General features: G+C 48.2%; 1 protein-coding gene across 1 annotated transcript; it reads right to left on the bottom strand.

The window, feature by feature from the left end:
• Nucleotides 1-291,385: 291,385 nt before the first annotated feature.
• On the bottom strand, nt 291,386-576,085 carry SLC15A4 (solute carrier family 15 member 4). Its single transcript, XM_078668020.1, has 9 exons — nt 575,459-576,085; nt 573,970-575,313; nt 504,594-504,889; nt 464,029-464,200; nt 462,929-463,003; nt 436,277-436,451; nt 377,109-377,264; nt 317,098-317,256; nt 291,386-293,486 (listed from the first exon to the last, which is right to left on the bottom strand). Exons 2-9 carry the CDS (start codon nt 574,564-574,566, stop codon nt 293,338-293,340), a joined length of 1,779 nt encoding a protein of 592 aa, XP_078524146.1. The 5' UTR covers nt 574,567-575,313; nt 575,459-576,085; the 3' UTR covers nt 291,386-293,337.
• Between the last annotated feature and the right edge of the window lie 631 nt (nt 576,086-576,716).

Here is a 576,716-nt window from a genome sequence, read left to right as displayed (position 1 = left end):
ATTCGGACAGTGCCGGCTCTTCTCAGCATGGATGCTGTATGTTTATCCGGACAGTTCCGGTACTTCTCAGCATGGATGCTGTATGTTTATCCGGACAGTGCCGGCACTTCTCAGCATGGGTGCTGTATGTTTATCCGGACAGTGCCGGCACTTCTCAGCATGGGTGCTGTATGTTTATCCGGACAGTGCTGGCACTTCTCAGCATGGATGCTGTATGTTTATCCGGACAGTGCCGGCACTTCTCAGCATGGATGCTGTATGTTTATCCGGACAGTGCCAGCTCTTCTCTGCATGGGTGCTGTATGTTTATCCGGACAGTGCTGGCAATTCTCAGCATGGGTGCTGTATGTTTATCCGGACAGTGCTGGCTCTTCTCAGCATGGGTGCTGTATGTTTATCCGGACAGTGCTGGCACTTCTCAGCATGGGTGCTGTATGTTTATCCGGACAGTGCTGGCACTTCTCAGCATGGATGCTGTATGTTTATCCGGACAGTGCTGGCACTTCTCAGCTTGGGTGCTGTATGTTTATCCGGACAGTGCTGGCACTTCTCAGCATGGATGCTGTATGTTATGTTTATCCGGACAGTGCCGGCACTTCTCAGCATGGATGCTGTATGTTATGTTTATCCGGACAGTGCTGGCAATTCTCAGCATGGGTGCTGTATGTTTATCCGGACAGTGCTGGCACTTCTCAGCATGGATGCTGTATGTTTATCCGGACAGTGCTGGCACTTCTCAGCATGGGTGCTGTATGTTATGTTTATCCGGACAGTGCTGGCAATTCTCAGCATGGGTGCTGTATGTTTATCCGGACAGTGCTGGCACTTCTCAGCATGGATGCTGTATGTTTATCCGGACAGTGCTGGCACTTCTCAGCATGGGTGCTGTATGTTTATCCGGACAGTGCTGGCACTTCTCAGCATGGGTGCTGTATGTTTATCCGGACAGTGCTGGCACTTCTCAGCATGGATGCTGTATGTTTATCCGGACAGTGCTGGCACTTCTCAGCATGGGTGCTGTATGTTTATCCGGACAGTGCTGGCACTTCTCAGCATGGGTGCTGTATGTTTATCCGGACAGTGCTGGCACTTCTCAGCATGGGTGCTGTATGTTTATCCGGACAGTGCCGGCACTTCTCAGCATGGATGCTGTATGTTTATCCGGACAGTGCCGGCTCTTCTCAGCATGGGTGCTGTATGTTTATCCGGACAGTGCTGGCACTTCTCAGCATGGGTGCTGTATGTTTATCCGGACAGTGCCGGCTCTTCTCAGCATGGATGCTGTATGTTTATACGGACAGTGCCGGCTCTTCTCAGCATGGATGCTGTATGTTTATCCGGACAGTGCTGGCACTTCTCAGCATGGATGCTGTATGTTTATCCGGACAGTGCCGGCTCTTCTCAGCATGAATGTTGTATGTTTATCCGGACAGTGCTGGCACTTCTCAGCATGGGTGCTGTATGTTTATCCGGACAGTGCCGGCTCTTCTCAGCATGGATGCTGTATGTTTATCCGGACAGTGCTGGCACTTCTCAGCATGGATGCTGTATGTTTATCCGGACAGTGCTGGCTCTTCTCAGCATGGATGCTGTATGTTTATCCGGACAGTGCCGGCTCTTCTCAGCATGGATGCTGTATGTTTATCCGGACAGTGCCGGCTCTTCTCAGCATGGGTGCTGTATGTTTATCCGGACAGTGCTGGCACTTCTCAGCATGGATGCTGTATGTTATGTTTATCCGGACAGTGCCGGCACTTCTCAGCATGGATGCTGTATGTTTATCCGGACAGTGCTGGCACTTCTCAGCATGGGTGCTGTATGTTTATCCGGACAGTGCCGGCTCTTCTCAGCATGGATGCTGTATGTTTATCCGGACAGTGCTGGCACTTCTCAGCATGGATGCTGTATGTTTATCCGGACAGTGCTGGCACTTCTCAGCATGGATGCTGTATGTTTATCCGGACAGTGCTGGCACTTCTCAGCATGGGTGCTGTATGTTTATCCGGACAGTGCTGGCACTTCTCAGCATGGATGCTGTATATTTATCCGGACAGTGCTGGCTCTTCTTAGCATGGATGCTGTATGTTTATCCTTATCCGGACAGTGCTGGCTCTTCTCAGCATGGATGCTGTATGTTTATCCTTATCCGGACAGTGCTGGCACTTCTCAGCATGGATGCTGTATGTTTATCCGGACAGTGCCGGCACTTCTCAGCATGGATGCTGTATGTTTATCCGGACAGTGCCGGCTCTTCTCAGCATGGATGCTGTATGTTTATCCGGACAGTGCCGGCACTTCTCAGCATGGATGCTGTATGTTTATCCGGACAGTGCCGGCACTTCTCAGCATGGATGCTGTATGTTTATCCGGACAGTGCCGGCACTTCTCAGCATGGATGCTGTATGTTTATCCGGACAGTGCCGGCACTTCTCAGCATGGATGCTGTATGTTTATCCGGACAGTGCTGGCACTTCTCAGCATGGGTGCTGTATATTTATCCGGACAGTGCCGGCACTTCTCAGCATGGATGCTGTATGTTATGTTTATCCGGACAGTGCCGGCTCTTCTCAGCATGGATGCTGTATGTTTATCCGGACAGTGCTGGCACTTCTCAGCATGGATGCTGTATGTTATGTTTATCCGGACAGTGCCGGCTCTTCTCAGCAAGGATGCTGTATGTTTATCCGGACAGTGCTGGCACTTCTCAGCATGGGTGCTGTATGTTTATCCGGACAGTGCTGGCTCTTCTCAGCATGGGTGCTGTATGTTTATCCGGACAGTGCCGGCACTTCTCAGCATGGATGCTGTATGTTTATCCGGACAGTGCTGGCACTTCTCAGCATGGATGCTGTATGTTTATTCGGACAGTGCCGGCTCTTCTCAGCATGGATGCTGTATGTTTATCCGGACAGTGCCGGCTCTTCTCAGCATGGATGCTGTATGTTTATTCGGACAGTGCCGGCTCTTCTCAGCATGGATGCTGTATGTTTATCCGGACAGTGCCGGTACTTCTCAGCATGGATGCTGTATGTTTATCCGGACAGTGCCGGCACTTCTCAGCATGGGTGCTGTATGTTTATCCGGACAGTGCCGGCACTTCTCAGCATGGGTGCTGTATGTTTATCCGGACAGTGCTGGCACTTCTCAGCATGGATGCTGTATGTTTATCCGGACAGTGCCGGCACTTCTCAGCATGGATGCTATATGTTTATCCGGACAGTGCCAGCTCTTCTCTGCATGGGTGCTGTATGTTTATCCGGACAGTGCTGGCAATTCTCAGCATGGGTGCTGTATGTTTATCCGGACAGTGCTGGCTCTTCTCAGCATGGGTGCTGTATGTTTATCCGGACAGTGCTGGCACTTCTCAGCATGGGTGCTGTATGTTTATCCGGACAGTGCTGGCACTTCTCAGCATGGATGCTGTATGTTTATCCGGACAGTGCTGGCACTTCTCAGCATGGGTGCTGTATGTTTATCCGGACAGTGCTGGCACTTCTCAGCATGGATGCTGTATGTTATGTTTATCCGGACAGTGCCGGCACTTCTCAGCATGGATGCTGTATGTTATGTTTATCCGGACAGTGCTGGCAATTCTCAGCATGGGTGCTGTATGTTTATCCGGACAGTGCTGGCACTTCTCAGCATGGATGCTGTATGTTTATCCGGACAGTGCTGGCACTTCTCAGCATGGGTGCTGTATGTTATGTTTATCCGGACAGTGCTGGCAATTCTCAGCATGGGTGCTGTATGTTTATCCGGACAGTGCCGGCTCTTCTCAGCATGGATGCTGTATGTTTATCCGGACAGTGCTGGCACTTCTCAGCATGGGTGCTGTATGTTTATCCGGACAGTGCCGGCACTTCTCAGCATGGGTGCTGTATGTTTATCCGGACAGTGCTGGCACTTCTCAGCATGGGTGCTGTATGTTTATCCGGACAGTGCCGGCTCTTCTCAGCATGGATGCTGTATGTTTATCCGGACAGTGCCGGCTCTTCTCAGCATGGATGCTGTATGTTTATCCGGACAGTGCTGGCACTTCTCAGCATGGATCCTGTATGTTTATCCGGACAGTGCTGGCACTTCTCAGCATGGGTGCTGTATGTTTATCCGGACAGTGCTGGCACTTCTCAGCATGGGTGCTGTATGTTTATCCGGACAGTGCCGGCACTTCTCAGCATGGGTGCTGTATGTTTATCCGGACAGTGCCGGCTCTTCTCAGCATGGATGCTGTATGTTTATCCGGACAGTGCCGGCTCTTCTCAGCATGGATGCTGTATGTTTATCCGGACAGTGCTGGCACTTCTCAGCATGGATGCTGTATGTTTATCCGGACAGTGCCGGCTCTTCTCAGCATGGATGCCGTATGTTTATCCGCCCGGACAGTGCCGGCTCTTCTCAGCATGGATGCTGTATGTTTATCCGGACAGTGCTGGCACTTCTCAGCATGGATGCTGTATGTTTATACGGACAGTGCCGGCTCTTCTCAGCATGGATGCTGTATGTTTAGCCGGACAGTGCTGGCTCTTCTCAGCATGGATGCTGTGTGTTTATCCGGACAGTGCCGGCTCTTCTCAGCATGGGTGCTGTGTGTTTATCCGGACAGTGCTGGCACTTCTCAGCATGGATGCTGTATGTTTATCCGGACAGTGCTGGCACTTCTCAGCATGGATGCTGTATGTTTATCCGGACAGTGCCGGCTCTTCTCAGCATGGTTGCTGTATGTTTATCCGGACAGTGCCGGCTCTTCTCAGCATGGATGCTGTATGTTTATCCGGACAGTGCTGGCACTTCTCAGCATGGATGCTGTATGTTTATCCGGACAGTGCCGGCACTTCTCAGCATGGATGCTGTATGTTTATCCGGACAGTGCCGGCACTTCTCAGCATGGATGCTGTATGTTTATCCGGACAGTGCCGGCTCTTCTCAGCATGGATGCTGTATGTTTATTCGGACAGTGCCGGCTCTTCTCAGCATGGATGCTGTATGTTTATCCGGACAGTGCCGGCACTTCTCAGCATGGGTGCTGTATGTTTATCCGGACAGTGCCGGCTCTTCTCAGCATGGATGCTGTATGTTTATTCGGACAGTGCCGGCTCTTCTCAGCATGGATGCTGTATGTTTATTCGGACAGTGCCAGCACTTCTCAGCATGGGTGCTGTATGTTTATCCGGACAGTGCTGGCACTTCTCAGCATGGGTGCTGTATGTTTATCCGGACAGTGCTGGCACTTCTCAGCATGGATGCTGTATGTTTATCCGGACAGTGCTGGCACTTCTCAGCATGGGTGCTGTATGTTTATCCGGACAGTGCTGGCACTTCTCAGCATGGATGCTGTATGTTTATCCGGACAGTGCTGGCACTTCTCAGCATGGGTGCTGTATGTTTATCCGGACAGTGCTGGCACTTCTCAGCATGGGTGCTGTATGTTTATCCGGACAGTGCTGGCACTTCTCAGCATGGGTGCTGTATGTTTATCCGGACAGTGCCGGCACTTCTCAGCATGGGTGCTGTATGTTTATCCGGACAGTGCTGGGACTTCTCAGCATGGGTGCTGTATGTTTATCCGGACAGTGCTGGCACTTCTCAGCATGGATGCTGTATGTTTATCCGGACAGTGCTGGCACTTCTCAGCATGGGTGCTGTATGTTTATCCGGACAGTGCTGGCACTTCTCAGCATGGATGCTGTATGTTTATCCGGACAGTGCTGGCACTTCTCAGCATGGGTGCTGTATGTTTATCCGGACAGTGCTGGCACTTCTCAGCATGGATGCTGTATGTTTATCCTTATCCGGACAGTGCCGGCACTTCTCAGCATGGATGCTGTATGTTTATCCGGACAGTGCCGGCACTTCTCAGCATGGATGCTGTATGTTTATCCGGACAGTGCCGGCACTTCTCAGCATGGATGCTGTATGTTTATCCGGACAGTGCTGGCACTTCTCAGCATGGGTGCTGTATGTTTATCCGGACAGTGCCGGCACTTCTCAGCATGGATGCTGTATGTTATGTTTATCCGGACAGTGCCGGCTCTTCTCAGCATGGATGCTGTATGTTTATCCGGACAGTGCTGGCACTTCTCAGCATGGATGCTGTATGTTATGTTTATCCGGACAGTGCCGGCTCTTCTCAGCAAGGATGCTATATGTTTATCCGGACAGTGCTGGCACTTCTCAGCATGGGTGCTGTATGTTTATCCGGACAGTGCTGGCTCTTCTCAGCATGGGTGCTGTATGTTTATCCGGACAGTGCCGGCACTTCTCAGCATGGATGCTGTATGTTTATCCGGACAGTGCTGGCACTTCTCAGCATGGATGCTGTATGTTTATTCGGACAGTGCCGGCTCTTCTCAGCATGGATGCTGTATGTTTATTCGGACAGTGCCGGCTCTTCTCAGCATGGATGCTGTATGTTTATCCGGACAGTGCCGGCACTTCTCAGCATGGATGCTGTATGTTTATCCGGACAGTGCCGGCACTTCTCAGCATGGATGCTGTATGTTTATCCGGACAGTGCCGGCACTTCTCAGCATGGATGCTGTATGTTTATCCGGACAGTGCTGGCAATTCTCAGCATGGATGCTGTATGTTTATCCGGACAGTGCCGGCTCTTCTCAGCATGGATGCTGTATGTTTATTCGGACAGTGCCGGCTCTTCTCAGCATGGATGCTGTATGTTTATCCGGACAGTGCCGGCTCTTCTCAGCATGGGTGCTGTATGTTTATCCGGACAGTGCCGGCTCTTCTCAGCATGGGTGCTGTATGTTTATCCGGACAGTGCCGGCACTTCTCAGCATGGATGCTGTATGTTTATCCGGACAGTGCTGGCACTTCTCAGCATGGGTGCTGTATGTTTATCCGGACAGTGCCGGCACTTCTCAGCATGGGTGCTGTATGTTTATCCGGACAGTGCTGGCACTTCTCAGCATGGATGCTGTATGTTTATCCGGACAGTGCCGGCACTTCTCAGCATGGATGCTGTATGTTTATCCGGACAGTGCCAGCTCTTCTCTGCATGGGTGCTGTATGTTTATCCGGACAGTGCTGGCAATTCTCAGCATGGGTGCTGTATGTTTATCCGGACAGTGCTGGCACTTCTCAGCATGGATGCTGTATGTTATGTTTATCCGGACAGTGCCGGCACTTCTCAGCATGGATGCTGTATGTTTATCCGGACAGTGCTGGCACTTCTCAGCATGGGTGCTGTATGTTTATCCGGACAGTGCCGGCACTTCTCAGCATGGGTGCTGTATGTTTATCCGGACAGTGCTGGCACTTCTCAGCATGGATGCTGTATGTTTATCCGGACAGTGCCGGCACTTCTCAGCATGGATGCTGTATGTTTATCCGGACAGTGCCAGCTCTTCTCTGCATGGGTGCTGTATGTTTATCCGGACAGTGCTGGCAATTCTCAGCATGGGTGCTGTATGTTTATCCGGACAGTGCTGGCACTTCTCAGCATGGATGCTGTATGTTATGTTTATCCGGACAGTGCTGGCACTTCTCAGCATGGGTGCTGTATGTTTATCCGGACAGTGCTGGCACTTCTCAGCATGGATGCTGTATGTTTATCCGGACAGTGCTGGCTCTTCTCAGCATGGGTGCTGTATGTTTATCCGGACAGTGCTCGCACTTCTCAGCATGGGTGCTGTATGTTTATCCGGACAGTGCTGGCACTTCTCAGCATGGATGCTGTATGTTTATCCGGACAGTGCTGGCTCTTCTCAGCATGGGTGCTGTATGTTTATCCGGACAGTGCTGGCTCTTCTCAGCATGGGTGCTGTATGTTTATCCGGACAGTGCTGGCACTTCTCAGCATGGATGCTGTATGTTATGTTTATCCGGACAGTGCCGGCACTTCTCAGCATGGATGCTGTATGTTATGTTTATCCGGACAGTGCCGGCACTTCTCAGCATGGATGCTGTATGTTATGTTTATCCGGACAGTGCCGGCACTTCTCAGCATGGATGCTGTATGTTTATCCGGACAGTGCTGGCACTTCTCAGCATGGATGCTGTATGTTTATCCGGACAGTGCTGGCACTTCTCAGCATGGGTGCTGTATGTTTATCCGGACAGTGCTGGCACTTCTCAGCATGGATGCTGTATGTTATGTTTATCCGGACAGTGCTGGCAATTCTCAGCATGGGTGCTGTATGTTTATCCGGACAGTGCCGGCTCTTCTCAGCATGGATGCTGTATGTTTATCCGGACAGTGCTGGCACTTCTCAGCATGGATGCTGTATGTTTATCCGGACAGTGCTGGCACTTCTCAGCATGGGTGCTGTATGTTTATCCGGACAGTGCTGGCACTTCTCAGCATGGATGCTGTATGTTATGTTTATCCGGACAGTGCTGGCAATTCTCAGCATGGGTGCTGTATGTTTATTCGGACAGTGCCGGCTCTTCTCAGCATGGATGCTGTATGTTTATCCGGACAGTGCCGGCTCTTCTCAGCATGGGTGCTGTATGTTTATCCGGACAGTGCCGGCTCTTCTCAGCATGGGTGCTGTATGTTTATCCGGACAGTGCCGGCACTTCTCAGCATGGATGCTGTATGTTTATCCGGACAGTGCTGGCACTTCTCAGCATGGGTGCTGTATGTTTATCCGGACAGTGCCGGCACTTCTCAGCATGGGTGCTGTATGTTTATCCGGACAGTGCTGGCACTTCTCAGCATGGATGCTGTATGTTTATCCGGACAGTGCCGGCACTTCTCAGCATGGATGCTGTATGTTTATCCGGACAGTGCCAGCTCTTCTCTGCATGGGTGCTGTATGTTTATCCGGACAGTGCTGGCAATTCTCAGCATGGGTGCTGTATGTTTATCCGGACAGTGCTGGCACTTCTCAGCATGGGTGCTGTATGTTTATCCGGACAGTGCCGGCACTTCTCAGCATGGGTGCTGTATGTTTATCCGGACAGTGCTGGCACTTCTCAGCATGGATGCTGTATGTTTATCCGGACAGTGCCGGCACTTCTCAGCATGGATGCTGTATGTTTATCCGGACAGTGCCAGCTCTTCTCTGCATGGGTGCTGTATGTTTATCCGGACAGTGCTGGCAATTCTCAGCATGGGTGCTGTATGTTTATTCGGACAGTGCTGGCTCTTCTCAGCATGGATGCTGTATGTTTATCCGGACAGTGCCGGCTCTTCTCAGCATGGGTGCTGTATGTTTATCCGGACAGTGCCGGCTCTTCTCAGCATGGGTGCTGTATGTTTATCCGGACAGTGCCGGCACTTCTCAGCATGGATGCTGTATGTTTATCCGGACAGTGCTGGCACTTCTCAGCATGGGTGCTGTATGTTTATCCGGACAGTGCCGGCACTTCTCAGCATGGGTGCTGTATGTTTATCCGGACAGTGCTGGCACTTCTCAGCATGGATGCTGTATGTTTATCCGGACAGTGCCGGCACTTCTCAGCATGGATGCTGTATGTTTATCCGGACAGTGCCAGCTCTTCTCTGCATGGGTGCTGTATGTTTATCCGGACAGTGCTGGCAATTCTCAGCATGGGTGCTGTATGTTTATCCGGACAGTGCTGGCACTTCTCAGCATGGATGCTGTATGTTATGTTTATCCGGACAGTGCTGGCACTTCTCAGCATGGGTGCTGTATGTTTATCCGGACAGTGCTGGCACTTCTCAGCATGGATGCTGTATGTTTATCCGGACAGTGCTGGCTCTTCTCAGCATGGGTGCTGTATGTTTATCCAGACAGTGCTGGCACTTCTCAGCATGGGTGCTGTATGTTTATCCGGACAGTGCTGGCACTTCTCAGCATGGATTCTGTATGTTTATCCGGACAGTGCCGGCACTTCTCAGCATGGATGCTGTATGTTTATCCGGACAGTGCTGGCTCTTCTCAGCATGGGTGCTGTATGTTTATCCGGACAGTGCTGGCTCTTCTCAGCATGGGTGCTGTATGTTTATCCGGACAGTGCCGGCACTTCTCAGCATGGATGCTGTATGTTTATCCGGACAGTGCTGGCTCTTCTCAGCATGGGTGCTGTATGTTTATCCGGACAGTGCCGGCACTTCTCAGCATGGATGCTGTATGTTTATCCGGACAGTGCTGGCTCTTCTCAGCATGGGTGCTGTATGTTTATCCGGACAGTGCTGGCTCTTCTCAGCATGGGTGCTGTATGTTTATCCGGACAGTGCTGGCTCTTCTCAGCATGGGTGCTGTATGTTTATCCGGACAGTGCTGGCACTTCTCAGCATGGATGCTGTATGTTATGTTTATCCGGACAGTGCCGGCACTTCTCAGCATGGATGCTGTATGTTATGTTTATCCGGACAGTGCCGGCACTTCTCAGCATGGATGCTGTATGTTATGTTTATCCGGACAGTGCCGGCACTTCTCAGCATGGATGCTGTATGTTTATGCGGACAGTGCTGGCACTTCTCAGCATGGATGCTGTATGTTTATCCGGACAGTGCTGGCACTTCTCAGCATGGGTGCTGTATGTTTATCCGGACAGTGCTGGCACTTCTCAGCATGGATGCTGTATGTTATGTTTATCCGGACAGTGCTGGCAATTCTCAGCATGGGTGCTGTATGTTTATCCGGACAGTGCCGGCTCTTCTCAGCATGGATGCTGTATGTTTATCCGGACAGTGCTGGCACTTCTCAGCATGGATGCTGTATGTTTATCCGAACAGTGCTGGCACTTCTCAGCATGGGTGCTGTATGTTTATCCGGACAGTGCTGGCACTTCTCAGCATGGATGCTGTATGTTATGTTTATCCGGACAGTGCTGGCAATTCTCAGCATGGGTGCTGTATGTTTATCCGGACAGTGCTGGCACTTCTCAGCATGGATGCTGTATGTTTATCCGGACAGTGCTGGCACTTCTCAGCATGGGTGCTGTATGTTTATCCGGACAGTGCCGGCACTTCTCAGCATGGGTGCTGTATGTTTATCCGGACAGTGCTGGCACTTCTCAGCATGGGTGCTGTATGTTTATCCGGACAGTGCCGGCTCTTCTCAGCATGGATGCTGTATGTTTATTCGGACAGTGCCGGCTCTTCTCAGCATGGATGCTGTATGTTTATTCGGACAGTGCCGGCTCTTCTCAGCATGGGTGCTGTGTGTTTATCCGGACAGTGCCGGCTCTTCTCAGCATGGATGCTGTATGTTTATCCGGACAGTGCCGGCACTTCTCAGCATGGATGCTGTATGTTTATCCGGACAGTGCCGGCTCTTCTCAGCATGGATGCTGTATGTTTATCCGCCCGGACAGTGCCGGCTCTTCTCAGCATGGCTGCTGTATGTTTATCCGGACAGTGCCGGCACTTCTCAGCATGGATGCTGTATGTTTATCCGGACAGTGCCGGCACTTCTCAGCATGGATGCTGTATGTTTATCCGGACAGTGCTGGCTCTTCTCAGCATGGGTGCTGTATGTTTATCCGGACAGTGCTGGCACTTCTCAGCATGGGTGCTGTATGTTTATCCGGACAGTGCTGGCTCTTCTCAGCATGGGTGCTGTATGTTTATCCGGACAGTGCTGGCACTTCTCAGCATGGATGCTGTATGTTTATCCGGACAGTGCTGGCACTTCTCAGCATGGATGCTGTATGTTTATCCGGACAGTGCTGGCACTTCTCAGCATGGATGCTGTATGTTTATCCGGACAGTGCCGGCACTTCTCAGCATGGATGCTGTATGTTTATCCGGACAGTGCTGGCACTTCTCAGCATGGGTGCTGTATGTTTATCCGGACAGTGCTGGCACTTCTCAGCATGGGTGCTGTATGTTTATCCGGACAGTGCTGGCACTTCTCAGCATGGGTGCTGTATGTTTATCCGCCCGGACAGTGCCGGCACTTCTCAGCATGGATGCTGTATGTTTATCCGGACAGTGCTGGCACTTCTCAGCATGGATGCTGTATGTTTATCCGGACAGTGCTGGCACTTCTCAGCATGGGTGCTGTATGTTTATCCGGACAGTGCTGGCACTTCTCAGCATGGATGCTGTATGTTTATCCGGACAGTGCCGGCACTTCTCAGCATGGATGCTGTATGTTTATCCGGACAGTGCCGGCACTTCTCAGCATGGATGCTGCCTCTATAATGAAGGTTCGCGGCCTCTGCTCGTTTGCTGCTGGGAGCCCCGAGCCAGGCTCTGCTGCTGCTGCTGGTGATGGCTCCTGCATCAAGCGCCTCTGTTGGGCAGGCGCGGCACCTGCTGGCGGATCCTGGAACTGCAGCGTCTTTATTTATTGCACTCTGTTGTTATTGTGCAGCAGGTGAAGTTCTGCCGAGTTACATTTAAATTCCCCTTCGACTTGTTACCCGATGCCGCGGGTTGTGTATGCACTTATGCCAGCCCCTGCAGGGGGATTGATCCGTTTTATCTGAATGCCGGACTGAGTGAAGATAGCAGACGAGCTCCCCGGATTGAGAAGAAACGCCGCTTGAATAGGGTGACCAACTGGCATTGGTGCAAATTCAGGACGGTGAGTGTAAAAATTCAGGACAAAGGGTCAAAATTCAGGACACAAATTCAGGACAGGAGGTCAAAATTCAGGACAAAACTTCAGGACAATAGGTACGTTTTACAGACACATCAGAGGTCGCGCAATAGTATATAAGTAAGCCCAGCCATTTCCAAACATATTCAACCATTTGCAAACCTATCCATCATGTATCCTTCCATCTATCATTTCACTCATCCATCCCTTCATCCATCCTTTCACTCATCCATCCATTATCCATCCATCCACCCTTTCACCCTATCCATCTGTACACTTATCCATCCACTCTTCATCCCATCCATCCATGCACTCATCCATCCAGCCATTTACCCTTTCACCATTCCAGCCATCCTTTCACTTACTAATCCTTCCACCCATCCACTCTTTTAGTCATCCATCCATCCTCCCTTTCTCTCTCTATCGACCTTTTCACTTAGCCAACCTTCCTTCCATCATCCATCCACCCACCCATCCATCCATCTACTCATCCACTCATGAATCCATCCATTGACCCTATCACTCATCCATCTATCATTTCACTGCTTCACACATCTATTCATCCTTTTGTCCATCTACCCTCCCTTTCACTGACTCATCCATCCTTACATCCACCCTTTCACTCATACGTCCATTCATTCACCCTTGCACTTATCAATCCATCAATCCATCCATCATTTCCCTCATCCACCCACCCATCCATCCATCCACCATCCACCCACCCATCCACTCATCCATCCTTTCACCCACCCACCATCCACCCACCCACCCACCCATCCACTCATCCATCCTTTCACCCACCCACCATTCACCCATCCACTCATCCATCCATCCATCCTTTCACCCACCCACTCCTCATCCATCCATCCTTCCCCTCATCATTCATCCTTCCTTCCCCTCGTCATCCATCCATCCTTCCCCTCATCATCCATCCATCCTTTCACCCACCCATCCATCCATCCATCCTTCCCCTTCATCCATCCCCTCATCCACCCTCCTCTCATCCATCCATCCATCCATCCCCTCATCCAACCCCTCATCCATCCATCCTTCCCATCATCCATCCATCCTTCCCCTCACCCATCCATCCTTACCCTCATCCATCCATCCTTCCCCTCATCCATCCTCCCTTTCATCCATCATCCATCCTTCCCCTCATCATCCATCCATCCTTTCACCAACCCCTCCATCCATCCATCCATCCTCCCCCTCATCCATCCATCCATCCTTCCCCTCATCATCCATCCATCCATCCCCTCATCATCCATCCTTCCCCTCATCATTCATCCATCCTTCCCCTCATCATCCATCCATCCTTTCACCCACCCCTCCATCCATCCATCCTCCGCCTCATCATCCATCCATCCATCCTTCCCCTCATCATCCATCCATCCATCCATCCATCCACCCACCCATCCATCCATCCTTCCCCTCCATCCATCCCCTCATCCATCCATCCTTCCCCTCATCCATCCATCCTTCCCCTCATCCACCCATCCTTCCCTCCATCCATCCATCCATCCTTCCCCTCATCCATCCATCCTTCCCCTCATCCATCTTCCCCTCATCCATCATCCAGCTACCATTCCACCCATACATCAGCTATTTACATTTTCTCTCATCCATCCTTCCCCCTCACTCATCCATCCATCCATCCTCTCTCATTATACATTTATTCAATCTCTCATTCATCCATTCACCCTTTCACTAATTCATCCAGCCATTCACCCATCCCTTCACTCACTTACTCGCCCACCTTTCCATATTAATTTTGAGCTGAGCCCTTTTGAGAAGAGGCCCATCAAGAACTTCACCCTCGCGGCAGGGGCCGTTCCAGGACTGGGACAGAAGCCACCCAGGGCGGAGACAGGATCCACCACAGGGGGGACAGGAGGGGGGGGGGAGACAGGAGCCATCACAGGGGGGGACAGGAGCCATCACAGGCGGAGGGAGGGGGGACAGGTGCCATCACAGGGGGGGACAGGAGCCATCACAGGCGGGGGGGGGGGGAACAGGATCCACCAGGGTGGGCAAAGGGGTGGGAATGCAGTATTCTAGTATCAGCTTGGGCTCCTCGCCCCCTCCTGCACAAGACAAGGAAGACAGGCTCTCTGTCCAAAATGCCACCCCCTACTGTGATGTATAGTACTTACAGGAGATACTCTAAGAGAACTGACTGAACTGATTGTCCTCCATACTTTGTTAATCAGTGTGGGTGCGATTGTTCCTTTTCTTTATTTTATTACATTATAAACTGCATGTTTGAAGAACTGAGGTTTGCTTACAATTTAGTGACAGTAATTAAGCTTGGTGAAGAGAACCACATGCTGCTTCGGTGTAATGGCAGAGTCTAGGATGTTTGGGGCCCTGGGCTGAGGGGAATGTGTGAAGCCCCTCTAAATTGCAGAGACGTGACCATTCAGGGCTGTTTGCATCTGAACAGATGCCCCTGCTCCTGAACCAGCAGCCCCTCCCTCTGGGGCGACCGGTGCCCGGCTAAAATGACGGACAAATGGCGTCCGTTAAAGAATCTTTCACGGACAACGGACAGACGGCCGAAATTACGGACTGTCCGTGAAATTTACGGACGGTTGGTCACCCTACGCTTGAACCGATCCCTTCTCTGCGCTTCAGCGCTGCCCGCTCGACGCTCAAGGCGCTGTACGCACAGTGCGGGGGTCACACATGCAAATGGACATCAGATAGAAAACATTTAGTGGCGACATATATCAGCAAAGAAGAACCGTGAGGTCTAACGAGGGGGCGGTGAAAAGCGGCCACAAATACAGAAATACATTGGAAAGAGCCTGCCGAGGTGACCCCTGCAGAGAGGCCCTGGCACCTGCATCCCGTGCCCCCGCCTCTTCTCATCGCCACCCCGCCCGCCCCTTCTACGCATCGGCACCATGCCATGCTCACCAAGGGCCTTATTTATTACGACTTACAACAGTTTTGCGCTTCTGTTGCGTCACTTTTTGTGACACATCGGAGGAGTAAAACATGTCCGCTGTTGCACCCTATTTACAAAGTGACGCATCTAAGCAGATGCATCACTTTGTAAACCCCTGCGCTACATTATACCTGCGTCAGGTATAATGTATGCAGGGGGGGCGTTCTGACGTAAGTAAGCATCGTAGAAGTGTTGCAGTGAAATCTACGAGATTTCACTACGCAACTTCTAGGGAGCAATTGCGTCAATATCCTACGCCTGCCTCACAGCAGGCATAAGACTGACGCAGGCCCTTTCACATGAAGCTTGCCCCATGTGAAAGGACACATTGCTGGAGTTGCGTCACTTTTGTGACACACTCCAGTAATGCGTCACTTTTTGCGCCTACAGATACGTCAGAAATACTGACATATCTGTAACTCCTTGCAACATGATGCGTCATACAGTAAATATGACTCATCAAACATGTCGCAAGGAGGGCGCACTGAGAAGTGATGTGCCGCTGCTTTCACACAGTGATGCGTCACTTTTCATAAATGAGGCCCCATATGTGCAGCAGCTAGTGTCGGACTGGCTGAAGACGGGTGTAATGCCGGAAACCGGTCCTAGGAAGCTTGAATCCGGTCCAGGGAAGGCATTGCTTGGCAGTTCGGGCTGGACTGTTCCCATGAGGCACAGGGTCAGACTGATTTGCATATGGCCATGTCTGAACTGGGGTGGCTTGGCGAGCAAAATAACGATGGATTAAACCCAGATCTGTGACTGGGGGTGAGTGTTTGATTGGTTCAGATGCTCCGTCCATTACCACCCCCTTTTGTACCCCATTGGGCACCCTGGCAGTGCCAGAAGGGTTATCTGACCGTTCTGTGCGTGGCCGGTTCTTTGACAGGTTGTGGGCCTGTTGTATGGTCTGCTGGCCAGAGTTATGCAGTTTATTTCCCTGATATTACCACAAGTGATCTAGTTCACATCGGCCGTATTTGCAAACAGAGGCCACTTTTTAATGGATCTGATTCGCTGATGAGGGCCTCTTTTAATGTTTGACGCGAGGGTCTATTTTCTGTGCCAGTCAGACCCTGGCACCGGCCCCGCCTCCTTGGCGTTGTCACTGCAGGGCTCGATGGTGTTGTAGGGTTGTGGGCTCTACGCCCAGATGCTACTATAAGGAGTGACACAGACACTGAGGGAGAGTTATTAAACTGGCCTCGGGCACGTGCACTCGGCAGTGGTGGCACCGCCGCTGAGGCGCAGGAGCATCGCCCAACTGCAATTGTAACAGTGAAAAGAAGAAAAAGACAATGATAATAAGAGGTTTATATCACTTTATTTTTCCATGCGGGAGTCGGGCGGGGCTGGGCTCTGTGCCGCCACAGCAGGGGAGGAGTGGTTTGCACGCCTCTGAGTGCACATGACGGTTTGGCAGGCCCTATAGACTCAGCCCAACTGTCATGCGCACTTGACGTGTTCTCCATTGCGCTGTGTTGCACAGTCCCATGGAGAACATGCTCAGGCTCCCAGAAACTGCCTGAGCATCCAAACAGGACACTCAGAGCAATCACAACGCAGCTCCTGCAGCGTCGTGATTGGCTGGGAGAGCGCGGAAGCCTGAGTGCTTCCAGCAGAGGAGGGGAGGCGTGCGGCAGCGGGAGAGGCGTGCGGTGCAGAAGGTGAGTTTTTTATTTTTTATTTTTGTTTAACTCTCCCTCACTGCCCCCGCGCCACCACGCCCATTCTGAGTGAGCCGCTACCGGCTCTCGGGCCCTTTTATTTGCAGGGTTACGTCACTCTTGAGGCCTGTGGTGGATGGACGTGGGGTGCAAGTGGTGGCGGCTCCTCCACTAAGGTGGAGCAGCGTCGCCCCCCCTGCTTTTTAAGAAAACTGAACGTTATTATAATTAAAAAAAAATTCCTGTTGCAGGCGCGGCAGCTTTCCCAGGTGGGGCGGGCTGCTCTGCTGACAGAGCAGGGGGAGGAGTGGTTTTCTCTACCTAAGTGTATGTGTTAAGTGAATGTTTGGCCAGCCCTCTAGGCTGTATTAAAGCCTGGGTGGAGAACATGGCCAGACTCCCCGTCCCCGTCTGACGATCGTGGTTTTGTGCTCACACCCATCACAACGCTGCAATACAGCATTGTGATGGTTGGGTGCTTCCTGTGCTTTGTTCTCGCCAGAGGAGACATGTGATTAGGAGGACGCAGCGAGGGAGGACGCAGCGAGGGAGGGTGCAGCGAGGGAGGATGCAGCGAGGGAGGACGCAGCGAGGGAGGACGCAGCGAGGGAGGACTCAGCGAGGGAGGATGCAGCGAGGGAGGACGCAGCGAGGGCGGACACAACGAGGGAGGACGCAGTGAGGGAGGACTCATCAAGGGAGGACGCAGCGAGGGAGGACGCAGTGAGGGAGGACGCAGCGAGGGAGGACTCAGCAAGGGAGGACGAAGTGAGGGAGGACTCAGCGAGGGAGGACGCAGCGAGGGAGGACTCAGCGAGGGAGGATGCAGCGAGGGAGGACTCAGCGAGGGAGGACTCAGCGAGGGAGGACGCAGCAAGGGAGGACGCAGCGAGGGAGGGTGCAGCGAGGGAGGACGCAGCGAGGGAGGACGCAGCGAGGGAGGACGCAGCGAGGGAGGACGCAGCGAGGGAGGACGCAGTGAGGGCGGACACAACGAGGGAGGACGCAGCGAGGGAGGACTCATCAAGGGAGGACGCAGCGAGGGAGGACGCAGTGAGGGAGGACGCAGCGAGGGAGGACGAAGCAAGGGAGGACTAAGCGAGGGAGGACTCAGCGAGGGAGGACTCAGCGAGGGTGGACTCAGCGAGGGAGGACACAGTGAGGGAGGACGCAGCGAGGGAGGACTCAGCGAGGGAGGACGCAGCGAGGGAGGACGCAGCGAGGGAGGATGCAGCGAGGACATTGAATTTTATTTTTTATTTACCCCTCATCCCTGTCCCCCTGCCCCGGCGCCAGTCACCACCGATCCATGCCGGCCGCCACTAAGTGCAAGTGTGTCCAACCAGCGAGGGAGGGTCTAGCAAAGTAAGTGCCTGCTGAGACAATAGAACGTGTCCAGTACGACACTGCATGCATCTCATCCAATCTCTCCAACGCCTCACCTACGCTCCTTCCAGTTACCCCCCACCCCCCTCCACCAGCTCAGTCTTGGGCCCCCCTTTTCTTGCTCTATAACCCACGTGACCTTAGCTACGGATATAGGAAACACAGGCGGGTGCTTCAATATTCCTGATTTTGTCCAGCCACCACATTACTGTTGCTGAATTTGTTAACTTTTTTGGTCAGTTTTTAGCCTGCCTGTGAGGTCTGCAAAAATCATTTTTGTTGCAACACAGGCACTTGTCTACAGCCCGCTCCCTCACTGAATCTCCTAGATAAAACTAGTAATATCTTTAGTCAAGCGCTGCTCCTTGCGGTAGGCGCTAGAAGTCAGCAGAGCTCCACCTCCCACCCTGTCTCCAGACTCAGCAGGCCATCCGTAAATTTCACAGACCGTCCGTCATTTTAGTATGATGTCCACAAGGCGTCCGTAATTTGGGGATCCCAAATTACGGACGCCTTACAGACATCATACTAAAATCAAAATCGAAATGGGAAATCTCAGTAAGGAATGCTGGGGCATATTACCAAGCAATATTATCGCTATTGCTTGGTTAGAGACAAAAATGTATCGCCGACCTGCGGCGATTTTTATCGCAGATAAACCTTGGTATTATCAAGGTTTATCTCCTAAGCGATAAAAATCAGCCGAAATGCATGAATATCGCTGTAAAGTCAGCGATATTCATGCATTATCGAGCTAATGCTCTTAGCCATGTTATCCACCTCCCATTGGATAACATGGCTAAGAACTGCTCAAGGCAGGTGTTAGCTTTTGGAGATATTCACGCTTAGCGCGAATATCTCCAAAAGTTGGTAATAGGAGATAGCGATGTTAGTGACTGTTTCCAGTCTCTAACATCTTGGCACGCCCACTTTGCATGTCATTAGTGATACATTTCTCTGACATGCAAAGCGGGGCCCGAGATGGTCGCTATCTCCTACTAGCTGTCGCTAACTGGTCTTAGTGACAGCTTGGTAATAGGGAGATAATTTTATCTCCGCTTTCTTGGCTTTTAAAGCCAAAACAGCGGAGATAAACCCCCTTGATAATATGCCCCGCTGTTTCCCATGCGAGAGGCCCTGTGAGTTAAAAAGATTTCACTCAGGGCCTCTCGCAGTTATCTTTTAATCTGTCGGCCCCTCCTGGACCTTGTGCAGACTGTGGCCTGGCCCATTGTCATTCTGGGACTGCAGCTGATTTGCACTTTAGAATGACAATGGGCCCAATTGTGGTGACAGCATGTGAGGTGCCTTCTCCTCCATGGGACTAGCAGGGGCAAAGCATTCTGCTTTTGTCTTGGCGCCATGCTGGAGAAAATAAAAATAAAATATCTAATACCGTTTTCACTGTGCATTTAAAAGACTGATTTCAACATACAAATAAAAAAATACTATTTATTTATGTTTATTGTTACTAGCACAAATCTTGATTGCAGAAAGAGCCAGATGCCGCTTTGCAAAGTTGCGCGGATACTGAAAAACTGTGAAGTGCACGATTGGCTCAACCTTATATAAACTTATTTTAACCTGTATTTATTTTAGTTGTCTATTTACTTACTTATATATTATTGTGCCACCTCCTCGGATATGTCTCTAAAACTTATGTTTTGTCCCAAATTTTTATCCTGAAATATGACCTTCTGTCCTGAATTTTTGTCCTGAATTTTAACCCTTTGTCCTGAATTTTTACACTGACCGTCCTGAATTTGCACCCTGCCGGTTGGTAACCCTACCATCAGGGGATAAGAGGTCTGCCCTGCCTCTAACTGGCTGGAGCATAAACTGAGATGTCCTGTTTTAGTTTTACAAGATGTGCCGCGTGCTGTCTTCAGTACAGGTAAGGAGAGTGTGTCTGCCCACTGCACATTCTTTGCAATGTAGTGCGCATGCGCCCTAAGTACACGCGTTATACGAATACTGGGCATATTTTAGCAAAAAAATGAAGCTTAAACCCCTTTGCCACATAATATGCATTCGTTACCACCTATCTCAATGCGATTCATGTTTCTACCTCAGAAGAATGAACATTTAAGTTAGCCCTGCAAAGACTCTCCAACTTCGGCGTTGCTGCTTCCTTGCAGATGTTTGCAGCAGGCGCGGAACCCCACCCACTGAGCTAATGACCAGGGTGAGGGCTTGTCACCTGCCTGTCACATAAGGATGCCTGCAGCAAGAGCTGAAGCATACTTTTCTCTTGTATTAGTATTCGAACATGTGACCCGCAGGTTACTCACAGTGCTTGAAGCAGGAAAAATTAAACTACAAAATAAGTTCTGATTACTCAAACCTGTGACCAGCAGATCATACAAGGATCTCTGCAGCCGACATCATCTCCAAGGGAGCTATTGGGCCAGTATTCTACCCTGAGACTTGCTGGATACACACAGATCTAAGGAGCAGGCGCATTACCCCACTCACTACGCCACTGGATTCAAGCTATCCTGGCTGAAGACGGCTGATAGCCAGAAACCGGTCCTTGGATGCTTGATTCAGGTCTGGGAAAGACATGGCTTGGTAGTTCGGACTGGACTGTTCCCATGAGGCACAGGGTCAGAGCTGATTTGCATATAGCCAGTGTCTAACCCAGAGTGGTGTGGAGTGCAAAAAAACGATGGATTTAGGCCCAGATCCTTGTACTAGGGTGAATGTATGACATTGTTCTACATTCTGTCCATCAACTGTGTTTTTTGCAATTTTCACCCCGAGTGGGCTGGGTATGCTCAGACGTGAGTCCCAGGCTCTCCACACTACTGGAGTCAAGCTATCCAGGCTGATGAAGGCTGATAGCCAGAAACCGGTCCTTGGATGCTTGATTCCGGTCTGGGAAAGACATGGCTTGGTAGTTCGGACTGGACTGTTCCCATGAGGCACAGGGTCAGAGCTGATTTGCATACGGCTGGGTCCAAACTGGAATGGCATGGTGAGCAAAAGAACAATGGATTTAGGCCCAGATCTCTGTACTGGGGTGAATGTATGACATTTTTCTGCATTCTGTCCATCAACTGTTGTTTTGCATTTGTCACCCCGAGTGGGTGAGTCCCATGCTCTCCACACCACTGGAGTCAAGCTAGCCTGGCTGAAGATGGCTGATAGCCAGAAACTGGTCCTAGGATGCTTGATTCCGGTCCAGGAAAGACATGGCTTGGCAGTTTGGGCTGGACTGTTCCCATGAGGCACAGGGTCAGACTGATTTGCATATGGCCATGTCTGAACTGGGGTGGCTTGGTGAGCAAAATAGCGATGGATTAAACCCAGATCTGTGACTGGGGGTGAATGTTTTGCCAATGTGCAACATTCCCTCCATCATCTTGTGTGTTTTGCATTACCCCACTCAGCCATCTTACTTGTCAAGTCACTGACCAGTAGACTCCCAAGTTCGAGTTTGGTTGAGACCACCTCTGCCTTTCATCTTGCAGTGTGAGTGGAATGAGTATCATTAAGTTGGGGGAAGATAGCGCCCACTACCACTGCCACTAAGGGTCGTGAGAACACGTGGGGGTAGATTTTCAAACATTTAGCGCTGGGTTAGCATCACAAAAGTGACGTTTACCGGCACAAAATGAATTTACTTTCCAGTGAAAAACGTCATTGCGCTGGAAATTACCCTAAAAGTGGCACAAAGCACTGCTATCCGTTACTTAGTGCCAAGGGCGTTACATGGGTGATACATGGGCGTTCCCATCAACCACCCATGCCTTTTGACGCAAAACCCTATCTACAGAGAATTGTGGACCGGGTTTAGTGCCAAAAGTTAATGACACTTCAAAGGAGGCGCTAACAGGAGACATTTTTTTTATTTCTTCTTTCTTTTCTGACTTTGCAGGCATCCTGACTTTAAAACTTGTCTATGCATGGTATTTTGTGCAAGAAGCAGGGCCGGCTCTAGGGCGGTGCGATCGGTGCCACCGCACCGGGCGCTGACTTGGGGTGGGGGTGCCATGTTTATTGTTTTGAAAGCACCAGATGCCACATTCCTTGTCGTCCCAGCAATTTTCAAGCATTAATAAAAATGTCTCGTAACTCTGGTGAGACCGAGCTTTGTCTGGTAGAGGAAGTTTTGACTCATCATAGCGCAGCCACAGAAGGTTAATGTGCCTGCTGCAGAGAACGTGTCCCATTCAGACACTATAAAAAGGTCAATGGGTTTTCGTTTAGTAAGAGAGATCCTTTTGTTACTCGCCCTTTAAAAGTTAAAATCGTAATATAGAGCAGTGAGCTCTTAACTGTCATCCAAGAGCTGCATGCAAACTGCAAGGACTATATTACAGCTACATATTTTTTTTCCCAGTCTTTCCTTATCCTAATATTGCAAGAAGGGTTCCTTGAGGTAGAAATCAATTCCTATTATGGTGTTACATTTTTAAATTCTGAATGTGTGCTTTTCCCGACCCAGGACTCTTAAACTGCACTGTCTACCAGTATGGATGACACGTGACTCCTACACCTTTTAGACCTCTGTCTTATGTAACATTTCCTATACACCTATTTACACATGTGTGATTGCCTCTGTGCAATGTGTGTGTGATGTAAAGTGCTCTGACACCTTAACCCCTTCCATGCTGGTGACGAACTCCAGCCGTCACGCTCCACGGTGCTCGTGTGCCGATGACGGCTGGGGTTCGTCACGGCCCCGCCCTGTTCGTGCGGCTGCCGCACACGGGGGGAATCGCGGCCGCACGGAAGGGGTTAAACTGGTGTGAGTAGCGCAATAAAACTAAATTAATCTAAGATACCGTGGTTACTCACACTTGGGGGGCATTGTCAAATGGTGGTAGTGAGGGAATCCATGGCGAGGTGGTCAGGGGGGGGGGGGTGCCAACAAATATTGTCGCACAGGGCGCCACCAGTACTAAAGCTGGCCCTTACAGGAAGGCTATCCTTCCTGTAGAAAACCTATGCTACAGTTACGCACACACCCTAGCGCCATGGCACTAAGGTTGTGTGCGCGACCTTTGGCAGCTGAAATCAGCGCCGACGCTTGGGGGAGGGGAGGAGAGTGCCATAGTTCTAAAGATATTGCGCTCTTCTGCTCCCTCCCTGCCACGCAACGCAGTCAGCCTCTTTAAGGGCTGCAGTGCTTCGTATGTATTTTTTGAAAATCTGCCCCTAAGTTGTGTAAAAATAGCACATACTACCACGGGTGCTGAACCACAGGGTCGTGAGAAGAAGTGGTATGTAAATGTGTGTGACTGCATACACACTTGCCGCTGGAGAGTGTCCCTTCAGGACTGTAAACCCATAAGGTGCCAGCGTAAGGCTGGACGTCCATCCCTCGTCACTGGGATGCCCGGGTGAAAGGGCACAGTCACTGGTGAATGGAACTCCTCGCTCAAAGGAGGTTTCCAGCTCAGATGGTAATGCCCTGCACACTTGGGCTCTAACAAGGCGCGCAATGCCCATTGGGCTGAAAGGGCTTCAGACCCCCCCTCCTGTTCTGTGTCTCAGCCTGGGCTGGTGGGGGCTCAGCTGGGCAGTGTCTGGAGTCTTATCTCTGGCATGCCTGAGTTTTTTCAGGTCTTTATAGACCATTTGCATATTGACATACCTTTGTAAACTGGTTACTGAGGCGTAGTGTTTTTTTTTCTGGTTCCAGTATCCACTGGGCCCCCGCTCTGCCTCTTCCTTTGCTGTAGTGTAAGAATGCATTTCATGAAAAGGAATATAAAGTAGGGTTGCCAAAAGAAAAAATGCCAGCCATGTGTTGTTTACAGAGCCTGCAACGATCTTGTCTTGACTAAATAGGGTTTTAAATGAATGTAATGTGACTTTTCTGTCTTTGTTCCCTTTAATTATCAGTCATGGATCATTCAGGCAGCCCTAGAACACCATGGAAAGTGTTTTCTATTTATATTTGCTGTTCGAAGTGCTGGAAATACGGCTTTAGGTGACTGTTTATTTTTGCTCCGTTTGGGACATCAAAATAATGAGCTGGCAACTCTAATCATAAGACGGGAAGTTTGTTGCAGGATGAGCACATTATTTATTTCCTCCACCCTCGATCCATGAATAAGGACACAATAGCAATAGTTTAACTTGTATCTTAAACCCTACGCCACTATCAATAACACGCTGAAATACTTTGTGTTGTCTAGATGCAGGGTGCATTCCCAGAAACGCCGCCTCATTTTCTGCCTTCACTTTCAGGCTCGCCCTGCACTCACACTGATCACCGTGCACTCACACCATTCACCCTGCACTCACAATGACCACACAGCACTTATGCCACTCGCCATGAACTTACACCGTTCTCCCTCCACTTACCCTGCGGTCATAGGAGCACACCGCTCACCCTGCACTCACAGTGATCACTCTGCACTCACAGTGCACTTGCGTTGTTCACCCTGTACCTCACCCTGCTGTCAGACGAGTAAAGTACTCACCCTGCACTCATGTGACACTTCACTCACGTGTCCCCCTCACTGCTCACTCTGTAATCTCACTCAAACAAGCCCATCACTAACCATACATTAATTCGTCCCACTCTGCACTTCCATCCACACCCAAATTCATATGGTCACCTCAATCACCCTGCAGTCACTCCTCTCACCCTACTCTCACACTGTTGCATCGCTCACCGTGCACTCACATGGGCACTCCTGCCACCCACACAGCATAGAGGGTTAATGTGCCTGCTACAAAGAACGTGCACCATGCAGATCACAGAACTGAGAGTGAGTAAACTATGAGTAGCACCTGACCCCACAACCCCACCCTCGAGCCAACCCTGTTAGCCCCCTCCCCTAAGTTCTGGTCTAGTTGTGCCCATGGTTCTAGCTCCTTTGAGGGGCACAGGATGAGGCAGGCCATGATTTCATTCTTGCTGTAGGGGAGATGGGTGCGGCAGTGCGGGGCATCCAAAGCCCCATCCCCCATGACCCGCCCCTTCTTCCTGCAGGATCATGGGGAGGAAACTGTGGGGCACATTTATCAAACGTTCACTCAACGCAGCAAGCCGCCCTGCTGTGCTGCACGGTGAAGAGGAAAAGTGTAGGAATGCACGATATTTAACGTCACACTGCGCATTCCTGTCTTTTCCTGGGCTGGCACACTTTTGGCTGTCTGGTGCCAACCCAAGCTCCCTTGCACCATGCTGCCAGGGTGCCCGTGCTATAAGCAGGATTTGTTTTGTGCAGGAAGGGACACCTTCCTGCACAAGAAACAATCCTGAGGTGAATTTTCCTCTTTCCATGTGTGCTGCGGAATGCAGCACACATGGAAACAGAAAAAATAAGGGGAAATGAAGATATTTCTCCTCCTCGCATCTCCCCTGGGGAGTCGTAGCATTTGAATACATTGCCAAGTTTACCAGTAATGGTAAAACTGGGAATATGTTTTTCTTATGTTTCCCAGATTATTTGAGCAAATGATCATTTAGTCTAAACACTGTTTTTTATGAAACCCTGGGCGTCACACACACTTTCACACGCCCTTATTTTTTTAATGGATGGCACTTTTTCGGGTGACTGCATACGGTTGCCTTTCTAGCATGATGGCATGTTTCTACCAACCACGATTGATATAATCACGTATTCTGGCGCTGTTTTTTGAATCATTTAGTGATAGAGTGATACTTTCTTTTTGTTATAGAGCATTCCCTGAGGAAGGGCTTGTCATCAGCCCGAAATGCATTGGGACTGTTAAACGTTGGATGTTATTGCATTGGAATTTGTTCATGGAACGGATTTTTTGAAAACTTATGACAGACTCATGATGCTAATGAGTTTTGAGTAAACTATATGGAACATTTCAAGTGTGTGGATTATACTTTATGACGAACTGTATTTAAACATTCAGATTTCTTAGCTGCTGTGCTCCGGGGAGTCTTCCTCCAAGTTGGGGAAGCTTGGTACTAGTCCTTTGGTATTTACGCTGCTTGGTACAGACAGCGTCATCTCTGGAAGCACGCCACAGACCATTACCAGTGGTTAACTTTGAACTCACTCTAGCTGTGGAAGTCCTTTTCCAATTTTTAGTCAAAACTGGGAATATGCCAAAATCCATGGGTGGCTGTGTCGGAACACCCACATGCCGACCACGGAACGCCTCCCTCGGCGAGGGGGGCAGAGAAACACAGGGCAGCGATTCGTGCTGTCTTGCGCTACTCACGACTTATCAAGCTGTGCAGGGACGCACAAGGTGGCGTTGTGCGGCTTGATGAATCTGATGTTGTTGTTGTGCCGCTTGCGCCCCCTTGAGTGGCACAAGGGTGACGCAACACAATGATAACTCTGCCCTGCGCTCACGTTGACGTGGGTGGAGCTCTAACTGCAGAAGGTGACAGATGAAGGAGGATGACGAGGAAGGTCTGTCTTTAGCAGTACAGCACCATTATGTATGAATTCTTTTAAAATAACTCTTGTTCCGGTGCTAATTAATCCTTTAGGCATCAGGGACCTGACATTCTAAGGGCATTGTGGGGCATATTAACAAGGGCTTTATCTCCGCTTTTTTGGCTTTAAAAGCCAAAGAAGCGGAGATAAAAATATCGCCCTATCAACAACAGGGTGCTAACATGCAAAATCGCATGTTAGCACCCTTTTTCACTACGCTTCCCTTTGCATCTCTGATGAGACGCAAAGTGGGCGTTCCAGAGCAAAATAATCAAAATTATCAAGCTTCACGCTAACCCTGTTAGAGACAAAAAAAGCAGCGCTAACCACGGGTAACGCTGCTTTTTTACGTCTGCTAATTTTCAGATTTAGCCATGTAATCCAATGGGAGGTGGATTACATGGCTAAGTCCACCATGGGCTATCAACAAGGATATCCCTATCCTTGTAGTTATATCGCTGCATTACCAGCGATAACCTCCCAAAATGCCGATATCACTGGATTTTTTTCTGCCTAGATGGTTAGCGTTGTTAATAATGTGATAACCAGGCGATATTATCCAGCGATAGCGAGCGTTAAAAAAATTAACCCTTAGCGCCCTTAGCGTTACTTTTCCCATGTTCCTTGTTAATGTGCTCCTGTGATCTTTTGTGCAGTTTTATATCGCGCAACCCTTGCCTGGGGGGCATTAAAGCGCTTTACAAGAGAATCAAAGTTACACATTTCTTTTTAGTACGGGAGATTCTTCGATTTGCCTAGAATCACAGGAGTTTGCGCCGAGGCCGGGATTCGAACCTGACTCCCGAGTCCTAATGTCGACAGCTCTGGCTGCCTTCTCCCCTCTCCCACAAACGCGCCCCTGCGGACTGGGCTACGCGGACCCCTTTTATCCCATATCATTCCTTTCAAGAAACTCAAAAAATAAGAAAAGCAAATCTGGAGGGAATCCGGGAGCTCAGTCCGTGACGCACACACCAAGATAAGGGGAGATATATTTAATACCACCAATCCCTGAAGGCGCCAAAGGAAGTTTCACGCGTCCAAGGGACGTCGGGAGAAGTAGGAGAGGTTAGTCTGAAATGTCAGCTGGAGAAGAAGGCATTCTGAGCAGAGGGGCAAGGGGGACCCCAGACAGAGATACAAGATGGACTGAATGTCTCAAAGCTCTAAGAGGCCCCGGTGGGCCCCTGGCGATCAGAAGTGACAGCTGCCTTATCAAAGGACCAACGTGAGTGAGGGGCTCAGAAGAAGCCTCTGTGATCAAAGAATCTATAGACACCAGTGCTTAATTTGACCAGGTGCTTTCAGGTGCTCAGCACTGGCACTTCTTTCACAGGGCCGGGGCTACCATTTCTGACCCTACAGGTGGTGGTCTCAATATTAATTGTTCAAATTCAAAATAAAAAGAATAACATATATTGCATGGTGATGGGCAACAACTGGTAAACACAACCATGCGGGTGGGCACCGCGGTGTTCCTTCGTTTCCTTTGTTTGTTGAGACATCGGTTTTTTGACAATACGAATGCTGGTTGTTAAATACGAATGTCTATTACCACTAATTTCGAATTTTAAACATCTTTTGCCAACAGAATGCTTCTTTAACTGGACCCCCACGGTATCCATGGGGATAAACTTCATTTAATTTCCCGTAAGTGTACAGTCTTTTGGCGCGTTTTTAAAGTCTAAAAACCTTGGTTCTCCCACCCCCCCCCCATCCGTTGATCTAAAGTGCACTATCACTTCAGGCCTGATTGAGCGGCACATGAATTACGTAATCATGACTAGTCAAAATAAGCGCTCCAAGAAAATCAGGGAGCACTTGACACCCCCCTTGAATGATGACAGCGAGTGGGTATGGCTTGCTTGCAAAGACAAACTTCTAGCTCAGAATAAGGGTGCACCAGGAATTATTGATGCACCACTGCATGATCGCCTGAATAGTAATTTTTTACACAAAGTGAATGTCATATTCAGTATTTATTTATACTCTCAGCATTGATTCACGGAGAACTGATGCACGTAGAATGGAGCAACTCATTAATAAAGAAAAAAACGTGTATAACTGTGCAAACTTAGGGGCATATTATCAAGGGGCTTTATCTCCGCTTTTTTGGCTTTAAAAGCCAAGAAAGCAGAGATAAAATGATCTCCCTATTACCAAGCTGTCGCTAACACCAGTTAGCGACAGCTAATAGGAGATAGTGACCATCTTGGGCCCCGCTTTGCATGTCAGTGATATTTATCACTAATGACGTGCAAAGTGGGCGTGCCAAGATGTTAGCGACTGGAAACAGTCGCTAACATCGCTATCTCCTATTACCAACTTTTGGAGATATTCACGCTAAGCGCGAATATCTCCATTAGCTAACCCTTGCCCAGGAGCAGTTCTTAGCCATGTTATCCAATGGGAGATGGATAACATGGCTAAGAGCATTAGCTCGGTAATGCATGAATATCGCTGACTTTTCAGCGATATTCATGCATTGCGGCCGTTTTTTATCGCATTTGCGATAAACCTTCCTAATAGCAAGGTTTATCTGCGATAAAAATCGCCGATGTGCGGCGATAATTTTTGTCTCTAAACAAGTTAGAGACAAAAATTATCTCTATTGGTTGGTAATATGCCCCACAATGTTTTGCTCTATTCTTTCCGATTTTTCTCTTACACAGAAGGCTGTAAGTGCGCTGAACCGTAAGTACATGATCCGGCATTCTGTTGAGTCAGAGAAGGGTGCGCCTTAGCGTGCGCAGACCTCTCAGTTCAACTCACTTGGTCCTGATGAAAACCTAAAAAAAAATTGGGGAAAAGGTTGAAACATGTTGACCATATCCTCACAACACCACTGATACTTTCCGGTCAAATCACGCCAGTAGAAGTATCCCACTTGATTTTAACCGTGTCACATGACTCTAGAATAAAACTTTGTATGGAGTACATGTAAGACACTTTTTAATACACTTTCACAATTCAAAAAAACCAGCTCCGCTGTAGTTACAGGCGCCGAAGCACACCTGAGTGGACCTCGGTCACTCAGGTGAACCCCGATGATGAAGCTTGTCTCCAACTAGGTTGGTGAGTGAGGGGTTTATAAAAAAAGAAAGAATTCTTTATTTTTCTGCATCCTTCTCTATCCTTTTTTGATCACTAGGACACTGTGTCCTGGGGATACTCTCTCTCTGTTTCGTAAATGTATTCTATTGACACCCATCTTGTGGAGAAGTGTGGCTCACTGGTTAGAGGAGGCAGACCTGGAAGCAGAGGTCAGCCCGGGACCAGGGTTCAATTCCTGGCTCGGCGGGGTCTTGAGTCCTAAAATGTCCATGGACTCGACAATTCTCGCTCTGGTGCCTACTTGATTCATGGGTTCACACTCTGCGACTCTGGGCAATAGCTTGCTTAATCTCCACAACGGCCCCTCGCGGCAGGATGCCTGGCTTTCACCTTGCGGATACCCTGCCAGGGTTATCTCACAGGGGAATACCAGGACGGGTTCCCTAAGCAAGCGCTTAGAAACCGCTTGGTGATTTGCGCTATATAAATTCCTGTACATTTACATTTACATCTCCCCATTCCAGGGGAGGTGTTTGGGTCGTGACACCCCAAAATAAATGTATTCTTGACCTGGTAGTTGGGTCAGGGGGCTCTGAGTCGGGTCTGCCACGGCTGAGTCGTTTTTTCATTTTTGGCCGAGAATTAAAAGCAAAACTGTGAACCTTGCTGTAAAACAGGAAAGAGTGAGAGACAGAGAGGTACATCAGGTGGCTGAATTTCAAAATGTGAAACCAGATAACCTGGAATCAATACCAGCTTTGCAGCTTGTCCAAATTGTGTGATCCTAAGCAAACATTTTATTTCACAGAGCCTGCTTTTATTTTATGATCACCCAAGAGAGGGCTTTTAAATACTTGAGCACACGTTGTGCTCTGTACACGCACCTCTTATCTTTGATTCAATAGTATATAATGTTCCATCTACAAAAATAATCTAGGCCACGTTTAGGGTTGACATGCCTACTTTAGGTTTTACATGAAGGGCCTGGAGGCTATTAACAAACTACGGGGCATATTACCAAGGGTAATAGGCAATTATCGCCGGTTTAGCATTCGTTTTCGGCCGCTAAGTGGCGATAATCCTATCGCTCTATTAGCAAGCTGACGCTAACTGATGTTAGCGACAGCTTTTAGGTGATAGCGAGCGGTTTGGGGCCCGCTTTGCATGTCAGCGATATTTATCGCTAAGGACATGCAAAGTGGGCGTACCCAACCTGTTAGCGACTGAAAGCAGTCGCTAACGTCGCTATCGCCTATTAGCAAGGCAGGCATAGCGATGGAAATATTCCCGCTATCGCCAAAAACTAACGCCTGCTCAGACCAGTTCTTAGCCATGTTATCCAATGGAATGCGGATAACATGGCTAAGAGCATTTTGTCGCTAATGCGTGAATATCACTGTATTTTCAGCGATATTCACGCATTTCGCCGCTATCGCTGGATATTTTAGCACAATGGAGAAAAACGTTGCTAATAGCATGTTTTCTCCGCTAACATATCTAGCGATAGGCAGTGATAAAAAAATCATCGTTAAGCCTATTTAGCGATAATTATCGCTACTTGTTGGTAATATGCCCTTACATGATGTAGTACTTTGTGTAGTACTAACACAGCAGTACAAACACACTACAAAATGCTATTCACAAACTCCACTTCCAAAGTACTACTGCTTTTTGTAAGTAGTACTTTAAAAGTGCAGTTTGTGAATAGCATGTTGTGTTATGTTTGAAGTACTCCACAATGTACAACAAAATACAGGTTATGCATAGCCCCAAGGACTTCTAATTAGGGGTGGGCAGTAAACTCCGCCCCGCCGGCAGAGTTGGCAGAGTTGTGCCACTCCACGTGGAGTGTGGAGTTCGGGAAAAGCTCAACCAACCGCAGGTGGAGAAGGATCCACTCAGTGGATCAGGACATTGGCAGCACTGCTGTCCCCAAAACTGCTTACTATTGAGGCATTGTTTAAATATGAAATTTAACCTGGGTGATAGAAACCTGCCAGATTATTCATTCACACATAGCGCTTCTACCTTGATGTATCGTCTCTCATAACAGAACTTCAGCAACCCCACGACCAGCGCACACACACACATATACGTGGTATATTTATTTAAAATGCTCACTGCACAAGGCTGTCGCTTCTAAGCGCCCCAGAGGGTGGTATACTGGTTACATAGGTTCAAGAGTTGGATGAGTCTGAAGCACAGCCTTTAGCAGGAACATTTCATACACATAGGGAGACAAGTTAGGAACATTACAGTTGCTTGGGATGAACCACGCCTCACATTACGACTGGAAGAAGGTTGTCATAAAAAGTTATGGTCCACATGAGTTCATTTCATGTTTCACAAATGTAATTAAGGAAGCTGTTGCAGTATACATACTTTTTCACAGTAAATAAAGCCCTGGGGCCTTATTTATGAAGGACTTGCGCCGCCGGTGCGTCACTTTTAACATGGGAAAAAGTGACGCACCGACGGCGCAAGGCTTTCATAAATGAGGCCCTTGGTTTGGATGTAACTGTTTACAGAACTACCTGGCGTTTCGGGTCAGTGGGGGTCCAATTGGTGGTGGGACTGTCTTTTCCAGCTGACTGTGAGTGGTTTCTCAGACAAGTACTTCTCGTTTTAGCCAATGGCAGGCTTTATGGGCTGGTGCAACCACCAAGCCCCTCCCAGTACTGCCCCCTGGCCTGCCAGTCAGTGCAACACCGCTTTGGGATTGGCTCTGCTTGCATGCTGTACTTCAGGTGAATGGCACAGTTGCAAAAGGGCGCAGCCGCAAATATGAAGTTCTGTAACTTCCACACCGATGGCAGATTAGTCCCATATTCGGGAGTGGCAACCTAGAGCCAGGTGTTGGCATGTTTATTAAAGAATCAATAAATCAATCAGGGGTTTATAAAGCGTGCTACTCATCCGTGAGGGTCTAAGACTAGGTAAGGCAGGCAGGGTAGAGAGAAAATTTCAGGCAGTTCATTGCATGCTTTTGCCTTGATGATTTTAGGTTTGCCACTTTCACGAAAATTATTTGGATTTATGAAACCAGGTAGTGGGCACCATATATGTAAGCTCTGCTGAGTCAGTAGTAGTGGGCTCGAGCAATGAAGTTTACCAGCTACGCCGTGGTAATGCGACTATATGACATTTTAGTGCCTGCTGTTAAAATTGTACGTATGTAAGTACTAAGTAGGGGTGGCAGAGCAATACTCTGCCTGCGCTCAGTACTCAGCGAAATCTGGGGGGGATATTTGAAAATTCCACGGAATTCCACAGAGTGAAACTCAACGAGTTTAGCCCACGACTATTCTAATTTGGGGGCGACGGGTAAGTTACAATTATGATGTAAATTTACACTTAGATTTTGTGAACAGCCAAAAAGTAGTGAACTTGCTCAAAAGTGTTAGTTACTCAAAAATGTAAGTTACCTTTCTGAATCAGGCCCCTATCGTGACCGGTCTACCAAGAAATAGTACATCTGCTCCAACAGAAGAGCTCCATGAATGGGGCAAAGATACTCCTTTTCAGAATTCACAAAAAGTGGGAGCAGTAGACTTGGGAAGCTGCACCAGTCTCAGATTTTCAGGCATACTACTAGCAATCAAACACCCAAAAGGTGATGGGATGAAAGCTTACACATAGTCTAGCCCCTGGCAATTGCTTGTGGTAGCGTTCCGACCCATCTCTTTTCACGGGAAACAGCGTTTACAACGCAACTTTTACAACGACTTGCGCTGGGGGGCGCTCTAGGATAGGGAATAGTTTTAATTTACTACACCTTCCCTACTATCCATGGGGACTGGAGTTGGAATAGAAAATTAAACTATTCACTATCCAGCGCCCCCAACGCAAGTCGTTGTAATGACTTGCGTTGTAAAACTTGCGTCGTAAAGGCATGCGTTGTAATAGCATGCGTTGTAACGACGTACATCCCTTTTCACCCACTGTGCCACTCTAGACAGAGGCCCACCTCATGCAACGCAGTACTGACTCCACCCCTCATTGAAGCAGTCCACCCCGAGCTTTGGCCATCTCACCCCTCCACCCAACTGCTTTTTTAGTTGCGAAATTTGAGATTCACCCTGCCCCTGAATCTCACTGACTAGGCCACGCCCTGGCATCTAGCCGCTCCCTCCTTTCATGCATCTGTACCTCTGAAGTATTTCAATTTCTCTCTCAGATCTCCCTGCTTCCTTCTCTCTTATATGTCTACCTCTGTATTTAAATGTCTCTCTCACATCTCCCCACCCTGTCCTCTCTGTATCTGCACCTCTGAGTTATTTAAATGTATATCACAACTACCCGCTACTTCCTGTATTCAAGCCTGGACTGGCCGCATCGGGCATCGGGCTTCCTCGGAAGGCAGGAAGGTTGACGGACCGCTTTTGCTACTGGGGGCTGGTTTTGTAGCAGTGCAGTGTTCCTTGTATATCCAATTGTTTTGCAGCAGTTTTAAAAGCACTGCAGAGTTCCTTGTATATTCAACAGTTTTCAGGGAACAATATAAGTTCCAAGATAACTCTGGCGATTGATGCACCTGCTGGAGCGAGATCACAGGTACAAAAGGGGGTGGTGATGGACGGAGCATGTGAACCAATTAAACACACACCCAGTCAAAAGATCTGGGTTTAATCCATCACCGTTCTTTAGCCCACTCTGCCACCCCAGTTCAGACATGGCCGTATGCAAATCAGTCTGACCCTGTGCCTCATGGGAACAGTCCAGCCCGAACTGCCAAGCCATGCCTTCCCTGGACCGGAAACAAGCTTTCGAGGACCGGTTTTTGTCATTACAGCCGTCTTCAGCCCGGCTTGCTTGATTCCAGTGGCAAAGTGAGCAAGGGACTCACGTCTGAGTATACCCTGACAACTTGTGGCAGCCAAAGCGGTACAAAAGGGGGTGGTGATGAACGGAGCGAGATCACAGTTTTGTCTAGTGTCAGATTTGACTCATAAGGTAGCGCAGAGGGTTAATATGCCTTCTGCAAGGAACATGTACTGTGCGAATCACAGAACAGTATTTTAGGCGCATAACTCAGTGGGTTACTGCTTTTGTCACAAAGATCCTTTATTACTGTCCAGGTCGTAAGTTACATTCGCAATCTAGGTTAGAAAGTTCTGCTTTTTTGCACCAGTTTTTAATCATCCTAATTTTGCTCAAAAGGATTTGTTTGAGTAGAAATAAAAACGTATTAGTCAAGTCAACCCTAAAAACTGAGAAACGTTCTGCATGCTGAGTTTGTGCTTCTGTGCTTCCCCAGACCAGAAACTCCTACCAGAATGGATGACGTGTGAATCCTACAACTCGTCGGTCCCTTTGTTTCATGTAACATTTTCCATACACTGATTTACACATGTATGATTCATTTTCTCTGTATGTGCATGTGTGATGTAATGGGCTCCAGCACCCTACTCTGGTATGGGAGGCGTTATAAAACAAATGAAATGCATGTGAGGGAGGGGCTATGGAGACATGAGGGGCGCTGTTGGAGGGTGGGAGTGACAGAAATAATTGAAGCGCACCTAATAAAGGTTGCCGTATCCTGGTGCACAGTAAGGTCATCATTTACTATGCTTTAAAAACAAATGCAATTGAATATATAATGAAAGATGTGTTGTAGAATGCACCATTTTTCCCACTTTCTAAAATGTTCTTGGTGCCACCTGGCCCCCCTTGTAGTGGTCAGACTCGATCGCTGCGTTTAATCGCTACGCACCGTATCGGGGCTGGTCTAACAACATTTGCCAAGGCTGCTTCGGGTTCCCCGTCTGGACCTCTCTGTATTTGTGCCCCTGAAGTACAGACATGTACTTCTCTTATCTATGCATAACCACATGTTCTGTATCTGCACCACTGGGGTGTTAACGCGGGATTACTGGTTACTAGTTACCTTACCAGATCCCAAACCAAGTCGACTGGATCGTTGGTACCTGTCATTGAGTAAAAGGTAATCTAACAATAAGTCAATCAATTTAGAACTTACACCACTCTAAATGACCACTGACAAGGATTAAGTTTTGAAAGTTTAATATAAAACCAAAGATAACTGAAGATACAAACTTCTTAAGATGAGATTCAAAAGGTAAACTGGTATCACTATGAACATAAATTCTTTGAATAATCTGACTCTACAAAACAGAATAATGAGTACAAGTTCGAAGATCATTAGGTTTGCAAGGATTGATATGAGTTGCAACCTAAGAGTCATTACAGAAAAGAAATTCAAGTTAGTCTGTCCCTACACTAGACTAAGTGACATCCCTACTTAACAAGATCTTTACCCCAAAAAGGTGTCAGCCGTGGTGACTTCCTAAGAAGATCACGCACTTCTCTTTGTCTCTTCCCTGATAATGGGTCTCTCCTGGTCAGTCTATCTGCCTACCCATCCGCTTCCTTAGGCTCCCAAAATCATCTGCTCTGCTCTCCTCCCGGGTCGCTTTCCCTAATACAAAATCACATTTCCGATAGGAACGCCCCTTGGGACGCCCCTCACGTGGTACATCTTTGCGCGGTAAACTCCATGATGGTACTCTTCAAGACCCTCGTTAAAGTTGACCTTGGTTCCCAGGCTTCTTCTCCAGTGCGCCGATACCCCCTGAAATTCCTGAAGACTCCTACAGGCCTGCGCCAAGCGCCACTGAACAAAGCTCCATTCATTTCGACTGATTAGGACCCCTCGCACCTGCATACAGGCCATCCTACAGCGGGCCTCAAATTCCAGGCTCCCCCATATCTATAGGTCATAAAGCATATGGAAAGCACAGTACTTGGCACCTCTCGACTTCTTCTCTGACAAGCACATTTCAGTTCAAAGGAACATCACTATCAGTTCGAGCCTACTTGATTTACATGAAGCGAGTCCCTGCACTCTGAAAACATTTGACTTGATTTAAACAGCATTCTTAACTAACATACGTTTCTTAAAGCACACATCTATAAAGCATATATTTCAAACTAAATTCGATAATACATTTTGGAAGAACCACGTTAACCCCACCTCACATTATTTTAGCAGCACGTTTAGATTTTCTGTGAATTGCCATGAGGCCTACACAATTTAACTGGTTTGCAAGGTTCCACTTAACTCTTACATGATTCCTTTAACATGAGAACGTGAGGTTTTCATATTCATTCCAACATTTCTACATTAGTCTCACACTGTTATGATTATTGTTACCCTATTTAAAACACTCTATACATTTCACTACTAAATATAAGACACTCTGGTGCAAGGTATATGTTAACTAACTACGTGCTTGTAAATATGATGCACTTATACATTTTTTCTCAGACTAGTGCTCTCTCAGTGGTATTTCACAGACTCTCTCACAGGCACCAGCTGCCTCCTCTCCTGTACCTGTAGCCCGGGAGCATTTAAACGCCTCACACACATTTCCCTGCTTCTTGTGTCTGTATCCCTCTCTCACTCTGCTGCATCTGTACCACAAAGCATGTCAAAGGTTTCCCTCATTTCTCCCTTCACCCTTCTCCTTGTATCTGTACCCGTGAAGTATTTAGATGTCTCATGCAATTCTGCCTCCTCTCCTACATCTCTGTGCGTCCTCTCCTGTAGCTGTACCCCTGACATTTTTAAATGTCTCTCTCTCATCTGCCTCCTCTCCTATATCTGTAGCGTTTCTTTCAGTTGCTGTGATCTCACTTCATCTGATCGCGTGAGGCACTTCCTGGTTAGCAGCACTGATTCTGGTAAGTGGGATCCTATTGCGGATAAAATATTTGTCGGCACGAGAGAGCGTACTGGATCGATGGGAGATCCTCGCTGCATTCCTAGAACTTTTTTGGGGCCCATTAGGATGACCGACGGACTTCAGTCATCCCCGCCATCCTCACAGTGCTGGGACCAGCCCCCAGATGTGCAGCAGTCCTGAACCGCTGATTAGGATGCAACTTCCACCCTGGCGGTCGCATTCTGCATATTTGTCATTGCGGCGGGTTCTGCTTACAGCAACACCTGCCGCAATGCCAAATGGACATGTTTGTGCATTCCCATGCACACCATGGCAGGCACCACCCAGTGCCTGCCATCTTATGCATGGGAATGCAGGGGAGTAATATGGGTACTCCCCAAGTGCACCCTCCACCCGCCATCCTCCCTGGGGGGCCTGCAACAGGCCCCAAAGCACATCCCTGCCAGCCTTTCGATAATAGCATCACCACCATGGAAAGTTCTCTTAAACCAAGCAACCTAATATGGATAGTGGTGCCTTCTAGGCACCACCACTATATTGTGCCCCAGCTCCGCTTAGCCGGCAATCGCAATAATTGCCGACCGGCGGAAAAGTGGCAGACACACTTTGGGGGTCATTAGGATGGCCAAGCCGGCAGTGGCGATCCGCCCGCCATCCCAACTTGATTTTCCTCTCACCATATTATTATGGCGGGGGATATCGCAGTGGAAGCAAAGTGTGTCCGCTGCTTTTCTGCCGGTCGGCAAGCGGAGCTGGGGCACAATATGGAGGCGGTGCCTAGAAGTTACCGCCATCCATATTAGGTTGCCTGGTTTAAAAAGCTTTCCATGGCGGTGATGCCGCCATGGAAACGCTGGCGGGGATGTGCTATGGGGGCCTGTTGCGGGCCCCTGGGAGGGTGGGGGGTGCACTTGGGGGATACCCATGGTACCCCACTACATTCCCATGCACATGGTGGCAGGCACCATGCGGTGCCTGCCACGTTGTGCATGAGAATGCACAACATGTCAGTTTGGCATTGCGGCGGGTGCTGCTGAAAGCAGCATCTGCCGCAATGACAAATATGTGGAATGCTACCGCCAGGGTGGCAGTCGCATCCTATTCAGTGGTGCAGTACAGCTGCATGTCTGGTGGGCGGTCCCAGCACCGCCAGGATGGCGGGCGGACTGAAGTCCACCCGCCATCCTAATGGGCCCTTTTGCGTCTGCTGCGATAATAATATGGCGGGGGTAAATCAAGTTGGGATGGAGGGCGAATTGCCACCGCCGAGCAAACTACAATGTTTGAGACGAGGCGACTTGGCACTCGAATTTCTGCTGGGTTGCGGATTTTCTTGTGGCCATCATGTAACATCTGGGGTTTGTCATGTTTTATTCTGATATGGCGCCCTGTATATTTGATTAACGGGTCAATACCTGGTCACTTGCATTCATTTCATCCTCATAATATACACACTTGCATTTGCCAATGCTTGCTCCTGCCGTGCACTTGCGTTGTTCACATGATTTCTCTTTTTGTAAGACTTGAGAGTGGATCTATTGGCACCACCCATCAATCTCTTTCTCTTTCACGATCTGACAAACATGAGTACTTTGATATCCTAAGTATTCTATAGTTATTGACCATAAGATTGCATGGGTAATAGGTAACAATATAAACAACAACAAAATTCTCTTGGTTAATTTTTTAACTTTTTTACATTTGTCTAACTCTTAGGGACAGGGATGCGGCTTTGGAATTGTGCTGAGGAAGGAAGACTATTGCCAGATGGGGAAATCACTGACTCCCACTCTGGTTACATCTGCAGTGTGCATTTTTCTTATATATGTTATACGGTTAACTTCTTTCATGGCTCATCTTTTGTTACTACTTGTGATTATTGGTTTCTCTAAATCGCTCCTGAGTCTTTGGTCTGGACTGTTCTCTGCCCACTCGCTGTTTCATACAACCTTTGATATAAATCATTGGATCTGACCAATATATTATTTTCGTAGGTCCCTATATATTGCTGTAGGTGAGGGATCTGTATTATATATAACTGGTCCTGTCATCTCTCTTTTTACATTGCTACTAGTGACATAGTTACTTCACAACACTTCACACATGGTGTTTAGGAAGCTTTATTGAATATAATATACAAAGTAAGACATGAGTACATAAGAAAATGAAACGACTATAAAAAGAACATCGTAAGCAATAAAAATCTTAAAGAGAGATTTAGAACTATACTAAGTACAAGATGCTTTTTTTTCCATTTTAGGAAATGAAAGAAAGAAAAGAGAGAAAGAAGAAAAAGAAGAAAGAAAAAAAAGAGAGGAGAGAAAGCAACATTATACTCGACTCAATATGATAATGTGAAAAGATTATAAAGAAGAATAGAAGTAGGGATATAATGGAAAAGAAAATCTAAAGAAGATTAATAAAGAACGAAGAAAAACAAAGAAAGAGAAGAAGGCATACATTTCAAACCACATGTCTAGAGAGAAATTCAGTTAATGGTGACCATAACAAATCTCTTTTAATTAATAATGGTACAGAAGTGGCATAAGCAGGATCGAGTCTATGGTGATGGCATAACAAATTCCACCAAGCATTATATGAGATTTTGGAATTGTCCTTCCAATTGGTAGTAATGATCTGAAAGGAAATAGCAATAACTATATCTATAAACTTGCGTACATTAGAAGAGACATTCCACAAAGGAGATGAACCCCCCAAAATAACGTGGATAATATCAAAAGAAAAAGCAGCATTTAAAATCTCATTAAGCTTTAACCAAATATGAGACCAAAATGATTTGACCATGGGACAGTGAAAAAACATGTGAAGGAGGTCACCTTTTGTATGTGAACATGACCATCATTTCTCGGAATTCAGTAGTTTAAATTTATGAAGATCAGAATTTGTAAAAAAGAGTCTGTTGTAAAAATAAATATAAGGTTTGCGTAGTACTTGCAGAATGGGAGGCTGTGTGTATTTTGGACCAGATAGAATCCCATACTTGAAGGGAGAAGTCCTGAGCTAAGTCTTGTTCCCACAAATGTTCTAAATTAGATTTGACTCTAACATTTTGTGAAAGGGAGAGTAGTTTGTATATAGCTGCAGCCTTTAGCGGGATAGAAAAGTCAGGTGAAGGGGAAAGAGTAAGGTTAGTAATGGGCTGAGGAATATGCTACGAGAGTAGTTAAGCCAGAGCATTTTTAACTAAGGGGTATTGGGAGGAGTAAGTATTAGAGATATGAAAATGGTCACGAACATCTGAGAATTCTCTTGGTGAATTATCCTTAAGTAAGTGATCGTAAACAATGATACCTTTATCTATCCATTCCTTCCAAAATAATGCCTTATTCTTAATCTTTAAAGATTTATTGTACCCAATCGGGGTTTGAGAGTGAGAATCAATGTGTAACGTAAAGAAATGGGACAACAGCAGGGCGAGCGCTTTAGAATGTTTAAATATGGGGGTAATAAAACATTTTGGTGGTTGAGTTAGACGAGTCGCAGTGAGAAATTAAAAGGGTGAGAGTTGTGCCAGCTCAATAGAACTCCAGGCAGTTGGGACTGGGCAAGAAGAATCTGAAAGAAAAGGCCAGATCTGTTTTAACGTAAAGGCGGAATGATAGCGACTAAGGTTAGGAAAGTTTACTCCACCTTGGTCTTTCGGTTGTTGAAGACGGAAAAGAGAAATTCTCGCTTTACGATTATTCCATAGGAGAAAGTAGGAGTTCGATTAATAGTTCTGAAAAAAGAGAGTGGGAGGGATATGGGAGTAGATAACTTTTTCAATAAATCGTTTCTCTAATGGTGTTCACATATAGTACACCTAAACATTTGACTTTACTGGGATTCCACTCAAAACCAGAACCTTGGAACATGTGAGAGAGGCAAAATGTATTCAAAGCTAAAACTTCGGTTTTATCAACGTTTTATTTATAACCCGATACTATAGAATAATCATTTCATAAGGAAAAAAAGCGGGTAGGGAGGTAGACGGGTTAGAAATGTAAAGAAGAATGTCATCAGCATAAGCGGTATATTTGATATCAATATTTTTAAATGTAAACCCAGTGTAAGAAGATGAACGCCTAATCTTTTCCAAGAAAGGTTCTAAAGCAAGAATGAAAAGAAGAGGGGAAAGGGGGCAGCCTTGTCTGGTGCCTCTGTGAAGAGGAAAATAGTCAGATTGAGAACCATTAACCCACATGGAGGTAGAAGGGGCAGAATATAGCAATTGACTATGCTGAATTATGTGAGGACTAAAGCCGTGCCAACGTAGTGCTCCAAACATAAAATCCCTACTCACTCTATCAAATGCTTTCTCAGAATCTAATGTTATAACAGCGACTGGGGAAGCCATCTTTGAAGCAAGGTGAATGATATTTAGGAGGGTCCTTGAATTGTCCGTAATTGATCTACCCTTAACAAATCCTGATTGGTATATATTAATGAGATCAGGAATTACTGTATTGAAATGAATGACTAAGATTTTTGCGCAAATTTTACAGTCAGTATTAATTAAGGAGATAGGCCTAATGGGCCCGACTCACAGAACTAACTTAAGACAAAATTCTAAACGTACTACTTTTGGTATTCACAGAAGTTAGGATTTTATCTTAAGACAGACTTAAGACGGACTTAAGTTAGGATTCTGTCTTACTAACAAACTTAAGAAAAAATCCTAACTTCTGTGAATACCAAAAGTAGTACGTTTAGGATTTTGTCTTAAATTAGTTCTGCGAATCGGGCCCATAGTTTTTGCACATGGAAGGATCTTTGTCCTTTTTAGGAATCAGACATAACATTACTTGAGTGAAAGAACTGGCTGATTTGCCTGTAGTAAGAAAATAGTTAATCAAGGAGAGCAGGTGAGGTATTAATGTGGACTTGAAGTGTAGATAGAAGCGAACAGGAAAGCCATCAGGTCCTGGAGTCTTGTAGTAATTTGATGGCATTAATTATTACTTTATCCAATATAGGAGAATCTAAGGAGGAGAGATCTGTGGATTGGTCAGTAGACTTAGGAATGGAATGAAAAAAGAAGTCAACTTGCGAAGAGGTCGGAGTGGATTCTGGAGTGTATAGGGAGGTATAGTACTGAACAAAACAATCAAGAATCTTATCGTCAGCAGAGTGACACACTCCCTGAACATCCTTAATGAGAACGATTTTGGATTTTTGCTTCTTAATTTTGAGATATTTTTCCAAAGATTTACCTGCCTTATTCCGTCCGCCATACATCTTTGCATTACATTTGAGAAGATTATTGCTAGCAGAGTCCCAAGAGTGTTTATTATATTGTATTGTTGCCTTAATTAGAGAAGACAGTGTGTCGGTGGAGTTTGTTGTGAAATATTGATGCTCAAGATCTTTAATCTGTTTAAGAATAAGGGAAGATTCCAGGAGAGCTTTCTTTTTCTTCTGGGATACAAAGGCAATAATAAAACCACGCACAGCGGCCTTGAAAGCATCCCAAATAGAATGAAAATGAGGAGTGGAATGAAGATTGTTAAGAAAGAACTCGTCCATAAAGGATGTGAATTGTTCGACGAAATGAGGATCTAACAGGAGAGAATTGTTAAAGCGCCAGCAACGGGAGGTGGAAGGAGGTGTAGGATAATCCAGATAAATAATGGCAGGGGCGTGATCCGAAATGAGGATAGAACCTAATTCTGAGTTAGTCATTAATTGTAAGGCATGCTGTGTAAGGTAAATGTAATCAATACGAGAGTGGGATTTGTGGACTGGGGAAAAGAAGGAAAATTCTAGAGTGTCAGGATGGGAAATTCTCCATGTATCTATTAGACCTCTGGAAGAAATGGCTCTGTAAATGGATTTCTGCATCTTATTGGGAACATATCTAGTTTGTGACTTACGATCTAAAAAGGGGTCCATGAGCTGATTACAATCACCACCCACAATTAAATTATCAGCTGCATGCGAAGAGAGAAGTGTAGAGAATTCGTTCCGAAACACTAAATCAATGCCGTTGGGTCCGTAAACATTACAAAGTGAAAATTGTGTATCATTAACAGTAATATTTAAAAACAACCTTCTACCATTATTATCATGAAACTCATTGTGTAACTGAACATTTAACGACTTATGAAATAGGATTACCACACCATTTTTGTTATTTACTGCCGGAGAACAAAAAACCTCTCCCACCCATTGCTTGCTCAGTGAAGATAAATCTTCTAATCAAAGGTGTGTTTCTTGCAACAAAGCAATTTGACATTTTAACCTCGCCAGTTGAGATGAAACTCGCTGTTTTTTAACAGGGTTGCGAACGCCTTTAACGAGGAAATCACACGAAGACCTTTCATAAGTAAGTATTAGGTGAAGGAAAGCAAGAATTCAAAATAAGATAGTAGAGTGAGGGAAAAAGGAGATGAAATATAAAGAAGAGGGGCAGGAAGAGAAGATCAGCAGAAAAAAGGCTTAGGGAAAGATGTACGAAACAAATGGTCGCACCAGGAGGAAGGTAAGGAAAATATATTGAGAAAGTGGTTGAAATTCAAGAGAACATTTTTAATAAAGGAAGCAAGAGGAAAACAAATGTTGCCAGGAGAGCAAATGAAAGAAAGAAAACAGAGCCTGGGTCCAGCACAACAGTAGAAGGTGCCTTGTTCCAGCACAACTGTAGAAGGAGGCTTGGTCCATCACTGTAGAAGGAGCCTTGGTCCATCACTGTAGAAGGTGCCTTGGTCCGGCACCACAGTAGAAGGTGCCTTGATCCAGCACCACATGAGAAGGGGCTTTGGCCCAGCACTACTGTAGAAGGTGCCTCGGGCGATCATTGCAGTAGAAGGTGTCTCGGTCCAGCACCGCTGTAGAAGGTGACTCGGTCCAGCACCACTGTAGAAGGTGCCTTGTTCCAGCACCACTGTAGAAGGTGCCTTGGTCCAGCACCGCTGTAGAAGGTGACTCGGTCCAGCACCACTGTAGAAGGTGCCTTGTTCCAGCACCACTGTAGAAGGTGCCTTGTTCCAGCACCGCAGTAGAAGGTGCCTTGGTCCAGCACCACTGTAGAAGGTGCCTTGGTCCAGCACCGCAGTAGAAGGTGCCTTGGTCCAGCACCACAGTAGAAGGTGCCTTGGTCCAGCACCACTGTAGAAGGTGCCTTGTTCCAGCACCGCAGTAGAAGGTGCCTTGGTCCAGCACCACTGTAGAAGGTGCCTTGATCCAGCACTGCAGTAGAAGGTGCCTTGGTCGAGCACCACTGCAGAAGGTGCCTTGGTCCAGCACCACTGTAGAAGGTGCCTTGATCCAGCACTGCAGTAGAAGGTGCTTGTTCCAGCACCACTGTAGAAGGTGCCTTGGTCCAGCACCACTGTAGAAGGTGCCTTGATCCAGCACTGCAGTAGAAGGTGCCTTGGTCGAGCACCACTGCAGAAGGTGCCTTGGTCCAGCACCACTGTAGAAGGTGCCTTGATCCAGCACTGCAGTAGAAGGTGCTTGTTCCAGCACCACTGTAGAGGGTGCCTTGATCCAGCACTGCAGCAGAAGGTGCCTTGTTCCAGCACCACTGTAGAAGGTGCCTTGGTCCAGCACCACTGTAGAAGGTGCCTTGATCCAGCACTGCAGTAGAAGGTGCCTTGTTCCAGCACCACAGTAGAAGGAGCCCGGGTCCAGCACCACTGTAGAAGGTGTCTTTGTCCAGCACCACTGTAGAAGGAGTCTTTGTCCAGCACCACAGTAGAAGGAGCCTCGGTCCAGCACCACTGTAGAAGGTGCCTTGGTCCAGCACCACAGCAGAAAGTGCCTTGGTCCAGCACCACTGTAGAAGGTGCCTTGGTCCAGCACCACAGTAGAAGGTGCCTTGTTCCAGCACAACTGTAGAAGGTGCCTTGGTTCAGCACCACAGTAGAAGGTTCCTCGGTTCAGCACCACTGTAGAAGGTGCCTGGGTCCAGCACCACAGTAGAAGATGCCTTGTTCCAGCACCACAGTAGAAGGAGCCTTGGTCCATCACTGTAGAAGGTGCCTTGGTTCAGCACCACAGTAGAAGGTTCCTCGGTCCAGCACCACAGTAGAAGGTGCCTCGGTCCAGCACCACAGTAGAAGGAGCCTTGGTCCATCACTGTAGAAGGAGCCTTGGTCTATCACTGTAGAAGGTGCCTTGGTCCATCACTGTAGAAGGTGCCTTGGTCCATCACTGTAGAAGGTGCCTTGGTCCGGCACCACAGTAGAAGGTGCCTTGATCCAGCACCGTAGTAGAAGGAGCCTCGGTCCAGCAACACTGTAGAAGGTGCCTTGGTCCAGCACCACAGCAGAAGGTGCCTTGGTCCAGCACCACTGTAGAAGGTGCCTTGGTCCAGCACCACTGTAGAAGGTGCCTTGGTCCAGCACCACTGTAGAAGGTGCCTTGGTCCAGCACCACTGATGAATGTGCCTTGGTTCAGCACCACAGTAGAAGGTTCCTCGGTCCATCACTGTAGAAGGTGCCTTGGTCCATCACTGTAGAAGGTGCCTTGGTCTGGCAACACAGTAGAAGGTGCCTTGATCCAGCACCGTAGTAGAAGGTGCCTTGGTACAGCACCACAGCAGAAGGTGCCTTGGTCCAGCACCACATGAGAAGGGGCCTTGGCCCAGCACTACTGTAGAAGGTGCCTTTGTCCAGCACCACTGTAGAAGGTGCCTTGATCCAGCACTACAGTAGAAGGTGCCTTGGTCCAGCACCACTGTAGAAGGTGCCTTGGTCCAGCACCGCTGTAGAAGGTGCCTCGGTCCAGCACCACAGTAGAAGGTGCCTCGGTCCAGCACCTCTGTAGAAGGAGCCTCGGTCCAGCAACACTGTAGAAGGTGCCTTGGTCCAGCACCACAGCAGAAGGTGCCTTGGTCCAGCACCACAGCAGAAGGTGCCTTGGTCCAGCACCACTGTAGAAGGTGCCTTGGTCCAGCACCACAGTAGAAGGTGCCTTGTTCCAGCACAACTGTAGAAGGTGCCTTGGTTCAGCACCACAGTAGAAGGTTCCTCGGTCCAGCACCACAGTAGAAGGTGCCTCGGTCCAGCACCTCTGTAGAAGGTGTATTGGTCCAGCACCACTGTAGAAGGTGTCTTGGTCCAGCACCACAGTAAAAGGTGCCTTGTTCCAGCACAACTGTAGAAGGTGCCTTGGTTCAGCACCACAGTAGAAGGTGCATTGGTCCAGCACCACAGTAGAAGGTGCCTTGGTCCAGCACCATTGTAGAAGGTGCCTTGGTCCAGCACCACAGTAGAAGGTGCCTTGGTCCAGCACCACAGTAGAAGGTGCCTTCGTCCAGCACCACAACAGAAGGTGCCTTGGTCCAGCACAACTGTAGAAGGTGCCTTGGTTGAGCACGATAGTAGAAGGTGCCTTGATCCAGCACCACTGTAGAAGGCGCCTTGGTCCAACCCACAGTAGAAGGTGCCTTGGTCGAGCACCACTGTAGAAGGTGCCTTGATCCAGCACCACTGTAGAAGGTGCCTTGGTCCAGAACCACTGTATAAGGTGCCTTGGTCCAGCACCACAGTAGCAGGTGCCTTGGTCCATCACCACAGTAGAAGGTGCCTTGGTCGAGCACCACTGTAGAAGGTGCCTCGGTCCGGCACCACTGTGGCAGGTGCCGTGGTCCAGCACCACAGTAGAAGGTGACTTGGTCCAGCACCACAGTAGAAGGTGCCTTGGTCCAGCACCACTGTAGAAGGTGCCTCGGTCCAGCACCACAGTAGAAGGTGCCTTGGTCCAGCACCACAGTAGAAGGTACCTTGGTCCAGCACCACTGTAGAAGGTGCCTTGGTCCAGCACCACTGTAGAAGGTGCCTCGGTCCAGCACCACAGTAGAAGGTGCCTGGGTCCAGCACCATTGTAGAAGGTGCCTTGGTCCAGCACCACTGTAGAAGGTGCCTCGGTCCAGCACCTCTGTAGAAGGAGCCTCGGTCCAGCAACACTGTAGAAGGTGCCTTGGTCCAGCACCACAGCAGAAGGTGCCTTGGTCCAGCACCACAGCAGAAGGTGCCTTGGTCCAGCACCACTGTAGAAGGTGCCTTGGTCCAGCACCACAGTAGAAGGTGCCTTGTTCCAGCACAACTGTAGAAGGTGCCTTGGTTCAGCACCACAGTAGAAGGTTCCTCGGTCCAGCACCACAGTAGAAGGTGCCTCGGTCCAGCACCTCTGTAGAAGGTGTATTGGTCCAGCACCACTGTAGAAGGTGTCTTGGTCCAGCACCACAGTAAAAGGTGCCTTGTTCCAGCACAACTGTAGAAGGTGCCTTGGTTCAGCACCACAGTAGAAGGTGCATTGGTCCAGCACCACAGTAGAAGGTGCCTTGGTCCAGCACCATTGTAGAAGGTGCCTTGGTCCAGCACCACAGTAGAAGGTGCCTTGGTCCAGCACCACAGTAGAAGGTGCCTTCGTCCAGCACCACAACAGAAGGTGCCTTGGTCCAGCACAACTGTAGAAGGTGCCTTGGTTGAGCACGATAGTAGAAGGTGCCTTGATCCAGCACCACTGTAGAAGGCGCCTTGGTCCAACCCACAGTAGAAGGTGCCTTGGTCGAGCACCACTGTAGAAGGTGCCTTGATCCAGCACCACTGTAGAAGGTGCCTTGGTCCAGAACCACTGTATAAGGTGCCTTGGTCCAGCACCACAGTAGCAGGTGCCTTGGTCCATCACCACAGTAGAAGGTGCCTTGGTCGAGCACCACTGTAGAAGGTGCCTCGGTCCGGCACCACTGTGGCAGGTGCCGTGGTCCAGCACCACAGTAGAAGGTGACTTGGTCCAGCACCACAGTAGAAGGTGCCTTGGTCCAGCACCACTGTAGAAGGTGCCTCGGTCCAGCACCACAGTAGAAGGTGCCTTGGTCCAGCACCACAGTAGAAGGTACCTTGGTCCAGCACCACTGTAGAAGGTGCCTTGGTCCAGCACCACTGTAGAAGGTGCCTCGGTCCAGCACCACAGTAGAAGGTGCCTGGGTCCAGCACCATTGTAGAAGGTGCCTTGGTCCAGCACCACTGTAGAAGGTGCCTCGGTCCAGCACCACAGTAGAAGGTACCTTGGTCCAGGACCACTGTAGAAGGTGCCATGGTACAGCACCACAGTAGAAGGTACCTTGGTCCAGCACCACTGTAGAAGGTGCCTTGGTCCAGCACCACTGTAGAAGGTGCCTCGGTCCAGCACCACAGTAGAAGATGCCTGGGTCCAGCACCACTGTAGAAGGTGCCTTGGTCCAGCACCACTGTAGAAGGTGCCTCGGTCCAGCACCACTGTAGAAGGTGCCTCGTCCAGCACCACTGTAGAAGGTGCCTCGGTCCAGCACCACTGTAGAAGGTGCCTGGGTCCAGCACCACTGTAGAAGGTGCCTGGGTCCAGCACCACTGTAGAAGGTGCCTCGGTCCAGCACCACTGTAGAAGGTGCCTGTGTCCAGCACCACTGTAGAAGGTGCCTGTGTCCAGCGCCACTGTAGAAGGTGCCTTAGTCTAGCACCACTGTAGAAGGTGCCTTAGTCCAGCACCACTGTAGAAGGTGCCTTGGTCCAGCACCACTGTAGAAGGTGCCTTGGTTCAGCACCACAGTAGAAGGTTCCTCGGTCCAGCACCACAGTAGAAGGTGCCTCGGTCCAGCACCACAGTAGAAGGAGCCTTGGTCCATCACTGTAGAAGGAGCCTTGGTCTATCACTGTAGAAGGTGCCTTGGTCCATCACTGTAGAAGGTGCCTTGGTCCATCACTGTAGAAGGTGCCTTGGTCCGGCACCACAGTAGAAGGTGCCTTGATCCAGCACCGTAGTAGAAGGTGCCTTGGTACAGCACCACAGCAGAAGGTGCCTTGGTCCAGCACCACATGAGAAGGGGCCTTGGCCCAGCACTACTGTAGAATGTGCCTTGGTCCAGCACCACTGTAGAAGGTGCCTTGATCCAGCACTGCAGTAGAAGGTGCCTTGGTCCAGCACCACTGTAGAAGGTGCCTTGGTCCACCACCACTGTAGAGGGTGCCTTGATCCAGCACTGCAGTAGAAGGTGCCTTGTTCCAGCACCACTGTAGAAGGTGCCTTGGTCCAGCACCACTGTAGAAGGTGCCTTGATCCAGCACTGCAGTAGAAGGTGCCTTGTTCCAGCACCACTGTAGAAGGTGCCTTGGTCCAGCACTGCAGTAGAAGGTGCCTTGTTCCAGCACAACTGTAGAAGGTGCCTTGGTTCAGCACCACAGTAGAAGGTTCCTCGGTCCATCACTGTAGAAGGTGCCTTGGTCCATCACTGTAGAAGGTGCCTTGGTCTGGCAACACAGTAGAAGGTGCCTTGATCCAGCACTGCAGTAGAAGGTGCCTTGTTCCAGCACCACTGTAGAAGGTGCCTTGGTCCAGCACCACAGTAAAAGGTGCCTTGGTCCAGCACCACAGTAGAAGGAGCCCGGGTTCAGCACCACTGTAGAAGGTGTCTTTGTCCAGCACCACTGTAGAAGGTGTCTTTGTCCAGCACCACAGTAGAAGGTGCCTCGGTCCAGCACCTCTGTAGAAGGAGCCTCGGTCCAGCAACACTGTAGAAGGTGCCTTGGTCCAGCACCACAGCAGAAGGTGCCTTGGTCCAGCACCACTGTAGAAGGTGCCTTGGTCCAGCACCACAGTAGAAGGTGCCTTGTTCCAGCACAACTGTAGAAGGTGCCTTGGTTCAGCACCACGGTAGAAGGTTCCTCGGTCCATCACTGTAGAAGGTGCCTTGGTCCATCACTGTAGAAGGTGCCTTGGTCTGGCAACACAGTAGAAGGTGCCTTGATCCAGCACCGTAGTAGAAGGTGCCTTGGTACAGCACCACAGCAGAAGGTGCCTTGGTCCAGCACCACATGAGAAGGGGCCTTGGCCCAGCACTACTGTAGAAGGTGCCTTGGTCCAGCACCACTGTAGAAGGTGCCTTGATCCAGCACTGCAGTAGAAGGTGCCTTGGTCCAGCACCACTGTAGAAGGTGCCTCGGTCCAGCACCACAGTAGAAGGTGCCTCGGTCCAGCACCTCTGTAGAAGGAGCCTCGGTCCAGCAACACTGTAGAAGGTGCCTTGGTCCAGCACCACAGCAGAAGGTGCCTTGGTCCAGCACCACTGTAGAAGGTGCCTTGGTCCAGCACCACAGTAGAAGGTGCCTTGTTCCAGCACAACTGTAGAAGGTGCCTTGGCTCAGCACCACGGTAGAAGGTTCCTCGGTCCATCACTGTAGAAGGTGCCTTGGTCCATCACTGTAGAAGGTGCCTTGGTCTGGCAACACAGTAGAAGGTGCCTTGATCCAGCACCGTAGTAGAAGGTGCCTTGGTACAGCACCACAGCAGAAGGTGCCTTGGTCCAGCACCACATGAGAAGGGGCCTTGGCCCAGCACTACTGTAGAAGGTGCCTTGGTCCAGCACCACTGTAGAAGGTGCCTTGATCCAGCACTGCAGTAGAAGGTGCCTTGGTCCAGCACCACTGTAGAAGGTGCCTCGGTCCAGCACCACAGTAGAAGGTGCCTCGGTCCAGCACCTCTGTAGAAGGAGCCTCGGTCCAGCAACACTGTAGAAGGTGCCTTGGTCCAGCACCACAGCAGAAGGTGCCTTGGTCCAGCACCACTGTAGAAGGTGCCTTGGTCCAGCACCACAGTAGAAGGTGCCTTGTTCCAGCACAACTGTAGAAGGTGCCTTGGTTCAGCACCACAGTAGAAGGTTCCTCGGTCCAGCACCACAGTAGAAGGTGCCTCGGTCCAGCACCTCTGTAGAAGGTGTATTGGTCCAGCACCACTGTAGAAGGTGTCTTGGTCCAGCACCACAGTAAAAGGTGCCTTGTTCCAGCACAACTGTAGAAGGTGCCTTGGTTCAGCACCACAGTAGAAGGTGCATTGCTCCAGCACCACAGTAGAAGGTGCCTTGGTCCAGCACCATTGTAGAAGGTGCCTTGGTCCAGCACCACAGTAGAAGGTGCCTTGGTCCAGCACCACAGTAGAAGGTGCCTTCGTCCAGCACCACAACAGAAGGTGCCTTGGTCCAGCACAACTGTAGAAGGTGCCTTGGTTGAGCACGATAGTAGAAGGTGCCTTGATCCAGCACCACTGTAGAAGGCGCCTTGGTCCAACCCACAGTAGAAGGTGCCTTGGTCGAGCACCACTGTAGAAGGTGCCTTGATCCAGCACCACTGTAGAAGGTGCCTTGGTCCAGAACCACTGTATAAGGTGCCTTGGTCCAGCACCACAGTAGCAGGTGCCTTGGTCCATCACCACAGTAGAAGGTGCCTTGGTCGAGCACCACTGTAGAAGGTGCCTCGGTCCAGCACCACTGTGGCAGGTGCCTTGGTCCAGCACCACAGTAGAAGGTGACTTGGTCCAGCACCACAGTAGAAGGTGCCTTGGTCCAGCACCACTGTAGAAGGTGCCTTAGTCCAGCACCACTGTAGAAGGTGCCTTGGTCCAGCACCACTGTAGAAGGTGCCTTGGTCCAGCACAACTGTGGAAGGTGCCTTGGTCCAGCACCAAAGTAGAAGGTGCCTTGGTCGAGCACCACAGTAGAAGGTGCCTTGGTCGAGCACCACTGTAGAAGGTGCCTTGGTCCAGCACCACAGTAGAAGGTGCCTGGATCCAGCACCACTGTAGAAGGTGCCTTGGTCCAGCACCACTGTAGAAGGTGCCTCGGTCCAGCACCACTGTAGAAGGTGCCTTGGTCCAGCACCACAGTAGAAGGTGCCTGGATCCAGCACCACTGTAGAAGGTGCCTTGGTCCAGCACAACTGTAGAATGTGCCTTGGTCCAGCACCACAGTAGAAGGAGCCTCGGTCCAGCACCACAGCAGAAGGTGCCTCGGTCCAGCACCACTGTGGCAGGTGCCTTGGTCCAGCACCACAGTAGAAGGTGACTTGGTCCAGCACCACAGTAGAAGGTGCCTTGGTCCAGCACCACTGTAGAAGGTGCCTTGGTCCAGCACCATTGTAGAAGGTGCCTCGGTCCAGCACAACAGTAGAAGGTGCCTTGGTCCAGCACCACAGTAGAAGGTACCTTGGTCCAGCACCACTGTAGAAGGTGCCTTGGTCCAGCACCACTGTAGAAGGTGCCTCGGTCCAGCACCACAGTAGAAGGTGCCTGGGTCCAGCACCATTGTAGAAGGTGCCTTGGTCCAGCACCACTGTAGAAGGTGCCTCGGTCCAGCACCACAGTAGAAGGTACCTTGGTCCAGGACCACTGTAGAAGGTGCCTTGGTCCAGCACCAAAGTAGAAGGTACCTTGGTCCAGCACCACTGTAGAAGGTGCCTTGGTCCAGCACCACTGTAGAAGGTGCCTCGGTCCAGCACCACAGTAGAAGATGCCTGGGTCCAGCACCATTGTAGAAGGTGCCTTGGTCCAGCACCACTGTAGAAGGTGCCTCGGTCCAGCACCACTGTAGAAGGTGCCTCGTCCAGCACCACTGTAGAAGGTGCCTTGGTCCAGCACCACTGTAGAAGGTGCCTGGGTCCAGCACCACTGTAGAAGGTGCCTGGGTCCAGCACCACTGTAGAAGGTGCCTCGGTCCAGCACCACTGTAGAAGGTGCCTGTGTCCAGCACCACTGTAGAAGGTGCCTGTGTCCAGCGCCACTGTAGAAGGTGCCTTAGTCCAGCACCACTGTAGAAGGTGCCTTAATCCAGCACCACTGTAGAAGGTGCCTTGTGTTAGATTCCAACCGGCCCAAGCACTGCAGGAACGTAGCATGCACCAGTCCCCTTCCCCTGCCCACTGGACACCCACAGGATAATCTCTATGGGTGCACCTATGGACCTGAAAAGAGGGTGGTAATGTTTAAGGAGACACCAAGTCTTCCACCCTTGTAGGTAACAGGACACAGCTCCCTCTGTCTTTGTCTTTACGCTTCTGCACCTGCAGCACAATGGGGAAAAACAACACCTTTCCTGATGCACTGGACACTAATGTAACCAACCCCCAATGACCATGCCTTATCAAACATGCAACCCTTCTCACCTGTGGCTGATGCAGGCTCTGCCTCGTAAAGATGTGGAGTACTGCAACAGTAAAAACGATGTACTCCGGTTTCAGTGCTAATGACTCTTAGCAGCTTCAAGGAAGGAGCTATTTCCAATATGTCCTCGTACCAAAATTATATTATGCGGGGAAAAAGGTCGGGAGTGGCATGCAGCCAATACCAAAAAACCCCGTATTTAAAAAGAAATAAACTCGAAGGGACAAGGAGCAGGGAAACCCTCCGTTGCGCTACACAAACAGCGCGATTAGAAATGAAGCCGCCGCGGAGTGACCCAAAACGTCACTTCCGCACACAACGAGGCGGAGCGTACCCCCGCAGAGACGCGCTGGAACTAGCGGCTAGTCGCTGTAACACAGCGTTTAGTAATCTCTAACGCTGGAGTGAATGGGAGCCCCCGAATCACCCAAGACCAAAGAATCAAAATCACCGGGGCATAAAAAAGGGAAATGGGAAAAAAGGGAAGGGATACCGGGATACCGCTAACTAAACTAGAAAAGGGACAGAAAAAACGGGGAAGGGACCAAAACGAAGCAGGAAGGAACACAAACCCTCTTCACGAGCCCGTGAAAGGGGACAGGGCAGCAACAAGGAGTAAGGCAGCAGATAAGGAGACTCCGCTCTGCAACTTCAGCAACCAACAACCAGGAAGGGAATCCAAACACTGGCAATATCGAGCAATGAGCCAAAGGTAGGACTGGTTTTTATCTACCTATCCAAGGTCATGTGATGTTAAGGCATGGTCACAAAGATAGGACTACCTTGATTCCTAACAGTACCCCCCCCCCAACAATCCTCCCCACCGGTCTAGGTTTGGAGGGGTGTAATCTACGGAATAATCGAACCAACCGCGGGGCGTGAACCCCCCCAGCAGGCTCCCATGTTCTGTCCTCCTTCGTGTACCCCTTCCAGTCTACCAAGTAGAAAAGACGTCCCCTGACTCGCTTCGAATCAAGGATAGCCTGGACCTCAAACTCCTCCTGGCCATCAATCAGGACAGAAGGAGGGGGTGGCAGTACCTGGTCTGTCGGTACATAGGGTTTAAGCAGGGAAGTATGAAAAACAGGGTGCACACTATACTCCCGTGGCAACTTGAGCTTCATCGCTACAGGGTTGACTACCTGGAGGATGGGATATGGACCCACAAACCTGGGCTGCAGCTTACGCGATCCCTGTAACCTCAAGTTGCGTGAAGACAGCCACACAAGATCCCCAATCTTGTAGGCAGGAGCAGGGACTCGATGTTTATCCGCCTGTACCTTCATAGCCTCCTTCGCCTCCAAAAGGCCTTTTCTAGCCAAGGCCCAGACGTCTCCCAATTGCTTACATACGTCATCTATGGCTGGCACGCGACCCGTAGGCTGTATGGCCATCGCCCTCGGATGATATCCCAGGGAACAAAAAAAGGGCGTCATGCCCAAAGCGGAATGCACACTGTTGTTGTAGGCAAACTCCGCGATGGGCAGGGCAGTCACCCAATCACAGGACAAGGACGCAATCAGACACCTTAAGTATTGTTCCATCGTCTGATTAGTGCGCTCAGTCTGACCGTCAGACTGAGGGTGGTAAGCCGAGGATAGACATATCTTGGTTTTAAGCACCCGACACAACTCAGTCCAAAAGTGGGAGACGAACTGTGCCCCTCTATCTGATACAATCACCTCTGGTAACCCATGCAAGCGCACAATCGAAGACATGAACACCACCGCCATTTCTTTTGCGGTAGGAATTTTGGGAAACGGTATAAAGTGGGCCATCTTGGTGAATAAATCTACCACCACCAACACGGCGGTGAGACCAGCAACAGAAGGAAGATCGGTTACAAAATCCATACTCAGGGAATGCCACGGACCAGGTGGAACCGCCAACGGCTGTAAAAGTCCCGAGGGTTTACAATGCGAGGGCTTGCTGGTTGCACACACTGGACAAGCACCTACATAACCCTGAACATCCCTTGACATGGACTCCCACCAAAACCACCTCATACACAAGTCCTTGGTCTTTCTTATACCTGGATGAGCTGCCAGGGCAGAGGAATGACACCACTCCAACACCTCATCCCTCAACCCAGGAGGACTAAACAACCTGTCCTCTTTATACAAAAGACCATCCTGCAACGCTACCTGGGGTAGGGATAACCAAGGAGCCAGATCCAAATGGCTTAATCTGTCTTTCACAAGAGCAGGAAAATCGTCCACTGTTAATGCCCCTACGATTCTTTCTTTATCGATCATTGCCCTACTCATACTCAAAGAACCTTCATCCTTTGCATCCACGTGTATTCGGGAGAGCGCATCGGATTTCACCTGTTGAGCTGCAGGCCTGTAGGTTATAATGAAGTCGTATTCATTAAAGAATAAAACCCATCTCATCTGACGTGGTGTTAATGCCCTAGCCGAACGAAAGAATTCTAGATTTTTATGATCAGTGTAGATGGTAATCACGTGACGGGCACCCCATAAGTAATGACGCCATTCCTCAAACGCTAGTTTGACCGCCAGCAGCTCTCTCTCTGCCACCGTATAATTACGTTCCGCTGGCAATAGGGTTTTAGAAAAAAACGCAATTGGATGCATATGGCCTGTGGCTTCGTCTCTCTGTGACAAAACACCTCCTACAGCGCACAAGGAAGCATCTGTTTCTACGAAATACGGCAGGGCAGGATCAGGATGCACTAATACTGGGGCGGACACAAACTGTCTCAGTAACATACGAAAGGCATCTTGAGTCTCACTGGTCCAATCAAAAGGGACACCCTTTCTCAATAGGCGAGTCATTGGGGCCACTATATCAGAGAAATGCAGAATAAATCGCCGATAAAAATTAGCGAAACCAAGGAGCACCTGTATTTGTTTCACATTCGTAGGCACTGGCCAGGTCTCTATAGCCTGAATCTTTTTCGGATCCATACGAATGCCTGCAGCAGAAATGACAAACCCCAAGAATTCCACTTCAGAAGTACCAAACTGGCACTTCTCCAGCTTAGCGAATAATTGATGTTCCTGTAACGTCTGCAATACCTGCGACACATGCTCAGTATGATCAAGCCCTTTCTCTGAATAAATGAGGATGTCATCCAAATACACTATGACTGTCTGATCCAAATATCTGCCAAGCACTTCATTTATGAAGAATTGAAACGCCGCAGACGCGTTACACAAACCAAACGGCATTACGGTGTATTCAAATAATCCATACTTTGTTTTAAATGCCGTCTTCCACTCATCCCCTGGCCGAACCCTTATAAGATGGTATGCGCCCCGCAAGTCCAGCTTGGTGAAAACCGTAGCCTTGCGGAGCTGGTCCAGTAACACGGAGATGAGCGGAAGAGGGTACCTGTTCTTAACTGTGGCAGAATTCAAGGTGCGATAGTCAACACACGCCCTCAAAGACCCCTCCTTCTTAGGTATAAAAAAGATAGCCGATGACACTGGCGAGGAGGAAGGACGTATATAACCCAACAACAACATCTCATCAATGTACGTCTTCAGATGAGCCTCCTCAGGTTCAGAGAGTGCGTAGACCCGACTGCATGGCAACGGGGCCCCTGGTATTAGGTCGATCTTACAATCATACGACCTGTGAGGAGGGAGACCTTGGGCACATCCCTTATCGAACACATCCTTATACGCAGAATACTGTGAAGGAATCCTACCCGTCTCGGTCACGGAACAGGACAAAGGATCGATCTGCTCCGCCGCCACAACATAACAATTCTTTAAGCAATGAACCGAGTCCAATGTAACCAGTCTTTGTACCCAGTCAATCCTGGGGTTATGTGTTTGTAACCACGGGACCCCCAGTACCAAACCAAACGAGGGTGCGTCGATCAAATCAAAGACCACGGATTCCACATGCCCATTGTCACACAATAAACCTAATGGTTCAGTCTGTCGGGTAATACACCCCGAAGTCAACTCAGTCCCATCGATGGCTCTTACTGGCTCTGGTTGTTCCTTTAGATGACAAGGAACCCTCAGCTTATCCGCCATCGAGATATCCATAAAATTCCCAGTGGCCCCGGAATCAAGTAGCACTGACACCGGGACACGGTTCTGCGCTGATATCAACAAGTGAGCATTAATCACAAAATGCCTAGGAGCCTGATCTACCGCCCCCACCACTTCATACTGAGCATTCCTTTCCTTTTCAGCTATTCGCTCCACTTGTATGCATGCCACCTTTTTCCCAAACCCAACACCAGAGGGCTTCACAGGACATTCACGTGCGAAATGTCCCCCCTGTCCGCAATACAGACACAAATTCTTCTCTCTCCTTCTCTTCTTTTCCTCTGGTGTCAGAGGACCCCGTACTCCACCTATCTCCATAGGCTCGGGAACGGTTCTACTCTCTCCTACCACCTTCACCTCTGGTTTCACGTAACTACCCCGTGAGGACTGGAACCGGCTACGTTCTCCTCGCCGTTCAGTCACCCTATGATTCAGTTTCACCACCAAATCGATGAAAGCCGCGCAGTCCTCAGGCGGATCCACCACCTGTGACACAATATCCTTCAATTCTTCGCATAAACCCTGATAGAATAGGGATGTCCTCTTCTCAGTCGGCCAATGCGTCTCAGATACCAATCGGTTAAAGTTGGCTATATAAGACAACAAGTCCTGCCTGCCCTGCCGCAATTTCAACAGTTCAGCATCACTGGCCTGCATGAACGCATGTTTGGCGAATAGACTACGCATCAACTCCTTGAACGCCTGATAGTTATACAACACACGGTCATTGTTTTCCACTAACGGAATTGCCCATTGGGCCGCGTTACCAGCCAGATACGATAGTATGAACGCAACTTTTGCAGAATCATCAGGAAAGGCGTTTGTTTTACACATAAAGTGCAGCTGACACTGATTCATAAACGTACCGAATTTATCACTCTCTCCTGTGAATCTCTCAGGGGGGGCCAAAGGCACTGCTACAGGGGTTGAAACTGTCACTGCTATGGGAGAGCCGCTACTTGCTGTACTAGAACCCGCCCCTCCGGAGTACTGGAATGTGGCTGACTGTATCACGGGAACAGTTCCCCTATGCTGTGACTGTTCTCTGGCCCTTACAGCTACTAACTCTTGTTTCAGTCCTACATTCTCCTGTTGCAACTCTTGCACTTGTGCCTGTAGGGTGTGTACAGCTCCCATGATATCCTGCATTGAGGGACCCCCCGTACCTCTGTCCTCATCCATGCTAGTCCGGGCAGTGCTATATTAACGTGGGCTCGATATTCTGTTAGATTCCAACCGGCCCAAGCACTGCAGGAACGTAGCATGCACCAGTCCCCTTCCCCTGCCCACTGGACACCCACAGGATAATCTCTATGGGTGCACCTATGGACCTGAAAAGAGGGTGGTAATGTTTAAGGAGACACCAAGTCTTCCACCCTTGTAGGTAACAGGACACAGCTCCCTCTGTCTTTGTCTTTACGCTTCTGCACCTGCAGCACAATGGGGAAAAACAACACCTTTCCTGATGCACTGGACACTAATGTAACCAACCCCCAATGACCATGCCTTATCAAACATGCAACCCTTCTCACCTGTGGCTGATGCAGGCTCTGCCTCGTAAAGATGTGGAGTACTGCAACAGTAAAAACGATGTACTCCGGTTTCAGTGCTAATGACTCTTAGCAGCTTCAAGGAAGGAGCTATTTCCAATATGTCCTCGTACCAAAATTATATTATGCGGGGAAAAAGGTCGGGAGTGGCATGCAGCCAATACCAAAAAACCCGTATTTAAAAAGAAATAAACTCGAAGGGACAAGGAGCAGGGAAACCCTCCGTTGCGCTACACAAACAGCGCGATTAGAAATGAAGCCGCCGCGGAGTGACCCAAAACGTCACTTCCGCACACAACGAGGCGGAGCGTACCCCCGCAGAGACGCGCTGGAACTAGCGGCTAGTCGCTGTAACACAGCGTTTAGTAATCTCTAACGCTGGAGTGAATGGGAGCCCCCGAATCACCCAAGACCAAAGAATCAAAATCACCGGGGCATAAAAAAGGGAAATGGGAAAAAAGGGAAGGGATACCGGGATACCGCTAACTAAACTAGAAAAGGGACAGAAAAAACGGGGAAGGGACCAAAACGAAGCAGGAAGGAACACAAACCCTCTTCACGAGCCCGTGAGAGGGGACAGGGCAGCAACAAGGAGTAAGGCAGCAGATAAGGAGACTCCGCTCTGCAACTTCAGCAACCAACAAACAGGAAGGGAATCCAAACACTGGCAATATCGAGCAATGAGCCAAAGGTAGGACTGGTTTTTATCTACCTATCCAAGGTCATGTAATGTTAAGGCATGGTCACAAAGATAGGACTAGCTTGATTCCTAACACCTTGGTCCAGCACCACTGTAGAAGGTGCCTTGGTCCAGCACAACTGTGGAAGGTGCCTTGGTCCAGCACCAAAGTAGAAGGTGCCTTGGTCGAGCACCACAGTAGAAGGTGCCTTGGTCGAGCACCACTGTAGAAGGTGCCTTGGTCCAGCACCACAGTAGAAGGTGCCTGGATCCAGCACCACTGTAGAAGGTGCCTTGGTCCAGCACCACTGTAGAAGGTGCCTCGGTCCAGCACCACTGTAGAAGGTGCCTTGGTCCAGCACCACAGTAGAAGGTGCCTTGGTCCAGCACAACTGTAGAATGTGCCTTGGTCCAGCACCACAGTAGAAAGAGCCTCGGTCCAGCACAACTGTAGAAGGTGCCTTGGTTGAGCACGACAGTAGAAGGTGCCTTGATCCAGCACCACTGTAGAAGGTGCCTTGGTCCAACCCACAGTAGAAGGTGCCTTGGTCGAGCACCACTGTAGAAGGTGCCTTGGTCGAGCACCACTGTAGAAGGTGCCTTGGTCCAGCACCACTGTATAAGGTGCCTTGGTCCAGCACCACAGTAGCAAGTGCCTTGGTCCATCACCACAGTAGAAGGTGCCTTGGTCGAGCACCACTGTAGAAGGTGCCTCGGTCCAGCACCACTGTAGAAGGTGCCTCGTCCAGCACCACTGTAGAAGGCGCCTCCGTACAGCACCACTGTAGAAGGTGCCTGGGTCCAGCACCACTGTAGAAGGTGCCTGGGTCCAGCACCACTGTAGAAGGTGCCTCGGTCCAGCACCACTGTAGAAGGTGCCTGTGTCCAGCACCACTGTAGAAGGTGCCTGTGTCCAGCACCACTATAGAAGGTGCCTTAGTCCGGCACCACTGTAGAAGGTGCCTTAGTCCAACACCACTGTAGAAGGTGCCTCGGTCCAGCACCTCAGTAGAAGGTGCCTCGGTCCAGCACCACTGTAGAAGGTGCCTCGGTCCAGCACCACTGTAGAAGGTGCCTCAGTCCAGCACCACTGTAGAAGGTGCCTTGGTCCGGCACCACTGTAGAAGGTGCCTTGGTCCAGCACCACTGTAGAAGGTGCCTTGATCCAGCACTGCAGTAGAAGGTGCCTTGTTCCAGCACCATTGTAGAAGGTGCCTTGGTCCAGCACCACAGTAGAAGGAGCCCGGGTCCAGCACCACTGTAGAAGGTGTCTTTGTCCAGCACTGTAGAAGGAGTCTTTGTCCAGCACCGCTGTAGAAGGTGCCTCGGTCCAGCACCACTGTAGAAGGAGCCTCGGTCCAGCACCACTGTAGAAGGTGCCTTGGTCCAGCACCACAGCAGAAAGTGCCTTGGTCCAGCACCACTGTAGAAGGTGCCTTGGTCCAGCACCACAGTAGAAGGTGCCTTGTTCCAGCACAACTGTAGAAGGTGCCTTGGTTCAGCACCACAGTAGAAGGTTCCTTGGTTCAGCACCACTGTAGAAGGTGCCTGGGTCCAGCACCACTGTAGAAGGTGTCTTGGTCCAGCACCACAGTAGAAGGTGCCTTGTTCCAGCACCACAGTAGAAGGAGCCTTGGTCCATCACTGTAGAAGGTGCCTTGGTTCAGCACCACAGTAGAAGGTTCCTCGGTCCAGCACCACAGTAGAAGGTGCCTCGGTCCATCACTGTAGAAGGTGCCTTGGTTCAGCACCACAGTAGAAGGTTCCTCGGTCCAGCACCACAGTAGAAGGTGCCTCGGTCCATCACTGTAGAAGGTGCCTTGGTTCAGCACCACAGTAGAAGGTGCCTCGGTCCATCACTGTAGAAGGTGCCTTGGTCCAGCACCACAGTAGAAGGAGCCTTGGTCCATCACTGTAGAAGGAGCCTTGGTCTATCACTGTAGAAGGTGCCTTGGTCCATCACTGTAGAAGGTGCCTTGGTCCATCACTGTAGAAGGTGCCTTGGTCCGGCACCACAGTAGAAGGTGCCTTGATCCAGCACCGTAGTAGAAGGTGCCTTGGTACAGCACCACAGCAGAAGGTGCCTTGGTCCAGAACCACATGAGAAGGGGCCTTGGCCCAGCACTACTGTAGAAGGTGCCTTGGTCCAGCACCACTGTAGAAGGTGCCTTGGTCCAGCACCACTGTATAAGGTGCCTTGGTCCAGCACCACAGTAGCAAGTGCCTTGGTCCATCACCACAGTAGAAGGTGCCTTGGTCGAGCACCACTGTAGAAGGTGCCTCGGTCCAGCACCACTGTAGAAGGTGCCTCGTCCAGCACCACTGTAGAAGGCGCCTCCGTACAGCACCACTGTAGAAGGTGCCTGGGTCCAGCACCACTGTAGAAGGTGCCTGGGTCCAGCACCACTGTAGAAGGTGCCTCGGTCCAGCACCACTGTAGAAGGTGCCTGTGTCCAGCACCACTGTAGAAGGTGCCTGTGTCCAGCACCACTATAGAAGGTGCCTTAGTCCGGCACCACTGTAGAAGGTGCCTTAGTCCAACACCACTGTAGAAGGTGCCTCAGTCCAGCACCTCAGTAGAAGGTGCCTCGGTCCAGCACCACTGTAGAAGGTGCCTCGGTCCAGCACCACTGTAGAAGGTGCCTCAGTCCAGCACCACTGTAGAAGGTGCCTTGGTCCGGCACCACTGTAGAAGGTGCCTTGGTCCAGCACCACTGTAGAAGGTGCCTTGATCCAGCACTGCAGTAGAAGGTGCCTTGTTCCAGCACCATTGTAGAAGGTGCCTTGGTCCAGCACCACAGTAGAAGGAGCCCGGGTCCAGCACCACTGTAGAAGGTGTCTTTGTCCAGCACTGTAGAAGGAGTCTTTGTCCAGCACCGCTGTAGAAGGTGCCTCGGTCCAGCACCACTGTAGAAGGAGCCTCGGTCCAGCACCACTGTAGAAGGTGCCTTGGTCCAGCACCACAGCAGAAAGTGCCTTGGTCCAGCACCACTGTAGAAGGTGCCTTGGTCCAGCACCACAGTAGAAGGTGCCTTGTTCCAGCACAACTGTAGAAGGTGCCTTGGTTCAGCACCACAGTAGAAGGTTCCTTGGTTCAGCACCACTGTAGAAGGTGCCTGGGTCCAGCACCACTGTAGAAGGTGTCTTGGTCCAGCACCACAGTAGAAGGTGCCTTGTTCCAGCACCACAGTAGAAGGAGCCTTGGTCCATCACTGTAGAAGGTGCCTTGGTTCAGCACCACAGTAGAAGGTTCCTCGGTCCAGCACCACAGTAGAAGGTGCCTCGGTCCATCACTGTAGAAGGTGCCTTGGTTCAGCACCACAGTAGAAGGTTCCTCGGTCCAGCACCACAGTAGAAGGTGCCTCGGTCCATCACTGTAGAAGGTGCCTTGGTTCAGCACCACAGTAGAAGGTGCCTCGGTCCATCACTGTAGAAGGTGCCTTGGTCCAGCACCACAGTAGAAGGAGCCTTGGTCCATCACTGTAGAAGGAGCCTTGGTCTATCACTGTAGAAGGTGCCTTGGTCCATCACTGTAGAAGGTGCCTTGGTCCATCACTGTAGAAGGTGCCTTGGTCCGGCACCACAGTAGAAGGTGCCTTGATCCAGCACCGTAGTAGAAGGTGCCTTGGTACAGCACCACAGCAGAAGGTGCCTTGGTCCAGAACCACATGAGAAGGGGCCTTGGCCCAGCACTACTGTAGAAGGTGCCTTGGTCCAGCACCACTGTAGAAGGTGCCTTGATCCAGCACTGCAGTAGAAGGTGCCTTGGTCCAGCACCACTGTAGAAGGTGCCTTGGTCCAGCACCACTGTAGAGGGTGCCTTGATCCAGCACTGCAGTAGAAGGTGCCTTGTTCCAGCACCACTGTAGAAGGTGCCTTGGTCCAGCACCAGTGTAGAAGGTGCCTTGATCCAGCACTGCAGTAGAAGGTGCCTTGTTCCAGCACCACTGTAGAAGGTGCCTTGGTCCAGCACTGCAGTAGAAGGTGCCTTGTTCCAGCACCACAGTAGAAGGAGCCCGGGTCCAGCACCACTGTAGAAGGTGTCTTTGTCCAGCACCACTGTAGAAGGTGTCTTTGTCCAGCACCACTGTAGAAGGTGTCTTTGTCCAGCACCACAGTAGAAGGTGCCTCGGTCCAGCACCTCTGTAGAAGGAGCCTCGGTCCAGCAACACTGTAGAAGGTGCCTTGGTCCAGCACCACTGTAGAAGGTGCCTTGGTCCAGCACCACAGTAGAAGGTGCCTTGTTCCAGCACAACTGTAGAAGGTGCCTTGGTTCAGCACCACAGTAGAAGGTTCCTCGGTCCATCACTGTAGAAGGTGCCTTGGTCCATCACTGTAGAAGGTGCCTTGGTCCGGCACCACAGTAGAAGGTGCCTTGATCCAGCACCATAGTAGAAGGTGCCTTGGTACAGCACCACAGCAGAAGGTGCCTTGGTCCAGCACCACATGAGAAGGGGCCTTGGCCCAGCACTACTGTAGAAGGTGCCTTGGTCCAGCACCACTGTAGAAGGTGCCTTGATCCAGCACTGCAGTAGAAGGTGCCTTGTTCCAGCACCACTGCAGAAGGTGCCTTGGTCCAGCACCGCTGTAGAAGGTGCCTCGGTCCAGCACCACAGTAGAAGGTGCCTCGGTCCAGAACCTCTGTAGAAGGAGCCTCGGTCCAGCAACACTGTAGAAGGTGCCTTGGTCCAGCACCACAGCAGAAGGTGCCTTGGTCCAGCACCACTGTAGAAGGTGCCTTGGTCCAGCACCACAGTAGAAGGTGCCTTGTTCCAGCACAACTGTAGATGGTGCCTTGGTTCAGCACCACAGTAGAAGGTTCTTCGGTCCAGCACCACAGTAGAAGGTGCCTCGGTCCAGCACCTCTGTAGAAGGTGTATTGGTCCAGCACCACTGTAGAAGTTGTCTTGGTCCAGCACAACTGTAGAAGGTGCCTTGGTCCAGCACCACAGTAGAAGGTGCCTTGTTCCAGCACAACTGTAGAAGGTGCCTTGGTTCAGCACCACAGTAGAAGGTTCTTCGGTCCAGCACCACAGTAGAAGGTGCCTCGGTCCAGCACCTCTGTAGAAGGTGTATTGGTCCAGCACCACAGTAAAAGGTGCCTTGTTCCAGCACAACTGTAGAAGGTGCCTTGGTTCAGCACCACAGTAGAAGATGCATTGGTCCAGCACCACAGTAGAAGGTGCCTTGGTCCAGCACCATTGTAGAAGGTGCCTTGGTCCAGCACCACAGTAGAAGGTGCCTTGGTCCAGCACCACAGTAGAAGGTGCCTTCGTCCAGCACCACAACAGATGGTGCCTTGGTCCAGCACAACTGTAGAAGGTGCCTTGGTTGAGCACGACAGTAGAAGGTGCCTTGATCCAGCACCACTGTAGAAGGTGCCTTGGTCCAACCCACAGTAGAAGGTGCCTTGGTCGAGCACCACTGTAGAAGGTGCCTTGATCCAGCACCACTGTAGAAGGTGCCTTGGTCCAGCACCACTGTATAAGGTGCCTTGGTCCAGCACCACAGTAGCAGGTGCCTTGGTCCATCACCACAGTAGAAGGTGCCTTGGTCGAGCACCACTGTAGAAGGTGCCTTGGTCCAGCACCACTGTGGCAGGTGCCTTGGTCCAGCACCACAGTAGAAGGTGACTTGGTCCAGCACCACAGTAGAAGGTGCCTTGGTCCAGCACCACTGTAGAAGGTGCCTTGGTCCAGCACCACTGTAGAAGGTGCCTCGGTCCAGCACCACAGTAGAAGGTGCCTTGGTCCAGCACCACAGTAGAAGGTACCTTGGTCCAGCACCACTGTAGAAGGTGCCTTGGTCCAGCACCACTGTAGAAGGTGCCTCTTTCCAGCACCACAGTAGAAGGTGCCTGGGTCCAGCACCATTGTAGAAGGTGCCTTGGTCCAGCACCACTGTAGAAGGTGCCTCGGTCCAGCACCACAGTAGAAGGTACCTTGGTCCAGGACCACTGTAGAAGGTGCCTTGGTCCAGCACCACAGTAGAAGGTACCTTGGTCCAGCACCACTGTAGAAGGTGCCTTGGTCCAGCACCACTGTAGAAGGTGCCTCGGTCCAGCACCACAGTAGAAGATGCCTGGGTCCAGCACCATTGTAGAAGGTGCCTTGGTCCAGCACCACTGTAGAAGGTGCCTCGGTCCAGCACCACTGTAGAAGGTGCATCGTCCAGCACCACTGTAGAAGGTGCCTCGGTCCAGCACCACTGTAGAAGGTGCCTGGGTCCAGCACCACTGTAGAAGGTGCCTGGGTTCGGCACCACTGTAAAAGGTGCCTCAGTCCAGCACCACTGTAGAAGGTGCCTGTGTCCAGCACCACTGTAGAAGGTGCCTGTGTCCAGCGCCACTGTAGAAGGTGCCTTAGTCCAGCACCACTGTAGAAGGTTCCTTAGTCCAGCACCACTGTAGAAGGTGCCTTGGTCCAGCACCACTGTAGAAGGTGCCTTGGTCCAGCACAACTGTGGAAGGTGCCTTGGTCCAGCACCGAAGTAGAAGGTGCCTTGGTCGAGCACCACAGTAGAAGGTGCCTTGGTCGAGCACCACTGTAGAAGGTGCCTTGGTCCAGCACCACAGTAGAAGGTGCCTGGATCCAGCACCACTGTAGAAGGTGCCTTGGTCCAGCACCACTGTAGAAGGTGCCTCGGCCCAGCACCACTGTAGAAGGTGCCTTGGTCCAGCACCACAGTAGAAGGTGCCTGGATCCAGCACCACTGTAGAAGGTGCCTTGGTCCAGCACAACTGTAGAATGTGCCTTGGTCCAGCACCACAGCAGAAGGTGCCTGGATCCAGCACCACAGCAGAAGGTGCCTCGGTCCAGCACCACTGTGGCAGGTGCCTTGGTCCAGCACCACAGTAGAAGGTGCCTTGGTCCAGCACCACAGTAGAAGGTGCCTGGATCCAGCACCACTGTAGAAGGTGCCTTGGTCCAGCACAACTGTAGAATGTGCCTTGGTCCAGCACCACAGTAGAAGGAGCCTCGGTCCAGCACCACAGCAGAAGGTGCCTCGGTCCAGCACCACAGCAGAAGGTGCCTCGGTCCAGCACCACTGTGGCAGGTGCCTTGGTCCAGCACCACAGTAGAAGGTGACTTGGTCGAGCACCACTGTAGAATGTGCCTTGGTCCAGCACCACAGTAGAAGGTGCCTGGATCCAGCACCACTGTAGAAGGTGCCTTGGTCCAGCACCACTGTAGAAGGTGCCTCGGCCCAGCACCACTGTAGAAGGTGCCTTGGTCCAGCACCACAGTAGAAGGTGCCTGGATCCAGCACCACTGTAGAAGGTGCCTTGGTCCAGCACAACTGTAGAATGTGCCTTGGTCCAGCACCACAGCAGAAGGTGCCTGGATCCAGCACCACAGCAGAAGGTGCCTCGGTCCAGCACCACTGTGGCAGGTGCCTTGGTCCAGCACCACAGTAGAAGGTGACTTGGTCCAGCACCACAGTAGAAGGTGCCTTGGTCCAGCACCACTGTAGAAGGTGCCTTGGTCCAGCACAACTGTAGAAGGTGCCTCGGTCCAGCACCACAGTAGAAGGTGCCTTGGTCCAGCACCACAGTAGAAGGTACCTTGGTCCAGCACCACTGTAGAAGGTGCCTTGGTCCAGCACCACTGTAGAAGGTGCCTCGGTCCAGCACCACAGTAGAAGGTGCCTGGGTCCAGCACCATTGTAGAAGGTGCCTTGGTCCAGCACCACTGTAGAAGGTGCCTCGGTCCAGCAACACAGTAGAAGGTACCTTGGTCCAGGACCACTGTAGAAGGTGCCTTGGTCCAGCACCACAAGAGAAGGTACCTTGGTCCAGCACCACTGTAGAAGGTGCCTTGGTCCAGCACCACTGTAGAAGGTGCCTCGGTCCAGCACCACAGTAGAAGATGCCTGGGTCCAGCACCATTGTAGAAGGTGCCTTGGTCCAGCACCACTGTAGAAGGTGCCTCGGTCCAGCACCACTGTAGAAGGTGCCTTAGTCCAGCACCACTGTAGAAGGTGCCTTGGTCCAGCACCACAGTAGAAGGTGCCTTAGTCCAGCACCACTGTAGAAGGTGCCTTGGTCCAGCACCACTGTAGAAGGTGCCTTAGTCCAGCACCACTGTAGAAGGTGCCTTGGTCCAGCACCACTGTAGAAGGTGCCTTGGTCCAGCACAACTGTGGAAGGTGCCTTGGTCCAGCACCAAAGTAGAAGGTGCCTTGGTCGAGCACCACAGTAGAAGGTGCCTTGGTCGAGCACCACTGTAGAAGGTGCCTTGGTCCAGCACCACAGTAGAAGGTGCCTGGATCCAGCACCACTGTAGAAGGTGCCTTGGTCCAGCACCACTGTAGAAGGTGCCTCGGTCCAGCACCACTGTAGAAGGTGCCTTGGTCCAGCACCACAGTAGAAGGTGCCTGGATCCAGCACCACTGTAGAAGGTGCCTTGGTCCAGCACCACTGTAGAAGGTGCCTTGGTCCAGCACCACTGTAGAAGGTGCCTTGGTCCAGCACCACAGTAGAAGGAGCCTCGGTCCAGCACCACAGCAGAAGGTGCCTTGGTCCAGCACAACTGTAGAAGGTGCCTTGGTTGCGCACAACAGTAGAAGGTGCCTTGATCCAGCACCACTGTAGAAGGTGCCTTGGTCCAGCACCACTGTAGAAGGTGCCTTAGTCCAGCACCACTGTAGAAGGTGCCTTGGTCCAGCACCACTGTAGAAGGTGCCTTGGTCCAGCACAACTGTGGAAGGTGCCTTGGTCCAGCACCAAAGTAGAAGGTGCCTTGGTCGAGCACCACAGTAGAAGGTGCCTTGGTCGAGCACCACTGTAGAAGGTGCCTTGGTCCAGCACCACAGTAGAAGGTGCCTGGATCCAGCACCACTGTAGAAGGTGCCTTGGTCCAGCACCACTGTAGAAGGTGCCTCGGTCCAGCACCACTGTAGAAGGTGCCTTGGTCCAGCACCACAGTAGAAGGTGCCTGGATCCAGCACCACTGTAGAAGGTGCCTTGGTCCAGCACCACTGTAGAAGGTGCCTTGGTCCAGCACCACTGTAGAAGGTGCCTTGGTCCAGCACCACAGTAGAAGGAGCCTCGGTCCAGCACCACAGCAGAAGGTGCCTTGGTCCAGCACAACTGTAGAAGGTGCCTTGGTTGCGCACAACAGTAGAAGGTGCCTTGATCCAGCACCACTGTAGAAGGTGCCTTGGTCCAACCCACAGTAAAAGGTGCCTTGGTCGAGCACCACTGTAGAAGGTGCCTTGGTCCAGCACCACTGTATAAGGTGCCTTGGTCCAGCACCACAGTAGCAGGTGCCTTGGTCCATCACCACAGTAGAAGGTGCCTTGGTCGAGCACCACTGTAGAAGGTGCCTCGGTCCAGGACCACTGTAGAAGGTGCCTCGTCCAGCACCACTGTAGAAGGCACCTCGGTACAGCACCACTGTAGAAGGTGCCTGGGTCCAGCACCACTGTAGAAGGTGCCTGGGTCCAGCACCACTGTAGAAGGTGCCTCGGTCCAGCACCACTGTAGAAGGTGCCTGTGTCCAGCACCACTGTAGAAGGTGCCTGTGTCCAGCACCACTATAGAAGGTGCCTTAGTCCGGCACCACTGTAGAAGGTGCCTTAGTCCAACACCACTGTAGAAGGTGCCTCGGTCCAGCACCTCAGTAGAAGGTGCCTCGGTCCAGCACCACTGTAGAAGGTGCCTCGGTCCAGCACCACTGTAGAAGGTGCCTCGGTCCAGCACCACTGTAGAAGGTGCCTCGGTCCAGCACCACTGTAGAAGGTGCCTCAGTCCATCACCATTGTAGAAGGTGCCTCGGTCCAGCACCATTGTAGAAGGTGCCTCGGTCGAGCACCACTGTAGAAGGAGCCTCGGTCCAGCACCACAGTAGAAGGTGCCTCAGTCCAGCACCACTGTAGAAGGTGCCTTGGTCCAGCACCACTGTAGAAGGTGCCTCGGTCCAGCACCCCTGTACAAGGTGCCTCGGTCCAGCACCACTGTAGAAGGTGCCTCAGTCCAGCACCACTGTAGAAGGTGCCTTGGTCCAGCACCACTGTAGAATGTGCCTCGGTCCAGCACCACTGTAGAAGGTGCCTCGGTCCAGCACCACTGTAGAAAGTGCCTTGGTCCAGCACCACTGTAGAGGGTGCCTCGGTCCAGCACCACTGTAGAAGGAGCCTCGGTCCAGCACCACAGTAGAAGGTGCCTTGGTCCAGCACCACTGTAGAAGGTGCCTTGGTCTAGCACCACAGTAGAAGGTGCCTTGGTCCAGCACCACTGTAGAAGGTGCCTTGGTCCAGCACCACTGTAGAAGGTGCCTCGGTCCAGCACCACTGTAGAAGGAGCCTCGGTCCAGCACCACAGTAGAAGGTGCCTTGGTCCAGCACCACTGTAGAAGGTGCCTTGGTCCAGCACCACTGTAGAAGGTGCTTTGGTCCAGCACCACTGCAGAAGGTGCCTCGGTCCAGCACCATTGTAGAAGGTGCCTTGGTCCAGCACCACTGTAGAAGGTGCTTTGGTCCAGCACCGCAGTAGAAGGTGCCTTGGTCCAGCACCACTGTAGAAGGTGCCTTGGTCCAGCACCACTGTAGGAGGAGTCTCGGTTCAGCACCACAGTAGAAGGTGCCTTGGTCCAGTGAGGTGCCGTGAATTCTGAACCTGGGCCATAAAGGTCGTGGTTCTGTTACGATTTTGGTAACAGCGAACCGTAAACAGTGAGCTCAGCAAGTATGAGTGTTTTTGTCATGTTACACCGATGGATTCACTGTGTATTTGAAGATTTCGTTCTGAACCCTTGGGTTCCATTTTGTGCATGGCAGCCATTTTGTGGTTGCCCTCACATAGGCCGATGACTTTAGCTGACTCCTGTTTGACCTGAAATGAACTGACCCTGCTGCCTGAAGCTGACCTTGCCAAACCAGTTCTTGCCCTTTAGCTGATCGAGATAGAGATCAAAGAGCAGGACATTGCTGAGTTTATGATACACGCACACACCTTTCTATCTTGCGTCTCATCTGTTTCTATTCCTTCTTTATGGCCTATTTGCGATGGGGATGTGCCCGTTTTTATTATGTGTCCGATCGACCTGTCTGATTAAAAATGTTAAGTTTAACCAATGATTGATTTTGGGCTGGACAAACTGAAAAATGGGCTTGTCATCATGACCCTGCTTTTGTCGTGGAAACATGTGAGTGGTCAAACTGTAAGGAAGGAATGTTGGATTTTTTGCATGCTTGCAAAAGCTAGGACTGCCCCTTACTTTTGTGCTGAGTCATGTAACCCTAAAACATATAAAAGGCCTCTGTTCTGTATTCCTCAGACTGCCTCATTCAGTTGCTACGGCTTCTGTGTGACGTGGCCTCACTTATTAAATTTAATAAAGATGTCTTTTCATATTTTCAGCTTCTGTGCCAAGTTCTTTGTTATATTAGTAAGTATTCCCTGAGAATGAAGATTTACATTTCCTCAAATGGAGCAGCCAACGCGCGGCTCATCAGAGAAGTGGCTTTCTGTGGGAGTGATCTTGTCAGGAGACTGAAATCTACTGAGGAGGACAGAACAGGATTCTACTAAGAAGGTACTCTGTGCACAGGGATTCTGGAGATTCTTTGATTCTGCAGCCCAGTATATTTCTGATCTTCCTGATTTTGATCCTCCACATGATGTCACTCCTGACTGAGAACCTTTTTGGCGTGAGTATTCTAAAAAGACCGTTAGGTCATGTAGAACTTGACAGTTTGAATTTGGATAACCTTTTGATTAGTAAAAGTAAGAGTTAAGTATAAGTGGGTCGCTCCCAGTCCTTTGTTCTTCGGTTCTTTGGTTTTGATTGGTTCTTAGTTTTGCTTGGTCCTTAGTTTGGTTCTTAGTTTGTTTGGTCCTTAGTTTTATGTGAAGATTGCAATTTTCAAAAACAGAGGGTCTTGTATATTTACGAGTGTATCGATAGAGATAGCCCTTGAAGTTTGAAGCTAGATTAGTGAGCTACAAGATGCCTGATCTTAGCAAATTTGGAGCTTTGTGTTGGCCAACTTTGTAAATGTTTGGATAAGCCGGCTTCCCCTAAAGGGAATATCTAAATAGGTTTAGATTTAAAAACATATTTCTTCCTTGGTGATTTTGTATCCCCAGGGAATTAAAATATGACATAATACAAAACAAGGATCCTTTGTTCTGCGCAGTTTTATGAACAAAGATATGCAGAACGATTTTGTGTGGTGTTCTGCTAGCCAAAGCTAGTGAATTGAGTGTATTTTCGATTCTTGGACATACATCAGTCTGTTGGGCTGTTTTTGCAGTCTTTTGAAACACAATTGGAAGCGTTTCTTGTAAATATGACTTACAACTAGTATTTACAAATGGTTTGGTTTAAGTACAGTCTGTGGGCTGTCCTTGGTTTCTGTCCTGAGTATTGATTTGTGGGTTAAAATTGTGTTTAAAATGTCTATGTGGGTTTCCCATTAGTGCAACTTCTGTAAGTACATAGCGATGGCGCTATTCACGAGATGCATGGCTAAAGCGCGCTGTATTGTGTGTCCTGAGTGTTTTGACCCCTTTCTGTTTATGTCTGAAATGAGCTCAAATGTGTGTTTGTGTTTTTTTTTATGTTTTCAGTCTATTAAGCAACATTTTATAAGCATATTCTTGGGTCTGTTGCTAAATAAAATTGTCCTTTTTAGAAAGAAAAAAATGGCGCAAACATTTTGTCATGTTTCAAGTTAGGCGTCTGTGCTTGGGCTTATAGATGAATGTGTCTAAAATGATAGGCAAGGGATGCAGCTTGCTCTTATATGTGGAATTATCAAAAATAAATGGGTTTATTAAAAATAATTATTAAATTATGAAAAATAATTATTAAAATTAAGTGCTACAAAATTTGTTTTTTACTATTCATGAAGCTTAATGCTCATACTATGACATCCTAGCATTAAAATTTAATTTAAGTTGTGCTATACCGCATAATGAGAACATTAGCACATAGAATTTCACTTAGCACAGGCGTAAAAAACTCATTTTTCTAAAGGTTTACATGGGATATGTCTGATTAAAAATCTCTGTAATTTGTAAAGAACATTCTGAGGATGATTAATATGTAACATAATTATAGGATATTTATTTTTAAGTGCCCCTAATATCAAAGTCGAATTTGGGTAAAATAGACCATTTAAAACAGCATTCTTGCCATTTTTAATAGCTTTAAAGTGCTTTAGGCTTCAGTAAATGCATACATTTAGGTATAATACAAATTTGCAGGTTGTCCCCATTTGGGTTTACTTTTAAATGGCCCAGTGAGATCCAATTAAAGTTGCTGAAATGAGTACCATTGCAACAAGCATTTGTTCTAAAAACTGGTATGTGTGTTATTAGGTTTTGTGAATCACTCACAGTAAATGTAGTAGGCCTTTTGCCTTTGTCAGCCTCAGAATGAGCAGAGAGTGGGGGCTAGAAGAAGCTGCAGCTGGCTCAAGTCACGCTGAGATGCTATCTTTGGATTTCCTGTAAACAATGGAAGGAGGCTGTCATGTTGACATTTGCGACCTTTTAAATTAGGGACTTGTCTCTGTGAAATGCAGAATGACCTTGCTAAACAGGCCTCTAAAAGGAAGGGTTTCTGGTTTCTCCACAAAATTAAAGAACTTCATTCCAAAGGGAAAAATATGAAAAAGGTTTCTTTGAAAGTCCCAACACATGCTAAATGCTCTGCAGAAATGACACATTTGTATTTCTGCTCTAAAAAAATGATGTCCGCTAGTTCCTTTTATTTGACAGACAATGAGGCATTGCATTAAGTTTTAGACAGAAAATAAGAGGAAGCTCTTTATTCAAATGTTGAAGGCTACATGCCAAAGTGAGAACGAATTGTGGGGCAAGGCTAACATGGAGTGTCAGTGAAAGAATTGTACTTTTGGAAAGTTAAAAGGGCTTCATGTTGCAAGGTGACCAACAAGATGGTAACAGTTACGTAATGGAAATTTATTTTTGTGTCTGTTCATATGTATTATGTTTTGTCTTCTGATTAAAAGTTATAATTCATGTCTGTTTGTTAAGAGAAATGTCTCTCTTTTGTGTGTTGTGTATTTGTTTTGCTTGCTTCTGCTCACAGATCATCCATGAATTGCTCTGGGGGATTTTAAGGCTGACAAGACATGTGAGTTTGGTTGGTTGAAATGAGATGTGTTTTTTGCGTAACTCCTTTGGAAAGAAATGTCCATGCGTTTTTCATATTTGTGTATTTGGTTCTATCATGAATTGTTCTTGCTGGTTCTGTGTGTATGAAAGTTGTATTTGACAGCAGATATCCACTAATTGGTGATCTACTGTCAAAAAGGAGGGTAAGGATTTTAAACCTGACACGGTATTATGCGTCACTGCTCATTTATATATGCTATTGTTTTACAGCGAGTATATCTGATGGCTTGACATGTCCGTTTTGTGCGTTTTTTGCATGTTTTATGTTTTATGTTGCTGCTTATGTTACTATTACAAGTTTACCTGTGTTGTGAAGGGATATACATGACGATGTGTATCCTGCAAACTGTTGGGTAGATTTGCTTTGACACTAAATTTCACAGAAAGACAGCCAACACTTCATCAGTGTATGTCAAATTTGGCTTTAATGGTATTTGAAGGAAAATAAAAAATATATACAGGAAACAAGGTTTCACCTACAGTCACATTACTGCCCCCTTTCCTGTAAGGAACAGGCAGCCCTAAAATTATGTATCCTGATTGGACGTAAGGATAAATGATAGATTTGTGACTCTTGTACATGGTGACCTAATTTCTATATGACATTAGTCAGTTTTATTCTGCTTCCTAAGTAGTATATGGCTTTGTACCATAAAGGAAACCAGGTTTCATTGTTCCCTGAAGAAGGAACTGGAACATTAGCTGAGATTACCGTATATGGTGTAGCGGCCAGCGGTAGAGTTACATTTGTAAACTATTGTGATTTTTTTTGTGTATCACCCATACTCTTGGTATTGTGTCACATGCCTGACTATCACCCAAGCGCATCGTGCCTCGTTATTGTGGATTTTAGCTGTGTCCTAGTCCCATTTCTCTTTTCCGTATTCCTTTCTCCAGTCAGCTTTTATTATTATTAGTGTATTGTTCAGGTTCACACTTTCAGATTGCAGTAATGTACCCCCATGGACCCCCATCTTATGTATAATTCCCTTTTGCATAACCAGACTGTTTTCCCTGATAATCTGCATTATGCGATTTTTCTTTTGAGATGTTCTAGATGAGGAATTTAGGAACACCTATATGTAATCATTGTGATAAAATGTGTTTGCCCCATTAGACGATGCCACTATGTGTGAGGACATCCATTCAGATAGAATTCCCATGTCGCTATCTACCCTTAGATGGTAGAGGATATGCTCTCACACGGTAACCCAATTGAAGAGCCTAGAGGCACTGTTTTGCCTACTGCCTTTGTTTTTGTATTGCCTTTGAGAATGACAGTGTATTTCAACGCAGAATTGTCCCATGGCGTGTGGCCACTCCTTTGAAGATCGCAGGCCACCTGTTTGCAGTCCCCTTGTTATACAATGAACTGTTTAAAGCATTGCACTTGCTTCATCAGAAGGCGTTCAACATCAGAAAAGAAGGAGGAGCTGGTTTTGCCACAGAACCAGAATTTCAGTGCAAAAGAGCGCCTGTCATGTGCTGGTTAACCTCTGACAGTGTGCAGTCCCTTGAGCCCCTTGGCCTGAGTTTTGGCCCCGCACCCCCCTTTTTCCTTTGCTTCAACGGAAGTGCAGTGCACCGGAGGATCCAAGATTGGCAAAAGGCACTCCATTCTGGTGCCCATGAAAGAGCAGCCTGAGCATCCTCTGACACTGAATGATGAGTGTTGGAGTCTGAGAATGGTCCCTGGTCTGCACGAGATGATTTGTGCCCATGATCAATGAAGATCATGCTATCTGTAGTGTCTGCCGCAGAGGAGAGACACTGGTGCACTGCATTGAGACATTGAGACTTTTAAGTGAGCATTGAGTGTTTGCCAGGAGGGCACTCCAACGGATACTGAGAAGCACCATTTACATGAAAGGCTTGAATGAAAAGGCCCATGCGGAAGACAACAACAAAAGAAGATTTGATGGACAATAGAAGCCTGCCAGAGAGGCTTTTTGAACGGACTCTGGGCATAGTTGGTTTCACAAGTGGTTTCCGTGCGATTGCATATAATAGGTGTTAGGAGACTAATTTTTGCTGTTTTGCTGGCATTGTTTTATTGTTCTGTTTAGTACAAGCAGAATAAAGTCCATTCTCTGTGGAAGAGTATTCCTTTTCATCTGAGAGCATTAATAAGGATCACCACTGTTTCACCTGAACATATGATAAATTACCGAAATGCATAGGAGCCCTAAAAATGTTACTAGATGATTTTAGGATTTACTTTTTGCTTAGGGTTGTGAAAAATTATGATTTCGTTTGTAATAGTGGTCACTACTTTCTCCTGTTGTCTATATGTTCTTAACAACGTGTTTTTTTTAGTGTTTTTAAACATGACATTGCCTTCTATGGGTGGGATTGTTTTTTCCTACCCAATTCACATCTGTACCCACATCCCAACCTATGTCTTTTCCTACTACTACTTCTTTGCATTCTTTCCATACTTTATCTGAACATGAACTGGTTAGGAGGTCAGAGTTTATTAATAATTCCTTTGTACAGCTTATGCATCAACACCAGTTAGTAGTGAACATCACTAATTGTTGGGTGTGTGGTCTTATGTCACATACTACAGATAGAGGTATTCCCTATTTTGTCCTGCCATATGCAGCCTTTGTGCTACTACGTGTGTAAGGAGACCTGTCCCGAAGAGAGTTGCTAAGTAATAGGATTATGCTCCAGCAACATCTTGATGATCTGATGAATATAGACCTGGATTCAGATTGACGTGAGTTTAGGTTATTGCCTATGTAAGGGAAAAAGGAGGGTCTGAGGTTCCGTGAATTCTGAACCTGGGCCATAACGGTCGTGGTTCTGTTACGATTTTGGTAACAGCGAACCGTAAACAGTGAGCTCAGCAAGTATGAGTGTTTTTGTCATGTTACACCGATGGATTCACTGTGTATTTGAAGATTTCGTTCTGAACCCTTGGGTTCCATTTTGTGCATGGCAGCCATTTTGTGGTTGCCCTCACATAGGCCGATGACTTTAGCTGACTCCTGTTTGACCTGAATTGAACTGACCCTGCTGCCTGAAGCTGACCTTGCCAAACCAGTTCTTGCCCTTTAGCTGATCGAGATAGAGATCAAAGAGCAGGACATTGCTGAGTTTATGATACACGCACACACCTTTCTATCTTGCGTCTCGTCTGTTTCTGTTCCTTCTTTATGGCCTATTTACGATGGGGATGTGCCCATTTTTATTATGTGTCCGATCGACCTGTCTGATGAAAAATGTTAAGTTTAACCAATGATTGATTTTGGGCTGGACAAACTGAAAAATGGGCTTGTCATCATGATCCTGCTTTTGTCGTGGAAACATGTGAGTGGTCAAACTGTAAGGAAGGAATGTTGGATTTTTTGCAAGCTTGCAAAAGCTAGGACTGTCCCTTACTTTTGTGCTGAGTCACGTAACCCTAAAACATATAAAAGGCCTCTGTCCTCTGTATTCCTCAGACTGCCTCATTCAGTTGCTACGGCTTCTGTGTGACGTGGCCTCACTTATTAAATTTAATAAAGATGTCTTTTCATATTTTCAGCTTCTGTGCCAAGTTCTCTGTTATATTAGTAAGTATTCCCTGAGAATGAAGATTTAAATTTCTTCACCAGCACCACAGTAGAAGGTCCCATGGCCCTGGGTTAGGGGGCCCCATGGCGCTGAAGTTAAGGAACCCCATGGCCCTGGAGTTAAGAGGTCTCATGGCCATGGACTTAAGGGGTCCCTTGGCCATGGAGTTAAGGGGTCCCATAGCTCTGATTTAAGGGATCATATGATCCCGGAGTTATAGGGTCCCAGGCCCCTGGAGTTAAGGTGTCCCATGGCCATGGAGGTAACGGGTCTCATGGCCATGAAGTTACGGGGTCCCATGGTCCTAGAGTTAAGGGGCCACATGGGCCTTGAGTAATAGGATTGCATGGACCTGGAGTTACGAGGTCCCAAGACCATGAAGTTAAGGACTTTCATAGCCTGCAGTCAAGAAACCCATACCCCTGGAGTTAGGGGGTCCCAGAGCCCTGATTTAAGGGATAACATGGACCAGGGGTTAAGGGAACCATGCCTCTGGAGTGAAGGGGTCCATGGCCTTGAGGTAAGGACTATCATGGCCCTTCAGTTAAGAAATCACATGATCCTTGAGTTGAGGGGTCCCATGGCTCAGGATTTAAGGGGTCCCGTGGCCCTGGTGTTAAGGGGTCTTGTGTCTCCAGACTTACAAGGTCCCAAGGCCATGGGGAGAAGCTGTCCTATTGCCCTGGGGTCACATGGCCCTAGAGGTAAGTGTCACACAGTCCCAACTGTAATGGATCATAAGTTTATGGAGTTAAGGCATCCCATCGCCTTGAAGTTAGGAGGTCCCATGACACTGGAGTAAAGGGGTGTGAGGAGTTGGCCTGGCATATACTGTCGCTCGCACCACGGGGCAGGACACAGTACCTTTTTCCGAGGAAGCAGCCTGGGCACAGTTCAGCGCGGTGATCCGCGTCGCGGTGTCTTCCTTCCGACGTTGGAGCGAGCGGCGGCTCGGCTCTGGCTCGGGGGTTGGCGTTGCGGCGCGGGCCGGGTCGCTGATGAAGCGCCTCGAGACTTCCTGACACAGGGGGCACACGCAAAGGGGCAGCGATCGGCAAAGCACGCCTCCCTCGATCCAGGCGACGTTCGGGTCCCACACGCCGCAGCTGCTCTTCGGACAGCGGCAGGCGGGTTTCAAGGGCACCAGACACGGCGGGGGCAGGCAGGCCCCGGGCACGGCCTTTCTGCACGTTGCGAGCTGCGGCTCGGGGTCAGTCACGGTGCTCAGATCAGCTGGGCTAATCTTCACGATGTTCCTGGGCCAGGCAGGCGGCAGTCACGTTGTGCAGAGAGGGGGCAGCTCCCAGAGCATTGCTGAAGAGCGCGATGGTTACAGCGCGCTCCGCTTTTCCTGGAGAGGCGGGCAGAGGGAAAGCAGCTCCTCACAGCGGTTCCTCTGTCAGGGAGTAGCGCCCACTGTTCCTGGGGCGCTGGTCAGGGGGCAAGTTCAGAGGCAAGCCCTTGGAGATCTTTCAGCAGAGTTTGGCACAAAGTTTCAATAAAGCAAAAGTCTCTTGTAGTCTTTTCTTTCCTCTCCTTCTGCAGCAAGGCACCAGACACGGGCCAGAGACAGCACTCCTCCTTGTAGTCCTTCCAGGTCCTTCTCTTCGGGCAGAGTTTCTTCTGTAGCGCAAACAGGATCTAATTTACAAGGAGCAGGGCTCCTACTTTATACCCAGTTTCTTTTATTCTTACAGGCCAGGGGGGCCTTTGCCTAACTGCTCTCAGTTCCTGAGCACTTGTGGTGGGTACTTCTGCTTCTGCATTCAGTGTGAGGGCAGGCACATCAGCCGCTCCCCAGGGGGGCGGAGCCGGCATTGTGAGGACAGGGGCAGCCTGAGCACTTTGTTGACAAGCTTCGGTCCTTCCTGGGCCAGGTGCAGGCTGAGTCATCAGTCGCTCCCCAGGAGGGCGGAGCCAGCATTGTGGAGGCAGGGGCACAGCCTGATGCATCATTCAGGGAAACTCCCACCACCCACCAAGGTGTCATCCTGCTATTCACCACCTGTCAACTCCCAGCCCTGTCACTCACACAACTCAGACAGTCAGATACACACAAAAGCAGAGGCGGGCTGAAATGGTTAGACAAGCAAATGCTAGCTTTCTAAAAGTAGCATTTGCAAACACAGGATATTAAAATAAACTTTACTAAAAGAAGTATTTTATTATTCTGAGTTCAGGCATACTAAACATTAATTTCTACCATGTTCCCTGAGCCTACTGGGATTATAGAGTGTAATAATTCCAGCAGCCCATCTGGCCTAAAGGGAACTGGTAGCCTTACAATAGTGAAAAACGAATTTGGCAGTAATTCACTATTAGGACATGCCACACACATCAGAGCATGTCCTACCTTACACTTACAATGCACCCTGCCCCCAGGCCTACCATAGGGGTGACTAATATGAAGTTAAGGGAAGGTTTAGGGGCTGGCAAGTGTGTGCACTTGCCCAGCCAGCATGACAGTACCAGACTGCACGCAGGTTCTGCAATGGCAGACCCTAGACACATTTTAAGGCTGCTTCTGTGGGTGGCGCAACCAGCGCTGCAGGCCCACTAGCAGTATTGGCATTTACAAGCCCTGGCACTCCTGGTGCACTTTACTGGGGACTAACAGTAAATTCAATGAACCAATCATGGACATCAATCACATGTACACTTTTCAACAGGGAGAGCATATGCACTTTAGCACTGGTCAGCAGTGGTAAAAGTGCCCAGAGTCATTAAACCAACAAAAACAGGTCAGAGAGAGTATTGGAGGAAGGCAAAAAGTTTAGGGAGGACCCTGCCAAGAGGCCCAGGTCCAACACTGTCCACTAATTAAAGTGGCCACCTTGCACCAGTCCAAACAACCATTATGGTGATTTAAGAGGTCAACGATAACCTTAGAAGGCTATCCAAGTGGTAGCCGTGGAGAGCAGCCTTCAGGCTTAGCCTTGAAGGAATCTTAAGCAGCTTGTTTTACCAGAACGCAATCTTAAAGCATTGGTTAAATGAAAGGAGAACCACATAGAAGTTATTAAAATGTGTATTTATTAATATAGCACTATCTAGTACGACGACACAGTATCTCCTACACTGAGCTAATCACAAAGCACACAATACTTAAGCACAGAAATGACAGTAATAGCACAAATACAGAGTGGGCCCCAGGGGGGACCAAACCATATACTAGAATATTGATATAAGAACCACGACTCAAATCAAGACAGTGTCAAGAGGACGTAGAATCGATGGGACTCCAATGAACCACCCAAGGTGAGAAAGTAGGGGCCCACGAAGGACGGGTGCAGTGTGGGAACATGACCACGTGCTCTATACAATTCTATGGGAGGTCGTGATTGAAGTTTTAGAGTTTAGGGACCCTTCCCAGTGGACTACGAAGAAACCCCATGGAAGACAGGAGGTTGGAGAGCCACCCCACCCGTGGATACTGAGGTACCCAAATTACCTATCCCAGGGAAGCCGGGTTTATAGGTGTGAAGTGGAGTCGGAAACCGCTATCAAACCCAATGGAGGACTTCGAAGTGTCCATTGGAATCCAAAGGGGGATTCTTGTCGTAGAGTGCTTGAAAGCAGAGGGGACAGAGTCTGGGACACTTAGGAGTGACCAGGGGATCGGTAGACGAATGCTCACCGATGTCGGGTGCTTCAGGTGCGTTGACAGAGTTCTTGACTCTACAGCTATGGGGACCAGGAGACATTGAGGATGACAAGGAGCAGGATACGAGCTGACCCACGAAGGATGTTGAGTGCTGAGGGGTCGGTGTCTGGGGGCTGCACCAACACGCTTTGCAAACGACAACCAACACAGAAGGTCAAGGATATGTACGGTTTGGACCAGCAAGGTCCAGGAGACTCACCACAGCAAGGGGAGTCAGGGCAGGCCTGGAGCAACCAGCAGGGCCCAAGAAAAGCAAAGTTGACTCTCAAACGGACCCACAGGCCAGAGGCACAGGAGTCGCGAGAGGACCTCGAGCAATTTCACCAAACAAAAGTCCATGGAGCACTTGGTGCGCGGAGGTCGTAGGAAATGGTGCCAGAGGTTGGGGCTACACGGAGCCCAATGCACTTGTTAAAGGAATGCCAACAAGCACATGCACTTGCAAATGAACGCGGTGCCCAGGGCTTTGGTTATTGCAGCCCCCAGGGTGGGATACTGGCCTCAAACCCAGTAAGAAGGCAGCTTGGGCCTCGAGTGACGTAGAAACCCACCTCCTGTGTTGCTGGACCCTTCGGAGTCCGGTGGAGCTTGGGATCAGCAGACCGGTCAGCAGTGTTGCCGTGCCTGCGAATGCAGGGGAGTGACTCCTTCACTCCAAGGGAGATGTCTTCAGTTGTCTTTGATGCTCCACAGGTCCTGCACGGATCCTGTATGGTGCACGGGCACAGGCGATGCTTCAGACTGAGAGACGAAGTCGGGCCCAAACGAGGTCCAGAGTGTCCAGACGGTGGAAGCTCAGTGGTTTCTGCTTCAGAATCTTGTCCACGTCAATAAGCCCTTATGTCCACATGGGAGGGGGTTGGCAAAATTCATGGACAGTGAAAAAGTTATGCCCATTTACTTTGTCCAGTTTCGTGCCAGAGCGGGAGCCAAGAGCTCCCAGGACTGGTTTGAACTGGACTATACACAGGAACACCACATGTGTCCCTCATGCAGGCCTTCAGTCGCTGGAAAGCACATCCGCCCAGCCTTGGTACACTTAATCCTGTCTGGGAGGCGGTCACACCTGGAGTTAAGGTGTCATGTGGCCCTAGAGCCTACGGGGCAGATTTACAATAACCGGCGCATCCCTGCATATCAGCAGGGATGCGCCAGTTATTGTGCGCCATGCCTCCGCCACAGTGGATGCGCCGCATTTACAATGTGGCGCACCATGGGGCAAAAACGGCACAGATGCGTGACGCATCTGTGCCGTAAAAGCGGCGCATTGCTGGAGTTGCGTCGCAAGATCGACGCAGCTCCAGCAACGTTCTGGGGGGCCTTCCTTTACAATGCTGCGTCAATCCTTATGCCTGCTTCAAGCAGGGTTTTGACGCAGCATGGGCCCAAAAGAGACTGATTGAAATCTTGTAGATTTCACTCAGCCACTTTCAGGAGGCGTTCCTGCGCCGGAATGCCCCCCCCTGCACAGGAACGCCTCCTTATGGCGCAGGGCTTCACAACGTAACGCATCTCCGGGATGCGTCACGTTGTAAGTACCCCATACCATGGCGCATCTTTTGCGCCGCTGCAGCGTCACAAAAATGACGCAACAGTGGTGTAAAAGGGGCGCAAGGGGCTTGTAAATCTGCCCCAAAGTATCTCAAGGGGTCTTCGAGTTAAGGGGGCCTACCGCTATTCTTCCCGTCACCTATATCCGCGCTCCCCTCGGACACGGATTTCGCAATTACTGGGTTTTCACAGCTGAGCGCCCTCTTTCCACTCTCAATTATTTTGGCTTCGAAAAATGCAAAGAAAACAGATGTTTGGGAGCGAGTTAAGAAGTTGTGTTGGGAGCGCGGCCGGACCATCCATTCCCCGCACAAAGCGGCGGAGCCGCGGCGCGCTGGTGCGTGAAGCTCATTGGTCTGCGCTCTGTAGCGCGCAGAAGCCCCGGCCCCGAACGAGGAGCGGCGCTTTTAAGAGCTGAACAGAAGTGTGCGGCGCCTCTCGGCGTCCGTGACCCTGGAAATGATCCGTGACCCTGGAAATGAGATTAAACACCCCCGCAGGCGCCGCGGAGTCCAAGCCGGGCTTCGAGGCACTAAACTCTCAGCTCCCGTCTGCCGCGGAGGCGCTGACGTGTGTGTCAGACGAGCAGGAGCTGCCTGTATCCAACGGCAACAGACATGAGACGGCGCTGCTGGCCTCTAGGCGCCTGGAAGAACAAAGAACGTTAATTCAGACAGACAAATAACCACAGCGAGCCGACGCCGCGTGGCACTTTACGTCCAGAAGATAGCACCGAGGGTTAATGTGCCTGCAGCAAAGCGCAGCATGTAACACGCAGGTCACAGATTGTATATTTATGCTCTGCCTTTGCTGTAGCGATCGGTGCGTTCCTTGCAGATCACTAGCGACGTTCCTTGTCATATAGCGCAGTGAGTTATAAACAGGCATCAAGGCGCTTCATGCAAACAGCAAGGCAGAGGTTTAGAATTATAATGACCTGTCATTGTTGTAAGGTTCCTACACATGGTTCCTTTCCGTAGGTTAGTGATTGATATATAGATTGATTATTAGAGTAATTATTGGTGCAGAAAGATACATTTGACATTTTTACAGCAGATAAACATCTGTTTCACAGAGAATCAAAACCTCAACGAGCATTGGCACAGCCAATTTGGTCTCCATTTAAAAGGAACGCAGCCATACGACTCTTCTAATACTTTTTTGGTCTTCAGCAACAGCAAATAAATAAATAAACAATGCTTTTTTTGCCAATGCTGAACAGCAAAGGAAAACAACAGTTTTTTTCAACAAGTCACAGTGATGTGAATGTGTGCATGCATCATGACGTAACGGTGGACATTTGGATGACGTTTACACACAGGCAGCACGACGCAACTATTGTTCTGGTTTTTAGGTTTTTTTATTTACCACTTTAAGATGGCGGCTGCCGATTTTGGAGCTGTAAATTGACAACATTTAATAAAATGACGTGAAAGTATGCGTTACGAAAGGAGCGTCACATCAGCGGATTGCAACTACTAGGCCCTGCTAAAATAATAAACAAATAGGGGCAAATTTACAAGCCCCTTATGCCAGATTTGCACCGCCGTTGAGTCACTTATGTGACACAGCGGCGGCGCAAAGCTGGCGCCATGCCGCGGGCTATTTACAACGTGACGCATCTAGGGAGATGCGTCATGTTGTAAAGCCCTGCGCCACATGTGAGTGTTCCTGTCACTTTTACGGCCATGCTGCGTCAAAACCCTGCGCCTGCTTGAAGCGGGCGTAAGGATTGACGCAGCATGTTATGGATAGGGGCACCCCGACCCTTGCTGGAGCTGTGTCACGCTTGCGACGCAACTCCAGCAATGCGCCACCTTTCCGCGGGGCGATGCGACACGCATCTGCTCATCCGTGCGCCACAGTGCGTCGGCACATCAGTGGTGGCGCACGGGTGGGCAGATGCGTCGCAACTCTTCTGCGCATCCCTCCTGATTAGCAGCGATGCACCAGAAGTCATAAATCTGCCAATAATAATATATAAAAAACGAACACGACAGGGAGGGCCGAAGGGGCAATGCCGGGAGTGGATTGGGGGTGGAGGCAAAATGGAGCAAATAGAGTGGGGAGGTGTTACATTTTTTTTAAACAAAAAACTGGTGGGAGGTGGCTGGAGACAACATGAGGCCAATCACAAGAAAGAAGAAACAGAAGCGCGCACTCAGTGGGCCAATGGCAGGAGCCACAGGATTGAGTGGCAGGAACCTGGACCTCCTCTTGGGGTAAAATGACTGCTCTCCAGGGATGGCGCCCACTGTAAATGTGCCACTACCCAGAGACCCGTTGAGAGTTCCAGAAAAGAATATAGGGGCATATCAACAACGAGTGGCGATAACTATCACCCAGCGTGCCTAGCGCTGATTTCCTGAACGCCGGCTATCGCTAAATTAAATCATCGAGTTAGCGCATTATCATCAACGCATAACTCAAGGACAATATATAATCCAGTGATAGCGGCGGAAAAGTCCCTTATCGCCACATAAACGGAGATAAGCGAGCAGCGTTAACTATTCAGCTCGCTGATATGGGAGTGTGGATGTAGACATAGAATCCACCTCCCATCGGGAATACTGCTAAGTCCGGATTTCAGCAGACGTTAGATTAGGCGATAAAGGGAGTTTAGCACGATTCCCATTATCGCAATGCGGGTCTGTGGCTTCCTTGTAAATATGGAGAAGCTGATTATGGGAGGTATTCTCATGTATTTAGTTGAGGAACGCCTACTTTGCATCTCATTAGAGATGCGAGGCGTATTCAGAACGGCAAATATCACACGGAAACATGCGTTAGCGTGTGCTTGATAAAACGGTGTTTAATTTGCCACTTTTCAGCCAAAAATGGCCGATAAAGCGGCGAAATCGGGCTTGATAATATGTCCCATAGTTTTTGGGGTGGATTATGAAGATTGAAATGGGTGCAACGCTTCATTTGATCAACGGTTGCCAAATCCCTAAAATGCCAGGGATATCATACACCCTTTGACCCAAGATGACCTCACAGGGTTGACCTCTAATTCCCCTCAACATGTTCCTGTTTGCTGCTGATGGATTCGGTGAAGGAGAAAGCTACAGGAAGTATAGACCAGTTTACTTCCGGTTCCTTCAGCTGCCTCCATGACTCATGAGGGCAGGGGTAACGGGGTGGTGCTGGTGTCATCAGAGGGCAGGCTAGGGGTGCTACCTACAAGTCGCTCCTACCCCTAATTGGCATCATAAAGTTATAGGGAACAGGAAATGATCTTGGCACAGAAAGGCACCCACTGGGGGATGAGCAGCATGTGGCCATAGAAGCCATTTTGTGACTGATGACATGTGACCTGTGACCTGTGACCTGTACCATCTCCAACCTCATGACTTTGTTCTGGACTTCAATGAAACGCGTCATAAGACTGTGAGGGATGGGGACGACAGCAGCATTGCACCATATTGCAAGGTCACTTCTTGAAAGGCTTTTGTTTACCAAAGAAGATTCAAATAAATAAATAAGGGGACAATGTGAACATCGAACCCCTTCCACGCGGGGCTAATTCCCCCACGGTGCGGGGTGAAGGGGCCGCTCGCTGCGCCGCGGTCCTCGTGACGAGCCCACCTCGTCATGCTGCAAAGTGGAGCTGTGCTCATGGTGAGCTGAGCTCGTCACGACTCCGCCCACTCCCGTAGAATGCCCGCGCAGGTGGGGAATTAGCCCATCGTGGGCCGTGCGCGGCCTTTATGCTCGTCATGAGCACAGCTCCACTGTGCCTCATGACAAGCTAAGCTCGTCATAAGTACGCAAGGGGTTAATGCTTGTAGCACCGATGTGAAATGAGGAGGCGCTTGGCTAGGTCTACCTCTACTACAGGCCTTGTTTAATTCCAGTGTGGTGTGTGTGTGTGGGGGGGACTACTTGTGCTGGGCACTGCCCCGATTATCCAAAGTGTTGTTTCCTGCCCCTTCTGGGTGCAGCGTGGAGTTATCTGGGGCCACCTCACAGCTTCGGTTGTGCCCAGCAAACGGAAGGAGGAAAGAACCCTGTGAAGAAAGCGGTTTCATACATGGTGTGGTTGTGGGACCTTACCCGGCAATAAAATCACTTTTTGTTTGAAAAACCTTAGCACAACCCTGTGGCTCTGAGCATTCGGGCTTTTTCAAAGCAACAAGTGTAAAGCATTAAGAAGTACCAAAGCAGTTAAATAAGAAAAAAAACGTAATAAAAATTCAACACCAATTTATAAAAATAGGTTGTATTTTTATCTTAAATTGACACCTCAATGTCACCTCAGTGACAAAAATCCACCAAAGGGTTCCAAAGATATGAATTTTAAAAGGAACAATAGATTGCTGCTTTTTCACTCAGTGTAATACATCGTTGTAATGGACTTTGCACGCGGTCAACTTTGCGAACTTTGGAAAACTTTTATAAAGTTAGAAACTACTACTTCAGCCAGCTTTGGCCGACCAACTCTGACATGGAGCACGTCACAGGGGCCAAAGGTGCTTGGGTGAACAGATACCTCACAGTCAAAGCCGTCTGCAGTCCAGTAGAAATCAATGTAGTGGTACTGATGCAAGGGATGTTGGACGCTGAAGGATGCTGAAGGGTGATGAGTCGGTGACAGGGGACTTCTTGCAGCGACTCTTGGGTCCACAAACATGGTGGGCTGGTAAAAGTCAATGTTCTTCAAAGTGCGGTTGAAGGCCAGCCAAATATCAAGTGTCACTGAACTACTAGTCTATGGTTACAGCAAAACCGGTGTTTACCTTAAAAGGATGGTAACTTCTGTCTTGGGCCACCAAACTGCACTCTCAGATGTTTCTGCATCCAGCAGACCCAGGGGCAACTTTTGAGAGTCAGAACCCGGCCTCCCAGGCAGCACTTTGGTGGTCAGCGGCCTGTCAAGTGTTCTTAGCTACCAACTCACCAAGACAGGCTTCTTCAGCTTTTGTTGCCTTTGAGCTGTAACAGGAAGTCAGCCAACTGACTTCTGGAGTCGGTTCTGTCTGAGGCTCAGGGATAACATTTTCTCAGCCAGGGTACAACAGCTAGCCCAAGGAGTAACAGGTGAAGAGGAGACCAGTCGTGGTGCAGTCTATCTTTGCTGTGTCCAGGGACCAGCACAGTAGTCCTTCTTCAGTCCCATCTTCAGTGGAGATGTGATCTGAGGTCTGGGTGCCAGGGGTGTAATTTTTATGCCCAGTTTGTGCCCTCAGGAGATGTGCCAACTAGTAGCCAGTGGGCTACCAGGTACCCTCCCGCCTAGTGGCGACTTCCTGTAAAATGTACAAAACAACCAGAGATGCCAATACTGATGACTGTTCAAATTACTTTACCAGGCACAAAAAGATGCTAATCAAGATGTACCATGATTATTCAATAATCTTTATTTATTTGAAAACTGCAATCTTTTTTTATTTTATTAAACTTTCTTTCTCAAAAAAGACACCACATTCGACATGTAATGTTAAGAAAGATAAAGACACCACATCTAATAATCAAACAAAATTGATCTATATACAAGGAAATATCACACGCCAACTCATCTATTCATAGCTTTTCACACTCATACCACATTACCTCAAACATACTAATCAGGATTCACACACATACTGCTGGCCCCCTAGAACCCAAAACAGAATTTTTTTTCATATCTTTCAATGGGCAATGGGGCCTAGGATCAAACAATACAATATCCAATATAAAGGCTTAGCTGTACAGGAAACCTATAAAAAATAATACTAATAATACTAATAGATTCAAAAAGACCAACTTTTTTGCACCGTATAACCAGTCCTATCTATCTAGGTAGTGCAGTTGTTTGATATCCAACAAAAGACGATAAACAAAGGGGTCTACGCGTTTTGAACCCCCTCACTTTTGGAGTTCTCCTCAGGACCACAAAAAGCTATTCTGCAGATCCACTGGTGATCAATAACGTTTTTATATAGCCAAAAGAGCGTACTAGGCCTTTCACAGTAAAAATGACAATGATGGGATTTTACCGTGAGGACATGTAAAGTTAAGAAACCCATATCTTACTTCTTAATGTAATGCACCCTGCCTTCAAGGCTCACTAGGCCTGTCTTAAGGGGAGACTTATAGATATTAGAAAGGGAAGTTTGAGCTTTTTCATCACTTTAAATGGCACACTCAAGCTAGAAGTCAAAAACTACTCTGTTAGCCGGGATTGGTGTTCTGGGAGTCATACTTTGCTTTGTCTCACACGTGGTGTCACAATAAGTGCTGCAGTTCACGAGAGACACTTTAACTTACAGGCCCTGGCTTCACCCGTTCCCATATATTATGGACTTATATGTAAGTTATCTTATGCCAATTGTGGCTGAACCAATCAGATATATATCTTTTAGAGGTCAGAGCAATGACACGGAGGTCTATTTAGTAGGATTTAGTGCACCTTTGGAGTCGAAAAACCAGCAGCGTCAGGTCAAAACTTTGGGGGCGATCGTGCAAAAAGAGGCATTTCATTACAGACCCCATGCACACTACTCAGAGCGCTTCTGTGTCTGTGGTTGCAAATTATTAACTGAAAGGGTACTTATACAGAAGAAGTGTGGCTCAACGGTTAGAGGCGGCAGACCCGGAGGCTGAGGTTGGCCCGGGACCAGGGTTCAATTCCCGACGCGGCCGGGTGCAGGACCAATGTCAGCGGGCCCGATAAATCTCGCCTCCGTGCCACTCTAACCATGGGGTCCCACACTGCAACTCTGGGCAATAGCTTGCTTAATCTCCACTCCGGCCCCACCACCGCCGGGAATGCCTGGCTTCACCTTGGGGATGCCCAGTAAAGGGACCATCTCACAGGGAAAGCCAGGACGGGTTCCCCAGTGGTACAGCGCTGGGACGCTCCAGGGTAACCACGCGCTCTATAAATCCAACATTCATTCATTCATTCATTCATACAATCCTGTGTGGAGAAGATGTGTTCATCAATGCCTCTTGGGTTAGAGGGAAGAGCTTGTTGAATGAACACCAGTGCCGATGCGCAGGGATACCTCACCTCGTCGTAACCTCACAGCAGTTCTCGGCTTCCACTGGGAAAGGGAGTCTAAAGCAGGGATTACTGGAGACCCCAGTGTGGGCCTGAAGAAAAATATGATTATTTTAATACCTCAGGCTTAATCAGAAACACGTCTGCTATACAACCTAAAGCCCATGCTTTGCTCAAAGTCTCATGGATGGCCATCCACCTAGATGCAAACCTGCAACCGAAGGCAAGCCTTGTGCAATTAGCTTGAGGTGGACCTTGGGTAGGACTTCAGTAGACCCTCCAATCCCACAGTGTAGAAGACCACCATCAAAGTTCTAGAACAAGCTCAAAACATGACCACCTCTCCGCATGGCGCCAATGCCAGTGCCAGTAGTAAAAAGCCTGGGCCTGAAAATTGACTCGGATCTGTCTATGTCCTGCCAGGAGTCTTCGGTTGTAGGCATCTGTACGGGTTTACTTAGGCAACTACGGAGACTTGTCCCTCTCCTCTCTACCTCTGTTTTACAATCAATTGTTTCCGCCACGGTCATTTCTCGGCTGGATTATGGGAATGCCCTTTATCTGGGCATCCCACAGAAGCTTCTGAGGAGACTGCAGGTTGTACAAAACGATGCGGCCAGGCTAATTTTTAGTCTCCCCAGGAGTACGCGAGCCACGCCCCTACTACACAAATTGCACTGGCTGCCTATTGAACAGCACGTGCAATTTATGAGCCTATGTATAGTCCACAAGGCCATGTACGGGGATGCACCAAAATGCATAAAAGATAGAGTGCAAAAGTACGTTCCCGGCTGGGCTCTTCGCTCTTCTGAGGCCTGCAGGCTAGCCTCCTCCAGGTACAAACTCAAGCGTAAAGGGGGCAGAGCGTTCTCGTCCTCCTTCCACGGATTTGGAATGATCTACCGGAGAACCTGAGCAAGGAATCGGCCCTGCTCCCCTTTAGAAAGCTTCTAAAGACCCACCTGTTTAGAGAGACATTGACATCTGTCTAAGCTCTGTCCTTGCAGCTACGCAGTGACCTGCTCTTTCTCTGAAGCGCTTAGAGACCAGTGGTGATTTGTGCTATATAAAAATAAATAACATAACATAACATAGCATGTCACCCTAGCCCGGCGTCTTCCCCGTCATCGTGTAACTCCACCCATGGATGCTTGTGGCAGAATCAACTCTTGGGTGTATCACTAGTTAGGTTCTTGAGACCGATATTTTACCGTACCAGCTTCTTCCCCTTTGCTGTATTCTTAGAAGCCCAGTAAACCAGACGAGCGCCACAACCAACTTCCGCTGTGATCTTAGTATGCCCCGTCTCGCTTCCAGGTCCAGCCGCAGTCTGTCTCCCTCTTCGCTGAATCTCAGACCCTGGTACACTGCTCCACATATCATGCCTGGATGAGCTCTTGCCCACCCTCTCAGGTCACCCAGATCCCCTTTACTGTCGATGTGAAGACCCGGAGGGCGTCCACTCTCCTGGTAGATTCTGTCCCTCATCCGGCACAACCCTGGGCCCATCTGGTGGTCCGGGCCAAACTCTATCTAGCGGGTGTTTCGCCACCCCTTCCCCAGGCATGCCTGACTGTCGACTGTGCTACAGCTACAAACAATTTAACAGTATTAAGGATTGGTGCAAAATGGTGTGTTGCGTTACTCTGCCCTGGGAAGGTGTTCCATGGGTGAAGCATGATTGTTCCCACACGTCCACCCATGGATTATGGCGCATTTCCAGACTTACCAATATTGGTAATCCTGGGAATATGTAAAAGTTCTACACCTTCCCCTGGAGGTGCAACAAGGAGCAATGTCCGTATTTCTCCTCGCTGTTTCCTCTTTTCATATGTGCTGCATTTTTCAGCACACTTAGAAAGAGGAAACAGCCTCTAAGGGTTGTTTTTGTGCACAGAGGGTGTGAACTCCTGCACAAAAACAACACTGCCTACAACACAGGCATCCTTGCACCACGGCACAAGTGTGCCTGCGTTGGCACTAGGCAGCAGATTGTGCGCTGGCACATGCATAGTGGAAGAATGCGCCAGATATTGGTAAATATGACAAATACCTGCCCTTTCCACTTCACGCAGCACAGAAAGATGTCTTGTTGCACGGCGTTGCATTGTGTTGCATTGCGTGAAATGTTGCTAAACCTGGCCTAATGTATACTACTCCATAAGGAAGGTCGTTCGTTATGGTTGGCCAAGGTTCGGGAAAGATCTCGGGGGAGTGATTTGGCATCGAAAGATGGGCAGCAGGACCCAGGTCTGGACTCCTTACCGCTTGACATCTACTTTTGCAAACGTGGGTAAATTATTGATTTTGCTGCTCTGACAGACAGACAAACACACACCGACATCATGAGTGAAAATAGAGGGCTCCGCTCCATCTCAGCGCTTCTCTCTGGTTAAGGCCCTCTCCATGTCGATATTAAAAGGCTGCGTCACATGCACGCGGTGCAGCAACGTGCTACAGCCCTCGCGGTCAGAGGAGCTCACTGTGTCTCTGAAACCCCAAACCACAATGGACAGAGTGTTGCGACAGGTACTGAAGGGACAGGTGTGACGTCTTCCAAGGCCTGGCCCGCCCTCGTTCTGTCGACACGAATATCTTGCATCAGACGCTGCGCCCCAGATATCGCATCCCGCTGCTGTCAAGGGATGCTCCGGGTCTTATAACAACACTTCCAAAGGCCCTGAGCTCATGTTTATTCAGCTCTAATATATTCTCTTCTCACCCAGCCCGTCCTGCTGTTAGGGTTTGCAAACACCAGATATTGACTTTAGCGACGTTAAAGTCAGTGCTCCAAGTGCAGGAAAAGATACCCAGTCAAAATATTTACATTGTAGCAACAGAGCAGGATGAGCCCGGAGGGACAGCTGAGGAGGCGCGCGCTGCTCCAGGAGGGGCTGAGTCAATGTTTGCAGGAAGGCGGGGAGCAGGCCGCGCAGCACTTCCGGCAGCAGCGGATGGGAGCCATCTTGACAGGCAACGGGCCCAGTGCGACGCGTCTCCGCTCACCTTGTTCAGAGTCATTATGGATATGAAGAGCTGCCGCTGAATCCCAGCTCAGGGAAACTTTCACTCCCTGGAAGATGATTAAAAAAACTAATCAGGGTAACAAACGGCGACCCCGCGCCTGTATAATCAGAATCCACTTCAAGCTTTCACAAGCCGCCCCCCAATGAGACTTCAATCTGCGCTAATTGGTTTCTTATCCCAATGAGGGCATTTAACGTATCCTCTGCGTGATGTCTACAGAAGCAGCGCTCCATTGTCTACGCTACACGCGCACATCTGCCATACTCTGAGGTATCATGCAACGAGTGTGCAGTGATACACTGCAGGAAGACTTGCCATCTTATACAGTCCATAGGAGAAAGTATCATCCTGTAATACATGCAATGATGGACCACAGGCAGACCTATCATCTTATACAGTCCATAGGAGAAAGTATCATCCTGTAATGCATGCAATGATGGACCACAGGCAGACCTATCATCTTATAGAGTCCATAGGCGAAAGTATCATCCTGTAATGCATGCAATGATGGACCACAGGCAGACCTATCATCTTATAGAGTCCACAGGAGAAAGTATCCTCCTGTAATACATACAATGATGGACCAAAGGCAGACCTATCATCTTATACAATCCACAGGACAAAGTTTCATCCTGTAATGCATACAATGATGGACCAAAGGCAGACCTATCATCTTATACAATCCACAGGACAACGTTTCATCCTGTAATGCATACAATGATGGACCAAAGGTAGACATATCATCTTATACAATCCACAGGACAAAGTTTCATCCTGTAATGCATACAATGATGGACAAAAGGCAGACCTATCATCTTATACAATCCACAGGACAAAGTTTCATCCTGTAATGCATACAATGATGGACCAAAGGCAGACATATCATCTTATACAATCCACAGGACAAAGTTTCTTCCTGTAATGCATACAATGATGGACCAAAGGCAGACCTATCATCTTATACATTCCATAGGAGAAAGTACCATCCTGTAATGCATACAATAATGGACCCCAGGCAGACCTGTCATCCTATACAGTCCACAGGAGAACGTTTCATCCTGTAATGCATACGATGATGGACCCCAGGCAGACCTATTGTCTTATAGATTCCACAGGAGAAAGAACCATCCTGTAATGAATACAATGATGCACCACAGGCAGACCTATCATCTTATACATTCCATAGGAGAAAGTACCATCCTGTAATGCATACAATGATGGACCACAGGCAGACCTATCATCTTATACAATCCACAGGACAAAGTTTCATCCTGTAATGCATACAATTATGGACCAAAGGCAGACCTATCATATTATACAATCCACAGGACAAAGTTTCATCCTGTAATGCATACAATAATGGACCCCAGGCAGACCTATCATCCTATACAGTCCATAGGAGAAAGTACCATCCTGTAATGCATACGATGATGGACCCCCAGGCAGACCTATCATCTTATAAAGGCGAGATAACAGTCGATACATTTCATACTTTAATAGAAGTATGACTCATGATTGAAAGCGAGGAGTCCTCTTTGGATCCATAGATTCGGGATTCTATCCTGATCGGCTAACTTGACAATGACTGGTGTGATCTTGGGCACAATGTATACCTCTTTGTGTCTCCAGCTCACGTGCTAAAGATCAGCGAACAGCAGTGCAAGTGAGATAGACGAGGTGACAATGATAAGCAGATTCCACATCACACACTATGCACATTCAAGAATTAAAGTTGCATTTGACCAGTGCTTATTTGTGGGCAGCATGTGGATGGATGGATGGATGGATAGGTTTTTATATAGCCCAATATCACCGCCAGGTCTCAAAGCGCTTTGCATTGGGAACCCGTCCTGGTTTTTCCCTGTGAGATAGCCCCTACTGGGCATCCCCAAGGTGAAAGCCAGGCATCCCGCCGCGGGGGGCCGTAGTGGAGATTAAGCAAGCTGTTGCCCAGAGTTGCAGAGTGTGAACCTGTGATTCGAGTAGGTACCGAAGCGAGAATTACCGAGTCCGTGGACATTTTGGGCTCAAGACCCTGCCGCGTCGGGAATTGAACCCTAGTCCCGGGTCTGATCTCAGCGTCCGGGTCTGCCTCCTCTAACCAGTGAGCCACACTTCTCCATGTGTGGTATACCTTGAGGTCCAGGAGGAGGAAGGGAGGACTCGAATTGGTTGCTGACCCTGATGAAAGGGAACTAAGGTTCGAGCTCAGCCTTTTTCAATTGAACAGTGTGATCCTCGGCATGTCCTTGTATGTTCTTTTCAAGCTGCAGAGTGAGACGTGTGGCACCGCGGTGTTAAGGTCCCTCCTCCCCCCACACCGCATCCTGGCTTGTGTCATCAGCTCTCGGCTGCACCTCACGCGCCTCAGTATCCCCAGCACACCACCACATGTTTGAGGCACTCCTGCTGCAATGCAGATGGTTTCTGTAAAGTGTCTCACTGCTTCTAGCAGCTAGATCCGGGCGTGTCAAGTACCTGAAATAAAGATACTGTGATCATGCGAGGAGCATGGCCATCTTCGCCCTCACGTTCCCTGGCCATGGTGGGAGGTGGCCCTGAAATGGGGAATAACTGCTCAGAACCGGAGATGCAGGGTCGTTTACCTGCCAGGAAAAAAGCTGCCATATTGCACCTGCTCTGAGCTGATGGAGGTGGGTGCAGGAGTGCCAAGGCGAATGGGACGGCATGGGGGCATGGGGGGGGGGGGAGGTAGTAGTGCTGCAGGGCACACTTGTGCCCATCTGTGGGAAGCATTATATGTGTCAACCAGATTACTGCAGAGGTATATGGGGGACGCTCAATGCTGTTGCCCCTAACCCTCACTCTGCAGCAGCTTTAACAGACCGGGGGCTTATTTCTGAGCCCCATGAACTCCCGTAGCGTCACTTCTTGTGACGCCTCGGCAGCGCAAACTAAAAAATCATGCGTGGCTTTGAATGGCCTCATAGATATGGAGAAAGGCACAGAAGCGCAAATCGCTATGTTGCCGATCCTCTGTACTAGTGAGGCATTCCATGGGCTTTGCCGTTCCTCTGTGCTAGGGAGGCGTTCCATGGGTGTTGCCGTTACTCTGTGCTAGGGAGGCGTTCCATGCGCGTTGCAGTTACTCTGTGCTAGGGAGGCGTTCCATGGGCGTTGCTGTTACTCTGTGCTAGGGAGGCGTTCCATGGGCGTTGCCATTACTCTGTACTAGGGAGGCGTTCCATGGGCGTTGCCGTTCCTCTGTGCTAGGGAGGCGTTCCATGGGCGTTGCCATTACTCTGTACTAGGGAGGCGTTCCATGGGCGTTGCTGTTACTCTGTGCTAGGGAGGCGTTCCATGGGCGTTGCCATTACTCTGTACTAGGGAGGCGTTCCATGGGCGTTGCCGTTCCTCTGTGCTAGGGAGGCGTTCCATGGGCGTTGCCATTACTCTGTACTAGGGAGGCGTTCCATGGGCGTTGCCGTTCCTCTGTGCTAGGGAGGCGTTCCATGGGCGTTGCCATTACTCTGTGCTAGGGAGGCGTTCCATGGGCGTTGCCGATCCTCTGTGCTAGGGAGGCGTTCCATGGGCGTTGCCGTTACTCTGTGCTAGGGAGGCATTTCATCGGCGTTGCCGTTACTCTGTGCTAGGGAGGCGTTCCATGGGTGTTGCCGTTACTCTGTGCTAGGGAGGCGTTCCATGGGCGTTGCCGTTACTCTGGACTAGGGAGGCGTTCCATGGGCGTTGCCGTTACGCTGGGCTAGGGAGGCGTTCCATGGGCGTTGCTGTTACTCTGTGATAGGTAGGCGTTCCATGGGCGTTGCCGTTACTCTGTGCTAGGGAGGCGTTCCATGGGCATTGCCGTTACTCTGGGCTAGGGAGCATTCCATGGGCGTTGCCGTTACTCTGTGCTAGGGAGGCGTTCCATGGGCGTTGCCGTTACTCAGGGCTAGGGAGGCGTTCCATGGGCATTGCCGTTCCTCTGTCCTAGGGAGGCGTTCCATGGGCGTTGCTGTTACTCTGTGCTAGGGAGGCGTTCCATGGGCGTTGCCGTTACTCTGTGCTAGGGAGGCGTTCCATGGGCGTTGCCGTTCCTCTGTGCTAGGGAGGCGTTCCATGGGCGTTGCCGTTACTCTGTGCTAGGGAGGCGTTCCATGGGCGTTGCTTTTACTCTGTGCTAGGGAGGCGTTCCATGGGCGTTGCCATTACTCTGTGCTAGGGAGACGTTCCATGGGCGTTGCTGTTACTCTGTGCTAGGGAGGCGTTCCAAGGGCGTTGCTTTTACTCTGTGCTAGGGAGGCGTTCCATGGGCGTTGCCGTTACTCTGTGCTAGGGAGGCGTTCCATGAGCGTTGGTGTTACTCTGTGCAAGGGAGGGGTTCCATGGGCGTTGCTTTTACTCTGTGCTAGGGAGGCGTTCCATGGGATTTGCGTTCCTCTGTGCTAGGGAGGCGTTCCATGGGCGTTGCCGTTACTCTGTGCTAGGGAGGCGTTCCATGGGTGTTGCCGTTACTCTGTGCTAGGGAGGCGTTCCATGGGCGTTGCCGTTACTCTGTGCTAGGGAGGCGTTCCATGGGCGTTGCCGTTACTCTGTGCTAGGGAGGCGTTCCATGGGCGTTGCCGTTCCTCTGTGCTAGGGAGGCGTTCCATGGGCATTGCCGTTACTCTGTGCTAGGGAGGCGTTCCATGGGTATTGCCAATACTCTGTGCTAGGGAGGCGTTCCATGGGCGTTGCTGTTACTCTGTGCTAGGGAGGCGTTCCAAGGGCGTTGCTTTTACTCTGTGCTAGGGAGGCGTTCCTTGGGCGTTGCCGTTACTCTGTGCTAGGGAGGCGTTCCATGGGCGTTGGTGTTACTCTGTGCTAGGGAGGGGTTCCATGGGCGTTGCTTTTACTCTGTGCTAGGGAGGCGTTCCATGGGCTTTGCCGTTACTCTGTGCTAGGGACGTGTTTCATCGGCGTTGCCATTACTCTGTGCTAGGGAGGCATTCCATGGGTGTTGCCGTTACTCTGTGCTAGGGAGGCTTTCTATAGGCGTTGTCGTTACTCTGTGCTAGGGAGGCGTTCCATGGGTGTTGCCGTTACTCTGTGCTAGGGAGGCGTTCCATGGGCGTTGCCGTTACTCTGTGCTAGGGAGGCGTTCCATGGGCGTTGCCGTTACTCTGTGCTAGGGAGGCGTTCCATGGGCGTTGCCGTTCCTCTGTGCTAGGGAGGCGTTCCATGGGCGTTGCCATTACTCTGTGCTAGGGAGGCGTTCCATGGGCGTTGCCGATCCTCTGTGCTAGGGAGGCGTTCCATGGGCATTGCCGTTACTCTGTGCTAGGGAGGCGTTCCATGGGCGTTGCCATTACTCTGTACTAGGGAGGCGTTCCATGGGCGTTGCCGTTCCTCTGTGCTAGGGAGGCGTTCCATGGGCGTTGCCATTACTCTGTACTAGGGAGGCGTTCCATGGGCGTTGGCGTTCCTCTGTGCTAGGGAGGCGTTCCATGGGCGTTGCCATTACTCTGTGCTAGGGAGGCGTTCCATGGGCGTTGCCGATCCTCTGTGCTAGGGAGGCGTTCCATGGGCGTTGCCGTTACTCTGTGCTAGGGAGGCATTTCATCGGCGTTGCCGTTACTCTGTGCTAGGGAGGCGTTCCATGGGTGTTGCCGTTACTCTGTGCTAGGGAGGCGTTCCATGGGCGTTGCCGTTACTCTGGACTAGGGAGGCGTTCCATGGGCGTTGCCGTTACGCTGGGCTAGGGAGGCGTTCCATGGGCGTTGCTGTTACTCTGTGATAGGTAGGCGTTCCATGGGCGTTGCCGTTACTCTGTGCTAGGGAGGCGTTCCATGGGCATTGCCGTTACTCTGGGCTAGGGAGCATTCCATGGGCGTTGCCGTTACTCTGTGCTAGGGAGGCGTTCCATGGGCGTTGCCGTTACTCAGGGCTAGGGAGGCGTTCCATGGGCATTGCCGTTCCTCTGTCCTAGGGAGGCGTTCCATGGGCATTGCCGTTACTCTGTGCTAGGGAGGCGTTCCATGGGCGTTGCCGTTACTCTGTGCTAGGGAGGCGTTCCATGGGCGTTGCCGTTCCTCTGTGCTAGGGAGGCGTTCCATGGGCGTTGCCGTTACTCTGTGCTAGGGAGGCGTTCCATGGGCGTTGCTTTTACTCTGTGCTAGGGAGGCGTTCCATGGGCGTTGCCATTACTCTGTGCTAGGGAGACGTTCCATGGGCGTTGCTGTTACTCTGTGCTAGGGAGGCTTTCTATAGGCGTTGTCGTTACTCTGTGCTACGGAGGCGTTCCATGGGTGTTGCCGTTACTCTGTGCTAGGGAGGCGTTCCATGGGCGTTGCCGTTACTCTGTGCTAGGGAGGCGTTCCATGGGCGTTGCCGTTACTCTGTGCTAGGGAGGCGTTCCATGGGCGTTGCCGTTCCTCTGTGCTAGGGAGGCGTTCCATGGGCGTTGCCATTACTCTGTGCTAGGGAGGCGTTCCATGGGCGTTGCCGATCCTCTGTGCTAGGGAGGCGTTCCATGGGCGTTGCCGTTACTCTGTGCTAGGGAGGCGTTCCATGGGCGTTGCCATTACTCTGTACTAGGGAGGCGTTCCATGGGCGTTGCCGTTCCTCTGTGCTAGGGAGGCGTTCCATGGGCGTTGCCATTACTCTGTACTAGGGAGGCGTTCCATGGGCGTTGCCGTTCCTCTGTGCTAGGGAGGCGTTCCATGGGCGTTGCCATTACTCTGTGCTAGGGAGGCGTTCCATGGGCGTTGCCGATCCTCTGTGCTAGGGAGGCGTTCCATGGGCGTTGCCGTTACTCTGTGCTAGGGAGGCATTTCATCGGCGTTGCCGTTACTCTGTGCTAGGGAGGCGTTCCATGGGTGTTGCCGTTACTCTGTGCTAGGGAGGCGTTCCATGGGCGTTGCCGTTACTCTGGACTAGGGAGGCGTTCCATGGGCATTGCCGTTACGCTGGGCTAGGGAGGCGTTCCATGGGCGTTGCTGTTACTCTGTGATAGGTAGGCGTTCCATGGGCGTTGCCGTTACTCTGTGCTAGGGAGGCGTTCCATGGGCATTGCCGTTACTCTGGGCTAGGGAGCATTCCATGGGCGTTGCCGTTACTCTGTGCTAGGGAGGCGTTCCATGGGCGTTGCCGTTACTCAGGGCTAGGGAGGCGTTCCATGGGCATTGCCGTTCCTCTGTCCTAGGGAGGCGTTCCATGGGCGTTGCCGTTACTCTGTGCTAGGGAGGCGTTCCATGGGCGTTGCCGTTACTCTGTGCTAGGGAGGCGTTCCATGGGCGTTGCCGTTCCTCTGTGCTAGGGAGGCGTTGCCGTTACTCTGTGCTAGGGAGGCGTTCCATGGGCGTTGCTTTTACTCTGTGCTAGGGAGGCGTTCCATGGGCGTTGCCATTACTCTGTGCTAGGGAGACGTTCCATGGGCGTTGCTGTTACTCTGTGCTAGGGAGGCGTTCCAAGGGCGTTGCTTTTACTCTGTGCTAGGGAGGCGTTCCATGGGCGTTGCCGTTACTCTGTGCTAGGGAGGCGTTCCATGAGCGTTGGTGTTACTCTGTGCAAGGGAGGGGTTCCATGGGCGTTGCTTTTACTCTGTGCTAGGGAGGCGTTCCATGGGATTTGCGTTCCTCTGTGCTAGGGAGGCGTTCCATGGGCGTTGCCGTTACTCTGTGCTAGGGAGGCGTTCCATGGGTGTTGCCGTTACTCTGTGCTAGGGAGGCGTTCCATGGGCGTTGCCGTTACTCTGTGCTAGGGAGGCGTTCCATGGGCGTTGCCGTTACTCTGTGCTAGGGAGGCGTTCCATGGGCGTTGCCGTTCCTCTGTGCTAGGGAGGCGTTCCATGGGCATTGCCGTTACTCTGTGCTAGGGAGGCGTTCCATGGGCATTGCCAATACTCTGTGCTAGGGAGGCGTTCCATGGGCGTTGCTGTTACTCTGTGCTAGGGAGGCGTTCAAAGGGCGTTGCTTTTACTCTGTGCTAGGGAGGCGTTCTTTGGGCGTTGCCGTTACTCTGTGCTAGGGAGGCGTTCCATGGGCGTTGGTGTTACTCTGTGCTAGGGAGGCGTTCTTTGGGCGTTGCCGTTTCTCTGTGCTAGGGAGGGGTTCCATGGGCGTTGCTTTTACTCTGTGCTAGGGAGGCGTTCCATGGGCTTTGCCGTTACTCTGTGCTAGGGACGTGTTTCATCGGCGTTGCCATTACTCTGTGCTAGGGAGGCATTCCATGGGTGTTGCCGTTACTCTGTGCTAGGGAGGCTTTCTATAGGCGTTGTCGTTACTCTGTGCTAGGGAGGCGTTCCATGGGTGTTGCCGTTACTCTGTGCTAGGGAGGCGTTCCATGGGCGTTGCCGTTACTCTGTGCTAGGGAGGCGTTCCATGGGCGTTGCCGTTACTCTGTGCTAGGGAGGCGTTCCATGGGCGTTGCCGTTACTCTGGGCTAGGGAGGCGTTCCATGGGCATTGCCATTTCTCTGTGCTGGGGAGGCGTTCTATGGGCATTGCCATTACTCTGTGCTAGGGAGGCGTTCCATGGGCATTGCCGTTACTCTGGGCTAGGGAGGCGTTCCATGGGCGTTGCCGTTACTCTGGGCTAGGGAGGCGTTCCATGAGCGTTGCTGTTACTCTGTGCTAGGGAGCCGTTGCTGTTACTCTGTGCTAGGGAGGCGTTCCATGGCCGTTGCCGTTACTCTGTGCTAGGGAGGCGTTCCATGGGCGTTGCTGTTACTCTGTGCTAGGGAGGCGTTCCAAGGGCGTTGCTTTTACTCTGTGCTAGGGAGGCGTTCCATGGGCGTTGCCGTTACTCTGTGCTAGGGAGGCGTTCCATGGGTGTTGGTGTTACTCTGTGCTAGGGAGGGGTTCCATGGGCGTTGCTTTTACTCTGTGCTAGGGAGGCGTTCCATGGGCTTTGCCGTTACTCTGTGCTAGGGACGTGTTTCATCGGCGTTGCCATTACTCTGTGCTAGGGAGGCATTCCATGGGTGTTGCCGTTACTCTGTGCTAGGGAGGCTTTCTATAGGCGTTGCCGTTACTCTGTGCTAGGGAGGCGTTCCATGGGTGTTGCCGTTACTCTGTGCTAGGGAGGCGTTCCATGGGCGTTGCCGTTACTCTGTGCTAGGGAGGCGTTCCATGGGCGTTGCCGTTACTCTGTGCTAGGGAGGCGTTCCATGGGCGTTGCCGTTACTCTGGGCTAGGGAGGCGTTCCATGGGCATTGCCGTTTCTCTGTGCTGGGGAGGCGTTCCATGGGCATTGCCGTTACTCTGTGCTAGGGAGGCGTTCCATGGACGTTGCCGTTACTCTGGGCTAGGGAGGCCTTCCATGGGCGTTGCCGTTACTCTGGGCTAGGGAGGCGTTCCATGGGCGTTGGTGTTACTCTGTGCTAGGGAGGGGTTCCATGGGCGTTGCTTTTACTCTGTGCTAGGGAGGCGTTCCATGCGCTTTGCCGTTACTCTGTGCTAGGGACGTGTTTCATCGGCGTTGCCATTACTCTGTGCTAGGGAGGCATTCCATGGGTGTTGCCGTTACTCTGTGCTAGGGAGGCTTTCTATAGGCGTTGTTACTCTGTGCTAGGGAGGCGTTCCATGGGTGTTGCCGTTACTCTGTGCTAGGGAGGCGTTCCATGGGCGTTGCCGTTACTCTGTGCTAGGGAGGCGTTCCATGGGCGTTGCCGTTACTCTGTGCTAGGGAGGCGTTCCATGGGCGTTGCCGTTACTCTGGGCTAGGGAGGCGTTCCATGGGCGTTGCCATTTCTCTGTGCTGGGGAGGCGTTCCATGGGCATTGCCATTACTCTGTGCTAGGGAGGCGTTCCATGGGCGTTGCCGTTACTCTGGGCTAGGGAGGCGTTCCATGGGCGTTGCCGTTACTCTGGGCTAGGGAGGCGTTCCATGAGCGTTGCTGTTACTCTGTGCTAGGGAGGCGTTGCTGTTACTCTGTGCTAGGGAGGCGTTCCATGGCCGTTGCCGTTACTCTGTGCTAGGGAGGCGTTCCATGGGCGTTGCTGTTACTCTGTGCTAGGGAGGCGTTCCAAGGGCGTTGCTTTTACTCTGTGCTAGGGAGGCGTTCCATGGGCGTTGCCGTTACTCTGTGCTAGGGAGGCGTTCCATGGGTGTTGGTGTTACTCTGTGCTAGGGAGGGGTTCCATGGGCGTTGCTTTTACTCTGTGCTAGGGAGGCGTTCCATGGGCTTTGCCGTTACTCTGTGCTAGGGACGTGTTTCATCGGCGTTGCCATTACTCTGTGCTAGGGAGGCATTCCATGGGTGTTGCCGTTACTCTGTGCTAGGGAGGCTTTCTATAGGCGTTGCCGTTACTCTGGGCTAGGGAGGCGTTCCATGGGTGTTGCCGTTACTCTGTGCTAGGGAGGCGTTCCATGGGCGTTGCCGTTACTCTGTGCTAGGGAGGCGTTCCATGGGCGTTGCCGTTACTCTGTGCTAGGGAGGTGTTCCATGGGCGTTGCCGTTACTCTGGGCTAGGGAGGCGTTCCATGGGCATTGCCGTTTCTCTGTGCTGGGGAGGCGTTCCATGGGCATTGCCGTTACTCTGTGCTAGGGAGGCGTTCCATGGGCGTTGCCGTTACTCTGGGCTAGGGAGACCTTCCATGGGCGTTGCCGTTACTCTGGGCTAGGGAGGCGTTCCATGAGCGTTGCTGTTACTCTGTGCTAGGGAGGCGTTGCTGTTACTCTGTGCTAGGGAGGTGTTCCATGGCCGTTGCCGTTACTCTGTGCTAGGGAGGCTTCCATGGGCATTGCCGTTACTCTGTGCTAGGGAGGCATTCCATGGGCGTTGCCGTTACTCTGGGCTAGGGAGGCGTTCCATGGGCGTTGCTGTTACTCTGTGCTAGGGAGGCGTTCCATGGGCGTTGCGGTTACTCTGTGCTAGGGAGGCTTTCCATGGGCGTTGCTGTTACTCTGTGCTAGGGAGGCGTTCCATGGGCGTTGCCGTTACTCTGTGCTAGGGACGTGTTTCATCGGCGTTGCCATTACTCTGTGCTAGGGAGGCGTTCCATGGGTGTTGCCGTTACTCTGTGCTAGGGAGGCTTTCTATAAGCGTTGCCTTTACTCTGTGCTAGGGAGGCGTTCCATGGGCGTTGCCGTTACTCTGTGCTAGGGAGGCGTTCCATGGGCGTTGCCGTTACTCTGTGCTAGGGAGGCGTTCCATGGGCGTTGCCGTTACTCTGTACTATGGAGGCGTTCCATGGGCGTTGCCGTTACTCTGTGCTATGGAGGTGTTCCATGGGCGTTGCCGTTACTCTGTGCTAGGGAGGCGTTCCATGGGCGTTGCCGTTCCTCTGTGCTAGGGAGGCGTTCCATGGGCGTTGCCGTTACTCTGTGCTAGGGAGGCGTTCCATGGGCATTGCCAATACTCTGCTAGGGAGGCGTTCCATGGGTGTTGCCGTTACTCTGGGCTAAGGAGGCGTTCCATGGGCATTGCCATTTCTCTGTGCTGGGGAGGCGTTCCATGGGCGTTGCCGTTACTCTGTGCTAGGGTGGCGTTCCATGGGCGTTGCCGTTACTCTGTGCTATGGAGGCGTTCCATGGGCGTTGTCGTTACTCTGTGCTATGGAGGTGTTCCATGGGCGTTGCCGTTACTCTGTGCTAGGGACGTGTTTCATCGGCGTTGCCATTACTCTGTGCTAGGGAGGCGTTCCATGGGTGTTGCCGTTACTCTGTGCTAGGGAGGCTTTCTATAGGCGTTGCCGTTACTCTGTGCTAGGGAGGCGTTCCATGGGCATTGCCGTTACTCTGTGCTATGGAGGCGTTCCATGGGCGTTGCCGTTACTCTGTGCTATGGAGGTGTTCCATGGGCGTTGCCGTTACTCTGTGCTAGGGAGGCGTTCCATGGGCGTTGCCGTTCCTCTGTGCTAGGGAGGCGTTCCATGGGCGTTGCCGTTACTCTGTGCTAGGGAGGCGTTCCATGGGCATTGCCAATACTCTGTGCTAGGGAGGCGTTCCATGGGTGTTGCCGTTACTCTGGGCTAGGGAGGCGTTCCATGGGCGTTGCCGTTACTCTGTGCTATGGAGGCGTTCCATGGGCGTTGCCGTTACTCTGTGCTATGGAGGTGTTCCATGGGCGTTGCCGTTACTCTGTGCTAGGGAGGCGTTCCAGGGCGTTGCCGTTCCTCTGTGCTAGGGAGGCGTTCCATGGGCGTTGCCGTTACTCTGTGCTAGGGAGGTGTTCCATGGGCATTGCCAATACTCTGTGCTAGGGAGGCGTTCCATGGGTGTTGCCGTTACTCTGGGCTAAGGAGGCGTTCCATGGGCATTGCCGTTTCTCTGTGCTGGGGAGGCGTTCCATGGGCATTGCTGTTACTCTGTGCTAGTGAGGCGTTCCATGGGCGTTGCCGTTACTCTGGGCTAGGGAGGCGTTCCATGGGCGTTGCCGTTACTCTGGGCTAGGGAGGCGTTCCATGGGCATTGCCGTTACTCTGTGCTAGGGAGGCATTCAATGGCCGTTGCCGTTACTCTGTGCTAGGGAGGCGTTCCATGGGCGTTGCCGTTACTCTGGGCTAGGGAGGCGTTCCATGGGCGTTGCTGTTACTCTGTGCTAGGGAGGCGTTCCATGGGCGTTGCCGTTACTCTGTGCTAGGGACGTGTTTCATCGGCGTTGCCATTACTCTGTGCTAGGGAGGCGTTCCATGGGCGTTGCTGTTACTCTGTGCTAGGGAGCGTTCCATGGGCGTTGCTGTTACTCTGTGCTAGGGAGGCGTTCCATGGGCGTTGCTGTTACTCTGTGCTAGGGATGCGTTCCATGGGTGTTGCCGTTACTCAGTGCTAGGGAGGGGTTCCATGGGTGTTGCCGTTACTGTGTGCTAGGGACGTGTTTCATCGGCGTTGCCATTACTCTGTGCTAGGGAGGCTTTCCATGGGTGTTGTCGTTACTCTGTGCTAGGGAGGCTTTCTATAGGCGTTGCCGTTACTCTGTGCTAGGGAGGCGCTCCATGGGCGTTGCTCTTTGGCATAGGGCAGCACAGCAACGTGGCTCACTGTGCTGCCCTACGCCAAATCCCCATAACTGAGGCTCCTGTTGTCTCCGGGGCCAGGGGCCAGAAGCCTTCGGTCCGGAGTTTTTAGACCCACTAATTCTATCCCGGACATGTTTGGAAGTGCGACTTGAGGTATTTCACGTAGAGTTATCACTATCGGTGAAATACCACAATGAGTTATGAGGGAGTACGACCTACATTTTAGGAGCATTTGTGTAGGCAACAAGAAAAGTACACACACACATACACAGCCACACACACACACTCACTTACTCGAGGTTGGTGGAAATGTAATAAAAGATCATTTGTTTGGAAGAGCCCAACATAAAAGCAGAGAAAGGGTTGGTGCTTTCATACAACAAAGTAGTTGGCACAAAATTAGTGAGCAAGCATTAGCAAGTGCAATAGGTCTGACTTTAATGTACCAAAAATTCTAAAAACAGGCATTCTCAGATGCGCTTGCATGCATTGTGTGCACAAACTCTGCTCATCACATTAGAATCTGTCCTACTGGCTTTGCTAATGCTGTGAAACAGAGGCTAAATACTGTTTTCTGCATTAAATACTGAGCAGAGAAAGAACTGCCTGTGACAAACAGCATAGATATATTTATTGTTCAGGTTTGGAATAATCTCTCGTACATTTGAATTCTTGCTGGAAGGTTGCATGAGGCATCAGCAGCTGACAGCATGAGTGGGAGAACAGCACTGCTCTGAGTGCAGCCAGTCCAAAGCCCACTCTATGCCTATTTTAAAGAATTGCCAAAAATAAGTGACCGGGGTAGCTGTGCTCTCAAGCCAGACCTAAAGAAGGAAGGTTAAGTGTCCACAGATAGGCCATTATTATGAAATATTTTGAATAGTCACGCGCTAATATTGGGGTCACTTTGTCATTCATGGACACAACACTTTGGGGGTCTTTAAATTATGTGCTTATTAGTACCAGAGCAGAAGCAAACAATGGTGCCAATTCTAAACCATTAATTGCAGAAATAGAGACAGAAAGAATGGGCGCACAATAATCTCTGAGTATGAGGCGCTGTCGCGATCCAGAGCCTGGAACGCCCTTCCGCTCCACCTCAGACAGACAACATCGCTCCCCAACTTCGCAAGAAACCTCAAAACCTGGCTCTTTGGCAGACCCCCTTCTTGATGGGCTGGAACCTGCAACCCCCCTCCTCCCCTCCACCCCCGAGCGCTTTGAGACCCTTACGGGTGAGTAGTCGCGCTTAACAAACACCTGATTTGATTTTGATTTGATTTGATAACTGGCTGTGGTAGCGCTATTATTGAACTGTGGCGCGAGGCTCATTCCTCCCCAGTGGGGATGCCCCACGGCTCCACTGTACATCAGTCCTGAGAGTGTTGTGACGGATGCCCTAAACACGTTCTTCTAACTCTTTAAAGAGGCAGGCTTTTCATAGTCGCTCGATGACACTCAAGGCCTAATGACGACTTCACCAATATCACCCAGTAAGTTCTCCCCAGAGTTCCCGGTGCCTGGGGATTGGTAACTGTGGGGAGAGAGGAGGCCTTAGACATAACAAAGACGACAAGGAGGACCCGGAGGGTCGCCTCCACAAATGAGGAATTATTGGGTGAATCTGTATTTTGATTCCGAATACTGCCCGGTATTTCACGCATAGACTTCCTTGATATCAGCAGGCCGAGTCACTGAGTGAACGTTAAGAGGTTTTCACTCACAGACTTCGTTGATATCAGCAGGCCGAGTCACTGAGTGAACATTAAGAGGTTTTCACTCACAGACTTCGTTGATATCAGCAGGCCGAGTCACTGAGTGAACGTTAAGAGGTTTTCACTCACAGACTTCGTTGATATCAGCAGGCCGAGTCACTGAGTGAACATTAAGAGGTTTTCACTCACAGACTTCGTTGATATCAGCAGGCCGAGTCACTGAGTGAACGTTAAGAGGTTTTCACTCATAGACTTCCTTGATATCAGCAGGCCGAGTCACTGAGTGAGCGTTAAGAGATTTTCACTCATAGACTTCCTTAATATCAGCAGGCTGAGTCACTGAGTGAGCGTTAAGAGGTTTTCACTCATAGGATTCCTTTATATCAGCAGGTGGAATCACTGAGTGAGCGTTAAGAGGTTTTTACTCATAGGCTTCGCTGATATCAGTAGGCCGAGTCACTGTGTGAGCATTAAGAGGTTTTCACTCATAGACTTCGCTGATATCAGCAGGCCGAGTCACTGAGTGAGCGTTAAGAGGTTTTCACTCATAGACTTCGTTGATATCAGCAGGCCGAGTCACTGAGTGAACGTTAGGATGTTTTCACTCATAGACTTCCTTGGTATCAGCAGGCCGAGTCACTGAGTGAGCGTTAAGAGGTTTTCACTCATAGACTTCCTTGATATCAGCAGGACGAGTCACTGAGTGAGCGTTAAGAGGTTTTCACTCATAGACTTCATTGATATCAGCAGGCCGAGTCACTGAGTGAACATTAAGAGGTTTTCACTCACAAACTTCGTTGATATCAGCAGGCCGAGTCACTGAGTGAACGTTAAGAGGTTTTCACTCATAGACTTCCTTGATATCAGCAGGCCGAGTCACTGAGTGAACGTTAAGAGGTTTTCACTCACAGACTTCGTTGATATCAGCAGGCCGAGTCACTGAGTGAACATTAAGAGGTTTTCACTCATAGACTTCCTTAATATCAGCAGGCTGAGTCACTGAGTGAGCGTTAAGAGGTTTTCACTCATAGGATTCCTTTATATCAGCAGGTGGAATCACTGAGTGAGCGTTAAGAGGTTTTTACTCATAGGCTTCGCTGATATCAGTAGGCCGAGTCACTGTGTGAGCATTAAGAGGTTTTCACTCATAGACTTCGCTGATATCAGCAGGCCGAGTCACTGAGTGAGCGTTAAGAGGTTTTCACTCATAGACTTCGTTGATATCAGCAGGCCGAGTCACTGAGTGAACGTTAAGATGTTTTCACTCATAGACTTCCTTGATATCAGCAGGCCGAGTCACTGAGTGAGTGTTAAGAGATTTTCACTCATAGACTTCCTTAATATCAGCAGGCTGAGTCACTGAGTGAGCGTTAAGAGGTTTTCACTCATAGGATTCCTTTATATCAGCAGGTGGAATCACTGAGTGAGCGTTAAGAGGTTTTTACTCATAGGCTTCGCTGATATCAGTAGGCCGAGTCACTGTGTGAGCATTAAGAGGTTTTCACTCATAGACTTCGCTGATATCAGCAGGCCGAGTCACTGAGTGAGCGTTAAGAGGTTTTCACTCATAGACTTCGTTGATATCAGCAGGCCGAGTCACTGAGTGAACGTTAAGATGTTTTCACTCATAGACTTCCTTGGTATCAGCAGGCCGAGTCACTGAGTGAGCGTTAAGGTTTTCACTCATAGACTTCCTTGATATCAGCAGGGCGAGTCACTGAGTGAGCGTTAAGAGGTTTTCACTCATAGACTTCATTGATATCAGCAGGCCGAGTCACTGAGTGAACATTAAGAGGTTTTCACTCACAGACTTCGTTGATATCAGCAGGCCGAGTCACTGAGTGAACGATAAGAGGTTTTCACTCATAGACTTCCTTGATATCAGCAGGCCGAGTCACTGAGTGAGCGTTAAGAGATTTTCACTCATAGACTTCCTTAATATCAGCAGGCTGAGTCACTGAGTGAGCGTTAAGAGGTTTTCACTCATAGGATTCCTTTATATCAGCAGGTGGAATCACTGAGTGAGCGTTAAGAGGTTTTTACTCATAGGCTTCGCTGATATCAGTAGGCCGAGTCACTGTGTGAGCATTAAGAGGTTTTCACTCATCGACTACGCTGATATCAGCAGGCCGAGTCACTGAGTGAGCGTTAAGAGGTTTTCACTCATAGACTTCGTTGATATCAGCAGGCCGAGTCACTGAGTGAACGTTAAGAGGTTTTCACTCATAGACTTCCTTGGTATCAGCAGGCCGAGTCACTGAGTGAGCGTTAAGAGGTTTTCACTCATAGACTTCCTTGATATCAGCAGGGCGAGTCACTGAGTGAGCGTTAAGAGGTTTTCACTCATAGACTTCATTGATATCAGCAGGCCGAGTCACTGAGTGAACATTAAGAGGTTTTCACTCACAGACTTCGTTGATATCAGCAGGCCGAGTCACTGAGTGAACGTTAAGAGGTTTTCACTCATAGACTTCCTTGATATCAGCAGGCCGAGTCACTGAGTGAGCGTTAAGAGATTTTCACTCATAGACTTCCTTAATATCAGCAGGCCGAGTCACTGAGTGAGCATTAGGAGGTTTTCACTCATAGACTTGCTTGATATCAGCATGCTGAGTCACTGACTGAGCGTTAAGAGGTTTTCACTCATAGGCTTCATTGATATCAGCATGCTGAGTCACTGAGTGAGCGTTAAGAGGTTTTCACTCATAGGATTCCTTTATATCAGCAGGTGGAATCACTGAGTGAGCGTTAAGAGGTTTTTACTCATAGGCTTCGCTGATATCAGTAGGCCGAGTCACTGTGTGAGCATTAAGAGGTTTTCACTCATAGACTTCGCTGATATCAGCAGGCCGAGTCACTGAGTGAGCGTTAAGAGGTTTTCACTCATAGACTTCGTTGATATCAGCAGGCCGAGTCACTGAGTGAACGTTAAGAGGTTTTCACTCATAGACTTCCTTGGTATCAGCAGGCCGAGTCACTGAGTGAGCGGTAAGAGGTTTTCACTCATAGACTTCCTTGATATCAGCAGGGCGAGTCACTGAGTGAGCGTTAAGAGGTTTTCACTCATAGACTTCCTTGATATCAGCAGGCTGAGTCACTGAGTGAGCGTTAAGAGATTTTAACTCATAGACTTCCTTGATATCAGCTTGCTGAGTCACTGAGTGAGCATTAAGAGGTTTTCACTCATAGACTTCCTTGATATCAGCAGGCCGAGTCATTGAGTGAGCGTTAAGAGATTTTAACTCATAGACTTCATTGATATCAGCAGGCCGAGTCACTGAGTGAGGGTTGAGGTTTTCACTCATAGACTTCCTTGATATCAGCAGGCTGAGTTACTGAGTGAACGTTTAGAGGTTTTCACTCATAGACTTCCTTGATATCAGCAGGCCGAGTCACTGGGTGAACGTTAAGAGGTTTTCACTCATAGACTTCCTTGATATCAGCAGGCCGAGTCACTGAGTGAGCATTAAGAGGTTTTCACTCATAGACTTCCTTGATATCAGCAGGCTGAGTCACTGAGTAAGCGTTAAGAGATTTTCACTCATAGACTTCCTTGATATCAGCAGGCCGAGTCACTGAGTGAACGTTAAGAGGTTTTAACTCATAGACTTCCTTGATATCAGCATGCTGAGTCACTGAGTGAGCATTAAGAGGTTTTCACTCATAGACTTCCTTGATATCAGCAGGCCGAGTCACTGAGTGAACGTTAAGAGGTTTTCACTCATAGACTTCCTTGATATCAGCAGGCAGAGTCACTGAGTGAGCACTAAGAGGTTTTCACTCATAGACTTCCTTGATATCAGCAGGCAGAGTCACTGAGTGAACCTTAAGAGGTTTTAACTCATAGACTTCCTTGATATCAGCATGCTGAGTCACTGAGTGAGGGTAAAGAGGTTTTCACTCATAGACTTCCTTGATATCAGCAGGCCGAGTCACTGAGTGAGCGTTAAGAGATTTTCACTCATAGACTTCCTTGATATCAGCAGGCCGAGTCACTGAGTGAACCTTAAGAGGTTTTAACTCATAGACTTCCTTGATATCAGCATGCTGAGTCACTGAGTGAGGGTTAAGAGGTTTTCACTCATAGACTTCCTTGATATCAGCTGGCCGAGTCACTGAGTGAGCGTTAAGGGGTTTTTACTCATAGACTTCCTTGATATCAGCAGGCCAAGTCACTGAGTGAGCATTAAGAGATTTTCACTCATAGACTTCCTTGATATCAGCAGGCCGAGTCACTGAGTGAACCTTAAGAGGTTTTAACTCATAGACTTCCTTGATATCAGCATGCTGAGTCACTGAGTGAGGGTTAAGAGGTTTTCACTCATAGACTTCCTTGATATCAGCTGGCCGAGTCACTGAGTGAGCGTTAAGGGGTTTTCACTCATAGACTTCCTTGGTATCAGCAGGCCGAGTCACTGAGTGAGCATTAAGAGGTTTTCACTCATAGACTTGCTTGATATCAGCATGCTGAGTCACTGAGTGAGCGTTAAGAGGTTTTCACTCATAGGCTTCATTGATATCAGCATGCTGAGTCACTGAGTGAGCGTTCAGAGTTTTTCACTCATGGACTTCCTTGATATCAGCAGGCCGAGTCACTGAGTGAGCATTAAGAGGTTTTCACTCATAGACTTGCTTGATATCAGCATGCTGAGTCACTGAGTGAGCGTTAAGAGGTTTTCACTCATAGGCTTCATTGATATCAGCATGCTGAGTCACTGAGTGAGTGTTCAGAGTTTTTCACTCATGGACTTCATTGATATCAGCAGGCCGAGTCACTGAGTGAGCATTAAAAGGTTTTCACTCATAGACTTGCTTGATATCAGCATGCTGAGTCACTGAGTGAGCATAAAGAGGTTGTAAGGAAAAAGCCTCTAAAGAAGCATAAAAAACAAAAAGAAAATACGCACCCACTTTGTGACCCTTGCACTTCTACTAGCCAAACGCACACTCACACTTTCAAGGCACTCCCCGCAGCCCCCCAGTGGATGCGTGGCGGAGAGCTTTGCACAAATGGGGCGTTGCAGAAGAAGACGCCCTCCGTTAAGAGGAGGTAAAACAGCTGTGCAAAATATGTCTCCCCCACAGTGGACCACCCTACTTCCACACTTCCAGCAGGAAGTGGGAAGCGTCGATCTACCCCTGTGAATGCACCAGTTCCTGAAGACACCGCAATAGGTCGTGCAGCGAGAGAGACCTTTTCACCAATATGTGACTTAAAAGGCTCCCCCCTCCCAGGTCCAGATGTATGAGCCAGTCAAACTATTAGTGTACTAGCCCATTTGAGGACCCTAAGCATGGTTAGTCCTCTTAGCATATACACTACTCCTTAGCACTAGTTCTAAAAAATGCTTTAACACGTAGTTTACTTTTACCACTCACTTTTTTCACTTCACTCACTAAGCACTTTATTTGAGAGGTCCTGAAGAAAGCCCCAGCAATTTTTTTAAGTGGGCTGAAACATGTTGACCATCAAAGGATGATATTAAGATACAAGCAGTATACTTAACACATTGTCCTCTCTCTTGTTTTTAACATACCCTGGATCACCGGGAATGAAAGTAATTAACAGGTAGAATCCCAGAGGTATTTCTAAATTTACACTCACTTCATCACACTCACTGACTCCCTAAACCCGCTCCACTGTAATCAGGTGTTGCAGCACAGCTGAGTAGCATTCGGTTACTCAGCTGGCACCCGATGATGAAGCATGACACCAACCAGGTTGGTGTGTGAGGGTCTTCTAAACAACTATACACAAAAGGAGGTCCCAGGGGTTGTTTAAAGACTCTGAAGTTGGATCCCCTGAACAGAATAGACACCAACAAAAACCAACAGAGAGTCTACAGACACTAACAAAGTACCCAACTACAAATACACAATATTACAGAGAACTATCGTGGAATGAGTTCCCATCAGTACACCATCGAGACCGCCCTTCATCATCTGGGATCTCTTTCGACACTAGTGCCTGCTGCTGTTAAAGGTGAAAAAACCTGCACTGGCCTGATGACAAGCCATGTACCAGGAAAAACCACAGCAGTTGTATTTGATGTGAGGAAGGCGTGTCTAGTGGAATACTGAATAGCAGTGCAGTGAAAAGGTGTGGGTGAAAAAGAAAGAATAAGAAAAGGAGTTCTAAAATTAGGTAGTGTTCAGGGACAACAAATTTAATAACCACCGTCACACTCCTAAATCAATAAAAACAGTGCAAATAAATGGCGTAACAAATAACCACTTAGTAGTTGTATAAGGTCGACATGTTTCTGCAGTCTAAAAGAGTCTCGAGATCTCGTGCTGCTTCCTCAGGACCAAGAAATGCTACTGCTAGATAAAAATTAATGAACCATATCACCTGAATAGTGTAGGTAACTGTGTAACCATCTTCCCATCCCACTCAATGGGAAGGAAAAACCCCACCTCACCTGGCGCGAGCTCAGGTAGATGGATGCACCGCACTGTCCGTCGGTACACCGGTCGTCCCTCCGAGCTCGATCTGGGGGAGGGGTCTTCTAAACAAACCTTTGAGGTGCCAGACACCACTGTGTCAGATAGCCATATAGCCCGGCCGTCTTAGTTGGTTTGATATGACATTAAGGGACTAGGACGGCAGTCCACCAGTCCTAGCTCTCTCTTTTGTTTCTTGCTGTAACACGTCATGCATCAATATTGTGAAAACCAACAAAAAATATTTTTAAACACCTCTACAGTCCATAAATCTTAAATCTAGGAACTGGAAAATTAAACACCATTCTCACAAGGAATGCTGTGTCCATGTATCTTGGAAGTTGATGATGAAAAGGGAAAGGGGGGGGTGGCAGGGACTGCAATACAGGAACACGTTGCACCCGCCTGCTCCTCCCATGTGTGCTGCTGTGAGAGAAGAACAAACGCCATAATTATCTAATTAACCCAAACTTTTTAGAACCACGACCCAATAAAAGTCTGTGACCCACCGAGAATTAATGGACATGAGGCGGGCGAGTTTTAAATATAAGTAAGGCCTGGTGTTGTAGCACATTGCCATTTACAGACTGAACAACTTCCACTGGAATGGCCTCTTAATTTGGATGTACACGCAGCTTTACTGATAAAACTATACAACAACCAATGATAGCGTGTGGAAATCGGGTTTCAGTGAATATCGATAATTTGTAAAAAAACAAATATCTACAGATGGATCCCCACCGGAACCGGAAGGACGGTCACCCACGCCCTCGTCAGCAGCAGACCGGACTACGGCAACGCCCTCTACGCGGGGACCACGGCCAAACTCCAGAGAAGACTACAACGCATACAGAAGGCCTTCGTTCGCCTCATCCTCGACATCCCCCACCACATCACCGTCCACCTGAGAGACCTGCACTGGCTCCCCGTCAACGAGAGGATCACCTTCAAACTCCTCACCCATGCTCACAAAGCTCTCCACAACATCCGACCAGCATACCTCAACGCCTCACCTTCTACACCCCGATCCGCCAGCTTCGCTCAGCTGCCCTCGCCACCGTCCCACGCATCCACCGAACGACCACCGGCAGCTGATCATTCTCCCACCTCGCTGCCAAGACATGGAACACCCTCCCCATCCACCTGCGACAGACCCAGAACCTGCTGACCTTCAGGAGACTATTCAAGACCTGGCTTTTCGATCAGTAGCACTCCCCCACCTTTTTGTTTAGCGCCTTGAGACCCTCACGGTTGAGTCGTGCGCTCTATAAATGCATTGATAGAAATAGTGTTTTGATTTATTTTGATCCTATTAAAATCTCTGTGTCAATCACACATCAGAATTACTAAAATGAGCTTAATTATGCTTTCCTAACTGGTGAATGCGTACAGTTAATTTACAGGTATTTACATTTTGTTGTGTGTTATGAAACGATAAACTTCTACAGCCTTTTCTTTCACACTTCATGTACTCCAACAAGTTGTTACATAATTCACTTTACTTTTCTTCCTCTGACTGTAAACTCAGAGGAGCTCTTAAACTCCAGTCCACGTGTTAAAAGTGACATGTGTCGTCTTTCTTTGAAGTGCAGAAAATGTGACAAGTGAAATACAGAATTTAACGACATCATTATTTATTTAGGGTACTTTTGTGACTCACCAAAAATAGTCTTAAGCCTATAGTTTGGGAAACACTGGTCTAGAAGACATGTGGCGTTGCTGTGGCATTTGTTTGACCGAAAGGTCTGTTAGACCTGACACCGTTGGCGTGGGTCTCCCTTCCATTTTTGCTGTTGCCTCATGTGTTTTTGCTGGTGTTAGATGCTTTGGGCACTGTGCCACTGCTGTCCAGTGCCACAGTGCAAGTGCTCCCTACTGTAAATTGATGTATGGATTCGTGATTCCATGATTGGCTGGTTTGGTTTACTTGTCAGACCCTAGTACAGTGCACTGAGTGTGCCCAGGGTGTGTAAATCCAAATGCTGCTAGTGGGCTTGCAGCACTGGTTGTGCCACCCACAGAAGCGGCCTAGAAAAATGTGTCTAAGGTCTGCCATTGCAGAGCCTGTTTGCAGTCTGGTACTGTCATGCTGACTGGGCAAGTGCACCACTTGCCAGTCCCTAAACCTTCCCTTTTCTTCATGTCAGACACCCCTATGGTAGGCCCAAGGGCAGGGTGCATTGTAAGTATAAGGTAGGACATGCCCTGGTGTGTGTGGCATGTCCTAATAGTGAATTACAGCCATTTACGTTTTTCACTATTGCAAGGCTACCTGTTCTCCATAGGCCAGAATAGGCAGTTAGATTATTACATTTTTATAATCCTAACTGACTCAGAGAACATGGTAGAAATTCGAGTTTAGTATGCCTGAACTCAGAGTGATACAATACATCTTTTAATGAAGTTGGTTTTAAAATTCTGTGTGTGAAAATACCACTTTTAGAAAGTAGGTATTTTCTTGTCTAACTTTCCAAAGCCTGCCTCTGCTAGGTTGTGTATTTCTTGTCTGGTGTTTTGGAGTGACAGGGCTGGGGGATTCCAAGAGACAGAATAAGTCAGCCCAGTGGTGAATAGAGAGATCTGCATTTAGATGGGTGGGAGGAGTTGCACCTGGGACCTGAATAGGGCTGTGCCTCCCTTCCACAATGCTGGCTCCACCTCCTGTGGGGCGTCTGATGTTTCTGCCCTGCACTGTGGAAGGAAAGAAGGAGTCTTGTAAACAGAGTGCTTCAGAACTGGTTTGAACTGGGCAAAGGCCCCTCTGTTCTCAGAGGACAAAGGATTTTGGGGTATAAATATTGGGACCCTGATACCAAGAAATTAGATCACTTTTGGACTAGAGGAAGAAATATTTGCTGAGGAGAGGAACCTGAAGAAGCTGAGGAGAGACTATCCCTAAGCTGAAGTGCTGCTTGGGGGATTGCGATACAAAAGGGAGTGGTGATGGACGGAGCATCTGAACCAATTAAACCCAGATCTGTTGACTGGGTGTGAGTGTTTGATTGGTTCAGATGCTCCGTCCATCTCCACCCCCTTTTGTACCGCTTTGTAGGCCATAAGTTGGCAGGGTATGCTCAGACGTGAGTCCCTTGCTCACTTTGCCACTAGATTCAAGCAAGCCTGGCTGAAGACGGCTGTAATGCCAGAAACCGGTCCTAGGAAGCTTGTTTCCGGTCCAGGGAAGGCATGGCTTGGCAGTTCGGGCTGGACTGTTCCCATGAGGCACAGGGTCAGACTGATTTGCATATGGCCATGTCTGAACTGGGGTGGCAAAGTGGGCTAAAGAACGTTGATGGATTAAACCCAGATCTATTGACTGGGTGTGAGTGTTTGATTGGTTCAGATGCTCCGTCCATCACCACCCCCTTTTGTACCGCTTTGTTCGCCATAAGTTGGCAGGGTATGCTCAGACGTGAGTCCCTTGCTCACTTTGCCACTGGATTCAAGCAAGCCTGGCTGAAGACGGCTGTAATGCCAGAAACTGGTCCTAGGAAGCTTGTTTCCGGTCCAGGCAAGGCATGGCTTGGCAGTTCGGGCTGGACTGTTCCCATGAGGCACAGGGTCAGACTGATTTGCATATGGCCATGTCTGAACTGGGGTGGCAGAGTGGGCTAAAGAACGGTGATGGATTAAACCCAGATCTGTTGACTGGGTGTGAGTGTTTGATTGGTTCAGATGCTCCGTCCATCACCACTCCCTTTTATACCGCTTGGGGGATTGGCCTGCCGTGGTTGCCTGACTGCCAAATAAAGGAGAAATAACTTTGTGTGCTTTACTTTCAACTCGTGAAGGATCTCCAAGGGCTTGGAACAGAGCTTGCCTCATGCTGAAGTCGTCTCAGGGACAACAGACTTCACCCACAGTCTCCCCAAGAGTCTTCCTGAAGTGTCTGCAGCTGTGCTGGACTTTATGAGGACTTGCGTGTCGCAAGGAGCTGGAAGCGCAACTCAAGATCGAGAAGCATGTCGCAAAACTGCCGCTGTCGCTTCACAACATGAAGCGCCCCGCATTATCGGAGAAGAGGATCGATGTCGCAGCACAGATGCCGCAGCATCACCGAGAAGTGTGTCGCAGGAGTAGAGGATCGACGTCGCATCAGATGCCGCCGCCTCTCCGAGAAGCGTGTCACAGGGCCTGTCGCGGCTCATCACCGGAGAAGAGGATCGACGTCGCAGCAGATGCCGCCGCAGGGCCTGTCGCGGCTCCCATCGCTGTGAAAGCAACTCGCATTGCCAGGAGAGAGGATCGACGTTGCAGCAGATGCTGCCGCATCACTGGGAAGCTTGTCGCAGGGCCGGTCGCAGCTCGCATCTTGTAAAGTATCTCGCATCGCCGGAGAAGAGGATCGACGTCACAGCAGACGCCGCCTCATCATCGGGAAGTGTTTCGCATCTAGGAGAGAGCGTCGTCTTTATTTCTTTGCACCGGAACTTTGCCGCATTTCCATCACTGCAACATTACTTGTTGTGGAAGCGCAATGCATCGTAAGGTACATTGACGCAAAGTGTTGCATCTTAAGAACTGAACTAGACTAAGCTAAAACTACCATCTTAAATACAGTATTGTGGATTTTAATCGTTTGTTGGTCTTGTGTTAAGTCTAAAGTATACTTTTTTTAATATAAAACCTGTGTGGTGTCCATTTGTAGTGTTGTCACTGGGTTACTGTATGTGGTCACAAATGCTTTACACACTGCCTCTGAGATAAGCCTGTCTGCTCGTGCCAAGCTACCAAGGGGGTGAGCAGGGGTTATTTTAGGAGTGTCTCCCCTTTACCCTGACTAGAGGCAATGGTCCCTATTTGTCACAAGTACCTACCTGTGCCAACTAGAGACCTCCAAATCTAACAAGGTCAAGTTCTGTTGTAACATATGTGTTAGATTTTATAAAGACCTCTGGGTTGCACAGCATGATAAACAAATCATTACTGCTCTTGGAGGAATAGCACTTTTTCGGTGGAAGCGCACAACTTCTACCCATTCAAAATATGTGCTTCTGTGCACCAACATGTGGGCGGAGCCAAAGCCCCATCTCTGTAGTACTCCTGAAAGCCCATTTTAGGTTAATTACGTAAGGTAAGGTGACAGCTGCGCTATCAAGCCAGACCTAAAAATGGCCAGAAATGCAACCTTTTCCAGTTCACAAGGACCATCCAGAATAAAAACATCTAGTTTGGCTGTAAAACCAAAATGTGTGAATTTTTCAGAGGCACGAAGATTTGCTCCGGTGACTTCCATCTTTAAAGGGCTTCATGCTCAGCAGCCTTCTGAGATCAGCCCTTTCACTCGGCACAGACCTGATCCCTCGCTGACCCATATGGAGGAAACTCAGGCCAAGCTAAGCCGCTAACTGGCTTATCTCCCACAGCAAGGGCCAGGCAAGAAGGAGATTATAGGGGGTGAGAGTCGGGGCTTCTGCTCAGACCCCATGTCTTGGAGAGAAGAGAAGAGCACCTGGCTCCTTGGACCAGGAGCTTGGGGGGCTGCAGGGGACTGCACTCGCCTCACCAGCCCCCCCCCACCCAATCCACAAGCAATGTAGCCCACTCCATGGCAGACCTTGTTTTTGTTCCAGCCCTTTGGTGATATTTTATTTTCATGCAACTCTCATGGTCTGTGCAAGGGTTCCAGTGTAGCGCACACAACAAAACAAACAGCTTCCATGGGAACAGCTTCTATTCAACCTGGGATTCATCCTGGACTCCTCCCTCACAATGACCAAGCAAGTCAACGCCGTCTCGTCATCTTGCTTCAACACCCTGCGCATGCTCCGTAAGATCTTTCGGTGGATCCCCACCGAAACCAGAAAAACTGTGACGCAGGCCCTCGTCACCAGCCGACTGGACTACGGTAAGGCCCTATACGAACCACAGCCAAACTTCAGAAACGACTCCAGCGCATACAGAACGCCTCCGCACGACTCATCCTCAACATCCCCCGCCACAGCCACATATCCGCCCACCTGAGAAACCTGCACTGGCTCCCCGACAGCAAGAGGATCACGTTCAGGCTCCTTACCCACGCACACAAAGCACTCCACGTCAATGGCCCTGAATACCTCAACAACATCTTCTCGTTCTACACCCCCACCCGCCAGCTCCGCTCCGCCAGCCTCACCCTCGCCACCGTCCCACGGATCCACAGAACCACCACCGGAGGAAGATCCTTCTCCTACCTGGCAGCCAAAACATGGAACTCCCTCCCCATCCACCTTCGGCTGACCCAAGACCACCTCTCCTTCAGGAAACAACTCAAGACCTGGCTTTTCGAGCAGTAGCGACACCCCCCCCCCTCCAGCGCCTTGAGACCCTCACGGGTGAGTAGCGCGCTCTATAAATGTACTGATTGATTGATTGATTGATTATGAGCTTAACACAGAACCCTTTACAAAGCTGGCAGTGGCGGAGCCGCCCATGGTTATATAATGAGGGTAAAGTGAACAGCTCAGGTTCCAGGGATAGGTAGGTGTCCATAGGAAGGTTGCAAAGTCACATTAGATGCATAGGTGTCAAACAGATCACAGGTAGAGGAGCTTTGGCTGGGCACTAAGCATGGGCGTAAAATCAATTCCGCTCGCGGATTTTGCGGATTTTCGGTAAATTCGCAATCCGCGAACTCTCGCGAATTTGCCGAAAATTCGTAAAATCCGTGCGAAGCGGATTTTTTGCTTGGTCGCACTTGCCAACTAGAATACTATACAATTTCGCGGGAGTAAACACTTGCGAACACGAAGATGCGGCGGCCAGCGACAATCTCGCACTTGCGAGATTGCAAAATTAGCAATTTTGCACAAGAAATCCACCAGCAGGCAGCATAAACCTTGAAAATTATGATTTTTATCAGAATAACTCCTCAGGTTGACATTTGCCTGCACTTTTTCTTTGCAAGGAGTCCATTTTGGGGGGTGGGGGTGGGAGGAAGGAAGTGCCCCACAGTCTCCAACTTCCTGTTCCTGTCCACCAGGCTCCTCCCAGTGCTTTCTTCATGTGCTGGTCACTTTGATTTGGATCTTGACCTGGAAGGATTACTTTTTGGGGATGCTGCTGGATATTTGGATTTTTGCAAAACTGAAAGCACTCAGCAGGTGCAAAAGTTCAATCTTATCATTAGTAACCATTCCCTGTAGTGCTTCCTGAGGGGCCCCTTCAGAGTTCATTTGCCTACTTGCAACTATTCTATGACCCTGCTCTGACCCTCACAGCAGGCTCAGAGAATAGCTACAAGTATACAACAAAGGTCCTGTTAAAAAAATTACACTGCAACAGAAAGCAATTACAGACAAAACTGAAAGCACTCAGCAGGTGCAAAAGTTCAATCTTATCATTAGTAACCATTCCCTGTAGTGCTTCCTGGGGGGCCCCTTCAGAGTTCAATTGCCTACTTGCAACTATAGGCCACAAAGGTCCTGTGAAAAAAAGTGCACTGCAACAGAAAGCAAATTACAGATAAGGAAGCAGGTGCCAGCCAGACTGGAAGTTTAAATTCAGTGAGACATTAATCAACCCCAAATTAATTCATGTCAGTTGAAGCAGGGCAGGTGTGCTTGCTTTTTTTCACCCCCATAATCTACAGTGATAAACCAACCAGAGGGTGGCAGTGATGTACCAGAGTGTGGCATGGGTATACCAGAGGGTGGCAGTGGTGAAACAGAGGGTGCTGTGAACCTGTGATGATGAACCAGATGTAGAAACAACATAGTCGCGGCCGTTGCGAGCCAACAAGTAAGTTCACAATTGCGAACTGGTGCAGAACCCTCGCGAACTGGCAGAAATCCTTGCGAACACACAAAAAAAAAGAAATCTGCAAATTCACGAGAGTTCGCGGATTTTGCGGATTGCGAATCCGTAAATACGCAAGTTCGCGGATTGCCAATTCGCAAAATCCGCCCATGCTTACTGGGCACTGGTGGCTCCATGATGTATGTAAAACTCTGTGTTTACAGAGTCTACCATACACCATACATGTAAGTCTTAATATCACATGTATGTAACACTCTGAACCACATAATATAGCACATGCCCCACTCCCAAAGACGAGTTAAAGAACCAGGAGCCATACTAGAGAAAGATTTGACAATGAAATCTCTAGCCAAGAAGATAGCGGGCACCTGTTTTGGCCGCTCAGATCCCTGAGAAAGACTCTGAGGTGACTGTGAAAGGAGTGTCGTAGAATGGGTGTTCAGGGATTGATACTTTCACGCCTTGATGACAGCAACTCCCTATACCTGGGCAGTCCAGTCTATGTCATAGAGAGATTACAGGTGACACAAAATGCGTCAGCCGAGTACCCTTGGGCATCCTCAAGAAGAACTCAGTTCAACCGGCTCTCGGACAACTGCATTGGTTACCCATCAAGAGACGTATGGAATCCAAGGCCCTATGCATTGCACATAGGCTGAAACACGCATCGAAGCGGCCTGCCCTACAACAGTTTATCACCTCCCGTACAGCCAGAGGTGTACTAAGATTAAATATTTTATCTCTTTTAGTAGTTCCAAAAATAAGGAGAGAAAGAGGAGGAGGAAGAACATTTGTCTTCCTCGCTGCCAAATTATGGGGCTCCCTTGCTGTATCCCTCACATCCAATAACAACTTGTCAAGCTTTAGGAAACTTCCACTAAAGAAATGAACGAGCCCCTCTGTTATTGGCCCAATCTATTATGGGGGCCTTTCACCTTATAATGTAGGTGTTCCTTCACAGAGGAAAAACTCTAGCTACTCTGTGCATCCAATACTATGGATCCACAAAATTGTGTGAGAAAATTTACAGAATGGCCTCACACACCGTTCAGGTGTCAAGATTCATCATAACCAGCCCACGATCACCAAAGAATCCTGTAATGGCAAATATTAAGGCTGTAGTTCAAGCATTATCAGGAAAATAAGAAGAAAAGAAGAAAGGGGAAGGGGGGTCCAATCAAAATCCCTACCGCCTCCTGGTTCAATTTAAACTTTTATTCCTTGGTGGAGGATGAAGAACTGAAATCTTTACTCTCAGGGGTCTCACTAATACAAAAGAACTTGGCACAGAAGCTGAAATATTAAAAGACATCTTTATTAAACTTAATAAGTGAGACTACGTCGCACAGGAGCCTTTAGCACCTGAATGAGGCAGTCTAAAGAATACAGAACACAGAGGTCTTTTATATGCTTAGGATTACAAACTCGAAAAACAAAAGAGGAGCTTGGCCCTGATGGACAAATGGGGAGGCTAGGCCTAATTAGATAAATGAACACGGAAAGATGCCCCACCACTTACTTTTATCCCACACTTAAGGAAAGTTGAAGACGCTGTTTGTCGTACTCAACTGGGTATTTTTATTTATACCAATCGATTTTTTTGATTTCAAATTCTATTTTGTCAAAAAAACTTATTATAGACAGACAAACACATATATACAATATACATTCAACATGTAGTGTGGCTTATATACACAACAACGTGTTATCAAACAAATTATATTCACTATTAACAAAAAATTAAATGCAGAAACATTTTGCAACAGACAGTAATATTTACAGTGTAATAAATGAAAAACACATTATCAAGTGTAAGAGACTTTGTGCAAAACACAAGAAAATTGGTGATAAAGTAGGAAAATTAGGAAAGGAGCGTGAAGGCAAATTCGAAATTAATTATCAGCCAGCGAGAGCTGGTTTCCAAATTGTCCTTTTCTAATTGGCCGACGCGTTTCGAATCCAGGAGATTATGTACCGGATTCTCATCAGGGCACAATTACTCTGTCTCTGAAATTTAAACAAAGAAATAACGTTTTTGAATATTTGGGATGGAAAGAAAAGTCTTCAGCAGAAACAAATTCGAGGAACAGTTGTGAGTGCAGGCTGGAACGGCTCCAAGAGGAGTCAGGGGGGCAGAACTTCCTGCAAGGGGGTGGATTAACATTAGCACAGCTAGAACATGTGGCAAGCAGAGTTCGGTAGGAAAGCGGACTCAAAAATGCACGTACCGTCACCTAATTCTCTGCTTGACGGGGGCAGTCGCCTTTGAATGTGAAATTGGATTCTTCTATGGATTCTCACAGAAGGAGAAGTCAAGACGCTGTGTATATAAAAGGGCAGAATTGATATGTGTGGCTGCAGTTTGCACAGACAACAAACACTGTACTTAGTGACGAGGAGCATACCTTTGGGTTTAAATCACTCGGCGCGGGGGGGGTTCAAGCTCTGCGGGCAAACTTTACTTCGATGGCCAGCGCATGCGATTTTCGCCGGGCTCCAGTTCACTGGAAGCAAGCGGAACCGGGTTAGTTTGGTAACGCGGTGAGCGAAAGAAAACAAAGGGTGTTAGCATGACGCCGCGGGAGCGATGCTTACCTCCGTGTTACTCGGTGAAAATTTCCAGCATTCTGCATGGATCCAAAGATGGACGCCACCGATGTTGCCATAGAGAAAAGCACGTCGCTATGTGCTAAGGATCATGGGATTTGTAGTTCTTGCTGCGCAAGGTTACTGGGAAAATTCCATGAGATGTATTCCTGAGGAAGGAATGGGACGAGACCAGTCCGGGCAACAGGACTGGAGGCACAACTGAATCATAGTCTCGCAATTTCGGACAAACTGTTCAGGCCCTTCCGTACACTATTGAATTTCAAAATGAGATATGCTTCCTTTTTGAGGAGCATTCTGTCCAGATCTACGTTATTCTGTGATGGGCGTAGTGTATGCAGTACCGTCCACCTAAGCTCATTGGCATCATGGTTGGCAGTCAAGAAATGCTCAACCATGGGGGCAGTCGTGATTTTGTTTTTTATTCGGGACCGATGTTGGCAAATACGTGTGCTCACTTGTTGTCTAGTTTTGCCAATGTAGATTTGGTCACAGGGGCACTGCACCAAGTACACGACATTCTTGGTTTTGCAGTTAGAGAATTCTTGATGTTTCCATCTCGTCGCCCCATGTTGGAACTCATCACCTTCGATAGTATTTGGACACACAACACAGGTGCCACACTTGTGGTGTCCTGTAATTGGCTTAAGGTTCCACTGGGTTAGTAGATAGATTTTCTTTTTTGGTAACGACACGTCTGCCCTCATAATGTGTTGGCCCACATTTTGATTCCTCTTATAAGCGAACAGCGGTCGCGGAAGTGGACAGTCTAGATTCGCCATAAGGTGCCAATTATTCAATACAGTTTTTCTTATTGTGTGTGTGTCGGGTCCGAAAGTGGTAACGCAGACCAATCTTTCAAGTGTGGGTTTGGGCCGTACTTGTAGGAGCGTTTCTCTGGGGGTGAAGGGAGCTCTTTTGAAAGAGTGCTTCAAAAGTTTCTTAGGGTACCCCCTTGCTCGCATTTCCTGACAAAACGTCGCTGCATGAGACGTGAAGTCATCCAAGTGAGAGCAGTTCCTCCTTATGCGCAACAATTGCCCATACGGAAGGTTGGATTTTAAATTCCTAGGATGGGCACTCCTGTGGTGCAGGATTGTGTTCCTGTCGGTGTCTTTTTTAAAGAGGGATGATTTTAACGCCCCATTGATGTTTGATATTTCTACATCAAGGAAGGTCATCCTTTCATTACTTTGCACCATTGAAAATTTGATGTCAGCATGCCTGTTGTTGAGCCAATCATGGAACGCTACCTGCTGGGTCTGGCTCCCCTGCCACAGGAGCCAGACGTCATCTATGTAGCGGAACCACTGCAGGATGTGCTGTTCAAAGGGGTTATTATTGTCCACAAATTTTTGCTCGTACTGGGCCATGAACAGTACGGCCATTTCAGGGGCATAAGGGCACCCCATCGCCGTGCCCTTGACCTGCATAAAGAAGTCACCATTGAACGAAAAATAGTTTTTTTTAAGGGCGATTTCAGCCAGTCTCAAAATGAAGGAAGTGGGTACTTGGTGTGGCCTCACTCTAAGGTTCAAATAGATCTCCATCACCTCTAGCGCTTCTTCTTGTGGAATTTGCGTATAGAGGGAGGTTACGTCCATTGTGACCATCAATTGGGTGTCTGGGTCGAACTCAGTGTCTTCTACCTTCTGCAAAAAATCTGTTGTGTCACGTAAGTATGATTTGACTGTCTCTAAAAATGGTTTCAAAAAGAAATCCACATACTGGGAAAGCGGTTCAAGACAGGAGTCACATCCAGAAACAATTGGACGTCCTGGGGGGTCTTGAAGGCTCTTGTGAATCTTTGGCAAGAGGTAGAGCACTGGGGTTCTGGGGAATTTTTTTAGAAGGTACTCATATTCTTTTTTGCCCGAAAACCGCCATCCAACCCCAACTGTAATGAATCAACAATGAGTCGTTGGATCTCTTTGACAGGGTTCTCAGAAAGACGTCTATACCAGGTTTGATTATTCCCCTGTTTGTTGCCTTCTGCTAGATATTGGTCACGAGACCACACCACCACTGCTCCGCCCTTATCGGCCTGTTTGATGATAATAGAATGGTCTTCCTTGAGGGCTTTGATCGCTGCCTGTTGTTTTTGGCCTATGTTTTGGTGTACAAAATGTCTACCCTTTTCAAGTTTGTCGATCGATGACAGCAGGACCTGCTCAAATGCGAGGACTTCTTTGAGGATATTTTGGTTAGGGACAAAGGTGGACTTATTACGTAGGCCAGTGACTTCTGTGGAGGCCGATGAAGGATGAATCCCAAAAAATATTTTTAAACGAATTTTGCGGCAAAACTCAATTGCCTCTAATTTGAGCCTTGTATAATCCGTTTTGCGGCCAGGAACAAATTTAAGACCAAGCGCTAAAACCGAATGTTCCTCTGGAGTTAATTGTCTGTTAGACACATTTACCACAGTGCTAGGGCCCTCTATGATTTGTATGAGCGGTTCCTGGTTCGCATCTCCCATGGTGGTTTGAAGCGAGTCTTTGGCTGTTGGCCCTGGTCTAAAAAAGCCACCTGTTTATTGTTTTTATTACGGTTGTCCGAGCTCGATGAATCAGAAGAGGACGTCTCCGAAAATGTTGTGAACCGATTTCTAGACCGGCCTTGAAACGTAGATAACGCTCTACGGGATTCTTGTTGTGTGTAATAGTCCTCTTTTAGAAAAGGATATACCTGCTCTATTTTGAATGACTTGACGTCTCGCTCATATTTGAAAGTTTTGTCATTAATGGTGTTGTCCTTGAAGGTCCTGATTTCCTTCTCTATTTTTTCCAGAAGTGCCTTGGCGTCCGTCACTGCCGGACTAGTCTTGATCGTCTCAATTAGTTCCTCAATTTCTTTTTCCTCCTGTAAGCACAATCTCTGTGCTGTTTCAATGGTGTGGACCATGAGGTCCCGGCTGCACTTAGTATTGATAAAACTAAAACCTTTTTTGTATTCTGCGTCGTCTACAAATATCACAGGGACATTCTTTACCTGTAGGCCCCAGGGAATTGTTCCCCCTTTAAGGTGCCTGAGCAAAAAATGTCCGTGTAATTCCGTACGAGTGTGCTTTTTTTGTAAACGTATAAGTCGGTCTGACTCGTTTTGCTGTTTTGCGGTAGTGCTGAGGGTCACATTTGAAAAGGGAGATGAGTCAATAAGGTTCTGAATGTGGTTTTCACTAAAAGATAGTGTGTCTTTGTCTGACATTAGTGTGGGGAATAGAGGATTCACAAGAGAATTTATCACATATGAAATAACAAAAGACAAGGGTGACGGTTAGCTCTCGCGGGGGGTGCCCGCACTAAACTTGAAAAACAAAAGAGGAGCTTGGCCCTGATGGACAAATGGGGAGGCTAGGCCTAATTAGATAAATGAACACGGAAAGATGCCCCACCACTTACTTTTTATCCCACACTTAAGGAAAGTTGAAGACGCTGTTTGTCGTACTCAACTGGGTATTTTTATTTATACCAATCGATTTTTTTGATTTCAAATTCTATTTTGTCAAAAAAACTTATTATAGACAGACAAACACATATATACAATATACATTCAACATGTAGTGTGGCTTATATACACAACAACGTGTTATCAAACAAATTATATTCACTATTAACAAAAAATTAAATGCAGAAACATTTTGCAACAGACAGTAATATTTACAGTGTAATAAATGAAAAACACATTATCAAGTGTAAGAGACTTTGTGCAAAACACAAGAAAATTGGTGATAAAGTAGGAAAATTAGGAAAGGAGCGTGAAGGCAAATTCGAAATTAATTATCAGCCAGCGAGAGCTGGTTTCCAAATTGTCCTTTTCTAATTGGCCGACACGTTTCGAATCCAGGAGATTATGTACCGGATTCTCATCAGGGCACAATTACTCTGTCTGTGAAATTTAAACAAAGAAATAACGTTTTTGAATATTTGGGATGGAAAGAAAAGTCTCCCTATAAAGTGACATACAGCAAGGGGACCTACTGGGTCTTCAGCAGAAACAAATTCGAGGAACAGTTGTGAGTGCAGGCTGGAACGGCTCCAAGAGGAGTCAGGGGGGCAGAACTTCCTGCAAGGGGGTGGATTAACATTAGCACAGCTAGAACATGTGGCAAGCAGAGTTCGGTAGGAAAGCGGACTCAAAAATGCACGTACCGTCACCTAATTCTCTGCTTGACGGGGGCAGTCGCCTTTGAATGTGAAATTGGATTCTTCTATGGATTCTCACAGAAGGAGAAGTCAAGACGCTGTGTATATAAAAGGGCAGAATTGATATGTGTGGCTGCAGTTTGCACAGACAACAAACACTGTACTTAGTGACGAGGAGCATACCTTTGGGTTTAAATCACTCGGCGCGGGGGGGGTTCAAGCTCTGCGGGCAAACTTTACTTCGATGGCCAGCGCATGCGATTTTCGCCGGGCTCCAGTTCACTGGAAGCAAGCGGAACCGGGTTAGTTTGGTAACGCGGTGAGCGAAAGAAAACAAAGGGTGTTAGCATGACGCCGCGGGAGCGATGCTTACCTCCCTGTTACTTGGTGAAAATTTCCAGCATTCTGCATGGATCCAAAGATGGACGCCACCGATGTTGCCATAGAGAAAAGCACGTCGCTATGTGCTAAGGATTATGGGATTTGTAGTTTCTTGCTGCGCAAGGTTACTGGGAAAATTCCATGAGATGTATTCCTGAGGAAGGAATGGGACGAGACCAGTCCGGGCTACAGGACTGGAGGCACAACTGAATCATAGTCTCGCAATTTCGGACAAACTGTTCAGGCCCTTCCGTACACTATTGAATTTCAAAATGAGATATGCTTCACTAAGTACAGTGTTTGTTGTCTGTGCAAACTGCACCCACACATATCAATTCTGCCCTTTTATATACACAGCGTCTTGACTTCTCCTTCTGTGAGAATCCATAGAAGAATCCAATTTCACATTCAAAGGCGACTGCCCCCGTCAAGCAGAGAATTAGGTGACGGTACGTGCATTTTTGAGTCCGCTTTCCTACCGAACTCTGCTTGCCACATGTTCTAGCTGTGCTAATGTTAATCCACCCCCTTGCAGGAAGTTCTGCCCCCTGACTCCTCTTGGAGCCGTTCCAGCCTGCACTCACAACTGTTCCTCGAATTTGTTTCTGCTGAAGACCCGGTAGGTCCCCTTGCTGTATGTCACTTGATAGGGAGACTTTTCTTTCCATCCCAAATATTCAAAAACGTTATTTCTTTGTTTAAATTTCACAGACAGAGTAATTGTGCCCTGATGAGAATCCGGTACATAATCTCCTGGATTCGAAACGCGTTGGCCAATTAGAAAAGGACAATTTGGAAACCAGCTCTCGCTGGCTGATAATTAATTTCGAATTTGCCTTCACGCTCCTTTCCTAATTTTCCTACTTTATCACCAATTTTCTTGTGTTTTGCACAAAGTCTCTTACACTTGATAATGTGTTTTTCATTTATTACACTGTAAATATTACTGTCTGTTGCAAAATGTTTCTGCATTTAATTTTTTGTTAATAGTGAATATAATTTGTTTGATAACACGTTGTTGTGTATATAAGCCACACTACATGTTGAATGTATATTGTATATATGTGTTTGTCTGTCTATAATAAGTTTTTTTGACAAAATAGAATTTGAAATCAAAAAAATCGATTGGTATAAATAAAAATACCCAGTTGAGTACGACAAACAGCGTCTTCAACTTTCCTTAAGTGTGGGATAAAAGTAAGTGGTGGGGCATCTTTCCGTGTTCATTTATAGGATTACAAACTCAGCATAAAAGAAAGGGGCAGTCCTAGCTTCTGCAAGCATGCAAAATACCTAATATGGACATACAAGATCTGCAAAATATTAGCCAATAGAAAAACATCATGTAACCAGAATGTCCCCCTTACGTCGTGTTTCTGCCCAACCCATAAGTTAATCAATTACAGCACTTATAGGTCCATCAGTAATGGCAGAACGTGTCTGTACGCAGTTAGGCCAGCTGGTGTCTGAGATTGGCTTTCAAAGCAAGGACAGAGGGGGGTTTTCTACACGTTGCAGTCCAAAGGGCAGAAACACTTCATGAATAGAGCAGCCTGTGTAAAGGCAACACAAATTGAAGACAAATGTAAGATGGAGTCAAAATTAAAGAACCTCAAGGAGGGCTGGTTAAAAAGCAAGAGTGGAACAATGATAGCCCTGTTATGGTGCTGATTGTCCAGTTATAAACAATCAGGTCTGTTTTATCAATCAGGTCGACATGTTTCAGCCCCCAACTGGCCCCAACAGGGGTCCTGGGCTTTCTTCAGGACCAAATTGAACCCGATATGCCCCTACAATGCTTCCCTATTACCTGCGAGCTAATTACATGCATACATACAGTACGCGGTTGACCCTTGGTCCAATTCGGGTCCTTCTGTGCCAAGAGGAAACTATCTAGAAGACACCAGGATGGATGGTTAAGTGAATACGACAAATACAAATACCCACACAACATCAGTAATGAAAAAGTATTTTCAGAATAGTCAGTGCTTTTGTTAAAAAAAAGTATTCTGTGCGAAGTGCTTGCATGCCAAAATGCAATCGTCCATGTATGAGTATTGTGGGTAATAGACACGTTCAAACACACCCGTGCTCATGCACACTCAACTTCGAAAACATATAATGTCTGCATTGTGCCTTAGTTAAGCCCTGTAATTTGCACACCATTACAATGTTACCCTTATGACCTTCTACTTATCAAGGGAATATATGTACACACACCCACTCACACCGGGATCTTAGGGCCTGATTCACAGAACTAACTTAAAACAAAATCCTAAACTTACTACTTTTGGTATTCACAAAATTCATTTAGTACTAGTGAAGTTAGGATTTTGTCTTAAGTTTGACTTAAGACAAACCTAAGACATATTTAAGACAGACTTAAGAAAAAATTAGGACAAAATTAAAACAGACGTAAGACAGACTTAAGTTAGGATTTTGTCTTAAGTCTGTTTTAAGACTGTCTTAAGTATGTCTTAAGTCAAACTTAAGACAAAATCCTAACTTTACTACTACTAAATGCCTTCTGTGAATACCAAAAGTAGTAAGTTTAGGATGTTGTTTTAAGTTAGTTCTGTGAATCGGCCCCTTACCCTGTATAGCTAAATCATGTGCCTCGTGGAGGGGTGGAGGAGGGAGTCCTGTAGTCACACCCTGAAAAAGTTTACACAAGTTAAATGAATCAAAGTTCATGAGGAGCACCGATAAAGCACAGCGTGGTTATGCACTATTAGAGACGAGCGCTTGTCACATATACGGCTTACAGATCCCTCGCCGGGTCACCTGCAGTGTATCCCTATCCTCCTCCCTATGCTGCCATCTCGTGAAAGCGATGCGAGCCTTGGTGTCTGATCAACGACATCACCGATTGGGGACCGTTGAGGATCACGGGAAACGTGGTCCCAAGAATCACAGATCACACTTGAGTGTGTAGTTTATCACAAAGTGTATGCCAGTGTGCCAAAAAATCCTACACGGGGCAGGATAATAAGGAGATATTGTAGGCTTTAGACCCAGCATAAATCAATGTGAAATATAAAAAATATTAAAGCTGTGAAACTCGGTATTATGGAAGAGGTAGTCCCAAGATATAAGGAACACATAGAGGAAACAGCAGGGAGGCGGAAGGGTGGGGAACAGGAAGTGGGTAACATGGCGGGAGAATTGGCGGCAAATACAAACACTAAGGACATTTAAAAAAAAGACAGGAAGAACCACTAAGCCACTGAAAGAAAACACTACTAAAAACAAAAACCTGAAAGTAACAGTACAAATTAATTAAATAAGGTAAATACGATTTTTAGGCAAGGCAAGTCAAGGTCCCCAGAGCAGGATCAAACCGGATGACTCAGAAACTGCAGCGAGGTCACCCGACCAGGGGAGACAGGCAGCGGACCAGTGGCAGCGGGGGAGCCGCGAACAAGACCACAGAGGTCAAGGGCGGCTTGGATCAGACCTGGACAGAAAACTGCTGAATATGGCGAACGCTTCAGTTGATGCTGATGGTGCAGGGAAACATATAGTGGTAGATGCAACCAAAGGGTGACTCTTCGTACAGGAGAAGACTGCTAGTCAGGGGCATTTCCTGCCTGTCACATCGGATAAGACATCAGCTGTTAGCAGGTGCCCCATGGGAGTGCCATAAGCATTGGTCAAGAGAGTGTCCATCCTCAGCAGAGCTAAAGAGGACACTTGTCCAACTTGTTTAGGACTCCTAACTTTAGGACTCCTAAATGCCTTCTGTAAATACCGAAAGTCTTAAAGTTAGGATGTTTCTCAGTTTAGGAGTCCTAAATGCCTTCTGTGAATACCAGAATGGTAGTAAGTTTAGGATTTTGTCTTAAGTTAGTTCTGTGAATCGGGCCCTGAGTATGCAAATGTCTAATCACATTAATGAACCCTAGTAGCACCATGCTCCCATGCTGTACCTTCCCTCTTGACTATGTGGCTTTCTAGGGTGAACTTGGAGGCAGAGTTGAGGTCCTGCCTGGGATTCAGTGATGCTTCAGAAACAACCCTGGACACAGATGAGCACCGCCAAGAGCATCAATGTTTGCCCCGGTGCGCTCCCCTCTGAAGGACCAATGCTACATAAAGTAATGACCAGAACTTCACCTCCCCCATGAAAGACAGCACGAGAGATAAACCCTGGGGGATCTCTACTCTAAAGCACCCAGACTCATCAAAGAAACATCCAGAATGTAACCTTCCACTGAGAAAAAGAGCACTGGAGGCCAGCCCTGTGAGGGCCCCACTCTGAAGCAGATTCAGCAAAGAAGCATCAAGAACTCCCCCCCCCCCCCCCCCCCCCCACCCCCCAAGAGTGAGCCCTGCAAACCAACCTTGGGAGGTCTCTCCTGCAGAGCATCCAGACTGATCAAGGAAATACTCAAAACTTTACCTTCCCCAGGAGAGAGTCCTACAGAGCAACCCTGGGAGGGCTCTACTCTGGAGCACCCCGGCCACGGCACGCCTCCCCATCGTTGTGTGAGGCAACGCAGCAACTTGAACTGCGTTGCCTCGCTCCATATCTACCAGGCCATGAATGGCCACGAAGGGTGGCTTCACGTGGCCTTATACAAAGCTAAGACCTGTGCGCCGCTAGAGCGTCACGAAACGGTGACGTTCCGGCAGCGCACGGGGCTTGTAAATGAGCCCCTTGGAATTGTGAAGAGGTTTGAACCGAGCGCCTGATTTACATCTCAGCGGACGGGTTACGACGTTGCAACGGTGACGGATATCCCGTCAGCTGAAATATGAATCCAATTGTATACTGTGGGATTTAAATTCCAGCGCAGGGGATCTCCGTCACCGCAGTGACGGAGTGACCGGTACGCCAAGATCTAAATCAGGCTCAAAGTTTTCCTCGACATTAGTTTTTTGATCCATTTGCATAGTAAACATTTTAGGGTTTGGCTCATGCACATCGCCTAGCGCCCAGCTAGGGCCTTGGCTCGGCTCTGGCTTGGCTCGTGCATGGGCTCTTAGAGCCCAGGAGGGCCTTGGCTCGGCTCTGACTTGGGTCATGCGTGGGCTCTTAGAGCCCAGGAGGGCCTTGGCTCATCTCGGCTCTGGCTTGGGTCGTGCATGGGCTCTTAGAGCCCAGGAGGGCCTTGGCTCGGCTCTGGCTTGGGCCGTGCATGGGCTCTTAGAGCCCAGGAGGGCCTTGGCTCGGCTCTGGCTTGGGCCGTGCATGGGCTCTAAGAGCCCAGGAGGGCCTTAGCTCGGCTCTGACTTGGGTCATGCGTGGGCTCTTAGAGCCCAGGAGGGCCTTGGCTCGGCTCTTGCTTGGGTCATGCATGGGCTCTTAGAGCCCAGGAGGGCCTTGGCTCGGCTCTCGCTTGGGTCATGCATGGGCTCTTTGACCCAGGAGGGCCTTGGCTCGGCTCTCGCTTGGGTCATGCATGGGCTCTTAGACCCCAGGAGGGCCTTGGCTCGGCTCTCGCTTGGGTCATGCATGGGCTCTTAGACCCCAGGAGGGCCTTGGCTCGGCTCTCGCTTGGGTCGTGCAGAGGCTCTTAGACCCAGGAGGGCCTTGGCTCGGCTCTGGCTTGGGTTGTGCAGAGGCTCTAAGAGCCCAGCCAGGGATCGGATCGGCTCGGCTCTGGCTCGGCTCACCCTATTAATTTGTGGGCTCACCCCCTCTAGGCGGGAGTGACGAGGCACATCCAACCCCGGAGTGACAACAAGTATTGGGGGTGACGTGGCTGGACGAGTACAAGCGCTTGAGCACTGGAGGCGCCATGAGGCTCGGAAGAGGTGCTTCTTGGCGCTGCTCACACACTCAGGCGGTTACAAACTCCGCAGGAGTATTGTTGTGAAATCTTCGGGTCCCTAGAATCACAGGGGAGGAAATTAATGCCACATCATATACCATATTATATCACATCGTGTTATGTAGTGAACAGTTCAATTACAGGCTGCAGAGGCGCTCCATGAATGAAAGCGATTATCGTGAATGATAATCATTATTTTGATTAGCAGTTCAGGAGGCACTTTATTTATATTATTATCATGAAGAGAGCTCAGCACCCGTGTCCCTGCCCCCAGCACTGTTTTGCACTTTCCTGTTTTAGACGTCCTCACTGAAGCGCTCACTTGGGCCGAAGCGCTAAGCGCCAAGAAGCGTGTAGCGCCGTCCACGCCCCCGGGCCTTGTTACCGCAGCCTGCTGGCTCCGGGGCTCCTTGGCAAAGGGGGGGGGGGGGGGGGGGGAGGGAGGGCTCATCTGTGCGGCCAACTGTCCAGCCCTCGGTTTTGGTATCATTTTAATCAGGTCGATGATGAAAGCATGAGTTGCCATGGTGACGGCCGCGTGCCTAGAGGCCCCGTTCTCCCTGTGCCAGGCGCATCCACGCCGCGCGCATAGAGGGGACTGTGGGACCATCCCTGCCCGGCCCCACTGAAGGATCCGGGGTGTAGGTTTTTATTCTTTAAGAAATTAATTCATCGTTTTCTTCTGTCTAAGAGGCAGAAATAGAAATTCACACCTTGACCCTCAATCAGGGCACGAGGCCTAAGGCAGAAGTGGGGACTAACCAAGTCAGGCAGTATGCAAGTGACATCATGGGGCGTGACATCACAGTGCGTGACATCACAGTGCGTGATATCACGGCACGTGGCATCGCAATAGGCATCACAGCCCATGACCTCACAGGAAGTCACATCACAAAAAGGGACATCACCTCTCCAGACCTCAGGCATGTGTTTAGCAGGTCGATCAATAGTACATTTGAGCGCATTACGATATTTAATAAATGAGAGTTTGCGTCAGGTTTGTGCCAAAAAGATGATGCAACCCCGACGCAAAGTCCGGGCCTCAACTTATACATTAAGGGGCATATTTAAAGGCCCCTGCACCACCTAAGCGTCACTTTTTTTAACTCTCCAGGAGCGCAAAATGTGGAGCCATATTTACAAGGCCATACAAAGCCACCCTGCACAGCGTTTCATGGGCTTGTAAATATGGCCCCTTTCACGCATTACTTTGTGTGGACGGGGCGTTCCATGGGTGTTACTGTCATTGTTTCCATGCACCACCCATGGATTCTGATGCAATGACAGATTTACAAGGTTTTGTAAAACTGAGAGTGCGTCAGATTCTAGCGCCTCCACCAGGGAGCCTCATAAGTGGCACAAAGAGGAGAAATACCTTTATTTCTCCTAGTTATTCCGGGGCATATTATCAAAGGTGGCGATAGTGAATTTTCGTCGCTTTAGCGGCCATTTTTGGCCGCTAAGCGGCGATAATTCTATTGCCCTATTAGCAAGCTGCCGCTAACAGCAGTTAGCGACAGTTTTTTGGTGATAGCGAGCGGTTTGGGGCCCGCTTTGCATGTCACGATGTTTATCGCTAATGACATGCAAAGTGGGCGTACCCAACCTGTTAGCGACTGAAAGCAGTCACTAACGTCGCTATCGCCTATTATGAATGCAGGCGTAGCGATGGAAATATTCACGCTAAGCGTGAATATCTCCGAATACTAACGCCTGCTCAGACCAGTTCTTAGCCATGTTATCCAATGGGAGGTGGATAACATGGCTAAGAGCATTTCATCGCTAATGCGTGAATATCGCTGTATTCTCAGCGCAATATTCACGCATTTCGCCGCTATCGCCGGAAAATTTATCGCTTTGGAGATAAACATTGCTAATAGCACGGTATCTCAGCGATAAATTCCGGTGATGCTCAGCGATAAAAAAAATCGTTGCTAAGCCTATTTAGCGATAAATATCGCTACTTGTTGGTAATAAGCCCCACCATCTTTCCATGTGTGCTGCATAATTCAGCACTCCTAGAAGAAGGATTATGCCATCAATGATTGTTTTTATGCAGGAAGGTGCCCCTTCCTGCACGAAAACCATCATCCCTGCAACGCAGACACCCTTGCACCATAACTTGCACCATGGTGCCAGGGTGCCTGCGTTGGCCCAAGACAGCGTATTGTGCCCCAGCGCAGAGGAAAGCACAGGGATGCGTCATATTGCTGTAAATACGGCGCATCCCTGCACTTTCCAAATGACGCAGCTCAGCGCAGCACGATGGCGTGCAGAGCCGCGCTGCAGCTTCATCGCGCACATATGCTCCGTATGTTTTTTAAACTATGCCACAAAGAAATTGGCAGCAAGGAGAAACGTGGCAGTAAATCTGCTCTACTTAATAGGTTGCAAAGGCTGCATTATCTCATGGGATTAAGGCACCTGCTGCAGAGTTCTTCATGTGCCAACGAAATCTCAGGGAATAATAACAATGGTAAGGTTACTCCAGAGGTTAACGTATTTGCTGGAGAGATCTATGTTTTCTTTAATCCCAGTTTTGAATCAAAGTAGCATAGCGGGTTGATATGTCTCCTGCAAAGCACATTATGGAACACACAGATGACAGATTTGTCTTCTGTGTAAATGGGTGAGTCACTCCTTTTAGGGACAGGGATCCATTTGTTACTTTCAGTTCATAAATTGTAATCCTTCTAATATAGCACAGCGAGCTGTGAAGGACATGTGACTCCCACACCCTGTAACCCTCACTGTCATATGAAACACATCCTACACTTTGATTTGCATGCATGGTTTATTGTTAATCTATAGCTCCATAAAAGAACTCAACAAAATAGTGGTGTTTAAATAGTTCTTTGTGTAAATACTGGGGCATTCCTACAGGGCACGCACATCTCTTAGCTACAGGGGCTGGGCACAGTCAAAAGCTGCCTCTCTTAAGTACCTGTCAAGGGGTAAACTGTGCGCCTTTCTTCCCCTTCCATTGCATCTATTAATTTATTTTATTTTATGAGATTTGTTAAGCGCACAAATACCCTGAGGTGTCTCGGCGCTAGGTGTGTGGCTCTTGATAGCTACCAGCCAGGATACCTCAACAAAAGGAGGCCTGATGGCCCCCTAACTTGGCCTTTGTTATGGGCGGAGCTGGAATCCGATAGGCCCCTCCCCCCCTGCACCTGGCTGCTTGGAATGAAAGCAGACAACCTGCAGCCGCTGCTGAATGTGTCCCGGTGTCTGAAAATTACACCGGGAGGAGTTTAGCATATTTCTCTGCAGTTCAACCTCTTAGTGCAGTAGACGGCGCCCACCCTGTAAAAAGAGTGAGTAGACACTATCTCCCTGTGCGTACCCTCGAGTTTTGCCCTTCGCTCAAGAAAATCATGGGGCAGATTTACGAGTTCTGGCGCATCTCTGCAAATCAGCACGAATGCACCAGAAAAGATGCGACACGCAATTCCCTCCCTGTGCCACCACGAATGTGCCGTATTTACAATGCGGCGAATTATGGCGCAAGGATATGTGTCGCATCCTATGGCGTAAAGGCAGAGCATTGATGGAGTCGTGTCGCAAGCGCGACGCGGCTGCAGCAATGCTCAGGGGCACCCTATACCTAACATGCTGCGTCACTCCTTACGCCTGCTTCAAGCAGGCGCAGGGTTTTGACTCAGCATGAGCGTAAAAGTGACTCCGTGAAATCTTGAAGATATTACTGCGTCACTTTTACGAGGCGTTCCTGTGACGTTGTAAAGCCCTGCGCCACATGAAACCTAACGCAGGTTTCATGTGGCGCAGGGCTATACAACGTGACGCATCTCCCTAGATGCGTCGCGTTGTAAATAAGGCACAACCTGGCCCATGGTTTACGCCGCTGCTGCGTCACAGAAGTGACGCAACGGGAGCATAAATGTGGCGCATGGGGCTTGTAAATCTGCCCCCATGTTTTTAAAAATATAACAAAAAGGGGAACCTGAGCTCCAGGGGCCCCCTTCTGGCACTGTGCACAGGTGGGGGCCCCTCACCTGGAAACTCTTGACTGGGTCTGAAGTGTGGGGGCCCCCTCCATGTACTTGGCAGGAGGGACTCCACAAGTTTTGTTACACCACTGGTCTTGGCCTAACCAATCAGAGGGTAGGGCTACTGCCATGCTAATTTACATGAAACACCCCAATTTCAATTTCGGGTTGGTAAACAAAGATATAGGGCCCGATTTACAAAGGTAAACTGAAACGAAATTCTAACTTTAGGACTTTCGGTATTCACAAAGGGCATTTACGAGTATGTTACATAATTTTCCCTTTTAATGCATAGTTTGATATACCCCACCCATAATTCCAGTAGCGTTACTTATAATTCTTGAAATAAATCCACAACACAATTTTAGGAGACAAGTCTTTTAAAGCGCCTTTTAAATATGCCAGCTTGAGCGTGAGCGATGCCAAAGACCCCCCTGGCCCTGTCTCCAGCGTCGCCCACCCTGCTCGTTTGTCGTGGGGCTCCTGCTGCAGCGCCCACGCCCTGGTGAACTCTTCCGCTCAAGTGCCCAGTTTTGCAATATTTAAATAAATGTGACTGACGTTGGTAGGGATGTGTCTTCGCTCATCTTGGCTTCTTCTCAAGGAATTGTGCTTTTCCAATTTCACAGTGTGGAGCTGGCAATGGTGTGGAGCGATTGACTAATTAGACCTCTTCGGCACGTGCCTGGCTTCTGATTGGGCCGTTTCAGACCTTCATCCATGCGGGCCCGGATGGAAAGGGTGAGATAACCCGGAGTAACGGACCGGAGACAAGCACAATATTAACACAGCTGGTGGTGTAAGCTTCCCTCGACTGCGCACAGGAAGCGGGCACACATGGGGGCTGCATAAGGCAGGGGGTGTTGGGGGGAGATGTGACCTAGTGGCTAGAGCTGCTGACCTTGCAACAGGAAACTAGGCTTGAATCCGGGCTTCGACTCAACATCCAGTGCTTCTGGATAGATTAATAAACCTCCTTTTTCCTAAAAAGGAACACATGTGCATGGTGGTCTGCTTCTACAGTAAAGCGCTATAATGGCTTTGCCGAGTTTGTGGTATAAAAAACTGCAAAGCAATGTGCGCTGCACAAAACAAACGATGCATGCTTCTCATTGTCCCATCAAACAGTGCACGTTGTGCACACACAATGGGGCATGTGTACAAGGAGTTAAAGCCGTCGTAGTGTCAATTATTTGGTGTTACAGCGGCTTTTTTTGAAGTTGCCGCTAACTGCAGTTAACGGCAGTTTTTAAGTGTAAAAGTGAATTTTTAGGATCACCACTTCTGGTAGCGGGACCTCACGAAAATGAGATGCAAGGTAAGTGTTCCTGTGCAAAAACTGCCACTAATCCCACTTTGCGATATTCACAAGGAATTCCTTGTATGGTGCAAAACCGAAAAAACTGCCTCTAACTCCAGTTAGAGGCATTTTTTTAGGAACAGAAAATAGCTGGTCTTAAAAGTGGTGCAAACACATGGGGCCTCATTTCAGCAGGTTTTGGTGCTGGACAGCGATACAAGCAATGTTGCTGCGCTGCCTTGTGACAAAACTACTGGGCAGGAATATGTCCCATCGATAAGATAGGGCGCCGTCCTGGGCCTCGTCCATGGAAAGTGTTGCATTGCTGCGACCAAACTGAGTTGCAACATTTTTCACTACGCCCTTCTTGCGGCACCTGGATGCGCTGTATTCACTGCACGGTGCTCCATGTCGCAATTAATGACAGATACAACTGGAATCCTGACGTATCTGTCAGTGCATTGCTACAGTGAGTCACAAGCATGATGCAACTCCAGCAATGCATGGGCCAGCCAATCCCTGAGGCACTGCGTCACCCTTACGCTTGCCATGAGGCAGGCGTAAGGTACTGACGCAGTGGCGTCCTTCAATTGTTGCAGTGAAATCTGATGGGTTTCACTGTGCCACTCCTTTTGCGTGGGACCGTCCACCCTGCATACATCATACCTGATGCAGGTATATTGTGGCACAGGGCTTCACAAGGTCACGCATATGCCTAGATGCGTCACTTTGCAAATACGGTGCAAAGTGGTGCAAGAATCACGCTGCAAGTACGTCAAGGAAATGACGCACCAGCGGGGTGAAACTGTCCAAAGGGGCTCCAGAATGAGCCCCCCTGTCTTTCTCCCCTACATTGGCATACAATGGCTGCCAGTCACCAACGCAGGCACCCTAGTGTGACTGTGTTGAGGAGTTGATTGATGTTGAGGCTTCATCTCTTCTCGAGACGTCTGCAGGTGGGGCTGGACTAGTGGAAGGGAAGAAGTGAACTAGTTGGCCTTCTTGAAGTTTTGTTTGCCTGGTCTTTTCTTGAGGGTTGCCAGGGTGTCAGTGCAGTTGGAGATCCATCAGTGGAGGTTATACGCTGCGGTGTTGGCGCCTGTAAGCGTTGGTGGAGTGGTGGTGCTGGGGGAGTTGACAAGAAGTTCTTCGTGGCCTTGAACCAGCTACGACAGGGGGCAATGATGGCGATGGAGTATGGTGGGTGTTGTGAAGGCCTGATGTAAGCAATGATGGTCAGTATCGTAGTGTCCTGTGGTGTGACTGTAGTTAAAGTTCCTGCTGGTGAAGAAGACGGGCTCGAACGTGTGTCAGGCTATGTGGGTTGGTGCAGTGAATAGCTGCTTGAGTCTGATGTTGGCGAGGTTCGCCAGGAGGCAGGTGGTGCTCTGGTCACTGGGGTTGTCCAGGTGGACCTTGAGGTCTCTGAGTAGGATGTAGTCAGTGGATGGGAGACCCTTGGGTGCGATGAGGTCTACAATGGCCTCGGTGAATGGGGGTTTGTGGCCCGGGGGTCTGTAGATGAGGGTGTTGTGGAGGGTGGTGTTGGGATTGGTCCGGATCTGGAAGTGGAGGGTTTCCTTGGTCACCTTCGAGTCATTAGAGTGCGTGGCCAGTCGGAGTGTACTTTTGTAGGCAGTGGCAATGCCTCCTCCTGGCCGCTCGGGATGGTCCGTGTGGGTGAATTTATAGAGGTTGTGGATGGTGAAGGCGATGTCCGGTCCAGAACCGAGGTTGGTCCTAGGTTTCCATGAAGAAGGCTATGTCTGAAGAGGTGGCGTCGAGGAGGTTCCAGATTTCTGGTGAGTGTTTGTGGAGGGACAGCACATTGAGGAGGATGCAGTTGAGCCGGTCAGCTGCGCTGTTGTTCGGCTGGGTGGCTGGACTGCAGGAGACACTGGTGTGCTGATGTGGCAGATGGAGCGTTTGCAGTTTCTACAGGCGCACGGTGCAAGAGAGTTCTTCAGTGTTGCTAGATGGCAGGCCATGTGGTGTCCAGGGTTGATGGTGAAGAGGGTGCTTGCGTTGTAGAGGTGGAGTGTCCAAGAGGAAGGGTCCTTGGTGCTGGGCACGGTCCAGGGGCGGACGGACGTAGACAGGTTTGCCTTTAGCACACCAGTGGTACGCCCACTGTGCATGGCCGCACAGAGGTCGCCAATATGTAGTTCTGTGGGGAGGACTGGACAGGTGTGAGGCAGGAAATGCAGGAAAGGACATTAGAGGGGGTAGGGACACAGACGGTTGTGAGGGTTGTCATTTTTTTTTTTTAATTCTTACCTCGAGGCTGGGTGCTGCCTCTTCTGTGCTCCTGCTCTCCTGAGTCTGCTTCCAGGAACAGGAAGCAGACAGCAAGGCTCCCTCCCCTAACCCGATCGCAATGCTGCAATGCGGTGTTTTGATTGTTCTTGAGCACCACAACAAGGCTGTCAGCCAGGGGCTGGAGGGGTGGGCATGTTCTCTGTGCAGACTGTAATGTATCCTGCATTGCGAACAGGGATGTGCGCATGACCAAACAGTAATTGTGCACTTGAGTGGGCATACCACTCTACTCCTGCCCTGCTCTGTGAGTAGAGCAGCCCCACCCACCCTACCGCCCGCAAAGGAAACATAGCATTAGGACATCAGTAGGGTATCATCATGTTATGTTTCCTCTTCTTGCACTGCTTGAAAGCAGTTGGGCAACACTCTTCCGCCATAGCGGAGGAGTCGCCACAGGGGGTGCATCACCCACAGGTAATAGGCCTGGGCCCTGCTCGACCCCCGGGCCTCCTCTGCTACGCGTACCACCTTCTACCCACCGCCCAATTGTTGCACCTCAATGTCTACCGCCACGGCCTAGCGACTCCACAGGACCTCCGCATCCCACTCCGGGTCCCAGACGCAGCCCCAGCGAGGCCTCTAAGCCCCGAGGACTGTCTGTGCTTTCAAGATTTTGGATGCCATGGTGTTGCAAGGAGTGCGCAATGATAGGTGATTCATCACTTGTTTTTCCCAGTGTTGGACTTGGCCCTTGTGGCAGGTTCACCCCTAAACTTTTTGCTTTTAAATGTGACTTGGTGTTGGTTGTTCTTGGCTTCTGCGCACTTTGGCACTGTGCTCCAGTGTAAAGTGCGTGCACAGTATGAGTGCGTGTGGTGAGATTGGCCTGCCCTCCAATAGGAATGCATGGGGGATATGTGCGTCCATGGTAATCCCTGGTGTGAGAGGAGTGCAGGGTTGAGTTTGGTATGTGCGAACTCGGGAGATCAAATGCTGCGCAATGATGTGTGTGGATTTAATGTGTCTGGTGTGGAAGTGCCACTTCTAGAAGTTGGCATGTCTGTGTAGTAAATGTGAATTGACTGTCTGGCTTGTGATTGGCTGGAGCTGGCTGGTGTGCCTGGCTCCAGAAGTCAGGATGGGTCTGCCCTGGTGGTGAATGGAGAGATCTGCATGTTGATGGGAGGGAGGAATGCACCTGGGACCTGAATAGGGCTGGGCCTTCCCTACACAATGCTGGCTCCGCCCCCTGTGGTGCGACTGATGTCCCTAGCCTGTCCGATAAATGGGGAGAGGGGCTGAGCACAACAAAGTGCTCCAGAACCAGCTGCGTCTGGTTTTCCCCCACCCTGCACCCTTGGGACAAAGGAAAGATGTGTATAAAAAGGGGCTGTGACCCCATGAAAAATGTTCTTCTAATTCTATCCTGAGGGGGGCCTGCTGCTGCTGCTGCTGGGCGCCAGGAGGACTGCCACTGGGGACTGCCTCCCTGCCTGGAGGGCCCTATGAGCTGGCCCCTGGGCCCAGCCTTTGCCCCCCCCTTTCCTTCTAAGAGACTTTGGGGACTTGGTGCCAAAGTACCTGGGAAGCACTTTATTTCTACTTTCCGGGGAGCGCTTTATTTTTCCTCCTCAAGAGTGCTTTTGCTTCCTACTGAAGGAGCGCTTTATTGCCGTGAAGAGCGCGTGGGCTTTGCAGCTCCGAGTTGCACCTCGTGGGCAGGGGATCTCAAGGGTAGGAATTCCCCTGCATTTGCCAAATCGTAAGCAGGTGCCCACCCTGCATTCCTGCTGCATTTTTACTTAAATCCGAGCGGGTGCCCACCCCGCTTATTTTATTATATTGCGGGTGCCTACCCCGCTGTTGTGACCTTCGAGGGCAGCCCCCTCGACATGGGGATCCCCCTGTGGGCCGAGAAGAATGCAGGAGCCCACCCTGCATTGAAGCCGATTCCCGGAGAGGGGCCGACGCGCTGCCCGCGGTGACCCGAAAGTGTCCCTGACTGGGGGCGGAGCTACGCGCCCTCCGGGGCGGAAACTGTACGAGGAGTCCGGCGGGGCTCCCAGGCTCGAGGGAGAGCCCGTGTGACCGGTGCAGGGTAGGGGACCCAGGCGGGAGCCTACCCCGCGCTGGCCCAAGCCAAGGAAACGAGTCGGAAGCCGCCGCAGAGGAAGTGGAGCCGTGCATGCTCCACACAAAGAAGAGTCCCCCAGCAGAGGCCCGGTGAGTGCAGGCTCCTCGTCGGGGTGCCGATGGCATTTAGGAAATTTAGAGCCTACGTGGCTCTAACGGTGTTGGGCATTGTAGTTATTAGATCCTGAGAGGCTCCACCAGTGTGGGGTCAGTTTCTGTTGGTGTAGAGCGGCCCCGGTTGGCAGCGGGCCGCTCCCACAGTGTGGCAGCATTTCTTGGAAATTCCGAGCCCTGTGGCACTAACGTGATTTGGGGCACTTTGGTCCCAGAGCCCACGAGGCTCCAACGTGTGTGGCCGCATTTTGTATTTAGAGCCCCAGAAGAGAGCCAGGGTGCACGCTGGTGCCCAGACTCAGTTCCCCAGCTGCCCAGCACTTAGTGGGCAGCTGCATCGTTTAGGCCCTAAGAACCCTTGCGCATTCTTCTTGTGGCTGCCTGCGCAGCCTGCCCTGACTCTGCTGGAGAAAGGGCGTTTGAGCCCCTGGGAGGCCAAGTTGGTCTGGGGGTCACTATCTAATGTAATTCTACGCAAGGTGATGGTATTTGTGTTCATGTTGGTAATGACCTGATGCCTAATGTGATTTATGCGTAATGTGCAATGCCTTTATGCTTGTGATACCTCTAACTGTGTTTATATGCTTAGGAGGTTGTGTTGCCTAGTATAATTTATGCTAGTGAGTTCATGGTTCCCTGCGTGATATATGCCTAAGGTGGTTAGGATTGCGTAGTGTGTACCTACCTGTTACCAGTGGTTACTGGTTGTGTTCTGCAAGTATTATTTTGTGCTACAATTATTCTACATTCTAAGTGCTATTTCTACTAAGTGCTGATTCTGACAGTGGCCCATGTGGCCCTGTTCTGTGTATATAATCCCCTGTAAATACTGCCCAGTGCCAGTTGGCACAGTGTAATTATGTGATTATGATCTAATGTGTTTATGGTAATACAAATTTTTATATATAACCTTGTGTGGAGTTCCTTTTTTGGTGTACCTAGGATGTTGCTGCTGTGTGTGTGTGTGTTTTGCGCAAATGCTTTACACCTTGCCTCCGGGATAAGCCTGACTGCTCGTGCCAAGCTACCAAGGGGGTGAGCAGGGCTTATCTTGGCGTGTAACTCCCCAGCCCTGACTGGAGTGGTGGTTTCTGCCTGGCTTTGACGCAAGCCTTAGCCAACCAGAAATCCCATTTCTAATACCCAGTGATGCGCCTTTTTTCCTGATTGTAGCCCTGAATTTCCTCTACCCCTGGGACTCTGACTGGTCATCCTGGCTGTTGGGGGGTTGGGGGAGGGGTTGTTGATCTGTGCTGCACTTGGACCTGGCTGCTCCATTCTGCATTCCATTGGTTTTGTTTCCTATTTTTCATTGGTGGTGTACTTATAGGTGGACTTATAGGCCATTTTTGTCTCAAGAGGCAAAAAAAGTCACGTTGGGCTGACTAACATGAGGTTTTTTGCCGATAATGGGCCTGTCGTCAGTTTTCACCCTCTAATGTCAGAATTTGTATCACCTTCCCACTAGTGCTAGCGGAAGTTTTCACAGTGGCTACCTGAAACTATCGCCATGTACAGCGTATTGTACATACAATGTAGGAAAACTGACCCTAGCTAGCGTTGGCATTAGTTAGCAGAGCTTCTTGAACATATACCCTACAGGGCTCGAAAAATCCAAAAAATGGTACTAGTCCTGCAGGACTAGTACCTTAAAAAATGTCCTCGACCTAACTGCAACCTACTTGACCTCCATCTCTGAAAATGGAGCAAATGTGACAAGATAAGATTTAAAGGCATCTTTATTGCTCATTAACTTTGTAAGAAATAAAAATGCCTTTAAATCTTGTTATCTTGTCACATTTGCTCCGTTTTCACAGAGAGGACAAAAGTTTCCTACTCGCCAGAAAGGGTGAGTAGGACCTAAAAACCTCTCGACCTTGTTAAATTTAGCTCGACTATGCGAGCGGTCGAGTGGAATTTTCGAGCCCTGCCCTAAGATGCTTGTGTGTGCTGCAGAGGCCGAGCACACTCACCCTTGTGTAGCTGCAGCGCTCACAAGAAAGGCCACGCGAACATCACATTCCGGGTGCACATATAATGGCTGCGTCATGCAGCACATGAGAATGCGCAGTGTATGCAATGTACGCTCTGGACTGACTCATTATACTTGGCATGTAAGTAAGTTAGTACATTTTTATTGTGTAGTTAATAAATACCTTTACAATTTAAGCACAGTTACACATAATCCAAGTAATACTTAATACCACCTCTGAATACAACACTGTTTTAAAAGCACCCAAAAAAGAGAATATAATGCATTAATTTATCATCTAAGATCAATAAAAATGTGTAAATAAGCTTAATACATAGTTGACCAGGTTTGAAATGTACCTATTAACAGGTACCTAGAGGCAGAACTTTGTTTTTAACAAGTGTCCTCAGACATCCTCCTACTATTCTCATTTAAACATTAAGGGCCCGATTCACAGAACTAACTTAATACAAAATCCTAAACTTTCTACCATTTTGGTATTCACAGAAGGCACTTACTCATTTTCGTATTCACAGAAGTTAGGACTCCTAAATGTCTTCTGTGAATAACGAAAGTCTTAATGTTAGGATTTTTCCTAGTTTAGGAGTAGTAAAGTTAGGACTCCTAACTTTAGGACTCCTAACTTCTGTGAATACCGAAATTAGTACGTGCCTTCTGTGAATACCGAAATGAGTAAGTGCCTTCTGTGAATACCGAAATGAGTAAGTGCCTTCTGTGAATACCGAAATGAGTAAGTAGTAAGTGCCTTCTGTGAATACCGAAATGAGTAAGTGCCTTCTGTGAATACCGAAATGAGTAAGTGCCTTCTGTGAATACCGAAATGAGTAAGTGCCTTCTGTGAATACCGAAATGAGTAAGTGCCTTCTGTGAATACCAAAAAGAATAAGTGCCTTCTTTGAATACCAAAATGGTAGTGAGTTTAGGATTTTGTCTTAAGTTAGTTCTGTGAATCGGGCTCCCTATGTTCTTATAGTCCAGAATGCTTTTGTTGTCTATCTTCGTTCTGGAGTGGGTCTCCCCCTTTCCTTCTTAAAGAGTTTCCTGATGTGTTGTTCTTACCACGTGATCATACAATCATATTTTATCAGTTTGCAATTCAGCTGCGAATCTGACGGGTCCAAAGCTTGTTTGATTGCTTCTCTACAAGTCCTCGTCCCTTTTGCTAAAATATTCTCTTTCAATAAAGTGACGAGCTCTTTCTGTAAGTGTGGGCAAAAGCAGATTAAATGAATGAAGTCCTCTTTGGTTCCACTTCAGAGTCTACATGCTATGAGCTCTCTATACTTCCAAGATGGTTGATCGGCAAGTGATGGTAGTTGACCAAAGCGGATTGACATCAGATGTGAATTTATACTTGCTGAAAAGGTGAGGCCTAGGTAGGCTGCAGGTTGAGGGATGGTCATTTTTAATCACCTTCCAACTATGTGATCTAGAACTAAAAATGACCTTATCAACTAGTAGTGAATGAAGTTTCACAACTTTGTTTAGGGCACGTTTTAAAATATCAAAGGAAAGGTTCTTATTCCAGAGCTCTGCAGAGTTGGTTATTGCTAATGCTTTGAACAGATCCTGATTATATGTTGAGTTTTTGCTTTTTTTCGACCTCTTCCCATAGACCCTTGTTGATCGGGTTGTGCACTTTTGTTTTATTTTATACCAGCACTTTATTGTCGAGTACAATCTACCTACAGTTTCAGTAATCAGGCCAAATTCTGGCGTACCTGCAATGGTGCGGAGGTAGCCGGAACCAGATTTATATACGTTGTGACCAGCGGCTTATTTATTAGGGCAAAAATCTTTTCCATAGCGGGTGATACTAGCGTAAGATATTGTAGATAACACTTTTGCAGCTATTACCGCAAACAGGGGCCGAATCACAGAACTAACTTAAGACAAAATCCTAAACTTACTACTTTTGGTATTCACAGAAGTTACGATTTTGTCTTAAGTTTGTCTTAAAACAGACTTAAGACAAAATCTTAACTTCTGTGAATACCAAAAGTAGTAAGTTTAGGATTTTGTCTTAAGTTAGTTCTGTGAATCGGCCCGTAGTGTTTTTATACGAATGGCAGTTTAGTATTTTAGCCAGTGTAGGAAATGCACTGCACACACTGGTTCAATGGTCCAATGTGCATTCTTTGCTCACAAGCATTCACACATACCTTTGTTCCAAAGCCCAGCTCCAGCACTTCTGCACATACCGTGGATGAAAGGGACACTGCTCGCAGTGCACAAACTCTCACATATTTGAAGTGTGTGAAACACCCACACAAATGGAGGCTCCCGTGAGCAGCGCATTCTGTGCTGATGTGATAGTTCAAATACATAGCGCTTTACAGCTACCATGTACAGCGCTAGACTGCCATTTGCTAGGATTGCACTGTAGAAATACCACACACATACATCTATTGATGTGGAGGCACCACAGAGCCAGTGGCCACCGAGTCATATTGATTGTTGCCCAACATTTCTCGTGAGGGAGGGGGGTGATTTTCAGTGTCTAATATATATAAAAGGAAGTAACAAGGCAGCGGTCCTTTTCTGTCGATGCGCCCAGGATTCGGACCAACATCCCCCGTATCCATTAGAACCGCCCCAAAGCTGCTCCAGTTTAGAAAGGATTATAAGACAAACCGCTTTAAAGAACACTACGTCACAATGCATCGACCATTCACGAAGCTGCACCCTAACCTGTCACTCGTCATCTTAATGCTTGTCTTTGATCCTGTACCGTGCTCCGCTGCCCTCTGACTGGGCCTCACTGTAGAAATGCCACCTGCATACATAATGAACCTATACACCGGATGTATGTCATCATAAGGCATGCTTTTACTACGCATGCCTTTACAACTCAGGTTTTACAACGCAAGTCGTTACAACGACTTGCGTTGGGGGGGCGCTGGATAGTGAATAGTTTAATTTACTATTCCAACTCCAGTCCCCGTGGATAGTAGGGAAGGTTTTAGATAGTAAATTAAACTATTCCTTATCCTGCAGCGCCCCCCAGCGCAATTCGTTGTAATGACTTTCGTTGTAAAACCTGCGTTGTAAAGGTACTGCGTAGTGAAAGTTGCGTCATATAGGATGTTTCCCTATACACCTACCTGGGACCGAGTGGCATCTGCAAAATGATGCCCTCCCCCACCCCTGCAGAACTTGATGAGGGGCCCCTGACTCTCATCAATTCTTACAGATATGCATTGGCCAAGGGTTAAGTGGGTCCCTCTGAAGGGTTGGGGATCCCCTGCTGTGCAGGGGCTGCAGGGTCTTTAGTTAGGGCCATGCTGGGACCCCCACATGCTCTGCATGGAGGTGCTACAAGGCTAAATAGCAGCCCACATGTGCAGGGATACAGCTGCGAGAGCTTCAGGCCCTTTGATTTCTGTATGTTTTACTGAAACAAACCTGCCCTAAATGAGCTGGGATCAACAAAACAAAAAAAACAAGCTGCACCAAAAACAAAACAAGCATTGGCATATCAATAGGTCTCGCTTTTGGGACCTTATAAGTGTTTAGCCATTGTTGGACTGGGCCTTCTGGCAGGTCCACCCCTGAAGTTTTTGCTTGTTATATGTGACCTGGGGATGGTGATTCCCACTCTGAGTGCGTGTAGATGAGAGAGGCCTGCCCTCCCATAGGAATGCATGGGGAATGTATGTGTCCCTGGTAGTTCCTGATGCGTGGGGTGTGCAGGGTCGAGTCTGGTATGTGTGGACTCGTGTGATTGAATGCTACAAGATGATGTATGCGGCGTGTGTGTGACTAGAAGGGAAGTGCCACGTCTAGACATTGGTGTGTGTGTGCAGTAGGTGTGCTGGCGCGTGATTGGCTGAAGCCGGCTGGGGAGCCTGGCTCCAGGAGTCTGTGTGGGTCTGCCCCGGTGGTGAATGGAGAGATTAACATGCTGATGTGAGGGAGGGGCTGTGCCTGTATCCTGTATGGGGCTGGGCTTTCCCCCCCACCAGACTGGCTCCACCCCCCTGGGGTGCATCTGGTGTCCTAGCCTGGCCAGTAACAAGGAATTCCTTATAACCAGTTCTAGCTGGTTCTCACCCTGCCTGCTCCTTTTTAGACAAAGGAATCTCATGTATAAAAGGAGGGTGGGCCCTCTTCTCTCTCTCTTTCCTGCTTGTCCTGACTGGAACCCTGCCAGGGGCGTGCTGATGCTTAGGCTCATGGTTGGCTTGCCTCCCTGGGCCCTGCCCTGCTCCTGGACTTCTGATGGCCTTTTTCCCTTCTAGGAGCTGCTGTGCTCCCCCTGAAATCCTGGACTTCCTATGGACTCTGCTTTCTGTGGCCCTAGCGCTTGGGAGCGCTCTATCCTGCTTGTAGCGCTGGGAGCGCTCTATTTTCCCTAATAGCGCTGAGAGCGCTCTACTTTCACTTATAGCGCTGGGAGCGCTGGTTCCTGCCCCCCTAGCGCTTTGGAGCGCTGCATTCGTGGTACTAGCGCTGGGAGCGCTTTATTCAACGAGCCGGTGCCCACCCGGCATTTGCCCTGTTCTGCGGGGGTTCTACAACCCCAGTGAGTGCCTACCTCGCTATTTGCCTTTCATTATCGAGGGAGCCTGGCCCTCGTCATTTCCCCTGAGTTCACCGCCGCCGGCCCGGGACCCTCGCAAGGCCCTCCCCCGGGCCGCGCTGGGATTGGCTGCCGGCCCGGGCTGGGCTGCTGACGTCTCCCCTGGCCGCGCTGTGATTGGCCGGCGGCCCGAGGAGCTGAGGAGGCGACTGGAGAGAGCGGGGAAGGCAGGGGGCGGCGGGAGCCTACTCCGCGCCCCTGCCTCCCCCCAGGAGAACTGCCGCTTCCCCCCCGGGGCCCCCAGGAGCGAGAGGGAGCCCCAGAGAGCGAGGAGAGACCGGCCCTGACCCCGGTGAGTGCAGCGAAGGGGAGGGGGCGTCAGGGCACATTGTCGGTGCCCGTCCCTCCCCTCCAAAGATCCTTCGGTTGGGCTGCAGAGGCCCGTGGGGTCCCCAGTGATGCCGGGTCCCCTGAGGGGGACCCCGCCTGCCCACATCTTGTGTCCAGAGCCCCGAGAGGCTCCACCATTGGCCCCTTCATTCCCAGAGCCCTGAGAGGCTCCACCACGTGTCCCCGTGTCCCGAGCCCCGAGAGACTCCACCATTGTCCCTTGCCCTTTCGAGCCTGCGAGGCTCAGCCCCAGCACCTTTGTCCTCGAGCCCGAGAGGCTCCCCCTGCTGCCTAATTGTTCCGAGCCTGCCAGGCTCCAACGTGTTGGCCCCATCCTTGCTCTACAGCTGCCCAGCACTTCGTGGGCAGCTGCCCCGTTTAGGTTTATTGTTGGCTACCTGCAGCCTGCCCTGAACATCGTGACATTGCCTGTTGGAAGTATTGATTAATGTTTATGTGATCCCTGAGAGTATTCTGTGTTGCACTTCTAAAAGTGCTCCTGTTACGTGATGTGCTTTGTCATTCTTTCCCTCCTGAATATCCGATGTCCTATGTATGTTGTTCCTGGTTAGAGCGAGTTCTACTGCTAGTTCTATGAAGCTCCTGGTTGTTATGTGTTCTAGTACTAGTTCTAGGAAACTCCCAGTTGTTATGTGTTCTCATGCCAGTTCCATCATGTGCATATTCCTGGCAGTGGTCCCAGGGCCCTGTCCTGTATATAGTCCCTTGTAAACCCTGCCCGTGCCCCTGGCACCTTGTAAACTGTGTATGTAGGTCTAAGTGTGTTCTTCAATACAAAAGCTATTCTCATATATATCTTGTGTGGAGTTCCTTTTGTGAGGGGCCCGGGAGGTTGTTGCTGGGGGTGCGTGCGCAAATGCTTTACACATGACCTCCGAGATAGGCCTGACTGCTCGTGCCAAGCTACCAAGGGGGTGAGCAGGGGTTGTCTTGGCGGGTGACTTCCCTACCCTAACTGGAAATGGTGATTTCTGCCTGGCCTTGGCGCAAGCCTTGGCCAACCAGGGATCCCATTTCTAACAGCCATGCAACTGTTGATGTTGTTGCACCAAGGATATTGTGCTGGATAACTAAACATTTATAAGGTCCCAAAGGTGAGACCTATTGGCTATGCCAATGCTTGTTCTCCCAGGGTGCGGGGGTAAGTTTAAAAAAAAAAAAAGTACTGTCCCTCACTGCCAGGTTTTACCTGGGGGTCACAGGGAGCAAGAAAACGCCATCTGACTGTCAACTCTAAATCTGGGGGCAGTCAGATGGCTAACCTCCGGTGGCCCGTACCCCGTTGGGCTGTCGAAGGAGTTGCTGGCAATGGAGCTGGAGTTGGCTTTGTTGTTGTTATACTTAAGGTCCGCCCACCTCTAAATCGGGCACGTGAACTGTGAGTTTGGGGACAGGGTGCTCTGTCATCTCGTAATGGAAGAGAAAATGTTAAACAATTTTTAATTATTGGGACTGAAAAGAAGTCAGAGTTTTGGGGAGGGTGTTAACTTATATGCTTAGCCATGACATGCAACTCTTTTTGGCACAACTGATGAATGCTTGCTCTTTAACGTGCAACATTTTTATAATTACAGACAGAACCAACTACTCCTCATCACCACCAGGAGGACTTGAAGTTCCAACAAGGTGAGGGCTCCCGAGAACCGCACAGTTACTTCTGACTGAGGTATGTGGAAAGTCGAACTGCACCTATCAGCAACAATGTCCTATTTCTCTTGTCCATACTTCTGTATGTGCAGAATAGTCCCTGAAACACTAGTGGTATGGTATGTGCAACTATCAAATCAAAAAGCCAACTACTAGCTTATTCTTGGTGGACATTGACATTTTGTTGTTGAATGGAATAGACAGCAAGGGCAACCCAGAGGACTGCACTGAGTGCCTCTAGAGCTATTGCTGGATCAGAGCTTTGTTTAACGCCGTTTGCTGACTGGGCAAAAAACAAGCTGCTCTCTCACTGCTGCAACGGAGTGCCCTCGCCTCCAAACTCTAAATGCGCTCCTTAATGGCAACACAAATGGTATGAAGAAAGTTCCCACAAAATGCCACTGTTTTGAGGGACAGCCTATTCAAGCAATGGTAAGCCATGAAAAACACATGCAAGCCAATGTGTGAATTGTTGTGCCCCAAAGCCTGTCCTTTTTCTGAACTTTTTATTTGTACTTTCTTGAAGAACGGATGACATCGGGTCTCCTAGAGAGCTAACACGGTCTGGTATTTTGCAGCTTCTCTTCTCTCATTGCACCCAGATATATAATACAACAACTTATATTACACCTACAGCAATCCAGGACTATTGGCTTTGTCAGACTAAGGGACAAGGAACTGGGGGACAGGAGCTAGCTGTGAGGAGAGCGGCCTTGGCAGGAAGGATGAAAGGATGGGAGCTTGGGGTGTAAGAAGATGAAATAGGGTAAGTAGGCAGGAGATGGTAGGGATTGAGCGGAGGAGCTTGGAAAGAGCAGAGATCGCCGGCTCAAGGAGGGAAGCAACTGGACAGGGTATGAGAAGAAGGGGAGTTCGCCACAGAAGGAGGGGAAGCTGGGGTACAAGCAAAGAACAGAGGGTCGGGGTGAGAGGAGAGAGTAGTGAGGCGGGAAAGTACCATGGGTGGCTGGGAGGGAAAGGACCTATGGCAGCGGGAGATGGAACACAGGACAAGAGCAGGGTGCACAGGCGCTGAGAGGAAGGGGTAAGAGGTGGTGTAAGTGAGAAGAGCTGAAAGAAGGAGGAAAAGGAACTCAGACAAAGAGACGACAGGGATGAATGCGTAGAGAAAAACTAGAGAAAGAGGGAGCTTCAAAGAGCTGGCAAAAGGATAGAGGAGAGATGGGGAAGCGGAAAAGAAGCATGTTCAGGAAGGACAGGCATTGGGGCTGTCACAGGCAGGAGAGAAGTCGGAGGAGCTACCAGCAAGGAGGAAAGGAGAGAGGGATGAGAGGAAAGAACCTCTAAGGAAAAATGCATGAAAGATTAGAAAGAAGAGCTGGGGTCCTTTAGGAGAGGAGATCGCGCCACAGAAAGAAATTGGGACCAAAGGTAGAAAAGGATGCAGAAGAAAGGAGACGGAGAAAGCCATGATGGCGAACCCGACTGTCTTACATAGGTAGGCACAACAGGAGATTTTGGGGAATGGAAGAGCAGACCATCGGGGCCATCCAGGCCGCAGCCCCCACCCGGCCCGCAGGAGGGGGCTGGTTACGAGAAGTGCATGCAGCTGAGCTAGCACTGCATTGAGCAGCGAGACCCCCGCTGGCAGGGGCTTATGCCCCACCATATCCTACCGAACCAAAGAGCTACGTAGAGGGGCTGGGGGGGGGGGGTAGAGGGCGGGGAATGGGGAATTCAATAAATACACGCACAATCCAAGATGTGCTGAAATATTTCACAGACAAGTGCCAGCTGGGACTCTCCTGCGAATGAAATATACATCGTAGCCGGGAAAGCAGACGTGAATTAGAAGAAACTGCGACAAATTAAGCCCTTGTACGTGTCGCTCAGGCAGCGCCTGTCACACACTTCCGCGGAGGATGGTGGGGGCAAGGGAGGGAGAGAGAGCACTGAGCAGTCAGCTTCCTCTGCAACCATGGCAAAGGGCAGCGACAGGACACCGTGGCATCAGGGTTACAGGATAGTGATACTGCCCCTCAACAACTCACCAGTCAACAATTCAGGGGGGCCGAAGCCAGCAGAACAGGCGACCGCACAGAGGCTGCGAGGGCTGGTGGAACGCATCTGTAATCAAGCCCCCTGCTAGAGGGCCATGTGCGGTTGGGGACGAGAGGATGTCCGCACAGCGCCCACTTTGGCATAGGATATATACTCCAAGAGGCAAGAATACGTGGGCTTATCAAGGCATTCTAGAAGATCACCGCTGTAAATAGAAAACTAGGGAAATAAAACAAGCAAAAACAAGAACAAAAAAACCAGACCCACAAAGCGTTTCCCGTGTGGGAGCGAGCAGGGGCACCATCTGTTTGAAAGTTAATTACAAACAGATGTCACCAAAGCTCGCTCCCACAAGGGAATCGCCAAACGTGCACGTGTTGCCATTGAAAGCAATGCAAAGGGTGCACGTTTTTGGGCGAAAAAGCGAATAGATTCCTAGAGGTCTCCTCCTATGCAGTGCATGTGCACTGCGTAGGCGAGACCTAATGAGACCTGCTTGGCAAACTTCCCTGCTTTCTGAGAAACTGCTGCACTGAAATACATACAGAAGGTGATGGGTTAGGTACCCTCCAGGCATGGGGTGGGTCTTTTGCCTCACTGGCATACATACAGAAGGTGATGGAGGTCCTCCTAACAGGTGGAGTCTGTGGCCTTACTGGCATACATACAAAAGGCAATGGGTGCCCCCCAGGCAGATGGGTCTCTTGCCGCACTGGCATACATACAGAAGATGAAGGATGCCCATCGGGCAGGCGAAGTCTCTCGCCGCACTGGCTTATATACAGAAGGTAATGGGTGCCCCCCAGGCAGATGGCCGCCCTGGCATACCTACAGAAGGTGATGGATGCTCTCCAGGCCGGCAGGGGTCGCATGCCGCACTGGCATACATACAGGTAATTCTAAGGGAGATGCTGGCCACGCAGACCTTCCAGACACAGACTTGTGTCACTTGTGCACCCCATGCACTGCAAGCCCTGGTTCCAATCCACGTAGTGAGTGGGAAAGAGACCTCCTTCTGCGTCATGCTTTCCTTATGATGCAAGGCCACTTCTGCAGCCCCCTTACCTGGAGGGGGGCATCTTGATGGGCGCTTCACTACTACAGGGCACAGCATCCCACTCCTGGACGGGGACATCCTGCCGGAGTGTGTCACTGCTACAGGCCAGTCACCTCATACATGGAGAGAGGTACCCTACGAGGGTATGTCACTTCTATTGGCCACAGTCACATCATACATTTAAAGAGACACCCTGCCGGAGTGTGTCACTGCTACAGGCCACAGTCACCCCATACATTAAGAGTGAGACCCTTCCAGGGTGTTTTACTGCTACAGGGCACAGTCACCCCATACATTGAGAGTGACACCCTGCCGGGGTGTGCCACTGCTATAGGCCACAGTCACCCCATACATTGAGAGCAACACCCCGCCGTGGTGTGTCACAGCTACAGGCCGCAGTCACTCCATACATTGAGAGCGACACCCTCCCGGGGTGTATCACTGCTAAAGGCAGCACTCATCCTATACATTGAGAGCGACACCCTGCCGGGGTGTGTCACAGCTGCAGGCCACAGGCATCCACACATGCAGTCTCTGCAGCGGCGACTGAAGATGGCCCTCGATTCATCTCTTTTAATCCACCCAAGGACCCCTTCGGTCTCTTCGTCCCTATATTTCCATGTCGCCTTCTCTGTCCTTGATTCATCCTTTTCTTCCAGGGTCATCAGGCCTTCTTTGCTGCTGCACTTCTTCCATCTCCACCCTCTCTGGGTGTATTATGATGTTAGGGTCCTACTTTTCGTCTTTGTTGTTCTCTTCGTGAAGCACAGAGCAGATTCAAGGAGCAGAAATTGAACCCTCCTTTGCAAAAGGTATTCGCACATGCCACTCAGCGATATTAAATGTGCTGGACTCAGAGGATCCTCAATTCATCTGTCGAATTATTAAATATGTAATCAACTTTGAAAATTTACTGAAAAGTCAATACGAACTCGAACTCTTGAACTCTGATACTGCGAACTGCATTGGCTGATTTATAATCTGTTGTCTAAACTAGTCATGAATATCGAGGGAAAAAAAAAAAAAAGAAAATCGGGGGAATAATAGTGTGCAAAGGAAAGTGGTTTTATTAATTGGTATATTGTAACGGTTTTCATTAACTATACAATAAAGAATTTCTTACCAGAATCCTCCTTTGTGGTTTTATTCCAATGTACACCCAAATTAGTTCGAATGCAATATGACATTGACAGCGTTTTAATTTTTTCTGGTATTGAATACAAATAATTCTGTAATGCTGCCAGCACCGGTCACCGTGGTCTGAAGAACCTCTCTTTAATAATTAATGCTGTGGGACAGACTTCAAGAGTGAACCTCATGAGACATCCTCTCCAGCATGCGCAGACTGTCCTTTTCAACGTTTGCGTCATTTACCCTGTCTACCCTCTCACATTGGGATGGTTATGAGTTTACTGCTGCCTTCGAGCAGACCCGAAGGGGGAGATGTACAAGGAAGTGGCGGAGCGTGTTGTGAGCCTTCCTGGCTTAACGCCTCTCTCCTCCACTTCAGAAACGCAGAGCTGCTACATATTTACAAGAATGTGGTGCAGCCCTGCGGTTACACCTGTGATGGCACTATGTTTAGCAATTCGGTCTGCGTGCAGGGGAGGATTGTTTATGTGTAGGAAGGTACCTGTCCCTTTCTGCACACAAACAATCCTAGAAATGGCATCCTGTCACTTTCATGTGTGCTGCTTCAAGAGGCACACATGAAAGTAATATACACAAAAAGGTGTGTATATTACATTTACTTTAGGGGGTTTGGGGTGGTGGAGTTGTGTGTAGACCCTCTCCCCTTCCATGTGTGAGAAAAAGCACACATGAAAGTGACAAAACGGCATTTAAAAAAAAGTTTGTTTATGTGCAGGAAGGGACACTTCCTGTACATAAACAAACCATGGCATGTTTGGAGTAACCACTATTATCGTATTTCTGCAAACTGCCCCCACCTCATTTCAAAGATCACAGACGCTCCTTTAGAAGTCATACCCCGCGACCTAACAATCATTAATCTGCTGCTTCTCGTCTATAAATATCGCCAAAATCACACCCCGCCTCACTAAAAATCAATCCTAACTCCCAATAATTTAATCTACTACATGGAACCGGGAGCAGATGCATGAAATGGTTTCCTTAAGAGCACAAGATTAACCCCGATAACCAACAAAACCCACTGAAAAAAGGCATTCACCTTTAGTTCCAGAGCTGCTTGCTGCATGCATAAAGAGTTTCAGTACCTCGTCAGGGGTAGTAAGCGCTACATAAATGCAATTACAATACAAAACAGGTGGCCTCCTGTTGGACAGAGGGATTTGTATGACCCTGGGAAGGTCTGGTCCTCTAAGGCCTCAGCATGAGGTTCCACCGGGCCTCATTTATGAGGCCTTGCGTCAGTTTTACACTCCCGATGCGTCACTTTTTGTGATGCATCGGCGGCGTAAAACATGCCTCCTGTTGCGCACTATTTAGAAAGTGGCGCATCCAAGCAGATGCGTCACTTTGTAAACCCCTGCGCTACATTACATCTGCGTCAGGTATAATGTATGCAGGGGTGGCGTTCCCACGTAAGTAAGCCTCGTAGAAGTGACGCAGTGAAATCTATGAGATTTCACTGCGTCACTTCTAGGACGCCGTTTCGTCAAAATCTTGCACCTTCCTCACAGCAGGCGTAAGACTGAAGCAGGCCCTTTCACATGGGGTTTGCCCCATGTGAAAGGACACATTGCTGGAGTTGCGTCACTTTTATGACACACTCCAGCAATGCGTCACTTTTGCGCTTACAGATACTTCAGAAATATTGGCATATCTGTAACTCCTTGCGACATGATGCGTCATACAGTAAATATGACGCATCAGGTATGTCGCAAGGAGTGCGCACTGAGAAGTGACGCATCGCTGCTTTCACGCAGCGATGCGTCATTTCTCATAAATGAGGCCCCAATATCTTGAGGAGCTGGTGATCTGCTGCAGTCCCAAAGGAGGCCAGGGCAGAGTAGAGAGCTGTGCTGTGGCCAGGCCCTGGAACTAATCATCAGTGCTTGTGGGACTGACCGGAAGACTAAAAACAACATAATAATACTTTAGAACCTGCTCACCATTAGTGACACTCAAAGACTCAACGTAGACTCACTCCGCCAGCACCAGACACAGCGCTCCTAACCAAGGTTTCTTGCACGCCTACTCTTGAAGCGCCCACTTTATCTGAACAACTTCTGAGGAAGATTCAACCCTCATCTCTCAGCTGAGGCTGGCAAATCAGGTTTCAAAACCTGTCGTGAGCACAGCCCCAGGACACAACTGTCCGTGTATGCAGTTCATCCGTCGGCTTAAACTGCGGACCCTGGTGCTGGAAACCAAGGTTCGAGCCTCAAGGTCGCGTCCACATCCTGTGATTCTGGGCAAATCACTTAATCTCGCCGTGCCTGAATGGGTAATCTAAATACGGTGCTCATGTAAAGCGCTCCAATACCTTCGGGTTGAGTTTGCGCTATAAAATATGCAACAAAAAAAAACAACAACAAAAACAATGACTCAAGGTGATTCTTTTTGTTCTTTTTCACCCACTTACCCTTTCCCCTTTTTTTGAGCACTTGACTAAATGGGGCCCTCTTTTCTTTGGGCCATACTCTGTTGATCAATACATATTTATTTTTACCCAGACCAAGGGATCTCCAGTTCCTCATTTGTTTTTACTGGTAGGGGAGACTATTTGATGTTTATGGTGAGGCACAAACCCTTAAGATAGCGATATGGCGATCATGAAGGCCGCAGTGGAGGACTGTGCCTTAGAGACACACCTGTCTGGCTTCAAGCCACGTGGGTGAGGACTGTGGACCTTCAGGACAGAGTAGCAGACACTGACAAGAGATGCAGTACTGCTGCACACCTGCCCTCAACGCACACAAGAACAGACTAGGACAAGATGGCGGCAATATTACAATAGGCCATAGTGAAGTCCTGTGTCTTAGTGGAGTCACACCTGTCCAGCAGGCAGGCCCCCTGGGTGTGGACTAATGGGCCTTCAGGACAGCTTACCTGAGACCGACAAGAAATGCTGTAATGTCGCACATTTGTCCTCATCGGACCAAAGAGTTTTCTGGCCTCATCATTGGCATTGCAATCTGTGTGGTACGTGGGGGAGTGTGAGTGGTAGTAGAGCGGCGCTGAGGGCCTGTGAAGGCACTTTAGCATAGATCATGGCCTAACGCCCTCAGGACCATGACTGGAGGAAGAAACAGGAATGACTCCAACATAAAGCACATATTCCATCAGGGAGTCACAGAGTAGCCCTAGAGCGAAAAGTGGTGTCATTCGACAGAACCTTGGGGGTGATACCCCTTACGAGGAAGCGTGGACTAAAGAAAGGGCTGTCACCAAGAGCTTTCTAATTCCTACTTCTAAAAGTTGAAGGATTAAAAATTGAAAGTATCTGGTACGAGACCTGAAGGGAATTCACAGGGATGTGGGGACAGTGTAATCATAGTTGAAGAAAATATGGATTAAGAAGTCGAATACTGTAAGTGTCTCCAGACACGTATGCTACAGCTAGAAAAAAAACATATAATCCTGCAAGGAAAATGAGAGGACCTAGAGAATCATTCCAGATAGAACAATATTTGCATCAATGGTATGCTGGATGGATTTGAGAGAGAAGTGATGGACCTATATGTGTTGGATCTTTTTGATGCAATTCTGAAGGGAGTGGGACAGGCCCTGATCAGGATAGATAGCATTGACCAGAATCTATCCTCCGGAAATTCGAGTGAAAGTAAAATTCACTACTGACAAGAGATAATCATCACCTAAGCACATCAAGGAGGACATGTGTTCTATAGTTCTGCACAACTGCAGACCCTCCAAGACTTGTCCTCAAACCCACTTCTGACCTTCTATGAACCCACGGCATCAGGTATCAGTGGCACCATCCACTCCGATTGCTGTCCTTTTGGGAAGTAAAACTGTGTACATTTATCTCACTAATAGAAGGTCAGGCTGCACTGAGAATGAAACCAAAGGAGGACAAGGGTTTCTCCCGCAAGAGGGGGTGGACTTTGCTGACCATTCGAAAATGATGCAGTGATAACTGCCTGGATACTGCAGCAATTACTGCAGGTAAAACAAATTGATCGAAGAGCTAGGCAGAGTTAGTGGACACTCTGACATGAGAATGCAGGACAATCATGGCAAGTGGTGGCTGTGGATCAATTGGAACATCTTTGGATAGCTGTGCTTGCCTGGAAGTCCAAGGCTACTAAAACATCTACAGACATGCACTCCCTTCCTATGGTCGACAGGGGGAATTCAGTATTTGGGTGTCAAATTGACTCCTGACATGCACTTATGTACAGTGGAAAGTCTCACAGTCCTACTTAGGGTGGGGTAAGCAGAGATTATGTCCTGGAGCTCCCCTAGGCTGCCCAGAGAGGGACAAATAGTTCCCTTGAAAATGGTGATTCTCTTACATGATAGAGAGGTTGTGAGGGGAGACAGAAAAGCTCTGGTGTTCAATCAAAACACAGCCTTCCACCAGCTGGGCAAGATCCCCTAGGCCCTGAGAAATCAACAAGGATGAACTCTGTATACGTCGCCTGTCACCAGGGCTACTCTCACAGTACGGATCAGCATGACTCGCAGAGCTGCTCTGACCCGCTGCCCCTTTCCCTCCACATACTGGTAATGTTCACTTCACTTCTTAAAATGAGAGGAACCAGGAGCTTTTTTACGCAGGTCCAGCACACAAACTCCCTAACGAGAATTAACTATATCAAGTTGGTGTGCAGTTCCTTGGTGCGAATGAGAGTGTTACGGTCTGGGAAAAAGTGCCCTCGCACACCCCGAAGGATGTCATGGTTCATCATATGGGCCTTCTCCCCATCAGGCTGGTACTGCAAGGCCCGATGGGCACCCGCAAATGGGCTCTTTAGCGGAGATCTTTTTGGTGAAGCCGTTTGGTGTGTGGGGGTGTGTGGAATGAGAAGTGTAGTGGGTGAAGAGTGGTGCTTTAAAATAGATTTAGGGAGGCCCTACTGCCTAAAATTTTATTCCAGGGACTCACTAACCTAGCTAAAAACAGTGTGGCCCTAAGCAAATACAATAGTCCTAAAGGGCGTGTGTGATGTGAAAGGACAACATATTTCTTGCCTCTGTTAGCCCCTAACAGGTCTTATGGCAATTCATGAGGACTGGTGAATTGAGTAAAATTTCCGTAGTCTTACACTACTGCAAGGCTGGTGCTTAGAGTGTAAGGAATGCTATAGTTACCAGCTTTGCGAGTAAATACCAGGTCCGATTTACTTAATATTGTGTAACCCCACGTACTGAAGGTCTGAGCTGATGGGAGCATTTTAACAGAGAGTGTTGTTACTCACGAAAGACAGGCGGCATGGCAACTAGCCCTTCTCCTACCCTGGCTCTGGCTCCCGGGAATACTAGGTACATCGGATTTGGTATTTACTCACAAAGCTGGTAACTATAGCATTCCTTATTCATGGGTCCCGTGCTCTCCAAGCCACTGTAATCAAGCTATCCTGGCTGATGAGGGGTGAATCCCCAAAACCGGTCCTAGGATGCTTGTTTCCAGTCCATGGAGAACCTGGCCTGGCAGTTTGGGCTGGACTGTTCCCATTGGGCGCAGGGTCAAGACTGATTTGCATATGGCTGGGTCCAAACTGGAATGGCATGGTGAGCAAAAAAAGATGGATTTAGGCCCAGATCTCTATACTGGGGTGAATGTATGACATTGTTCTGCATTCTGTCCATCAATTGTTCTTTTTGCATTTGTCACCCCGAGTGGGACGGGTATGCCCAGACGTGGGTCCCGTGCTCTCCATGCACTGGTATCAAGCTATCCTGGCTGATGAGGGCTGAAAGCCTGAAACCGGTCCTAGGATGCTTGTTTCCAGTCCAGGCAGGACCTGGTCTGGTAGTTCGGGCTGGACTGTTCACATTGGGCGCAGGGTCAAGACTGATTTGCATAGGGCTGGGTCCAAACTGGAATGGCATGGTGAGCAAAAAACAATGGATCTAGGCCCAGAGTTCTGTACTAGGGTGAATGTATGACATTATTCTTCATTCTGTCCATCAACTGTTCTATTTGCATTTGTCACCCCGAGTGGGATGGGTATGCTCAGACATGGGTCCCGTGCTCACCATGCCACTGGAGTTAAGCTATCCACGCTGATATGGGGTGAAATCCCCAAAACCGGTCCTAGAATGCTTGTTTCCAGTCCAGGGAGCATCTTATGTCGTAAGGGCAGTGCATCGCTGAAGTCGTGTTGCAAGCGCGACACAACTCCTGCAATGCTCAGGGGAGCCCTATACCTAACATGCTGCGTCACTCCTTACGCCTGCTTGAAGCAGGCATAAGGATTTGACACCGCGGGGATGTAAAAGTGACTCCGTAAAATCTTGTAGATTTCACTGCGTCACTTTTATGGGCCTTCCTTGCGACGGCACGCCCACCCTGCATACATTACACCTGATTCAGGTATAATGTAGCGCAGGGCTTTACAACGTGACGCATCTCACTAGATGCATCACATTGTAAATCTGTTGCATAGTGGCACATTGTTTACGACGACCCTGCATCACAAAAGTGATGCAACGGTGTCATACACATGTCGGAAATGGGCTTGTAAATCTGCCCCCTAGTTCCTAGTCGGGACCTCCACAAGATGAAACTCCTAAGGGACCCTGTGGAACTCCGGCCGGAGGCTCTGCACCTTCCGGGTAGTCTGTAGCAGCCCTAACCCTCTTGATGGAACTGGGCTGGGCCAACCAGAGCTTCTTCGGGACACCGGGCGCTTCCTTTGGTACGCATGAATGCTGCCACCAGAGCTCCTCCTCACACTCCGCGTCCTCCCTGCCGTAGGGGGAATACTGACACATTAAGCTTACAAAACATGCTTGTTAAAACAGGATGCACTCTCCTCGCACTCCTCAGCGGGGAAAGATCAATGAAGCATAATTTTTCTCTCTAACAAATACCAAAATCCTCCCCCTTGAGCACCTGACCAACCTGCGGGCACCTGGCTTCACATCCTCTAAGGTAATCAGTGCAACACCATCACAAGAAAAACTGTGCCTCTAATCTCCCTCGCCCGCATGAGTCCTGATCCCCGCTACCTCAGCACTGCATCGCTCACCCCAAAGACTGATCATTGACGCGCTCGCTGCAACGCGCTATATATAATTATGTGCACCTGTGGTTCGACCTCAAAATGTATATACCTTGTCACATAACAAGCTTCACTTTTTGTCACTATTTATATAAATCTACTCCAAACGTATCTCAGGTATTTGCTGCTTGTGTGAATCTCTGTAAAGTGCCCTGATGCCCTCAGTTCAAGTCCGCGCTCTATAAATAAATAAAATAAAGCACTCCTCACGCACTTCGTTAAACAGGATGTGCTGTTTTTGGCAACTTACTTTTGGGAAAGGAGAAGGTCCCCACAGGCCCTTGCCAACAAATGTTCGCCCGACACACTGGCAGGGATGTGCGGCACAAGCAGCACTCTGTGGAGAGCACTGGGGGACACGCAAGCAGGAATGTAGGCGTCAGGCCAGACAACAGGGTCCTTGTAGGCAAAGAGGCAGTTCTTCCAGCAGGTCAGCACAACAAAGCAATGTCCGAGTGGTGGTCTTCCTAGCAGCACAGCAGTCCCCTGGTGCAGTATGTAGAGCCATCAGCGTCTGGTTACAAGTCCCACACCGTGTCTAAAATCATGGCCTCAGAGCCCCTGTACGTCTACTAAAAATGTCTTTTATATGGTGGTACCTTCAAAAGAACTTTTTGAAGTGCACAACACCCCCATTCAATCCTAGCTCTGGCTCCAGCGATCAGAAGGGGGTAAACGAGACATTTGAGTTAGAGCCGGAGACAGCCTTTACAAATGTAAGTGTGCCCCACCTCCCTCTCTCCCAGCCCAGGAAGACCAGTCAGTATGCAGATGAATGCAGATGCAACCCTGCTGCACCCAACCCTTCCTGGGTGATGGCTATCTGGAAAGTATGCACAAGCCCTGCTGTCACTCTACACTCGACATGGATTGGAGGAGTCAGACTGCAAAGCACAAAGAGTCATATGCACATGGAAATGCCCACTTTGTAAAAGTTAAAACAGAGAAAATGCCTCCAAGGCTTCCAGCCGGACCGTCTCGCAAATGCTATGGCTAGAATGCGAAGAATGTGTAATGTACCAAAATGTAATCCCTCCATGAGAGGTCATTCAGTTTCGAATTGAAGTCTACTTCTATGTACCATTGAAGAAACCTATTTGATATATATTGTGTCGAACTTGAAATTATCAACCAAGGGGTCGAGGAATCTCACAAGATCCCTTTATGTCCTGAGGATGGTCTAACTGACACATTGCGAAGGAGACCGAAACGTCAATGTATAACCCATTCTTCCTTTTAATTATTGTTAAAGTAAATTTACTTTTTGAGGCTTGAATCCTATGTATAGGACAGACTCAATTTTTGATTGGGTGGAGATGGGTATTTATACATTGATGAAGAGTATACCTCCATCTTTGATTCATCTGTGATCTCTGATATCTATGTATGTGACACTTGTTTGTATTTGAATCCCTTGTTTTTTGCATTTTGAATAAAAATCAAATTATTGTTGATACAACCAGGTCACTGTATTTTATTTTCTGAATGTATTGTGTAAGTTTCGATTTAATTATTTTATGGGGTCATATGTTGTCCCTTTATAGAAGATAAGTGAATACAAATGAAATGAGGGTAGAGGCTATAGAGGCCTGCACTTGACAAATGTAAGGGTGTCTCTATGTATCATAGTAGTGCAAAGAACCAAGGAGCACTCCCCTCTATGCTCCTTATCTAGGAATGAAATCCTATATCCACATTAAGTACAAAAAGGTACAGCACTATTCAACAATTGCTGTGGGCTACAATGCCATCGCTGATAATGCCTACTACATAAAAGTCTCCGAAACATGGACTCTGTGACAATTGGTTGAAATCTACAACGTCTTTTGAATACACTTATCTGTCATTCCAAAAAGCCCCGAAGAAGTCTCTTTGTGAGATGCAACGCGTCGGCTATGGTCATTTTTAAATGAACTAAATAAAGAAAAATCCTTTTAGGAAATCAACATCTGGGATCTGGACATCTTCTTTTGTGCTCACTGTTTCTTTGATATTGATATTGGCTGTTATAATTGTTGAATAGTGCTGAACCTTTTTGTGCTTAACCTTTTTAGAAGATACATTGAATTCTTTAAGAAAACATTTTTGGAATGAATCCTTGTAGGCATCTTTACCTGTTTAACTTTATCACCCAAGCTTCAAGGATTTATTGGGTTGCCAAATACATTGTCTAAAAGTGGCATTTCTAAAATAACAATGAAATATCCACAATCAACAATAAGCAGGATTTATCACCACTATTCCAAAGATACCAAACATGGCAATGCTACTCCTTTCTGTTCAGAAATTACTACTGAAAAGCGTACCAGGTAATTCCCAATGCACACTAAAGACAGGAGCAAGCCTCACAGCAGTGAGAAACCAAATAGGTTTTTTCACTACCAGGACATGCCACACAAGGAATGCACATTTCCTACCTTTTACCTACACAGCACCCTGCCAATAGGGCTACCTACCTTAGGGGTGACCTATATGTAGTAAACAGGGAGTTTCAGACTTTGCAAGTAAGTTTAAATGCCAAGGTACAGTGGCAGTAAACTGCTCAAGCAGGCCCTGCAGTGGAAGAGGCCTGAGACAGGTTGAAAGGCTACTTTTGTGGGTGGCACAAGCAGCGCGGCAGGCCCACTAGTATCATTTAATTTACAGGCCCTGAGTATACGGCATACCACTGAACAAGGGACTTACAAGTAAATTAAATATGCTAAACAGGTGTAAATCAATCACACCATGTTTAAAGGAGAGAGCTCATGCACTTTAGCAGTGAATAGCGGTGGGTTCCAAGGATTATCTTCCCATCTTTCCATGTGAGGTGCCCCTGATTGAAGGTTTGTAACAACGATAATAGACCAATTGCCGCTGGTGCCCTTGGAAGCATTATGTTAATTACAAAGGTTTGGGCGAAAAGATCACTCTCGCTTCTGGGAATTGTGGCGAAGTTGTTGTCTGGTTCTGCCAGGGTGTAATCAGGGATGGAGTTGGCTCTATTTGTCAGTCTTGTGTATGCTGCAGGCTGATCGCGATGGGAACTCCTGTTTAGTGTATATAGACACATGGCTTCCACGGCCCAAATACACTCCTTTCCTTTTGATCTGTTCTGGTGTAGCTGTGGTTTATTTGCGGGATGTGAGGAGGGGGCTTCTTTTGCGAGCCTTGGAGTAAGTTCATGTTAAAGCCTCCTGAGAGCACTATATGAGCTTATGGATGAGTGGATGGTAGTGTTTTGAGCAGGCCAGTCAACATCTCAATTTTTAAAGATTTGGGGGAAGATTCACAGAGGTAAATGAATTTCAATATTCACAAAGGGCATTTACGAGTAGTAAAGTTAGACTTTTGTCTCAGTTAAACTTAAGTTTTGGTCTTAAGTTTAACTTTTTGATCTCAGTTATACTTACGACCAAAACTTACGTTTAACTGAGACAAAAGTCTAACTTTTCTACTAGTAAATGCCCTTTGTGAATACCTAAAGTCGTAAAGTTAGACTTTCATCTCAGTTTACCTTTGTAAATCGGGCCCTTGGTCTTCTTGCCTGGATGAATGTATGGATTGAACCCCCGCAACATGAAATTCTGCCTTGTGGGGGGAGAGAGAGGGGCTTGCAATCTGATAATACTAGGTTTTCCTTGGTGGCTTCTATCAAGGCGGGACTAATTGCCCCCCTTAGCAGCCCTTGTTGTGCACTCTGTTTTTCCACAGGTGCAGATGGCTGCTTGAGGAGGGGCTTGGGTAGCAGATGGGTTCTGCTTTCCTTATGTCAATACCCCACAAAGAAATTTGTTCCCCATAGTGCCAGACCGGAGATGCCATGTCTGCGTCTGACAAGGTTATGTTGGTGATTTCGTAGCCAGGTACCACTGGGTTAGGTTTACATTCAACTGCGTCTGTGTCCTTGGAGCGTTTGTGGTTCAGGTCTTGCACTGCTCCTATCAGTTTTAATATCACGCTCCTGTTTCAAATGGCCTTGTGCTCTCTCGATTTATAATGAATGCATGATGTTACAAAGCATATATTTACAATGCATGCCAATACAACGCAGTTTTTACATCGCAACATCCTTTACATCGCATACACTTACATCGCATACTATTACAACAATTTTTTTTAAACTACACTTTCAACGCATTCCATTACATCACATTATACCTTTACAACGCATACCATTACATTGCATTTAAGGTAAGTGTTGGATAGTGTAGGGGTAAAAATTACTATTCTAACTCCAGGGGGTGCAACAGTAGGGTAAGTTTTGGATAGTGTAGGGGTAAAATTACTATTCTAACTCCAGGGGGTGCAACAGTAGGGTAAGTGTTGGATATGGTAGGGGTTCTATGCGTGGTAATGGTATGCGTGTAATGACATGCAATGTAATGCCTGCATTGTAGTGACATGCGATGTAGTGTCATGCGTTGCAGTGACATGCAATGTATTGTATGCGTTGTAGTGACATGTGTTGTAAAGGATGTTGCAATGTAATGACTGCGTTGTAATTGTAGTGCAATGTAATGGTTGGTTTGTGAAGGTTGTTTCCCATTTATAACAGGGTATCATTTCCATCCTTGGTAGATCCTGTGTCTAACCGCCAGTCCTTTGTCCCTGGGCCAAGAATGTCGCGGTTTGTGATGGCGGCATATTTGACTGCGCCTGGCGAGCAGGTACTCGTGTGGTTGGGATTATGTCCCTGGGGGACTTTTGTTTGTGTGGATAATGGATGTAATGGAGGAACAGAGCATCAGCCTGCAAAGGTTGGCGTGGCTAGTTATCTAACTAACAATTCACACAATTAAAACATGAGATCCAACCAAGCCATACATTCTTCTGATTCCCCTCAGGCAGGAACCAATCAAAATCCAGTGTTCTCTCCGCACTTGGTGTCAGCCTTCTTCTCACAGATGATACAATGACAACTTTTCTCATAGCGGCCTTCACGGTATCTCACAAAGGCATATTCACTTTCTCACTTTCTTTTCCTGTAAAGGGGCTGAAATCACTGTACAAACTAACTAATTTATTCCCTTTGGCCTTCAGACTGTAAGCTGACAAAGAATAACATTTCTAAGGGAGCACATGGTGTATCTGCTGACTGAAACAGATGATGTGTTATCATCATGCTGAAATGCAACGCTTATTTCACACATGGGGAGGGCACCTGGGCCTACCTATGTCAATGTTAAATGTTAAATGGCCCATAGGCAAACTCAAGTTACTCAAACTATATGATTCATTGAAACTGCTGACCCTGAATATAAGCAAAAAGAACAACTGATTGACATAATGCAGAACAATATCATACATTCACCCAAGTACAGAGATCTGGGCCTAAATCCATCGTTTTTTTGCTCACCGTGCCATTCCAGTTTGATTCCAGCCATATGCAAATCAGTCTTGACCCTGCACCCAATGGGAACAGTCCAGCCGGAACTCCCAGGCCAGGTCCTCCCTGGACTGGAAACAAGCATCCTAGGACCGGTTTCAGGCTTTCACCCCTCTTCAGCCAGGCTAGCTTGACTCCAGTGGCATGGAGAGCACGGGACTCACGTCTAGGCATACTGAAGAACTGGGTTATTTAAGACCCAGCGGCGCCAGGGATAACGCCCTAGTCTCCGGGTCCACCTGTCTTAGAGTACAGAGACACGGGGTACTTCTTGGTGACGTCAAAGATCAATTTTATTAGCTGCAGCCAGTAACAGATATCCTAGAAGTACAACACGGTGTATGTTCTCAGGAGACTGCTCAATTTTACAAAGCTAGTCATCCCTTTTTATACCAAATATTATGCTTCGGGCAAACATTCCTTATTTTACAGTTGACCATTAACATGTTTTCACGACAAAAAAAAGCAGGATCATGATGACAAGTCCATTTTTCAGTTTGTCCAGCCCACAATCAACTATTGGTCAAACCTACATTCTTCATCAGATCGGTCGATTGAACCCACCATAAAAACGGGCACATCCCCATCGTAAACAGCCCATAAAGAAAGGAGTAGAGACAGGTGTGAGCAAGATAAGACATAGTTATGCGCAATAAAAGGTTTGATGGTGTCTTGTGTCTTGTTCGGTAATCTTGATCAGCTACTGGGAAAGGAACTGGCTTAACAAGTTTTGGCTTCAGGCAAGAGGGTTGCCCGCTCAGGTCATTCAGAAGTCAGCTAAAGTGTACGTGTGCTTGGAGACTCGTTCGGCCACTGTCATCGGCCTATGTGAGGGCAACCACAAAATGTCTGCCGTATACAAAATGGAACCCGAGGGTTCAGAACGGAATCCCTGATTTCATGGTGATCTCGCCACTCGAATATGACGAAAATGCTCGTATACCTTACACTTGCCATTTTCGGTCTAATGTTACCAAAATCGTCACGATACGACGACTTTAAAGAAACGGGTTCAGAATTTCAGTACCTCAGCCCCTCCTTTTGCCCTTACATAGGTAATAACCTAAACCCATGTCAGTCTGAGTCCAGATCTATACTCATCAGGTCATCAAGATGTTGCTGTAGCATCATCCTATTACTTAGCACGTCTCTCGATACAGGTCTCCTTACACACGATGTAGCACAGAGGCCACATATAGCAGGAGCACACTGTACGCACAGACAGAACAGGAAAAGAATGGCTAAGATCATCCCAATGACCATCAGAATCTTCCATCCCCACATGGATAACAGTTCCCAGAACCATCCCATCAACGACCAATCTCCTTTATCCACATGTATAGATTCGGAGATCTTATGTAGTTTGGAAATGGCCTGGTACACTGTCGGAGCATTATCTGGAATGAAAACACAGCAACTTGATTGGATCACTTTACATACCCCACCTCGATCTGCAAGTATGACGTCTAACGCAACTCTGTTCTGGAGTGTCATAAGACGATCTGACTGGAGCTCAGCAGTCAAGTTACTAAGGGCACCGGCAGTTTCAACTACGGTGGACTCAACCACCCTCGTCAATTGCCGTATGTTCCTGCTGTTAACCATAGGTCCCCAAAACGGCAGAAAACCCTTCAAGAAATCTCCTAATTCTTGTCCTACAGTATCTTCCTTAGTGAAGACACCTCTAACTACCCTTGTCTTGTGGTAATCTGCCACAGCTGTGTAGGTGGGAGGCAACAGGAACGAGACAAAACATGTGCACGAGAAATCAGGGGGCAACCATGTGTATGCTCTATCGTAACAGATGAAATAGGTACCCTTAGCTGCTAGGAACGATGGGGAAGTCTGGGACGCAAAAATATACGTCTCAGTGCAGATACTCTTCCCTAACTGAGCTCTTGGATTCTTGCCATTACCTTGCAGACATAGATGACCCTGATGGGGTACAATCCAAATCGTAGAGGATCTCTTTGCTCGCTGGTTTTCGCTCAGACTCGCTCCATATCCAGTCACGTTCCATCCAATATATGCTAGTGTCTCATCTTTCGGGATAGCCTCATAGGAACTAGCTCCCTTAATCATATCGACTATTCCCTTAACTAGAGCACTATTCTTTGGATTATCCTTCACAGAACGTAGGGGGTGGACTTCACAAGCATAGATAAACATCGTTCTGTATGCCCACACAGAACCATTGTAACTGAATGGCAGGACCAGATAAGGAATACCTTTTTCAGTAGTATGAGGCATAAGGCCACACACCCAACAGTTAGTCGTGTTCACTACTAACTGGTGTTGGTGTAGAAGCTGAACGAAAGAGTTATTAACGAATTCCAATCTCCTAATGGACTCATGTTCAGGCAGAGGATGAAAAGAATGTGAAGAAACAGTGGAAGAAAGTATGGGCTGTGTAGTGGGTGCAAACGTCACTTGAAAAGAGAATATAACATATCCCATTAGAAACATCATTAAGCTAAGCAACATAAAAACACACAATATTAAAAAACATTTTCTGTTCATAATTCGACACATTTTGGCTCTAAAATTCATTTCTTCAACAGGTCTCTCCATCTCGAAAAACTCCATCCTCTAACCTTGCTGCTCGCGGAGGTAGGGTGTTCCGTGCTAAGGAATGCGTCTGTCAGTCCAGGGAACGCCCTAGGACCAACCAGAACCGTCAACCTTGTGTCTTCGGCTTGCACTCCAAAGACTTGACACCGCAACCCTACAGCTGAACCCGGATGGCGGTTCGAAAAACAAAAATCGGTCAAAACAGTTTCTCAGATGGGAGAACTGAACTTTAAAAAACAGTAGAAAGAATTTTTTATTTGTCCATGATTCTCGGTCTCAAATTATAAAGGCTTTTTCCAGGTAACGTCTGGTCTTGAAATAGGAGTTCAGGCTCAGTAGTGTCCAATCGAACTGACGGTGGCAGAGCCTCTTGCAGAGGATCGTCGCTTTCACGCTCAGAACTTGTCCCAATTAAACGTGCATCGCTAAAAGGCAGAAAACGAGGCACAGTTTCAGTCTCAGAGTCAGGAATGCCCTCCTGGACCCACTGGTCATACGGCAGAGGTAAAGGAACCCTCTTGCAGTGTATGCCGTGGATCCAGTTCTTTTTTCCTTGCACCCGCACTGACGTTCTCGTGGACAAAAGCACCAGGTAGGGGCCGATCCAGCGGGGCTGATCGTTCTTTGTCCGCGGGAAGTTCTTTATTAGTATCCACGATCCAGGATCGATTGCGTGCCCTGGACCTTCAGAGGCCTGAGGCAGTGTATCATGAACCTGTTGGTGTAAGACACGCAATTTAGCCGTCAAATCATACAAGTAATCAAGCAGTATAGGGTGTTCAATCTCTCTGAATTTCGTCGGCCTCGGCAGTCCCCATATGTTTGCCGGGCGACCAAAAATGATTTCATATGGACTAAGTCCCACTCGTGAATGCACAGCCATCCTAGTTGATAAAAGTGCTAATGGCAGAGCATCAGGCCGGATCACTGAAAAAATATCGAGGGACATAATATCGACTGGAAAAAATATCGTTGACAAAATATCGACTGACAGAATATCGAGTTTGTATCTACAAACAGGTAAGTACAAAAATATCGACTACAAAAAATCGTTTACAAAAATATAGTTATTTAAAATATCGACTTTATTAAAAACAATGTTAAATTAAATAATATTAAAAATTATTTACTAAAATATACTTAAAAATACTTAAATTACCTTATAATATTTAAATAATTAATGAAAGTTATAAAAAAAAATGTTTACAATCATATTTGTTAAAACATATATATATATAGTAACATAATATAATTAAATAATAATCAATATTATTACCGTAGGATAGCGTAAGTGTAAAAATTACTATTCCCACTCCAGAGAGTGCAACAGTAGGGAAAGCGTTGGATAGCGTAGGGATAAAAATTACTATTCCCACTCCAGTGAGTGCAACACTAGGGAAAGCGTTGGATAGCGTAGGGGTAAAAATTACTATTACCACTCCAAAGAGTGCAACAGTAGGGAAGGCGTTGGATAGCATAGGGGTAAAAAATTACTATTCCCACTCCAGTGAGTGCAACAGAAGGGAAAGCGTTGGATAGCGTAGGGGTAACAATTAATATTCCCACTCCAGTGGGTGCAACAGTAGGGAAAGCGTTGGATAGCGTAGGGGTAAAAATTACTATTCCCACTCCAGTGGGTGCAACAGTAGGGAAAGCGTTGGATAGCGTAGAGATAAAAATTACTATTCCCACTCCAGTGGGTGCAACTGTAGGGAAAGCGTTGGATAGCGTAGGGGTAAAAATTACTATTCCCACTCCAAAGAGTGCAACAGTAGGGAAAGCGTTGGATAGCATAGGGGTTAAAATTACTATTCCCACTCCAAAGAGTGCAACAGTAGGGAAAGCATTGGATAGCGTAGGGGTAAAAATTACTATTCCCACTCCAAAGAGTGCAACAGTAAGGAAAGCGTTGGATAGCGTAGGGGTAAAAATTACTATTCACACTCCAGTGTTTGCAACAGTAGGGAAATTAAATACTTCATATATTATATTAAATAATATAAATTAATATCTATAACAAAATATTTTAAAGTAATTACCAATTTATTTTAATATAACAATTAATCAATCAAAATAATAAATGAAAAATAATTATTATTATTTCTTACATAGTAAACCAAATTAATTACAAATTAAAATGTATTTAATTAACAATTAAAACTTATGTATCTATTTTTTCTAATTAAATACAATTAAATAAATTAAATTATTTAATTAATCATGAATGAATTACTTCCCACCCTATTCCCCTATAAACCCAGAACCCACTACTGAAAATAAATAAATAAAATTAACTAAATTAGCAATTAATCAATTAAATAAAAATAATAGCCAATTAAAATTTAATTAATTACCCATACATTTTTATTTAACTATTAATTTTAAAAAAATACCAATACATTTTTAACATATTTAATTAATTTTAATTAAATTACTTCCCACCCAATTCCCCAATAAACCCACAACCCGCTACGGAAAATAAATTAGTAAAATTAACATAATTAGCAATTATTCAATTAATTAAAATTAATTGCCAATTAAAATTAAAATATTTAGCTAATATAAATTAATTAATAATTAAATAAAAAATAATACCAAGAAATAAATGTACATATTTAATTAATTATAATTAAATTACTTCCCACCCTATTCCCCTATAAACCCACAACCCGCTACAGAATTTAATTACGCAATAAATAAAAAAACACATTAATTTTTTTTAAATTAATTATAACATAAATAAACAATTTTCACACATATAATAACATAAAAACAATATAAAAAATTAGATACTATTAAAAATTAGATATTTTTTATTATCTATATTACATAATTCGATATTTTAACTATCTATATTTTTTACATTCGATATTATATTACTTACCTTAAAATTGATATTTTTGATGTCGATATTCTGTCCAGTCGATATTTTGTCCAGTCTACATTTTGTACTCGATATTATGTCCAAACGATATTTTGGAGTCGATATTATGTCTGCTTACCCATCAGGCCATTTAAGACCAGAGCTCGCCTGTATCTTGGCCAACTTCAATTTGAGGGTGCCATTATAGCACTCTACTAGACCAGCTGATTGGGGGTGATTTGCAGCGTGAAACTTTTGGCGGATTCTTAACCCTTCACACACTCTCTTCATCACTTGACCCACAAATTCACTCCCATTATCACTCCAGACCATTCTCGGCAAACCAAACCTAGGGAAGAATTCTTTGACAAGGGCTTTAGCTGTGGACAAGGCAGTATTATCTTTTAGGGGATATGCTTCTACGCATCTTGAGAAGGCACAAACAACCACTAGTACGTACTTCAGGTTGTTGCATCTCTCCATGTGAATGAAATCTAGCTGCAAAACCTCGAACGGATACGTCGGAGGAGCAAAATGACCAGCTGGAGTTGGAGTTCCCTTACCAGGATTGTATTTCAAACAAATCACACAATTCTTGACCACATTCTCTGCACACTTAGGAATTCCAGCATTTTGCCATACTGGAGCCAACAACTTACAGATCCCTTTCACACTGATATGGGCCATTCCATGCGCCATCGTAACCACTGCAAGCACGTACGCATCGGGTAACAACCATCGCTGATGTTCTGACAACTCAACCCAACAACCATTCGCGTCTAATTTACCCGTACTCTCTCTCCACACCCTCAATTCATTCTCTGTAGCTTCAGCTTGAATAGACTTCACACTCTCTATCGTATCTTCACACATTCCAACGTCACCAATCCATCTTGCAGGGCCCGCAACATACATTCGACTCATCACATCTCTTGCCGTTTCTTTCGCAACTTCATCAGCAAACGCATTACCGTGACCAACGTCGTCAGTAACCTTCTTATGTGCACTGCATTTCACAATCGCAACTTGCAACGGCAAAGTAAGTGACTCAAGAAGCTCATTCACCAACTGACCATGCTGTATCTTAGTTCCATGAGACGTGAGGAACCCACGTTCCTTCCACAATCGTCCAAAACTGTGAGCCACACCAAATGCATACTGGCTGTCAGTATATATGGTCACTTTCTTTCCTTTTGATAATACACACGCTCTCGTAAGTGCAATCAACTCTGCTGCTTGAGCTGAATTATGTGGGATACGTGCAGCTTCAACAATCGTATGCAAAGTCGTAAAAGCATAGGCTGCAGTCGTATCACCATTTGGAAGCTTGAAGCATGAACCATCCACCCATAAGGTTCCTCTTCTGTTCTGAGAAAACAATCATGTTGTTCAGAAACATCTGTCTTTGCTACAATCGGCAACACCGTAGCTGGATTCAGCGTGTTGCATCTCTTTATGTGCACATGACTCGCTAAACGTGTCAGCTCATAACCTGACAATCGAGCACTAGTTAAGTGCTGTGTCTTGGTTCTGTTTAGCAAAGTATCCACTGTATGTGGAACCATTACATTCAACGTATTATTCATCACCAAACCAGCAGACTGTCGAATAGAAACAGCTGCTGCCGCTGTAGCTCTCAAACAACTCGGCAACGCTCTAGCTACCGGATCCAAAGTCGACGAGAAATACGCACATGGACGCTGCTTGTCCCCAAAAGATTGTGTCAACACTGACAATGCACATCCTTCTCTCTCATGGACATACAGTGTAAAAGGCTTACTGTAGTCGGGGGTACCCAACACAGGAGCCGAACACAATGCATCGCGCAATTCCGAAAAACTTTTCTGACACTCTTCGGACCACGGAAGGGGATTTGGTGTATCTTTACAAGTCAATGCCACCAAAGGTTTGGCCAGTAGGGAAAAATTCGGTATCCATTGTCTGCAATATGAGGTGATACCCAAGAAAGCACACACTTCTCTCTGTGTAATTGGCACACTCAATTTTGCAATCGCTTGAAGTCGTTCTGGGGTCAATTTTCTTCCCTCCTTCGATAAGAGGTGACCTAAGTAGGTCACTTCTTGTCGAAAATACTGTAACTTTGAAAGAGACACCTTATGGTGTAAATCAGATAAATGACGCAACAACGACAAGGTGGCTTCTTTACAAATCTCCTCAGTATCTGCAGCTACTAACAAATCGTCGACGTACTGAATAAGAGCAGCACCATCAGGTAAAACAATCATATCAAGCTGAGTTTTCAAAGCCTAACTATATATTGATGGACTCTCACAATAGCCTTGAGGAGCTCTCTTAAATCGGAAGCTTCGACCTCCTAAAGAGAAGCCGAAAATATCTCTACTCTCCTTGGCAATCGGGATGCTGAAGAAAGCATTCTTCAAATCAATCACCGAAAACCACGTGGCTGAAGCTGGAATCATGGTCAGTAAGGCAGTGATATCTGGAACGACAGGAAATTGTGGAACTACAATCTTATTCACCTCACGAAGATTGATCACAAACCGATAAACAGGTGGCTGAGAAGAGTCAGTACGTTTTAAGACAGGCAACACAGGGCTATTGCAAACATTGCCTCTCGTTTCTTCAATTACATCTATCTCAATCAGGTCATGAATAATCGCTAGCAACGCCCTTTCACCTTCACTCGAGATCTTGTATTGGGGAATACGTGGCATTTTAACATTCGCTTTCAATGTCACAACATATGGCGGTATCTCTAAAAGACACACGTCATTAGGACCAGTGGCCCAAAGAATATCAGGAAGAGACGACAATTCTGTCGGAACTTTATCCTTTGACAAATACATCGAGGAGACCACTTTCTTACCCAGTGTAAGTTGTACTCCCGAGGGAGAACAATACAATGTCACGTATAATCTTTTCAACAGATCCAATCCCAATAAGTTCTCACCACAACCTGTCGTCAGAATAAGGGGTGCTTCGAATTCACAAGGTCCAACAGAAAGAGACATAGGACTAGAGATCGGGTTCCTAACCGGGGCGCCAGAAAAACCTACTGAAACATTCGTCTCGCCAGACAAAGGTGCGCCAGGGAGTTTAGAGTGCATAATAGAACTCTTTGTAGCACCAGTATCCAACAGAAAAGGTTCTGACACACCTGATGTAATCACCTCAACATAAGGTCCACTCTGATCTACTGGAACTGAAACAACTCCCTCTCTTTGTCTATGGCTGTCCTAGCAATCATCACCTTCCATATTTACACCTCCTGCGTAGTAGTCATCAGCATAGTACTGAGTCGTCCTACCAGACACGTTATTCTGCTGATAAAAACTATTCATTGAATTTTGTGGAGGAAAGGGACGTGCGTTCTGGGGGAAACCTCCACGTCCTCTACCTCTAGGAGCTTGTGAAACACCCCGACCTCTTGTGCTAGAAACACCATTCATACGCTGCAGCAAAACAGGGCAGCTACTTTTAAAATGGCCCTCTTCTTTGCAATATGCACATTGATTAGGGCCTACAGGAAAACGTTGTTGAGAAGGCTTGAACCTTTGCAAGTTTCGCTGCAACTGATGAGGTTGCTGATAATCACGCTGGTTACTACCGGGCGGATACGCTTGCTGTAAAAGAACGTTCGTCTTTAACTCTTTAGTCTTCTTGTCTGCTCTATCCTTCTCATCCTTATCCCTATTTTCGTAGTATTGTGCAGTAGCCAATATCTGTGCTGATGAAGAAACAGCCCAAGAACTCTCAGAATCCTTCAACTTGGTACATAACTCGGGGAGCAAATTATGCACAAACTTATCAACAAACAACCGTTGACCACCTTCAGTACTCATGTCTTGACCACTGTGGTTGATAAATGTTTCTTCAAACCTAGTGAAGAAATCGGACACAGTTTCATCTTTCTTCTGCTTACACGCAGACAATTTGTCCCAGTTTACTCGCATAGCAGGCATTAAGGTCTTCATGTAAGTAACGATCCTACCAGGAAGTTCTGCAACTAAATGCTCAGGTTTAGCACCACCAACTTGTCTGCTATCTGCAGCAGCAATATTAACCCAGGTATCACCTAACTTTTGCGCATGATCCGTGTGATGAATCAATCCCCATAAAGGCTGTGGGACCACGTTTCCAAACAACATGTCTATATCAGCTAAATTCATAACACATGAGTCTGCAGTCTGTGATAATTCCTTATAATACCCTGCAGGATTTTTACGAGGGTCAGGTAAAGTCTGCTTAAGGGCCAAGACTTCAGCACGTTTCCACGGAACTTGTACCCAATGCTGAAAATGAGCCGGTACAGCTACAATATTAGGACCAGCATCAGCCTGGACTGCTTCCTTCCACACCGGAGGAACCTCCCTCATTGGGTACTGTCTCACTTTCCTCCTAACAGAAGGGTCCGGCTCAAACAACGACCGAGAAGGAGACTCATTCCTGAACGAAAGCAGTGTCGCTACCGCTCATTCAACGTCGGGACCCACAATTGTGCCTTTCACAAACTCGAACCGTACACGACACAAATCAGGTGGATTGGGTTCCAAATCATTATCCTCCAATTCTTCACAAAGAAAAACACACATTTTATCAAAAACATATCTCTGCTTCGGTGCTTCCCATTGGCAGAAGACATCCATAACAGACTCTAACTCATATCTTGTAGGATCAGTAATCCATTTATGCGCCAAATGATCCAACACTCCCTTCTCTCTAGAATCAGGCAGTTGGCTACGCAACTGTTTACGCTCTGAAACAGGGGTCGTAGTTAATGACCCAAAGAAAGGAGACAAAAGACTAGTAACAGTATCAGTCATTCTCTGTCTGAGAGAAGGAGAAGTTGACAGGACAGGAGATAAAGTGGATTGAGAAGAAGCTAATGTAGGAGCAGTAGCAGAGGAGGTAGCAAGAACAGGTGAAAAAGTCGCAGGAATTAAAGACGGAGCAGGTAGCAAAGTCGGCAGCCCTTGAGAAGGCTGCACCAGAGGAGTAGGAGCCAACTGAAGAGGAGCTGGCGGCTGTGCAATAGCAAGGGGTAAAGCAACCAAAGGTTGCGCCACTAAAGGTTGCGGAGGTGCTGTAGCACTCTGCGCATAAGTGGGTGGCAAACTCAACAAATCTGACATTAAAGGATCTTTCTCAAGTTCCTTTGCTGCATCCTGCTGAAGAAGCGGCAAAACTGGATAGCATTTATCAATTGCCATTTTACGTTGCCTGTGCAACTGCTCACTCGCTTGTTCTTCTTCGTTATCTTTAAACTGTATAGCAGCTTGCATTATCGAGATACCCTTTTCGGTTTTATTTCTCTTCGCTAATTTAATTTCTTTCTGTTTGGCTTCCTTTCGCCATAGGCGGAAAGAGTCAAACATCGCCGGCCGGGCTTTCTTCTTAAAAAGTCTAACCTCTAGGTTTTCTAAAATTTCCGTGTCAAAACTACCATATCGGGGCCATTGTAGGACACCGTCCTTTCTCGTGTAACGAATCCATACTTCGTTATATGCGATGGGGCCTACGCCATGCTTCACATACAGTTCATAGGTTGGAGTTCCAATCGGAGGAACCGGACACGAGTCCTCCAATCGGGAATCCCTATTATAACCACAGCAAAACAAATTTCCAAGTCTGCTAAGGCCAGGCATCTTCGCTCACTAGTCTAGCTTCAAACTTCAAGGGAATATCGAATACGATAGTCTCGTGAATACACGAGTCCCTCGGCTTTGGTACTTGCAAGTTCCAAATCAAAGATCCCAAGGGGATACCCAAAAATAAAACTAAGGACTGGGAGACGCTCCACTCATACTTAACTGAGGTATCGATGTCGGCACCAGAAGACCCGTCTATCGTCTCGCTTTACAAATCATCAAAGGCTCCAAGACAGGGCGACAGGCAGGGCAGCAGTCCTTCGTAGCCGTCGGAAAGCGGGGAACCTCGCAGCAAAGACTTTCAGACCACGACGACATACAGGGGTCGATGAAGTGGTTGGCCTTCCTCCGGAATTTCCACACGAAGCTCCTCACGAACCTCTGGCTTGGACCGGTACCGCTGAAATCGCCCTACATTGGGCGCCAAATGAAGAACCGGGTTATTTAAGACCCAGCGGCGCCAGGGATAATGCCCTAGTCTCCGGGTCCACCTGTCTTAGAGTACAGAGACACGGGGTACTTCTTGGTGATGTCAAAGATCAATTTTATTAGCTGCAGCCAGTAACAGATATCCTAGAAGTACAACACGGTGTATGTTCTCAGGAGACTGCTCAATTTTACAAAGCTAGTCATCCCTTTTTATACCAAATATTATGCTTCGGGCAAACATTCCTTATTTTACAGTTGACCATTAACATGTTTTCACAACAAAAAAAAGCAGGATCATTATAACAAGTCCATTTTTTAGTTTGTCCAGCCCACAATCAACTATTGGTCAAACCTACATTCTTCATCAGATCGGTCGATCGAACCCACCATAAAAACGGGCACATGCCCATCGTAAACAGCCCATAAAGAAAGGAGTAGAGACAGGTGTGAGCAAGATAAGACATAGTTATGCGCAATAAAAGGTTTGATGGTGTCTTGTGTCTTGTTCGGTAATCTTGATCAGCTACTGGGAAAGGAACTGGCTTAACAAGTTTTGGCTTCAGGCAAGAGGGTCGCCCGCTCAGGTCATTCAGAAGTCAGTTAAAGTGTACGTGTGCTTGGAGACTCGTTCGGCCACTGTCATCGGCCTATGTGAGGGCAACCACAAAATGGCTGCCGTATACAAAATGGAACCCGAGGGTTCAGAACGGAATCCCTGATTTCATGGTGATCTCGCCACTCGAATATGACGAAAATGCTCGTATACCTTACACTTGCCATTTTCGGTCTAATGTTACCAAAATCATCATGATACGACGACTTTGAAGAAACGGGTTCAGAATTTCAGTACCTCACATCCCACTCGGGGTGACAAGTGCAAAAAGAACAATTGATGGACAGAATGCAGAACAATGCCATACATTCACCCCAGTACAGAGATCTGGGCCTAAATCCATAGTTTTTTTGCTCAACATGCCATTCCAGTTTGGACCCAGCCATATGCAAATCAGTCTTGACCCTGCACCCAATGTGAAGAGTCCAGCCCGTACTGCCAGGCCAGGTCCTCCCTGGACTGAAACAAGCATCCTAGGACCAGTTTCGGGCTTTCAGCCCTCATCAGCCAGGCTAGCTTGATTCCAGTGGCATGGAGAGCACAACCCTGAATATAAGCAACACGTTGGATAATGAGAGAAATAATATGCTAAAACAATGACAAAATCATGTGACAATCATGTAAGCTGTAGTTATGTAGGTTACAGGTTAAAATACTAATCGTAAGTAAGTGATGGTGACTCTGTGTCATCACAGTGGAAAGGGACAACAAGTTGACTTTGGGGTGTGCAAGCAGGCACCTTAGCACCTAGCTTGACACTTGCCGGTGGCCTCCAGTTCTTGCTTGCTCCAGTCTGATCCAGTTGTCACCTTTTCGATGAATTAGGCATGAAGTCCTCCTCTCCCCCTCCCCCCACCTCAGGGCTGCCCTACCCTCACAGTGATTAGCTGCCCTCTACAAATTCGCATAACATAACAGAACAACAGCAGGGGGAGCTTTCTCCTTCGGTTTGGACACATGGGTGGACCCGCCTTATGCAGCACTTATTAGAAGAAGGAAATTAAAATGATTGAAACACACAGGTGTGCTCTTCCTATATCCCAACCATGTCACCCACCACCCTCTTTCCTTCTCTGTCCTAGGGTTCTTCTCTGTGTAGTTTCCTTGGCTCTTCTGTGTACTTTTCATCCTCCCATACATTGAATATCATCACAGTCCCATCTCCCTTTGAAATAACGTGAGTGATGTTCAGTTTTTACGCCATCGCCATCTTCAGAGACAGATGAGATGTTGATCATGGGCATCCTTACCTGCTTTCTGGGTTTTGACTTCCTACATTCAACATCTGGTCCAGGAAACTATTCCTCTGCAGAAACCATCTCTTGGCCCTTCTCTATTGCAATGCTAGTGTCAGCAGGCTGACCTCTGTTGTTTTGGAGAGAGGTTGGGGGGGTACCAGTGGAGGGGGCTTGGTAGGTGGAAGCACTGGGCTCTCAATGTGGCACAAGGTTACTAGGGCGAGGCCAGCAGATTCTGATTGGCAGTTCATAGCCTGTGGGCATGGCCTGGCATGTAAGGGTGGAAGACAGGTAGCCCAGTGCTGAGCCGCCTGGCTTTAAGTTAAAGTGCTAGTCCATTGTAAATGGCTTTGGTTTTTGCAGAGAGGCACCCGGATCAGTGCCAGGAGGAAGAGGTTGTTCTTGGGAAATCTTTAAATTGTTCTTGTGAACGTTTAGGAACTTGACCAATGGGGTGATGTAATGATGAGGTAGGTTCATGAGCAGAATGTTGCAATGATCCAACTGGCTGAATAGAAGGAAATTCATCAATTCTTTAAATATGTGAATGTAATGAGAGTAAGTCTTCTCATTCATGGACCATACGATTGTATTTATCAATCGTCCAGAGCTACACGGCGCACCTCTTCTCCTCCTGGCCAGGAGGAGAAGAGGAGCGCCGTGTAGCTCCGGACGATTTCAGCCCTGTTGTGACTGCCGATTGAAAAAGGTGTTTTATTTTAGAAGGGGCAAGAAATAGTAAATATTCACATGTAGGATGAAATAAGACAAAGGGTCTTGGTGCAGCAGAGAAAACAGATAGTAAATGTCTCCTGCTGAAAGAGAAGTATATAGAAGTGCGCATGCTACGGAAGATCTTCTGGTGGATCCCCACCGAGACCAGGAAGACGGTCACCCAGGCCCTCGTCACCAGCCGACTGGACTACGGCAACGCCCTCTACGCCGGAACCACTGCCAAACTCCAGAAGAGACTCCAGCGGATCCAGAACGCCTCAGCCAGACTCATCCTCGACATCCCACAAAACAGCCACATCTCCGGACACCTGAGAGACCTGCACTGGCTCCCGGTCAACAAGAGAATCACCTTCCGTCTCCTCACCCACGCACACAAAGCCCTACACGATCAAGGCCCGAGCTACCTCAACAACCGAATCAACTTCTACGCTCCCAAGCGCCACCTCAGATCAACCAGCCACGCCCTCGCCGCCGTCCCCCGCATCCGAAGAGCGACAACAGGAGGAAGGTCCTTCTCCTACCTGGCCGCCAAGACTTGGAACTCCCTCCCGACCGACCTGCGCCTGACCCAGGACCACCTCTCCTTCAGGAAGAAGCTTAAGACCTGGCTGTTCGAGCAGTAAAGGCACCCCCCCCTCCTAGCGCCTTGAGACCCTACGGGTGAGTAGTGCGCTCTATAAATGTATTGATTGATTGATTGATTGAAGTATATAGACAAAGATAACTATATCTACATATGTGTTTGCCAAAGGGACAGGGTCATTGCTGTATTGATAGAATCACTGGGACCCCATGGAACCACCCAATGGAGTGACACAGGGAGCCCACGGAGGACGGGTGCAGTGTGGGAACACAGACGTGTGCTCCATACAACACTATGGGAAAGTCGCGGTTCAAAAATTACAGTTTAAGGACACTTCGGAGAGGACTTCAAGCAAACCCTTTGGAACATAGGAGGTTCTAAGGCCAGCACCCTTGTGAGTACCAAGATACCCATGTTGCCTATCCCAGAGGAGCCGGGTGCATATGGAAGAAGTGGTGTCGGAAACGCTCGCCGTTTTCAATGGTGTGATGAGAAGAAGTGCTGCTGCCGGGAAGATGACAAGTGTTAAGTGGAATCCAAGCCTGGATCTGAGGAGAGAAGAACCTGAAAGCAGAGGGGACAGAGTCTGGGTCACTTCAGGGTTACCAGGGGCTCGATAGACGAATGCCCACCGATGTCGGGTGCTTCAGGTGTAAAGATAGGATGCTTGACTCTGCAGCCAAGGGGACCAGGAGATGTCGACGACAACCAAAGTCCGGAGGTGAGCTGTTACACAAAGGATGCCGAGTTGTGAGGGGTTCAGTGTCCGCATTGAACACCAACAAGCCTTGGCAAAGGAAACCCATGCGGGCAGAGGAAACAGGTTACGGTGAAGACTAGCAAGGTCTAGGAGACTTTCAAAGCTATGGGGAGTCAGGGCACATCTGGAACAACCAGGGAAGCCCAAGGAAATTCAAAGTGACCCTTGCTAGGATCCACAGGCCAACGGACCAGGGATCGGAATGGGACCTCAAGCGGAATCACAAAGCACCAGCCCACAGAGCACTAGTGGAGTGGAGGCCAGAGATCTTTGGTGGAAATACTTCTCAGGGTCTGGACTATGTGTAGTCCAAAGCACAACCTCAGAAATTGCCAAAAAGCATATGCTACTGCAAAAGTACACGGTGCACAGGGGTTCAGGTTACACGGTCCCCACGAGGGATACTGGTCTCAGGATTGCTGAGAGAGCAGATCAATCTAAGAGACGCTCGGGAACCCCCCTCCAGTGTTGTAGAAATTTTTGGAGTCCTCAGGAACTTGGGAGATGCAAACCACTTCGCCTAACCAGCAAGCTGCTATCCCAATTCTCTTAGGAACAAGCAGACTCCCCCGTCTTCCGACATCACCTAGACCCCCTCAACAACTTAGACCTATTCCCCCTTGTCCCCCCACCCAATAGCCAGACCCCACTCCCCTCTGTTGCATGCTGATCAACTGCAGATCCGCCTCCTGCCACGCAATCGAGATTGCTGAAACCATTCTCAGTGAAAATATTGACATTGTATTCTTAACCGAAACTTGGCTCAAACCCCACTCCACTCCTATCCTTGACTTGCTCATTCCCCCAGGTTATTCCATCATCAAGAAAGACAGAATCGATAAAATAGGAGGTGGCCTTGCCCTAATTTTTAAAGATGAACTTAATCTCTTGCTAGTCCATCTACAAGACCCTTCCTCCTTCGAATACCTTTGCGCTAATCTCAATATTCCTGGCTCACCCACCATTCGGTTACACACCATTTACCACCCCCCTGGAAACTGTATCTCTTTTACTGAGGAGATGTCTGATCTTATTATCCAAGCATCGCTCTCCCACTCCAAGAATCTCTTTCTTGGTGATTACAACATCCATTGGAATAAAAATGATGATCCTGGGTTCATCCTATTTAATGACACCATGGACATCACTGACCTGACCCAACTCTGCCAATCCCCGACTCACAACAAAGGTTCCACCCTTGATGCTATTTTGACTAACAAGAATCTCGCCTCTCTCTCTAAGATCCTCCTCGTAGACTGGTCGGATCACCACCTTATCCTCTTCTCCTTGAGTAGCTCCATTACCCGCCCCTCCCCCATCGGCAGTTTACCTATGAAATCTACTCGTAATCTACACCTCATTCCACCTGGGGAATTAGAATCCTCAATTAAAACACGCTTACTTCTCCACCCTCTCTCTCACAACACCAATGACCTAACTGAACATTACAATAACTCCATTCTTGATGCCCTCAACCTAATTGCCCCCATCAAACTCAAACAACAAAAAAACATACCTCCTAAAACGTGGTTTAACTCCGACCTTAACAACGAAAGACGTGCCTGGAGGAATCAGCCCACCGCTGATAATCTGATTCTCCTTAGAACTGCCAGAGCTAAATACAAAAAACATATTTTCAATGAAAAAGCCTCCTTCCTCCGTTCACAACTTGACCAGGCTAGAAACCGACCCAGAGAACTCTTTAACATTGTTAAAAAACAAACTTCCTCTGACCCTCTGAAATTATTAGCCACTGTAGAAAGATGCGAAGAAATCGCGAGCTTCTTTTCAAATAAAGTCAACACGATCGAATTATCCTTCTCTTCCCCCCTCTCTCACTCCAATACCCCCTCGGCCAATTCCCCCCCCCTGAATATTCCTTCTTCACTTTTATCCTCCTCTCCCACCTATCACGATCCCTCTCAACACCTCCCTACCTCCCGCCAACCTGACTCCACTCACATTGACCATCCTGCCAAAAACAATGCTTCCTGGAGTGAATTCTGTATGGTTTCAGAAACCACTATCATCAACATCATTTCTAAACTCAAACCATCCTCTCATACCAAAGATCCTCTTCCCTCCCATTTGGTTCAAGAACTCAAATTCATCATCGCCCCAATATGGACTAATATCATCAACTCCTCTTTTTCCACTGGCTGTGTTCCTGCTTCCCTTCAGTTAGGCCAAATCTCTCCCATTCTCAAAAACACCTCCGCTGACCCTAATGACCTTAACAATCTACGACCTATCTCAAACCTTCCTTTCCTCTCTAAAGCCCTCGAAAAATGGGTCCTGTCTCAATAAGATAACCATATCGTCTCCTTCAATCTCCTCGACGCTTTTCAATCTGGTTTTAGAAAGGGATGCAGTACTGACACTGCTATGCTCAATATCACAGATGACATTCATCGCTCATTAGACAAGGGTGAATCCTCACTACTTATCCTCCTCGACCTCTGAGCTGCATTTGATACTGTCCACCATCCCACCCTCCTTAATACTCTCAAAGATCGCTTTGGTTTTAAGGGCACTGTACTCAAATGGTTCTCCTCTTTCCTGCAAAATCGTTCCCAACAAATTAAGCTCAATCACTGACTCTCCAAACTTCAAGCGGTCTCTCTTGGGGTCCCTCAAGGTTCTATCCTTTCCCCAACCTTATTCAATCTATTCATGGAGCCACTCACCCTCATTCTCAAACATGCTAAAATCAGTAACCACCTATACGCTGACGACACCCAACTCTATTACAGGATCAAATCCCACAATGACATTCTTCACCTCAATGATACCCTGAATAAAGTCCAATCCTGGTTCCACCTTAACCAGCTCAAACTGAACCCTAAAAAAACAGAAATCATCCTTTTCACTCCTAAAAACAACTCCCTTCCTATCCAACTCTGGATCACTGACATCAAAGCACTTAACTGCTCCCTCTCCATCTCCAATTCTGTCGAATCCCTAGGCATCAGCGTTGATCTTATTCTGAATCTTACCCACCACATTAAAAATGCAGCTAAAGGTGCTCTCTTCACCCTTCACCACCTCAAAAAAATTAAACCTTTTATTCCAGCTGATGACTTCAAAACCGTTGTCCAATCGCTTGTCCTCTCCAGAATTGACTACGGTAACGCCACACTCTCCGGCACCCGTAAAGTCCATCTTGCACCGATCAAATCGGTCCTCAACCTAGCTGCAAGACTTATTTCGGACTGTAAAAGATTTGACCACATTTCTCCTGTCCTCAAAAATCTCAATTGGCTCCCAATAGAAGGAAGATCTACTTACAAGATTGCATGTATCACTCACAAAGCTCTTCACCGAAATACCCCCTCCTACCTTTCGGACAAACTACAAAGAGCAGGGTGCTCCAGATCCCTGAGGAGCACTAACTCCCTTGTCCTTATCCCTCCTAGACTTAAATGTAAAAAGACACAAACTCGTGCATTCTCTGGTAATGCTCCAACGATTTGGAACTCCCTCCCCAAAGATCTTCGCTGCAACCCCTCCTACCCTCTCTTTAAAAAAAGACTCAAAGTTCTTCTTCTCAACAAATACTGGGGTAATTAATTTCACTGAATTTGACTCTGTTCACTCTTTTCCTCTAGTTCTCTCCTCTACCCACCCCCACTCCCTCCTTTCTTTGTCTCCCTCCCCCTCTCTACACCCTCTTTTATGGCCAAAAACCTCAATATCCCTCACCCCCTTATCTTATCTCTCTGCCCCTGGCCACCATCGCGCATTTGATTACTATTTCTTACCCTATGTTAGCAAACTGCACGATGTTTATTCTGTCATAATATGCGTACCTGCCTTGTAAAGCGCTCTGATACTCTTGGGTCCAGTAGCGCTATATAAAACCTTTTAAATAAATAAAATAAAATAAATAAAATCCAGCGAAATGTAGACCGTCAAAGTACTTGGTTTCTGCTTGCAGAGTTTAGTGCAGGTAAAATCCAAAGTTCTGTAGTCAGGTTTCCTACTTTATACCCAGGGAAGGGGTTGGACTAACTCTGGTGAGCCTCCTAGGGGAAGGTTAGGACAGAGGGGTGGCTAAGCCCATGTCCTTTTTCTAGTTTTGCACCAGAGCAGGGGCAAATGGCTCCTGCAACCGGTTTGAGCTGGACTATGCATGGGGACACCAAATATACACCCGTGCGGGAAACAACCTTTACAACGCAACTTTTACAACTCACTACCATTACAAGAAAACTTTTACAATGCAACATCCATTACATCGCATGCCATTACAACGCAACCATTACAACGCATGACACTACAACTCATACCACTACAACGCATGTCATTACAATGCATACCATTACAACGCATAACATTACAACGCATAGTACCCTTACACTAGACAACACTTACCCTACTGTTGCACCCCCCCTGGAGATAGAATAGTAATTTTTACCCCTACACTATCCAACACTTACCCTACTGTTACACCCCCCTGGAGTTAGAATAGTAATTTTTACCCCTACACTCGGGGGTAAAAACTATCCGTGGTATGCAGGACCTTCTGGCTTTCAGTAAAGCCATCAAAACCCACCTCTTTCAGTAACCGCACCTCTTCTCCTTTGGCACTCTCTTTCTTCTGTTTTTAGTCTTGCTCGCAGCGCCGGGACGCCCCTTTGCTGGGGCAGCCGAGCGCTATATAAATCCCAATAACATTAACATTAACTATCCAATACTTACCATACATGCAATGTAATGTTATGCGTTGTAATGATATGCTTTGTAAAGGTAGTATGCGTTGTAATGGAATGCGTTGTAAAGGTAGTTTTTAAAAATTTGTTGTAATGGTATGCGTTGTAATGGAATGCGGTGTAATGGATGTTGCGTTGTAAAAAATGCGTTGTAAAGGTATGCGTTGTAAAAGTATGCGTTGTAACATCATACATCCGCCCGTGCGGACTTTATGGCACTCTAAGGGTGCACCCACCCAGCCCCAAAACACTAAAGCCTGTCTGGGAGGTGGTCACACCTCCCTGTGACAGGAAACCTATTGTCAGGCCTTCCTGTGCTCAAGCTTGGCAGGAGGGCAGACTCGTGTCTGTGGCTGGCAGCATCCATTTTGTGATGCCCAGGTTGAGAAAGCTGGTGTTTCACAGAAGTCCCTCTAGAAGGGTGGAATCATACCCTCCTGCCAGTTAATGGCGGGGAGGTATGATTCCAAGGTATTTGACACCAAACAAGACATGTTTCTAAGCAGCCGTTTTAAAGTTAGCATTTACCGCGAAGTTATAATGCACTTAAATATATATGATTGGCTGCATCACAGACAACCCCAGATAATAGGTTCCGAAGGCTGCAGAGGGGCTCTGCTCATGCATGGGCACCCTCTCACATAAAATCCAGCACCCTGCCTTCAGGATTGATAAGGCCTGCCATACAGGTGACTGATCTAAGTAGGGGTGCATGCACCACCTTACACAGGCTGCATTAGCAGACCTGTGGTGTCATTTTTGAATGGCCTCTCAGGGGTGGCACAATACATGCTTCAGCCCTGGGAGGCCTCTGGGGTACCTATGCCCTGGGTACATGGGGTACCATATACTAGGGACTGATAAGGGTACCCCAGGTTTCAATCTGGAGTGTACCTAAAGTACATGCAATCAATGTACAGGAGAAAGCAGATAGACTGGGGTCCTGGATAGCAGGATCCCAGTCAGTCTAAGGCAAAAACACTGATACATCAGCAAAAAGTGGGGGTAACCATAAGAGGCAGGTCCTACTCTCCGATACTTATTAAATGGCACCCCTGGTACCTAGGCCATTGGTTCTGAAGAGGGTCCACTGGGGCTGCAGCACAAATTCTGCCACCCTAGGAACCCCTCACCAAGACCAGGCAAACCGCCACTGCTGGCTGCGTGTCTTGCTGCAGAGAAAATTGAAGAGTCGACATGCTACACTGCCCTGTGTGCCATGCCCACAGACATTGCATGAGATATAGGTAAGTCACCTCTACTACAGGACTTACAGCCCTAAGGCAGGGTGCACTATATCCCATGTGCGGACAAATCTGCATGAACAGATATGACCATACTATATCTGAGCCATTCTTGGATATTGTATGTGCACAGGAAAGCCATGGAGAGTATAAGGACTGAATACTTGTCATTATGGCTTTCCTAGCTCAATGATGGCTTCACTGTACCCAGGGACATTTGATACCAAACATCTTGGGCCTCATTTATGAGGCCTTGCGTCAGTTTTGCGCTGCTGATGCGTCACTTTTTGTGACGCATCGGCGGCGTAAAACATGCGCCTTGTTGCGCCATATTTAAAAAGTGACGCATCTAGGTAGATGCGTGACTTTTTAAACCCCTGCGCCACATTATACCTGCGTCAGGTATAATGTATGCAGAGGGGGCGTTCCCCCGCAAAAAGCCTCGTAATAATGACGCAGTGAAATCTATGAGATTTCACAGCATCACTTTTAGGACGCTGTTGCGTCAAAATCTTGCGCCTGCCTCACAGCAGGCGTAAGACTGACGCAGGCCCTTTCACATGGGGCTTGCCCCATGTGAAAGGACGCATTGCTGGAGTTGCGTCACTTTTGTGACACACTCCAGCAATGCGTCACTTTTGCGCTTACAGATACGTCAGAAATACTGACATATCTGTCACTCCTTGCGCCATGATGCGTCATACTGTAAATGTGACGCATCATTGGTGTCGCAAGGAGGGCGCAGTGAAAAGTGACGCATCGCTGTTTTCACACAGCGAGGCGTCACTTTTCATAAATAAGGCCCCAGGTCTTTATAAATCTTCACTGATGTCAGTGTCGGATTTATTAATAAATGCACACAGAGAACACATTAGAAGGTCCCCTAAAAACCTACGAAACACTGGTGTGGTCTCTGACTAGTCTTAGCCAGCCTGCTCCGCCAGACGGGTTTCTGACATCATGGGCTGAGAGCCAGGGCTCTCAGAGGCCAGAAACAATACCATTCCAAATCAGGAAGCTCCAAAGGCGATGCTGACTTTGAAATGTGACCCAGGCAGCTCCAGCCAAACCACCTGTCCTGCTCCACTTTTGGCAGGAGGACAGGTGGGAGAATTAGTTAGATTAAGAGGTGGGCCCGCATTTAGCCATCAATACCCCTAAGATGAGGCAGGTGATGTGGATCCCACTTTTCAGTTTTCTCCATCTTGTGTGAGCGGTAATTAGTGAATTAGGGTCAAGGTTGTGCTCACCCCCCAAAAGAAGTGGTCACATAGAGGGTGTAGACACACTTGAGTTAGGTATTCCATTGGCTACTACTTGTCTCGCCCAATAACACCCCTAAATTTAGTATTTAGATGGCATCCCTGGGCCTGAACTTTAGATTTGACAGACTTAAGAAGAGCAATGTACAAAGAAGAGCTGCAAACCGAGAACCGACGACCTTCTGAAAAAATTGGTGCCAAACCCCTGCCAGCTGCTTCCCGGCCTGCTGTCTCATCCTGCAACTGTGAGGCCTACAAGAACCCTGGAGCAATCCAGCCTTCGACAAATTACCGAGAACCGCCCTTGGAGTAAAGGAGGCACCCCCTGCGGCCTGCTGGCACCAAACCATGAAGACTTGTTTACCGAGTGTGGTGGTTGTACAGGCAGGTTGCGCAGTGGTGGTTGGAGTGTGGTGGTCCTACAGGCAGGTCGGGCAGTGGTGGTTGGAGTGTGGTGGTGGTACAGGCAGGTCGCGCAGTGGTGGTTGGAGTGTGGTGGTCCTACAGGCAGGTCGGGCAGTGGTGGTTAGAGTGTGGTGGTGGTACAGGCAGGTCGCGCAGTGGGGGTTGGTGTGTGGTGGTCGTACAGGCAGGTCGCGCAGTGGGGGTTGGTGTGTGGTGGTGGTACCGGCAGGTTGCGCAGTGGTGGTTGGAATGTGGTGGTGAAGAACTGGGTAATTTAGTTCTCAGGGAATACTTACTAATATAACAAGAACTTGGCACAGACTCTGAAAATATGAAAAAGACATCTTTATTAAACACAATTAAGTGAGGCTACGTCACCCAACTGCCTTAGCAATTGAATGAGGCAGTCCCCTGAATGGTCTCAGCACAGACATTTTATACCATTTATTATGCCCTAGGCACACATTTTCTCTTTGAAGTACATTATTGTAGGACGTGCACACAAAGCACTGTATGATGACAAACCCACTTTTCAGTTTGTCCAGCCCAAAATTAATCATCAAACAAACCCATAATAAACATTCTTCTTTAGACAAGCTGGACAAGACCCATAATGAAAAGGCCCGCAGCCCACATCATAAATAGACCATAAAGAAGGGACAGAAACAGATAGGAGCAAGATAAAGGGGTGTGTGCGTGTACAATAAACATTGCAATGTCCTGCTCTTTGATCTCTATCTGACCACCTGCCTAACAAGGAACTGGCTCAACGAGGTCAGCCTCGGGCAAGGGAGTCAGCTTTCGCCAGGTCATGCAGGAGTCAGCACAAACCCATGCTAAGGTTATGTCCTTAAATGCTTGTTCTGCCACAGTGAGGGCCTACTGTAAGGGCAATCCACAAAATGGCTGCCGTTCACAAAATGGAACCTGAGGGCTCAGGACGAAAACTCTGATTTCAGGGTGATTCTGTCATTTGAATATGACGAGAATGCTTGTGCATAGTGTACTAGCCATTCGCGGTCTGCTGATATCAAAATCGTCATGATACGACGATGTTTATGACACAGGTCCAAAATTTTCAGTACCACAGTGGTGGTACAGGCAGGTTACGCAGTGGTGGTTGGAGTGTGGTGGTCGTACAGTGAGGTTACGCAGTAGTGGTTGGTGTGTGATGGTGGCACAGGCAGGTTACGCAGTGGTGGTTGGTGTGTGATGTGGCACAGGCAGGCCGCACATGGGTGGTTGGAATGTGGTGGTGGTACAGGCAGGTAGCGCAGTGGTGGTAGGAGTGTGGTGGTCCTACAGGCAGGTCGCGCAGTGGTGGTTGGAGTGTGGTGGTGGTACAGGCAGGTCACGCAGTGGTGGTTGGAGTGTGGTGGTGGTACAGGCAGGTTACGCAGTGGTGGTTGAAGTGTGGTGGTCCTACAGGCAGGTCGCGCAGTGGTGGTTGGAGTGTGGTGGTGGTACAGGCAGGTCGGCAGTGGGGTTTGGTGTGTGGTGGTGGTACAGGCAGGACGCGCAGTGGGGGTTGGTGTGTGGTGGTGGTACAGGCAGGTCGCGCAGTGGGGGTTGGTGTGTGGTGGTGGTACAGGCAGGTCGCGCAGTGGGGGTTGGTGTGTGGTGGTGGTACAGGCAGGTCGCGCAGTGGGGGTTGGTGTGTGGTAGTGGTACAGGCAGGTTGCGCAGTGGTGGTTGGAGTGTGGTGGTGGTACAGGCAGGTTACACAGTGGTGGTTGGAGTGTGATGGAGGTACAGGCAGGTTACGCAGTGGGGGTTGGAGTGTGGTGGAGGTACAGGCAGGTTACACAGTGGTGGTTGGAGTGTGATGGAGGTACACGCAGGTTGCGCAGTGGGGGTTGGTGTGTGATGGAGGTACAGGCAGGTTGCGCAGTGGGGGTTGGTGTGTGATGGTGGTACAGGCAGGTCGCGCAGTTTTATTTATTATTTATTTGTTTATGCGTTTTTATATAACGCGGACTTTACCCGAAGGTGTCAGAGCGCTTCATAATAGGAACAGAACTGATACATGAGAACATTACAAGTGAACAAATTACAAAAGCAAACATTACATTACATGAGGCAAAAGTGACAATCGTGAGCAAACAAAATACAAGAGGTAGCCAACGGTGCATTACAGGAGGAAAAAGTGACTTGTGTGCAGGTTACAAAAGCGCAAAAAGTACGAATAGAGGTACAATACTGCAATAAATGGAGGACACTCAAACACAAGAACAAACGTTACGTAGGCAATGGTGGCACTTGTACAAGTATCGAAAGCAAACAAAATGTAAGAGGTAGCAAACAGTGTGTTACAGGAGAAAAGTGACGTGTGAATGTTACAAAAGATTACCAAACACAGGTAAAAGGGTAATACTGTAATAAATGGCAGACTCTCAAACTACAAGAACACACTGGGAAGGCACTTCCATAGTCATGGAGAATAGAAATGTTCTATACTAAAAGGTCATCCTTCAGAAAACAGAGAGGGCATGAATTAACTTTGGAAGTGTCTTTGAAGGAGGAGAACTTTGAGGTCAGTTTTGAAGGCCTGGGAGGAGGTGGTGGTACGTAGCTGAGGCGGAAGTGAGTTCCAGATTCTCACTGCATTGCCTGAAAAGGATTGGGCCATCGATCTTTCCTTCTTGAAAGTGGGAGGTTCAAGCAGTAGATTTTCCGCATTTCGTGATGGTCTAGAGCCTCCAGAGAGTTTCAGTTTATTCGCCAGGTAGCAAGGAGAGGAGGAGTGCAAGGCTTTGTGGGTAATGCAGGCAGTCTTGTAGATAGATCTTGCCTCGATGGGAAGCCAGCGGAGGGTGGATAACATGGGTGTGATGTGGTCACTTCTTTTGGCCCCATAAATGAAACGAGCTCGCTGAATGGAGAACAGACTTAAGGGGGGACAGGTGGGATTTGGGGAGGCCAGTAAGAAGAGAATTGCAGTAGTCCAGTCTGGAGAGGACCAGCGATTGGACCAGGGTTTTAAGGTCATGCTCCGGGAAGAAGCGACGAATCCCCCAAAGGAGGCGCAGTTGGTATCGAGCAGAATTTGCAATTGAATTAATGTGGTAGAGTAGATTGAGTTTTGTGTCGAGTATGACACCAAGGGATTTTGCGCTGTCGACAATGATGGGTTTATTGTTCAGTAGATTCATCTGGTCCATCCATGATTGAACCGGGGGAGGAGAAAGTGAGGAGGAGAGGAGGAGGAATTCCGTTTTGAAGGGATTCAGAATCAGTTGATGTGTTGACATCCAGTTTTGAATGGAGGCCAAAGTAGAGCTTCGGACGGTGAGATCATGAGTGGAGGCAACCTTGAGGTAGATTTGAGTGTCGTCTGCGTAGAGATGATAGTGGACCCCAGATTTACTTAGGAGATTTCCCAGTGGTTCCAAATAGAGATTGAACAATGTGGGTGCAAGTATAGAGCCTTTAGGAACACCTCGACCCACCGCCAAAGGAGATGAAAGACTGTCCGCTATTTTGATCATTTGGGATGTATCAGAGAGGAAGGAAGCAAACCATTTAACCGCGTGCGGGCGGAATTCCGCTCGTACGCGGAGTTTTACGAAACCGCATGTTACGTGACGAGCTGGGTTTGTCATCAGCGTAGCAGGAGGCTACCTCATGACGAGCCCAGCTCGTCATCAGCGTGGAAGGGGTTAAGCACAGTGCCCTCCATGCCCATTCTCTGTTGAAGGGTGTTGTGATTGACAGTATCAAAGGCTGCAGAAAGGTCAAGGAGAATTAGAAGACAAGACCCCCCCGAATCGAGTATCCGCAGCGCGTCATCAATCACTTGCAGCAGGGCTGTTTTAGTGCTGCAGTTTTGGATGAAGCCGAATTGAAAATTGTCAAGAAGATCATTGTCTTTGATATGACGAGAGAGTTGTTACGCAACACATCTTTCTGTGATCTTCGCAAGAAAGGGTAGGTTAGTGATGGGGCGGAAGTTGTTGAGGTTATTCGCATCAGCAGTGGGTTTTTTAAGCAGAGGGGTGACCTGCCCAGTTTTGAAGGGAACAGGAAGGGAGCCTTGACAGAGGGAGAGGTTGACCAGAGTGGAAGAGAATGGGTATAGAAGTCAATAGGGAAGAAAATGGGTATAGAAGTCAATGGCAATGGCACTAGGGATGGGGGTCAAGAGAATGGTTGGAGGGCTTTGTTTCAAGGATGCACTTGAGGAGGACATCTTCAGAGATGGGGTCGAAGTTCTGCCAAATGGCTAGTGATTTGCGCTCCTCTGGAGGGGTAGGATGAGCGACCTGATCCACAAGTGATGTAACTTTTTCGTCAAAGAACACAGCGAAATCCGCAGCTTTCTTGTAGAATACTCCAACTTGGAGGTTGGGGGAGAGCAGTTAGTATTCTTGATGAGATCAAATAGTTTTTTGGGTCTATTTTTGGCTGAGTCAAGGAGGGTTCTGAAGTGTGATGCTTTCCCAAGGAAGATGTGCTTGTGGTACTTGGATCTTGCTGAACGAATCGTGGCCAAATTATCGGTGGAGGGCGCTTGCCTCCATTGTTTCTCCAGGAGTCTTAGGTGCTTCCTTTCTTCATAGAGGGATTTGTTGAACCAAGGTGCTGAGGGAATGAGTCTTTTCTTTTTGCTTTAGGAGGAGCGACGTTATTGATTTCGACTGCAAGGACTGTGAGACATTGGGAGGTTAGATCGTCAACATCTAGGTTCGGGTCTAGACTTGGAAGTGACAGCAAAACTGATTCACAGAGGGAAACAGTGTCAATATTTTTAGTGTCACGGAACTAGGAGGTAGCCCTCTTAAGTTGGCCAAGAGTTATAGAGTGTGCTAGGTGAAGAGAGAATGGAATGAGGAGGTGGTCAGACCAGTCTACGTGAATAGGGGTAGCGATAGAAAGCATGTCTGCTTTAGAAATAACAAGGTCCAGGATTGAGCCCTTAGAGTGTGTTGATTCTGTGCAGTGTTGGATAAGATCGTTTGTAGAGAGGAAGGTGGCTAGCAAGTTTGCGGAAGAGTCTTGCAGAGAGCCCCAGTGGAGATTGAAGTCACCCACGAAGGTCTGATTGTCACTTTGAAAGTATTGGTCACTGATGAAGTCAGTGAGTTCCTCCATAAACCAAGGGCCGCTGCCAGGTGGGCGGTAAATGACATGGAATCTGAGGGGTGAGCGGTGGTGTAGTTGAAGCTCAAGAGATAGCCATTTAAAAGTGCGGAAGGCGCTGATGGGAGAAACCTTAAGTTGAAGGGAGTTTCTAAAGATGACTGCAACACCTCCCCCAACTTTGATAGGTCTGTCATTCCTGAAAATAGAATAGCCTGTGAGTAATAGGAGATCAAACATAGAGTGAGAGGTATCGTTGAACCATGTCTCTGTTAGGAAGAACATGTCAATATTGTGAAGGGTGAGGGTATCAGAGATTTCGAGTTTGTGTTTTATTGCAGATCTGCAGTTGTGGAGCAGACAGCGCAGCTCTGTCGAGACTGTTTAGGTGACGGGGGCACTTGGGCTAAGAAGGGAGATAGGGATATTGTACCTATACGGGGGTGCACGGGAGGGTTTAGGTGGATGCTTGGTTCTGACAGAAGAGATGGTCGGAATAGTGTAGATAGTTAGGTTACTCGGAGATGCAGGTTGAAGAAGGGTGGCGTTCAAGGGCTTGTGTGAGGGAACGATGTTTGCAGATGTCAGGTTATGCTTGGCTATGATGGGGTAAGGGGGAGAGGTGCATCTTGTGGGAAGGTGAGAGTTTTCCAAAGGAATTTAGGTGAATGGTTACGCAGTGGTCATTGGAGTGTGGTGGAGGTACAGGCAGGTTACGCAGTGGTGGTTGGAGTGTGGTGGAGGTACAGGCAAGTTATGCAGGGGTGGGTGGAGTGTGGTGGTGGTACACGCAGGTTAAGTGGTGGTGGTTGGAGCTTGGTGGAGGTACAGGCAGGTTAAGCAGTGGTGGTTGGAGTGTGGTGGAGGTACAGGGAGGTTACACAGTGGTGGTTGGAGTGTGTTGGAGGTACAGGGAGGTTGCGCAGTGGTGGTTGGAGTGTGGTGGTGGTACAGGCAGGTTGCGCAGTGGTGGTTGGAGTGTGGTGGAGGTACAGGCAGGGTACACAGTGGTGGTTAGAGTGTGGTGGAGGTACAGGCAGGTTACTCAGTGGTGGTTAGAGTGTGGTGGAGGTACAGGGTGGTTACACAGTGGTGGTTGGAGTGTGGTGGAGGTACAGGGAGGTTATACAGTGGTGGTTGGAGTGTGGTGGAGGTACAGGGAGGTTACGCATTGGTGGTTGGAGTGTGGTGGAGGTACAGGGAGGTTGTGCAGTGGTGGTTAGAGTGTGGTGGAGGTACAAGGAGGTTACACAGTGGTGGTTGGAGTGTGGTGGAGGTACAGGGAGGTTACGCAGTGGTGGTTGGTGTGTGTTGGAGGTACAGGCAGGTTACGCAGTGGTGGTTGGAGTGTGGTGGTGGTACAGGCAAGTTACGCAGGGGTGGGTGGAGTGTGGTGGTGGTACACGCAGGTTAAGTGGTGGTGGTTGGAGCATGGTGGAGGTACAGGCAGTTTAAGCAGTGGTGGTTGGAGTGTGGTGGTGGTACAGGGAGGTTACACAGTGGTGGTTGGAGTGTGGTGGAGGTACAGGGAGGTTACACAATGGTGGTTGGAGTGTGGTGGTGGTACAGGCAGGCTGTGCAGTGGTAGTTGGAGTGTGGTGGTGGTACAGGCAGGTTACACAGTGGTGGTTGGAGTGTGGTGGAGGTACAGGGAGGTTACGCAATGGTAGTTGGAGTGTGGTGGTGGTACAGGCAGGCTGTGCAGTGGTAGTTGGAGTGTGGTGGTGGTACAGGCAGGTTACGCAGTGGTGGTTAGAGTGTGGTGGTGGTACAGGCAGGCTGTACAGTGGTAGTTGGAGTGTGGTGGAGGTACAGGCAGGTTACGCAGTGGTGGTTGGTGTGTGATGGTGGTACACAGAGGTTGCTCCGGGTGGTGTTGAAGGGACTTTGGAAGTGGTCTGATGCTGCGGTGCTGTGATCAGGGACAGTGTTTGAGGTCTCTGCGGTGAGGGTTCTTTTGCATCATGTATGGAAAGATGCTCTCATGCTGGCTTTTGCTGAGGTCCTGGGCGGAGCACGTGTTGCACATGTGCACCTGGGGCAGGGTTTGTCAGCTCTTGTCTCAAGGCATCCTTAAACAGTTGAAATATTGAAGAGTGTAGAGAGACGAGAGATCATGGTATTTGTGATCGAGGACCAGGGGAGTGAGGCAGAAGAATCTTTGCGTCTGTAAGAAGGGGAGGAGCAACGAGGGGGCGTGTGGAGTAGGCGGAGCAGTACCCAGAATGTTCGAGCTGGCATGGTCGGAGTGACATGGATTGATGCTGGGTGAGGTGTGTTTTGTGGTGCCTGACCCCAGTATTAGAATCGGAGCTTTCATTACTATATTTGGGTGAGGAAAGTGTGTCGAGAGGGAGTGGCCAGGCAGAAGCTGAGACAGAAAAGGGGGCAGTGGAGATTATTGTTGTGGTACAGTTAAACCCCCGGTTAGGGTGATTAGGCCTAGGCGGAGTTTGCAGAGTTCAGCTATGCTGATCTCCGCGAAGCGAAAAAAAAAACTCTGCCATGCTAAACGGAGTTCCGCAAGCAGCGGAGTGAGATACGTAGCATGGCTGGTGCTGATTTAGCACCGTTGTTTGTCCTGCGTTGTAAAATCAGCACAAATCACACCATGCACAGTGCAAGAGGGTGCAGCTTCATTCCGCTGCTCGAGTAGATGTTCCTCGTGAGTGGCAGCTTCCTCAACGCGAGTGGTAGGTTTCTAAATGGGAGCAATAGCAACCTGCTGCCACCGGCCACATTAAGAAATCTCGCCGGGAAGTGGTCTAGTGTTGGATTTTCCACACTCGCACTCGCCAAATCAATATTGACGAGCTGTAAGAGAGGAAAAAAACTAATTAATTCTGAAGCTTATAAAGCGCATGGTTACACTTACCAGTGTGTCCCCGCGCTGAATAAACCGCTGAGGAACCCGTCCTGGCCTGTTCCTGTGAGGCGCCCAACTCCTGGGCACCCCCCTGGTGAAGCGAGGCATCCTTAGCGATTAGGGCCGGTGTGGAGACTAAGCAAGCTATTGCCCAGAGTTGCAGAGTGGGACCCATGATTTGAGTAGCCGAGAATTATCGGGTCCGCGGACATTTGAGCTCAAGACCCTGCCGCTACGGGAATTGAACCCTGGTCCCGGGCCAGACCTATGCATCAGGGTCTGCCGCTCTAATCAGTGAGCCACACTCCTCCACACCAAAAAAACTACTCTGCGCTACTCTGTTGAGTTTTTCAGAACTCTGCGTTCTACGGATAGAGCGGAGTGGGAAAAACTCTGCAAACTCCACAAGCGGAACGGAGTTTACCGCCCAGGCCTAAAGGCGACAGGAGCGCTGCTGGGTAGAGATTAAAAGATGTCATGAAGGCCAAGAAAGCCTTAGAGCCTGAACGGGGGTCACAAAGGTCCCATAACTGAGGTTGAAATCGACATTGACCGAAGTGGAGGGCTATTCCAAAGAGCATGGAGTGGGCGTGTGTAGAATGTATGGAACCTACAGTGGAAAGTGGCGCGGTCCATGTGAAGCATTGCCTATGCAGCAGTCTATATGGCCAGTCTATGGGGCCAGTGGCAGCGCTGGGGTGTACTGCTGGGCTGTGGGTGTGGCTAAGTGATCAGTGATGAAGGAAGGTCTCAGCTTTCGCTGAGTCCTTGGAGGGGGTGGGGGGCAGACACCCCTCCTGTGCTGGTAAATGTTGGACATATGGAATTGACAGCAGGCTTTTCTACACACAGCCACCTTTGGGGCATATTATCAAGAACAGGAGATAAAATTATCGCCGCTTTCTCGGCAGAAAACTGCTGATAAAGCTGTTAGATGTTAGATGTGAAGACATCTAACAAGGGCTTCGATTGGAATTCCATAGAGCATATTATCAAGCCCATTATCGCCGCTTTATCGGCAGTTTTCTGCCGATAAAGCGTCGATAATTATATCTCCTGTTCTTGATAATATGCCCCTTTGTGTCTTCTACGATTCGGTTATTTTAGCACGTGCTGTGTGTGTTGTGGTGTGCAGGTACTAAACTAAAAGTGGGAGGGGCGTCTAAGGAAATGTCACACTTTATCCCATCACAACAATGACACAAGAGAAACACAGGTATTGGAACAAATGTGAGATACAAAAAATAACTGCACGTCCCTACGAGCTTCATATAAATGCCTTTTTCTGTAAATGTTGATCTTATGACACCCCAGGGCGCATTATGCAGAGTCACCGTTCGTCTTTAGGCGCTATTCTTAAATACTAATTGAGGTTTAATTACAGCGAGTCGCTCATGAACCTGGAATTAATTAATGCATGAAAATCTCCATCGAAAAACCGTCCTCCTGGGAGAGGCCTGGAAAAGGCTGCGCGCGCCAGGCGCCACGGGCACGCGCACTCTGCCACCCCCGCCCACTTGAGACTGCACCTTGTGAATTGCGCTTTTTTCTATTTTTTTATCTCTCTCTCGTTCTGCTCCCGGATGGATTCACCAGCCACACATTCCAGAAACATGTCTTAGGGAGCAGTCTGCAGGGGGCAGCGCCCCCGTGCCCCCCGTGGGACGAGAGTCATGGAGTGCAGCTCACCTTACCAGGGCAACTACCCACGCCGGGTACCTTTTCATCGCAGTACTCCAACTTTGCATGACAACCCTCCTGGCTGGGGGCGGTCTCCATGGAGACGGTGGCTAGGAAGAAGCGAGATGGAGGTAAGCTCTGCATTAACACGCGCACCGGTGACTTTACAAGGTGCACGGGCCTTGCTTCAGCTCCCAGGAGCCCCCTGGCCTGCAGATCTTGGCCAGCGCACCGGCCACCTGGGCTCATTAAAGAGCCGTGGCGCACTTGAGAAATCACTATGGGGCAGATTTACAAGAGCCTTGCTCAGCTTTTGCGTCATTTTTCCCATGTTAAAAGTGATGCAAAAGTGGCGCACGGGGCTTGTAAATCTGCCCTGAGTTTCCAGCCCAGAAGGACATTCATGGCGGGAAACTCACCAAAGTCGAAAACAGACGCTGGTCGCGGACTAGGCACTTCACCGGGGCACAAGTCCTATAAAAAGAGGTGGTAGGACTGACCAAGTTATACACTGTGCAAGTGACATCATGACGCCTGCCATCACAGCACATGACGTCACGACGTAGCCCTATAAAAGAAATAAACTAGTGCTATTTAAATTATTCATGTAAATACTGGGACAGACCAGAACCTCTGACAGACTTACAGTGCCTGCACTTATATACAGGGACAGAACAAAGGCAAAAGCTGCCTCCCTTAGGTACCTGTGAAGAAATAGCAAGCTGTGTGCCCTTGTTACCCTCTGTGGTACAAAAGGGGGTGGTGATGGACGGAGAATCTGAACCAATCAAACACTCACACCCAGTCAAAAGATCTGGGTTTAATCCATCACCGTTCTTTAGCCCACTCTGTCACCCCAGTTCAGACATGGCTATATGCAAATCAGTCTGACCCTGTGCCTCATGGGAATAGTCCAGCCCGAACTGCCAAGCCATGCCTTCCCTGGACCGGAAACAAGCTTCCGAGGACTGGTTTCTGGCATTCCAGCCGTCTTCAGCCCGGCTTGCTTGAATCCAGTGGCAAAGTGAGCAAGGGACTCACGTCTGAGCATACCCTGCCACACTTATGGATTAAACCCAGATCTTTCGACTGGGTGTGAGTGTTTGATTGATCCAGATGCTCCGTCCATCACCACCCCCTTTTGTACCACTTGTTTCCCTCTGTGGCATTTACATTTAAGTGTGAGGTTCCAGAAAGGAGGCCTGATGGCCCATTCACTTCGGCCCAGCTGGAGGTGAAAAAAGACTCCCTCGCTGCCTGCACCTTGCAGCTGGATATGGAAAGCAGACAACGAGCAGGCGCTGCTGGACAACGAGCAGGCGCTGCTGGACGTCTCCCGGTGCCTTACACTGGGACGAGTTCAGCATGTTTCTGTGGGACCCAACTTCTTGCAGGGGGGACGATGTCCAGCCTGTGAAAAAAGTGGGTGGACGCGGTGGACCTGCGTGTACCCCCCGCTCGTTCCCTGCACTTCACACAGGACAGACAACGCACACCAGCACCTTCAGGCGTCACCGAGAGCTGCAACAGAGCTTCCAAGCCAGGGGGACCGCCAGAGTCACAGGGCTAGAAAAGGACGCCCTGCGACCCAAAGGTTTGAAATGTGCACAGCATCAGATGCCCCCTTCTCCCAAAGAAGCTGGCAGAGACCACAGGGTGCCTTCACGGCCATCTACCCGCTGGACTTAAGCGAACGCTGGTTCCAGGGCTAAGGAAACCAGCCGGCTTAACACCACTTCTGTATGAAGGCATTGGGGGGTGGTGGTGGTGGGAGGGGGGGGGGGTTGCGGGTAGGTGGGGGTGCATTATGGATCTCCTGATAAACAGCTTTGAAACATAAATTTGAAAAAAACATAACATTTGCCGTATCGCTCGCCACCTCATAGAACACCGGGGCCTCATTTATGAAAAGTGACGCATCGCTGCGTGAAAACAGCGATGCGTCACTTTTCACTGCGCTCTCCCTGCGACATGATTGATGCGTCATATTTATAATATGACGCATCATGTCGCAAGGAGTTACAGATACGTCAGTATTTCTGACGTATCTGTAGGCGCAAAAGTGATGCATTGCTGGAGTGTGTCACAAAAGTGACGCAACTCCAGCAATGCTTCCTTTCACATGGGAAAGCCCCATGTGAAAGGGCCTGCGTCAGTCTTACGCCTGCTGTGAGGCAGGCGCAAGAATTTTACGCAACAGCGTCCTAAAAGTGACGCAGTGAAATCTCATAGATTTCACTGCGTCACTATTACGAGGCTTTTTGCGGGGGAACGCCCCCCCCTGCATACATTATACCTGACGCAGGTATAATGTAGCGCAGGGGTTTACAAAGTGACGCATCTACTTAGATGCGTCACTTTGTAAATAGTGCGCATCAGGAGGCATGTTTTACGCCGCCGATGCGTCACAAAAAGTGACGCATCGGAAGCGCAAAACTCACGCACGGCCTCATAAATGAGGCCCCATGAATCCACCACAGAGTCATCCTATCCACTTTATGAGCACCCTGAAAAGCTCAGAGCACATTCACTCCTCTGCGGCGTCAAGGTACTCAGTCAGATCTGAAAACCACCTGCTTGTTAAGCCTCGTTTCGACAACCTGACAACCCCATCCTCTAACCAATCACATTAACAACCACGCCCTACCGCACCCGGCCAGTGTCTGGGGGTGTTTCTGGCACTGGCTTGTCCACAACACTGTCTGTGCTGCAAACAGCAAAGGGTGATACAGACTGTGGAGGGTTTCAGAATAGAGTTTTTCCAGGTTCCTTACCACAAGTGTATACAAAGGAAGTTGTCCTTCGATCAGGAATAAGTGACACTGGTAGATACTGAGGTTGCACAAATGTTGATCATAGGGGAGATTTGCAAGGTCACAAATTCAGAAAAGAGTTTTGTAAGTACTGCAAAGATGGGGAAGGGCTGGTGACCAGTAATACACTCGAAGGAACTGAGCAGGTTTTTGGTTTACAGGCACTAAAAGATGGAAGGAATCCATCTTCTGTTGGACATTTTACAAGAAAAAGACTGGCTTGTGAAGTATCTCGAGGACGCCTACTTCACAAGTCCTATGGATCTAGATTCACAGACGTATTTACGGCTCAGTTGGAGAGGTATTTTGTACCAGTTTTCTGCCTTCCCTTTGGTCTGTCATCAGCCCCTTAGTGCTTCACCAAGGACCTGCGCCCAGTAGTTGCTCTCTTGAGAAAGAGGAGAGTACCTTTACTGATTTATCTAGACAACATCCTACTGATCAGGATGAGGGAGAATTGGTGAAGCACATGAAGTGGTCAATGGATCTCTTACAAGCCGTAAGTTTCATTATCAATGTCGAGAAGTTAATCTTGACTCCTACTCCATCATCAACATTTCTTTATTCAATTAGTACAAGTTAATCATAAAAGTATGTATACATCACTATTAAAAATGTTAAAAGAAGCAATTCATCAGTGTAAGTCAATAAATGATTTCCTGGATTTGAGACACATACATAAAAAAGAGTCAACACTGTAACAGGTTAATGGATCAGGCAGCATACGTAAAAAAATTACAGGGTCAAACGACATTGTCTAAAATTGTGCTTAGGTAAAAGCAGAATTAAAAACCTTTTCCGTTGGTTACAATACAATTTACAGAAAAAAAGATGTGCAAATCAGACTGTCGTGAAGTGTCATCACATGGGCAACACGGGAGATTGTTCAAAGAAAAGATAGCAGCAGGGTGGCCCAACATGCAAGAGATATAATTGAGCCAAAACCTTAGGAAGATAAAGCTGTGCAGTGGGATTGTTACAAAGTCCAGATAGGGGGATATCCCCTCACCCTGCAATGACCCTTCAATATATTCTCTAACGGTAGGTTTATTACGCTGTACATTCAATCTCCCTTCTTTAGCAGAGATCATAAAACAGGTCTTTAGTACTTGTTTTGAGACAGAGCAACATTTTTCAGGCGATTCAAATAAGCTACCTACATCAAAAGTGTATAAAGTATCTTTCACATACTTTAGCCATATAATGTTCTTGTACTCTAGGGATAGGCAATCCTGTATTATTTGTTGGGTCCGTGACACTGTGTCTCTACGCCAGACGGAGTGCCATAAGAGGATGAGAGCAACATTTATCCAATCAATCATATAAGGGATGCTTAGTTCTTCATGTAAATTAAAATTGGGACAACCGGTGGGGAGATTCATCATTGATTTCCAAAACAAATCCTCTATTGTTTGGATCCTCTTTGCGTCAACATGGCCCCACTCCCTGCACCATACGTGGCTACTGCTCTTGATTTAGCCCCATAGACCTTTCTTAAAATGTCTGGGTTTCTTGCTCCCAGCTTATTTGAGAACGAGCGAATAGCATTAGTGCTCTTTTCTAACATAATCCCACGGTTCTCTACCATACTCCTCGAAGATGCCTTATAGTCGAAAGTGATTCCTAGGTATGGGATAGACTCTGTCTGTGCCACTTTACGAGTTGAGATAAAAAAGGATGGTGGTTTACTCAGTTGTTGCCCTGCAATTAAAACAAATGACTTGGATTCATTTGTACGGAGATTCAAACCTTTCATAAGATCCACATAAGTGTTTAACATTGTCTGAAGGGATCTTCCCGTTTGCGCAATTAAAACGGCATCTTCTGCATATAATACAATTGGGATGTACAACTTCCTTATTCTGGGCACATCTATTGCTGTTTCTAGTAATTTAGACCCCTTCCCCCATTAGTATACAGCGAAAATAAAAATCATGACTCCTAGAATTTGGAATGTCTGGGGTTTCTGGTGGATACTGACCTGACCCAGATGTGTCTCCCTCAGAAAGAAATGTCAAAGATGAAGATGGCGGCACCCCATGTTCTAGCAAAGGAAGTAGTAACTTTGAGGGGTCTGGCAACAGTGGTAGGTCTTTTGTCCTCCTCCATTCAGGCCGGTTCCCCAGGGCCGTTGCATTGCAGGGCTCTTCTGAGACTGAAATCCATGGGTGTGAGGAAAGGTCTGTGGTGTGCAGATACAATTCCCTCCTCCCAGGAGGCTCGAGAGGACCTTCAGTGGTGGATGGGCATCCTGGACAGCTGGAACGGCAAAGCCGTATTTGTGAATGTTCCAGATTTACTGTAGATTCGAATTCAAGCAACCCTGGTTGAGGTGCAAGATTAGAAACTGGAGGGAAATGGTCCAGGGGTAATTATCCTAACAAATACATTAATTGGAAATGTTGGCAGGCCTGAAGGCTTTAATGAGTTTCAGGTCTAGTCTATCAAACGGCGTGGTATTGATCCGAATGGACAATTTCACCGCAGTATTCTACATCAATCAACTAAGGGGAGCAAGATCAAAACAACTTGCAGATCTAACCAGGGAAATTTTGTATTTTTGTTGGAATCAGAACATTATTTTAAAGCAGAGCTTATCCCGGGCCATCAGAACAAGAGAGCAGACTGGAACTCGAGATTTTTGAGGGACATCAGTGACTGGTAACTAAGTCCAGTGTGTTTCCAAAATATTCAGAACCTGTGAGGTCCTTTTCCGATCGATCTCTTTACCAGCAGACTGACATTCCAGGTAGATCGGTGTTATAGCTGGAGGCCAGGTCCCAAGGCATTGGCAGCAGATGCTTTGCTACACACTTGGAACGGAGAGAATTGCCATCCGTTCCCACCATTTGCACTAACCCAGAGGGTGTTATTAACAGTACGGAGGGAACGATGCTCCACCGTTCTGGTAACTCAGTTTTGGAACTCGCAAGTCTGATTCCCTGGAGTAATGGAGCTAGCTGGGGAGGTTCCCTGCGTGATACAAGGGAGTTCAGTGCTTTTAGAAGGGCAGGAAGGAGAGGAGCACCCTTTAGTGCTAGAAGGAAACTGGAACCTACTCGTCTGGAGGATTTCATGGATCTGGTAGATACTGTGGCCTTTCAGAAGAGGCTACGAATCCATTGGATGAGTCATGGGCAACAGGTACCTGGAAAGATACACAGGAGTGTGGAGAAAGTGGTGACGTTGGTGCTTGGAGAGGAGCTGAGGACCCATGGAGGATCCTAAGCAGAAGTAGTGGATTTCCTCGCAGAGTTGTCAAAATAAGGCCTGTATTATAGAACTGTTACGGATCTGGTGTCTCGGCAGGGCATTCCTCGGTGAATGATTTTGCTATTGGTAGTGATCCATTGATCTGCAGAGTAATGAAGGGAATAAAGCTTTGGTGTCCACCTAGGGCAAAGGATGATTCTTTAAGGAAAGTTTATCATTGTTTTTGAACTGTTTCTCTCCTGGCCTAATATTTACTATCTTTCCAGGAGTCAGATATCAAGTTAGCAACTTCACTCTGTCTCATATCTTTTAGAAGAGTCTTGGATGTTAAGGCATCAGAGGTTTGTAATAGGTTTTATTCCCCAGATGAGGTCCATTTTGAAATCTGGAAGAAGACCAAAACTATGTCAGAAACCATCTTTTATCCCGTTTTCAATAACTGCAAGAAATTGTGTGTAGTGAGTTGCATGATAGATTATGAACGAAGAATACTGGAATTTAGATCAGAAGGCGAGGATCAGCTATCAATTTCCTAGGTTAAACCCTAAAAGGCAGTTTCAACAGCTACTATTTCACTATGGGTGAGCGCAGTCATGTCTGGAGAAAGAATTTTTATCCAAGTTCTGGGCTAAGGGCCGGCTTTAGGGCAGTGTGGCTGGTGCAGCCGCACTGGGTGATGACCTGGCGGGAGTGCTGACCTCAAGGGTGGGGGGGGGGCACTGTGTTTAGCAATACCTCATGATTTAAGAGCACCTCCCGCAGAGTTAGTTGTGTCCAGTTTTCAGGCAGCAATAAAAATGTCAAGATATCTCTTGTGATCAATGTTCCTGCTAGAGAGAGAGAGTATTGTCTAGTGGCAGTTTTCACTTGCTGTTAAGTAGTGCAGAGGGTTAATATGCCTGCTGCAAAGAACGTGTACCGTGCAGATCACAGATCTGTATTTTATGTGGCTAGCTGAGTGGATTTCTGTTCTAATCACAGGGGTCTTTTTGCCACCCCTGTTCCTAAGATACAACCCTACAACAAAATAGTAACTGTTACGAACTGTCATCAAAGAGCTCCTCGCAAACTGCATAACATAGGTTAGGATGTTATGTTTTTTCCCCCCAGTCTAACATTTTCTATTCCTAATGTTGCCGAAAAGGGTTTGTTTGGGTCGATACACATTCTTTTTTTTAGTAAAGTCAGCCTTTACTAGTGCTTTAAAACAAATTAAATGTATGTGAGAGAGGAGCTATGGAGAGATGACAGGCACTTTTACCCGGTGGTCAGAAGAAAACCCGTGGAAGAGGTCATGGGAACCACCGGGCTCCAACAACCCTAAAGCTGGCCGTGTTAGGGCTCATTTTTCTAGGAGCACAATGCCCAGTAAAGTGTTTTGGTATGGTGGTACACTTGCAGACATAAAAGTGAAAGTGGCAGACTGGTCAAATGCTAACACATTTGTGAGCTTTTATCTTAAGCATGTGGAGCATGTGAGAAGTGTGTTGCAAGGAAGCTTTAAACATGCATAATGGAAGCCGCCTGTCTTGTAATAAAATGACGATTCTCCAATTAACATACAGAGAGAATCTTGATTTCATTAAAGACAACATGATCCCACCCACCACTCCCATTTAATTTTCTTACAGTTTTTTATTTGATGTAGTTGTTTACTATGTTTTATTGTGATTATGTCATTAACTTGATGTTTTTCCTTACAGAGGTAAATTATTATTTACTCTAGAATACATTTTTGGGTGGCATCACTTGGGGCCAGATGTAGGAGCCATTTACCGACCGGTAAATGGGTTTTTGGGATGCAGGGGCACATTTTTACAGAATCGGTAAATTTACCGATTCGGTAAATTTACCGATTCTGTAAAATACCGAATCGGTATTTTTACCGATTTGGTAAATCTCAGATGTAGGTGGGACTCTTCTGAGTCCCAAAGGCCCTACAAATTCGGTATTTTACCACCCAATCCAATTGGGTGGTAAAATACCGAATTCAGGTGTGCATGCACATGTGTGCATGCACACCTATGCCATGTGACAGACAGACATGCCCTTAGGGCATGTCTGTGTGCCACATGGCGCACATGTCAATTTTTGGGGTGCCAGAGGGTGACACCCCCTGCACCCTTGCAGAATTCGGTATTTACCGATTCTGTAATTACAGAATCGGTATTTCCCATTGATTCCTATGGGCTTCACAGCCCATAGGAATCAATAGGAAATACCGATTCGGTAATTCTACATCTGGAATTACCTACATCTCCCCCCCTCTATTTTACCACTTCTTAAATACCGAATTGGTAAAATTCGGTATTTAAGAAGTGGTAAAATAGATTTACCTACATCTACCTACATCTAGCCCTTGGTTTCGTGTTTTTCAGATACCTCTGCAGTAAGAAGATGTTCCAGTCAAGAAACCTTTTGTTTTCACTATTCTTAGTGATGTGGAGTTATGCACTGTCTTGAAAGTTCTTAAAATGGAAAGTTAAGTAAATGGTGTATGTTATGTTCTTTAAAGAGCTGCATGTTGAGGCATCAATAAAAGGTTATTGCATAATGTTAGCCTCCGTTGTATTTAATAAAATTAAGATTCTCTCTGCATGTTAATTGGAGAATCACCATTCTCCCTTGCTAGCTGAGCCCACCGCCACAGCAACAGTCAAGGAGGAGGAGGCGGCGGCTTCTCCCTCTCTAGATGAGTCCACAGCAACAGTCAAGGGAGAGAAGGTGATATCTTTTTTTCTAATTGAGCCCACCACCTGAGCAATTGTTAAGGGCAGAGGTGGCTTCTCCTTCTTCAGCTGAGCCAACCTCCACAGCAACAGTCAATGAGGAGGAGGCTGCTTCTTCCTTTGTAACTTAGCCCACCGGGCTTCTCCCGCTTTAGATGGTCCCACCACCAAAGCAACAGTCAGGGGGAGGTGACTTCTTTTTCTCTAGTCAAGCCCACCTCCACAGCAACATTCAAGGGGGAGAAGGTAGGTCCTTCCTTTCAAACTTAGCCCACCACACAGCAATGGTCGGGGGAGGCAGCTTCTCCCTCTCCAGATGAGCCCACCTCCACAGCAACAGTCAATGGGGAGAAGGTAGCTTCTTTCTTTCTAACTTAGCCCCCCACACAGCAATGGTCGGGGGGAGGCGGTTTCTCCTTCTCTAGCCAAGCACACCATCACAGCAACAGTCAGAGGGGAGGAGGTAGCTTCTTTCTTTCTAACTTAGGCCACAACCACAGCAACGGTCTGGGGAGGTGTCTTCTCCCTCTCTAGATGAACCCACCACCACAGCAAGGGTCAAGGGGGGGAGGTGGCTTCTTCCGCTCTAGATGAGCCCTCCACCACTGCAAGGATCAAGGGGGGAGGCGGCTTATTTCTCTCTAGCTGAGCCCACCGCCACAGCAACAGTCTGGGGGGAGGCGGCTTCTTTCTCTCTATCTGAGCCCACCGCCACTGCAAGGGTCAAAAGGGGAGGTGGTTTCTTCCTCTCTAGCTGAGCCCACATCCACTGCAAGGGTCAAGGGGGTGGCGGCTTCTTTCTCTCTGAGCTTCCGCCACACCAACAGTCGAGAAGGAGGCGGCCGCTTCTCCCATTCCTACAGAAAGAGTTTTTTGGTCTGGAACGGTTGCTTCTGTACTTTGGATGTCAATCCATGATTGCATCTCCACAGTTATAGTAAATTACCCGCTGCCCGCCTCCTTCCTGTAATAATGCTGCAAACAATTATTGTTTGCCGTTGTGCATGATTCAGAGCGGTCATTTTGTCTGACCGTCATCTTAAAATGAGGATTCCAATCTAATGGCTGGCTTCTTTCGATATCATGCGGTCCGGCTGGCTCGCCGTGTCCCCAGCCTCCGACATTTGACTCCGTTCCAAATTGAAAAGCCTCTAAAAATATGCGATATGTTCGAATAGAAAGAAATCCCTCAGCACAGCAGAGAGCAATTTAAAAGGTCTGTGGCACTTCACATCTACTGGCTAAGTGCTGGGGCTTGGACGGCAGAGATATGGGCCGCGCGCGGAGGCTTAGGGCGCTGGAGACCAATCATGCTCCTGAAGACGCGCATCAGCGAAGAAGCCAAGGGTTCAAACTCATGCCACTGTCCTCCTAATGTACCAAATGTTCACAATTAGGAAATGTTGACGCAATGGGAGAACCTGTGCGTCACCACTAGCATTATCAGCTAATGTATAGGTAAAGGTGATCTGGAGGTGGGGGTCGGGCAGGGTCAAGAGACCCCCACCCCCTTGCCCCACCAGCAGTTCTTAGGTGCATTCTTCTAGGACACCCCTGACTGTCCTGCAGACCCTCCCACCTTTGGTGTCCACTCTTGTGCAGCCACAAGAAACCGTGTTCAGTCCAGCGAGGTTTACAGATTCACCCGTATCTATATTTACAGAACTGCTCAAACAAACTTAGGAAAGGTTGATGGTAACAGTGCACCTGTGACAAACATCTCAGCATCACCATCATTGAGAGCGCGTCTTCATGACAGTCCAGGAGAACTGACCATGCAAGTGTGTAGTACCATAGTCCACGCTGGTATGATGTAATCCAAGTAGGTTTATTCAGGTAAGTAAACAGGGAGCATAAAGTCTCATCAGCAGGTGTATAAGTGATGTAGGGCAGCCCCACCAGGAGAGGCCTGCGAGCTGCTCAGCCCCATCCACCAACTCATCACTCATCCAGTCACCCAAATATTCCACTCATGGCCCATTCACCAACATTCCATACAGAACACACACTCACAGGCTGAGCAGCTAGGACAAGGTAACATAGGGCATGAATCATAGCACAAGAATACTACAAAGTGCAGAAGGAAGCAGCCAAGAGGATGGACCCTGGCTTTAATCGTTCCCAAACTGAGAGGAACCTCTGGCTTCCAGAAATCATTGCATGAGGTGAGAGGGTAATACTTCCTCCCACCTCCGGATGCAGTGCAAGCCTGCTCTATGTGTATGGAAAGATGTGATGTTAAGCCACACTTAAAAACAGACACGGATTGGTCTAGCCACTATTCTGGAACCATCAGTAGATACCACATTTTGCATTTTATTAAATACCTCAGTAAAGAAATAAATACACTAGTGAAGCCCAATCAAGAGTCTAGTTGCCTTCCTTAATTGCCAGAGTGAATACCCATCAGCCCAGCCAGTACAAAGAGGAACTCAAAATAACCTAACGGCTCTACTAACAACTAAAATGGAGATGGCGTGCAAGCCAGGAAAAGTCGGACGAGGGCATGTTCAAATCCGCTCAGAGTGTCTTTGATCACCAAATGTGCGAAACCAAAAGAAAGGCCCTAGCCGGCCATATTAACAGCACCTTTAACAGCAGCAAAGAGTGTTTCACAATTATCAAAGACTTCACAACTCCAACAGTAACTTCCAGCAACATCACCACAACCCAAGAACTGTGCAACAAAATCTCCATTTTATTCTACATTAAAATCACAGCCGCCTACAGCAACTTCGACCCACAACTGGACCCCATCAACCTTGCAATAATAAGTCTCCCGGTATCAGACAAAGACAACCTGTTGACCACATTGAATACCATCGCCACAGAGGAAACCACAGCAATCGTGAAAAACGTCCACTCCGAAAGCCCCTTAAGACCCTTGACCCCACCACACCTTCGACAAAGATTCAGCCCCCATCAGCAAAGTGGTCACCCCCATCCACACCTCCATCAACAAAGCCATACATCATATACCAACCAATCAACCCACCTGAAGAAGCCCTACGGCCAACCCAGCCAAGCTCACAAACTATAGACCAATCTCCCTCCTTCCATACCCAGTCATAATCTTAGAAAAATCCATTAACATCCAAAATCCAACATCCATTAACTCCTCGCCAACCACCAGCTCCTCAAAGCCACACAATCAGGACTGAGACCAAGCAGTGGTACAGAGACCGCTGTCATTGCATCTACAGATGACATCAAGATTATCCTAGATGGAGGGTAAACCCTGGAAGGAGCCATCCTCAAGTGGACTGGCACATTTATCACCAGAAGAACCCAGTCAACATGCCACCATACTCCTGAGAAGAAGGGGGACTCATTTGCAGAGATCCACAGGGTTCCGGGCTGTCTGACTCTCTTCAACAGCTACATGACTCCGCTGGCAGACATTATTTGCGAACACAAATTCAACATCCTCACCTATGCAGATCACACTTACCTGATATTGTCCCTCCTGGTTAAAACACCCACCAGCAGGGACACCTTCAAAACGTGCATGACCGAAGTGGGCACCTGGGTGAATCAAACTGCCTCAACCTGACCATAGACCATACCAAAGTGGTGATGTCTGAAAAAATGCCTCACTGTTTAAAGTGCTGTTTGGTGTCTCGAAGGTCTTCTGTGTACCATCTCTCGTGCTTGTTTCATCTACTATGCTTGTTAGGTTTGATGGGTGCAAGGGAGTCCACGCAGTTCATGATCCACTTGTTGAAGTTGTTGATGTCCTTGTCGAGGCTGTCTGTGGGGCTAGGCTGATCAATTCTGAGGGCGATGAGTCAGTCTACTTCTGTGATTTTGCTCCAGCTGTGGCTTGGAGTTCTGAACTTGGTAGGGGTGCTGACTTGAGGTGTGTTGATTTGGAAATGGATGATGGAGTTATTAGTCTAAGTGAGCTGTGTGGTGGTCTTGTATTTGATGCCTTCGCTTGTGTGGTGAAGATGGGGTCCACTGTGTGTCCAGTGGTGTGTGTTGGTTATGTGCCGAGCTGAGTGAGTCCAATCTTATTCAAAGTTTTGAGGAGTGGTGTGGAACAGGAATCATTTTGGTGAGGGATGAAGCAACAATGAAAGGGGGAGAGTGGGACGGAGAAAGCAACAATGGGGTAGGTGGATGAGAGTAAGCAACAATGAGAGGGGGAGAGGCGGGACAAGCAACAATAGAAGAAGGGAGAGTGGGTGGGGGCAACCAACAATGGAATATCGAGGGGGAGGTGGCCGTAAACAATAATGGAAGGAGGGAGAGCGAGTGAGTGGGTAGGTGGGTGCAAATAACAATAGAAGGACGGCAAGCAACAATGGGAGGAGGAAGGGCAGGTGGGGGCAAGAAGACAGACAGCAGAGTGGGAAGAAGAACAAGAGGGAGAGAAGAAATGACGTTCCATGGAGTTAAGCTTATATAAAAAGATGTATTGGTTACAGCACAGTACAAGTGGACTGCTCACGGCAGATCCTCCAGAGCATAGCAACAGATCACAAATATCATTTAAACATAAATAGTGTGCTTGCCAAAGTAATAAAAGAAATATAACCTAATTAGAAAATAGAACACATTACTCCTCTTAGCATTGTAGACACAGCACAACAAACTAAATATAATCTCTAATTTCCAACACTACCACTTACTTTAACTCTCGTAGCTTCAGATTCATTATCAATGGGTTTATTGACAGAACCCCTTGAATACTCATTACTCAAACCACTGCTGTGAAATTCACTACTAACAAGATAATCTCACCCATGTGTTCTGCTCAAGTACTGGTTCTCTTCATCATCTTTCATTCATTCCAGCTCGGCACTTGACAACCTGTCTAACATTCCAGACTTTACCATAGTGGGTCACAACTAGGCCTGGGCGGTAAATTCCATTCCGCTCGCGGAATTTGCGGAATTTGGGTAATTTCGCGTTACACGGAGAACGCAAAATTGCCCAAAATGCGTCGTTAGGCAACTTCGTGAAATTATTTGCTTGTTCGCGTTCTCAAAATGCGTGTTCGCAAGATATTTCCCCCGAGCACGCAAACAGCGATTGCGAACAGTAAAAAAGCATTGCTGTAGAACATAGAAACCTTCTCAGGGCTCCCACTGATACTTGGGGCCCGATGTAGGTCACCAAATACCGGTCGGTAACGGCCGTTACCGACAAGTATTTGGTGATTGAGATGTAGGAGGCAATATTTTGCACAATCAGTAAATTTACCAAATCGGTAAATTTACCGATTCTGTAAAATACTGAATCGGTAATTTTACCGATTCGGTAAATTCCAGATGTAGGTAGCACTGTTTACAGTGCTACCTATTCTGAAGGCCTGTAGCACTGTTTACAGTGCTACAGGCCTTCAGAATTCGGTATTTTACCACCCAATCCTATTGGGTGATAAAATACCGAATACAGGTGTACATGCACATCTGTGCATGTACACCTGTGCCATGTGACACACAGACATGCCCTTAGGGCATGTCTGTGTGCAACATGGCACACATGTCTGTATTTGGGGTGCTAGAGGGTGTCAAAGTGACACCCCTGCACCCTTGCTGCAATCGGTATTTACCGAATCGGTAAATACCGATTCGGTAATGCTCATTGATTCCTATGGGCTTCAATGCCCATAGGAATCAATGGGCATTACCGAATCGGTATTTACAGAATCGGTAAATACCGAATCTCAACGATTCGGTATTTACCGATTCTGAAATACCTACATCCCCCCCCCCCCCTCCATTTTACCACTTCTTAAATACCGAATCGGTATGATTCGGTATTTAAGAAGTGGTAAAATTAAATTACCTACATCGGGCCCTGGGTCCTTTTAAACCAACAAAGAAGAAATTGGCACAGAAGCTGAAATATAAAAGTAACATCTTTATTAACCTCAAATGAGGGAGACTACGTCACACAGGAGCCTTAGCAACTGAATGAGGCAGTCTAAGGAGTACAGAAAACAGGGGCCTTATATATGCTTAGGGTTACATAGTCAGCATAAGACCAAGGGGCAGTCCTGGCTCATGTAAGCATGCAAAATGACTAATATGGGCATGCAAGATCTTCTTGCTCAACAAAGTGGGAGGAGAGTTACTTCTCCATACAGCAGCAAAAATAGCCTGACAGTTCTACAAGATGAGCAGGTGCATTCTACTAGCTAGGCCCTTCTGAGCATGTGCGAAGGTGGAAGATGCTAAATATAGTTAGTTTCTAGGCAGATTACAAGAGCAGTCAACACTGAGGGAGGACAGAGCACATGGCGAGCACGTGGCAGCACATGGCAAACAAGATGGCTGCCAGAAATACAAAATGGCTTTCAGCTCATGCTAACAAATCCGTCCAATCTTTAACAGATAGTCCTTTTAGCATGAGCTAAAGACATTCCTATGATCCAGTAGGAACATAGAAAATATTTGCACATTAATTTTCATAAATTTATCAATATCCTAATTCATTGCTAGGTGGGCATTTTCCATTCTAAACATTTCATTAAGCGGGTACATATAAGGTATAAGCAGGAATACAAAGGGAACAGAGCATTGGATCATCATTAACATACAGATAGCAGGAGAGACTAATGACCACTATTACAAACAGAATTATCATTCTTCTAGTCCTAAGCAAAAGTCTGCACAGTTAATTACGCGGATGATACACAATTGGCATTCTCTTTGAAGGGTGCCAATGCTGTATCCCTTGATCTGTTCCAGGAATGTATGCGGAAGACAGCTAACTGGCTTAGTAGGAATTCCCTACAGTTTAACGCAGGAAAAACTGAGGTGGTTTACTGCTCCTCGGGTAGGCCACCTAGACAATTTCCATCTGAATTTAGGCTGACTCCAGAGGAGGATCCACTGATTCCGGTGAGCAAAGTACGTAACCTGGGGGTGCTGATTGACAAGGACCTCCAGTTGGAATCACAGGCTAATAAGACTGCCAATGTCTGCTTTGCGTTGCTACGCATGCTGCGTAAAATTCTTCCCTTGCTGCCTAAAGAGGCATGCCCACTGGTAGTTAGTAGCATAGTGGGTAGCAGGCTGGACTACTGTAACTCGCTGTATCTGGGGGCCCCACTATACATTCTACAAGGGCTCCCGAGAATCCAGTCTGCAGCAGCAAAACTTGCCCTTGGTTGGCAACGCCGTTCCTCGACAACAATGGCCTTGAGGGAGCTGCACTGGCTACCTGTGACGGAACGTATTCGCTTCAAGTCCCAGTGCCTGGTTTTTAAAGCGATACATGAGCTAGGATCAGTCCCTCTGCAGGAAAAGTTCTTTAGGTATCAACCCTCCAGGCAGCTGCGATCATCTAGTGCCTCACTACTCACGGTGCCCAGGTTCAAACGGGCCAGGTTAGGAGGTAGAGCATTTAGTGTAGCTGGCGCTCGGCTGTGGAATGGACTTCCCCAGAGCCTTAGACAGATCAGCGCCTTGCTAGAATTTTGCAGGAACCTGAAAACTTGGCTCTTTCCCAAAGCCTAGTAGGAATTTCCTTTTTAGGTCAGGGCTGATGTGATCTATTTAAAAGTGATTCAGTTCTTAGTCGGAAGCGCCAGGATACCCGAGGGGTGACATTAAGCGCTATATAAGTTTTAAATCAATCAATCAATCAATCAAATCCTAAAATCATCTAGTAAACATTTTCAAGGCTCCCATGCATTTCAGTGACTATTCATTTTAATTTCAGAATAGCAAACAGCACATATCTAATGAAAACATTTTCCAATTGACTGTTACATTTTCCTTTTATGAGGGCTAGAACATCAATCATATCTGGGACCAGGAGGACCACACAGGGCCATAGGAATTAGGACGAAGAGCTGCAAAGGGCTGCTCCTCCTTAAAAACGGGACATCCAAAGGGGTACATTATTGACAAAAATAAGAAGTCCTTGGGGAAATTGAAGCCGCTGTACAACCAAGTCAGAGGGAAGTCTTCTCCCTGTGTCCGTCTGAGCCTCACAGGCAGGCCCTTGTTGTTTCCACGGTGGAGCTGCACAACTCGCAACTCAAGAATCACAGCACAGTTTCAAGGAAAAAAAGTCTCTTCTTTCAGGAAAGGGCAGTCACCCACCAGGCAAATGCTCTCAGCGATCCTGTCCAGTGTCTCAGGCAGTGCACCAGTTTTCTTCACTTCCATCTAACAGGCACCAGAGGCACAGCACCTGTACCCTAAACTCAAGTCCTTCCCTAACTCCTGTATTGCTCTGCTGGCGCACTGCTAATTCGTTGGGGCCACACATTGAATCCAGTGTACCCAGGTATCTCTTGACCAACAAACAAAGGTGCAAACTTGCATTCACGTTGGGACTAGGATTCAGAGGCCTGATGCTAGGATCTCTGAAGCAACCCGTGTTTCAAAAGGGGTCACCTCAAGCAAAGCCTCCTCGCCATTCTGGTCGGTCTGTGACTCTCAGCTGGGCATCAAAAAATGTGTTCCACGATTTCTCCTTTCTGATTTGTGACCCCGTCTTTCGCCCAAGACAGTGGCAGGGGTACACACTTGATCACAGGGCTTCCGCCTTCACTGAGGTCCTAGTTGCCAGCAATGCCTGTGCTGGTTCCCTTCACTTTGGCTTCAAGCTGGACTGGTGCTGACGCTGACTCCCCAGGCTGAATCTGATGTCCAGGCCCCTCTGGCAATGGTTGTAAAGCAGCAAATATCTATCGGTGGACAGAACAAAAGGTCTTTAGACAAGGCACAAAAACAGTCTATCAACAGAGAGGATAGTGTCAGAATACTTCCTAGTCTTGGAACACCCCATATATTAGCAAGGCACCCAAGAACCACTTACATCTATCTATGAGAGAGTGAAAAAAACAACAGCCTGGACCTATTGGCAAGTATAAAAGGAACTCTTTGGTGAACTGACAAGATTAATACATCACCCAATCCCAAGCAGCCAAGGAAGTCTGTATTCATTTTCTAAATTGTGAGGAAAAGAGAAAAACAACACAGACATACCTTAAACCCGTACACTGGTGTATTCCTGTGTGCTAATCTGACCCCCCCCCCCAAAAAAGGAGATGTTCTACACTTTTGCTCATAAATTTTTACATTACTTGTACAAGACTGCAGACACTTCTAAATGATTCTTCTTAATAAAAGCACCTACATTGTACGCTTAGGACCATGCTCTCATGTTATAGGAGCAGCAGGAAAATCTAAAACTGCTAATTTAACAGGGTTTCTTATCTATAAAACAACATTTCCTTCAAAACATTTTTGCTAAGGATCACATGGGCATCTTCCCTGCATTCTACTTTTCATGATCCAAACTATGCAACATCAGCTCTAATAAGGACTGTCAGTTTATTCACACAGACTAGCTAATAAAAACTAGCAATACCCTTGCAAAACTATGCAGCATGAGAATAACATACAATAATGGTGTTATCACCTAAGAATTTTAGAACAAAAACTACCCACATCTAGCTCCCCTTAAAGGTCATAATAAGGGAACAACAATCTAGACTACTGATCCTGTCATCATTTCATCAAACTGGATGGGCAGTAACATAACATATATTTTTATTCATTTTATTAATGCTAACAATGTTTAAAACAGTATTAATGAATAGCAAATTAAGTGTCTCATTGCTATTTCACAGACAATTTAGACAGGCTAAAAATAAATTGAGAAAAGGAGAGAGCCACATACATTTTACCTAGCCTTAATTTGTAGAGGAGCTAGCCCCCTTCCCCCATTTTGACAGTAGGAAACCTGAAACAGGTTTCACTTCTGTCAACACTATCAAGCCCTATTTGTAGCAACTGGGCATAAACAAAGTCATAGGAGGTAGATAGCACATTTGAGAGAACTAAAACACATGAATACCCTTTTAGCAAATGTACAAGTGAAACATGAGGGCGAATGAATTAAAACTAAATCCCATTGGCTCATCCCTAGTAAACACCAAACTTAAAGCATTTGTGCTTTTTTATATGGCCAAGCTCACATATACAATTGTATTGTGGTATATTCATATGAGTGCATAAAAACTTGCTTTTGCCAAAAAAAAATAAGCACAACTCCTCCTTCTTTCCATGCGCTGCCATCTTGTCTTTCAAAAAGTTTCAGATGTCAAAATGTCAAAGTAGACCTTGCTCTGGTAGCCCTGCAAGGCTTCTAAATATCGAACTGACTTAACTCTTCCCAGCTGTCCTGTTCTGTGTGCAAAGTCACCCTGAAAACAGAAAGCTGACCCATTCCCCTGTTTGTCAGTTTAATAACTTGTGCTGGTTTTTTATACATATTTTCAATTGTAAGCAGTGTGCAATATACTTGTCTAACAATATAGAAGTCAGCTGTTTGTATTATACCTAAATGTATGCATTTACCGAAGCCTAAGGCAGGTTAAAAGCTGCTTTGAATGCAAAATTTGTTTTTAAATTAGTGAATTTTATCCCAATTTCAACTTTGATATTTGGGGCACTTAAAAATGAATATCCTATAATTTCTTTGCATAATAGTCATCCTCAGAATGTTCTCTACAAATCCCAGAGATTAGGGCATCAGAAATATCATTTATACCCTTATAAAAATGAGTTTTTTACGCCTGCGCAGAGTGAAATTAAATATGCAAATATGCTCATTATGTGGTACAACACAATTAAAATTTAATTTTAATGCTAGGAGGTCACAGTATGAGTATTAAGCTTTATAAATATTAAAAAACAAATTTAAAAGCACTTATTTTTTTAATAATTGTTTCCTAATTAATAATAATAATAATTTTATTTTTTATATAAAACCAATCATTTTGATAATTCCACATAGGAAAAGCAAGCTTCATTCCTTGCCTATCATATTTAGACGCATTTATTCATAAGCCTAAGCACAGAAGCCTAACATGAAACATGAAACATTTTGCGCCACTTACTTTTTTTAAAAAGGACAGTCATTATTTAAAATCAAAACCACGTATATGCTTATGGGAAAAGGCTTTAAAAAAGGAAATCCTTACCTTAAATGTGTTCCTGTTATCCTGAAGGCAAGGCTTGGCAGTTCGGGCTGGACTGTTCCCATGAGGCACAGGGTCAGACTGATTTGCATATAGCCATGTCTGAACTGGGGTGGCAGAGTGGGCTAAAGAACGGTGATGGATTAAAGCCAGTTCTGTTGACTGGGTGTGAGTGTTTGATTAGTTCAGATGCTCCGTCCATCACCACCCCCTTTTGTACCGCTAGGGTTACATAGTCAGCATAAGACCAAGGGGCAGTCCTGGCTCATGTAAGCATGCAAAATGCCTGATATGGGCATGCAAGATCTGCCTGCTCAACAAAGTGGGAGGAGAGTTACTTCTCCATACAGCAGCAAAAATAGCCTGACAGTTCTACAAGATGAGCAGGTGCATTCTACTAGCTAGGCCCTTCTGAGCATGTGCGAAGGTGGAAGACGCTAAATATAGTTCGTTTCTAGGCAGATTACAAGAGCAGTCAACACTGAGGGAGGACAGAGCACATGGCGAGTACGTGGCAGCACATGGCAAACAAGATGGCTGCCAGAAATACAAAATGGCTTTCAGCTCATGCTAACAAATCCATCCAATCTTTAACAGAGCGAACAAGCAATTCCGCATGTTTGTGGAATTTCTGCGTGTTCGCGGAGAATTTTTATCGTTTCGCAGAGATTTGCATAACGCATTTACGCAAATTCCGCCCACCCCTAGTCACAACACTGTTCGTAGTAGCCTTCACCACCACCTTAAGAGCAGGAATGTATTTATAAATCCTTTTTACTCTGAAACCTGGTTTGAGTATTCTTACCCAGTCACCCACCATAAAAGTGGGCACTTTCACTTTCCATTTAGCGTCATAGGTTTCCTTCCTTTTCTCCTGTTTCTGCTTCACCGTCAAGGAAGTAAACTGTACATCACTTGCTTTAACTTCAGGCATTTTCTTTTTAATCCAACACGAACACAATTTCGATACAGGCTCTCTCCCCTTCAATAGACGGGAAGTGCTCAATTCAGTAGCAGAATGAGGATTAATGTGATACCTCAATACAACATTAAGCTCTCTACCAGATATCCTGGGCCATTCCACGCCATCTTTAAGAACAAGGTTGAACCTCTCAGTCTGGCAATTTCCTTGTGGTTCATAAGTGCTGTAGTATCATGTTTATTACCACACATCTTAAGGTACTCCTCCATGTCGTGTGACTTCAATTGTACACCATTATCTGTCACTAAAACCTAAGGACTGCCCTCACTGTCAAAAACCTCCCTAAAAAATTCGATTGAGTACCTACGAAGTAGCATGAGTGACAAACTTAACCTCTGGCCACTTAGAGTGGTAACCAATGACACTCAAAGCAAAGCGCGCATCCTGTGGTGAACAGTAATAAGGACCTGAGGCATCAAATGCCACTTTTTGCCACGAAAACGTCTGCCATGGAACAGGTTTTAATGGAGTAGGAAAGGACTTTAACATCTTGTCACTGCTACTACATGCACTGCACTCACTCACTGCCCTGTCTCAATTCTATCCATATCAGACCACCAAAAACAAGCTCTCACTAGACTTTCCATTGAAGACATGCCGGGATGACCCTCGTGTGCATGTCTTAAACTCTCATCTTGCATAGATTCTGGAGGCGCACAGGGCCCGATTCACAGAACTAACTTAAGACAAAATCCTAAACTTACTACCATTTTGGTATTCACAGAAGGCACTTACTCATTTTGGTATTCACAGAAGTTAGGACTCCTAACTTTAGGACTCCCAAATTGAGAAAAATCTTAACTTTAAGACTTTCGGTATTCACAGAAGTTATTTAGGAGTCCTAAAGTTAGGACTCCTAACTTCTGTGAATACCAAAATGAGCAAGTGCCTTCTGTGAATACCAAAATGGTTTTAAGTTTAGGATTGTGTCTTAAGGTAGTTCTGTGAATCTTGCCCACATTTACTATCTTTAAAAACTAATTCACCTTCTACCTCCAACTCACTAGATACTTGTTGAAAAAACTTTATTTCAGAACGTTCTTCTTTTCCCTTGGGCCCCCTTTCCAAGAGCAACTTCCATCTTCCAACTTCAACAATACTTTAACTCTACTCATTTCCTCTTTGATTTGTTGAAACGTATTCTGCTGTCTTTCTGTCCAACAAAATGCAGCTTTGTGCCTAGTAAGTTCTCTGAGTGGTTCCATTTTGGTAGCGGGGGGGGGGGGGCATATTATCAAGGTCGGCGTTAAATATTATAGCTGGTTTAGCGGCAGAAAACTGCCACTAAAGCGGCGATAATGGGCTTGACAATATGCCCTTGAAAATTCCAATAGAAGTCCACGTTCTGGTGTGAACATGGGCTTCAATTGGAATTCTCCACGGCATATTATCAAGCCCATTATCGCCGCTTTAGGTGTAGTTTTATGCAGCTAAACTGGCGATAATTTTAACGCCGTCATTGATAATATGCCCCTAAATCCTTGATAAACTTACTGTAATATTCGTGTAACCCAGGAAAAGACAAAAGCTTGTCCTTGTTGTCTGGAGCTGGAGCTTTAACAATAGCATCTACAAGAGATATTTTAGGAACCACACCATGACCAGACAGAGTGTGTCCTAAATACTCAACCGCATCACAAAACATTTTGCATTTGTTTTCATTAAGTGTCGGACCCTGTGATTCCAGCGTCCTTTCAGAGGTGGACGCTGGCACTGAGCGTAGGGATGGACCACACCTACTGCCCGCTCTGCATGCTCGAAGGCTGCACAGGACGCTCTGGTGCAGCCCACGGCCCTGGAGCCAGAGTCCAGTGCACACATTGTCCTACGAACAAAGTATATTATAACAAACTGCAAACCAAACCTGTTGTGTTTGTTCCTTATGGCTCTGTTTTTTTATCGCAGTGGGGGGTTGGCCGCACGATTAGTCCTACGGCCAGACCGTGCGCCCAACCCCTGCATGCAGCCAACCCCACGCCGCGCATTGCCTTTGGCTGTGTGCGGCAGGAGTTGGGCGCTGTGCCGTGCCTGCGGTCAGGACCTGCGGTGAACCCCTGGCCGCAGGGTCTCACCTGCAGCCAGACCCTGTAGTCAACCCCCCAAAGGCAGCCAACCTGGGTGGGGGGCATGCATGCCGATTTTAGACACGGGGGCCACATCTCCTGTGGCCCCTCACATTTTTTTAGAGAAAGGGGTGCATGTCCCCCCTCCCTGGGCTTTTTTTTGGCCCCTGAGATCTCAAGTTCTGGGGCCCGGCCTTATTGTAAATGGGGAGGGGGTCACGCAGCCCCCCTTCTCAGCCCGAATTCTGGCCCCAGGGACTCCATCTCTCAGGGCTTGGACATCTTTAGAAAGGGGGAGAGGGCATGTGATTCACCCCCCCCCCGGGCTGAATTATGGGCCCGGGGACCACATCTCCCAGTGTCTGACCTTATTGTAAATGAGGAGGGGGCAAGCAGCCTCTCTCCACTGGCAAATATTGTACCCAGGGACCTCATTCCCCCGGGGCCACATCTTTTATTACTTAGGGAAGGGGGCCAAGCAGACCCTCAGGCTGATTTTGCCCCAGGAGACCCCATTTTCCAGGGGCTGGCCGTTGTTAAAAGGGGGCACACAGCCCCCCTCCCTGGGCCAAGAGTGGCCCTGGGTACCTCATTCCCCAGGTAAAATGCAATTACTAATTGGAGGGGGCGGCGGCACCCTTCCCCGGGCCGATTTAAGCCCCAGTGAACCCCATCTCCCCTGGCCCAGCCGGATTAGGAATGGAGAGGGGGGCAGGCAGCTCCCCTCCATGGGCCAACATTGGCCCCAGGCATCCTATCCCCTGGGGCCTGCCAGTAAGGTGTGGGTGCCCTGGAGCCTCAGAGAGGCTCCAGGGCACCGGGAGTCATATCCGGAGTCATAGTACATTTCAAAAAGGGAGTCATTAATGGCCCTGGGACCCCCTCACCCAGGGCTGGCTCACATGCTGTGCCCTGGGGAACCCATCCCCGGGACACAGCAGTTAAACATGTGTTTGCTCCTGCTTGGCAGCTTTGCAAATGCTCCTGCTGACTGGGAGCATACTTGAGAGCTGTTTCCCTGCTCACACCCATGCGGGCAGGGTAACAGATCAAAATATGCTCCCATTGGGAGGGAGCATTATAAGGAGCTGCTCCTCGCAGGCGGGAGCAATGCTGGCTCAAGCTGCATGCGGGAAGCCAAAGACAGACAATTAATTACCGTAATGGAGAACAAATCAAAACATTCACCCCCAGTCAAGAGATCTGGGTTAAATGGTTAATGGCGAAACTGGGGTGGCATGGTGAACAAAAGAATGATGGATTTAACCCAGATCTCTTAACTGGGGGTCAATTTTTTGATTTGTTCGGCATTCCGTCCATCAAATGTGTGTCTTTTGCATTCTCGCCCTAAGTGCTCCAGGTATGCCCAAACGTGAGTCCTGGGCTCACTGTGCCACTGGATTCAAGCTATCCTGGCTGATGAGGGGTAAAACCCTGAAAGCGGTCCTAGGATGCTTGTTTCCTGTCCAGGGAGAACCTGGCTTGGCAGTTCAGGCTGGACTGTTCCCATGAGGCACAGGGTCAAGACTGATTTGGATAAGGCCAGGTCTAAACTGAGGTGGCATGGTGAGCAAAAGAATGATGGATTTAACCAAGATCTCTTGATTGGGAGTGAATGTTTTGATTTATTCTGCATTCCATCCATCAATTGTGTGTCTTTTGCATGTGGGAAGCTGGCTGGGACCGTGGGGGCCACGGAGCTGCACTGTGGCCCCAATGAATGTAGGGTAGGTGCATGGATGGGCACCTGAGAAGCCACCTTTAATAAAGTCGGCCTTTGGGGATTGGGTCTAAGGATGCCCCCCTCATCTTTGTGTGAAGTAGTGGAGCGGAGTCGCCAACCCCACTCTTTGTCACCGGGAGTGGTGTCGCTGGGCCCTATTAGTCAAAAAATGATTCGTTCGCGAGGAGTCAAACCCACCAGTTAGATTTAAATGTGACTCCAATACACAGCACTGGCTGTGTTGTCTCGGAACTGTATGCACGCGACACTGTAGTCTAATGTGTTATTTTTGCTATTTGTGAGTAGCCTGTGTAGGACTGCAACCCCAGGGCTCCTTTCCTAAGCACGCGACACTAGGTGCGACACTACGTGCCAGGACATATTGCAGATTTTGATGGGCTGCATCCAGAGAAAGCAGTGACAGCTTCTATGTAAGCAGCTCTCTGACACTTTGAAGGAACCAGAAAAGTCATTTATTGATGTTTGCACCCTTGCATAAAACCCCAGGGCCTCATAAGGCTCGGGGGGCACATGACCCCATCCCCTTAAGTCATGAAAAACAGCCCTGGGGCATGGGTCCCAAGAGCCGAATAAGGCTCGAGGATTGGGGCTACGCACCCCCCACCCTCTAAAATAAATGAGGCCCTAGGGGGTGGGGTACCCATGGCTTGATGAGGCTCAGGGACAGGGGCTGCGCAGCCACCCTCCCCTTTAAAAAAGCACGACCCTGGGGGATGTGGGGCCCAGAGCCAAATTAGTTTTGGGGAAGGGGGCGCATGTACCCCCTCTCCTTTTAAAAAGATTCTGCCCAGGGAATGTGGTACCCGGGTCTTATTAAGGGTCGGGAGTGGGGCTGCGCTGACCCCGCCCCTTGTATTTATATTTTGGCTCCGAGGGGTGGGCTTCCTGGGGCCTAACGGGTCTCAGGGAGTGGGGCTTTGCAGTCAGGCCCTGTGGCCAACCCCTGCCACGCATGGCCAAAGGCCCTGTGCGGCTTGGGATTGGCTGCCTTTGAGGGGGTTGGCCACAGGGCCTGGCTACAGGTTAGTCTCTGTGGCCAATCGCCTGCAGCCCATGGCCAAAGGCCGTGTTTAGTGTGGGGTTGACAGCATGTGGGAGGTTGGCTGCAGGCCCTGCAACCAACCTCCTGCAATGCACCGTCACAGGATTAACATATGGTAATAAAATATTACTTTACATTAATAAAAAACTAGAAATTCACTGAAAAAACAAAGGTTATCTTAAACATTATAGTTAAATAAAATGTGCAATAATAACGTAATGTTTTAAGCTCTAAAAACAATTATAGTTATCTCAAGTAACTATACCTTGTGCCCTAAGATAACTATAACTCGCGCCATCGTCAGGCAGTGCTACTTACCCCACATGTTACATCACCAATGACATCTTCTATGACATCATTGAAAAAATAAATGCAACTTTTGCAATGAAATTATTGATGAGAAAACTGTGCACGCGGGGGGGGGGGGCGGTATAGTGTCATTGCATCACTCTCCGCCTCTGATTTCAAATGTGTGTTATGTAATAAGATAAGATATGAAACGCAAGAACCAGCTGTACCAGGTTCTAGTCTGATCAGTGCTGGACAGTAAGGGGATCTCAGTGGATTCCTGTTCTGGCAGCCATATCTGGGCCGAAGCTGGGATGCAGCCGACCCACGGAAGCACGCCGAGTGTGTCTTGGTGTCATTTTCAGACACCGGGACATAATTCAGCAGTGCCCACTCGTTATCTGCCTCCATTCGGAGCTGCATCCTGCGGGCAGCGAGGGATATTTCTTATTTTTACTTCCAGCCGAGCCCAAGACAAAGGCTTGATTTAAAGGGCCATTATCATCCCTTCTTTTGTCTGAGTATCACCCTGGCTGGGAGCGATCTGGAGCTATTACCTAGACTCCAATGCAATGGAAGGAAACAAAGGCACACAGCTTATCACTTCTCAAGTACTTTAGAGAAACCATGAGTTGGAGGCAGGTTTTTGCCGTTGTTCCCCCCCCCACCCCTACGTAAGAGATGGGTCTGCGCTGTAAGAATGCACAATGTATCTGTGTGTGTGAGCAACCTCACTACTAGTGATTTAAATGGCACCTGCTATTTTTTAATGTAATTCTTTTACAATGCTTCTGATCCCAGTGCAGGGTGCCCCCCTCCATAGTGACGTCCTCTGCAGCAGATCAAGCCTGCCTCGCTAACAATCACACCCTCCCTTCCCTGACTCCTAGCAAAGTTCACCCTACCACCCAAACCTCCGTAACTCCCAGCTCCATCCACCCCAACCCTCTTACCCCCCCTCCACATATATCCGCTCTCTGCATTCCAGAGCCTCCAAAATAATTCAATGCGTCCACTCCTCTATCCTCGACCTAACAAACCTCCTCCACCTCGCCGAATCAGCCTTCACAAACCTTATGCCTCAGCGGTCTCCCCCGCCCATCCCTGAACTTCTCAAACGCCCGCTACCAACAGCCTTAAGACATGTTCGCCCTCGCAAGCGCACTAGCTGTCTATCTGAGGAGGAAATCCTTGACCTCGCCTGCTCATACAACTTTTGCCCAATCACCACCGATTCCCCTGACCTCACCGAAATCGAAATCCTGGATATTCTTAAAGACCTCAACCCAGCCCCTATCCCTCCCTGCCCACCGGACGTGAGTACCGCACACCCCATCTGCACGGTCGCTATCGACCCACACAGACTGGCCCCCCTCTACAATAGAAGGGCGATCAGAAGCAATCTTGCACCTGTACCCCTGACTGCCACGACCCCCACTACCACTTCCCTCCCCGGTCTGACGGGGCTCTTAATCAACTGCCAATCGGCAGTAAAGCATGCCGCCGATGTCGCTGCTCTCATTCTGAATAACACCGACCTAGCCATCCTAACTGAATCATGGCTTAACGATGCATCATCCCCTTGCCTCAACCTCTTTGTCCCCCCAATTTTAACATTACCAGACTTGACAGACCACTTAACAAAAAAGGTGGTGGAATCGCTTGCATCTATCGCTCTAACCTCCTTGTCTCAGAGCTCTCAACGGATACCACTGATTCCTGCGAATATCTAGCCCTCTCAGTCTGGAGCAACACCACCCTCCTGTGCAACCTGCACACTTTTTACCACCCCCCAGGCAATAACAATCAATTCACTGACTACCTCATGGAAATTATCACGGCTAAGAACTCCCCCAACTCCAAAGACATCTTCCTTGGGGACTTCAACCTGCACTGGAACGACCTTAAGGATCCTCATGTCAACGCCATTAAAGACCTCATGGCTAATCTAGCCCTGACCCAAGCTTGCCTACTCTCTACCCACTCGAAAGGGGCTACTCTCGACTGGATCATCTCTAATGAGAAAACTGTCAAGCTCATATCCACCGACCCCTGCGACTGGTCAGACCACCATGCCTTCGCCTTTCTTCTACCCTGCACCCTCAAAACGGATCACCGACATAATATCGAGGGACATAATATCGACTAGCAAAAATATCGGCGACAAAATATCGACAGACAGAATATCGACTTTGTATCTACAAACAGGTAAGTACAAAAATATTGAGTAAAAAATATCGTTTACAAAAATATAGTTTATAAAAATATCGACTTTATTAAAAACAATGTTAAATTAAATTAATATTAAAAATTAATTACTAAAATATACCTAAAAATACTTAAATTACCTTATAATAATTAAATAATTAATGAAAGTTATAAAAAAATTACAATCATATTTGTTAAAACATATATATATATAGTAACATAATATAATTAAATAATATCCAATATTATTACCGTACAATAGCGGAAGTGTAAAAATTACTATTCCCACTCCAGAGAGTGCAACAGTAGGGAAAGCGTTGGATAGCGTAGGGGTTAAAATGACTATTCCCACTCCAGAGAGTGCAACAGTAGGGAAAGCGTTGGATAGCGTAGGGGTAAACATTACTATTCCCACTCCAAAGAGTGCAACAGTAGGGAAAGCGTTGGATAGCGTAGGGGTAACAATGACTATTTCCACTCCAGAAAGTGCAACAGTACGAAAGGCGTTGGATAGCGTAGAGGTAAAAAGTACTATTCCCACTCCAGAGAGTGCAACAGTAGGGAAAGCGTTGGATAGCGTAGGGGTACAAATTACTATTCCCACTCCAGACAGTGCAACAGTAAGGAAAGCGTTGGATAGCGCAGGGGTAAAAATTACTATTCCCACTCCAGAGAGTGCAACAGTAGGGAAAGCGTTGGATAGCGTAGGGGTAAAACTTACTATTCCCACTCCAGAGAGTGCAACAGTAGGGAAAATGTTGGATAGCGTAGGGGTACAAATTACTATTCCCACTCCAGAGAGTGCAACAGTAGGGAAAGCGTTGGATAGCGTAGGGGTACAAATTACTATTCCCACTCCAGAGAGTGCAACAGTAGGGAAAGGGTTGGATAGCGTAGGGGTAAAAATTACTATTCCCACTCCAGAGAGTGCAACAGTAGGGAAAGTGTTGGATAGCGTAGGGGTAAAAATTACTATTCCCACTCCAGAGAGTGCAACAGTAAGGAAAGCGTTGGATAGCGTAGGGGTACAAATTACTATTCCCACTCCAGAGAGTGCAACAGTAGGGAAAGCGTTGGATAGCGTAGGGGTAAAAATTACTATTCCAACTCCAGTGAGTGCAACAGTAGGGAAAGTAGATACTTCATATATTTTAAAAAAAGTATATATTTATATCTATAAATAATTATTTAAAAGTAATTACCCATTTAATATAATATAATAATTAATTAATTACAAATACTAATTTAAATTAATCATTACAATTAGTTATCTATTAATACTAATAAATTACAAATTAACAATTAATTAATTAGTAATTAAAACGTTACTTAACAATAAAAATCTAATAAATACCAAAAAAAATTACCATATGTATTTAGTTATAATTAAATAACTTCCCACCCTATTCCCCTATAAACCCACAACCCACTACAGAAAATAAATTAGTAAAATTAACATAATTATCAATTAATCAATTTGATAAAATTAATTCCCAGTTAAAAGTTAATTAATTACCAATTAACAATTATTTAACTATTAATTATAAATAAATAACACTACATAAATTAACATATTTAATTAATTATAATTAAATTACTTCCCACCCTATTCCCCTAGAAACCCACAACCCGCTACAGAAATTACATTAGTTAAATTAACATAATTATCAATTAATCAATTAAATAAAATTAATTGGCAATTAAAATTTAAATATTTACAAAATTAAAATTAATTAACAATTAATTATAAACAAATACCAATAAATAAATGTACATATTTAATTAATTATAATTAAATTACTTTACTTCCCACCCTATTCCCCTATAAACCCACAACCCGCTACAGAATTAAATTACGCAAAATTTAAATAACTTTAAATTCATTAATTAAACTACATTATAACATAAATAAACACTTTTAACACATAAAATACACTATAAAAAATTCAATATTATTAAATGTTCGATATTTGTATTTACCTATATTATATACTTCGATATTTTGACTATATTTAAAAATTCGATATTACATTACTTACCTTCAAAACTATATTCTGTCCATTCGATATTTTGTCCAGCCTATATTTTGTACTCGATATTATGTCCAACAACCATTTCAACGACTCGCTCCCCTCGAACTGTCTTGCGATGATTACCAAATCCATTATTCCTTCCTGGACCACGATAATCAATGCCTCTCTCCGGCAGGGATCGATACCAATCTCACTGAAAGCAGGACAAGTTCTCCCTATTCTGAAGAAGCCATCGCTGGACCCAGCCTCCCCTGACAACTTTAGACCAATCTCCAACATTCCTCTCTTGGCGAAAGTGATTGAAAAGTGTGTTCACATACAGCTAAGTCACCACATCAGCAACTTCCATCTACTCGATGACTGCCAATCCGGCTTCCGACCGGGACACAGCACTCAAACCACCATGCTCCACGTTGTCGATGATGCTCTTCAAGCCCTGGACCAAGACAAAACTTGTCTCCTAATCCTCCTGGATCTATCCTCGGCCTTCGATACTCTCAACCATGAGATGCTACTCGAACGCCTCAAACTTAGGATGGGTTTAGACGGCACAGTACTCGACTGGTTTAGTTCCTCCAAAACCGATCTCAGAGATTCCTAATAAATGGTGAACTTTCCTCCTCCTCCATGGTCACGGTGGGAGTCCCTCAAGGATCAAGGTTGTACCCCACCCTGTTTAATCTCTATCTAAAACCTCTTGCCGAAGTCCTGCGCACTGCAAATATCTCCTTTTATATGTACGCTGATGATACTCAGATCTACATAAAAATCTCCTCTCTTGCGGAGATCCTCGCCATGAATGAGGCCCTGAAGTTGACCGTCCGTTGGCTAGCCTCAAACCAACTCAAACTCAATGCTAACAAAACTGAGTTCCTTCTAATCTCCCCGCTCAAGAGCAACTCTGAGACACAGACTTGGATCAAAGCTATCACAGCCCTAAACTGTTCCCCGACCATAGTGGACTCGGCCAAATCACTGGGAATCACCTTGGACTACAACCTAAACATGCAAAACCACATCAACTCAATGGCCAAATCTGCCAGATTCCACCTGAGCTACCTATGGAAACTGAAACCTTTTCTAGCTGCTCCCGACCTAAAACTAGCAGTCCAATCTCTAGTCATCTCTCGGTTGGAATATGGCTGCTCCACGCTCTCTGGTTTACCCAAGATCACTCTGGCACCTTTAAAAGCCTGCCTCAATGCAGCGGCCAGACTACTCACGGGCTCTAGAAAATTCGATCACATCACCCCACACCTGAAAGCGTTGAACTGGCTCCCTCTCGAGGCTAGGATTCACCTCAAGTTGGCATGCATCACGCACAAGGCCCTACACACCAACTCCCCTGCGTATCTTGCACAGAAGCTCGCGATATCCGGAGGAAGCAGAAACTCTCGATCGGCAAATACCTTCCTACTCCGGCCTGCACGTTTTAAGAGAAAAAAACCCTACAATCGCTCTTTCAGCGGGTCTGCTCCAAGAATATGGAACGCCTTCCCGCCTGACATTAGAAGTATCCACTCCCTGGCACGCTTAAAAAAAGAGGCTAAATCCTTCCTGATGGCTAAATTCCTTGGCTAACCCGCTCCACAAGCACCGAGAGACTGATTACCTTTGTGATACCCTATTCTATTGTATGATCCTTGACTCTGTAAACATCACCGTGTTATAGTTCTCTTTTTTTCTTTTTTTTTTTGCCAGCCTCGTAATGTAAAGCACCCATTCACTTTCCTCCCTAATGTATGACCATATACTCTGTAAAATGTTCCTATGTACCTTTTCACCCTCTCCCTGCTTGCACATACCCCTTTGACTCACTGCCCACCATATGACCCTTGTTTCTGCATATCCCCCCGATTTATTACTATCATTTGTCAACCGATCTTTCTGTATTACTCTTTGAACCTGTAAAGCGCTCTGATACCCTCACGGGTCACGTTTGCGCTCTATAAAACTTTAAAATAAATACATAAATAGTTACATAAGACAATGAGGGTCACAAGGGGTAGAAATCACACCTCACTTACACTTATAGACAAGTATGCTATATGTTAGGAGTGAATGGCCAGGAGAAACACAAAGTTAGGATATAAAACGTTACGTTGTGATTGTGCTTGCCTATATTATGAAGACTTTATTGCTACTCAATTGAAACTTTCGGTGGAATCTTAGAATAACAGCAGGTTGATAAAAAATGATCTAAACCCAGGATGTACAGTTTGGCTACAGCTCCTTGATGCCGTTAATAGAGCACTGAGCTATATTACAAAGTATTCAACTTATGAACTGGAAGTAACAAAACGTAATCAGTGTCAAAAGCAGTAGCCTACCTACTTACTGGCATAAAATACAAAGCTGTGATCTGGAAGTTACACGATGTGCTCTGCAGCAGGCACATTAACCCTCCATGCTACTTTAGGAGTCAAAACTGTGACTGGACAAAACACAGTTCTCTTTCAGAGCTGTGTTAACCACCACTATCATCTTTCCACTGTTATAAACCCCTCAAACTGCTGTGCACGCATAGCTCGGCAGCAGGTGTCTTAACCCTGTAAGATATTCTAAAATGCAACCTCTTTATGGCCAGTAAAGCAACCTAGAAAAGATGTAATGTCACATATGTCCTTGTTGCAAATTTCTTTGCAACAGATTGTTTTAAAATAAATGTATAAAGTCAAGATAAGACTGTGCTTTCGAACTCCGCCCATCGTGACACCCCCCCCCCCTTTCCTCTGCCACACCTTGACCCCCAATTTATAGGTTTCTGCAGTAAATGTTTTTCAAGACAACCATTCCGAATTACATATTCCCGACACATCTGCTTTCTATGATCTTAGATACCACATTATTTTCTGGTAAACATTTCGGCTGACACTTGAGGTCAAGTCTGAACTCTATTTATGCCTTAAATAAAATACACATCGTTGTCACAATTTTGTTGTCATGGATTTGGTCACATATTATTATTAGTGGTAATTTGTGTTTGTTACATTGGCCAGATGTGTTTACACGCTACTTCTGCCAACATACAATGACTGCATCGCTTCTTGGCGCCTCCCCCACAGGATTCTGGGAGTGAGTCATGCAGAGTTCAAGGCTTCCTGTTTACATGACAGTGAAATGAATCCCAGCCTGCCCACCTGCTGAGCATTTGCAAAACACCTACAAAAACCAACAACAACGTGGTCACAATTTCACACTGCCAAAAAATAAATCAGATGTATTCAAATATAGTCAATGAATCGAAAATTAAAGGAGTCAGACTATTGAAATGTCTTTGAATGAAAAGTTTTCCTAAAAAACAATCACCCCTTCTTACTCCACTCAAATAAACATTTGATGAACCCTATAAGGCGACCAAGCAAAATATAAAGTTGTAGGTAAAACAATAATATTGTTGACTCCATCGCCCAGAGCGAGGTCAAGTCTAACAAGGCCATTTAATCCAGAATAAGACAGTGATGAGCCCCACAGCAGACAGGAAGAAACGGCGCCTAAAGGTCCTTTTATGATGTGTGGGACAGTACACGGGTCAGCTTTCAGAACCCCTTTTGCCTCTGACAATGTACTGGACGACTTTCTGTCCATTTTCCCTCCACATGATTTAGACCGTAAACATACACATGGTTTGTTATTTACCTAAAGTCAAAACCAGCATAATATTATAATAATAATATAAGGCAAGTTTATAAAGCGCCTGGTTACGCTCAACGGCGTGTCCCCGCGCTATGGTGGGTGGTAGCAGCAGAACCCTCACAACTTGACACAGCACCAGTCTACCGAGCAAAAAGATGAGTTTTAAGTCTGCCCCTAAATCTTGACTCTGAGGGTTCTAGGCGCAGTTCCAGCGGGAGTTTATTCCAGCTTTTTGCAGCCAGGAACGTGAAAGACCTGTCCCCCATGCGAGCCTTTCTCACTCTGGGATCCTAAGTAGCCCAGAGCCAGCAGATCTCAATGCTCGGGGAGGCTCATAGCGAGTAACAAGGTCCTGTAATGGCACCGGTGCCTCACCGCCCATGATGCGGTGGCACGTGCACAGAGCCTTGAACTCAATTCTACTCCTCACCGGCAGCCAATGAAGAGCTCGGAGCGCTGCCTTCGAGGCCGCTCTCCTAGGCAACCTCAAGACCAGACGGGCCTCGGCGTTCTGTAACACCTGGAGACGGTCAAGGCTCCTTTCTGCGGCCCCCAGATAGAGGAGACTGCCATAGTCCAATCGTGCGTTACCAGGGCATGCACCAGCGTCCTTCGGACCTCCGTGGGTAGGAGCTCAAGAACCTTCCGCAGGCCCTTTAGGACACCAAAACACACCCCCACCACTCTGTTAATCTGAGGCCTAAACGTCAGGTCAGTATCAAGCCAAATACCAAGATTTTTGGCTTCCTGACAAGGTATCGGTGCCTGCCCCAGACAGGGTGGCCACCATGCTGAATTCCACACAGACGCCCCCCACCCCCCCACCACGAGCACCTCTGTCTTGCTGACGTTCAGCCTCAGGCAGTTGGAGGACATCCAGGCTGCAAGCTCTTGCATGCAAGCTCTGAAACTGTCCACAGCATGACTCGGTGCGCGCGATAGGGAGATGACAAGCTGCGTGTCATCAGCATAGGACACCATGCGCAGCCCATTGCCCTCCACAATGGTAGCCACCGGGGAGACATACAGGTTGAATAGGGTTGGGCTCAGGGACGAACCCTGTGGAACGCCCTGACCATGTTGACCACTCTGGAACTAGCAGTACCCCTGCCTAACCTGAAAACCCCTATCTACCAGGAAGGACTGGATCCATTTCAGTGCAGCGCCTGAGATCACTCCTTCATTCAGACACTGTAGCAAGGTGGAATGTGCTACAGTGTCGAACGCTGCACTTAGGTCCAGCAGAATCAGGGCCATGGTTTGGCCTTCATCCACCCCCTGTCTAATGGTCTCGACTGCCATGAGTAGGGCCGACTCAGTGGAGTGTCGAGGCCGGAATACAAACTGCGTGGCATGAAGGAGGGCCGCCTCCTCCACGAATTCCATCAGCTGGATGTTCACGACCTTCTCCGCTACTTTGGCCATATAGAGTAGAAGGAATATGGGGCGGAGGTTCTCCAATTTCTCGAAACTGATCTTCGGCTTCTTTTGTAGGGGGAGTACTACCGCCTGTTTCCACCCTATGGGTACAGTGTGAGTCCTAAACGATACATCCAACAGATGCCTGATATAGGGCTCCAGGATCACCAGGCTTTCAACGAGCCGCTTGGGTGATGCAGGATCCCTTGGGGAGCCAGACTTTACCGATCTGCAGATCTGTATCAGCGCCTCCGGAGGGGGGGTAGTGAGGTTAACTAAACCATGCTGTCCCCTAGCTTCCCCCGTAGCTTCAGCAAACTCAGACCCTGTTGTGGTTTGGGCAGGGAAGGATAGATAGATATTTGCGACTTTTTCCGCAAAGTAATCCGCAATACGGTTGCACGAATCCAACGAGCAATCCCCCTGTACCACGGAGGATTTAGCTACCGAGATGGATTTATAAATTTTGAACAGTTCCTTCGCGGAATTCTCCGCCTCCCTAATCCTCTCTGCATAGTAGGCTGCTTTTGATTTCCTAATCAACCTATGACAAACTATTTTTGTGCAGAAAAGTGTGTCTTTTTTCTAAAATGCCAAAAACAAGATGTTTGCAGTGCTAAAAGGCCATCTTCCCAGCTTTCTAAAATAAGGTGAGAGATAAAAAGTTCCATCACTTTTCTGTCCTCTTTTTTTTTTAAACCAGTGGTTAAGATTTCCTATTTTAATGAATGCATTTTTTGGCAAACGCAGGAGAGAAACCCATGGGTGAACCAAGAAAAGAAGTGTTTACTTACTTGTAAGAGTAGATTTGCAGCTCGAAGAATTTTCTGAATTCACATGGTATGTTTTATTCGACCATCTGGTGCTTGGGTGTGGAATGTTTTCGTAACTAGTCTTTTTTAACCCTTTGGGTGCGGTTGATCGTTTGGTGCTATGCCCACCCCCCTGTGATGTCAGACATTCACCTTGGAAGTGTCTATGAGTGGTCACTATCTTTAGATTATTTTTTTCGCTTTGGGGACTTTAAGCATTCTTTGGTTTACCTTGTATTTCCTGTACTCCCTTTGTCTTTAAGTTCCAAATCACCTCATCAGCCCCTTGGACACCGCGGATAGTCCAGTTTGAAGGTGGCAAGAGCCGGACTGACACTTGTACAGGTGTTGGGTGAGACCCTTTTGAAGAGTTTCCGGAGGATCTTGAGGGCGTAGAAGAAGGAGGGGTGACCATGGTCACTCCTCCTCCTTCCACAACCTCAGGAACTGTTCATCACTATTCTTAGGTTCCTGACTTGTTTGGCCAGAATGGGCGTTGCTCCGAGATCAGCCGGCCACCAAGTTGTGGTCCACTTAGAGGTCTTGATCGTAGAGTACCTCCGCCATCTTGTGCAAGTTGAACTTCATCAAAAAAACAAAAGGGGGAGCTAAAGGGAAAAGGAGAGGACGCGTCCTCCAAAGTATTTTCAAATAACCAAAAGGAGTCCCTCCTAGGAGAATAGCAACAAATGTCAACCTCGCGGTCAGAAGGAACAGGTTTTCCTTTTAAGTGACCCTCACCACCAGGGTTACCCTGTGGTGGCATGCCTCATCATAGGGTCCATCGGTAACCTGCTACGGAAAGGGGCGTGCTGCGACCGACGGATGCGTGGGAGCACTAATAGTATGTAACTCCTATACACCATCAGGCTGCTGGAATTCACGGATGAGATGGAGCAGTGGTTGTTTTTTTCATAGATGGCGGCTAGTCCTCCTCTGGTTTGGAGGTTCTGTCATTTGTGGTGAGCTTTAAGTGGGGGATAGCCGCTGCGAAGCTGGGGGTAAGCAACGGGGTGAGCCAGGTTTTGGTTCAGAAGAGGAGGCACAGTGAGAGGCTGTGCAGGAGGTCCCAGACTTCGGTGGCGTGTTTGAAGAGTGAGCAGGTATGTCAAGGTGGGGGGTGTGTGGGTTATACATGGGGCTGTTGCATGGGATTCGGTCAAGAGCATCAAGTGAGGGGGTGCCGGTGGAAGGGCATGCAGGAGAAGCAGCAGATGGAACAAGAGAATGCACCTTGGGTGTTGGAAGGTGAGGCTCAGGGGCAGCGAGGGGAGGGTTGTCCGGTATTCCATGTGGAGGCCAGTGGGCCAAGAAGGGTCTGCGGTGGGTGGGGGAGGACCAGTGTTCCTTGTGCTGCGCGAGGCCAGGGATGGGCTTGCCATCCGAAAGCCAGAAGCAAGTCTCTGCTGCGGCCACCATTGAGTTGACAAGGGGATGGTGGGTGGGCGAGAGGGAGTGAGCGGTGTAAAAGCGGGTAAGTCCACGGCTTGGCAGGGGGGAGGCCGCCTCAGAGGGGGCGGGGCACAAAAAGGAGGGAAGAGAAGACTACAGAGGAAAAAGAGCAGAAAGGAAAAGGTGATAAAGAGAAGGAAAATGGGCAGAAGGTCAACAGGATAAAAGAGGCAAACCAGCAAAAAGAAGAAAAAGGGTAAAAGCAGGAAAAAACGGAAGAGTGAGCGGCAAAACCTGGAAACGGAGTGCAAGAGTGAATGGAAAGTGGTAAAAAGGGAAATGCTGAGAGAGGAAACAGGAGTGATAGTGCAATGCAAGAGCGATATGAGAAAATAGCAAAAGGCAAACATTCAAAAAGGAAAAGGCAAGCAGGCAAATGACAAAAAAACAAAAAGCAAGAAAAGGTCAGATGGCCAGAACTGCGAGCCAAATGAGAGTGAAAAGCAGTGTGGTAAATTAAATTTACTTATTACCTCATTTCTGAATTTCTATGGTTAATAAATCATAATTTCTTGTCAATGCAAAGCGAGGAGTCCGTGGTGCTCAAATGAAGGAGGAGGAGACCAATAACTCGAGTTAAGGGGAGCGCTTCCAGCACCAAGTGGGCACAGGAGCAATCTCTCAAGTCCCTCTCTTGAAGTGGGGTATCTTTATTTTCAACAGCAGGACATTTATACAGTCTTGGTCACGAGGCAAAATAGAGGAACAAACAGGTCATGGCAGATAGAGGAACGAAGATCAGCAAGAGGAGCAGATTGTGAAGAAATGGGGGCGTGCCTTAGGCTTCGTGAGGGGACTTGCGATGTGAAATAGTCTGACAGTTGGGAGGGGGAGTGTTAGAAAGGCGACCCCGGGGGAGGCAGAAGATGTCTGACTGACCACCCCTAGGTCCACCTCTCCGTCGAGAAGTAGCCGAGCGTTACCGAGAGGCCTCCTGAATGAGGGCCCTCTCCTAGGATCGTACAGCAGAGTAATCACACCACTACAAACGGACACCACACAGGAGGTCAAGTTCTCAAGCTTTTATAAGTAATAAAGGTTGAGGGTTCTTGGCAGTATATACAGGCGGATCGAGGGATCCGTAAAGTCTCGAAAAGGGGGGTAAGGTAGCGGGACAGTCTCACTCTGGCGGGGAAGGGATACCCTACGCACAGCTCTCAATCCTCGAGCTGGGGGGTTCCGAGAGGTTCGAGCCGCGGCAGCGCCAGTAGGCTCTCAGATGGTTCAGCAAGGTAGGCCGCGGCAGCGCCAGCAGGCTCTCAGATGTTTCAGCAAGGTAGGCCGCGGCAGCGCCAGCAGGCTCTCAGATGGTTTCAGCAAGGTAGGCCGCGGCAGCGCCAGCAGGCTCTCAGATGGTTTCAGCAAGGTAGGCCGCGGCAGCGCCAGCAGGCTCTCAGATGGTTTCAGCAAGGTAGGCCGCGGCAGCGCCAGCAGGCTCTCAGATGGACGTCGGGTTACAGGAAGGATGAGTTCGTCTGGTGTCGGCCGTGACAGCGTCAGCAGGGCTTCCAGTCCAGGATACAACTGGCGTCCTACTCCGGGGCTGGCCCAGATATAGGACAGAGGTCCTTTGATGTCCGGACCCTCTCGCCTGGGGGTCAGAGGGGCCAGGATGATGGGGTCCAGACACCCAGCAGGGGGGTGGAGCCAGCGTCCAGGGTGGCCGGAGGGCGATCGATACCAGGAGTCCGGGGACGGCTGGAGGGCCATTGAAACTCCTCTTCCTCCGGGATCTGTCGAGTGGTCACTCGACCACCTGGGTGGATCTTGGTGCCTCGATGTCGGGGCTTCGCTGGGGCCTGGGCCGGGGCCGAGGCCACATGGTCGTGACGTGGGGGACCCAAGATGGAGTCGGGCACGGCCTCGTGCTTAGGTCGTGATGGGCCTAAGCTGGAGCCAGGCCGGTGATGGGGATCCGGGATGGTAGCCGGACCTGTGGTGTTGGGGCGTGCAGGGTCGGGCCGAAGGGGCCGCCCGAGGTCCGGAGGAGGGCTGATGTCGTCCTGGGCCCGCCATGCGGGAGGGGTAGGACCACGCCATGAGGCCGGGTCCAACACGGAGGCTTCCTCATTTGGGGTTTGTGCTCGTGCTTCATGTCAAAAAGAGGAACTATCTTGTGTAAAACAGAGAGCTATCTTGCTGGTTCTGGGAATTGGCTGAACCACAAGAGTCAAAAAGAGGAACTATCTTGTTTAAAACAGAGAGCTATCTTGCTGGTTCTGGGAATTGGCTGAACCACAAGAAAGGGTGGTCAATGAACTAAGATGCCAGGTGCAGGGTGTCTTACAGTTAAGAACAGGAATTATCTGCTGCTGGTTCCCAGAATTGGCAGAACCACAGAAATGTGTGTGTTCACAGTGTACAACCTCGTGCTTCCTCTTTCAGTTGGGGGTGGTCACAGGGCAGTTGGTGTGACAGGCTGAGTTACCAACAATGGACAGGATGTGGCTGAGTCTCTGGCACAACTGGGGGAAGGCACACAGGCAGGCTTCTTGGAATTGGCTCGACCACAAGGAGCAGGGTGTTGTGCAAGATTCAATGGGGATACGAAGGACAGTTTTCAGACAAGTTGCTGAGAGCATGTCACACACAAAATGGGTGTTTGTCTGAGAAAAATGGCTACCAGGCAGAAACAGGGAAATGATGGGGCACAATTTTCAATTTTATTTCCACAGCAGTGAGACAAGGGCAAAGACTAACGAGGCAGGAGTTGGGAGGTGCAGAAAACAGCTGTAGTGGACTGGGGTCCGAACTGGAACAGATAAAATGGGAAATCAGGGCCACGCAGTGCCTTCTTAATGCTTTATTGACTGAATTTTTCATGCTTGCATTAAGAATATTTTTGGTGGAAACGCTCCACAGCCCCAGGGAGGTTGCGACACGGGCACACTTTGGGCCAATCCAACAGCGGATGCTCCACAGGGCATACTACTCCAGGGATCTTCTTCAAACAAGCATTTACAATGCAATGGTCTCGGCATTATTAAAGGTAGAGCTATTGGCATTGCTCATGATATATTTTTTTTTAATCATAAATAAATGGCATTGTCATTTACATTGCCAATAGCTTAATCGTTAAATAAATGGCATTGTCATTTACAATGCCAATAGTGTAATCGCTCGCAAATGCAGGACCTATTGCATTTACACCCATACAGAGCCACACACACAAAGCCACCCACACACACATACAGGCCACCCACACAGAGCCCCCCACACACACAGAGCCCCCCACACACACACCCAGAGCCACACACACACACCCAGAGCCACACACACACACCCAGAGCCACACACACACCCAGAGCCACACACACACCCAGAGCCACACACACACACACACCCAGAGCCACACAAACACCCAGAGCCACACACACACCCAGAGCCACACACACACCCAGAGCCGCACACACACACCCAGAGCCACACACACACACACACCCAGAGCCACACACACACCCAGAGCCACATACACACACAGGAGAGCAAGCACAGCGGGGGGGGGCAGGGAAGCAAGCACAGCCAGGGGGCAGGGAAGCAAGCACAGCCAGGGGGCAGGGAAGCAAGCACAGCGAGGGGGATTGACACGCATCTTGTGCTATTTGGGGGTATTGCCTCTGCAAAGAGGTGAGGAAGGCGTAATTAGACCACTCAAGAAAAGCTAGGTGGGCTCAGTCAAATGCTGGCCGATGGTTTCTTAATTAGAGTGTCTAGTGGTAAACACCCAAACACAGCAGGTTAACCTGACACGAGATGCCACAAGCCGGCCAGTGCCACTCACGGCCCCGCAACCAGACAATAAAGCAGATTGGAATGGAAGGGACACGGCGCTGCGCCCCTTGAAGGCCGCCTACGCCCGTGCAGCGAGGGGGCTTTGTCTGCCGGATTCCAGTGTATGTGCACTGCACACCGATCTGCACTGCAGCCGCTCCCCAGGGCACGACCAGCACCCAGGGCAGCCCTAGAGCGGGCTGCGGGCATCGCGGCGCTGGGGGTACCTACCGTGCACGCAGGGTTGGCGGCGTGGGCTCCATCTCTCCGTCCACATGCTCCTGAACCCGGTGACAACAAGCGGCGGCGCTGCCTCCCCTCAGGCTGACAGAGAGAGGGCAGATCCCGCACCCAGCCTCACTGGAAAGACGACACCTGGCATTCGGCTGCTGCTACCCCTTTCATCTGCCGAGTTACTCCTTTTGGTGTGTCCCCGCGTGTGCTGCAAGAATATTGATTTTAAGGTAAGAAATAGCGTTTAAAAAAATATAGAAGTCATTAATATCGTTTGTAAAAATACAGTTGTATAAAATATCGTCTTTTAAATTAGTGTTATGTATTTTAGTATATATTTTAAATGTATGTGATGTCTTTTTTTTCTATAACAATTGTTTATGTTTTTTAATATATGTGTTACATTTTTACTAGTCATCAATTTTATTTTAATTAAACTGCGTTTTTTAGTTCCATAGCGGGTTGTGGGCTTACAGGGGAATAGGGTGGGAAGTAATTTAATTATAATAAATTAATGATTACTTTTCATTTATTTCATTGAGATTTTATAGTGTTAATTGTGGGACGCAATTTATTATTAAATAATTATTAATTGGTTGTTAATCAATATTACTTAAATAATTGCTAATTAAATATGATAATTGTGTAACCTTTTTAGGTGCAGGTTGTGGGCTTTATAGGGGTAAAGAGTGGGAAGTTATTTATTTTTAATTAATAATAAGTTGTTAAATAGTATTGATTAATTTATTGAAAATTAATCATGGGAATTGTGAAATCAATTTTAGGTGAGGGTTGTGGTGTTTACAAGGGTAAAGGGCAGGAAGTAATTTATGTTTCATTAATTAATAATTCGTTCTTAATTGATATTTATTAATTATTTGAAAATTAAATGAGGAAGTAGTGTAATTAATTTTAGGTGTGGGTTGTGGGGTTTATAGGGGTAAAGGGTGGAAAGTAATTTATGTTTAATTTATTAATAATTTGTTGATCATTAATAATAATTAATTAATTGATATTTAATTAGGGTAGTCTATTTTTTGTGTGTGGGTTTAACTTTTATAGGGGTAAAGGGTGGGGAGTAAATTAATTGTATTTACTTTATAATTAGTTGTTAAATACTATTTTCTTAATTGAAAATAAGTTTTCATTGTGTAAATATTTTTCTACAGTTTAATTTTAGCTGTGGTTTGTGGGGGATATAGGGGTTAAGTGAGGGAAGTTTATACATTTTTATGAGTTGTAATTTTTTTAAACTAATTATATTTCGTTAATTGGTGATTAATTATGTTAATTATGTAAGTCTTTTTTTTATTTAGATGTGGGTTGTGAATTGTGTGGTATTATAGTGTATGAAAGTAAAAAAAAGTAAATTCATGTTTATGTTTTAATTAATGATTTTGATTCAAAATAATTTCTAATTAAAAATATGTATTTGTTTGAAAATTATTTTAATTTTATTCAATATAATATTTGTAGGTATGTGTCATATGCATTTAACATTATAATATGTTTTTTACATTTGAAATAAATATATTTGTATTTTAATTTTTAACATATTTATATATTTTTTATTTATTTCGTTTTAAAAAAAAATGTTGTTGTTAATATTTTGTTTGTTTCTAATATTGAACTGACTGGCAAGTTGTTCGAGTCCAGTGAGTGCAACAATAGGGAAAGTGTTGGATAGTGGAGGGGTAAAAATTACTATTCCCACTCCAGTGAGTGCAACAGAAGGAAAAGTGTTGGATAGCAGAGGGGTAAAAATTACTAGCAAAGCACCCCAGGACCTAAGAGGAGGTACTTAGAGACTCACTGAGTGTCAGGCAGAGGCCAACAGTAGATGATTTATTTTTTTTAAAATCATGAATAAATGGCATTGTCATTTACATTGCCAATAGCTTAATCGTTAAATAAATGGCATTGTCATTTACAATGCCAATAGTGTAATCGCTCGCAAATGCAGGACCTATTGCATTTACACCCACACAGAGCCACACACACAAAGCCCTCCACACACACATACAGGCCACCCACACAGAGCCCCCCACACACACAGAGCCCCCCACACACACACACCCAGAGCCACACACACACACCCAGAGCCACACACACACACCCAGAGCCACACAGACACCCAGAGCCACACACACACTCTGAGCCACACACACACACCCAGAGCCACACACACCCAGAGCCACACACACACCCAGAGCCACACACACACCCAGAGCCGCACACACACACCCAGAGCCACACACACACACCCAGAGCCACACACACACCCAGAGCCACATACACACACAGGAGAGCAAGCACAGCGGGGGGCAGGGAAGCAAGCACAGCCAGGGGGCAGGGAAGCAAGCACGGCGAGGGGGCTGGGAAGCAAGCACAGCGAGGAGGATTGACACGCATCTTGTGCTATTTGGGGGTATTGCCTCTGCAAAGAGGTGAGGAAGGCGTAATTAGACCACTCAAGCAAAGCTAGCTGGGCTCAGTCAAATGCTGGCCAATGGTTTCTTAATCAGAGTGTCTAGTGGTAAACACCCAAACACAGCAGGTTAATCTGACACGAGATGCCACAAGCCGGCCAGTGCCACTCACGGACCCGCAACCAGACAATAAAGCAGATTGCAATGGAAGGGACACGGCGCTGCGCCCCTTGAAGGCCACCTACGTCCGTGCAGCGAGGGGGCTTTGTCTGCCGGATTCCAGTGTATGTGCACTGCACACCGATCTGCACTGCAGCCGCTCCCCAGGGCACGACCAGCACCCAGGGCAGCCCTAGAGCGGGCTGCGGGCATCGCGGCTCTGGGGGTACCTACCGTGCACGCAGGGTCGGCGGCGTGGGCTCCATCTCTCCGTCCACATGCTCCTGAACCCGGTGACAACAAGCGGCGGTGCTGCCTCCCCTTAGGCTGACAGAGAGCGGGCAGATCCCGCACCCAGCCTCACTGGAAAGACGACACCTGGCATTCGGCTGCTGCTACCCCTTTCATCTGCCGGGTTCCTCCTTTTGGTGTGTCCAAGAAAATTGATTTTAAGGTAGGAAATAGCGTTTAAAAAAATATAGAAGTCATTAATATCGTTTGCAAAAATACAGTTGTATAAAATATCGTCTTTTAAATTAGTGTTATGTATTTTAGTATATATTTTAAATGTATGTGATGTCTTTTTTTTGTATAACAATTGTTTATGTTTTTTAATATATGTGTTACATTTTTACTAGTCATCAATTTTATTTTAATTAAACTGTGCGTTTTTTAGTTCCGTAGCGGGTTGTGGGTTTACAGGGGAATAGGGTGGGAAGTAATTTAATTATAATAAATTAATGATTACTTTTAATTTATTTAATTGAGATTTTATAGTGTTAATTGTGGGACGCAATTTATTATTAAATAATTATTAATTGGTTGTTAATCAATATTACTTAAATAATTGCTAATTAAATATGATAATTGTGTAACCTTTTTAGGTGCAGGTTGTGGGCTTTATAGGGGTAAAGAGTGGGAAGTTATTTATTTTTAATTAATAATAAGGTGTTAAATAGTATTAATTAATTTATTGAAAATTAATCATGGGAATTGTGAAATAAATTTTAGGTGAGGGTTGTGGTGTTTACAAGGGTAAAGGGCAGGAAGTAATTTATGTTTCATTAATTAATAATTCGTTCTTAATTGATATTTATTAATTATTTGAAAATTAAATAAGGAAGTTGTGTAATTAATTTTAGGTGTGGGTTGTGGGGTTTATAGGGGTAAAGGGTGGGAAGTAATTTATGTTTAATTTATTAATAATTTGTTGATCATTAATATTAATTAATTAATTGATATTTAATTAGGGTAGTCTTAATATTTTTTGTGTGTGGGTTTTACTTTTATAGGGGTAAAGGGTGGGGAGTAAATTAATTTTATTTACTTTATAATTAGTTGTTAAATACTATTATTTTCTTAATTGAAAATAAGTTTTAATTGTGTAAATATTTTTCTACAGTTTAATTTTAGCTGTGGTTTGTGGGGGATATAGGGGGAAGTTTATACATTTTTATGAGTTGTAATTTTTTTTAACTAATTATATTTCGTTAATTGGTGATTAATTATGTTAATTATGTAAGTCTTTTTTTTATTTAGATGTGGGTTGTGAATTGTGTGGTATTATAGTGTATGAAATTAAAAAAGTAAATTTATGTTTATGTTTTAATTAATGATTTTGATTCAAAATAATTTCTAATTAAAAATATGTATTTGTTTGAAAATTATTTTAATTTTATTCAATATAATATTTGTAGGTATGTGTCATATGCATTTAACATTATATGTTTTTTAAATTTGAAATAATAAATATATTTGTATTTTAATTTTTAACATATTTATATATTTTTTATTTATTTCGTTTTTAAAATTTTTTGTTGTTGTTAATATTTTGTTTGTTTCTAATATTGAACTGACTGGCAAGTTGCTCGAGTCCAGTGAGTGCAACAATAGGGAAAGTGTTGGATAGTGGAGGGGTAAAAATTACTATTCCCACTCCAGAGAGTGCAACAGAAGGGAAAGTGTTGGATAGCAGAGGGGTAAAAATTACTAGCAAAGCACCCCAGGACCTAAGAGGAGGTACTTACCTGGCGTGTGATACACGCCAGGTTGTGGTCTATTTTGGAAGAGTTGGGCGTCGATCCTCCACTTATCAAGTTTCTGCGCGAGCTTTATTCTGATGCCTCGGCCTGCGTGAGATACGGGATGGGTGGAGAATTGTCATCCCCATTCTCTATAACACGAGGAGTCAGACAGGGTTGTGTCCTGGCCCCCTTCTTGTTTAACCTATATACTAACGGGCTGGAAACAGCCATGTTAGAAGGGAGCCAGGACCTACCTACCATCAACCATCGCCCTATTCCAGCATTACTATACGCTGATGACTCTGTTATACTCGCCAGAACCCTAGTACAGCTGCAAAAACAACTGGACAAATACTGTAAATATATGCTTTCATTGGGCCTAAAAGTGAACAAAAGTAAGACCTTTGTCATGTATACGGGCCCCAAGGTAAAAAGTTCTAAACATCTTTTTATTGAGCAAACTAAACTGGAACGAACTAGGGAATATCCCTATCTAGGTATTTTAATCGATGACCAGCTAACCTGGAAAAGGGCGATGGCAAGCAGGAAGTTGCTTTACCAGAGAGCGACCTCGGCACTTGTTTCCTTTTCCAGAAAATTGGGTAAACCAGCTCCATCCGAGTTGCTCAAAATTTACCAAGCAAAATGCCACAGCATCGCAACTTATGGAGCAGGCGTCTGGGGTTACATAAATACTGAAGACCTGCAAAAAATCCAAAATGGCTTCACAAAATACCTACTGGCACTCCCACAGAGCGCCCCAATATACGGTTGCCATATCGAGCTTGGTATTGACTATCTTTCGGATAACATCAAATGTCAACCAATTCTCCTATGGCACCGTATCTGGACTAAACCACAATGTCATCTAACACGTGCCCTGATTTCTGACTGCTTAAAAATGTCGTCCTGGAAGAGAATTCCATGGTTAACGTATGTTGTCAATTTTATGAAGGACCTGAACCTCATTCATTACTTCACTAAGCCATCCTCCCTAGCTGAAATAAGCAGAAAAGCATTGAAAAACCAATGCCTCAACCATTTAAGAGAACTGCGTCTCTCTAGCGAAGTAGATAAAAAAGCAAATGTTCAAGTATTGATGGTCCAAGTGTCCTTAGGTATCCAGCCCTACCTCACATTTTTTACATCGAACTATGAAAAATACCTATTAACCAGGTTCCGTTTCAATTTGTTTTTTCGTCTTGTTACCTTTCCAACAGTATCAAATTGGTCTCATGACCTAGTTAAATGCCCGTGCGATCATGTCTCTCCCCAAACGACTATCCACGTTGTTCTGTTTTGTCGCTATTACGATCAAGCACGTAAACGTTGGATTATTCCACTGTTGCGCCAAATGGGGTTGAGGACTTGTCGTCCGGCTTTTTTAGCACTTCAGCAGCTAGACTCTCAATATGCGGCAAAGAATGTAGCGCTGTTTTTGAAATCATGTTTAACGATCCGTAAAGCTCTGGAGATAATGTCTAACTGAATTTTCGATCATCTGAATCAATTTTGTATATGGATTTTAAGTATAATCTTTTTATATTTTTTATCTTGTAATGTAATAATGTGTTTTTATGTAAGTGTACTTAATTTCTATGATGTACTTTTTATGATTATCAAAACAATTAATCGAAAAAAAGACTTGTACTGAACTACTAGCAAAGCACCCCAGGACCTAAGAGGAGGTACTTAGAGACTCACTGAGTGTCAGGCAGAGGCCAACAGTAGAGTCCAGATGAGGTCCAGTTGCCTCTGGTCAGCTGGGCTGTTGCAGGAAAGGTCTTTTGTAAATTGTTGTATACTTGCACCTTAACCAGGGAGTAGCCATATGACCCTTGGGGGCCATTTCTTTGTCCTGGGTGCAAGAGAGAGAGCAGGTCAAGGTCTTTGAGCCTCTTCCCAGGTCACAGACAGAAGGTCCAGTCCTCTTCTGTGCTTTTAAGGTCAAGGAGTGTTCTGAGGTACCTGACGTGCCACATTTAAGCCTGGCACAAGCTGGAGGGTATGGATGACTCCTGGGCACACCCTAACCAATGCGGGGAAGGTACCAGGGGCCACCCCACCCGCTTTGAGCATTTTCAAGAATGTCAAAGTCTTCAGCCACACTAAACTTGGAGGGTTGAAGTGTGGGGGAGGAGTATGCTATGCTAAGCCTAGTGTCCTCCCACATCTAACACTAGAATCCAGTTTGGGGCAGTCACTGTACCCAGAATAAACCCAGAGACAGACGTTTGGCAGAACAAAATTAGGGTTTTCTAGCAACCAGACAGTGGATAAATAAGAATTGTTTTGACTTCCTTTTCCCCTTCCACTCAATTCAAAGTCTCAAAAGTCATGCTTTATTTCAAACAGCCTTTTAAGTAAGCTGCAATTCACCTACATCCTACGGCCTAATTGCCTAACATTTCTTAATACAACATTCCTAACCTAGCAACCATTCTATGTTCTACATTATCTGTAAGTACCACATCACAATATCACATCTCCCCCTTTTTTTGCGGAATGGATTACATAAAACAAAACAAAACAAAATGTATTAAAACAGATGAAATACCAAATTATATGAAGCAATTAACATTGATCAATCAACCTTTGAGGTTTCTTGATGTCTCTTGCTGATTTCCTACTTATGCCATTAATATCACTTGGAATTCGAACATTCGGTTGCAAAAACAGTTCAGTATGAGAAAAGTGCAAGATTTTAGATATTGACTTGCATTAATACCCATACTTATGTTATATGAATCAGAGCTGTTTTCAACCATCCTTTCATCATTAAATTAGGTTCAATCCATTTTCTTTTTCTTATTGGCTGTTTAAAACATTTGAAATGTGACGCATTTCTCATTATAACTTTCTCCTTATTCTGAACAGATATCATTGACCCCTTATTTTTGGTCACGGTTGAAGGATTCGGATCAACTGGCAATTTTGCGTTCTGGCATCTTTGTAAGCAAATCCTTTCATCTGCTCTTTTGCTAACGCATCCTCTTTTGCAACTTCTTCGTTGCACTCTGTAGGTCTTGCAGGAAGTTGTGGTAACCCAGTTTGCCTAATTTGTCCATACATCAGTTCTGATGGATATTTCCCAGTAGAGCCTTTGATGGTGTCTGATTAATCTCTTAACACTTGGCATAAAACTGGATTTAGTTTCACATGTGTTAACTTTGCTCTCTACACTGTTTTCTGTATAGTACTCATCAATTGTTCAATCATACCATTTGCTTGTGGCCAGTTTGGAGTTATGGTCCACTGAACTGCTCCCATGTAATGTAATAATCCTTTAAACCCTTCACCATTAAATGGTGACCCATTGTCCGTTTTTAACACAGCTGGTATTCTCTAAGATGAAAATATCTCATCCAGAGTCAGAAGCAAGGAAGAGGCTGTAGTCGACTCCATTTGCTTCACTATTGGGAATCTAGAGTATTTACCCAAAGTAATAAATAAATTGTTCCCTGAATCCATAAGTCCAAAGAAATCCTCTGCTAATGTCATCCAGACTACCTGTGGTAATTTTTACATTCTAAACTCTTCTGTGAATGTGTTCTTAACATTGACACAAATGACAGGTTTGAACAATGTCTCCAACACAGACTTCCAATACAGGAAACCACACTTTGGTAAATTCTTTTTTTGTCGCAGTTATTCCTCTGTGGATTTTATGAGCTACGTCAATAACACATCTTTGCAACGCATGAGGTATTACTATTTCCATTCCTCATACAAGAATGCCAGATGAAGCAACTGCAAGTTCATTAAGTACATTTTTAAAAGCTAACACACGTTTTTGTAGAATACTGTATATCTATGTGTCAAAGGATCTATTTATCTCCATCTATTCCTATTAAGTATCGTTTTGACTTCCTCTAAGACTGGATCCACACATAAATCTTCTATTAATTATTTTTCTAGAATTCTTTCAGGAGTTGCAGTTTCAATTAGGACACAAATGTATCCTTTAGCTGATGATAGTTGATATTCATGAATTGAGATAGGATGTCTAGACAAGCATTTTGCAGGATTTAAGATTTTTCCTGTATTATGCCCAATTTTAAAAACATAATCCATTACTCTCATACCCCATCTTTCAATACTTGGTGGCATTTTCCCCGTCGGGTTACCAAATATTGTAAATAATGCTTGGTGATCAGTAACCACTCCAAATGGTTTCGCAAATCAAAAAGTAGGATAATGTTCACAAGCCCAAACAACTGGCAGACTTTCCTTCTCTGGCTGAGAATATTTTCTTCCAATTTCAGGAAAACGTCTGTTGGCATCAGATATTACATACTGAGTACTTCCTCTTCCATGATTGTGTTGCACAAGTATTGCTCCACCTCCCACAGGACTTGCATCCACAATAAATTCTTGGAAAAGTGTGTGGACAAAATATGATAAATGAACTGCAGATGTCTTTTTTAATTTGTGAAAACAATGTTTTACACTCTTCTTTACATTCAAACTGGTTTCCTTTCTTAGGGGCCCATTAGGATGGTGGGCGGATTGCCCCTGCCAGGTTGGCGGTAGCCACCGCCGGCCTGGCGGGGGCAATCCGCCCACCATCCGCACTGAAATGACCTCACGCCACATTAGGATGGCTGGGGGGTCCGCGGCGGACAGAAAGACCGTCCAAAGACTTGCGGCCGGGGCGGAAAAGGTTTAATATGGTGGCGGTGTCTGTAATAGACACCAACTAATAAGTAACACTCAGTCAAAGACCTACTCAGAAATGAGGGTTGGAAGATTATGTGTGCTGCTTGCAAAATCAGTAACAGGACACCCTTACGATAGTTACAGTGTTCCCATCAGGGTTCCAACCTGTACCGCCCTTCATCATTTGGGAAGGCCACCATAAGTACACAGGGAGACCCCATATACGATCAGGCACAGCATGGTGGAAAACAATGCCCAATGAAGTTATGACAGGTCGGTGGCAGGATGTAACCAATAAGCAGTGCTAAATAATGAAAATAAAATTTTTTCAAAAAGTGGTGATGTTAAAAAGGGGTAGGAGAAGGAAAATAAATTTATTAGCAACCTTCAACTCCCACTCTCTAAAAACAGTGCAAAAAGGTAGTGTGAGCAAATTACTACCTCGACAGTTTATAAAGTCACGGTCGACATGTTTCTGCAGCTTTTACCTGTGCCCCGGGGTCACTTGCTGCTTCTTCAGGACCTATCCTGCTACTGCTTAATTAGTGCATAATAAACAAGGAAACTTAAATAAAATAAATGTCACCTTAGATTCTCCTGTTGGAGGAACCAGTGGATTTCGCAATACAGCACACACACATAGAAAAGAAGAAAAAGAGAACAAGCCTATTAGCAAAAGCTCTCTGGGCGAGACCCGGATACAAAGCAAGGTCTCGCAATTAATGGTTTATAATCCATTACCTTCCACACTTATTTTGAGATAACAGCAATTCCCAAAAGAGCCAGACTGCCACTTAAGTACAGAAACACTCACCCCATGTTATGGAGAATGCTGCCCCACCTCACCCGGCATTAGCTCAGGTACTGCGGAGCCCCGCTCTGTATGAATCACAAACACATATAAAACCAGAATCAATTAAAGGAAGTACTATAAGGTCAAGGCAGGCCACTCGATATAGCGTGGCTTACAGAGGCGCCTGTTCTGTCTGTTGACTCACCTATCCGTCGGTACTCCAGACGTCCAACTGGGCTGTCTGTGGGAGGTACCGGCGGTAGGAGTCGTGTTGCTTAAATAGGCTATAGATCTTATGGGTGTACCGGCACATACCGTGAAACACGGACGCGCTGCCCCGGTCCTTGCTGCTCGCGTCAGTCTGTCCTCTTCCGGGTATGCCAGAGGAGTGTTCTGATTGGCTGGCGCGGAGCGTGACGCGGACGCGTCACGCGAGGAAATATGGGCTTAGTAGTTTAAAACCCTCGTGTGTACTCTGTATACATTTATCTATTGTATCGGGACTAAGAGGTCTCCCAGACTCCTCAGATTTTTTACATACACAATCAGCGCTAGCGCGCAAATTATCGTGACGCCCTCGTACTGATGTTAGAAAATTGCAAAAAAAAATTTTCAACAATTTAAACAGCGTATAAAACAGCCTGGCGGCAAATCCTACGTGACAAGGAGGGGGGCACCAAACCAAGGCCCCTTGTGTCTTTATAGCAAGGTCAATGACCATGTCATGTTTAGGCTAATGGCGCATCTGGGTAAGACATGGACAGATCTCGCCTCAAAAGGCCATTATAAACGCGCTATTCCTGCGCTGTATCCATTGTCCTGGACAACAAAAATCCTGAGCTTCCATGCACCCAGGCAGCGAACATGTTCTGTCACTGACAGCCCACATGCCACACACATCATCTAATCATCAGGTACTGATACTCAAGGGAAGTAACAGATATACCTCTCTCCGGGCATATCATTCATTGGTGAGAAAGCACTGATTATCTTGTGCCTCTAACTCTTGAGTGACATCCAAGGAATATCTTCATTCAATCCTCGCTTGTCTGTGCCCAACTTATATACCCATCGCTGTTCACGCTGGAATAGAAAACTCTTAGTGTCAGTGATATGGGCTGGTATTAGAGGCTGCTCTATCACAGTCCAATGCAACTCAGACGACATATGCTTGGCTGTTAAAAAGTGGTTCGTCAGTCTGGTCGACTGTCTTGAGCACCGAATAGAGCTTTTGTGCTCACAAATGCGTGTCTTGATTTTGCGAGTAGTCATACCCACATACCTCTTGTTACATGGGCAGCTAATTAGGTACACTAAATTGGAGCTGTTACAATTTGTGAACCTACGCTGTTCCCATGGTCTCCCAGTCCCTATATCAATAGTTTGGGATTTCGTTGTGTTCGGACAGGCCGCGCAGTTCCCACAGGGATGGTGTCCTGTGGCCGCAGGCATGTCCCATAATGTACCTAATGCTCGTGGTATGTCCCCTTTGGGACGCGTGTGAACCAATCTGTCCTTTAAGCTCTGCCCTCTCTTAAAGGCAAACAATGGAGCTGGAATAGTGTCCCCTCCAGTGTTCAAAATGCCCCAACGTTTCTTTATTATTTTCTGGATGGCATTTGATTGCGGAGTGAAGGTGCTCACACAGGTCATTCGATTGTGAATGGGTTTGGGTGGCAATATCTCCAATAGCCCCTCACGGTTGTTATTGGAGGCTCTCTTTTTTGATTTCCGAATCAGGCCTTTGGGATAATGCTTTTGTGCAAGATCTTCTTTGAGGCAATCGGCATGATGTTCAAACCGGTCTTTCTTCGAGCAATTTCGTTGTATGCGCAAAAATTGCCCATAAGGTAAATTATCTCGAAGAGATTTAGGATGACAGCTGTTATAGTCTAGCAAAGAATTACGCGACATCGGTTTGCGGTACAGCTCTGAGGCCAAACCTGTAGTCGTGGGTGTAATCAGTAGATCGAGAAACGCTAGATGAACTCTACTCTGCTCCATTGTGAAGCGTAGAAAGCGATTTCTCTCATTCAACCACTCATGGAACCTGGTTAATTCTTCTTCACTCCCTCTCCAGATCACTAAAATATCATCAATATACCGCTTCCACAGACGCAACTGGTCTGTGAAAGGGTTATTGTCCGAGAAGATGTGCTCTGTTTCAAAGTTATGCACATACAGATTTGCTAGCGACGGCGCAAAAATGCTGCCCATGCTCATTCCACTGACTTGGAGATAGAGTGAGTCTTCAAATTGGAAAAAATTCTCCGTCATGGCTATATTAGCCAGAGTCATTATAAGATTGACGGGAGTGATAGATCCTACTGCTAGATTAACAAAGCAAATAGCACAGATAGTGGAGGAAGCACTCAGCGAGGGCTGGATAACAGCTAAAGAAGGACAGTTCCTTTGCACTGCTAACCCAAGAACTCCCTACTTTTATCACTTACCCAAAATCCACAAACCCCAGCGACCACCACCAGGTCGCCCCATCATTTCGGGGATCGGCTCCCTTTTGGAGCCCCTGTCGACTTTCGTCGACGTATTTCGACGTATTTCTAAAGCCAATGGTAAGTGCAATGCCTACGTATCTCAAAGACACGAAGGATGTCTTGAGACTATTGAGAGACGTTGATTTTGATCGCAACACTGATATCTTAGTATCATTCGACGTGGAGAGTTTGTATACCTCCATTCCACAGAAAGAGACATTAGAAGTAGTGGAAATGCTCCTCTTAGAGAGAGATCTAGATTCCATCACTCCCGTCAATCTTATAATGACTCTGGCTAATATAGCCATGACGGAGAATTTTTTCCAATTTGAAGACTCACTCTATCTCCAAGTCAGTGGAACGAGCATGGGCAGCATTTTTGCGCCGTCGCTAGCAAATCTGTATGTGCATAACTTTGAAACAGAGCACATCTTCTCGGACAATAACCCTTTCACAGACCAGTTGCGTCTGTGGAAGCGGTATATTGATGATATTTTAGTGATCTGGAGAGGGAGTGAAGAAGAATTAACCAGGTTCCATGAGTGGTTGAATGAGAGAAATCGCTTTCTACGCTTCACAATGGAGCAGAGTAGAGTTCATCTAGCGTTTCTCGATCTACTGATTACACCCACGACTACAGGTTTGGCCTCAGAGCTGTACCGCAAACCGATGTCGCGTAATTCTTTGCTAGACTATAACAGCTGTCATCCTAAATCTCTTCGAGATAATTTACCTTATGGGCAATTTTTGCGCATACAACGAAATTGCTCGAAGAAAGACCGGTTTGAACATCATGCCGATTGCCTCAAAGAAGATCTTGCACAAAAGCATTATCCCAAAGGCCTGATTCGGAAATCAAAAAAGAGAGCCTCCAATAACAACCGTGAGGGGCTATTGGAGATATTGCCACCCAAACCCATTCACAATCGAATGACCTGTGTGAGCACCTTCACTCCGCAATCAAATGCCATCCAGAAAATAATAAAGAAACGTTGGGGCATTTTGAACACTGGAGGGGACACTATTCCAGCTCCATTGTTTGCCTTTAAGAGAGGGCAGAGCTTAAAGGACAGATTGGTTCACACGCGTCCCAAAGGGGACATACCACGAGCATTAGGTACATTATGGGACATGCCTGCGGCCACAGGACACCATCCCTGTGGGAACTGCGCGGCCTGTCCGAACACAACGAAATCCCAAACTATTGATATAGGGACTGGGAGACCATGGGAACAGCGTAGGTTCACAAATTGTAACAGCTCCAATTTAGTGTACCTAATTAGCTGCCCATGTAACAAGAGGTATGTGGGTATGACTACTCGCAAAATCAAGACACGCATTTGTGAGCACAAAAGCTCTATTCGGTGCTCAAGACAGTCGACCAGACTGACGAACCACTTTTTAACAGCCAAGCATATGTCGTCTGAGTTGCATTGGACTGTGATAGAGCAGCCTCTAATACCAGCCCATATCACTGACACTAAGAGTTTTCTATTCCAGCGTGAACAGCGATGGGTATATAAGTTGGGCACAGACAAGCGAGGATTGAATGAAGATATTCCTTGGATGTCACTCAAGAGTTAGAGGCACAAGATAATCAGTGCTTTCTCACCAATGAATGATATGCCCGGAGAGAGGTATATCTGTTACTTCCCTTGAGTATCAGTACCTGATGATTAGATGATGTGTGTGGCATGTGGGCTGTCAGTGACAGAACATGTTCGCTGCCTGGGTGCATGGAAGCTCAGGATTTTTGTTGTCCAGGACAATGGATACAGCGCAGGAATAGCGCGTTTATAATGGCCTTTTGAGGCGAGATCTGTCCATGTCTTACCCAGATGCGCCATTAGCCTAAACATGACATGGTCATTGACCTTGCTATAAAGACACAAGGGGCCTTGGTTTGGTGCCCCCCTCCTTGTCACGTAGGATTTGCCGCCAGGCTGTTTTATACGCTGTTTAAATTGTTGAAAATTTTTTTTTGCAATTTTCTAACATCAGTACGAGGGCGTCACGATAATTTGCGCGCTAGCGCTGATTGTGTATGTAAAAAATCTGAGGAGTCTGGGAGACCTCTTAGTCCCGATACAATAGATAAATGTATACAGAGTACACACGAGGGTTTTAAACTACTAAGCCCATATTTCCTCGCGTGACGCGTCCGCGTCACGCTCCGCGCCAGCCAATCAGAACACTCCTCTGGCATACCCGGAAGAGGACAGACTGACGCGAGCAGCAAGGACCGGGGCAGCGCGTCCGTGTTTCACGGTATGTGCCGGTACACCCATAAGATCTATAGCCTATTTAAGCAACACGACTCCTACCGCCGGTACCTCCCACAGACAGCCCAGTTGGACGTCTGGAGTACCGACGGATAGGTGAGTCAACAGACAGAACAGGCGCCTCTGTAAGCCACGCTATATCGAGTGGCCTGCCTTGACCTTATAGTACTTCCTTTAATTGATTCTGGTTTTATATGTGTTTGTGATTCATACAGAGCGGGGCTCCGCAGTACCTGAGCTAATGCCGGGTGAGGTGGGGCAGCATTCTCCATAACATGGGGTGAGTGTTTCTGTACTTAAGTGGCAGTCTGGCTCTTTTGGGAATTGCTGTTATCTCAAAATAAGTGTGGAAGGTAATGGATTATAAACCATTAATTGCGAGACCTTGCTTTGTATCCGGGTCTCGCCCAGAGAGCTTTTGCTAATAGGCTTGTTCTCTTTTTCTTCTTTTCTATGTGTGTGTGCTGTATTGCGAAATCCACTGGTTCCTCCAACAGGAGAATCTAAGGTGACATTTATTTTATTTAAGTTTCCTTGTTTATTATGCACTAATTAAGCAGTAGCAGGATAGGTCCTGAAGAAGCAGCAAGTGACCCCGGGGCACAGGTAAAAGCTGCAGAAACATGTCGACCGTGACTTTATAAACTGTCGAGGTAGTAATTTGCTCACACTACCTTTTTGCACTGTTTTTAGAGAGTGGGAGTTGAAGGTTGCTAATAAATTTATTTTCCTTCTCCTACCCCTTTTTAACATCACCACTTTTTGAAAAATTTTTATTTTCATTATTTAGCACTGCTTATTGGTTACATCCTGCCACCGACCTGTCATAACTTCATTGGGCATTGTTTTCCACCATGCTGTGCCTGATCGTATATGGGGTCTCCCTGTGTACTTATGGTGGCCTTCCCAAATGATGAAGGGCGGTACAGGTTGGAACCCTGATGGGAACACTGTAACTATCGTAAGGGTGTCCTGTTACTGATTTTGCAAGCAGCACACATAATCTTCCAACCCTCATTTCTGAGTAGGTCTTTGACTGAGTGTTACTTATTAGTTGGTGTCTAGTACTTACGAGGGACGTAGCACTCTCGGTCATTAAACTTTCCCTCTGACCCTCCCTAGTGAAGTTTGGCGGTGTCTGTAAGACACCGCCAGCCATATTATGATGGGCCAAAACAGATGCCTATCGCCGCCACGGAAAGGCATGTGGTTTTCACTTCGGAGGCCCTCTGCGGGCCCCCGGAGTGAAGGAGAGGTGGGACGTACACAGGGGGGGGGGTACCTGTGGTACCCCCCTCCATTTGCATTAACAAAGCGGCAGGCACCGCGCGGTGCCTGCCACTTTGTTAATGCAAATGCATTTGTGCATTTTTAGCATTGTGGCGGGCGGTGCTGAGAGCAACGCCCGCCACAATGCTAAACATGCAGGATGCGCCCGCCACAGTTGCGGACGCATCCTAAAACTTCCCACGGGACCCCCGCCCTTATGGCGGGCGGTCCCAATGACCGATAGGGTGGCGGGCGTACTAAGTCCGCCCGTCATCCTAATAGAACCCTTAGTTAGTTTACATAATAGCACACTTATAGTGACAAAACCTTTAATATATTTTGAACATTAACTGGGCATACCCAGAAATGAATATAGCTCTGATAGTTCCTTTGGATGTGAAGCGTTCATCGAAGAGGATATTCTGGCTCGACATGGACGCTTTCATTCCTTCGAAACAAGAATGACATAAAATGGCAATTCTGGATTGCCTACTTCATACTTTTCCATATTTAAAGTGAGACCTATTTCACTAAAACATTCACTTACTTTGTCAATGCATGATCTTGAGTTTTCCCCAAAATTAAAATAGCACCAATTTAATTCCTGCAATTGCTTACTGGACTGATGAATTCTTTATTGTTTACGGAAACTTTTCAGCAGCTGAACAGATTTCATAATTTAATATTTTAAATCTGAACTATACTAAGGGGCACATTAGTATGGCGGGCGGACTTTCTCCGCCCGCCATACTAGTGGGAAATGGGACCCCCCGCAATGCTAGCGGCGGTCCGGCACATCCCATTAGGATGCACCCGCCACACTGGCGGCCGCATCCCGCATTTTTAACATTACGGCGGGCGTGCAGAGAGCACCGCCCGCCGCAATGCTAAAAATGCTAAAAATGCATGTTGTGCTTTTCAATGCACAACGTGACAGGCACCGCGCGTTCCTCCCGCGTTGTTTATTGAAAAGCAAGGGGGTACCATAGGTACCACCCATGTGCACCCCCCACACCCCCCCAGAGTCCATGGGGGCCCGCAACAGGCCCCCCAAGCAGATTCTGCATGCCTCTCCGTGGCGGCAATGCCGCCATGGAAAGGCATGTGAAAGGCCACATTGTAATATGGCTGGTGATGTCTTTCAGACACCGCTACCATATTAAACCCTTTTCCGCCTGGTCGACTTCTCAACCGGGCGGAAAAGCGGCAGACGGTATTTCCGTCCGCCGCGGACCCCCCAACCATTATAATATGGCGGGGGTCATTTCTGCACGGATGGCGGGTGGATCGCCCCCGCCGGGCTAGCGGGCAAGGAAACCAGTGTATCCTGGGGTGGGCTCTCCAGGACACAGCAAGTGAGCGGACTCTAGGGGGGGATTGGCTCTTCAGGGCCATTATGGGCTCAGTGAGGGGGGATGCGTGGTCCTTTCAATGCACAACCTAGGCCAAAAAAAAAAACCACTTTAAAAAAAAGTTTCATGGAGATTCGTCAAATGGTGCCAAAGTTATTAGTAGCACATAAAACGCATTTCATGTGGAAACACTGACCTAGCTATAACCCAGTGACAATGGGCAGGGAAAAGGTAATTTTCCTAGAGTTACTCTTCCTTAATATTTCTTCAAATCCGACCACAATTGAATTGCATTTTTAATAACTATTTAAAATAGTTCTTTATTCATTTTTCTATCTAGTCCCATCCCAGAGATACTAAATTAGGATTTTAACCTGTATTCTGGTTTTCTACATGGGGCAGTTAGGCCTATAACATTTAACTATTAGTTGTAGGTGCTTCTCACCGTAAATACATGTTAACATCAAATGTATACTGCACCCTGCCTTGTGTACTACAAGGCCTACGTATGGGTGACTTGTTAATATTTAAAAGAGAGGTTTTGACTGTCAAAAAGGGTTTATTTTCTCAGATCCTAGTGCAGTTTTTACACTGCTACAGTCCGGCTGGTAGGCTTGAAGCCATGTTTTACACCGTCACTGACGTAGATGGAAAGTAGCTGCTGCAGCTGAGGGCCATGTCCATCTGGCCCACTGCGTGCGTGCGGGCATGAGTGACGTACATGCCTGCTTACACTTGTTGAGTACAAGCGTTATTAGTGGTTTTAGGGTGCCACCATTTCAGCCACACGTCTGCGATCCCTCAACTTGACATTGAGCGCCCATTATCCGGGTTCTCACATTGGCGCCATTTCTCTTTCTGGCGTTGCCGCCTCTTTGTCCTTTGCCTCTTTCTCCCTCTCTTAACCACTTTTCAAGGTCAACCTGGCATCACAGGGTTTCCCCTCAACAGTGTTGTTGTGCTTGGTATCGTGGGGGTCTTTTTTGCATTTGTCTTCGTCCTCTCACCAAAGGTTTCGGTGTTAATGGGCCTTTAACCCTTTCGGGTGATTTACGACTGGGCGTGGTCAGGACGGCCCCCGGCCGTCCTCCGCACAAGCCCACCGTGACGTCGGACGGCCGGGGTGGGCATGTGCGGAGGACGGTTGGGGGCCGTCCTGACCACGCCCAGTCGTAAATCACCCGCACCGCAGCGGAATTCCAGCCGCGGTCAACGGGTTAAGGACCTCGAGCCCAAGAGTTTCAATTCAGCCCCTTTTGTGTTTATATCCTTTTAATGTCTTTCTCAAAGGTTCTTTTTTCCAAATATAATGACACTGATCCTACCCTTTGGACACACCTCAGTGTCTTTTGGGTTTTCGTCCTCATCATTGGGCGAGGCCGATGTCCTTAAGGTAGGGTGATTTTTGCTCTGACTGGATCATGGCATTGTGCACCCAGCTTTGCTTCTCTCTAGCTTCAAGAGTCTTGGGCTGGACTCTGCACACGCTTAGCAGCCCTCAGCGCTACAGGCCTTTGGTACGCAGAGGTTAGAGATCTTGTGAGTGTTCTTCTGCAAAAGGTTGGTCTTATTGGGAAAATACCTCGCCTAACGAATACTTTACAATTACCGCATTGACTTACCCAACTCTCCACCTCGGCAATATCCATGGCTTAGACGGAGGATACATTTTCTGCACTCATGGACATCGCACCTAGAGCTGAGACTGCATGCCTTCTTGTATATTGTATCTACTTGAATTCATTTTTATATCACATGTAGCCTGGACCTTAAACATGCAGCGTGCTTTCCTTGTATAATGCACCCCCTACCTTTCCCAATTTATCCCCCCGTCCCTACGCTTGTATATTACCCCTTAATCCTGTAAAGCGCTCTGATACCCTCAGGGGTCTGGTTTGTGCTCTATAAAACTATAAAATAAAAAACTAAAAATACAATTTTCCCATCCGGACAATGATCTTTTCTCCGAGGTTGGGCATTCTCTGTTCCACACGGTCAGGTCCCCATGAGGGGAAACCTGATGATTTCAGGGTCTTCGATCCTCCTTCATTGTAGAATTGTTGTTTATCATCCTCTTACTTGGCTGTTTGCTGAATGTTCATTGGCCACTTCACCACTCTGCTGTGACCGCCCTAGTGCTCCTGGGAACGCCTTCTGAGGAGGAGGACACCCATGGAAAAGAAGAAAGACTAGAAAAAAAGAACAATTCCAGACCCAACCACTAGATGGCAGACCGATGCTCAGTTTGTGAATCCAGGAAAGACTCACATTGCAAAAGATATCCATTTTAGAAAAGTAGACATCATTCTAAATCGAGCAGGTTATCAACAACAGACTGGGCAAGATTTCGCTAAATAAACAAATTCCAATTATATTTTTAAAATAGTGGCTACATAGGGGGAGGTAGAGAAATTGGTGTCAAGTTTCTTATCGGTAACATTTTACATTGAAGGAAGTTCTGGAAAAGTAATGTTTCTACATTTGCAAATCATTTCTGATTAGAGAAATCTAAAATGTTCATTGTTTTCTAAAACTTGAGGTATCCACAGCCTACATCTGAGCCACAATGTACAATGAAGTTCACTGTGTAATTGACATCGCATCACCTGACGGTAGAAAATGAAATTGTGCACTCACGGAACCTGGACTTATTCCTGCCACAACTCGTCACAATTCTGTAAGGGGTAGATTTACAATAACGGGCGCATCCCTGCATATCAGCAGCTGCGTCAATCCTTACGCCTGCTTCAAGCAGGCGCAGGGTTTTGACGCAGCATGGGCTCAAAAGTGACTGAGTGAAATCTTGTAGATTTCACTCAGTCACTTTTAGGAGGCGTTCCTGGACCGGAACGCCTCCCCCTGCGCAGGAACGCCCCCTTCTGGTGCAGGGCTTTACAACATGACGCATTTCCTAGATGCGTCACGTTGTAAGTACCTCGCACCATGGCGCATCTTTTTCGCCGCAGCTGCATCACAAAAGTGACGCAACGGTGGCGTAAAAGGGGCGCAAGGGGCTCGTAAATCTTCCCCTTAGTCTTTTGAATGTGATCATTAACAACTAGTTTAGAACGCAGCCTCAGTAGAAGTTTTTTTTGTGCAGAGGGGCATAAACTATGGGGCAGATTTACAAGGCCCTTGCGCCACTTTCCCCATGTTAAATATGACGCAAAAGTGGCGCAAGGGCCTTCTAAATAAGCCCCTATGTTTTATATTAATAAACAACGTCGTCAATAACTTAAAAGTTATCAGCCTAGTGTCTTGTGTCATCTAATATTGATAATACGGTTTAACACACTTAATTGGAGCAAAAAAGGAACTCTTAACCTTTAGAGAAATTCCTTCTTCCTTCTTCAAACTTTTACCCACAACTGGATAATGACATCAACCTCTTTCACCGGCAGTCCAGGCCACATCCTGAGGAAGCAATCACTGTAGGGATTCACAGTGTCACCTCTTGTTCAGATAACCAATGCCAGCACCTTCTTCTCATCTGAATGATACTCACACCCCTATGAACTCCCCCTCCCTCACCCTCCACATACATTTTGAATCACTGCAGCAGCCACCTGAAGCCTCACAAAAGGAAAATCATAGGACTAGGGGGAACCTATTCTGTGCTAATCCCTCTGGTTATCAATTGAAAGATGCTTCACAGCCAGAGTGCTGTCGTCACACCCAAACACCTTTGAGGATGTATAGTTGCTATTTGAAGAAATGAAAGACCCCACTTTTTTTTTAAAGAGTTTTATATAGCGCGAACTTGACTCAAAGCTATCGGGTATCAGAGCGCTTTACACGAGCACCAGTTTCGTTACAGAAGGACACATTCATTTTTGTTAGGCATGAGGAGATTAAGGGGCATATTATCAACTGGCGATATTTATCGCTAAATGCGCTTAGCGATATTTTTTTATCGCCGCGCATCGCCGGATTTTATCGCAGAGATAACGTGCTATTAGCTATATAAGCGAGAAAATATCCGGCGATAGAGGCAACATGCGTGAATGTCGCTGAGAATCCAGCGATATTCAGGCATTAACGCCAATAGGGTCTTAACCTGCCTATCCAACTCCCATTGGATATACAGGTTAAGAACTGGTCTGAGCAGGCGTTCGCTTTCAGCGATATTCACGCTTAGCGCAATTTTTTTTATCGCTATGCCTGCGTTGATAATAGGCGATAGCGATGTTAGCCACGGCTTTCAGTCGCTAACAGGTTGGGTACGCCCACTTTGCATGTCATTATCAATAGATATCGCTGACATGCAAAGCGAACCCCAAACCGCTCGCTATCACCTACAAGCTGTCGCTAACTGCTGTTAGCGACAGCTTGCTAATAGGGCTATGAAATTATCGCCGCTTTGCGGCCGAAAACGGCCACAAAAGCGGCAATAATTTCATATCGCCCGCCTTGATAATATGCCCCTAAGTGGTTTGCCCAGAATCACAGGATGCTGAGCGTCATTGCCGAGACTGGAACCCGGTCCCCAGGCTCCGAGGTACACTGCTCTAGCCGTACGGCTGGCTACATCCTATCTTAATTTAATGAACCATTGTCCACTGACTGTAGACCTGTGACCCCCCCCTACAGCAATAGGGGCCACCCTCCCACCCCCCTAGGGGGGGGTCACAGGTCCCTCACAGGTCACAGGTCCCTCACATTATTTCCAGCGAGTATTTGGTGTGAGTTTCATCAGTGTTGCACATTTAATAAGGATGTGTGGTTGTAATGAGGGGTGTGTGGGTGCCAGGACTCTGAATGGATGCCCCGCACTCCTGCAGCACTTGTATCACACTCGATCTCCGGGGGGGTTCACAACAGTTCTTGCACAAGTAACTCTCTTCAAAATGTGCCAGAAGAAGCCGGCAAACATGCATCATTTCCGGAAAAAGAGGTTATAATCTTATTTATAGATGCACATTTATGTAGGTGTGTGTTTCAAATATAAATGCTTAAGTATTAATGTTATTCATTGAAATGTGCTCGTTCAGCCGGCCTGAATATATTCTGCGCGTTTTCAAATGCTTTTCCAGATATTGTTTTAAAAAATAATGATCGAGGTTTCCTAGAAATTGGTATCGTGACTTCTCAGTAATTGTTTAGAACAATAAGTGACGATGAGCAGAATAAAAGTAAGTGAAAGGTTAGAGGGTCTTTAATACCAATTGTTTACTTTAAAAAATGTTCAACAATTCTCAGACAAAAGTATATAAAACTGCAACACCTTGTTTGAGGTGGGTCCTTTTTGGGTTTCGCCTGCCGAAGGCTGCGCTCTGCGCAGCTTTTCGGCGCAGGCGAAATCCATTGTTAACTATAAGTGCTTCAGGAACGTCCCCCGGCTCCCATTGGCTAGCTTCATAAATGGAGGCTAGCCATTGGGTGCCGGATCTGTCCGTCAAGGCCGGACCAGATTCGGGGGCGTTCCCGAGAATTTTTCCCTTTGGCTACGTCATGCGGCGGTGGGCGGGGCTTTTTTTTTGTCTCGTGGAGGTTTGTTTGGGCCATTTGGCGGCCGACCGCCGGCCGAGGAAGTCAAGGTGAGTGGTTCCTTTCCTGTCCCCCCTCCCGTTGTCCGTTCCTTTCCCGCCCCCCTCCCGCCAAGAGACTTTCCAAATTATCTTCAAATCAAAATTGTTTATAAATATGTTGCGTTACTTTAACTGATCTGTATATAGCTATCAGAGTTTCTGTCGGTACCTTGCGTGACACTGTGCCTTACGTGCCTTTCTTTGGCATCTATGGACGCGAATTGATTCGCTTCCGTAACAGACGGGAATGCTACGAGTATGCGCTGTAAGCGCCTTCCTGACTGGATGCCGGCCGACATTTTGTTTCCCCTGACTGCGGCTCTTGAGTCTGCAGAGCCTGCAGTGTTTATACTGAGAGGTCTGGGACTGGGACAGGCAGCCGTGAGCACTCGGGTGCAGTGTACTTGGTAACGCATTTGCATTTGCTTATGACCCAAAGCGCTAACCTTCTGCAGAGCAGCTCTCTGTGGCCGTGGCTGTGCTTAAATTACTGCCGTCATTATAGACTCTGTTGGTGGTACATGCGACATCGGATGGATCCTGTGTTTATCGTTCCTGCTGCTCTTTCGGGTATAAAACGAGCACTGGTCTGGCTTTACCGTGCGAACGTCGGTTTGGACAGATGTACACAGACTATTGTGGAGTCTCTGTTTGCAACTTACTTCGTTCTGTGCCTCGTACCTCTGTGCTCTTTGTTTTAATCATTCCCCAAGTTTGCAGTGCTGCACATGTATTTGACAACGTTGAGAAATCCACACCTATTAGCTTTACCAGTGCTTGTTGCCTGTGCTTGCGCATGTTCTGTCAGGGATTCCTGGAGTGCTTTAGTTCCCCATCTAAGAATGAAGTAAGCAACGCAAGGTGTTAACATGGAAAAGATGCTGCTCAGAGTGACGTGCCATTCCATCCTCCAATCCCAGCGTGGTGCTTCTTTCTGTCAGTACCGCCCGGAATCACCACCTCCGAAGCGCTAATACCTCCTGCGTGTAAAAGCAGCACCACTAGAACAAGAGTGACATACGCAGAAGCGAGGATGAATACAACCGGACTTCAACAATAAGAAGCATAGACAAAGCCAGTAGGCCTCACTATTTTAAGAATGTCCACCATTTATAGAAACCGTTACTAACATTCTGCCAATACAGGCATTTCATTGTTTTTGTGAGTGCTAGAGTGCTTGGTTGCCTCATTAAAATAGGTTTGCTTTATTAAGCGAATTTGTACTATGCACCTCTATTTATATTAGAAAAGTGTGTTTCCTACTTGGTGTGCGTCAGTAGTGATGGGTGTGAGTGTTGCCGGTAGTGTTATTACTAATCTGTGTGGGGTGTGAAGGTAATGTGTGACTGCTAATGTGTAAAAGTACTCCTGGTAGCGTGTGGATGCTAGCCGGTGAGGGGAGTGAATATGCTTCCAGTTGTGTGTGACTGCTAGTCTGTGGTGGATGGGGGGGCTTTTAGTTGCATGTGACTACAACATTCGGAGGGTTGTTAGCCCTGCTGGTAGTGTGTTGTGCTAGTCTCTGAGGGGTGTGACTGCTACTCTCGGAGGGCTGTTAGCGCTGCTGGTAGTGTGTGGTGCTAGTCTGTGAGGGGTGTGAGTGCTTGTGATAGTGTGACTGCTACTCTCGGAGGGCTGTTAGCGCTGCTGGTAGTGTGTGGTGCTAGTCTGTGAGGGGTGTGAGTGCTTGTGATAGTGTGACTGCTACACTCGGAGGGTAGTTTGCGCTTCTGGTAGTGTGTGGTGCTAGTCTGTGAGGGGTGTGAGTGCTTGTGATAGTGTGACTGCTACTCTCGGAGGGTTAGCGCTGCTGGTACTGTGTGGTGCTAGTCTGTGAGGGGTGTGAGTGCTTGTGATAGTGTGACTGCTACTCTCGGAGGGTTATTAGCGCTGCTGGTAGTGTGTGGTGCTAGTCTGTGAGGGGTGTGACTGCTACTCTCGGAGGTTGTTAGCGCTGCTGGTAGTGTGTGGTGCTTGTCTGTGAGTGCTTGTGATATTGTGACTGCTACTCTGTTAGACTTTTAGTAGAGTAGGGTTGCTGGTCTTTGAGAGGTGGGAAAGTGCTATTGGTAGAGTAGAGAGAGTGCAGAGTAGAGAGAGTGCAGAGTAGAGAGAGTGCAGAGTAGAGAGAGTGCAGAGTAGAGAGAGTGCAGAGTGGAGAGAGTGTAGAGTGGAGAGAGTGCAGAGTGGAGAGAGTGCAGAGTGGAGAGAGTGCAGAGTGGAGAGAGTGCAGAGTGACTAGGGAGTGCAGAGTGACTAGGGAGTGCTAGGGAGTGCAGAGTGACTAGGGAGTGCTAGGGACTGCAGAGTGACTAGGGAGTGCTAGGGACTGCAGAGTGACTAGGGAGTGCTAGGGACTGCAGAGTGACTAGGGAGTGCTAGGGAGTGCAGAGTGACTGCAAAGTGACTGCTAGAGATTAAGCTAATGGCAATGTAAATGACAATGCCATTTATTTATCTAAAGGCGAAACCATTGCATTGTAAATGCTTGTTTTAATTATGTAAGAAAACAAACTGACTGTTCAGAGCCACAATATAAGTAGTATAAACTTTCACTGCCCATCTCTTCCATGCAGTACTCCTGAAATCAACTAACCTTCAAGTTAGCTGCTCTAAAGAAGGGTACCCAGTGAAAAGGACTTTAGTTACTAGTTGGACATCTGGTGTGTAAACAACAGGTCACAACACCAACCTCAAAGTGTCAGCCAGACCCATTGACGCTGCTTACCTTGAGATACTGGTCAGGTCCCATCACTCACCGAGGGGATGAGTTCAACCTCCTGGAATTGAGACATCTTCCAAAGCTGAGGGGTTGTCCCCTTGAGAACATTCATAACCATGGTTCAGGTGTCGGCTCTGCCGCTGGTGGGGCTGCCCCGCAGGACCCCGGTTGGATATCTCACGGCGGCCCAGCTTTGGGCCTGAACTTCATCTGGAGCGACTATGGTGGGGGGCTATTCTCTCAATAAAAGTGCTTTGTGACCAGCATGCCCACCCAGTGGCCAGTTCCTGGTTTATGGGGCATCGGTGCGGGTGTGTTCAAGATGATGGGGCTGGGAAGAGAGGGGCCGCCCCCGCATCCGTGCTGCAGCCGCTGCTCCCCATTGGCTCAGAGCGGCATCAGGTGATCTGCTTGTACAAGGCGCTGGATGACAAGGGACGCAAACCACTGGTGGCTCTTAGGAACGGATGGGAGGACGCCCTGGACACTGCCATTCCAGAGCGGGAATGGGATAGAATGATTTATTTATTTTTTTCAAACCGAGGGGCAAATTATCAAGAAGGGCTTTAAAATTATCATCGGTTTAGCGGCAGAAAACTGCTGCTAAAGCGGCGATAATGGGCGTGATAATATGCCCTGGAGAATTCCAATAGAAGTCCATGTTCACACCAGAACCGGGGCTTCTATGGGTATTCACCAGGGCATATTATCAAGCCCATTATCACCACTTTAGCGGCAGTTTTCTGCTGCTAAAGCGGCAATAATTTTAACGCCCTTCTTGATAATATACACCCAAGTTTATTGGAATTTTTTGGTTTCATGTACAACATGACATGCTTACAGGAACCAGGTCATTATACTTTACTTCTCCTAAGCATCCAATTCAATTCCATTCAGGAGAAGTGCAGGCTGAGCCATGCCAGCAGCCATAGTTACTAAATACAACACTCAATACGTCCCACAAGAAAGAGAAGAAAGGAAGCAAAATAAAATATATATATATTTTGTGAGGAGATAAAAGTGTATTTGTGTCAGTGAAAAGAATCCCAACGTTATAGTAAAAATGCAGTGTTTCGAAAATTAATAACAATGAAGGCCATCGTTGTACTATTTTCTTCAGAAGTACTTAAGTTAAAGGTGTGCGTATCACCGAAAAACAAAGAGTTTTGTGACATGCCTCTGAGAATGATAGAACTGTCTCAGACTAAGGCACAAACCCAATCATGTTAATTATATTATATTGTACCAAGATAGGGTGTGCGTATCAACGAGGAGGTAGGGAAGACACGCCTTGCAAAATAGAAGAAACTCTATTATTTATTTGTAAGGTGTGTGCGTATCACCGATAACTCTAGTGACACGCCGGGGGAAATTGAAGATTTGTAATTTATTTGAGAGAGGTGTGCGTAACATCAATAACACTGGTGACACGCTGAAGAGGTGTGCGTATCACTGAAAACACTGGTGACCCGCTAAAGAGGTGTGTGTATCACTGAAATCACTGGTGACCTGCTGAAGAGGTGTGTGTATCACTGAAAGTACCGGTGACCCGCTGAAGCGGTGTGTGTATCAGTGAAAGCACTGGTGAACCGCTGAAGAGGTGTGCGTTTCACTGAAAGCACTGTTGACCCGCTGAAGAGGTGTGCGTATCACTGAAAGCACTGTTGACCCGCTGAAGAGGTGTGCGTATCACTGAAAGCACTGGTGACCCGCTGAAGAGGTGTGCGTATCACTGAAAGCACTGGTGACCCGCTGAAGAGGTGTGCGTATCACTGAAAGCACTGGTGACCCGCTGAAGAGGTGTGCGTATCACTGAAAGCACTGGTGACCCGCTGAAGAGGTGTGCGTATCACTGAAAGCACTGGTGAGCCGCTGAAGAGGTGTGCGTTTCACTGAAAGCACTGGTGAGCAATGTTCCCTCTAATTTTTTTCCTCTGTGTGTGGCAGTGGAGGGTCTCTGTGCGCTGCAACCATGGCTATGTGCGCCAGGAACCGAACCTCGCGTGTCTGCGGCGCCAAATGCCACTCGTTTTTGGTGCCCTCTGTCCCACTCGTTTTTGGTGCCTTTCTGCCCTCTGTCCCACTCCTTTTTGGTGCCCTTCTGCCCTCTGTCCCACTCGTTTTTTGTGCCCTTCTGCCCTCTGTCCCACTCGTTTTTTGTGCCTTTCTGTCCTCTGTTCCACTCGTTTTTCCCTCGTTTTTGGTGCCCTCCTGCCCTCTGTCCCACTCGTTTTTGGTGCCCTTCTGCCCTCTGCCCCACTCGTTTTTGGTGCCCTCCTGCCCTCTGCCCCACTCGCTTTTGGTGCCCGTCTGCCCTCAGCCCCTCTCGTTTTTGGTGCCCTCCTGCCCTCTGCTCCACTCGCTTTTGGTGCCCTTCTGCCCTCTGTCCCACTCGTTTTTTGTGCCTTTCTGCCCTCTGCCCCACTCGTTTTTGGTGCCCTTCTGCCCTCTGCCCCACTCGTTTTTGGTGCCCTCCTGCCTTCTGCCCCACTCGTTTTTGGTGCCCTTCTGCCCTTTGTCCCACTCGTTTTTGGTGCCCTCCTGCCCTCTGCCCCACTCGTTTTTGGTGCCCTTCTGCCCTCTGTCCCACTCGTTTTTGGTGCCCTCCTGCCCTCTGCCCCAATCGTTTTTGGTGCCCTTCTGCCCTCTGCCCCACTCGTTTTTGGTGCCCTTCTGCCCTCTGCCCCACTCGTTTTTGGTGCCCTCCTACCCTCTGTCCCACTCGTTTTCTGCCCTCTGTCCCACTCGTTTTTGATGCCCTTCTGCCCTCTGCCCCACTCGTTTTTTGTGCCCTTCTGCCCTCTGTCCCACTCGTTTTTGTGCCTTTCTGCCCTCTGTCCCACTCGTTTTAGGTGCCTTTCTGCCCTCTGCCCCACTCGTTTTTGGTGCCCTTCTGCCCTCTGCCTCACTCGTTTTTGGTGCCCTTCTGCCCTCTGTCCCACTCGTTTTTGGTGCCCTTCTGCCCTCTGCCCCACTCGTTTTTGGTGCCCTTCTGCCCTCTGCCCCACTCGTTTTTGGTGCCCTTCTGCCCCACTCGTTTTTGGTGCCCTCCTGCCCTCTGCCCCACTCGTTTTTGGTGCCCTCCTGCCCTCTGCCCCACTCGTTTTTGGTGCCCTCCTGCCCTCTGTCCCACTCATTTTTGGTGCCCTCCTGCCCTCTGCCCCACTCGTTTTTGGGGCCCTCCTGCCCTCTGTCCCACTCGTTTTTGGTGCCCTCCTGCCCTCTGCCCCACTCGTTTTTGGTGCCCTTCTGCCCTCTGCCCCACTCGTTTTTGGTGCCCTCCTGCCCTCTGTCCCACTCGTTTTTTGTGCCTTTGTGCCCTCTGTCCCACTCGTTTTGTGTGGGAGGGCGCGTACGAATCTGCAGCTCTACATGCCAAGAACAGATGCATACTGGTAAGTAGCATTTTCCTTTCGAGGCATATGAGCTGCAGATCGTACACTTTTGCATCGATTGTGCAGCAGTGTCTCCCCTAGCGGTGGTCGCTTGTATCCATTGAAGCATTCTGAAACAGTGTTCTAAGGACAGCTCGGCCTACTGCAGCTTGCTGCTTGGCTTGCACATCAACACACTAGTGTTTAGTGAAGGTGTGTATTGTAGACCATGTTGCTGCCTTGCAGATATCCTCTAGTGGTATATTTCCTAAGAAAGCCATAGGGGCGCCTAGTTTACGAGTGGAGTGTGCTCTAGGAGGATCTGTCAGTGTACGTTTAGCTTTTTGATAGCATATTTGTATACACTTTACAATCCACCTGGCAATTCCCTCCTTAGAGATGGGGTTGCCTTTGTGTGGGGGAGAGAAAGATACAAATAATTGTTTTATCTTTCTGAAGGATTTAGTTCTATCTGTGTAGTATAACAGGGCTCTTCTAACAACTAAGGTGTGTAAAGCCCTTTCTGCAACAGAGTCCGGGTTTTAAAAAAAACACAGGTAGCTCTACTGATTGGTTAAGGTGAAAAGGAGTGATAACTTTTGGCAGGAATTTTGGATCAGGCCTAAGAACCACTTTGTTAGGATGTATTTGAAAAAATGGTTCTTGTATTGTGAATGCTTGAACCTCTCGTTGGTAGCAGTGCACCTTCCAGGCGAACTAAACATCAAGGCAGACGCACTCAGGAGGCACTTTGAGGATCAGCCAGACTGGGTGCTAAACGACGAGGTAGTGGCAGAACTTTTTCATTGTTGGGTTCGTCCAATTATAGACTTGTTTGCAGACGACGAAAACAGAAAATACCACGCCTTCGCGTCCAGATTCCACCGCCCAGGGACGCAGGGGAATGCTCTCTTGATGGATTGGCCTGGTCGCCCCCTCTGCCTACCTGCCTGCCCGCTGCTCCTGATCCTCCCCGCAGACGCTGCCCCAGTCGCCGCAGGGCTACCCTCGGAGCCTCGGCCTCCCGTTTTCCCGCCACGGCCCCGCCCCCACCAGCCGATTGGTCGGCCCGCTCCCGCCTCCCCGCAGACCCTCCCGACCGGCTCCCTTCTTAAGGGGACCCAGACCCTTCCAAGGGAGCGACCACTGCGCCTCTGGCCTGGTCGCCCCCTCTGCCTACCTGCTGCCCGCTGCTCCTGATCCTCGCCGCTGACGCTGCCCCAGTCGCCGCAGGGCCGCCCTCGGAGCCTCGGCCTCCCGTTTTCCCGCCGCGGCCAGCCCGCGGCCCCGCCCCCCCGCCAGCCGATTGGTCGGCCCGCTCCCGCCTCCCCGCAGACCCTCCCGACCGGCTCCCTTCTTATGACGCCCCCGGAGCGACCGCGCAGCGGACGCGCGCAGCGGGAGCACCGATTGAGCGCCGAAGGTGCGCCAAAGGTAAGCCCGTCTGCGCCCGTCCGCGCCTGGACCGCGCCCAGTGCCAGGACACCTGGCCCCCACCGACGGAAGCCGACCCGCCGGACCTACGACGCCACCGAACTCAACGCACTCAACATCGGCCGAACCCCGGGCTGCTACCGAGCCACACCGAGACGCACCCACGGATCCTTCAGCTGCCACTCCTGTAAGTTCACCTGCAACCGGACCCACGCCACACCAGCACCCACCAGGCCGAACACCAGCACCACCCACCTGAAGTGCATCCTGATCAACACCCGCTCCGTCCACAGACACGCCGTCGAGCTCTGGAACCTGCTCGACACCACAGCCCCTGACGTCGCCTTCCTCACGGAAACCTGGATGAACGACTCTTCAGCGCCCGACATCGCCATCGCCATCCCAGAGGGTTACAAGATCACCCGAAGAGACCGCGACAACCAGACTGGAGGAGGCCTCGCCATCATCTACAGGGACACCATCCGCATCAAGACCAACACCGACGACACCCTGACAACCGCCGAACACCTGCACTTCCAGATCCACACGGACCCCAAAACCACCCTCAGAGGCACCCTGATCTACTGACCCCCGGGACCACGCACACAATTCAGCGAGGACATCGCCGACTTCATCAGCCCGCACGCCCTCCCCTCCGCCGACTACATCCTCCTGGGGGACATCAACTTCCACCTGGAGAACAACAACGACCGCAACACCATCACCCTGCTCGACAACCTCGGTCTCAAGCAGCTGGTGTCCACCCCCACCCACCTCGCCGGACACACACTCGACGCCGTCTTCTCATCCAGCAAAGACATCACCTACAGCCACACCACCGGACTCCACTGGACGGACCACAGCTGCGTCCACTTCACCTTCAGAAGAACGACGATCCACCACCACCAGCAACAGGTTGCTCGAAGAAGCTGGAACAAGATCACAGCCGACCAGCTCGCCGCTTCCCTGAGCCAGCACCCTCCCGCCAGCTCAACGAACCCCAGCCAGGCCGCCGACAACCTCACGAAATGGATCAGCAACTGCGCGGACGAACTTGCCCCACTGAGGACCCCGCCCAACAGACCCGGCAGCAAGAAGGCCCCATGGTTCACCGACGAACTCATGAGTTCCAAGAAGAACTGCCGAGCCCTCGAGAAAGACTGGAGAAGGGAACCAACTCCGGACAACATGACCACCCTCAAGCTTGCCACCCGGAAGCACCACCAACTGATCCGCGCCACCAAGAAAACTGCATTCAAGGACCGGCTGGACAACAACGCACACAACTGCAAGGAACTCTTCAACATCGTGAAAGAGCTCTCCAACCCCAACGCCGAAAACAACATCACCCCTTCGCAAGACCTCTGCAATTCCCTCGCCTCCTACTTCCACAACAAGATCGCGGACATACACAACAGCTTCAGCACTCAACCGACGCACGCCACGACCGAACCACCGCCCCCCACCACCACCCTCCGCGCCTGGACTCCGATCAGCACCGAAGACACCGTCCGCATGATGAACTCCATCCACTCCGGATCTCCAACCGACCCCTGCCCTCACCACGTCTTCAACAAGGCCGACGCTGTCATCGCACCCCACCTGCGGGACATCATTAACACCTCCTTCGACACCGCCACCTTCCCGGAGAGCTGGAAGCACGCCGAACTCAGCGCCCTACTCAAGAAACCTACAGCGGACCCCACCGAACTCAAGAATTACCGCCCCATCTCGCTCCTCCCGTTTCCAGCCAAAGTCATCGAGAAGATCGTCAACAAACAGCTGGCCACCTTCCTCAAGACGAATGGATCCCTCGACCCCTCACAGTCTGGCTTCCGAGCCAACCACAGCACCGAGACCGCCCTCATCGCTGCCACCGATGACATCCGAGCCCTGATGGACAACGGAGAAACAGCGGCCCTCATCCTCCTAGACCTCTCCGCGGCTTTCGACACTGTCTGCCACCGCACCCTAGTGCAGCGCCTCAGCAACGTCGGAATCCAGGAGAAGGCGCTGGAATGGATCATCTCCTTCCTCGACGGAAGAACACAGAGAGTCCGTCTACCACCGTACAAGTCAGAGGCCACCGGAGTCATCTGCGGCGTCCCTCAAGGATCCTCGCTGAGCCCCACCCTCTTCAACGTCTACATGAGCCCCCTCGCGGCCATCGCACGCCAACACAACCTCAACATCATCTCCTACGCCGACGACACCCAGCTGATTCTCTCCCTCACCAACGACCCCGCCACCGCCAGAGCCAACCTGCACGAAGGGATGAAAGACGTAGCCGAGTGGATGACAACCAGCCGCCTGAAACTGAACTCAGACAAGACGGAAGTCCTTATCCTGGGCTCCTCGCCCTCCGCCTGGGACGACTCCTGGTGGCCCCCCGACCTGGGCACCGCACCCAAACCGACAGACCACGCACGCAACCTGGGCTTCATCCTGGACTCCTCCCTCTCCATGACCAGACAAGTCAACGCCGTCACCTCGTCCTGTTTCAACATCCTGCGCATGCTACGTAAGATCTTCCGGTGGATCCCCACCGAGACCAGGAAGACGGTCACCCAGGCCCTCGTCACCAGCCATCTGGACTACGGCAACGCCCTCTACGCCGGAACCACCGCCAAGCTCCAGAAGAGACTCCAGCGTATCCAGAACGCCTCGGCAAGACTCATCCTCGACGTCCCCAGACGAAGCCACATCTCCAGACACCTGAGAGACCTGCACTGGCTCCCGATCAACAAAAGAATCACCTTCCGGCTCCTCACCCACGCACACAAAGCCCTACACAACCAAGGCCCAGGATACCTCAACAGCCGCCTCAACTTCTACGCTCCCAAACGCCACCTCCGATCGACGAACCACGCCCTCGCCGCCGTCCCCCGCATCCGAAGAGCGACAACAGGAGGAAGGTCCTTCTCCTACCTGGCCGCCAAGACCTGGAACTCCCTTCCGACCCACCTCCGCCTGACCCAGGACCACCTCTCCTTCAGGAAGAAGCTCAAGACCTGGCTGTTCGAGCAGTAGCAGCACCACCCCCCCTCAGCGCCTTGAGACCCTCCGGGTGAGTAGTGCGCTCTATAAATGTCTTTGATTGATTGATTGATTGATATATGCTTACGCATTTCCTCCCCTGTCTCTGATTCCGAAGGTGGTTTCCAAGCTCCTCAGATCGGACATGGAGATGATCCTAATAGCTCCGGACTGGCCATGGCAGTGGTGGTACCCGGATCTTCTTCATCTGTCTGTGTGTCCACACAGACGTCTACCTTGCAGGCCGGACCTGTTGAGCAAGATGAGCGGGAGGATTCTACATACCAACCTCCCCTCTCTGAACTTAACGTTATGGCTCCTGAAGTCCTGCAGTATGGACATCTGAATTTGCCTCCTGATTGTATGCGCATTTTAAAGGAAGCGAAGAGGCCCTCCACAAGAGCGTCATATGCGTTCAAGTGGAAGAGGATTTATATTTGGTGTAGGGAGCATCATCTTAACCCTACTAATGGGGAGGAGGATGTTATTCTTCCATACCTTCTTTCCTTAGCAACATCTGGTTTAAAGTATGCTTCCATTAGAGTGCACTTGTCAGCCATTGCGGCGTATAGGAAATCGCCGAGCCAAAAGTCTTTCTTCCAGATGCAAGTGGTCAAGGACTTCCTCCAGGGGTTAAAGAAAGTCTACCCCCCTGTTCGAAATCCTTCTCCTCCCTGGGAGTTGAACCTGGTTTTATCCAAGTTGATGGGAGCTCCTTTTGAGCCCAACCACAAAGCAACGTTACAACATTTATCCTGGAAGGCCGCTTTCTTAGTTGCTATCACATCAGCGCGCAGAGTAAGCGAAATCCAAGCATTGTGTACAAAAGAGCCTTACACTGTTTTCCACCACAACAGTGTAGTGTTAAGGACACATCCATCTTTCTTACCAAAGTTTGTGTCTGATTTTCATATTAATCAGTCTATTTCTCTTCCATCCTTTTTTCAAAATCCTACGACCCTGGCTGAGCGGTCGCTGCATTCTTTGGATCTCAAAAGAGTGCTTAAATTTTATTTGGAAAACACTAAGAGTATTAGGAAGACGGATCAGCTTTTTGTCAATTATGGTTCCATGAGAACGGGGTTTCCAGGTGCCAAACGATCCATCTCCAGATGGATCGTCTCCTGTATCAAATTGGCTTATCAGCTAGCTGGAAACCCCTTATTGTTGACACCTAAGGCACACTCTACTAGGGGGAAAGCGGCCACAGTAGCTTTCCTACATGATGTCCCTATGTCAGAGATTTGATTTCTGAGAGAGGTGATGGCAACAAGGAAAGCAGTTTTCCATGTTAGGAATTGCAATTCACACTTGTGTAAAGCCTCGAAAGGGGGTCCCATAAGTCTTGTAAGGACAACGTTTAGGTTCCATACCGGAGCAGGTGGTAACCTAGGTGGGATTATACGTTTTAATCCTTCCATAAATGCTTTGATTGCAGGTACTCTGAATAGAGATAGATGCTGTCTATTCTGTAAATAGGCTGCAATTGCTGCCAGATGCAGGCGTATGGAAGAATAAGCTAAATTGGACCTTTGTAGGTGTAGAAGGTAGCAAATGATATTTTGGATGGAAACATCCAGTGGATCAATGTGAATATTGTTACAATATATTGCAAATCTTTTCCACTTAGCGGCATAACACGCTCTGGTAGTGGGTTTTCTAGCTTCTTTAATTATGTTCATAGAGTCTGGTGGTAGGTTTAAGTAACCAGAGAATTAGGAGAGCCCGTTCAGGTGGCAGGAGCTTTTCTGTTCATACTGCACACGCCTGGAACTCCCTCCCACTCTCACTACGCTCTGAACCAAACCTGCTCAGGTTTCGGAAACATCTTAAAACTTATCTATTTCCAGAATAATTCCAGATCTGTTCTGCTCCACACAGGTAGCTTGTTCTGATTCTCTATAAGCGCTGGGATGCCTCTGGGTAACCGTGCGCGGTACAAAATTCGTTAATAATAATAATAATAATAACCAAACTCTAAGTCTTCAGGAGCCAGATCGCCAATTTCAGTTGGCTTGGTTCTGGGTGTCTTATTTCTTCATGGTTCTGTGTTAACAGGGAGGGTGTGAGCCGTAATTTTTGATGTGGAACCAGTGAGAGATCTAGTAGTGTGGTGAACGACGGCTGACGTGCCCATGTGGGAGCTACTAGTATTAGTTTGAGAGACTGTTGTCTGAGTTTGCGCACTACTAGTGGAATGAGTGGGAGAGGCGGAAAAGCTTACGCAAATCTGCCTGACCAGTTCATCCATATCGCATTCCCCTCCGACCGTGGATGTGGAAACCTGGCGGCGAAGGTTGGGCATTTTGCATTTTCGTGGGTAGCAAACAGATCTATCTGTGGATGCCCCCACATTTGGAAGAATGGCTGAAGAACTTGTGGATGTATCTCCCATTCGTGAATCTGTTGTGACTGTCGACTCAACAGATCTGCTATCTGATTGTGAATTCCTGGAAGGTGCTCTACTGTCAGGTGTATGTTTTGAGGAATGGCCCATCTCCAAATGTTCTGTGCGAGCTGGGACAGTTGCAGAGAGTGTGTCCCCCCCTGTTTTTGTATATAATACATGGCTGTCATATTGTCTGTCCGGATTAAGACAGCTTTGTTTTGTATTTGCACTTGAAACATTTTAAGTGCTAGGAAAATTGCTAGCAGCTCTAGATGGTTGATATGGAACTGTTTCTGTTGATTGTTCCACTGACCTTGTGTGGTATAATGCAAGAGATGGGCTCCCCATCCTGTGAGGGATGCATCTGTCGTGAGCACTATCTGTGGAACAGGATCTTGGAACGGCCGTCCCTTTGTCAAATTTTTGGTGTTTCACCATTGCAGAGAGCGATATGTACGGCTGTCCACCAACACCAGGTCTGTGAGCTGACCTTGAGCCTGGTTCCACTGTTGTGCTAGACATTCTTGTAGTGGGCGCATTTGCAGTCTTGCATGTGGAACTATGAAGATGCAAGACGCCATCATGCCTATTAGTTTCATGAACACTCTGGCTTGGAGAGACTGATGGTGTTGAAATATGGAGACTAAGGTCTGAATGCTCTGTATCCTGGCTGAACTGGGATACGCTAGAGCTGTAGATGTGTTTATGGTAGCTCCTAGATACTGATGAACGTGCGAAGGCTCTAGGTGCGACTTTGTGTAGTTTATGGTAAACCCTAAGTCGTGCAATGTCTGAATTGTTTGCTTTGTGTGTTGGACACATTGACTGAATGATTTTGCTTTTATGAGCCAGTCGTCTAGATAAGGGAAGACATGTATCTGTTGTCTTCTGAGATGTGCCGCTACTACTGCTAAGAACTTTGTGAACACTCGTGGTGCTGTTGTGACCCCGAATGGAAGGACTTTGAATTGATAGTGCTGTCCTTGTATGACAAACCTTAGATACTTCCTGTGAGCAGGATGTATTGGAATGTGAAAGTAGGCGTCCTTTAGGTCTAGTGTTGAAAGAAAATCGCCTTGTTGTAGTAGTGGGAGTACTTGCTGCAGAGTGATCATGTGGAAATGATCTGATTGTATGTAATGGTTGAGGGGCCTGAGGTCGAGAATTGGTCGTAGTGTCCCGTCCTTCTTGGGAATTAGGAAGTACAAGGAGTAAACTCCTGTTCGCTGTTCCTCTAAAGGAACTACTTGAATAGCATCCTTTTGTAGAAGTGCTAGAACACTTGAAGTTGAAGCAGAGTCATATGGTCTGTGGACATTGGACGCTGCCTGGGTGGTATGTTTGGGGGGTTGCTGTGAGTTCTAGGCAGTAACCATGTTGGATAATTTGTCTTACCCACCTGCCTGTTGTGATGGAATTCCAGACAGGTAGGAAGTGTGATAATCTGCCCCCCACAGGAGTGGAATGCTGTAGGAGAGGCAGAGGGAAGTCACTGTTTGGGAGCGGAAGAGGAGCGGTTGTTGTTATTACCTCTACCTCTTCCCTTGTTATTATTGCCTCTGTATCCTCCTCTGAAGTAGCCTTTGTTAGAGGAGGTCTGTGTGTGCGTTTTAAAAGATGATGTTGTATCTGCGCCGGTTTGCTTAGAGCGGCGAAAAGAACTTCTAGTCTGCGTGGATTGTAATGCACCCATAGACTTAGCTGTGTCTGTGTCTTTTTTCATCTTTTCTAGTGTGTTGTCTACTTCCGGCCCGAACAATTGGTTTTGATTGAAGGGCTGGTTCAAGATGGTGGTCTGTACCTCTGTTTTAAACCCTGAAATGCGTAACCACGCATGTCGTCTGAGTATAACACTAGTATTGACTGCTCTGGATGCTGTGTCAGCTACATCTAGAGCACATTTAATTGAGGCATTGGATATTAATTTGCCTTCTTGTATGAGCTCTATTGCCTGATCTTTGTATTGATCTGGGAGGTGCTCCATCAGGTTTTCTAATTGGTCGTAGTGAGCCCTGTCATAGCGTGAGAGAAGGCCTTGTGTATTTGCTATGCGCCATATGTTTGTCCCCTGCGCAGCAATCCGCTTCCCTGACGCATCAATAACTTTAGATTCATTGTCAGGCAGGGGCGTGTCACCAGAAGTCTGGGAATTAGCTCTTTTCCGTGCATTAGACACTACTAAAGAGTCTAGTGGCAGACGTCCCTTAATATAGACTAGATCAGATGGTGCTGGTCTATATTTCTTTTCTATTCTTGGATTTAACACCCTACAGCGTACCGGGTCTTTAAATATTTCTGGAGCATGTTTAATGACTCCTTTGATCATGGGTAGTATTTGCGTAGACCTTTGTGAGTGCTCAAATGTATCAAGTAAAAAATCCTCATCAATGGCATCAGAGTGCATTGAAACCCCGTGGCAAAGGGCAGCTCTATTTAAGAGATGATTAAACCCAATACTATCTTCTGGGGGCAAAGGTTTTGTTGGGTAGGACCTTCTTCGGCGTCGATTTTTTTGGTGCCAATAGGGGTTGTTTTGTGTTTTTTGCTGTAGGAGGCGTTATCGAGTCCCGTGGCAAATTTTTCGGTGCCGAAGGTGGTTTCGGCTTGGTAGGCTTGTTAGAGGGTTTAGGTGTCTCTGTATCAGGCCTTGGAGTCTTTGGTACCGAGGTTGGAGATTTTGGAGTGGAAACAGGTCTCGTTGGCCTTGCGGCGTCGGACTCTGGCTTTCCATCTTTATTTTTGGAACCGGAAGGTTTTGGAGTCGGAGCTTTCGGATCCGGTACTGTCTTCGGCTTCGGCACCAATGCATCTTTTGATTTAGGTGCCTAAGGATCTTTGTCTTTGGGCACCGAAGGGTGCTTTGGCTTCGGTGTCGAAGAATCCTTCTGTGTCGAAGGATGTGTGTGCTTCGGTGCCAATGGAGGAGGTGGAATTGGCACATGTGGTTTTGTCGGTGCCGAGGCACCGGAAGGCATAGTTGTTTTCCTCGGAGCCGAGCCCGAAGGCGGGGCGTTCGAGGGGATATTTCGGTCTAGATTGGGCCCCATGGGCGGAGTGCTGACCGATGCCTTTGGCTTGGGCAGTGTCTGTGGTGCAGGGGCAAGATTACTCACGGGTTGACGAGATGGAATCGAGTCGTCTGAGTCCTACGCCCCCGATATGATCTGGAGATCAGGCGAGTCTTCCTCGGCGAAGAGTGGAGCCTCGTCCTCAGAGATGTCTTCGAGTTGATCTTCGTCCTCGGAGACGTCTTCTTCGACGATCTCCTCCTCGAAGATGGCCTCCAGTGCTGATCTCCTCATCTCGTGTCGACGTGCCCTCCGATCCCGAATGGTCTTCTTCAATCGGAAGGATGCACAAGCTATGCAGGTCGACTCGTCGTGTTCCGGCGATAGACAGAGGTTGCAGACCTCGTGATGGTCGCTATGAGGGAATTTTGCTCGACATACCGGGCATCTCTTGAATGGAGTTCTGTCCATGAGGCGTAAGCCGTACGGCGCCGATAGGCCCAACGGCCCGCGTCGACGCACAGGAATGTAGCTGAAGTCGAAAGTAGTCTATTCGATGTCGATAATGTTTGTATAAAGTTTTTACGCTTCGAAGTTGCTGAAAAAGTCTTTTCTAGCCGGAGCGGAAAACTTTAATCCGAACCCAGTGGCGGAAAAAAACAATCTGAGGATGGAGTTGATGACCATGCGCAGTATTGTCCAAGGGAGGAGTCACCTATCTCGTGACTACAAAGACTTCTTCCAAGAAGACAACAACCTGCAATCATCCGAGCCCAACACCAGGTGGCGATCTATTGCAAAAGTGTACGATCTGCAGCTCATATGCCTCGAACATATAGCCCTCAGGTGTTGTGAAGGGAGGGGCTGCCGGTCCACGCACGGCCCCGCTGCTCTCTGGGGCTTTGAGTTCTGCCCCCAACTGCTGCTCGTAATCCTCACCGCCAAACGAAGCGGGAGGCGCAAGAGGTAAATATAGCCCTCAGGTGTTGTGAAGGGAGGGGCTGCCGGTCCACGCACGGCCCCGCTGCTCTCTGGGGCTTTGAGTCCTGCCAACTGCTGCTCGTAATCCTCACCGCCAAATGAAGCGTCTCCCGCAAAGCGGGAGGAGCAAGAGGTAAAGCTAACCCTCAGGTGTTGTGAAGGGAGGGGCTGCTGGTCCACGCACGGCCCGCTGCTTTCTGAAGCTTTAAGTTCTGCCCCCAACTGCTGCTCGTAAACCTCACCGCCAAACGAAGCGTGTATATATATATATATATATAATCTATAGTAGAATGTATCAGACTTTCAAGGCACTATATAATATTGATCCAGCATAACTCAACAGTTGTATCTGCCTTCACAAACCTTAAACATACCTCCGCTCGACTGGATTCCTACTTGCACAAATCTCACGCATACGGAAAACCAGATCCACCATCGAGCCTTCCCCTACACTGTTGCTAAAGCATGGAAGTACGTGCCACTACACCTAAAAGCCTCCTCCTCACTTCTTGAATGCCACAAAAAGCTGAAGACCGGGCTTTTCGAGTAGTCTAACTAGGCCCTCGGTGTGCCTAGACTCACACCTGCTCAGGGCCAGAATACCCTCCCGGGCGACAGTGCGCTCTACAAATCTGCAGAACATAACTCTGCCTACACAGTGTCTAAGTATTAGTTCAAAAGTTCAAAATCTTGTATGTAATCAAACAAAAATATAGGGTCTGTGAGTGAATCACAGAGAGGCAGATGCAAGAAAGGTAGGATTTACTGTTGAAATTGTAGAGCTTCAAATCTCTGCTCAGCAATCTGCAACTGCCACTCACCAACTCTTCTCAGACTAACAGTGTATTTATCCTCAACACAAACCTTCCAACCTTGGCACTGAACACTAAGTGGAACGGGAACACGGAACAGGAATGTACCATGTAGATAATACATTACAACATATCCCCTTATCCAAGGAAGAAAGAACTGACAATTGTGTAAAGATTTTTCAGTACATTTTTAATCTTTTTGCATCCACAAGGTTTCTGCTACCTCTTACACTTGCTGATTGAAACTGTATTCAAAACACCTAGTGCACGTTGCGATTTCTGCAGGTGCAATTAGGATTCAGGGCATTTGACCATTCTGTCCACACTAAAGGTGTGAGCGTTCTCCGAAATTACCTCATTTTATTTAAATGATTGAATCCTCACAGGGTCAGAGAAGGATTTATATTTGTTTTGTGTGGAAGTAGGCCTCTTTATGACTACCCACTTATCAATCACATGGTATAAACTCCCCTTTGTTGTAATACCATCTTTTGTGTTTGTTTTCATGTTTGTTCATTTTATTCATTATTTCAAGTTATACCGTATATCCTCCTTGAGCCAATTAGATATATTTTGGAACTAGGTTTCCTACGAGTGAGACAAAAGAGGAGATATTAGAAACTGCATTAGGTGCAGTGTAGTAGGACAACATATCCCTCACAGCTGTGTCTACACAAACACCAACAGTATGTGCCAGTTGAATAGTCTCTTAACATTTTGTTAACTCTTTCAACAAGACCATTGGCTATAGAACAATAGACTTTTGATACAACTTCTAGACAGATTTTTTTTTTATTGTGTCATCTCATCGGAGACAAAATGAACCCCACTATCAGAGACTATGGTGCCGGGTACTGGTTATTTAGAAAAAATATCAGGCAGAAAATCCGAAAGTAGACTTGAGTTTATATTATTTAAAGACTTAGTAGTGACCTAATGATAATCTACCATCACAAACATGTATTTGTTAACTTTAGATATTTTGATTTTCCGTATAATGTTAAGACCCAACTTGTTCCAATGTTTGGATGGTACTTTCCTTTGAGAAAACGGGTCTTTGCGGCTTACATTAGTATTGTCTGAATAACCACATGCAAAACAGTCCTTAACGTTGTTTTCTACTATGGAATCCATGATTGGAAACCAGTATTCAGCCTTTATTGTGCTCGCGGTCTTGTTCCTGCCTAAAAGGCCTTCTTGGTCAATGTCTACTCTATGTTCACAGGTTTTCAGGTGGTGCAATGGTATCATCTGCAACTGGTGGATAGTTCGTTGCTTTACAATCCAGAATGGTTGGAGGTCTACTGATAAATCCATGCATTTTTCCGGCCAACCACTCTATGTTTTATGCTTGACTACGGATAAGGTGTTATCACTCTGTGCACTATTCCCATTCATCCTTACCGATCGCAGGACTATCCATTGCAAGGACAGCGTCTTCAGGTAGACCCTTACCTTGCACACAAATTTCAACGGGATGGGCAGACGGCAACAATCGATCTTTGCTCCAGGAACATATTCTATTTTGAAATTGTCACCTTCCAAACCATTTAGAGACACATGGAGCAGCTTTTCCTATACAGTTTGTGGAGAATATGGGAACCAATTGTTTGTTATCAGTCCTAAAGGCAAAGGCAAACCCCTTGGAACTTAAAATTATTAATTGGCCAATATTAGGCTCCTTAATTCAACTCTGCATCCTTCAATTTTGCTTTAGGTAAAGGTTACAATTCTTTCCTTATTAACAGTTTGAGATCAGGTGTCAGCTAGGCCTTTGTTACTGCCATCAGTAGTTAAAGTCTTGAATCTGGTGTGAAAATGACCTATATCAGGGGCATTCATGACTGCCTCTTTAATTTTATCAAATGTCCCTTGACATTCCTTTGCCCATTCAAAGGAATTCCCTTTTTAAGTAATACCTGTAAGGGGTGCACATGGTCTACAAATATTTTGATGGACTTGGACATATATTCTACAAGGCCCAGGAATGACTTTAGTTCCTCCTTGCATGTAGGGGATGCTGCCAATTATGAGTCCTCTAAACTGTATTTGGGTTTAATCCCTTCCTCGATGCTGTGCCTCAAGTATAGCATTACAATGACTTGACACCGATGTTATATTTTTCTGTTCTTATGGTGAAACTTGCATCTTTTAGTTTGCAAAATACTTCTTTCAGAGTGTAGCTGTGTTCTGCTTCAAAACTTCCTTAGGTAAAAATGTCATCTTGAAAACATGGGTACCTTATCTAAGGTAGTTCAATCTTTTAAGGTATTATGCCTCACCAACATTCCAACTAAGAGAATAGGATCAGTGTTATATCGTCCTGGCTTATTATCAGGCGACATTAAATTATAATACTTACAGGCAAAGTTTCCATGGAATGTCATCTAATAAATCAAAGTATATAGGGAACAAGAATCTGCTAAACCATTACAAGTTATGGCATCTAAACTTATAACACCTGCAGTGTATGAAGCTTTTGATACCATGCGAATTGTATTGAATTGAAAAACACATTTGTTTCCACATCCTCACATTTAACTCCTTCCATGCTCATGACGGAGCCGCTCCGTCATGAGCATCGGTTGAGCTGTGATCATGACGGAGCGGTTCCGTCATGGCCCGCTCGGCGCGCCTGCGCGGCGCAAATTCCGTGCCTGAGCGGCGCGAATTCCTGGACGTTCAATTGAGCGGGCGGGGCCATGACGGAACCGCTCCGTCATGAGCACAGCTCAACCGCGGCTCGTGACGGAGCGGCTCCATCACGAGCATGCGAGCGCCGCTCGGCCCTCCCGCCCCCCTAGCGCTGCGGCGGAATTGCCGCCGCAGCGAAGGGGTTAAGAATATGCCCATTCGGGTTTCCAAATTCTCTATATGCTTTGGCTAAGTGCCCTTTCTAGTAACCCTTCCTCCAGATCATTGCTCGTGCTGGACATGTAGGGTTGTTTGCCAGTTGATTACTATTGCCTCATCTGAAACATTTAATGTTTCGCAATTACTATTTACACTGGTGCGGACTTTCTGAAGCTTCGAGTCGTTCATTTCTTTAATACAAAAAAACGGTGCTTTGCATGCTCTTGGCTATTCTTATAGCTTCTGGTAATACTTTTTCTTGTATTTTAGCATTGTTGATACATCTTACTAACTCGACCCTTATGAGGGAGTATAATAATAATCCAAATTCACATGTGACAGATAAACCTCTAAGTACTGCAATGCAATTCACAACTTTCTCGTTCTTCCCTTGAATCCTAGAGAACAATGTATGTCTTTCTAGTGCAACACTAATCTTTTCACTAAACTGTTCTTTCATTTTTTTCTTTGTTATCTGATAAACATCTGACTGTCCCTCACTATGAGTTTAGCCCCACCTACACTAGCCTCAGTCTCTTGATTCGTGGAGAAGCGTGGCTCAGTGGTTAGAGGCGGCAGACCCGGAAGCTGAGATCGGCCTTGGACCAGGGTTCGAATCCCCGCCTTGGCGGGTCTCGGGCTCAAAAATTCCAAGGACTCGACAATTCTCGCTCCGGTGCCTACTCGACTCACGGGGTCACACTCTGCGACTCTGGGCAATAGCTTGCTTAATCTCCACTATGGCCCCTCGCGGCGGGATGCCTGGCTTTCACCTTGTGGATACCCTGCCGGGGTATCTCACAGGGGAATACCAGGACGGTTTCCCTAAGCAAGCGCTTAGATACCGTGTCGGTGATTTGCGCTATATAAATACATGTACATTTACATTTACATTAGGTAAATCAAATATTAGCTCCCATGTATTCCAATATTATGCAAACAAATATGTTGTTTTCTTAAGGAAGAAACTCTCTATCCTCCAATGGCGATTAAATATGATTCAACAAGTTTCAATAATCTATTCCATAGCAGCAACGGTTCCCCAATATCATTATGAAATGGTGGGGGTTGTGACATACTAGATGTAGCCATGGTGGTAAATATATACAGTTGAAACACCAGAAATAAAGAATGGTCAATATGTGGTCTAAAATAGTCACTTTAGATCCAGCACAAACTTTGAGTAAGAGAGTAGAATGTCACAGAACAGTCTCAGAAGATATTTGGAAAAGTTCTCCTGATCCAACAGAAACAGAAGGGACACTATTCTCAGTAGTTGTGCTTCTCCATAGCTTCCTTATAACGCTGTAGGCTGTCTGATTGCAGAACCCAAAAGTTCTCGTATTACCATAACAACGCCAAAAAACAAAAATGTAGCTCAAAAACTTCCTGCGAGCTCACCACAACCTGGAAAAGGGAGGGACACGTAGAGTCTTCTCCTCACTGGACTGAAGAAGGTGACTCTGCTGCTCTGACCCAGTTCATGGAAAACAGGGACAAAGAGTGTCTGCGCCAAGCCAGCTCCCAACATTGACTGAAAGAAGACACTGTTGAGGAGCTCCGATCATTGTGGGTTTGGGGAGCTTAATCTCTAGCGGGCAATGTCGCGGCAGAGCGGACGGTCCCATCAGCTAATCTGGATGACTGGCACCACTTCCTCAGCAGTGTCACGTTATGTTGATTTGTAAAGCGAACGAACCACCCGAGAGGGTATCCAGGGGCCTAGGCAAGGTGTGTAGGCCCAATGTGCTTATACGAAGAGCCAGGTCTTCGGCTTCTTGTGGAACTTAAGAAGTGAGGAGGATGCTCTGATGTGTCGTCTTGGGCACTGCTATGGCGGGACACAGTGGTTTTGGCTGCTCTCACAATTGGTAGCCGAGGTTAATTTGCCATATATGATCCCTGTAACAGGACACAGAGAAGATATGCCTCACGTCAAACATATGGGAACACGCTGACTAGATGTGTTGTTCCGTGATGGTTACGGTTACAAAGGATTGTGCGCTGCAGAAACAGCGCCAATGACATAATAGCACACAGAAGCCTGTCAAAGCGAGTTACAGGTGCAGGAATGGCACGGTATCGCCTCCTCACAACTACATCTGACCTGATTTGTCAAATTTCCCTTCACAGTTAGCGGCCAGTGAGATGGTTCAGGCAGAGAAAAACATCAGGGGTGGAAGCACACAGCTGTCCCCTGTGCAGCATCCCATCCACGTCGCCAAATTTGAAGACAATCGGAGAGAGGCAGATGAAATAAAGGCAGGCAGGATTTATTGTCGAAATTGTAGTGTGTCCAATCTCTGCTCAGAAATCCGCAACTGCCACTCACCAACTCTCCTCATACCAATGCAAACAATCTGCACCACTGTTTGGCACAGAACACACCAAGTGAAAGGAAGTGGGGACAAGGGAAAGGAATGTACCCTGTAGATCAGCGTTTCCCAAACTGTGGTGCGCGGACCCCCAGGGGTCTGTGAGACATTCCCAGGGGGTCCGCAGTACTCAAGTGCCGCCTGTCGTAGTGAAAAATGAAACGCCCATGCGTCCTCACAGCACACAAGAGCTGTGAACGTTGGTGCAGGGGCGGCGAGACCACAACAATACAATCGGAGGCGGAGGCAGCGAGTGGGAAGTCAGGGGGGCGGGCCGCAGAGGACACAGTGGCTGGGGAAACGTGCAGAACAGAAGGCAAAGGGGCACAAAAACATGGAAAAAACGAGTGGCACAGAAGGGAGAAGGGCACAAGAAAACGAGTGGAACAGAGGGCAGAAGGGCACAAAAAACGAGGGGAAAACAAAGTGGAACAGAGGGCAGAAGGGCACAAAAAACAAGTGGAACAGAGAGCAGAAGGGCACAAAAAACGAGGGGAAAACGAGTGGAACAGAGAGCAGAAGGGCACAAAAAACGAGGGAAAAACGAGTGGAACAGGGCAGAAAGGCACAAAAAACGAGGGAAAAACGAGTGGAACAGAGGGCAGAAAGGCACAAAAAAACGAGTGGAAGAGGGCAGGAAGACAAAAAACTAGTGGAACAGAGGGCAGAAGGGCACAAAAAAAGAGTGGAACAGAGGGCAGAAGGGCACAAAAAAATGACGGGAAAACGAGTGGAACAGAGAGCAGAAAGGCACAAAAAAAGAGGGAAAAACGAGTGGAAGAGAGGGCAGAAAGGCACAAAAAACGAGTGGAACAGAGGGCAGAAAGGCACAAAAACAAGTGGAACAGAGGGCAGAAGTGCGCAAAAAAACAAGTGGAACAGAGGGCAGAAAGGCACAAAAAACAAGGGAAAAACGAGTGGAACAGAGGAAAGAAAGGCACAAAAAACGAGTGGAACAGAGGGCAGAAAGGCACCAAAAACGAGGGAAAAACGAGTGGCACATTAGGCAAAAGGGGCACAAAAACGAGGGAAAAACGAGTGGCACAGAAGGCAAAAGGGCCACAAAAACGACAGAAGAACGAGTGGCACAAAGGGCAGACGGGCACAAAAAATGAATGGCACAGAGGCAAAATACAGAATACAGGGCAGCTAAGAACAGAAGGCAGAATGGGCAGAGAGGCACGGGGCAGCGAGGGGAACAGAAGGGAAAACCGGGCAGAGACACGGGGCAGCGAGGGGAACAGAAGGAAAGACCGGGCAGAGAGAGCACGGGGACAGCGAGGGGAACAGAGTGAAGAAAAAGGGGCACGGACCACGTACAGGCAGCGGGGGAAGACAGACAACAGCAGTCACAGACAACAATGAAAATACAGGCAATACAATAAAAGCAATAAAGCGTTGAAAGGCACATGTGTATAGGTTATCGTTACTTGGCAGGCAGGTACAAATAGATGCAGCCAGGATCAGCAGTAGGATTTTCGTGCTGCTGTCCGATTGCTCACTTTCCACAAGCCCTTGGGTACCACTTAATAATACACTGCTGTATGCATACATGTCCATGCCAATAGACCCAATTCAGGCTGTCTCCCTCTTGAAATTGCCTCTGCTTCAAAAGGCGTTTTTATAAAGAAATTTAAATTGTACAAATTGCTTGGGGGTCCCCGGCTTCCAGTAGTGATTCAGTGGGTGTCCTCACCAGTCAAAAGTTTGGGAACCACTGCTGTAGATAATACATTACACCAGTCTGATTCCCCAAAACGTTTCTCATGATTGATTTGAGTTTGAAAACTCACAAGTAGGAACCCAGTCAAAATAAAGACGCTAGTCACAGAAACATCTGTGTGTCTCTTGTCCGACATTTGAAATAAATCGCAGGAAAGAGCAAACATTACAATTTGACAATTTTTATTTCAAAATAAGTTTTCTATCCATCAGAAAGCTTGAAAATACTTTTACAGGGATAAGGGTTAAATTCTCCAGGTGAATAAATACAATCTAAGAGATGAAAGTCACGTCTTTCTTCTGAAACTCACAAACCCCAAACTCTTAGTCTACAGCCAAACCAGTAACTGAAGGCACTTTAATTCATGAACAAATATGCATTCGATACATTAGGATTTTTTTTATCCGCTTAATGAAACAGAAAAAACAAACTGTTAAAAACACAAGACGGCAAAAGTACGGTCAGTAACATTGACTTCAGAGACAAATTAGTTTACAATACAATTCTTCATTTTTTTTTACATAATTGTACGTAATGTGCTACAGTAAGGGGCTACGTCTCGCAGACTAACCTAGAGAAAAAATATCAAAATACCCCAAAACCCTTGATAAGGAAAATGGTGAAGGAGAAGATCCATGAGTGTGCTCCAGGATTCTTCCCCCCCTGGGACTGAACCAATGGGAAGGCTTACTGACCAATGTTGAACAATCTATTACTGGTCAATGGTCCAACTTGGGCAGAGTCGGTCCCACCTCTCCTGCCTGTATCATCGGTCCCACCTCCCCTGCATGTATCATCGGTCCCACCTCCCCTGCCTGTTTCATCGGTCCCGCCTCCCCTGCCTGTTTCATCGGTCCCGCCTCCCCTGCCTGTATCACCCTACCCCTACTGAACGAGATCTAAGGAGTGAGTAGAACTTGACTTAAATGTCTACTCCTAGGGATTAAAAAACATGACTGGCAGACTCATTTTGAGTCCCAGAACACCGGTATAGCTACATCATTTCACCCCGCCAGGCGTGATGCACACTACAAAAGGGAGGACAAACAAGGGACACTGAATACTGGTAACGGTGTTATTGTTTAGGATAAACCCTATATGAACTCAATTGGTGAAAGACCATCATCTCCGGACATAGTAACAGCAAAGATCTACGTCTTCAAAGCATGGCTGATGCAGTATATCCTAACAAGCATTGGTATGCGAACAGGTATTTCAGCCCTATATAAGAGCCAAAAATACTGTGTTGATTTGGTGGGAACGATGGAGACCTCAACATTACACAACACAATATATCACAAGCCCTTGCCAAACTATGGCAACAAAGTAGAACAGTGATCATATTTAAAATGGTGCTTATGAGAACATCGGTGTGGTTCCAGAAGCTGTGGAATCCCCTCTACCTCTTTCCTCAAGCGGTCTCTAGCCGAATTCAACCATTCAACCGCCTGGAGCACACCTCGTAATGGAACTGCAGTCTATACATACCAGTAATAGATGCTTGGGGCAGGAATATGCGCCTCTAGAAAAGCACAAGTTGGGGTAACGGAAGACTAATTCTCAGTCAGAAAGGGTTCTGTATCATCACACACAAAAAACACAGGAGACTATGATTATCTTGAATTCTATAGAATAATAAAATATAGTACATATGTATCAAACCATCGCATGGTTCTAAAACTATGAGAAATAACCCGTCATATGTAGTTAAATTGTTGAAAAGAAAATTCAGACTGATGAAGCAATTTCATACCATAAACACAGAGTAAAGGCATAACACTTCCATGGTACGCCAGGTGGAGGGAACTAGAATGCCCAGCGAATGACCTTCTTGAGGAGGAAATAGTGCAAAATTGTCTTTAAGCAAGTCGGGCACTTAGCCGGTAACAAATCAGGATAAAGGAAGGTAGCTCGGATCACAGGTGCAGAATGTGCTAAAATCCACAGGTTGAGGCCAAGAAAATATTTGAATATCTTCCGTTGATTCAGGAATCCACAGCCAGACTTTACGTCACCGAGGGGCTGAGAGTCCCGATGTGGCTGATGCGCTAGTCCGCATTTCATCGGTGCACCATCAATCGTTATTGCATAGATGAGCTCTGGAGCTGCTCTTGGGGTCAGGTCCTTCCATTGGTGGTGTGTCGGCCAGCCCTAGACCTCTGGCGCTCGAACCGCACTGACACTATGAGGAACAGCAGCAGCGTCGCACCCTGGATTCCCGCCAGCAGGAAGAAGTATTTGTTCAAAAAGCAGCGGTTGATGTTTCCTAAAGAGAAATAAAAATAAAGGTATGATATTAAAACTAGCTGTAGATCCAGGTAAACACAGCCCTACAGAGTTATAGTCTTTGCAATTAGGCTATAGAATTGAACCTCTTCACCTGAGACTTACTCTCAGTCTTACGTGAAGGACCAGTGGTTCTCAAACTTTCTACCCGCGGCTCCCTTGACCCATTGGCCAAAGCCCGAGGCTCCCCACTGTTTATTAGGTCTCGGCTAGCCGCGCGAATCGCGTCTCCGCCGAGAACTTATTGTGGCAGTGTCTGCTTCCCAGGAGACACTCCTGGCCGCGCGCATCGCCTTGGAGGCGATTCGAAACTGACACGCGCACGAGCGCTGCGGCCAGGCGCTGTCTCCTGGGAAGCACACACGCATGCGCATACACACACACAAGCGGCCACGCACATACATACATACAGAGAGACTCCCCCTCCCCCCTCCCCCCGCACACATACACACACGCGCATACAAGCTGCACTTTATGGCTCTGCCAAACATTATTGCTTGGAGGAGCTTCACATAAACGATGCATTTCTCGTTTAACAAGGGGCAGTTATGTTGGTCAGCGTTTAGCTACCTCGGTACCAAGCACCCTTCTCTCCCTGCTCCCCGAACACCAGCCCAGCTCCCTCCCAAGCTCCGGCTGCGGCTTTACCTTTCCAGCGGCGCCGAGCCGGATGCGCGCTCAGATGTGGAGAAGGAACAGATCCCACGGAAATGGAACCGGGAGAGCGAGCGAGCTCCGCCGGGAGGCTCACATCGAGAGGCGCGGGGAGTGGGGCAGCTGCAGTGCGCTTCCACCGACTGCAGGGGGCGCCACCGAGCGGCTTGCCGAGGAAAGCGGTGGGAGGCAGGGGCCGAGCTTGCGGGAGGAGGTAAGGGGAGGAGGGAGGAGAAACGAGAGCGCGCTCGAGGGCCTGACTGACAGAAGCACGAGGGGGCAGGACTTCTCACGAAAAACAGAATTGAGCTCTAGTTGACACCCTCGGGGTACCAAAGAGTTGTCGGCGTGAAGGAGTAGAAACGTCTCGCCCTGGGGGTATTAACATTTTAAAACTTGGTGACGCTACTCTCGTAAGTTAATAAAACGTTGCCCATCGCAAATCGTACCCAAGCCACCACGCGTACCTCTAGAAAACGGACCCCTCAGCTTGTGATATACCAGACCCGACCCTTTAGTGAAGATATGTTAGGAGCTCAGGCTCTTAAAGTTTTAAGGCTAGCCTGACTCAAACAATGAAGGCGGTGTTCTTACCCTTGTAGCACAGAACCACCGAATACTAAAGGGCACTAAAGATGGAACTAAAAAGTAGTAAGTGAGTAGTGAGTGCAGAGTAGTGAGTGCAGAGTGAGTGTGCTGAGTAGTGAGTGCAGAGTGAGTGTGCAGAGTAGTGAGTAGAGTAGAGAGTAGTGAGTAGAGAGTAGAGAGTAGTGAGTAGTGAGTAGTGAGTGCAGAGTAGTGAGTAGAGTAGTGAGTAAAGTAGTGAGTAGAGTAGTGAGTAGAGTAGTGAGTAGAGTAGTGAGTAGAGTAGTGAGTAGAGTAGTGAGTAGTGAGTGCAGAGTAGTGAGTAGTGAGTGCAGAGTAGTGAGTAATGAGTGCAGAGTAGTGAGTAGTGAGTGCAGAGTAGTGAGTAGAGTAGTGAGTAGTGAGTAAAGTAGTGAGTAGAGTAGTGAGTAGTGAGTAAAGTAGTGAGTAGAGTAGTGAGTAGTGAGTAAAGTAGTGAGTAGTGAGTAGAGTAGTGAGTAGTGAGTAGAGTAGTGAGTAGTGAGTAGTGAGTAGAGTAGTGAGTGGTGAGTAGAGTAGTGAGTAGTGAGTGCAGAGTAGTGAGTAGTGAGTAGAGTAGTGAGTAGTGAGTAGAGTAGTGAGTAGTGAGTGCAGAGTAGTGAGTAGTGAGTGGTGAGTGGTGAGTAGTGAGTAGTGAGAAGTGAGTAGAGTAGTGAGTGGTGAGTAGTGAGTGCAGAGTAGTGAGTGTCTGGCCCTGTTTCTAGCTCAAGCGGCACCGGCACCTGTAGTCTAAAGATAATACCTCTGCCTCAAGTGAAGTACTCTGGTACCCAAGAATGACTAGCAAACAATATTATTCACAATGTTGCTTACTATTCAGCAACATTTGACAGTTTGCAAATCATCTTTATAAAACAATTCAGAGTTTGATAACAAATGAATGCAACACATTGTAATATACAATGCCAATAGCTCAAACTTTAATGCTGCGAGACCTATTGCATTGTAAATGCTTGTTTTTGGAGGGAGCAGGTGAGGGAAGCCCGGCCTCGGGAGTACTTGTATTTTTCTCCCTGGAAATAATTGGGATGAAGTTGATGAAGGTATTATAATCATATGCACAGGGTGTTTCTTATTACTAAGGCAGCGTCTCTAAAAAAATATTCCTAGTTACACTTCTTTGAGTACCCTCTAAAACTTTGTTATCCCACTTACAGTGCTCGATAGCACCCATATGCATGTAGACCCAATTGCCAAAGTGTTCATGCGCTTGAAGAATATTTGCATTCACTTCCATTTCTACCCATGTCATACGTCCCAACACACCTGTCTCAGCAGGGTGACTCACGATTTCTAAAGCACATACAGCTTTTTTTGTTGCTGTCTCCTCCCTAAAATTCCCTCCACATCAATGCAAGTAAAATACATTTCTCCTATTTTTTTTTTTAAACGTCCCTTTCTTGCTTTCAAATGTTGGCATTATGCTGTATATGGTGTTCTACTTCCCTGTGCTCAAGGAGAGACCAGGCCTGTCTGGAAACGTGTGTGTACTGAAAGAAATGTGCACTGGAAGTACCTATGATTAAAGTACAAATGTCAATACTTAATAATACTTAGTGAATTTAATAGACAAGACAACTGTACTTTCCTGATAACTTGCATTTTGTAAAATGCATTTGGAGAAAAACGAAACTATTAACAAGTCTAACAAAATAAATCAGGCGTCTTCGGCTTACTTTGGGAGTGTTGGAATGTGGGGATCCAGTGAAATATGGAGGTCATCTCCCTGGACAGACCATCAATTAAGCTTTGTTTACACCTAAATATACAGCTTTAGGCATATCACTTAGAAATCAGCAACATCATGCGTTTAAGTCTTATTAGTTCAACTGAAGTCAACAGACTCTTCAACAATAAATGCATTAAAGTGCTTGGTGCTCGGCTCCCGCGGCTAGGTTTGACAGCTCCCCAGGGAGCCACGGCACACAGTTTGGGAACCACAGCTTTAGACTCTAGCCTAGGCGAAGGGCCTCACCCAGTTACATACTTTAAACTCAACCCTAGGTGAAGGGCCTCGCCCGGTTACATACTTTAGACTCTACCCTATGTGAAGGGCCTCACCCAGTTACATACTTTAAACTCAACCCTAGGTGAAGGGCCAAGCCCCGTTACATACTTTAGACTCTAGCCTACGTGAAGGGCCTCACCCAGTTACATCCTTTAGATTCTACCCTATGTGAAGGGCCTCGCCCAGTTACATCCTTTAGACTCTACCCTACCTGAAGGGCCTCACCCAGTTACATACTTGGGACTCTACCCTACCTGAAGGGCCTCACCCAGTTACATACTTTAGATTCTACCCTATGTGAAGGGCCTCGCCCAGTTACATACTTTAGACTCTACCCTATGTGAAGGGCCTCACCCAGTTACATACTTTAGACTCTACCCTAGGTGAAGGGCCTCACCCAGTTACATACTTGGGACTCTACCCTACCTGAAGGGCCTCACCCAGTTACATACTTTAGATTCTACCCTATGTGAAGGGCCTCACCCAGTTACATACTTGGGACTCTACCCTACCTGAAGGGCCTCACCCAGTTACATACTTTAGACTCTACCCTATGTGAAGGGCCTCGCCCAGTTACATACTTTAGACTCTACCCTACATGACGGGCCTCACCCAGTTACATACTTTAGACTCTACCCTATGTGAAGGGCCTCACCCAGTTACATACTTTAGACTCTACCCTATGTGAAGGGCCTCACCCAGTTACATACTTTAGACTCTACCCTATGTGAAGGGCCTCACCCAGTTACATACTTTAGACTCTACCCTACGTGAAGGGCCTCACCCAGTTACGTACTTTAGATTCTACCCTACCTGAAGGGCCTCACCCAGTTACATACTTTAGATTCTACCCTACCTGAAGGGCCTCACCCAGTTACATACTTTAGACTCTACCCTACGTGAAGGGCCTCACCCAGTTACGTACTTTAGATTCTACCCTACCTGAAGGGCCTCGCCCAGTTACATACTTTAGACTCTACCCTAGGTGAAGGGCCTCACCCAGTTACATACTTGGGACTCTACCCTACCTGAAGGGCCTCACCCAGTTACATACTTTAGATTCTACCCTATGTGAAGGGCCTCACCCAGTTACATACTTGGGACTCTACCCTACCTGAAGGGCCTCACCCAGTTACATACTTTAGACTCTACCCTATGTGAAGGGCCTCGCCCAGTTACATACTTTAGACTCTACCCTACATGACGGGCCTCACCCAGTTACATACTTTAGACTCTACCCTATGTGAAGGGCCTCACCCAGTTACATACTTTAAACTCTACCCTATGTGAAGGGCCTCACCCAGTTACATACTTTAGACTCTACCCTATGTGAAGGGCCTCACCCAGTTGCATACTTTAGACTCTACCCTACGTGAAGGGCCTCACCCAGTTACGTACTTTAGATTCTACCCTACCTGAAGGGCCTCACCCAGTTACATACTTTAGATTCTACCCTACCTGAAGGGCCTCACCCAGTTACATACTTTAGACTCTACCCTACGTGAAGGGCCTCACCCAGTTACGTACTTTAGATTCTACCCTACCTGAAGGGCCTCGCCCAGTTACATACTTTAGACTCTACCCTAGGTGAAGGGCCTCACCCAGTTACATACTTGGGACTCTACCCTACCTGAAGGGCCTCACCCAGTTACATACTTTAGATTCTACCCTATGTGAAGGGCCTCACCCAGTTACATACTTGGGACTCTACCCTACCTGAAGGGCCTCACCCAGTTACATACTTTAGACTCTACCCTATGTGAAGGGCCTCGCCCAGTTACATACTTTAGACTCTACCCTACATGACGGGCCTCGCCCAGTTACATACTTTAGACTCTACCCTATGTGAAGGGCCTCACCCAGTTACATACTTTAGACTCTACCCTATGTGAAGGGCCTCACCCAGTTACATACTTTAGACTCTACCCTATGTGAAGGGCCTCACCCAGTTACATACTTTAGACTCTACCCTACGTGAAGGGCCTCACCCAGTTACGTACTTTAGATTCTACCCTACCTGAAGGGCCTCACCCAGTTACATACTTTAGATTCTACCCTAGGTGAAGGGCCTCACCCAGTTACATACTTTAGACTCTGCCGTAGGTGAAGGGCCTCACCCAGTTACATACTTTAGACTCTACCCTATGTGAAGGGCCTCACCCAGTTACATACTTTAGACTCTACCCTACGTGAAGGGCCTCACCCAGTTACGTACTTTAGATTCTACCCTACCTGAAGGGCCTCACCCAGTTACATACTTTAGACTCTACCCTATGTGAAGGGCCTCGCCCAGTTACATACTTTAGACTCTACCCTAGGTGAAGGGCCTCACCCAGTTACATAATTTAGACTCTGGCCCCACGTGAAGGGCCTCGCCCAGTTACATACTTTAGACTCTAGCCTACGTGAAGGGCCTCACCCAGTTACATCCTTTCGACTCTACCTGAAGGGCCTCGCCCAGTTACATACTTTAGACTCTAGCCTACGTGAAGGGCCTCACCCAGTTACATACTTTAGATTCTACCCTACCTGAAGGGCCTCACCCAGTTACATACTTTAGACTCTACCCTACGTGAAGGGCCTCACCCAGTTACGTACTTTAGACTCTACCCTACGTGAAGGGCCTCACCCAGTTACATACTTTAGACTCTACCCTACGTGAAGGGCCTCACCCAGTTACGTACTTTAGACTCTACCCTACATGACGGGCCTCACCCAGTTACATACTTTAGACTCTACCCTACGTGAAGGGCCTCACCCAGTTACGTACTTTAGACTCTACCCTACGTGAAGGGCCTCACCCAGTTACGTACTTTAGACTCTACCCTACGTGAAGGGCCTCACCCAGTTACGTACTTTAGACTCTACCCTACGTGAAGGGCCTCACCCAGTTACATACTTTAGACTCTACCCTACGTGAAGGGCCTCACCCAGTTACGTACTTTAGACTCTACCCTACGTGAAGGGCCTCACCCAGTTACGTACTTTAGACTCTACCCTACGTGAAGGGCCTCACCCAGTTACGTACTTTAGACTCTACCCTACGTGAAGGGCCTCACCCAGTTACGTACTTTAGACTCTACCCTACATGACGGGCCTCACCCAGTTACATACTTTAGACTCTACCCTACGTGAAGGGCCTCGCCCAGTTACATACTTTAGACTCTACCCTACGTGAAGGGCCTCACCCAGTTACGTACTTTAGACTCTACCCTACGTGAAGGGCCTCACCCAGTTACATACTTTAGACTCTACCCTACGTGAAGGGCCTCGCCCAGTTACATACTTTAGACTCTAGCCTACGTGAAGGGCCTCACCCAGTTACATCCTTTCGACTCTACCTGAAGGGCCTCGCCCAGTTACATACTTTAGACTCTAGCCTACGTGAAGGGCCTCACCCAGTTACATACTTTAGATTCTACCCTACCTGAAGGGCCTCACCCAGTTACATACTTTAGACTCTACCCTACGTGAAGGGCCTCACCCAGTTACGTACTTTAGACTCTACCCTACGTGAAGGGCCTCACCCAGTTACATACTTTAGACTCTACCCTACGTGAAGGGCCTCACCCAGTTACGTACTTTAGACTCTACCCTACATGACGGGCCTCACCCAGTTACATACTTTAGACTCTACCCTACGTGAAGGGCCTCACCCAGTTACGTACTTTAGACTCTACCCTACGTGAAGGGCCTCACCCAGTTACGTACTTTAGACTCTACCCTACGTGAAGGGCCTCACCCAGTTACGTACTTTAGACTCTACCCTACGTGAAGGGCCTCACCCAGTTACATACTTTAGACTCTACCCTACGTGAAGGGCCTCACCCAGTTACGTACTTTAGACTCTACCCTACGTGAAGGGCCTCACCCAGTTACGTACTTTAGACTCTACCCTACGTGAAGGGCCTCACCCAGTTACGTACTTTAGACTCTACCCTACGTGAAGGGCCTCACCCAGTTACGTACTTTAGACTCTACCCTACATGACGGGCCTCACCCAGTTACATACTTTAGACTCTACCCTACGTGAAGGGCCTCGCCCAGTTACATACTTTAGACTCTACCCTACGTGAAGGGCCTCACCCAGTTACGTACTTTAGACTCTACCCTACGTGAAGGGCCTCACCCAGTTACGTACTTTAGACTCTACCCTACATGACGGGCCTCACCCAGTTACATACTTTAGACTCTACCCTACGTGAAGGGCCTCGCCCAGTTACATACTTTAGACTCTACCCTACATGACGGGCCTCACCCAGTTACATACTTTAGACTCTACCCTACGTGAAGGGCCTCGCCCAGTTACATACTTTAGACTCTACCCTACGTGAAGGGCCTCACCCAGTTACGTACTTTAGACTCTACCCTACGTGAAGGGCCTCACCCAGTTACGTACTTTAGACTCTACCCTACGTGAAGGGCCTCACCCAGTTACGTACTTTAGACTCTACCCTACATGACGGGCCTCACCCAGTTACATACTTTAGACTCTACCCTACATGACGGGCCTCACCCAGTTACATACTTTAGACTCTACCCTACGTGAAGGGCCTCGCCCAGTTACATACTTTAGACTCTACCCTACGTGAAGGGCCTCACCCAGTTACATACTTTAGACTCTACCCTACGTGAAGGGCCTCGCCCAGTTACATACTTTAGACTATAGCCGGACATAGACTTGTTAAGCCTTTCCTGCGGCACCCATGCAGACAATGGAAGGAGTTCTATTTAACACCTACCGCTTTAACACCATCAATTAACAATTTACTTCAAGTAAAACAAATCCTATAGGTGATACAGGTTAATGGTATTTGAGAGCAGCCTGCCTTCCATACTCCACAAAGGATAACTCAGTGTAAGTCAGACCTTCCTTCCCAAGGTTGTTTCAAGTAAGGGCTCCCAAGATGTTCCCAGATTACACATTAGGAAAGTGGCCCTGAAGAAGGAAGGTTAACCGTCCATTAGTAAATGTGCTCTAAGTGTCGTTACAATGTCACGAACAATAGCACATGGCCCGCTTCCAGCCGCCATGGCCAGCAGCGCACTTCAGCGTATTATTAGCGGAGGCAGGGGAAGCGATCCATCAGAAGCACTTCTTGCGAGCGGTGCAGACTCCGCGCGCGCAGGCTTTGCATGCAGCGGCCTTCATTAGGCAAAGTTAGGTGCAATTGTATTAAATTATATTAAAAGCAATTGAATAGAACTCCTCTTCTCCCAGCATTTAAGACCGTGTACATTTTTAAAAAGCAGTAATTTTCTATTACTGGGCGACATGGTAATTATATGAACATTTTACTTTTGTCTTGCAGGAACAGCTGAATCATTTCAAGTGCTGCATTAAAATAGAAGTTCTAACATCTATTATGAAAAACAACACAGTCAAATTCAGGAGCCTGCATAAAAAAAGAGGCGGACAGTATCCTCGGAGCGCTCCCTGCCGGCCGAGCACATCCACTGGTTGCATCCGTCTCCGCCAAAGATCCCACAATGCAGCCCTGCCTGTCTCATAACAGAGACAAACAGACGGCTGCTTTACATACACTGAGATGCCGTTATGAGACCACGGGCCTGATTTAGAACTTGCTGGACAGGTTACTCCGTCACAATGATGACAGATATTCAGTCTGCTGAAATATAAATCCCATAGGATATAATGGGATTTATTATACGTCGGACAGGAGTCAGGCTCAGAGGGGAGGAGTCAGGCTCAGAGGGGAGGAGTCAGGCTCAGAGGGGAGCGGTCAGGCTCAGAGGGGAGCGGTCAGGCTCAGAGGGGAGCGGTCAGGCTCAGAGGGGAGCGGTCAGGCTCAGAGGGGTGGCAGCAGGCACAGAAGGGAGGCAGCAGGCACAGAAGGGAGGCAGCAGGCACAGAAGGGAGGCAGCAGGCACAGAAGGGAGGCAGCAGGCACAGAAGGGAGGCAGCAGGCACAGAAGGGAGGCAGCAGGCACAATGGGGAGGTGGCGGGCACAGACGTGAGGCGACGGGCACAGGGGAGGCAGCGAGCACAGAGGGGAGGCAGTGGGTGCATAGTGGAGGTGGGCACAGAGGGGATGCGATGGGTGCAGAGGGGATGTGGTGAGCGCAGAGGGGAGGTGGTGGGCCGACAGGGGAGGCAGCGGCACAGAGGTGGTGGTCGAAGGGTGGGAGGCAGTGGGCGCAGAGGGGAGGCCGTGGCTTCACATGGGAGGCCCTGGGCTAACAGGGGAGGATGAGGATGCACAGGTGGGATGCAGTGGGCACAGACGGTGAAGGTGGGCACGGGGCAGGCGAAAGGCCTCAAAGGTTGAGAGCACGTATAGGAGGCAGGTGATGGGTACAGAGAGGAGGCAGGTGGTGGGTACAGAGGGGAGGCAGGTGGTGGGTACAGAGCGGAGGCAGGTGGTGGGTACAGAGGGGAGGCAGGTGGTGGGTACAGAGGGGAGGCAGGTGGTGGGTACAGAGGGAAGGCAGGTGGTGGGTACAGAGGGGAGGCAGGTGGTGGGTACAGAGGGGAGGCAGGTGGTGGGCACAGACAGGAGGCACTGGGCACAGAGAGGGGAGGCAGCAGGCACACAGGGGGGTAGGCAGTGGGTGCAGATCGGAGGCAGTGGGCACAAAGGAGAGGCGCTGCATTGGGGAGACCCTGCGCCTTCAGGGGAGTCAGCAGCCGCACAGGTGGGAGGCAGTGGGCGCAGATCGGAGACGGCGGGCACACAAGGGAGGTAGCGGGTGCATAGGGGAGGCCCTTGGCATAGAGGAGAGGCAGTGGGCACAGAGGCAGGGCAGCGGGTGCGCAGGGGAGGCCCTGGGAGCAGAAGGGAGGCCCTACGTGCATGACGAAGAGAGTGGGTACACAAGGGAGGCAATGAATGAACTGGGAGGCAGCTGACACAGAAGGGAGGCCGTGGGTGCACAGGTGAAGCTGTGGGTGCACAGGGGATGCAGTGGGTTTAGAGGGGAGGCATGGGTACTTTTAGGAGGGTGTGAGTGTCGGCAGTGGGCACACAGGGGAGAGAGCCATAACTTCCTATAGGAGGCAGACACACATTATGCGGTACCTTACCGTTCCTAGTTCTCAATTTATTTATTTATTGTCATTTTTTAAACGCGGCGAATACCCGTAGGTGTCTCGGCGCTGGCTAAGGGCATAGGTCAATATCCAGGAGAACCAACTGAAGCTTCCTAACTATTGGTCAAACAACCACGTCTTGAGTTGTTTACGGAATATTAGCAGGGATGGAGTTACAAACGTATCTACCAGCGGGTGCATAACCTATGTATCCAATGTATCTTAACCAGCCAGTGGCAGATTTCACAAAAAGAAAAAGCATCCCTCCTCATCAGCTGCACTGGCACACTCCATGGTAGGTGTCTCTGGCACAACTTCCTCAGCACCAGAACCCCTGATTCCATTTCATTTAACCCGCAGAGTCTGCAGTGAGCTGAGTGTTCAATGTTTGAATGATCACACGACAGAGCCACTGACAGCCGACGCCTTCTCAGTCTTGGCTCCTGGCCACGGTGCAGGCCAGCACCCTTCGGAGACTGGCACACAGTCCATGCCCCCATTACTCCATCCTTTCCTCTCACACCCTCAGAAGTGTGCAGTTTCCTCACATCTCAAGGACCTACAATTTCCAAGCACAACCATCTAGAGGAATAGGATCATTTTAATAGCTATTAATGCCCTCATATGTGATGTCTCTTGACATCCACCTAGCTCTGCCACGTGCCCAGTGATGTAAAGTGATCCACCTGTGCCACCATGTTCACTGGCATGAAGTAGCCCAGTTCGGATGTGCCAACTGATGTGAAGCAGTTGGCACATCCGTTCTGTCACCGTGCCCACTGGCATTAAGTAGCCCAGCACTGCCTTGTGCCCAGTTATATAAAGTAGTCTAGCTCTGCCTTATGTCTGTTGGACCTGGTCCTTTCTGCAGGGTCACACCCAAACGGTTTGCCTTCGTCTTACCCTTTTTGTTGAATGTATTGACTTTAGGACTCTGGGCACTTTGCCACTGCTAACCAATGTTAAAGTGCATGTGCTCTCTGCTTAAAACATGGTAACATTGGCTTATCCACAATTGGAATATTGAATTTATTTATAAGTCCCTAGTAAAGTGCAATATATGAGCCCAGAACCTGTAAATTAAATGCTACTAGTGGGCCTGCTGCACGGTTTGTAGCACCCACTTGAGTAGCTCTTTAAACCTGTCTAAGGCCTGCCACTGTAAAGCCTGTGTGTGCAGTTTTAAACTACCATTTCTACCTGGCAAGTTAACCCACTTACCAGACCCAAACCTCCCTTTGTATTACCTACAAGTCACCCCTAAAGTAGGCCCTAGACCGCCCCAAGGGCAGGGTGCAGTGTATTTAAAAAGTGAGACATGTACTATTAAGTTTTACATGACCATGTAGTGAACAACTCGAACATTCGTTTTTCACTAAGGAAAAGGCCTATTTTCCCCATAGGTTAACGATGGGATTAGCTTATGACATCTTCTAAGTGTAATTTCCAATTGGGTTGCATCCGTCTCCGCCAAAGATCCCACAATGCAGCCCTGCCTGTCTCATAACAGAGACAAACAGACGGCTGCTTTACATACACTGAGAAGCCGTTATGAGACCACGGGCCTGATTTAGAACTTGCTGGACAGGTTACTCCGTCACAATGATGACAGATATTCAGTCTGCTGAAATATAAATCCCATAGGATATAATGGGATTTATTATACGTCGGACAGGTCACCCGTCACCGTAGTGATGAGTAACCCGCCCACCACGATCTAAATCAGGGCCTATGTTTTCGAAGCATTTCTGTTTTGCATGTCCGTTACTGCCGCTGAATGGTTCTGCCAATTTTAAACTTTAACCTAATGCACGCGGCGGTTTTTCCCGCTGTGCGCTGAGTTTTTTAAAAAAACGCGTTACATGACGAGCTCAGCTCGTCATGAGCGTACGACAGGCGTACCTCATGACGAGCTGAGCTCGTCATGAGCGTCGAAGGGGTTAAACAGTATCATAAGCCCCGCCCCTCAAGCAATATAGGCCAATCAGTTCGACTAGTCAGGATGTCACAAGTTTGGGCGTTTTCTAGTAAGTGACGGGAAAGGTTTTGGTGCAGTCACATATTTTAAGTGAGGCGATAGCCGCATTGTGGCCACTCGCGTCATGTATCGCAATCAATTTATTTTGTGAGGGAATAGTCATTTCACCAATCCTGCTTGTGAAATGACTAGCCGTAGGAAAGTGGCCTTGGAGGGACTATTTTGTCAGAGATTCCCCTAAGGGTCCTTGGCTCACCGCTGGTAGCCAAGGCAGAGCAGCAAGGCAAGTCCCCTGAGATAACCGCAGGAGGCGCTACACACAACCACAGTTTCAGCAAAGAGTGTGGTCTTTCGAATGGTGTTGGGTCTTTCTATACACAGTGTTCACTCTTCATTATAACACGTTGTCTCCATGCGATTTATACGCTCCGTGATTTTGGTAACTCGGTTTGACAGTGAAGCCATATAATAGATTTGGCAGACCCTCTGTTTTCTTGTGTTATATATATATCGAAGTAGCTGGGGATAATAATCAGGTACGGGTCTTTAAACTATATATCCCTTGGACCCTCTTTAAATTGTTTTGTTGTCTGATATGTGGTTGAAGATTGCCTTCTTTGGTGCAGTGCCCCACCAGTGCTGGGGTGATCCCCCAACAGGAGTGATGCACCTGGGTGTCCTCAAAGCTCGCTCTGTGGGGTCTGGGGCCTGCCTTCTGTGTTTTGGTGAGGTGGAAGGCGTGGTCTACACCAGGGAAATTTTAAAAACTATTTTTCGCTGTGCTAGTATTTTCAATGCATTCTAAGCACCGAATTAGTCCAAAAGCACTAAATGGAAGCACACATCCAAATCCTCAGGTTTTCTCAAAGAATCTCTTGCATGTATGTTAAATATACAGACACCAAGCTGTACCAGGTAACACCTCCTCCCTCCACCTTTACCCCCCCCCACGAAGCTATGCCCTGCTCCCAAGGGTAGGTGAACACCCAGAGGGCTTCCCTGGATGTAGCTCTCTTCCTCTGGAGCAAAATATAAGCAGTTGTATATGAAAAAGAGACAGAGCATTCAGACTAAATTAATGGCCCAAATATAAAATACACTTTCAGATTTGGCAAGCACTTATGTCTTCAGGAGAACACCCAGAAACGCCTCGTCTAGCTCCAGGAATAATGGCTCTAAAAGCAATAGATTAGAGGGGAGCTCATATCGATGCGAGCAGATCATTCATTACCATTCAGGCTAACCTGATAAAAAGCCTGCAGGGATTCACGCTCAGCGGCTGAAATAATAAGATATTGAAGTATTCACAGAGCGCGCGGCATCTGCTTAGCTTTGATTGGCAGCTGTGGACTATGCAAGACGAGCTCTGCAAATGAATGACGCTCCGAGCAGTGGACAAGCGCTATCCTGGGGCGCTCTCTGCAGTTCGGAGGGTTGTATGATGAAACCACTACCTCCTAAACAACAAATTCCTAAACCGCGAATGCTGAACCACGAATAATTCTGAACCACTAAACCACGAAAAATATGCTATTTGTTAATTACCAGATTATACCACTCGGTGCTTTCCTGTACTATTTACAAAGCACACCTGTCCCTTCACTCGGCGCAACAATACGTAGACGTGCTTCAGTGAGTCGACTTCGTCAACTGTAAAGAAATGTCTAACAATGGGCAATGAACTCCGCTCTCGGAGTTTGCGGAGATTTGTTAACTACGGATTCCATGAAAAACACATAGTCCACTCCTCCAAAACGCGGAGTCAGCTTCTAAACTACAACCACAAATGATTTGATAAAGCAACTTTACATGTTAAAAAGCATATAACCATATCACAAAAGTGAACTTTGAAATTGAAATATCAGGCAATGAGAGAGGTGATGATTTTGGGGTCCCCCTAACCTAGGGGGAGGACCAAGCAGATGCCTTGAACACAAAAAGCATATCATGCTGAACGATTCAGTGGTGGTCCCACCCTCCTAGGACCACCCCAAGCACAGTTATTATGGGCAAAAATACAATCCCAACCAAAGCATTATGGGATGAGATTAGCAGTGGGCAGTGAATATTATAGTATCAATATCAAAATAATTCTACAAAGAGCTGCAGTTCAACTCGTCATTACTAGGTGTCCCTCACGAGTCAAATGCAAAAGCATTGAAACAAGCTGCAGTTCCACTAGTCGTTACTAGGTGTCCCTCACGAGTCAAATGCAAAAGCATTGAAACAAGCTGCAGTTCCACTAGTCGTTACTAGGTGTCTCTCACGAGTCAAATGCAAAAGCATTGAAACAAGCTGCAGTTCCACTAGTCGTTACTAGGTGTCTCTCACGAGTCAAATGCAAAAGCATTGAAACAAGCTGCAGTTCCACTAGTCGTTACTGGGTGTCCCTCAAGTCAAATGCAAAAGCGTTATAACCCTTTCGTGAAGCTGCAGTTCAGCTCTTTGTAGTATTTATAGTATTAGCTCTCAGCTCAGGGTTTCAATGCTTTTGCATTTGACTCGTGAGGGACACCTAGTATCGACTAGTGGAACTGCAGCTTGATGTAATAATTTCAATGCTTTTGCATTTGACTCGTGAGGGACACCTAGTAACGACTAGTGGAACTGCAGCTTGATGTAATAATTTCAATGCTTTTGCATTTGACTCGGCCTCCTCATCTTCCTCGCCAGCAGTGACCCTCTGCTGCCTGACCAGGGTGGGCGAGGAGAGGCACGAGGGAGGCCACAGCGCAGCTTGGATGAAGTCTGAAGGGAAGTGGTAGTTCTGGACACCGAGGGGTTTTCTGTTTTAGATTTCGCTTTTCCCACGACACCTTCCCCACCCATGGGGCTGAGACGTTTATGTAGATGCTCAAGTCGATGCCATCAAAGCAAAACAAGTGTCTGAACACCCTGGACAAGAGGCCGTGAGTGTGGACAGGAGGCGCTGGGCGCAAAGGGGGTGGAGGGTCACAGAGGGGAGGCGGTGGGTGTAGAAGGGAGGAGGCGGGCGCAGAGGGGAGGAGGCGGGCGCAGAGGCGAGTAGGCGGGCGCAGAGGAGAGCAGGCGGGCGCAGAGGGGAGGAGGCGGGCGCAGAGGCGAGTAGGCGGGCGCAGAGGAGAGCAGGCGGCGGGCCCAGAAGGGAGGCGGCAGGGCAGAGGGGAGGCAGCCGTTGCAGAGGGGAGACTGCGGGCGAAGTGGGAGGCGGCGGGCGCAATGGGAGGTGGCGGGCGCAGTGGGAGGCGATGGGTGCACGGGGGCGGTGGGCGCACATGGGGGGGGCGGTGGGTGCACATGGGAGGCGGTGGGCGCAGAGGGGAGGAGTTGGGCCAAAGGGGAGGAGTTGGGCCAAAGGGGAGGAGTTGGGCCAAAGGGGAGGAGGTGGGCCAAAGGGGAGGAGGTGGGTGCACAGGGAAGGTGGCAGACGCAGAAGGGAGGAGTCAGGCTCAGAGGGGAGGAGTGAGGCACAGAGGGGAGGCATCAGGTTCAGAGGGGAGGCGGCGGGTGCAGAGGGGAGGAGGTGGATGCAGAGGGGAGGCGAGGTGCAGAGGGGAGGTGGCGGGCACAGAGGGGAGGTGGCGGGCACATAGGGGAGGTGGCGGGCACAGAAGGGAGGCGGCGGTGGGCGCAGAGGGGAGGCGGTGGGCACAGCGGGGAGGCGGTGGGCACAGAGGGGGGAGATGGGCACAGAAGGGAGGCCGTGGGCCGACAGGGGAGGCAGCGGGCGCAGAGGGGGGAGGTGGTGGGCAAAGGGGGGGAGGCAGTGGGCGCAGAGGGGAGGCGGTGGCCGCACATGGGAGGCCCTGGGCTTACAGGGGAGGATGTAGATGCACATGGGGGATGCGGTGGGCACAGGTGGGTGACAGTGGGCACGGGGGGAGGCGAAAGGCCTCCAAGGTTGAGAGCACGTACAGGAGGCAGGTCAGGTAGTGGGTACAGAGGGGAGGCAGGTGGTGGGCACAGAGAGGAGGCAGTGGGCACACAGGGGAGGCCGGGATCCGACAAGGGAGGCAATGGGCACAGAGAGGGGAGGCAGCAGGCACACAGGGGGGTAGGCAGTGGGTGCAGATCGGAGGCAGTGGGAGCAAAGGAGAGGCGGTGGGTGCATTGGAGAGACCCTGGGCCTACAGGGGAGGCAGCAGCCGCACAGGTGGGAGGCGGTGGGCGCAGATCAGAGATGGTGAGCACACAAGGGAGGTAGCGGGTGCACGGGGAGGCCCTTGGCATAGAGGAGAGGCAGTGGGCACAGAGGGAGGGCAGCGGGTGCGCAGGGGAGGCCCTGGGAGCAGAAGAGAGGCCCTACGTGCAGGACGAAGGGCGTGGGTGCACAGGGGTAGCAGTGGGTTAAGAGGGGAGGCAATGGGTATTATGGGGAGGGTGTGAGTGGCGGCAGCGGGCACACAGGTGAGGGAGCCATAACTTCCTATGGGGGCAGACACACATTATGCAGTTCCTTACCTTTGCTAGTTCTCAACAGTTACAAACTTATCTACCAGAGGGTGGACACACCATGTATCTTAACCAGTCCATGGCAGATTTTATATAAAAAGAAAAAGCATCCCTCCCCATCAGCTGCACAGGCACACTCCATGACGGGTTTCACTGGCGCTCCTTCCTCAGCACCAGAACTCCCGACTCCATTTCATTTAACCCGCAGAGCCTGCAGTGAGCAGAGTGTTCAATGTTTGAATGATCACACAACAGGGGCCGCTGGCTAGCACTACAGAGCCACTGACATCAGACACCTTCTCAGTCTTGGCTCCTGGCCACGGTGCAGGCCAGCACCCTTCGGAGGCTGGCGCACAGCCCACGCCCCCATTACTCCATCCTTTCACCTCACACCCTCAGAAGTGTGCAGTTTCCTCACATCTGAAGGACCTACAATTTCCAAGCACAACCATTTAGAGGAATAGGATCATTTTAATAGCGATTAATGCCCTCATACGGGAGGTCTCGACATCCACCTAGCTCTGCCACGTGCCCAGTGATATAAAGTGGTCCACCATGTCCACTGGCATGAAGTAGTCCAGTTCTGCCGCCGTGTCCACTGGCATGAAATAGCCCAGTTCGGATATGTGTCCACGGATATAAAGCAGTTCAGTTCGGTCACCGTGCCCCCTGGCATTAAGTAGCCCAGCACTGCCTTGTGCCCAGTTATATAAAGTAGTCCAGCTCTGCAGCGTGCCTGTCGGACCTGGTCCTTTCTGCAGGGTCACCCCCAAACTTTTTATCTTCGTCTCACCCTTTTTGTTGAATTTGTTGGCTTTAGGACTCCGGGCACTTTGCCACTGCTAACCAATGCTAACGTGCATGTGCTCTCCGCTTAAAACATGGTAACATTGGCTTATCCACAATTGGAATATTGAATGTATTTATAAGTCCCTAGTAAAGTGCACTACATGGGCCCAGGGCCTGTAAATTAAATGCTACTAGTGGGCCTGCGGCACTGGTTGTGCCACCCGCCAGAGTAGCTCTTTAAACATGGCAAAGGCCTGCCACTGTAAAGCCTGTGTGTGCAGTTTTAAACTACCATTTCGACCTGGCAAGTTAGCCAACTTGCCAGACCCAAACCTTCCTAATAATACCTATAAGTCACCCCTAAAGTAGGCCCTAGACCACCCCAAGGGTAGGGTGCAGTGTACTTAAAAAGTGGGACATGTACTTTTAAGTTTTACATGTCCAGGTAGTGAACAACTCTAACATTCGTTTTTCACTATGGCAAGGCCTATTTTTCCCATAGGTTAACAATGGGATGAGCTTATTACATCTTCTAAATTTAATTTCCAATTGGGACAAACTGGATAGTTCGGATCTGGTGTCCCTGGACTCACAACTTAAAAACCAACTTATGGTAAAGTCGGATTTTAAATTGCTAGTCTGAAAATAACACTTTTAGCAAGTTGGCAATTTTTATCTTTAATTATTCTGTGCCTCTGCCTGTCTCTGAATACACGTCTGGGGCGGGTAACAGCTGGGCTTTGTGCATGCCCGCTAGACAGTCCCACATAAAGGGAACGGAGGTGTGTCTGATGGGCCATTCACATCCGGATAGTCATCCAGGGCAGGATGGGAGGGAGGAGCTGACTCTTGCATACGAATATGGCTGTTCCTGTCCCCACACAAAGAGCTGCATACCCACTGTAGTGAGTCTGGAGCCAGGATAGGGACCTTCTGCACTTCAAAGGTCTCTCTTTGAAGTCTCCCGCACTTCAAAGGCACAACTGGGTGTAAGTACTGGACCCCTGACACGATCACCTCAGTACACTCTGGACTTGAGGACACTCTGCCTGGAAGAAGGACTGTGTTATTGAAAGGACTGACACTTTGCTGGATTTGCTGGACTCCCGCTATGCTGTACCTTGCCTGGTAGTGAGAAGGACTGGACCTGAATCACTAATTCCCCAGAATCAAGTAACTCCAAGGGCTTGCTCGTTTGCCTCTGGTTCTGAAGTCTCAGGGAGATCAAAGACTCCATTCAACCCTGCTACAGCCTCTGGACTCTGCCAACTGTGAGTCATACCCTGCCAAGTGGTGTCAGTCCAGTACCTGGAAGTGGGGTTTTGAGCTGTTTTCCTGCAGAATCCATGCTTTGTCTGCTTTGCATCAGTCAGAACTGATGCATTCGCCTTCAACGCGGATGCATTGTCGCTTCGAGGACTCCACAGCGCTGACAGCATGGCTCAACTACAACACAGGGCCTACATCGCCAGGGTTCGGTGCCAACACATTCCAAAAAATTGTGCAAATCAGAACCAATGCATGACCTACAATCCTTTCAGATTGATGACAACGCATCACCTTAGACTGCTCCTCGAAGTCTACGCTTTTCTCCGTGAAGGCACTACTTCCTCCGTGGCTTCTGTATCCGACCCGTGTTCCATCACGGTTGGCTTGACTTTTCAGAATTGACCTGGTCCAGGGTGACCAGATAGCCCCTGTTGGTGCTTTATGACTCTAAGCAATATATTTCAAGATATTCTTTGAAAATCATAACTCTGGTCTACCTATTGGATTTTTGCTTTTTTGATCTTGTTTTGTTCATTAAATCATGCAATAATTTTCTGACCCTGGTGTGGATTATTGTGTGGTGTTTTCACTGTTTTACTATATTAAGTGTTGAGCAAATACTTTACAGATTGCCTCTAAAGTTCAGCCTGACTGTTTTGTGCCAGGCTACTGGAGGATGAGCACCGGTTAATTTAGGGTGTGTATCTGACTTACTCTGACTAGAGTGGTTGTACCTTCTTGGGACGGCTGCATACCTCTGCCAACTAAATACCTGATTTCTAGCAGTGTCCAATAATATAAAGTAGTTCAGCTCTGCCTCATGCCAACAGGCACTAAGTAGTCCAGCTTTGCCTTGTGCCCACTGGCATGAAGTAGTAGAGCTCTGCCTCGTGCCCACTGGCATGAATGAATTCTTCTGCCTCAGGCCCACTGCCATGAAAGTCTAGGTCTGCCTTATGCCCACTGATTTAAGGTAATCTAGCTCTACCTCGTGCCCACTGGCATGAAGTAGTAGAGCTCTGCCTCGTGCCCACTGGCATGAAGTAGTAGAGCTCTGCCTCGTGCCCACTGGCATGAAGTAGTATAGCTCTGCCCCGTGCCCACTGGCATGAAGTAGTAGAGCTCTGCCTCGTGCCCACTGGCATGAAGTAGTCCAGCTCTGCCTTGTGCACACTGGTATAAAGTAGTCCAGCTCTGCCTTGTGCACACTGGTATAAAGTAGTCCACCAGCTCACCTCAAGGAAGGCTAACTCTCTTCTAAGGTGTGATGAGCAACAAGAAGAACTGTTCTCTTGAGTGAGGAAGCCAGGGTGAGTGGGTAAGAAAGGAGTGGGGTGACCCAGATTGGAGTTGGCTCCTGGACAAGGGATCAATGCTGCAGGTACAGAGGCTATTATATGCAAGCCTGGCCTATAAGAGGAGGATTTAACCAGCCGGGTACAACCCAGGGATGCAGGTTATCCACTATCTCGAAGGTCAGAATATATGTTCATTTCTCAACACGAGATAAGAAACATTGATAACCATGATCCTTTGAGATAAGGAGGAACATGCTAGGGTGAGGATACCTCCTAAAACACAGAATCCCTCATAGATAAAGAAATGAAAGGAGGGATTCAAATGATTGGACGTCAAATCATGGATGCATCCAAATTCTGCCCGCCTCAAATCTGAGGGTACCGGCTTGTTAAACACAAACGTGGAGCACTGTGAGAGCCAGCACATTGTTGGGCAAGAATACGGCCCTTCGCCTTCCTCGATCGCACTGTGCACCACCAAAGTGTGTTTGTGGGGTGGAAGGAGGGCACATGGTCATGTGTCAGTTCTGCTCTGGAGCCATGGACAGGAGCACAGGCTTAGGTAGAGGATCCTATGCATGCTGGTGATTTTACTTGAGGAAAGCGCCTCCTGAGAGTATGGTTTGCTTATCGGTTCAAGGTGCATTCTGATCCACTGCGCGTTGTAATAGAGGAGATGCATCTATAGGAAATGGCACAGATACTAACGCGGCCAGGTGAGGGAAGACTGCACACCGGGGGTAGGTAGAAAAAGGACTGCACGCGGGAGACGACATTAGAATGGGAGCAGACAAAACTGAACAAGAGGGGCTTGTGGGTTTGGCTGTCCTGCAAGGTGTGGGATTACAGGAGAACATTGTCATGGACATGAACAACTTCACTCACTAGTAAACAATGACCTAGTTAGTTGTTCAATGCTGACTAAAGTTCATGAACCTCGATTGAACAGGTCACTGTGTCTCCCCTTCACAGACTGAAAAAGGAAGCCACACCGACTCACTAAGACCAAGGCCCAATGATGGCCTTCACTGAAGCCAAGCTCCAGACCAATCACCGATGGACTTGACAAACAAGGCCAAGCTACCTTTGCTCTTAAAGGACCAGCAAAGATGGACGCTCAGGCCAAACAGGCCGCATGAGCCATTACAGCTGGTCTAATATCCTTCAGTTGGTTCCCCACTGAAAGTCAAACGAAGCTTTGAATTTTAACAGCTTCTCTAAATAACACCCACATTTGGAATCTGTGCTTGGGGAGTAGAAGCACGTTACAAGAATGTTATACAATTGTTAATAAAAATATTGTTAAAATATAAAAAGATAGACCTGTGACAGGAGCAAACGAGGAGAGTGAAGGGCGAAGCAGAGTGGGAAGGAGCAGCATGACAAAGGTGGACCATTGGGTGCTTTTGAAAACTACTCGCACCAGAACACACCGGCCCAAAAATAAGACTCTGAGGGGGACATGTAAAAGGGTTTATGTAAAAAATGGTGCATTTGGAACTGTAGGAATTATTGTGGAAAGGGCCACTTGGGACACATCCTAGTACATCAACGAAGCGCGCGGAGCTGCAGGTAACATCACCAGCAGCAGCGTTGTTCATCTGCCTTTAGAAGCAGTGTGACGCTGAAGAACATTTAGGAAGTATTCCAATCTGGAAGAAGTTCCACATTAAGAACAAAAAAGCATCAAAAGTTATGCATCATGTATGAGGAATGTGGCGTTGGTTGATGTGAACTCAAGAAGGGCAAATGCTGTCACTCGTCTACTCAAGAATGCAGAGTGGCTTGAGTGCATCCAAGGAGTGAGAGCAGCCCTTGTGCACTCAAGACCTTGTACCTCCCTCTCTCTGTAGGATCAGTTGAGACTGCAGCCCCCAGTGTAGAAAAGGATCTGGAAACCTAGTGGTCTATCACATACTGCCCACATGCAGGGGAGTTAAGGACGTCCAGTCATTACAGACTACTTACCTTTTAGGAGAGGGAGTTAGCGTGCAATTGACACAATTTAGGGAGCATCGCGACTACTTAAATCAGCAGCAGATCAAGCTAGTGTGCAATCTACATAATTTAGGGAGCATCGCAGCTATTTAAATCAGTAGCACAGAGGGAGTTTAGTGTGTAATCTCCACAATTTAGGAAGAATTGCGACTATTCAAATCCGCAGCACAGAGGGAGTTAGTGCGTAATCTCCACAATTTAGGGAGCATCGCGGCTACATAAATCAGTAGTCAGCAGCAGAGAGTCTTCTAACAGGCGACTCACGGTAAAAAGTCGTAATGACAGGAGCACCACTTTTGGTGGCCGGTCTAGAACTCCATGAGCGGAGCAAGGCACAGAATCCGCAAAGTGCCTGTCACGTGCTCTGTACAGGAAAACATAGGAGTTCGACCACAATAACGACGTGAGTGCGATGGCACGTGACGAGTGCACAAATAGACTTTAGACCCTACAGACGCCAGTGGCTTAAAGATGGTCGCCATGGATGACCACGACTGGTCTGTGGCCATGAAGCTTGCCAAGATCCTTGTCCCGAAGGTATCGAGCATCAGAGCACTTTACATGAGCACCAGTTGTGTTACACAAGGACACATTGCATCGTTGCCGAAACTCGAACCCGGTTCCCCAGATTTGAGGTCGACCGTCCTAGCTATTAGGCCACATCCTCTCCCCTATGTGAAGATATTACAGATCATTAACGTGGACATTACACTCAATACTTCTGCAGGGAAGAGAGGTCGGGAGCATGTTACTAGCCCAGCCCGCTTCCTCTCTGGCATCCAAAGGTAGGCATGGATGAGGAGAATGACGTGGTATGGTCAGTCGAACCCTGTCTCTGGCCATCATTCACTGGTAAGCTAAATCCAAGTAGAGATGTCCTCCAGACTTCCTTTAGGTAAAGATATCCCCCATAAGAGCTGGCCAAGAGGAACTAGTGGTGGAAAAGATGCATACTGATGTATACCGAACAATGCTTTAAAATGGCTCACAAAAAACTGTTTAGAAAGTGAAAGTAAAGTAAATAGAAAGTGAAAGGCAAAATCAATAATATTTTGTGAAAGAAAGGCGAAATGGGTTCTGTTTGGTAGTAACTGAATCCGTGATTCAATCTCCTCCTGCTGGAGAAGCGTGGCTCAGTGGTTAGAGGCGGCAGACCCGGAAGCTGAGATTGACCGTGTACCAGGGTTCGATTCCCCGCCTCGGCGGGTCTCGAGCTCAAAAACAAAATCCACGGACTCGACAATTCTCGCTCTGGTGCCTACTCAACTCACGGGGTCACACTCTGCGACTCTGGGCAATAGCTTGCTTAATCTCCACTACGGCCCCTCGCGGTGGGATGCCTGGCTTTCACCTTGTGGACACCCTGCTGCCGGGGTTTCTCACAGGGGAATACCAGGACGGGTTCCCTAAGCAAGCGCCGGGACGCTTACGGGCAGCTGTGCGCTTTACAAGTACCAGCACATTTACATTTACATTTACTTCTCACTCACCAGAGTCCTCATGGCTACTCATCCATCCGATGGCGTTGATGGACACCAGCGCCAGGAGCCCCGAGCCAACGAAGGAGCCGACACCAGAAAAGAAGAAGAAGAGGCCCATGATGGCGCTCTGCATGGCCTTGGGAGCTGCTGAATAGGCAAACTCAAGACCTGGGGAAGGAGAAAAAGAAAAGAGAAACACAGGTCAGATGGGAATGCACCATCAGGGTCTCTCAACAACATATGAACATTATGGAAAGGATTGCTTTGAGGTGAGTAAAGAGCTGAGCTGTAGAGGACTGGAAAACCGACCCACAGAGCAAGAACTCACCACTCCTGATGTGTAAATCAAGATGTAGTGACTCCCAATGTAACCCCTGCGATATATAGCAGGAGCACACCTCCTCGTACACATCCAGGGGCTGCTGTGATGCGAAGTGCGACCCTGTAAAATGCTCCCTAATTATCCAGTATAAGACCAGCCTAACCAAAATGAAATAGGTTATTCGACGGGGAGCATGTCTAAACATTAATGATTAAAACAATCTCAATGACATTGAATTACTACCATTAAAATACCTCAAACGTGATCGTAACGATTACTACTAAGGTCCTTAAACCACAATCATAAAATGCATAAAAATCAATAAGAAATGGAACGAAGCAAGAGAAATGCTGAGCCTATCCTACATCTTGAACATAAACATAACGCTTATTGTCAACATTAAAACAAAGCCTTAGCTTAACCACAGCTGTGAGTTTAAGGCTGGAGCTCACCAACGAGTATCGCTAGACTGAGACGAATACTACACTAAGCCGCTCCTCCTTACTGACCCTAAAACTAACCTCAGCTGTGAGTTTAAGGCTAGAGCTCACCTTAAAACGAGTATCAAAAGACTGAGACGAATTCTATCCTAAGCGGCCGCCTCCTTACGGACCCTAAAACTAACCACAGCTGTGAGTTCAAGGCTAGAACACACCTTAAAACGAGTATCGCTAGAGTAAGACGAATACTATCCTAAGCCGCTCCTCCTTACTGACCCTAAAACTAACCACAGCTGTGGGTTTAAGGCTAGAGCTCACCTTAAAATGAGTATTGCTAGACTGAGACGAAAACTATCCTAAGCCGCTCTTCCTTACTGACCGTAAAACTAACCACAGCTGTGAGTTTAAGGCTAGAGCTCACCTTAAAATGAGTATCGCTAGACTGAGACGAATACTATCCTAAGCTGCCGCCTTCTTAGTGACCCTAAAACTAACCAAAGCTGTGAGTTTAAGGCTAGAGCTCACCTTAAAACGAGTATCGCTAGACTGAGACGAATACTATCCTAAGCCGCTCCTCCTTACTGACCCTAAAAACTAACCACAGCTGTGAGTTTAAGGCTAGAGCTCACCTTAAAACGAGTATCGCTAGACTAAGACGAATACTATCCTAAGCCACTCCTCCTTACTGACCCTAAAACTAACCACAGCTGTGAGTTTAAGGCTAGAGCACACCTTAAAACGAGCATCGCTAGACAGATGAATACTATCCTAAGTCGCGCCTCATTACTGACCCTAAAACTAACCACAGCTGTGAGTTGAAGGCTAGAGCTCACCTTAAAACGAGTCTCGCTAGACTAAGACGAATACTATTCTAAGCCGCTCCGCCTTACTGACCCTAAAACTAACCACAGTTGTGAGTTTAAGGCTAGAGCTCACCTTAAAACGAGTCTCGCTAGACTAAGACGAATACTATTCTAAGCCGCTCCTCCTCACTGGCCCTAAAACTAACCACAGCTGTCAGTTTAAGGCTAGAGCTCACTTTAAAACGAGTCTCGCTAGACTAAGACGAATACTATCCTAAGCCGCTCCTCCTTACTGACCCCAAAAACTAACCAGAGTGTTGGTTTAAGGCTAGAGCTCACCTTAAAACGAGTATCGCTAGACTAAGACGAAAACTATCCTAAGCCGCTCCTCCTTACTGACCCCAAAAACTAACCAGAGTGTTGGTTTAAGGCTAGAGCTCACCTTAAAACGAGTATCGCTAGACTAAGACGAATACTATCCTAAGCCACTCCTCCTTACTGACCCTAAAACTAACCACAGCTGTGAGTTTAAGGCTAGAGCTCACCTTAAAATGAGTATCGCTAGACAGATGAATACTATCCTAAGCCGCGCCTCATTACTGACCCTAAAACTAACCACAGCTGTGAGTTTAAGGCTACAGCTCGCCTTAAAATGAGTCTCGCTAGACTAAGACGAATACTATTCTACGCCGCTTCTCCGTACTGACCCTAAAACTAACCACAGCTGTGAGTTTAAGGCTAGAGCTCACTTTAAAACGAGTCTCGCTAGACTAAGACGAATACTATTCTACGCCGCTCCTCCGTACTGACCCTAAAACTAAACACAGCTGTGAGTTTAAGGCTAGAGCTCACCTTAAAACGAGTATCGCTAGACTGAGACGAATACTATCCTAAGCCGCGCCTCATTACTGACCCTAAAACTAACCACAGCTGTGAGTTTAAGGCTAGAGCACACCTTAAAACGAGTATCGCTAGACTAAGACGAATACTATCCTAAGCCACTCCTCCTTACTGACCCTAAAACTAACCTCAGCTGTGAGTTTAAGGCTAGAGCTCACCTTAAAACGAGTATCGCCAGACAGATGAATACTATCCTAAGCAGCGCCTCATTACTGACCCTAAAACTAACCAAAGCTGTGAGTTTAAGGCTAGAGCTCACCTTAAAACGAGTATCGCTAGACTAAGACGAATACTATCCTAAGCCACTCCTCCTTACTGACCCTAAAACTAACCACAGCTGTGAGTTTAAGGCTAGAGCACACCTTAAAACGAGTATCGCTAGACAGATGAATACTATCCTAAGCCGCGCCTCATTACTGACCCTAAAACTAACCACAGCTGTGAGTTTAAGGCTAGAGCACACCTTAAAACGAGTATCGCTAGACGGATGAATACTATCCTAAGCAGCGCCTCATTACTGACCCTAAAACTAACCACAGCTGTGAGTTTAAGGCTAGAGCTCACCTTAAAACGAGTATCGCTAGACTGAGACAAATACTATCCTAAGCTGCCGCCTTCTTAGTGACCCTAAAACTAACCAAAGCTGTGAGTTTAAGGCTAGAGCTCACCTTAAAACGAGTATCGCTAGACTAAGACGAATACTATCCTAAGCCACTCCTCCTTACTGACCCTAAAACTAACCACAGCTGTGAGTTTAAGGCTAGAGCACACCTTAAAACGAGTATCGCTAGACAGATGAATACTATCCTAAGCCGCGCCTCATTACTGACCCTAAAACTAACCACAGCTGTGAGTTTAAGGCTAGAGCTCACCTTAAAACGAGTATCGCTAGACTGAGACAAATACTATCCTAAGCTGCCGCCTTCTTAGTGACCCTAAAACTAACCAAAGCTGTGAGTTTAAGGCTAGAGCTCACCTTAAAACGAGTATCGCTAGACTAAGACGAATACTATCCTAAGCCACTCCTCCTTACTGACCCTAAAAACTAACCACAGCTGTGAGTTTAAGGCTAGAGCACACCTTAAAACGAGCATCGCTAGACAGATGAATACTATCCTAAGTCGCGCCTCATTACTGACCCTAAAACTAACCACAGCTGTGAGTTGAAGGCTAGAGCTCACCTTAAAATGAGTATCGCTAGACTAAGACGAATACTATCCTAAGCCGCTCCTCCTCACTGGCCCTAAAACTAACCACAGCTGTCAGTTTAAGGCTAGAGCTCACCTTAAAACGAGTCTCGCTAGACTAAGACATATACTATCCTAAGCCACCGCCTCCTTACTGACCCTACAACTAACCTCAGCTGTGAGTTTAAGGCTAGAGCTCACTTTAAAACGAGTCTCGCTAGACTAAGACGAATACTATCCTAAGCCACTCCTCCTTACTGACCCTAAAACTAACCACAGCTGTGAGTTTAAGGCTAGAGCTCACCTTAAGACAAGTATCGCTAGACTAAGACGAATACTACCCTAAGCCACTCCTCCTTACTGACCCTAAAACTAACCACAGCTGTGAGTTTAAGGCTAGAGCTCACCTTAAAACGAGTATCGCTAGACTGAGACAAATACTATCCTAAGCTGCCGCCTTCTTAGTGACCCTAAAACTAACCAAAGCTGTGAGTTTAAGGCTAGAGCTCACCTTAAAACGAGTATCGCTAGACTAAGACGAATACTATCCTAAGCCACTCCTCCTTACTGACCCTAAAAACTAACCACAGCTGTGAGTTTAAGGCTAGAGCACACCTTAAAACGAGTATCGCTAGACAGATGAATACTATCCTAAGTCGCGCCTCATTACTGACCCTAAAACTAACCACAGCTGTGAGTTGAAGGCTAGAGCACACCTTAAAACGAGTATCGCTAGACTAAGACGAATACTATCCTAAGCCGCTCCTCCTCACTGGCCCTAAAACTAACCACAGCTGTCAGTTTAAGGCTAGAGCTCTCCTTAAAACGAGTATCGCTAGACTAAGACATATACTATCCTAAGCCACCGCCTCCTTACTGACCCTAAAACTAACCTCAGCTGTGAGTTTAAGGCTAGAGCTCACCTTAAAACGAGTATCGCTAGACAGATGAATACTATCCTAAGCCACTCCTCCTTACTGACCCTAAAACTAACCCTTGTGGTAAAGGAAACAGTTTACATGTTAGAAGTTGAATCAAGGTGCATACAAAGCCACAAAAAATACAAAAGGTCAAGAAAATCTTTTAGGAAGTGACATTCTGCATAAACATTTCAAACTAGAAGTATATTAACTATACATATTCAGCCACAGGAATCTATAGCACATAAATAAGAATTCTATTAGTATAGGGCTTGTCCTCTAACCCTGCACATCCCTTTCATTCGAGCCCATCACTGAACTACTCTCAGCACGTCCACTTCTGTACTGGAGAAGGCTCTGGACTGTCCCAGAGCTCGAGGACTACAGAGCGGAATTCTCAATGGTCTGGGCTACCCTGAAAGGCAAGCGTATACCGTGGTTACAGCACATCAAAACTCTTGCTCAACAAATTGGCCTCCCCCAATTGTGGGAGTCCCCTGAGGTGAGCTGTGCGGCGGTCCAGAGGAAAGAACTGGTGGCCATTGTGAGACATTTTAACTTAAGTCTACTGTGTAGTGCGACAGTTATGGGAAGGCTTACGAAAGAGTTCTTACAGGTCAAGCTGGCGCCTCAGAGGGAAGAATTCTTAGACCTAATACAGCCACCGCTAGCGAGGAAACTATACATCCAATTAAGGCACGGCTGCTTACCCATGGGGGCACTGACTCTCTCTTGGTCATTGAAAGAGGATGGTTCCTGCCCAGCATGCAATTGTACCAAAGAGGACATTGTTCAGATTCTGTTCTTTTGCCCGGCGTACAGCAGTATACGTAGATGCTGGTTGGTGCCGTTGTGTAAAAACATGGGTTTAAGCCAATGTGCCCAGGCCTGCAGGATCCTAACCTATGACACCTCTCCCGCCATTGTCTTCTCGGTTTCCCGCTTTTTACATGGAATGTGGCGAAGGACTTATTTGCTTAACTAACTGTCTTTTTTTTATTTTTTTATTATTCTTTTACTATGATGGCCATTTCTTGATAACTTCCAATTTAATAATGTCTTATCTTAAAAACTCTATTTATATTTTTATTATCTATGTACATATTTTATCTGTGCTTTTATGGTCTTTGACCGAAATAAAGTTATCAAAATGAAATCATTAATAACTGCTACAACCCCATTCGACCAGAACGTTGTCTTCGGGTCTGGCCTTTGAGCAGCTTCAGCTGTCTCAGAAGGCTATTGTATTTTTTTTAAGAATCTATGTAGAGAGTTGCTTCTGGTCAGGGGCCTTCCTCCTCAGGTCTGTTCAATCATCAATCAGCTTACGTCATGGGGGAATGGGTCTGCCCACTTTACCTATTGGGTCCCCTCAGTTTAAAACACTGCAGAAAGGCTCTGTATACTGTTCACATCCACTGAAAATCTGTTACTTTCTCTTCATTGACAAAGCTGCTAGAGTGTTTATTTGATCTTTTATATTAACTTTGAACAGTGGTTATGTATTTGGCGTGTACACCGGGTACTCCATTCATTGGTGGTTTATCAGTTTCTGCTATAAAGTGTGTAAGTGTCATTGCAACGCTGTCGCGGTCTTCGATTTGAATGCTTGGTTATGAGATGATTTGCTCTGGTCTTCATAATAATAAAATTACTGGCACAAATGAAATAATTTCTTTAAAATATTACTGGTAAAACGGCTCCATCAGTCAATGCGGTTTCATTACATTTTGTTTATTGCAAGCATGAGAGAGCCACTTTTAGGTGGCTGAATGGTTTCTATTTTTATTTTGTTGCATATGCCAGTAATACAAACTGAAATAACCATCACACAAGTTTGCAAATGCCTGACTTTTTAGCTTTGCTAATGCTTGTGTTAACGGTTTTATCTGGCAGCTTATGAAGAGGTAACCACAAGCGGACCGGCCATTCTGGCCGCTGGGCAAATCCTAGGAGGCCCCTCCCCACCTATCAGATGTTAGGAGCAGCCTGCCTTTAAATCATTTGAACTTTGCATGTTCTGAGAAGCTTAAACAATTAACCCTTTCAGTGCTGACGGCCCCCGTCCGTCATGCACCGCGGTGGGCGTGTGCTGATGACGGCTGGGGGCTGTCATGTACCCGCCCACTTCGAAAAACATCGTACAGGCGCAGAATCGCGGCCGCGCCGAAGGGGTTAAACAAACTCCCATACTATAGCCTTATAGCTCGCCGCCGAGTGTTAGACCAGAGCCGCAGATCTATAACGAGGGTGAGGGCCTTTAACAACAGGTATAGCCGGAAGCAGAAGGGCTATAAGGCTAGTAGAACATTCCAGCCACTAAGGGTAGAATGCTCTTGTAATCGGGGAACATTAATACAAACATTGGATTGTAGGAGCAGTAGGCTTCTACCAGCCGATCGAAGCCCGGAGCCATCCCACTGTCTTCAACGGAGCACTCAACATTCCAATGTTCTAATGCAGCTTCTAAGGATTATCCCATTAATGGTTCTAATCCCATAAGACAAAAAAAACATAGTTCACAGCAGGATCATGGAACAGGCCAAGAGAAGGGGTAGGTCCAATCCCCGAAGGCTGCTTCAGGGGGACAGTAGCAGCGTCGGTTTAAATCATTTACACTTTCGGAGTCTATTAAACGTGGAATAATTTAAGGGCAGGATTCAACCATCAGTTGTCGTGGTTGATATGGTTCAGCTCTCTAATGGGAGTTCCCCATTAGGCAAAGGAACTTGGGTGGGACCTTTAGGGGCACACGCCTGATGCACCAAGGAAAATGTGAGAAATATTAAAGGCAGAAGAAAGATCTAGATGAGGAAGGAGGGGAAATTGGAGAGATAATCAGAACATTTATAAAGAAAGTAACAATGTGCTTAAACCATTTAAAAGTTACATTTTTAATATAAAGATACCCCCTGCCGAGTGCTATACCGGTTATTAAAGGCCCTGAACACAAGTTATAGGGTGAGACGTAGACGAGGGGCAATAACGAGGGTGAAGGCCTTCAACAACCGGGATAGACGGTGCACCCGCAAATGGTGGAATGTTCTAAATGGAAAAGGGAGAAACAGAAAGACAAACATTGGAATGTTGGATCTCCGGCCTTCTACCGGCTATTATAAGCCCAGAGCTACTCTACGGTCTTCAATGGAGCTCTCAACATTCCAATGTTCTAATATAGCTATATAGCCCACCAAACTGGCCATTAAAGGCCCACTCTCGGCTTGGGCCTTTAACACGAGAGCAGGCCTTTAATGGCCGGTATTTCCCAGCTATGGCTGGCTATAAGGCTATTAGAACATTCCGTCCCATGAGGTACTCATCCGACATACTCTGGCAAAATGACCAGACACTCCACATTGAGGTCAGTCCTTCCCCAGAGCGAGACATTGCTTGAACGAGGAAACATGGAACGGAGACCCACAACAAAAGCAGACATTTCTAGGTTTTTTTTCCAAGCAGAAACAGGTTTACTTGGCAAGGTTTTGGTCCTTTTGACCACTAAAAGATTATCTTCAGTTTTCTTAGTCCGCTCCTTGACAGATAGTTTGGAATCCTGAATGTTGTTCGCAATGTCCACTGCTTCTTCAAGAGAAGGATTTTTGCAAGATAGCAACCTCTCTTGAATTTTCTTATTAAAGCACCTGGTAAGTAACTGATCTCTAATAGGATGGTCAATAAACACCCCAAATTCACATTTGGCTGCTAACACACGCAAAGACGCAACATACATGTCTACTGATTCTGTAGGATGGAGCTCTTTTGAAAAAATGTATGTGTCCTTACCACCACATTAGGTGCTGAAACGTCTCTCCTGTCTTTTGACTTCCTCAATTACTCTTCATCTTCCGGTACAAAGAGGGGCAAATGGCCAAAAATCTCTTGGCCATGCTAAGTGAGTGCTCCAATAGCCATTTCTTTCTTTCAGGGTTTACATTTTAAGCCATCAACACCCCCAAGAAAAGCACTGACCGCCCTGAACCACTCCTCCCAAGCCACGGGCGGTTCACCAGGTGATATTCAATGTAGTGCTTTAAGAACAATTATTGCTGTACCAATAATAAGAGTAACTTTTGTAGCGAAATTCACCAGTTTAAAACTTGTGAAATCTAAACAAAATGGAAGCAAACTGAGCGATAATGAGAAATTAGCCATCTGCATGAAAAGTACGATTTACAGAAATATTAAGGTGCCAAGTAGGGCACGTAACCTCCTTCCTTTGGTGTTAGCGCAAACGAATAGGTGCCTGTTCCTCACATCAACACAAAGTCAGGCAAACAAAATGGCCAATTGTAGCCAAAGCATGCGTAGGCATGCATGATGACTTCACGCACTTCACTCCAGAAAACCGATGTTGGACGAATGGCGGTTGAAGAGGCCCAATGAATGCCAAATACGGTGAGTACCCATAGCGAAGCGGTTCTCTTAGGAGGAGCCAGAACACTGAGGGCAACACCTTCCGCAAGTCAAACGCTTCCAATGGAGGTATAAACGCACTCGACGCAGCGCACCTCACTGCTCCTCACACATGTAGCGAGCCTGGCATCACCACCGCTCCGTACGTCCAACCCTCGTCGCCGGTGTGGTAAGCAGCTACAGCGGACACCGTTGGAGTTGTACAAACTCAAGTTTATTCAATATCCGGATACAAAGGGAAACCACCAAGCGTCCTTCAGGCTCCAAGTCCATTGCCTTCTCCCCGTCACGCTCCAAACCACCTCCCCATTCTACATGCCACTGCGGAACTCTCACAAGCCCAAGCCCACTTGATGGCATGGATAGAAGAGCATGTCATCACATGCAATCAAATGAAGACAGGCTAGGCATGCCATCACATGCAATCAAATGAAGCTAAGCTAGGCATGTCATCACATGTAAACAAACGACGCTAAGCTAGGCACGTCATCACCGCAAGTAATCAAATGAACCTATGCTAGGCATGTCAACATCGCATGTAATCAAATGAAGCTAAGCTATGAATGTCATTATCACATGCAATCAAATTTACTTAAGCTAGGCACGTCATCATATGTAATCAAATGAACCTAAGCTATGCATGTCAACATCGCATGTAATCAATGATGCTAAGCTATGCATGTCGTTATCACAAGTATTCAAATGAAGCTAAGCTATGCATGTCATTATCACATGCATGTAATCAAATGAAGCTAAGCACGTCATCACGTAATCAAAGGAACCTATGCTATGCATGTCAACATTGCACGTAATCAAATGAAGCTAAGCTAGGCATGTCATCACGTTATCAAATAAAGCTAAGCTAGTCATGCCATCACATGTAATCAAATGTAGCTAAGCAAGGCATGTCATCACATGTAATCAAATTAAGCTATGCTAGGCACGTAATCACCGCAAGGAATCGAATGAACCTATGCTAAGCATGTCTACATCGCATGTAATCAATGATGCTAAGCTATGCATGTCGTTATCACATATAATCAAATGAAGCTAAGCTAGGCATGCCATCACATGCAATCACATGAAGCTAAGCTGGGCATGCCATCACATGTAATCAAATGTTGCTATGCTAGGCATGTCATCACATGTAATCAAGTGAAGCTAAGCTAGGCATGCCATCACATGTAATCAAATGAAGAAAAGCTAGGCATGTCATCACATGAAGCTACCATTACATGTAATCAAATGAAGCTAAGCTGTGCATGCCATCACATGTAATCAAATGAAGCTAAGCTGTGCATGCCATCACATGTAATCAAATGAAGCTATGCTAGGCATGTCATCACATGTAATCAAATGAAGCTAAGCTAGGCATGCCATCACATGTAATCAAATGAAGCTAAGCTAGGCATGTCATCAAATGTAATCAAATGAAGATAGGCTAGGCATGTCATCACATGTAATCAAATGAAGCTAAGCTAGGCATGTCATCAAATGTAATCAAATGAAGATAGGCTAGGCATGTCATCAAATGTAATCAAATGAAGATAGGCTAGGCATGTCATCACATGTAATCAAATGAAGCTAAGCAAGGCATGTCAACACATGCAATTAAATGAAGCTAAGTTAGACATGTCATCACATGTAATCAAATGAAGCAAAGCTGGGCATGGTGTCAAACTGCAATGTAATGGGTCTAGCCTGCACACCTACTTATTTGCAACCGATTAATCAATTTTAACAAAAAATTTTAACTTGTTTTGGGAGCTAACCCAGTAGGAATTGTGCCCACAATTCTTTGTCAAACAGCTCTGTAGAGACCTAGTATGACCAGGTCTAACTGGGGGCTCAACCTGAGTCCATTAAAGGTTTCAAGAATTGTGTAAACTTGATTTATAAATACTTGTCCCAATTCAACATCATATAACATACAAAAGTTCTGGTTCAAGGTCAACGTCGTTTTTACTGTATCTGATACATCTTATTCATATAGTTTCAACAAATACAATAATGGTAATTGAGTGAAATACAATTTAACTAATACATTGTTAAGTCACATATGTATATTTCATTCCTTGCGGCTATTGCAAAAAGACTTTAGATAAATAATAAACATCGAAACAAATCCCAATGCATTTCGGGTCGCTACCGGACCCTTCTTCAGGGGTGGTTCTTTATACAAACGGTTTAAATTCTTGATTTTCAATAGATGTTTCTGTGTATGAGCACTTCAAGGTAGCATTTCAAACACTGTGAAGATAATAATCGCCATAATGAGAATGTCAGTATTTGCGTGTGAAAGTCTGCACGATGTCAAAATTGATTAAAATAAACAAATAAGTGAGTCATGACATTGATGGCAGTTACGCTACAGAGTGTGAGGGAACCGAATTAGGGGGATAAGGTGTTGTGATCCTGAGGTGCAACCTTATGTAAAACACCCTGCTTCCATATGTGTACCTTACACCAAACACCACGTGGTAAACAGTCCGTGCAACTCAATTGCACCCAATATAAGAATCAAAATCAAAAAATCGCAACTTACCCGCCCAACACACACAATTGTGGACGGTTTCAAGAATTCAACGGACGTTTCCGGTTCTGTGAATTACATGGGTGCTTATGTCAGTCAAAAAACGTTATGCGCTCAAAAACGTCTCCCTAACTCTATGTGGCTCACCGACTTACCGAAAGAAAAGTATCCCAAGGGTCAATCTCAAGTTTCCCGTAATCTGCGGTGCAGCATAGACCGGTTGATCAAAGACTCCCTGTGAATAAAGATGCGAGTGCGTCAGTCTCTCGCCCCAATTTACCCGTGTGATGTTGTCAACGCGGCAAGCGCTTCCATCATGCCTACCTTCGGTGTCGTGGCGTCCTCTGACCCTCGACCTGACGATTACTTCCGGAAAAAACATCCGGTACTACGTAGCATGCTTAAGTAGTCATGCGCCCTGGCCTTAGCCTAACGTACAATTCGCGGTGTGTGTGATCTTAAAGGGATAGGTACTACGTCTTCCGTAATATAAACTACGCGGTTTGTTTGGAAAATGTCTCAAAGTCTGGCCAAAGCCGTAAATAAAGGAAGGTATGCCAAAGTCTCTGAGTTCCATAAAAAGGTGTGTAGTTATGGTCTACGCTCGGTGTAATGTCAAATTAACCCGAAGGGAAGTGCTCAACTGTAGTGAAAGGAAAACCAAAATGTGCTATACAAAATCAGAATATGCACGAGTGCTGTCGAAAAAACATGAAGAATTATCAGTGGTACGGTGAGCAATGGTACAGTGAGCATATGACATCAACTACAGCATTGATCTAACTGTACAGCTTACGCTAATGATACTAACATTTCTACATTGTACCACTCGGTTACACAGTGATCACTGACATTGGCGATAGACACTATTATACCACTGTGCATGAAATTACTGAATAATATAAAAACAGCACAAAATGAATCAGTCAATTAAATGCTATCTTAATACATGATACGTCACAAAATGACTTTATAATCATAACACTTCTTGCCACGGATACAGTGTAAGCCTTACATGACATATATGTATATTGTCTTAATCTAATGAAGATATGATCATGTAACATGAACTCTCAAAGGCAAAATCGAATGTAAATCATGTCTGGTGGCATCTTCATGTTGAATCTATTCATAGAAAGCATAACATCTCATATTGATCATTAAGCCCCCCCGGTGTGAGGGTGCCCAATTTTTTAATCCAAAATGTCTCTCTACGAGATAAGGCCACAGTGTGATCGATGCCAGAGTGTTTTTCTACCACTTCTAACACTGTGTATCTCAATTGTGGTATAGTGTGTGATGCACTGGTCCAATGTGTCGCTAGACTGGAGGTGGTGGATTTATTACGTATTGTACTCTTGTGCTCGATGATACGAGTCTTGATTTTTCTTGATGTCCGTCCCACGTACGTGAGTCCACATGGACATTGTATTGCATAAATGACTCCTGCAGAGTTGCAATCTGCACTAAACTTCAAAACTATGTCTTTGCCAGTGTGAGGGTGTGGAAAGGTTTTGCTCACTATAGTGTTGTTACATTGTCCGCAGTTGTAACACTTTCTCATCCCTTTAAACGTCACTTTCTGAGTTCTTTGAGGTTTTTTGAGTAGCTCCCTTATGTTCTTTGCTCGGGTGTATGCTATTAAGGGAAAATGCTTAAATATGTGATTGAAATCAGGTTCATTCGCTATCATTTCCCATCGCTTCCTCAAAATTTGTCTGATCCTATGTGATTGAGTGGAATGTTTCATAACAAACACTATGCGGTCGTTTGGTGACTTCTCAGTTTTTCTCAACAAGCTCTCCCGGTCAATTGATCGGACTCGTAGCTCTGAATCTTCTAAGACCTTTTGAGGATACCCTCTGTCGGTGTATCGCTTCAATTGTTCTTGAATTGCATCGTCACATTCCTCGACATCCGATGAGATTCTTTTAATGCGCATCAATTGAGATGTGGGCAAATGGTTCTTCAGATTTCTTGGATGTGCACTAGAATAGTGCAACGCATTGTTAACATCCGTAGCTTTGCGGTAAACAGTGGTTGAGATACCCTGTGGTGTTTTCTGTATTTCTATGTCCAAGAAATGTATCCTTGAGTCTTGAACATCATAGGTGAATTGAATGCGTGGGTTACAAACATTGAGTTCTTGAATCCTTTCAACCAATTCTTGTTTGGTGCCCCGCCAGAGGACCAAGATGTCATCAATATACCTTAAAAAGAGTATCAGGTTGTCCATCCATCTGTGATCTGTCAGTATGTGTTGTTGTTCAAAATGTGCCATGAACGTATTGGCATACGACGGGGCTCCTGAAAACCCCATGGATGTCCCAGTTTTCTGCAGAAAAAAATCCGATTTCCAATTAAAATAACTATGAAACAATGAAAAGTGTAACAATTCGATTAGAAACACACCCAGTTGTTGCTCTATGTCTGATTGTAATAATCTCCATTCAATGGCTTCCAAGCCTTCCATGTGTGCAATTGACGTATATAGTGCCACAACATCTATAGTGCACAATATTGTGCTATCATCAATAAGATCATTAACTTCAGATAGTTTAGTTAAACAATCCGTGGTGTCTTTCAAATAGGTTCCCCATGATTGTACTAAGGGTTGTAAATGGAAATCAACAAAACGTCCAACTGGTTCATGTATCGATCCGCATCCAGCTACGATGGGTCGAAAAGGTGGATCCTCTAAGCTCTTATGGATTTTAGGGAGCATGTATATGTGGGGCACTTGTGGTGCAGCGGTCTTCAGGTATCTGGCCGTGTTGATGTTGATCGTCCCGTCGTTTTCTGCTTTATTGATAATCTTGTCTAACAGTGCACTGAATTCCTGAGTGGGATCCCTTTCAAGTCTGATGTATGTGGATGTGTCTTGTACGTGCTCCTCTACCTTACGGTCATAAAAGATAGTATCCATCATCACAAGAGCTCCCCCCTTGTCCGCTGGTTGAAAAGTAATGGACTTGTCTTGTCTCAAATTATCCAAGATTCGTTTTTCTCTTTTTGAAAGGTTAGAGTGTTTAGGAGTTTCATACTTGATGGATTCTAGATCCTTTTTTACAAGGGTTTCAAAGTTGTCCAAGATTTTATGCGAGATGGGGGACATAAACTTACTTTTGGGCTTGAAGATTTCTTTGGGTCGCTGTGACCCATTAGATGTTGTGGAAAAAAAGAACCATTTAAGTCTCAATTTTCGTAGAAATTTGAAAAGCGCAATTTCTGTTTCCAAACCATTAGATACATAGGTAGGAACAAATGAGGTACCTTTGTTTAAAATGTTCAATTGGTCTGTCGACAATTTGCGGCTCGAGATATTCACGACAAGGTTCCCTTTTTCGCGACTACTCTCTGTGGTCTTCCTCCTTCTGGAACTTTTTTTGCTACTTTGTCCCCTCCTGATCCGTTTGGTCTTGCTTCTGTGGGTAAGTCGGGTGGATGTGTTGCTGATTGTCCTTCCGCTAAAAAAGAAGGTTGCACACCTCTGGGTGATCCAGATGGTGTGGGTTCTTGGGATTCTGTGCTCACAACTGGAGCCGGTGCCCTTTGTAAAGACAAATCTTCGTCCTGTACTATGCTTTCCTCTGATGATGTCTGTTTTGGAGTCGGCCTGCTTGTGAATCTTCTTTGTGCGTAGGCTTCCGCCCACGTGTAGACTTCGTCTAGCTTATAATCGATCGTATCCCTACGAAACTTGCGTATTTTACGATCATGCACTTCTTTCGCATGGGTATCCAGTCTGCGATTGATGTCCTCTAGAATTTTTGTCCAGTCCTCAGATGGTATAGTTCTAATTAGATCCTGTTGAAGATTGTAAATATCTTCCTTTAACTCATTCAAGATCTGCGACAACTCCTCTATTATTAAAAGAATTAAATCAAGCGAACATTTATTGAGGATTGCCTGCCATTTGATCATGAACGCCTTGTTAAATTTGAACAGCATGGGCTTAAGTGCAATTCGAAGCCCTCTCGGTATCCTTTTGACTTTGTGATATTCAATGAGTGTTGTGGCGTGCAGCCGTTGATTGATTTCTTTGCGCATCACATATTCTAATTGCTTCAGCATCTGTGCTGTGGTACCTTTGGAAGTGCTAAACGTGCGAACCTGTTCAATTAGTGAGTAAATTGATGCTGCCTCATCTGTTCCATATGCCTTAATTTCAGCCTGATTTAATGTAAGGTTTGAGATTTCTTTGAAAGACGCCATTTTAAACTGGATTACGTGGGTGCTGGTCTAGTGAATGGGCCGTGTCAAACTGCAATGTAATGGGTCTAGCCTGCACACCTACTTATTTGCAACCGATTAATCAATTTTAACAAAAAATTTTAACTTGTTTTGGGAGCTAACCCAGTAGGAATTGTGCCCACAATTCTTTGTCAAACAGCTCTGTAGAGACCTAGTATGACCAGGTCTAACTGGGGGCTCAACCTGAGTCCATTAAAGGTTTCAAGAATTGTGTAAACTTGATTTATAAATACTTGTCCCAATTCAACATCATATAACATACAAAAGTTCTGGTTCAAGGTCAACGTCGTTTTTACTGTATCTGATACATCTTATTCATATAGTTTCAACAAATACAATAATGGTAATTGAGTGAAATACAATTTAACTAATACATTGTTAAGTCACATATGTATATTTCATTCCTTGCGGCTATTGCAAAAAGACTTTAGATAAATAATAAACATCGAAACAAATCCCAATGCATTTCGGGTCGCTACCGGACCCTTCTTCAGGGGTGGTTCTTTATACAAACGGTTTAAATTCTTGATTTTCAATAGATGTTTCTGTGTATGAGCACTTCAAGGTAGCATTTCAAACACTGTGAAGATAATAATCGCCATAATGAGAATGTCAGTATTTGCGTGTGAAAGTCTGCACGATGTCAAAATTGATTAAAATAAACAAATAAGTGAGTCATGACATTGATGGCAGTTACGCTACAGAGTGTGAGGGAACCGAATTAGGGGGATAAGGTGTTGTGATCCTGAGGTGCAACCTTATGTAAAACACCCTGCTTCCATATGTGTACCTTACACCAAACACCACGTGGTAAACAGTCCGTGCAACTCAATTGCACCCAATATAAGAATCAAAATCAAAAAATCGCAACTTACCCGCCCAACACACACAATTGTGGACGGTTTCAAGAATTCAACGGACGTTTCCGGTTCTGTGAATTACATGGGTGCTTATGTCAGTCAAAAAACGTTATGCGCTCAAAAACGTCTCCCTAACTCTATGTGGCTCACCGACTTACCGAAAGAAAAGTATCCCAAGGGTCAATCTCAAGTTTCCCGTAATCTGCGGTGCAGCATAGACCGGTTGATCAAAGACTCCCTGTGAATAAAGATGCGAGTGCGTCAGTCTCTCGCCCCAATTTACCCGTGTGATGTTGTCAACGCGGCAAGCGCTTCCATCATGCCTACCTTCGGTGTCGTGGCGTCCTCTGACCCTCGACCTGACGATTACTTCCGGAAAAAACATCCGGTACTACGTAGCATGCTTAAGTAGTCATGCGCCCTGGCCTTAGCCTAACGTACAATTCGCGGTGTGTGTGATCTTAAAGGGATAGGTACTACGTCTTCCGTAATATAAACTACGCGGTTTGTTTGGAAAATGTCTCAAAGTCTGGCCAAAGCCGTAAATAAAGGAAGGTATGCCAAAGTCTCTGAGTTCCATAAAAAGGTGTGTAGTTATGGTCTACGCTCGGTGTAATGTCAAATTAACCCGAAGGGAAGTGCTCAACTGTAGTGAAAGGAAAAACAAAATGTGCTATACAAAATCAGAATATGCACGAGTGCTGTCGAAAAAACATGAAGAATTATCAGTGGTACGGTGAGCAATGGTACAGTGAGCATATGACATCAACTACAGCATTGATCTAACTGTACAGCTTACGCTAATGATACTAACATTTCTACATTGTACCACTCGGTTACACAGTGATCACTGACATTGGCGATAGACACTATTATACCACTGTGCATGAAATTACTGAATAATATAAAAACAGCACAAAATGAATCAGTCAATTAAATGCTATCTTAATACATGATACGTCACAAAATGACTTTATAATCATAACACTTCTTGCCACGGATACAGTGTAAGCCTTACATGACATATATGTATATTGTCTTAATCTAATGAAGATATGATCATGTAACATGAACTCTCAAAGGCAAAATCGAATGTAAATCATGTCTGGTGGCATCTTCATGTTGAATCTATTCATAGAAAGCATAACATCTCATATTGATCATTAAGCCCCCCCGGTGTGAGGGTGCCCAATTTTTTAATCCAAAATGTCTCTCTACGAGATAAGGCCACAGTGTGATCGATGCCAGAGTGTTTTTCTACCACTTCTAACACTGTGTATCTCAATTGTGGTATAGTGTGTGATGCACTGGTCCAATGTGTCGCTAGACTGGAGGTGGTGGATTTATTACGTATTGTACTCTTGTGCTCGATGATACGAGTCTTGATTTTTCTTGATGTCCGTCCCACGTACGTGAGTCCACATGGACATTGTATTGCATAAATGACTCCTGCAGAGTTGCAATCTGCACTAAACTTCAAAACTATGTCTTTGCCAGTGTGAGGGTGTGGAAAGGTTTTGCTCACTATAGTGTTGTTACATTGTCCGCAGTTGTAACACTTTCTCATCCCTTTAAACGTCACTTTCTGAGTTCTTTGAGGTTTTTTGAGTAGCTCCCTTATGTTCTTTGCTCGGGTGTATGCTATTAAGGGAAAATGCTTAAATATGTGATTGAAATCAGGTTCATTCGCTATCATTTCCCATCGCTTCCTCAAAATTTGTCTGATCCTATGTGATTGAGTGGAATGTTTCATAACAAACACTATGCGGTCGTTTGGTGACTTCTCAGTTTTTCTCAACAAGCTCTCCCGGTCAATTGATCGGACTCGTAGCTCTGAATCTTCTAAGACCTTTTGAGGATACCCTCTGTCGGTGTATCGCTTCAATTGTTCTTGAATTGCATCGTCACATTCCTCGACATCCGATGAGATTCTTTTAATGCGCATCAATTGAGATGTGGGCAAATGGTTCTTCAGATTTCTTGGATGTGCACTAGAATAGTGCAACGCATTGTTAACATCCGTAGCTTTGCGGTAAACAGTGGTTGAGATACCCTGTGGTGTTTTCTGTATTTCTATGTCCAAGAAATGTATCCTTGAGTCTTGAACATCATAGGTGAATTGAATGCGTGGGTTACAAACATTGAGTTCTTGAATCCTTTCAACCAATTCTTGTTTGGTGCCCCGCCAGAGGACCAAGATGTCATCAATATACCTTAAAAAGAGTATCAGGTTGTCCATCCATCTGTGATCTGTCAGTATGTGTTGTTGTTCAAAATGTGCCATGAACGTATTGGCATACGACGGGGCTCCTGAAAACCCCATGGATGTCCCAGATTTCTGCAGAAAAAAATCCGATTTCCAATTAAAATAACTATGAAACAATGAAAAGTGTAACAATTCGATTAGAAACACACCCAGTTGTTGCTCTATGTCTGATTGTAATAATCTCCATTCAATGGCTTCCAAGCCTTCCATGTGTGCAATTGACGTATATAGTGCCACAACATCTATAGTGCACAATATTGTGCTATCATCAATAAGATCATTAACTTCAGATAGTTTAGTTAAACAATCCGTGGTGTCTTTCAAATAGGTTCCCCATGATTGTACTAAGGGTTGTAAATGGAAATCAACAAAACGTCCAACTGGTTCATGTATCGATCCGCATCCAGCTACGATGGGTCGAAAAGGTGGATCCTCTAAGCTCTTATGGATTTTAGGGAGCATGTATATGTGGGGCACTTGTGGTGCAGCGGTCTTCAGGTATCTGGCCGTGTTGATGTTGATCGTCCCGTCGTTTTCTGCTTTATTGATAATCTTGTCTAACAGTGCACTGAATTCCTGAGTGGGATCCCTTTCAAGTCTGATGTATGTGGATGTGTCTTGTACGTGCTCCTCTACCTTACGGTCATAAAAGATAGTATCCATCATCACAAGAGCTCCCCCCTTGTCCGCTGGTTGAAAAGTAATGGACTTGTCCTGTCTCAAATTATCCAAGATTCGTTTTTCTCTTTTTGAAAGGTTAGAGTGTTTAGGAGTTTCATACTTGATGGATTCTAGATCCTTTTTTACAAGGGTTTCAAAGTTGTCCAAGATTTTATGCGAGATGGGGGACATAAACTTACTTTTGGGCTTGAAGATTTCTTTGGGTCGCGGTGACCCATTAGATGTTGTGGAAAAAAAGAACCATTTAAGTCTCAATTTTCGTAGAAATTTGAAAAGCGCAATTTCTGTTTCCAAACCATTAGATACATAGGTAGGAACAAATGAGGTACCTTTGTTTAAAATGTTCAATTGGTCTGTCGACAATTTGCGGCTCGAGATATTCACGACAAGGTTCCCTTTTTCGCGACTACTCTCTGTGGTCTTCCTCCTTCTGGAACTTTTTTTGCTACTTTGTCCCCTCCTGATCCGTTTGGTCTTGCTTCTGTGGGTAAGTCGGGTGGATGTGTTGCTGATTGTCCTTCCGCTAAAAAAGAAGGTTGCACACCTCTGGGTGATCCAGATGGTGTGGGTTCTTGGGATTCTGTGCTCACAACTGGAGCCGGTGCCCTTTGTAAAGACAAATCTTCGTCCTGTACTATGCTTTCCTCTGATGATGTCTGTTTTGGAGTCGGCCTGCTTGTGAATCTTCTTTGTGCGTAGGCTTCCGCCCACGTGTAGACTTCGTCTAGCTTATAATCGATCGTATCCCTACGAAACTTGCGTATTTTACGATCATGCACTTCTTTCGCATGGGTATCCAGTCTGCGATTGATGTCCTCTAGAATTTTTGTCCAGTCCTCAGATGGTATAGTTCTAATTAGATCCTGTTGAAGATTGTAAATATCTTCCTTTAACTCATTCAAGATCTGCGACAACTCCTCTATTATTAAAAGAATTAAATCAAGCGAACATTTATTGAGGATTGCCTGCCATTTGATCATGAACGCCTTGTTAAATTTGAACAGCATGGGCTTAAGTGCAATTCGAAGCCCTCTCGGTATCCTTTTGACTTTGTGATATTCAATGAGTGTTGTGGCGTGCAGCCGTTGATTGATTTCTTTGCGCATCACATATTCTAATTGCTTCAGCATCTGTGCTGTGGTACCTTTGGAAGTGCTAAACGTGCGAACCTGTTCAATTAGTGAGTAAATTGATGCTGCCTCATCTGTTCCATATGCCTTAATTTCAGCCTGATTTAATGTAAGGTTTGAGATTTCTTTGAAAGACGCCATTTTAAACTGGATTACGTGGGTGCTGGTCTAGTGAATGGGCCGTGTCAAACTGCAATGTAATGGGTCTAGCCTGCACACCTACTTATTTGCAACCGATTAATCAATTTTAACAAAAAATTTTAACTTGTTTTGGGAGCTAACCCAGTAGGAATTGTGCCCACAATTCTTTGTCAAACAGCTCTGTAGAGACCTAGTATGACCAGGTCTAACTGGGGGCTCAACCTGAGTCCATTAAAGGTTTCAAGAATTGTGTAAACTTGATTTATAAATACTTGTCCCAATTCAACATCATATAACATACAAAAGTTCTGGTTCAAGGTCAACGTCGTTTTTACTGTATCTGATACATCTTATTCATATAGTTTCAACAAATACAATAATGGTAATTGAGTGAAATACAATTTAACTAATACATTGTTAAGTCACATATGTATATTTCATTCCTTGCGGCTATTGCAAAAAGACTTTAGATAAATAATAAACATCGAAACAAATCCCAATGCATTTCGGGTCGCTACCGGACCCTTCTTCAGGGGTGGTTCTTTATACAAACGGTTTAAATTCTTGATTTTCAATAGATGTTTCTGTGTATGAGCACTTCAAGGTAGCATTTCAAACACTGTGAAGATAATAATCGCCATAATGAGAATGTCAGTATTTGCGTGTGAAAGTCTGCACGATGTCAAAATTGATTAAAATAAACAAATAAGTGAGTCATGACATTGATGGCAGTTACGCTACAGAGTGTGAGGGAACCGAATTAGGGGGATAAGGTGTTGTGATCCTGAGGTGCAACCTTATGTAAAACACCCTGCTTCCATATGTGTACCTTACACCAAACACCACGTGGTAAACAGTCCGTGCAACTCAATTGCACCCAATATAAGAATCAAAATCAAAAAATCGCAACTTACCCGCCCAACACACACAATTGTGGACGGTTTCAAGAATTCAACGGACGTGTTTGTTATGAAACATTCCACTCAATCACATAGGATCAGACAAATTTTGAGGAAGCGATGGGAAATGATAGCGAATGAACCTGATTTCAATCACATATTTAAGCATTTTCCCTTAATAGCATACACCCGAGCAAAGAACATAAGGGAGCTACTCAAAAAACCTCAAAGAACTCAGAAAGTGACGTTTAAAGGGATGAGAAAGTGTTACAACTGCGGACAATGTAACAACACTATAGTGAGCAAAACCTTTCCACACCCTCACACTGGCAAAGACATAGTTTTGAAGTTTAGTGCAGATTGCAACTCTGCAGGAGTCATTTATGCAATACAATGTCCATGTGGACTCACGTACGTGGGACGGACATCAAGAAAAATCAAGACTCGTATCATCGAGCACAAGAGTACAACACGTAATAAATCCACCACCTCCAGTCTAGCGACACATTGGACCAGTGCATCACACACTATACCACAATTGAGATACACAGTGTTAGAAGTGGTAGAAAAACACTCTGGCATCGATCACACTGTGGCCTTATCTCGTAGAGAGACATTTTGGATTAAAAAATTGGGCACCCTCACACCGGGGGGGCTTAATGATCAATATGAGATGTTATGCTTTCTATGAATAGATTCAACATGAAGATGCCACCAGACATGATTTACATTCGATTTTGCCTTTGAGAGTTCATGTTACATGATCATATCTTCATTAGATTAAGACAATATACATATATGTCATGTAAGGCTTACACTGTATCCGTGGCAAGAAGTGTTATGATTATAAAGTCATTTTGTGACGTATCATGTATTAAGATAGCATTTAATTGACTGATTCATTTTGTGCTGTTTTTATATTATTCAGTAATTTCATGCACAGTGGTATAATAGTGTCTATCGCCAATGTCAGTGATCACTGTGTAACCGAGTGGTACAATGTAGAAATGTTAGTATCATTAGCGTAAGCTGTACAGTTAGATCAATGCTGTAGTTGATGTCATATGCTCACTGTACCATTGCTCACCGTACCACTGATAATTCTTCATGTTTTTTCGACAGCACTCGTGCATATTCTGATTTTGTATAGCACATTTTGTTTTTCCTTTCACTACAGTTGAGCACTTCCCTTCGGGTTAATTTGACATTACACCGAGCGTAGACCATAACTACACACCTTTTTATGGAACTCAGAGACTTTGGCATACCTTCCTTTATTTACGGCTTTGGCCAGACTTTGAGACATTTTCCAAACAAACCGCGTAGTTTATATTACGGAAGACGTAGTACCTATCCCTTTAAGATCACACACACCGCGAATTGTACGTTAGGCTAAGGCCAGGGCGCATGACTACTTAAGCATGCTACGTAGTACCGGATGTTTTTTCCGGAAGTAATCGCCAGGTCGAGGGTCAGAGGACGCCACGACACCGAAGGTAGGCATGATGGAAGCGCTTGCCGCGTTGACAACATCACACGGGTAAATTGGGGCGAGAGACTGACGCACTCGCATCTTTATTCACAGGGAGTCTTTGATCAACCGGTCTATGCTGCACCGCAGATTACGGGAAACTTGAGATTGACCCTTGGGATACTTTTCTTTCGGTAAGTCGGTGAGCCACATAGAGTTAGGGAGACGTTTTTGAGCGCATAACGTTTTTTGACTGACATAAGCACCCATGTAATTCACAGAACCGGAAACGTCCGTTGAATTCTTGAAACCGTCCACAATTGTGTGTGTTGGGCGGGTAAGTTGCGATTTTTTGATTTTGATTCTTATATTGGGTGCAATTGAGTTGCACGGACTGTTTACCACGTGGTGTTTGGTGTAAGGTACACATATGGAAGCAGGGTGTTTTACATAAGGTTGCACCTCAGGATCACAACACCTTATCCCCCTAATTCGGTTCCCTCACACTCTGTAGCGTAACTGCCATCAATGTCATGACTCACTTATTTGTTTATTTTAATCAATTTTGACATCGATCAGACTTTCACACGCAAATACTGACATTCTCATTATGGCGATTATTATCTTCACAGTGTTTGAAATGCTACCTTGAAGTGCTCATACACAGAAACATCTATTGAAAATCAAGAATTTAAACCGTTTGTATAAAGAACCACCCCTGAAGAAGGGTCCGGTAGCGACCCGAAATGCATTGGGATTTGTTTCGATGTTTATTATTTATCTAAAGTCTTTTTGCAATAGCCGCAAGGAATGAAATATACATATGTGACTTAACAATGTATTAGTTAAATTGTATTTCACTCAATTACCATTATTGTATTTGTTGAAACTATATGAATAAGATGTATCAGATACAGTAAAAACGACGTTGACCTTGAACCAGAACTTTTGTATGTTATATGATGTTGAATTGGGACAAGTATTTATAAATCAAGTTTACACAATTCTTGAAACCTTTAATGGACTCAGGTTGAGCCCCCAGTTAGACCTGGTCATACTAGGTCTCTACAGAGCAAAGCTGGGCATGCCATCACATGTAATCAAATAAAGCTATGCTAGGCATGTCATCACATGTAATCAAATGAAGCTAAGCTAGGCATGCCATCACATGTAATCAAATGAAGCTAAGCTAGGCATGTCAACACATGCAATCAAATGAAGCTATGCAAGGCACGTCATCACATGTAAACAAATGAAGTAAATTTTGCCATGTTCTGTGTCCCTACGTGTTCCCCATCTTATGTTATGTGTGCATGATTAATATGCATATGTATTCCCCGTGTTCGATTAAAGACGCACCTACAGTTGTGTCCATCCCTAGTATGCCAGTTCCCAGTTCTCGTGAAAGCTACGAGTATTAGGCCTATGTAAAGTTACGTTGCCACGTTTCTCAGTGTGCACGTTATTTCATTGTAAAGTCCCCGTTTCTAGGCCTCAAGAGGGCCCGGACACCAGATTCAGCTCCTGTCTCCTGAGCCCTCGCTGAGGAGTGATACAGCCCCCACCTGTGTTCCTGACCCTTCACTTACTTCCTGCCTCACAGTGCCCGGCTCGGCCTGGCTCTGCCTCTGAGTCTGCCAAAAGTATGTTATGATTCTAGTTATCAGTCCAGCCCTCCTTCTCTGCATTCCTAAGCTACTGAATCGCATCAATAGTTTCCGTCACAGTCTAGCCCTTACGTCTCCATGTAAGAGAAATACTGTATTTATGGTCATTTAATATTCCTCATCACGCACTACATGTAGAATAATGCATGCTCCAGTCTTAGAGTCTGTTAGCCTCTCCCCTCCTGACTCTTAGTTTATATCAACATGTTCTCTAAACATCAGATACTAGATATTGTTTAGGCACATGTCGCCCTGACTCTCCAGACTCCAGTCTCTGCTCCTAGCGCAGAAGTCATAGCCCCCAGCTTCTCCTAGTAACACGTCATTGTCAGTTTGCGCGCACCACTAGGTTAGAGGTCCCGGCTCCTTAGGTAGCCCCCTCCATGTTTCCGCCCCATTTATGACATATTCTGTTACGTTTACATCACATGTCTATGTATACGCCTCCTGTTACACCCACTTTCACCCTTATCTTTCGCAACTGCTATTGACCACACCCACTGCTCCGCCTATTGTATGTATTGCAATTGCAACTGTTTTAATATATATGCTTGTGCACTGTTATTAAATGTTACGCCGATCCTTTTTCCCTTGCGCGCTCATCCCAGATCCAGCCCCGGCAGCTGCCGGGCTCTACCCTCCTATTCCTGTGCAGGTTGTCCTGTTCCTGTCCTTTATGCTGTATTAAACCTGCAAACTCCTACTACCTCGAATCTTGACTCTTATTTATTGAGCTATCTGTTATTGCTATGTCCAGTCAAACCTAGATCCGGTATTATTTATTTATATACCACATAATGGCGCCCGAATAGGGACTTGCCCTTTCCCCACGCGCCGGTGAAGCCACGTATGCCCCCTGATCCTCTGCAGCCGTGACGGAACCATACCGTGCACGTGCAGATATTTCTGCTTCAAGTATCCCTCAGGCCCACGGAGGAGACGGAGGTTGCGGTCCAGCATCCAGACGAGGCGGTGGAGGAACGCGGCGAGTCCCGACCAGAGCCCAAGCCGAGAGTCCAAGGTCCGAGGTATCCGGAGGCCCACCCGTAACAGAAGTCCGAAGTGTGTCCGTCCGGCGTCGAAGCAGTCCAGTCCAGTCCGAGGCCTTCCGTTCTTGCTGCCCGGTGAGTACCGTTGCTGGGGAGTATCTAGACAGGGTCAATCTAATTGTCTCTGGTCCGTGGGGTTTGGTGGTACACAGATCCCAAAACGAAGTGTCCACTCCGGTGGATGCGGGTCCTGACGTGTCTCTTTATGAGACCGGTAAGTTTCGTACTGTTTCAGCAGTGCATCTAGTCTCTGTTCTAGTCAGTTCAGTTCTCAAGAAGATTCATGTATTCTGTTTTCCGTATTCCAGGTAGTATTCTGTCCGAACTGTTATTTTAAATGTTCTTCATGTATTTTAATGTCGTGGTATGAGAGTGGTGTAATTATCGTGTTTATTGTGTATTGTATTGTGTCTAGATTACAGTCCAGTCATGCCGTGGTTTTCCAAACTACGTCAGTTAAGAACTAGAAAAGGTCTGTTAGAAGAAGCAGTTCCTGTCCCGCCTAGGGACAGTCCAGGTCATTTTATGTATCAGAAGCATGGCATAAGTGCCATATTATATCTAGATTTATGGGTAGAGTATACCAAACAGTTAGAAGAAAAGTATAGATGGCCTGTATCGGGTACATGGGATGCCGAGTGCATCATGCGAGTAGAAGAAGCATTATGGAAAAAGAAAGCCAGACAGTCACAGAAAGATGCCATCGAGTCATGGCGCAAAGAATCTCATAAAAGAACCGAAAAAGAAATCAGAAAGTCAGAATTAAGTAGAGAATCCTTAGAAAGAGCCCAAGAAAGGGAATTAATCGAGATAGGTGAACGAGTTAAAATCGAACAGTCAGACAGACAGAGGCATGCCCTCATTAAGGGTATGTATCCTCTTCTTGCCGAGGGCTTGCCAAAAGCGACCCCGGAGGCATCCAGTAATTTTCCGCCACCATTAGTTCCGACCAAGCTACGTCACAAACCGACGGCAGCTGATATTTTCATCTCGTCCTACTTGGACGACACAGTCCCAGAATATGCAAATCCTGTTCCGCCAGTCCCTGTAAATCATGCCATTCCTGCTCCTCCAGACACCGGAGTACCTGCTACGGTACCCCCGGTCCAGCCTACATTACAATTGCCCGCCGCACCAGCACGAAGAGTATCAGTCGACGATTCCAGTTTAGGGGCCGCAGGAGGAGGTCCTCCTGGTACCTCGCCACCACACCAACGTTTAACGTTAGTCGAGTTACATGAATGTGCATTACAGCGTACGCCCAAATATAAGTCCGTTGCAGATATCCGACGAGCTCTTACTGAATGCCGCTATGATCCAGTTGCAGGTGATGATAGCACAGTTATATATTCCATCCGTGTAAGACGGGTGACCGGGTATTTGGACACCCTACCAGATATGAAAGGAGATCTAGACAGAATATATCGTTTCATCCGTACAGGGGATGGTCCAGAAAGTATTGGCGAAGCCATGTCTCAAAGGAAAGCTGAGATCCAGCTCATGTTATTAAAGTTTCTGATTAATTGTTTAATAAGGGAACAAGATTATCCGACCAAAGATCCGGCCGAAATGAGAATCCTGACAAGGTGGAGTGATAATATAGCCGAGGGTAAACACAGAACTATCAGTAGTATAGAGAGTATGTACAAGAGAATTCGTAAGGAAATAATAAAGTTACACGAACAACGTAAAGCAGCACAAGTAAGCGAGAAAGAGAATGACTCTTCTACTGAAGAGGTAGAGGACGAGAATCCCGCCAGAATAGCGTATGTAGGAAAATCTAGATTTCCAGACCGCCATTTACGCCTAGAACACAAGTCAGTTTTTCATCATCCAGCACCAGAACAAGGTTCTCTGGAACAAGTATTTCAAGCTACCGATCACATTCTGAAATCACGAATCGGTTATAGTGAGTTAAGTACTATGCATGAACAAGAACTAGTCCGATCAGCAGTCCGATGGATTACTGATTCTACCACTTTTCCAGACGAAATAGTGGCACAAATGTTTCTGAAATTGCCCCCAGCCGAGCAACGACTGGTGGGTATGTATATGATCCAGCACCTCATTACACTGTATGAGGGTCAGCATTCCGATCCAGGTCCGTTACATGATGTCCTGAACGAGTTACTCCAGTATAGATGGAAAGGTTTAGGTACTGATTTAATTAGTGTCATTCTAGAACAGCGCCACAAATATAGAACGTTCCTGAACCCGCATTTCGTTCATGTCTCACCTCCAGAAAGTAAACCGTTTTACATAGATAGACAGAATCCGTTACGAGAAGTACACCCAGTCAGGACAACAGATGGTGAAATGCAAAGAGTATTTGTTTACACCCCGATTACAAAGATGGAACTCTTAGAAATGAAGAAATTAATTCCCTGTCATGACAAAGATCCAGCAGGGTTCCACCGAGAATTAAAAGACATGCTCCGTATGGGAGAATACACTTATCCAGATATTATTAAAATGTTAAAGGTCCTGTTGCCCGCAGGGGTATACGAGAAACTCAAGGAAAAAGAATGGGAGGTGGGAGAGAAAAAGATCGATTGGGCAGTTCTAGAAGCTGAAGATAAGATACGAGTACCAGGTACCGGTCTTGGAGAGAAATGTAAAGAATTACCAGAACTGTTAATACAAGTATTGCCCAGATTATTAGCCACTAAAAAGGAAGACTGGGATGCAATCTCAGCCTGTAAACAGAAACAAGACGAAGATACTAGTGATTTTTATTCTAGGTTTGAGAAATGCTTTATTATAAACAGTGGCCTCAAGACAAGTAGTGAGTCGTACCCTCATCTTTTTGTTACTAAATTAGTCGAGAATTCAAGTCCACAAGTTAAGAATCGAGTTTTGAAGGTCGAAAGTACGTGGCAAGCTAGTACCCCGTCCCAGATGTTACAGATGCTCCAGTACCACCAGAATAGAATCAGAGAAGAGCAAGAACACGAGAGAAAACGTATGAAAGACACGAAAATGAAAGTACTAGTTGCACAATCTGTTCCTCAAGACAGTCAGAAGAGGGGTCCGACTCAAGCCAGTCATCCTGCAGCTCCCGTTAAAGGGACCTGCAATTATTGTAAACAGCCAGGTCATTTCATAAACGAGTGTGCAGTTCTGAAACACAATATAGCTACCGGTAAGACTAAAGAAAGACCACGTCCGCCTAGACAAGAACAAGTTTCACAGACTTCTCAGCCACAGAATGCACAACAGACAGTTACAGCACCGCAGCCTATTGCTGCAACACAGCATGTTACACAGCAGATGTACCAGTATGCTCAGACAGAGTATCCAGAGTATCAACAGTACTCATGAAACAGCCTAGAGAGGGAGGTAGGCTTGCCTCTCATCGAGATTCCTGTAGATCAAGAAGGTCCCTATGTTCATAGTCAAGTACTAGGGAAAGACAGAAAGTTTCTGATTGATACAGGGGCAAGTAGGACGACCATCAGTCATGCCGAAGTTCCAGGGGCTCCGCTCTCAGGCTCTAGAAATGTTTCCCTTGGATTTTCAGGAAAGCCTATTGTAAACGAGATATCTAAGCCAGTTACTTTAGAAGTAGGTCCATTGTCCCGCACTACTGATCTATTACTTACTAAGTCATGTCCAGAAAATTTGTTAGGAATTAAGACACTGAAAGAATTAGGTGCAGTCATATGTTGTTCCCCAGAGGGAATACGATTGTTTTTACGTGACTTCAAGGGTCACTATGTATTACGAGATTTTGATCCAAGATTGTCTAATGTTCCGCAGCATCTATGGGCGCAAGGTCCAACTGATGTTGGTTTCATGCAAATCACACCCCATCGTGTGACTCTCAAACCAGGTGTAGTGTTACCACGAATCAGACAGTACAGATTGCCACCTGAGGCTGTAGCAGCCTTATCCAAAATTATTGACGAGCTCATGGCTCAAGGGGTAGTTGTAGAAACTGACTCCAATGTATGTAATTCTCCGATCATTCCAGTCATGAAACGTACTGATCCAAATGCACCCCCAGTATATCGATTAGTGATTGACCTTCGAGAACTCAATAAATGTATTATTCCCCAGTATCCAGTTGTTCCAGATATCTCTTCCCTATTGACAGCCATTGATTCCGAAGCCTCATTTTTTACAGTCATAGACCTCAAGAACGCGTTTTTCAGTGTCCCCATTCATCCAGACAGCCAGTTTCTTTTCGGATTTTGTTTAAATGGAAGGAGCTATATGTTCACACGAGCTCCTCAAGGTTTCACAGAAAGTCCTAGTATTTACAGTCAAGCACTTAAGAGACAACTAGACAACATTCACATGCCAACAGACACTGCCCTGCTCCAGTATGTCGATCTACTGATCACAGCCCGTTCTGAACGTGCTTGCGAGCGAGCATCACTTACAGTCTTGTATTTCCTTGCCGAGATGGGGCACAAGGTGTCCCCTTCGAAGCTTCAATTCTGTGTCCAGCAAGTGATCTACTTAGGCCACTTACTGTCCAAGTGGGGTAGGCAGTTGACACCAGACCGTATCCAGTTAATAGCGAGTCTTCCTCAGCCCAAGACACAGAAGGAGGTACGTGCTTTTATCGGCCTTACTTCTTATTGTAGACAATGGATTCCTCAGTATGCATTTCTAGCTAAACCACTGATACAGTTAACGACACAGGAGGCAGCCCTATCGACTGTCCTCCCTTGGACATCTGAACATACACTTAGTTTCAATGAGTTAAAGAAAGCTCTATGCCAAGCTCCAGTTCTAGCTACACCGAACTACAGTAAGCCTTTTACACTTTTCGTCACAGAACGCGAAGGTACAGCATTATCTGTTCTCACACAAGATCAAGCAGGACAATACAAGCCCTGTGCTTATTTTTCGAGCACATTAGATCCTGTAGCCCAGGCTCTGCCTGCGTGCCTCAAGTCAGTTGCAGCCAGAGCACTAGCTATCAGACAAAGTGATTCCATAGTATTAGGACATTCCTTGACAGTACAAGTTCCACACTCCGTGGAAGTTCTTTTAAACCGAACACAAACTCAGCACTTGACAATTGCACGTTTAACAGGTTATGAATTGACACTGTTCCAGCCACACATAGAAATCAGACGCTGCAACGTTCTAAATCCCGCTACATTGTTACCGTCAGTTAATTAGAATCCTGCCACACACGACTGTGTGGAAGTAGTTAATATTATGACTAAGCCAAGACAAGATCTGACAGATATTCCATTACCAGATCCCGACCTGACACTTTATGTGGATGGTTCATGTATGAGAACAAGTACAGGAGAACTAGTAGCCGCGTATGCAGTGACTACTGACACTGAAGTTATAGAAACACACCGTATTGACATCCTGTCTGCCCAAGCAGCAGAGCTAGTTGCTCTGACACAAGCCTGCATACACGCCAAGAACCTGAAAGTTAATGTTTATACAGATTCACGCTACGCATTCGGAGTTGTACACGACTTCGGAGTGCTCTGGCAGGAGAGAGGTTTCATGACTTCTCATGGAACCAAGATTCAGCATGGTCTCCTTACTCAAGCTCTGTTAGATGCCATACATTTACCGACATCTATTGCTATCATGAAGTGCAAAGCACATACGAAAGTTACTGACATTATTTCCCAAGGTAATGATCTAGCAGATCGCACAGCCAAGCTTACAGCACAGACTCCAGACATTCCAGTTAACACAACACAGACACTTACTCCAGATCCGACTACCTGTATGACAGTTAAGGAACCTACTCAAGATGTCATAGATATCCAGTTACATGCTACTCCCGATGAAATCAAGAAATGGTCCGAACAAGGAGGGGTCCAGACAGATCAGGGATGGGTAACGAAGGGTAGAGCCACATGGTTTCTCCCCGACTCTATGGTTCAAGTCATTATCAATACCGCACATAGTCCAGCACATTTAGGAGAAAAAGCTATGTTAGACAGTATCCAGAACATTTGGTTCAATAAGCATTTACGAGCTGCAGCCAAGCAGAAAGTCCGTACCTGTATGATATGTTGCCAGTTTAATCCAGGTAAAAGTGTCCCGGTGGAACAAGGTGGATTCCAGCCCCCTGACCACCCTTTTGAAGTCCTCCAGATGGATTATATTCAGATGGAGCGATGTCGAGGTTTCAAGTATGTCCTTGTAGTTGTATGCGCTTTGTCCAGGTGGACAGAGGCATATCCAGTTCCAGATTACACAGCCGCGACCACTGCCAAGCAGTTGGTTCGTGAGTTCTTCCCCCGTTACGGACTCCCTAGGGTCGTGTATTCTGATAACGGCCAGCCATTCTCATCTGAGCTCATGAAACACATTTCCCTGTTGTTAGGGTACCAGTGGAAGTTCCATTGTGTACGCCATCCAGAAGCAGCCGGTCTCGTAGAGAGACATAACCAGACCCTGAAAATCCGCATTGCCAAAGTCTGTCAAGAGAAAGGTGTAGACTGGCTAGTAGCTCTGCCAGTCGCTTTGTTTTATATGCGCATGGTCGCACATTCCAGATCAGGTCTGTCCCCGTACGAGGTCGTATTCGGCCGCCCCCCTAACATGTGGGGTACACCTAGACACCGAAGTATTACCGATGTTTCAAGTAATATGCTGACAGATTACCTAGCTTCCTTGATGTCTGCCCTACACTCTTGTCGTTCACAGGTTGCCGCCGCATTTCCAGACAATACCGAGGTGGCACCGCATGAAATCGTTCCCGGAAGTTTGGTTCTTGTGAGGAACTTTGATCGTTCAAGTCCGCTGGAGCCTCGCTGGAAGGAGCCAAAACAGGTCCTCCTGGCCACCCGTACTGCCGTCAAGCTGGAAGGCAGGAAGGGCTGGGTGCATCTGTCTCACGTGAAAAAGTTTTACGGATTAAAGACTGTTTCTAAGAACATTTCCCAGGATTTGAAAGACTGCCAAAGTACTGTTCTTAAGGACTGTCCCGCAAAAGACAATGATACTAAACCCTCCCTGTTAGAGAAAACTCCGCAACAGGAGTATAAGCTAAAATTAAGGTCTAGTAAAATAAGTCAGCCAGTTTGATTGTCTAAGTCCTCCCCTAGGTGAAACGGTTAGACCGGTTTCTGACATGTATAAAATAGACCCCCATAGTGAGAGAGTTAGTCAAAACTCAATCCGATGTATCGTTTTTCTAAGTTTCATATTGTTTTTCAGCCTTATGACTACCTGCACAGGTTATGCATTTTATTTGTGTTTTCCAGTTTCTCATGTAAATAAGTCTTCTATTGCTACAGTAGAGCACACGTTTAGTGATCTGCCTCCTCATGAACTATCTTATCGTCTTGCTATGCGTAATAATTCCTTTATCCGCATGTTACATTATTCACACCAGACCAGCAATGCCACTAATTGTTGGGTGTGTGGTCGACTCCCCCCTTTCCAGACACCGAAGGGAGTTCTGCCACTCTTTCCTTATCCATTTTCACATAACGGTTCATGTGGAGCATGGTCCACGTTAACGTCATCCTCAACAGATATGTCTTTTCTTAACAGTACATGTTTTCCAGACAAGCAAGTTCTTCCCCACAGAACAGGGTTAGATCTAGAAAATGAAGTTTATAATTTAGGTAATTATTCTTCGAATTTCATGGTCCTGAATGTTCAGTCTGATACTACTCCAGACTTACCTGCTATGTCAGTATTACCAGTTAAAGGTGAATTATGTGTCCGAAAGAATGGTTCCGTACATGTAGGACATAGTGATTGTACTACTATTGTCAAGTATAGTGACAGTAGGAAATCTATTTTTAAAGCTTCACGTCATTCTTATTTTGTTTGTGGCCAGACCGCATATGTTCGTCTGCCCCTCGATTGGGAGGGAACCTGTTACATTGCCTTCCTACTGCCACCAGTTTTCCTAGCCCCACCTGACTACCATAGGAATTCCCACCTAGTACATACTAGACACAAGAGAGACCTCCCGATTGTCGATTATACTGAAACTGCTCTAGACCAATACATAGATATCAATAAAGGTGTCTTTCCCTATTTAGGTACTGTCGTGAATAGTAAACTGATACGTAGATTAACCAGAACACTTGAAGCAGTAGTGATTGAGACTACTTCTGCTCTAAGTAACTTAACCGAAGAGCAATCCTTTATGAGAATTGTCGTGCTCCAGAATCGTCTCGTCCTTGACGTCATACTGGCCGATAGGGGCGGGGCTTGTAGAGTCATCGGATCTAGTTGCTGCATTTTCATTCCTAATAACGCGCCGTCTGTTTATTCAGCTATAACCAGACTCCATAAAATTGCCCATATGTTACACCAAGATCCAGGCACCTGGACATGGTCCGGTTGGTTCTGGAATATAATTTCCGCCTGGGGATGGAAAGTCTTGTCTTTTCTAGGTATTGCAGTAGCGATCATATTCAGTTGCTGCCTCTGTATACAATGTGGCCCTGCGATTTGTGGCATTTGTGCTACCTCTTGTATTCCTAGTCCCAAGTCCCGTTCTAAATCCCGTTCCAAGAAAATTCGAGACGAGCAAATGATACTGTATGAAATGATAGATGGTATCATGAATATTGATGTTTCCTGATGGAAACGTAGTGACAAGGAGGGAATGTGGAAAAGTAAATTTTGCCATGTTCTGTGTCCCTACGTGTTCCCCATCTTATGTTATGTGTGCATGATTAATATGCATATGTATTCCCCGTGTTCGATTAAAGACGCACCTACAGTTGTGTCCATCCCTAGTATGCCAGTTCCCAGTTCTCGTGAAAGCTACGAGTATTAGGCCTATGTAAAGTTACGTTGCCACGTTTCTCAGTGTGCACGTTATTTCATTGTAAAGTCCCCGTTTCTAGGCCTCAAGAGGGCCCGGACACCAGATTCAGCTCCTGTCTCCTGAGCCCTCGCTGAGGAGTGATACAGCCCCCACCTGTGTTCCTGACCCTTCACTTACTTCCTGCCTCACAGTGCCCAGCTCGGCCTGGCTCTGCCTCTGAGTCTGCCAAAAGTATGTTATGATTCTAGTTATCAGTCCAGCCCTCCTTCTCTGCATTCCTAAGCTACTGAATCGCATCAATAGTTTCCGTCACAGTCTAGCCCTTACGTCTCCATGTAAGAGAAATACTGTATTTATGGTCATTTAATATTCCTCATCACGCACTACATGTAGAATAATGCATGCTCCAGTCTTAGAGTCTGTTAGCCTCTCCCCTCCTGACTCTTAGTTTATATCAACATGTTCTCTAAACATCAGATACTAGATATTGTTTAGGCACATGTCGCCCTGACTCTCCAGACTCCAGTCTCTGCTCCTAGCGCAGAAGTCATAGCCCCCAGCTTCTCCTAGTAACACGTCATTGTCAGTTTGCGCGCACCACTAGGTTAGAGGTCCCGGCTCCTTAGGTAGCCCCCTCCATGTTTCCGCCCCATTTATGACATATTCTGTTACGTTTACATCACATGTCTATGTATACGCCTCCTGTTACACCCACTTTCACCCTTATCTTTCGCGACTGCTATTGACCACACCCACTGCTCCGCCTATTGTATGTATTGCAATTGCAACTGTTTTAATATATATGCTTGTGCACTGTTATTAAATGTTACGCCGATCCTTTTTCCCTTGCGCGCTCATCCCAGATCCAGCCCCGGCAGCTGCCGGGCTCTACCCTCCTATTCCTGTGCAGGTTGTCCTGTTCCTGTCCTTTATGCTGTATTAAACCTGCAAACTCCTACTACCTCGAATCTTGACTCTTATTTATTGAGCTATCTGTTATTGCTATGTCCAGTCAAACCTAGATCCGGTATTATTTATTTATATACCACAGGCACGTCATCACTGCAAGTAATCAAATGAACCTATGCTAGGCATGTCAACATTGCATGTAATCAAATGAAGCTAAGCTATGAATGTCATCACATGCAATCAAATTAACTTAAGCTAGGCACGTCATTATACGTAATCAAATGAACCTATGCTAGGTATGTCAACATCGTATGTAATCAATTATGCTAACCTATGCATGTCGTTATCACAAGTATTCAAATGAAGCTAAGCTATGCATGTCATCACGTTATCAAATAAAGCTAAGCTAGGCATGCCATCACATGTAATCAAATGTAGCTAAGCAAGGCATGTCATCACATGTAATCAAATTAAGCTATGCTAGGCACGTCACCACTGCAAGTAATCAAATGAACCTCTGCTAGGCATGTCAACATCGCATGTAATCAATGATGCTAAGCTATGCATGTTGCTATCACATGTAATCAAATGAAGCTAAGCTAGGCATGCCATCACATGCAATCAAATGAAGCTAAGCTAGGCATGCCATCACATGTAATCAAATGAAGCAAAGCTAGGCGTGTCATCACATGTAATCACATGAAGCTAAGCTAGGCATGCCATCACATGTAATCAAATTAAGCTATGCTAGGCATGTCATCACATGTAATCAAGAGAAGCTAAGTTAGGCATGCCATCACATGTAATCAAATGAAGCAAAGCTAGGCATGTTATCACATGTAATCACATGAAGCTAAGCTAGGCATACCATCACATGTAATCAAATGAAGCTAAGCTGGGCATGCCATCACATGTAATCAAATGAAGCTATGCTAGGTATGTTATCACATGTAATCAAATGAAGCTAAGCTAGGCATGCCATCACATGTAATCAAATGAAGCTAAGCTAGGCATGTAATCAAATGTAGCTAAGCAAGGCATGTCATCACATGTAATCAAATTAAGCTATGCTAGGCACGTCACCACTGCAAGTAATCAAATGAACCTATGCTAGGCATGTCAACATCGCATGTAATCAATGATGCTAAGCTATGCATGTTGCTATCACATGTAATCAAATGAAGCTAAGCTAGGCATGCCATCACATGCAATCAAATGAAGCTAAGCTAGGCATGTCATCACATGTAATCAAATGAAGCAAAGCTAGGCGTGTCATCACATGTAATCACATGAAGCTAAGCTAGGCATGCCATCACATGTAATCAAATGAAGCTAAGCTGGGCATGCCATCACATGTAATCAAATGAAGCTATGCTAGGCATGTCATCACATGTAATCAAGAGAAGCTAAGTTAGGCATGCCATCACATGTAATCAAATGAAGCAAAGCTAGGCATGTCATCACATGTAATCACATGAAGCTAAGCTAGGCATACCATCACATGTAATCAAATGAAGCTAAGCTGGGCATGCCATCACATGTAATCAAATGAAGCTATGCTAGGTATGTTATCACATGTAATCAAATGAAGCTAAGCTAGGCATGCCATCACAAGTAATCAAATGAAGCTAAGCTAGGCATGTCATCAAATGTAATCAAAAGAAGATAGGCTAGGCATGTCATCACATGTAATCACATGAAGATAGGCTAGGCATGTAATCACATGAAGCTAAGCTAGGCATGTCAACACATGCAATCAAATGAAGCTAAGCTAGGCATGTCATCACATGTAATCAAATAAAGCAAAGCGTCATCACATGTAATCACATGAAGCTAAGCTAGGCATGTCAACATATGCAATCAAATGAAGCTATGCTAGGCACGTCATCACATGTAAACAAATGACGCTATGCTAGGCATGTCAACACATGTAATCAAATAAGGCTAAGCTAGGCACGTCCTCACCGCAAGTAATCAAATGAACCTATGCTAGGCATGTCAACATCGCATGTAATCAAATGAAGCTAAGCTATGAATGTCATTATCACATGTAATCAAATGAAGCTAAGCTAGGCATGCCATCACGTAATCAAAGGAACCTATGCTATACATGTCAACATCGCCAAACTATGCATGACATTATCACATGTAATCAAATGAACCTATGCTATGCATGTCATTATCACATGTAATCAAATTAAGCTAGGCTAGACCTAGTTCAACTAGGTTATTTGCAAAGCCCACGTTACATACCAGTGGCATCACTTTCTTCTTATCCCGACAGACAACAGGTAAGTTTAAGCCAGTAAAATACACAGCAGCTCTCATGGAAACTCATGCTACCTAATTTCCTGTTTAAGAGAGAAAATGCTGAGCACGTATTTCTTCCATCTGCTCGCGGATGAGAGACCAGTCGCACTTCAATTACATTCATTTTCGCCATCTTCCTCAAGCAGTGGAAAAGCACAGGAGACATGGTCGAGTTGAAAGAATGAAGCCAGCTATCAAGCAGCAGTGCTCCTGGGTACTGAGGCAAAGTTTGAAATACTGGAATAGTTAATTGGTTCCCTTTCAGGACTGCTTCTTACACCTATGGCTTTTACGAGAATAGATTTCAGAAGTTGTGCACCATCTGGCCACAATTTCTCCAAAATTTCCTTGGGGTGAATCTCCCAGACCCCAAGAAAGCGTCAGGTGACAAACCCTGCAATGCAGGCTAGTATGAAGAGACCTGCAGAGGCAGCTTTGGGTTCAGAGACCTGCCCGTGACGTCACCAAAACCTTCAACCCTGTGAGAGGGGACATTCGACAGCAAGACACACACCGCAGTCTGAGGGCGCTCTCCCAAACACTGCGCGAAGGGACATGCAAGAGACGCACCGCAGTCTGAGCGCCCTCCGAACCACTGAGCGATGGGACATTCGACAGCAAGAAATGCACCTAAGTCTGAGAGAGCCCCTAACAGAAAGAGACATACCACAGTCTGAGGGCGCTCTCCCAAACACTGAGCGATGGGACATTCGACAGCAAGAGACGCACCGCAGTCTGAGGGCGCTCTCCCAAACACTGAGCGATGGGACATTCGACAGAAAGAGACACACCGCAGTGTGAAAGTGCCCTCCCAAACACTGAGCGATGGGACATTCGACAGCAAGAGACGCACCGCAGTCTGAGAGTACTCTCCCACACTCTGAGCGCTGGGACATTCGACAGCAAGAGACGCACCGCAGTCTGAGGGCGCTCTCCCAAACACTGAGCGATGGGACATTCGACAGCAAGAGACGCACCGCAGTCTGAGAGTACTCTCCCAAACTCTGAGCGCTGGGACATTCGACAGCAAGAGACGCACCGCAGTCTGAGGGCGCTCTCCCAAACACTGAGCGAAGGGACATTCGACAGAAAGAGACGCACCGCAGTCTGAGGGTGCTCTCCCAAACACTGAGCGATGGGACATTCGACAGAAAGAGACGCACCGCAGTCTGAGAGTACCCTCCCAAACTCTGAGCGCTGGGACATTCGACAGCAAGAGACGCACCGCAGTCTGAGGGCGCTCTCCCAAACTCTGAGCGCTGGGACATTCGACAGAAAGAGACGCACCACAGTCTGAGGGTACTCTCCCAAACACTGAGGGATGGGACAATCGACAGCAAGAGACGCACCGCAGTCTGAGAGTACTCTCCCAAACACTGAGGGATGGGACATTCGACAGCAAGAGACGCACCGCAGTCTGAGGGCGCTCTCCCAAACTCTGAGCGCTGGGACATTCGACAGAAAGAGACGCACCACAGTCTGAGGGTACTCTCCCAAACTCTGAGCGATGGGACATTCGACAGAAAGAGACGCACCGCAGTCTGAGGGCGCTCTCCCAAACACTGAGCGCTGGGACATTCGACAGCAAGAGACGCACCGCAGTCTGAGAGTACCCTCCCAAACACTGCGCGGTGGGACATTCGACAGAAAGAGACGCACCGCAGTCTGAGAGTACTCTCCCAAACACTGAGCGATGGGACATTCGACAGAAAGAGACGCACCGCAGTCTGAGAGTACTCTCCCAAACTCTGAGCGAAGGGACATTCGACAGAAAGAGACGCACCGCAGTCTGAGAGTTCCCTCCGAAACACTGCGCGGTGGGACATTCAACAGAAAGAGACTCACCGCAGTCTGAGAGTTCCCTCCCAAACTCTGAGCGATGGGACATTCGACAGAAAGAGACGCACCGCAGTCTGAGAGTACTCTCCCAAACTCTGAGCGAAGGGACATTCGACAGAAAGAGACGCACCGCAGTCTGAGAGTTCCCTCCCAAACTCTGAGGGATGGGACATTCGACAGAAAGAGACGCACCGCAGTCTGAGAGTACCCTCCCAAACACTGAGGGATGGGACATTCGACAGAAAGAGACGCACCGCAGTCTGAGAGTACTCTCCCAAACTCTGAGCGAAGGGACATTCGACAGAAAGAGACGCACCGCAGTCTGAGAGTTCCCTCCCAAACTCTGAGCGATGGGACATTCGACAGAAAGAGACGCACCAGTCTGAGGGCGCTCTCCCAAACTCTGAGCGATGGGACATTCGACAGCAAGACACACACCGCAGTCTGAGGGCGCTCTCCCAAACACTGCGCGAAGGGACATGCAAGAGACGCACCGCAGTCTGAGCGCCCTCCGAACCACTGAGCGATGGGACATTCGACAGCAAGAAATGCACCTAAGTCTGAGAGAGCCCCTAACAGAAAGAGACATACCACAGTCTGAGGGCGCTCTCCCAAACACTGAGCGATGGGACATTCGACAGCAAGAGACGCACCGCAGTCTGAGGGCGCTCTCCCAAACACTGAGCGATGGGACATTCGACAGAAAGAGACACACCGCAGTGTGAAAGTGCCCTCCCAAACACTGAGCGATGGGACATTCGACAGCAAGAGACGCACCGCAGTCTGAGAGTACTCTCCCAAACTCTGAGCGCTGGGACATTCGACAGCAAGAGACGCACCGCAGTCTGAGGGCGCTCTCCCAAACACTGAGCGATGGGACATTCGACAGAAAGAGACGCACCGCAGTCTGAGAGTACCCTCCCAAACACTGAGGGATGGGACATTCGACAGCAAGAGACGCACCGCAGTCTGAGGGCGCTCTCCCAAACTCTGAGCGCTGGGACATTCGACAGAAAGAGACGCACCACAGTCTGAGGGTGCTCTCCCAAACACTGAGCGCTGGGACATTCGACAGCAAGAGACGCACCGCAGTCTGAGAGTACCCTCCCAAACACTGAGTGATGGGACATTCGACAGCAAGAGACGCACCGCAGTCTGAGAGTACTCTCCCAAACTCTGAGCGATGGGACATTCGACAGAAAGAGACACACCGCAGTCTGAGAGTACTCTCCCAAACTCTGAGCGAAGGGACATTCGACAGAAAGAGACGCACCGCAGTCTGAGAGTTCCCTCCGAAACACTGCGCGGTGGGACATTCAACAGAAAGAGACTCACCGCAGTCTGAGAGTTCCCTCCCAAACTCTGAGCGATGGGACATTCGACAGAAAGAGACGCACCGCAGTCTGAGAGTACCCTCCCAAACACTGAGGGATGGGACATTCGACAGAAAGAGACGCACCGCAGTCTGAGAGTACTCTCCCAAACTCTGAGCGAAGGGACATTCGACAGAAAGAGACGCACCGCAGTCTGAGAGTTCCCTCCCAAACTCTGAGCGATGGGACATTCGACAGAAAGAGACGCACCCCAGTCTGAGAGTGCCTTCCCAAACTCTGAGCGATGGGACATTCGACAGCAAGAGACGCACCGCAGTCTGAGAGTACTCTCCCAAACTCTGAGCGAAGGGACATTCGACAGAAAGAGACGCACCGCAGTCTGAGAGTACTCTCCCAAACTCTGAGCGATGGGACATTCGACAGCAAGAGACGCACCGCAGTCTGAGGGCGCTCTCCCAAACACTGAGCGATGGGACATTCGACAGCAAGAGATGCACTGCAGTCTGAGGGCGCTCTCCCAAACACTGAGCGATGGGACATTCGACAGAAAGAGACGCACCGCAGTCTGAGAGTACCCTCCCAAACACTGAGCGATGGGACATTCGACAGAAAGAGACGCACCGCAGTCTGAGAGTACTCTCCCAAACTCTGAGCGATGGGACATTCGACAGCAAGAGACGCACCGCAGTCTGAGGGCGCTCTCCCAAACACTGAGCGATGGGACATTCGACAGAAAGAGACACACCGCAGTGTGAAAGTGCCCTCCCAAACACTGAGCGATGGGACATTCGACAGCAAGAGACGCACCGCAGTCTGAGAGTGCTCTCCCAAACTCTGAGCGAAGGGACATTCGACAGAAAGAGACGCACCGCAGTCTGAGAGTACTCTCCCAAACTCTGAGTGATGGGACATTCGACAGCAAGAGACGCACCGCAGTCTGAGGGCGCTCTCCCAAACACTGAGCGATGGGACATTCGACAGAAAGAGACACACCGCAGTGTGAAAGTGCCCTCCCAAACACTGAGCGATGGGACATTCGACAGCAAGAGACGCACCGCAGTCTGAGAGTGCCCACGACAGAAAGAGACGCACCGCAGTCTGAGAGTACTCTCCCAAACTCTGAGCGAAGGGACATTCGACAGAAAGAGACGCACCGCAGTCTGAGAGTACTCTCCCAAACTCTGAGCGATGGGACATTCAACAGAAAGAGACGCACCGCAGTCTGAGAGTGCCCCCGACAGAAAGAGACGCACTGCATCTGAGAGTGCCCCCGACAGAAAGAGACGCACCGCAGTCTGAGAGTGCCCTCCCAAACAATGAGCGATGGGACATTCAACAGAAAGAGACGCACCGCAGTCTGAGAGTGCCTTCCCAAACACTGAGCGATGGGACATTCGACAGAAAGAGACGCACCGCAGTCTGAGAGTACTCTCCCAAACTCTGAGCGATGGGACATTCGACAGAAAGAGACGCACCGCAGTCTGAGAGTACTCTCCCAAACTCTGAGCGAAGGGACATTCGACAGAAAGAGACGCACCGCAGTCTGAGAGTACTCTCCCAAACTCTGAGCGAAGGGACATTCGACAGAAAGAGACGCACCGCAGTCTGAGAGTACTCTCCCAAACTCTGAGCGAAGGGACATTCGACAGAAAGAGACGCACCGCAGTCTGAGAGTTCCCTCCCAAACTCTGAGCGATGGGACATTCGACAGAAAGAGACGCACCGCAGTCTGAGGGTGCTCTCCCAAACTCTGAGCGATGGGACATTCGACAGAAAGAGACGCACCCCAGTCTGAGAGTGCCTTCCCAAACTCTGAGCGATGGGACATTCGACAGAAAGAGACGCATCGCAGTCTGAGAGTGCCCTCCCAAACTCTGAGCGAAGGGACATTCGACAGAAAGAGACGCACTGCAGTCTGAGAGTACCCTCCCAAACTCTGAGCGATGGGACATTCGACAGCAAGAGACGCACCGCAGTCTGAGAGTACTCTCCCAAACTCTGAGCGATGGGACATTCGACAGCAAGAGACGCATCGCAGTCTGAGAGTGCCCTCCCAAACTCTGAGCGCTGGGACATTCGACAGAAAGAGACGCACCACAGTCTGAGGGCGCTCTCCCAAACACTGAGCGATGGGACATTCGACAGCAAGAGACGCACCGCAGTCTGAGGGCGCTCTCCCAAACACTGAGCGATGGGACATTCGACAGCAAGAGACGCACCGCAGTCTGAGAGTACTCTCCCAAACTCTGAGCGATGGGACATTCGACAGCAAGAGACGCACCGCAGTCTGAGGGCGCTCTCCCAAACACTGAGCGATGGGACATTCGACAGAAAGAGACACACCGCAGTGTGAAAGTGCCCTCCCAAACACTGAGCGATGGGACATTCGACAGCAAGAGACGCACCGCAGTCTGAGAGTGCCCACGACAGAAAGAGACGCACCGCAGTCTGAGAGTACTCTCCCAAACTCTGAGCGCTGGGACATTCGACAGAAAGAGACGCACCGCAGTCTGAGAGTACTCTCCCAAACTCTGAGCGATGGGACATTCAACAGAAAGAGACGCACCGCAGTCTGAGAGTGCCCACGACAGAAAGAGACGCACTGCATCTGAGAGTGCCCCCGACAGAAAGAGACGCACCGCAGTCTGAGAGTGCCCTCCCAAACAATGAGCGATGGGACATTCAACAGAAAGAGACGCACCGCAGTCTGAGAGTACCCTCCCAAACTCTGAGCGAAGGGACATTCGACAGAAAGAGACGCACCACAGTCTGAGAGTACCCTCCGAAACACTGCGCGGTGGGACATTCGACAGAAAGAGACGCACCGCAGTCTGAGAGTACTCTCCCAAACTCTGAGCGAAGGGACATTCGACAGAAAGAGACGCACCGCAGTCTGAGAGTACCCTCCGAAACACTGCGCGGTGGGACATTCGACAGCAAGAGACGCACCGCAGTCTGAGGGCGCTCTCCCAAACACTGAGCGATGGGACATTCAACAGAAAGAGACGCACCGCAGTCTGAGAGTACTCTCCCAAACTCTGAGCGAAGGGACATTCGACAGAAAGAGACGCACCGCAGTCTGAGAGTACTCTCCCAAACTCTGAGCGAAGGGACATTCGACAGAAAGAGACGCACCGCAGTCTGAGAGTACCCTCCCAAACTCTGAGCGAAGGGACATTCGACAGAAAGAGACGCACCGCAGTCTGAGAGTACCCTCCGAAACACTGCGCGGTGGGACATTCGACAGAAAGAGACGCACCGCAGTCTGAGGGCGCTCTCCCAAACTCTGAGCGCTGGGACATTCGACAGAAAGAGACGCACCACAGTCTGAGGGTGCTCTCCCAAACTCTGAGCGAAGGGACATTCGACAGAAAGAGACGCACCGCAGTCTGAGAGTACCCTCCGAAACACTGCGCGGTGGGACATTCGACAGAAAGAGACGCACCGCAGTCTGAGAGTACTCTCCCAAACTCTGAGCGAAGGGACATTCGACAGAAAGAGACGCACCGCAGTCTGAGAGTACCCTCCGAAACACTGCGCGGTGGGACATTCGACAGAAAGAGACGCACCGCAGTCTGAGAGTACTCTCCCAAACTCTGAGCGAAGGGACATTCGACAGAAAGAGACGCACCGCAGTCTGAGAGTACCCTCCGAAACACTGCGCGGTGGGACATTCGACAGAAAGAGACGCACCGCAGTCTGAGAGTACTCTCCCAAACACTGAGCGATGGGACATTCGACAGAAAGAGACGCACCGCAGTCTGAGGGCGCTCTCCCAAACTCTGAGCGCTGGGACATTCGACAGAAAGAGACGCACCGCAGTCTGAGAGTACTCTCCCAAACTCTGAGCGAAGGGACATTCGACAGAAAGAGACGCACCGCAGTCTGAGAGTACTCTCCCAAACTCTGAGCGAAGGGACATTCGACAGAAAGAGACGCACCGCAGTCTGAGAGTACCCTCCCAAACTCTGAGCGAAGGGACATTCGACAGAAAGAGACGCACCGCAGTCTGAGAGTACCCTCCGAAACACTGCGCGGTGGGACATTCGACAGAAAGAGACGCACCGCAGTCTGAGGGCGCTCTCCCAAACTCTGAGCGCTGGGACATTCGACAGAAAGAGACGCACCACAGTCTGAGGGTGCTCTCCCAAACTCTGAGCGAAGGGACATTCGACAGAAAGAGACGCACCGCAGTCTGAGAGTACCCTCCGAAACACTGCGCGGTGGGACATTCGACAGAAAGAGACGCACCGCAGTCTGAGAGTACTCTCCCAAACTCTGAGCGAAGGGACATTCGACAGAAAGAGACGCACCGCAGTCTGAGAGTACCCTCCGAAACACTGCGCGGTGGGACATTCGACAGAAAGAGACGCACCGCAGTCTGAGAGTACTCTCCCAAACTCTGAGCGAAGGGACATTCGACAGAAAGAGACGCACCGCAGTCTGAGAGTACCCTCCGAAACACTGCGCGGTGGGACATTCGACAGAAAGAGACGCACCGCAGTCTGAGAGTACTCTCCCAAACACTGAGCGATGGGACATTCGACAGAAAGAGACGCACCGCAGTCTGAGAGTACTCTCCCAAACTCTGAGCGAAGGGACATTCGACAGAAAGAGACGCACCGCAGTCTGAGAGTACCCTCCGAAACACTGCGCGGTGGGACATTCAACAGAAAGAGACTCACCGCAGTCTGAGAGTTCCCTCCCAAACTCTGAGCGAAGGGACATTCGACAGAAAGAGACGCACCGCAGTCTGAGAGTACCCTCCGAAACACTGCGCGGTGGGACATTCAACAGAAAGAGACTCACCGCAGTCTGAGAGTACTCTCCCAAACTCTGAGCGAAGGGACATTCGACAGAAAGAGACGCACCGCAGTCTGAGAGTACTCTCCCAAACTCTGAGCGATGGGACATTCGACAGCAAGAGACGCACCACAGACTGAGAGTTCCCTCCCAAACACTGAGCGGTGGGACATTCGACAGAAAGTGGAATGTTGCTGGGTCTTGTGAAAACGAGGGAAACAACCACCACGTGTTCCGGGTGGCATGCGTTCAGTATTGTGTGTTGTCTGTGCTGATCTTAAATGTGCACGCCTCTCTGGCCGAGAAGTGCACGTCTCTCCGGCCTACAAGTGCACGTCTCTCTGGCCTAGAAATGCACGTCTCTGTGGCCTAGAAGTGCACGTCTCTCTGGCCTAGAAGTGCACGTCTCTCTGGCCTATTAGTGCACGTCTCTCGGGCCTAGAAGTACACGTCTCTCGGGCCTACAAGTGCACGTCTCTGTGGCCTAGAAGTACACGTCTCTCGGGCCTAGAAGTGCACGCCTCTCTGGCCTAGAAGTGCACGTCTCTCTGGCCTAGAAGTGCATGCCTCTCTGGCCTAGAAGTGCACGTCTCTCTGGCCTAGAAGTGCACGTCTCTCTGGCTTAGAAGTGCACGCCTCTCTGGCCGAGAAGTGCACGTCTCTCCGGCCTACAAGTACACGTCTCTCCGGCCTACAAGTACACGTCTCTCTGGCCTACAAGTGCACGTCTCTGTGGCCTACAAGTACACGTCTCTCGGGCCTAGAAGTGCACGCCTCTCTGGCCGAGAAGTGCACGTCTCTCCGGCCTACAAGTGCACGTCTCTCTGGCCTAGAAGTGCACGTCTCTGTGGCCTAGAAGTGCACGTCTCTCTGGCCTAGAAGTGCACGTCTCTCTGGCCTATTAGTGCACGTCTCTCGGGCCTAGAAGTACACGTCTCTCGGGCCTACAAGTGCACGTCTCTGTGGCCTAGAAGTACACGTCTCTCGGGCCTAGAAGTGCACGCCTCTCTGGCCGAGAAGTGCACGTCTCTCGGGCCTAGAAGTGCACGCCTCTCTGGCCTAGAAGTGCACGTCTCTGTGGCCTAGAAGTGCACGTCTCTCTGGCCTATTAGTGCACGTCTCTCGGGCCTAGAAGTACACGTCTCTCGGGCCTACAAGTGCACGCCTCTCTGGCCTACAAGTGCACGTCTCTCTGGCCTACAAGTGCACGTCTCTCTGGCCTACAAGTGCACGTCTCTCTGGCCTACAAGTGCACGTCTCTCTGGCCTACAAGTGCACGTCTCTCTGGCCTACAAGTGCACGTCTCTCTGGCCTACAAGTGCACGTCTCTCTGGCCTACAAGTGCACGTCTCTCTGGCCTACAAGTGCACGTCTCTCTGGCCTACAAGTGCACGTCTCTCTGGCCTACAAGTGCACGTCTCTCCGGCCTAGAAGTGCACGTCTCTCTGGCCTACAAGTGCACGTCTCTCTGGCCTACAAGTGCACGTCTCTCTGGCCTACAAGTGCACGTCTCTCCGGCCTACAAGTGCACGTCTCTCCGGCCTACAAGTGCACGTCTCTCCGGCCTACAAGTGCACGTCTCTACGGCCTACAAGTGCACGTCTCTCTGGCCTACAAGTGCACGTCTCTGTGGCCTACAAGTGCACGTCTCTCCGGCCTACAAGTGCACGTCTCTCTGGCCTACAAGTGCACGTCTCTCTGGCCTACAAGTGCATGTCTCTCTGGCCTACAAGTGCACGTCTCTCTGGCCTACAAGTGCACGTCTCTCTGGCCTAGAAGTGCACGTCTCTCTGGCCTAGAAGTGCACGTCTCTCTGGGCACCCAGCTCCCCGACTATAGCCCCCGAGAGGCAAAGCTCCGGCTGGATGTGCTGTTGAAGGGCGGAACCTCCCAAATCTGCCCCTCTCTGATCATCCACGCTCCAGACACATTCACGCGGCTGCAAACCCAATGAGCGGAGTGCGTTGGACGAGAGGACAGAATGGCTCCCAGCATCAGAACACTTTCCTCTAAGTTGAGTCTCAGACACAGATACCACCTTCATCATGCATACGTCACCCCTCGCCACCTACAGCGAGCGCGTCTCCTTCCTGCCCCACGCTTCCGGTGTCCCCATGCCCAAGCAGACTTTTACCATATGGTATGGACGTGTCCATGGAGTGTCGGCTACTGGGGTGAGGTGACCCGGACGCTATCACGGGCGTTGGGCTGGGAACGGCAGATGCCCCTAAGGCCTTTCCCTTGGGGATTTTTGAGGGTCTGGGGGATACAAGAGCCGACCCGGGACTGACCGGAGTGGCCACCATAGTCCCAAAGCGAGATACAGCCCGGGGATGGGGTTCACCCATGCCGCCCCTGCTGCCCGTCCATCACCACCCCCTTTTGTACCGCCCGTCCATCACCACCCCCTTTTGTATCGCCCGTCCATCACCACCCCGTTTTGTACCGTGGCTAAAGAACGTGATGAATTAAACCCAGATCTTTTGACTGGGTGTGAGTGTTTGATTGCTTCAGATGCTCCGTCCATCACCACCCCCTTTTGTACCGCTTTGGCCGCCATAAGTGTGGCAGGGTATGCTCAGACGTGAGTCCCTTGCTCACTTTGCCACTGGATTCAAGCAAGCCGGGCTGAAGAAGGCTGTAATGCCAGAAACCGGTCCTCGGATGCTTGTTTCCGGTCCAGGGAAGGCATGGCTTGGCAGTTCGGGCTGGACTGTTCCCATGAGGCACAGGGTCAGACTGATTTGCATATAGCCATGTCTGAACTGGGGTGGCAGAGTGGGCTAAAGAATGGTGATGGATTAAACCCAGATCTTTGGACTGGGTGTGAGTGTTTGATTGGTTCAGATGCTCCGTCCATCACCACCCCCTTTTGTACCGCTTTGGCCGCCATAAGTATGGCAGGGTCTGCTCAGACGTGAGTCCCTTGCTCACTTTGCCACTGGATTCAAGCAAGCCGGGCTGAATAAGGCTGTAATGCCAGAAACCGGTCCTCGGAAGCTTGTTTCCGGTCCAGGGAAGGCATGGCTTGGCAGTTCGGGCTGGACTGTTCCCATGAGGCACAGGGTCACACTGTTTTGCATATAGCCATGTCCATCACCACCCCTTTTGTACCGCCCCTGCTGCCCCAGCGGAGATGGGTTGACTGGTGTGCACAGCGACAGACGTCCGTCGACGAAGCTCGGGCTGCCCCAAAACACACACCCAGATCTGGAGTAAACGGTGGGACCACTTTGGGCTCGAGGTGCTGCAGTACAACTGTTCGGTGCGCCCCTGCGTGGGCTTTGACGATCGTAACTCATGATGAGGGGCCCAATTTGAGACTTAAATATTGTATTGTGATGGAGGCCACGACTGGCTTGTTGCCACCCCAGTTCAGACATGGCTATATGCAAATCAGTCTGACCCTGTGCCTCATGGGAACAGTCCAGCCCGAACTGCCAAGCCAGGCCTTCCCTGGACCGGAAACAAGCTTCCGAGGACCGGTTTCTGGCATTCCAGCCGTCTTCAGCCCGGCTTGCTTGAACCTTTGGCATGGGTAAGATCCTTTCTGAAGGGCAGATGTCAGCAGGTTTTTCTCCGGCCTTATGTATCATCAGAGAAACCTCTGCTATGTGGGGTCCCACAGGGTTCTGCACTCAGCCCCCTGTTTTTTAACGTTTACCTGACTCCCTTGGCAGAAGGGGTGGAATCCTGGGGGGTCAGAGTGATCTCTTATGCTGACGACACTCAGCTTGTATTTTCCTTTAGAGACCCCTCTGACGGCAACTTGTCCAACTTTCAAAGCTGCCTTATTAACATCTCCTCCTGGATGACTACCAATAAATTGAAGCTCAATACGGACAAGACCGAGGTCCTATTCTTCAATCACTACTATAGAGAACGAAGTCCACCCAAGTAAATTAAACAATGGCTCAAGGAGAGTCCACTCTTTTTAAAGTACAAGCAGGAGCTCACCAAAGGGTGACCGAGGTCACAGAGGGAGAAGAAAAACACATATCGATATCATTTTTTTTTTCTCCTTTTTTCTTATTTGATTTATATGTTTTTTGTTCAACACATCAAAGAGCACCATACAGGATAAAAATTACAGTGACATAACATCAATAAATATACATCAAAACTTATCCCCACACCAGACTCTCACACACATACTCAAGGCTCATTAAGTCACACACATACATCCACAGGTATACACATTTCTCAAAACAATCCTTAGGGTAATCTGAAGAGGGGTCCCTGTAGGGTCTCCGTGGCACACAGCCAGGAGATTCCAGATTAATAACACAGGATCCCACGTTCAAGTAACGCCGACGCGCGTTTCAGTGCAAGGCCCAGATCTACGGGCGCACCTTCGTCAGGGCTCTCACGCCAGGTGGGGGAAAGACAACACAAAATGGGCAATATGTACGGGTGACCAATCTGTTCAAGAGAAAGAATAACATTTTTAGATTCAATAGTCCGACATCTGTCTAGCTCATTCTTCAATCAGAAATCCCTTCCCCATCTACGCTGTGGTGGCCCGCGGAGCTAAACCCCCCACCGGCCCCAGTTCAGGCTGCTCGTAATCTGGGTTTTCAATTTGATAATGCTCTGTCTTGCAAAACCCAAATTAACAAAGTCACCGCAGCTTGTTTTGGCAAACTTTGCATGATCAAGAAAATCCTTTCCTCCCGCTCGATTCTCGGAGGACCGTTGTTCATGCCTTAATCACTTCCCATTTGGATTATGCCAACAGTTCGTATGTATGAGCCCCTGCTTACCTGATTAAACGGTTGCAGATTTTGCAGAATGCCGCTGCCAGGCTGATCTGTAACATCCCATATCGCCACTCCATCTCACCGTATCTGGCTAAGCTGCACTGGCTGCCGGTGACCTATTGCATACAATTTAAAATTCTGGTTATTGCCTTCAGGGCCCTCAATGGCCTGGGTCCTGCCTTTTTGAGACATAGGCTCAAACCTGTCCATTCCTCACGTGCCCTCAGATCAAACCACCTTCGCCTTCTCTGTGCTCCCCGCTTTCGTCGTTCCAGAATGGGGGGTCGTGCCTTTGCTGTGATCGCTGCAAAGTTTTGGAATACCCTCCCTCTAGACCTTAGGCTCGCTACATCAGAATTGTTGTTCCGAAGTAAACTTAAAACCTGGCTGTTCTCCAAAATCTAGGCCACGCTGAACCCCTCTGGTTGTCTGTTGTCCGCAGCGCCGGGACACCCCCGTACGGGGTAGCCGTGCGCTACAAGCTTCGAAATAAATAAATAAATAAGTAAATAAATCGCCCCGCGTGCTGGCTCTAGTCTAGGCAGTGTGGGGGTCATTGTATTGACAAACTCTGGGGGCTACTTTTAGTATTGAGTAAAGCACTCGATTTCCTTCAAGATGATGCCCTGGGAATCACCGCAGAGGTATCCCAGCCAGTGCGGCTCATCTTAAAACTGCTCCTGGGCGATGAAAGGTGCTCCAGGAAGTTCAGCGAACACTTCTGTAAAGTGAGAACTCGCCACCCAAATCAACATTTAATTAGAAAATGAAGACAACACTACTTATTTATTCATGCTGCTTTCTAGGCAGTAAGTGATTTCTAATGATGTGAAAACGGTGATACCTATAAATAAGGCTGGGATGCAAATTGTCTCGATTCATTTTGCAAAATCCCATTTCAGATGAACTTTAATTATCTCCGTCAGCGCCTCGTGTTTACACAAACCAGCGCCTCGAAATGAATCTAATCTGAATCCAAAGAGGCGCAGGTGTTCGGCTGAGGCGTCGAGGCTGCCGGGTGGGGCGCGCTGATAGCGGGGTTCCACCTGAACACCCCACAGTTTATGAAAGATGGAAGGTAATGAGGGGGGGGGGGCCTGGTGCACAGTGGATCCTACTGAAGAATCGACAAACTGAACAAGAAGTGAACCTGCCTCTGGGAAAGGGGTTCAACACCAACCCCACCACCTGCACGGGGGGGGGGAGAGGGGGGGGCATGACGTCAGAGCACAGGAGGAGGCCACAACCTATGGGGCAAACACCTCTGCCCGGAGTCATCGAGACACTATCTCTAACCCATGAGGGCACTTGTCTGCCCGGCTTCATCTCACCCCTGTACCCCGCAAAGGCTTGGGGGGCTGTCGAGTGCCTCGAGGGGGGGCATGCGCCGCTGCTCTTTTTGCGCAGCCCACCTCACACAAGCTCTCTCTCGCAAAATGTATCCCAAGCAGTTCTTATAAATCTTTTCCTCTGAATGAGGCTGGGCAGGGAAAGGACACCCGTGCTCATAAAACAGACGATATGGACCCGGAGTGGGCGTCACTGTGACTGGGGGCTGTCGAGTTCAGCCTGGACTCCACATCCTCCCAGCAGCCCTTGCTGCAGGAAGCTAGCCACCGCTGGGTGATGTACTCAGGGGACACTGAATACGTAACTTGTGACTGGAAAATGCCGCCAGTACCTCATATGCAGCATACGGGTAACTAGGCCTGCAAAGAGTGTTGTACTCTGTACATGAAGACACTGGTAGCCAGGTTGTAAGTTCTTAAAGTCTTCTTTATTAATCCATGTCAAGTGGTATCAAACACGGATCAGCCAAGTAACAGCTCTTAACCCAGCTCCCATATCTCCTACGCCAGCCCCACCAGGAGCAGCCTGCCTAGCTGCTCAGCCCATCTCCAACCGCCCCCCCCTCATCCACACAGGCACCCAGGCATTCCACGCATCACAGGCACACCAACATTCCACGCATCACGGGCACACCAACATTCCACACATCACGGGCACACCAACATTCCACGCATCACGGTCACACCAACATTCCACGCATCATGGTCACACCAACATTCCACGCATCACGGGCACACCAACATTCCACGCATCACGGGCACACCAACATTCCATGCATCACGGGCACCAACATTCCACGCATCACGGGCACCAACATTCCACGCATCACGGGCACACCAACATTCCACGCATCACGGTCACACCAACATTCCACGCATCACGGTCACACCAACATTCCACGCATCACGGGCACACCAACATTCCACGCATCACGGTCACACCAACATTCCACACATCACGGGCACACCAACATTCCACGCATCACGGGCACACCAACATTCCACGCATCACGGGCACACCAACATTCCATGCATCACGGGCATACCAACATTCCATGCATCACGGTCACACCAACATTCCACACATCACGGGCACACCAACATTCCACACATTACGGGCACACCAACATTCCACACATCACGGTCACACCAACATTCCACGCATCATGGTCACACCAACATTCCACGCATCACGGGCACACCAACATTCCACACATCACAGTCACACCAACATTCCATGCATCATGGGCACCAACATTCCACGCATCATGGGCACCAACATTCCACGCATCATGGGCACCAACATTCCACGCATCACGGGCACCAACATTCCATGCATCACGGGCACCAACATTCCATGCATCACGGGCACACCAACATTCCACGCATCACGGGCACACCAACATTCCATGCATCACGGGCACACCAACATTCCATGCATCACAGGCACACCAACATTCCATGCATCACAGTCACACCAACATTCCGTCACCATCTCTCACTCTGGCTGAGCAGCTAGGAGGGCCGAGGCTGATTCACATAAGAATGTAAACCTTAGGATATAACAAAGAGCTTTGGTGAAGACAGACTCCATCCACCCTGTGCACTTACAGGAGACGTGCAGGCGCAGCAGATTCTGCCTGTTCCCTGGCACGGGGCACTCTGGTGGCACACACACTCTGACCCCCTGGTGCCCCTCTGCCCTCAGCTGTGGCTTCCAAGGACCACACAGCAGGGGTCGGGAGGCAAGGAATGCTCTGGGCCCCCTGTGCCAGAACAGCCTTAGCATCCGATGCCAGGGAGGGGGGGCTCTCTGCGGGGGACAGGGGTGACTGGACTCTCAGGACACCCAGCACCCCCGACAAGGCATCAGCCACTTCTCACAGGAGCAGAGTTCACCCCCACTTCCAGATATTTCTGTGGCCTACCGCTCTGGTCTCATTAGAGCCGACACAGGCGCACATCCAATGTTAAGACACTTCCTTAGCTCTTCTGAAAACAAACTGTTCTGTGGACAGAAGTTGTAAAATACCAAATATTAAAAGGAACCTGCCACTCTCCTCACCGCCGGCACCTGGACACAGCTGCCTTCTTTATAGATGACCTACAGTCCCTGAGAAGAGGGGAGGCGTGCCCCTCACACTCCCGGCCTGGCTTTTATAAAACATGCAAACATGGCAATGAGAGAAAGAAGCACGTGACACCGGTGTGCCACCCTTTATGGTTATTTCTGTACTGGCAGCATTTGTAAGCGAGGGCACACAAGCTGTCAGTGCAGTCAAGACCCCACACACGACAGGGCTTTAATACCGCCAGCTCCAGAATTATACTTCACAAGGTGCTGCCGCTGGGTTAGAGAGGCGTAGAGGCATGGATACTGCTGGGGTTACACTAGTGAACTGAACACTGCTGGGGTTACACTAGCGAAGTGAACACTGGTGGGGTTGCACTAGCGAAGTGAACTCTGGTAGAGTTACACTAGTGAAGTGAACTGAACACTTGTGGGGTTACTCTAGCGAAGTGAACTCTGGTGGGGTTGCACTAGCGAAGTGAACTCTGGTAGAGTTACACTAGTGAAGTGAACTGAACACTTGTGGGGTTACACTAGTGAAGTGAACTCTGGTGGGGTTGCACTAGCGAAGTGAACTCTGGTGGGGTTACACTAGTGAAGTGAACTGAACACTTGTGGGGTTACACTAGTGAAGTGAACTCTGGTGGGGTTGCACTAGCGAAGTGAACTCTGGTGGGGTTACACTAGTGAAGTGAACTCTGGTGGGGTTGCACTAGCGAAGTGAACTCTGGTGGGGTTACACTAGTGAAGTGAACTGAACACTTGTGGGGTTACACTAGCGAAGTGAACTCTGGTGGGGTTGCACTAGCGAAGTGAACTCTGGTGGGGTTACACTAGTGAAGTGAACTGAACACTTGTGGGGTTACACTGGCAAAGTGAACTCTGGTGGGGTTACAGTAGCAAAGTGAACTCTGGTGGGGTTACACTAGTGAAGTGAACTGAATGCTTGTGGGGTTACACTAGTGAAGTGAACTGAATGCTTGTGGGGTTACACTAGTGAAGTGAACTCTGGTGGGGTTACACTGGTGAAGTGAACTGAACACTTGTGGGGTTACACTGGCAAAGTGAACTCTGGTGGGGTTACAGTAGCAAAGTGAACTCTGGTGGGGTTACACTAGTGAAGTGAACTGAATGCTTGTGGGGTTACACTAGCGAAGTGAACTCTGGTGGGGTTGCACTAGCGAAGTGAACTCTGGTGGGGTTGCACTAGCGAAGTGAACTCTGGTGGGGTTGCACTAGCGAAGTGAACTCTGGTGGGGTTGCACTAGCGAAGTGAACTCTGGTGGGGTTGCACTAGCGAAGTGAACTCTGGTGGGGTTGCACTAGCGAAGTGAACTCTGGTGGGGTTGCACTAGCGAAGTGAACTCTGGTGGGGTTGCACTAGCGAAGTGAACTCTGGTGGGGTTGCACTAGCGAAGTGAACCCTGGTGGGGTTGCACTAATGAAGTGAACTGAACACTTGTGGGGTTACACTAGTGAGGTGAACTCTAGTGGGGTTGCACTAGCGAAGTGAACTCTGGTGGGGTTACACTAGTGAAGAAAACTGAACACTTGTGGGGTTACACTAGCGAAGTGAACTTTGGTGGGGTTACACTAGCGAAGTGAACTCTGGTGGGGTTACACTAGCGAAGTGAACTCTGGCGGGGTTACACTAGCTAAGTGTACACTGCTTGAGTTAGACGACTGTTGTACAGAGGCATGGGCATTGACACTAGTGAACTGAACACCGCTGGGGTTACACTAGCGAAGTGAACTGAACACTTGTGGGGTTACACTAGCGAAGTGAATTGAACGCTTGTTGGGTTACACTAGTGAAGTGAACTCTGGTGGGGTTACACTAGCGAAGTGAACTCTGGTGGGGTTACACTAGCGAAGTGAACTCTGGCGGGGTTACACTAGCTAAGTGTACACTGCTTGAGTTAGACGACTGTTGTACAGAGGCATGGGCATTGACACTAGTGAACTGAACACCGCTGGGGTTACACTAGCGAAGTGAACTGAACACTTGTGGGGTTACACTAGCGAAGTGAATTGAACGCTTGTTGGGTTACACTAGTGAAGTGAACTCTGGTGGGGTTACACTAGCGAAGTGAACTCTGGTGGGGTTACACTAGCGAAGTGAACTCTGGTGGGGTTACACTAGCGAAGTGATCTCTGCTGGGGTTACACCAGTGAAGTGAACTGTGGTGGGGTTACAGTAGCAAAGTGATCTCTGGTGGGGTTACAGTAGCAAAGTGATCTCTGGTGGGGTTACAGTAGCAAAGTGAACTCTGGTGGGGTTACAGTAGCAAAGTGAACTCTGGTGGGGTTACAGTAGCAAAGTGAACTCTGGTGGGGTTACACTAGTGAAGTGAACTGAACGCTTGTGGTGTTACACTAGTGAAGTGAACTCTGGTGGGGTTACACTAGCGCAGTGAACTCTGGTGGGGTTACACTAGCGCAGTGAACTCTGGTGGGGTTACACTAGCGCAGTGAACTCTGGTGGGGTTACACTAGCGAAGTGAACTCTGGTGGGGTTACACTAGCGAAGTGAACTGTGGTGGGGTTACACTAGCGAAGTGAACTCTGGTGGGGTTACACTAGTGAAGTGAACTCTGGTGGGGTTACACTAGTGAAGTGAACTCTGGTGGGGTTACACTAGTGAAGTGAACTCTGGTGGGGTTACACTAGTGAAGTGAACTCTGGTGGGGTTACACTAGTGAAGTGAACTCTGGTGGGGTTGCACTAGCGAAGTGAACTCTGGTAGGGTTACACTAGTGAAGTGAACTGAACACTTGTGGGGTTACACTAGTGAAGTGAACTCTGGTGGGGTTACACTAGCGAAGTGAACTCTGGTGGGGTTACACTAGTGAAGTGAACTGAACACTTGTGTGGTTACACTAGTGAAGTGAACTCTGGTGGGGTTGCACTAGCGAAGTGAACTCTGGTGGGGTTACACTAGTGAAGTGAACAGAACACTTGTGGGGTTACACTAGTGAAGTGAACTCTGGTGGGGTTGCACTAGCGAAGTGAACTCTGGTGGGGTTGCACTAGTGAAGTGAACTGAACACTTGTGGGGTTACACTAGTGAAGTCAACACTGGTGGGGTTGCACTAGCGAAGTGAACTCTGGTGGGGTTACACTAGTGAAGTGAACTGAACACTTGTGGGGTTACACTAGTGAAGTGAACTCTGGTGGGGTTGCACTAGCGAAGTGAACTCTGGTGGGGTTACAGTAGCAAAGTGAACTCTGGTGGGGTTACACTAGTGAAGTGAACTGAACTCTGGTGGGGTTACACTAGTGAAGTGAACTGAATGCTTGTGGGGTTACACTAGTGAAGTGAACTGAATGCTTGTGGGGTTACACTAGTGAAGTGAACTCTGGTGGGGTTACACTAGCGAAGTGAACTCTGGTGGGGTTACACTAGCGAAGTGAACTCTGGTGGGGTTACAGTAGCAAAGTGAACTCTGGTGGGGTTACACTAGTGAAGTGAACTGAATGCTTGTGGGGTTACACTAGTGAAGTGAACTGAATGCTTGTGGGGTTACACTAGTGAAGTGAACTCTGGTGGGGTTACACTAGCGAAGTGAACTCTGGTGGGGTTGCACTAGCGAAGTGAACTCTGGTGGGGTTGCACTAGCGAAGTGAACTCTGGTGGGGTTGCACTAGTGAAGTGAACTGAACACTTGTGGGGTTACACTAGTGAAGTGAACACTGGTGGGGTTGCACTAGCGAAGTGAACTCTGGTGGGGTTACACTAGTGAAGTGAACTGAACACTTGTGGGGTTACACTAGTGAAGTGAACTCTGGTGGGGTTGCACTAGCGAAGTGAACTGAATGCTTGTGGGGTTACACTAGTGAAGTGAACTGAATGCTTGTGGGGTTACACTAGTGAAGTGAACTCTGGTGGGGTTACACTAGCGAAGTGAACTCTGGTGGGGTTGCACTAGCGAAGTGAACTCTGGTGGGGTTGCACTAGTGAAGTGAACTGAACACTTGTGGGGTTACACTAGTGAAGTCAACACTGGTGGGGTTGCACTAGCGAAGTGAACTCTGGTGGGGTTACACTAGTGAAGTGAACTGAACACTTGTGGGGTTACACTAGTGAAGTGAACTCTGGTGGGGTTGCACTAGCGAAGTGAACTCTGGTGGGGTTACACTAGTGAAGTGAACTGAACACTTGTGGGGTTACACTGGCAAAGTGAACTCTGGTGGGGTTACAGTAGCAACGTGAACTCTGGTGGGGTTACACTAGTGAAGTGAACTGAATGCTTGTGGGGTTACACTAGTGAAGTGAACTGAATGCTTGTGGGGTTACACTAGTGAAGTGAACTCTGGTGGGGTTACACTAGCGAAGTGAACTCTGGTGGGGTTACACTAGCGAAGTGAACTCTGGTGGGGTTACAGTAGCAAAGTGAACTCTGGTGGGGTTACAGTAGCAAAGTGAACTCTGGTGGGGTACACTAGTGAAGTGAACTGAATGCTTGTGGGGTTACACTAGTGAACTGTGATGCTTGTGGGGTTACCCTAGGCCCACAGGAATGAATGGGGAGTTATTCCTTATTTGCGATTAGCAATTAGCTAATCGCAAATAAGGAACATGTAGGAATCGCAATATTTATTGCAATTCCTACATGAATCCCGTTTTGCAAGTCCTTAATAGCGATTCGTTATGAATCGCTATTAGGGGCTCGCAAAACGGGAGAATGATGAATCAGGCTGCCTGTGCACAAGTTAGACGATTGCAGTGCAGAAGCATGGACACTGACACTAGTAAACTGAACAGTGCTGGCAGTTACACTAGTAGGGTGCGGAGACCCTGTGTACAAGTTAAATGACTGTGGTGCAAAGGCGTGGACACTGACACTAGTGAAGTGAACACTGCTGGGGTTACACTAGTAAGGTGCAGAGACCCTGTGCCCAAGTAAATGACTGCAGTGCAAAGTAGTAGACACTGCCCCCAGTGAAGTGAACACAGTCACGGTGCTACACTAGTGCGGTGCAGAGACCCTGTGCACGAGTTAGATGACTGCGGTGCACAGGCATGGAGAAGGGAGTCTATTCAGACTACCCAAAACCTAATTGAAGATTGTTTATCCATGGAAATTGTACATAGAATTCCATGGATTTCATATATCAAATCTACCTTCTCCGCTTTAGGTTTAGAGCACCTATAAACTACCCCCAGGGATTGCATGAGCATCTCAAGGCCGGAGGTAAAGCCTGTTTTCTTAAACAAAGAGCAGATGTCAGATTAGAAACAAACTGTACATCGGTATCGGTAAAACTGTACCTCGAAGGTCCAAAGCCCCAGGAAGGGATAAAGTCAGACCCATTTACTGCGTCAAATGTGCGTCATAGATTCTTTGTAATGATATTCCGACTGAATCTTATACCGTGCACATTGGCACACCCTGCAGGTATCTATTCTATAAATGACTGTCCCTTCTGTCCCTGTGACAGTTCTTCTGTACAATCAAATTTACATAATTTTTCTTCTGCAAATTTTATAGGGACCTCGTAAAAGATGGATTCTCCCCCTGATGTGCACATTTCGTTTCAAACAATGTCGTGTATCAATGTTCTTTTTACAATCCCTGCCTAACCCCTTGGTTTGCTTATCAGTGGCGTCTTTTTTAAGTCAATCGTGGATCAGGCGGCAGCAGAACACCACTGAATGAATTTTTAAATAGTTCCTAATTATCATGGCTTTTACTTTGTTACTCCTACTTCCATACTGATATGTATAGCATTCTCTTTTTGTACTGATTGGTGATTTTTAAATTGTATTTATCTGTGTTTTGTTGTTTTTAAATAGTATTAATCTGCACTTTATTGATCTTATATTATAAGTATCGAATAAAGTAATTGACTGACTGTCTGGTCCCATCGATGCCCACCGATGATAGAGACGGGGCACCGGGCCACAGATGGCACTGGTCTGGGTTGGCAATGAAACAATACAAAGCACAGCACAGCGGGTGAAGTTCAAAGAGCCTTACCTGCTATACTGGCAAACACCTCACTGAAGCCGATCAGGACGTACTGGGGAATCTGCCACCAGATGGACAGATTGGCAGCAAAATAAGTCGAATTTCCAATGGTCTGATTCAGATAATCCACTTTGACGATGTCGAGTCTTTTGCTTTCCAGAATTCCTGATGGGAGAGAGAAGGTACGAAGGTGACATATACAGCACAAAACTGACACAGTATGATTCTGCTTCAACGGTAGACATATACGGCACACAACTGAGACAGTATGATTCTGCTTCGATAGTAGACATATACTGCACACAACTCTGACACAGTATGACTCCTTCGAAAGTAGACATATACTGCACACAACTCTGGCACAGTATGATTCTGCTTCGACAGTAGACATATACTGCACACAACTGAGACAGTATGATTCTGCTTCGATAGTAGACATATACTGCACACAACTCTGGCACAGTATGATTCTGCTTCGACAGTAGACATATACTGCACACAACTGAGACAGTATGATTCTGCTTCGATAGTAGACATATACTGCACACAACTCTGACACAGTATGACTCCTTCGAAAGTAGACATATACTGCACACAACTCTGGCACAGTATGATTCTGCTTCGACAGTAGACATATACTGCACACAACTGAGACAGTGATTCTGCTTCGATAGTAGACATATACGGCACACAACTCTGACACAGTATGATTCTGCTTCAACGGTAGACATATACGGCACACAACTCTGACACAGTATGATTCTGCTTCGACAGTAGACATATACTGCACACAACTCTGGCACAGTATGATTCTGCTTCGACGGTAGACATATACTGCACACAACTCTGACAGTATGATTCTGCTTCAACAGTAGACATATACTGCACACAACTGAGACAGTGATTCTGCTTCAACAGTAGACATATACTGCACACACCTGAGACAGTATGATTCTGCTTCGACAGTAGACATATACTGCACACAACTGAGACAGTATGATTCTGCTTCGACAGTAGACATATACTGCACACAACTGAGACAGTGATTCTGCTTCGACAGTAGACATATACTGCACACAACTGAGACAGTATGATTCTGCTTCGACGGTAGACATATACTGCACACAACTCTGGCACAGTATGATTCTGCTTCGACGGTAGACATATACTGCACACAACTCTGACAGTATGATTCTGCTTCAACAGTAGACATATACTGCACACAACTCTGACAGTATGATTCTGCTTCAACAGTAGACATATACTGCACACAACTGAGACAGTGATTCTGCTTCGACAGTAGACATATACTGCACACAACTCTGGCACAGTATGATTCTGCTTCGACGGTAGACATATACTGCACACAACTCTGGCACAGTATGATTCTGCTTCGACAGTAGACATATACTGCACACAACTCTGGCACAGTATGATTCTGCTTCGACGGTAGACATATACTGCACACAACTCTGGCACAGTATGATTCTGCTTCGACAGTAGACATATACTGCACACACCTGAGACAGTATGATTCTGCTTCGACAGTAGACATATACTGCACACAACTGAGACAGTGATTCTGCTTCAACAGTAGACATATACTGCACACACCTGAGACAGTATGATTCTGCTTCGACAGTAGACATATACTGCACACAACTGAGACAGTATGATTCTGCTTCAACAGTAGACATATACTGCACACAACTGAGACAGTGATTCTGCTTCAACAGTAGACATATACTGCACACAACTGAGACAGTATGATTCTGCTTCAACAGTAGACATATACTGCACACAACTGAGACAGTGATTCTGCTTCAACAGTAGACATATACTGCACACAACTGAGACAGTGATTCTGCTTCAACAGTAGACATATACTGCACACAACTGAGACAGTGATTCTGCTTCAACAGTAGACATATACTGCACACAACTGAGACAGTATGATTCTGCTTCAACAGTAGACATATACTGCACACAACTGAGACAGTGATTCTGCTTCAACAGTAGACATATACTGCACACACCTGAGACAGTATGATTCTGCTTCGACAGTAGACATATACTGCACACAACTGAGACAGTATGATTCTGCTTCGACAGTAGACATATACTGCACACAACTGAGACAGTGATTCTGCTTCGACAGTAGACATATACTGCACACAACTCTGGCACAGTATGATTCTGCTTCGACGGTAGACATATACTGCACACAACTCTGGCACAGTATGATTCTGCTTCGACAGTAGACATATACTGCACACAACTCTGGCACAGTATGATTCTGCTTCGACGGTAGACATATACTGCACACAACTCTGGCACAGTATGATTCTGCTTCGACAGTAGACATATACTGCACACACCTGAGACAGTATGATTCTGCTTCGACAGTAGACATATACTGCACACAACTCTGGCACAGTATGATTCTGCTTCGACGGTAGACATATACTGCACACAACTCTGACAGTATGATTCTGCTTCAACAGTAGACATATACTGCACACAACTCTGGCACAGTATGATTCTGCTTCGATAGTAGACATATACTGCACACAACTCTGACACAGTATGATTCTGCTTCGACAGTAGACATATACTGCACACAACTCTGGCACAGTATGATTCTGCTTCGACAGTAGACATATACTGCACACACCTGAGACAGTATGATTCTGCTTCGACAGTAGACATATACTGCACACAACTCTGGCACAGTATGATTCTGCTTCGACGGTAGACATATACTGCACACAACTCTGACAGTATGATTCTGCTTCAACAGTAGACATATACTGCACACAACTCTGGCACAGTATGATTCTGCTTCGATAGTAGACATATACTGCACACAACTGAGACAGTGATTCTGCTTCGATAGTAGACATATACTGCACACAACTCTGACACAGTATGATTCTGCTTCGACAGTAGACATACTGCACACAACTAAGACAGTATGATTCTGCTTCGATAGTAGACATATACTGCACACAACTGGGACAGTGATTCTGCTTCGACAGTAGACATATACTGCACACAACTGAGACAGTATGACTCTGCTTGGATAGTAGACATATACTGCACACAACTGAGACAGTGATTCTGCTTCGATAGTAGACATATACTGCACACAACTCTGACACAGTATGATTCTGCTTCGACAGTAGACATATACTGCACACAACTGAGACAGTATGATTCTGCTTCGATAGTAGACATATACTGCACACAACTCTGACACAGTATGATTCTGCTTCGACAGTAGACATATACTGCACACAACTGAGACAGTATGATTCTGCTTCGATAGTAGACATATACTGCACACAACTGAGACAGTATGATTCTGCTTCGATAGTAGACATATACTGCACACAACTGAGACAGTATGATTCTGCTTCGATAGTAGACATATACTGCACACAACTGAGACAGTATGATTCTGCTTCGACAGTAGACATACTGCACACAACTCTGACAGTATGATTCTGCTTCGACAGTAGACATACTGCACACAACTGAGACAGTATGATTCTGCTTCGATAGTAGACATATACTGCACACAACTCTGACAGTATGATTCTGCTTCGACAGTAGACATACTGCACACAACTCTGACAGTATGATTCTGCTTCGACAGTAGACATATACTGCACACAACTGAGACAGTATGATTCTGCTTCGATAGTAGACATATACTGCACACAACTCTGACACAGTATGATTCTGCTTCGATAGTAGACATAAGCTGCACACAACTCTGACACAGTATGATTCTGCTTCAACAGTAGACATATACTGCACACAACTGACAGTATGATTCTGCTCCAACAGTAGACATATACTGCACACAACTGAGACAGTATGATTCTGCTTCGACGGTAGACATATACTGCACACAACTGACAGTATGATTCTGCTCCAACAGTAGACATATACTGCACAAAACCCTGACACAGTATGATTCTGGTTTGACAGTAGACATATACTACACACAACTGAGACAGTATGATTCTGCTTCGACAGTAGACATATACTGCACACATCTCTGACAGTATAATTCTGCTTCGACAGTAGACATATACTGCACACAACTCTGGCACAGTATGATTCTGCTTCAACAGTAGACATATACTGCACACAACTGACAGTATGATTCTGCTCCAACAGTAGACATATACTGCACACAACTGAGACAGTATGATTCTGCTTCGACGGTAGACATATACTGCACACAACTGACAGTATGATTCTGCTCCAACAGTAGACATATACTGCACAAAACCCTGACACAGTATGATTCTGGTTTGACAGTAGACATATACTACACACAACTGAGACAGTATGATTCTGCTTCGACAGTAGACATATACTGCACACATCTGACAGTATGATTCTGCTTCGACAGTAGACATATACTGCACACAACTCTGGCACAGTATGATTCTGCTTCGACGGTAGACATATACTGCACACAACTCTGGTACAGTATGATTCTGCTTCAACAGTAGACATATACTGCACACAACTGAGACAGTGATTCTGCTTCGACAGTAGACATATACTGCACACAACTCTGGCACAGTATGATTCTGCTTCAACAGTAGACTTATACTGCACACAACTCTGGCACAGTATGATTCTGCTTCAACAGTAGACATATACTGCACACAACTAAGACAGTATGATTGTGCTCCAACAGTAGACATATACTGCACACAACGTGGAACTCTTCTCTAAGGTTAGACTGAGTGGAACTCTTCTCTAAGGTTAGACGGAGTGGAACTCTTCTCTAAGGTTAGACGGAGTGGAACTCTTCTCTAAGGTTAGACTGAGTGGAACTCTTCTCTAAGGTTAGACGGAGTGGAACTCTTCTCTAAGGTTAGACGGAGTGGAACTCTTCTCTAAGGTTAGACAGAGTGGAACTCTTCTCTGTTAGACAGAGTGAAACTCTTCTCTGTTAGACAGAGTGGAACTCGTCTCTAAGGTTAGACAGAGTGGAACTCTTCTCTAAGGTTAGACAGAGTGAAACTCTTCTCTGTTAGACAGAGTGAAACTCTTCTCTGTTAGCCAGAGAGGAACTCTTTCCTAATGTTAGCCACAGTGGAGTCACATCTGCAAGGTCTTCACTTGAGATGATGAAAAAGGTGCCTCTCCTCCACATATTATTGGAGTCGACGTGTGTCTCTCTCTCTCAGTGAATTTGCTAGAGACAGGTTCACTAGACCTAGGCTGGTAGTTTGCCAGGCTCTGTGGGGTGCTGACGGGTTTTTATTTTGGGAGGGTGGTCATCTGAATGTGTTTGAGAAGGAAGGGATGGCAAGCCTGCGCCTTGAGACCCTCACGGGTGAGTAGACGCACCATACACAAGACCTGCTTGATTTATTGACACAGTCTTAGGGGATACATTGTTCGATGGCGGCAACTGAGCATATTCTCACGGGCAAGCCTGACTTGTCTTCTTTAATGCCAGGTTTACGCACCTCTTCGGTCTCCAAACCCTTGAAAGAAAGTAAGTAGTGAAAAATACAGGTGAAATGGTACAGTGGTGGTCTAAACGGAGTCTGTAGCCGTGGGTATTTGAGAATGCAAGAACTAGCTCTCTGTAGTCTGGTGGCTATGAGCAGAAGTTGTTCTTTGGGGTATCTGGATGAGCTAGTTCTTCAGAGATGCTCAACACCCGCCCTGGAGGCGTCTTTTACTGACTTTTGAAAACTTGACCCCTTTTGGCTTTACACAGGTTTGAGGTAACCACTTGCGAGATCGGGTATGTCAGAGACTTACGCAAAGTCCACTCTGGGTCACAGCGTCAGAGATTTACGCAAAGTCCCCTCCGGGACACGGCGTCAGAGACTTTAGCAAAGTCCCCTCCGGGACACGGCGTCAGAGACTTAGAACGTCCACTCCAGGACACGACGTCAGAGACTTAGGCAACGTCCACTCCAAGACACGGCATCAGAGACTTACGCAAAGTCCACTCTGGGACACGACGTCAGAGACTTACGCAAAGTCCACTCTGGGTCACAGCGTCAGAGATTTACGCAAAGTCCCCTCCGGGACACGGCGTCAGAGACTTTAGCAAAGTCCACTCCGGGACACAGCGTCAGAGAGTTACGCAAAGTCCACTCTGGGTCACGGCGTCAGAGACTTTAGCAAAGTCCACTCCAGGACACAGCGTCAGAGACTTAAGCAAAGTCCACTCCAAGACACGACGTCAGAGACTTAGGCAACGTCCACTCCAAGACACGACGTCAGAGACTTACGCAAATTTCACTCCAGGACACGGCATCAGAGACTTACGCAAAGTCCACTCTGGGACACGACGTCAGAGACTTACGCAAAGTCCACTCTGGGTCACAGCGTCAGAGATTTACGCAAAGTCCCCTCCGGGACACGGCGTCAGAGACTTTAGCAAAGTCCACTCCGGGACACAGCGTCAGAGAGTTACGCAAAGTCCACTCTGGGTCACGGCGTCAGAGACTTTAGCAAAGTCCACTCCTGGACACAGCATCAGAGACTTAGGCTAAGTCCATTCCAGGACACGGTGTCAGAGACTTTAGCAAAGTCCACTCCTGGACACGGCGTCAGAGACTTACGCAAAGTCCACTCCAGGACACAGCGTCAGAGACTTAAGCAAAGTCCACTCCAAGACACGACGTCAGAGACTTAGGCAACGTCCACTCCAAGACACGACGTCAGAGACTTAGGCAACGTCCACTCCAAGACACGACGTCAGAGACTTAGGCAACGTCCACTCCAGGACACGGCGTCAGAGACTTACGCAAAGTCCACTCCAAGACACGGCATCAGAGACTTACGCAAATTTCACTCCAGGACACGGCATCAGAGACTTATGCAAAGTCCACTCTGGGACACGACGTCAGAGACTTACGCAAACTCTACTCCAGGACACGGCGTCAGAGAGTTACGCAAAGTCCACTCTGGGTCACAGCGTCAGAGATTTACGCAAAGTCCCCTCCGGGACACGGCGTCAGAGACTTTAACAAAGTCCCCTCCGGGACACGACGTCAGAGACTTTAGCAAAGTCCACTCCGGGACACAGCGTCAGAGAGTTACGCAAAGTCCACTCTGGGTCACGGCGTCAGAGACTTTAGCAAAGTCCACTCCTGGACACAGCGTCAGAGACTTAGGCTAAGTCCATTCCAGGACACGGCGTCAGAGACTTTAGCAAAGTCCACTCCAGGACACGGCGTCAGAGACTTTAGCAAAGTCCACTCCGGGACACGGCGTCAGAGACTTTAGCAAAGTCCACTCCGGGACACGGCGTCAGAGACTTACGCAAACGCTACTTCAGGACACGGCGTCAGAGACTTATGCAAAGTCCACTCCTGGACACAGCGTCAGAGACTTACGCTAAGTCCATTCCAGGACACGGCGTCAGAGACTTTAGCAAAGTCTACTCCGGGACACGGCGTCAGAGAGTTATGCAAAGTCCACTCTGGGTCACAGCGTTAGAGACTTACGCAAAGTCCACTCTGGGACACAGCGTCAGAGACTTACTCAAAGTCCACTCCAGGACACAGCGTCAGAGACTTACGCCAAGTCCACTCTGGGACACAGCGTCAGAGACTTACTCAAAGTCCACTCCAGGACACAGCGTCAGAGACTTACACAAAGTCCACTCCAGGACACGGCGTCAGAGACTTACGCAAACTCTACTCCAGGACACGGCGTCAGAGACTTATGCAAAGTCCACTCTGGGACACAGCGTCAGAGACTTTAGCAAAGTCCACTCCGGGACACGGCGTCAGAGACTTACGCAAACTCTACTCCAGGACACGGCGTCAGAGACTTATGCAAAGTCCACTCCAGGACACAGCGTCAGAGACTTTAGCAAAGTCCACTCCGGGACACGGCGTCAGAGACTTTAGCAAAGTCCACTCCGGGACACGGCGTCAGAGACTTACGCAAACTCCACTCCGGGACACGGCGTCAGAGACTTATGCAAAGTCCACTCCTGGACACAGCGTCAGAGACTTACGCTAAGTCCATTCCAAGACACAGCGTCAGAGACTTTAGCAAAGTCTACTCCGGGACACGGCGTCAGAGAGTTACACAGCGTCAGAGAGTTATGCAAAGTCCACTCTGGGTCACGGCGTCAGAGACTTACGCAAAGTCCACTCTGGGACAGCGTCAGAGACTTACTCAAAGTCCACTCCAGGACACAGCGTCAGAGACTTACGCCAAGTCCACTCTGGGTCACGGCGTCAGAGACTTACGCCAAGTCCACTCCAGGACACGGCGTCTGAGACTTACGCAAAGTCCACTCCAGGACACAGAGTCTGAGACTTACACAAAGTCCACTCCTGGACACAGCGTCAGAGACTTATGCTAAGTCCATTCCAGGACACGGCGTCAGAGACTTTAGCAAAGTCCATTCCAGGACACGACGTCAGAGACTTACGCTAAGTCCATTCCAGGACACAGCGTCAGAGACTTTAGCAAAGTCTACTCCGGGACACGGCGTCAGAGAGTTACACAGCGTCAGAGAGTTATGCAAAGTCCACTCTGGGTCACGGCGTCAGAGACTTACGCAAAGTCCACTCTGGGACAGCGTCAGAGACTTACTCAAAGTCCACTCCAGGACACAGCGTCAGAGACTTACGCCAAGTCCACTCTGGGTCACGGCGTCAGAGAGTTACACAAAGTCCACTCTGGGTCACAGCGTCAGAGACTTACGCCAAGTCCACTCCAGGACACGGCGTCGGAGACTTACGCAAAGTCCACTCCAGGACACGGCGTCGGAGACTTACGCAAAGTCCACTGCAGGACACGGCGTCGGAGACTTACACAAAGTCCACTCCAGGACATGGCGTCAGAGACTTACCCAAAGTCCACTCCAGGACCTGGCGTCAGAGACTTACGTAAAGTCCACTCCAGGACACGGCGTCAGAAACTTATGCAAAGTCCACTCTGGGACACGGCGCCAGAGACTTACGTAAAGTCCACTCCAGGACACAGAGTCTGAGACTTACGCAAAGCCCACTCCAGGACACAGCGTCAGAGACTTATGCTAAGTCCATTCCAGGACACGGCGTCAGAGACTTTAGCAAAGTCTACTCCGGGACACGGCGTCAGAGAGTTACACAGCGTCAGAGAGTTATGCAAAGTCCACTCTGGGTCACGGCGTCAGAGACTTACGCAAAGTCCACTCTGGGACAGCGTCAGAGACTTACTCAAAGTCCACGGACACAGCGTCAGAGACTTACGCCAAGTCCACTCTGGGTCATGGCGTCAGAGAGTTACGCAAAGTCCACTCTGGGTCACAGCGTCAGAGACTTACGCAAAGCCCACTCCAGGACACAGCGTCAGAGACTTATGCTAAGTCCTTTCCAGGACACGGCGTCAGAGACTTTAGCAAAGTCCATTCCAGGACACGACGTCAGAGACTTACGCTAAGTCCATTCCAGGACACAGCGTCAGAGACTTTAGCAAAGTCTACTCCGGGACACGGCGTCAGTGAGCTACACAGCGTCAGAGAGTTATGCAAAGTCCACTCTGGGTCACTGCGTCAGAGACTTACGCAAAGTCCACTCTGGGACAGCGTCAGAGACTTACTCAAAGTCCACGGACACAGCGTCAGAGACTTACGCCAAGTCCACTCTGGGTCACGGCGTCAGAGAGTTACGCAAAGTCCACTCCAGGACACGGCGTCAGAGACTTACGCAAAGTCCACTCCAGGACACGGCGTCGGAGACTTACCCAAAGTCCACTCCAGGACACGGCGTCAGAGACTTACGCAAAGTCAACTCCAGGACATGGCGTCAGAGACTTATGCAAAGTCCACTCTGGGACACGGCGCCAGAGACTTATGTAAAGTCCACTCCAGGACACGGCGTCAGAGACTTACGCAAAGTCCACTCCAGGACACGGCGTCAGAGACTTACGCAAAGTCCACTCCAGGACACGGCGTCAGAGACTTATGCAAAGTCCACTCTGGGACACGGCGCCAGAGACTTACGTAAAGTCCACTCCAGGACATGGCGTCAGAGACTTACCCAAAGTCCACTCCAGGACACGGCGTCAGAGACTTACGCAAAGTCCACTCCAGGACACGGCGTCAGAGACTTACGCAAAGTCCACTCCTGGACACGGCGTCGGAGACTTACACAAAGTCCACTCCAGGACACAGAGTCTGAGACTTACGCAAAGGCCACTCCAGGACACGGCGTCTGGATTCTTACTGAACTCTTTGTTCTTGGCTTTGATGCTGTTTGATGGTGTTTTGGCAGGAGGCTAAATTAACATAACATGCATTTATAAAGCGCGTGGTCACCCAAGCTTGGCGTTTCTTGAGGCTGAAATAACATGTTTATTGCCACCCAGGTCAATGGAACTCATGTCGAGAGGGTCGCTGTGTTACACTTATGGGGATATATGACGTTACAACGCGGACTTTTACCACGCAGACCATTACCACGCATTTTTTACAACGCAGGACCCTTTACCACGCATACCATTACAACGCTGGTACTATTACAACGCATACCATTACAACGTAAGTATAGGTAAGTAAATAATATGGTAAAATAATTATTAATAATATTTTTTTAAATTAATAAATTATTAGTTTAATATTTAATATTTTAATTATTTATGTTAATATTTAATTATTAATTTATATGTTAAAAATACCCCTGTACCCCAAAACCCAAACCCAGCCCTAAAACCTAAAAATACCCCTGAACCCCAAAACCCAAACCCAGCCCTGAACCCTAAAAATACCCCTGTACCCCAAAAACTGAAAACTGACCCTGAACCCTAAAAATACCCCTGCACCCCAAAAACTGAAAACTGACCCTGAACCCTAAAAATACCCCTGTACCCCAAAAACTGAAAACTGACCCTGAACCCTAAAAATACCCCTGTACCCCAAAAACTGAAAACTGACCCTGAACCCTAAAAATACCCCTGTACCCAAAAACTGAAAACTGACCCTGAACCCTAAAAATACCCCTGTACCCAAAAACTGAAAACTGACCCTGAACCCTAAAAATACCCCTTTACCCAAAAACTGAAAACTGACCCTGAACCCTAAAAATACCCATTTACCCAAAACCCAAACCTAAAATATTTTAAATAAAATTATATTCTTACCAATACTTACGTTGTAATGGTATGCGTTGTAAAAGTACCTGCGTTGAAAATACCAGCGTTGTAATGGTATGCGTGGTAAAGGGTCCTGCGTTGTAAAAGTTGCGTGGTAATGGTAGGTCGTGGTAAAAGTTGCGTGGTAAAGGTTGTATACCCACTTAAGGTTGTCGAGTCGGGTTCTGCGTCTGACCTCAGCAGCATTTTATGAAACCTTAAAGTCCGAAGCCAGATTTAGTGAAGCCCCCTCTGTTGACGTCACAGAGCTGTGGGACTGAGGGCGCGGCCGAGGGTCTCCTTTTCATTGGCTCGCGTGGCCGCCATTTAAAAGTGGAGTCTTTGTGGTGGGGTTTGTTGCAGAGTCAGCACATGGAAGGGCAGGGAGGTGAAATACAAAGGAAGAGGTGATGGTGCAGGTGACGCAGTCCACAGTGAAGGGTGCCTTGAGACCCGCGGAGCCTCCTCACAGCCTCACAGGGGGTATTCCTGCTCCAACACCAGGTGTCTGTCAAGAAAGAGGCTTTTGAGGACTCCGCTGCCGGCTCTGAAACGATGCATTTTAGAAGCCACAGAAGCATTAGTGAATGGATCAAGGTAGCCTTTCGTGCAGCAATCTATTTAAATATACTTTTTTTAAATTACAGTAAAGGTCAGACTGTCTCAGCATCTGCACGTGCACGAGTGTTTGACCGGACAGGATTCATGGTAAGTTGTGGCACCTATCAGTGGCTGTAGGGTGGGGGATGGGCAGGACAGACCTCCTCTGCCCCCCCTCGTTTCCAAGGAGCTGCAGATTTACAGAGCGAGAGGCATGAAATGCTAGTGTGGGCTCCACTCGAGAGAGCAGCTGTGACACTCAAAGCGTGGAGCACCGACCGGCAAAATCACATACAACAAAGACACACTCAAGCCTTCACACGGCTCTAACCTAAACCTCGAGTGCATTTACTTTAGCATCACAGGGATCGAAATTTAACCCAAATTGTGTCTGTAAACAAGTTTGCATTTTGCAACCAATAATCTCCTCACAAAACCTTTTCCAAACCACATACTTTTGTAAAAGGACAAAGCATTTATCGGATGCTTCAGGCACAGTGAAAATGTCACAGTTTCACCTCTTCTGCAATAGCTCGCCCACACACACGTAGGGGGGCGTCCATTAACTCCGTGGGGTCCTGGCTACAAAGAGGGGGGCTGCTTTGAGGCACAGCGGTGACCTTTGATGCACACTGAGCGGTCCTTCTTACAGGGAGAGGGGGTCGGTGCTGTGCCTGTGGGGTCAGAAGGGTAAAGAACACCTCGAGGAGAGGTCGATCTTTATGCCCCTGAGTGGTGTGGTCACATCTCTTTCTGCCTGGTTCTTGATGCCCCTGGAGTGGTGTGGTCACATCTCTTTCTGCCTGGTTCTTGATGCCCCTGGAGTGGTGTGGTCACATCTCTTTCTGCCTGGTTCTAGATGCCCCTGGAGTGGTGTGGACACATCTCTTTCTGCCTGGTTCTTGATGCCCCTGGAGTGGTGTGGTCACATCTCTTTCTGCCTGGTTCTTGATACCTCTGGAGTGGTGTGGTCACAACTCTTTCTGCCTGGTTCTTGATGCCCCTGGAGTGGTGTGGTCACATCTCTTTCTGCCTGGTTCTTGATGCCCCTGGAGTGGTGTGGTCACATCTCTTTCTGCCTGGTTCTAGATGCCCCTGGAGTGGTGTGGACACATCTCTTTCTGCCTGGTTCTTGATGCCCCTGGAGTGGTGTGGTCACATCTCTTTCTGCCTGGTTCTTGATACCTCTGGAGTGGTGTGGTCACAACTCTTTCTGCCTGGTTCTTGATGCCCCTGGAGTGGTGTGGTCACATCTCTTTCTGCCTGGTTCTTGATGCCCCTGGAGTGGTGTGGTCACATCTCTCCCTGCCTGGTTCTAGATGCCCCTGGAGTGGTATGGTCACATCTCTTCCTGCCTGGTTCTTGATGCCTGTAGAGTGGTGTGGTCACATCTCTTTCTGCCTGGTTCTTGATGCCCCTGGAGTGGTGTGGTCACATCTCTTTCTGCCTGGTTCTAGATGCCCCTGGAGTGGTGTGGTCACATCTCTTTCTGCCTGGTTCTTGATACCTCTGGAGTGGTGTGGTCACAACTCTTTCTGCCTGGTTCTTGATGCCCCTGGAGTGGTGTGGTCACATCTCTCCCTGCCTGGTTCTAGATGCCCCTGGAGTGGTATGGTCACATCTCTTCCTGCCTGGTTCTTGATGCCTGTAGAGTGGTGTGGTCACATCTCTTTCTGCCTGGTTCTTGATGCCCCTGGAGTGGTGTGGTCACATCTCTTTCTGCCTGGTTCTAGATGCCCCTGGAGTGGTGTGGTCACATCTCTTTCTGCCTGGTTCTTGATGCCCCTGGAGAGGTGTGGTCACATCTCTTTCTGCCTGGTTCTAGATGCCTCTGGAGTGGTGTGGTCACATCTCTTTCTGCCTGGTTCTTGATGCCCCTGGAGTGGTGTGGTCACATCTCTTTCTGCCTGGTTCTTGATGCCCCTGGAGTGGTGTGGTCACAACTCTCGCTGCATGGTTCTTGATGCCCCTGGAGTGGTGTGGTCACATCTCTTTCTGCCTGGTTCTAGATGCCCCTGGAGTGGTGTGGTCACATCTCTTTCTGCCTGGTTCTAGATGCCCCTGGAGTGGTGTGGTCACATCTCTTTCTGCCTGGTTCTAGATGCCCCTGGAGTGGTGTGGTCACATCTCTTTCTGCCTGGTTCTTGATGCCCCTGGAGTGGTGTGGTCACATCTCTTTCTGCCTGGTTCTTGATGCCCCTGGAGTGGTGTGGTCACAACTCTTTCTGCCTGGTTCTTGATGCCCCTGGAGTGGTGTGGTCACATCTCTTTCTGCCTGGTTCTTGATGCCCCTGGAGTGGTGTGGTCACATCTCTTTCTGCCTGGTTCTAGATGCCCCTGGAGTGGTGTGGTCACATCTCTTTCTGCCTGGTTCTTGATGCCCCTGGAGTGGTGTGGTCACATCTCTTTCTGCCTGGTTCTTGATGCCCCTGGAGTGGTGTGGTCACATCTCTTTCTGCCTGGTTCTAGATGCCCCTGGAGTAGTGTGGTCACATCTCTTTCTGCCTGGTTCTAGATGCCCCTGGAGTGGTGAGGTCACATCTCTTCCTGCCTGGTTCTTGATGCCCCTGGAGTGGTGTGGTCACATCTCTTTCTGCCTGGTTCTTGATGCCCCTGGAGTGGTGTGGTCACATCTCTTTCTGCCTGGTTCTTGATGCCCCTGGAGTGGTGTGGTCACATCTCTTTCTGCCTGGTTCTTGATGCCCCTGGAGTGGTGTGGTCACATCTCTTTCTGCCTGGTTCTTGATGCCCCTGGAGTGGTGTGGTCACATCTCTTTCTGCCTGGTTCTTGATGCCCCTGGAGTGGTGTGGTCACAACTCTTTCTGCCTGGTTCTTGATGCCCCTGGAGTGGTGTGGTCACATCTCTTTCTGCCTGGTTCTTGATGCCCCTGGAGTGGTGTGGTCACATCTCTTTCTGCCTGGTTCTTGATGCCCCTGGAGTGGTGTGGTCACATCTCTTTCTGCCTGGTTCTTGATGCCCCTGGAGTGGTGTGGTCACATCTCTTTCTGCCTGGTTCTTGATGCCCCTGGAGTGGTGTGGTCACATCTCTTTCTGCCTGGTTCTAGATGCCCCTGGAGTGGTGTGGTCACATCTCTTCCTGCCTGGTTCTTGATGCCCCTGGAGTGGTGTGGTCACAACTCTTTCTGCCTGGTTCTTGATGCCCCTGGAGTGGTGTGGTCACATCTCTTCCTGCCTGGTTCTTGATGCCTGTAGAGTGGTGTGGTCACATCTCTTTCTGCCTGGTTCTTGATGCCCCTGGAGTGGTGTGGTCACATCTCTTTCTGCCTGGTTCTAGATGCCCCTGGAGTGGTGTGGTCACATCTCTTTCTGCCTGGTTCTTGATGCCCCTGGAGAGGTGTGGTCACATCTCTTTCTGCCTGGTTCTAGATGCCTCTGGAGTGGTGTGGTCACATCTCTTTCTGCCTGGTTCTTGATGCCCCTGGAGTGGTGTGGTCACATCTCTTTCTGCCTGGTTCTTGATGCCCCTGGAGTGGTGTGGTCACAACTCTCGCTGCATGGTTCTTGATGCCCCTGGAGTGGTGTGGTCACATCTCTTTCTGCCTGGTTCTAGATGCCCCTGGAGTGGTGTGGTCACATCTCTTTCTGCCTGGTTCTAGATGCCCCTGGAGTGGTGTGGTCACATCTCTTTCTGCCTGGTTCTAGATGCCCCTGGAGTGGTGTGGTCACATCTCTTTCTGCCTGGTTCTTGATGCCCCTGGAGTGGTGTGGTCACATCTCTTTCTGCCTGGTTCTTGATGCCCCTGGAGTGGTGTGGTCACAACTCTTTCTGCCTGGTTCTTGATGCCCCTGGAGTGGTGTGGTCACATCTCTTTCTGCCTGGTTCTTGATGCCCCTGGAGTGGTGTGGTCACATCTCTTTCTGCCTGGTTCTAGATGCCCCTGGAGTGGTGTGGTCACATCTCTTTCTGCCTGGTTCTTGATGCCCCTGGAGTGGTGTGGTCACATCTCTTTCTGCCTGGTTCTTGATGCCCCTGGAGTGGTGTGGTCACATCTCTTTCTGCCTGGTTCTAGATGCCCCTGGAGTAGTGTGGTCACATCTCTTTCTGCCTGGTTCTAGATGCCCCTGGAGTGGTGAGGTCACATCTCTTCCTGCCTGGTTCTTGATGCCCCTGGAGTGGTGTGGTCACATCTCTTTCTGCCTGGTTCTTGATGCCCCTGGAGTGGTGTGGTCACATCTCTTTCTGCCTGGTTCTTGATGCCCCTGGAGTGGTGTGGTCACATCTCTTTCTGCCTGGTTCTTGATGCCCCTGGAGTGGTGTGGTCACATCTCTTTCTGCCTGGTTCTTGATGCCCCTGGAGTGGTGTGGTCACATCTCTTTCTGCCTGGTTCTTGATGCCCCTGGAGTGGTGTGGTCACAACTCTTTCTGCCTGGTTCTTGATGCCCCTGGAGTGGTGTGGTCACATCTCTTTCTGCCTGGTTCTTGATGCCCCTGGAGTGGTGTGGTCACATCTCTTTCTGCCTGGTTCTTGATGCCCCTGGAGTGGTGTGGTCACATCTCTTTCTGCCTGGTTCTTGATGCCCCTGGAGTGGTGTGGTCACATCTCTTTCTGCCTGGTTCTTGATGCCCCTGGAGTGGTGTGGTCACATCTCTTTCTGCCTGGTTCTAGATGCCCCTGGAGTGGTGTGGTCACATCTCTTTCTGCCTGGTTCTTGATGCCCCTGGAGTGGTGTGGTCACATCTCTTTCTGCCTGGTTCTTGATGCCCCTGGAGTGGTGTGGTCACATCTCTTTCTGCCTGGTTCTTGATGCCCCTGGAGTGGTGTGGTCACATCTCTTTCTGCCTGGTTCTAGATGCCCCTGGAGTGGTGTGGCCACAACTCTTTCTGCCTGGTTCTTGATGCCCCTGGAGTGGTGTGGTCACAACTCTTCCTGCCTGGTTCTTGATGCCCCTGGAGTGGTGTGGTCACATCTCTTTCTGCATGGTTCTAGATGCCTCTGGAGTGGTGTGGTCACATCTCTTTCTGCCTGGTTCTTGATGGCCCTGGAGTGGTGTGGCCACAACTCTCCCTGCCTGGTTCTTGATGCCCCTGGAGTGGTGTGGTCACATCTCTTTCTGCCTGGTTCTAGATGCCCCTGGAGTGGTGTGGCCACAACTCTCCCTGCCTGGTTCTTGATGCCCCTGGAGTGGTGTGGTCACATCTCTTCCTGCCTGGTTCTAGATGCCCCTAGAGTGGTGTGGTCACATCTCTTTCTGCCTGGTTCTAGATGCCCCTGGAGTGGTGTGGTCACATCTCTTTCTGCCTGGTTCTAGATGCCCCTGGAGTGGTGTGGTCACATCTCTTTCTGCATGGTTCTTGATGCCCCTGGAGTGGTGTGGTCACATCTGTTTCTGCCTGGTTCTTGATGCCCCTGGAGTGGTGTGGTCACATCTCTTTCTGCCTGGTTCTAGATGCCCCTGGAGTGGTGTGGTCTCATCTCTTTCTGCATGGTTCTTGATGCCCCTGGAGTGGTGTGGTCACATCTCTTCCTGCCTGGTTCTTGATGCCCCTGGAGTGGTGTGGTCACATCTCTTCCTGCCTGGTTCTTGATGCCCCTGGAGTGGTGTGGTCACATCTCTTTCTGCATGGTTCTTGATGCCCCTGGAGTGGTGTGGTCACATCTCTTTCTGCCTGGTTCTTGATGCCCCTGGAGTGGTGTGGTCACATCTCTTTCTGCCTGGGTCTGGATTCCTCTGGAGTGGTGTGGTCACATCTCTCCCTGCCTGGTTCTTGATGCCCCTGGAGTGGTGTGGTCACATCTCTCCCTGCCTGGTTCTTGATGCCCCTGGAGTGGTGTGGTCACATCTCTTTCTGCCTGGTTCTAGATGCCCCTGGAGTGGTGTGGTCACATCTCTTTCTGCCTGGTTCTTGATGCCCTGGAGTGGTGTGGTCACATCTCTTTCTGCCTGGTTCTAGATGCCCCTGGAGTGGTGTGGACACATCTCTTTCTGCCTGGTTCTTGATGCCCCTGGAGTGGTGTGGTCACATCTCTTTCTGCCTGGTTCTTGATGCCCCTGGAGTGGTGTGGTCACATCTCTTTCTGCCTGGTTCTAGATGCCACTGGAGTGGTGTGGTCACATCTCTTTCTGCCTGGTTCTAGATGCCCTGGAGTGGTGTGGTCACATCTCTCCCTGCATGGTTCTAGATGCCCTGGAGTGGTGTGGTCACATCTCTTTCTGCCTGGTTCTTGATGCCCCTGGAGTGGTGTGGTCACATCTCTTTCTACCTGGTTCTAGATGCCCCTGGAGTGGTGTGGTCACATCTCTTTCTGCCTGGTTCTTGATGCCTCTGGAGTGGTGTGGTCACATCTCTTTCTGCCTGGTTCTAGATGCCCCTGGAGTGGTGTGGTCACATCTCTCCCTGCATGGTTCTAGATGCCCCTGGAGTGGTGTGGTCACATCTCTTTCTGCCTGGTTCTTGATGCCCCTGGAGTGGTGTGGTCACATCTCTCCATGCATGGTTCTAGATGCCCCTGGAGTGGTGTGGTCACATCTCTCCATGCATGGTTCTAGATGCCCCTGGAGTGGTGTGGTCACATCTCTTTCTACCTGGTTCTTGATGCCCCTGGAGTGGTGTGGTCACATCTCTTTCTGCCTGGTTCTAGATGCCCCTGGAGTGGTGTGGTCACATCTCTCCATGCATGGTTCTAGATGCCCCTGGAGTGGTGTGGTCACATCTCTTTCTGCTGGTTCTAGATGCCCCTGGAGTGGTGTGGTCACATCTCTTTCTGCCTGGTTCTAGATGCCCCTGGAGTGGTGTGGTCACATCTCTTTCTGCCTGGTTCTTGATGCCCCTGGAGTGGTGTGGTCACATCTCTTTCTGCCTGGTTCTTGATGCCTCTGGAGTGGTGTGGTCACATCTCTCCCTGCATGGTTCTAGATGCCCCTGGAGTGGTGTGGTCACATCTCTTTCTGCCTGGTTCTTGATGCCTCTGGAGTGGTGAGGTCACATCTCTTTCTGCCTGGTTCTAGATGCCACTGGAGTGGTGTGGTCACATCTCTTCCTGCCTGGTTCTTGATGCCCCTGGAGTGGTGTGGTCACATCTCTTCCTGCCTGGTTCTTGATGCCCCTGGAGTGGTGTGGTCACAACTCTTTCTGCCTGGTTCTTGATGCCCCTGGAGTGGTGTGGTCACATCTCTTTCTGCCTGGTTCTTGATGCCCCTGGAGTGGTGTGGTCACATCTCTTTCTGCCTGGTTCTAGATGCCCCTGGAGTGGTGTGGTCACATCTCTTTCTGCCTGGTTCTTGATGCCCCTGGAGTGGTGTGGTCACATCTCTTCCTGCCTGGTTCTTGATGCCCCTGGAGTGGTGTGGTCACAACTCTTTCTGCCTGGTTCTAGATGCCCCTGGAGTGGTGTGGTCACATCTCTCCCTGCATGGTTCTAGATGCCCCTGGAGTGGTGTGGTCACATCTCTTTCTGCCTGGTTCTTGATGCCCCTGGAGTGGTGTGGTCATAACTCTTTCTGCCTGGTTCTTGATGCCCCTGGAGTGGTGTGGTCACAACTCTTTCTGCCTGGTTCTTGATGCCCCTGGAGTGGTGTGGTCTCATCTCTTTCTGCCTGGTTCTAGATGCCCCTGGAGTGGTGTGGTCACAACTCTTTCTGCCTGGTTCTTGATGCCCCTGGAGTGGTGTGGTCTCATCTCTTCCTGCCTGGTTCTTGATGCCCCTGGAGTGGTGTGGTCACATCTCTTTCTGCCTGGTTCTTGATGCCCCTGGAGTGGTGTGGTCACATCTCTCCCTGCATGGTTCTAGATGCCCCTGGAGTGGTGTGGCCACAACTCTCCCTGCCTGGTTCTTGATGCCCCTGGAGTGGTGTGGTCACATCTCTTTCTGCCTGGTTCTAGATGCCCCTGGAGTGGTGTGGCCACAACTCTCCCTGCATGGTTCTTGATGCCCCTGGAGTGGTGTGGCCACAACTCTCCCTGCATGGTTCTAGATGCCCCTGGAGTGGTGTGGCCACAACTCTTTCTGCCTGGTTCTTGATGCCCCTGGAGTGGTGTGGTCACATCTCTTTCTGCCTGGTTCTAGATGCCCCTGGAGTGGTGTGGCCACAACTCTCCCTGCATGGTTCTTGATGCCCCTGGAGTGGTGTGGCCACAACTCTCCCTGCATGGTTCTAGATGCCCCTGGAGTGGTGTGGCCACAACTCTTTCTGCCTGGTTCTTGATGCCCCTGGAGTGGTGTGGTCACATCTCTTTCTGCCTGGTTCTTGATACCTCTGGAGTGCTGTGGTCACATCTCTTTCTGCCTGGTTCTTGATGCCCCTGGAGTGGTGTGGTCACATCTCTTCCTGCCTGGTTCTTGATGCCCCTGGAGTGGTGTGGTCACATCTCTCCTTGCATGGTTCTAGATGCCCCTGGAGTGGTGTGGCCACAACTCTCCCTGCCTGGTTCTTGATGCCCCTGGAGTGGTGTGGTCACATCTCTTTCTGCCTGGTTCTAGATGCCCCTGGAGTGGTGTGGCCACACCTCTCCCTGCATGGTTCTTGATGCCCCTGGAGTGGTGTGGCCACAACTCTCCCTGCATGGTTCTAGATGCCCCTGGAGTGGTGTGGCCACAACTCTTTCTGCCTGGTTCTTGATGCCCCTGGAGTGGTGTGGTCACATCTCTTTCTGCCTGGTTCTAGATGCCCCTGGAGTGGTGTGGTCACATCTCTTTCTGCCTGGTTCTTGATGCCCCTGGAGTGGTGTGGTCACATCTCTTTCTGCATGGTTCTAGATGCCCCTGGAGTGGTGTGGTCACATCTCTTCCTGCCTGGTTCTTGATGCCCCTGGAGTGGTGTGGTCACATCTCTCCCTGCATGGTTCTAGATGCCCCTGGAGTGGTGTGGCCACAACTCTCCCTGCATGGTTCTTGATGCCCCTGGAGTGGTGTGGTCACATCTCTTTCTGCCTGGTTCTAGATGCCCCTGGAGTGGTGTGGCCACAACTCTCCCTGCATGGTTCTTGATGCCCCTGGAGTGGTGTGGCCACAACTCTCCCTGCCTGGTTCTAGATGCCCCTGGAGTGGTGTGGTCACATCTCTTTCTGCCTGGTTCTAGATGCCCCTGGAGTGGTGTGGTCACATCTCTTTCTGCCTGGTTCTAGATGCCCCTGGAGTGGTGTGGTCACATCTCTCCCTGCATGGTTCTAGATGCCCCTGGAGTGGTGTGGTCACATCTCTTCCTGCCTGGTTCTTGATGCCCCTGGAGTGGTGTGGTCACATCTCTCCCTGCATGGTTCTAGATGCCCCTGGAGTGGTGTGGTCACATCTCTTTCTGCCTGGTTCTTGATGCCCCTGGAGTGGTGTGGTCACAACTCTTTCTGCCTGGTTCTAGATGCCCCTGGAGTGGTGTGGTCACATCTCTTTCTGCCTGGTTCTAGATGCCCCTGGAGTGGTGTGGTCACATCTCTTTCTGCCTGGTTCTAGATGCCCCTGGAGTGGTGTGGTCACATCTCTTTCTGCCTGGTTCTTGATGCCCCTGGAGTGGTGTGGTCACATCTCTTTCTGCCTGGTTCTAGATGCCCCTGGAGTGGTGTGGTCACAACTCTTTCTGCCTGGTTCTTGATGCCCCTGGAGTGGTGTGGTCACATCTCTCCCTGCATGGTTCTTGATGCCCCTGGAGTGGTGTGGTCACATCTCTTTCTGCCTGGTTCTTGATGCCCCTGGAGTGGTGTGGTCACATCTCTTTCTGCCTGGTTCTTGATGCCCCTGGAGTGGTGTGGTCACATCTCTTTCTGCCTGGTTCTAGATGCCCCTGGAGTGGTGTGGTCACATCTCTCCCTGCATGGTTCTAGATGCCCCTGGAGTGGTGTGGTCACATCTCTTTCTGCCTGGTTCTTGATGCCCCTGGAGTGGTGTGGTCACATCTCTTTCTGCCTGGTTCTTGATGCCTCTGGAGTGGTGTGGTCACATCTCTTTCTGCCTGGTTCTTGATGCCCCTGGAGTGGTGTGGTCACATCTCTCCCTGCATGGTTCTAGATGCCCCTGGAGTGGTGTGGTCACATCTCTTTCTGCCTGGTTCTAGATGCCCCTGGAGTGGTGTGGTCACATCTCTTTCTGCCTGGTTCTAGATGCCCCTGGAGTGGTGTGGTCACATCTCTTTCTGCCTGGTTCTTGATGCCCCTGGAGTGGTGTGGTCACATCTCTTTCTGCCTGGTTCTTGATGCCTCTGGAGTGGTGTGGTCACATCTCTTTCTGCCTGGTTCTTGATGCCCCTGGAGTGGTGTGGTCACATCTCTCCCTGCATGGTTCTAGATGCCCCTGGAGTGGTGTGGTCACATCTCTTTCTGCCTGGTTCTAGATGCCCCTGGAGTGGTGTGGTCACATCTCTCCCTGCATGGTTCTAGATGCCCCTGGAGTGGTGTGGTCACATCTCTTCCTGCATGGTTCTAGATGCCCCTGGAGTGGTGTGGTCACATCTCTTTCTGCCTGGTTCTTGATGCCCCTGGAGTGGTGTGGTCACATCTCTTTCTGCCTGGTTCTAGATGCCCCTGGAGTGGTGTGGTCACAACTCTTCCTGCCTGGTTCTTGATGCCCCTGGAGTGGTGTGGTCTCATCTCTTTCTGCCTGGTTCTAGATGCCCCTGGAGTGGTGTGGTCACAACTCTTTCTGCCTGGTTCTTGATGCCCCTGGAGTGGTGTGGTCTCATCTCTTTCTGCCTGGTTCTTGATGCCCCTGGAGTGGTGTGGTCATAACTCTTTCTGCCTGGTTCTTGATGCCCCTGGAGTGGTGTGGTCACAACTCTTTCTGCCTGGTTCTTGATGCCCCTGGAGTGGTGTGGTCTCATCTCTTTCTGCCTGGTTCTAGATGCCCCTGGAGTGGTGTGGTCACAACTCTTTCTGCCTGGTTCTTGATGCCCCTGGAGTGGTGTGGTCTCATCTCTTCCTGCCTGGTTCTTGATGCCCCTGGAGTGGTGTGGTCACATCTCTTTCTGCCTGGTTCTTGATGCCTCTGGAGTGGTGTGGTCACATCTCTTTCTGCCTGGTTCTTGATGCCCCTGGAGTGGTGTGGTCTCATCTCTTTCTGCCTGGTTCTTGATGCCCCTGGAGTGGTGTGGTCACATCTCTTTCTGCCTGGTTCTAGATGCCCCTGGAGTGGTGTGGTAACATCTCTTTCTGCCTGGTTCTAGATGCCCCTGGAGTCGTGTGGTCACATCTCTTCCTGCCTGGTTCTAGATGCCCCTGGAGTGGTGTGGTCACAACTCTTTCTGCCTGGTTCTAGATGCCCCTGGAGTGGTGTGGTCACAACTCTTCCTGCCTGGTTCTTGATGCCCCTGGAGTGGTGTGGTCTCATCTCTTTCTGCCTGGTTCTAGATGCCCCTGGAGTGGTGTGGTCACAACTCTTTCTGCCTGGTTCTTGATGCCCCTGGAGTGGTGTGGTCTCATCTCTTTCTGCCTGGTTCTTGATGCCCCTGGAGTGGTGTGGTCATAACTCTTTCTGCCTGGTTCTTGATGCCCCTGGAGTGGTGTGGTCACGACTCTTTCTGCCTGGTTCTTGATGCCCCTGGAGTGGTGTGGTCTCATCTCTTTCTGCCTGGTTCTAGATGCCCCTGGAGTGGTGTGGTCACAACTCTTTCTGCCTGGTTCTTGATGCCCCTGGAGTGGTGTGGTCTCATCTCTTCCTGCCTGGTTCTTGATGCCTCTGGAGTGGTGTGGTCACATCTCTTCCTGCCTGGTTCTTGATGCCTCTGGAGTGGTGTGGTCACATCTCTTTCTGCCTGGTTCTTGATGCCCCTGGAGTGGTGTGGTCTCATCTCTTTCTGCCTGGTTCTTGATGCCCCTGGATTGGTGTGGTCACATCTCTTTCTGCCTGGTTCTAGATGCCCCTGGAGTGGTGTGGTCACATCTCTTTCTGCCTGGTTCTAGATGCCCCTGGAGTGGTGTGGTCACATCTCTTCCTGCCTGGTTCTAGATGCCCCTGGAGTGGTGTGGTCACAACTCTCCCTGCATGGTTCTTGATGCCCCTGGAGTGGTGTGGTCACATCTCTTCCTGCCTGGTTCTTGATGCCCCTGGAGTGGTGTGGCCACAACTCTCCCTGCATGGTTCTTGATGCCCCTGGAGTGGTATGGTCACATCTCTTTCTGCCTGGTTCTAGATGCCCCTGGAGTGGTGTGGTCACATCTCTTCCTGCCTGGTTCTAGATGCCCCTGGAGTGGTGTGGTCACATCTCTTTCTGCCTGGTTCTAGATGCCCCTGGAGTGGTGAGGTCACATCTCTTTCTGCCTGGTTCTAGATGCCCCTGGAGTGGTGTGGTCACATCTCTTTCTGCCTGGTTCTAGATGCCCCTGGAGTGGTGTGGTCACATCTCTTCCTGCCTGGTTCTAGATGCCCCTGGAGTGGTGTGGTCACATCTCTTCCTGCCTGGTTCCAGATGCCCCTGGAGTGGTGTGGTCGCATCTCTTTCTGCCTGGTTCTTGATGCCCCTGGAGTGGTGTGGTCACAACTCTTCCTGCCTGGTTCTTGATGCCCCTGGAGTGGTGTGGTCACAACTCTCCCTGCATGGTTCTTGATGCCCCTGGAGTGGTGTGGTCACATCTCTTCCTGCCTGGTTCTTGATGCCCCTGGAGTGGTGTGGCCACAACTCTCCCTGCATGGTTCTTGATGCCCCTGGAGTGGTGTGGTCACATCTCTTTCTGCCTGGTTCTTGATGCCCCTGGAGTGGTGTGGTCACATCTCTTTCTGCCTGGTTCTAGATGCCCCTGGAGTGGTGTGGTCACATCTCTTCCTGCCTGGTTCTAGATGCCCCTGGAGTGGTGAGGTCACATCTCTTCCTGCCTGGTTCTTGAAGCCCCTGGAGTGGTGTGGTCATAACTCTTCCTGCCTGGTTCTTGATGCCCCTGGAGTGGTGTGGTCATAACTCTTCCTGCCTGGTTCTTGAAGCCACTGGAGTTCCTTACTTTGCTTCCACAAAAGTCCCCATCTCTCGGCCCCACTTCCACATGCTCCAGACCTCCCCCAATGGTCCAAGCCACAACTCCGCTTACTCTCCATCAGGATGAAACCTCAGTTATTCTTAGTCGCTCATCGAGTATGGACTCACCACACACAGTCGATGCCAGGTCGGCTTAGTGCAAGTGGGAGAGCACACTCCTCTCTCCCACTCCACACTCACAATCCATGAAACATCTTTGATGCTCTCCAGACTGGACTGCTGAAACAGCTCACTTATGGTCCCTCAATCTATAGTCCTTATGGAAGGGTTATTCATTTCCCCACTCGAACTTTACTCATCCTTCCTAAACTTAAATCTAACACATCCTCGATGGTGGTCAGCTCAAAAACAGGGCACTCTACTAACTAGAGAATGTATATTTAAAGCAACTAACCCAATCTTTCTTCATTTCCGGACAACATTTGTGACACAATCCGCCCTCCTACAAATCATGGAACAGCTAATCTCAATATTCCAGTCTCCGACACCCAATTCCAAAAGAGCATGAACCACACTCAGTGAGTTTACATTTGCCATGAAGACACACCTCATGCGACCAAAGACCATGACAACTAATTCAATTATTGAATTTAGTTTGATTAAAGTCAACACAAAATTTGGGTAAAGTTTCGTAATCTGCTACCTCCTCATCACAGCACCACATGTATAACACATTCCTGTTCACGTGCCGCTAAGATGCCCCAGTGTTCCTCTTGCTCCTTCCGAGGCTGGGTGGTTCCTCGGTCAAGAGCTGACCACTCTTCCCGGCTTGGAAGACTCTCGGTCTCCGGACACACCAGGAAGCCTCTGAAGGCCGCCTTCCATCCACATCGAGTTGCTTCCAGAGTTTCTTGGTGTCTTGATGTGCCACTACAGAGGTTGTGCTTTGTGAAACACCAAAATACAAGTGGCCCTTCGTGATAGTCGTGAGACGTGGCTCAGTTGGGTGCCTTTGTTCTCTTTGAGGTGTGTAGTATGGGTTTAGGTGGTCCAGGGGTCAAAGGCAGATGGCCAGGGTTGTAGCGGCCAGCTTGGGGTGTGGACGGCTGGTTCAGGAGAATAGGCAAGTTAGAGGGAGATCCGCCATTGCTTTGTTGGCCAGCTCCCCTCTCCTACACTGTAGACTCTTCTGGCAGCTCAGCCAGCATTTATGTGCATTTAAGTAAGGATGAGTTAAGGAGGATCTAGAGTCAAGGATCACGTGAACGAAGGCTGATCCTCCGGAGCATAGATTGTATAGCTGCAGGTCCCTCCGCGTGGACCGTCGCAAGGTCCCACCTCACCCCGTTGTTCAGTCTCACGCACGATTTTATGGGACAGTTCATCAGAGAGTTAGAAAAGGGACTGAGGCACATGTCAGTGGAGCTTAAGATGAGTCAGTAATATCTTTTCACACATCTTGGATCTTCAGGCTGTTTGGGTGCTGGGGGGTATTAACTAGTAGGGTGACCCCTAAGGTCCAGAGGTCCAGGGGATCTCAGAGGAGCTGTGATTGAGGTGTAGCTACATGGGGGGGGGGGGGGGCAGCGGCTCATAGTTCCATGCAGAGATCTTGCTGTTGGCTAGATCTGGAGCCTGGGAAGGAAGCTGCTGCCCACCCTCCCCGGGGATGTCTTTGGTGACTGATAGGGTGGGTCGATGGGTGAGGGGCACAATGCCTTTGTGGCATGGCAATCTTCCCACTTGGAAAGCGAATGGGCGTGTCTGTCGACCCTTGTTTAGTATGGGTGGGCTTGAGTGTTCTGGCTTCAGGGCTGCCCCTTCCTCTCTGTTGTCCAGGCTGCGAGAATGGTTTGATAATAGGGTCCGAGAGCATCAAACCCCCTTAGTGGTCCTTCGTGAGGTGGCGGCTGGCTTCAAACGCCCACACAGTCCTTTTCCATACAAAGAATATATTGAAACACATTATGCAGTTGCATCTAGTAAACTCCATAATGAAAGCAGATTAATTTTCCACTTGGGCAGGTTTAAATACTGCAGCAGAGAATTCCCAATAAAGTGCATGGTGCATACATAGCAGACGTTCATTAGAGCCAATCAGAGGGGCTCGCGCAGCAATTTACCGCATACGTGCAATCGTTTAAACTCAGAAGTAGCCGGCCATTTACTTACTGACCGTGAGTGCTTGCATTAATCACAGGCAAGTTTAAATGGAAATTTATACAGCGCCTCATACATAATGCATTTTTTTACTTCACCTATTAAAGCTTAAGCACCAGTTGTTTCATTTTCCATAGTGACCTGCGTCATTAAATATGTTTATTTTTAAGAAGGCAGGCCTTGAAATCAAGCCAGAATGGATCTGAACTCACTTAAAAGGAGCCAGTCAGAAAACAAATAGGGTTATTGCGTCTATATACTACCAGGGGGGACCCCAGAGTTCCTCCTTTGAAAGATGATGAAATGAGTGCACTGTGGGAGAGAAGGTGAAGAATTTCTGTATATTTAAAACTTGTATTCAGCTCGAGCATCCCCCCTAAAGCCAGATATTCACAGAGGTGGCCCTGACTGCCCAAAACACTCTACCTAGCAGAGACAACGTGCAGCTCTTGCAGAGAAAGTGGGGGAGGGAGGAATCCGCAAACATGAGATACAGGCAGCAAATAAAGAACTTCCAGCTCAGTCAAAGGTGGCTATAAAATCAACAAAAATATTATATCAAATAAAAACGAAATGCCAGCTAAAACATCAGCAGTAAAAGTAAGAGGCATCATAAAAAATAAAAAAACGTTTTAGGGGTAAGCGTATGAACCAAAATAGTAACTAAGACTTGCAAATTAGACCCATTAAAGTTTAAGCTGAAAACATATTTTTAAAGTCCTCGAAGAGTCTTAAAGGGTCATTTTATTCGGGTCAATGGACTGTCAGGGCTTAGACTGCGCATATTTGCAATAAGTGGGCAGCTGCACCATCAATACTATGAGACAGACAGACAGACAGACAGACAGACAGACAGACAGACAGACAGACAGACAGACAGACAGACAGACAGACAGACAGACAGACAGACAGACAGACAGACAGACAGACAGACAGACACACACACACTGTGCTTCATCCATTGAGCTACTAAACCTGCTGATCGGATCTTGCATCCGCCCCCCACAGCAAATAGCACAGGGCAGTGGGTCAGCCCACTTCACCCATTGGCTCACTTCACAGGAAGTGACATCACACCGCCTCCACACATTGTTCCTTTCTCCTCAGCGCTAAACTTGGCGCCAAGGGTGCTTTTTTCCTTCTAGTTATGTTTTGTATGTAATTTAAATAGCGGGTGCTTACTTTGCCAGCCTGTCAGGCGCCCAGGTAGATTGCGATTTATTTTCGGACTTCCTTTTTAGGTTTTAGCTTGCTTAGGTAACACTGTAGGTAACTGTACTTTAAGTGCTTAGTTAACTGGTGATTTATTCTGGCCTCCTTCACATCTAATGGAAAAGATAAATGCATGGCACAAATTACAGGCTTTATATATAAAATGACTAGTAAAATGGGCACATCAGGAATGTTTCTTGAATTTGAACTTACAGGTTTTTAATGCACACCGATGGCAGCCACTTGTTTTCTTTTTAGCAGCACATTCTTTGAATAAAAAATACATTATCCATCTCAACAGGCTCACAAGGCTAGACCCACTGGCTTTGCAATGCTTGTTTACCAGCGTGGTTGGCATCTTCAGAACCCACTGGAGGTATTTCATGCTGTTCTTGTTTATTCCGGCAGCGTATTCAGAAATGACCCCGACGCGTTGTGGGGGGTACATGGTACCCCGTCACCAGGCAGTAGAGAGACATGCGGTTGATAGTGGCTGCTCTGAATGTAGGGGAGCAGGCCTTCTAACTTGGCATTCTGTGGGACATCTACGCCCCCCCCACTTCATTAGAACTATTTATGACCTCCCTTATAACTGGGGCGCTTCACTTTCTCCAGGGTGTGTGCTGTGCAGTTGTGTCTACAGGGATGTATGGACAGAGTGCTGTATGAGCACTGCCCTCTTTAGGGGTTACATCCAATCTGGTTTGAATGTCCTAGGAGCTGGCCTTGAAGAAACATCTGTCTAGAGCCCCCTGATCTGACCCAGCCGTGGCAGTCTGGCGCGCGCCTTCCAGTACACATCCATTTCTTGACTCATCCTACATAGATTCATGCAGAAAGCTTCAGAGAGTGTCCAGAGAGCTGTCTCCTGCTCTGGAAGCACCTGATCTGCAGACTGGAGGTCGGAGAACTCCTCCAAGCATTGGTCGCAATGCGCTGGCCAGAATCGTTATATCACTAGAATAAAATGGTCAATCCAGGGACAGCTTGAAGTCTTCTGGCTGCATATTGAGGGCTTCCAGATGAAGAGAGTTGCCATAGTCAAAACGAGACACGACTAATGTTTGAACCACAAGTCTACCAGACGTTGGAAGTGAGAACAGTAAGATTTTTCTGCGCATTCTCAGAATACTAAAACAGCGGCATCTAATGTTTGCACTTGTATCTCCAAGGTAGGCTTGTTATCTATCCAGAACCTCAGACTTCTGACTGCTTTTTAGGTTTCGACTGCAAAAAGCTGCGCAAGCAGCTTTTGCGCAGGAGAAATCTAATGAGAACTGTAGTGTGGGTTTGGGTCGGCCCTCGTCATTCATTGGCTGGCTCCATAAATGGAGCCTAGCCATTGGACGAGGGGCCTGTCCGTCAATGCCGGACCAGATTCGGAGGCGTTCCCGAGATTCTTTGGCTTTTGCCGACGTCACGCGACGTCAGCCGAAAGCCGGGAACGCCCCCGAATCTGGTCCGGCATTGCCGGCACCAGTGACTATCCTGCTCCTGATTGGTGAAGCTGCGTGGATGTCACTGCTGGTCCACGAGGGAGCCCACTCCTCGGGAAACTTCGCCGCCCGCCTGCCTGAGCTAGAGACGGGCCGCCGCGCTGCCCGCGGCGACCCGGAAGTGACCGGCCGGCCGGCCAATCCTAGCGCGGCCGGCCGGAAGTGCCCGCCCCCCGCAGCCCGGGGGAAGAAGGAAGACGGCAAGAAGTATGGCGGCGCCCGCGGGGCTCCCGTGGCCTGGAGGGAGCCCCGGGAGATGCGGAGGACGTTGCCGGTCTCCCATGCCAAAGAGGGAGACCGGAGAAGTGCCAGCGAGATTGCCGCCGTCGATGTTGCCGGTCACCCATGCCGAAAAGGGAGACCGGAGAAGTGCCGCCGTCGCAAGGTGCAGGTGAGTCGATCTGCTTGCACAGGAGGAGCCCCGGGGAAAGAGAACGTCCCTCCGCGGCCCCGGAGAGTCCCGAGGAGCGGGAGCTCTCGTCCAGCAGCCGCCGGACCCGGTGAGTGCCTGCAAGGGGAGAGGGGCGTCGGGACACATTGTCGGTGTCCGCCCCTCCCCCCGTAGTAGAAGTCACCATGTCCCCTGCGCCTCTGTCCCGTGCATCCCCGTGCGCCTCCTCCTTCCCTCGTGTCGGGTCTCCTTCTCCGTGGGTCTCAGCCGTCTGGCAAGAAGCTGGGACTCGGGTAAAGATGGCGGTAAATGCTCCACTGGGGCACATCTGCCCAGAGGTGTGTTATGAAGGGGAAATAAATGCCATGATGCCAGATGTTACATTTATTAAGTTTAATGGAGCCCACAGCCGAGCGTGATTCTACCTGGGCTGTCAAACCTGTCACTCTTATCGCCACCATTCTGCAATAGAGTTACAATGACGTCATGCAACATGGCAAGGCGCACGTCACTATGCCGGTCCCAATCCACGACAGTGCTGCGGTATCCGTCGGTATTTTTGAATGGGTGAACAGTGCCAGCAATGGAGATGGTGCCTGGTGCCCCAAAGCGGCGCTTCATTTGCCATGATTGCAGAGTAGCACCAACCGAGGGGCCACCAGCCACCTCTGGATTGCAGGAAGATATGGCGGAGCGGCCAACCAGCTCTCCGCTGTGGCAGCAGCCGGGCATCAGTCCGTGCCTGGCACCGTGCTCAGGGCTCATGGACTTCAGCAGCAGGTGGGTGCCAGGGCGACTGGCAGGCGGAGAGGGCACTATAAACACTCCCTGCTGAGGAGGTCGGGGTGTCGTGTGCTCCTAGCCTGCACCCTGGAGGGGAAAAGCCAGCACGGGTGGTCTGCAGACAGGGTCACCTGCCCTGAGTCCTAACTCTGCACTCTCCCTTCACCTGCAGGGTCAGTGGAGCAGACTAATGGAGTCCAGGGCCAGGACACCACAGTGTTGCTTCGCTGCAGCTACACTCCGACCTTGGATTTGATGTTTTAGTGTCTGCCCTGATAGAGCCTGATATCATGCTGACTGTTCCCGAAGCTTCCATGGCTCTGCTTTCAGAGGGCAGCCCCAACACCCTCCACCTGAGGCACTCTGTGCACAGTTGGTACAGTCATGGCTGCTACGAAGAGATGTATACCTTGGGCCAAAGAATGTTTTATTTACATTACTAGTTGTAATACTCTTATGCTACCTCACTATTTCCCTTTAAGGTGTGATCGTGGGTGTGTGCTCTCGCCCCTGTGTGCGGTTGTGCTTCAGGGCTGTGAGCAGCTTTTATTGTTTATCTGAACCTGTGGAGTAAATGGGGGGAGGAGAGGCGTAAACTGACCCAAACCTTGATATGTCTACTATCAGGTCCGGTCCTGCAGAAGCTTTCTCTGCTCTCTTGGACCCTATGAGTGAGAACAAAGATGCAGCATCAATGCGTAGGAACACGTGCAGCACGGAGCAGGGCTTCGGATGAGGGAAAGTGACTGACTGGTCGATAAGAGAGCGGGCGCAGCAGGAAGACACCCGCTGGACCAGGGAGACCAGGGCGGCGACACCGCGGCGGAACCAGGGCTGCTGCCTTCAGGACAGGGTGGCTTGCTTTAGCATGAGGGTGGGCACACGTTGCTGCACTGAGTTCATTGGGCATGCAGTTGGCAGCGCTAGGTTGGGTATGGCAGCACCAATGTGGCCCTGCTGACTGGACCAGGGCGAGGACTGACAACGCAATTTCTCTTTTCAACCTGCGCCTCACAACAACCAAGTGCGTCCTTGTAAAAGAAAGCAGTAGAGACCGGGGCCTTTCTTTTAGAGGGGCACCCCTCTTAAAAAAAAAAAGTTTTCTCAGTCCCGTTTACAATTATGCTGTTTGTTATGAGGTGATGCACAACAGATACTTGAAACTCCACGGGTCTGCAACAGGGCCTCTCCTCTTGATACTCTTCTGCAGGAGTAAATGCACAAGCCAGTTTTCATTGTAGTGCAAAATGATAAGTGAAATAGTTGCAATACAAATCGCATTTGCGAGAGATTAAGCTATTGCCATTGTAAATGACAATGCCATTTATTTATCTGTTTTCAAAACTAACACATAAATAAAACGTTTGTCATTCATAATGCCAATAGCTCAAACTTTTCCAAAGGCGAAACCGTTGCATTGTAAATGCTTGTTTAGGCATGGGGTGGCTGCCTAAAGATTCTGGCCAATTGTTAAACGACAAAGGGGTCCCTATGGGGGAAGTATAGCCCTGACTTCCACAGCAATAGTGTTAGAGCAAGGATCGAAAAAACACATCTAATGAGTAATTTTCAGTAATGTGTTTAGTGCTTTTGTTATACATATCTCATTTAAGAATATAATAATCAAATCAACAGTATAGTATATTACTTATACAAGGTGCTCCTAACAGGTGAAGGTGCAGTGGAAGTGATATATGGTGAATAAAAAGTGCATACACGCCATGTACAAAAATATATACATGTGGCTGATAAGGACAACAGAATGTCTTAAGTCAACTCCCATAAGACGAGTGTTGATATCCACCATCAAATTCTTAAAAACACAGTTCACGTGTTATTTGTTGACGTTTCGACCCATGAGCTTTTAAATTTAAAGGGGGTCAACATCAGGACGCAAAATATATAATCGGAAGCACCTAAGGATAGGAGCTGAAATTCCAACAGTCAAGCACGTACCAAAATATCCAGAGCAACTTCAAAATGGATATTGGCCCGCTGTAATGAAATAGCGTAGGTATTACCCAAAAGAGTAGGCACTCATTATTCGTTGTAATGACAAGTCTGATAACCCTGTGTTACATACCCACGGAGTTTTGGCAAAAGAAGAATTACTCCCAAGGACAACTTCAAAAATGGATTATCGCACACTGTATGTTCAATGATGTCAAGTCATGGGCTTCTTTAACGATAAACTCCGTAAAGAGGTTTTAGAACCTACCAGGGGGTCTCACTGATAAACTTGGATAAACCACTCTACCATAATTTCACTTTTTGTGTAATGTATAAATACCAATAAAAATAAAAATTAAAAAAAGTGGAAAGCTGGCTTCTGGCTTTGTTTCGGATGACTAGGTCATCCGTTTAGCACACCGGTATGGAGAGTTTGACTTGCCATTCGACTGAACGTAAAAAAGATGATGTGACAGCAGAAAGAATGGAAAGCTGTGCATTTATTTTTAAATCGCACATGTTCGACTCTTGTCTTTCATTTAGACGCTTGATCCTGATATCACCCTACGCGGGCTCTCTAGAAGTAATTTGGCACGCATTGCTCAATGGTATGTCTAATGCCAGTGCTAGTAACCCAATTATGTTTAATTAAATACACTAATTAGTTAGATAACACATCTTGACAGAAGCCTTCTGGCATTGTCTCGGATGACTAGTGCATCCGTTTTGCATATCTGTTGGTGAGTTTGGCTTGCCAATTGACAAAGTAAAATAGATGTTGTAACAGCAGCAAGAATGGAAAGCTGTGCATTTATTTTTAATGGCACACATTCAAATCTTGTCTTAAATTTAGAATCTTGATCCTGACACAACCATACGCAGGCTCTAAAGAAGTAATCTGGCATGCATTGCTGAATGGTATGTCTAATGCCACCCAACAATTTTTCATAGAAATATACTAAATTAGTTGTATTTCTCTTCCAGCATTCCAAGTTTAAGTGAAATCATGGTAGAGTGATTCATCTTGGCTTACCAGTGAGACCCCCTGGTAGGTTCAAAGAGCTCCATACAGAGCTTATCGTTAAACAAGCCCATGATTTGACATCATTGAACATGTCTTTATTTTCATTTCAGTGTGCGATAATCCATGAAGTTGTCCGCAGGAGTAATTTGTGACACTTTTACATGTCTAAGATTCTTTTTATAGCCACAAATCCGTGGATATGTAACACAGGGTTATCAGACTTCTCATTACAACGAATATGGAGTGCCTACTCTTTTGGGTAATACATGTGCTACTTTATTACAGCATGACAATATCCATGTTGAAGTTGCTCCAGGATATTTTGAAATGTGCTTCATTATGGGAATTTCAGCCCCTATCCTTTGGTGCTTACAATATATATATATTTTGCGTCCGGATGAAGACCCTGCTTTACATTTCAAAGCTCAGGGGTCGAAACGTCGACAAATAACATGTGGACTGTGCTTTTGAGAATTTGATAGTGGATATCAACACTCGTCTTATGGGTGTTGAACTTCAGACATTCTATTGTCCTTATCAGCCACATATATATATATTTTTGTACATAGCACGTATGCACTTTCTATTCACCATATATCACTTTCACTGCACCGTCACCTGTTAGGAGCACCTTGTATAAGTAATATACTATACTGTTGAATGGATTCATATATTCTTAAATGAGATATCTACAAATAAATGTACTAAACACATAACTGAAACTTACTCATTAGAGGAGTTTTTTTTCGATCCTTGCTCTAACACTATAGCTGTGGAAGTCAAGGGCTACACTTCCCCATAGGGACCACTTTATCATTTAACAATTGCCCAGAATCTTTAGGCAGCCACCCCATGCCTAAAAGAGCAGTAAAAAGTCTGCCGCTGTTTTAGTATTCTGAGAATGCTCAAAAAATCTTACAGTTCTTACTTTCGTCTCGTAGACTTGTGGTTCAAACATTATCATGTGACATTTGGACCACGGCAACTCTCTTTATCTGGAATCCCTCAATATGTAGGGAGAAGACCAAGGTGTACAAAATGCAACAGCACGCATTTTATTAAAGTTCCCCAAGGAGAGCTCATTGACAGGCGCGTTGGCCATTTTACACTGACTCCCTGTCAAATAAAGGATAAGTCTAAGGCCCTCTTTTTGGCCACAGAGCTATGTACAGGAAGGGTCCCAGGCGGTTACAACATCTGATACAACCCTATACTCACCAGGAGGACCTTGCGACCTAATGCCTCTCGCCAACTCACAGTTCCTAAGATACATAAATTGAGAAGGGGTGGACGATCATTCGCCCCCCTGGCTCACAAGCTACGGAATTCTTTGCCCATCACAATTTGCAGGACTGAAGATGAATTGAGTGTCTGAAAGCAACTCGAAGTTTGCTGCGTGAAATAAGGTCTGCATTGTCTGCTCAGCGCGGGGAGGCCCGTTCTGGGTATCCATGCTCTTTAGAAATTCAGAAATTAGAAAAATAGAATAGCTGTTCACTCATGACAGTGGATCTGGGCTACTGTAAGAAATTGGGGAACTGGTTGAGCGAGTTGAAACCCTGCTCAAGAAACACCCACAATCCTGGTCAACCTCAAATTAACGTTTGCTCAACCCTCTGGTAGATTGACACAAAACAGTCAGGCTTAACTTAGAAGTAAAGTATTTATGCAACACTTCATACAGTAATAACGTGAAAACACAACGTAAGGAAAATGGCACACTAATTTAGAAAAAGAGGCCATCTAATAAATAAATCAAGAGCAAAACCACAACAATTCAATCAGGTTAAATATTTCAGTGAAAATGGCACCAAAAAGCACAAAGCGTCAACTATGGTTATCTGGTCGTGCCAAGTTCAGGCTGACCGTGTTGGAGCGCAGGCCGGCTACCGGGACACATTTAGTTCAGCCAAACACAGTACCTTAAATCAGGATGCAAAGAGATGCGGCGCACCGCATAGAGGATGCATCGTGCAGTTGAGGCGCTGCAAGGTCCAGGTGAAATGTGTCATGCAGCGGAAGTTCCGGGAGCTGCAAAGCGCAATGCAATGTCCTTGCATGGAGATTTGCTGCACAGCAGAGATTCCGATGGGCTGGGTTGGGCGAAGCACCACATTTATATCAAAACCAAGGCATTGATTCACATCAACGCCAGGGCATTGATTCACACCAACGCCAGGGCATTGATTCACACTAACACCAGGGCATTGATTCACACCAACACCAGGGCATTGATTCATACCAACACCAGGGCATTGATTCACACCAACGCCAGGGCATTGATTCACACCAACGCCAGGGCATTGATTCACACCAACGCCAGGGCACTGATTCACACCAACGCCAGGGCATTGATTCATACCAACGCCAGGGCATTGATTCACACCAACGCCAGGGCATTGATTCACACCAACGCCAGGGCATTGATTCACACCAACGCCAGGGCATTGATTCACACCAACACCAGGGCATTGATTCACACCAACGCCAGGGCATTGATTCACACCAACGCCAGGGCATTGATTCACACCAACGCCAGGGCATTGATTCACACCAACGCCAGGGCATTGATTCACACCAACGCCAGGGCATTGATTCACACCAACGCCAGGGCATTGATTCACACCAACGCCAGGGCATTGATTCACACCAACACCACGGCGTTGATTCACACCAACACCACGGCGTTGATTCACACCAACACCAGGGCATTGATTCACACCAACACCAGGGCGATGATTCACACCAACGCCAGGGCACTGATTCACACCAACACCAGGGCATTGATTCACACCAACACCAGGGCGTTGATTCACACCAACACCAGGGCGTTGATTCACACCAACACCAGGGCATTGATTCACACCAACACCAGGGCATTGATTCACACCAACACCAGTGCCTTGATTCACACCAACACCACAGCGTTGATTCACACCAAGACCAGGGCACTGATTCACACCAACGCCAGGGCATTGATTCAGACCAACGCCAGGGCATTCAGCCATACCAACACCAAGGCATTGATTCACACTAACACCAGGGCACTGAGTCACACCAACGCCAGGGCATTCAGCCATACCAACACCAGGGCATTGATTCATACCAACAACAGGTCCTTGATTCATACCAACAACAGGTCCTTGATTTATACCAACAACAGATCCTTGATTTATACCAACAACAGATCCTTGATTCATACCAACAACAGGTCCTTGATTCATACCAACAGATCCTTGATTCATACCAACAACAGATCATTGATTCATACCAACAACAGGTCCTTGATTCATACCAACAACAGATATTTGATTCATACCAACACCAGGGCATTGATTCATACCAACAACAGGTCCTTGATTCATACCAACAACAGGTCCTTGATTCATACCAACAACAGATCCTTGATTTATACCAACAACAGATCCTTGATTCATACCAACAACAGGTCCTTGATTCATACCAACAGATCCTTGATTCATACCAACAACAGGTCCTTGATTCATACCAACAACAGGTCCTTGATTCATACCAACAACAGATCCTTGATTCACACCAACAACAGATCCTTGATTCACACCAACAACAGGTCCTTGATTCACACCAACAACAGGTCCTTGATTCATACCAACAACAGGTCCTTGATTCATACCAACAACAGATCCTTGATTTATACCAACAACAGATCCTTGATTCATACCAACAACAGGTCCTTGATTCATACCAACAGATCCTTGATTCATACCAACAACAGGTCCTTGATTCATACCAACAACAGGTCCTTGATTCATACCAACAACAGGTCCTTGATTCATACCAACAACAGATCCTTGATTCATACCAACAACAGATCCTTGATTGAAACACCAGGTCCTTGATTCATACCAACAACAGATCCTTGATTCACACCAACAACAGGTCCTTGATTCATACCAACAACAGATCCTTGATTGAAACACCAACAACAGGTCTTGATTCATACCAACAACAGATCCTTGATTCATACCAACAGATCCTTGATTCACACCAACAACAGATCCTTGATTCATACCAACAACAGATCCTTGATTCATACCAACAACAGATCCTTGATTCACACCAACAGGTCCTTGATTCACACCAACAGGTCCTTGATTCACACCAACAGATCCTTGATTCATACAAATAACAGATCCTTGATTCACACCAACAACAGATCCTTGATTCACACCAACAACAGGTCCTTGATTCACACCAACAACAGGTCCTTGATTCATACCAACAAAAGATCCTTGATTCATACCAACAACAGGTCCTTGATTCATACCAACAACAGATCCTTGATTCACACCAACAACAGATCCTTGATTCACACCAACAACAGGTCCTTGATTCATACCAACAACAGGTCCTTGATTCATACCAACAGGTCCTTGATTCACACCAACAGGTCCTTGATTCACACCAACAGGTCCTTGATTCATACCAACAACAGGTCCTTGATTCACACCAACAACAGATCCTTGATTTATACCAACAACAGATCCTTGATTCATACCAACAACAGATCCTTGATTGAAACACCAGGTCCTTGATTCATACCAACAACAGGTCCTTAATTCATACCAACAACAGGTCCTTGATTCATACCAACAACAGATCCTTGATTCATACCAACAACAGATCCTTGATTCACACCAACAACAGGTCCTTGATTCATACCAACAACAGATCCTTGATTCATACCAACAACAGATCCTTGATTCACACCAACAACAGATCCTTGATTCATACCAACAACAGATCCTTGATTCATACCAACAACAGATCCTTGATTCACACCAACAACAGGTCCTTGATTCATACCAACAACCGGTCCTTGATTCACACCAACAGATCCTTGATTCACATCAATAACAGATCCTTGATTCACACCAACAACAGGTCCTTGATTCATACCAACAACAGGTCCTTGATTCATACCAACAAAAGACCCTTGATTCATACCAACAACAGGTCCTTGATTCATACCAACAACAGGTCCTTGATTCATACCAACAACAGGTCCTTGATTCATACCAACAACATGTCCTTGATTCATACCAACAACAGGTCCTTGATTCATACCAACAAAAGACCCTTGATTCATACCAACAACAGGTCCTTGATTCATACCAACAACAGATCCTTGATTCACACCAACAACAGATCCTTGATTCATACCAACAAAAGATCATTGATTCATACCAACAACAGATCCTTGATTCACACCAACAACAGGTCCTTGATTCATACCAACAACAGGTCCTTGATTCACACCAACAGATCCTTGATTCACACCAACAACAGATCCTTGATTCATACCAACAACAGATCATTGATTCATACCAACAACAGGTCCTTGATTCATACCAACAGGTCCTTGATTCATACCAACAACAAATCCTTGATTCACACCAACAACAGGTCCTTGATTCATACCAACAACAGATCCTTGATTCATACCAACAACAGGTCCTTGATTCACACCAACAACAGATCCTTGATTCACACCAACAACAGGTCCTTGATTCATACCAACAACAGATCCTTGATTCATACCAACAACAGATCCTTGATTCATACCAACAACAGGTCCTTGATTCATACCAACAACAGATCCTTGATTCATACCAATAACAGATCCTTGATTCATACCAACAACAGATCCTTGATTCATACCAACAACAGATCCTTGATTCATACCAACAGGTCCTTGATTCATACCAACAACAAATCCTTGATTCACACCAACAACAGATCCTTGATTCACACCAACAACAGGTCCTTGATTCACACCAACAACAGGTCCTTGATTCACACCAACAACAGGTCCTTGATTCACACCAACAACAGATCCTTGATTCATACCAACAACAGATCCTTGATTCACACCAACAACAGGTCCTTGATTCACACCAACAAAAGATCCTTGATTCATACCAACAACAGATCCTTGATTCACACCAACAGGTCCTTGATTCACACCAACAACAGGTCCTTGATTCACACCAACAGATCCTTGATTCATACCAATAACAGATCCTTGATTCACACCAACAACAGATCCTTGATTCACACCAACAACAGGTCCTTGATTCATACCAACAAAAGATCCTTGATTCATACCAACAACAGGTCCTTGATTCATACCAACAACAGGTCCTTGATTCATACCAACAACAGGTCCTTGATTCATACCAACAACAGGTCCTTGATTCACACCAACAACAGGTCCTTGATTCATACCAACAGGTCCTTGATTCACACCAACAGGTCCTTGATTCATACCAACAACAGGTCCTTGATTCACACCAACAACAGGTCCTTGATTCACACCAACAACAGATCCTTGATTCACACCAACGACAGATCCTTGATTCATACCAACAACAGATCCTTGATTCACACCAACAACAGGTCCTTGATTCATACCAACAACAGATCCTTGATTCATACCAACAACAGATCCTTGATTCACACCAACAACAGATCCTTGATTCATACCAACAACAGATCCTTGATTCATACCAACAACAGATCCTTGATTCACACCAACAACAGGTCCTTGATTCATACCAACAACAGGTCCTTGATTCATACCAACAACAGGTCCTTGATTCACACCAACAACAGATCCTTGATTGAAACACCAGGGCATTGATTCATACCAACAACAGGTCCTTGATTGAAACACCAGGGCATTGATTCTCTGGACCTTCTGTAGACATTGAATTTGAAACACCAGCCATGGTAGCGTGGTGTCGCGAGGTCTAGAAAAGGATTAGCATTCCCTTTGGTGTTTTAATCATACACTCCGATGTAGAAATCCTCATACACTCATATTCCAAATATTCCAAAGCCTAACAGGTCTATAGCTGTAATGCCACACATGCTAAAATGGTGGGAAAATATATCATATTTATTGGGAAAAAAAGGAGGTTAAAAATGTTTTCATACAAGCACTAAATCATTAGTTAAAACATTGTTCCATGCATAAAAAGCAGTTTCATGACTATAAAAGTTTCATTGTGCAATACATGATTATATCAAAATTAATATATAAAAATAACAAACAGGTTCCAATACAAGCGTGGCCTCAATACTCAATACAATATAATAAAATACGCCTTCGATCACACAAGGATAAAAATTGGAAACCGAGAGGAGAGACGAAAAGAGACCCACCATATACGACAGTACACTTCTTTGTAGTGTGTGAACTAATCCATAGACGAAATCAAAAGCAGGCAAAAGATTAGTACAAACTTCCTTAGCAATGATGCCAGCATGTTGAATGGATTTAGTTTATCCAGTGCGTCGACGCGTTTCGGCGTTGTTATATGAATAGTAACCACCTTTTTCAAGACAGAATTTCTATGTCCCTCTTTGGAACCCATGTCAATTTAACTAATGAGACTCTAAGGGTTGTCTTAATCAAATGAGCAATCCTTTGGGGTAAGTGAATCCTTCGCTGGGCCTTAGGGCTCCATCCCCACAATGAAGGGGTACAATTATATACGTTCGTTTGTTTTAGGTAGTGGATTAAATTAGGCATATCAGCACTATCACCAACTGCAAGTGTGTTCTCAATCACTCGTATATCGGGACCGTCGGTCTCCTAGAAGCCCAATTTCATTCAACTCCCGTGCAAATGCTAGCGTCCGATTGGCCTACCTTCTTGCTTTGTACACCGCCACCTGGTCTAGAACAGCCCTTCATGGTGTCAGATTACCAGAATTAGGGCTTTTTGAATTCTGCAATCCTGTATGCAGGAAATGATCTTCAGTGTTTCTGAACATCCAAGAAAATCCCCTGATGGATAACGTATCATTCTGAAAACTGATAGCACGTCTTTAGCTAGTAGTAAGTACATTTACAATGCATGAAAGTCAAAGAGACAGCACAGATTGTATGTGTATCCCTTGTTCTTAAGGATTAGGGTAAGGTATTTTCTTGCACCTCTTGTCTTTAAAATAAGAAACAATAAAGTTGGTATTGCAACTCTAGTTGGTATTAAAATAATCATAAAATGGGCAATGTCTGGGCGGTAAGTGCATACATATTGCTCCTTGGTATTCACACTGACTCGCTGGCCCCGACTGGTTCAAATTTAAAGGCCACCTACAACACAACGAGCCGTGTCTTTGGCCTCACCTTCCCTCCCTCACACGGGCAGACTTGGGATGAAGCAGGCAATTACGAAGCAGTACCTTATGAGACTAGTTAAGCGTCCAGCACTTTAAAATGACAGCCTGCGAATGAGAGCCATCATTTATTTAAAGCCATAATGCTATATCAATATGCTCATAATGGCGAGCTAAATGAAGCAATGGCTTCTGTGAAGCGTTGATTGTACGTGAAGCCACCACTCGCAACACGTGCATCGATCACAGGGAATTACCACTTAAGCGGTCAAAGGGAACATCAAATCCCTGCCAAACTAATGCTAAAATACTAAGCTAATAACCACCAAACATTAGGGAAGGAAACATTCACAGTGAAAGGAAAATCTAACTCAGCACAATTTTAACAAAGACGTGGAATGAATAACAAAACCATAATTCATAAAAACAATACAGCACACAGGCTGCATCGTGAAAACCATAACTATCAAACACAATACATCAAACAGGTAGTGCAACTGCGTAGAGCTCTATTGGGACTAACGCACACGCATGTTGGGACTCTTGTTACATCCAACGTCCCGCTTCATGGGCTTCCTGTGTACCCACGGTACAAAAAGGGGGTGGTGATGGACAGAGCATCTGAACCAATCAAACACTCACACACAGTCAACAGATCTGGGTTTAATCCATTACCGTTCTTTAGCCCACTCTGCCACCCCAGTTCAGACATGGCCATATGCAAATCAGTCTGACCCTGTGCCTCATGGGAACAGTCCAGCCCAAACTGCCAAGCCATGCCTTCCCTGGACCGGAAACAAGCTTCCGAGGACCGGTTTCTGGCATTACAGCCGTCTTCAGCCAGGCTTGCTTGAATCCAGTGGCAAAGTGAGCAAGGGACTCACATCTGAGCATACCCTGTCATGTTTCCGGTCCAGGGAAGGCATGGCTTGGCAGTTCGGGCTGGACTGTTCCCATGAGGCACAGGGTCAGACTGATTTGCATATAGCCATGTCTGAACTGGGGTGGCAGAGTGGGCTAAAGAACGGTGATGGATCAAACCCAGATCTTTTGACTGGGTGTGAGTGTTTGATTGGTTCCGATGCTCCGTCCATCACCACCGCCTTTTGTACCGCTTTGGCCGCCATAAGTGTGGCAGGGTATGCTCAGACGTGAGTCCCTTGCTCACTTTGCCACTGGATTCAAGCAAGCCCGGCTGAAGACGGCTGGAATGCTAGAAGCTTGTTTCCGGTCCAGGGAAGACATGACTTGGCAGTTCGGGCTGCACTGTTCCCATGAGGCACAGGGTCAGACTGATTTGCATATAGCCATGTCTGAACTGGGGTGGCAGAGTGGGCTAAAGAACGGTGATGGATTAAACCTAGATCTTTTGATTGGGTGTGAGTGTTTGATTGGTTCAGATGCTCCGTTCATCACCACCCCCTTTTGTACCGCTCCTGTGTACCCACAGCATCTATTCCAACAAGAGGTACTTTTCATTCGCCTACAAGACAAGCGGGTCCAATACAGATAACCAGAACCTTTAAAACTGGCTTCCAGCACCACAGGAGTCTTTATTGGAGCCCATTCCCGTTATACGAACGAAAGTAGTATTCCATTCCTAACTGCAGATTAATCGCAAAGCTGAAGCCTGCTGGAAGGGGATGTTTGAAAAGTCTGGTGATGGCACCTGCAATTTAGGCAGTTTTAAAGTCCTCCAGGGCTGTTGTCAAAACCACCAGGGTGAGTTCAACTGTTTGGGCCACGCTCCCACACTGCAGTCTCAACAAGTGATGTAATAAACTCAGATCATTGTTGGAAACAACAGGGTTGGAAACAACCTTGATTATGCTCCCACTGGTACCTGAGGTGATGCATCTCAAACAGTCTGATAAAGAAAAATGGCAAATCCAATGCCAAGACATGCGAGAAAGAGGATAGCAGATATCACAGGTGGACCCTCAGGTGAAAGCAGCCAGTCAACAAATGTTGTTCAGTTCTGTTGTGTGGTTCCAGCTCTGAGATCCTAGTGCTTGCTGAGCCTTAGACAGAGAGAGATGAGGACAATAGTGGGGACGCAAAGAGTTCCGTCCACCTTATCTTCCCACTTGCAAATGAGAGAAACATTCCCTCCATCTCTGATACACGTGGATCTATCATTCAATGATATTAGCTTTGTTAGTTTTGTTCAGTCATTCAGTGACAATAGATGGCTTAGTAAATCAGTGATATTAGTGTGGTTAAAATATTTGGAAATGTTAGTTTCATTCAGTGACATTAGTTTTGTTCCATCCTTCGGTGATATTAGTGTGGTTTAATCAGTATCTGATATTAGTCTGCTTCAATCATTCAGTGATATTAATGTGGTTCAATCATTTGGTGATGTTAGTTTGGTTTAAACATTCAGTTAAATCAGCTTAATTTAACCATTTAGTGATATTAGCATAGTTCAATGATAAAGTCATATTAGCTTGGTTTATGATTTGGTGATATTTCTAGTTTCATTCATTCAGTGACATTAGTTTTGTTCAAGGAAAACAAAGGAAAGGTCCCTAGTAGGCCTAGATTTTAGGCAGAGAAAAGGAATATTTTCCTTTTAGACGATGTGGAAAAGGAATGAAGGGGAGTGAGCCGGCAATTAGCCTATAGGTGCCATAACCACATGAAAAATAAATCACAATAACTGAGGGAAAAGGTACAAAAAACAATTCATAACACAAGATTTAGGAAATTGTACAATATTTAATTCACGAAATACAAAAAAATATAAATATATAGTGCCAGTAAAATACAATTTAAAAATGTACTTTGAAATGTACATGGATACACAAATGAATTAAAAAACATGAACACAAGTTGTCGACGCAGCGTTTCTGTGTCTAAGATGTAACCTTCATCAGGACAGGTTTCTTAAAATGGAGAAGTATAGATCCTCTCCGTTTGATTCAGTGTTACTATCGTAACATCACACCAGGTGGTGGCACATTCCTTTGGGTGATAGGATGGTTCTTAAAAAGGGGTCTCTCGGTGTACGCTTGAATTAGAAACACCGCTGAAATGGTTCAATTTATTCTATATAGTATTACCGTAATCAATTGGTAATTTTCTATAATGATGCTGTTGTCTCCTCAAGATTAAGAAGCAGAGATGGAGAGTGGAGGTAGCCACCGTTGATAAGTTGCTTACTGTTAGTATCAGGTCATATAGGTTTAGTTGAATTCCTGCTTGTAGGGATATGTTAGTCCCCTTTGTACTGGATTATCGCAGCGTTAAATTGGTGCGACGCACTCATTTGTCTCCAGATCAGGTAAGTTTGTTCACCAGGCTTTTAAGAATGCTCCGGCCTCCCTGCTACCTCGCCTCTGTTCGTGAGACCCCTTTTTAAGAACCATCCTATCACCCAAAGGAATGTGCCACCACCTGGTGTGATGTTACGATAGTAACACTGAATACCAATGTACATTTCAAAGTACATTTTTAAATTGTATTTTACTGTCTTTTACTGGCACTATATATTTATATTTTTTTGTATTTCGTGAATTAAATATTGTACAATTTCCTAAATCTTGTGTTATGAATAGTTTTTTGTACCTTTTCCCTCAGTTATTGTGATTTATTTTTCATGTGGTTATGGCACCTATAGGCTAATTGCCGGCTCACTCCCCTTCATTCCTTTTCCACATCGTCTAAAAGGAAAATATTCCTTTTCTCTGCCTAAAATCTAGGCCTACTAGGGACCTTTCCTTTGTTTTCCTTGTTGCTTTCTCCTCGTCCCTGATTGGATCTGAGAGGAGACCTCCCTTTTACTTATTAGTTTTGTTCAATCATTCGGTGATATTAGTGTGGTTCAATCATTCGGTGATATTGGTGTGGCTCAATCATTCGGTGATATTAGTGTGGTTCAATCATTCGGTGATATTAGTGTGGTTCAATCATTTGGTGATATTAGTTTAATTCATTCAGTGATATTAGTGTGGTTCAATCATTCGGTGATATTAGTGTGGTTCAATCATTCGGTGATATTAGTGTGGTTCAATCATTCAGTGATATTAGTGTGATTCAATCATTCAGTGATATTAGTGTGGTTCAATCATTCGGTGATATTAGTGTGGTTCAATCATTCGGTGATATTGGTGTGGTTCAATCATTCAGTGATATTAGTGTGGTTCAATCATTCAGTGATATTAGTGTGGTTCAATCATTCAGTGATATTAGTGTGGTTCAATCATTCGGTGATATTAGTGTGGTTCAATCATTCGGTGATATTAGTGTGGTTCAATCATTCGGTGATATTAGTGTGGTTCAATCATTCGGTGATATTAGTGTGGTTCAATCATTCGGTGATATTAGTGTGGTTCAATCATTCTGTGATATTAGTTTAATTCATTCAGTGATATTGGTGTGGTTCAATCATTCGGTGATATTAGTGTGGTTCAATCATTCACTGATATTAGTGTGGTTCAATCATTCAGTGATATTAGTGTGGTTCAATCATTCGGTGATATTAGTGTGGTTCAATCATTCTGTGATATTAGTTTAATTCATTCAGTGATATTAGTGTGGTTCAATCATTCGGTGAGATTAGTGTGGTTCAATCATTCGGTGAGATTAGTGTGGTTCAATCATTCGGTGATATTAGTGTGGTTCAATCATTCGGTGATATTAGTGTGGTTCAATCATTCGGTGATATTAGTGTGGTTCAATCATTCGTTGATATTAGTGTGGTTCAATCATTCAGTGATATTAGTGTGGTTCAATCATTCTGTGATATTAGTTTAATTCATTCAGTGATATTAGTGTGGTTCAATCATTCGGTGAGATTAGTGTGGTTCAATCATTCGGTGATATTAGTGTGGTTCAATCATTTGGTGATATTAGTTTAATTCATTCAGTGATATTAGTTTAATTCATTCGGTGATATTGGTGTGGTTCAATCATTCGGTGATATTAGTGTGGTTCAATCATTCAGTGATATTAGTGTGGTTCAATCATTCGGTGAGATTAGTGTGGTTCAATCATTCGGTGCTATTAGTGTGGTTCAATCATTCGGTGAGATTAGTGTGGTTCAATCATTCGGTGATATTAGTGTGGTTCAATCATTCGGTGATATTAGTGTGGTTCAATCATTCTGTGATATTAGTGTGGTTCAATCATTCAGTGATATTAGTGTGGTTCAATCATTCAGTGATATTAGTGTGGTTCAATCATTCTGTGATATTAGTGTGGTTCAATCATTCTGTGATATTAGTGTGGTTCAATCATTCTGTGCTATTAGTGTGGTTCAATCATTCGGTGAGATTAGTGTGGTTCAATCATTCGGTGCTATTAGTGTGGTTCAATCATTCGGTGAGATTAGTGTGGTTCAATCATTCGGTGATATTAGTGTGGTTCAATCATTCGGTGATATTAGTGTGGTTCAATCATTCAGTGATATTAGTGTGGTTCAATCATTCAGTGATATTAGTGTGGTTCAATCATTCGGTGCTATTAGTGTGGTTCAATCATTCGGTGAGATTAGTGTGGTTCAATCATTCAGTGATATTAGTGTGGTTCAATCATTCAGTGATATTAGTGTGGTTCAATCATTCGGTGATATTAGTGTGGTTCAATCATTCGGTGATATTAGTGTGGTTCAATCATTCGGTGATATTAGTGTGGTTCAATCATTCGGTGAGATTAGTGTGGTTCAATCATTCGGTGATATTAGTGTGGTTCAATCATTTGGTGATATTAGTTTAATTCATTCAGTGATATTAGTTTAATTCATTCGGTGGTATTAGTTTTCTTCAGTCAATCACTGACATTAGTTTGGTTTAATGAATTGGTGATACTAGTGAGGCTCAATCTTTCGGAAATGTTAAGTTTGATTCCATCATTCAGTGATATTAGCTTAGTTCAATCATGCGCTGGTATTTGTCTGGTTCAATCATTCAGTGATAACAGATAAATTTAAGTGCCAGCTGCATAGAACTGTAATTGCAGGTGATATCAATTAAGAGTGCCGTAGGACAAACTGTAACAGGAATAACTGTATACAGCATACAACTTTTTATAGTAGCTGGGCATCAAGGCAAGCAAAAAACAAAAGAAAATTGTTTCGGACAAACACTTTCTGATTAAAAGAAATAAACAACGTGTTGGTGCACAAGCTGCTTAAAAATCAATGTTAAACTCCTCTTCGCAGTCTACTTCCAACTGGATGCCACTTCCTGCATCTTATGTTTAAAATCGGGAACTAAAAGGTTTCTACTCAGTGTATGGATTACTGCATTTTAACATCTATTTTCAAGAGAAAACAAAAGAAAAAAAAGTAAATTTGATCATTTGATAAGCGACTTTATATTCTTCCATTTTTTTTAAAGAGAGATTCTCTTCACTGATAAGCAGGATCCTAGAATCACAAATTATATTCCATGATCCCACACATAAGCAGAGGTAATCTGTATCGATGTATAATAATGACAATCGTATGATGGAAAACCTTTGGTCTCTGCTGATTGTCATAATGTGTATAAATAGTTTTTTAAACAGGCAGTAGTTCTCCTGAGCCTCTTTTCTTGTGGAAGTTGTTGATGTAAAGAAGAAGAAAGGCAGCCTATGTGCTAATTTTGGGATTTATTTTGATATTTCATTTGGAACCAACAGAAGCTAAATCAATATGGTGAAACATTTAAATAAACCTGAAGAATTAGCTCATTAATTGTTAATAAACTGAAGAAGATGAACACAGAGTTCAAGACCAAGAGGACTCAAAGACTTATTTCTTAAATTAGAAAGATTAACAAAACAAGAATCCTCCTGGTGAATTCTTTAACATTGATATAAATATCTAGAGGTTGATCATATTTGAAGAGGTATCCAAATTCGTTTTTGCTGCGATAGAGGATTTAGAAGATGAAAGTGCAAATAGATGGGATAAAAAATTGAAAGGGTCCTCTAGAGATCATATGTGCATGCTTTTAGATCAAGGAAGAGATTATGGTCCTAAATTGCCCAGAAACACAGAAAATAATTGTACTATATTGGAAGAGGCGATGTTTAAGTTACAAGAAGCAAAAGAAAAATATGTTTACATGATGAAAGGAACTACAAGTCTGTGTAGGTGTATACCTATGCACAAAAATGTCATCAATTACCGACTGGAGTTCACCAGAAACATAGGTAGGAATTTTATTACAGGATGCTCCTGTGATCTCCATATTATTAGGCATATAAAACCTGGAGACGTAAAGAGACCGATAGTATCCACTCCAATCTTGCCCCACATGGCTACTGAAGGCAGGCTTTCACCATCAATGGCACTGGAGTCCCCGACTAACATCACTTTTAGCCCAACATTCCTCGATTGCAACTCGCCTATAGATCGATCAAAAGAGTAAAAAAGCATGTATTAAATCAGAATCTGTGTTTAGCACGGCAATACTACACCCCAGAGATATTTTTAACAAAGTAACGAGCCCTGTCCATGCATGTCCAACCAGCAAGGGAGTGCAGACACGATTGAGAAGCAAGATTAACCCCCACAAAAAACATCATTGGTCGACCAGGTTTCCAGAGATTGTGTTGAGGATCATCTACCAAGACTGTAGTCAAGAGTTGAGGATCATCTACCAAGACTATAGTCAAGAGTTGAGGATCATCTACCAAGACCGCAGTCAAGAGTTGAGGATCATCTACCAAGACCGCTGTCAAGAGTTGAGGATTATCTACCAAGACCGCTGTCAAGAGTTGAGGATCATCTACCAAGACTGCTGTCAAGAGTTGAGGATCATCTACCAAGACTTCAGTCAAGAGTTGAGGATCATCTACCAAGACCGCAGTCAAGAGTTGAGGATCATCTACCAAGACCGCAGTCAATAGTTGAGGACCATCTACCAAGACCGCAGTCAAGAGTTGAGGATCATCTACCAAGACCGCAGTCAAGAGTTGAGGATCATCTACCAAGACTGCAGTGAAGAGTTGAGGATCATCTACCAAGACTGCAGTGAAGAGTTGAGGATCATCTACCAAGACCGCTGTCAAGAGTTGAGTATCACCTACCAAGACCACTGTCAAGAGTTGAGTATCATCTTCCAAGACTTCAGTCAAGAGTTGAGGATCATCTACCAAGACTGCTGTCAAGAGTTGAGGATCATCTACCAAGACCTCAGTCAAGAGTTGAGGATCATCTACCAAGACCTCTGTTAAGAGTTTAGGATCATCTACCAAGACCGCAGTCAAGAGTTGAGGATCATCTACCAAGACTGCAGTCAAGAGTTGAGGATCATCCACCAAGACCGCCGTCAAGAGTTGAGGATCATCTACCAAGACCGCAGTCAAGAGTTGAGGATCATCTACTAAGACCGCCGTCAAGAGTTGAGGATCATCTACCAAGACAGCTGTCAAGAGTTGAGGATCATCTACCAAGACTTCATTCAAGAGTTGAGGATCATCTACCAAGACCGCTGTCAAGAGTTGAGGATCATCTACCAAGACTGCAGTCAAGAGTTGAGGATCATCTACCAAGACATAAGTCAAGAGTTGAGGCCTGCCCACCTTGAGCCACACATTGGAATGCAAGTGGGCCGCTGGGCAGAGGTATTCCAGACCTGGTCACAGACTTTCCGTTTCCATGAACGCACAGCAGAGGGCCTGCAAGGATACAGCACCTGGTCTGGCTGACAGGCACAGCTTGCAACCCTGGTAGTGGGAAACCTCCCAGCTCCTGATCCCATTGGTGGTCTGGCTGCCTGTTTTCATTGCAAGTTTGTTTGGTTGGTGTGTTATGTGGCTACTCCAGGAGGGGCAGTCGGTGGGCAGAAGATGACCATTGACCATTTCTTTAACAAGTATTATACCAACAAAGAAAATAGCATCCTGCAAGTCCTGGACCATTAGACCCAGGGCCGGAACCTTTCTTCATGCCGACTGGCCTACGTGTTATTGACTCTTGTGGTGGTGAGACTATGATTCAGATTCATTGTGAATGGGCTGAACACTGTGCCTGAATGTGACAACTGCACCACCTGTGAAGATCTGACGGTGCCCGTGCCCAATCAAAAGAAACGGCTCCTTGATATCCTTCAGACTTAACTTCCAATAGGCTGGTGTGCAGAGCTGAAAACTGAAGCATCCTCATGAGGTGCAGTGACTGCAACATCTGTATACCAAAGTGAACTGCTCTTAACCCTTTCCCCCTCTTAGAGCTGAAATCACTGGGACTATTCTTGAGTCTGGAGTATTTTTAACCAAAGAGGAGTCTCTAATCAAATAATAAATGTTCTACATTAATGGCAAACCGGCCTATGTATGAATACCCAAAGACTGGTTGGGTCCTGCTGTCATGCTTATGTTGTACCTGCCATCAGGCATCCTGTCCACATCCTCCTAATATGCACGATAGAAAGAAAAGAGCGGTTTCAGAGACTGCATGAATCTCTGCCTTTCTGATTTCAGGTTACGGGATGGGTCTATCCATCTACCTGACACGCCAAGTTGCTAAGATACTGAAAGAGAGCGCTAATGCAACCACAAATGCCCTTGGGTTGGTAGCTCAGTTTGCAGCTCAGCGTACTGTTATTTTTCAGACCAGCACGCACCTGGATTTAGCTCTGAGGCTGTGTGCTATAATAGGAGTTGAGAGATGTACCTTTATCCGCGATGTTTTAGCAGGGATTCATGAAGCAACAGACACTTGACGTGAAAGCATCAAAGACCTGCACACTACGGATGATGGATATGACCTGGGATCCTTCGCCATGGTTTCAAACCATTGTTAGAGGGTGGAATATGAAAATACTGAAATTGTCTAGATCGTTATTACTGGTTTACATTCTTGTCTAAGCCTGTATTGTCTGCATCTCAAACCTAATAAGAGGCAAGGGTACCTCCCTATCTCACAGTCCACGAGGATACTCACTGGGATTATGATATTGATGAGAACTTTGAGATTGGAACAGTGGGAAGTAGCGAACATTGGGAAGGAATATTATGTTTAATACATTTTGGGCTGTCTTATTTGTACAGTAAAAAGCAACAAAGGGAGGGATTGTGGAAAGATTTAAACATGAAGAATGATAGGGAAACACTCTGATTTACATGATACTGTAATGTCACAGGAAGGCGGGCGACACTGGTTCTCCAAGGCACTCTCGTTTTGGAATATCACAGAAAGTTTATGAAAACAAAGAACCTGATTCTGCGAATCCTTCACTCAGTGTAACTACTACTAACAGGTTAACTTTTCATGACAGATGCCACATGTTACGCAAAAGGAGTCCCATCTATTGGAAACATATCACAGTTAGCTCCCAGGGGCAGTTGTCTTCCCACCAGTGGACCGATTGCCCGGATACTTTAAAAAAAATCCCCTTTCACTGCAGGTCAAAGCACTAGAGATGTGAACTTGTACAGAAGAAAATTGTAGTCCAGACATTGGTCAGTAAAACCAAGAACACAGCCTTCTCCGGGCACACTTTTGGAACAATGCTCCTTAACAAACATTATATGCAGAACCTCTGCCACTTGAAGGCATGGGGAGACCTCAAAACAAGACACTTGGCTTTGTCAGAATTGATGCATCAGGAGAAAGGTTCAAATGACCACACGGCGAGAAGTCAGGAGTAGGGATCGAAGGTGGCAACAAAGGATAAGGTGCTCCCTCCTGGACAGGATATTCAACCAGCACAACAATCCACTCTGTATTTTCTAGACCAGGTGACGAAAACCTGGAAAATACTGCTAGCGTAGCGACATAAAAGCACAACGGATCACTCGCGTCATCTGTTTTTGAGTGCTTTCAAATTAATTTCAGCCAATGAAGAACAGGTGAAGACGCACTGGCGCTTTCATTCATGCAACAAACTAATTACGAAGCAGTACCTGTTCACCTACAATCTAGGCAAATCCTCCCACAATCTTTTCTAAGGAAACGGCACTGCCTGATCTAGCCAATTTAGGTACTTTTTTTGTAGGAGAGACTTTCATAGCTGCGCTCTAGATTTTTAGTGCATACATATTGTGTACAATGCTGAGCATCAATTTTCTTGTGTGTTCTGAATTCTGGGTGGTTTGTGATTCTTCCTCCAACCAGGCAGCTTGACTGGTGTGTGTGAGGTAGGACCACTGCTTATTGTGCAAAGGAGGTTTGTCGCCTGCTTCTGATGGTGGATATCCTTCTCAACCTCACGATTCTGTTCTTTACCTCCCCTCACGATGGGACTTCTGTTGATATGGATGCTGATTCATCCAGTAAGGTGTTAAAGTATTTCTTCTTCTTTTACTTGTCAACCTCTTACTTTAACCTATGGATCTGACATGCATGAGATTCCAATAGGTCCCACGGCAACAGGATTATGAGCATAGCGAGGAAGTGGAGACACTGTGGAGGTATCAGAACGTATAAAGATCCTACTATCGACCACTACAATTCAGCCTGTTTCAAACTAAAAGATTTGTTGATCAGCTCCTAAAGAATCAAAAACTGGTAATCCCTTCTACCTTCCAAGCAAACCCGTTCCAGTCATTACTATAAAAAAACTGAGTTTCTCGTCAAATGAACAGAGAAAAAGATATTGATAGCTGAGCCAACAACAGAGTATGTGGGTGGGTTTTTTATTAGTCTTATCTTGGTCAAGAGCTCTGGATGTTTTTACATACCAAAATTGATGTGCCTTTGCAGAAGCTGGAGTCAGAAAATTCTCCAGACAAGTCTCCAGAAGAGTTTGAACAAAAGAAACCAGAAGAAGAGCACGTGTGCTGGGTTGCAGAACCCTCGCGGCGATGGGCATCCGAGTTCAGAACAACACCGTGTGAATGTTGAGCTTAACAGCAGCTCTGTTCACCATCTTGCTGTAGGTTTTGAATTCTGTGTGATTGTAAAGCTGGTGAGATGATTTTCACACTTGAGGTATGGCTGGTAAGGGATCACTAATCCAACTGACCTGCTTGACTGAGTAAATTTTTTGTCTTTGACTAGGGTGCAAAATACTAGAGCTAGAAACTGGCTTTGTGATTGTGGCATTAACGCTGCCTGGTTCTTCCTCCCCTCAAATCGTCACTGCCCCATAAACGTCCTTACCAATACTCTACATTCAAACCGGTTACTGAAATTTAGTGTCTGAGCATAGTGACTCGTAAGTGTCAGCTGTGTGGTGTGTGCTGCCGCATACCACATGGGAGCGGGAAAACCCTCGGGTTCTGGTCTGTGAGGCTCAACGAGAACGGACTGTCAATCTCTCCCGCGAGAGCCGAAGGGAAGCCCTGGTACCAGTGCCAATGGCGCAAGAACCTTCTGCCTTGACGACCAGGCTTTGGACCTTTTCCTTCAAGAACCTTTCAGTGATGACTGGTGTCAAGTAGTATCCCCATACATCCCCTCAAAGTCAAACGGAAAAGGTGCCATCCATGGCAATGCTGGACAATCCACGCGTCAGGAGCGAAGGCAAGTCCCAACCTGGCCCTCTTGCGGGGCTGGGGCCGCCTCGAAGAGATGGGGTGCTCAGCTCAGATGCCAACCGGGAGCATTTCCTGAGGACCCCGGTTCAGCATGCCGGCTTTGCCTCCCTGCACAGCACACAACTTATCTTGATAAACAGTACAATTTACCAGCATGTGAGAGGCCTGAAGACAAACAGGACATGATCATCTTTGTTTTGGACTTTTTTCCCCCAATCGCAAGGGGAAAATATTAATAAAACAAAGAAAATAAGTTGGCAAAGAAAGAAAGCCTCAGAAGAAACACCAAGAAGGAAAATTCAAAAATAATCCTACTATCAAAAAGCAAGCTCATCAACCAAAAGACACAAATGCAAACGAAAATACTGCAATAAAACTGTATATGCAAAAATAGTAAAGTAAAAAGTCCAGATTTCTAGGATCCTTGCTGCACTGAGTTAAAAAGAGCGTGTTAACCAAGAACTGCAGTGCATTCTGGGTCCGGGGAGCAGCTTGCCCGACTGTTACCTCAATAAATGAATACTTCGACCACAGTCTTTCACCCTCCCGTGTCAAGCTGAGATGGGAAACCACAAGCATCTGCCATATGACCACAAATATATCACATGGGGGGAATGAACTTGACTATTAGGCATACGAGGATGTGTCAGGTTGCACAGAATGCAATTCTTCAATGAGGATTCTCTCTATCTAAACCCTCTGTTTATGTTTTTCCTTTTTAAAATACGGTAATAAAAACACTCAAACTCAGGTGGGGAAGCTGTTTTTAAATAGAAATGTCTTTAAAAAAAAGAATATTTTTCTGAATGGCAAAATGAGAGTGAAGAGTTTAGATCTGGCTCCATGGAGTGCACGTGGCAATGTCCTGTGTTGACATTGAGGGATTCTGGTTAAAGCACGAGGGCGAGTGGTGTAAACCTCGCCAGAACTACAGCAGGTCAATAGAGAAACATATGACACATTACTGTTAGGTATGTTTGTGTTGCGCTTTTTTGATGCAGTTACAAATAAAAAGGTTATTTTTTAAAATTCAAAAACTGAGAAATGCTGAACTAAGCTTTTTTGTTGTCTGGAAAGAAAGGAAATAAAAAATACCGAATTATGTAATGAAGAATTTACCGTTTTAGACCAATCTGCTTTGTTTTTGTAAAAGGATTCTTTCGACAGCAGCCAGATTTTACAAGCTCTTGGCGTCAAGATTCAAATAACAATTGCGCATGAGCTCCACAGAATATTCAGGCGTTTTCTTAGCTTTCATAAAGAGGCTCTGATTAAACAAAATGCAGTGATGACGTCCTGCAGAGTGGTAAACGCGTGCACCACTGTGGTGGAGAAAAGGCAATCAAACGGAGACTGCGCTTCCCAGTGGAAGAAATTCGCATTTGACAGGAAATGTCATATATGTGAAATAACACCTAGAAACAGTGCTTTAGTCTACAACATGTATTTTTTAATGTTCATGTTATGTTTTTATTTGTTTTTTGATAACAGTTGCATAACATGTATTATACTGAAATATGTTCACTCCGACGCGTCTTATCAAGGTCACCATCATTAGCGCAAAGTGCAGAGCAACACGATGAACAATCGTTGAATCACGATTGACGCGCTGACTGAAAATCTTACTCTCAAATTATAAACATGAGATTCAGAACTTGACTCCATCTAACTCACCTATCATCCACCCATTCATTCATTCATCCATCAACCATCCATCCATCCATCCATCCCTCCATACACCCAACCTATCATCCATCCATCTATCCATCATCCATCCATCCATCCATCATCCATCATCCATCCCTCCATCTACCCACCCCACCTATCATCTATTCATCGACCCAACCACCTATCATCCATCCATCCATCCATCCATCCATCCATCACTCCACCCATCTATCTATCCATCCATCCACCCAACCCACTTATCCATTCACCCAACCCACCTATCTATCCATCCATCCATCCACCCAACCATCTATCATCCATTCATATCCATCCATCCAACCCTCCATCCAGCCCTCCCTCCACCTAACCCACCTATCATCCATCCATCAATCATCCATCCATCATTCATCCATCCATCCATCATCGATCCCTCCATCCACCCAACCTACCTATCATATATCCATCCATCCATTCATCCAACCACCTATCATCCATCCATACCCATCCATCCCTCCAGCCAGCCATCCACCCCATCCCATCCATCCACCCAACCCACCTATCATCTATCCATCCATCCATTTATCCAACCACCTATCATCCATCCATACCCATCCATCCCTCCATCCATCCATCCCTCCACCCAACCCACCTATCATCTATCCATCCATCCATTCATCCAACCACCTATCATCCATCCATACCCATCCATCCATCCAGCCCTCCCTCCCTCCCTCCCTCCATCCATCCATCAATCCATCAATCCTTCAATCCATCAATCCCTCCCTCCCTCCATCCACCCACCCCACCTATCATCTATCTATCCATCCATCTATCCACCCACCCAACCCACTTATCATCCATTCACCCAACCCACTTATCTATCCACCAATCCATCCACCCATTCATCCAATTGCAATACTCAACAGTGCTTCAACTATAAACCACTGCACTATGGGCGCCTATAGACTGTAATGATCGGCTAGAACTAGTAAATACTGGAATTATGTGGGGGTAAGCCAGCATCAATCTAGGTACCCCTCTTGGGTTCTCAGCCAGGACAGTGCAGAGGGTTTGCTATACAACTCAGAAGTGTAGCTGGAATCAACTTTTGTTTTGCTGTGTAGGTACCACATGGCCATAGCCATCTACCACAGGGTAAGCTTTGAGCATGGGTTGGATAATATAAAGGCACTGGGATCTACTGATACACACCATAAAAAAGGACTTTATGGTACTTTTGAATACTGATTGTAGGAAAGTGCCTCTTTGACATGGTTTGCCCCCACTTTTTGCCTGGTGCCTGGAGGTGATTTCGAATTGAAAGCGCACTGGGTGTCTGCTAACCAGGTTCCCAGTTTCAGATCTCTTACCTAAATACGAAACCACGATCGGCACAACTAAAGCAACCCCTATGAGACCTTAGTAAACGGTACCCCTCATACCTAGAGCACTGGCACTGAAGAGGGTCCACTAGGGCTGCAGCACCAATTGTGCCAACCTAGAGACCCCTCGTCAAGACCATGCACACCGCCACTGCAGGCTGTGTGTTTTGGTGCAGACAAAACAGAAGAATCGACCTCGCACACAGCCCTGTGTGCCACGCCCACACACACTGCATGAGGTAGAGGTAGGTTGCCCCTACTGCAGGCCTTAAAGCCCTAAAGCAGGGTGCACTATATCCCATGTGTGGACCTATCAGCAAGAGCAGATATGACCCTACAATTTCTACGTCAATTCTTGGATATTGCAAGTGCCCAGGGAAGCCGTAGAGAGTACATGGGCTGGATACTTGTCATCAGGAGTTTCCTCGCTCCATGATGGCTTCACTGTACCCTAAGATGTTGGTACCAAACATCTGGTCTAAATAAAGCCTCACTGATTCCAGTGTTGGATGTAATAAATGCAGACAGGAGACACCTTAGAGGGTCTCCTGAAAACCTACCATACATTGGTGTGGTTTCAGACTGATCTTAGCCAGCCTGCCACCACCAGACCTGTTTCTGACCTCATGGGGGTAGAGCCCGTGCTCTCAGAGGCCAGGAACAAAGCCTGCCCTGGCAGAGGTGCTTCACAACCTCCACTCTCTCCCCCAGTAGGAACAGCATTCCAGGGCAGGACGCTTTAAAGGCGATGCTACCTTTGAAATGCAACTTAGTCATCTCCAGATAGTGGAGAAAGCAAACCCCCCTGTCCTGCTCCATTTTAGGTGGGAGGACAGGCGGCAAAAATAGTTGGATTAGGAGGTGTGCCCACATTCAGCCAGCACCATCCCTAAGATGAGCCAGGTCATGTAAGCACGACTTCTCTAATTCCTTCATCTTGGGATGGCAGGCATTAACCTATTAGGACTAGGGTAGTGCGTCCTCCCACAGGAAGTAGTCACTTGGACTGTGTAGACACCCTAAAGGTAAGTAGCCCATTGGCTACTACCTGTCACTCCCTTTAACGCCACAAAATGTTGTATTTAGGTGGCATCCCTGGATCCTGAACTTAGATTTGACTGATACAAAGAAGACGCGGACAAAGAAGAACTGCTCACCCGAGAACCGAAGAGCAGATACAGAATTTGGGCACAAAACCATGCCTGCTGCTCCCCGGGAACTCAAACGCAGCATCCAAGCAAGAAGAAGTATATCCGCTCCAGAGGATCCCCCGGATTTATCTTTGAGTCCCCCTGTTCAGTGTGTTTTCTGGTGGCTCCCTTCTTCGTTACGCCTGCTACCAATGACCTCAGTATCTAGCTCTCGGACGAATCTGGGACGCTCCCTACAAGCCGCTGTCGGAACAATGGACTTGGCCTTGCCACTTACCCAAATCCAGAAGGTGAACCTCGAGATCCCACTGTACGATTTTAGAGGCATTTTCCTATTTTCTCGCATAGACTTCTACGGTGAAGAATTACGCACAAGAGTGTGTTATTTTGCACACTTTGAAACTGTAGAACCAAGTTCTTGGTCTGATAAATTACCTAGAAATCGGTGTTATTTTTATAAATTGGTCTCTGATTTATTCTTGAGTGTGTGTGTCATTTATTGCCTCTGTGAGTAGAAGTGCTTTGCCTGCCCTCGGATAAGCCTAACTGCTCGCCTACACTACCACAAATAGACGGTTAGCATTTTTCTACTTTTGCCTCTGTGCACCAATCTGGGTCGCTCTGGACTCTCCGCACAGTGCACTTTCTTTTAGTGCACTGTATCGAGAGCCATCGTCCCCCACTGAGGTATATCAATGAAGATACCTTCATTTAGAACCTCCACTCTATATTCCTTCTAATGAAAGAACAAACCACAGGGGATGCAACAGAACATGCACAAGTGACCTCTCCTCTTACCAGCAGCAAAGGCAGAGCACATGACGAAGAACATCCCGACAGCAATCCTCCTGAGCGAGGACAGCAGCATGCCTTTCTTCTTCAAGTAAGGGTCCACCAGCTTGTCCTTCAGTGGGATGAGCAGGATGATGAGGACCGCATCGAACATGGTCAGCCAGGCGGCCGGCAACTGGAACTGAAGCAGAAACACCGCGTCACTGCCATTCTGCAGGCTTGGTTACCAGGGCAGGTTTATTTCACCGTGCCAGATCCACGAAGACATCACAAGAGATGCGACGAGTAATGTATATTATGTATAACACAATACCCATAAAGTGCCGTAACAGGATAATACAGAATCTAAGTGCAGGAAAAGTTCAAGGACATGAGGATGAAGAGGCATGAGCAATGAAGACCAGTCTGACAGTCCTGAGCCTGGGGTGAGGGACTGCAAAGCACATGAAGGATTCAGTGTGAGCTAGGGAAGGAAACATGGGCCTGTGGGAAGGAAGGTTACAGGGAATGTCTCTACAAGCTGCTGGAGGCAGAAGGGTAGGAGAGAAGGAGAAAAGGGAATATGTTTCCAGCCTTATGGTCATTGATGATAAAAGGAAGGAACAGTGGGCGGGGAGCGAGTGGATATACGTAGACCCAGATCTGGTGACCGTTCTTTTGGACGTCTGGCACCAGCTCTTTGGAATTCTCTACCCCTACACATCCGCACAAACCCGGATCATCTTGTGAAAACCTGGCTCTTCTCTCAGGTCTAACCCCTGGTTGTGTCACCCGCCTAGTCTTGCTCCAGCGCTGGGACGCCTTTTTGCCGAGGCAGCCATGCGCTCAACAAGTATTTTAATCTAATCTAATCTACCAAACCGAGCATGCAGTGGTTGCGGCAGTGGAATGCAAGTGAGAGCCTGTCACAAGAGCATGGAATGGCTGCATTTCTGGGCCATCGACCAGCAGGTACTTCACCCACAGTGTAGAATGGAGGCAGCAATGGGCCATCGCGAGCACGTGTGTCACAATGAGTGCAGAATGAGGGCAGTAGTGAGCTGTCCCTGAGAGAGCTCGTCCCACAGAGTGTGAAAGGGGTGCAGCTCTGGGTCATCAGCAAGCAGGTCCTTCACACAGAGTGTAGAATGGGGGCAGCAATGGGCTTTGGGCAGCTGGCGACATAACCCACAGCATAGAATTGTTGCAGCAGCTGGCCATCAGCAACCGTGTATATCACAGAGAGCATGATATGGGAGCAGCAGTGGGCCACCCACGAGCACATATATCAGTCAGAGCATCAAATGGGTGCTGCATAGGGTCGCCAGCGACCGTGTATGTCACATAGAGAATGGAATGGGTGCAGCAGTGGGCCATCAGGGACCGTGTAGGCCATACAGAAAATGGAATGGGTGCAGCAGTGGGCCTCCAGCGACCGTGTACGTCACGCAGAGCATGAAATGGGTGCAGCAGTGGGCCACCAGTGACCGTGGACATCACACAAAGCATGAAATGGGTGCAGTATAGGGTCGCCAGTGACCGTGTACGTCACACAAAGCATGAAATGGGTGCAGCATAGGGTCGCCAGTGACCGTGTACGTCACACAAAGCATGAAATGGGTGCAGTATAGGGCCGCCAGTGACCATGTACGTCACACAGAGCATGAAATGGTTGTAGCAGTGGGCTTTTAGCGACCGTGTATGTCACACAAAGAATTGAATGGGTGCAGCAGTGGGCCGCCAGTGACCGTGTATGTCACATATCGAATGGAAGGGTTGCCTCCGTGGGCCGTCAGCATGCCAGAGGATGTGGAGATTGCTCCCAAGAAGTGAAGAGAAGTAGAAACGTACTGGCACAAGTGAAAGTAACCAACAAGGAGCCCCGGGTAAGAAAAACAGTGAAACTGTCCAAGTTAGGATGTGGCTGTTTGGTGGTGGGGCTGGAATAAATAGAAATTTGGCCGATTTATAATCCAGTCAAGGGAGCAGGTAGACAAAAGAGGTTGCGAATGAGAGGTGGCTAAAGTATTAAGTCAGGTCAAAATAAAGGTATCCTGGGCTCTAGAATGCAGTGAAGGCATCATCACTGGCTGGAGGCCAGTCTGTTTGGTGGCTGGGGGGGCACGTGTAAGAACTTCACAGATAGTGAAAGTGTAATGGCATGGACAGCATACATTAGAGCAACAGAAGCAAGCATGCAGAGGACGCAGAGGGAGAGAAATCAGGCACTGGACCAAAAGAGGGGAAGGAAGTTGTAAATGCCATGGGGAAGTGTACACAAGTGCAGAGATTAGAGGAGGCTGGCTATACTGGATGTCAACCAGAGAGCATTCTCAGAGGAACAGAAGTTGCACCATTTACACAGTGAGTTACAGCATAAAGAGGAACAGAAAGCCACAGACTCATCAAGGAGAAGGGAATGCACGATATGGGAAGCACATGGGGCACCAGGAAGCTGAGTCACTGTTGGTGAACACCAGGTGAGGGGTGGAAGCAAGAGAGAAGACTGCATGCAGAGACAGTGGAGAGAACAGGGCCTAGGCCATGGCAAGCAAAGACTTGCCATGGTAAACTCTATAGTCATCTTAACGTGCCATATTTGCTGAGCCCCAAAGCTAAGTTTTGTGGGAGAGCGCACTATCTCACCCAAGCCATTTTCAGTGTTTTTTTTTCTTTTTAAACAACCTTTGTTATGTGTGGTTTGCACCATCTTGGAAAAAGGTGCTCAATGAGAAGTAAAGACCCTTAAAGTAGAGCTGCTTGGCCAGTTTATACTGGGGGGAAAGGGCTTGAAACATAGTCTTGGCTTTCTTTGGGTGATCTTACTTCTGAAATCTGCACACTACTGCATTTGGCCCAGAATAATGGCAGACTCCAGGGGTCATGAGGACCACAGCTTTTCTACATATAATCTCAAATACGAATTTATCTAATAGAAAGCCAAATCCACAAGCTTCCTGAACTGTTGAGAAACATCAACAACATGACACAGTAAAGCCAGTAGCTGCAATGACACAAACCCACAATCGACAGCCTCAGATGATGTAAGCACTGCTGATCCCCAGAAGACTTGCATTTCAGGACAGTACAGAATGCAGAAAGTCTGGTGGACATTATACACATCTTCAACAACCACAACTTAGGCTGGAGTCCAACCTGTGTCGTACAACTGGAGTGTATCTCCTTCCACGTATGAGCTTGAACTGTAAACGTTTATGTCTGTAGTACAGTGAGATCTGCTCCAACCGGGCGCATCAATAGTGCTACGCGAGCTCCTCACCTATATGTCCCTTGGCTTCTGGCACGTTTCAGCAGACTAGTCCTTCAATTCGTAACTAGGACATAGCTCACAGAGCCAACGTACAAAGCATATAGAGTCCTAGGTAATCCTTAACTGAGTGATATGCTTGAGCTCTGATGGTTCCATTCGAAAGGTGGAGCAGTCCTGCAAAGTTTGCTGAAGTCTAAAGCAGGTAAAGAACCTACTACCTACTACTTTTTCTGTAGAGGTGTCATAAGCATTCTAGGCCTTCTGTGCCAGCCAGGACAGCTGCAGAACACTTTCCAGATGTCAAAGAAAACCAGGAGATCATCCAAGAAAGGTACCATTGGTGCCCTGCAATCGGACACACCAGACCCTATGCCCAGTTTGAAAGTCGGTGTGTGTCTTAATCATGGCAGTAGCTAAGGCAGTCTTCAAAGTAGAAAACAACCTGAATCTTCTCAACAAATAATTAGTGTGGATGGAACCAGTTGGAACTGAAATGGGCCTGAGCACCTTGGAAGTACCTCGTTAAATCTGGCATCAAGGACCATTCCCTATCAAACTGCAGAGTCAAAGCGTCCCGCCTTACCTGGGGTTCCTTCCAACCCATATTAACTTGTGTGGCAATCGAATGCTAAGTGTACAATCTGCAGCTCAAATGCCTCGAACAGGAAGTTCCCACTCTGAGGTCAGTGAATGTTAATGCGATGATACCAGAATCTGAAAAGGATCACCATTTCGAGAGGAATGCTCTACCCACCAGAGTCAATGATAGCATTTATTCACTATGGGGCCAAAGTAATCTGTAATCGTTGTCACCCTATATTGAAATATGGGATCCCACGATCTATCTATGAGCCCGACGAGTGATCTATGTCCATCCTCCTTGGGTAAGCGGACACATTTCAGGATTCTCTCAGTTAACGTTACCACCTGAAACATGCCCAATGAAAACCGTCTTTAATAATGGGCTGCAAATTAACACCAGGACATCTAAGAAATAAAAGAATGTTGTCTCCATACAATGACACGTATTACAATGGGGTAAGTAACTGGAGCTTCTCTTACGTGAACCCCCTGAGCCTTGGGGGAGGAGGGCACGCGAGTCCCTCTCCAGTGTGGCTATGTGCAGAGAGACTATGGCACCTGGACGGAGTTCGGACTGTGTGTGTGGTGAGAGCCTGAACACGGAGCCCAGTGGGAATCAATTTTGGATCAGCCCGTGTCTAGCAATGCACAAGATGGAGGGTGGATAAAGTTTCCCACGACAAGGGAAATGTATTGACCGCATTCCTGGGCAGTGGGGTGGACATCCAGGCACTCAAGTAAAGAAGGATGGAGAGGGATCAGCCCATAAAGAAATTCAACTAGGACCTTATTAAAAGAAAGGGCTCGTAGTGAGTCCTTCCTGAGCACTGCCATTTTGTGGATTCCAGGGATCAAGGGTGGGACAATATCTGTCGAGGAAGATGAGGAAGTGTCTGGGCAAGGCCTGCCCTTTTATCCATTCTGGATTATTGCTTCAGGAGAACAGCTGGGTGCAGAAATCTTACACTTCAGTGTGCCCTTGTCTTGCATACGCCTGCTTGCAGCTAGTTTCATTGCTACAACTGTGAGAAGCAACACCTTACACCAAGGTTGTGTCCGAGCACCAGAAAGAAAATTACAATAACAGCCAGCTAATTCAAAACCGGTTCTGAAGAACAAGTTACTTACCCTTGGTAATGCTCTGTCAGGTAGAGACTCCTTATCCACAGATTCCTCACCTTTTAAGTATTCCCTGGAAACTTTCTGCACTACCTCTGTGTGCCGGAAGGTGGTGCCTTGCAGCGCTGCACTGACTGTTCCCCCGGAAATGATGTGGGGGCCTATACGGGTGTCATTCCAACACACTGACATCAGTTGCTTTCAAAACTGTCCCAGGCCTCAGACACAGAGCCCCAGAAAACCAATTTCCAGACACGTGCAGATTTCTAGACTTGGAAACTAAGAGTTCAAACACAGAACAGGGAGAATGGGAGGGTTGGTGAGGAATCCACAACTAGATAGAGTCTCTATCAGAAAGAGCGTTAATGAAGTTAAGTAACTTGTTCTTCTAATAAAGAATTAAAGCTGAAGACAACTCACCTATTAAATAGATACCAAAGCAATACCTATTGGGAGGTGGGTACGGGGATAGACTCACACCAGAAAGGCCTGCAGGGCCAGGCAGGCAAACTCTCAGCGAACCCTACTGTCCAGGCAATAATGCTTTGTGAACGTACGGAAGGACTTCCACGTAGCCATCCGGCAAATGTCTGGAACTGGGACTCCGCGTGCCAATGCAGTGGTAGAAGCTTAGGCCCTGCTAGAATGAGCACCCAGTCCTTTCAGAGCCTGATTCCTTGGCAGTGCATAGAAGATCTTAATGCAGAGCACGATCAAGAGGGAGATGGCTCTCCTCTGGACTGCCTTGGCTTATTTTGCTCCAGGAAACCCACAAAGAGCGGACAGTCCACCCGGTGGACCTTAGCAGGATCTGTGTAGACACTCTGCGCTCTCTCGGGGTGCATGCGATGAAGTCTCTCCTCTTCATCTTCCTCCGCAGAGTGATGCTTTGAGCAACGCCGAACGGTGCCACAACTTTTCACAGGAAGGATGGTCCTGTCCACAGAAACACTTTGTTTGGGAAGAAGGGAGTGTATAGTGGATTGACACAAAGACCCTGAAGTTTACTCACACACTGTGCGGAGGTGATGGCAACGAAGAGCATAGTCTCGATACTAACGAGCCGTAAAGTAGCTCGAAAGAAGTGCATATCAGATACGTCAGGACCAGAGTTAGGTCCCATTGGGGCATGACAAAAAGGATAAGGCGGAAACATGTTCCAGCCCTTTCAAAAATCAAATCCCAACCAGTGACTTAAACAACAAGGCTGATCTGGCAAACACAAAAATGCTGAAAGGGCTGAATGATAACCGTTAACTGAATACAAAGCAAAGCCTTGCCAGGCAAGAGTCAGGACAAAAAGTCAGATTGCTCTGCCTGGGGGGAGGGTCAATCCAGCGTGTGCCACAGCAAGCCACAAATCTGCCCAAACAACAGGTGTGTACAGTTTTCATCGAGGGACGACTGGCTGCCAAGATGACCTCAACCACCTCTGGAGGGAGATCGAAATTGCTCAGGTGTTGTCGCTCAATTTCCACCTAAGAAATCGGATATTGTAACGACCCAGGTGCAGATCCCTGCCCTGTTTCCACGACAGAATAATAGATCAGAGCACATATGCTCAAACCCAGGACTTATGGGCGCATTACTTCACATGCCCAAAGTGGAGCCACTAGGATGGCATGGGGCAGATCTGTCCTGATATTCTTGAAAACTTTGGGCAGAAGTGGTATCAGCGGAAAGGCATACAGGATTGTACTCAGCTAGCAGAGCGCACGGGGGCATCGGTCTCAGCAGCCTCAGTGTCAACCTCACAGAAATCCAGGACTGAGAATGGGAGATAGGAATGATGGTCTGAATGTTCTGGACTCTTTCCTGGGGGAAACGCACAAAACCAAACCGTGTCCAGAATGGTTCTGTGAAGGGGAGCATATGAGAAAGAGTCAGGTGTGACTTTGGCACGTTGACGGTGAAACCCAAGAGGTTCACCGTAGTCTGCAGGAGGTTGAGGAGCCGGGCTTCAACAGCCATTCATCAAGGTAGTGCAAGTCCGGCACACCTGACCTCCGAAGGTGTGCTGCTAACAGTGCCAAAACTTTCGTGAAGACCCGAGGGGCACTGGTGAGACCAAAGGCAAACACACAAACTGAAAATGCTACTTTCCCACCATGAACCGCAGGTAATGCTGATGGGCCGGCAGGACATGAATACGGAAAAAGGAGTCCAGCTGGTCCGACGAATCATGATCTTTGCAGCATCATAACCACCTTGAATTGCCGGAGATAGTACAGGTAAAAAGTCTTCAGGCCAAGAAGGACTTGTACCACAGAATTCTGAAGGGCCCGCAAGTAGCGTCCAAACAATCAGTTGGCATTAAGAGATCGGAGGGCCAAGCTGGTAGAGGAAAAAACAAGCTTGCCAAATGTTTCCACTTACCCTAATCCCCTATCAGGGGGAGTGGTGGGAAATGTATATGAATAATAGCGCCTGGTGAAAGCTTTCACCACTAGCTTTTTGGCAAGGGATGCGGAGGAAGCAAAATCAGGTCGCCGGGGATCAGGCGATGGAGGCCAGAACAAGGCTTGGCTCAAGTCCCAAGCAAGGTTCCAGTCAACGCTTCGTTAAAGAGAAGAAGGGACTCAGAAGATGTTTCTCCCGGCTGGAGGACTTCTGTACACTCACTGGTCTTAACCTCCGAGGTGGGGATTTGGAGGTCAACAACTTTGGCTGGCCTGTGCATTCCCACGGCGAAGGAAGCAAACTGCTCTGTGGCTGGTCCACGGGGACAAACAAGATCTGTTTCCGGGGTGTGGGGTGTGGGGTGTGGGGTGTGTGTGTGGAGGACTTCTGTACACTCACTGGTCTTAACCTCCGAGGTGGGGATTTGGAGGTCAACAACTTTGGCTGGCCTGTGCATTCCCACGGCGAAGGAAGCAAACTGCTCTGTGGCTGGTCCACGGGGACAAACAAGATCTGTTTCCGGGGTGTGGGGGGTGTGTGGGGGGTGTGTGTGTGGGGGGGGGGGGGGGGTGTGTGTGTGTATATATATATATATATATATATATATATATATATATATATATATATATATATATATATATATATATATATATATATATATATATATATATATATATATATATATATATATATCTATACACACACTCGCTCCAATGTTGCACCAAAATCCTAGCACTCTCGAGCGGGTGCCCTCAAGCGGGTGATGCCCCCGCATCCATGACTGCTCTCAGTATCGTAGTTTGCACCACAAAAGACCAGCACTCACGGTGGCGAGCTTGAAGATTTTATTAGCAAGCTCACGGTGTCCAGACGCGTTTCGGCATTCGCCTTTGTCGATGGTAACATATTGGCCATCCACTCTCCAATCTACCCTCAGGTGTCAACATTCTACTGACAGCTCCCAGGGGAAGAAACCAAGTAACAGAAAAGGAAGAGGGGGTGCAAGGTACCATTAGGAACGTGGTAAGATTACAACACACCTCTCTCCCTATACAACGTAACGTATGCATTATGGATACCCAATTATTTGAACATGTGTGACTTTACAACTTTGTCACAACTCCACCATTGCCCGTTGTCAAGTTTCACTACATTGTTGAAAGCCTTTACAATGCGACAAGGGGGGTAGAACTTACTTTGGCAGTGGGGATCCTTCACACATCTCTTCATCTGCACCACATCATCTACCTTCCACATGGGAGCTTTGCCCCCATGCTTTCCATCGTACCATTCCTTGTACTTGGCTTGATGCAGTTCAACCTTCCTCCCCACCTTCTCAAGATTCGTGTTCACAGCCCTACCTCCACCCAACCAACCAGGGTTAAGTTTGGTGCATGGTTCTCTCCCCCCGAGTGAGACAAAAGGGGAGATTCCTGTTACCAGGTTGGGCGTGGTGTGATATGCCCACAAACAGTCGCGTTGGGATGTTTCCAACTCGTGGCCATTGGCAATGGTCAGTTGGATGTTTTCTTTAATAAACCGGTTTGTCCTTTCAACCAGTCCGTTGGCCTTTGGACAAATATAGGGCAGTCAATTCATGTTTGATGCTCAAGTTCTCTAGGAAATCCTCCATTGTTTGGGACGTAAACTGTACCCCATTGTCAGTGACCAAAATTGAGGGTATGCCCTCCTTTGAAAACATATCTTTGAGGAAATCTAGTACCGCGTCAGTGTTTACGCGATGAACAAATTTCTGAGTAACCCAATGTGAGGTGTAGTCTATTAGGACCATCATGATCCTCTTCTGGACACCTAGGTTATCCATGGGCCCAATTATGTCCATGGCCAGTTTAGTTCATGGTTTAACAGGCACAACAACAGGGGACAGCGGGCCTTACATAATGACTTGGATTTATCGCTTCTGGCACAGCTGACGCAGTCTTTCACAAGCTGTTCCGCCATGGCGTCCATCCTGGGGAACCAAACGTTAGCGCGTACTCTACTCTTGGTTAGGCTCCGTCCTAAATGTCCTTTGTGTGCCAATTCCATTATTCTTCTGCTGAGGCCCTCTGGTGGTAATACTCTGCTCTGACAATAGACTCTGTCCTTAATGATGCTCAACTCATTCCTGACCTCCCAGTAGTCTCTGAGTTCTGGTTGTAGATCGCTGCATTTGTTAGGCCACCCTTCTCTTGGTATAACCTTTAGTCTGTCCATCTCCTTGTCTTCCTCCATGTATTTCTTCCATTCTTCCTCTATGATGGCCATGCTGTCTACCACCATGATGGGGCTGTCCAGCATTTCCTCAGGCTGTTGCACATCCAATGGTGATCAGGATAAAAAGTCAGCAATCTTGTTATCCTCTCCAGGAACATATTCCACTTTGAAATTATAATTCTCTAAACCCAGAATCCACCTTCCTATGCGTGGAGTACAATTTTCCATGCCCTTCGCCGGGAAAATAGAAGTGAGGGGGAGGAGGTAGGTACGAATGGTGAAGTTCAGCCCCCACAGGAAGAATTTAAAATGCTTCACTGCCCAGTAGCACACGAGGGCCTCCTTTTCAATTGCTTAGAAATTCTTTTCTGCACTTATAAAGCATTGGGATGCGAAGGCGATTATCTTTTCTTCCTTCCCGTTTCTTTGAGACAGGGTGGTCCCCAACCCTTTATTTGACGCGTCTGTAGTGACGATGGTCTTATTTAGGGATTCAAATCTTCCTAAAGCCGGCGATCTGAATGGATCTTCTTTGAGAGTATCCACTATATATTTGTGTTGCTCCTCCCATAGGAATTCCTTGTTCTTTAAAAGTTCTCGCACTGGTTCACACTTGGATGAAAAGTTTTTAACCCCTTAATTGCTGCCGTCGACCAACTGTCGTCGCGAGCACTACCTCGGTAGTGCTGCATGCGTCCGTTGGCCGATGTGGCGCCGCCCGCGCAATAGAACGCCGGCGGCGCGGCGGATTTTGCGCCGCACTAATCGGGTTAATGTATTGTGCCATATATTCAATCAATCCTAAGAACGACCCGAGTTCCTCCTTGTTTCTTGGATACGGAGCGTCTTTCACCGCACCGAGAAGGCTGTTTTTCGGTGTAAACCCTTCTTCGGAAATAGCATGCCCCAGGTAGTCATCAGACGTTACTCCTATTTTGCACTTGGACTTCTGTACTGTCAACCCTGCATCCATGAGCCTTTTGAACACAAGTTTAAGGGTACTGTCATGGTCCTCTACGTTGCAACCATACACCAAGATGTCATCCTGGAAACATATAGTGCAGTGGACTCCTTCCAATATTTGCTGCATGGCCTTTTGGAAAACTGCATCCGCGGACGCTAATCCGAACTGCATTCTCCTGAACATGTACGCACCCTGGGGGGTTATGAATGTAGTGAGTGGCCTAGATTCTGGGTGAAGGTCCACCTGATGATAGGCCATCAATAGGTCGATTACGCTGAAATATTTAGCTTGGGACATGGTGCTGAGCATCTCGTTTATATTTGGCAGTGGGTGTCTCTCAATTCAGATACTCTCATTGAGGCTCCTCAAATTTACATAATTTAGCTATAGCCAGAGCTTCTCTTAGATCGGGATATTTATCCAAGAGTTTTTCTTGGATGCGCAAAACTGACCCCCCAAGGCAGCAGAAATGGGGCACAACTCCACAAGATGGCTGCCCAGGTCATCCGTGTCACCATTCAGCCACCCAATATACTCACGCCATCTCTAACATAATGGCGATTAGTGTCTGCTGTTGCTGATGCAACCAGGGCTAGGCTAGTCCACCAGGTGCTACATCGGGAAGGCAGGATTTGAGGACCCATGTAGGGCGCAGAGCTCTTGTGGCCATTTTGGTTGGCGGCCGAGCCATTCCCAAACACTGACCCATGTTTTACACTGAAAGTGGAAAGAACGTATTTTAAAAACTTCTTTTTATGCAAATAACAAAGGGTAGGTTTGTGCCATGTTTGCCACAGTGCAGGTACCATTTTTGCATTGCATGGTGCACAAGCAGCAAAAATTGGTGCAAATAAATGTGCATTTTTTGGTGCACCTTTTTAACCTTTCTCCGATACGGCCCACACCTAAAAGTATAAAGATAAGTGAATATACAAGAGGGCCACTGTTGGTACCACTGGGATATCACCTGCCACAGTTTCACATCCCAAAGGTACAAGCAGTTGCAGACTCGAGCTTTGTACTGCTAACTAGGAGCTTGACCCAAGCATTAGAGGGAGGATGAATGGCAGTGTCCACCCCGCGCCATACCTGCTACCTGACCACTGACAGGAACGACTCCCATGAGAAGCACGGATGCTTCAAGCCTCCACCAGCAGAGGGGGCTGCGTCTGTTTTACAAGCCCTGAACTGCACGGACCATGCAATAAACAAACCTTGCTGTGCTCCTGTGACAAAGGGTCAAGTGCCCCAGCGTGCCCTGTACCCTGCGCTGTTAAAGGGACTCTTTCACCATTAATGCCCAAGGACACGTAAAGTGCACAGGCCTCCGCATGACGTGCAGAAAAGAAGATACCTAACAGTTCCAAGTACTGTCTACTATGGTTATGATATATAAAGAGGCGGCATGCGCACAGGTGCTGAGGCATGTGCAGTCACGTGACCAGGGCCCCAGAGGGCGGGGCCTCATCAGCGTCTTCATTCTGGAGGCCATGGGGGGGGGGGGGGGCTGCTCACCTTTCAGCAGCCCTGCTCATGACCTCCTGCTGGGACCTTGTCTCCGCCCTTCCCTTATCCTCCTGCCGCTCCACGAGTGCCCCTTGACCCTGTTCCAACCCTTCCCTTACCCTCCTGCCGCCCCACGAGTGTCTCTTGACCCTGTCCCAGCCCTTCCCTTACCCTCCTGCCGCCACACGAGTGCCCCTTGACCCTGTTCCAACCCTTCCCTTACCCTCCTGCCGCCCCACGAGTGTCTCTTGACCCTGTCCCAGCCCTTCCCTTACCCTCCTGCCACTCCACGAGTGCCCCTTGACCTTGTTCTAACCCTTCCCTTACCCTCCTGCCGCCACACGAGTGCCCCTTGACCTTGTTCTAACCCTTCCCATTCCCTCCTGCCGCCACACGAGTGCCCCTTGACCTTGTTCTAACCCTTCCCATTCCCTCCTGCCGCCACACGAGTGCCCCTTGACCTTGTTCTAACCCTTCCCATTCCCTCCTGCCGCCACACGAGTGCCCCTTGACCTTGTTCTAACCCTTCCCATTCCCTCCTGCCGCCACACGAGTGCCCCTTGACCTTGTTCCAACCCTTCCCATTCCCTCCTGCCGCCACACGAGTGCCCCTTGACCTTGTTCTAACCCTTCCCATTCCCTCCTGCCGCCACACGAGTGCCCCTTGACCTTGTTCTAACCCTTCCCTTACCCTCCTGCCGCCACACGAGTGCCCCTTGACCTTGTTCTAACCCTTCCCATTCCCTCCTGCCACTCCACGAGTGCCCCTTGACCTTGTTCTAACCCTTCCCTTGCCCTCCTGCCGCCACACGAGTGCCCCTTGACCTTGTTCTAACCCTTCCCATTCCCTCCTGCCGCCACACGAGTGCCCCTTGACCTTGTTCTAACCCTTCCCATTCCCTCCTGCCGCCACACGAGTGCCCCTTGACCCTGCCCCAGCCCTTCCCTTCCCCTCCTGCCGCCCCACGAGTGCCCCTTGACCCTGTTCCAACCCTTCCCTTATCCTCCTGCCGCCACACGAGTGACCCTTGACCCTGTCCCAACCCTTCCCATTCCCTCCTGCCGCCCCACGAGTGCCCCTTGACCCTGTCCCAGCCCTTCCCTTGCCCTCCTGCCGCCACACGAGTGCCCCTTGACCCTGTCCCAACCCTTCCCTTGCCCTCCTGCCGCCACACGAGTGCCTCATGACCCTGTTCCAACCCTTCCCTTGCCCTCCTGCCGCCACACGAGTGTCTCTTGACCCCGTCCCAGCCCTTCCCATTCCCTCCTGCCGCCCCACGAGTACCCCTTGACCCTGTCCCAACCCTTCCCATTCCCTCCTGCCGCCCCACGAGTGCCCCTTGACCCTGTCCCAGCCCTTCCCTTATCCTCCTGCCGCCCCACGAGTGCCCCTTGACCCTGTCCCAGCCCTTCCCTTGCCCTCCTGCCGCCCCACGAGTGCCCCTTGACCCTGTCCCAGCCCTTCCCTCACCCTCCTGCCGCCCCACGAGTGCCACTTCACCCTGTTCCAGCCCTTCCCTTGCCCTCCTGCCGCCCCACGAGTGCCCCTTGACCCTGTTCTAACCCTTCCCTTGCCCTCCTGCCGCCCCACGAGTGCCCCTTGACCCTGTTCCAACCCTTCCCTTGCCCTCCTGCCGCCCCACGAGTGCCCCTTGACCCTGTTCTAACCCTTCCCTTGCCCTCCTGCCGCCCCACGAGTGCCCCTTGACCCTGTTCTAACCCTTCCCTTGCCCTCCTGCCGCCACACGAGTGCCCCTTGACCCTGTTCCAACCCTTCCCTTACCCTCCTGCCGCCCCACGAGTGTCTCTTGACCCCGTCCCAGCCCTTCCCTCACCCTCCTGCCGCCCCACGAGTGCCCCTTGACCCTGTTCCAACCCTTCCCTCACCCTCCTGCCGCCCCACGAGTGCCACTTGACCCTGTTCCAACCCTTCCCTCACCCTCCTGCCGCCCCACGAGTGCCACTTGACCCTGTTCCAACCCTTCCCTCACCCTCCTGCCGCCCCACGAGTGCCACTTGACCCTGTTCCAACCCTTCCCTTACCCTCCTGCCGCCCCACGAGTGTCTCTTGACCCCGTCCCAGCCCTTCCCTCACCCTCCTGCCGCCCCACGAGTGCCCCTTGACCCTGTTCCAACCCTTCCCTCACCCTCCTGCCGCCCCACGAGTGCCACTTGACCCTGTTCCAACCCTTCCCTCACCCTCCTGCCGCCCCACGAGTGCCACTTGACCCTGTTCCAACCCTTCCCTCACCCTCCTGCCGCCCCACGAGTGCCCCTTGACCCTGTTCCAACCCTTCCCTCACCCTCCTGCCGCCACACGAGTGCCCCTTGACCCTGTTCCAGCCCTTCCCTTATCCTCCTGCCGCCCCACGAGTGCCCCTTGACCCTGTCCCAGCCCTTCCCTTACCCTCCTGCCGCCCCACGAGTGCCCCTTGACCCTGTTCTAACCCTTCCCTTGCCCTCCTGCCGCCCCACGAGTGCCCCTTGACCCTGTTCCAACCCTTCCCATTCCCTCCTGCCGCCCCACGAGTGCCCCTTGACCCTGTCCCAGCCCTTCCCTTATCCTACTGCCGCCACACGAGTGCCCCTTGACCCTGTTCCAACCCTTCCCATTCCCTCCTGCCGCCCCACGAGTGCCCCTTGACCCTGTCCCAGCCCTTCCCTTACCCTCCTGCCGCCACACGAGTGCCCCTTGACCCTGTTCTAACCCTTCCCTTGCCCTCCTGCCGCCACACGAGTGCCCCTTGACCCTGTCCCAGCCCTTCCCTTATCCTACTGCCGCCACACGAGTGCCCCTTGACCCTGTCCCAGCCCTTCCCATTCCCTCCTGCCGCCCCACGAGTGCCCCTTGACCCTGTTCCAACCCTTCCCATTCCCTCCTGCCACCACACGAGTGCCCCTTGACCCTGTTCCAACCATTCCCATTCCCTCCTGCCGCCCCACGAGTGCCCCTTGACCCTGTTCCAACCCTTCCCATTCCCTCCTGCCGCCCCACGAGTGCCCCTTGACCCTGTCCCAACCCTTCCCATTCCCTCCTGCCGCCCCACGAGTGCCCCTTGACCCTGTTCCAACCCTTCCCTTATCCTCCTGCCGCCACACGAGTGACCCTTGACCCTGTCCCAACCCTTCCCATTCCCTCCTGCCGCCCCACGAGTGCCCCTTGACCCTGTCCCAGCCCTTCCCTTGCCCTCCTGCCGCCACACGAGTGCCCCTTGACCCTGTCCCAACCCTTCCCTTGCCCTCCTGCCGCCACACGAGTGCCTCGTGACCCTGTTCCAACCCTTCCCTTGCCCTCCTGCCGCCACACGAGTGTCTCTTGACCCCGTCCCAGCCCTTCCCATTCCCTCCTGCCGCCCCACGAGTACCCCTTGACCCTGTCCCAACCCTTCCCATTCCCTCCTGCCGCCCCACGAGTGCCCCTTGACCCTGTCCCAGCCCTTCCCTTATCCTCCTGCCGCCCCACGAGTGCCCCTTGACCCTGTCCCAGCCCTTCCCTTATCCTCCTGCCGCCCCACGAGTGCCCCTTGACCCTGTCCCAGCCCTTCCCTTGCCCTCCTGCCGCCCCACGAGTGCCCCTTGACCCTGTCCCAGCCCTTCCCTCACCCTCCTGCCGCCCCACGAGTGCCACTTGACCCTGTTCCAGCCCTTCCCTTGCCCTCCTGCCGCCCCACGAGTGCCCCTTGACCCTGTTCTAACCCTTCCCTTGCCCTCCTGCCGCCCCACGAGTGCCCCTTGACCCTGTTCCAACCCTTCCCTTGCCCTCCTGCCGCCCCACGAGTGCCCCTTGACCCTGTTCTAACCCTTCCCTTGCCCTCCTGCCGCCCCACGAGTGCCCCTTGACCCTGTTCTAACCCTTCCCTTGCCCTCCTGCCGCCACACGAGTGCCCCTTGACCCTGTTCCAACCCTTCCCTTACCCTCCTGCCGCCCCACGAGTGTCTCTTGACCCCGTCCCAGCCCTTCCCTCACCCTCCTGCCGCCCCACGAGTGCCCCTTGACCCTGTTCCAACCCTTCCCTCACCCTCCTGCCGCCCCACGAGTGCCACTTGACCCTGTTCCAACCCTTCCCTCACCCTCCTGCCGCCCCACGAGTGCCACTTGACCCTGTTCCAACCCTTCCCTCACCCTCCTGCCGCCCCACGAGTGCCACTTGACCCTGTTCCAACCCTTCCCTTACCCTCCTGCCGCCCCACGAGTGTCTCTTGACCCCGTCCCAGCCCTTCCCTCACCCTCCTGCCGCCCCACGAGTGCCCCTTGACCCTGTTCCAACCCTTCCCTCACCCTCCTGCCGCCCCACGAGTGCCACTTGACCCTGTTCCAACCCTTCCCTCACCCTCCTGCCGCCCCACGAGTGCCACTTGACCCTGTTCCAACCCTTCCCTCACCCTCCTGCCGCCCCACGAGTGCCCCTTGACCCTGTTCCAACCCTTCCCTCACCCTCCTGCCGCCACACGAGTGCCCCTTGACCCTGTTCCAGCCCTTCCCTTATCCTCCTGCCGCCCCACGAGTGCCCCTTGACCCTGTCCCAGCCCTTCCCTTACCCTCCTGCCGCCCCACGAGTGCCCCTTGACCCTGTTCTAACCCTTCCCTTGCCCTCCTGCCGCCCCACGAGTGCCCCTTGACCCTGTTCCAACCCTTCCCATTCCCTCCTGCCGCCCCACGAGTGCCCCTTGACCCTGTCCCAGCCCTTCCCTTATCCTACTGCCGCCACACGAGTGCCCCTTGACCCTGTTCCAACCCTTCCCATTCCCTCCTGCCGCCCCACGAGTGCCCCTTGACCCTGTCCCAGCCCTTCCCTTACCCTCCTGCCGCCACACGAGTGCCCCTTGACCCTGTTCTAACCCTTCCCTTGCCCTCCTGCCGCCACACGAGTGCCCCTTGACCCTGTCCCAGCCCTTCCCTTATCCTACTGCCGCCACACGAGTGCCCCTTGACCCTGTCCCAGCCCTTCCCATTCCCTCCTGCCGCCCCACGAGTGCCCCTTGACCCTGTTCCAACCCTTCCCATTCCCTCCTGCCGCCACACGAGTGCCCCTTGACCCTGTTCCAACCCTTCCCATTCCCTCCTGCCGCCCCACGAGTGCCCCTTGACCCTGTTCCAACCCTTCCCATTCCCTCCTGCCGCCCCACGAGTGCCCCTTGACCCTGTCCCAGCCCTTCCCTTACCCTCCTGCCGACCCACGAGTGCCCCTTGACCTTGTTCTAACCCTTCCCTTACCCTCCTGCCGCCCCACGAGTGCCCCTTGACCTTGTTCTAACCCTTCCCATTCCCTCCTGCCGCCACACGAGTGCCCCTTGACCCTGTCCCAGCCCTTCCCTTACCCTCCTGCCGACCCACGAGTGCCCCTTGACCCTGTTCCAACCCTTCCCTTACCCTCCTGCCGCCCCACGAGTGCCCCTTGACCCTGTTCCAACCCTTCCCTTGCCCTCCTGCCGCCACACGAGTGCCCCTTGACCCTGTCCCAACCCTTCCCTTATCCTCCTGCCGCCCCACGAGTGCCCCTTGACCCTGTCCCAACCCTTCCCATTCCCTCCTGCCGCCCCACGAGTGCCCCTTGACCCTGTTCTAACCCTTCCCATTCCCTCCTGCCGCCCCACGAGTGCCCCTTGACCCTGTTCTAACCCTTCCCTTGCCCTCCTGCCGCCCCACGAGTGCCCCTTGACCCTGTTCTAACCCTTCCCTTGCCCTCCTGCCGCCCCACGAGTGCCCCTTGACCCTGTTCTAACCCTTCCCTTGCCCTCCTGCCGCCCCACGAGTGCCCCTTGACCCTGTTCTAACCCTTCCCATTCCCTCCTGCCGCCACACGAGTGCCCCTTGACCCTGTTCTAACCCTTCCCTTGCCCTCCTGCCGCCACACGAGTGTCTCTTGACCCCGTCCCAGCCCTTCCCTCACCCTCCTGCCGCCCCACGAGTGCCCCTTGACCCTGTCCCAACCCTTCCCATTCCCTCCTGCCGCCACACGAGTGCCCCTTGACCCTGTTCCAACCCTTCCCATTCCCTCCTGCCGCCCCACGAGTGCCCCTTGACCCTGTTCTAACCCTTCCCATTCCCTCCTGCCGCCCCACGAGTGCCCCTTGACCCTGTTCTAACCCTTCCCATTCCCTCCTGCCGCCCCACGAGTGCCCCTTGACCCTGTCCCAGCCCTTCCCTTGCCCTCCTGCCGCCACACGAGTGCCCCTTGACCCTGTTCTAACCCTTCCCTTGCCCTCCTGCCGCCACACGAGTGCCCCTTGACCCTGTTCTAACCCTTCCCTTATCCTCCTGCCGCCACACGAGTGCCCCTTGACCCTGTTCCCCTCTCCCCTCATATGGTGACTCAGCCCCTTCTGTCCAGTGAAGCCCCCCCTCGGTGGGTGCCTCTGTGAGGGGGCGGCTGGAGGCGGGGGTGAATGATAATCAAGGACATGGGGGCATCTTGTGACCTCCTCCCCCTGGTCTCGTTCCTGCTCTGCCTGATTCACTGCTGTCTGCCCCCCGTCCCTGTGGGGGCGCGGGGGGTCCCCAGTGTTTGCTGTGCTGGAGCAGTGGTCCTCGGGCAGGGAGAGAAGGCCTATCTGGGGCCACTCCTGGGGGGCCCCTCTCCACACCCGCCAGGACTGGCCGGCGTTGCGTGTGGGCACACACAAGTAATGTGTGAGGGCGAGTGGGGCGTGAGTATCAGTCGTCGGAGCTAAGGGGTTGTGACTCAGCGCCCAGATGCCGCCCGCAGGCGCTTCCACTTCCCCCCGCTCTTCACGGCACTTTCAGATCCATTTTATGGCAAATCTGTAAAGTGTACCGGGAAAAGAGAACTTATGTCCATCCGGGGCACTCGACTACTCTGCACGTGAGAGAGCGCCTTCCTGGGGCAGCAGCAAAACTGGACGTCATTGAAAAGAACTGGTCACGCCACGGAAGGGACGTCACCACTTCGGGGCCTAAAACCACCCCTTGAAAGAAGAGCTGAGAGTCCAAGTGTCGAAGCGGGTATCAGGGCGTCGCCCGGTGGGTCATGCTGAAGATTGGTCATTTGTGGTCAAAGTACCAAACGAGGGAGCTGCAGCCGTTGGGGGCCGTGATGGGCTCGCAAAAAAGATTTTCTTCTCACAGGAACACCAGCAGGCCCACCTAGACGGAGGGGTTTCCAGTGCAACTCGTAACGTTGGAATATATGTTTCGATCACTGGGCCTTTAAACCACACAATGCATCCAGGAGAGCATGTTGAAGATGTAGTGCTGAACCTGCTCTGGAATCATGGCGACCAGCCTCAGCTAACGAGCACACCAAAGGACCCGGGGGAAAGAGGTAACAACTGTTGTCCTCTTATCTGGAAACAGGGCGATCAGCCAGAATAGACCGTGGGCAGTACAGGGTCTCCATCAGGCGCGGTCATTCGATTGATGGCCATGTCTGGACTGGGGTGGCAGAGTGGGCCAAAGAACGGTGATGGATCAAACCCAGATCTTTCGACTGGGCGTGAGTGTTCGATTGGTTCAGATGCTCCGGCCATCACCACCCCCTTTTGTACCGCTTTTGTCCGCCATAAGTGTGGCAGGGTATGCTCAGACGTGAGTCCCTTGCTCACTTTGCCACTGGATTCAAGCAAGCCGGGCTGAAGACGGCTGGAATGCCAGAAACCGGTCCTAGGAAGCTTGTTTCCGGTCCAGGGAAGGCATGGCTTGGCAGTTCGGGCTGGACTGTTCCCATGAGGCACAGGGTCAGACTGATTTGCATATGGCCATGTCTGAACTGGGGTGGCTGAGTGGGCTAAAGAACGGTGATGGATTCAACCCAGATCTTTTGACTGGGTGTGAGTGTTTGATTGGTTCTGATGCTCCGTCCATCACCACCCCCTTTTGTACCGCTTTGTTTGCCATAAGTTGGCAGGGTATGCTCAGAAGTGAGTCTCTTGCTCACTTTGCCACTGGTGTCAAGCAAGCCGGGCTAAAGACGGCTGGAATGCCAGAAACCGGTCCTCGGAAGCTTCTTTCCGGTCCAGGGAAGACATGGCTTGGCAGTTCCGGCTGGACTGTTCCAATGAGGCACAGGGTCAGACTGATTTGCATATAGCCATGTCTGAACTGGGGTGGCAGAGTGGGCTAAAGAACGGTGATGGATTAAACCCAGATCGGTTGACTGGGTGTGAGTGTTTGATTGGTTCAGATACTCCGTCCATCACCACCCCCTTTTTTACCACCCCCTTTTGTACCGCTTTGATTGATCAGCGTATCCTCGACTCTCAGGTAAAGCACATCTTAGAGGTTGGTAACGGGCAGCAACATGCAGACTCTGTATGTAAGACTGCTTGTCCTCTTACAGACCGATACAGACACTTTACTCCCTCTCAGGGTCAGCGGGCCCTTTCGTTTCTCCCAAGACAGTTCCGCTTTAACCAACCCAACGAGGGAGGCCGGCAGGTCTTCTAAGATGGCGAGGCCCTGATCTCACGTTTCTCTGGCCTGCTGCTGCCAAACTTCTTCTGAAATCCCGACACAATTAAGGAGCAGAGCCTGGAGTTCAGGAAGCACTGACAGAAAGCAAGAACCAGCAAAAAAGAAACGCACAGACCCTGCCCTGTTAATATACTCAGGTCCTTCACGAGGATCCTACACAGTTCCGCACACACCGTACATTGCCCGTGCGACAGTCAGTCTTTTATTGCAGGCTACTGAGAAGGTACGATATGTGGTCCTGATGGTATCGTCCACAATAGCACGCGGGCATGCTTGACATGTACCGCATCGATGATTGCCCCATTGATGGGATTCAGGTTGGTCATGGCCGTTTGTAGAGTGTTCCCAGCTTCCGGCATCTTGCCTCTCACAAGGTGGTTTTTCAAGTTCTTGTTTCTCTTGAAGGCAAGGATGGGTCTAGGTAAGGGGGTCTTTTCCTTCTCCAAATTAAGGAGGCGCCAGCTTGAATTAATGATCTGACGGACTTTATGATCAAGATGGGAATGTCGGGTGATGCATACCAATTGCTCTTGTGTTTCGTTCTCTTCAGGTACAAGCATGCATTCCCGGTTTGCGAGGGTGGCAGTCTACCATCTGATCTAGACGAATTGATACATCTATTCCTGCCCCCCTCACGTGCCTTTTGTCTTTGCAGCATTTTCCATCTTGGTTGCATTTTTTAGGCATTGATGTACTTGTGTGTATTATGTGAGAAAGAATTTTTGAATGCGAGCCAGTGTGAAAGATATGAATGTGGTTTGGATCTAGTATGGTGCGGTGTGTGCGGAAAGATATGAATGTGGTTTGGATCTAGTATGGTGCGGTGTGTGCGGAAAGATATGAATGTGGTTTGGATCTAGTATGGTACGGTGTGTGCGGAAAGATATGAATGTGGTTTGGATCTAGTATGGTACGGTGTGTGCGTGAAGATATGAATGTGGTTTGGATCTAGTATGGTGCGGTGTGTGCGGGAAGATATGAATGTGGTTTTGATCTAGTATGGTGCGGTGTGTGCAGGAAAGATATGAATGTGGTTTGGATCTAGTATGGTGCGGTGTGTGCGTGAAGATATGAATGTGGTTTGGATCTAGTATGGTGCGGTGTGTGCGGGAAGATATGAATGTGGTTTGGATCTAGTATGGTGCGGTGTGTGCAGGAAAGATATGAATGTGGTTTGGATCTAGTATGGTGCGGTGTGTGCGGAAAGATATGAATGTGGTTTGGATCTAGTATGGTGCGGTGTGTGCAGGAAAGATATGAATGTGGTTTGGATCTAGTATGGTACGGTGTGTGCGTGAAGATATGAATGTGGTTTGGATCTAGTATGGTGCGGTGTGTGCGGGAAGATATGAATGTGGTTTTGATCTAGTATGGTGCGGTGTGTGCAGGAAAGATATGAATGTGGTTTGGATCTAGTATGGTACGGTGTGTGCGTGAAGATATGAATGTGGTTTGGATCTAGTATGGTACGGTGTGTGCGGGAAGATATGAATGTGGTTTGGATCTAGTATGGTACGGTGTGTGCGGAAAGATATGAATGTGGTTTGGATCTAGTATGGTGCGGTGTGTGCGGAAAGATATGAATGTGGTTTGGATCTAGTATGGTGCGGTGTGTGCGGAAAGATATGAATGTGGTTTGGATCTAGTATGGTACGGTGTGTGCGGAAAGATATGAATGTGGTTTGGATCTAGTATGGTACGGTGTGTGCGTGAAGATATGAATGTGGTTTGGATCTAGTATGGTGCGGTGTGTGCGGGAAGATATGAATGTGGTTTGGATCTAGTATGGTGCGGTGTGTGCAGGAAAGATATGAATGTGGTTTGGATCTAGTATGGTGCGGTGTGTGCGGAAAGATATGAATGTGGTTTGGATCTAGTATGGTGCGGTGTGTGCAGGAAAGATATGAATGTGGTTTGGATCTAGTATGGTACGGTGTGTGCGTGAAGATATGAATGTGGTTTGGATCTAGTATGGTGCGGTGTGTGCGGGAAGATATGAATGTGGTTTTGATCTAGTATGGTGCGGTGTGTGCAGGAAAGATATGAATGTGGTTTGGATCTAGTATGGTACGGTGTGTGCAGGAAAGATATGAATGTGGTTTGGATCTAGTATGGTACGGTGTGTGCGGGAAGATATGAATGTGGTTTGGATCTAGTATGGTGCGGTGTGTGCAGGAAAGATATGAATGTGGTTTGGATCTAGTATGGTGCGGTGTGTGCGGAAAGATATGAATGTGGTTTGGATCTAGTATGGTGCGGTGTGTGCGGGAAGATATGAATGTGGTTTGGATCTAGTATGGTGCGGTGTGTGCAGGAAAGATATGAATGTGGTTTGGATCTAGTATGGTGCGGTGTGTGCGGAAAGATATGAATGTGGTTTGGATCTAGTATGGTACGGTGTGTGCGGGAAGATATGAATGTGGTTTGGATCTAGTATGGTACGGTGTGTGCAGGAAAGATATGAATGTGGTTTGGATCTAGTATGGTACGGTGTGTGCGGAAAGATATGAATGTGGTTTGGATCTAGTATGGTACGGTGTGTGCAGGAAAGATATGAATGTGGTTTGGATCTAGTATGGTACGGTGTGTGCAGGAAAGATATGAATGTGGTTTGGATCTAGTATGGTACGGTGTGTGCAGGAAAGATATGAATGTGGTTTGGATCTAGTATGGTACGGTGTGTGCGGAAAGATATGAATGTGGTTTGGATCTAGTATGGTACGGTGTGTGCGGAAAGATATGAATGTGGTTTGAATCTAGTATGGTGCGGTATGTGCGGAAAGATATGAATGTGGTTTGGATCTAGTATGCTACGGTGTGTGCGGGAAGATATGAATGTGGTTTGGATCTAGTATGGTGCGGTGTGTGCGGGACTGTGTATTTTTCTACGAATTGTCTTTGAAATTGTATGTTAGACAAATATTTGTTTTCTCTTTTTTATGGCTAAAGGAAAAACTCTTTTACAAACATGAATTAGAAAAATAATTGACAAATAAAAGAATCTAAAGGTTTCCTTGTGTGTCTGGCTGCTATCCTAATGTGCTACACTCTGTTTAACGTGTAGGATCCTCGAGAAGGACCCGAGTATATTAACAGGGCAGGGTCTGTGCTTCTCTTTTTTGCTGTTGTACCCCTTGGCCTGCCTGTTATCTGTAAATCCCTCCAGGGAACCCTCTTCTATTTTGTTGTAGAAAGCAAGAACCAATCACATAGCAGATTGTAAACCCAGGATCCTGCACAACCAGACAGGGCTCATCTGCCAGAGAGGATACAGGAGGGGCGCAGACATGGACTACCTAGTAAAAGGACATGCTTCCAGGGGAGACGAGGACAACTATGCAGTGTCCAGACGGATCTAGGTGCAGGGCAGAGGGAAGGCCCCCGAGGGCCTCATAATGTATCTCAGACTGCTGAAGGACCAGAAATCCCAGCTCAGGTAAGCCAACCCCTGTCAAATCTGCAGCCAAAGGACTAAAATGAGTCTTTTCTACCAAAGCACTGCCAATGAGTCTATTCTATGCTTGGTTCTCAAGCAGAAGAGATGATGCCTGTCATGGACAGAATGACACAAAGGGGTTACTGACCATGATTAGGGAAGTTAGACATCGAATGTTATAGCCGCAAACGGAATATGAAGGAGGACCTCTATCGCTTGCCGACCTCATCATCCCCACAGTCCATGAGCATCTAGATATGCTCCACAATTGGAACCAATCCCCCCCATAGCTAGCTGCCGTCTAAAGAAGCCAACAAGGAGGGACTCTAGCTGCAGACTAAAGAAGCCAACAAGGAGGGGACTCTAGCTGTCGACTAAAGAAGCCAACAAGGAGGGGACTCTAGCTGACGACTAAAGAAGCCAACAAGGAGGGGACTCTAGCTGACGACTAAAGAAGCCAACAAGGAGGGGACTCTAGCTGACGACTAAAGAAGCCAACAAGGAGGGGACTCTAGCTGACGACTAAAGAAGCCAACAAGGAGGGGACTCTAGCTGCCGACTAAAGAAGCCAACAAGGAGGTGACTCTAGCTGCCGACTAAAGAAGCCAACAAGGAGGTGACTAGCTCCCGACTAAAGAAGCCAACAAGGAGGGGACTCTAGCTGACGACTAAAGAAGCCAACAAGGAGGGGACTCTAGCTGCCGACTAAAGAAGCCAACAAGGAGGGGACTCTAGCTGCCGACTAAAGAAGCCAACAAGGAGGGGACTCTAGCTGCCGACTAAAGAAGCCAACAAGGAGGGGACTCTAGCTGCCGACTAAAGAAGCCAACAAGGAGGGGACTCTAGCTGCCGACTAAAGAAGCCAACAAGGAGGGGACTCTAGCTGCCGACTAAAGAAGCCAACAAGGAGGGGACTCTAGCTGCCGACTAAAGAAGCCAACAAGGAGGGGACTCTAGCTGCCGACTAAAGAAGCCAACAAGGAGGGGACTCTAGCTGCCGACTAAAGAAGCCAACAAGGAGGGGACTCTAGCTGCCGACTAAAGAAGCCAACAAGGAGGGGACTCTAGCTGCCGACTAAAGAAGCCAACAAGGAGGGGACTCTAGCTGACGACTAAAGAAGCCAACAAGGAGGGGACTCTAGCTGACGACTAAAGAAGCCAACAAGGAGGGGACTCTAGCTGCCGTCTAAAGATGCCAAGTAGGAGGGGACTCTAGCTGCCGACTAAAGAAGCCAACAAGGAGGGGACTCTAGCTGCCGACTAAAGAAGCCAACAAGGAGGGGACTCTAGCTGCCGACTAAAGAAGCCAACAAGGAGGGGACTCTAGCTGCCGACTAAAGAAGACAACAAGGAGCGGACTCTAGCTGCCGTCTAAAGATGCCAAGTAGGAGGGGACTCTAGCTGACGACTAAAGAAGCCAACAAGGAGGGGACTCTAGCTGCCGACTAAAGAAGCAAACAAGGAGGGGACTCTAGCTGCCGACTAAAGAAGCCAACAAGGAGGGGACTCTAGCTGCCGACTAAAGAAGCCAACAAGGAGGGGACTCTAGCTGCCGACTAAAGAAGCCAACAAGGAGGGGACTCTAGCTGCCGACTAAAGAAGCCAACAAGGAGGGGACTCTAGCTGCCGACTAAAGAATCCAACAAGGAGGGGACTCTAGCTGACGACTAAAGAAGCCAACAAGGAGGGGACTCTAGCTGACGACTAAAGAAGCCAACAAGGAGGGGACTCTAGCTGACGACTAAAGAAGACAACAAGGAGGGGACTCTAGCTGACGACTAAAGAAGACAACAAGGAGGGGACTCTAGCTGACGACTAAAGAAGACAACAAGGAGGGGACTCTAGCTGACGACTAAAGAAGACAACAAGGAGGGGACTCTAGCTGCCGTCTAAAGATGCCTCTAGGAGGGGACTCTAGCTGCCGACTAAAGAAGCCAAGTAGGAGAGGACTCTAGCTGCTGTCTAAAGATGCCAAGTAGGAGGGGACTCTAGCTCCCGTCTAAAGATGCCTCTAGGAGGGGCTCTAGCTCCCGTCTAAAGATGCCAACTAGGAGGGGACTCTAGCTGCCGTCTCAAGATGCCTCTAGGAGGGGACTCTAGCTGCCAACTCTAGCTCCCGTCTAATGATGCCAACTAGGAGGGGACTCTAGCTGCCGTCTAATGATGACAACTGGGAGGGGGACTCTAGCTGCCGTCTAAAGATGCCTCTAGGAGGGGACTCTAGCTGCCATCTAAAGATGCCAACAAGGAAGGGACTCTAGCTGCCGTCTAAAGATGCCAAGAAGGAAGGGACTCTAGCTGCCAACTCTAGCTCCCGTCTAATGATGCCAACTAGGAGAGGGACTCTAGCTGCTGTCTAATGATGACAACTGGGAGGGGGACTCTAGCTGCCGTCTAAAGATGCCAAGAAGGAAGGGACTCTAGCTGCCAACTCTAGCTCCCGTCTAATGATGCCAACTAGGAGAGGGACTCTAGCTGCCTTCTAATGATGACAACTGGGAGGGGGACTCTAGCTGCCGTCTAAAGATGCCAACAAGGAAGGGACTCTAGCTGCCGTCTAAAGATGCCAAGAAGGAGGGGACTCTAGCTGCCCTCTCCATCCTATGACACGTGATTTTACCCACTGGACACCAATGAGTGTTAGAAAGCCAACAATAGGAAGGAGGAATAACAGAGAAGTGAATCATATTTGCTGTCAGAGGACACTGGGCACTGTCAAACCACATGCAATAAAGTACAAGAGAAATGCTTACCGCGTTCGGGTTTTTCTTGTCGGCCAACCCTGGGATCTTCAGATGAAGGCTCTGGAGCACGTACGTCGTCTGCATCTAGAGAGGTTGGAAACAGATTATGTCGACCATACCAACATCATCATCATCATCTGGACCATACCAACAATATTATCATCTGGTTTTGTGCTGTTTGAGCTTTGTGAAGTTTTTTTGATGCACTGTCCTTCAAACAGGGTCACTCAGGTGACATCTTCACATCTCTTCACTCACCAGAGCATCTTTTAATCCAGAGCCAAGTGGCAGTGACCACAAAGTGGTTTGACTTGTTAACATCACCGTAGAGACTCTCCCGACCCAGCTTGTTGCTCAACACCAGTTAAAAGGGGTCGATTTGAGGGGAGCAGCTTTATTTACTGTTCTTCAACTAGGTTCTGTGTCTGATGTGGGTTGAGAGTTTAGATAACCTGGCTATTAATGTGTTCAAATCATAAAGTTTTAATAACTGTTCACAAAAGGGGCCTTTACACTCTGTCTGCTCACCCGGAGTGTTCCAGTCCTCAGATCACCCCTGGCAGAGAAGCGTTCCTGCCTGAATTGACAAAGTCAGTGCAATAAACTACCGCTGCATATTAAGTCCAAGTGTGACTAGGAGGCCATTGTGCCTGGGGATGAATTGGTTGCAACGCATGCCAAAGCAGAGAGGCACATTGTAAAACATTCTCACTTTCACACCAGCACATTTAAATGTTAATTTTATGAGGGTCGGGACATGAAAAGCTTTTAATGTTTACGATTCTGGTCAGGAAATAAAAGCTATACAAGGAACCCTTGAAAACAAATGATGGTGGCAGTGCAAGAAGAGACAACAAGCACAGATGCAGGGCTCCTCTTTAGAGAATGCATTTTGTTCCCTCCGCTGCCCTCTTCTGGGGTCCTATCTGAGGTGCATCACTGCCCATGGCATCTTCACTCAAGCGAGGGGTCTCCAGAGGGGGGCGCTAGGAACCGACTCACCTCCAGGGACAACCACAGCAGAACTGGTGGTTGTCCCCTGCCGGCTCATCAGTGAAGCACTCGCGCCCATCATCAGCGGGGACATCTGCAGCACCTCACATGCTCACCTGGAAGTAGACCGTCCAGTAGGGTATGAGTGCCAAGAAGACGGGGATGATCTTGCACAGAGACTTCACGTCTTCCACCTTGTCTTCTTGGAAGGGTCCTCCATGGGTTGACTTGGCCATGTCCAGCATGCTTGGCTTGGCGGTCTGCCGGCTGCTCCCGCTGCTTTCACTGCTGCATAAAGAGTAGTCAAAGTCAGTTCAAGACTGCGGACAGACTGCACGGAGACAGGTGTATAGCAGTTACCATAGAGCGCACAGGTACAGCTTCGCCACCATGAAGCACGGCGGAAACTTGGACAACAACACGAATTACCAGATTTGGCAACATCTGACATGTTTCTCTGCAAGCACCTCTCCAGTGAAGAGCAAAGCACATCTGTACACTGGAGGCATTCCAACCCCAAACTAATGCACAAAATATCAGCACATCTAAGATACATGGGAACGTTTTCTATTTATTTAGAAGATTAATACCTAAATATAGATTTGGAGGTAGGAAGGTGAGGTAGCGCCCGCATCACAGAATGACGAACAGCTCTTGCCAATGACAGACAGGGGTTCAGTGTTGAATCCCCATAAATGGAATTTAAACACATTATGTAAAATACCATATTGCTAACACAGATATAGGTAACCAATCACTAAAGATTTCCAACGTTCTATGGAAAATCTATTGATGCTCCAAACTGGGGACATTCACCTCCCCAACTCTGGGAACCAATGTCACCCATATGGAATATGTTGGTAGGAGAACTAAGAGCTCACACTCTTGCACCTGGACAGTGGTGATGCCCTGCTCTATGGCTTCCCAGAATGCACACTGGCCCCGCCACGAGCATCCCACATGCCTTCGCATGCCTCATCAATAGTCTGAAGAAAGATGACCACGTCATCCTCACAATGATGGAACTCCACAGGCTCCCACTGTCAGTCACTCCCTCTTCAAAGTCACCACAAGGAGCATCACAGCCTACCTGGCTCACCAAGCCACCGCAAGGAGCATCACAGCCTACCTGGCTCACAAAGCCACCGCAAGGAGCACCACAGTCTACCTGGCTCACACATCCACCATAAGAATCACCACAGCCTACCTGGCTCACAAAGCCACCACAAGGAGCATCACAGCCTACCTGGCCCACAAAGTCACCACAAGGAGAATCACAGCCTACCTGGCTCACACATCCACCATAAGAATCACCACAGCCTACCTGGCTCACAAAGCCACCACAAGGAGCATCACAGCCTACCTGGCCCACAAAGTCACCACAAGGAGAATCACAGCCTACCTGGATCACAAAGCCAACGCAAGGAGCATCACAGCCTACCTGGCTCACAAAGCCAACGCAAGGAGCATCACAGCCTACCTGGCCCACAAAGTCACCACAAGGAGCATCACAGCCTACCTGGCCCACAAAGTCACCGCAAGGAGCATCCCAGCCTACCTGGCCCACAAAGTCACCACAAGGAGCATCACAGCCTACCTGGCCCACAAAGTCACCACAAGGAGCATCACAGCCTACCTGGCCCACAAAGTCACCACAAGGAGCATCACAGCCTACCTGGCTCACAAAGCCACCACAAGGAGCATCACAGCCTACCTGACACACAAAGCCACCACAAGGAGCATCACAGCCTACCTGGCCCACAAAGTCACCACAAGGAGCATCACAGCCTACCTGGCTCACAAAGCCAAAGCAAGGAGCATCACGGCCTACCTGGCACACAAAGTCACCGCAAGGAGCATCACAGCCTACCTGGCCCACAAAGTCACCACAAGGAGCATCACAGCCTACCTGGCTCACAAAGCCAAAGCAAGGAGCATCACAGCCTACCTGGCCCACAAAGTCACCACAAGGAGCATCACAGCCTACCTGGCTCACAAAGCCAAAGCAAGGAGCATCACAGCCTACCTGGCTCACAAAGCCACCACAAGGAGCATCACAGCCTACCTGACACACAAAGCCACCACAAGGAGCATCACAGCCTACCTGGCCCACAAAGTCACCGCAAGGAGCATCACAGCCTACCTGGCTCACAAAGTCACCGCAAGGAGTATCACAGCCTACCTGGCTCACAGAGCCACCGCAAGGAGCATCACAGCCTACCTGGCTCACAAAGTCACCGCAAGGAGTATCACAGCCTACCTGGCCCACAAAGTCACCAGAAGGAGCATCACAGCCTACCTGGCTCACAAAGTCACCAGAAGGAGCATCACAGCCTACCTGGCTCACACATCCACCACAAGGAGCATCACAGCCTACCTGGCTCACACATCCACCACAAGGAGCATCACAGCCTACCTGGCTCACAAAGCCAAAGCAAGGAGCATCACGGCCTACCTGGCCCACAAAGTCACCACAAGGAGCATCACAGCCTACCTGGCTCACAAAGCCAAAGCAAGGAGCATCACAGCCTACCTGGCTCACAAAGCCACCACAAGGAGCATCACAGCCTACCTGACACACAAAGCCACCACAAGGAGCATCACAGCCTACCTGGCCCACAAAGTCACCGCAAGGAGCATCACAGCCTACCTGGCCCACAAAGTCACCGCAAGGAGCATCACAGCCTACCTGGCTCACAGTCACCGCAAGGAGCATCACAGCCTACCTGGCCCACAAAGTCACCGCAAGGAGCATCACAGCCTACCTGGCTCACAAAGTCACCGCAAGGAGCATCACAGCCTACCTGGCTCACAGTCACCGCAAGGAGCATCACAGCCTACCTGGCTCACAGTCACCGCAAGGAGCATCACAGCCTACCTGGCTCACAAAGCCACCACAAGGAGCATCACAGCCTACCTGGCCCACAAAGTCACCACAAGGAGCATCACAGCCTACCTGGCTCACAAAGCCACCACAAGGAGCATCACAGCCTACCTGGCCCACAAAGTCACCACAAGGAGCATCACAGCCTACCTGGCTCACAAAGCCACCACAAGGAGCATCACAGCCTACCTGGCTCACAAAGCCACCACAAGGAGCATCACAGCCTACCTGACACACAAAGCCACCACAAGGAGCATCACAGCCTACCTGGCCCACAAAGTCACCACAAGGAGCATCACAGCCTACCTGGCTCACAAAGCCAAAGCAAGGAGCATCACGGCCTACCTGGCTCACAAAGTCACCGCAAGGAGCATCACAGCCTACCTGGCCCACAAAGTCACCACAAGGAGCATCACAGCCTACCTGGCTCACAAAGCCAAAGCAAGGAGCATCACAGCCTACCTGGCCCACAAAGTCACCACAAGGAGCATCACAGCCTACCTGGCTCACAAAGCCAAAGCAAGGAGCATCACAGCCTACCTTGCTCACAAAGCCACCACAAGGAGCATCACAGCCTACCTGACACACAAAGCCACCACAAGGAGCATCACAGCCTACCTGGCCCACAAAGTCACCGCAAGGAGCATCACAGCCTACCTGGCTCACAAAGTCACCGCAAGGAGTATCACAGCCTACCTGGCTCACAGAGCCACCGCAAGGAGCATCACAGCCTACCTGGCTCACAAAGTCACCGCAAGGAGTATCACAGCCTACCTGGCCCACAAAGTCACCAGAAGGAGCATCACAGCCTACCTGGCTCACAAAGTCACCAGAAGGAGCATCACAGCCTACCTGGCTCACACATCCACCACAAGGAGCATCACAGCCTACCTGGCTCACACATCCACCACAAGGAGCATCACAGCCTACCTGGCTCACAAAGCCAAAGCAAGGAGCATCACGGCCTACCTGGCCCACAAAGTCACCACAAGGAGCATCACAGCCTACCTGGCTCACAAAGCCAAAGCAAGGAGCATCACAGCCTACCTGGCTCACAAAGCCACCACAAGGAGCATCACAGCCTACCTGACACACAAAGCCACCACAAGGAGCATCACAGCCTACCTGGCCCACAAAGTCACCGCAAGGAGCATCACAGCCTACCTGGCCCACAAAGTCACCGCAAGGAGCATCACAGCCTACCTGGCTCACAGTCACCGCAAGGAGCATCACAGCCTACCTGGCCCACAAAGTCACCGCAAGGAGCATCACAGCCTACCTGGCTCACAAAGTCACCGCAAGGAGCATCACAGCCTACCTGGCTCACAGTCACCGCAAGGAGCATCACAGCCTACCTGGCTCACAGTCACCGCAAGGAGCATCACAGCCTACCTGGCTCACAAAGCCACCACAAGGAGCATCACAGCCTACCTGGCTCACAGAGCCACCGCAAGGAGCATCACAGCCTACCTGGCTCACAAAGTCACCGCAAGGAGTATCACAGCCTACCTGGCTCACAGAGCCACCGCAAGGAGCATCACAGCCTACCTGGCTCAAAAAGTCACCGCAAGGAGTATCACAGCCTACCTGGCCCACAAAGTCACCAGAAGGAGCATCACAGCCTACCTGGCTCACAAAGTCACCAGAAGGAGCATCACAGCCTACCTGGCTCACACATCCACCACAAGGAGCATCACAGCCTACCTGGCCCACAAAGTCACCACAAGGAGCATCACAGCCTACCTGGCCCACAAAGTCACCACAAGGAGCATCACAGCCTACCTGGCCCACAAAGTCACCAGAAGGAGCATCACAGCCTACCTGGCTCACAAAGTCACCAGAAGGAGCATCACAGCCTACCTGGCTCACACATCCACCACAAGGAGCATCACAGCCTACCTGGCTCACACATCCACCACAAGGAGCATCACAGCCTACCTGGCTCACAAAGTCATCATCGTCAGCCGCGCTTGGCACACCAACAACCAACATACCATTCAAATGGAAATTAGCACGAAAATAAAAAAAAGAAGACAACAGACTTTCTCCATCTATATATCCAGAATCTGGAAAGAACACTCTATTCCAATGCACGAACCATCCACAAACCTGCTACCTCTCCTGTCGCTTGTGGACATTATACGTGCCTAGGACCCTGTGCAGCACTCCGCTGCCTTCTGGATAGGTCTGTACTATGAAACTACCAAATACACCACAAACGCAGTCTTTCACGAGATCTAGGAGGCGGGATTCAGGAAGAAGGCTTTGACATGATAAACTTGTTGGCTTTGCCAATTGCGGATTAGTGAAGCACACTTTGGTTTGTAGGTCGTTGTAAGTAGGTAGCTGCAAGTCGCTAACAGATTAACCACAACACAGCACTCTACATCGCAAGCACAGCAACACATACACTAATAATGCATATTTTAATTTGAATGGCACATACAATTAAATTGCAAGCCACAACATTGCATTTAAGCGCCTAGTAATATTTACATTATGTACTGTATAGAATTGTGTATAAAAGTACATAAAAAAGAAAGTAAAACAAATAAATGAAATCCATTTTTTTCGTGTTTTCCTGCATATTAAAATAATAAAACTGTTTACGGGTATAGGCTGAAATATACAAAAACTGCATAGTAAATATAATTACTTATAATATATTTTTCAAAACTCTTCTTAATCAATGATTTACCCTTTTATATTTAATTGTGTATTAATGCTGTATTAAAAAACAAACTTTACATACCTTAAGAGCCATCAGTAAACTGAATCCTAAAGTCAATCCCTGAACATCTGTAACTCCTACAACCAAGCCCTAATAACCTAAAACACCCTATACACTGCTCCCTAAACCCATAGAATGCATTGTAATTACTACACACTGTGACTCGCCTCACTGTAGTTGTGGGTGTGTTGGTCCGCTGCCGTTGTAAGGCCAAGAGCAGTAGTGGTGCCGTTTTAAGGGTGCCTCACTGGGGAGATGGGAGCTTTGGTCATCCACATACCTGCAATTAACCAAGCAGCAGTGTGTCCGGTTCCCAATCAATCAATCAATCAGGGAATTGTAAGCGCGCTACTCACCTGTGAGGGTCTCAAGGCGCTGAGGGGGGTCCGCAGATCTGTGTAGCCGAAGAGCCAGGTCTCGAGGGTCTTCCTGAATGTGTTCAGGGAGGGGGACGCGTCTGATGTCTACCAGGAGCTCGTTCCAGATTTTGGCTGCAATGTGAGAGAAGGATCTTCCGCCTGCTCTGGCTCTGTGGATGCGTGGGGTTTCGGCCAGTGCAAGGTTGGAAAATCGTAGGTTTCTTTTGGGTACGTGGAAATGATTCGGTCATTGAAGTATTCGGGTCCGTTGTTGTGTAGGTATTTGTAGGCGTGAGGATTTTGAAGGTGACTCTTTTCTCCACGGGGAGCCAGTGGAGACTTTGTAGGTGTTGCCTGATGTGTTCGTGTCGGGAATGCCGAGGACGAGTCTGGCAGTGGTGTTCTGCATTGTCTGGAGTTTGCGGAGTAGGGACTTGTTGATGCCGGCATAGAGTGTGTTTCCCTAGTCCAGTCTCTGGTGATGAGTGCGTGGGTGACTGTCTTCCTTGACTCATGGGGGATCCACTTGAAGTTCTTGCGGAGGGTGTTGAAGCAGCTGGAGGTGACGGCGTTGACCTGTCGGTTCATGGTGAGTGATGATTTGAGTACGATGTCGAGGTTCTTGGCGTGGTCTGAGGTGGTAGGTGGGCTTCCGAGGGTGGTCGGCCACCAGGTGATGTCCCATGAAGAAGGGGTGGTACCGAGGACGAGGACTTCTGTCTTCTCGGCGTTGAGCTTTAGGCAGCTGTTGGTCATCCAGACTGCGATGTCTTGCATTCCTTTCTGGAAGCTGAGGTTGGCAGTGGAGTCGTCTTTGATGAGAGTGAGGTGGGTGTCGTCAGCGTAGGATACGATGTTGAGGCCGTGTTGTCGGACGATGGCTGCGAGGAAGGCCATGTAGATGTTGAAGAGGGTGGGGCTCAGTGATGAACCCTGTGGGACTAAGCAGGTGATTTTCGTGGGGTTGAAGAGGAAGGGTGGGTGTCTGATCCTTTGGCTTCTTCCAGAGAGGAATGATCGGAACCAGTCCAGGGCTGTTCCTTGTATGCCTGCATCGTGTAGTCTGGCAACTCGTGTGCGGTGGGAGACAGTGTCGAAGGCTGCTGATAGGTCAAGTAGAATGAGGGCTGCAGAGTGGCTTTGGTACAGGAGGGTGCGGATGTCATCTGTGGTGGCGAGTAGGGCGGTCTCCGTGCTGTGGTTGCTTTGGAATCTGGATTGGGACAGGTCGAGGACGGCCTTCTCTTCAATGAATCGTGTCAGTTTCCTGTTGACTGTTTTCTCTGCAACTTTGGCTGCGAAGGGAAGGAGCAAGATGGACCGATAGTTCTTGAGGTCGATGGATTCAGCTATTGGCTTCTTGAGCAGGGGTCTAACTTCTGCGCGCTTCCAGTCATCTGGGAAGGTGCCTGTTTTGAAGGTGGTGTTGATGGTGCGTTGTAGTTCGGGTGCGATGGTAGCCATGGCTCTGTGATAGACGTGAGGGGGACAGGGGTCGGTTGGGGCCCCCCGAGTAGATGCTTTTCACGGTCGAGGCGGTGTCTTCGGCCCTGATCGTTGTCCAGTTGGAGATGGTGGGCTGGCTGGTGTTTCTGGGGTCGGGGCGCATTCTGTGGCCCTGGTGGATAGTCAATGAAGTTGTCGAAGAGGTTTTTGATTTTGAGGTGGAAATAGATTCCAAGCTTGTCGCAGCGGTTTTGGGATGGGTGATGTCTGTGGCTTCGCTGCGTGGTTTGGTGAATTCTACAATGACAATGAAAAGTTCCTTGGAGTTGGTGGAGTTGGCCAGGATTTTGTTGTGGATGAAGTTCCTCTTGGTGGCTCTGATCTGGTTGTGGTAGTTCGTCATGGTGTCCTTGTATGTGGTGTGGTTTCGGGGGTTCTGAATATTACCCACTCTGGGAGACCCAGGTACAAACTGTGGCTGTAATCTGGGTGTAATGTCCTTTACAATACGACAGCAGGGAGGAATAGTTTTAATAGAAAGAAGAAGCTTTTGGAGGCTGCGGGAACCTGAGGATCCACTGGTGATGCGTTATCGATGCCGAAAGCCAAGCTCTGCCCATGGATTCACGGATTACGGTGACACTTTTGCAACCACAGCTTCATGAAACAATATACGAGGAGAAGGACAGTTGAAACTTCTCACACTGAATTCAAGTTTTCTGATAGGACTCAGGGCTGGACTGGCTGTACCGGGCATTGGACATTTACCTGGGAGGCTCGAAGGGTGGGGACGGTTTTGTTACTGGGGGCTGGTTTTGAAGCAGTATTGCAATATCGGCTCCCTGTAACAAAAGCAGCAAGCAAATGTTTCTAGCTTCCCAGGGCCAGGCAGGGCTTCCCCAGGGGCTGGTCCCAGAAAACTGCCAGGGCTACTTTGGGTTCCCAGTTTAACCCTGTTCTGGTTAGAGAAGTGGAAAACACACAGAATGGGTGAAATGCATGCTCTATACTAAAGTGCTTTCAGAAAACAAACAAAAAGATCCCTCACTCCAGGCTGTATGCCGCCAGACAGCCACCCCTGCATATCCACGCCCAGCCGTTTCCGCCGTTCCCTTATCTCCCTGGCTCACCCCTTTCCTTTGCCCCCTTGTACAGCACTGCCTTCGACCCAACCCAGTCCTGATGAAGATCCTGATTTATGTGGATCGAAACGCCCTCGACCATCCAGCGCGATCATAGGCGAGACACACAAAGTGGTTCACGAACAGTACATTGAACCAAAGTTGAAACAAACTTAACTTAAGTTATCTGGAACCACATTGTGCCAAATTACTCACTGTATATATTTTTGACCAGTCACTTTGCGCCGGCCAAGCTGATCACATGGTCACCTGCGTCGCTACTTTGATTTTCACTCACACACCTCGAGCACCACGTGCAATTTGGGTTGTTTTCAATTATATTAATTGTGTATTGCAGTGCTGTTACAACTGCTAATTGTCTTTCTTTGCCTTTGTCCCAAAATGCTTACATAAAACATGCAATGAGCACATGCTATAATCATATAGAGTCTCCTTGCTTCCTTGTGGATAATGTTGTAGTCATATCCTCACTAATTGCCTCTGAATAATACCAGTTGGGATACCATATGTTCCTATTTGGGTACTAACGTCAGTGCCTGTGGTGGGGGCAGCATGGATTAAGTAGGTTAGTGGCACCGCTGTGTTTCCTAGGACTCACCACCTGCTCAGTCGCACAGTTAGGAGGGCCCTGCTCCGTCGCACAGTTAGGGGGGCCCCTGCTCCGTCGCACAGATATGGGGGCCCCCTGCTCCGTCGCACAGTTAGTGGGCCCCCTGCTCCGTCGCACAGTTAGCGGCCCCCTGCTCCGTCGCACAGTTAAGGGGCCCCCTCCTCGGTCGCACAGTTAAAGGGCCCCCTGCTCGGTCGCACAGTTTAGGGGCCCCCTGCTCATCGCACAGTTAGGGGCCCCTGCTTGTGGCACAGTTAGGGGCCCCCTGCTTGTGGCACAGTTAGGGGCCCCCTGCTCGGTCGCACAGTTTGGGGCCCCCTGCTTGGTCGCACAGTTAGGGGCCCCCTGCTCGGTCGCACAGTTAGGGGCCCCCTGCTCGGTCGCACAGTTAGGGGCCCCCTGCTCGGTCGCACAGTTAGGGGCCCCCTGCTCGGTCGCACAGTTAGGGGCCCCCTGCTCGGTCGCACAGTTAGGGGCCCCCTGCTCGGTCGCACAGTTAGGGGCCCCCTGCTCGGTCGCACAGTTAGGGGGCCCCCTGCTCGATCACACAGTTAGGGGCCCCCTGCTCGGTCGCAGAGTTATGGACGCCCTGCTTGGTCGCACAGTTATAGGCGCCTTGCTCGGTCTCAGTTAGGGGCGCCCTGCTCGGTCGCACAGTTAGGAACGCCCTGCTCGGTCGCATAGTTAGGAACGCCCTGCTCGGTCGCACAGTTAGGAACGCCCTGCTCGGTCGCACAGTTAGGAACGCCCTGCTCGGTCGCACAGTTAGGGACGCCCTGCTCGGTCGCACAGTTAGGGACGCCCTGCTCGGTCGCACAGTTAGGGGTGCCCTGCTCGGTCGCACAGTTAGCGGCGCTCTGCTAGGTCGCATAGTTAGGGGCGCCCTGCTCGGTCGCATAGTTAGGAACGCCCTGCTCGGTCGCACAGTTAGGAACGCCCTGCTCGGTCGCACAGTTAGGGACGCCCTGCTCGGTCGCACAGTTAGGGACGCCCTGCTCGGTCGCACAGTTAGGGGTGCCCTGCTCGGTCGCACAGTTAGCGGCGCTCTGCTAGGTCGCATAGTTAGGGGCGCCCTGCTCGGTCGCATAGTTAGGGGCGCCCTGCTCGGTCACATAGTTGGGGGCGCCCTGCTCGGTCATATAGTCGGGGGTGCCCAGCTCGGTCACATAGTTGGGGACGCCCTGCTCGGTCACATAGTTAGTGGCGCCCTGCTCTGTCACACAGTTAAGGACGCCCTGCTCGGTCCGTTCGGTCGCATAGTTAGGTGCGCCCTGCTCGGCATGTTGCTGAATGAACTCTGATACCGGAGAGATTCAAAATAAAAAGACTCAAGCTTGATAGCAAGAACTAGCCGCAATAGTGTAGTGTCTCAAACCACGTTTAGCAGTAAGACTTCAGCGCACTTCATCGCGTGGCTCTGCCATTCTTCCCGGAAGCTCATTAAATGGCAAATTAATAAGCCGCGAAGATAAGTTCTTGTGTAGTGTGTATTTAAAATTTCCGGTTCGTAAAGATATAACCAGGCAGAATCAACCGCTGTGAACAAACAAGATTTTGTAACCCGCTTTGGCCATACCATTTCTGTGCCTTTCTCATTCTTTGAAGTGGAGAACTATCAGACTGCGTATTCTATAAGCGTCTGCAGAAAAATTAAGGGGTCAACCTCAATATTTATCATTGTCCTGAAGATGGTCTCGTGTATGACAATGTAGAGACTGAAACGTCGACCAACATCTTCTCTTCTATGATTAATTTTAATTTATGCTAAGAAGAAAGCTGTTCATGAATGTTACAGTGAAGGTTTCTGATCACTACTGTTACCTATCTGTTACATTGTCCATTAAGTGTTTATAATTGTACCCTGCATTTTTGAATAAGATAAAATCGAATATTTTTCTATATACACCCTGTTAGATTTGGGGGTCTCTGGTTGGCACAGGTATGCACTTGTGACAAAACAGGGACCCTCTCGTCCCCCGTTGCTGAACTTCAACGTCCCCCGTTGCTGAACTTCAACGTCCCCCGTTGCTGAACTTCATCGTCCCCCGTTGCTGAACTTCATCGTCCCCCGTTGCTGAACTTCAACGTCCCCAGTTACTGAACTTCAACGTCCCGTTACTGAACTTCAGCATCCCCCGTTACTGAACTTCAGCGTCCCCCGTTACTGAACTACAGCGTCCCTCGTTACTGAACTTCAGCGTCCACCGTTACTGAACTTCAGCGTCCCACGTTACTGAACTTCAGCGTCCCACGTTATTGAACTTCAGAGTCCCCCGTTATTGAACTTCAGAGTCCCCCGTTATTGAACTTCAGAGTCCCCCGTTACTGAACTTCAGTGTCCCCCGTTACTGAACTTCAGTGTCCCCCGTTACTGAACTTCAGCGTCCCCCGTTACTGAACTTCAGCGTCCCCCGTTACTGGACTTCAACGTCCCCCGTTACTGGACTTCAACGTCCCCCGTTACTGGACTTCAACGTCCCCCGTTATTGGACTTCAACGTCCCCCGTTATTGGACTTCAGGAGTTTTCTCAAGAGGGTGAACTGGGATGTCCAGGCGGCTGGAGGTGACCTAGCCTTGGGCCTTACAAACCCTGGACCGGTCTCATGGTCCATCTGTGAGGCTGGGGTCAAAGGGTCCGGTGGCGACCAATGAACAGAGATCTCTAGCCGCATTACAGTGTGGGGGGGGGGGGGGGGGGGAGGCAGGCTTTGAAGACATTTTGAGCATTTTCCCAGAAGGCTTTGTTGATGGTACCAAGAGCCCTGGATCTGATTCTGGTGTAAGCGGTGATCCAGTGTGGAGCGGTCGGGTGATATGTTCCAACCTACAGAGGTCAAGGCCCTCTCCGGCTGCCCGGTTCTTGTAGCCCCCCTAACCTGGTGTCAGTCGTATGGGGAGACGTTACAAGGGGGGCTCTCTGCCATGGTGCACCCATCATCACAGAGCAGACGTGGATTTAGACTACATTTAAAGCGACCGCTGCATTTTTTAGGGGTTACCGCACAGGCACCCCACTGACCCAGTGAGTGGGCTTTGGGGTGTGAGGTGTGGACAGGTGCGGGGTCTCACAGCAGAGGCGGCTGGAGGGGTCTTTACACGGCTGCACGCGTCACATACTACAGATTAATGAAATAAGGTATATTGAAACATAAGACTATAAAACGTTGCGTTCTCCTGGTGTGCAGGACCCTGGCTCATACGCCGGGACTCAGAGGAGTCACTTAGGGCTGCTGCTGGAATATAATGTGGCGATCACGGAGGTTACTGACGCTTTCAAATTACTGTTTCATATATTTTTATTAAATAATAAAACATTTTTTAATAACGTTGAATGTAAGCACGATGGTCTGGATTTTCTCTGGGAATAAAAGGCCACGATGAATGAGCTGTGAGGTGCCCCCGGCTCCCTGGTGTCCGTGGCCGGCCTGCCCCCCTCTGACCGCTGAAGCCAGTAATCCTTGTTCACACCGACGGGTGTTTGCTCCTGGCCATAGGAGACGCTGCAGCCTGTATGTACTCTCGAGCCTCAAGGAGACACTGTGTCCACACAGAGATATGTTAACACTCAGCAGGACTGAGGGTGGAGGCGACCCTCCCTCACAGCAATCAGTGTGTCTGTCAGTCAATGCACATCTCTCTGTCCCAGATCTGCGTGCATGCTTGTGATAGCTTGTGTCTGTGCACGTCTCTCTGTCCCAGATCTGCGTGCATGCTGGTGACAGCCTGTGTGTGTGCACGTCTCTGTACCAGATCCACGTGCATGCTTGTGATAGCTTGTGTCTGTGCACGTCTCTCTGTCCCAGATCCGCGTGCATGCTTGTGACACCTTGTGTCTGTGCAGGTCTCTCTGTACCAGATCCACATAAATGCTTGTGACACCTTGTGTCTGTGCACGTCTCTCTGTACGAGATCTGCATGCATGCTTGTGACAGCTTGTGTCTATGTACGTCTCTCTGTACCAGATCCGTTTGCATGCTCGTGACACCTTGTGTCTGTGCACGTCTCTGTACCAGATCCACGTGCATGCTTGTGACAGCTTGTGTCTGTGCACGTCTCTCTGTACCAGATCCACGTACATGCTTGTGACACCTTGTGTCTGTGCACGTCTCTGTACCAGATCCACGTGCATGCTTGTGACAGCTTGTGTCTGTGCACGTCTCTCTGTCCCAGATCCACGTGCATGCTTGTGAGCAGCTTGTGTCAGTGCACGTGTCTCTCTACCAGATCTGCGTGCATGCTTGTGACACCTTGTGTCTGTGCACGTCTCTCTGTACGAGATCTGCGTGCATGCTTGTGACAGCTTGTGTCTATGAACGTCTCTCTGTACCAGATCCGTTTGCATGCTCGTGACACCTTGTGTCTGTGCACGTCTCTGTACCAGATCAGTTTGCATGCTTGTGACACCTTGTGTCTGTGCACATCTCTGTACCAGATCCGCGTGCATGCTTGTGACAGCTTGTGTCTGTGCACGTCTCTGTACCAGATCCGTTTGCATGCTTGTGACACCTTGTGTCTGTGCACGTCTCTGTCCCAGATCCACGTGCATGCTTGTGACAGCCTGTGTCTGTGCACGTCTCTCTGTACCAGATCCACATGCATGCTGGTGACTGCTTGTGTCTGTGCACGTCTCTGTACCAGATCAGTTTGCATGCTTGTGACACCTTGTGTCTGTGCACGTCTCTGTACCAGATCCGCGTGCATGCTTGTGACAGCTTGTGTCTGTGCACGTCTCTGTACCAGATCCGTTTGCATGCTTGTGACACCTTGTGTCTGTGCACGTCTCTGTCCCAGATCCACGTGCATGCTTGTGACAGCCTGTGTCTGTGCACGTCTCTCTGTACCAGATCCACGTGCATGCTTGTGACACCTTGTGTGTGTGCACGTCTCTCTGTACCAGATCCGTGTGCATGCTAGTGACAACTTATGTCTGTGCACGTCTCTGTACCAGATCCGTGTGCATGCTAGTGACAGCTTATGTCTGTGCACGTCTCTGTACCAGATCCACGTGCATGCTTGTGACACCTTGTGTCTGTGCACGTCTCTGTCCCAGATCCACGTGCATGCTTGTGACAGCCTGTGTCTGTGCACGTCTCTCTGTACCAGATCCACATGCATGCTGGTGACTGCTTGTGACTGTGCACGTCTCTCTGTCCCAGATCTGCGTGCATGCTGGTGACAGCCTGTGTGTGCACGTCTCTGTACCAGATCCACGTGCATGCTTGTGACAGCTTGTGTCTGTGCACGTCTCTCTGTACCAGATCTGCGTGCATACTGGTGACACCTTGTGTGTGTGCATGTCTCTCTGTGCCAGATCTGCGTGCATGCTTGTGAAAGCTTGTGTGTATGCACGTCTCTCTGTACCAGATCTGCGAGCATGCTTGTGACACCTTGTGTGTGTGCACGTCTCTGTCCCAGATCCACGTGCATGCTTGTGACACCTTGTGTGTGTGCACGTCTCTCTGTACCAGATCTGTGTGCATGCTTGTGACAGCTTGTGTCTGTGCACGTCTCTCTGTCCCAGATCCACGTGCATGCTAGTGACAGCTTATGTCTGTGCACGTCTCTGTACCAGATCCACGTGCATGCTTGTGACACCTTGTGTCTGTGCACGTCTCTGTCCCAGATCCACGTGCATGCTTCTGACACCTTGTGTCTCTGCACGTCTCTGTCCCAGATCCACGTGCATGCTTGTGACAGCTTGTGTCTGTGCACGTCTCTCTGTCCCAGATCTGCGTGCATGCTTGTGATAGCTTGTGTCTGTGCACGTCTCTCTGTCCCAGATCTGCGTGCGTGCTGGTGACAGCCTGTGTGTGTGCACGTCTCTGTACCAGATCCACGTGCATGCTTGTGATAGCTTGTGTCTGTGCACGTCTCTCTGTCCCAGATCCGCGTGCATGCTTGTGACACCTTGTGTCTGTGCAGGTCTCTCTGTACCAGATCCACATAAATGCTTGTGACACCTTGTGTCTGTGCACGTCTCTCTGTACGAGATCTGCATGCATGCTTGTGACAGCTTGTGTCTATGTACGTCTCTCTGTACCAGATCCGTTTGCATGCTCGTGACACCTTGTGTCTGTGCACGTCTCTGTACCAGATCCACGTGCATGCTTGTGACAGCTTGTGTCTGTGCACGTCTCTCTGTACCAGATCCACGTACATGCTTGTGACACCTTGTGTCTGTGCACGTCTCTGTACCAGATCCACGTGCATGCTTGTGACAGCTTGTGTCTGTGCACGTCTCTCTGTCCCAGATCCACGTGCATGCTTGTGAGCAGCTTGTGTCAGTGCACGTCTCTCTCTACCAGATCTGCGTGCATGCTTGTGACACCTTGTGTCTGTGCACGTCTCTCTGTACGAGATATGCATGCATGCTTGTGACAGCTTGTGTCTATGAACGTCTCTCTGTACCAGATCCGTTTGCATGCTCGTGACACCTTGTGTCTGTGCACGTCTCTGTACCAGATCAGTTTGCATGCTTGTGACACCTTGTGTCTGTGCACATCTCTGTACCAGATCCGCGTGCATGCTTGTGACAGCTTGTGTCTGTGCACGTCTCTGTACCAGATCCGTTTGCATGCTTGTGACACCTTGTGTCTGTGCACGTCTGTCCCAGATCCACGTGCATGCTTGTGACAGCCTGTGTCTGTGCACGTCTCTCTGTACCAGATCCACATGCATGCTGGTGACTGCTTGTGTCTGTGCACGTCTCTGTACCAGATCAGTTTGCATGCTTGTGACACCTTGTGTCTGTGCACGTCTCTGTACCAGATCCGCGTGCATGCTTGTGACAGCTTGTGTCTGTGCACGTCTCTGTACCAGATCCGTTTGCATGCTTGTGACACCTTGTGTCTGTGCACGTCTCTGTCCCAGATCCACGTGCATGCTTGTGACAGCCTGTGTCTGTGCACGTCTCTCTGTACCAGATCCACGTGCATGCTTGTGACACCTTGTGTGTGTGCACGTCTCTCTGTACCAGATCCGTGTGCATGCTAGTGACAACTTATGTCTGTGCACGTCTCTGTACCAGATCCACGTGCATGCTTGTGACACCTTGTGTCTGTGCACGTCTCTCTGTACCAGATCCGTGTGCATGCTAGTGACAGCTTATGTCTGTGCACGTCTCTGTACCAGATCCACGTGCATGCTTGTGACACCTTGTGTCTGTGCACGTCTCTGTCCCAGATCCACGTGCATGCTTGTGACAGCCTGTGTCTGTGCACGTCTCTCTGTACCAGATCCACATGCATGCTGGTGACTGCTTGTGTCTGTGCACGTCTCTCTGTCCCAGATCTGCGTGCATGCTGGTGACAGCCTGTGTGTGTGCACGTCTCTGTACCAGATCCACGTGCATGCTTGTGACAGCTTTATCTGTGCACGTCTCTCTGTACCAGATCTGCGTGCATACTGGTGACACCTTGTGTGTGTGCATGTCTCTCTGTGCCAGATCTGCGTGCATGCTTGTGAAAGCTTGTGTGTATGCACGTCTCTCTGTACCAGATCTGCGAGCATGCTTGTGACACCTTGTGTGTGTGTACGTCTCTGTCCCAGATCCACGTGCATGCTTGTGACACCTTGTGTGTGTGCACGTCTCTCTGTACCAGATCTGTGTGCATGCTAGTGACAGCTTATGTCTGTGCACGTCTCTGTACCAGATCCACGTGCATGCTTGTGACACCTTGTGTCTGTGCACGTCTCTAACCCAGATCCACGTGCATGCTTCTGACACCTTGTGTCTCTGCACGTCTCTGTCCCAGATCCACGTGCATGCTTGTGACAGCTTGTGTCTGTGCACGTCTCTCTGTCCCAGATCCGCGTGCATGCTTGTGACAGCTTGTGTCTGTGCACGTCTCTGTCCCAGATCCGCGTGCATGCTTGTGACAGCTTGTGTCTGTGCACGTCTCTCTGTCCCAGATCCACGTGCATGCTTGTGACACCTTGTGTCTGTGCACGACTCTGTCCCAGATCCGCGTGCATGCTGGTGACACCTTGTGTCTGTGCACGTCTCTGTCCCAGATCCACGTGCATGCTTGTGACAGCTTGTGTCTGTGCACGTCTCTCTGTACCAGATCCGCATGCATGCTGGTGACACCTTGTGTCTGTGCACGTCTCTCTGTACCAGATCCACGTACATGCTTGTGACTGCTTGTGTCTGTTCACATCTCTTTGTACCAGATCCACGTTCATGCTGGTGACAGCTTGTGTCAATGCACGTCTCTCTGTACCAGATCCACATACATACTTGTGACTGCTTGTGTCTGTGCACATCTCTCTGTACCAGATCCACGTGCATGCTTCTGACACCTTGTGTCTGTGCATGTCTCTCTGTACCAGATCCAGGTACATGCTTCTGACAGCTTGTGTTTGTGCACGTCTCTCTGTCCCAGATCCACATACATGCTTGTGACTGCTTGTGTCTGTGCACGTCTCTCTGTACCAGATCCACGTGCATGCTGGTGACAGCTTGTGTCTGTGCACGTCTCTCTGTCCCAGATCCGCGTGCATGCTTGTGACAGCTTGTGTCTGTGCACGTCTCTGTCCCAGATCCGCGTGCATGCTTGTGACAGCTTGTGTCTGTGCACGTCTCTGTCCCAGATCCGCGTGCATGCTTGTGACACCTTGTGTCTGTGCACGTCTCTCTGTACCAGATCCACGTACATGCTTGTGACACCTTGTGTCTGTGCACGTCTCTGTCCCAGATCCACGTGCATGCTTGTGACAGCTTGTGTCTGTGCACGTCTCTCTGTCCCAGATCCGCATGCATGCTTGTGACAGCTTGTGTGTGTGCACGTCTCTGTCCCAGATCCACGTGCATGCTTGTGACAGCTTGTGTCTGTGCACGTCTCTCTGTCCCAGATCCACGTGCATGCTTGTGACACCTTGTGTCTGTGCACGTCTCTCTGTACCAGATCCACATACATGCTTGTAACACCTTGTGTCTGTGCACGTCTCTCTGTACGAGATCTGCGTGCATGCTTGTGACAGCTTGTGTCTATGTACGTCTCTCTGTACCAGATCCACGTGCATGCTGGTGACATTTTGTGTCTGTGCACGTCTCTCTGTCCCAGATCCACGTGCATGCTTGTGAGCAGCTTGTGTCAGTGCACGTCTCTCTCTACCAGATCTGCGTGCATGCTTGTGACACCTTGTGTCTGTGCACGTCTCTCTGTACGAGATCTGCGTGCATGCTTGTGACAGCTTGTGTCTATGAACGTCTCTCTGTACCAGATCCGTTTGCATGCTCGTGACACCTTGTGTCTGTGCACGTCTCTGTACCAGATCAGTTTGCATGCTTGTGACACCTTGTGTCTGTGCACGTCTCTGTACCAGATCCGCGTGCATGCTTGTGACAGCTTGTGTCTGTGCACGTCTCTGTACCAGATCCGTTTGCATGCTTGTGACACCTTGTGTCTGTGCACGTCTCTGTCCCAGATCCACGTGCATGCTTGTGACAGCCTGTGTCTGTGCACGTCTCTCTGTACCAGATCCACATGCATGCTGGTGACTGCTTGTGTCTGTGCACGTCTCTGTACCAGATCAGTTTGCATGCTTGTGACACCTTGTGTCTGTGCACGTCTCTGTACCAGATCCGCGTGCATGCTTGTGACAGCTTGTGTCTGTGCACGTCTCTGTACCAGATCCGTTTGCATGCTTGTGACACCTTGTGTCTGTGCACGTCTCTGTCCCAGATCCACGTGCATGCTTGTGACAGCCTGTGTCTGTGCACGTCTCTCTGTACCAGATCCACGTGCATGCTTGTGACACCTTGTGTGTGTGCACGTCTCTCTGTACCAGATCCGTGTGCATGCTAGTGACAACTTATGTCTGTGCACGTCTCTGTACCAGATCCACGTGCATGCTTGTGACACCTTGTGTCTGTGCACGTCTCTCTGTACCAGATCCGTGTGCATGCTAGTGACAGCTTATGTCTGTGCACGTCTCTGTACCAGATCCACGTGCATGCTTGTGACACCTTGTGTCTGTGCACGTCTCTGTCCCAGATCCACGTGCATGCTTGTGACAGCCTGTGTCTGTGCACGTCTCTCTGTACCAGATCCACATGCATGCTGGTGACTGCTTGTGTCTGTGCACGTCTCTCTGTCCCAGATCTGCGTGCATGCTGGTGACAGCCTGTGTGTGTGCACGTCTCTGTACCAGATCCACGTGCATGCTTGTGACAGCTTTATCTGTGCACGTCTCTCTGTACCAGATCTGCGTGCATACTGGTGACACCTTGTGTGTGTGCATGTCTCTCTGTGCCAGATCTGCGTGCATGCTTGTGAAAGCTTGTGTGTATGCACGTCTCTCTGTACCAGATCTGCGAGCATGCTTGTGACACCTTGTGTGTGTGTACGTCTCTGTCCCAGATCCACGTGCATGCTTGTGACACCTTGTGTGTGTGCACGTCTCTCTGTACCAGATCTGTGTGCATGCTAGTGACAGCTTATGTCTGTGCACGTCTCTGTACCAGATCCACGTGCATGCTTGTGACACCTTGTGTCTGTGCACGTCTCTAACCCAGATCCACGTGCATGCTTCTGACACCTTGTGTCTCTGCACGTCTCTGTCCCAGATCCACGGGCATGCTTGTGACAGCTTGTGTCTGTGCACGTCTCTCTGTCCCAGATCCGCGTGCATGCTTGTGACAGCTTGTGTCTGTGCACGTCTCTGTCCCAGATCCGCGTGCATGCTTGTGACAGCTTGTGTCTGTGCACGTCTCTCTGTCCCAGATCCACGTGCATGCTGGTGACACCTTGTGTCTGTGCACGACTCTGTCCCAGATCCGCGTGCATGCTGGTGACACCTTGTGTCTGTGCACGTCTCTGTCCCAGATCCACGTGCATGCTTGTGACAGCTTGTGTCTGTGCACGTCTCTCTGTACCAGATCCGCATGCATGCTGGTGACACCTTGTGTCTGTGCACGTCTCTCTGTACCAGATCCACGTACATGCTTGTGACTGCTTGTGTCTGTTCACATCTCTTTGTACCAGATCCACGTTCATGCTGGTGACAGCTTGTGTCAATGCACGTCTCTCTGTACCAGATCCACATACATACTTGTGACTGCTTGTGTCTGTGCACATCTCTCTGTACCAGATCCACGTGCATGCTTCTGACACCTTGTGTCTGTGCATGTCTCTCTGTACCAGATCCAGGTACATGCTTCTGACAGCTTGTGTTTGTGCACGTCTCTCTGTCCCAGATCCACATACATGCTTGTGACTGCTTGTGTCTGCGCACGTCTCTCTGTACCAGATCCACGTGCATGCTGGTGACAGCTTGTGTCTGTGCACGTCTCTCTGTCCCAGATCCGCGTGCATGCTTGTGACAGCTTGTGTCTGTGCACGTCTCTGTCCCAGATCCGCGTGCATGCTTGTGACAGCTTGTGTCTGTGCACGTCTCTGTCCCAGATCCGCGTGCATGCTTGTGACACCTTGTGTCTGTGCACGTCTCTCTGTACCAGATCCACGTACATGCTTGTGACACCTTGTGTCTGTGCACGTCTCTGTCCCAGATCCACGTGCATGCTTGTGACAGCTTGTGTCTGTGCACGTCTCTCTGTCCCAGATCCGCATGCATGCTTGTGACAGCTTGTGTGTGTGCACGTCTCTGTCCCAGATCCACGTGCATGCTTGTGACAGCTTGTGTCTGTGCACGTCTCTCTGTTCCAGATCCACATACATGCTTGTGACACCTTGTGTCTGTGCACGTCTCTCTGTACGAGATCTGCGTGCATGCTTGTGACAGCTTGTGTCTATGTACGTCTCTCTGTACCAGATCCGTTTGCATGCTCGTGACACCTTGTGTCTGTGCACGTCTCTGTACCAGATCCACGTGCATGCTTGTGACATTTTGTGTCTGTGCACGTCTCTCTGTCCCAGATCCACGTGCATGCTTGTGAGCAGCTTGTGTCAGTGCACGTCTCTCTCTACCAGATCTGCGTGCATGCTTGTGACACCTTGTGTCTGTGCACGTCTCTCTGTACGAGATCTGCGTGCATGCTTGTGACAGCTTGTGTCTATGAACGTCTCTCTGTACCAGATCCGTTTGCATGCTCGTGACACCTTGTGTCTGTGCACGTCTCTGTACCAGATCAGTTTGCATGCTTGTGACACCTTGTGTCTGTGCACGTCTCTGTACCAGATCCGCGTGCATGCTTGTGACAGCTTGTGTCTGTGCACGTCTCTGTACCAGATCCGTTTGCATGCTTGTGACACCTTGTGTCTGTGCACGTCTCTGTACCAGATCCGCGTGCATGCTTGTGACAGCTTGTGTCTGTGCACGTCTCTGTACCAGATCCGTTTGCATGCTTGTGACACCTTGTGTCTGTGCACGTCTCTGTACCAGATCCGTTTGCATGCTTGTGACACCTTGTGCCTGTGCACGTCTCTGTACCAGATCCGTGTGCATGCTTGTGACACCTTGTGCCTGTGCACGTCTCTGTAGCAGATCCGCGTGCATGCTTGTGACACCTTGTGTCTGTGCACATCTCTCTGTACCAGATCCACGTGCATGCTCGTGACACCTTGTGTCTGTGAACGACTCTCTGTACCAGACCTGGGTGCATGCTTGTGACAGCTTGTGTCTGTGCACGTCTCTCTGTACCAGATCCACGTGCATGCTCGTGACACCTTGTGGCTGTGCACATCTCTCTGTACCAGATCTGCGTGCATGCTTGTGACACCTTGTGTCTGTGCACGACTCTCTGTACCAGATCCACGTGCATGCTCGTGACACCTTGTGTCTATGTACGTCTCTCTGTACCAGATCCGTTTGCATGCTTGTGACACCTTGTGCCTGTGCTCGTCTCTGTACCAGATCCGTTTGCATGCTTGTGACACCTTGTGTCTGTGCACGTCTCTGTACCAGATCCGCGTACATGCTCGTGACACCTTGTGTCTGTGCACGTCTCTCTAGCCCACATCTGCGTGCATGCTTGTGACACCTAGTGTCTGTGCACGTCTCTGTACCAGATCCGTTTGCATGCTTGTGACACCTTGTGCCTGTGCACGTCTCTGTACCAGATCCGCGTGCATGCTTGTGACACCTTGTGTCTGTGCACGACTCTCTGTCCCAGATCTGCGTGCATGCTTGTGACACCTAGTGTCTGTGCACGACTCTCTGTCCCAGATCTGCGTGCATGCTTGTGACACCTTGTGTCTGTGCACAACTCTCTGTACGAGATCTGCGTGCATGCTTGTGACACCTTGTGTCTGTGCACGACTCTCTGTACCAGATCCACGTACATACCTGTGACACCTTGTGTGAGAGCACGTCTCTCTGTACCAGATCCACGTACATGCTTGTGACTGCTTGTGTCTGTGCACGTCTCTCTGTACCAGATCCACGTACATGCTTGTGACTGCTTGTGTCTGTGCACATCTCTCTGTACCAGATCCACGTACATGCTCATGACACCTTGTGTCTGTGCACGACTCTCTGTACCAGATCCACGTACATACCTGTGACACCTTGTGTGTGTGCACGTCTCTCTGTACCAGATCCACGTACATGCTTGTGTCTGTGCACGTCTCTCTGTACCAGATCCACGTACATGCTTGTGACTGCTTGTGTCTGTGCACGTCTCTCTGTACCAGATCCACAAGCATGCTTCTGACGGCTTGTGTGTGTGCACGTCTCTCTGTACCAGATCCATGTGCATGCTTGTGACAGCTTGTTTGTGTGCACGTCTCTCTGTCCCAGATCCGCGTGCATGCTAGTGACAGCTTGTGTGTGTGCACGTCTCTCTGTACCAGATCCACGTACATGCTTGTGACACCTTGTGTCTGTGCACGTCTCTCTAGCCCACATCTGCGTGCATGCTTGCGACACCTAGTGTCTGTGCACGTCTCTGTACCAGATCCGTTTGCATGCTTGTGACACCTTGTGCCTGTGCACGTCTCTGTACCAGATCCGCATGCATGCTTGTGACACCTTGTGTCTGTGCACGACTCTCTGTCCCAGATCTGCGTGTATGCTTGTGACACCTAGTGTCTGTGCACAACTCTCTGTACGAGATCTGCGTGCATGCTTGTGACTGCTTGTGTCCGTGCACGTCTCTTTGTACCAGATCCACGTTCATGCTGGTGACAGCTTGTGTCTGTGCACGTCTCTCTGTACCAGATCCACGTCTCTCTGTCCCAGATCCACGTGCATGCTTGTGACACCTTGTGTGTGCATGTCTCTCTATACCAGATCCCGAGCATGCTTGTGACACCTTGTGTGTGCATGTCTCTCTGTACCAGATCCACGTACATGCTTCTAACAGCTTGTGTCTGTGCACGTCTCTCTGTACCAGATCTGCGTGCATGCTAGTGACAGCTTATGTCTGTGCACATCTCTGTACGAGATCTGCATGCATGCATGTGACACCTTTTGTCTGTGCACGTCTCTCTGTACCAGATCCACGAGCATTCTTGTGACAGCTTGTGTGTGTGCACGTCTCTCTGTACCAGATCCATGTGCATGCTTGTGACAGCTTGTTTGTGTGCACGTCTCTCTGTCCCAGATCCGCGTGCATGCTAGTGACAGCTTGTGTGTGTGCACGTCTCTCTGTACCAGATCCACGTACATGCTTGTGACACCTTGTGTCTGTGCACGTCTCTCTAGCCCACATCTGCGTGCATGCTTGCGACACCTAGTGTCTGTGCACGTCTCTGTACCAGATCCGTTTGCATGCTTGTGACACCTTGTGCCTGTGCACGTCTCTGTACCAGATCCGCATGCATGCTTGTGACACCTTGTGTCTGTGCACAACTCTCTGTACGAGATCTGCGTGCATGCTTGTGACTGCTTGTGTCCGTGCACGTCTCTTTGTACCAGATCCACGTTCATGCTGGTGACAGCTTGTGTCTGTGCACGTCTCTCTGTACCAGATCCACGTCTCTCTGTCCCAGATCCACGTGCATGCTTGTGACACCTTGTGTGTGCATGTCTCTCTATACCAGATCCCGAGCATGCTTGTGACACCTTGTGTGTGCATGTCTCTCTGTACCAGATCCACGTACATGCTTCTAACAGCTTGTGTCTGTGCACGTCTCTCTGTACCAGATCTGCGTGCATGCTAGTGACAGCTTATGTCTGTGCACATCTCTGTACGAGATCTGCATGCATGCATGTGACACCTTTTGTCTGTGCACGTCTCTCTGTACCAGATCCACGAGCATTCTTGTGACAGCTTGTGTGTGTGCACGTCTCTCTGTACCAGATCCATGTGCATGCTTGTGACAGCTTGTGTGTGTGCACGTCTCTGTCCCAGAGCCGCGTGCAGGATTGTGACAGCCTGTGTCTGTGCACGTCTCTCTGTACCAGATCCACGTACATGCTTGTGACTGCTTCTGTCTGTGCACGTCTCTCTGTACCAGATCCACGTACATGCCTGTGACACCTTGTGTGTGTGCAAGTCTCTCTGTACCAGATCCACGTACATGCTTGTGACTGCTTGCGTCTGTGCACGTCTCTCTGTACCAGATCCACGTACATGCTTGTGACTGCTTGTGTCTGTTCACATCTCTTTGTACCAGATCCACGTTCATGCTGGTGACAGCTTGTGTCAGTGCACGTCTCTCTGTGCCAGATCCACATACATACTTGTGACTGCTTGTGTCTGTGCACATCTCTCTGTACCAGATCCACGTGCATGCTTCTGACACCTTGTGTCTGTGCATGTGTTGGACTTTGGCCCTTAGGGCAGGTTCACCCCTAGACTTTTTGCTAGAAATGGTGACCTGGCAATGGTGATTTTAGGGATTCTGCGCACTTTCACTGTGTCCCAGTGGAAAGTGCGTGCGCACTCTGAGTGCATGTGCTGAGCTAGGCCTGCCCGCCCATAGGAATGCATGGGGAATGTATGTGTCCCTGGTAGTTCCTGATGCGTGGGGTGTACAGGCTTGAGTCTGGTATGTGTGAACTCGTGTGAGTGAATGCTGCGCAACGGTGTATGCAGCATGTATGTGTCTAGTAGGGAAGCGCCATTTCTAGACATGGCTGTACGTGTGCTGTGAGGGTGCTGGCGTGTGATTGGCTGGAGCTGGCTGGCATGCCAGGCTCCAGGAAGTCTGGATGGGTCTGCCCGGTGGTGAGTGGGAGATTAGCATGAGTGATGTGTGGGAGGAGTGTACCTGTGTCCTGGATGGGCTGGGTTTTCCCCACACAATGCTGGCTCCGCCCCCCTGTGGTGTGTCTAATGACCCAAGCCCTGCCAGTGAATAGAGAGGGTGGTTGAGGTAAACAGAGTACTCAAGAACCAGCTGCGACTGGTTCCGCCCCCACTCTGCACCCTCAGACAAAGGAATGCACTGTATAAAAATGGGGCTGTGTCCCCACTGAAGTGGTTCTCTTTTCCAGGATCCTGAGGGGGCTGTTGCTGCTGCTGGGCCAGAGGACCGCCACTTGGGGTGTCTCCCTGCCTGGAGACCCAGTGAGCTGGCTCTGGGCCCAGCCCTGCCCCCCTGCCTGCCCAAGGACTTGCTGGAACTCTGCCCTGCTTGCTGAGGGCACCTGGGAGCGCTTTATCCTGTTTGTAGCGCTAGGAGTGCGCTTTATGCCCTCTAGCGCTTGGAAGCGCTTTGTTTTTGATTATAGCGCTTGGAGCGCTGTGATTGTCCGCCTAGCGCCTGGGAGCGCTGTGGTTGCAGAGGCCGGTGCCCACCCGGCATTGTCCGCCCCAAGCGAGTGCCCACCTCGCTTAATTGTGGTTAATTTTGCCACTTTTGCCTCGAGGAAGCCCACTCCTCGGTAAATTCAGCCCCCGCCTAGAAGTGCTGGACACGGGCCGCCGCGCTGCCCGCGACGACCCGGAAGTGTTCCTGCCGGCCGGCCAATCAGGGAGCAGGCCGACCGGAAGTCCCGCCCCGCAGCCGCGACCTGGAAGTCAGGCAGGCCGGGGGCAGGAGAGAGTGAAGCCGGAAGCTGCTGCCTTCACGGGGCTCCCGGGACCGAGGGAGAGCCCCGGAGTGCCGTCAGGAGTCAGAGGCAGAGAGCTCTGCAGCCGCCGACGAGACGCGGTGAGTGTTTCCCGGGAGGAGGGGGGCGTCGGGGCCAGTTCAGAGGCCTCTGTGAGTCCGAGTCCCCCAGGAAGAGACTCCGCCGGCCCCCGAGTCCACGAGGGACTCCAGCTAAAGGGGCGTCTGCCCAGTTCAGAGCCCGGTGGGGCTGAAGTGCTGAGCTCCAAGTGCCCCATGTGTTGAGGAGCCGAGAGAGGCTCAAGGCGACCCCTGCTTGGTTCCAGAGTTCCCCGAGAGGAACTCCACCGCCCGCATCAGTGATTAGGAGCTCCAAGACTCCTAGGCCCCATTGTTGTTGCGAGCCCAGAGGAGGTTCGAGGGGCATTTCATTGAGTCAGAGCCCTGAGAGGCTCTTGTGCCCATAATTGTGTTTTGAGCCCAGAGAGGCTCAAGAAGGGCATTTGGTGTTCGTTGAGCCTAGTGAGAGGCTCGAGGCACCCCCAGTGTTCCCGGGTCCCCCGTGAGGGACCCCAACAGCCCAGTGAGGCTGCACCTTTTTGGTTGAAGAGCCAGAGAGGCTCTGAGGGGGCATTTCCTTGCTTTTCGAGCCCAGAGAGGCTCATTGCCCATTCTTGTGAAGAGCCTGAGAGAGGCTCAGGGCACCAGTTCTTGTCCAGGAGCCCAGAGAGGCTCCGCAGTGCCACAGTGGTGGTTCTTGAGCCCAGAGAGGCTCCAACTTTGCCCTAACTTTCCCTGCACCAGTTGCCCAGCACTTTGTGGGCAACTGCTACGTTTAGGCCCTGACATTGGGACACAGGGACAGTCACAGGTGGTGACTTACGTGAGTTTGGCGCAATTGTACTTTCTATGCACCTCTGAATGTATTGTTTATGCGTCATGTGCCTTTACACCTCTGAATGAATGTTATGCATTGCATCATGTGTTTTCCTCTTACACCCCTACAGGTATTGTAATACATAGGTGGTTGTTTTCTCCCTAGTACAGGTGGTGCTAGTGAGATCCTGGTTACCAGTAATTACTGGTTGTGCGCTCCATTGTTATATTGTGTGCTATTTTGTGCTAAAGTAATTTTACTTTCTGAAAGTGCTATTTCTGATTCCTGACAGTGGTCCAGGTGGCCCTGTCTTGTACATATCCCCTGTAAATTCTGCCCGTGCCTCTGGCACATTGTAAAGTGTGTGTTTTATCTAATGTGTTTTGATGTAATACATAGGCTATTTTGATATAACCTTGTGTGGAGTTTCCTTTGTGGTGGGCCTTTGGTTGTTGTTGCTGGGGTGCGTGCGCAAATACTTAACCTACATCGCCTCCAAGTTTAGCCTTGCTGCTCGCGCCACGTTACCTAGAGGGTGAGTAGGGGTTATCTTGGCGTGTAACTCCCTTGCCCTGACTTGGGTGTGGTGGTCCCTGACTGACTTTGGCGAAAGCCCTGGTCAGCCGGGGATCCCATTTCCAACATTGGTGGCAGCGGTGGGATAAGGACTTGTGTTTGCGTTGTACCTTAGTAGTAACTGGCCATACCACAAAGCTCTGCATTTAGATGACCACATTTTTGGGGATTGTATTGTTTTGGAAGTTTCATTATTTCCTTCTCCTGAAGAGTGTCATTTGATTGTGTTCAGTACATTTGTCCCCCGCCCTGCTTCCAGAGTTTGGTACCTGTGTCGCTTTTGGTCAGGTTGAGAAGTCAGGGGTGGTAGAAACTGCCTTACCGATCCGAGGGGAGGGTGTGTGTGGATGAATGGTGTGTTTTCCTGGACGCATGAGTATGAGTTCTCTTTGATAAGGAGATTGTTGAAGTTTTGGAATTGTGTCCTCTTACTTCAGATTGTTCAGTCCCCTGTGTTGCACGTGTCTGTGAGCATCTTGCCAAGATGGAGTCTGCTTTTAATGTCTGGGGTCTGTTTTTGCATGAACTGAGAGAGTTTTGCGAAGAGAGAGACATTGCAGTGAATGAGTCAGACACCCAGTCCCAACTTAGGGGTAACCTGATCCAATGGCAGAAGGATGACTGGGAGCGTGAGCACAGTGAGGAGAGGGCCCGGGTCTCACACCATGAGGGTGGTGGGTCAGAGGGGAGCCCTGAAGAGTCTGAGGAGGAGGAAGATGATAGCACAGGGACGCCAGCAGATAGTGAGGACCCCATAGATAGGGAGTCCCTTGCTGGGTCCAGTTTAGGAGGCAGCGCCTCATCCCTTTCCCTGTCCCCAGAGGAGCTGGAAGATAGGAGGAGAGAAAGGGAGCACCAGCTGGCTTTAGAAAAGCTCAGGTTGGAGCATGCCCAGGCTATGGCACAGCTGGGCATTAGAAGGCAACAGCTGGAGGTTAAGAAGCAACAGCTGGAGACCGAGAGGGTCTTAGCGCAGGACAGGATAGAGGAGGCTGAGAGGGCCTCCACCAGAGGCGAAGTAGCTCTGGAGGGTAGACTATCCCCTGCGCGCAGTGTTGAGTGTCTGGATCCCCCAGGGAGGGTTGGGTCCAGTGGTGGCAGCTATTTAAATCACAGTGTAGAAATTCCCAGTTCCCAGAGTATGGTTCCTGTTTCCCCAGAGGAGGAGAATAGGTTGAGGTTTAGGAACCTTAGGAAACCGTCTCACCAGTCTTGGGTAGACTTTGAGGATGACTGTTGTGGAGCACTGTGGGCTTGGGTAGAGGTTCACACTGACTCTGATTTTGAAGTCTTGTTTGATCTTATAGTCAAAGAGCAGGTGCTCAGTGGTTGTTCGCCAGAGTTGCGCCAACACCTGTTGCAAGTTGGATTTACTGATACAGAGTTACTGGCAAGGGAAGCCGACCGCTGGGAAAGGGCCAGAGGTTCTCTAGGGTCATTGGTGAGTGACTCCAAAAGTAGTGGTTCAGGGATCTTCCAGCCCAGCGTGGTGGAAGAGGCTCAGTGTAGCCCAGCTAGGTCCCAGGATAGCGAGGAGGGTGTAGGGGCTCACTGCCTGGCTCAGTGGAGCAGGAGTGAGGGGGAGACCGAGGTTCCCCAGACGCCCAAAGCCCTGCCTCAGGACTTGGATGGTTTCTTGAGGGAACACCAGGTTGGGGACCTAGGCTGTCCTGTTAGTCCACTTGAGGAAGATCTCCTAGTGAGTAGAGGACCTGGAGCGTTGTAACCAGAGCTCCTATGGTTCTAGAGTCTGGCAGTACCGCTCCGGTAGGGAGGGTACAGGAGTCCAGAGTGAGGAGTGATTGGGGGAGTTCCCCAGTGGAAGGACCAGTGGGTCAGGGACTACCCAGTTGGGCTAGGTTCCCGTATAGTGACCATGGTGACACCACTTCTGGTCTGGGGGATCGTCACGCACTGTCAGGTGGACAGAGGGCGGGAGATCTGCGCCAGACAGACAATCACGCAACAGATGTGACATTTGTTAGCCTCAGGGGGATTGCGTGTGAATCCCCAGAAGTCCTGGAGTGCCAGACAATTGTTCCACCGAAGGTTCTAGACCAGAGGTTGGGAGGCCAGGTTCAGGATCAGCCTGACCTGAAGGGTAGGACGACTGTAACCAGTGTCCTGACCGGTTCTTCGCCCAGAGGAACTTCTCCAGGTGGGAGAGGGCAGACCTCTGGAAGGGGGTGCAGAGGGTGGGAGAGCCCACCTCTGACCCCGGTGCAACCTGAGTGGATAAGTCCTGGGTTGGAATGGCGTTCTAGGGGTACCCCTCGCAGAGGGAGGAGGAACCCTAGGAGAAGAGGTAGGGGGAGGAGAGCCTTCCCTGAGACTCCTGGTCCGCCTGAGGTTGTAGGCCTTAGGCTGGAGAACCAGTGGCAGTCTAGTCCTGTCTCGCAGACAGGAAGAGTGGAAAATGGCTCCTATGTGCCAGGGGTTACTACCCCCCGCTCTGCGAATTGGCATGGACCAGTGGCACCTGGGTGGCCCAGGGCCTGGTCCTGGCCGCGGACAACTTGGGAGTACCAGTGGGGTAGCCCAGTTGGTCCAGACAGTGTGTTTAGAAGGAATCCCATGGGTTCACCGTGGCGTAGAACAGGAGGGTGTCCCTGCAGTTGCGGGCCCGCGTCCGTGTTCTATCGCCCCAAGCAGGGAAGTCCATCACGGTGGTGATTGTTCTCCCCTGCGTTTTGGCTGGAAGGGGGTTATGTTGGACTTTGGCCCTTAGGGCAGGTTCACCCCTAGACTTTTTGCTAGAAATGGTGACCTGGCAATGGTGATTTTAGGGATTCTGCGCACTTTCACTGTGTCCCAGTGGAAAGTGCGTGCGCACTCTGAGTGCATGTGCTGAGCTAGGCCTGCCCGCCCATAGGAATGCATGGGGAATGTATGTGTCCCTGGTAGTTCCTGATGCGTGGGGTGTACAGGCTTGAGTCTGGTATGTGTGAACTCGTGTGAGTGAATGCTGCGCAACGGTGTATGCAGCATGTATGTGTCTAGTAGGGAAGCGCCATTTCTAGACATGGCTGTACGTGTGCTGTGAGGGTGCTGGCGTGTGATTGGCTGGAGCTGGCTGGCATGCCAGGCTCCAGGAAGTCTGGATGGGTCTGCCCGGTGGTGAGTGGGAGATTAGCATGAGTGATGTGTGGGAGGAGTGTACCTGTGTCCTGGATGGGCTGGGTTTTCCCCACACAATGCTGGCTCCGCCCCCCTGTGGTGTGTCTAATGACCCAAGCCCTGCCAGTGAATAGAGAGGGTGGTTGAGGTAAACAGAGTACTCAAGAACCAGCTGCGACTGGTTCCGCCCCCACTCTGCACCCTCAGACAAAGGAATGCACTGTATAAAAATGGGGCTGTGTCCCCACTGAAGTGGTTCTCTTTTCCAGGATCCTGAGGGGGCTGTTGCTGCTGCTGGGCCAGAGGACCGCCACTTGGGGTGTCTCCCTGCCTGGAGACCCAGTGAGCTGGCTCTGGGCCCAGCCCTGCCCCCCTGCCTGCCCAAGGACTTGCTGGAACTCTGCCCTGCTTGCTGAGGGCACCTGGGAGCGCTTTATCCTGTTTGTAGCGCTAGGAGCGCGCTTTATGCCCTCTAGCGCTTGGAAGCGCTTTGTTTTTGATTATAGCGCTTGGAGCGCTGTGATTGTCCGCCTAGCGCCTGGGAGCGCTGTGGTTGCAGAGGCCGGTGCCCACCCGGCATTGTCCGCCCCAAGCGAGTGCCCACCTCGCTTAATTGTGGTTAATTTTGCCACTTTTGCCTCGAGGGAGCCCACTCCTCGGTAAATTCAGCCCCCGCCTAGAAGTGCTGGACACGGGCCGCCGCGCTGCCCGCGACGACCCGGAAGTGTTCCTGCCGGCCGGCCAATCAGGGAGCAGGCCGACCGGAAGTCCCGCCCCGCAGCCGCGACCTGGAAGTCAGGCAGGCCGGGGGCAGGAGAGAGTGAAGCCGGAAGCTGCTGCCTTCACGGGGCTCCCGGGACCGAGGGAGAGCCCCGGAGTGCCGTCAGGAGTCAGAGGCAGAGAGCTCTGCAGCCGCCGACGAGACGCGGTGAGTGTTTCCCGGGAGGAGGGGGGCGTCGGGGCCAGTTCAGAGGCCTCTGTGAGTCCGAGTCCCCCAGGAAGAGACTCCGCCGGCCCCCGAGTCCACGAGGGACTCCAGCTAAAGGGGCGTCTGCCCAGTTCAGAGCCCGGTGGGGCTGAAGTGCTGAGCTCCAAGTGCCCCATGTGTTGAGGAGCCGAGAGAGGCTCAAGGCGACCCCTGCTTGGTTCCAGAGTTCCCCGAGAGGAACTCCACCGCCCGCATCAGTGATTAGGAGCTCCAAGACTCCTAGGCCCCATTGTTGTTGCGAGCCCAGAGGAGGTTCGAGGGGCATTTCATTGAGTCAGAGCCCTGAGAGGCTCTTGTGCCCATAATTGTGTTTTGAGCCCAGAGAGGCTCAAGAAGGGCATTTGGTGTTCGTTGAGCCTAGTGAGAGGCTCGAGGCACCCCCAGTGTTCCCGGGTCCCCCGTGAGGGACCCCAACAGCCCAGTGAGGCTGCACCTTTTTGGTTGAAGAGCCAGAGAGGCTCTGAGGGGGCATTTCCTTGCTTTTCGAGCCCAGAGAGGCTCATTGCCCATTCTTGTGAAGAGCCTGAGAGAGGCTCAGGGCACCAGTTCTTGTCCAGGAGCCCAGAGAGGCTCCGCAGTGCCACAGTGGTGGTTCTTGAGCCCAGAGAGGCTCCAACTTTGCCCTAACTTTCCCTGCACCAGTTGCCCAGCACTTTGTGGGCAACTGCTACGTTTAGGCCCTGACATTGGGACACAGGGACAGTCACAGGTGGTGACTTACGTGAGTTTGGCGCAATTGTACTTTCTATGCACCTCTGAATGTATTGTTTATGCGTCATGTGCCTTTACACCTCTGAATGAATGTTATGCATTGCATCATGTGTTTTCCTCTTACACCCCTACAGGTATTGTAATACATAGGTGGTTGTTTTCTCCCTAGTACAGGTGGTGCTAGTGAGATCCTGGTTACCAGTAATTACTGGTTGTGCGCTCCATTGTTATATTGTGTGCTATTTTGTGCTAAAGTAATTTTACTTTCTGAAAGTGCTATTTCTGATTCCTGACAGTGGTCCAGGTGGCCCTGTCTTGTACATATCCCCTGTAAATTCTGCCCGTGCCTCTGGCACATTGTAAAGTGTGTGTTTTATCTAATGTGTTTTGACGTAATACATAGGCTATTTTTATATAACCTTGTGTGGAGTTTCCTTTGTGGTGGGCCTTTGGTTGTTGTTGCTGGGGTGCGTGCGCAAATACTTAACCTACATCGCCTCCAAGTTTAGCCTTGCTGCTCGCGCCACGTTACCTAGAGGGTGAGTAGGGGTTATCTTGGCGTGTAACTCCCTTGCCCTGACTTGGGTGTGGTGGTCCCTGACTGACTTTGGCGAAAGCCCTGGTCAGCCGGGGATCCCATTTCCAACAGCATGTCTCTTTGTACCAGATCCACGTACATGCTTCTGACAGCTTGTGTTTGTGCACGTCTCTCTGTCCCAGATCCACATACATGCTTGTGACTGCTTGTGTCTGAGCACATCTCTCTGTACCAGATCCACGTGCATGCTTCTGACACCTTGTGTCTTTGCATGTCTCTCTGTACCAGATCCATGTGCATGCTTGTCACACCTTGTGTCTGTGCACGTCTCTCTGTACCAGATCCACGTGCATGCTGGTGACAGCTTGTGTCTGTGCACGTCTCTCTGTACCAGATCCGCGTGCATGCTCGTGACACCTTGTGTCTGTGCACGTCTCTCTGTACCAGATCCACATACATGCTTGTGACTGCTTGTGTCTGTGCACATCTCTCTGTACCAGATCAACGTGCATGCTTCTGACCCCTTGTGTCTGTGCACGTCTCTCTGTACCAGATCCACGTACATGCTTTTGACAGCTTGTGTTTGTGCACGTCTCTCTGTACCAGATCTGCGTGCATGCTCGTGACACCTTGTGTGTGTGCACGTCTCTCTGTACCAGATCCGTGTGCATGCTTGTGACAGCTTGTGTGTGTGCACGACTCTGTCCCAGATGCACGTGCATGCTTGTGACAGCTTGTGTCTGTGCACGTCTCTCTGTACCAGATCCGCGTACATGCTCGTGACACCTTGTGTGTGTGCACGTCTCTCTGTACCAGATCCGCGTGCATGCTTGTGACACCTTGTGTCTGTGCACGTCTCTCTATGCCAGATCCACGTGCATGCTTCTGACAGCTTGTGTCGGTGCACGCCTCTCTGTACCAGATCCACGTACATGCTTGTGTCTGTGCACGTCTCTCTGTGCCAGATCTGCGTGCCTGCTCGTGACACCTTGTGTATGTGTACGTCTCTCTGTACCAGATCCGTGTGCATGCTGGTGACAGCTTGTGTGTGTGCACGACTCTGTCCCAGATCCACGTGCATGCTCGTGACACCTTGCGTCTGTGCACGTCTCTCTATGCCAGATCCACGTGCATGCTTCTGACAGCTTGTGTCTGTGCACGTCTCTCTGTACCAGATCCGCATGCATGCTAGTGACAGCTTATGTCTGTGCACATCTCTGTACGAGATCTGCATGCATGCATGTGACACCTTTTGTCTGTGCACGTCTCTCTGTACCAGATCCACGAGCATTCTTGTGACAGCTTGTGTGTGTGCACGTCTCTCTGTACCAGATCCATGTGCATGCTTGTGACAGCTTGTGTGTGTGCACGTCTCTGTCCCAGAGCCGCGTGCAGGATTGTGACAGCCTGTGTCTGTGCACGTCTCTCTGTACCAGATCCACGTACATGCTTGTGACTGCTTCTGTCTGTGCACGTCTCTCTGTACCAGATCCACGTACATGCCTGTGACACCTTGTGTGTGTGCAAGTCTCTCTGTACCAGATCCACGTACATGCTTGTGACTGCTTGCGTCTGTGCACGTCTCTCTGTACCAGATCCACGTACATGCTTGTGACTGCTTGTGTCTGTTCACATCTCTTTGTACCAGATCCACGTTCATGCTGGTGACAGCTTGTGTCAGTGCACGTCTCTCTGTGCCAGATCCACATACATACTTGTGACTGCTTGTGTCTGTGCACATCTCTCTGTACCAGATCCACGTGCATGCTTCTGACACCTTGTGTCTGTGCATGTCTCTTTGTACCAGATCCACGTACATGCTTCTGACAGCTTGTGTTTGTGCACGTCTCTCTGTCCCAGATCCACATACATGCTTGTGACTGCTTGTGTCTGAGCACATCTCTCTGTACCAGATCCACGTGCATGCTTCTGACACCTTGTGTCTGTGCATGTCTCTCTGTACCAGATCCATGTGCATGCTTGTCACACCTTGTGTCTGTGCACGTCTCTCTGTACCAGATCCACGTGCATGCTGGTGACAGCTTGTGTCTGTGCACGTCTCTCTGTACCAGATCCGCGTGCATGCTCGTGACACCTTGTGTCTGTGCACGTCTCTCTGTACCAGATCCACATACATGCTTGTGACTGCTTGTGTCTGTGCACATCTCTCTGTACCAGATCAACGTGCATGCTTCTGACCCCTTGTGTCTGTGCACGTCTCTCTGTACCAGATCCACGTACATGCTTTTGACAGCTTGTGTTTGTGCACGTCTCTCTGTACCAGATCTGCGTGCATGCTCGTGACACCTTGTGTGTGTGCACGTCTCTCTGTACCAGATCCGTGTGCATGCTTGTGACAGCTTGTGTGTGTGCACGACTCTGTCCCAGATGCACGTGCATGCTTGTGACAGCTTGTGTCTGTGCACGTCTCTCTGTACCAGATCCATGTACATGCTTGTGACAGCTTGTGTGTGTGCACGACTCTGTCCCAGATCCACGTGCATGCTCGTGACACCTTGTGTCTGTGCACGTCTCTCTATGCCAGATCCACGTGCATGCTAGTGACAGCTTGTGTGTGTGCACGACTCGGTCCCAGATGCACGTGCATGCTTGTGACAGCTTGTGTGTGTGTGCACATCTCTCTATACCAGACCTGCGTGCATGCTGGTGACAGCCTGTGTCTGTGCACGTCTCTGTACCAGATCCACGTGTATGCTTGTGACACCTTGTGTCTGTGCACATCTCTCTATACCAGATCTGTGTGCATGCTGGTGACAGCTTGTGTGTGTGCACGTCTCTCTGTACCAGATCCACGTGTATGCTTGTGACACCTTGTGTCTGTGCACATCTCTCTATACCAGATCTGTGTGCATGCTGCTTGTGTGTGTGCACGTCTCTCTGTACCAGATCCGCGTGCATGCTTGTAACACCTTGTGTTTGTGCACGTCTCTCTGTACCAGATCCGCGTGCATGCTTGTAACACCTTGTGTCTGTGCACGTCTCTCTGTACCAGATCCACGTGCATGCTTGTGACACCTTGTGTCTGTGCACGTCTCTCTGTACCAGATCCACGTGCATGCTTGTGACACCTTGTGTCTGTGCACGTCTCTCTGTACCAGATCCACGTGCATGCTTGTGACACCTTGTGTCTGTGCACGTCTCTCTATCCCAGATCTGCGTGCATGCTGGTGACAGCTTGTGTGTGTGCACGTCTCTCTGTGTGCATTCAATTTGTGAAACTCTTATTCACCATATTCACACATGCCATAAATACCGACCCCTTTGGACTCTCTGTTAGTAATCCTCTTGTAGGAACCTATTGATAGCGCCATGAAGGTAAGGAGGCAGGTGGGCCTTGTAGTCAAACTTTCTTTAAAATCTCGTCCCGGGGTTCTTCCTTCGACCGCTTCTTAGAACGCATTTCACCTCTACATTCACCCTACATTCATGACACCATCACCACCGCCATCTTGGATTGGGGAGTGCGTAAGAAATCTCACGGAGGAGACTGATCGTCATCGGGAATTCAAGGGTTGTGAGAGGCAGTGGAGTAGCACAAGAAAACACTAAGAGATTTACTCGTTCTTACGCCAGGGCAGAGGTTAATTTACCTACTAGGTACTTTTATGAATAAATATGTTGGTGAAAGAGCCAGGACAGCGGAGTAGGATTTAGGACAGTGTCTGCTTGTTTACAAGCCATGGAGGTGAGAGTACACTTCCTTACAAACTGGTTCTTCTCAGATCAAAGTGGACACCGCTCAACAAGGACATTTGTGGAAAGAATGGGAGAAGTTGTTTGATGCATACCTTGTTGCCGTAGGATGGGAGACATGTTTACCCCTCAGAACCCAGAGTGAGCAGCTGGATAATTAAGGGGAAGAATAAAGAGCAGACATGAGGGTAGGGATGACCTTTCCTTAGGTGATGCTGAAGGTCAACCAAGAGATGTATTTGAAAAGTCAGTTCTGATGCTAGAAAAACATTTCTTACTTAAATTAAGATTGTAGGTATGATTTGGGAGCACTCACAGGCTCCTGAATTAGGGGACAACTTATGAGAAGTGTCAGAGGACTAAGAGCTCAGGAAAACTCTGGGCTAAGAATCCGGATTTAATGGACAATGTTGAAATAGTTCAGGGGATGGAATATATCACGACTTGGACACACAACATTCGTGAGAATCAAAGCAAAGATTTGAAGGAGGCAATGGAGTGAGTGAGTGAGTGAGTACTGTGTCTAGTGACAAAGTGGAAGGCAGTGTGAACAATGTGAGTGGTGAGTGTAGATCTCCCTAGAACAAGAAAGGCGAGGGGACGATTTAAAAGTTCTAGATGAGGTGGCAGAAGTCATCTTCCCAACAATCTTGGGTGTTCTGACATGAATGCCACCTGTTAGGAATGTGGACAAATGGGCCATTTATGCCTGATCTGTAGGGGTGACAGGATTCAAAGTGCTGAGTGTGTTTCAGCTGCTATAAAAAATAGATGTTATGTTTAAGAGCTGATGGAGGTGTTGACTGGACGGTGCTGAGCATGCCGGAGAGTGAGATGACATTGGAGGCGAGAAATGATGCAGTTGGGAGACTCGGGTTCGCCTTACACCATGGTAGGTGGCCAGAAATGGAAGAAGCACTTTGATACGGATGGTACGGAGTTGCTGCCTGATAACATTATCCCAGTGGCGTACGGTGGGTCAACACAATGTGCTTGGCTACACAATTATGAAGATTGAGGTCCATGTTGGTAGGCGCCACCACGGTGACTAGAGCATCACATTAAGACTCAGTGCCCAGAGACAGTTCATTTGGGATACAGTGTCAGTAATGGTGGTGATATTTGTTTGGAATCTCCCGCCACTTTTGAACGAGAGCTGGGAATGCTGTAGTAAACTGAGCATAAGATTGTGCTAAAAAATACTGTGCCGTGTGTCCACAAGGTCAGGAAGGTTCTTAACACGATGCTCAGGCCGATCAAGGATGAGCTACAAAGGTTGTTGAAGCTAGGTGTCATAAAGGTGACTGAGTACTCTGGATGGCTTTCCCCAGTTGTGCTGGTACCCAAGGAGGGAGGAACATGAGAATGTGTCTAGATGTCCTGGAGATGGGTTCGTAGCTGATGTTCTTGATCTGAACTTGCCTTTAAATTCATAGAGGTTCACTTGCGCCTCGTAGGCATCTTCCTTGGTGCTAACTTAACGGGTACTTAAAAGGAGAGGTAAGGAGGCGCGTTGATCTGGGCATCTTCACCTCTAAACAATAGGATTCTGATGCGCCTCAACACGAGTTTTCTAACTCAGTGAAAGCCAAATTTTTCTTAAATGAGGGCAAGTGCCAGAGATATGTTTTGCATATTTGTATAGCGCCTTAATCACCTGTCAGGGTATCCAGGTGCTTTGCAGGATGTTTAAGGAACTGTCTCCTTGGAGAGGTTATTCAAAGAGCCAGGTCTTTGAATTCCAGAAGTGATGAGGCTTGGATGTGGTGGGGGAAGTCTCTCCAAGTCAAAGGGGGGGCAGGCTGTTGAGGTACACTAGGCCGGTGCTGTGCTTTGCTCTGCATGTGTGTGTGAGAAGTTTGAACTGGATGGGTTTGTGTACTCATTCAAGGCACTATACAACTCTAGCCCCACCCACCTGAGCAGTTGCAATTCCCTTGGCCAACCGCCCAGACATCTCCACTCCGCAGGACTCCAACTCGCACACATCCTATGCATACACCGACGAGATCAGAAGGGCAGCATTCTCGAACATTGCTCCCAAAGCGCGGACCAACCCCCCACACCATACCAGAGCCGCCGCCTCCTCTCTTCTAGAAATTGAAGACCTGATTTTTCAATTAACCAACCTACCACTGGCAGGGTTAGGCACACACACCTGCTCATGGGTGATAGCACGCTTTACAAATACACATAACATATCAATCTGGGTCCTCTGATGTTCAGCGAGGCTTCATTTACCGAAGCTGTTCAGACATTCAGAGCACCGATAAGATTCTTCTTTGAAGTGAATTCTCTTATGTGAAGTGAGAACAGACTTTAGACTCGAGATTCTCAAGCATTCAGGGCTCTGACATTCTTCTCTCCAGTGTGTGTTCGTTTGTGTTGAGTGAAACAGGGTTTTCTGACTAAAGCGTGTCTGGGATTCAGGGCGCTAATAGGTTTTTCCCCAGTGTAGGTTCTCTCATGTTGATGGAGGCTGGCATTTATTACATTCAGAGCACTGATAAGGTTGTTGCCTCAGTGAGGGCTCTCTCTTGGCGAGACTGATCTCCTGACTGAAGCTTTGGTGACAGCCCGAACACTGAAAAGGCTTTTTTCCAGTGTGAGGTACACATACTTCAGTTCATGCATATTAGTGGTTGTACTATTGCAATGTGGCCAATTTGTCTAAAAGCAGAATATTGTTGCAGCTTCCCACTGTGATAGCGCAAGAATATAAAAACTAGACATGCAGTTATCTACAATAATGAAAACAAGTCACTACTAGTAAACAGCTCCCTTCGGCTTGCAGCAACCACCGTAATCTGGTTCACAACATTGCACTCTTTTCTTCCCACTAACAACCAAGCCTATCCAGACTGGGGCACTGGCCTCTTCATGGTGGACTGAGATGCTCCCTTTTATACTGTTCTCCTACAACTTCCCATTTCCAATACAAGACAAACAAGCGTCTCTTCACCTACAACACCATGAAAGCTCAACTCAAAACTTACGCCAACCACTTTACTGCCGACATAGGGTTCCCCTCTATCCTCAATCACAAATACCTTCACTAATGGAATTTCGTACGAATGGCTCCACGCCCCTCACAGGCTCGAAATACCCGAAAAAATAAATATGCAGTATTAACCACTGAAGTAACCCTCTACTTCTTCAGGTGAACCTGAAAATATATATTTTCCAACTCTCCTTCTACAAGGACACTTACCTTCTTTCCTACTGTACGCATGGCCCTCCATCGATTTTTCCTCACTCTCTTGGACTCCCGGGCCCACCCTTGGCTCACAACCCATCCACCCATCACAAACTCTATGAATACCTGAAGCAGTCCTGTCTGACTGAACATGATAAAAAGACCCGAAACATCATCCCAGCGACTGCCTCATAGCACTCGTGAACAGAAAATACTGCGACTATCGCCTATGTCTGCTATTGGTCGGTGGCTCATATGGAGCCGCTGCATGACAATGTAACAAAGAATAGAACCCTTCAGGCTCGCCTCCAGTAAATCTACAAAAAACAACTGAGGCCGTGTGTTCGAGGCCATCCTCAGCTCTTGGCGCATGCAATACACGGATAGAGATTCCACTTTCTGACCAAATCTACGGTGGAGCTTAAACTGCTTTGTTTCCCTAGAATGAGGATTTGTAATGTATTGTTTTTACATACATAACAACATGAGTAGACATTGCTGGCCACTGTAGTGATGGAAGGCTGTGATGAACGGAGAAGGGTCAGATGACTAGAACATTCTATACGGCGGTAGAGAGTCAGAGCGGGTTCAAACAACAGGGATAAGATACACAATCCATTAAACAACCCTAGTGATGACGACAGAAGGAGACCGCTCTTTACCTGCTTGCAATGCTAGGCAGAAATGGAATTAGTCTGTACTTCTGTCAGCAGAAAATATCTGTAAAGCTTCCTCCTCTCACCTCTCCTTCAACTTCACTAGCACCCAGCAAAGCTTTCTTGGACTAAGAATCACATATTTTTGACTCTCTTTGCTGAGAAAAGAAAAGGAGAAACACCCCTATGGAGACCTTTAATCAATGTACATGCAAGAGACATGAGAGTACATACCCGCTGGCTTCGTGGCGAGGAGAACTGTTCCGGGAGCAACAGGAATATCCCAGAATCCTAAACATGACCGTGAAGACGCTGCCGTCGGGCCGCTTTGTGATGAAGAACATCTTCCCGCATAAGAAGACCAGGAGAGAAACTCCAACGCACACCGTGGGGATGATGTAGCCAATCAGGAAGCTGACATTCTGTTGAACGTATCCGATCCCACCCAGGGAAAGGATGGCGCCAACATTGATGCTCCAATAGAACCAATTAAAAAACGTGCGCGTGGCTTCCGAACCCCGGTCTTTTACCTAGAGACAGAGGCACAAAAAGGCATTTGTGGCTTAGGAAATGTGTAGGCATAGGTCGATACTCTATACGGGCTCTACGGATACACAGCATCATAGCACACACACATTTAAACATTTGATGCCTTTATTAAGTGTAGTCATAAAAGCACCTACTTTGAGGCCATTTCAATTCCAAAAGAAATGCATAAATATTGTAATATAAAACACCATAAAAGTCTCTTACAAAGAGTGACAACAACAGAACTGGAAAATACCATTAAGTGACAGTGCTGAAGATTTCACAGTATCTTAAAAAAGAAGATTAACAATCTTAAGAGAAACACTGGGTACACATATATATTTAACATGCAACTGCAATAACTCATTTCTCTGGGGACCCCCTGCTCCGAGTAGAAATCGAGCCACAGCAAATAGAGGGAGAGAATTAAAGTTACAACCTCATGGAAGGCAAGATTAACACAGAGCGCTCCCTCTCTCCGAACCAATCAGAGACATAACCAAAGGCTTACGCAGAGAACTCTACGGCAAACACAACAGAAAGACCATGCAGTGACGTTTCAAGGTTTCCATCGTCACATGGATGCAGGGCCCAGCTGTTGAACAGAGGGTCCCACCTTGAGCGGGACACAGAGTCCCCCATCACAGGAAGTCTCAAAAGGCCACCAGAACTCAACAGAAAATGAGAAGTCAACCTCATGAGACAGTGACTATCAGGTGCCCAAGATGCTACTATAACCAGGACCATATCACTGGCAGCCAATCTCCCAGGAGACTCCCCATGACATCTAATTACAATTCCCCAAGAGAGATCTTGGCATGCATGAGCATGGAGGGAAAAGGTAGACTATCACCTCCGGAACAGTTACTGGAAATCAATCAATCAATCAATCAATCAGGGGTTTTGTAGAGCGCACTACTCACCCGTGAGGGTCTCAAGGCGCTTGGAATCAATCAAGTCAGCATCTGTAAAGCGCAATACTGTCACCCCTAGGGGTATCTGGGCGCTGTAATGCAGCATTTAGAGTTACTTCGTATTGACACCCACAATACAAGTGATCTAAGAAGCTTTGCATTTTTAACTGTCCAGGCCCCAGCTCAGAAACTGGCGTGTTGAAGATTTACACTTCATATTGACCCCCAAACTGCAAGTCCTTGCAGAGCCCCTCCCAAAGCCTTAGCAGAAATCCACATCCACCGTAGACGTCACAGATTACCAGCATTTAGGGCTCCTTGGCTGTTCTTCTCCTGAGGGTCACCACGCACTCTCAAGGCACATCTAACCAAAATGGCTGCAACTGAAGGCTGTCCAAAGCCTGTTGCCATAACTTACCTTTCCTTGGTTTAAGAAAAGGTTTTTCTAACCACAGTACAGAAGAGAGTTTTTAGAGCAGTCTTTACCACCATGTCATTATCTTAACGTAAAATAGCGCAGTGCTTAATTTGAGCTGGTGGGGGCACAGGCACGCACTTACATTTGCAGATATTGACTTACCGAAGACGTAAAATCTGTCACAATGGAAGAAAGACGTCGCCAGCAGGAGTGAGAGAAGGGCAGGGAAAGCCTAGCAGTAGATTAAAGAGGCCTGAGGTGGTTTTAAGACTCCCAGGAGTGGTATTGAGCTCCCCGACATATAGCTGCACCTGCCACGGGCTTTTAAGAAGAGCTTCGGGCACCGGCACTCTCTCTTAGACAAATTAAGCCCTGGAAATAGGTGCAGGCTGGGGATATGTTTATGGAAAACTGCCTTTGACCACTTGTTCTGTGAGATGAGCTATAAAACGGAGATGGAATAAAAAAAATAAGAGGAGTTTACTCACTTCAAAAACTGGGACAACAAGAGCTGTTTGCCATGAAAGTGGACCACCGCCAGGCAGGATAAGTGCATTAAAACAGCCATGAATATACGGTAGCCAAAATCCAAGGGACTCGTGGAAGTTGGCATGAACCCAGTCCACGCCAGGGCCTCCGTTGACTTTAAAGGACCAGCAAGGTGCTTTCAATATCACCCACAGTCAGGGGACACAATCCCACCCACGCCTCGCTGGCTGGAGTTTGGCCATCACAACGGTGACCTCCACATCCAATGCAAGATTTCCAAACTGAAAGTCAACGTACAATCTCAATTTACGAATTCACTCTCCAACCCTCACTCACAAACACGCTTCTCCACTAACTAGACTTTGAAACAAACAACTGAGGGATAAAGCAGTTATTTTAACTCCCTCTAATCACAAGCTTGATTTTGTTGTAAAATTGCACAACACATTCTAGTATTGCTTCTGGGCACAACAGGTTTAGATATTGTCCTCAGGGTAAACTTCTGTATTAAAAGCTTTACTCTAAACGCTGTATTCTTAGGGAGTTAAGTTTCATGTGATTTTAGGAAGAAAACTGAACTGGGGTGCATCTAAACTCTTGGTTTGAACAGTAGATCACACGAGAAACAGAGTGTAATGGACAAAACGTAAAAGAAAAAGAGTGGGAGAAAAAGAGACGGTAAACCCAGAGAGACCGAGGGTAAGAGTTAAGACAAGGGGGCAACAAAGAAGTTGGTTTTTTTTAGCTAAGAAGAGAAATGTTCACTTTGGTTGGAAAATTGCTAAAAGCCGTCAAGCACTGTGTGAAAGTGCATTAGCTTTCTCTTGGCCCAGACCTCATCTTGGCTTGCACACTGGTGGTGGGTGATTTTAGGTCATGGAAGTGGATTAATGCTCCCCGTCCCCGGATCTGCCTGTCCGCTCCCAGAGGGATCGAAGTGGGAACCCGGCAGAGGGCCAAAGACGATCAAGGTGGGAGCTACCGTCACGCCTGCAGAGAATCCTACTCTTAGAACCCACCAGGACATCAGCGGTGGACTCTTAGGGAGCCAAGGGAGACATCTCCACCAGGTCAGAGGCCGAAATGGAACTGGTTATGGAGATGCATCTCAAGTTTGATCAGTTGTGTCCATCTTTGATGGCCAGGTAAGGAACCAGTGACCAATCCAGCCTGACGCAATATGGCTGAACAAAAAAAGCCAAAGTACCTTTTCCATGAAAATAGTACGCTTTTCTGAAAAAAAGGCAGATGTAGGCAAGGGAAAGGTAAGACGGGTAGACAGGAGTTTGTATAGGATGGAGGAAAGAGTAGTTGGTGTAGGGGGATAATTAAATTAAAATAAACAAGCATTGGAAATGCAATAGGTCTCGCAATAGAATAGTTAGACTTTTTTCTTTTTGCAAATGGAAGAGTGGCGTTGCGTGGATGAGTGGCGTTGCGTGGATGAGTGGCGTTGCGTGGATGAGTGGCGTTGCGTGGATGAGTGGCGTTGCATGTGTGAGTGGCGTGTGTGAGTGGCGTTGCGTGTGTGAGTGGCGTTGCGTGTGTGAGTGGCGTTGCGTGTGTGAGTGGCGTTGCGTGTGTGAGTGGCGTTGCGTGTGTGAGTGGCGTTGCGTGTGTGAGTGGCGTTGCGTGTGTGAGTGGCGTTGCGTGTGTGAGTGGCGTTGCGTGTGTGAGTGGCGTTGCGTGTGTGAGTGGCGTTGCGTGGATGAGTGGGGTTGGAATGCAATAAGTATAGCATTAGAAAAGTTGTAGTTATTGGTGAGGGTGAGGGTGATTGAGGGTAAGGGGGTGAGGGTGATTGAGGGTAAGGGGGTGAGGGTGAGGGGTTTAGGGTGAGTGAGGGAGAGGGGTTGAGGGTGGGTGAGGGGTTGAGGGTGAGTGAGTGTGAGGGAGGGTGAGTGAGGGAGAGGGGTTGAGGGTGAGTGAGGGAGAGGGGTTGAGGGTGAGTGAGGGAGAGGGGTTGAGGGTGGGTGAGGGGTTGAGGGTGAGAGGGTGAGTGAGGGTAAGGGTGAGGAGTTGAGTGTGAGTGAGGGTGAGGGTGATTGAGTGTGAGGTGTTGAGGGAGGGTGAGGGTGAGTGAGGGTGAGGGTGAGGTGTTGAGGGTGAGTGAGGGTGAGGAGTTGAGGGTGAGGGTTAGTGAGTGTGAGGGGTTGAGTGTGAGTGTGGGTGAGGGTGAGTGAGGGTGAGGGGTTGAGGGTGAGTGAGGGTGAGGGTGAGGCTGAGAGGTTGAGGGTAAGTGAGGGTGAGTGATGGTGAGGCAGAGGGGGTGAGGGTAAGTGAGGGTGAGTGAGAGTGAGGGTGAGTGAGGGGTTGAGGGTGAACGGTTGAGGGTGAGTGAGGGTGAGGGTGAAGTGTTGAGGGTGAGTGAGGGTGAGGGGTTGAGAGTGGGTGAGGCGTTGAGGGTGAGTGAGGGTGAGGGTGAGGGTGAGTGATGGTGAGTGAGGGTGGGTGAGGGTGAGTGAGGGTGAGTGAGGGTGAGTGAGGGTGAGTGAGGGTGAGTGAGGGTGAGGGGTTGAGGGTGAGTGAGGGTGAATGGTTGATAGTGATTGAGGATGAGGATTTGAGGGTGAGTGAGGGGTTGAGGCTGAGTGAGGGTGAGGGTGATTGAGGGTAAGGGTTTGAGGCTGAGTGAGGGTGAGGGTGAGGGGTTGAGTGTGAGTGAGGGTGAGGGTGATTGAGGGTGAGGTGTTGAGGGTGAGTGAGGGTGAGTGAGAGTGAGTGAGGGTGTGTGAGGGTGAGGGCTTGAGGGTGAGTGAGGGTGAGGGTGAGTGAGGGTGAGTGAGTGTGAATGAGGGTGAGTGAGGGTGAGTGAGGGTGAGTGAGGGTGAGTGAGGGTCATTGAGGGTGAGTGAGGGTGAGGGTGATTGAGGGTGGGTGAGGGTGAGTGAGGGTAAGTGAGGGTGAGGGTGAGTGAGGGTGATTGAGGGTGAGTGAGGGTGAGTGAGTGTGAGGGAGGGTGAGTGAGGGAGAGGGGTTGAGGGTGGGTGAGGGGTTGAGGGTGAGAGGGTGAGTGAGGGTGAGGGTGAGGAGTTGTGTGTGAGTGAGGGTGAGGGTGATTGAGTGTGAGGTGTTGAGGGAGGGTGAGGGTGAGTGAGGGTGAGGGTGAGGTGTTGAGGGTGAGTGAGGGTGAGGAGTTGAGGGTGAGGGTTAGTGAGTGTGAGGGGTTGAGTGTGAGTGTGGGTGAGGGTGAGTGAGGGTGAGGGGTTGAGGGTGAGTGAGGGTGAGGCTGAGAGGTTGAGGGTAAGTGAGGGTGAGTGATGGTGAGGCAGAGGGGATGAGGGTAAGTGAGGGTGAGTGAGAGTGAGGGTGAGTGAGGGGTTGAGGGTGAACGGTTGAGGGTGAGTGAGGGTGAGGGTGAAGTGTTGAGGGTGAGTGAGGGTGAGGGGTTGAGAGTGAGTGAGGGTGAGGCGTTGAGGGTGAGTGAGGGTGAGGGTGGGTGAGGGTGAGTGAGGGTGAGTGAGGGTGAGTGAGGGTGAGTGAGGGTGAGTGAGGGTGAGTGAGGGTGAGTGAGGGTGAGTGAGGGTGAGGGGTTGAGGGTGAGTGAGGGTGAAGTGTTGAGAGTGATTGAGGATGAGGATTTGAGGGTGAGTGGGGGGTTGAGGCTGAGTGAGGGTGAGGGTGATTGAGGGTAAGGGTTTGAGGCTGAGTGAGGGTGAGGGTGAGGGGTTGAGTGTGAGTGAGGGTGAGGGTGATTGAGGGTGAGGTGTTGAGGGTGAGGTGTTGAGGGTGAGTGAGGGTGAGTGAGAGTGAGTGAGGGTGGGTGAGGGCTTGAGGGTGAGTGAGGGTGAGTGAGTGTGAATGAGGGTGGGTGAGTGAGGGTGAGTGAGGGTGATTGAGGGTGAGTGAGGGTGAGTGAGGGTGAGTGAGGGTGAGTGAGGGTGAGTGAGGGTGAGTGAGGGTGAGTGAGGGTGAGGGTAAGTGAGGGTGAGGGTGAGTGAGGGTGATTGAGGGTGAGTGAGGGTGAGTGATGGTGATGTGTTGAGGGTGATAGAGAGTTATAGAGGGTGAGGGGTTGATGTTGAAAAAATGTTTTGTTAATAAAATGTCTGACGGAAATCGCCACCTTAACGCTACCTACATTTACCAGGTTAGCGTTCTAGTTTATTTTTTTCTTTTCCCTACCGTTACGTTTTATTTTTGATGGACATTTTTTTTAGCCAATCGGAGCGCGACGTTTTTGACGTCGCGTTCCGATTAGCATACGTAATCGGTGGAATTCTCCAGAACATGGAGAATAGCCGGATGCGGAAGGCGTGTTCCTGTACGTGTGCTGTTGGTGCGTCGTAGGATAGGTAAGAGATTCCCTCGACGTGTTTTTTTAATATAATGTAAAGTAGTATTGATAGTATGCATAAAATAGTTAATAATTACGAGTGTATTTATATAAATAGTGACATATTTTGTTAGCGATTGTAATTATTTTAGTTATTTATGTAATTTATATGCAATTAAGTGTTTTATTTACTACATATAGTATATTTAAGTTAACGAATGAATAGGAGTGTATTTTTAATACTGTTGACATTGTATTTTTTTGTTTGTAATATTTCGAAATGATTATTATGTCGTGTAATTAAAGTCTTGTTTTTATTATTCGATATGTAATGTATTTATTTTCTTAAAGTGTTATGTAATGTATTATTAGCAGTTGTTTGTAATTTGACGTACAAGAGCTGTTCATTGAGTTTCTAAGTACTCTTTTCGCCATGAATATTGTACACTTAAAATGTATTAATTGTATTACGATTTCTTTTGTGAAGCTAAGAGACATATGTAATGTTTATTGATTATTTTTTGCGCTGAATCCAAGTTGCGTAATATGTTTTTAATACTTGATGTAATTCCGTGTGATGAAGTGCTATTGTTATATGCCTACGGCTTTTTGTGTAACTCATGACAATTGTGTTTAATCCGTCCGATTTACGGGATGAATAGTGCTTGTTTATTACCCAAGTTAAAAATAGGCTGTTTTACTTTTGTGTTTGTACATCCTAGTCCTCGCATCCTGACTGATATTTCTTCGTTCTTTTGTTGGTGTTATTTTGTCCTAATAATTGTTGGTTTGGTGACCTGAAGCTTGATAAACATCATTGCGCGTATTTTTACTTTGGTTGTTATTTTCTAGGATGTCTTTCTGTTGCGTATCTTGAGTATGTATTTGTAGGGTGAATTAGGCTGTTAGTTTATTAGGGTGAATTAGGACTCAGGATTTCTATCTTGGAGTTAGAGTGTGGATTAGGATAGTTTATTTCTATTATTCCTTTTGTTGTTGTATGTGTGTGTGTGTGAGGGTGAGTGAGGGTGTGTGAAGCTGAGGGTGTGTGACGGTGTGTGAGGGAAGCTTGCACTGCTGCTGTCGGTGCTGTACCTGTTCCATGTGTAAGGGAAGCTTGCACTGCTGTTGCCTGTGCTGTACCTGCTCCGTGTGTGAGGGAAGCTTGCACTGCTGCCGCCTGTGCTGTACCTGATCTATGTGTGAGGGAAGCTTGCACTGCTGCCGCCTGTGCTGTACCTGATCTATGTGTGAGGGAAGCTTGCACTGCTGCTGCCTGTGCTGTACCTGATCTATGTCTGAGGGAAGCTTGCACTGCTGCTGTCGGTGCTGTACCTGTTCCATGTGTAAGTGAAGCTTGCACTGCTGCCGCCTGTGCTGTACCTGATGTATGTGTGAGGGAAGCTTGCACTGCTGCCGCCTGTGCTGTACCTGATCTATGTTTGAGGGAAGCTTGCACTGCTGCCGCCTGTGCTGTACCTGATCTATGTCTGAGGGAAGCTTGCACTGCTGCTGTCGGTGCTGTACCTGTTCCATGTGTAAGGGAAGCTTGCACTGCTGCCGCCTGTGCTGTACCTGATCTATGTGTGAGGGAAGCTTGCACTGCTGCCGCCTGTGCTGTACCTGATCTATGTGTGAGGGAAGCTTGCACTGCTGCTGCCTGTGCTGTACCTGATCTATGTCTGAGGGAAGCTTGCACTGCTGCTGTCGGTGCTGTACCTGTTCCATGTGTAAGTGAAGCTTGCACTGCTGCCGCCTGTGCTGTACCTGATGTATGTGTGAGGGAAGCTTGCACTGCTGCCGCCTGTGCTGTACCTGATCTATGTTTGAGGGAAGCTTGCACTGCTGCAGCCTGTGCTGTACCTGATCTATGTCTGAGGGAAGCTTGCACTGCTGCTGTCGGTGCTGTACCTGTTCCATGTGTAAGGGAAGCTTGCACTGCTGCCGCCTGTGCTGTACCTGATGTATGTGTGAGGGAAGCTTGCACTGCTGCCGCCTGTGCTGTACCTGATCTATGTGTGAGGGAAGCTTGCACTGCTGCCGCCTGTGCTGTACCTGATCTATGTGTGAGGGAAGCTTGCACTGCTGCTGTCGGTGCTGTACCTGTTCCATGTGTAAGGGAAGCTTGCACTGCTGCCGCCTGTGCTGTACCTGATGTATGTGTGAGGGAAGCTTGCACTGCTGCCGCCTGTGCTGTACCTGATCTATGTGTAAGGGAAGCTTGCACTGCTGCCGCCTGTGCTGTACCTGATCTATCTGTGAGGGAAGCTTGCACTGCTGCTGTCGGTGCTGTACCTGTTCCATGTGTAAGGGAAGCTTGCACTGCTGTTGCCTGTGCTGTACCTGCTCCATGTTTGAGAGAAGCTTGCATTGCTGTTGCCTGTGCTGTACATGTTCCGTGTGTGATGGAAGCTTGCACTGCTGCCGCCTGTGCTGTACCTGCTCTATGTGTGAGGGAAGGTTGCACTGCTGCTGTCGGTGCTGTTCCTGTTCCATGTGTAAGGGAAGCTTGCACTGCTGTTGCCTGTGCTGTACCTGCTCCGTGTTTGATGGAAGCTTGCACTGTTGTTGCCTGTGCTGTACCTGCTCTGTGTGTAATGGAAGCTTGCACTGTTGCTGCCTGTGCTGTACCTGTTCCGTGTGTAAGGGAAGCTTGCAATGTTGCTGCCTGTGCTGTACCTGCTCCATGTGTAAGGGAAGCTTGCACTGCTGTTGCCTGTGCTGTACCTGCTCCGTGTTTGAGAGAAGCTTGCATTGCTGTTGCCTGTGCTGTACATGTTCCGTGTGTGATGGAAGCTTGCACTGCTGCCGCCTGTGCTGTACCTGCTCTATGTGTGAGGGAAGGTTGCACTGCTGCTGTGGGTGCTGTACCTGTTCCATGTGTAAGGGAAGCTTGCACTGCTGTTGCCTGTGCTGTACCTGCTCCGTGTTTGAGGGAAGCTTGCATTGCTGTTGCCTGTGCTGTACCTGCTCTGTGTGTGAGGGAAGGTTGCACTGTTGCTGCCTGTGCTGTACCTGTTCCGTGTGTGAGGGAAGCTTGCAATGCTGCTGCCTGTGCTGTACCTGCTCCATGTGTAAGGGAAGCTTGCACTGCTGTTGCCTGTGCTGTACCTGCTCCGTGTGTGATGGAAGCTTGCACTGCTGCCGCCTGTGCTGTACCTGCTCTATGTGTGAGGGAAGGTTGCACTGCTGCTGTGGGTGCTGTACCTGTTCCATGTGTAAGGGAAGCTTGCACTGCTGTTGCCTGTGCTGTACCTGCTCCGTGTTTGAGGGAAGCTTGCATTGCTGTTGCCTGTGCTGTACCTGCTCCGTGTATTTGTAGGGTGAATTAGGCTGTTAGTTTATTAGGGTGAATTAGGACTCAGGATTTCTATCTTGGATTTAGAGTGTGGATTAGGATAGTTTATTTCTATTATTCCTTTTGTTGTTGTATGTGTGTGTGTGTGAGGGTGAGTGAGGGTGTGTGAAGCTGAGGGTGTGTGACGGTGTGTGAGGGAAGCTGGCACTGCTGCTGTCGGTGCTGTACCTGTTCCATGTGTAAGGGAAGCTTGCACTGCTGTTGCCTGTGCTGTACATGCTCCGTGTGTGAGGGAAGCTTGCACTGCTGCCGCCTGTGCTGTACCTGATTTATGTGTGAGGGAAGCTTGCACTGCTGCCGCCTGTGCTGTACCTGATCTATGTGTGAGGGAAGCTTGCACTGCTGCCGCCTGTGCTGTACCTGATCTATGTCTGAGGGAAGCTTGCACTGCTGCTGTCGGTGCTGTACCTGTTCCATGTGTAAGGGAAGCTTGCACTGCTGCCGCCTGTGCTGTACCTGATGTATGTGTGAGGGAAGCTTGCACTCATGCCGCCTGTGCTGTACCTGATCTATGTGTGAGGGAAGGTTGCACTGTTGCTGCCTGTGCTGTACCTGCTCTGTGTGTGAGGGAAGCTTGCACTGTTGCTGCCTGTGCTGTACCTGCTCCGTGTTTGAGGGAAGCTTGCATTGCTGTTGCCTGTGCTGTACCTGCTCCGTGTGTGATGGAAGCTTGCACTGTTGCTGCCTGTGCTGTACCTGCTCTGTGTGTGAGGGAAGCTTGGACTGTTGCTGCCTGTGCCTCACCAAGATTTGTCTAAGTAAATGGAGAGGGGGGAGAGAGTTGGAAGAGAGAGTGAAAGAGGCAGAAACGTGTAGAGGAATAGAAAGAGAGAAGGGATCTGTAACCTGAGAGATGTGGCATAACAGAACGCTCGCTAGTGCGGGCACTGCTGCTCGGGGTATCGGCGCGATTTGTGTAAGTGGGTGACTGAAGCAGAGTGGGTGAATATATATGTCTGATGATAGTGGATGTCTGATGATTGCATGTCTGCTGGGGTGCAGGGTCAGTACAAGTCAAGCTGTAAGTTGGTGTGTGTCAGAACTGGTTGCCTCGGGGCCAACGAAGTCTGTTGCGAGGAGTGGGGGGCAGCCTTTGATGTGCGAGAGAGCTGCCGTGAAAGGCATGTAATTAGGGGGGAGGAGAAGTGGCGCTGGGGTGAATGGAGGGAAGGCAGAGAAGGGGAGGGGGGATGAATGTGACCCGGCGGGCAGGGGAGGGGGTGAGCGGGGAGAGCGGCATGAAGGTGTGAAAGCAGCAGGGGCCTGGAGTGGGGCTAAGATAACTGAGACGGCGGGCAGGGGAGGGGGTGAGCGGGGAGAGCGGCATGAGGGTGTGAAAGCAGCAGGGGCCTGGAATGGGGCTAAGATACCTGAAGCCACTCGACACGGCAGGCAGGGGAGGGGGCGTAGCGGGGGTGTGGGAGGAGTGCGTCTGAGGGATGTTAGCGCTGAATCCAACTTGCGTAATATGTTTTCTATATTTGATGTAAATCCGTGTGATGAACTGCTATTGTTATATGCCTACGGTTTTGTGTGTAACTCGTGACAATTGTGTTTAATCCGTCCCATTTACCGGATGAATAGTGCTTGTTTATTACCCAAGTTAAAAATAGGCTGTTTTACTTTTGGGTTTGTACATCCTCGTCCTCGCATCCTGACCGAGATTTCTTCGTTCTTTTGTTGGTGTTCTGTTGTCCTAATAATTGTTAGTTTGGTGACCTGAAGCTTGAAAAACATCATTGCGCGTATTTTTACTTAGGTTGTTATTTTCTAGGATGTCTTTCTGTTGCGTATCTTGAGGGTGTATTTGTAGGGTGAATTAGGCTGTTAGTTTATTAGGGTGAATTAGGACTCAGGATTTAAATCTAGGAGTTAGAGTGTGGATTAGGATAGTTTATTTCTATTCTTCTTTTTGTTGTTGTATGTGTGTGTGTGTGTGTGTGTGTGAGGGTGAGTGAGGGTGTGTGAAGCTGAGGGTGTGTGACGGTGTGTGAGGGAAGCTTGCACTGCTGCTGTCGGTGGTGTACCTGTTCCATGTGTAAGGGAAGCTTGCACTGCTGCCGCCTGTGCTGTACCTGATCTATGTGTGAGGGAAGCTTGCACTGCTGTTGGCTGTGCTGTACCTGTTCCGTGTTTGAGTGAAGCTTGCATTGCCGTTGCCTGTGCTGTACCTGCTCCGTGTGTGATGGAACCTTGCACTGCTGCCGCCTGTGCTGTACCTGATCTATGTGTGAGGGAAGCTTGCACTGCTGCTGTCGGTGCTGTACCTGTTCCATGTGTAAGGGAAGCTTGCACTGCTGTTGGCTGTGCTGTACCTGCTCCGTGTTTGAGTGAAGCTTGCATTGCCGTTGCCTGTGCTGTACCTGCTCCGTGTGTGATGGAAGCTTGCACTGCTGCCGCCTGTGCTGTACCTGATCTATGTGTGAGGGAAGCTTGCACTGCTGCTGTCGGTGCTGTACCTGTTCCATGTGTAAGGGAAGCTTGCACTGCTGTTGCCTGTGCTGTACCTGCTCCGTGTTTGAGTGAAGCTTGCATTGCCGTTGCCTGTGCTATACCTGCTCCGTGTGTGATGGAAGCTTGCACTGCTGCTGTCGGTGCTGTACCTGTTGCATGTGTAAGGGAAGCTTGCACTGCTGCCGCCTGTGCTGCACCTGATCTATGTGTGAGGGAAGCTTGCACTGCTGTTGCCTGTGCTGTACCTGCTCCGTGTGTGATGGAACCTTGCACTGCTGCCGCCTGTGCTGTACCTGATCTATGTGTGAGGGAAGCTTGCACTGCTGCTGTCGGTGCTGTACCTGTTCCATGTGTAAGGGAAGCTTGCACTGCTGTTGCCTGTGCTGTACCTGCTCCGTGTTTGAGTGAAGCTTGCATTGCCGTTGCCTGTGCTATACCTGCTCCGTGTGTGATGGAAGCTTGCACTGCTGCTGTCGGTGCTGTACCTGTTCCATGTGTAAGGGAAGCTTGCACTGCTGCCGCCTGTGCTGTACCTGATCTAAGTGTGAGGGAAGCTTGCACTGCTGCTGCCTGTGCTGTACCTGCTCTGTGTGTGAGGGAAGCTTGCACTGCTGCCGCCTGTGCTGTACCTGATCTATGTGTGAAGGAAGCTTGCACTGCTGCCGCCTGTGCTGTACCTGATCTATGTGTGAGGGAAGCTTGCACTGCTGCTGTCGGTGCTGTACCTGTTCCATGTGTAAGGGAAGCTTGCACTGCTGTTGGCTGTGCTGTACCTGCTCCGTGTGTGATGGAACCTTGCACTGCTGCCGCCTGTGCTGTACCTGATCTATGTGTGAGGGAAGCTTGCACTGCTGCTGTCGGTGCTGTACCTGTTCCATGTGTAAGGGAAGCTTGCACTGCTGTTGCCTGTGCTGTACCTGCTCCGTGTTTGAGTGAAGCTTGCATTGCCGTTGCCTGTGCTATACCTGCTCCGTGTGTGATGGAAGCTTGCACTGCTGCTGTCGGTGCTGTACCTGTTCCATGTGTAAGGGAAGCTTGCACTGCTGCCGCCTGTGCTGTACCTGATCTATGTGTGAGGGAAGCTTGCACTGCTGCTGCCTGTGCTGTACCTGCTCTGTGTGTGAGGGAAGCTTGCACTGCTGCCGCCTGTGCTGTACCTGATCTATGTGTGAGGGAAGCTTGCACTGCTGCCGCCTGTGCTGTACCTGATCTATGTGTGAGGGAAGCTTGCACTGCTGCTGTCGGTGCTGTACCTGTTCCATGTGTAAGGGAAGCTTGCACTGCTGTTGGCTGTGCTGTACCTGCTCCGTGTGTGAGGGAAGCTTGCACTGCTGCCGCCTGTGCTGTACCTGATGTATGTGTGAGGGAAGCTTGCACTGCTGCTGTCGGTGCTGTACCTGTTCCATGTGTAAGGGAAGCTTGCACTGCTGTTGGCTGTGCTGTACCTGCTCCGTGTTTGAGTGAAGCTTGCATTGCCGTTGCCTGTGCTGTACCTGCTCCGTGTGTGATGGAAGCTTGCACTGCTGCCGCCTGTGCTGTACCTGATCTATGTGTGAGGGAAGCTTGCACTGCTGCTGTCGGTGCTGTACCTGTTCCATGTGTAAGGGAAGCTTGCACTGCTGTTGCCTGTGCTGTACCTGCTCCGTGTTTGAGTGAAGCTTGCATTGCCGTTGCCTGTGCTATACCTGCTCCGTGTGTGATGGAAGCTTGCACTGCTGCTGTCGGTGCTGTACCTGTTCCATGTGTAAGGGAAGCTTGCACTGCTGTTGGCTGTGCTGTACCTGCTCCGTGTGTGAGGGAAGCTTGCACTGCTGCCACCTGTGCTGTACCTGATCTATGTGTGAGGGAAGCTTGCACTGCTGCTGTCGGTGCTGTACCTGTTCCATGTGTAAGGGAAGATTGCACTGCTGTTGGCTGTGCTGTACCTGCTCCGTGTTTGAGTGAAGCTTGCATTGCCGTTGCCTGTGCTGTACCTGCTCCGTGTGTGATGGAAGCTTGCACTGCTGCCGCCTGTGCTGTACCTGATCTATGTGTGAGGGAAGCTTGCACTGCTGCTGTCGGTGCTGTACATGTTCCATGTGTAAGGGAAGCTTGCACTGCTGTTGCCTGTGCTGTACCTGCTCCGTGTTTGAGTGAAGCTTGCATTGCCGTTGCCTGTGCTATACCTGCTCCGTGTGTGATGGAAGCTTGCACTGCTGCTGTCGGTGCTGTACCTGTTGCATGTGTAAGGGAAGCTTGCACTGCTGCCGCCTGTGCTGCACCTGATCTATGTGTGAGGGAAGCTTGCACTGCTGCTGCCTGTGCTGTACCTGCTCTGTGTGTGAGGGAAGCTTGCACTGCTGCCGCCTGTGCTGTACCTGATCTATGTGTGAGGGAAGATTGCACTGCTGCTGTCGGTGCTGTACCTGTTCCATGTGTAAGGGAAGCTTGCACTGCTGTTGCCTGTGCTGTACCTGCTCCGTGTTTGAGTGAAGCTTGCATTGCCGTTGCCTGTGCTGTACCAGCTCCGTGTGTGATGGAAGATTGCGAGATCTGGCATAACGGAAGGATTGGTAGTGCGTGCACCGCTGCTTGGGGTATCTGCGAGATTTGTGTAAGTAAATGGAGAGGGGGGTGAGAGTTGGAAGAGAGAGTGAAACAGGCAGAAACGTGGAGAGTTAAAAGAAAGAGGGAATGAATCTAAGCTGCGAGATGTGGCATAACAGAAGGATTGGTAGTGCGTGCACCGCTGCTTGGGGTATCTGCGAGATTTGTGTAAGTAAATGGAGAGGGGGGTGAGAGTTGGAAGAGAGAGTGAAACAGGCAGAAACGTGGAGAGTTAAAAGAAAGAGGGAATGAATCTAAGCTGCGAGATGTGGCATAACAGAAGGATTTGTAGTGCGTGCACCGCTGCTTGGGGTACGACAAACAGGAGATGGCGACTAAAGTTTCAACCATGAGGTTGGAAGGCAGTGAAGTGAAATGTGAGGAGGCACCTCTTCAAATTGTAAAACAGACGGAGGGCATTGCTGTGGGGAGGGGGTGTAGGAGAAATGCACATGGCGGGCAGGGGAGGGGGCGGAGCGGGGAGAGCGGCATGTGGGTGTGAAGAAGCCGGGGCCTTTGAAGTGAAGCTAAGCTTCACTTCAAAAGGTGTCGGAGGAATGCGGCAGAGGGAACAGACGGCGATTGCGGCTGAGGGAACTGATGTGCACGAGCTTTTAAGCTCAATGCACATGCGCATTGAGCTTAAAAGTCACGGGCACTGCAAGGAATCGCCAGGATTCCTTGCTTCTTAGTTAAAGCTTGTTTAAGCCGCAATAGGCTCGCAAGCTCGATGCGCATGCGCATCGACAGGCGAGACCTAAAAAGTAATAAAGAAAGATAAGGAGAGGTTAAACCATTGAAGCGAGTAAACGGGGGCAACAGGGGAAGGATCTTTTCAATGAGGAAAATGCAAATTGGGTTTGGGAAGAAGTAAACGTTTAAAAAAAAGAAAGTAAAGCGGAAGAGTACGATGTATGGGAAGTAAAAGCGGTAATGCAGCAGGGGAAGTGGATAGGAAGTGGACATGCAGACGGAGTGGGAGCAGTAGTAAAAGTATAATTAACAAGCATTAGAAATGCAATCGGGCTCGGATTTATTTGAGTTTGAGCTAATGGCATTGTAAATGCCAATGTCTTTTTGCCATGTGTTATGGAGTGTGTGCATGTGGTGTGTAGTGGAAGTATGTTGGTTGAATTGTAATTTTACCAATGGTGGCATGCTGTGCTTTATATGAATATGTTTAAAAGTAAAGTGTACCATACTGCGATTGCTTGGTGGAAAAGTGCACTGCCGGCTGGAGGTGTGTGTGCCTGGTGGAAGGGTGCACTGACGGCTGGTGGGTGTGTGCTTGGTAAAAGCGTGCACAGATGGAGGATGGTTGTTGGTGTTTGTGCATGGTGAAAGCATTCATTGACGGCTGGGGGTGTGTTGTTGTGTGTGTTGTTTTCTGTGTGCTGGTGAGTGTGTGCTGGTGAGTCTGTGGGGGTGAGCCTGGGGAGTGAGTGTGGTGGTGAGTGTGTTGTGTTGAGTGGTGACAAGTGTGTGTGGTGTTGAGAGACTGAGGTGTGTGGTTTGTGTGTGCGTTATGTGTGTGTGGTGTATGTGTGTGTGGTGTTTTCTGCACACTCACACACTGCCCCGTAACATTCACACACTGCTCACCCGCACACTCCCAATGTCACCCTGCATAGTCACACACTGTTTACCCTGCACACTCATTCTGCACACTCACACAATGTGCACCCTGACACACTGTCTCTGCACTCACTGTCACTCTGCACTCACTGTCACTCTGCACTCACTGTCACTCTGCTGTCACTCTGCACTCACTGTCACTCTGCACTCACTGTCACTCTGCACTCACTGTCACTCTGCACTCACTGTCACTCTGCACTCACTGTCACTCTGCACTCACTGTCACTCTGCACTCACTGTCACTCTGCACTCACTGTCACTCTGCACTCACTGTCACTCTGCACTCACTGTCACTCTGCACTCACTGTCACTCTGCACTCACTGTCACTCTGCACTCACTGTCACTCTGCACTCACTGTCACTCTGCACCCACTGTCACTCTGCACCCCCTGTCACTCTGCACCGCCACTCTGCACCGCCACTCTGCACCGCCACTCTGCACCGCCACTCTGCACCGCCACTCTGCACCGCCACTCTGCACCGCCACTCTGCACCGCCACTCTGCACCGCCACTCTGCACCGCCACTCTGCACCACCGCACCGCCACTCTGCACCGCCACTCTGCACCGCCACTCTGCACTCTGCACCGCCACTCTGCACCGCCACTCTGCACTCTGCACCGCCACTCTGCACCGCCACTCTGCACTCTGCACCGCCACTCTGCACCGCCACTCTGCACTGCCACTCTGCACCACCGCACCGCCACTCTGCACCGCCACTCTGCACCGCCACTCTGCACCGCCACTCTGCGCCGCCACTCTGCACTCTGCGCCGCCACTCTGCGCCGCCACTCTGCACCGCCGCACCGCCACTCTGCACCGCCACTCTGCACCGCCACTCTGCACCGCCACTCTGCACCGCCACTCTGCACTCTGCACCGCCACTCTGCACTCTGCACCGCCACTCTGCACCGCCACTCTGCACCGCCACTCTGCACTCTGCACCGCCACTCTGCACCGCCACTCTGCACCGCCACTCTGCACCGCCACTCTGCACCGCCACTCTGCACTCTGCACCGCCACTCTGCACCGCCACTCTGCACCGCCACTCTGCACCGCCACTCTGCACCGCCACTCTGCACTGCCACTCTGCACCGCCACTCTGCACCGCCACTCTGCACCGCCACTCTGCACCGCCGCACCGCCACGCCGCACCGCCACTCTGCACCGCCACTCTGCACCGCCACTCTGCAACGCCACTCGGCACCGCCACTCGGCACCGCCACTCTGCACCGCCACTCTGCACCGCCACTCTGCACCGCCACTCTGCACCGCCACTCTGCACCGCCACTCTGCACCACTGCACCAACATTGCACTGCACCGCCACTCTGCACCGCCACTCTGCACCACTGCACCAACATTGCACTGCACCGCCACTCTGCACCGCCACTCTGCACCGCCACTCTGCACCACTGCACCGCCACTCTGCACCGCCACTCTGCACTCTGCACCGCCACTCTGCACTCTGCACCGCCACTCTGCACTCTGCACCGCCACTCTGCACCGCCGCACCCCCACTCGGCACCCCCACTCTGCACCGCCACTCTGCACTCTGCACCGCCACTCTGCACCCCCACTCTGCACCCCCACTCTGCACCCCCACTCTGCACCCCCACTCTGCACCCCCACTCTGCACCCCCACTCTGCACCCCCACTCTGCACTCTGCACCGCCACTCTGCACCGCCACTCTGCACCGCCACTCTGCACTCTGCACCGCCACTCTGCACTCTGCACCGCCACTCTGCACCCCCACTCTGCACCCCCACTCTGCACCCCCACTCTGCACCCCCACTCTGCACCCCCACTCTGCACTCTGCACTCTGCACTCTGCACTCTGCGCGCCGCCACTCTGCGCCGCCACTCTGCGCCGCCACTCTGCACCGCCACTCTGCGCCGCCACTCTGCACCGCCACTCTGCGCCGCCACTCTGCGCCGCCACTCTGCGCCGCCACTCTGCGCCGCCACTCTGCGCCGCCACTCTGCGCCGCCACTCTGCGCCGCCACTCTGCGCCGCCACTCTGCACTCTGCAACGCCACTCTGCGCCGCCACTCTGCGCCGCCGCAACGCCACTCTGCGCCGCCACTCTGCGCCGCCACTCTGCGCCGCCACACCGCCACTCTGCACCGCCACACCGCCACTCTGCACCGCCACTCTGCACCGCCACTCTGCACCGCCACTCTGCACCGCCACTCTGCACTCTGCACCGCCACTCTGCACCGCCACTCTGCACTCTGCACCCCCACTCTGCACCCCCACTCTGCACTCTGCACCCCGACTCTGCACCCCCACTCTGCACTCTGCACCGCCACTCTGCACTCTGCACCGCCACTCTGCACCGCCACTCTGCACCGCCACTCTGCACCGCCACTCTGCACCGCCACTCTGCACCGCCACTCTGCACTCTGCACCGCCACTCTGCACTCTGCACCGCCACTCTGCACTCGGCACCGCCACTCTGCACCGCCACTCGGCACCGCCACTCGGCACCGCCACTCGGCACCGCCACTCGGCACCGCCACTCGGCACCGCCACTCGGCACCGCCACTCGGCACCGCCACTCTGCACCGCCACTCTGCACCGCCACTCTGCACCGCCACTCTGCACTCTGCACCGCCACTCTGCACTCTGCACCGCCACTCTGCACCGCCACTCTGCACTCTGCACCGCCACTCTGCACCGCCACTCTGCACCGCCACTCTGCACTCTGCACCGCCACTCTGCACTCTGCACCGCCACTCTGCACTCTGCACCGCCACTCTGCACCGCCGCAACGCCACTCTGCACCGCCACTCTGCACCGCCACTCTGCACCGCCACTCTGCACCGCCGCAACGCCACTCTGCACCGCCGCAACGCCACTCTGCACCGCCACTCTGCACCGCCACTCCGCACCGCCACTCCGCACCGCCACTCCGCACCGCCACTCCGCACCGCCACTCCGCACCGCCACTCCGCACCGCCACTCCGCACCGCCACTCCGCACCGCCACTCCGCACCGCCACTCCGCACCGCCACTCCGCACCGCCACTCCGCACTCTGCACCGCCACTCTGCACCGCCACTCTGCACTCTGCACCGCCACTCTGCACTCTCAAACTGCACTCTCAAACTGCACTCTCAACTCTCAATCTCCACTCTGCACTCTCAAACACCACTCTCAATCTGCACTCTCATACTGCACTCTCATACTGCACTCTCATACTGCACTCTCAATCTGCACTCTCAATCTGCACTCTCAATCTGCACTCTCAACTCTCAATCTGCACTCTCAACTCTCAAACTGCACTCTCACAATTGTCATATACACGTATGTGAGTGTGACAGGAGCAAGGCGGTCATGTTTTCTGCCCCCAAGACCACTGTAATCAGATGCTTTACTGTCTGCTAGAATAGTGCAACTACTCCATATAAACAGTCCTGAAGAATTCCAGTTAGACTTCTGAAAGGGGAAACCTGTTGACAGACAGCCTTTAGAGCGAAAGACAGTTCCCCCCAGCTTATCCCAGAATTGCTGCTTTTATGAACACTACACATAAACTTTGAGAAAGCTATTAGGCTTTCAACGTCTTGCCCCTTATTAAAAAAATATTATAGTATGCCACTTGTAGTATGTCATTGCTCTGCATTGTGCTGCTTTGGCATTTCATCTTGAAAAAATACTTTTGGATTGTCTTAAGATATGTAAAAAAAATATACACAAACCTTGAACACCTAAAGAGTGATATTTAAAGAGGAATGAAAGTGAATCTCTGAACTATATGAAAACAGTCAAAAAGTTCCTATCTCCCACTTCCGATAGATGCTTGCTTTTAGAATTCTTGAACTAATGAAGCCCTTTCCCGGCCTGGCATGGAGCAGCTGCGCGCTGCTGAATGGTGAACGCGCCCGGCCATCTGGATTCACTTACGGAGGCACCCTGACAGCTCCTAATTATAATTAATGTACTTCTTTGCGCGAGCACGCACGAAAAATGCCCAACATGGCGTCCGAAAACTACATTTACCCTATCACTTCAAGCCTATTAAAACGACACCACAACGAAGACGAATCACTGGCCAGATGAGATACCAGACTAAGGAATGTGTGGAATTTGTCTCGCAAAAGCCCTAGGAGATACTTTTTTTTTCTCTTCTTTAACATTAGGATCTCGAAACTCCTCCCACTTACGTGGGCGGAGGCCTCGCCCTAAAAACGGATTAACGCTGAAGGGCAAAAGATATATGGGTGTTAAAGAAAGGGAAGTTGAGGTAAAAGAATAACAAGGTCTCATAGGGGAAATTGGAGAAACCCATTAATAAAGACACATTTGTCAAAACAGGCTCCACGAAGAAAATTTGTCAGAATCATTGTGTTTGGTCAGAAACACACACTCAACAGAGGAGGGAAAAGAGAGTATACAATTAGTAGGCCAGAAATACACCAACAAAGGGCATGAACCCTAAGGCAATGAAACAGAGAAGAAAGGAGAGACGGAGGGCAGGAAGATATGAGACAGGAACAGAAGTCAGTGATGCAAACACACAGGGAGACCAGGACACAGACTGGGGCCAAAACATGGCCAGAGAGAAACAGATACCTTGGGACAGCAGTGACTGATAGAACAGGGTACGGACTACCCGATACACCAACACCCACACAATGCTTAAACACAAGACCCAGTGATCCGCGGCTGCAAGGAACGAGGAGTGCAGAGCAGTGCACTAGACAATCCCCCATCCTCCAAAGCTTCATAGCTACTCATCCACTTTCAATCTTCATCATCAATTTTCTCACATTCATGAAACAAGAGAAAAGTAGACATCAGCCCCACAGCTGTGCTTTAAGGATATGGAGCGCCTTTCAAATCGAACCCTTCCCGGCCCCCACCCAAAGCTCCACTGATGGGGCAAGGTTGCCATGGACCCCGATGCCAGCGAAGGAAGCGGATCCCTCTCTAAGCTGCTAGTTAGAAGAGAAACAAAATCAGTAATTGGGGTGGTGAGACCTCACAGCCCGGGGTCACAGCGCCTACTTCTTTCTGGATAACCATGTCCCAGGCTGTTTCCGAAAGGCGCTGAGATACCTGCTCTTAAAGCTGCACAGCATCACCGTGTGATGTCGGGCATCTAAACAGGGAAAGTGCTCCATCCCGGCATGGTTGAAGCGATGGATGTACGAAAGAGCACTCTCCCTCATGCAGGTGGACAACACAGCTAACGAACGGATGTCCAAGCTAAGATCCTTGCTGGATTTGTGGAGGTTGAGAACACCACACAGTACCTATAGGATAAATTTTTGCTGCTAATAGATGATGAGCCCTGATGAAGTCAGTGATATTAATGCATCGATCTGACGAAACACGAGTTGGCTTTAAGGGACTACTGATGAAACGAGGACCAAAAGAATAAAGCGGCCAGGAACACAAGAAGAATTGAATGGACTCAATTTTGTTGTATTTGACAATTATTGAAGTGGTTGTGCTCGGGACGATTATTAAATTAAATGCAGTATCTGTCCCCGGTAATTCCAACTCCCCTGAAGGATCAGACGTTTCCATGATTTCCGCTCCTAAACCAGAGACTCAAGGAACTCCAGAAGGGGGAGAGTTACAGGATCACTGCACGTCCTGTCACTTCCAACCCACGGGGAGGGAAGCACGACGATCGAAGCAGATATTACAAGGCGCTGGCGGGGGTCTGTCCTCCAGCAGATGTTACATTAACTTCCCACTGATGCTGCAAACGTACAAATCAGCGAGGCTGGGAGAGGACGGGGCTGCAGCCCGCAGGACGGGTAAATTACCAGCACAGATGAGTCTGAATTGGCCCTGACCTGCCGGGCATCCGCTGATTGCCGCATAATGTCCCATTTGGAAGGAGCTCGGACGTCACTTCACATTATGTCCAGGAGACACCCTGGACCACCGCCTGGCTCCAGAGGCTGCCCGCAGAGGGGTCACTGCAGACCGGACATGTAATTACCCGCTCAGCAGCAGGTCTGAGGGCTAGTGAGAGGGGCTCCCAGCAGCACTGGGCATAGCACCGCCTCCTGATCCCTTCTCTCTGGCATCCACCAACAATGACCCATCTGTCCATCCCTGTTCTCACATAAGGGGGGAACCATGGCATCATGTATGAGAAATCCGAAGTCCGGACCCAGAGGGATGGAAATCTTCCAGCTACAGAGTCCTGAGGCGTAACACTGGATTGAGACAGTGACAGCATCAAACTATGGGGTCAGCTCTACCATCACCCTGTGTTTAATCAGCCTTCGGTCTATGAAATTAAACCTAGTCTTTTTTTTATTGAGAGAATCAACAGAAAACCATACAAAAAACACAAATGCAATAAGGAGCATTTGTCAAGATGATCAAAGTCGTCCACCATTGTTAGACCTGTCAGCCTTAGGGTGGTCTTCCCCCTTTTTTTCGCTTTTGCCTCATTTTTTCCACCTTCTTTTTGGTTGGCCTTAGGTCTCTGGTCACCTTCCCATTGCTAATCAATACTAAGGTGCAGGTGCTCTCTACCCCCAATATGGCTGCCACTGACCCCTGCTACTGCTGCATGGTCTGTTTAGACGCACTCTAAAAAAATGGTACCTCACTTGTGTGGGTGGGCTATGTACCCGCTGCAGGTAATGGCCCAAAACGTATTGGGGAGATATCAGAATTATCTATTATTTCTGGCTATACCATAAATTGTACCAAATCGGTCGTGTTCCACTTGTCGGGTACTCCCCCGGGGCTTCTGGCAAAATGTGCGGCTCCGATAATAGAAGGCGGCTTTAAATATTTGGGCATCTATGTAACGCGCAGCCACTAGATATTCCTGCAGCATAACCTCTTCCCCCAATTGAACAGATTTTCCACCGACATAACGACATTGGCGCACCCTGCCACTGTCCTTAATGGGCAAAACAGTCTTATATAAAATGATGACCTTACCGCTCCTCCAATATTGTTCTGCAACACACCCACTACCCAGTCCCAACAACCTTCTTCAAAGAGATAGCCCAGTAACTCCGCATTCTGCTGTGGCAAGGGCACGCGCCACAAATTGCCCTAAATAAACTACAAAGATTTGTAGAAAACCATATACAGTTACATGAATAACAATAAAAAAGAATAAAAAAAGCAAGCATGGCAGTCCATACTTTTAAGCCCATCGGAGGTGTCTAGCCCTCCTTGCTTCCCCCCTAGTAGTACTAAATTGGGCCAGTTGTCAAATGACGTGTAGGCTGGTGTAAAGTGCAAGTGCATAACATCATGTTTAAGCAGTAGGTCAAGCTTAAATCTAAGTCTAGGGTACTGACTCTGCAGCTCCTACGGTGTAATGTTGGTCCCCCCCTCTCAGGGCCTTTTGTCGGACTTTCCAGGCACAATTAAGAAACTTGGCCACACCACACGCAAAAAGAGATCTTGCGTTAGATTTCAAAATACGCAAAGTCACCCGGTGGTACAGTGTGCCCAGATGTAGGCAGATTGGTTTCAGCCATTTTAGCATTGCTGCTTTGTATGCTGGGCAAGCAAACATGACGTGAGCGACACACTCCAGCGGGGCTCTGCAGCCTGGACAGTTCTTTGTTGTCTGATAGGGTGGGTGCCATTTTGCAGTCAATGCACGGACAGGAAGCGTGCCAAATCTAAAATGAGTGTACAGCATCCTATCTCTGGGTACCTGAATTGTGTCCAGGTAGGGCTCGAGACCTCTGCTCAATTTATGGAGATAAAATTCCTCCATTAATCTGGCCACATTTTGTTTGCTTGTTTCCTGGCTGTCCACCCACTCCCAATATATTAGTTTGAGTTCCACTTTACTGGGTGGGGCTTGCCTATCCCAATGCTCTCCAAGACCCAAAGCTATCGGTGTTTTCCTAATACTTGTTGTCCAGGTAGTTCTACGACTGACGTCTAGACTCATAACTTCGGTTAGTGCTTCGGCATACTTGGAAAGTTCAGGGGTCCGACTTAAGCAGGCCCAAAAAGCAGTGGGCGCAACTTGGCAATATTTCTAATCTGGCTCCTGCCCATGTCTGACATCAAGGGGGATAGTGGGACAGTATGGGGAAGCATTACCAAACCCCTCAGGAACTTATGCTCAGATCTGCTAATGTCATCAATGTTATCGAACCCCCGCAACTCAGCACCATAAAGGGCTGTGCGGACTACTTTGGTGTCGTAAATCGCGAGAGCCGGGACAACCGGTCTGCATTGTGACCTGCGATGTTCTTTCGCTAGTGCTCCGGCCGCACATTTGTGGCTCAGCAGCATCTTGGCTAGGTGCGGCTTCCATGACATTCTGTCGAAAGTCGAATTCCCAGATAATCATAAGTGGTGACTCTCTCCAGGTAAGTGTTACAGCAAACAAATGATGGACGGAATGCTGACAAGGCAAACATTCTCCCACAGTCAAAAGATCTGGGTTAAATCCATCATTCTTTTGCCCACTACGCCACCCCAGTTTGGACCCAGCCATATGCAAATCAGTCTTGACCCTGTGCCCCATGGGAACAGTCCAGACCGAACTGCCAGGCCAGGTCCTCCCTGGACCGGAAACAAGCATCCTGGGACCGGTTTCAGGGTATGTCACCCTTCTTCAGCCAGGATAGCTTGATTCCAGTGGCACAGTGAGCCCAGGACTCACGTCTGGGCATACCTGGCGCACTTAGGGCGAGAAAACAAAAGACACACAATTGATGGATGGAATGCAGAACAAATCAAAACATTCACCCCCCAGTCAAGAGATACAAGGGCATATGAGAAGGGCAGAGAGTTCTCCGGCACCCAATTCCACTCGCCAAATAGTGAAAGAAGGCAAACCAGTTATGACTCTTACCGCATGCAACGTAAAACTATAAAAGAAAGTGCTTTGGACAATTTCACTGTGAGTGCTATTAGTCAATCCCACTATGATGTAACATCATTTTTTAACTCCAACTAGTGATGTACATGTAATCACTTTCAGTCTTGTGATGTCTAATGAAATGGGTTAATAAAAAGATTTCTATCACAAAACAATCTGGTTTTGCAAGGGAGGCACCTGTGTTTTTGCTCCTGGGCTCGGTGGCCATCATGGGAAACCTATCTAATCCAGACATTTATGAAACATAGACAGCCAGGGGAGTCCAGGGAGGTATGGATCCCCCAATGTTTTCAAACCCAGAATCCCCTGCAGACCTAAAATGTACCTAAAAAATCTAAATTTTCACAAATTTCTGTGTGCAAAAGTTGTGGGAAAACCGGACTGACACAAATTTCCTACCACCCTCCAGGTCTTCCAATAAAAATGGTATCTCACTTGGGTGGCTGGACCAAGTACCCTTAGCAGTAAAGGGACCACAACCAATTGTGGAGACTTCAAAATTACCTATCACAAAACGACTTGGTTTTGCAAGGGAGGCACCTACCTAACCCAGACATTTCTGAAAACTTGACGCCCGGGGGAATCCAGGAAGGTATGGCTTGCGTGGATCTCCCAATGTTTTCCTACCCAGAATCCCCTGCAAACCTCAAATTTAGCTAAAAAATACACATTTCCTTACATTTCTGTGTGGGATCACCACGCCGACACAAATGTTCTACTAACCAGCGTTGCCCTTGGTTTCCCGATAAAAATGATACCTCATTTTGCAGAGTTAGCCTAAAAACGCATATAAATAACAATAGTGCTTAGAACTCACTGTGCTATTCCCTCAAGCCCTATGTTTTTGGCCCTTACAAGTCACAGGCCCTTGGCCCACCCGAACAAGTGAGGTATAATTTTACTTTAAATTTAACAAATAATCTGTCTAGAAGCTTTAGCAATGTAATAACAATTCATCCTTCAAGACCTACTGTTTTTAACAAATGCTTCCCACATAAGTAGATCAGGCCTATTGGCTTTGTCAGAATGTTCTATAATAAACAGATCGAACCTATGCAATCTAGAAAGACGTTCCCCAATTAACCAATGAAGCCTTTACCCTTTAACATTGGCTCTACATTTTACCCAACACCAGCCAATTCAAGTCCATATAAACTGGCAGCCATCATGTTTACAGTTCAAAAAAATACAAAGATGTAGAAAAGTACAACTTGCGAAACAACACCCTAGCCCTCCCTACAGGGCCTAACAAGAATCATCACACACATTGTGCCCCCCTTGGGGTGTGTCAGAGTGGGTGGCCAAAGGCAAAGTCCTTTACCACCACTGTATTCAATTAGATTACATGTGTAGAAAATCCACCTATTCTGTGCAGTCATCCAGGATGTTTTAATTTTTTGCAGGACCCTATGGTGAGCTGGTTTCAGAACTCTGTGCAGTTTAATCCGGCTTACCACCAGTGAGTGCCTGCGTTACCCTTTAAACACAGTATAACTGACATATTTCTAAATGGTACATTTAACTTACCTAGAAGTCCCTAGTATGAGGTACAAACTGTTCTCAGGGCCTTAAGTTAAATGTCCTGCACACGTGTGACTGAACCAAGTGTTTTCAGGGCCCCGGGCCCTGGGTCCTTTGAAAGGGCTTGTGGGGTGCGGGGGGGTCTGGGCCGATCACAGCCCTGCTCTGCCCCTTTAAATGTTTGTAAGAACACGAGCTGCTGCCGGTGCTGGCGCATGATCCCGAATCAGAGGCCAGAGAGAGGTTTGCAGTCATGGGACACCGAGATGTCGAAACACTCGAATAAACAGACCACGGTATTGTGCGCACAGACCTGCTGTACCCTCGCAAGACAGACAGACAGACATGCGACTTATAAATGATCCGAGGCCTCAGTTTTGTCTTTCCAAAGCATGCTTTCTGTCTATCAAAACGTCACGGCGCCCTAGCTGCGTCTTCGTTTGTTCAACAGGAAACTCCTTGCAGGCTGGCTCAGTGTGTTGTTGTGGGAGCCGAGCCTGCCAAGTGACAGTAACAGCTTGACGAACAAGAAAGGTTTGTTGGAAACAGGCTGCTCGTGTCAAAAAGAATCTCTGTGTAAATACCGAGTGTGCAGCGCGCACGCAGGCCCCAGAGAAGGGTTCAGGGTTCAACCAGCCGGAGGCCTCCATTGTTAGAAACTTTAAAAACCACAGAACTAAGATCAGAGCACGATAGGGACCTACTTGACCCACTGCTGACCGCAGCGGGGACACTGGTCTTAACCAGCTGGAAGGACACAGGTAAGACCTCATACAAGGGCTGGCTCAACTGGATGACGCACCTGAGCGGCGCGGACAACATTGCACTACAGAACTCACCCTGGAAACCAGCAGCCAGAGGGATGTGGAGACCATAGCAGGGGCGGCCTTAGGCATGTGCAAGCTGTGCACCTGCACAGGGCCACCAAACCCCAGGGGCCACCGCGCCAATATATATCCTTAATAGAATAATCCTCTGAGGATGGATACATATTTGCGTGGCAGCCCCTGGAAGGGATTTGGTGGCCTCCGGCTCTGTTCCACTTCCAAACACCCTGACCCCCCCCCCCCCCCCCCTCTGGACTGACCTGCACGCTCCGCCACGCCCGGAACCCCTCTTCCGGGGCCCCCTACCTTCGCTCCCTGCCCAGGGCCGCCATGAGCCTAGAGCCGCCCGTCACTAGACACATACCTAGACTTCTACGAACCCCCATGAAACCATTCCGTCCCCGGCGACACCCCCCTCCCCTGTTAAGTGCGGTAAAAAGAATATAAAGGAGCAATCACTAGGGCCCTCCGGAGCTGGTGGACCGACGCGTCTCGCTAACTCGCAAGCAAATGACGTGGCGGCTGATCGTGGGCCTACGCACCTCGCAATCACAGAACCTGCCTTCTGCCCTTCCTTCACTCCTTTCTCTTCTTTCATCTTTTTCTTTTCTCGTTCTCACTAAACCACATCAGGTGGGGTTAGCTAAGCATATGTTTCGAACACTGTTGTACAAACTTCGAGAGGCTAACCTTGTACAGAGATGCTGATGTCTTGTTTATAAAATCAATAAAATACTTTGAAATCAAAAAACCGAACACTGAATAAAAACAAACACTGTCTGCAGAGACCACATGCATTATGTAAGTGTGGTTCTTTCTGCTCGACTCTTCATTAATACTCCCAGGACAGGGCCTTTGGCTCCGCCCACATGTCGGTAGCCAGGACTTCATGTTCTCATTGGGCAGAAGGCCCGTCCGAGCTTTGATCATTCTGTTTATCCGGCTGCCTGAGCTTGAACTTGTGAGGCCCCTCACATGACTTTGTAATGCTATTAATGTCTTAGATACCTAGATATACTCATTTTTTCTGGCATCAGCACAGACGGGAAGAGGGCAGTCAACTGCCCCGTGACATAACGTGAGCAACATAAGAGAGGTTTCAGAGTCCTTCTGAGAGGGGCTCAGACTCCACACAAGTTGTAAACAGCAGCACTGAACAGGTTGTGCTGGCGAGCCAATGATCATGGCTATCGGCCTGATCTGTTTATTATGAAATCTCATGACAAAACCAGTAGGCCTGACATATTTATTGTGAAAAGCATGCGGTGAAGTCGACTGGTATTGAAGCATAGATTGTTATATTATAGCCCACCGTAGAGGGCTAAACCGGCTAGTAAAGGCCCTCTCCAGCGTTAAAGGCCTGAGCCGAAGGAGAGGGTCATTAACAAGGGAGAGGGACTTTAATACTCTATATTGAAGCCTACAGATGAGCATTTTCTTTCAAGGAACTTTACAGATTACCGTAGTAGAACGGTGAAATGCAGTTTTTCAGGAAGTTTCTGTAACAAGGTATGGACACCCTCGAATCTCTTAGTAAATGGTGGTAGTCTGTCCTGTCCTTGAATGTTGTTAATCCCCCGGGTCTTTCCGTTCAATTTGTCAGATAGACTCATCTCTACGTTTAGCAAGCAAATACTCGCGTCTGCAATGAGTAATGTTAGCACCTTGTTTATCTTGGCACTATCGGCATGCTGTTTTTAACGTTGCACGTTAGTTTCTCCTTTTCATGGAGGCTTCACGATCACGTTATCTGTGAAGACTTTCGTGGGTTAGTAACGGAGTAACAATTTCATCACGGTGTTCATATATATTCCTCTAGAAGGTGCGTTCAAACACATACATACATATTTATTTATTTGTTTGATTAATTAAAATCTTACAAAAAGGCAGATAAAACTTTACCAAATTTAAAATTATAAAACAATTGGATTTTCAATCAGTTTTCAAAAGTTAGATATATATTATACACATTAAAAGGAACAAGAGCTGCATTGTATAAAGTCCATATTCACGTAGTCTGTTGTTTGGTCAATCAAAAACATCCAATTTCTTCTGTACCGCACGAAGGAATTTAACAAGCGCAGAACTCATCGGCAAACCTTCTGGGTTAAGACTTGTGATTAGTGCCTGTCTACATGTCCTTACACTACGCATGTTAAACATTCTTTTAATTGTAGTTTTTCTTTCAATTTCCAGATCCGGGCAAAGACACAATAGGTGTAAGATGTTTTCTTCTCCTAGGTTACAAAGCCTGCATATGTTATTTCCTTGTGATCTCTTCCATGGTGGTAAGTGGCATGTGCCTGGATAGAAGCCAAATCTGGCATTAATAAAAATGTGTTTATTTTTCTTAGACCATGCAGTTTCTAGATAGGTTTGAACCTTTTTTTTCTTATATCCAGAGACAATTGACCATGCGTGGCTACGTTTGACCAGAGTATCTTTATCCATAATCATGGAGAGGTAGTTAGTGAGTTTGTTTGTTTTTTTGAAGCTCTCCGACGTAATTGTGGTTTGCCAGATTGGTGTTATACCAAATTCTGCAATAGCGCTGTTTAAGCAGGAGCTGACATTTGTGTTTGTTTTGTCGTTCACTTCCTGCCACAATAAGCGGGACATTTCATTATCCTCGTCGTTTTTTATTCTGTTCCATACTTTTAGTATGTGCCCTTTCCTTGCAAAGCATTGATTGTTTAGCCCAAACTCAAGTCTCACCTGAGCTTGTGAGGCATTCTTCGGGAGAGAGAATAAGGATCTGTACGTTTTAGCTACAGCTATATTAATAATCTCAGCATCTTGACCATTGAGTGCCTCACTACCATAGGTTAGAGCAGGCAATAATTTTTAATAAAGGTTGATAAGACAAATCTCCCGTTGATTTCTGAATGATTTTAAATGCCCCTACTAGGGAGTTTGCCTTTCTTATAATGTCCGTTTTTTGTGTCTGAAAGTTGCCTTTGTCATTAAAAGTAACTCCCAAGTATTTACAATCTGCTACTTGCTCCAAACACATGCTTTTAATCACTTTGACTCAGCTTTTCACACCTCTCAGGTACATTTTAAGTTACATCCCACAATTAGTTTGGAACACACAAATGTATACAGGGCACCTCAATGTATAAGCTGTCATGTGTTTTGTTCACTGCAAATCGACCATGTATGTACATTAAAACCCTTTTCTCTGTTTCCAATACAGATTTTCCCCTGAAGAAGGAACTTTTGTCCTGAAATCATTGGGTACACATTCTGAATGTGTTTTTTTTTTAATTCAGTGATCATTATTAAATGAATTCTTTGTATATAGAGTGTCTGTAAGATTGAATTGGATCTTTGTTTATTGTAAAAAAAAAGTGCACATACAAAAAATATGTGAACCACTGGTTGAAATAAATGTGATTTATCTGCAATAATCATCAAATGAAAAATGTTCAAAATGGTTAAACATAAGTTTGATAGTGGTACATGCCTTGTCCAAGTTGCCCGAATGGGACTTGGCCTTTTTCTCTTAAACCCTGGATATAGACCTTTCGCTCTGAGAGAATCCTTGTCCGGCCATCTTAGGAGAGAGAGTATTTTTCCCAGCCAACTCTAACTTTGTATACCCTTTCTAATCTTATGACTGTGTCTGGTGGTGACGTGTAGTTCCTATAAAACCTATATAGGATGTGCGTGTTAAAACAACATACACTGTAGGATTGGTGTCAGACTGATTCCAGAATCCCCCACAGGGTATGTTGGCCTGTGTACCAGCTAGCTCACAGTCCACTAGAAACTCCTATTACCAGGGAGAGAATAGTTCTTGGCAACTAGCGAACATTACAACCCTGATCCCCCAGGAACCAGTGTACTGCTTTTCGCTCAGTCACTCGTGCTCACTTAGTCTCAGAGAGATACACAGAATAAAAGGTATTTACGTTTTTCAATAAGCATTTATTGAACAGTCGTTATTCTAGTTTAAAATAGGTGTGCTGAAACCACCATTAGACAGTAACAGATATAAATTATTAGAAGCAGTAAGAGTAAAAGGACGGTAGATTTCTAACATTTTGCTATAACCATAAATACAGGCAAGTATATAAAATACCTGACAATAAAATGCGTACTCCTACAATGCTACCCTTACTAGATGTACCTAGGTGTACCTAGCATGTATGTAGGTGTTAAGCCAAGAATCCCTCTAGGATAAAGTCAACCCTATTACCTGAAGTGAGAGACTGTGGGACCTCGTCTTGGTCTTGAGTTGGACACCCCGCAAGGGACGTTAGACCACTGCGAGCTGGAGTGTCTGCATGCAGGAACCTCAGCGTCTCGCGTCAGTGTGTCGGCAGGGAAGTCCTGTTCTTCTCTGTCTGTCTCAGCAAGATGTGATGTTTACATACCCAAAGGTCTCCCCAGGGGGTCTACCTTGCTGTGCCACTTGTCGGACTTAGGATGACATCGGGAATGAATTTTATACATAAATATTACACAGGAGATGGTAGTCCTGCTGAGTTTCCGAGAATCCTCATGCATAATGTGTGAGGCTTTTATCAAGGAAAATTTCCCGTTCTGTGTGCATTGTCGTATCTAGGTAAAAGGTCAGCCCCCAAGAGCAGTTATGTGTATAATGCAGGGGAGAGTATAGGTGAAAGGTTTCGATGTTACCCGAGCCTATATTGGGGAACCTACATGGAATAGAACAGTGGCTTCTTTGTCAAAAAGCTTATGCTCAAAACCGTAGGCCTTCGTTGGTTACGATACAAGCTATATGGTATACGGTAACTGATGCCATACGTCTGGTCTGCTTATTATGAAACATGACAAAGGCAGTCGGCTGAGATTATTTATTGTGAAAAGCATATGTTAAAGCCAATAAGCCTTTAACGGGTGGTTGTTTTCACTTTGTGATACAGGTTATAGACTGGTATTTTGTTAAATGTTGTACGAAATTGGATTATTAATCGGGGTAGGTGGATACACACCTCAAGGAATAATCATAACCCTTGTCAGAGTGAACTTTTAAAGTCACTAAATTAACCTCAGCTGAACCCCCTTAAAGGTGGGGCACAGAGCAGACACCCTTAACATAGGGCAATGTGTAAAGTAGGTATGCAGCACCAAAATGAGGAAATACAAAACAATAAAAATCCCAAACCAAGTGAAAAGAAAGAGTAAAATGTAATAAACAAAATGGAAAAAAACTAATAAGGTAACCAGAGATATTTTTAAAGCTTTAAGCAGGATTAGCGCCAAGAAGCATAAAGTATCAAAGATAATCAATGGTCGCAGTTAACAAGGATCTAGGCTCAATTGGCCGCTGACAGCAATGGAGTGCGGATCACATATACGAGCCAGGGTCGTCCTGGGCTAATAGTTTACCCTGTGACTTTACTCCTTTAAGTGGCAATCCATCACAAGAGTACACTTCTAAAGCCCCACCAGAACCTCACTGGCGACACTTAGCGACTCACAGGGTGCCAGGCGCAGTCCAAACAGAAGGGTCCAGTTCAGGTCCGCGCGCCACTGGTCAGCTGGGCAGTTGCAGGAAAAGGCCTCTTGTACCTTATGTCCCTGCAGCTTTAACAGGAGGTCAGTTTTATGACCCTTCAAGTCCACTTCTTTGTCCCGGGTACAAGAGATAGAGGGTTCAATCTAACCCTGGGCATAGTTCGCGAAGTAGCGCTATGTGTAGCTACGCGAAGTGCACTACGCAAACTGGTAGTGCACTGTTCAAAATACTGTTCGCACTGATTGCACAGTGCATCCGGCATTGTGCAATCAGTGCAAACCGCATCTTGCACAGTGCAAGCAGTCATTTTCTGCCGCTCGAGTAGATTTCTACTCGAGCTGCAGCTTTCTCAACGCAGGCTGGCAGTTTCTCATCGCGACCGGTCTCGAGCATACGCGACCACTCGCAATGAGAAACCTGCCCTACCCGCGATGAGAATCTCACCGGGAGGTTTATTTTCCACGTTCGCGATCGGCAGGTTGATGTTGCTGATCACGAACGAGGAAAAAGTCTCGCCGGGATGTCATTTTGCTCGCTTGCGGTCACCAACTTGACCTTGAGGACAGCGAGCAAGCCAAAAATGACCACTACGCTCCGCGTGTTTGCACTGTGCTACGTGCGTAGCGTAGTACTTCACCCAGGGTTAGTCCAATCCTTTAGAGCTTCATAGGTCACAGACAGTAGGTTCAGTCCTCTTCTGATCTTCCTCAAGTCCAGAACTGTTCGCAAGTGGGTGCTTGGAGATGCTCAACTATGTCTGGCATGTAGTAGTGAGTGTGAGTGACTCAAGAGCAGGCCCTAACCAATGGGTAGCCGTTCTTGGGGTCAACCCTACCCACTTTGGGCATTCTCAAGACGGCGGATGTATTCCATCAGAAACCCTGAAACAGAAGTCTGGAAGAACAAGCAGGGTTTTCCAGCAGGCAGACAGTGATAACACCAGAACTGTTTTGCCATTCTGTTTCCCATCCTTTCAACTGCACCCCAGTGTTCTATGTAAAACCCAGCAACAGAAGTTCTGTGGGACAAAGCAGGTCCTTCAGCAACCAGAGAGTGGATACTCAATAATCGGTTTGGGGCATCATGGTTTCCATCTTCCATCTTTTTCCCTCTTTTTCCCTCAGTTTTTTAGTGTTGTTGTGTTATGGCTCCTATTATCTGCTTTTGTCCGGTTCTCTGTTCTGTTAGCGCCAGGACGCCCATTTGCTGGGGCATCTGTGCGCTCTATAAATCCGGCTTACATAACATAACATAATAAGTACACCCCCAATGTTATATTTAAAAATCGATCAGACCTGTAAAGCAGTACTTGACTTTCAAACAGGACACTTTGCATCTTTTTTACACCTATACAAATGCTTATTACAAAATGACAGAAATGGGAGAGCAAATGCAAATTTAACCTCCAGGAACTTCAGACGAGGAAAAAGTAACTTTCTAAAAGTTAGGTTTCCTGAATAGGTCTTAAAAACCTGATGTCACCCTTGGATTGGATTTGTAATAACTAATAAAAATAGTTGTTTCATTATTTTTCAAGCTAGTCTCATTCCTGAGATACAGTATTAGAATTCTTAATCTACTCTGGTTTACTACATGGGATAAATAGGCCAGCCACAGTTATTTGCCTTTACTAATCCACAATTAATTCATTTTGCGTTCCAGAGTAAAATGCTACTCACCGAAATGCACCTAAACACCGTGTCAGGGGGTAGTAAAAGCTATATAAATGCAATTACAATAATAGCTTTTGGATACTAGTCATTGTAAGGATTTGTTAACTTTAAATTTCTACATGTCCTACTTTTAAGTAACATGCACTCTGCCTTTTTGTTGACAATGCCTACATAAGGATGACTTACTTATTTTTAAAAGGAAGGATTTCACTTGTCAATAGGGTGTAATTTGATATGTAGAATTGCAGTTTTTACACCGATACTGTCAGCCTACACTAGTAAGCTGGAAGCCATGTTTTACACTGCCACTGTAGTGGAAGGTACACTAGGTGCAGCAGTCCATTATTCGATTTTCCTGCAAATATTTAAAGTGTGAGAGCACAACAGTGAGTGGCCAGACACCTAAGCAGTTCCACAACCCCCTTTAGAAGAACCCGGAGCCAGGGCCCCTGAAAGCACTTGGTTAGCCATACTTGGGCATGCACACATACATTGTTTATCTAGCTGAGGGTTAGAGGACCAGTGCAGTGCGGTATCGCTTTATCAACATGCCCTAGATCCCAAGGTTGGTGAATGTCATGAACCCGGCACAGTGAAAGGGAGAACTGTAATCTAGCTCAACTTGGCAACCGAGGTTCAAAATGAAAACAACAGAACTTTCGGGTACCGAAGAAGTCTGCTGCAGCCTTGAGTGGCTAGTTTCACTGCACTTGGATGAGCAGTAGAACTGAGGAGCTTGCCGGATCTCAGTGTGGAGGAAGTCCAGATTCTAGGAGAGGCTTGCAATATTGTCCCCTCCTTCCTGCATTTTCGTCCCTCGAGCTAGATAAAGTGATATAGATATTTTACTGTATTTACGTGAATCAAATTTCCATATACCCTTGGTAATTTGTAAACATTTTCCTTGTTCTACCTCTCTGCACAGTAACCTCAAAGAAAGGGAAGGTGTGGTTTAACAGCGGCTCCATCTTCCTTTTACTATCCATGGTCATAGTGCAATGGCCTTGAAGCCCCTGAACTTCAATGCTAAATGCTTCTGCATTGACTGCAGAAACAAATGTGATTTTTGGACACCCTCCTGTGACTACACAAGTTAACCCTACTCCTGTTAATTTCAAATTCATGGGGATCCTTCAAGGTAAGAGGCAAAAAGATTTCATTTGTTAATCACACCAGCACCTTGCGAAACACCTGGAGAACATTTAGAAGAAGTGCTGCAGGATTGGTTCTGATTTAGTATGTCGAGATTTGTGCCCAACCATCAAAGGAAGGTGGGGGGTGGGCAGTTAAGGAAGCATGATTTAGATTCAAATTTTAATTTGCTTATAATTTTAACGGTCTCATGAATCTAAATCAAATGTGACAGGCAGTTAGCTAGCAAGTTGCTGTGTGTGCTTGTGGGGATGTTCAGACACCTTGGAGGTCTGCAGCAGGAGTTACTAAAAATCAAACTAGTAAAATATAACAATAATAATGTTTTATGGCCGTTCTTATCACATAATGAACGTCTTCAAGTGCTGTAACTTAGAAGTGTTACTATTTCTTATGTAATGGTTTCACGCATGGGAGACAAGCTAGCCTTTGCAGAATTCAAATTCATGACCTTCAAGTCCCTGACAAAGTCTACTATGAACTTTCAACCCAATGAGCCACCTTGCTAAGTTAATGCTCCATTTTATGAATGGCAAGTCCTTTACCATGAGCACTTCAAACAGTGCAGAAATGGTGCACCAAACCTTCAGGGCCCCACAGCGAATTCATGTTTTAACCAGGTCTGCTGGTTCCAGAAACATTAGGCTTGGCGTTTTTCTTGGGAAGGCTTTTATCTCTCTAACTAGTCCACCAGGACCCCAGGCTCAGTGAGACACAGACAAAATACATCAATTGTGACCTGCCTTTACCTGTGGACAGCCAAGAAAGTAAACTGAAACCTAGCAGTGTCAAGTGATTGGTCCCCGCACTGTCTACCAGTAGCCAGCCTTACCTGGCAACCACGAGGCAAGGCAGGCCCTGAGCCACCTGTCGACTTTAAATGGAAACTCCTCCTTTACACTTGCATCTCCCCACACCCATCAATCTACTTTGATTGTCAGGGATACACGTCTGCAAAACTGAACCGTAAAAGATGGACCTGCCCAGTTGCCCTGAACTAAAACGTAAACAGCATCTTGTCATAGAAAGGACTAGCACCTTTTGCTGCTCAGTAAACCCATCCTGCACTTCTTGAATCCCAAACCTTAACATGGTCCCAACACTGGAAACGTGAGCCCTTTAGGTAGTAACCTGGAAACAGCCCCAGAGATGTACAATGCAATATATGATGGCTAGAAAGCCCTGCTTTGATTAAGCTCCAGATCTCAGAAACCCTCCGGCTAGACTGGGGTTGTATATCCTATCTCGCATCTCCCTCCAAAGCACCACCTCTAAGATGGGATCTCGCTGGCACAGCTACAGCCGAAGAGTCAAAAAACAAAGGTAGCTTTGGTTAACTTTTGCAAGCATCGCTACCCAGGACCCTGTACAGTGAGGAGAAGAGATGATCAACCACGGATATCGCGGAGTACTCACTGCTCTAATTCCTCTGGATCTTCGGAGAAGGCCCAACCTGTAGCATTTAATAGAGAACCCACACTATGGAGGAACAGGCCTGTGCCAAGTGCAGACTCCATCAAGTTAAAACAATAAGGACTGAGGCCAAGCTTATAGTTCACTTGTGCAGTCTCCACAGCTGCAGAGGCCCATGGAGAGAAACCTGTGTGAAGAGTTGAGTCAGGTGCTGATCACTGCCTGGAAAATCATCTGCTGAAGAGTTACACCAGCCTTGCACATGGAGGCCCACGTGGACATGATTCAGTAGGGGGTCCCGCTCTAAAGTAGAGCCACACACCATAGAGTGCTTTTTCAACATGAACGAATAATCATGTTTAGTAAATCACAGGGCCCTTCAAACAAGCGTCGATTGATAAGACAGTGCGGTTAGGCAGCCGATGACTCAACTAAAACCACAATGTCCCAGCCACATCCCGTGACCAGGCAGCCCACATTACTAAGTCAGGCTTGCACAATTGCTCACTCTTTCACAAGTCTTTCAAACAACAACCAAATCACTGCGGATTGCGGCGATGCAGAGTGCGATATCTTCCAGGCACTCAAGCTGTATGTGACTAAAGAGGCACAGAATAGTCACGGCTTCAGGTCTTCGTAGATAGACAATATCCTTAAAAAGGAGATTGACAACTGAACAAATAAAGGAATTAAAATCATTTTGCAGTATGCCTGACATGTGTGAGCCAAGGTATTGTTTGCATACATTTGTACACTTAGCCACAACAGCTACACACAGATCCTGACCAGTTTAATGACACGGATTCCTCACATATCACAAACCGTAAGATCTCCACTGGCTCGGTTCATGAAGGCCCCATTTTCACACTGGCTTCCTTTACTCTGAAGAGGTGCCGCCACTAAAGACAAAGCCCCTATGACCTGCACCTCGGGTGGGCTCCTGGTCCACAGCAAAACCTCCAAGGCATGTGATATACTCTAGTCTAAGAGCGGATCAAGGGAAGGGGTAGAGACCGCATCAAACACAAGACCCTAAATAAACTCAGCTTCCAACACTTCCAATGCTTGAGAGCCGAAGTGAGCACCAGGAACACAACCTTGCTCCATGCAGCATTATCTACCATTGGCCTGGCCAAAATAACTCTTCAAGTACACTCTTCCAAAGCTTATCCAACACCAAACACATCCTACTGGGGTTACTTCAACAGCTGTTTGGGGGAGACCGCCAACACACCAGCTCTTGCACACTCGCAAAGAAGCTAATCTCAAACAATTCAAGACCCACCCCTCACAACAAAGGCCCCACTCCAGACTGAATCAATGCTGAAGGCCAGTTTACTCTGACAAAAGCCCTTAGTGGTCGAATAACCAGACCCTATATGAGGTGCTGTCCTCTTCCATCCAAGTATGCTCTCATGACCTGCAGAACACTAAAATCCACAAACTCCGAGTCCCTGGCCAGAATATATTAGCCTGAGCTCTTTTGGCTGAAGGAAATGTAAATGATCTAATTAATTATAACAACACTGCTTGCTTCAGCAGCAGTTGAAGAAATAGCACCGATGGTTCTTAAAAGAGAGAAATGTAAAGCGATCAGAGCCATGGTTGAAAACAGCAGGGACATTAGAAAGGGAAAGAAACAAAGACTATTGATCCTCAACTTTAACAATCTCAAACTTGGCAACTCAACATACAAAAAAACATACTGGAGGCCAAAGCTTTATTATTCCAACAAGAATTAGATGAAGTGAAAAACCAGTCCAAACAAAGTTAATCTAGTAACAAAATTACTAATCCAAACTAATTTACCCATCCAAATGCCCTGAAAACCAAATGCAACCAATTTCTTCCAGGACAAGGCATAACAAGTCAGAACCACTACAAAATAAAGTCCAATAATCCCAACCCTGATATAAAAAGGGACATTTCAGACCATCGGGGACTCCTGTGAACTCTTTTTTGTAACTCCCTAGTAAAACCCATAAAAAATCTGTCCCGTTATTATGATGAAAACTCCAATCTTGCTTCATGAATTAAAATGTTGGAAACCCACTTATCTCCTTTCTGTTTAAACCTCATAAATTGTACACCGGAATAAAGACTGTTCCAGGAGTGCTTTAAAAAGGCATGTTCCAAGTCCCTTTTAAAATTCAATCAGCAGAAACGAAGAGCTTAACAACTTCAGGCCAACAACTGGACTTCCATTCTTGAGCACAACACTGGGCAGTTTAGTCAAAAGGACACAATAAGATTAGCAACTTATAATCAGGACCACTGGAATTGTGGGTTTGTGCGGATGTGGGTGTTAAAATGAGGTGCAATCAATACTCAGACCATGTTAACAAGCATAATTTGCCTTTTCCCGCCACACAATTTACTCAACCCTGTAGCTTAACTGGGGCCTCCTCTGCTGCATAGTTCCAGTGGCGCTGCTTAAAATGCCTGAACTTGTTTGTTTTAGAGAATGGTGCAGCATGGAGACAGCAGCCCTATCTGTTGAGGAAGAGCCAATAATGATAACAGATAAAAGAGAAGACTGCTTTCAAGTGCACATCAGAGCTGCAGCAGGGCCTGCCACAGTTCCTCACAAGTAGCAAATCAACATTCTCCAGTAAAGTAAATGTAAATGTGGGATACTTGTAAAGCGCACTGTTACTCTACCCGAGTGTCCTGGCGCTGTAGACCGCTGGGGAACCCATCCTGGTTTTCCCTGTGAGATGGTCCCTTTCTCGGTATCTCCAGGGTGAAACCAGGCATCCCCGGCGTCTGTGGGGGGCCGTTGTAGAGATGAGGCAAGCTTAATGCCCAGAGTTACCGAGTGTGTTCCCTGGTTAGAGTAGGCACTGAGGCGAGAATTATCGAGTCCGTTGACCCTGGTCCAAGATCCTGCCGCGTCGGGAATTGAACCCTGGTCCCGGGCCGTTCTCTGCTTACAGGTCTGCCGCCTCTAACCAGTGAGCCACACCTCTCCTCCAAAGGATGGTGGTGGTCGGTAGAGTTGTGTAATGGTTAAGATGTCACCTGGAAACAGATCATCAATGGCTAAGATGAGAGACGTCGCCTCAGATCCTAGTCCTTCGGCCATGATGTACCACAAGGCCCTGTACCAGCCCCTGCAGTATTTATCATTTAAGTCGAAACAACCAATGATGCAATGAAATACATCAACACGCTATTAACTTAAAGGCCATGAAATAACTCGGACCTGGGTATTTAAACACTTTCTAAAGCTCAAGCTAGGTAAAACTGAATTTTTCACATCCCAACAAATTGGCACCTGCCCTCAAATGGTTACTAAATTCAAACCCTTCAGGATCTAGACCAATGATAGTAGATAAAGCCATTTCTTTTGGTTTTATACTCAGACTCTTGGTAACTGATCAAGTTAACAAGATTAAAAAATACTCCGTAGCAACTGTGTACCATTAACAAACTGAAATATCTGAACTGCAAATTGGATCTAGTAAGGATGGTCCATTCTTTATCTCCAGACAGGACTATAGTATAGTCTTGCTTGGCGGTTGCGTAAATCAAGATTAGTGCCCCTAAACTCCACCGCGAGGGTAATCAAACACAAAAAGAACTGAGCACATCCCTCCAGTCCTGAGGTTTCTGAGATGCCTCCTTGCGGAAATACGCTTTTTTTAATGTTATGTTTATGTTATGTTAATGACATTTATAAAGCGCAACTGTTGCCCGAAAGTATCCTGGCGCTATGTGAACTCCCACTGAGGCCTAAAAAGGAGGAAATAAGGCAGGGGTTAAACAGTGAAAAGGCAGGTTTTCAATGCCTTCCTAAAGGCCAGGAAGTTTGTCATGCATCTCAGATGAAAAGGGGGACTATTTCATGCCTTGCCTGCGCCAAGCACAAAACGTCTGCCACCCCAACAGGCTTTTTTTTACAAAGGGCACTGATACCAATTTTGCTTCTAAGGAGCGCAGTGATCTTTTTGGTACATACCAATGGAATTGCTGTTTTAGGTAGTCGGGATCAGTTCCTTGAAGGGCTTTGTAAACCATGCAGAGAGATTTGAACTGAACACGCTTCTTAACAGGCATATTTTGGTATGCCAGTGTTGGACCCGGCCTCGTGGCGTGGTCCTTCCTGACCCGTAGTGACTCCTCCTGACCCGTGCACATCTCCAGGGCCCGGATTCCCCCGACCAATTCCTCCATGAACCACCCCCATGACCCTGGGCTTCCCAGTCCTCTCCCTCCATCTTCCTGGTACCCGAGGCCCGGTGCCCATGTCCCTGCACCTAAGATGGCCGCCCCTAGCCCCAGCCCGACCTCGGCCCTAGGCGCGCCATATCCGGCTGGGGGGTAGAGCGCTCCCCGTGAGTGAGAGAGGGAGGAGTAGTTCTATCACACCTCCCACCTCCCCTCATGAGATGAGTTTCGATCGCCCATCCGGCCTCCCTGATGGCTGGCTCCAGGCCTACGGGGTGTCTGGGATCCCTCCAGACCCAACTTGAAAGGATGAAAGGAGCCGCCGAGGCAGAACCCCCAACAACCGGCCCCCAGGTGCTAAGACCTCCGCCTGCGAGGACTCCGGACATCAAAGGGGAGCAGTCCTATATCAAGGGTTGCTCTGGGACAATCAAGGCAGTTGTATCCTGGAACTACGAGAGCCCTGCTGACGTCGTCGCGGCTCCTCCCTGGCAGAGAAGAACTTCTGCCCGAAACCATCTGAGCCCTGCTGACTTCGTCGCGGCTCCTACCCGGCAGAGAAGGACTTCTGCCGAATCCATCTGAGCCCTGCTGACCTCGTTGCGGCTCCTACCCGGCAGAGAAGGACTTCTGCCTGAATCCATCTGAGCCCTGCTGACATCGTCGCGGCTCCCTTGCAACCTTGAGAACTCCTGAGCCCTGCTGATGCGATCGCGGCTCCCTACAGACCGTAAGAACTGACTCATCCTTGCTCGAGCCCTGCGGATTCGATCGCGGCTCAGAGGCTATCCTGGTCCGGCTGGACCCAAGATCTACCCGTATCCCCCAGCTCGAGTATTGAGAGCTGTCTGCCGGATACGCGCCCGCATTGACTTTGAACCCTAAGACTGTCCCGCTACCCTAATCCCTACCGAGACTCTATGAGCCCTTGCTCCACTTGTACATAAGAATCTGCGGATCATAAAGATCCATTTGCTTGAGAGATAAAGAATACGTTCTCCTGAAACCTACAGTGTGGTGTCCCTTTGTCGAGTGGTGCTAGCTCAGCGCGTGCGGTCCTAGATTCGAGATCCTCCCCCGAGGGGTCTCCCGCCAGTTCTCGGCAGTGTTCCTAGGAGAGGTGGGTCACAGGGTGGTCAGGTACATCTTCTGGCCTCCCCTGGGATCGCCCCTTCTAACAGCCGGTAATCAGTCTGGCAGCTGCATTCTGCAAAAGTTGGAGTTTGTTCTGAACCCTTCCTGAATATTAATATAAAGGCTATTTCAGTAATCCAGCCTGGACATAGTTAAAGCAGTGACAACGGTTTGTTGACTATCTTTAGGCAGGAAAAGGACAATATTTATAACCTGCAAGGCAGCACACCAACAATCACCAAGCAATTTAGCCCAAAAATGCATTTTGTAGAACAGAGAAACTCCAGAAACAAATGAAAAGTGGTGCTTGAAACCCCGAAATAAAAAAAGCGAAAACATCTTCACCAATCCTTCTCTGGGCAGCAACCAAGATGTGGAATAACATTTCCCCATCCTGAGAAAGGTCCCTACAAACTGCGCGTTCAAGAGGAATGAAAGAGCTCCTAGTTGAATACAAAACTACACATTTACCACATCTCACACCATGGACATGGTTCTGAATTGTAGTTCTAGAACATCCCACATAACCCTTTCCATAGTCACTCCTTGTTTCTAAATTAGACCTTAATGTCTAGCATTGACCTGGTACCGTTGTAAACTAAGAATTTGTGTTTGCTGCTCGAATGCAGCCTGTTCTCTGGGACAAGTGTACGTGTGGGTAAAATGGCATTTCAAAATATACAGTCTTTATGTATGTATACTCGACACTAGTTTCTCCTCATTGCATCACTACAATGCAAAGTTCTCTGAGGTGACCTGATGTGGTCTGCGCTGAACAAAAACCTTAAATAAATCAATGAACGCTAGGCAGAAGCGCCATGGTGTGAAACTTCCACCCTCCATACACACGTCACTTCCGATTTACTCTCATGTGGATGTGTATTAAAAATCTACCTCTAAAGACAGCTGTATTTTAAAACCTTTGTCTAGGCGAACATGCATGATAAATAGCAATACTAGAACAGGGGTATAGGGCAAAGAATGACTGCACTTTGTCCAATGTTTTATAGTCTAATTATTTTAACAGGCAATGAAGGGATACTTGGAGCATCGAAACTAAAGTTATAGAACTTTTCCTGCAAGTTCTAGAAGTTGGGATTTTGTTTTCATCTTTGAAGGACTAGGACAAAAGGAAGAGGCTCCCTGACCAAGACGCGAGTACGACAGGCAAGAAAGCAAGGCTTGATGTGCTCAGAGATGTTTGTGCCAGACAGCTGGAGTGAGACCTCCAGGAGAAGGTACAAGACTTTCTGGAGCCCTACCTGGCTGCAGCTCCGACACCGCCCCACGGAGAGATTCAAGCCTCCAGAATAACAAAACACAAGAGTGGGACACGGCATCACATAGAGCTCAATAACACAACATCACGGCAGCAACAAGTACAGCATCTGTCATGGTGGGAGTTGTTGAAGTAGGGATTGAAGCTTCAGCAAAGCCATGGAACCAGCGAACCAGGCCTCATGAAGTCCACTCCCATCTTTCCCCGCTGCTGGAGTTTGATGTTCAAGAAAAAGAACGAGGCCCAATGTAAAACTCAGCCTGGCGCGCGTCAGGCCCTCACCAACCTAGCTCCATCACAAGCCAGCTGCTGGTGGCACCTACGATCCGGTCTACGGCATCCCAAACATCAAATTCACTATTTTGTCTCATGTGGTGGTTTTTCAGAACTTTTGACTCGTGGCCTCTAAATTAATTTTGTCATTGGTAGATGTTTCAATCGTTACATTTTATGCTACCTACGTTGGGTGGAATTTTAACATATTTATATCTTAACTTTAGTGGTCATTGGGAGTTGCGGCTCAGGTACGACACATGCCAGCCTCGAAGGAAGGCCTTGATGCTGGTGCCAAGCTACCAAGGGTGACCTCAGGAATCCCCACAGAAACCTGCCTTTCCTTCTGCCATTTGCCAGTGTGGAGCTCGACCACAGCTCCTGTGAAGATTGAGGAGTCAGGCACACAGACAACCAGTGCTAGGACCCTCTGAGCTAGAGAGGGCGTGAAAGGATGTCAGACCAGGAGCTACTGGATTAGTTCACTACAGGCTTACAACTAGAAAGGCTCTTGAGTTTTAAAATACTCAGAGCAGCTTCCTTGTCTGTTCCCTTGCGGTTATATTACTCTAGACTGAACCAACACACGTACAGTCCTCCTGGGTGTTAAAATGTGGAGCAGTGTGTCTGCACGTTTCAACAAGGCATTCACTTGAAGAACATGCAGTAAAGGGTGAAACAAGAGGCAGGATTATGAATTCCTTTCGCAGGTGTGGTTGACTTTGCTCAATCACAACAACAAACTGCTCGACCTTTCGAAGCAGCCACTAACACATTCCAAGCCACCTGGCCAAAAGAAAGCACCACTTCAGATGACGTGTTTGAGCAGCAAAGAATTCCTGCACAACAGCCTGACAACTAAAAAGCAAATGCACCATTCGTGGTCAGGTTATGCACCTTTAAAATGTGGAGATTGTATTCACCAGACGTGAGTCTAGACTCCTACGGTATAATATTAATACAATGGTACAAATGTTATTTAAGTACAAACCAATATGCAGCAAGCATTACCTGCCTATAAAAGCAGGCCACAGATAGTGTACAGTAGATTTGTATAGCGCTTGCTACCCACGACAAGGTGTTGAAGCACATTACGGATGGGTAGCACGCTGTTAGTGTTTTATTATGAAATATTAATAGTGGTTGTTTGCATGCACTTCTAACCTAGAGAAAAGTTAATTGTTTCATTAAGGCAGAGGTTTTGTTATCAATTTGAATTCCCAACTGGGCCACTATAATTAAAGGAATAGAGAGAAATGTGTTTTACTAGACTTTGCACTCTTTCTAGAGATTCCAATTCTGTACATTTTTAGTCATGCATGTACTGACTGGGTCAGGGAGTCTGGTGAGAAGAGCTCAGAAGGATTTCGTTTTGTGGACCAAGCGGTATCGGAAAGAAGGAGCCATGGACGGACATGGATTTAGGTAGCAGGGATTTTTCCAAACTGCAAGCGGTGAGGGCCCAACACGTGTGCGCACTGGTGAATAATTCAGATTGATTTCCAGAACCGTAGTCACTGAATGGTCATGCTCAACTCTCAAAGTCCCACCGCAACTCGGACCCAGTCATCATAACATCATCAACTCTTTGAAAGGGGCGTCAATATATTTACTGTAGTGCTCAATTAATTATTGCATTCCATGAGAACCGAGTCCATAGGCAAGTTGACTTTGTAGAAATGTTCTGTTTTTATTCCACAACAAATCTTATTCAAAGACGCCAAATCCAAGAACTCACATCATATAAGTACATCAGCATACGCGTTTCGTCCACAATTGGACGTCATCAGGGCTTAAAATTAATTCTTTTTCAGTTCTCTCCCGTTTGTCCTTCTGTAACTCGTCACTTCCTCCCATTAATGGGGAAATTTATTTTTTAATTAACGGAGCGTTTCCAACTCCTGCGTCGCTGCCCCCGGCTGGCCCGATAATTCCTGATGTCACTGATTGTTTTGCTGAACCTGGTTTTTTGCTGGCAAGAGAACTCTGTGCACTTTACCTCTGAGAACCTGTAGTAAGGTGCTAGTACTACTACTAGAGGTAGAAGGAGACAAAACTAACGGGAATAAGCTCCGAGCGGAATGCCCAACGCCCATTATACCACATAAGTCAGCGGTGACACCTGAAAGTTGATCTTACAATGGCTGCCTTTTTGTCCTCCAAAAAGGGCAATAACCCTGAGAAGGGCATTGATAAGGCACTTCGAGGTTGCCTGGATAAACATCTGGACATTTTGGGGCCGTTAACTCAAATTATGGAAATCATTGAGGTTTCAGTGGTCACTGGAGATAAAGTGGGTTTGGCAGTCCTTAGATGATGGATCCAGCTGGTGGCGTGCATGCTGGGAAATTTGAATACAGCAACAGAAGCTGAGCAAAGGAAGCCTGCACACTTGGCTGATAAAAAAACTGGGTCAATAAGCTAATGCTCACTTCTTAAGTGGGGAAGAGAAACAACTTTAGTAAAATGTATTAAATTCGAATTAATATTTATCACGTGTAAATTGTAATAATTTTAATTAATTATGCAATAAATCTTTTTGACTTTGACTAATGCTCATTCATTCGTCAACCGTTTTATCAAAGACATTTTTACTGATGGCCAAACTGTCACAACTCTTAAGAAAAATAGTAGGAAGGTGCTTTCCACTCGTGTTTTGGGGAAGCCCTGTCAAAGTAGGGCTCTCTCTACTGCCTACCTGCAACATAGCTCTTACCGCACAACTAGCTGTGCAAATGAGGTGCGCACAATGATAGATTCAGCAACATTGAAGGATTTACTCCCTTTGTCCCCCACAGAGAAGGAGGCCTTTAACCCCTTCCGTGCTCATGACGAGCTGAGCTCGTCATGAGCCACGGCGCTCCGGTGCTGAACCGCGGAACGCTTGCGTGCGGGGATAATTCCCCTGCTGTGCTGAGCGTTCCACGGAAACGGGTGTGGTCATGACTAGCTCAGCTCGTCATGACCACACGAGCACTGTGCCTCACCGGGGTGCTGTGCGCCCCCCACACTCCCCCAGCACAGCAGGGGAATTACCCCCGCACGGAAGGGGTTAAAGAGATAGATGCCAACGTGACAGAGGATACACTAGCCTAAATAACAGAAAGCCAATTATGCTTAAATCTTTTTCCCCAAGAAAGTTGTGTGGCAGACTCGTCCTCTTTCTTCACACCTAGACATTCAATACAACAGATCAATGGGTGTCACAACTCATTCCAGGCTATAAAATGTGGTAATATAAGATCTTACCTTCTTACCCTGCTTTGCCACCAGCTATGCAAATTTGTTAACATGCTTCTGGGAGGAGCAAGTGGTACAGACCATGATCAAAGACCATTTTTAATTAGTGATCTGTTACATCAATGACCATTTCTTAATTTGTGATGGTGCCTATAAGGCGACATTGAATTTAATAAATTTACTCCTAAATAATGACCTGAATCTTAAATTCACTTACAAAATGCATGACGCTGATCCGGAGTTCAGGCTGGCCCTGCCATGTTGGCTACTAGTCTCTTAGAAGAGACACTGCAGGGAACGGCACCCTCCATATACACAACCAGCACCCCCAGAAAACTAAAAGGGAGTGTCCTCTATGGGAATTCATAAGAGCTAAGAAACTTTTGCAGTGAGAGCTTGAACCTAGACTAGAGGATAAAATCAGTGTAAGGAACATGTTTATCCAGAGAGGTTACTCATTTCCAAAAAGCTAAAATAAAATATCTTTGAATTCCTATTTGCGAGTGCCGGTTACGTCCTTACTTGGAACGTTGATGTGAAATATATATATGAAAACAAACTAAAATATTTGGATTTATAATATTAATGTAAATTAACTATATACACTTTTTTTAAATTTAGACCCATTTTTTTTTAAATGCTAGAGCACTATTAACCCTATTTATAATCAAACTATTTATTGGATTTAAATACATTAAAAAATATATCTTTTTCGGAGGTTAAAATTAAAACAAAATCCCAACAAAATTTAAGAATCATACAGTTTAATATTAAAAGTGATGTACAGAAATAATAAAAAGTAAATTTAATTATATTTTAATGAAAACATGTTTACATTCATTTAAAAATTCAAAAATGTTTGCTAAACATTTAATAAATAAATAATTTTAATTTTTAGCTATTTAACATTAAATGATATGTATATGTTTAACTACTTTAAATAATGTATTCTTTCCTATTGGTTTTATTTTATTTCTGTATCTCCATTATTTTCTATGAGAGGGTATTGCAGTACCAGTGGATGGAGATACGTGGTGCTAGACTTAACCTCTTCGATGCGTCGGACGTCACAGTGGGCGTGTGCAGAGGACGGCCGGGGGCCGTCCGAACCGCGCATGTGTCAATTTTTTCAGCACTGCGGCGGAATGTCCACCGCGTCGAAGAAGTTATTTCCGCTCTGAGGTGCAGTAATTTATTACTGTTTTGGTTCATTTTTACGCTGTAGTAACTTTGGAAGTGAAGCTTGTGAATAGCAATGGGTGTACTCTTTTATGGGTGGGGTGCACTGCCATTCCTAAATCCCTCCTTCTGCTTCCCTATACCCCTCCCATTTAGCAGTAAGTATGCCCCTTTTTCCAGCCACTCCTCAGTCCCTCTCACTTTTGCCAGTAAGCAGTAGCTTACATGTCGGAGGATCTTCCCACACAAAATATAGGCGCGATGGAGAGTTGCAAGTATGGGTTTGTGAATAGCATTTTGTAGTAATTTAGTAGTAACTATTGTAGTACTACAAATAAAGTTTGTGAATAGGCTCCTTAGTTACTTATTTGTCTGATAAGTTTTATACTGAACAAATAACTGTAGGAAATCGCATGGTATTGTTTACTGTGATTGTAAATTTAAACAAACTCAGCACTTAGCATAGTATATAAAGACATACATGTTTATAGCTGAGCAGAATGCAAGAAGACCCGCTGTAAGGATAAAACCAATTCTGTATTGATAATTTGTCAGTTCTTTTAATAGTTTTTTACCACACACGGCCGAGCCTAAACAATTTATCTTTGTATTGTAGTCGACGTGCTTTTTTCTATTCGAACAAGAGGAACAAGGAAAAAGAGGGCTGAGACGACCATAAAGGGAGACTGTTGAAAAAAGAAATTCACTATCATTGAGTGTTTAAACAAACAAAAAGGAAAAACTAGTTCTTTAAAAGTGAGCAGAGGAAGCATAGAAGCCAGCCAATCAAAGATGGTAAACCGGCTAAGCTCCGTGGGAGGGACAAACAAGAAAAGCCATTCAGCAGAAAGCAAGCAAATATGAGTGAGAGTAAAGCCAACCAAAGGTAAGCTATGGTAAGCTATGGTCAAGTTCCCAGCCAATTTTTCATGGTAAGCCCACAATATGTATTGACCAACCAAACAACGTATGCGGTCTGGTAAGCTAGACTTAACAAGCTCTGGCAAAGTCAATGAGTATCGCCTATACAAGAGCTACTAGTTATGCCAATTTTTTTTAGGCTGTGTAACTTTGTTTATAAATAAAGACAGAACCTTCAGAGGGGGTTTGGAGTTTGGGGGGGGAAGAGTGGGGAGTTGGGATCAGTTCAAGGGACGCAGACGGGGTGAAAGGGAGAAACAAGCATTTGCAATGCAATAGGTCTCGCATTAGGAAAGTTTGAGCTATTGGTCTTGTAAATGACACATTTTTTATTTATGTGTTGGTTTTGTAAACAGGAAAATTAATAGCTTTGTCATTTACAATGCCAATACTTTTATTTTTTGCAAATGTGACACCTATAGCATTTGTAATGCAACATGTTTTGAATTTACGTGACTTAGATGTATTGATATTACAAATAACAATGGCTTTTAATTTTTTTAAATAATTAATACTTAAATAAAAGTTATTGTAATTTATAATGGCAATCGCTTAAACGTTTGTAAATAACTTTTGTGAACATTATGTTCAGTGTATTTTATTGTGACGAAAATCCAAGAACAGAAGTGAAATATTAACATCTTTTTGTGACATTTGTAATAAAGTTTAAAACATTGAGAAAAACATATTTGAACCAGTTGTTGTTGAATGGTTGCACATATTGATGGTGTGGTGGTGAGGAGTGATGTGGTGGCGATGAGTGATGCAGGTAATCTCCATTCTCCACGTGCCTCAAGGGCTCGGGGTCTTTTTTCGAACCACAGGTTACGCGTTTTGAAGATTCAGGCGTGTTTAAATTCGGGATCCCCACAGCTCAGGTTTGGCGGCTGGTAGAACTGTGAATCGGTTCTTGAAGGCACAGAAATTCAGCAGGTAGAAGAAAGGAGTATTTCATTTGGATCAGACCACTGGAATGTTGGCAGCGCCTCTAAAACAATTAAGTGGCGCAGGGCCAATAATGGATGGCAGAGGCCTGGTGCGCCGAGATTTCAATACTTGTATTTTTGTTTCACTTCAGGTACTTCTGAAATTTTCTACTCTCACTCTAAAGGCTGTAATAGCCCTCTACCCTTCTCTATCAGGCTATAACCCTTGTTAAAAGCCCTGCTCCTTCGTTACAGGCCCTCAACTGCATATCAGACCTAAGGGGCTTTAATTAATGGTAAAGCGTTCAGCTGAGGGCCTCGAAGTTATAGTAAACTCTTCAACTGATTTAAAAGCAGACAAGAGCACAGAGTACAAAGAGCCCTAAACTCTCACGGGGCCCCTTGCTTGGGAGTCAGGGCTCGTCTCCCAGACCTTTCGGGTTCTCAGTGTCATAAAGTAAACTTGGGAGTTCTCTGGGATTGAGGGAGGCAGCAAAAGCCAAGGGATAGTAACCCACCCACGTCACCTCTTGTGAGCGGATGAGGAGAAACATCATTTGGTGAAGAAAATCTGCTTGCGTTTTATATGGAGTTCCAGGGCTCGACAAATCCGAAAAATGGTACTAGTCCTGCAGGTCTAGTACCATGGAAAATCCCCTCGACCTCACTCCAACCCACTTGACCTCCGTCTCTGAAAACGGAGCAAAAGTGACAAGATAACAAGATTTAAAGGCATGTTTATTGCTCATTTCCTTTGTGAGCAATAAAAATGCCTTTAAATCGTGTTATCTTGTCACTTTTGCTCTGTTTTTAAAGACAGAGGACAAAAGTTAGTTTGATTTCCTACTCGCCAGAAAGGGTGAGTAGGACCTAAAAATAGCTCGTCCTCATCCATTCTCCCTCGCAAATGCGAGCGGGCGAGTGGATTTGTCGAGCCCTGAGTTCATGAAAGGCCTAGAGGCCTGGTGTTTCGCAGAGAGCTACCTTATCTCTACCCCTCTTCCCTTACCTTACCCCCCCCCCTTAGCCAGTGTTAACGGGTGCATTACTGGGACACTCGAAACAAGGACCCTACTGACATGCGCAAAATACTACAAAATTGGCTTTGTGCACTAAAAACTAAAAGGAGAGCGCTCAAATGGGGAAAATATATTTTGCCTGGAGTACTAAAAATACTTGCACCGCTCCTATACATGCATAGGTTGAAGGTGCCTAGTTGTTAGGCTTTGACATGACAATATGAGACATTTAGGGCCAAACTGCATGCATGCAAGCAAAGAAAGGCATGTGGGAGTAGACATAGCAAGATTTGCAGAGTATAAAGGGCTGGGGGGGTGGTAGGGTGGCGACATGTGATCGATGAGAAGGAATGGAGAATGAAATACATGAGAGTGAAGGCATTATTCCTACAAGGTGACCTTGCCGCCTCCTGACTCACACCCCGGCCTGAGTTCAAAGCGTCTGCTATCACCTGCGCCTTGTTTGCTAACTTTTCTCTACAAAAGAAAGCGCTATCATATCAGAGCCTATGAGAGCAAGCACTGCACGACCCCTGCACAACACACAAGCACATTCCTTATCGGCACCCCTTGCCTTTGTGACCTGTGGCTGGGGGCATTTGAGGCCCCTTTGTGCCAAGCTACCCGGGCTCTCAGAAACCGGATGTCCACCATCCAGAGGGACTCTCTTCCGGCTTATTAACCAGCATGAGTCACAAGTAAACTAGCGTTCTAACAATCAAATGTCTACGCCGAGCAATAAACAATCGAGCAATAAACAATCGAGCGACGGAAGTTCAAAAACATGCCACAGGGAAGCGCTACTAATGGTAAAAGGCGCTATGCACTTGCTACTAACTGAGGGGGGGGCAGTATCAGGAAGCAGCAAGGCTGCTTTGTAGAGATCTGCCAATGGGACGCCGCCACGAGCTGCCTCGAGCACGCAAACCAGAGAAAACACCATGTTCAATTCCAGAGCGTCACAAAAATACATTATTTGAGTTACTATATATGCCCAATAAAGCCATTGGGCATTAGCACTATGTACTGCTGAAAAAACTAGAAAACATTACGTGGTGTCCCGGGGGGACAGAAAAGAGACAGGAACTAGTCCTGCGCGGCCATCAGCTCTTTGCCGGCCTGTGAGGAGTGGGAGGGCGGGGGCTGCCTGCGCTTGCGCGCCACTCTTCAGTTTCGTTTTGACGAGCGCGAGCCCGGAGAAGAGAAGTGCCGCATGAAGTCCCGGGTCCCAGGAGGGGGCCCGGGTGAAGACCAGCGGGGAGACTGCGGGGCCCCCATGCCTATGGGGAGAGCTCCGCTTCTTGGTAGAGTGGCAGAGGAGCTTGAGTGCTCTGCGGGGCTTCCTTGGCAGATGGTGGGAGCCAGAGTCCAACTCCGGTGAGGTAAAGGGGGGGGGGGCTGTGTGCCTGTATGTGTGTGCCTGCGTGTGCATGCGCGCGCCTGTGTGTGTGTGTGTGCGTGCATGCAGAGGGGTGGGGGCTGGCTGTGTCTGTGTGTGTGCGCCGTTAATGCATGCGAGCGAAGCGAAAGCAGGGGCTGGGAGTTCGTCTGCGCAAGCGCGGCTCAGACGCGCGCTCCCGCGCTCAAAACTGAGACTGCAAAAGCGCGCGTCTGAGTCGTGTCCACATTCCCAAATACGGATAGCAATAGTTGTCTAGCTGACAGCAATCAATGCTTTCGCATTGAATGCAGGTCAGCTCGACCTAAAAACTAAAAGTGTATATGAGTACTCCTTGAACGGGTTGCCACTGTTAGTGCACTTATGCTTCTGACATTTCCTTGCTCGACGCCGCCCGACCTCCGGGTTGTGGGCTTAACGGCTGTGTACGGAGCTGACCAGGGAACGGTGCACAGCGAAATCAGAGCTACAATGTCTGTATAGAAGTGGTATGTTTATCATATGTCTGCAATAAAAACGGTTTAAAAAAATAAATAAATAAAGACAGAAGCTTCTTTTACGATTATTTAGTGTGAACATAGCAGTGCGGTGTTTTGGATTGTTATCAGTGATGTTGGATTGTTCTAAGTGGTATTGTTTGTAGATTACATTATGACTGCTATAAAACAGTGCTTCGTTGACTTTACCAGATATTTGTTTTGGCTTCAAAGGGAACATTAAAAACAGATGTTGCTGGCTGTACAACTGTCCGAGGGCTTTGGCTGTATGGATTACGGGCAGAGCTGTGGACTTTGGAACCGTGGAAGTAAGTTTGAGTCTCGGCGTCGGCTGAGCATCCTTTGATCCTGGGCACATCAGTTATTCTCTCCCTGCATAAAAACAGGACTGTGATTTTAAGATAAAACAAACCGAACGGCTCTTAAAATGATTTAAATCCACCCCGATTCGAAAAGGGGGTGGTGATGGACAGAGTATCTGAATTAAACAGAACACTCATACCCAGTCAAAAGATCAGGGCTTGATCCATCACCGTTTTTTAGCTCACTGCACCATCCCAGTTCAGAACCTGGCTATATGCAAATTAGTCTGTCCCTGGCCCAGTGCATCATGGGAACAGGGCAGACCAAACTACCAAGCCAATTCTTTACTGGAAAGGAAACAAGCTTCCGGGGACCGGTTTCTGGCATTACAGCCGTCTTCGGCCCGGCTTGCTTGAATCCTGATGGTGCAGTGAGCAAGGGACTCACATCTGAGCATACCCTACCACGCTTATGGTGGCCAAAACGATTCGAAAAGGGGGTGGTGATGGACAGAGTATCTGAATTAAACAGAACACTCATACCCAGTCAAAAGATCAGGGCTTGATCCATCACCGTTTTTTAGCTCACTGCACCAGTGTGCGTGGGAGAGCAGCACAGCCTCGTGGTATGGGGGAGGGGGGGAGGGGTCTGATGGTTTATGCATGCTAGACGCTTCCAGTGCCATGTCAAAGATGGCACATGTGCCCACCAGTGTGGTGGTTTGATGCTGTACTGGGGGTTTGGTGGAGCAATGACCATGCCTCAATGGGCAGGGAGTGTCTTACCTTTACCACACTGTGCCCGCACTGCAAACTTATTTACATTTCACAGTGAATGGTGTTGCAGAGCGAGTTAAACACAGTCACACCTTAAGGTAAAGGAGTAACTCTGTTTAGTTACGTTGGCATTGCACCAGGAGCACAATTATACAGAAAACAAAGAGGCAGTGCAAGGTCGAGTAGGATACTTCAAACACGCATCTCTAAGTACAACGAGGCGGGCACCTACTGCTGAAACTAAGCATCGCACAGGGAACTTAACAACAGTTGGGTAAGAGTGGTTGCATTGCCAGCTGAACAGAGCGGCATGGAGCTCCAAAGGAAGCACTCTGCCATCTTAAAGGAAACACCTCCCTGTAAAGACAAACGCCGCATGGCAACCCCCAAAGAAAGAGGCCTTGTGCGGCTGAGAAGTGTTGACACATCAACACTGAGGACAGCTGAACACATTTCATGGTGATGAGACTCCACCAGTGATGCTTGCAGTGTGAGGATGATCACACAGGCGCCTTCCTTCTCCTCCTCTTGCCGTCTCTGCACTCATGTCATATGGTTTAGCCCCTTGAGCCATCCAATAGGAGGACTCCGAAGGGCTCCCGGGTGAGGGAAGCTTCCATTGCTAATGTGTGTGCGGTCCATGTTCCAACGTGACTCACATCTGGCCTGCTGTTGCCTCTGCTGCATCCCTGTGATAGAAGGAAGGAACAGCCCGAGCGGGAAAGTGAGGGTCACTTGGTCCCTCTGTGACCCCGAGCTTTGCTGTCTTGGCCTATGCCTGAATTACTAGGGGGGGGGGCAGAGTACTGGCCTCAAGCAGCCCATTTACTGTTGCATACCGTGAGTAAATAAACAGCCACAGACTTCCAAGCATTGGTAAATTCATTAGGCTTTGCCTATGTCATTGGTAATAAGCTGCTTTTGATCTAAGTTGTAGCTTGCTGTGTAGTTGTACAATATAAGTTACAGAAAGCCTTAAAATGTTATGACTGGTTTATGTACAAAAAGGCAATATATTATGTTACTGGTGGTATAGTGCGGGTAAATAGCAAAATTCTGAAAAATTAAATGGAAGAGAGAAATAATAAAATTAATTGATGTAATAGCAATATTATGTGTTTAGAGGAGTACGGACAACATTTCATTCCCGGTGCAACTGCACCTGCTGCACTATTTAAATCATAACCCTATTGCCTGAAGGATAACTGCACTTGTGGCTGCCTGTTTTGAAGTACAATATTGCAATATTTGAGGTTTAGAGGGGTTCCTAGCACTTTGGGCTCTGGTGTTACTGCACCTTCTGCACCACTGAAATCATAATGCTAGTGCCTGCAAGGTAACTACGCTTGTGACTGCTTTTGTAGTGAAATATAGCAATATTTGGTGCTTAGAGGAGTTCTGAGAACTTTCGGCCCCAGTACGATTGTAATCATGGCCCTAGTGCCTGCTACATAGCCGCACTTGTGACTGCCTGTTTAGTAGTAAAGTTTAGCAATAATTGGTATTTACTGGGGTGCCTGGAGCTTTTGGTCCCGGTGCCACTCCACCTGCTGCACTATTGAAATTAAGACCTTAGCACTTGCTAGACAACTAACTGGACCATTCAAATAACGACCCTCTTGCCTGCAAGATAACTGCACTCGTAACTACCTGTTTAGTAGCAAAACATAGCAATTATTGGGGGTTAATGGAGTTATGGCAAATGTCGGCCCCGGTGCCACTGCACCTTCTTCACCATTTAAATCAAGCCCCTTTCAACTGCAAGAAAACTGTAATTGTGACTGCCTGCATAGTAGTAGAATATACCAATATTAGATGTTTAGAGGAGTTACGACAACGTTTGGACCAGGTGCCACTGCACCTACTGCACCATTCAAATCATAACCCTATTGTCTGCATGATAACTGGACTTGTGACTGCCTGTTTAGTAGTCAAATATATCATAGCTCTTGTGGTTTACCTTGATTTTTAGCTGCAATATTTATTAGGACATTAAGAATTTGATTATAATGACCAAATGGATTACTTTGAAAAAAAATCAATCCAATAATGCCTGCAAAGTGCAAAGAAAGATACTGAGCCATGAATAGGAAATGCAACAAACGCTCTAAGGCTAAAGCATCTGCTTTACACAACTAGGTAATAAAAACCAAGCATTCCAGCAAACTGTTAGAAGATGTCTGCCTTTTCAGTGGAAAGAGATCATATCTTGACAGTGAATGGGGCTTAAACAGTGTGAACAGCTTTAGTAGAAGTATTGTAATGTGTGCAGTTGGGGGAAGCTAACAAAAGAAAAGTTCCTCCCCAAAATGAATTAACACAGTAATTCGGTTATGGGAACTGATAAGAGCCCACTTTTAAGATATTTAAATACAAGAGATTTCACACTGTGCAGGCGAAACTGTAAAATGAGCCAAAACTCCCCCCACCCAGTTTCAGAGCTCTCTGTTTCAAGAAAAATGTTGAAGCAGATCCAGAAAGTCCACTTTTATAGGAGAAGCCAAAAGGAAACCTTGGGAAATTAATCTAATTGAAAACAGTGTGTGCTATATGTAGTGATCTGCTGGACACGGTCTCGTGTTCCAGCATATGCGCTATGTAACCTGCCACTCCCCGAGGGCTGGCCTGTACACTCACCCCACACCCATCGATCACTGGTGTCACCGGTCAGGTGACCCTGCTAATAAAAGGGGCCGGGGGCATGTGCCCTGGGCCAGCTCCAGTGTCATACTCTAAGAGCCTCATTACGATTTTGGTCGGAAAGCCTTCCGACCGACTCCTTTTCGGAATAGTTTTCAAATGACTCGGGTTCGGGGAGTCCGACCAACCGATTACTATGTTTCCGAACACCATTGGGTCAGACTCCCATTGACTTCAAAGGGAGCCTGTGTTCCAACCAACAACACAGGAATAACGGGGTGGTTGCGGAAAACCTTGCACCCTTGTGCATGGTTGGAAAGAGGGGTTCATGGGGACCCCCACAGACCCCAACCGGAGGCGTCCGGGTGAAGGGGGGCCTGCTACAGGCCCCCAAAGTCAGTTTTCGACAGCCTTTTCATGTCAGACAGACCAATTCGGAACGGCTGTTGGAAATGGACATCGTAATTGGTTGGCTGGAAATGCAGACGTTGACTCTACAAATACCGGTCGGAACCAATTCGGAATGACCAACTGGTTATCTTGTATCTTAAACGGTCAGAAACATGGGTTCCGATACAGGTTCGGACAAACCAAATGCCATTGGGAGCCTTTTCCGACTGAATTGTAATCAGCACCCAAGTGTCTGTGTGAGGGCCTAGGGCCCTAAACATTACACTACTATGTCTATAAAATAGACAGCAATGTACGATCGCAATTTAAATATTAAAATACCAAATGGTCAAATAAACTGCTGTGTGATGTGTGTTCATTGATCCATGTGGCAAAATTAAAACATGAATGATCAGTATCATAATTACTGTATATTTTACCGCCAGTGCAGGGATTCGAACTGGTGAAATGCGGCGCTGTTCAGATTCAAGTATGACCACCAGACTGATAATTAAAAGGAGCCCAAGACAGAGAGGTCATATTAAAAAGATGCAGACATGCAATGTCACACGAAAATTAACCTTGGCAATGAAAATGGTAATCCACCGAGAGAAGCACTTCCCCGAAGCTCTGCAGCTAGAGCAACAAGCCCTGGCAACACCAAGCGCTCTGGGCAGCAGCGCCTCGGGCCTAGCAATCAATTAGCATCAAGGGTACGATCTGAAGGAGTATAACAAACATGCACAACAGTCTGCTGTCGAATCATTAACAATGGTAAACCTGGGGAGGAGCCAAGATGGCGGACGGGACGGACGTGTGAGTTCCCGGCTCCGCGACCCGTCTGTTTTTCACTTTAAAATCCTGTTAGTTATCCTCGGTCGAATCCAATTTCAACGGAGCCACGAATGCGCTGGAGATGACTGCGTTCTCCTGAGGTCTCTCTAGGCTGATTTGCTGGAGGATTCGTGGAGTTAGCCGACCTCCGACACTGCCCCTGGGATCTGCTCCGATGTTCCCCGCCTGACGCTGCTGGACTTGGGAGGTGGAACGAGCTGTGGCGGGGCTGTAGCGGGGCCGATCCTGAGCGAAGCGCGACCGATTGCTGAGACGAGCGGATTTGCTTTCTCTGCTGAGACCAGACCCCATTTAACGGCGGAGTGTCTAATTGTGGGGCTGGGTCTATGCAGGCGAAGCCTTTCTTTGTTCCGAGACGGGCCATCGGAGCGGACTCCATCTTAAAGCGCTTTCTCCGCCGTGAGACGCTTGTACCAACAGCCAGCGAAAGGGCTTTCACTCGCGCAGCCCCCGGACTGCGAGCCGCGCTACATCTGGTGGCTCTAACTCCTGCTTCATTAGGTACCGGAGTCGGCCCCCCCCCCTCCCTCCATTGTAGGCTGCCTGAAGGGGTGGTAATGGCGCCTGCCTATCGAAACGACGGAGTGGCTGATCCCCTGTCTTCAGTACTTGCTGCCCTGCCTGCCCTGGGGCTTGAGACTACACTGGGGGTGTCATTGAGCGGAGCTGACCGGCCAGTACCGCGGAGTGTCCTGACTTATAGAGGTATCCTGATGGCGCTTGTGGATCTACGGGCGATATGGCGCAGGACTGCTCGAGAGCTGGCACGGAAGATCGACAGCGCTGCCCATGACATGGGGCAATCGCGGCTGGCTGACCCTTTGCTGCCTCTCACTGCTCCCGAGATGGATACAATGTTGCAACATGTGCACACGGAGATCGGCCTTGTCCCTGGCTACAGTGTCGAGTGTTTCCCTACTGACGAGACTGCAGCTACAAAGTATCCCTCCATTCTTCCTACTGAGACTTTGCCTACGAGAATGCTGCCATCGTCTTTTCTTCACAATCGGAGTGTGAGCCATCCTGCGGAAAAAATAGAGCCCGCCACCCTGGACGCTTCTCTGGCTGCCGACTGGGGACACTCCCTTCTTCTTTTTCCGTTTCTTCCATGCCGAGGGCGGCCATTTTCCTCCTTTGTCCTGCCTGAAGTGCGCTCACAGCGGTGGCCAAGCCTGCTGGGGTTTCGACGTTCAGGACAAGGTTGATGTTGTCTCTCTCACTGGTTCTAACTGACTGGCTGGCTGAGACCCGGACTGGCGCGCTGGTTGATATACTGGTAGCGTTTTACATGTAATGACCCCCCACGCGGATCTCCATGCTACAGTCGACGGAATTCCTGGTGACTTTTGACGGCCATTTTGTGGTCTCACTGCACTTTCGTTTTTCTCTTGCCATGTTGCTTCTTTGTTCTGCAGTGGGCGAGCTTCTTTCGGGGAGCATGTCCGGGGGTTTATCCACGTTTGGGTCAGGGCTGGGCTGATTTCCTTAGTACCTGCTTCTTGGCTGGTTGGGCCGGGTTTGGGACTGTTTTTATGTCCAGTTTCATCGACTGCTGCTAGTTGATCGAGGGCTGGGATCGGGGGTGCTCCTGAGATCGGGACAGGGTTGGGCGGGTTCCTGGTTGTGTCACTGTCTTGCCGGGTGGGGATTGGGGTTAGAATGGGGTACGTACTGGCTGCATGGCTTATGTTTACGATGTAGACTGTTCTCCCCCGTCTGTCTCTATTATAGCTAGTGGTTGTTTTGCTTTCCAATCAAGGCATCCTTCGGGTGCTGCGACCTTTGTCAATGGCACAGTCGGCATTATACACTGGCTACCCTAATTAATTGCTGGCTATCGGCTCCGCCACGTTTTCTTTGGTTCCTGTTTGCTGGTCCTGGAAGCTTGTTGTGACATGGGTGTTATTTGTTTAGGGTAGCGTCCATCTTGCTCTCCTTTCTCTGCACTCTCGTTACGGCGGCCATCTTGTCCCTTTGTCCTGACTGGGGAGGGCTTTTGCTGGGCGTCATGCTGTAGTGGTCGCTTGCGACCTGATCAGAGCTGGAGGTCTTCGGGGCTTCGCTCTTGTTGGACCAGCTGTTATGTATCGGACTGTGCCGCATCTCTGGCGAATGTAATGGTCGTAGCCCCCCACATTTGTTCTGCTACTGTTGCTCATCCTGGCGATTTCGTACGTGGGGTAGAACTGGGTGTATCCTGTTATTGCCCATATGGACGGGGTGATCATTCAAGTACCGGCTCGGGGTCCCGGGTGTATCTGATTCAATTTTTCATTTGGTGGTGTACTTTTCGATATTATTGCTTCACTCAGTGCAGGGGGCTATACATAGCTGGGGGTCCGGGAATTTTGTTAGTATTAGGGCTCCTCCTCCCCCGTTTCCTTTCCTTTTCGGGAGTGGTAGACTAGGTAGTTATTTTCTTCCTCCCGATGCTTCAAGTGTGATAACTTTCTTTTCTTATCTTTCTTCTTTCTTTTCTATTCTTCCTCTGTATTTCGGGTTTCTTTACTAGGCGACAGGCACTTTGCCGGGGGGGGGGTAGGCCGTAGCCTCCGGATTGTTGCAGGGTGGGGGGGTAGATTTATTTTTCTTTTAGTTTCTATGGGCCTTATTTTTCTAATTTCTGCGCTTTCTTGTTCTGCTTTCTGTTCTGGGTCTGCGTTAGGGGTCAGTAGGGAGTAGGTGGCGCTGAGGGTAGTACGTACATGTGAACTGCAGCTCTTATTGTTTTGTATGGTACTGCCATATTGACGGGGTGTTCTTACTAATGTTGTTCTAATTGCTGCTGCCTGCTCATGTTGTAAAGCTAATGTCCGGACTCAGTTCTTCTTGATTTTATTCTTCACTGATTTATATTTCTTCAAAACTTTAAAATTTAACCTTCAATACTCCTTCTCCTTGGCGACATGACTCCATTCAGTGTAACTGCTACAGATTGCTGCTATCTTGCCTGTTGCCGCTGTGAAACCGCATTGCTCGCACATGTGCTTGAAGTTTCGTGGCCGGCCTGCTGGTTGTAGGCCCGTATTTGTTCTCTCTTTTTGTGCACAATAAAGGTTTTAAAAAAAAAAAAAAAAAAAAAAACAATGGTAAACCTCCTAACCCGCTACTTATCAGGTAAGTTCCGTGGTTGTACTGCAGATTGATGGCACCCATTAAACACTTAATCATGTATTAATGGTTTAGTCATGGAAATGGCAAATAAGGAAAGGCTGTTTCATTTAATGTACAGTATGCATGAACCCCCCACACCTTATTTTCATATTTTTATAACCACTCTGTGGTTGCGGCAACAGAAGTGCCCCCAGGTTTTAATTGCCGCTAAGGCGGCGGCCCCTGAGACCACCCGAGCATTGCCACCTTAGAGCTTCTCTTAATTCAGTGCAGCGTGCCACCATTTGGCTCTTTATTAATAGTTGTTGCGCCATGTCGATATATGTATATGTATGGTGCATGCACATCAACACTAGGGGTGGGCGGAATTTGCGTAATTGCTCCGCGAAATGGTAAAAAATCTCTGCGAACACGTAGAAATTCCGCAAACACGTGGAATTGCTTGTTCGCAATGCTTTTTTCCTGTTCGCAATCGCTGTTTGCGTGTTCAAGGGGAAATATCTTGCGAACACGCATTTTGAGAACGCGAACAAGCAAAACATTTCCCTAAGTCGCGGAACGCAGCATTTTGGGCAATTTCGCGTTCTCTGCGGAACACGAAATTACCCAAATGCCGCAAGCAGAACGGAATTTACCACCCAGGCCTAATTAACATTCCTTTGCACAAGGGGCTTATTCTGCGAGGTGTTAAGAACCCAACTGTGTGCCCACGTGGCGGCCTCTACCTTTCAGTCACAAGCTACTCAAGGGCCTCTTTTCTCATCCAACATTAATTGGGACACACTGAAGATCAGTGCTCGGTTTCTTCTTTTAACCTTTGAACATGCAGAACTAGACACAAGTATTGTGCTTTTGCTTATTGTATAGAAGGCGGCCTAGCCTGAACCCGACCGGCATGTGTATCATTCAGGGCCTTCGAGGCGCTAGAAAGGCACTGAGCTCTTCTACATTAAGCTGTTTGAAGCACTAATTGGAAACCAGACCAGACGCAGCGCTTTACCTGCGCACAGGTTACATTAAACAGGTTTTTATTTTAGGCAAGGGGATAATACGTGATTTACACAAAATAACAGGATTCAAAGATAAAGAAAAAAGTAGCCCCCAGAAGAAAAGCAGTGGATGGACACAAGTACGTGGGCCTTGCTCCAGGAGGAGATTACGCAGACAAATAAAAGTACCCTCCCGCCAGCCCCACGCACAGAATGAGACACAGAAGGAGAGAAGCTTTGCAATATGGGTGGGGACTGGTGATGGAGAGCGGAGTTTTTAATCACGCTCAGGTGTTATAGGTGGACCCTACCGCTGGGCGCTGGGATGGGGCCACGCTGATAGCTACCATGTCTAAGGTGGACCCTACCACTGGGCGCTGGGATGGGGCCACGCTGATAGCTACCATGTCTAAGGTGGACCCTACCACTGGGCGCTGGTATGGGGCCACGCTGATAGCTACCATGTCTAAGGTGGACCCTACCACTGGGCGCTGGGATGCGGCCACGCTGATAGCTACCATGTCTAAGGTGGACCCTACCACTGGGCGCTGGTATGGGGCCACGCTGATAGCTACCATGTCTAGGTGGACCCTACCACTGGGCGCTGGGATGGGGCCACGCTGATAGCTACCATGTCTAAGGTATGGCTGGTATTGAATTTTATTTTTTTAAACATAATAGCAGAGTGACATACCTTTTGGTCCTGACGAATGCCTTTCAACTTTGAGTCTTTTTTGGAAGAAACATGGTGACCACATAAGATAGGGTAGCCTTATTACTCCCTGTCCACTCATATGTTTTAACTTTATCCAATGGGGGCACCAGAATAAAGGACAAATTGTGCCCAACACGACATAGCTAGTCTACAATATTTTTACACTCTGCCCCTCACTTTGCTACATCATCATTGCGCATTTTGCAACAAAACACCTCCGATTCTCCCCTTAGAGACCATTGGGGAGTCGCAGCCCACGCTGGGTACCTTGCGGTCCTAGTGCGCGGAGAGAACCCAATGATGACGCATGTCACCTGTGGGTGAGTGAGGTTTCTCGTCCTAACGGCGAGGTGCTCTCCTTCTCCGTCTATCCTCTAGGTTAGTTTATTCTTTACAATCAGACCCCAAAGAGGTAAAATTGTGCGCGAGTACAAACATAGTGTCGCCGGCAAGCGCAGACTATATAGAAGCAGGCAAATGAGAGTGATAAAGCTGCCAACCCGTGGTATGCAAGGGGCGGACTGTAAGCCCACTGTATGTAAACAAAACATCTGCCAGAGACTGCGCAAGTGCTGTCTAGGCGAGACATGAAAAGTGCCACTGCCCATCCATTATCAATCGGTCACTTGGCAGTCAGTCAATTCTTCGATTTGAGACTCATCTGGTCTCTAAGACTGTGAGCACGGCTGTAAGTGTTTATACAATAAAATGGAATCATTACAAGATCAACCAAAGTAACTGTGAGTGTAATTAATACGTGTTAAACTGACACAATTGTGCACTTCCTTCTGTTCTGTACAAAGATCACAAGGCGATGCAGGCGATGAGGGGTACTATCCCTGTTTAGGGCACACAACAACGCAGGGGCGACTGCTATGCGACCGGCCGGACACACCCGCTATTTACTAGCCTGAGGCAACGTGTTTATAGTGTGCATGTGTGGCAACGCAGTGAGAACCCTGAAGAGTCAACAGGACGACACTCCACGCAATCTGCGATTGGCTCCACATTCGCACCAATGGTAATCTTATGTTTTTTTATTCACATTTTTGTTTTAATTCTAACTATGAGCCTTTTTTCTATATTATCTGTTTTTACCAATACTTTTTGTATGGCTTTTAACCGAAGCAATGCATGTATTTAACTTAGGATCATGTTGTTCTAGTGATCTACTTACACTAGCTCCTCCTTCTGTAGCAACAGCAGACCTTTACACAACCGCCACACTTGTCGTTGCTATCAGTCATCTGGATCAGTAAGGTCACTCTACGGCCTTCCAACTGTGATCAGTCAACACTTAAGTACATAGTTTCAGGTTACCACAGTTGTATGGACACTCACCTTCGGACCTTCACTTAACTGAAGGAGAACTCCTTGAGAACCACGTGACAACCTCCTGCTGCCCCCTGATGATGACTCTTGGTCTCTATTTACTACCAACACTTGAGAAACTCCATTTAAGTAACAGGATAACCACAAAAGAACAGGGAATGATGAACAGGCAGGATGTTCCCGCACTTTAATTTGGAATCACCACTGATGGTGGAGTATCACGGGATGTGCTCAGTAAAGCATAGAATATTATTGAAGGAACCACAAAAGCACGTGAAAAATATCAGACCCAGTTGTGCAACACGTATGAGGCATGAAGCCACAGGCAGAGCTTTCAGGAGGACCTGCAATATCCTTGTGCATGAACAGTCTTCGCGTTCAATATGTGGGTCTGGCTAGGACCAGTGCGTGTGATCTCTATGATGGGACAGGATCAGGTCTGGGGGTACACAGCCCGAAGGGATAATCAGTGCTGTCTGACCAGAAGCCAACGCCTCCTTTAATCATACGCCCACCTCCCTTCCAACCCCGCATGGACAGAGCGCAGCAGTTCACAGCTTTACATCTCTTGGACTAGTGGCCTTTCTGCAGGCTTGCGGCGCTATGTGTCCCACTGGATCCCAAATCCATCCTTGGCACATCTCTCTCTGGATGTGGCAAGGCTATGAACTAGCTGGTCCAAGCCTCCAACACTTACAGGAAGGGTCACCACCTGGACGCAAGCCTTAGTGGCCCTGTTGGTCTTTCCCTGCTGGTCAGACCTACCCAATCAATGCCGAGAGACGAAGTGAGCAGAGCAGGGGTGAGGGGCCCTCCTGCTTCCAGAAAGGACATCATCAAAGCTGATGATCTCTGCTGGGTCTCCTTCCTCCAATGGTGAGTTTCTAAAGGAGAGGATCCCTCAGACTTAGCAGAAGGCAGCTGCCAGGACAGAGGTAGAAGAACTAATGCCACCACTTGTCTGTAAAAACTTATTAAAAGCAGCTACTGGTAATTTTCGTATAACAGGTACATCCTGATGGTGTCAGAAAGAACACATAAGAAGGAAACAAAGCACAGACCTTTGTAGGCTTGCACCGTCAGCCCACATAGTATACATAGAGGAATTATAGGTCAGTAGTGTAGGCATTATTGGCTGTACCAGTAAATGTATCCTCACAATGTCTAATATTGAAAAATGCTCAAACTGGACTTGACCCCACTACTAAGAAGTCACATTTAAGAGAAAACGAGTTCCTCTTCCAATAAAGCGATGATATCAAGGAGCATAAAGATCTTAACTTTCAAGACTCCCGTCTTCATATGTTTTTGGCATTATAAGAATTGAAATATTCTAACTGTACTTTACAATTGAACTTTAGAGATCTTTATGCTCCTGGATATCATCGCTTTCACATAGTATAGATAATTCAACTTCACTGAATTGCAAACGTAAGTTCATAATTCCCAAGGGATTTTCATTTTACAAGTATATAATGTCTAAAATGTAAGCATTGACTGTTTTCTAAATGCACTGTTCTTGACCATCAGTTCTCTTCTTTTCTGCTGCCAGATCATATAGTCACCAATAGTTCATTATCATTGCCTGCGTAATATTCATGGATGCAAATGTTCACTAATAATTGTAACGCAACGCGCTCAGTCCCTAGTACAGGTCTAGTTTACTCTATATAAAATGAGAACAAACTGCGATAAAGTAAATCCAAACAGTTCTAGCTTGATCTGATTTACTCTTCTAAATGTCACCCAGGTTAAACATATAACTTAGACTGAACCTCAAATACCTTAGAACAAGTTTAAAACGTACTGCATGCAGAACCTCGTGTACAACTAGAAGCCATGGAACTGGGGGCTGTTCATCTGGCTGGAGATACTAAACTCACCACTGGATCCCAAGAGAGACAGATAACACAGAAGGAAAAGATTAATTCCGTCTTGATTCAAAGCTGGCGGACGCAACCGAGGTTAAAATGAAAAGAAGGTGTCAATTAGTGGCAAAAAAACAAACTGAGTTTAAGTTCTATATAGCAACTATTTTACAGCCAGATTCGAAATTGGCATTGAAGGTGTAAACACAGATCTCTGATATGAATGTTGGACAAGTTTATTTTGCTTCTTGCGCACAAATGGCCTGAGATGTCATCAGTTGCATCTAAAGTAATTTCTTTTCCTGAAACACAAAATGTCATCGGCAGATATTTAATGCATTAAGATCCAGGAAGATGCTATAGGCTTTGAGTATTGTCTTTGAGTGTGGTGACAAATGTACAATTTTCTTTTTCAGTAGAATGTAGCTGATTTCTTTGAAGCATTAATCTTTCTAAATTTCCAGGTAGGTGCACATTAAATTATGAACTTGTTTCATTTTAAAATGTTACAAATCTTATTATGCTGTCAAACTGAGAAGAATCTTATAACCTAATTCGTAATTTTTGGGGGGATAATTATAACACTATCCAAAATTGTCAAACACCAGAAGCAATCAGAATGTTTAATGTGGCGTAACCAGAGTTTTTACCACAGCTTTAAAAAAACACACAATGGCCGGTGGGGGAATTCAATAGCCTTAGTAAGACCACCAACAAGGGACCGAGTAATAACCAGTCACCTACATGTGCTGTGATTTCCAAAGTAAAGAATATCGTTCACCCTGAAAAATACTTCGACCAAATTGATAATTTTGAATGTGCAATATTATGACCCAGCTTCTTGGCTGGAGTGCAGGTTACAATTTCATATTTTTTGTTGAATAATATAATTTCTGTCCCATTGGCCTTAAAAGGGATCTTTCTTTACAGAACAAAACGATTGATCCGCTTGTCACAAACCATCAATGGACTTTGCCTGTTTTCACTCAAACCATGGGCGGATAATATGAGGATTCACACCTTGATAGAGAAGCATGAAATATATTTAAACAGTCACAAGTAAATCTCCGAAAAACACCAGTTTAAATGAAGCACTCCTATGTCAGGAACTTGTCAGCCTAAACAGCATTAGAAAATGTTCAAAAGAGAGATGAATTTTGTTGCCCCATTTCCAAAGTTCTTAAGAGCAAACAGTGAAGAATTTCAATGTCAATTTGAAGAAAACTTCTGCTGTGGCGCGTAATATAAAAGAAACAACTGTGATGCTATCCGTACCCGACCATCCTCACCTTTGCCCAAGATATTCACTGATCAAGCAACTTCCACCCAAAATCAAGTGGAACGAGCAGAACAAAGTAATCAAACATTGAGGGGGAAACACATTTAGCTTGAAAGATTCCTAGTCAAATGTACGTGCCCGCCAGCTTTTATACCAAAGTTAAGTGTTAAAAGTGCCTGTAGCGACTGCCACGGGCCAGTTTTACTTCTGCTTTCTTTACACCAAGACAAATGGTTACCCTCCCACAAGTGTGTAGTTTCAGATTATGGATGTGAAACTTATAAAGGCTTAGTAGTCATACGGGTCAGACCAGACCGGAAAGACTGCAATGCCCTGGTGCCCCATGTGATTAAAGAAATTAGCATTTTAGTGATATTCAAGCTCAAAGAGTCGAAGAGAGCTTAGTGGCACAGGTTGGCTATAGGCTCGATGAACCCCTCCTATGGATTTATTGAATTCACGACTTTCTAAAGTCACTAACAATGTTAGTAATGAGGGGGGCAAGAATTTGCAGTCAGAAAAAGGGCCAAAGAACTGGCAGACCCATTAGCAAGGGTAAAACATACAAACCTGGCTATTACTTTGATTTTAAAGCACGGATCACAGAGGCCTTCGGACTAAGAGTGTGAAGACCCCAGCCTGGGTCTCGTCTACAGACTCAAGGTGCTAGAGTCTAACAGTACGAATATGGCCAAAAACATGTCAAGTAGAGAGATGGTTCATGGCCACACACAGTGCTGTCCTTATATCGATGACCACTCTACGCTCCTCTGTTGCGACGTTAAGATGGTCTGTATTTAATAAGAGTCTTGAAAAGTACTACAACGTGTAGCCTTGTGGCTACTACAAGATGCAGAAAGGAAGATGAGTCTAACTTGGCATAGGTACAAGAGGTCGGTTCGACCAAACCGGAGGTGGACAGGTACTCAACTCTTTGGTACTGCTATGACTCCTCAATAGGGAGAAGGGACCAACATCAAAGATGAAGTAGATTAAGAAGAAATAGCTGCTAACTGGTGGAAGACAGAATCTAATTAAAATCTATTTACTATAGACAAAGTGTTGGAACATGGGTTCAATCTACCTAGGAGCTGGATTCCATACAGACAAGGCATCTCGGATCAGCACACTGAGTATCTGTCTGCAAGACTTGACAAAGACATTGGTCAGATAGCTCAAGGCGTACAGGCCCCTATGCTCGGAAGCACCCTTAGTCTATCCCTGAGTGAACAGCCAGCTTACCTTGCAAATGTCATGACACAACTAGGACTGAGGCTAGACTTCTGGTACGATTCACACAATTCACATCCAGAGAAAGGTCACAAGACGTGGCCAAATAAAGCGAATGTGTTGGACTCCAAACACTGGTCTGTTTCAGTTAATTGTCCACCACCATAACTTGCCTAACCTACAAGGCCTCAATACAAGCCTCATTTAACTCAATAGTCAACCTTTATTTGAAAACTTTTTCCTTTTTTATACTAACCAATACCAAGCACTTTACATCACACTGCAGCTAAAATTCAGAATTATAAACAATGTATCTGCAATAAGGTGCCCTGAAATGGTATCAGGCAACCTGTTTGGCCCTTCAGGAGCATATGGCAAACAATCAATGAAAGAAAGACTTGAACACACATAGTAAAATTGCAGCTACATGAAACCTTTCTGCTCAAATGGTGTCAATGAACAGCGACTGGGTATTAGCAGATGCACATTGGAGGGAGTACAGTTTCTTACCTGGTCAGCACCAAAAGCCGTAATATTGGCTTTTACGATACCCACTCCAAGCCCCACAATGGCCAGTCCAATTAAGGCGGTGATGGCACAGTAGCCACCCCCAACCTCCTTGCAGTTTACATAGTCTGAAGAACCATTAGGAGTGGAACAGTTCTCTATGCGGTTCAGGGGCACATCCCCACAGAAGATCAGGCGGGTCTGGGGGGAAGCCATGAGTGGAAAGGCTAGCATGCCAATCAGATAGAATACCATACTGAACAAAATTGTCCAAAAACGGCTGAAGTGGGCATCAGCAATCCAGCCTCCCAGAGGTGCCATCAAGTAGGTGAGGCCCATGAAGAGCAGCAGCGCTTGGCTGGCTTTGGCCCCCTCCCACGAGTTTGGAGACATGTTCAGAAAGAGCACCAGATTGGCAGTCAAGCCATAGAAAGCAGTACGTTCAAGAAGAACAGCTAGCAGCACAGCGGCACAGGCCATGCGGCGCCCCGAAAAGCCAATGCCAGGTCCTGAGGATGATGAGGGCCCTCTCCAAGTGGAGCCCGAGCGCCCACTTTTACTTCCCAGGAGTGGGGTCTGCTCGTCCGAAGAGCTGTCCATGGCTGCGGGTGGAGAGTGGCGCGAGTGGCAGTAAAATGTGTCCCCTAAAAAGGCAAACAGGTATAAAAGAGAAGGGAGGAGAACCAGAGGTGAGAGGAAGAGGTGGTCACAGGTGGGGCGTGGCAGAGAGGGATATGAGGTGGTCAGGGCGCAAGAAACTGTCAAATCTAATCTTCAAAGTGAATGATTGGTGGGATTTTGCTTGGAAAGTTGGAGACAGGAATCTGTGGACAGTGGGGGGCAGAGCTGGGCGATTTGTTAGGATGAGATGGCCTCGAAATCAGGTGTTGAGGGAGGGGTATGGAGCAGGGGAGAGGGGTCTGTGCAGGTATGATAAGAACAAAGGTTTGGAAGACGAAACAGGAGGGACTGCAGGGTCAAAGATCAAGAAAAGTGATTAGGGAGAGGTGCTTGAGGAGAAAAGACTGAAGGAAGAGTCAATTCCAAGGAACGGGAATCACTGGACGTGGGTGGGACACAAGAGGGTCTGGTACAGGGGGCGGTGGGATGGGGGCTAAGAGGTCTGTGAGGTAAAGAGACCCAAAGGATAGAGTCTGAGGAAAGGGAGTCACAGTGAGGAGGCAGGGCCAGGAAAGAGTCTGTGAGGAGGTTAGCCCTAGGGAGGGTTTGGGGTTTCAAAGAGGAGGGTCTGGGGTATTAATGGGGAGGGGGATCTGGGGTATTAAAGGAGAGGGGGGTCTGGGGTATCAAAGAGGGAGGGGTCTGGGGTATTAAAGGGGAGGGGGTCTGGGGTATCAAAGAGGGAGGGGTCTGGGGTATTAAAGGGGAGGGGGGTCTGGGGTTTCAAAGAGGGGGGTCTGGGGTATTAATGGGGAGGGGGTCTGGGGTATTAAAGGAGAGGGGGGGTCTGGGGTATCAAAGAGGGAGGGGCCTGGGGTATTAAAGGGGAGGGGGGTCTGGGGTATCAAAGGGGAGGGGGGGTCTGGGGTATTAAAGGGGAGGGGGGTCTGGGGTATCAACGGGGAGGGGGGGTCTGGGGTATTAAAGGAGGGGGGGTCTGGGGTATCAAAGAGGGAGGGGTCTGGGGTATTAAAGGGGAGGGGGGTCTGGGGTATCAAAGAGGGAGGGGTCTGGGGTATTAAAGGGGATGGGGGTCTGGGGTATTAAAGGGGAGGGGGGCCTGGGGTATCAAAGGGGAGGGTATCAAAGGGGGGGTCTGGGTTATCAAAGGGGGGGTCTGGGGTATCAAAGGGGGGTCTGGGGTATCACTGAGAGGGGCTGTTGAGTAGCTGAGAGGACGGGGGTCCTGTATGGGTGTCAGCCCCGAGGGGGGGTCTGGGGCAGGAGTGTCTCCGGGAGGGGTCACTCGAGGGGCTCTGAAGGGCGCCTGGAGGCGCTCTGTGAGCAGCAATGCCCTCGGACGGGCCGCACGGTGTCTCCGCGGAGTTAAGGCCGGCTCGTGGTCCGGGTGCAGCCGCGGCTCCGTCTCTGTCTCGGGGGCGCTCGTTCTCCTCCGGCCGCCGGCGGAGCTCTCCTTCCTGACACTCTCAGGGCAGTCAGAGCCGGCGGGGGCGGGGCCAGCGGGAGTGCGCGCGGCCCCGCCGCCATCTTAGAGCGGCGCCCGGCGCGAGCACGGGGCGGGGGGGACCGGCATGGAGGCGGCAGATAAGAGCCAGGATAAAACCGACATTGAAAGAGTGTACTCTGCCTCGTGTATGAGATAAAGAGTCGATAATAACTGACAACTGTGAAAAGTATCTGTGTGCTATTAAAATCTAAATTCTGCTCACTTTCACTCCTTATGCGACAGAAAATAAAAATGTTCTTTATTAGTCGGTGATTTCTACCGTATTCATGCTCTATGTCGGTGTATTTACTCCACTTCAGCATGGCGCCCGCTCCGCCAGGCCTCCTCGGCAGAGCAGCCCGTCTTCTATTTCTAGCGCCGCTGTCAATCACGCTCCGACCTCTGTGACGGGCGCCGGAGAGCACGCCTCCTCCCTCACCAGTGAATGGACGAGGGCGTGGCCCCGGAGAGCACGCCTCCTCCTTCACCAGTGAATGGACGAGGGCGTGGTTGAGGGCGGGCACTGGGCGGGCCGCTTCGCACAGCTGATTCGCTGCTTTCGCCGTCCATTCGCTGAGAACCTCCAATCAGATGTTATCACAACAACCGCACGTGGTGCGAC

This window comes from Lissotriton helveticus, chromosome 11 (assembly GCF_964261635.1).
Source record: "Lissotriton helveticus chromosome 11, aLisHel1.1, whole genome shotgun sequence".
NCBI classification, from domain to species: Eukaryota; Metazoa; Chordata; class Amphibia; order Caudata; family Salamandridae; genus Lissotriton; species Lissotriton helveticus.
The sequence above is the reverse complement of the archived record's forward strand: the minus strand, read 5'-3'. Positions and strand labels throughout refer to the sequence as shown.

What these genes read in the sequence shown, in the direction of transcription:
- SLC15A4 (XM_078668020.1), bottom strand. Translation starts at nt 574,566, where the DNA reads ATGGACAGCTCTTCGGACGAGCAGACCCCACTCCTGGGAAGTAAAAGT. An exon ending in ACTGGACGGTCTACTTCCAG is followed by an intron (nt 463,004 to 464,028) that starts GTGAGCATGTGA and finishes CAACCTCTCTAG; the next exon opens with ATGCAGACGACGTACGTGCT. An exon ending in GAGTAGCCATGAGGACTCTG is followed by an intron (nt 293,487 to 317,097) that starts GTGAGTGAGAAG and finishes ATTTCTCTTTAG; the next exon opens with GAAACATCAACCGCTGCTTT.